The sequence below is a fragment of the Phalacrocorax aristotelis genome, chromosome 3 (assembly GCF_949628215.1).
Source record: "Phalacrocorax aristotelis chromosome 3, bGulAri2.1, whole genome shotgun sequence".
Taxonomy (NCBI): Eukaryota; Metazoa; Chordata; class Aves; order Suliformes; family Phalacrocoracidae; genus Phalacrocorax; species Phalacrocorax aristotelis.
Window position 1 is genome coordinate 88,729,326 of NC_134278.1, and position 576,716 is coordinate 89,306,041.

A 576,716-nucleotide genomic window follows, 5' to 3' on the forward strand; every position below is an offset into this window, starting at 1 on the left:
AGGTATTGCCAATTAAAGTGCCATTTCCAACCATCATATCAAGAGAGATTACTTGCAATTCCTCTGATAATGTCACACCATGCCTAAAGAGAAAGCGAGCCAGAGTTTTTCCACGGACAAAGGATCCATGTGGACCAAACTCACCGGCAACTGAGATGAAGGGAGCGTGATGCAGATTGTGCATACGGCTGTGCATATGTGCAGGGTAAACGCAAGCAGTGTGTCTGCTCTGCCCCCCAAATAGCCACAGGCCATTTTAAAGAGCCTCTGGCCCCTCAGTCACTGGCCTACTAGTTAATTGCCACATGGACTTCGTGACACATGGGCAGATAATATGACATTTTCAGTTTCTGTCACTAGCAAACGCCATGGCGTTGCTTGCACTAGTTGCTAAGAAGCTGTCAGAAACCATTAGCAGCTGGCTAAAGTTGCCCTATGGCATTTCCTCATGGCATCAGCAAAACAAGCATAAATCACCCAGCGGAGCCTCCCGCTATACTAATGAGGCTGTAAGCTTGTTTATGGACTAGCATCATTTCTATGATTATTTCCACCTTTTCAGTTTGCCTTCATTTGGCGGCAGGAGAAGTCAACTTCAGGAACGGAGTCGCTGCTGACATTTTACAAATGCGGTTCGTAGCTGCTACCGTGTGGCTGGTCAGTGGTGCTTCAAGTTTGTTTAGTGATCTTTAAAAAGAGGAAAAGGGGGGGCAGGGGAGGAGGAGGGGTGTTCTCTGGAGACCTCACAGAGGTGAGTGTATCGAGTTGCAAAGTAGATGGAAATACTAAAATCCACAATTGACCATTTAGATTCCTCTCTGTGGTTTCAGTCTTTATGAGATCAATTTTCCATTTAAAAAGAGTGGAAGAGGTTAAACAATTTATAAAAGTCAACGAAAGCCTTTGCTCTTAGGATAGCCGGGTGCTTTCTTATCCTCTCCCTGCCTTTCACTTTCTCTAACTTGTGTTGGACGGGGCCAGGGTTTATTGTTTTAGGCTTTTCTGAACATGCACCAGTATTTACACTGGATTGAAAGCATTTGCTTCCAATGAAAATCTTGTCTTAGATTACAGCCCAGCAGTGTAATTTCCCTCCCAGATGGGAGTAAAGTAGCAGTATTTGCCTAAAAACAGTAGGAAGAACAAACTGTGCATTAAGCCAAGGCTGTTTTTGGCTTGAGCTAATGATGTAACAGAAACCTTTTATTTGGGATAGGTCACTGCCAGGGATTGAAGGAGGTGATCTGGCTCACGCTTGAAAGGTTTCTCCATTGTATCTACATAAGTCTTCACTTAAAAAATCCTGTTCCTAATGCTTCTGCTTTCATACAGCAGAAATAAACAGGAAAGGTTCTGGGGAGTGTTATAGGTGGAATGCAGAAAGCTTTTCCTCCCCTAATGGAGGATATAATTCAGGTGCCCCGGAGGCATGCTTTCAGGAATTCTCTTGCCCGAGGTAATGGGAAGCTAAGGCTGCTTGAAGGCCTTGATTATCTATTGATGCACAAAGCTGGAAAAAAAAAGTCATCTCCCTTGGATTATAGTAGATATTTCCATAAATTATCAATGAGTCCTCCTCCCGTCAGGCATGAGGCGATGCCTTCTAAATTAATCTGAAGGGGGTTTGAAATGAGGATAGAGTGTATTTAAAAAAAAATGGGGGTGTGGGGGGGAAAGGGTGGGTGGACGATTGCAGGGAGGTGGTGAAAGGCAGTGTCATTAGGTTAGAAGCTTTTCATTTTTAATCAATGAATGCGTAATACTTTTCCTTGTTTGCCTCTTGCAGACAGAAAGTGGATTAGCCCGTGGAATTTTAAATGCTGTTGAGTTGTTTCCTTTGCTCATGTTTCTTTTATGAATTATTATTTTATATGGTGAATTGCTTCTCTGTATAAAAGCCCTTTTTTACATACTGGGCTTTCAAAGAATTTGTCGGATATCTGATTTCTTCATAAAAATCTTGTTTGTTTCTATAACTACCCAAGGTTACCATTTCATTAAAGACACAGACCAAGTCATAAGGACAATTATAAATTTTTCACGGTCAGTAAGGTACTAAAAATATAAAACTAATAATAAACTTTTTTTGGTGCTGAAAGATGTTTAACAAATCATAATTTTGACCATCTACATTTTTTAAAAATTTTTTTTAAAATTTTTATTCCTAACAGAGATAGTTTTTATTCAGCCCAATTCAGGTTACTTTCTTGATCATTCTTACCTGGGGGTGTAAAAAACACTTGCCTAATAACATCACAACTCCACGTTGCTACAAATACAGTGCCAGGATATGCTGTTCAATCCACATGCAGAGAATGCAAAGAGTTATTTGCTATGTGGACTTGATAATAAACTGCTTTCAGGTTTTGAAACAAAAATTGCATGCAAATTGGCCAGGCACTGCAACTTTTGTTTTCCTTTCATCGGTAGCCCGTCAGCCCAGACCCAAGTTGGCTGCTACACAGTTATGTCTTCCTGTAGATATGTTGCTAATGTGATGAGAACCATCTGAGACCTTCTCTGCATTAAGGAAATTCATTCTGGATCAGTTGGTGTTTAACAGGAGCAGACACCTAGTACGGATATGCACACTGGCACAACGCAGGGTGTTAATTCCTATGGTGTATGTCAAATTGGTACCTACTTATTCCAGTATGAATTTCTTTAGGCTGAGAAGGTGGGAGGCCAGTTAGCTACTCACCTGCCATCAAAAAGTCAGGGGAAGTTGAACATCTATAAAAGACTGAATATAAGCGATGTCCTGATCCTCTGGTTATTTCTGAATTTGGGGAGAGAATATGATGTTGCAAGAGAGCTGCATTCACCCTGCTTTTTGCATCCCAGAGTGGGTCGGGGCACCCAGCTTCACACATGTCCTGGGGACAGGACACCGTCGATACTTCCCTAATTGCCATCTTCGCCAAAGTGGCTGATTGGGATGAATTTTTGGAAAGTGACCTAATGTGAAGAAAAGCCACTGTTTCCACCTTTGCAAGCTGGATGCTTGCAAAAAAAATATTTTGTTTTCTTTTCTTAAAGCACTTTTTGTTTTGGGTTACAGTGCTGAATCCAGTGGCAGAAATGGTCACACTGTCCTTCAGGATAAACCATAATGGGGCCAACACAGTCCTTGGACCCTCCCTCTCCTGGTGTCTCTTCCCCCCCATCCCCCCAACCCCTGGTGAATTACGGTGTTAAAGAATTTATACCTCATTGAAATATTCATGCAGTTTATACCCAAAGCCAGGCTTCGGCTGAAGTATATAAAGGTAGCATAAGTCAAAATTTGATTCACTATATTTACAGGTGACGGCTTGGACAACAGTGTAGCTTCCCCCAGCACAGGTGATGATGATGATCCAGATAAGGACAAAAAGCGACATAAAAAGCGTGGCATCTTTCCCAAAGTAGCCACAAATATCATGAGGGCATGGCTGTTCCAGCATCTAACAGTAAGTGAACTCTAGATCACATATGCAAAATAAAACATGGAAAATGTCATAGTTGTAGTAGTCGTAGAAAGCAAAAAATACATATGATGTTACTGACAGGCAGCTCAGGGAACTTTTCCAAGCAGAGTTGTTCTTGTTGTTGCCTCATTTGCTAGATGCCAGAGGAAGAGCACAGAGCATATGTTTTTATGGTTTTGGGGGGGGTTTGTGTGTGTTGTTTTTAGGTGGGGTTTTTTGGGTCGTTTGGTTGTGGTTTTTTTTGGTTCAAGTCGCAGTTGTTAATAGGACGTCACCACAAAGTGTGACTAAGCTTATACTAATAACCTCGGAGACCTATCCTGCCCCGCTGCTCACACAGCTGCAGCTTCCCTTAGCTGAGAGCAGCATTTGGCCCCTGGTTCTGTGCTCCAGAAAACCACAGAAAATAATCAGGGAGATTAAAAACAAAGCAAAAAGCAAACAAAGACCTTATTCAGATGTTTGTCAGCAATCATCAGAAGCTTCATGATGAAAGGTCTGAATGTATCTGGTTTAATAGCAAAGTATAATTTTTTTTCTTGGAGATGTTCTCATTCCCAGAGTGTAAGTTACCCCTGTATTTAATGTTATAAAGGGGTAGGAGGATGTGCAGCTCTTTCTTTTGCCTCAGCTACCTGTATTGGTTTTTTTATTCCTGGGATTAGAAATCAAAGCTCTGGACAGGTGTGGAGGGTTAAGCTGGATGCTGGAGCTTCTTTCAAGGCTTTATATTGTCTACCACACCTTCTAACCTCATCATTTAGAAAAGTGTTTCCAATGCCATTCTCCTTTTTCATCAAATTGTGGTGATCTGCCACCGTGTTTTCATCCACTGTGGGGATGTGGGCCTTCAGCCCTTGGTTTTCTGGCTGAGCTTTTCTGTGCCAGGAGGATAAGGGTCAGGCGAGGGGTGCTGGAGGTCCGCAGGTGGTAGTGAAGAATGGCTCTTGCCTCTAATCCCAGTGGTTGACTCTCTCCCTTGCCTCTGGTTAGGGTCAGGATGAAACCAGAAGCCAGCCAGCTTGCCCAGCCCCAGTGGGAGCCCTGCCAAGGGTATACTTGTAGACTTGGAGGAAGCTCTCACGCACATCGCCCCTCTGTCCCCCACTGAGCCAAGAAACCACATATCTGCCGTGACTCTTGTCAGCACAGGGATCAGGTGGGGAATCCTGCCCTGCGCGGTCCTGAGTTGCTATGAATGAACCTTCATGCTGGAGCACTGTTCCTTCAAGGCCAGCGAGGGCCATGGATATCTCCAAGCTAATCTCTCTGGTAGACACTACATCAGCCATGCCCCAGCTTTGCCAGCCCCTTTGCCCTATCCCTGGTGCGGTCAGCACATCACTTCCAAACACTAAGGTCCTGTTTGGTTTTGGTGGCTCCCTAATTCTAGGTCCTCACCCAAGATGAGCTGACACTTGGTGTCTCACTGCAGGTAGATGTGAGGTTAAGGACAAAATGGTCCAGGGATGCTATGCGAGCAGCGATGCTCACACCAGCCTGATGCAGCTGGTTTAGGTTCTGGTTTGAGGAGATGCCCTGGAAGCTCTGCAGTCAGGGCAAGGCACACCAGGGGACACTGAGCAACTGCATGGCAGTCCCTGTAACTCCCAGCTGAGGAATTATGAATTAAGTAGTATATATTACTATTAATATTTTTCCCTGGAAGTGACCTGTTGCTCTATTTGTGCCAGTAAATTAAATATCGCCCAGGCCCAGGCATAGGAACATGATGGTCTATCCTGTTAAACTGCTTGAGCAGTCTCCAGCATGCTTTTAGCCTGGGCCAGCTACTACCCTCCGAATCCATTCCTGAGAACATGGCAGAAGCCAGCAGAGGTGACTCCCAAAAGACCTCATGGCAGAAGCCACCCTGTGTTGAGCATTTAACTCTATGGCCTAGGGCTGACCCTGCAGCTGGCTTCATGCAGTCTCAGGACCAGAGAATGGACCCTATCACGGTTTTGTCTAGATTAGGCGTAGGGGGCAAGTGGCTTTTCACTCTTCTGCTGTGTGGTAATGGTGTGCAAAAGAGAAGATGAGAGTGCCTGTGGAGCTTGCTGCAGTGCTGGTAGCCGCCCCTGGGAGACAACATCTGGACATCTGCTTGTAACATGGTCTCTTCTTCTGGAAGGTTCAGATACAGAAAGAACCTCCTCAGGAGCTATGCAATTAAGCTGGTGCATTTTCTACCTTGCAGCACTGAGCTAAAGCTTGCTTTAAAAATCCACCATCCCCTGTGCAGATCCAACCCAGTCAGAGGAGGCATGAAGATTTATTGCAGCACTGCTTTCTCTTCTTCTGGCAGCATCATGGTAGTTCCAGCCTTGTTTGATCAGTTCAGTAAAGCAGAATTGGTTTACCCAGTCCAGCTTTCTCCAGCTAGGATCTTCAGACAGACCTTTCAAATCCACTCTAGGTGGGGTCGTGGACAGTTTCCCCAAATTAAAACAGGTCTGGACAACACTGTAGGCACTTCCAAGCACGTGTTTCAGCTGGGAGTGCTCTCGTTGGAGTGAGAAGGCACCAGAGAACTCATGCATCCAGAAGAGCAGTGGGTCTTCTTATGTGGAAGAAGATGTCCTCCAGGCAAGCATGATATGATTAGAGAGTCAACACTACAGTTGGTGCTAGAGCAATATAACATGTTGACAAGCTGATTGGTGTCCTGTCCTCTCTGCAAAAAAAAACCCAGGCCCAAATCACAGCTGCAGTCAGAGCTGAGGAGTAGGTGAGAGGTGAGGGACATGAGAGCCTAAAGGAATTAAGACTCCAGTTCATTTATGAGGATGTCTGGGCCTCATGACTGATCTTGTAATCCTACACACTGGCACAACAGTGTACCCAGCTGGGCTCCTTGCTGTGGGACAGAGGTCATCCTGAGGAGTGGTCAGCTGAGGAAACTAGAGACCCCACTTTGTTTGTTTGTTTGTTTGTTTGTTATTAGTGAATTTGGTCTTTCCTAGGGTGGACACAAGGTCCCTCCCTAAGGCAGAAGGAGGGAAAAGATAGGGAGGTGGTTCTGTTCAGGCAGCGGACATGTCAGGGCAGGTGATACCTCCCTTTTGCCCCCAGCGCTTAACCTGCCTTCACTTTCCTGTCTGGAAAATGGCAGGGAAGAATAGAGCAGCGGTTAAGTGCGAAATCCAGCATCCTCTTGACCACTTGTGCTTCCTAATCGGGGCTTTGAAAAGCCCTCCTTTTCAAAGGCAGCTTTTTTTTTTCCCCTCACAATTGTAATATTAATATATATCAGTGGCATGGAATTAAACAAAATAAACAGTAATTACTGTGTCTGTCATGCTAATGATTAATGGTTGGCAAGATTTAAAATAAGTGATGCACTAATATAATCTTTTAAAAGTATATAGGCTGGTTTAATTCCTTCTATTCAGTTACTCCATCTCCAAGAGTATTAAGTCTTCCTCTGTGTACTGACTTAATTTCCTAAGGTTTGTCCCTAAGTTCTGTTTCTCACAAGAAACAAGAGGAAATTCTTTTTTTCTTTATTGAAGAAAAAAAAAATGCAAGGCCATAGCCTCTCTGGTTGTTGAAGTGTTTGGGCAATAGTTCCCACTCAGTGTCATGCTGCAGCCCTCCATTATTTTGACTGATGTGCAGAACTGAGTTGACTTATGCCCAAAGGGTAGACAAGCGCTGTCCTCTGCGGATGCAGGCAGTATGCTCTGAAACACTGCAGGGGATAAATTCATCCAAATTGCCTTTTTTTTTTTCTTCCCCTTGGAATAATAACAATAACAACAAAAAAAATCAGCTAAAACAATAGCGAAGTGGTGATCAGACTTACAGTTAGGACTTTGCAGGATTTATTGTTAACTATTTGCTATTCTGACTTAATTTTGATTAAATGGCTGGGTTGGAAGAGCTGCCCACATTAGCTGTTAGTTAGGCAAAACGTAGCTGTGGATCTTCTTGAAATTTTTGATGGTAGATTACAACACCAGCGTGTAGATTTTGAGGTTTGTGAAATCTGTTGTTAGGATTTTGCTGTAAATTTGAAGTGAAAGGAATGTCCTATTACTGTTGGAGGGTGGGGGGGAAGAAAAAGGCTACAAATAGTTTGGTGAAGCTGTGAGGACATCCCTAAAGTATGAAAGTTGAGCCAAAAATGAGCAGAGGTTTGTGGCATCAGATGAACACCGAATGCCATGGCAGGGTCTTGAGGAGGGACTGGGGTGAACCAGTCCTGTGCTGGAGCTGGGCTCCAGAAAGTTGCCCTATGGATAATTTCAGGGTGTGCTGCAGCACAGCAATGTTTTGCAGGCCCTCTTTTTTTTTTTTTTTTTAAATTATTTCTTGGATCACTTAGCATTCAGGGTTCATCTCTCACCACCATTTTTCAAGCAGATCTCCTCACTGTAATGTATAGCCCTCAGCAGGGATTGCAAAATAAGGGAAAAGCTTGGAGGAAGGGAAGAGAAAGGAAAAAAAGAATCTTGCCTAAAACCAGATCTGTGTAAATTTAATTGTGGCAACAGGATTAGTTTCTTATTCAACCCATACTATGCTTTAGTCCCAGCAATGGTACCCTTTGGTTCAAAACTGAAGAAAGGAGTTTGAGGGGTGTCTTTTCAAGTGTTTTGTTCACTCATTGTGAATTCTCTGCATCCCTTAAATCCAGCTGAATTTTAAAAGTTGAGATTCAAACCTCATTTTGGGGATTATACGATGTAATTGGTTTGTTATATGATGAGTATTTGATGATCTTCATGTTCATCATCTAATCAGGCAAAAAAAGCCATAAAATTATAATCCCAAAAGATGTTTAATAACAATTTAAACTATTGAAGGCTTTATTTAAGCACATTAGGGGATTATAAACTACTTTTTTTTTAATGGTGCCAAGAGGTAGATTCAAGGACTTCAAACACTTTTTAAAAAACAAATTGCCATGATTTAAAAAAAAATGAATGGGCCAAGGATTTCTTTAATGTAAATCCCATAATTTAATCATTATTCTTAACTGCTTTAAAACAATTTCCTTAAGAGGTTAAATCTTACTGAAATGGGAGACTGAGCAGAAAGTAAAAGACGTAGGTGAAACATGTTGACTTTACAGTAAAAGTGTAAGGGTTTTTTTATTATGTATCTTGATTTTGAAGCTTCATTGATCACCTGATGCCATTCTATTAAACAAGAAAACTTGCAATAAACAATCTATTTAGCAATGCTGTTATTTGTATAAAAAAAATTTGTTGGAGGTGGGTATTTGAAGGAGGCACTTTATGTCTGCATCTAGCTGAGAAAAATAGTCCCCACTGCTTTAAGGATGTTATCCTGATAGAAAAAACACTATTACACTGCCTAACTCTATAAGATTTATGTGTGAATATTTTACAGGCTAGCAACTTTTTAAGGTTGAAGCAAGTGGATTTCAAGTCTTCTCTCATCCCTCCATGGTTATGAGATATGGCCTTGGGAGGAGCATGGGGTTAATTTGGCTCCCTGCCCCTACTCTTGTGCAGGATGCTTGTCTGGTTTTGGAAAGGAATATAGTGAGAGAGCAGATGGGTACAAAACTAAGCTGCTGAAAACATAAAAAGGGAAAATAATTGGCTAAAACAGCGAGGATTTTCTTTGCTCTCCTCTTGACAGGGTTTGAAAGCATTACAACAAAACAACCCCACCGGAAGTGCAACTTACAATGACTCTCCATCTTGCACCAACTGATACTTGCTCTGCAAAATGCCAGAGGGCTCCTGGAGCTCATCTGTGTAACAGGGGTCATATTTCCATATATTGGACTCAGAATGGGGGCGGTGTCCCCCTTTATCCCAAATACACAAGTCTCCTCTTTCACTTGATTTTATTGTGGGCAGAGCTGTAAAAATCTTTCTTCCACATCTGCAAGAATTCTTAGGGCCAGCTGTCCCAAATTCCTGGGAAAAGCCAGGCGTTTTTAGCTTGCCTTTGGTCATCCATGCACTGCCATCCCCTCAGCTGGGAAGCTGGGAGCCAGGGCTGCTCCTGCTCCAAGCAGCGTAAAGACTTGACGGAGCGGCAAGCAAAAGCATCCATCGTTGATTGGTGCAAGTAACCCACCATGAGGGTCCTCAGCTCCCTTCTGCTGATGGAGGTGCTGTGGCAGTCATCTTCAACAGGAGAAAATGGGAAATGTTATTATGGGAGAAGATAATTATTCCAAGGCTCTGTCAGAATTGAATTGAGAGCTCCAGAAAGAAGGACAAACAGGATTTAGGTAACTTGGTTTGAATTAACTTCTTAACCCTTCAGCCCTCCCAGAGTTTGATGGAGGACACTGACTGTCAAAACCTTCAGCATTTTCTTTAGTCTTCCTCAAATGTGTTGCTTTGACCTGCTGTCCAGCCTCCAAGGGTTGGTCCATTTTCTAGTGTGGGTGAATTTTGCCATTTTTAAAGAGAACTGCTGTTTTCTTGGGAAGATACCCTTGGCAATGCTGCTATTGCTTCAGTTTCATGATTTCTCGGAAAATGTTTGTCTCATGTACTGGGATCTCATGCTGTCCTATAGATTATTTAAGTTACCAGCTATGGGCTGTGCCAGAAACCTTCCGGTTTTAGACCAGAAAGGAAAAATATAGTGTGCTTTAGTCAATTGGTTCAAGAAAACTGGATTCCTTATGTAGGCTATTCTCATGTTCTGAAGATTGGTGTTGTTACAGCATCTGGTTTTTCAGATCTGTGATTCAGTCTTGTGTCTGATGAAGACAGCCATTGTGTTGTCTTAAATTATATGGTACAAAGCACCTCATCCTGAGCTCCTTGCGGGTCTTGGGAGTAACAGTGGTCCAGGGGAGTATTTTGGTTGAAATCAGAAGGTAACCAGCAGCGTGGGATAGATTTTAGAGAGAGTGTGTATGTTCTGAAGCAGCTATCTTATCTTTTTCCCAGTTTCCCCCAATTTCCACCTTGGAGGCACTGTTGTAGCAATGTGGAGGCCACCAGCACATTAGAGAACTTGAATTATTTGGAAGCTGCTAAAACACATTAGCATTTACACACCAGAAGAATTTCACATCTGAGTAGAAGCGAGGGAATACTGAAAAGTTGAAACATGATAAACATTAATTCAGATGTTAAATTACACTTGCTCTGGTTGTGCTAGAACTTCTTTTGTTTGCATAAATATTCTGGGAAATGAGTTTACCAGTAAGTATGTTTGCAGTAATAAGAATTTTTAAGTCAACAGTAAATGCTTTGCTTTCTTCTCCACCCTCTCCTTTCTTTTTGTATTTGCAGCTGTGGTATTTTGCATGTGCAACTTCATTTTTGAAATTAGCCTCCTCCAGTCAAGGCACAGAAATGTGTTACGTGACATACTGTCTTCCTGCAGTCAAAGCAGATGTGCAAAATTCAAGTATCGCACTTTGAAAGGGGAGAGGGGGGCGGAAAAAGTCTGACCACCAATTTGTAAATCTGGAAGAACCCATGGAAATATTTTGGCAAATAATTTGCAATACTAAGTAGACCAAAGGCAACAACAGTATCTTGGCAAGCAGTTGGTGAGCAGGAAATGAGGATAAATTCGTGGGCTCAGTTGTTCGTTATTAGTTGTTTATTTAGCTTGTCCTCTAACACAGTTGCTACAAAAGAACCTATGTTGATTTTCAGATATGCTTATGTATATAAGTGCCAGTGTTAATTTTTTATTGGCAACCTCCTAACTCTTGAAGGAGTTTCACAGCACACCAGTGTAAGCTAGTGAGTGACTTAATCAGATCAGGTAAGTGCCAAAATATGAGGCACCAAACCAGTTGGGCGCATATCTGATGAGATGTGTTAATCTGCGGTGTAAGATAAGCTGCCTTTCAAATAGGGTCACATTTGGAAGTGGTACATCAAGTTGTGTAAGATGCATTCCCTTCCTCTGGCATAGAGTATCCTACATCTGTTTGCATGAACTTAGCCCTTGCCTGAATGAACCCGAAACAGTGATATTGCTGTGAATATAGTCTGTCTGTTGCTCCAGGACAGGCGTGAGAAGTGAGTTGGTTTTCTACCCATTTTAAGTTTTTTTTTTTTCCCTTTTCCTGCATTTACCTTCAGTGAAACACAATCTGCCCTGTTATAGCTTACACATTTTTTCTTGTTGCGTATATTCAAGGAGCCCTAATTCCTAATATTAACTGGTTATGTTTGCTCTCTTCCCATCAAAAATTACCCACAGAAACCTTTTCTTGTGGAAGGGAATTTTTTTGTTGTTGATGCAAGTTTAAAATTTCCATGGACAATGCCATCCTTTCCCCCAAAATGCTCAGCCAAACATCCATTTTTCAATACATGAACAAACATATTGGTCAGACTCACCTTTGCACTTCCAGCTCCTCACCCTGTAAGCTACAGCAAAGCTAAATATATGAGTAGAGAGAAGGTAAGTAGGCAGAAAAGAATTTAAGTTAATATGTAGTTATCTAATTTACCTCGCCTTTTGCATCATTGCCTCATTTAGACCCACAGTATTTAGTAGAGTACTCGTTTCACTTCAGTGGTGGGCCATCATTTTAATAAGACAAGGCCTGGGAGACTTACCACTGCATCTTCTGCTTTATGAACCAGAAACTTCTGCCCAGAAAATACTTCTCAGATTTTAGGTATAGCATGATTATTCCTTTCCTGGCTACTGGTTGACCTTTTCTAATCCAACCCGTACAGCATAAGACATTTTGAAAGTATTTAAAAAACAAAACAAAACAGAAACAAAAAACACCACAAAACCCCTCTTTTTTCCACTATGATGCTCTGTACTACTGATGCAAAAAGGGAGGTAGCCACATTAGTGACACTAAAGCATCACTTGAGTCACACTAGTAAAATCAAGGACCTGTTAATGATATAAGTGTGTTTTTCAAGGACTTTCTTTGAACTCAGAGGGAAAATGGTGGGATTCTGCCTTAGGTGACTTGCTCCATTCATCACCTAAAGTCAACTTTGAAGTGAAACTCTTCTTTCTAGACAACCTATATTCATATCAACCAGAGCTTTTGGGGTCCCTAGGTGATATTTTTGGGAATGTAAATGCCATATTGTATGAATCTGGCTAATTAATAGATTTGTTGTTGGCAAAACTCTACTTATTTGCCAGGAACTTTGTGCTGATGTGGGAGTTACACTGTGCTTGCTTGGAATGGCAAAGAGGTTAAACCCTTGATTTTGTTGTCAAAACCTGAGTTGGGTCTGTTGGTGCAGCAGGTTGTAAACCCCGGAGGGTCGTGAGTTGCCGTTGGGGGCAGAATAATTTTGAAGCTGGTAATAACCAGAATCTTAGGATTCTTATGAACAAAATGCAATTTTAGTAATGTTTTCATAAACAGCAGTAATGGCAGCATTTTAGTAAACAGTGGCATTAGTTGCATCAAAATTGCACCACATTGGCTTTTAAATTACTCCACCTGTCTGTATGAATAGGATTTTCAATGTTGAGGCACACAGACAGCTGCTGCTAATGTTTTTTTTTCCTCTGTGTGCAGATAATGCTGGCAAATCTATAGCCATCAAGGCCTGGTTTCTGATGTAGAACAGTACCTGACCTACTGGCTTTGGTGCTACAATAGGAACAGCTTTAATTACTAATGGCCGTGTTTTAGTTTTGTACTTGTTGATGTAAAAAATGTCATCTTAGAGCGGCGTAACCTCAGGTTCACTTCCACCAGCGATGTTACACTGGCTGCAATTATTTTCAAAATAATTTGTGTTCCTCAGTGGCAGCTTAAAATCCTGCCTTGTTAGCACTTAGATAATTAGCAGGGGTCTGGCCCTCCTGGTCCTTCTGCCCCCAAGCCCCGCTGGTTCCCCTGCACCTCCGAGGGCCGTACCAGGATGAAATAGGAATTGCGCTTACAAATCCCACTCAATTTATTTGTAGGACCATCCCTCCCTCATATAAGGCGGTGTAATACTCAGGAGTTTGTGGGCCAAATTCTGCCTGGGTTGTTCCACATTAAACCCCCCGGAAGCCGGAGGGGTTCTGTGGAGGCAAAGTGCGGGCACGCTGGTGTTAGGTGCCTTGTCTTGCTGGTTATTAACTAAAGGATGCCATGTTGGCTAATACGGCTGATGTGCTGCTTGGTGCCGTTTCACTGGGGTTGAGTTTGGCTGGGGTGATCCGGTTACCAGCCTTGTGCCGGGCTTTAAAAGGGTTAAAGGCGATAATGGTGCCATTAAAAATCCAGCTTGCCAATGAGCTATTTTGTGCGAATGGTATAAATATAAGATACACTTGTCTGGCTCATTTGCAAGCATTCTTTTTGACTTCTTTTGCACAACTGGTGTTTTTGTGTTTAATTTAACAAGAAATGAGTAGTAAATGAAAGCTGCTGCCTGAAATCCCACTGTGAGGGTGTTTTGCACTTGGCTCCCCAGTGAAAAGGCAATTTGTGAAATTATGTGATAGAGTAATTAGATGAAGCCAGGGCTTCTGATTGTTGCCATGCTTATGTGGTAAAGGTTTGCTGGGGGGGGGCGGGGGGGGGGGGGAGGGATTATTACCCTGGCAAGTTGGCTCAAAGCTTCTTCATTTATTTGTAAACAGAATATTTAGTGACCGCATAGGAAGTAGCTGTAATCACCAGCTCGTAAAGAAACCACAGCAGAGCTTTTGGATTTTTACAGAGTGCTCATGTAAAATTTAAGCTGGGAGGCAGAATCTCTGTTAATGTAATTAGGATCTAATTTACCACCCTTTGCACACAGATGTAATAATGTCTAGATATTTATTCTATCTTTAAGCACATTACATATACCTCAGTGCAGCAGTTACTGAACAGAAACAGGTGTGAGCACTTTCCGGATTCATTTTTACACTGTAAACACACAGCGATTTAAGGGGAAATATTTACCAAAAAAAATGAGGGGAAAGAATGTCTGCAAATGAGGCAGTAATGGACAGTTGCCCTTTATGTACGGATGGATTTCTCAATGGTTAAGTAAATTAAAGCAAATGCTAGAAAAATCAATAGGCTTGCAGAGTCTTGGTTGTGCCTCATAGACTTCAGGACAGAATGACAGATGTGGTGCATATGACCCATTTAAGTATTAATGCTTGGGAAATTGCCTCTGCGTGCAAGGTTATAGGCCTAGGAATATTGTTATATTAAATTACAGACAATAATATTTTAAAGTATATATGGAATTTATATGTTTCAGTTTAGTTGTTCTTCAGCGTTACATTTGTCCTGGAAGATTAGTTGCATAGTTGTTTCTCTGGAACGGTAAATCAGGTTTAAAAATGTTCAGGCAGTGAACGGTCTTTCCTGGGCTGCCGCGGACCGGCGAGCATGTTGCACGCTATGGGGATAACGGTGAACGTGTTAAATAAGAGCCATGTAGCCGATGTGTTCACTAGCAAATGTAGCATATAAGCGAGTCTAAATTAAATATCATTAAAATGCGGCTTTCTAAATGGTGGGAGGGCTTGTGTGATACATAGAATCACTGTTAAATCAGGTTATTCTGTATGACTAAACACAAAGTAAAATCTGAAGTGCGTGGTCAAGATGAACTAAGTAAGGTAACCACCAAGTCAAATATTTCTCACCATCTTCTGCATGCACCACAATTGGAAGGGGTGACTTTGCATGGGTGGAATGAGTAAAAACGTGCAGAAATTCTCCCAAAATAGAGATGTTATGATTAATCCAATCAGGCAGATGAGCTCTAGATGAGTTAGTGTTTGCCATCTCTGATTTCTGTCATTTCTAGCCATACTTCCATCAAGGCAGAGGGGAAGGAGACCAAGTTAATTGTCTCTTTGTGGCATTTCTGGCAAGAGGACTGTGAAAATAGCTGGGACCCCTGATTTCGGTGTTGGCGTGGAGACAGAGCAGCGTGTTTGCCATGCTTGCTGTCAGTGACAGCCCAGCATACCTTGCCAGTTATCCTGACTTCACCCCAAACGCCTGTTTCTGTGAAGGGAGTGGCGGATGTATTTTGTATACAACTCCTGTGTTTAATATGGAAGGGAGCTTGAGACTTTCACAATAACATTCCTATTCCGTGCTGAAGGCCTTGCATGGAAAATGTCGTCATTTTCCTTTCAAACATTAATTTTCATGTTTTACTGCCATTTGTGTAACAGATTGTTTTTCCTTTTTTTTTTTGTTGTTGTTTGTTTCTTGATCATCTCTGATATTTTAAGTTTGGGTACCACTGTCTCCTTTCTGGCTCCTCCTTTCCACGCTTTTCTCTTCCTTTTCCCTAAAACATGAAAACTCGCTGGGGAATAAAATAAAGCATCTCCATGGGGTATGAGGGCTGCATGCTGCTGCTGGGAGCGCTGGTGAAATTATGACATTGCAGAAGGGCAGGTTATTACTTTTGGGCCCATTGAGGATGTATTTGCGTATTGAGGCTGGATGAGAGCGACTAGTGCTGAAGGCTGTCAGGCTGGGGCTGAGTGATGACAGACCCTTGTCATTTGCCAGCATCCAGCTTCATTGCTATGGTGACAATATGCAGCGATGGAAGTTGCTGCTGAGGGTTGGACAGCATCCTCCACAGTTGCTGTAGCCGGCAGCATCTTTGCGACAGCATGTTTGAGCTGCTGATGGCCCTGGGTGTCAGAGCAGCACCAAATCTCTAATGACAGAAACTCCACACAGGTTTTTGGGTACATGGGGAAATTGCTTCTGTCACCATCGCCAGCCTCGGCAACTTCTTGCGTTGGTGACAAAAATTGTCTTCACCTGTTTTAGTCATTTTTATGTCCCTCATGGTGGATTTCCTTGATTTATTTTGTCTGACGGAAGCTAGGATATATTCTGTGTTTACAGCCTGGCACTTACCTGTGTGGCAGCATGGGATGGCCATGGTCCTCCTCCCACCGCACGTAAAACAAACATATTAATCAGCATTTAGGTGATGACCGCTTTCGTTAAATATACATGCAAGGGGCCCCAGTGAACAGGCTCTTTTGTTCCCGGCCAAACCAGGAGGGATCAAAGGTCAGCAGGAATCCAGAAGCCATCAGTCAGGGCGGGTTTTGCTGGATCCCGGGGCTGGCGGCTCCATAGTCACCCCTGGCAACCTGGGCGGCCACCTGCTTGCCCTCCCCACCGCCTGGCGCAGAAGCAGAGCGTCCACTCTCCCAGTCACCATAAAAAGATGCTGACATAAAGTCAGCATTCGAAATACAGCACAAGGATCGCCGTGCACTTCTTTGTTAGCAAGGTCATTTGAGAGCGAGATTAGAAAAAAGATATGTTGGCTTTGTAGCAATCGTTGTGCAGCGTTCTCTTTAGGATGCATTTTAAGGCTGCAAATTCATTTTTGGTTTAGCGGCAAATGGCAACTCGGAAAGAAGCAGCAACATGCTCCTGAAACATGCTTCTACACTTTTGAATATAAAAGTTCACTTAAAAAAAAATTCTGGTATGGCATTTGTTCCATTTGAGTGGATCAGTTTATTCCCCCCCCCCCCCCCCATGGTAAAGTACAATTGGCAGTAATCAGTTTATCCTTATTAGAAGCCATGGTAAAAGGCGTAGTTGCTGAGTCAGTTCACTCCGTTTACTTCCCCTATTGAGCCTTAATGTGTCCCAGTCCCCACCCCTTACAGTGAAAACATAATCCATTATAGGGCTGACAGGAGCCTGGGACTCGGTGTAAGTTGCTCCTTGGGGTCATTCATCTTGCACCAAAAAAACTGGCACTCAGCAACATTCATCACTTCCCCCTATCTGAAATGATTGAGTAAACGGTGGGGTGAATTATCAGAGGGGGGGAAAAAAGGGGAAAATTAGTCTGAATATGTCAGGGGCAACTTTGGGCTCATATGGCAGGAGAAATAGAGCCATCAGCTGACATGAGCTTCCCACCACAGTTTAATATTGCTGCTGAAGCTGGAGGGAGGCTCAGTTATCCTTCAGCCAGATGCCTTATGGAGCTGCTTTCTCATGGCCTGACCTGCAAGAGCTTTTTTATTTTGGCACCCATGCTGGAAAAGCAGCTTCAACACTGGAAAAGCAGGTTCAGCGCTGCTGCTGTGGAGGTGTGCTGGGTGCCTGACCCTCTGTCAGCTCTTTAGGGTGAAATTTCAACGCTACTCTGTTTGCTCCAGTCTGCTCCCACAATATGTATATTTGTTCCAAACACCCTGAATTCCCTCTGGTGAGAAATATTTCAGTGCAGGATCTTCATTCTTAAATGGCAAACCTTTTTCTTCAAAACCTCCAGAAACACAAAAGCATGGAATAAAATGTGCTTTGTTACCATCACCTCCCCTCCCAGTGAAACAAAGCAAAAAAGCCTGGCCAGCTGAGCAAATCTGAACATCAAAACCTCGAACTTGGGGGTTATTAAAATTTTCAAAGTTATCTTGGGGAAAAAAAAAAGGACTCTGCTTCCCTTTGCCCCAAAATATAATGCAGTCATGATAAGGCAGGAGAAATTCCCTTAGCTGTACACCTGGCTTGTTTTTACGCCCAGTACTGTGGTTAGATGGTTGTCTAAATAAACAGAGATTAGGTGGAGGGCTTTATCTCAAAGCTGGCACTGGTTATCATACCACTTCCTCCCACTCCCTCCCTCTGATTGTAAGTTGTATAAGAAGTCTTAGCAAGCATAACTTACAGCCGATAACCTTTGAATGTTAGTTCAAGGAAGCTGTGCCATAGTAACAACAACAACAAAAAAAATCACGCAAACTCCATCACAGCTTATTCAAATGAGCGGTAATTTGACTGTAACACTGATTTAAAAGAAGAAATACTTGGTGAGCTTTTTGCTCCAAGAGCTCTATTTGAGTTTGGCCTGATCGATAATTTTAATATTTGAACAGTAGTAAAAGATGCCAGGAATGAACTTGTGTTTGTTCTTCAAATCATCTCTCTACTGGGGATATTATTTTTAACTTGCTTTAACAAAGGGAAGCTGTAATGTTTCATTTGCACAAATTGCTCCAGCCCTGCAGCTGGGGGTTGAATTGATCTTGATGCAGTCCCGGAAGAAGCCACTGTTGACATTTGCATTTGATGGTAAATTTTTTTAATATATACACACATATATATAATTTTTTATATTTTTATATATATATATATCTCTGTGTATATGTGTGTGTCTATATACCTGCATGCAGTACACAAAAAGAGCCTGCCAGGTAATGGGCTGCTTATGGCCCTCCATAAAAGCAAACAAGCAAATTCCTTGTCGTTCTGCATGGGCATGAAATAAAAATACGCCTTTTTCCGAGCATATCTTGGTGTACTGATGGGTGACATGCAACATGCAAAGAGAAGGAGAAAGGTCTTTGGGGTCCTTGCAACATGCCTTCCAAAAACAAACCAAACACACAGCCAGGGAGAGGAAGGAGGGGGAAGGCGTCCACATGCTACCGCAAGGCAATGTCATCACAATGTTGGGAAGCCAACTCACAGAGAGCGGGTGAGCGCGGGCATCTCTGCCCTTGTCGTTCAGATTACCGCAGTGCCACGCGCCCAGTTACACAATGCGTAGAGGCGAGGGTTATTTCTAGGACAGATAATTGAACATTAATACTCGTTGACATTGTCGTAGGAATGATATGTCAAGCTGACAGGGCCTATGTGGTTACATCTGCTGATCGGCTGCAGACGAAGGCGATGTTTGGCAGATCAGACCCGGGGCCTTGCTGCTGCTGAGCCAGGCATGATACAGCCATTAATCATGAGCTACCATCTTGGGCTACCTTCCCTAAAACAGTGGTCAGGTCCCTGCTTTTGGGGGTAGAAGGCGTAGTTTACAAAACTACATGGATCGCCATATGTGCACACACACCTCTGCCTGCGTACAGATGTATATACATGTATAAAACGTATTAAACAAGAGCATCCTTAATGCTGCATACGCATGAATGCTGCTGTTGTCTGAAACAACTGTTTTCAATCTACTACCGTAAAAATAAAAGAAAGTGGAGTAGATGAGAAGTTCTTCAGAAGGATTAAAACCATGATCAAGTGTGTTGAGGTGTTTCTGATTAGCTTAGGAATTAACTGACATAAAAATGGTAGCAGAATTAGCATCTTTTTTTTTTTTTTTTTTAGCATCTTTTTTGTGTGTCTCCTGGATGTCAACAGACCCTTCAAGACAGCCTGCTATAGATAAAGTAGTTACATTGCAGTCACTCTTGTCCCTTCCCAGCCAAAATCCCACAAACAATGCCTTTCAATATCATTTTATAACAAGTATTTCTACAGCCAGACTTTACTGCACAAGTGATTGTTCAGAGGAACGAGGATCAGACAGAAAACAATTACAGGGGCCTCTGACACCAGAGTCAGTTCTGCTTTCTTAAAATAGGGCTAAACATCATGTTTGTAATGTCTCACATATAGTTTGGCTCTGCATAAAATGCTACAAAATAGGGCCCTTGAGAACATCCATTATCACATTTTGATTAACATCACAGATTTTAAAAATCCCAGTTGCACCAAAGCCATGAAATAAAGCTTTCATCTGTAAAGATCTAGTTTTTCTTTTTTATTAAAATAAATGAAGTCATTAAACAAAATATATGCATATAATAGTCAAGTTCATAATTTCGTATCATCAAAATTATAAATTTGACTTTTTTTTTAATTGGAGCAGTCATCTTAGAAAGGTTCATGTATGGAACAAGATCAAATGTGCCTGGTTGCTCTTTCTTACTCTTTGACTTGTTAGTGGTGACATTTTTGTGGTCTTTAGCTACTTTCATTTAGGTCTTTCTAAAAGAAATGTGAAGTTTTGTTCAGAAAGGAGTGGGAAGCAGAGAGGGGGATTTTGAGCTTGCTATTGAAAAAATTAATTGATAGATGTTATTATCCTTGCGGATTATTAATGGCCGTCACTTCATAAATGTGCTGAAAGCAACATGCCATCTCAATGCTTTTGCTTCCAAATACGTTGATTTGATTGTCTCTTTTATGGTAGTATCTGTGGAGGTATCTGCATGTGCTTGATGTGTCCAGACCTCAAAGGAGACCAGGAGGAGAGGATGGTGGGGGGTGTTCAGGCAGGGGGTGGGGTGGGTGCTGGCTTCTTGTAGCTGGCTCTCTTCAGATTTTTTAAGAGCCCCTTCCAAAAATGTCTGTCCTGGCCTCGTCTAGCCATTATCCTGAGAAAGACACCCACTGAGGGTCTCACCTTACAAAGATGAGGACATACCCTTTAGGCGCCCCAGCTAATCACCATATCTAAAGTTACACAGGCGCAGACAGGTTTGCCATTTCAGGGCTTGTCCCCCAGCATCGGCCAACACAGAGCCCTGGGAATTGCCTTGCTCCATGAGTATTCCCACTGAAATGCAAAGTTTTGTCCCACTGACAAGACACAGTTTGGTCTTTAAAAGTTCTTGGAAGTCAGGCATAATTGGTGGAGAGCTGCATCAACTTTGGAGAGGGAAAAGGTTAATTTTTATGGGGGAGCCCTCTTGGTCCAAGCAGGTTGCCAAAAGGGAAGAATTACATACTGGAGGCCATCCAAGCCTTTTTAATGAGTTTTTAATAAGGACAGGAATCAATATGTAGTGAACTTGTGGGCAAATGAGTGTTAATTTAGGGTTAAGTCTGGATATTTGGGGGAGAATTGGGATGTGCTTTTTCCCAGCTCTCAGGAGATGTAAATGGCTTTTTTTTTTTTTGGTGCACATTCTTGTGCATATAAATACCATCCTGGGAGCACATGTCTGTTCTATTCTTAAATTCATTAGCATTATCAGCCAGGTTTCTTTTCTAGGTAGGGTAAATCATTAATTAGAGCAGTTGTTTTCTTCTGGAGACTTCTTAATTCATCTCTCAGAGCCAAATTTTAGCCCAGGCTGGTCAGAAAGTCTGTATTTCTGCACAGGTCTGTACTCTGAAGCCAGTCAAAGGGATTTTACATACTAAATGGGTGTAGATAAATGAATTCTCTAGTCAGAAAGCAGAATTGCTTAGTCAAGTTTACTGAGTTAAAACTTGACTGTATTTTTCATATCTGCAATCTTACTGAACATGAGCTATTTTAGCAGACAGGATCTCATTAGAGCTAAGGAACGAAGGGGGTAATTTAAAAGGGACTCTAGTCTTAAAGGTAAAAATAATGGAGAGTGAACTTATGGGGATATAAAAGCTGGGATGAATAAAATGAAAGTGCCTGAAATAGCTTGCTGGGTGTTGGGAAGTGAAGCCCAGCTCTAGCCCAGGTAAATTGCATTTGAATTTTAACCTCAGATCTGTGTGTGCTCCTATTTGGCAGATGTTGAATTGATAATGCCTGTGTGTTAAAGAATTCTGATTGTTTCTTTGCCCACCTTTGCAACTTACAAAAATTCAAGTAGACCTGTCTAATGAATATTAATAAGAGTGATGGCTGGATAACATATTAGCCTGTGGCTCTTTGGAGCTTGAATGGCGTTAGTTGGAGGATTGTTGTGGCTGGGAATTTACATGCTTTTAAGAATAAACTCCTGAATGCTTTTCTATTCTCCTTCAAATGCTGATGTTTGTTAACAGTGGCAAGCTCACACATGCACGAGGCTTTCTTTTCCCCCCTTTCCCTCTCCAGATTTATAGTGAGATTAATACTACAGATAACATGTCCACGTTTTTTAAAACAAGGCAATTTATTAGATGAGGCGAGAAAGAGGTGCCATCTCTTAAATTTACCTTCAGTCCAAATGTCCTACGAGGCTTTAAAGTGCATTTCATGCAGTTAGTTAATAGGGCATCTAGTCGGGCCCATGGACGATGCAGACCTCTCACGTGGCAGTATAATAGCAGGGAAATGGCGTTGTGGAGTGGCTGGAGGACGAGAAGGCTCCAAGGACTTAGCTCTTCAGCTGGAGCCACATGGGCAGGCACTGCCACCTCGTTGGAGCTCCTGGTGAAGCCAATGCAGCGTCGGGGCTTGGCAGCCACGTGGACAACTTCCCTCCGTTGCACCAGTGCTGTTCTCCGGCTCTGCCGGAGCAATCCTCTCCAGACCTTAGTTTACTCGCTTGTAAAAATCCCCATTACCAACCTTTCTGCCTGTGTCACAGGTCCCATTTGATCTGCTCTTCTTCCCCCAGACCCCACTTCCAGAGGCTAAAAATTATGCAAAAAAACAAGGCACCTTTTTTAATAACTTCCTGCTCATTGGAAGCTGCAGGGGCAACACATGAAAAGGAGGACTCGAGTGGTTCAAAAGTCAGAAGGCAGACAGAATCAGAGGGTTGTTTATTTATTATTAAAAAACACCCCCTCGTCTCGATAGCAGGGACCTGTGCCTGGCTTCTGTGTTGCTGCGCGAGGTGGAGTTGTTTTGCAGAGTGGTAGTTTGTGGCATTTCCCGGTGCTGGCAAGTGATGCAGCAGTCAGAGCTGGATTTTTATGTGTTCCAGTCTGGAGATACTCTTGGAGGGTTTCATGAAGACTCAGTGAGGAGGATTTAATCAAGATTTAGTGATTAAGATGCCTGTGTATCGTCATTGCTGCCAAATCATAATACGACTTACTCTGCATTAACTTTACTTGTAAAGTTATTCTTTCTAAAACTTCCGAACATGAGGAAAGCCCCCAACTTTCAAAGGAGAAACATTCATATTGATGCAGCACATTTCCCCTTTTGCAAAATGCCTTTTCTTTCCCTTCCCTTGTCATGACAAAAAGGCTTAATTTTCTTTTTTTTAGCCAATATAAGGGGAGAGGGAAGAGGAGGAGAGTCATTAAAATGCAGTTCTTTCAATTACACCCCGTTATTTGTCATCTTTATTGCTCTTCTATAGTTTTCATTGCACCTTTAATAGTACGTCTGGTCAGAAAAGGTGAGCTGGAATGTGAACACACTTGGCTGCCGCTGCCGTCATGATTGCCTACGAGCTGTGCTCGAATCCCCGTCCCTGTAGATTTTAATGTCCCCACAGACTGCTGGCAGCCTGCTTCCAGCTGTGGCAGGCATGATGCAGTGAATTGCTTTTCAATGTTCTTTACTCAAATAGGCAGTAATTACAAGCTTAAAGAGGTTTAGTGGTCCAGTAAACTACATAATCACCCCTGAATTAGCCTGGGCTCATCAGTTGCAGTCCAGCAACCTCAAGACTGCTGTTTGTATGCAGGCTTTATCACGTAGCAACCTGAGCAGCAGGTGTGGAACAGCAAGAATCCCCCATAAACACAACTGTCTACTGGGGACAATGATCTCTAATGAGATGAGGCTACAGCATCACTGTAATTTAAGTGGGAAAATTAACACCAGAGAATGTGCGCTACTTCCAAGAGTCTCTGCTTCTTCGGAGAATGGTGGTGTTTTGCTGGCTTGGGTTTTTTTTCTTTTCCTAATATTTTTTTTGCTCCCACATCTTTAAATGCATCTTTTTTTTATGAAGAACACATTGTGGTTTTGCTTATAAGTTGAGTGGGCTTTATTCTTTTGCAAAGATACGATGTGAATATTTAATGGTGGACAGGGCATCTGTTCAAGGACTTTCTATGCCAAAAAAACAGCATTGCAAAATAGCAGCTTTATCTTTCCATTTCCTTCCTCGGTGGTGGTTTGCATTTTGGTTTTTTTTTCCCAAATACAAGATATTTGAATGTAAACCCCACCTCATCTTGGCACTGGAGATTAGCAACTCGATGCCGTGATTGCCTTGAACTCTCTTTGCACGACTGCTTGGTCCCTCCATGAGAAAAGGTGGCTAAGCTTATGGTAGGAGGCTTCCCAAATTGCTTGGTGGCCACTCCCAAGGGTGCTATCATCCCAGGAAACCTGCCTAAAGCTCCTGCCCTGTCATAAAGCCTGAGGTCCGTATTAGAGACCTTGCTGAATACAATGGCCCTCCATCACCCTGGTCACTCCAGCATGCAGGGTAAGGGAGGTAGTAGGGGAACGTTTTTATCCCCCACTTACAGAGCGAGCTGCTGACACACGGAAGGCAGCTGAAAGCACAAATAAAAGCTTTCGGCTTAGCTCTGTGGGATTACAACTGCCGACGCTGACGTTTCCCACCGATTGCGGAGCTATTTCCGAGCCCACCTGTTTAGAAAGCCATTTGAGGTAGATAAGGACAGTGACTTATCGCTGAGAAAAGGCTTCTGGTTAGGAGATATTTACCTGAGCTAATCTGTCTTAGGCAGGCTCTAAAAACAACAGCAGCGCTTTTTCAGACTTATCAGGTAGTTGGGATTTCCTTTAGCGTGCCAGGGACTGGGATGTTTTTTCCTCCTTCCCAAAATCCACTCACCTAGGAAAGGCTGGTATTCACCGTCATGCCTTTCCATTGCCACCTGATAAAGGTGCTGGCTTAACTGAAAAGCCGGGTTTCAAGGATGTGAATTGTAGCCATAACATGGTTGGAAGTTGGATGATGCATTTCCTCAGTTCTTTCAGTGTCACTTGGATGTAATACTTCATTGTTTTCAGCTGTGTGCTGTGATGAAGAGAGTTTTGCTGATCTTTCAGATGCAATTTTTCTTTTAATTACCCTGTCCTTGGTTATTTTTAGGCTGTGCTAGAGAAAAAAAAAATGAAAAGAAAAATGGGGCAGAGGATGGGAAAGCACATGGCCCATGTCACACTAGCACAAATAATCTTGACGCTAGAGCAAAAAATCACTTCTTAAGTGTATTAAGAGAAGTTAACACGTGTGTGCAAGTACTGTGTGTGTGTTTCTGCATGCATACACATACAGGCACTAAAGGAATGTTTAACATGGGAAAAGCTCTGCTCAATTACCCGCTATGGCGTGGGAGTGTCTGCACAGACTCAACTTAAACTGAAGGCTGGTGGGAGCCAGAGTAAGCTGCAAACACTGAGGTCTATCAAAGTGTCTCCAAAAGGAAATAGCAGAAGCACCATTGCTTGGACTAGCTAAAGCTCAACTGGAAAAGGCAGTGGGTAATAATATATGGTATGGAAGGAATAATATTGTAGCAGCCAGGGGATGGATTAGATGAGTTAAAAGGTTTTTCCATTTTCTGACTTCTGTAATATCCTGTGCAAGGGATGATCTGAACTTTTTTTCCTTAATGAGTGCTTGCATTATGAATAATTTCATGGGGCCACCAGAGAAGTATTGGCAGCGCATCCTAAGCCATACCATGTCTCTCCATCAGCCTTGGAAAGGATATTTATGTTAGCAAGTGCCAAAACTTGTTCACAGACAACTCTTGCAAGAAAATTATTTACAAAAGGGCAAATGGGAAAAAAAGAGAAGCACAGAGCATTTTTTTTTCCCGGCATAACTCCTTCATTAAAAAGTGTCACTGTTGCCAGTACCTCTTCCCTCCCTCATAAGCCCCAGCAAATAAAACGTCTCTTCCACCCCCCTGCCTGCAGAACCAACACAACCCCTGTTTAATCAGGATGTGCTGTGAACACACGTTCAGATGTTAAAACTTCTGGGGTATTGGCTCTGTACTTTACACCCTGTGTTTGCCTTCAGAGAGTCAGATTCTGCCTCCTTTCCTCACCTTTTATTTTTTGGCATGGTTGCAACCTGCAAAACCTTTTGTAAGAAGGCGATGGGCAGTGTCTCAGAGCCCCATTTGATAGGATTTGGCTGTTGCCAGAAGTTGAGCAGCAGTGTATAGGCTTGCCGTAGCAGTACAGGGACACAGCACCTTGTCCCCTTGCATATTTTGATGTATTTTTAACTTTACAAGACTGAGCATGCCTGTTGATATTGCATTCATAGTTTGCAGTTTGATAACTCCAGCAGCATAGGATTTATTAACAGTAACACTATGAAAAAAATCTTACCACAGGGATATTAAACTATTATAATAAGTTGAGGAAATACTTTCTTTTGAAAGAGGAAAAGGCTGACTTTGTCTGCAGCATGACCATGTCATATGGACTGCGTTTTCTTGCTGTGGTGAAAAAGCAACGAGGAGTTTTAAATGCCAAAGCCAGCTCACACTTCAACAGCATTATCAGACTGACTCACTGCTCTCAGCCAAGGAAAAGACTGTGCAAACTTTGCACAGGCTTTTTTCCTCCCAGCCTCATAGATGCATTTCTAATAAAACAACTTCCTTCCTGGTGTTTAGTATTTCCTCGGACGTGCAAGCCGTTCCCATGGGATAAAGAGCATTGAGTTTGCAGCTTCTGAGTTGATTCCTCGGCCTCCCCACCCTTCCTAGCAGCTCACCTCAATTTGGCAACTTTTTTACAGCCTTGCCTGAATATAAAGCAGGTTGCAGGGATGGTCTGTAAACTGATTCATGCAGCCTGCAAAATAGGCAAGGGGACTCAACACATTATTGCTCCTTCGAAATATGCCAGTGGCCGATGAAGAAAGCAGGTTGAAATCTTGTGACTTTACGGATAGTGATCCAACCATTTTTGGCTACTTTGCGAATGCAGGAACCCCTGTTATTCTTTTGGAGGCTGGCATGTGTGAGGATCCAGGACTCGACTGCTATAAATTCAAGCTCTGTTCTTAGACTACACCATGCACTGCTTTTGTAATGCAAATGGAAGGCACAAAGTGTCCCTTTGATAATGTGCAGTCAGGAGACAAAAAAGCATTCACTGCAACAGTAAAACTAATTCATAAAGCTGAGAGACAATAGGAAAGCATTATGGATATTTAAAAAAAAAATTATCATAGATCAACTTGATCACTAATTTAAACGGTTCAAATGCAAACCAGGAGGAGGTAGGGAAAGGGGAGAGACCAAAACTGCTGCGCTGCTGCCTCAGCTAACCCTGGACAAGTTTGGGTAAAGCAAGGATTCAGAGTTCATCTTAAAACTGATGTGTAGTTTGTCACTGGAGGGCTGAACCTTGGGCTTTATTCTGATTACTGAGTTAGGTGTAAGTTGGGTTGCTCTTCAGAAACAAGAAAATCATAGTGTTGGGGTTTTTTTTTTAATTTTTCTTTTGAGGTTAGAAAACAGTTAATAGACACTCCTGAGGGCATATGTTTTGGGAGGGTGGTTTCTCTCCCTCACCTTCAAGAGTTTAGCTCAAGGTCATCTTGCCTTGGTGCATTACGCCAAGCTCTGGAGGAGGCATAGGGCTGGAGGAAGGGGATGAAAGGACTTCCGAAATGGCTCTCCCAGCACAGCCAGCAAAGTGACGGTGCTGCCACAATAACAGCAACACTGGACAGTTGCCACAACATCCTTATAATGTAATGTTCAACCTTTTCCTTAGGGATTGCTTCTGCCTCTGCACTGTGGTAAAGCTGGTCAGCAGCATTGGTGTTGAGGCGGTTTGGTGCCACAAGGAATTAGTAATGTGGGGCATGAGAAGGGGTTTTGCCTCCCGTTATCTCAGCAGTAAGCTCTGTGCAGGATTATTTTCATATTTTGTTACCACCAATGTGATGCCCTGCTAAGGTGGGCAAGGCAGAGAGGGAGGGAGTGTTATTGATACAGGGTTACAGACAAGATAAAGTCTATCTCTGTCCTGGGATCCAGCATTTGCTGCCTGGGTGGAAAATTTGAGGAAAGGAGTACATCTGAACAAGGGGTGTCATTAAACTTCGATGCTTTCCATCTGTATCTACTGGAGGCTTTACCCATCTTATTGTTTGTTTTGCTAAAAATTATCTTGGCTGTATTAAAAAGGGGCTTTTATTAAGACTGCTGCTCTCAAAATACCGTTCATAAAAGTGACAAGAGAATATGATGGAAAGTTACATTTTTCTCTCCGTCACTTTGATTTCTTTGTTACTGCTAAAACGACTGCTCTGACTCATATTTTGCATAGTTATTTTTACCTTTTCAAATGTTCCTTAACTGTTCATATTACCCTGGGCAAATCCCCCTGGGATAATTTTCATTTGCATGCAGACTTCAATGGTGTTATTAAGCAATCACTTTCTGTACTAAGTCATTATTAAAAGTAATACCACAGAGCCTCAAAAACACATTAATGGTGCCAAACAATCTGCATTTCAGTGCTAGATTTATGAGAAGGGAAAAGCACTAGGTCTCATACTGTTCAGTGGATGCCGCTCTAAAGTGCTATAGCAGCAGCAAGCATGATCAGAAAATACCAGAGCCAGATTCAGAGTCCTTATCTGTTGTCAGCCTTATTCTTTCGAATGCCTTTTTTTTTTCCCAACCTGCCTGCTTCCTACTTTTTTCCCCTTTGGATTTGCCCTTTCCCTCTGGCCTTGGCAAGAAAGCCTGTCTGCAGTCTTCCAGTATACACAAGCTGGGCTGGTTCTGGGAAGGAGGGTCAGCCTTCCCATCTGTAATCGCCGTTTTATGGCTTTCACTCGAGGTGTTAATGCAGATCAAATGGAAAACACTCCAGCAAGAGCGTTACAGCTTCTCGCGCTGCCCCACGTACGGTCCCAATCGTTAATTCTGATTATAGGACCTAAAGGTAATTCTGTTTGCTCTCCTAATGCATTGCAGCTCTCCCGGTGGTCCGGCGTCTCTTTTCTCCAATTCCCATCTTGATCAATTGTTTGCAAATAATTAAGCTTTTAAGAGATAATGGTAGGAGCTAATGTACACAACAAAGTAAAGGTCTCAAGTCAGTGTTTATTGAACAGTGGTACAATTTGCTTTGATATCCTAAAGTGATCTGGAGTGATAGGTGGGCTTGCCAACTTGGAGTCAGTGCAGTGTTTTTCGACACACGCTTCTATGTATATTTATATATTTCTATGTTTCATAGAATCATAGAATATCTCAAGTTGGAAGGGACCTATAAGGATCATCAAGTCCAACTTCCTGGTCCTTGCAGGACTACCTAAATCTAAACCATATGACTAAACTATATATGTATATTTTAAATTATATTTTGTACATATACATGCAAATATAATATATGCACACATGCAAATATATATCCACATATCTCTGTGCATGTGTCTTTATCCTTTAAACAACTATTTGCTTTTGGAAGGTACCTGTCATTCTCACACGGATGAAATGAAGACCAACAGCAACAGTTTTGACTGAATTTCCTATTTCTTCATAAAATGGCAGTTCTCAGGGTTTCCCCCTTTCCCTCTGTTGAAATGTGATGTCTGCCTTTGCCTGTAGCACAGGCCTTCCTAGCCCTGTGGGTGGGAATGCAACAAGGCTTTGAATGTTTTTATAGCAACCTAGCCTGTGGCATGCTGATTCTTTGTCAAGTCATTTTTTATTTTTTTTTTCAGCCTACAAAGGAACAACTCGTACGATCCACAGAGAGCTTATATAATAAGGATGCCCAGTGTTTAAGATATTTTAAACCACACCGAAACATAGTTAAAAAGCCTGCCACATTGTGAACCTTTAGCTAAGAGGGATTAGCTACATGAAGTCCTGGCTGTCATGTGATTATGGCAATTATAGCTTTTTTATGAAATTAAAAGTTTATGCTGTGCTAGGATATGGAAAAAAAAAATCAAATATACCTAAACATACTGCAATTTGAGGAATTTGGGGGTGGGGACTTTTAAAGCAATTATTTTTACAGTGACTGTATTATTCTGATGGCTAATTTTATCCAGTCTTGTCTATTTGGAAAAAAGTCCAGAACAACTGAAAATTGCTTAATGGAGACAGAGTTCTCAATCCCAATAGCTAGAGGCTGTCTTGTAATTATTGCTTGCTGCATGAAATTAGACACAGTTTGTTCAATTACTTAAAATTAGATCACATGTAAGGTGGCAAAGCGAAATAAGACAAAAAAGAATAATTTTGTCCTCGCTTGATAGCAAAGTAATGAAATGGGAAGTAAGCTATAAAGATGAAAATGTTACAAATCATCTCTGTAGGGTTTGGGTTTTTTTTAAAGGAAGCAAAATGTTATTTTCAGATAGGTGGATGTAAGTCAAGTATGACTGTTTGTTGTGGATGACAGTGTATATAAGGTGAATTATAAAATTAATGCTATATTTTTGCATGTGTAAAATGCAAATTACCTGTAAAAAAGAGGTAAAATCGCTCTCCCTGTGTCTTCCACTTTGCAATTCTGGAGCTCTTCCATGTACGTGCATCAAATACAGGGGTTAGTTTACAAGTGTGCAGGTTATCTGTAGGCTTACTGTCAAGAAAACAGTATTTTTAAAAGAATGGGAAATTTCCCACCATTTTGGCGTGAAAAAAACCCTGTATCTTTTGGAGTCAATGGGCACATTGAAATGGGCACGTTGAGCAAAGGGAGGTTGCCAGAGTTACAACAAAAAATTCCTATTTGGTAAAGTGAGGTGATGCAGGCATGTAACATTAGATGTCAGATTATGCTGTTTACAAGAATATATAAAATCTGCTAAATAGTTACGATACCGGTAACATTGTGGAATTTTATGAGGTTTTAAATTCTTAGGTTTTACAAGGTTTCAGTTTACATCTCATGTAATATTACACCAAAGAATACATCCAAAGAATATGGGAATGTTTCGAGGAAAAAGATGTTTGTATAACAGCAAATACTTTGTGACAACCAACTGCTAAATGGGATGTTGGGATAGATCTAACCAGTTATATCAGGTTATCTTTATTAAGTACCTTACAGTAGACCAGGTCCGAATCTGATGTGTACTGAGACTTGGGTGTCCAAGTTAGGAACCAAACCAGATCCTCAAAACAGGGTTTTTCCTGGGGATTCCTATGTTTGCAACATTTGGCTGTTTCCTTTTGGGACGATGACATTTTTGCATGGAAGGAAAGGACAGAAATGATATTTCTAAATTTCAAACTTGGCTGTGTTTTTTTACTGTTAATTTATTAAGCAATCTGTATTCATGTAGAAGTTAATTTTCTGAGAAAGCAATCAAGTTCTCACAAGAAATGTAACTTATGATTGAATTTTAACATTATCTTCAATTAAAACAGTATTTATTTTCTGTCTCTTAGGATTAGTGCAGCACAGCTATGTTAATATGAGGCAAAAATGTGCTGATCATTGACCTTGCGTTGGCCTGTGTTCAAAACCCAGGCGTTTGTTTATGTTCAGGATGCTGATCTTATTTGCAAATTATTTTGGGGCACTGGCAAGATTTGTCTTCACTATCTCGAAAACATCAGCATGTTTTAGTTTTCCGGAGAAGTGCTTTATCATATTCTTTATTGTTCTGTGAAGTACAGAAGAAAAAAAAAAAAGGTGATTTGACTCTAATCAGTCATTCGGGACAAGTGCAAAAACTTTCAGCTAATGCAACAAATATCCTTCTTGAGTATCAAGGTACTGCCAGTATCCTAAGCAGTTATTTCTCCACTTCACTAATCTTTATAATTGGCTTGTCTTTTACTGCCATTAATTAAGTGATGTAGTAGCCCATTAATAATTATAAAAGAGTAACACACCTCAGCATTTTCACCTTTCAATAATAGATGTCACGCTTCTGGTTTTTTTTTTTTTTTATTTAAAATAAAAAGTAGGCAAAAAAGCATTGTTTTAAATGTATATATTTATTTTGGTGTCTTATAGCACCCTTACCCTTCAGAAGAACAGAAAAAGCAGTTGGCACAAGACACAGGGCTCACTATACTTCAAGTGAACAATTGGTAAGTAATTTTCCTTAGTGTTTCTATCCGGGGCCGCTGGCACCCTCCGGCTAACGCTTTGCATTTTTGAGGACACACCTTGCCCTTGTCTGCTCTCCCTCCCAGCAGTTTATTGATGCAAAAGGAATATAGCCGGATGAGTGGTTTCAGTTACGGGAACTAGGAGGTTTGCCTACTGCAGAAAGCAAGCCGTATTTATTTTCCCATTGTTTGGACAGATTTCAGTGTATTTGCATTTGGGTACCAGTCCTACTTCTGGCTGAGGATGTGACTTCTTCAGTAGGAAGCCACATCCATTTTGAGAACTTTGGTCTTGGAAGAGGTTGAGATGTTGGGTGAAAAAAAGGGGCAATTGGGTCCATTTCTGCAGAGCGTATTGTTATTTTGAGACGCTTTTTTAAATGTTGTTACTGGGGTTTTTCTTTTTGACTGACATACTTCTATCTCTTTACTGATTTGTTTTACAAGTCCAGTTTTTGAAAGTCTGAATAAACTTTGAGGAAAATCTGGATCTCTGCTGCTGAAGTACGGTGTGGAGCAATTTTATTTATTTATTCCAGTTCAGGGTTGCTGGAGCCCCTGATCTGTGGTGGTAGTGATTTGTTTGAAGGAAATAAGGATATGTGCTGTTTCTGCAGTGGATTTTGGATTGTTAACTGTCTGGGACATGGTGAAGGCAGCCAGTGAAAATTACTTGTGACTTAAGTATAAAAACACAGCAGTGAACTCTTAAAAAAAAGGTTTGATTTATTTCTCTCTGTTACTGCATCAAAATGCAGGTTTCTGCCACTGTCCCAGAACAAGTGTCATATTTGAAGTGTATTGCAATCTAATACCTTGTAAAACTAAGTGTATCTAATTAATTGTCCTAATATTTTTAGATTAGTGTTTATGATGGGAAACCTTATCCTCTTTGAAGTAATACCCAGAAAATGGCCAAGGCAAATGGCGAGCCTGCTGGGGAAAAGGGAGGGAGGAATGCCAGTTTGCAGACAAAAGTATTTTTTCCGTTCAATAAGTGTCAGAGATTAATATTACTGAAGCTCTGATTACATGGCCTAATCCATTTTAGTGAATAAATTTGGTCTTGATGTCCATTGCACCTACATTAACAAACCCTCCTCTCTTGGAGGGAGTAGGAGCCTATGGGAGAGATTTCAGATATATTAAACCCCATTACAGAAAATGTAATTTCTGTCAATATAATCCCATGTATTCTTCAATTTAGTACTTTAGAGATAACAAGCTACTTACAATATATTTGCCTTTGGAGGATTAATTTACAAAGTGCACTATCTGGGAGACGCAGGCGGGCTCACATAAGCATAGCTTGTAAGGGTTATCAATTTCTGTGACCCCACAGCAGCCCTGGGAGATCAATTTTTTGAAGCCCTTTAAGACATTGAATAAAGGAAAATACCAAATACTTAGTGTATGTGAAGTATGTTTCCAAGATACTTACTTTAAACTGGAGGAATAAAAGGCACTAAACATAAAATACATGTAATAAGGAAACATAACCCACAGTATTTTGGCTCAGATAGAAAAAATTAGTGTTTGCTTCAGCTTTATGCCCTCCAACCTTCATCCAAGCAATACCCTAATTTGTATTGTTGTCCTTCAGTTTAATGATAGGCGCTTTGGCCAGTTGAGAAGCTCTGTATGTTCGTTAAGGGATCTTATTTAACGACGGGTGGAGTGAGCGTGTGCTGCTTCAGAGGGGTCCGGGAGCATAGGATTCAATATGGGCAACTGTGTCAGTTTAGGATAGGCCATCAAAGAAGTTCTCTGAGATGATGAACATGGGATGCTTTGAACTAAAGCTGGTGGAATTTCTCCCAAGTGACTTTCCAGGGTGTTTTCCAGTACCCATCTTGCCTTGGATTTTAGGAGTTTTTGCTTTGGCTTTGTGTCAGCTGTGTTTTTATAAGTTCCTTATGTGCAAGGAAAAAAAAAAGTAGGTCAAAATACATTATGACTGAAGTCTTGTGGATGTAGGGCAGGCTTCCTCTGCTTGAGCTGGTTTCGTAATTCTGCTGTGGTGTTACAATTGTATAAATTATTGAGACAAATCCCCTTCCCAGCCCCGTGAAGATTTAACACTATAGAGCCGGTCGGGGCTTTTTAAAATAAGTATCCATATGTTTGGGCAGAGATGCCAAAATACAGTAATTCAGTCCCTGCCTTTTGTAGCAGATGCTAAGGAACATGGAGGCTGTGAGGCTGTGGCTGAATGTGCAGGTTGCACACAAACATGTGCATCCTCAGGAAACATCCAGCCATGGGCTGACTGACGAGCTACTCATCCTTTCCTGAATCCTGGGGATACGGGAAACCCTCTCCCAACCTTTTCCTCAATCCCTTTTTTTCTAAGGTGGTATGCAGGAGGAGAAGCTCTTCTTTTCTAAGTTGTTTGCTGCAGGGAAGAGCTAACGTATTGTTTCTGGTTAGCTTTGCCTTTCTTCAGTGGGCTCATAAGTCATTCAGCCACGACTTGCAAAAAATTTTGCCTTCCTCCTTAGATTCTTCCAAACTTGTTAACACACATGTACATTTTTGTATTAATGATGAGTCATTGTAAATCACTGTTGCAGAGATTAAATAAAATGCTGAAGGGCAGGCTGGGTACAGATCAGTCATAAATTATTGGCAGCAACACAGCATGTGGGAATACATGAAATGTGCATGAAAAACATAAACTCATGTCTGGTAGCATGGTTGTTAGCCCAGACTGGGAATGCTGGATTTTCTGGATGGAATTAGAAGTTTGCCACAGAGCAGTCACTGAAGAGAACATTTGTCTTCTGCAGATTGAAAGCACTTGAAGAATTTTTTTGTCATATTTTGAATGCCTTTACAGTATGTGCTAGTTGCATACTTCATTTCTCTGCCGTAACGAAAAAAACAGTGCTTTTCACATACGGTCTGCCCAGTGTTTGGGCTCCCCGGGTTGATGCACACAACTCCTATTGACGGTGGAGTCGTCACAGGAATGGGATGATGATGTGAGACATGCCAGGAAATGTATCAGTGGTAGGGCACACGTCTTTAAAAATACCACAGTTCTAACTTGACCTTTTCCCTTGGGTTGTTTTATTTTTTAAAAGTAATGAAATAATCCATGTGGAGGATTTTCCCCCTTTTTTTTTTTTCACACATGACAATTTTGCTTGTGAACCACCAGCGTTGTCTTTTAGGACCATCTTTTTGCCACAGTCAGATGTTTCTGTTGTGGGAAGAGGGAGCCCTTACCCTGTTGCAAAAAAAGATCTATGGCAGGTAGGAAAGTAGCAGAGTTCAAGATGTCGTTAGTCTAAATGAAGCATTCAGGTCTCCGTCTCATTAGTCATTTAATCCCACAGCAGTTTAGGGTACGAAGCATGGTAACGTGAACTAGAAGGGCACTTTTGTATTATCTTGACAGCATTGCATATATGGACATGGAAGGGACGTGACCAAATACAGGTTAATTAGATGCTTTTCCCCAGTGATAAAAACTGTGATTGAAATATCCAGGAGGTGTGATCCAATCATTTCTTACCTCAGCTTAGAGCCAGCCAGGCTGTATTGAACAATCTATACAGTTTTCTTTTTTAGTACATCCCAGCTGAATCTCTTACCGTTAAGAACTAATGGTAAATAATTACTGGTGGTACTCTATGGAGAAGAGAGAGCAAGTCTCATCAAGGGCTGCATTAGGTCTCAGATGCTTGTTTATATTTTAGGAATGTCTAGGTACACACAGATAAATGTCTATATATTTGTCGAATAATGTGCCTATATAACCTTTCTGTATGTGCATGTCTATATGTGACTATCTAGAGTTGCATACAACTGCATTAAAATGATCTTAAAAACAAAGATTAAATTTGAAAATTCAAATCCTTAAAGCTCCAGCCTTTTATTAGGTGTTTCCATTCTGCCTTTTCCAAAATACCCTTGTGCTATCTAGGGCACAAACCAGACAATGATGGAGCAGCTAGTCAATATTTTATCTTACCCTCATTCTTCAGTGCTTCGTTTGTTAAGCTGTATTCAAACCACGCTTGAAGATGGAATTAATAATTACTGCTGGGCTTTCCTATGGTGCTTACTGCCATAATACCCAAGTCCTCCCCTGACCTGCACTTGCCTATATATGCATACAAGGTTGTGGGTCTGCATGATATTTTCACGCTTCCCCTGCAAAGAGGGAGAATAGTGTTGTCCTGGTTCACAGGTGAAGAAGTGAGGCTCAGGAAGGTCTAGGTCCGGCACAGGCACCAGTTTTGTGTTGATCTGGGACTGTGAGATAACTCAAAATGACAGCAAGTTATCCACATTTAAGGTTCAACAACTCCAAGTTTTGATTGCTTTGGTGTTTCACATTGACAACCCCCAGTGTTGCGTATGGAGAAGAGATGCGAGAAATCAGTAACTGGTGGTGAAGAGTTTGGGTTTGATGATTTACTGGGTAGCTCCCAAGCAGTCCAAGGCAGCAATAGAGTTGAATCCTCTTCTCCAGTGCAGCATTCAGCTGCTTCAGCCAGGACTGCTTTGCTTTTCTTGCTGTTTACTGACTTATTTGTTCAACTTTGACAAAGTTTATTTCCTGTAGAAATCATTTTTTCTAAATTATAGTGCCCTGGCTTGTTCTTACAAGAAACATAATCACCATTGGGGTGGTTGAGGCATTGAGCCCTATCAGAAATTGTACTGTGAGCTGGTAGCAGGAATGTTTGCATATAAAGTAGATAAAAGAATAGGGTGCGAGCAGCTCTAGTAATACGGTTTCCTAACTCGTGAGTTCTTGATTTTATGACCTTGGCTTCTTTAAATGTCAATTTTGTGTATAATTTCCTAGGCTTGCAAAGAAAAAAACAAACCCCAACCAAACATACTGGAAAAAATGATCGAATAATGTAAATTTCCCTAATCTCATTCTTGGATACAGCTAAAGTTATTTTTGCTGAAACTTTATAAGGAAGAAATTTTTAAAAGGCTCCAAGACCAGCCTGAAGATCAGTTTGAAAAATCTGAGATGAGTTTGCAATAGGAAGACCAGACCACTTTACTGTATGTAGCATGGCCAGCTCATGGCATAGACACCCAGAAATACTTCATTACTCTTCTAGTCCCATCACCACTCCCCTCCAGCAGGAAGTTTTCTCCTGCCTCCATTTCTTTGCTGGTGGGTAACCACAGTGGTAGAGCTTTGCTGCTATAGTTGCATGGGACAGGGGATGAAGCTCGTTGCCATGGCAAGGGCAAGCAGGGTGGCGTGGTGGGTACAGGAATTTTGCACTTCTCATGGGTTATTGCTCCCCATCACCCAGGGACCAACGGGGAGCACCACTGCAAGGGGTGGCCTTCCCATCTGCTCGCTGGTCATACCCAGCCCAGCTTGCAGATGGCAGGGTTATGGACAGAGCAGATGTGGGGATGCAGATGGGGCAGGTGGGAGGGATGCTGATTGGGAGATGCGAATGAGGGGCATGAGGGAAGACACTGATGGGGTAGATGAGAGATGCAGATGGGGGGATGATGATGGGGTGGATGGGAGGGATGCAGATGGGGACAGGTGCAGATGGGGCAGATGGAGGGATGCAGATGGGGCACATGCAGGAAGCCCCTGCCCACCCCTCTGCAGATGTGCCAGGGAAGGAGGAGTGACTGCGTAGCTCTCCACCCCGCCACGTTTTTGAAAACAGTCCCAGGCCCCTGTTTTCCTGCTGTGTCTTTTTTATCATAGCATGCCTGGGGTTCAGTGCAACTAAAGCACACTCCAAACACCCCCAAATCCAAGTGATAATGTTGTCCAGTGATTCCCATGTGTGGAGCCCCTTGTCAGCCCCTTGGAGGGGATGGAAAGACTCCTTCATGGCACTGGCCATTGAGCGTAGACATCAGCTTCACTCAATTCCTTTGCTGAGGGTGATACTAACCCTGAGCAAAAGGCCAGCACATGACCAGCGCACCACTTTAGTCCCACTTAAGCACTATTTTTAGGGTGTAAGTGGGGGAGGAGGCTGGCAGGGAGGGAGCATAGCAAAAGCAGGTGCTGGTCCTATAGACAGGGGTGGGTGTTCACCCCAACTGCCTACCAAATTGCAGGCTACAATAGATAGGCAAGCTATTTGGTTTGCTGCTTTGCAGAGCACATCGCACACAGGGATTTTTAGTCCTAGGCAACTAAAATATCTGCTTGTTTTCAGATGTATCTATTACTGCTTTTGTTGCAGTAAACAGATTAAACGAGAAAAGGTCAAGATGCAATTTGAATCTGTGTAAGAACATAATAAATACTTTTCTCAGTAATCAGATACAGTAAATACAAGTACTTATTTACTTGTAAATGTTAAAACATTCACAAATTATTCTCTCAACTTCAGCAATACAAACTTAACTGTCAGATTTTGGAAACTATTTACTTTTCTTCATGTGATTCAAGAATACGTATACAGATGTTATTTAAACTCTATTTTGTTAATGGGAATACATGCAAAAGCAGGAAAAATAGAAGTAAGAAAGAATGTGTGTTGCAGGTTTAATGAATATGGATTGTTTGTTACTCCAGAGTAAAATAAGACAGTAGGTATTTGTGATGTGAAAATAATATGTGTGTGTGTGTCCCCAAAAAAGCCACAAACCTCCAAGAAAACAATTTTAAAAAGGATGTTGCTGGGTAAATTGTTACACTGTTTGAGCAGTTTGGAATATGTGTGGTAAATTAGCTGTTCTAAATGTACCATGTGCCGGGCTTTTCAAGCAGATTTTTACATTTATGTTTTCACTAAGTCTTAGCTAATTGTTATGCCTTTCACCTTGAATGCCAATTGTAATAATAATATTACATCTGTAGTCTATTTCTCTGTTCTTAAATTACAGCAATCAGGAACACTCACTAGGTAAAATCCTGTATAGTTACTCATAAGAAAATATTTAAATCAGACAAAAAAATGTTTAGCTTGCATATTGCCTTAGACAGCCCTGGAGAGCTGCGAGGCAGCCAAGGTATTATTAGAAAAGCTGAACAAATAGCTTGCAGGGGGAAGAGTTGTGAATTTAGAGCCATCAGGTACTGTCATATCACTGGATTTTTAGGCTGGTATTTTTTTAGTTCAGTAAAACCATTTAAAAATACAGCACAGTGGTTTAGATGTGCGGGGTTTTGTTTTGGTGTGCGGGTTTAAGGAGTAGTGGTACAGTTTTGGCACAAAACACAGTGTTTTTCCAAAGGGGGCAAATGCTTGGAGGAGGTGGATAAAGAGGTTTTTGGGGGAAATGCTCCCCTTGGCCTCTGGGATTTCAGGTGGAGCAGAGGAAGGGTGTTCACCCTGCAGAGCTGAGAGACCCTGACAGTCTCTGCATGCCCCAGACTGCCCCAAAACATGAGTCACAACATTCAGGAGCACCAGTGGAGGGTGTTTCCCCTAACCATTGCTCTGACGTCCCCTGGATTCAGGCTGAGCAAAACCAGCAGAGGAAACACCATTTATTTCAATAGTAATAGTGGTGGAATCATTGTACACGAACTAACAGATTAATTAGTGGTGCCCTGAGCATTGAGCAAATAAAATAACTCGTGTTATTTTATTCACACAGGTGCTTTTTTCAGAAGGAGAAAGGTTGGTTCCCACCGCAGAGCATCGTACAGTGCAAACTGCCAGACAGTCTTGACTAATGAAAGGTGCTCAGCACTTGAGAAGTTAATATGCAGCCAAAAAAAAAAAAAATTCCTGTTTTCCCTTGGGCTTTCCATCCTCTTCTGGGATGTTTTTGTACCTGACAAACTTTTTTTAGTCAGTGCATTAATATTCTGTAATGAATGTGCTGTCAGGTGTCAGGGAAATAAGATGAAATGGCGCCGTGCAAACATTCACCATTTGCTCTTTTCTCTGCCCCTGCCCTAGCTTTGCTCTGTAGGATCAGGGTATGTGTCAGAAGTCTTTGGTTGCTACTTTCAATTTAAAAAGGCTGAGATTCAGTTGTGCATTGTCTCAAAACAAGAGTTCGGCTTTAAAAAAACCCCACATCTAGGACACTTGTATTGTGGAAATGCTGCACTGCAAGGAAGGGGAGGGCTCTGTGCCATCTTCTGTAAATACAGTTCTCAGGGCTTGGTTCCTCTTCAGTGCAAGAGATGCTTCTGTCAGGAAAAGTGCCTTCGAGAGAGAGATATATATTTTTATATATATACATATATACACACCCTCAATATATTAAAAAAAGTGAGAAGGGGAGAGTAATGGTTTGTCATTGCTTTGCAAGTCAGGTTTTGGTCTATTCTTGTCATAGCTATCTGAAGTGTTTACATATAGTTTGCCTTTCTGGTATTTTGTGCTTGCACAGACCTGATCTCCACCTATTTTGTGTCAACAGTTGCTGAGATTGGTGTAGAGTGATTAACCACTGCAAACTGAAACACCAACACGCAGAGAAAGGTGCCCTCAGAGACCCTCTCTCGCTCTTACATCAGGCCCTAGCTCTGGGCTGCACCTGCATAAAACAAACCACATGGTTAAAAAGTCAGCCTGAAATATTAAAAATGGGGCAAATGTTGCCTCCTTCTTGGTTAAACCAATTTTCTCTTCTCAAAAATGAAACACAGCCAGAGGCGCAGGGCGAGGACGTACTTTTGAGGGCGTGTGTTTTGCCCTGCCTGGCCTGAAATGATTTTGGTGTAAATGATGTATGGCTGGCTATACCAGCGTTAACACTAACGAGGCTTCTACCTTTTATTTTTCTTTAAAAAAAAAGGAAAGAAATGGCAGCAGATACTGCTGAAAAAAATATTACTTCCACAGTTCTTGAATGAAATCTAGGTCATGTAACAGTTTCACAGGTTTTGTTTTTTTTTTTCCCCTGCCCAGGCACTGTAGTCCTTGTGGCTTTTTTGGCTACTGATAAAGCACAATAGCAATAGCTCCTTTTTAATTCAGATTTATCCCCAAGATGTCTGCCTTCTCCCCTGGTTTGTACCATCTGGGGGCTGATCCTTAAGTTTTCTGTGTCCCATGGTCTCACAAATTCTTTTTATCTTTGACATTCCTCTGACTGCCCCATGTGTGTTTTGTTTGCATTGTTTTCTGAGGATGTCTTTTCTCCTGCCCTGAATAAAATGCCGTCAGGAGTAGGATTATAAGCAAAATTAATTGCTTCACTTAATGGGAAATTATGTTTAGATAAAGTAGATTACAAAGTAGGTTATTAGTAGTGGTTAGAAAACAATGTTTGAAGAAGGATGTCTTGCGGGGGAGTTTGTCCAGAAGTGTGGGGTTGTTTTTCAGGTTGGCTGTGACTCAGAATTGTATCTTTTGTGGTTTCTGGAGGAAAAAAAAGGGGGAAAAAAATTTCAAACCAGTTTTGCAGGTGCCCACATCACACAAGATGCACCAACGTGCTTGCATTAGTTGTCTCAGTAGTGGTGGGGAGCAACCGCAGGAATAACAGCTCGCCTCCTCTGCCCCAAGCCAATGTCTTGGGGTATAGACCAGAGCAATGGCAAAGCCTATTTCGTGTACAAATCAAGGTCCAATGTAGGGGTTCATTATGTTTTCTCTTCGGGGGCTGTGGGTTTTTTTTCCCCTAAAGACACTTGTCAGGGCTTTTGGTTTGGCCAGCCTGGGTTCACTTCTCCTTGTCCCGCAGGCTAGAGGAGCTGACGTGGGGTGACAGGGTAGAGTGAATCCATACTTCTGGAAGATGAGGAGGGTGAGGAGATCCGTCCAGGAGTACAGACAGAGCATTTCTCAGTGAGCAGGAATGTGCTTAAACCAGCGCCAGCTGTGGGAGCAGCCTTTCTGGTTTTGCTTGGGCTGGAGGACTAGGCATGGCTTCCAGCTCCCATGTCAGATGCATTATAGGTAGGAGTGAACAGGGAAAAAGCTGTTTGGACCAGGCTCCCAACTTGATGTATGGAAAAGCCTTGAACCTCAAAGGAGAAACCCCTGTGTTTAGACCATTGGTGCGGCAGGAGAAAGCCCAGAGATCATGCAGGCACATCTCTCAAACACTACATTCCCTTAAAAAAGAAGTTACGCTGAATCGACAGAGGACAAGGAAATTGCCAGAAGAGAGAGAATCATAGAATCACTAAGGTTGGAAAAACCCAACTGTCAACCCAACGCTACCATGTCTCCTAAACCATGCCCTGAAGTGCCACTTCTACATGTTTTTTGAACACCTCCAGGGATGGTGACTCCACCACCTCTCTGGAGGAGTGTTTTCAAAGAAGTAGCCAGTAGTTTGCTGTCAGGTCTCACCCATTCCCAGCATAATCCCTGCCATCAAGCGGGACTCAGGTTGTTGGTTTGAAGTGATCTGCTGGAGACAAGCTGCTGGGTTGCACTGGTGGCATGCACCAGACTGGGGTGTGAGTTACAGAGTCCAGACATGCTCTCCTGAAGGTTCAGATGGAAAGCTGAGGTTCAGACCCCACTCAGAGCTGGGAGAAAACACTGAGCTGGGAGGTGTACGTGACAGTCTGGGCTGCTCTCAAAGCTTTCAGAGAGCCTGTGCACCCTCTGCCACGAATGTTTGGGAGATCCTGGGGTCTGTGGCATGGTCTGCACATTGAAGCGCATACATCTCTATCCCAGCAAAGACAGTGCACTATATGGCACTGAAATGAATCACTCTCCAAATATGCAGTGGAAAAGCAACTACACAGCATCAGTCCTGGGCAGGGAGAGCATTTTTGTGGGAGGCAAGGTTTTGGCTGGTAGCATGTTGTGTACCGAACTGCAGTGTTGTGCTGGGTCCAGTGCTGTCCCGGGCGTGAGTTAGAGCAGCCTTAGTGCTGCTCTACTAGATGAATCCTTGCCATATTCCTTAAAGGCTAATTGTGGCACACGGAGATCAGCAGAGTACAGCTGCGCTGGGATTTGGGAGCAGGGAAGAGACAGGAGGTCAGCTCCACTGGCGCTTTGCCATGTAAAGATTTCCCCTTACATCATCTGGCTGCTGAGGGCGAGTTTACATCTGCTTTTCACCCCAAGGGAATTGCGGTGTCAGGGAATGAGGTTGCTGCGAGCCCTCCCTGGCGAAGTGGAGACCTGGAGCACAGCCTCTGCTCTGGCTCCCTGGCATCGGTGGGGAGACGCCCAGATGCCAGACTTGGATTTTCACCGGAAACTTTCCATGTCAGCTGAGCTTTTGGGAGAACTGAGTAAGATTTGTGGATGGGAGGGAAGGGGGAGAAGGAGGAGATTGTACCAGAAAGGCCAACAGCAGCTCCCCTGTGGTGTGGGAGGGCACTGGAGATGAGCAGAGCAGGGAGGAGCATCTCCCAGGAGCCCTCCCCCAGGTATGCTGGCTCTTCACTCCTCTCTAGCAAGTCCTTCCCTTTTTTTTTGTTCAGAACTAAATAAATACAAATAGGCTTCAGCTCCATCCTGCTGGGGAACAGGGAAAATTTTGCAAGATGGGAAAAGCGTTTTCTGCCCAGCTTTCTTCTAGAAAGACTCATTGAGCAGTCACCAGCTGTGAGCCCTGCACAGAGGTGGGGCTAGGGGAGCATTTGGGCCAAGGGAAGAGTGGGGCCAAGAACTTGTGGGTCCTACCTCAGAAAGCCATCAGCTGTCCCTTCTGTGCCAAGAGCACGAACCTCCACTGGACTCACTGCAGCCCCGAGGTAGTCACTGCAGCTGTTTGGTGTCCTGTGGGACTGGTGGCAGGGTCCTCCACCAAATCTGGTCACTTTATTTGGAGGCAGGATGCATCCTGCAGTGATTTGAGAAGAAAACATGGTACAGAGCAGGAGGGGAAGCAGGGCTTGGGGGAAGAGCAAGCACAGGAGGTGGCCAAAGGCAGAGCTGTTGCATGTTGGGCTGGCCGAAATGTAGGGCATAGCCAGCTCTCTTACAAGGAGGGCATACCTGATCCCATCTCTCTGCTTTCTATTTTTGCACTCGTTATGCTCGCTACATTAGCAGGGTTGGCTTGCAAGAGATTCAATAGCACTCTCCTGCTTTAAAGCAACTTTTCTGAATGCACAACATGAATCCATCGGTAGGGTCACATAGTAATGCTTGAAGTCAGAAGCTATTTTTAAAACTACATTGCAGGACCACACATGGCTTTCATTAGTGCTTTCTATCAAATTTGTCAGCTAATTAGTGCTTTTTCATCACTAGCTTTTGCATAGTATTTTATTTGTTCGCTCTTCAATATTGTCTTGCGATACCCCCAGCCCTGTATACAGCCCCTGGTGCTGGTGCTGACAGTGGAGGAGGGAGGGAGAGGATAGCTTTCAGGATACCTTCCCAGTCCTCCTGATGGGTGGACTTGCTCCTTTTTGGAGTATATTCCAATACTACATGTCTGGAGTGGGCGGTTAGCAGCCCGTGTGCTCTCTTCCCTCCCTACCTCCATTTAGTGTTGTAAATGATGTACTGCAGTCCTGAACTGTCTGCAGTTCGGAGGAGGAGGAGGAGGAGGAGAAAGCAAGAAAAGCTGCCAAACATGACTTCATAAGGTTTGACTTTAAATTGAACAAAGTTTCTTGAGTGTCTTGGGTTTTAGGGTTTTTTTTTCTTTACAAATAAAGGGAGTACAGAGAGCATGGATTGCTAATGACTGGTAGTTACGGGTCATTAAGCTCACTAACTGACTTCAGGATCAGAACTTTCTAATAACGGCAGTAAGCACTCTTTTAACATTTATTTCTCATTTTAGGGATGAGAAGATGTGATTACCATTCAAAAGTCTGCGGTTATTTTTTTCTGTTCATAATTACAGAGGGAGCTTGCTATTTTTAAGGCTGTTTTTAAAACATTTGAAAGTATTTGGTGAAAATTTTCTGGTTTTTTTTTTTTCTTTTCTTTAACTGACTCCCTTAAAAAGCTCTGGAAAACAAATACACAGGAAAAAATGAAAATATGTTAAAGTAAGGAATGAAGCAGTTACTGAAGTGTAATAATCCCGGTTTATAGCACACTTTCCATTTAAATTGTTTTTATTAGAGATAAACCTGTTAAGCGTTGAGGAATTAAGTGCTGAATAGGGAAGGTTGTTTCACTGCTGTATAAGTGAATGATCCCAGTATGTAGAAAAGAGTATAGCTTGTTTTACAAGTGAATTATTTGCCAGTTTGAAGGGCTCTGGTTACATCAGCATCTGTTATAAAAAATGATGATTTGTTTGTTGTCAAGAGGAGTACTATTTTTTTCAGAGGGGCGCGAGAGATTTTACCACTGGGGTTTGTAGGTACTGTGGGCTTTCTCACTGTCCTTACGCTTGGTTTGCTAGTAGGAGCTCAAGGAGAAAATGAGGCAGAGGGATTTTCGGGAATTTCTTGGCACTGCTGTTGATACACAGACTTCTGGCTTGCCGTCGTGTGCAGTGCTTTGGGACAATATTGAGAGGGAGCAGCTTGCAACTCCAAGTATCAAAAGTCAGTAATGGTGTGAAACTCTCCTCATTTGGGAAGGCTGGGGGGAGAGAAAAATTCAATATATCGCTAAGTCTCAGCATCTCCTTTCAGACAGCTGGTCCTGGAAAATTTCATTCAAAGACTGCAAATTGGAAGTCCCCGCAGTCACTCTGTCGATTCTTGAGCAAAGGTGACTTTGGAAATTCGTGACAGCAGAGGAAGGTCTTGTTTTATTCACTCAACAGAAGTGAAATACAAGGGGAAGGGAGAAAGAACAGATCTGTGTGGAAAATGTCACTCGGGCTGTAACCTGAGCCCCAGCGAACTGTGCCATTTGGAGGGTTTGGTGACCCTCCGAAAATCCTTGGTCTCTGGCTGCTATTATTGTACCAATTTCCAACTAAAATAAGTCTTTTGTCATCACCAGCCATGCCGCCTCTCGCTGAGAAGAAACAAAACTTGTGCGTGGCAGCGAGGGCGGCCAAGCTGAAGGTCAGAGTGCAGAGGCAGATTGCTGCATCCCTGGGGCTGGGGCTGGATCTCACCCGTGGGACCAGCGATGCACCAACCACAGAGACTGCCAGTGACCTCTGGAGACAGACCCCAGGCGACAAGCCTAAGAGAAAACATCCTAGTAAAATGCAACTTGGAGAAAAGAGAGTTTTCTACTCCTCTTTAGGGTTTTGCAGGTGGAATAGCTGTTTCTTTCTTGCTTTTTGGGACATGGCGGAAAGCACAATCTCATGTATCCAAATGGGCAAGGAAAAGTCAACTTGAAAAAAATAATAAATACTTTAAACTTCTGTGTTTGCCCAACTGTTCAAATGTTTCCTCCATGCCAAATCCTTCCCCTTGCAAAAAAAAAAAAGTTAAAAAAAAACAAGGGAAAAAAGCAACCCAAAGCATTGTTTTGCAGCGTTCTCTGCTCTCCTTGGGCAGGGAGATGGGTACAACTTGTACAATGAGGGATCTCATGTTGTTTGTGCTGCTATTGATTCTGCTCTTTGGGGTAGAAACCCCAAGCCAAAAAAACCCTTCGACATTGGAGCAAAGGTACCAATGCATAGACCACTGGTATGGGGAAAAATACTTTATGCAAGTGTTTGAACCTGTGCAGGTCTTCACTCACACAAATGAGGTTATGTGGCTGTCTTAATCATTAACTTAAGTTTTATGCTGAGTTGTATTTTGACAATATTCCGTTTGAGTAGCATTTAATAGCCAAATATCTTTTTTAGGTCCTGATTCCTCTGAACTTTTAAAAATTAGAGTGACTGAGGGTTTCTTTCTCTTAAGAAAGGTGAATGTGAACATACGGAAAAGGGGCAGTGAGATTTTTCCTGTTAGCTTTTCTGTTCCATCATTTTTGCTGGTGTTATGTCAGCCTGGCACTTTGGAAATTCAAAGAGTGATCAAAAGATCTTGGCCCTTCTATCAAAATAAAAACCAGAGAGTATGAAGAAATTATCCCCTTGCCCATATACTTCTGCAGCTACAGCGAATTTGCAATTTTGCTTGCAGAGAGTTCTCAAATGTGATTTATAAATGTAACAGCGCTGCATTGTGATCTCTCAAGGCAAGCCACATTAATAGTTTTAATCTGATGGGTTCTTACAAATTCCAGGTTTGGGATGCAGGAAGAAACTTGAAAGTGAATACTTTCTTCTTTTTTTTTTTAATGCATAGTGGATTGGAGTCTACTATAATGCAAAGTAAAGCGTTCTGTTACAAAGGCAGGGAGGATGGGACAGGAGGTTAAAGGGCATCCTGGAAACAAACAGCTGGACCAGTTTATTTAAACAGATACAAGGATGGGGAGCTGACCTCCGTTTGACTTCTAGTGGGAGGAGCGAGAATGTCATTTTATTACTTTGCCCAGAAGGAAAATGTTCTTGTGTCTGAATTCCCCCTGAAGATATCCAAACACTGGCTGTTTGGCAGAATTGCTACTTATAGAAAATATATGAATGTGTAGGAAGAAGATAACTCTTAAGTACCTGCATGTAAAATGTTCTTAAAGCAGATATCCGGAGCGATAGCATGGGGTGAACAGGTGAGAACTTTTTTCACTGAAGGCACATCTTGAGGATAATTATTGGTAAATTCTAGCTATATAGTTTATTAATCTAGCTTTATAGTTTATTACTGAGCCTTCCTTCTTATTAAAAGAGCCTGTAGTTTGGAGGAGAATGAAGAGAAGTTTGTGAAGTCGCGGTGTGCCTGCTTAATGTTGCTTAGGGTTTCTTTGGGGTAAAAGCTTTTGGCATATGAAGGTTTCTGAGACCAGCCAATCTCATGGCTACCAAAACCCCTTCCCTCCTGCCACAGTAACAGGTCCTGGCAATTGGGCAGGAGAGGGACAGAGTGCTGGATATGCTGAAAACACAGCACATGTGTGCTGGAAACACAGCAAAAGTCTGCCAGGCGTACAGAAAGAAATGACTGGGGCACTGGGGTTTTCTGTTGTTGTTTTACTTAGGAGAGTTACTGTGAAAATTGCTTTCTGCAAATGCAGATTACAGATATTAAACAATTTTCTAATTGGTCATGGAGCTAAGGCAGCTAATGGGGGAAAAAAGCAGATTTTTTTTAATTGCTTATTTCGCATGGTGTTTGTGCTACACCTGTGCTTATAATGAGAAAGGAGAATTAGTCTAACCTTCTGCTCACATGATTCTAATTTCCATGGTTTGTACAAGATAATGATAAACTGATTTGCAACACCATTTACTGGAGTTGAGTTGTGGGGTTTTTTTTTTAATTGGAAATGTGTAGAAAAACTCATCCAATACTGTTGCTAACAAAAAATGACCTAGTTCAAGTGTAAGGTTTCCAGATCGGCACCCGGAATTGGTGCCTTTGAGCCCATTTTGTCGAGACAGGTTTGATTAGGACTCAACATCTTGATTAATTTTTGCGGGAGTTTAGGTAATGGGAATCAGTCAGGAGCGGGAGATAGGAAGAGACCAAAATCACTGCGCTGGTCATTGATGAGGGCAAAACAAACAGCACTGGGCGGTGGTTTGTGATTCTTCTCCCTGTGGGTGTAGGGGAATGGGTGGGCAGAGTGGCTTCCTGTGGGAAGGTCCTAGTGGCTTTATCTCTGTGGTAGGAGAGCTCCTGCTAAGTCACCCCAAGCAAAGGCAATAAAAACAAGCACCAAGTAGCCCTTTGTGGACTTTCCCATTGCATTTTGCAAGTGTAGTATGGTTTTACCCACGCTCACGCTTCTTCCTTTACTAGTAAATATTGTGGCATACACATTTTTATTATTCTTTTTCTCTCTTGTAAAGAATGTAGAGTCTGGTTATGAGGCTTTGCCATGACTAAATCTTGAAAGAGATGTTTTCCAAATTGTTTTTAACTGAGCTTTCTGAGGAGTGAAACCACGAGAGTTCTTCTAACCCTCTTCAGAGAGGTTCCCAGCCATGGTTTCGAGCCTCCTGATTTCACGAGGGCTGCCTGCAGAGGAGACTGGGGCACTTGTGATCCCTTTCCTTCTTCTGTTTTGCTCCAAATTATTTTGAATATTCCTTTCCCAAATAAGCATTGCAAGACCAGCTGAGGTGAAGAGCTATGAAAATGTAAGTAGTACAGTTGCAGATGACTATTTAAAAAAAATGACTGTACCTTTTTTCTATTTCCAAAGATCTGCTTTTCATTGTTCAGGGGGAATTTTCAGTAGTCCAGTAATTACAGTTTAACAAGATGTTTGCTGTAAATGGTCAGGCCTAGCTGGAGAAAACAGGATTATAAATTCAATTACTGTAAAGCTATGACCTCGCCTTGACCCCTCAGACTTTGCATAAAGAGAGAGGGGGGAAAAAAACCCACCAAGAAATGGCTAGGAGGAATGCACGGCTCTGAAGTCCCCAGCAGTGTGACTTAACGGTGATAAAACTCCAGACGTTCTCTCATTTGATGGGGTTCTGCCATCACAGTTCATTATCTTAATAGTGGGCATTAAAAGGGAATTAGGTTTGCAGAGGTAGGGGCAGGTTTTGTTAAAAAAAAATTTGAAAAAGAAGTCAGAGGACATAAGGCAGAAATGGTACTAATGAGGGGGAGATAGCAGATGCCCTCACGAGCATCTCACCAGCTTCACCCAGGTTTTTTTGCCCTGTTCTGAATTGAGAAGATTGTTACCAGTATTATTTCCTGAAAACTCAGCTAATTCCCCCATGAAAAGATGAAATGGGAGTGTCCGACTGTGGTAAAAAGCAGGCAAACATAAATCAGCTTGGAAACCCCAAGCTTGTACTCTCAAAGGTCATTGGGGGTTAGAGCTTTTGCAGTATTTGCATCTGCACGCAGCCTGACGGAGAGCACCGCGGCAGGGTGAGAGGGCTTCGGGATGGGTGGAAGTTGTCCTTTCCCTAACCATTTGCTTTCCTCTTTTTTGTTGCAGGTTTATTAATGCTAGAAGAAGAATAGTTCAGCCCATGATAGACCAGTCCAATCGAGCAGGCAAGTCCCCAATAGTAACTGTATTCAAGTCACGCAGGCGAAAACCATCCTCAAGCCATTCACCGGGAGGTCCATTACCTGGTAAATAAATGAGAAATGAATGCTGGGAGTGATTGACAATTAAAATACAACCAGCTTTGTTTCATTACAGCCCTAATCATTTTAACTTGATTAAAATATTTTGGGGAAAAAATGATTGGACAATTAAAAAAAAAGAAACTAAAATGATCCGCTTTGTGACTGGACTTTCCGTACACGTTCAGAATTGAAGTTGTTTTTGCTTTTGCTAGTAGTTGTTTTGAGTTTTCCCTCCCAGCTCCTTCTGCTCCTGTGACCACTCCCTGGTGCATGGCTTGGTGTGGAATTGCTGTAAACTTTATTACCTGTCAAAAGGGCAAAGGGGTCAGAATCGCTTGTGGGACTCAGTAAAGTTCAAAGACATTCAATGAGGTAGAGCTTTATGTGCTTTAATAACCCAAGGCAGCTTACTTCTGAAGCCAGCTTTTAATGTACAGTTAAAACCTCAAGTTCAGGTAGTGGTACTTGTGTAGGGTCCTTTTGTCCCTTGTCTCTTCTTTTTAGTAGCTGCCTTTTGGGATCGCTGCATTTGGGGTTTACTTGGGGGGAAATTTTTTTTTATTTTATTTTAAATTCTTAAGTTTTCTCATGCTGATCCTGTCCGGGGTCTTGGCTCACAGCTCTGTGTGGGTATTTACCATGGAGGAATAGCCTATTACTATTTGTTTCCCGGGTCTTGCTGCCAAACTATTCAAATCTGTCGTTGTCCAAGATGCCTTCGGGCCACCCTTCCTCTTCGAGTACATTCGATTATTTTATCATTAGAGGTAAATATCTGGCACGGATGTGTTCAGGTCTTGCTCTTAGAAAGGCACACGGGCGTAATTTAACACACTGCGATTTCAGTGTGACTATTCCAGCCATAAAATCCATCTCCTATACAGGTCTTTGCATTGACGTCAGCAGTGGCAGCAGCTGGAGCTGGGGCTCCTCATGTCTCGAGATTTCGGATCGCTGACTTCATTTCCAAACTCGCAGTAGGAAATTAAGCTAAAACTAAGCAAGCTTTTAGCCCAGGCACTGAATTTGAATAGTAGATGTTTTTCCCTCTTTTTACAGCCAGCATCGATAGCTGTCTCACGCAGTCCATGGGTGGGGGGGTTGTGTCTTGACGCTGTGAGAAGAGGTGACCATTTTGGCTGTCGCTAAAGAGAAATGTTCTGCACTTTTCCAGTAAGTCAAGGAACACCCTATAACCCCGACGGGCAGCCGATGGGAGGTTTTGTGATGGACGGCCAGCAGCACATGGGCATCCGAGCACCAGGTAAGCCCCTGGGGGAGCATCACCCACCGATGAGTGACAGTTGCGCCACCGCAGGTAACTGCACCTCCGCCCTCTGCCGTCGTCTCAGCTGCCTGCCTTGCCTCGCCTGTCTTCTGCCTGCCTTCAACATCGCCAAGGGAAACCAGGCATCTCCTCACTCCAGTGGTCCTGAACCCTCTGCCGTGCTGTGTTTTGGAAAGGGGCTTTTGGCACTATCTGTTGACTTTGCTCATTCTCTGGCATCTTCTTGGATTTTTATCTCCCTCTAGGACCTATGAGTGGAATGGGCATGAATATGGGCATGGAGGGGCAGTGGCACTACATGTAACCTTCACCTAGGTAACCAATGGCAAAGCCAGGGGGAAGTAAGTACAAACGGGGTCTTTGTTCTCACTTTGTCCGAGGGATATTTGTCTCCTTGCATTTCCTTATGTTCTCCCTGCCCATAGCCTCATGCTTGTTCCTTCCTTTCCATCCATCCATCCTATGCCTGGGCTCCTTCGGGTTTCTTGCCCTCTGGTTCAGCTCAAGCTTTCCAAGCTCCCAAAGCCCCCGTGTGCGCGCGCGCGCGCCGTACGTTGACGCCGCCGTACATCGACGCCGCCATACATTGATGCTATTATCCATCCCCGAGCACATGACAAAACAAGAAGCAGCCGGGGAGGTGGGGGAGCCCGTCGTCTTGGCAACAGACTGATTTGCAAAATGTAAGCGGTCTGCAGCAGTGCAGGGAGAGGAAAGAGCATGTCCCCAAAGTGTCATAAATCTGTCTAACCGCAGTTGATGCATGAGTTACATTTCTCCCACTAACCTGCAAGACACCAAAAAAGCCAAACAGAGACTTCTCCTGGGTTAAAAAAATAATAAAAAAAAAAAAGGCGGCTTCACTTAGTTGTATTTTGGAAGGCAATGGACAAAACTTTGATTATTTTTTTTTTTTTCCAAGTTTATTTCTCTTTGTCTGTCCGTCATAATGGGATTACGTGTGGCAAAGGAAAAAGAGAGAATACAAAATAGAGGTGTGCGCAGCAGGCTATGGAGCTTAGCCCAGGCTAATTGACTATATCCAAATTAAGTATGCCATCACTTGCAGTGTGACAAATGGATTTGACTTATTCAGTATACAAAAATAGAGATCATTAATGCAATCTTCAGTGGCAGGCCTCGCGAAGAAAGCCTAGAAAAAGTGTCCCAGGTTTTTTTTTTTCCCTCTTGTCTTTTTATAGGGGAAAATATGTTATACAAATTTTAGTTGGTTGTTTTTTTTTTTTAAAGCAGTTTGAAACACCGAGGCACCAGTACCATATTTAAATGCTGCCTGATTCTGTTCCTTTCACTTTCTTTCTGCAGTTAAAAGCAGTTATTTCGGCACCTTTGTTGTGCCCCCAGCCTATATTAACCTAGGGCTTGAAGTTACCCAGGCCAAGTGTATTTCATAGTCGTCTCCTCTGGGCACGAGTCAAAACTAAGTTTTAACAATTAGCTGTGAAAACATTCCTCTGAGCTTGGGAATGCAACAGCCTTATTACCTCATCATGGAAATTTCTAGCTTAGTTAATTTAAATATTGTTTCTTAGTTTCTGGGTCAATTAAATTTAAATGATGTATTTTATGCTTCGTGACCAATTAAATTAATAGGTTATTACAAAAAATATTATCATCTTTTTTGATTAAAGAGCTGTGAGTACAGTATATTTTATAAGCAATTTTCATTAGTTCAAAACTGTTCCTTTAGGCTAGATTAAGCAGCTATTCATTGCTAGAGCCTTGAGACCTGATTCCAAGGTGTTCGGTGCATTCACAGCGCGCTCTTACTTAGAACTAAAGCCAATTGAACCTACTTAGCAATAGCGTATGCCTTTCACCCTTGATGATTATGGAGCTTATAGCTCTCCGAAACAATACACCTGTCAGTTCCCATCAGCTACAGCAATCCAAGCAGAAGGCAGAGGCCCACGGAAAGCAGGAGGTTTTATTGTTTTAGGTCCAATTTTTTTCTTATTGTTCTCCCAAACCCACTGAAAGGTTGACTGAGTTGTGTGTCTGATTTCTTCAGGCAGAAGTGAGCAGAGGGAAAGAATTAATTGATAACTGTTATTGATTATATATATAGAGAGATATTTATGTGTTTAAAAATACAGGTTTGATTTAACAGTCATCCTTAGTAATCCTATCAGTTTCGGCTTCATATGAGGCCTTTGTTCAGCGATGTATGTGCTTGCTGTATAGTGTCTGTTTGAACGGCACAGATACTTGGGACAGATTCCAAGTGAGCAGGCTCAAGAGCTAAATAAATAACTGTTGATAAACCTCAACACCGATTTAACCCATCTCTCCTCCCAAGCCCCTCATTAACTACTACGGATTCACACCTTGTATTTCCAGCACGCTTTTACAAGCGGGGAGACGAAGGCGGGTAGCTGGAGCAAGGCCACGGGGGATGGAGCCCACCTGAGAGCCCTCGCAGGGCTTCCCTGGCTTGGTGCCACCACCCTGTGTGACATTAGTCATCATCGGGCTGGCTCTGGCTCTGGCACACTTCCAGACTGGAAGCATCTCCATCACATATGTTCCTAACTGTAAAAGCAGAAAGCGGTTTTATCTCCCAAAACCCTGCATTTGGAGGGGGGAGGATGTTCGGGGAGGGGGGGGGGTGTGACCTGGGAATCATTCCCATTGCCATCATTTGCGAGTCCATACATAGGCTCCAGTTTCACAAAGACAACTATGCTCGCACGCCCATGACTCCATGTCCCACCTTTGGCTCGAGCCCGGCCTTTCCGTGCCCGAGCAGAGGAGCTTGACAGCCCTGTGTCCATAGCTGGTCCCCACCACTCACCACTGCCTCTTTCTCTCCGCAGGGCTGCAAAGTGTGCCAGGGGATTATGTGTCTCGGGGTAGTCCAATGGGTATGAATATGGGACAGCCAAGCTATACCCCACCCCAGATGCCCCCCCATCCTGCTCAGCTGCGTCATGGCCCCCCCATGCATACCTACATTCCTGGACACCCTCACCACCCAGCGATGATGATGCATGGAGGACCACCCCACCCTGGAATGCCCATGTCAGCATCAAGCCCCACAATGCTTCATACCGGTGAGCCGGCAGTGAGCGGACAAGTGATGGACATTCATGCTCAGTAGCTTAAGGGAAATACGCGTTGTCTGCAGCAACGGTAGATTTCAAACATTGTCTTTCTGCAATTACTATGGAGTTCTTGGCATCAACTTTGGACCAAGGGACGTTCCAATTCTTCACAGGGACCCTGAAAAGCAGGAAAACACCAACCGAAGTCAACTTCTGGGGACATGCTAAATACCTATATAAGACATTAAGAGAACAAAGAGTGAAATATTGTAAAATGCTATTATACTGTTATCCATATTACGTTGTTTCTTATAGATTTTTTAAAAAAAATGTGAAATTTTTCCACACTATGTGTGTTGTTTCCATAGCTCTTCACTTCCTCCAGAAGCCTCCTTACATTAAAAAAAAAGAAGCCTTACACTTTTCCTGCAAATGACAGAAAGGGCTTATTTGCAGGATTTTTAGAGCATTAAAATAACTATGTCAGGCAGAAGAATCTTTCTTCTATCCTAGGATTTCAGCCATGCACACTCTCTCTCTCCTCTCTCCTCCTCTCTGTCTTTCTTCCCTTTCTCTCCCGTTCTCCCCCTCTCTCCCTCTCTCTCTTTCTAGCCTGGGGCATGAATTTGCATGTCTAATTCATTTACTCACCATATTTGAATTGGCCTGAACAGATGTAAATCGGGAAGGATGGGAAAAACTGCAGTCATCAACAATGATTAATCAGCTGTTGCAGGCAGTGTCTTAAGGAGACTGGTAGGAGGAAGCATGGAAACGGAAAGGCAGTGTATTTGAAGCCTAATTGTCACATCAGAGCATCCTTGTCCCCATGCAGCAACCACCACCTTGTACATCACTTCCTGTTTTATGCAGCTCGAAACATGGACTGAAGATTTATTTTTAATATGTTGACTTTCTTTCTGGGCAAGACATCGGTCATGTGTGCATTTTTTTTTCCATAGTCCCATCATGGAGCATTTATGTATACATTGTAAATAAATTTTGTGCAAAAGGACTGGAAAAATGATCTGTATTATTGCAATTTTTTGTAAAAGTAGCAGTTTGGTATGAGTTGGCATGCATACAGATTTACTAAGTGGGATAAGCTAATTATACTTTTGTTGTGGTTAAACAAATGCTTGTTGATAGCCTTTTTCTATCAAGAAACCAAGGAGCTAATTATTATTAATAATAATCATTGCACACTGAGTCTTAGCGTTTCTGATTGAAACAGTTTGGATTGTATAATAACTCAAAGCCCAGTTGTAGTAGTTTGAGTGCAGTAATGAAATCTGAATCTAAAATAAAAACAAATTATTTTTTGTCATGGTGACTCCACTGCTTGCAAAATTTGTTTCCTGTCCCCCTTCAGTATTTGCAGCCATTCTATCCCAGACTGGGAGCCGAGCAGCTGCCAAACTCAGCTAGCTCCAGAGACGTACCTATCATTTGCTATTTAAATATCGGCTTCACATTTAAAGAATGTAAAAGTAATGCTATGCTGCGTAAAGAAACGTTCTCCAAACTCGCACTGTAAATTGCCAGGTTGGGAACTGTTGCCTGTGAATAAATGTAATATCATAGGGCATCATCGGGCAGAAATTTGTAAATAGTATTACCCCCACTCCCCCCACCCCCCCAAATTACAGTTCTAATATGCAGTTTAAATTGTTTAAGCCATTGACATGTTACATTTCTTTCTGGAATTCAACATGCTAAGGAAGGAGGAAAATAAAACTTGGAAAACATTGCTCGGGCAATGCATGTTTGAAAGTAAATGACGTGCTGGTGCAAGGGGCTGCTGGACCTCTGCAAGCGGAGGCTGGTGCAGGCCGTCCTCTCCTCATTAACCAATTTCCTTGCACAGCTGTACTTTCTGCACTGCAGCCAGCGAGTTAAATAGCACCAAACAGCCTGGGTAGGCTGCAATACCTTCGCATTTTCTTTAAATAAAATCGCAGCTATATAAAAAAATAGTTTCCTGGGCGTAGGAAAAATATGCAAATATTTTAATTAAAGCAAAATCATGCAACCACCCCCCCACCCCGTCCCCAGCCGCCGGGCCCGTGTCCCCGGGGTGTTGCGGGGGCAGCTGCCCGTTGGGGCTCGCCCACCACCCCGCCGCTGCCCACGTGCCCCCCGGGCTTTCCCGGGGGTCCCCCCCGGCTGCGGCCGGGGCTGGGCAGGGGCCAGGCAGGGCTGGGTAGGGGAAAGGCAAGGCTAGGACAGTGTGCAGGCAGGGGTGCAGGCAGCACAAACCTTTCTGAACTAAGCAAGGCACCAAAGTGGGGTCCTCCCCCTCCCCCAAACCCACCCCCGCAGCTTGGATCTCCTCCCCCCCCTTGTTTTTTTTTTTTTGTAACTCTGAGTTTTCTTGGTTTTCCCCTTTCGCCTCCCCTTTTTTAAAGGGCCGCTGTACCAAAGAGGCTGCACATCCCGGCTCCCGCTTTGTAATGTGTAATAATGACACTTTTCTGCCAAAACGTGAATGAGCGGGGCTTGCTTTTTTTGGGGGGGGGTGTTATTTTTTGTTTGTTTTGTTGTGGGGGGTTTGTTTGGTTGGTTTTTTTTAATGTTTCTTGAAAGACAAAAACAAACCGCCCTCTTGCCTGCGAGGACACACGCGTGCCTTCCTCCTCCTCGCAGCCACAGAGAAGTGAGGCACAGACCTTCCACCATCGGACCTTGCTTTCTTTTTTTTTGGGGGGCGACAGATTTCAAATTAAATCCACTATTATATCCCAAGACATTTAATCAGCTGTAATTATAACACATTCAAAATGAAGAATATGCCTTGACAGTATTTTTATTGTTATTGTTCATCGCATGATGTTAGGCAGCTTCAGAGGCACAGGAAAGAGAAGTAAACGGGTTACAAATAGGGAATTATCCCTCGTTTAGCATTAAAATTCATTTAGATAAAATTGCCACAAACATTTAAATGGGGAGATTAGTTCCCCCTCACGCCTTATTGCACTCTTTCAATGGCTCCGTTAAGAACATTTTACACGTTGGAAATTCCGCCTTTTCGGGCCGCTCGCTGTTTCCTAGCTACCCTCCTTTCACCGCACCGGGGGGGGCGGCGGGGCCCAGTGGGGGCTGCCTGGCTGCGCCTCAGCGCCTCGGCCCCGGCTCCGGGGGCTGCGCGGCCCGCTGTAGTGCGCGCTGCGCTGCGCGGTGCTGCGCAGGGGGCGGGCGCGGGGAGCGGGGGGGGCGGCTCGCCGCCCCGCTGTCCTGCCGCTGCCCGCCGTGGAGGCGGAGGAGGAGGAGGAGGAGGAAGAGGAAGAGGAAAGCCGGCTTCGACTGCCATCTCTTGGGGGCTCGGGAGAGTGCCGCGGGGGGATTGGGGGTGGGGTCCGCGGCCGCCAGCGCAGCGCGGCGGGCATTGCGCGCCGCCGGCCCAAAGTTTGTGCAATCCCCGACGGGGCTTTATTCTCCCCCCCCCCCCCCGCCCCGGGTTTTTTTGAGCACCCCCAATTTTCCGTTTCCTCCTTTTCTTTTTGTGCACACCACCCCACCCCCGGGGGTGCGCGCACGTCCCCCGGAGCCGGTGCGCGCAGCGCCGCGCAAGGAGGGCGCAACGGTTTCATCCCCCCCTCCCGGAGCGGCGGGGGGCGGGGGGGGGGGCCGGACAGACCCGTAAGCGCGCTATTTGCACGCATCTCTGCGCGGGGCCTGCCCTGCGCCTGGGGTGGGCACCCGCACCCCACGAAGGTTGTTGGTTTTTTTTGGGGGGGGCAGGAAATCCCAGCCAAGCTCAGCGGGGAGGGCTGACTCCCGCGGACAGAGGGGGTCGCGTGGGGGTTGCCTGCCCCGCCGACCCGGCCGTGCCTCCCGCAGCCACAGGTACGTTTGGGCTCAAAACCGGCACTTTTGGGAGACGCGGTGAATATTTCCACCGCCGGTGCTGTTCCGCGGCAAGTCTGCGCTGCCAGGGCTTCTCGCAGCGCGCGTCCTGAACCCGCGTGGAAAACTGCACCCCCTCCGCTGACCTTGCTGTGCCGCACGGGGTGATAATATATATACGCATATACACATCTACACATATATAAAGAAGCGAAGGAAGGTTTCCCGTGCGGTGGGGGGAAGCGGCTGCCCCGGGCGCGGGCGGTGCGCGGAGGCGGTCACGCGTGGGGCGGAGCGCTCCCGCTGCGGCCGAGGTGCCGCCTGGAGGTGGCTGCTCAACTCCGGGCCGGGCTGGTGCTTTGTGTGTGACAGCCAGCAAACCTTCGCCGTCCCTTTAATGCGTGTGGAAATAACCGCATGCCTGTGTGGCAGCTGCTTCTAAAGCCCCAACTAACTCTTTTGGAAGAGCTGGGGGGAAAGAGTGAAAGGCGAAAGAAAGACTGTTCATTTTTTTTTCCTTTGGTGCCATTTTGGATGTCATCTGTTACCTTGGTGACTGTGCTCAGCCCCCAAAGCCCCTGGATTGTTAGGGAAAAAAAAAAAAGCATGCTATTTCTGCACCGTCATTTATCACTGTCACCGCATAATGATTCCCCTCGCAGCTCCTTATTGATGTTTGTAATTGCATTATCTCATAAAGGGAGGGGGTGGCGGGCCGGCATGATCAATGGAGCCGCGCCGTGCATGCCGGGGTCAGGGGCTGCGGGAGGCGGCAGGCCCCCCCTCCCCGGTGCCCCCCAGCCCTGGTCCCCGCCTGGCAGACAACACATCCCGGGCACCGCCCGGAGCGCGGCCCCGGCAGCCGGCGTGCGGGACAAGGGCATCTCCCGGGCGGGGCCGTCCTTCTGGGACACCCCGATTTGGGGGAGGCGGGAGAAATAAAAAATAAGGCCCCACCGAGGGAAAAATTAAAGTGGGTTTAATTTGGGTGGGAAAAAAACACTCGGTAAATCTTCCCCCCACACTCTCCCGAAGGGTTTGGCCGGGTAGCTGCCGGGAGGGCGGCGGTGCTGGGGGGGGCTGTGCGGGGTCTCGACGGCCCCTGGGCGGCCCTCCCCACCGTTCCGCGCAGCTCGGCCGCGGGGGATGCGCGGGGCCCCGCGGCGCGGAGGGGCGGCCGCCCGGGTGGTCAGGACGGGGACCCGGCCCCTCGGCGGCTGCGGGGCCGGAGCAGGCACCCAGGCTGTTTCCCGCAGTTAGTTGTTTTTTACCGGTTTCTTTTCACCGCGGCGGAGCGGCGCTGAGCGCTCTATAGAGAGGGCAGCGCTGCTAAAACCCCTAAACGTAAGCAGCCGCCGGGGTTTCCCCCCCCTTCCCCCCACCCAGCTCTATAGAGATTAACAACGAAGTAAAGATTAACTCCTTCCCCCCTCGCCGCACAAAATGAGCTCCATGTGCAGTGCCAAAAAGTTTAAAGAATTATTTCCTGTCCACTTTCGCAGAGGATGAGCGAGTGCACCCCCAGATCCGGGAGTTGGGGGACCCAGAGGCCAGCCTGCTCTGTGAGCCAGAGCAGAGAGACGCCGAGTCGAGCCGAGGTAGCCCCGAGCCTCCATTTAACGCGCAGCGCTAAACAGAGGGGAGAGAGCAAATCCTCTCCAGCTCCTTCCCGCACCGATCAGCTTCGCCCCCAGGTTCCCCCCTCCTCAACCTTCCCCTTGGAAATTTAGCAACGCTTTAGTTTGGAAGCAATACACTTACAGCCTGAGTGACACTGTTTTCTCCCCTAAATATATAGATATATATTTAAATCTTTCTCTATTTCCTCCAGGAATGAGCGCTTGCGCTACCGTTAGCCTTGTAAAGAAACGCCAGTTGTCTGCTTCTACATAAACATTCACGTTTCCAAATAAACTTTATAAGGATTTCAATTGGGAAGCAAAGCGGTCGGCACTGCGAAGCAGTGGGGCGAAGACATTGCACTTGAGATTTTAAATGTGAACTAATCCAACTTAGTTATTTTTCCCCCCCTTTTCTGGTCTGATAGTTTGCAATCTGGAGTTCCATGCTTTTAAAAAAAAATATTGAGTGCCATAGCCCACGGTTAAAATAGTGAAAAATTAGTCTCGTTTCAGAAATTATTTATTTATAGAACGAACATGATTAAAACATAAAAAACACACAAACTGCAGCTGCAACAAAAAAACCCCACCGTGATTTACGATTATTAAATCTTTGATTGCCATGTTAATGTTTCTTTTTCTACCTTTCATTTGCATTTTAATCTATCGAATCTTTACAATTTTGCTGCCTCCTACTCGAATGATTGATTACACATCTGAAAGAGAAAAAAAAATACTAAGCTTTCTAGGCGAGCTTCTATTTTTCCTCCCCCCTTCCCCTTGCTGGTTAGCTTTCTGAAACCTACCTCAACAATGTTAATGCAAGCAGTACAAATTAATTATGCTCTTTTAAATGTCAAAGGTATAAATAAAAATGTCCCCCCTCCCCTTTCCTCTCCTTTACCCCTCGCCCCAAATGGGAATATTTTTCCAAGCCGCTTGTTTTAAAATCAAGAAGGAATCACCCTGGTAAAAATGCAATTAAAAGAAACATACGCGCAGCATCCTGACTGTAAATAAATATTATTGCATGGACGTTTACCTATGGAATGGGGGTGGAACCCTGACAGGCAGCGAGAGGCGGGGAGCGGGGGTGAGAGCTCCCCGTGCAGCGGCTGCACTTCCCTTCGCTTCTTAGTCTCAGCTTTGGGGCAGTGCCTCCCCTCACCCAAGAAAAGAGGGGTGGTCAGGGAGCAGCCCCCGTGCAGAGAGGCACCCCTGTGGGTTCCCCCTTCCCCGCGCTCCGGGGGTGTGTTGTAGAAAGCCGGGGGGCGGTGTATTAGCGGCGTGTGGAGGGTGTGATCCCCAAAAGGGGTCGGGGTCCCACCTGCCGTGGTGCCCCCCACGGGGCCGTGGGTGCTCAGGGGGGATGGCCACGGGGAAGACGCACCCAGGTGATACCCACGGCGGGACACTGACCCGGGGGATGCCCATAAGGGGACAACCATCCCGGGGATATCCCCCCGAGGGCTTGCCCACGGGGGGACACTGACCCGGGGGATGCCCACGCGGGGCGGTACCCCGACCCTGCCCGCCCGGAGCTGGCACCTGCGGGGACCGAGGGGCAGGGTTGATTTCTGGGCGGGGTGAAGGGGGGATCAGAGGGAAAGGGGAGAGCAGCGGGCAGGGCGGGGGGCAGAGGCGTGGAAGTTCCGCACCTGCGGGCGGAGAGAAACCTCGCGGGCCGGCAGGCAGACAGGGAAGATTTAGAGGTGAAGAGATGGCAGATTGTTAAGAAAGTAATAGTGAGGTGTCCCATATACTACCGTTTTATTGTGGGGTAGTAACTACTAGATTTATTTATTGCCGAGGCTATATAATAAAGATAATGACCGCAAACTCAAGATAAATGCTTACGCCCATAGCTGGTCAATTCTTTTTTATTTAAGAGAGTGATCCGGAGAGGTGAAAGTCATCTTCTCCCGACCACAAAGATCAGTCTTGGTTTCCACCAGGTTATAAACATGACATGCAAATACAGGAGCCGCCACCGGCCGCGGAGGGTTTGGGGTCGGACTTGGCGGGGGGTGTGGGTGTGTGCCCCCTCCCTTTGCTTTCTCCGTCACCGGAGGAGAGCACCGAATTGAAACAACGGGGGTAAAAGAGCCGCCCGACGGAGTGTGGGAAGTAAATAACAAAGAACCCCCCACCCCACCCCGCAAGCCCTCAGGGCAATGCCCCTGGCGAGGGGAAGCCCCGCCGTGCCCCCGTTCACCCGACCGCCCCCTCGGCCCTGCCCGGAGCCATCGCGTCCTAGCCCCACGATAAGCATGTCTGCTTCGGGGTGCTTTGATCCCTCCACGACCGGGAAAAACCCCACCTGACAGCGAGCTGTGTCGGGGGAGAGGGAAAAATAGAAGCGAGGGTGGGGTGGGGTGTGCAGTAAAGAGAGAGACGGGAGTCATACAGTTTCGCGGTTTGCGCGCAGGGTAAAATTATAAGGTTGAAAAGTGCGAACAATCCTCCTCTGCCTCGTACAGCGCCCGCGCTGCCCCCAGCCTTAACCAGAACCTCTGCTCCCAGCCGACAGTGAGGTACGATTTCCCTGTCCGTCCCCCCCGCCCCACACCTCGCAGGACGGGCATCTCTTGGGCAGCCCCCGGCCCCCCCGCCCGGCCCCTGCGCGCCGCGCAAGCAGCGGGCAGCGCCGCGCCTTCGCCTCCCAGCGCCGCAACTTGTCTGTCGCACTTCAAAGGGTGATAACCTAATTGTTTCCAGAGTTTAAAAGTAATTAAGCTGTATTAAAGGAACTTAAAACCAGTTTGCCGCGTATTGGCTCCCCTTCTCCTTCCGAGGGTAAATAGGAGCCCCGCTTCCCAAAGAACTGCGTTAAAAATCGCTCATTTATATAACGTGTGCGAAAAATGTAAACAGATTTCGTTTTTGAAAGGGTATGGGTAAAGTGGTGGTAATTATGTATAATTAATGCTGAAGGGAAAATGAACACATAATAGGTTCCAAAGATTAAACCATCTGTAACTATCAGGGGAACTTTTAAAGTTTTTTGGGTTTTTTTTTCTTCTTTTTAAATACATCTATTTCCTTTTGCTAAGGATTTTAGATGTAAAAATTCAAGCTAATGTTTGCTTCTCCGAAGTATTCTGATCTGAGAAACAAATCCCTATAAGGTTTCAGCAATTCTCAATCTACAACTTTGAAGATCATCCAGCATAAAAATAAATTGAATGGTAATTTTAACCATTATTAATGTTTGCGGCACTTAATTTAGTTAGGTGCTGGCTTTCCATTTTTGATTACACCATAAGGAAGTTATTTTACTAAGAAATGTTAAGATAAAGTAGAGGCATTCCCACACATTCTTTATATTTTTTCTGGCATGTATTTCTTATAGTCTACTCAATCTATTTCAATTTCTAGGTAACGCATAATCACTGGAGCCATTTTTTTTCCCAGCAACATGTTTGCAAGGGTAGAACCAGACTGTGAAGATGTAGGTCCTGCTTATCTATACGTGACATTCAACGTAAGTGACTACCCATTTAAAGATATTTTTCCTGCTCTCTCCGATAGAGTTCGCAGAAGTAAACCCAGTGTGTTTAGCATTTGCAAAGTTAGTAATGGATCTAGTGTTAGAAATGCTAATAGATCTTGAGATGTTTGGCAAGATGTAACTTCTGTCAGAGACTGCCTTTTCGTTAACAGTAATTCTTAGGGTGTGAAGGTAGAGTTGTGAAATCTCATGTATCACCAGACCCGTCACCTGAATGGGGTTTTGCGGGACTGATGCCTAGAGAAAATAAATGCATTTGTGTAGAAGGAAAAACTACAGTTAGCAGGAACGGAGGCATAAACTGCTCTGTTAACTCTTGCATCCTCTTGAGAGGTAGAAATTAATCTGCTCCTCCCAGTCCTAACTTAAGGTCTGGTTCTGCTGTGGTTCTGGCTCTTTGGGTTTGTGGGGGATGTTTTCTTCTCCAGGAGGGAATGATAGATACTGCCTATGGGGAATTCACCAGCTGGCCATTAAGACAAGGTTTAGGTTGTCACTCCCACTCCCCAATTACTGTGTCTGGCTCGGAGAAGCAGATTTTTAAGCAACAAGACTGCTTTTTGAAATCCACCATACTGCAGAGGTTTATACACGGCTTAACCCCTTCAACTTAATTCCCAGACTCTAATGCAGAGTCAAAGCAGTGGAGTTTCAGCTTGGCATTTCTGGCAAACCCAGGTGAAGATGCTAAAGACCCTGCAGCAGTAAAGGAGTTTGCTCTTCAGGGAGTACTCTGGTTTAACCACTGGAGTAGCTTTTGTGCCACTCGCTCCTCAGCCTACCTGGAGGAGGAGCTGACAGCAGATCCCAGTCCAGTGACTCACCCAATAACTTTTCCTGAAAAATGTCCATGTTGCGCAGACATCAGAGTGAATGCTTGGGCAAACGTACATATGTACGGGAAGGGAGTGGAGGAGAACAAGGCTCAGATGGGGATAGCAATCTCAGAAGCTTACTTCTGGGGAATGAAAGTGGTTGTAAGGCCCAATGCAAGTCGAGTACTCGTAGAAGCTATAGTGTCTTTTAGAGCTATAAAAATTGGTTTGCTACTGCAAATCGGCTATTTGTTGATATCGAACGAGGGCAGCCTGTGCAGGCAGGTGTGGTGATCACTGATGTTAGGAGCTGGCTAAATCCACCGATGCTGCCCACGTGGTTCCTGATAACTCACAAAACACCAGAAACACAAACTTCAGTCAGAGGCTTTTCCCCAAGCCTGGGAAATCCCCTGCAAATCCTGCAGTGTTCAAAATACCCTTTCCCCTCTGGTGTCCTGGGTGGAGATAAAGGACAAAAACCCCACAGTTTGTCACTGTCTTTTACCAGAGTAAATTAACAGCATACTTCCTTTTTCAATGCCTTTTGATGTGCTAATCGTCACTCAGCCCAACACAGCCACCTTATTCTTTGCAGGGTACCTCATGTGTTCAAGCACAAGTTGAACCGAAAATCAAGGGGATTTCAGCTTCCAAGGGCACTTTCTGGGTGATGCAGAGCCAGGAGTGGGTGATGCTGGCTAGCAGGAGGGCAAACCTCCTTGGGGTGCCTCAGTTTCCCCTTTGATGGGGGACAGTTGGTGGCTTTCTCTCTTATCCTCTGACTCGTTGAGGCAGGTTGCTGCCCAGGGTTTCTGTTGCCACAACCGGCTACCAGGAGCATCAAGCCGGAGATGAAAAAGCAGGCCTGGTTTCTCCTAAAATGCTGTTCTCACAGTCCCTGAGAGTAGGATTTCCACACACACTCCCCCCACCCCTGCAGCCACTTCCCATGATGGTTTATTTTTTGGTGATATGTGGCAATGAAGCTGGCCTCTGAAGCTCCGATACAACCTTGGGTCCCAGCATGGGAGTGAGATTCAGCATTTATTTGCTGTAAGCCCTACTAGACTACAGCAGAAAGGGAAACCACCACCTAAATTCCCTCTCTGGCTGGAGTGCTCTTTTTTTTTTGGCCTTATCTTAAAATCCCTTTGCCCAGAGTAGAATTAACAACAGGCCTTGTTAACAAAGGGATCAGCAACATCTTCCCTGATGGCATTAAAACCTCCTACCTGGCAAATCAGTCCTCCCGCTAACCTCCTATTACAAAATGTTTTCTTTAATGGAAGTTGTTAGTGGTTTGTTACTTGCACTGATGCCCTTTAGCAGTAATTAAAGAGATGCTGAGGAGGCAGAGATGGGGTTTGGACCCAGATTTAGCTTTCTGCTGAGTTTGTGGAGTTGCCTGGCCAGAGCCAGGAGTTGCATTTCAATAGGACAATGCTGAAAAGCAGTAAGTGCTTCTTGTGGGATTTTTGCAAAAATGTGACCAGCTCCTCTACTAAATCTGTGTCCCCACCTGTACCAGATGGGGTATGAGCCAAAATCAAAAGGTAAGGGGCCTGCTCCCTTTAGCATCTGTCCTTGCATCTCTGTTGAACCTGGCTGCCATGGCTTGAGGAATGATTGATCTCTCCTTTGGTGCTGCAATGCTCATCTAGTGGAGGGCACTGTCCCACAGCAGCTGAAAGATGTAAGGGATCTCCTTGCCTCAGCTGGTCAGTACCAAGCCACCAGCTCAGGCAGCTGGTGACGGTCATCTTTAGGGATGGAGGGTGTTCAGCAAGAAGCATGTTGTTCACGTCTGGAAACAGCAGATAGTGATGGCTCTTTTTGGAGCAGAGGAAAGTCCCTCCAGACCCAAGGAGGTGGCAGCCTGAGGCTCTGTAACAGGGTCTTTGCAGAGATCCATTGTCTGAATGAGTTGCTGGACCTGGTAGGAACAGCCAAGGCGGAGATCTTTGCCCTGGGGAGGAAGAAGATGCCCTTTTAACCTCCCTGTTCCCAAGCCTGGCAGGGACCACAGTGCTGTGGCTCCCCTCCCAGCTTCCTTCCCCCTGCCACAAGCCCTGGGGTTGGGCTGGAAGGACATCTTATCTTGTTTATATAATGCGGGCGCTGGAGGGTCGGCTCTTTTCCTTGGCAAAAGGTTCTCATGCTGGGGGCACACCTGCTGCGCCAGAGGCAGAGCGGTTACAGCTCAGGTTGGTCTCTTTTGGCAGGGGGAGGGGGGGGGGAGGGGGGGAGGAGGAGGAGAAAATTGGCACAGACTAAAACAGGGAGTTGCACCTCTTGAACACTTGGCTATAAATGGGAAGCATGGCTGTGTGTGCTGGGACAGCTCAGCAGCACCCTGCAGCTGGGGGCTCTTGCCTTTCCTTGGGAGAGGCACCCGGATTTTTCCCAGCATGAGGGCTGGGAAACTCTTGCAATGAAGAAGCTGAGGACAGAAAGAGTGAGAAATGCCTGGGGTTTTTTTATTTATTTGTTTTATTTTTAGCAGGCCTTTCTCGGCATCCAAGCAAGGAGACATGTAGTCAGCCAAAGGATCTTCTATATTAGAGTGGGGCAAGGTCCTTGGCCCTCGTCACCGTCCAAGTGATGCATCTGTTCACCTCTGACCAACGAGGACTAGGCACAACCCCATCAGTGCTAACGAATGTCTCCCTTAGAAAGGCCCTGGCCAGGCAGGCGAGACAGAGGAACATGCTGTAAAACTACCTCCTTGGTGGCGCGGGCTGCAGCCTCGCGACGGACGTGACCCCAATCTGCTTCAAATGGACTTTTTATGGCTTTACATCACTGTAGCCTGCCCCACCTGCCTCCCTTCTCTCAGCCACACTAGCCCCTAGGTAGGCAAATTGTGAGGCTGATCATTCATTATTTTTAGTGCATTTCTTGATTAAAAACATTACATCATCTGCTTTATAAGGTCCCAACTTCTCAGCTGATGCACTGCGTAAATATATATGTATATATATATTTTAGCCCATCTAACCATGGGAATTCTCATTACCCATCTAAATGTCTACTCCATTTTGGAGGCCTCCAAAGCTCTTCAAGTCCATGTCACTAAACTGTTACTGTCTGAGCAAGGGAAGTGAGAGCTTTCAGACACTTAGGAGTTATTGAGCAGTTTGTCATTCTTTGCCAGCCTTTAGGATTAAATAGTGTTTAGTTGTTATCATTAGAAAAGCCCTTCAACAATAATAAAAAATAATAAAATTATTATTATTAATAATAATATAATTCCTTGCTTTTTACTTCTAGAAACTTTATGGACTAAGTTTTATGCAGGCAATAAGAAAATGTTATTATGCATCAACAAGCAATATTTTCTTCCCTGCAAAACTGCAAATGCTGAAGTACAGAGCAGCTGAGACGAGCTTTCCAGGGAAGGGCTCTGACCTTGCTCTTCACAGTCTCCAGGTGGAGAAGCCCTTGAATTAGCTCAAGTCCCAGTTTCAGAAGCAACGAAAATGTAGCCTAAGTTTTTTTACTGTGCGTATTCAGGTTGAAATACCACTCTTCAAATTTTGGCTCAGGGAATTCCTCTTAGACCACAGCATAGAGGAACTTGGTGAAAGATTTGCTGTCTGAAATAGGTTGACTCTACAAGTGTATGGGAGAGTGAACTGTGCAATTCAGAATACAAAAATCCCATATTTATTAAAATTCTCCAAGGCCTACAATCCTTAATAAAAGCAGACTCAATCAAGGCTATATTTTCTGCAGCTAAAAATCAGGGAATTTGTATGTTGATTGCTATCCAGGGCCTATGGATGGCTGTTTATTCTTCTTCAGAGGCAAAGTCAGTGGGAAATTTAAAGTTACCCCCTGAAATAAAGGGGTAACCCCAAATTACCCCCAATGTAGAGGAGGGCCACACTTGGTGATAGATATGTGCAAGTAGGAACGGCACATATTTGCATTAAGACTTTAAGCATCCTTTACAAAAATTGATTTACTTATCTTCCCTCTCTTTCTCATCCTTGCCTGCTGTCTTTGGCTCAGGTATGGAAGTGTCTTGACTGGGGGTGTAATGCAAAGCCAGGAGATGTGTAAGAAAAAACTCGTAACTGAAACTACTCACTCTCTTACAGTACAAATAATCAAAGAAGGTTGGTATTAACTTTATGGTTAGGTGAAAAAAGGCCTTTGAAGGTGTTGAATGGAGCTGTTTGTTTTCCCCTTTGGAGCCGTGTTCCTCCAAGGCGTGCTGTCATGCTCACCGGACCTGAGTTTTATAGGTTGGACTGGAGCCTTTGACAAAACTAAATTTGCTTTAAATGATTGAAATTAGATACTTATAATCCAAAGTAACAGCCTAGGGGCTCTCTTGTGTATTATCCTTCACTCTCAGTCCTTTGCTTTGTAGTGTCAATGGAATAATTTGTTAAGAAAGTAGAAATATAAAGCGATAATTCTGAAACTGAGAAGGAGCACAGACTAACCCTGTATTTTGCTGATACTTGTTATCATCTAACCTAATATGACAGTGCCTCTCCTAGAGGTAGACACTTCAGAGCATGGTTTTGTCAAATTTCTGCTTTTGAAATGATGATTAAAATATTATTTTGTCCTTTGAAGTATTTAAGTGACACCACTGCTTTCCTTTTCTCCCAGTGAGGCAAGATATCCATGGCATGGATGGGCATTCAGGTTGGAAAGCAAAAGACAGATTTCTTCCTACTCATGGTAAATGCTTGGATGCCCACTTTCCAACTAGTTTTCAATGAAATTGAGGTATCTAGATCTCCTATCAGAGCTTGACAAGCTTTCCCAGCAACCTCATCATATGCCGCACTCTTCCAAATCCCTGGGTCACATTGTTCAACTGGTCTGAATTGTGGCAGTTTTATGGGCTTTGCAGACAGTTTATGTTAGCTGAGGATCTGGCCCTTTGTATTTCTAGCTTGGCAAGGTGAATAGCCTCCAAATCATCCAACTTTTCCTTCTATTGCTTATAGCACTAATTTGTGCGTGTGTATGTCTATAGATGAGGGAGGGTTCATGGTTTTTCCTCTATATACCTACATGCACGTGTGAACACACACACACACACAGAGACTAGACTGAACATGAAATGTGTTTGGTTGAATAGATGCTATAAAAGTGGCAAGAAAAGTCTTTAAACAAATGGAAAATATTGGGACTGGCTTTCTAACTGTGCTGTTCTCGTATTATTAATGGAGCGTTTACTTGGGCAGCACTCTACACCCTGCTCCTGTTTCCAATTGATTGAAAGTATAAAGTCCCACTAAGGTGCTCACCAAAACCACCAATGCTGTTCACATGGTTCAACAGAAACCCATGAAATTTACACCATGATTGGGTTTTGATGGATTTAGACTACTTAACAGCAATTCTGTCACCCTACATTTGAGCAATCCAGCCCTATTTATCATGTTTCCTGATGTGCTGCTTCAGGAATCCCTACCTGCATTTCTCTCTGTATCTCTACACAAGCATTTAAGGAATTTCATGAGGATTATTACAAACAGATTACCCAGGGGTGACTTTCACATGAGAGCAAAGAAATACACTTCTGTTGGTTTACACACAGGCTATGCTCCAGCCTATAATCCAGGCTGTGCACCTCATGCTGTTAAACAAATGGGTTTGCTACAGGATGCTGAAACAAGGAACTGCACAGTTTGAAAGGGAAGTGCTGCCTTGAAACCCCTCTTTAGGTTGTTTTTTGGCCTGCCAGTGCCTTGGCATGTGATGGGGTTGCCGCTTTCCTATCAGTTTTATAAAAGTAATCACCATTGTCTTATGACACTCTGCTTTAGGCATGTGAAGAAGTTGCAAATATTTTTTGAGGTGATAGAGCTGAGCTGATCAGATGTCTCCTTAGTACCTACACCCTCTGCAGTAGGTCTTGTAATCTACTTTTACGAAGGAAAAAAACAACATATTCATTTACTGCCATTGCTGCATAGTTAGTGTTATGCATGCCTTACTGTTAATTGGAGATTATCATACCAAGGCTCTCATATCACTAATAGAACAAACCCCTAAATCACAGAACATTTAATTGTTGCCAGTTGAAAGACTTCCTTCTCTTTGTGCTTGCATTGTGGAGCTCTGTAAAATGTAAAAACCCAGCACTGTCCCTGAGAAAAGGCTCAGGCACTTGACACTGAGGTGGGATGGGGGATGTGGCTGGAGGTGGATGTTATCAACACTTTGGAGGGAAGAAGGTGGAAAAAGTAAGTCCTGGTGGAATCCATCCCCTTGTGAGAAAGTGTGTGCTGGCTTTGCATCCCATGAGCGCTGGGCCAGCAGCTGTCTTTCCTCCAGAGCAGCAGCTTGGCGCTTTCCGCCTCCTGGGGAGTGGAGGGAAGTGTCACACATGGCTCTGCTCTCCCCCTCCTCAACCCATGCCTTCCTGCACAGCATGTTGCAGCTCCATTCGCAGCCTCCCCAAAGGTAAGGAGGTACAGGCACATCCCAGCCCCAGCTGCAGAAACGGGGGAAGTATCTCTCGCCCCTGACTGCACGTGACTGGGTTTCATGGTAGTGGCTGGACACTGAGGGGCTGCACTCTTTCACTCTTCATTTGCCCTAAAAAGGGAGTCTGTAGGCGGCAACAGGAATGCAGGTTTATTTACCTGTCCTTCCTGAGCTAGCTCAAATATTTAGTGACTAAGAAACTTCATCCAAGTCCAGTTTTAAAACTTATCTTTTTGTTAAAACACTGCTCTGTAGGCCAAATTTAGCACTGAAGAGGCATCATATGGATCATATGGAAGACTAGGAATAAAATTAATTAATGCGTGGATTACAATGACCTATAAATGTCATTGTTTCATCTCAAAGATATATTGGTACTGTAATTTTTACTTAACTCTTTCAAAGGACCACATGTGAGCACCACTGAATGGATACGGAAATTATTTATACAGCATGTTAAGGGGACATTAAAGCATTTCATAGCATGTGGTAGGCCTCTCAGCGAGGCGAAAGACACAGATCAGCTATCCAGCTGTGGTGTGCTGCTTTGGCTGTGCCAAAGCCACCAGATGATGTAGCTCTCCTGCGTGCCTGCCTCTAAAATAAATGTGAGCTGCATTCCCCAGGAAGGGACTGGATGCATATTGGGTGGGGAATCCCCATCTTTAAATCCACAGAAGGCAGAGTTTTCATTTTTTAGCTGATGATGGTGAAGCAGCAAGCACCCATGTGGTATGGGCTTCAGCTCCCCAGGGAGGTGACCAGCTTCTCTGCCCTCCCCACGTGCTTCTTCCAGCCTGGGGTACCAGCCCCACTTCCCTGGCTTGTGCCTCAGCAGTGAGCACTGGCTGCGGGTAGGTTATATATATACCCTATATACCCACACACAAATTGTATGTATATATGAAATGTAATTTTTATACAAATATACAAATTTAATTTTTATATATATGCAATTTTTATCTATATATGCAACATACATACACTGCATATATGCAATATGTGTATATATATGCAAAAAAAAGTCTATGTACACATTAAAAGAAGGCTAATGTGGATTGGAGCCCTACTGGGATGTAGGTACAGATGTGCCTCCTGTTATAGAAAGTAATGACCATGAACTATGGCAGCAACCTGGAGAAGCCTTCTGGTGACATCGTAAACTAGCTGAACTTTGCCCTCTGGGTTTATGATGATGTCATCAGAACGCCTTGATAGAGAGTACCTTTAACCTTGCAATTCACACTTGACCATCATTTATTTGATAATCTATAAGCCATGTGACATGGCTAACCAGTTTGTAGGCTGAAACCAGAGCAGTGTGTGCGGTCCAGCACTGCCTTCCCCTCCGTGGCCTTGACAGGGGCTAGGGAGCAAAGTCTCTGTTTTTGATACAAACCTGAGCGCAAGTTTCATTGATGGTTTGGGCTGACATGTAACTGCACATGTGTCTAAATGGCTTGGGAGATGTTTTTTGGAGGGAAAAGAGAGTGTTTTTTGATGATACTGAGATACTGATGGCCTGAGTGGTGCACACAAGATGGACAGGGGTGCTTGTGGTCCAACTTCTGTCCTGGCCCTAAAGTCCAGGAAGGCCTTAAAACCTAAGTGAAATTTCAGGTGCCTAAAACATACCCCCCAAAATACAGCAGCAAGCCTATGGAGCCCATAGTGGCTTTTGAAAATGCGGCTGTAGCTCTGTTGGACCCTGGGACCCCAACCACATTGGCCTTTTGGAAAATCATGTGCAATGCATATTCCAGCTAGCCTGTGCTGACGTTAAACTGCATGCTCAGCATATAGATGATCACGACCACAGTTAGAGAAAGAAACTTGCATAACGTTTACCAGAATGGCCACGAAGTGAGGTTGGGTAACACGTTCAGTAGGATTTAATAAAAAAAAGGGACAGCAGGACAGTTTATATTAAATTTTAACTGTATTTGACATTGTGATTTTCTTCTTTCAGATTTACATGCTGGAGAAGACTGCAATGCAACAACATTGCTGCTGTGAGTACTCTTTGGCTGGCACCTTTGCTTTTAAAACAATGCTGTCAATTTGATTTTTGTTGAAGATTGCAAAAATTATAAACAAGGGGAGGACACGTCCAAAGCAAAATGACTTTCCTGGTGGCAGTAGTAAACCAAAACTTGGAGTTTGTGCAGAGATTTCTAAACAAAGCAAGTTTTGGGTTGTCTATGTGTTTGTATAGGAAGGGGAAAAAAAAAAGAAAAAAAGAAAGTACTGTATAGGTACCTGAGAGCTCAAGGTTCCTCTCTCAAATTCCTATATATTAGTAGGTTATAAAAAGGTATCGGTTTCCGAAGTAACCATAACAACATGTTTTCATGAGTTCCCGTTGAGAAGCCAAAAACCTTTGTGAGCAATAAATCAACCAGTTTATATCTCTGAACTTAAATCTTTTATTTGTTACTGATTAACTTAACTATGCTGCCTGACAAATCTTCACAATAAATAAGCTAACCAGCAAGCCCTTAAAAAAAAATCCAGCTAACTTTGTTTAAAGGACTATCGCTGAAACACGCTTTACATTACAATGAATTTGGCAGACAGCATGTGGTCATGTGCACATTTCAAAATGGATCTAAGCCCCAGAAATCACAAGATGTGGAGTTATAAAAAAAGATCCTTCTGCAACTACTTTAAGTAAATATATGTGTTGATATGTATCAGCGGTGTTGCTACAGGCAAAATAATTAGTAACTACTAATTAGCATAGTCCTTCTGAAGGAATATAGTTGGAAAATGTCTATTGACTGTCAGTGCTGGGGTTGTCTGTGGTAAAGATGATGGGATACCAGCAGGAAGTTATGCAGGTAAATTTTGGGATTTTAGATATTTGCTGTCTGTGTGTCCTGTAAATGTATAGCCTTCCTGAGGTCAGGATGTTGCTGGCTACATTTTTGGAGGCTTTTCTTTTTTTTCCTGTGTTTTTTTTTTTGTGGAAGGTTTATGCACGTTGTTGGCTTCCACAGTAAGTCTACATTTAAATTAATTAAACTGTTGACAGTTAAATTGTACTAAGTAGCTTCGATATAAAAGATGATTCCCAGATTTTTTCCATGCAACTTAAAAAAAAAAAGGAAAAAAAAAAAAGAAAAAAAAAAGGAAGAAAGAAGCTGAGGAAATTTGTTCTAAACATCTGTCTGGGCAGATGTCAAAATGCAGGGTGTTACTGCATTATACTGTGTAGTATATTACACCATGTTATTATTTTTGGCTTAAATATTCACAATGGATTTTATGATCTATTTAAAAGAAACCTTTGATGAGAGTGTAAACTCTTATCTTTTGTCATACAATAAGCACCGTTGTGGAACTAATTCTAGAGTAAATATTGAAAAATAACATGTTTTGTACATCTTATTCACACCACATGAATATTTATACGGAGGGAATTATGGATATGTGTTGGTAGAAAAGATTTGGCAGATTTTCTTTGAAAATGAATTTTGGTGAATAAACTCCTTTTGAAGTAAGATCATATTGTTCTGAATTGTTCTGGTTAAAATCATAAGCTTTGAGCTGTACATTAGCCAGCTGATTATAATCTAGGACAATAATCTGCATTTCTTCAAGAAATAGAGAGACTGTGTCAAGGACATCACAAATCCAATAGTAACTTACGGAATTGAGCTAGAATGAGGCAATGCTTATAACGCTAATATTCCAGAAACATGTTGTTTAATTTTTGTTTCCAGATTGCATATATTAACCCATTTTATTAACCTGTCTATAGCCTTGATTCAATAAACCATTCCTATTCAGCAGAGCTCTAAAGCATATGTTTGCCTTTAAACACATGCTTAAATCCCATTGACTTTTTAATGCTTAAAGTTAAGCATGTGCTTAGATGCTTTTGCTTGGCTCTGCAAAATAAAATTTAAAAAAGCAAAGTATCCTGGGAAAAAAAAAGCAGTAAAAGGTGAAAACTTAAAAAGCTTAAAATAAGAAAAAAAAAACCCAAATTGGTCATTTCCCCCCTGTACTGTCAAGAATCTGCAACTATTTTTAACTAAATATCTGAAACAAACAGAAACAATTTTCATGCCTTATTTTGGAGCATACTCAGACCTGAAATCACTGAGACTCTCTGCTAAAGGGATGAACAATAGAGGGAATATCTCACTGTTTGCTTAATGAGCAATGAAGGGAAGTGTGAAAGTGGAAAGACAGGTTCTGGGTTTGAGAGTGACAAGGTGAGACTGCTTCTTTATCACACCTCCCTGTTTTTTAAACCCAACCATCATTTTCAAAGCAGTAAAAAACCCCAAAAAACAAAACTAACCCTGTGGCTGGGAATTGCTCCATAGCTCGCAGCCAACTGATTTGCGTTTACTCCCATTGCCTACTTCATGGGAAATGTCAACTTGCTACAGAAAGTTTTAATTGGTTTATGAGTGATATATTCAAGCTGCTTATTTCCTAAAACATCTGTTTTTATTTTAGTTCCCCAATGTCAAATGGTTGGTGATATCCCAAGGTAGCACACTGTTTCCAAGTCATATTTCCTGGGGTACCTATCAATAAAAAGCCCCTTAAATTGAGCATAATGCAATTAGTACAAGGTAGTCAAGACGTCTCCAGAATCAAGATATCAAAACGTCCCTATTCCCATTATTTTTTTTCCATATTGCTTGTGATTGACTGCTTTTGGGGCTTGGAGAAGGAAAGCCATGAGACTTATGGCTTATTTAATCTTTTTTTCCCCCTACCTATCCAATGGCCTTGAGCAAGTTTAATTTGTATTGTTATAGAAATTGGAATTAAGCCAGGGGAAGCACAAGCCTTGTGCTGCACCCGATGGCAAAATCCAGTCAGTTTTCTACTCAGTGGACAGGGAGTCTACAATTTGTTTGAAGATCTGTCTGCTCCATGTGACAACAGGAGTCCTAACATAAACAGGCAATTGTGAGAGCTAAAAATGAGCAAAACACTCATAAGAGGTTTTCATCTGCATGCACACACACACACATATAAAATCCTCAGTTTCCCATCATCTTGTGGCTTGGGCCAGAAAGGGAAAAAAAGATTTTTTAAAAGTAGTTATCGCTCCCAGTACATTAATATATTCAGAGTCTTCTATTCAGATCACAAAATAGAGTAGGTTTGCAGTATTTACCTACTAGGTGGCCCAAAACCCAATTGACTCTATTTTCATCCATCATTTATTGTGAATTTTGTTTTTAAGCTTTTGGGGAAAGGAACACTTGAGAAGTTTTTTCCTGAGTTAAAGAAAGCCAATTTGAAGCAGAGGCAGTCCAACTGAAATTGGTCAAAACAAAGCCCACCTCAAAAGTAAATCAAAGTAAGTGTTACTTATCAAAATAAGCCTAAAAGCAGAAGACAGGGGAGGAAAAAAAAGTTTGCAGATTAACTTTCTTACCAAACTCATTTGCACCCGAATGAAATGAAGTTATAAGGATAAAATTCTCAGCAGATTTGCACAGCACAGTAATAGCCTTTATGCTTGGAAATTTATGGGCCATGGACAGTTTATAAGAAACGATGTAGTTCATCAGAGAAGCAGACTGATGGAGCACATGGGAGCATTCTGCGCAGGAAGTTGGGTTTTGGAATAATACTTACTTTGATAGAGTTGTTTTGTTAGCTAAGTAAAACAGTAGGGAAGCCAATGGCCACTTAGGCTTCAAACATAAATATATATTTATAAGTCACCCAGCTGCTTAATTGAGATCTCTAGTGTTTTCCCTAAGTATGTCTTATCCAAAAAAACAGTAACACAGAAAATAACAACAGCAGCAAAGACCTGCTGTATGCCGAGGTTCATTTAATAAGTCAGTAGTAGTTAGGGGGAAAATGGAGCATTATTCTGGGGGCAGATTCACTGAGGTTCCTGGAGGCTCTTCAGCCCAAGTAGCAGCTCACATTGGGCTCAAATTCCTTTCTAGCAATTGCATCCTCAAGAAGCGGCAGGATAGATGCCCTTGCCATACTTCTGACCTCTCTTGGTGGCTTTTTCTCTGGCAGAAGAGTCTAGCATAACTTGTGTATGAGTAGTGTTACCAAATACTTGCAGCTCAGTTTGGAAAGATAAATGCTGTGGTTCTTGCCAGATGCTAGCTGTGTTGGCCATGGAGGGGGAGGGAAGTACATGGGGTTTCAAACTGTTCTCCAAGGGAGGTTACACATGGGATGGTTCATTAAATTTGAGCAAAGAACTGGAAAATAAGATTTCACACTCCTAGGCTTGAACAGCCTGGGTGAATATGGGATCCCTGGAAAATCTTGAGGAAATTTGGCAAGTTCTGGGGAGCTTCAGGAAATACTCTGGAAGTTTTTGTGAGGGTGTTTTATTCTTGGTGCACACCTCCAAGGTGAAGTAGAGGGTAAGGCCTCCCACTGTGAGCACCCTGGGGTGCTGGCCAGCTCTTAAAAGCCGTGTCTGGCTTTACTTGTGGAGTCCAAGGCAGGTGGATGGTGGGGTCTTGGGCTCAGCTTCAGCAGCCTCATGGCCAGAGCTCCTCTCAGACCCCTGTTTGGTTGAAAGCAATGGTTTTAATCCATGTCTCCTGCTTTCCAGGTGAATATCCTAACTTGGAGGCTGCTAATATTTAGAGATGTGGCTCTTGGTCTTTTCTGATGCAATTGTTTCTCCCTGTACAGGCAGTTTAATATCAGTTGCAACAGAGACTCAAAACCAATTCTTTATCTTCTCCTAGATTTGGACTTGTGGCATGACCTGAGCAAGACTTGAGAGTTGAGTTTTCTCTCCCTCCCGCCCTCTCTCTCATGAGGAGATTGGGCTGAACTGGCTTTGGTGTGAATCCTAGTTCTTATGCATCTATCCCTTCCCCAAACAGGGGTACCCACATCTTCTGATAAAGTCTAATTTTAGGAAGACGTCTCTGTTCAACCAGGGCTTTGAGCACAGTCTAAGATTTAAATATTCACTACAATAATTTATGTAATTTGGACCTCAGAAGCATTAGAGGGCCTTAGTAGCAAAAATGGACAGATTTGTGAAGAAACATGATGGCTGAGTCCTACTAAGAACTGCTTGCTAAGCAGCAAAATGTCCCAGACGTCCAACCTGGCCAACTTCTGGAGGTTCAGGGCCTACTCCTGCAGTTGGTGGTCCTGGGACCATCCCACACTTTTACTGCAGTGCTCAATGGCTGGAAAGATGCTCTCAGCCGATCATCTTTAATTTCCCCTTTGCCCCCCACAGCTCTCAAGTATATTTGTGTTCAAACCAGGGTTTGCTTCTTATCATGCTTGCAGCCCATTTCCTCCTCCTGTTTTATAGGCAGTGAAGTCTAAATGGTAAATTAGTGACATCTTCATTATTATGGCAGTAGAGTGCAGTGCCATCCTAATGCTATTCCCCGTAGGAGCGAGCAGAAGGAGAAGCTAGGATGGAAGCACTAATGATCGTATTCCAGTATAAATATCTGAAATGATAGCCAAAAACTGCTGTGCTGCTCTCTGGCTTTTCCTGTAGCTTTGTTTTGCCAGCTGAAAACATCTTGGAGAATATTCATTTGCTTCAAAACTGTCCTCCTTTCTTGAGGTGCAGCTGAGTTTATCCATAGCTGCTGAGCCATGTGGCTGGAAATAGAAAGGGGATTTTGGAGAGCTTGGCTCGCTGAGGGGGTAGACTTGGTTGGGAGAAGCTCTCCAGATTTATAGAGATCTTCCATCATTGTTCACACCTTTGGGAAGGATGCTGTCAGGAAGAATGCCCCAGAGCTTACCAGAGAGTAGGAGCCAGATGCTGCAGTGATTTGCTGCTCTTCCTTTCTTGTGTGAAGCAGGAGAAACCTGTTTATTTTGTTTGGTGGTACTTGCTCACAAAGTTGTGGGGGTGAATCTCAAATAATATTGTGGTTCAGTCAGCTCAAAGGTGTTGAAGAGAGCTGTGTGAAATCAGTTTGTAGCATTTTAAAATGTGGTTTTGGCAAAGCCAAACTGGCAGGTTCATTTCCCAACCCACAGAGGTTGCCTTTGAGTTCCATGTTTTCTCAAAACCTGAACGTCTCTGTGAACATCAGCCAAATCTTGTAATTTCTGGAGTTAAACTGGGGGATTCAACAGTTGTCGCCTCACTTTGCCCCAATTCCTGACTCCCATGGGCATACTGGTGTAGCTCCTGAAATGTGTGCTGAAGCCTGCCTCTGCACTTGTGCTAGAAAGGGATGTCCATGCCATGCTTAACCCTATTGGCAACCTGGTCCTTCCAGTGAGAAAGTAGAGTTTTAGCTCTGTTGTTTCTTGGTGTACCATCAGCTGCAAAAAATCCTGTGCCTGAGTTCAGGGGAGTTTACCCTTCGCAAAATTTGGGTCTCATTTTGCTCTGAGACAGATGACATGCATCCTAAAAATTGCCCATCTGAAGGAATGAGCAAATAAATTAAGCAATTCTGGTCCCAAATGGCTTGGTAAGTGGAGGGGTATTGGCAACTGGGAATAAGGTGGCATTGCTGAAGCACATCGCAGGGACGAGCACTATACTCTCCACACTCGCAGCTCATACATCCGTTCAGAGCTGACCCTTGGACATGGTGTACACAGACACCCCCACCTGTGTTCCTGTGCCTTAGCACCATGCCCCTGAGCAAAGCTGCCTCCTGCCTAATTTTATAAATTTGCCCTTTTGTAGTCACTTTTTCACTTATGGTTTGAAGTCTATGGTTTTGACTAGATAGAAGTTTACTTTTTAAAGTCAAGGATGGAAGAATTTGCTTTACTTACTTTTAGATCACATAGGATTTTAATGGGTATTTTTTTTCTTTGAATTAGAGTTTTTTTATTTTAATTAATTGTTTAATACTGTGCAACTTGAACAAAGCTTCAGTTTGTATGCAGAAGAACCACAGACTTATAAAACCAAGAAATAAGGTAGAAAGAAAACAACTGGTCATTTACAAGGAGGAAGACCTTTGTGCCTAAAGTGCGTCAGTGCTGGAGTTTGCATGGCTCACTCTGAGCACAGGCTGACATGCCAATTGCTCAAAACCAGGAAACAAACCAGCTGATATCACTACTGGTTGGTAGTGATATCATTTACACTTTTGCTTTCCTGATCTAGGATCTCATTTTTGTGGGTGCTGCTCATTGCTAGGTGGGAGCTGCAAAGATGCTGGGGTGCTCTGTCCCTCTTCAGCCCATCTCCTACAGTCAGCCCTCACCCTGCATCTCCCAAATCTTGCTCCTGTTCCCCAGGAATCAGTGACATGACAGAGTGTCTGGCGGTGGGACAGCTGGCACAACTCAGAGGTGCTGGAGCTGTTGCAGTGACCATCTGACCCAAGGATGTGTCGCCTGGCTCTCTCCGCTGCTCTCGTGGCCTTCTGCTCTCCTTTCTCCTCATGTGGCATGTCCTCTTCAGTGTATCCATCCAGGCTTTGGTGTGCCATGGCAACTGGGTCAGATGTTTTATTAGTACTTTTTTTCTTTTACCCTGCAATTGAACCCGATCTCCTGGGAAATATGGGCTGAGCCCAAAAGACATTAACATGCTTGCCAAAATGTCACTTTCTGAACCTATGGAGGAAAGGAAAAAAAAAAAGGTTAAAAGCAGGATCATCCTGGGTGAGGTATGGCCATGTTTTGTGATTTTCATCATGTTTATAAGGTGGATAGTTCTCAAATGACAGGAGCTACTGCAAAAGCAGCTTTGCAGAAGTGGTGCTGGAGGAGACCTTGGGAGGTCACCAGGTCCAGTTCTCCACCTACACAGAAGTAGCCATCCCTAGACTACATGAAAAAGAGGACTGAGGGCTGCTTTGCATGGTACCAGTTGGACTCCATCCCTCTAAACTCAGTCAGATGCAAACATTGAAAAAAAAAAGGCAGAATTTTAATGAACGGTGTGCTCTTCCCAAAGTGTATCAATCTGTTGTGTTATCATCACCAAGCCCAGTAAAAGAAAAAATATCTAACTCTCCTTTGTCATGGTCTTTCTCAGTTTTGCAGCTTGACCCTGCTGCCACAATACCACCCAAGGTCTACCACTGCATCAGCGTTCAAGAAGACCATGTTTATCCTCTGGGTTGTTTAAGCCATCCTGGCTCATTTTCCTATGGACTTACTGGTTTCCGTAGAAGCTACTCAGCATGTACCAATGACCCCCCGTCACTGAGCACCCATTCATTGCAGGTGGCCAGAGCTTTGCAGGGGATGGGAGGAGGTGCCTTAGGGGAAGCCCAGAGCTTGCTTGCACCTTAGATCTCACAGTGGCCTTCCAGACATCCCCACCAGAGGTGTGGGATATGGCAATCCTGAGTGGAGAAATGTCAGATGAGTTAATAAATACATAGCAGCAACATAGCTTCCTGATGAATTTGCTGGTAGGCACTCCTGTCCCATCAGGTGTGGGAAATTGCAGCCCTCAGGGTGATATCAAGCAAGTTTTGCTCCTCTGCCAGGGGAGCTTGTTAAATGCCAGGCCAGCACTGACTTGGGTTTTCAGCAAGCGGGAGAACAGCGGGAACCAAAGCTCCTGGAGGTGGCTGTGACTGACTGCTCCAGCAACAGCGTCATGTGCTGGAGAGGGAGGGGAGAGAAAAAAACCCACATTTTCCAGGGAATATAGTTGCACTGAGTAGTGGCTGGAGGGGTCCTGCAGTGCATTTCATGAGAGTTTACATAGTTCTGGATCCTCTGCCACTTAGAATGGAAAAAAGAAAGCCAATCTGTTTGATCAGGCCTCTCCCACTCGATATGTGTATTGGATTCTACATTAAAGCTTTTAACAGTTACGTACACATCTGAGCTGGAGCTATTGTTAGCCCATGTGATGGATTAAGATCAAGAATGTTAATGTTATCCAAAGGAACACTTTTTAATGTATATTGCAATTGTATAAACAGGGTCACTAGAGCTAAATGGGATGTCAATGACCTATGAAGATCATAAAGTAAACAAAAGATCTTAAAATAAGCATGTAACCTGAACACGTCGGGGATTGTTTTATATCAAAGGCATTTGTTTATATAAAGTAAGGGAAAATTACTTATGGGTAATGTTGTTTGCCACAAGTCTACCTCTTTCCTGCTCTACAAAGGAAACTTACCCAGAGGGACTGGGTATGTCTCCATCTACCAGGAAGCACCAAGGTCGCGGGCCCTGACTGAGCAGAGCCAGCTTTTGTACATGCATAATAAACATATACTTAAATCCCAGGGAACAATGATAAGGCCTTGTTCCTGGTGAACAGCAAGGCTCCTCCTGCCCTCACTGAAAAGAGGAGGACAACCCCACCAAACACTGATGCCAGCTGGGTTTTGGAGCCCCAGTGACACAGGGAGACCACAGCAGGTCCATGGGGCCAGGCAGCAGAGCGGGAATGAGTGTACACCAGATGGTTGAAAACACTGGGAAGAGACTATGAGCTTCTTTTTTTTTTCTTTATGTACATTAGCATTTCCCTTTTTGCTTCCACACTATTGGGATTGAAAAGTCAGGACATTTTTTGCTTGGTTCTGCTTACTTGGTAGACTCTAAACTATTGCTGTGGGAGGGTGAGCCCCTTGTGCAAGAAGCCTAACGCACAGGGTCTTAAGGGATTTCTTGTGAGATAGCAGGGTTAAAATCAGGGATTTCCCCTGGAGGAAGGGGAACTTGGGGTCTTCCTATCTGGTCTCAGTGCAGGTGGCTATCCTCTCAAAGTGCAAAGCCTTTTATTTGTCCTCACTGAATTTAATCACGTTTTTTTCAAGACATTTCTCCAGTTTCAAGTTCTAATCCTGTCCTTACAGTCCCTCCCAGCCTAGTTCCCTCTGAAAATTTAATAACCATATTCTATCCCCTTAGCTGGAGCCCTCATGGAAATAATGGCCAGGACCAGGGCAGATGCTGGAGAACAGTTTTGACCTTGTGACTGGGAATTGTAGAGAACATCTTTCTGGGAATGGCTTTAAGAAATCATTTTATACTTAGCCCAAAATAGTTCTATCAAGACCATGTTTTCCTGATTTGCTTGCTAGAATGCTGTAAGAAATGTTTACTGAAGTCACGGTGTGTGATACTTATTGCTCCTTCTGTACAGACTGTTATGATATCATAAGAGGAAATTGTTAGGTGGGTAATATTTGTTCTTGGAAGAACTGTGTATTGGCAGGTCCATATTTCCTTGTTATCTCCTATGTTGTTTTCAGATTATTTCCTTATTCCAGACTTTTTTTTTCCTAGAAGGTCTAGTACTGCTCTAGAATATCCCAGCTCTTTAAAAAATAAAACAAACAAACAAAAAGACTGAGAAACAAGCCCCCAGAAAACCTCCACCTGTCCTCCATGAGGTCTCAGATTAACCTTTGAGAGATGGCCACAGCTAGCTCCGTACTTACCGTCAGTTGATGTTCATCAAGCCCAGCTGAGCTAGAAGCATCTAGTTTATTTAAGCTCTCTGTGAGGTTGGTCTACTGTGACTTTAGGCTGGGAGTTTATATATTTGTCTGTGGACTTATTTGTATGAGGGCCTGAGTTATAGTTGGTCTCAACAAGGACTGATGTGAAGCAGAGGCCAGAGAAAGCAAACTGGAGAAAATAGGGTATCAATCAGTGATTTTTCCTTCCTGGGTGGTACTATTTTGTTGGCTGTGCAGAATTCCTGGACAGAAGAGCTCTAAGTAAGAAGATGAGGATATGACTTTATTTCGTCCTTTAACCCACTCTTTGCCTAAGACTATGATCTTTGATCTCTAAATGTCATGCTGGAGAGTAGTGTAGGTGAAATGAAACTTGATGCCTGTGGTAGGGCAGGTCTAAGTGCTCCTCCCTGAATAACTGGGATTAAGGGAGATGACTGCTCCCACTTGCTGGCAATAAATGATCCCTTTGCCTGCAGCCCTGACCCTGATCCTTACCATATGTATCCTATCTTGCAGTTTTGCCAGGGCTAAGCTTGCAAAAGCAGCCTTAAAACAGTGCAATGCTGCCACTAAGGAGTGTGCCACTGTGGAGCTTCTTTTCCCTGTGGCTTGTTGCTTCTTTTCACGTCTAGTAGATAATTTCTATGGCCTTTATCTTCCCTTTCATCAGGGGTAGGAATCTGGGGTCTCGGTGCCTTAAGTGGCTCAAAGAGGCCAATATCCAAGAGATATTCCCACCACCTCTGGTGTTTTGCTGCCATCTCAGCTGCCCCAAATGAACTCCTACATGGCCTATGCCTCATGTCCCATGACTGCTCTTCCAACTGCTCTCCCTTTCCCAAGACTAGGAAAGCGTGTCCAAGGCAGAGGAGGCCTGAGAACCCAGTTCTCCTGTGTTGTGAGCATAAACCTTCTTTCAACTCCTGGGAGAGAGATACTGATCTTTAAAGTGGTTGTTTTTGTTGCCAGCTGCCCAGCAGCATCCGTCATTGTTCCCATGTTACCTTGGGGAGTTTTGTTTTGGTGTAATTTGGGCTTTTTTTTGTTTGTTTCGGAGAAAGTTAGTTTCCATTTACCTTTGGGAATTTTCTATTAACTTAATGTGAACTGGGATATCAGTGTTTCAGAAAGATGACATAAAGAAATATGGGCTTATCCCTTGGCTACTGCAAAAAAGAAAAAGTTCACAACATTGATAGACCTTTGCTTTTATGTTTCCCGTTAGGTGTTGGCATATAGTTTTGATTTCTTCCTGAGATGTATTTACTAATGCACCACAAAGGAATGTAAACCACCCATATACAAAATGGTCCTTTCTACTTCAGCAAGCTCTTCATAGCATGCAAAAATTCAGCTGTTCTCCATTACAGATATTATGATAGTAATCAGCAATTTTAGACTCTTTCAATAATTGTTAGCCCAAAAGGTTTTGTTTATTTGTTTACTGGCATTGAATGATGGTTATTATCAGCTTTGAATGACATTCAGCATTAATTTTGCAGCTCTGTCTGTTTTCAAATATTTGGGGATGTCCTTGTTAGGATGTTTTCAATGCAATTTCATTCACACTAATTCCAAAGCACGCGCACTGTATGTGATCAATTAATTACCGCTTGTAATCAAAATTTTTCTTAACATGTGGAAACACAGATAGAAAATATGCCTTAAAATGTCTTTGTTTTGTCAGGAAACGACCTCCCAATGAGCTTTAAAATATGTAAATAGGCTTGTGCTCGATGATGACGCCTTACTATGTGGTTTATCCAAAGAAAGACTGCTCTGTGGAAGGGCTGTAGTAAATAGCACTTTGCATAACTTAATAGTGAGTTGGTGGATGTATGCTGAGGCTTTGGTCCTCCTCACTTCAGGGACTCTGATAATGGATGTGATAGCTACCGTCCTGAATTTTCTGGTGGGTACTTAGGGATGGAAACACAGAAGGTGCTAAGGAGGAGTTACAGGGTTACTGAAGGATACCAAAGAAAGCTCTCAGCTGATTGAATTATTTCACTTGCTGGTAGAAATTAAACATAGTTTTTTAAACTGGTCCAAGTGACTTCAGAACAATGCTTGCATGTCGGTGGAAGATAAGCATGAAACCTTTTCAGGTGTTTCTGTCCTTCCCAGGTGGTTTCTAGGTGCTACTTCTGCGTTTTCCATGACATCTGCACAGTCATTTTTCTTGAGAAAGTAACCACTGAAGTGGAATGAACCAGCTTAAAGCAGGAGGTGAGTTTTGAGGTTAAACTGAAGAGCTGTTTGACAGAAATTAGATTATCCCCTATCTGTCCATCATAGGGCTTTTCCTGTTTGTTTGTCTGCATCATCTTCCAAAACATCTGGTGCTGGCCTTTTTCAAGATAGCATGATCCGCAGGTTAGATCCTGTGTGGTCTTGTCTGTTGGGGAAAAAAGGGCATTTGGATAAGTTAAGTAGCTGGGAGTCACAGAAAGGGCTGGTCTTGAAGGGAGTTTTCAGCTGAAGATGGATGGGCTCCCCTGCTTTGTGGACCCATTCCCCCCGTTACCCGATTTCTTTATGACATGCTGGCAGTTGCCTTATGCTGCGAGACAGCGCTGCACTCACAGCACTGCAGGAAAAATAAATCCATTCAGACCAAGCAAAACACTTGGAAAAACATGCAGATGTCTTTATTTGGTAGTGGATTTCTTTTGGTGGGTCCTGGATTGTGCTTCCTCTTCAAGCTTTGCATACAAAGACCTTTTTGTGAAGGTTGTCAGCCTTCACACTAGATTTGGCAATTTTCTTCTGATGCCACTATCGTAAAGGAGGAGAGAGGAAGGGGCTGATGACAGGAGCTCATTAATTAAAATTAGATACTGTTTTAATTTTGGTTGTTGTCCTGAAACTGTAGCAATAATGAAATGCCTTACTCTTTTTTTTTTTTTTTTTCCCCTCCATCTGGTTAGAACGAGAGGTCAGGTTCTTCCCTGTGCTGAACCACCATCCAAAGCATTGGAATAGGGTTCTTAAGAGATCTGGTAAGGCTTTCTGGGTTGTCCAGGCAGATTGATACCATCTGGAAATCTGGCTGGGGAGAGGATTTGAAATCTGGACCCTGATACTGCCTTTTTAGTCTTCCATTTTTCTAAAGTAGCTTTTCAGTGGGAGTAAATGACTCTAATTGTATTGAAGGAGCTTGACTAATTCACACCAGCTGAGGGACTGGCCCCTGAGGTCTGGGCTGGCCTGTTCTCTCTTTAAAAAACAGAGTTTTTTCTTTAAAAAAAACACAATTTTTTGGATAATAGTGTAGAAATGGAAGTCCTTGGCTGCTTTGCATTCAGTTTGAGATGTAGCAGCACCTTCTGGGAAAAGTGTGTATTTCCATGGTGGCTCTAGTAAAAAAAGATGTTTTCACTTATGGAAAAGGGCATAATTTGCTCTCTTCCACATCTACCCAGGCAAGGGATGATGAGGTGTTGGGTTGAGACTCTGGCAGCACATGCCTGTTGACCTTGCTGAGATGGTGTAAGATGCTTTGGCCCTTTGTAGAAACAGAATGAGTAGGAGGCAAAATACATATCTCTGTCCTCCTCTTTCATGGTGATTTTAAGATGCCAGGTTGTGAGCTGGGCTGGTGTGGTGCTCTGCACTGATTTGTTTAAACAGGCTCTGCTTGGTGGGCATAAAATCCCATGATGGAAATGCTGAGGGTGGGAAGCACCCCTGTCTCTTTGATGTCCCAGCATGTTATGGGTGCAGCCTGTGTGTTTCACTTCCATTAAAACCCATCCAAAAGAGGCTTCTCTGCTCCAGGGTGCACTGAAGTCCTGGGTTTCTAAGCATGTGTAGAGCAGCCTTAAGCTTTCTGTGGTTCAGTTGAACAAAGCATAGAAATCCTTGCATAATTTTTTTTGTGTAGCTGAATGTACAGTGTGTCCTTTTCTGAGGCAACCCAAGGAAAGAATACTGCAGTAGAGGTGTTAATACTGAACTACGTCTTTATTTTGGACCTTTCTTCTTTATTCTGTTTTATCTGTAAGCCCTTTAAAGGGGGGAGGAAGTCTCCTGCTTGTTACTCAGATGGTGTTAAATGACCTTGCTGTGAAAGGAGGAGCTAGTTCTAGGTAGAAGCTGCAAAGCTTTATTGTTAAAGTCCCATCCTGTCTAAGGCCAAAGGAATAAAAAAACCCCAAACAAATGTACATAAATAGGGAGGAAAGAAGGGACAAACCAAAAAGGCCAAAAGATAAGAAAATGCAGCTTCTGATGCTTACCACTCACTTGCTGGAAGATCAGTTTGCAATTTTTTTTTCTTGTTGTGGGCTTTAAAGGAATCAGACCACGTGCTCAGCACATGTACATCTTGCTCCATTGTACCACTCTATACCTGGCCTGTTGTCTTAGCTTGCCTCCAGTCAAGGACTTGCAAGAGAGGATTTTTCCATGGCTGAGTAAGCTTGACCTTTATTAAGCAAGAGGTTAAGAGGAGAGAAAATGGAAGATAAGAGACAGACCCAGATTGACTATTAATAGGAATTGAGGTTTACATCTCAGGTGTTGTTGAGGGCTTCAGCTGAACCTGATAATCCCTATAACCTTACCTGGAGCAGAGCTGTACTGACAAGAATGCTTCTTGTTTCTCTCACCTCAGGTGGCTGGGTTGGCCCATCTTTTAATATCTGCAGGCAATGTAATGAGGAATGGCTGAATACCAGCAGCAGAGATGGCCAGGATGCTCTGCAAATCTACTTGCCATCCACTGAAACCTTGATTTGTAAAGGGCATCTTGGCAGAGCAGTCTCCTAATAGCATAAAAACCTTGTTCCAGCAGACCTAGTCACCAAAGGCAAATATCTGTTCATCCTAGATGTGGGTTTATTTGTGATTATCTTTGTGCCAGCTTGGGCTGGGAGACTGTGTGCTTGTCTGAAGGTGAGACTCTCCTCTGTGCTTCTTATCACTGCCATTTGTATTTGCATCTGGTCCTTGCTCATACACAGGCCATCCTCTTTGTGAACACCATCTTGATGTGGCTAAGATGGTCCTCCAACCTTACTGTGCATTTTTCAACAACCATGTCATTTCCTTCAGTTGAAGCCCATCAAGTTGTCATTACTTACTTGGGTTTATTTTTGCAAACCATTTTTACATAGGATGTGTATGTGCTGAGGTGTCTGCCTGCTGCCTTTCACCTGCTTAGGACAAGGAAAGACGTAATTGTGAACTTTAGTACAGTGGTTCCTCCACATAAATATTTTGTAAAGCTCACAAGGGCCCTCTGGGGTTAGGAATGGTTTGTCCTGTCAATTCAAAATGTTACCTAATACCAGTAAATGCTAATAAAGAGCTTGTAGCTGGCATAGTATACCAAAACACTACACATTCATTAGGAATCACCTATGCAAGTGCAAAGCTAGCCAAAATAATCTCCTAATCAGTTATAAAAAGTCTACAGTACTTGTCAGGAGCTTGGTGTGGGGCAATAGCATTGAGAGTTGTGGTTTCTGGCTGAGGCACTAAGTCTGTTGCACATGGAGACAAGCCAGAGTAAGAAGGTCCTCACTGGGATCCAATCTTTCCCATGTTTGGGATAAGGGAGAGGAGATTTGAATTAAGAACAGTTAAGTCTTCAGATAGTTACTTTGGGTTTATCATCATTGTAAAGGGAAGATTGTATGTCCAATGTCTCCTGTTTTGTTGGGACATCTGTGAGTTTTCCAAAATACCTGTTTCCTTCAGCATGCCAGAAGTATGCCTGCACGACACCTTTTAGGTGTGTTCAATAGCATGTGTGACTTGGCATGCATGAGACTGCGTAAGAGATATCTCAGGGTGGTAAGTGTTTGAGTTTTTTGGTTTTTTTTTTTTTTTTCTTCAAAGGTGGTCCTCATACTGTGCATGAGGTCTTCCCATGTGAGGAAAATCCTGACCTTGCCTGTTGAAGTTGCTTTATGGCTCCTGCTTGGTAGTGCAAAACTTTTGCAGAGAGGAACAATCCACTCTATCTTCCATGTTAGCCACTCTAACTTCCATCTAAGTTAGTATTATAACTTTGATATGTCTGGTGATTGAGGACTTTAAGGACCCCTTTGGCCTACCATTATTCATGAGTATGTCATCTTTCTGTGTGCTTAAATGGAAAAAGAATTGAAGTGTCTCCAAAGAATGTATTTTTGACTGGTATTGGAAAGCTTAAATGATCACTTCTCAGGCCACTTTTAATAGGAGCTGAAATCAGGAAATATTAGAATATGGCTACTGAAGCGCATTCAGTAATCAAAGGGGAAAATACATTTTCTTTCCAAATGCTCAGTTACTGAGCTGGCTATGATGATTAATTAGTTGAGAAATCTTTCTTGAGGGTGTTCCATCTTAGAGTGACAGACAGTTAAAGGGGTCAAATCTGTACTGCGTGGCTATGTTTGCCCTGTCCCAAGGGAGCATAGAAGTCTGTGTGACACGGTGGGACTGCTGGTGCCTTATTGCAGAGAGCATACCAGGCAGCAGAGGATAGTGCCTGCAAAGTGATGCTCCTTAGGGTCAGCATCAGCCTTGATCCTTTGAACATGGAGTGCCCATGTTGTGGTTCAGACCTGGAAGAAGGTCTGTGTCCTGCAGCCCCTTTCTACTGCCTTTTTTTCCATAGGCCGCCTCAGATCTGTGCTTGGGAGCTCATGGGCTGGTAGATTTTTGTCTAGCTGTCTTCAGCCTTCTGCCCGGTGCCCCACTTACAAAGGCACCATCAGATGCATGTCAGGAACTCTATTTTGGTGATGTTTCAGGTGCAAGCCAGTGCTTTAAGGGCAGTTCGGTTGAACATGCCACGTGGCAAGAATGCTTGCATCCATCTGCTGCCAGCTTTCATGCTGGCTTTGGCCAACAGCACAGCTCTGCTAGGTCTTAGAGATGCAGGAGTTTGACTTCCATGCCAAACTGTGTGGTCCTGAAACTAAGCATTTGGGCAGGCAAATTCTGTTGGTTTGGCATTTTTAAGCTGTGTACATGCCTACCCGGCAGCTGAGGCTGCCTGAACGCTCATGTTGTAGCTGCTTTGGCTTTGCCGTTCTATAAATATTCAATCATTGTGCTTTTTTCCTTGGACCGATGAGCAGAAAACTCAAAAAATAGTATTTTAAAAATTATAGTCTTCAGGAGGACAGTGCAATACTTACGCTATATGCATTCCCACAAACTAGGATGGGTTGAAGTATGCTTAGACCCTGGTTTATGAGACCGAGGTCAAACGTGACATGTTTCCAGATGATGGATTGTCAGGATTGCTTTGCGAAACCACGTTACCAAAATTCTAGCTCTTTGTGAATCAGCACTGTATTTATTTGGGTTGCTGTTTGAAAGTGCTAGGATGAAACCTGCTGCATCTGCCATTTTGCATGGTAAGTGTAACAAAGCATGTAACAAAGCATGTGGTTGGTATGAGTGGATACTGGCTTTTGTGCAACTGCTCATGTTTTGTCTTCATTTTCTTGAGTTTTATATACTTTCTCAGAGAAAGTGGGTTGGGATATTTGTGTAGGTACTCATGAGTGCCTGGTGGGAAAGAGACCTTGATCCTGGTTCTGTATTTGATAGTGCATGGGTGGGATGACTGTTCCAAAATCAACAGTTAAGCCACAGATACTGTGAATCCTTAAGATCCCCAGGCTAGAACATATGCGTAAGAGGTTGGGAGCATAGCTCCGTTGAGCAAACTCTTCTGCAGTTAAAATATAGACAGAAATACTTCCTACTTACTCAGCAGCTTCTGCAATGTGCTGTGGAAGTAGTGGTAGGTCCCTACCAGGACTGCACACATGGAAGTCCTGGGTTGGATCTAGAATATGCACCAATGTCACTTGGACTTCCCCAAGTCACCAGGCAGAGGATGTCTCACACCCTCTTACTACTGACTCCGCACTTCCTACCTTCTTTCTGTGCTGGACTGGGAAGATTTGTGCCAACCCATTCCTGCTTTCTTTGGGAACATTGGCCAAGCTGTCTGACGGAAAAATGACCAGAATGGTGCTGTGTTGTCAGACCAACACATGAGCAACCGATCAGTGGGATATGAAGGCATGCAACTGTGGAGTGGAAGAGGTTTTTCTTGTAACTTGCCATGGCTTTGGTCACTACATGCATGGGGTGAGGTACCACTCCCACCACACTAGTGAGGCACGTGTGTTTTGGCTAATCCTGCAATGAGAGCACTTGAGTTGATGATCACTGAAGTATGGTTTCCCATGCTCTGCTAATACTTCACTTCCAATTAGTGTAAAGCTTCAACCAGGTATCTTAGTACCACAGGACTTCTTAGTTTAACTGAAATCACTTTGCAAGACCATCCAGAATAAATACCCTAGACAACAGAACACAGTTGGTAATATGGAACATGTGATTTATTTTATTTTTTTTAACAAACTGATCTGGGGAAAAATGTTTCCACAAAAACAGAACAAATGTAGGTCAGTGTCTGAAGGAGATGAAAGAAGCCAAGTGTAATGAGAGCCTATTGTTTCATGCTGACATATGCAGGAAGCTTGTGGAGAATGAACATCAAACTAAAATGTGAGGAAAAAAGAATAGAAGGCATGAAAATCATCATACTCAAGAAAACAAAGAGATCAGAAAGTTAAGGGGCATGCTAAGAAATCTGCACGAGGAGGCTAAATAAATGAGTTTCACATTTCCCCTTCTCCCTTCTCTTCAATTCTGGGTTTCTCTCTCCCATTTGTCTACTAGGTAGCAGCCTCTTCTTCCTTCCAGGAATACTTTGATTTTTTTTTCCCCTTCCTATCCCGCAGATGCCAGGCCCTAGAGAGATCCAGATGGCAAGCAGAACAGTAAAAAATGCCTCTTCACTATTTCACTTCTCATCTTCCTCTCAAGTTTAAAGACACATGAAAGATCTCTTAAAACACCAGACAAGTCTTATTTACTTTTTAATGAGTAAATTTAGTTTACTTATTTAACAGAAGTTAATCTACTGTTCAAACAGCTGGAATAAATATGAAGAAGCAATTTAGAGTCTAATTCTTTACTTGCATTCACCAGTCTTACACTGATGTATTTTCTTGGACTTCAGAGGAGTTTTCCTGGCTTGGGCAATGGGCATGAAGAATTGGCCCTTTGTGCTAATTATTTCTGCCCCCCATTGTCATCTGAAAACATCTTTCATGGCTCTGGCCAGTCAGTGTCTTCCTTAAAATTTCAGAGTGGGTCTAGGAGGTTTAAATCTGTTCTCAGCTCAGTGTAGAGAAAAAGTGATACCTTAACTAACAGGGCTGCACTGGTGTAAAACTGCTGCGAGAGGAGAGAGTTATGTCCTGGATTTTTACAGATGAGGCACTGGTGCATTTTTTTTATCAACTATTTCCTTTACATATAGCTTTTTCTTCTTCTGGTAATAGAAAAATATCTTAGTGGGAAAACTGTCTGCCTAAATCCTGTGATACCCCATTGACTTGAGTTGTGTTGTCCCAGGGCTGACTCAAGGTGGACTGCAAGTGTTCCCAGGATTGTCCTTTCCCATACCTTTCCTTAAACAGGTGGGAGACCAAATTTCCACCCTGTCAGTATAATGAAGGACTCCTGTGAGAACCTGATGGATGATCTGGGTCTGATCCTTGTGAGCTCTGAATTCATGGCACCATGAAATACATTGTCTGAGAGGTGTTACCAGGCCATTGCTATTCCTTAAAAGTTCAATAGTTTCTGACAGTAAAATTGTGAGCCCTAGCAAAGAACAAAAAAATCTATCTGTCATCCTTCCAACATATAAAAATGAAGCCCAGAGTTTTTGGTTATTTTAGGGCACAGGGTGATGATGACTGTTTCAATGCACTTCGTGATACATTTAAATTAGTGATTTATGCAGCCTGACATTGACTTTAATTTAGCTCATGTTACAAGTAAAGTAGTTCAGTCCTGAATGAAGTGTACTCCATATGACATTGAACACAGGATCTGACAATCAGTGGTTGAAAACTAGCCTAGGTTACATTTTCTTTTGTCACTGAAAGTGGGATGCCAGTTCATAAACTTAAACCAAGGCATGCTGACCTGTCACTCTGCAGTATGGTGCTGAAGACTGAGACCTGTATTAAAATAAACTTTTCTCATCCTTTGAAAGGAAAAAGAGGGGGAAAAAACTTGTGTGAACTGTGTTACACAGAGAGCATTAAGTGTGTATGTATACACACACACATACCTGTTATATATATGCTCTAAGTGTATAGAAAAAGAGTTATTGCAAAAAGATTTGCTCCCTGACCTATGCAAACCTTTGGATTGTGTAGTATGAGAGTGAAAGAATTTAATACATGTGATCCTGAACAAATGGATCCAGCTCTAAAGTAGCACAAACTGCTTACATCAGCTCTTACAGGGTTCAGTAAGTGATGGGAAGCACAGCCTGGCTGGCTTTGGGGTGAGGGGGATGGCTTGAAGTGCCTGCATTTCAAAGGAATTAACAGAGCAGCTCTGAACTGTAAATATGCAAATCTTTTTAACATTTGTGTTACGAGATTTGTCCTTGTTTGCATATGGAAAAGGAATCAAACGTTTTGAGTGATTCCAGGAGACAACATTTTAAAATGACAGTCTGCTGCAGCCTGGGTTAAGTCACAGCTGCATTGTGTCTCAATGCAAAAAGATGACTTAAAGTAACATGGTAAGGGTTTTTTTGTGTGCAAGGCTGGGTCAGACATCTACATCATCCCTTCCCTTCTTCATTTTACAAAGCTGTAGAAGGATGCTTTGGGTATATGAATGTGGGATTTAGGGGAAAAGAATGGAGGCAAGTGAGGGGCATTGGCTTCTGGGCCAGCTGAAAATTATATATTCTCCCTTTTTAAAAAATAATAATAAAAGGGGGGGAAAGGACAGATGTTACATCTCAGAATGTTTTCTGGGAAGAAGACAACAAATGAAAGGATAGGAATAAGAAGTTGTAGTGAGGGAGAGCTTGTCAGTTGAAAGCATGCCTGTGCTGCAAGGGAGGAGTGTGGGAAAGATGTTAGCTTGGGTTAAAATAGCACTGTGACTGGACAGCCTGGGTTTTAACTCTGCCTAACATGAAATTATCCCAAACTCCCCCACCAGCTTGAACTCGAGATGCTAATCCAAGTAAACTGCTTCCCTTGCCAAAGCTACCTTGATTTTATTGGTGTTTTACTCGCAGGCAAGGTACCCACAGTAGCCTGCCTGGCTTACAAATCGAATAGTTTGCAGTGTAGAATATTTTGTGCCAGAGAAAGACAGGATTATGGGCATGGCAGAGGGAAGCAGCTTGCTTTAAACAGAGGGAGAGCAGAGGAATAAAGCCAGCTTTTCACCAGCAAGGAGCCACTGCTGGTAGCCTGAGCAGTGAACTGCAAGTCAGAGCTTGCATGGTGCCATGGGACAGCTGGTTAAGGTTTAGGGGCAGGGTTGCTGGCCTTTGGTTTAAAATAGGAAATATGCTGCTCATTTTTGTGCTTAGCCCACGTAGCTCTTGATTTTTATATATTTATTTTTGGGGGGGATGGGGGCCGAGCAGCCTCAGTGCTTCTTGGTTAGGAAGAGAATAGGATTGACACTAGGGAAAATGGGCAAAAATTATCAGCTTAAAAATGTTTAAGGAGAAAGGAATTCTTTGACCAAAAAAAAAAAATATCAGAAAAATACAATGAAGGATCCTCAACTTTCAGGGTTATATAAATGCTTGTTGAATATCCATTTGATCTTTCGCCTTAGGATGTACTTAATGCCGTATATCTGATATCTTGCTGTTTTTATAACTCTGCCTTAGAAATTGCAAAATGTAGCAGGGGGCAGGGAGGGGGATCCAGCTCCAAGAGCATGACACTTTATTTTAACATTGGGCATGATGTGGATTTAGTTTTCCTTTCCAAGAAGCAAAATGCAGTACTGTACATCTGTACTAAACTGGAGAATTGTCTAATCGCTAATATTTGAAGTATTTGTGCACTTCTAACCAAATAGCTGATCGATCAAGGGAGGGATGTTTGACTTCTTGGTGGAGGATGTGGTAATGAAGTAGAAACAAAATACTTCACAAAAAAATGAAACAATCCCAGGAATAAACTACATAATCATAGGTTCCATCTTAGCCTAACACTATACAATTTCATATTTGATTTATTATGTTTTAGCCTGGGAGCTTCAAATGTGTCTAAGAGTTTGATAGGCAAACCCCAATGAGATTCTCCTGGCTCCTTTGAAAATGACAGGAATTTTCTATTTACAGCATCACAAGTGATCAATGGAATTTTTGGGACAGTTCAAGAAATATTAAACAGGCTGAGTTTGCCCTTTATGAATTAGTCTTGTGTTTATTCAGCAGCTCATTTTTCATCGAAGCACAGTATTAAAATTTCACTTGTTTGTTATAGGGTTGTCAGAATGAAATCTATTTCCAAACATATACATTTCCATTTTCTCGTACCCTTTTTTTTCCTGCTGTAGCTAAGGTTATGTCAACACTCTCAATGTAAACCCCCTCATTTCAAAGATTAGTAATGCTGGCATCATTGGTCCAGACTCAAGCATAGCAAAACCATAAAATAACCTCTCTAGGACCATGTTTTGAAATGATTGCTTTCAATGTCTTTGCCTTTTGTGTTAAACATCCTGTACAGAAAGCAGTTGCATTCAACCTCTGTTGCAGTCACCATTAAAAAAGGGCACTGTGTAAGCCTTCATATTGTCACTACACCATTAAAGCATTTGCATCTCAGAGGTTTATACTGTCTGCCCTGCTAAGATTTAAAAATCAGCCCCCGCTCAACCTCAGTAACTTCTTCTGCAGTGTTTACTATGCATAACCATAGTAACATCACAAGGGTCCATGCCGGGGCTCTTGGATGGCATACTCTTCCCACTTGTTGCTATATTTTGGGTCCTCTTATAACATATACATTTAAAATAAGTATACAGCTGTATATTTGATTAATCTGGAAACACTTTGGCATCTCCCATGGAAAAATAAGAGCCAAACCCTGGTTGAGGCTTAGGAATGCCAGTGTGGTGCTGCAGATTTCATCATTCACTCCTCCTTCCCTATCTGTCTGGTTTCCTGTTGTGGAACTGGGGTGAGCTGGAACAAGATGGAGATTGGCATTAGCTGTGCCCTCTTTTTGGTACCAGCTAAGTGCCTTAGAAAGAAGCTCTCAAAGAGTTGCAGAGCTGTTGTTGAAAGGATCATGTTCACAATGCACTTGTTGCACATTCAAATATTTTCTTGGAAACTGGAGAGCTCAAGGCTGGGCTATCCAGCACTCCCTGGGGATGCCTCCTGTTACAGGTGACAGACTTGGTTCATAACGCAGCTTGGTTTGGATTACATGTAAGACTGCATATTAACTTCCACACTCAACAATAAAACACCATCCTTCCCTGCCTACCAGTGGTAACTTTTCTTTGGCCTATGGGCTGAAGGAGATCTCCTACAGGCAGAGATCCTGGTGATCCTGCGCTCTGCATGCAGGCAACTACTCAGCTGGATTTTGTGAAAAAATGGATTAAAAGATGCTGGGAGAGTGGAAGTAAATATGGCATGGTGACAAATAGGTCAATGATTTCTAATGCTTCTGTTGCCCTGATTACCAGCAAGTTGGGGTCATACCACTAGCACAACAAGAGCTAGGGTAAGGAGCACCAGACGCTGGTACAGACCTGCCTTGATAAGACATCAGAGCCAACACAACAAACTTTCATGAACCTTATAACCAGGTCCAGTCATGGCACTAATGACTGGGCCACCAGGTCTTCCTTCTGCAGCCCTCAATAAAATAAGATAATAAGCTGGTTAAGGGCTGTTTCACTAGTTGGTTTTAAAGGAGGAAGCAGGGGATGATAGAGTGGCCTCTGGAGCCATCAGCAAGGCTTGAAAAGGAGAGGGGTACAGAGGAAATCACACTTTGCATCAGAGGATGCTAAGCCTGCCAGGCAATCCTGATCTTGAATACATCTAATCAGCAATACCCAGAAAAACGATGGAAACTGCAGGTGAGGCCTCTGAAATGCAAAGCTTTCCTGGGAGCGAGGGAGCAGGAATGGATATTTCAAGGTGAAATGGGAATGTGCAATCACATAACTCTAAAAGCTAGTGCTACAGGAAAATAAAACCTTGCTGAATACCTGGAGGCTCAGAGGAAAATAATCATAGGAGCTGGCAATTCTGAACTTGATTAACTTGTACGGGGCCTTTGGTTTACATGAAATTCCCTTTTAGATGTCTTGGCTCTCTAATCTGAGGAAAGACAGGGAGGGCAGAAGCAGCCACCTCTAAGATTTGCCACCCAGGAGCCAAGCAGTGTCAGACTTTGTGGTGATGTGGACCTGTCTCTATAGGCACTGGACTGAGCCCGTCAGCTCGTACAAATGTGCTTCTGAATGCTAGTATGAAAACCAATCTGTTTTTCAAATATTCATGTTTGCTTTCCTTTCTTTCATTATTATTTTTTTAAGTCGAGGATGCCATTTCTAGATGTTCTTGACTGATGCACAGCCAGCATTTTGAACACTGTGCCTGGAGTCTCTGTGATTTTTGCATGACAACAGGATTACATTTATACAATTAATTAACATTTGCTTGGCCACTTTTATCCAATTTCTTTCTTCAGCACATAAAGGAGAACCTGACATAAATTTCTCTTTCAAAACAATTGACTTAGCAACTGCTGACCTTCTGTTCTGTCATTCCGAGGATTGATTGGATATTGTTGAATTGTTTCATTCTGCAGTAATTAAACATAAAATTAATTATGCTAGTAACCTATTATTTCTTTGAACCAAGGACTAAGTCATTTGTTTTTCCTTGGTTACTCTGCAGGTTCTGACATCAGACAGCAAAACCTTGCTGTTACAAACAAACTAAACAGTATAAAGGGAGCAATTTAATAACCAAAATATAATATAAAGACTTCTAATTTCCGTATGGTTGGCCTATTGCATTTAGATTAATATAATTTGATCTATAAATCTTTTAAACCTTATGATTTTGTAATTTAAACATTTCCTGGATGGCTAATCACGCAGGGAAATAATAATAATAATAATAATAACCCCCCCAACCTAAAACAAAACCTGAGCCGAAAATATACCTTAAAAGTAAATTAAAAAGATTAGGTAGGAGGAGCATTTGTAGAAGACTTGGTGAGCCCTAGTATGGCCAAATATTTCTGGAGCTTGCTGCTTATACAAGTCTGTCTGCATTCAGTCTGGTGCTGATGCAGAATTTCCTTTGTTATGATGAAAGTGTTGTTAGATATGTTTACATTGCTAGTATTTGGTGTAGAAAGGAACATCAGAACAACAGTTGATATTATCAAAACGTATGTGCTCATGGACACCAAAATAGTACTTTGTGGTTTTCATTAGGGTAGGCCATATTAATTTAATTAACATGATTGAAAGTGGTATCATACCATGAGGCAGATACCGAGCCCTGGCTTATTACTCACCCATGGGCTATAAAATGCTACGGCTGACATAAACAGCTGCGTGTTTGTACGTGTGTGCGTTCCTAGTTACAAGTTCACCTACGCACTTTGCCCTGAAGCTGGTGAGAGTGGTGTGATGATAACCATGTAAGAGTCAGAATGGGAGGAAAAATAGAAACGGGCAACCAGCCGGCTCCAGCAGAAGGTGGGCTTTTCCTAGGGCCAGGTACCAAGGTCCCTGTGGGTGGTGGTTGTCCTCTTCCAGGCTTACCAGCCTCTTCCTGGGACTCTGCCTCCAGCACCAGCATCACCTGGGTGGTTTTACTCTCCAAGTTGGAGCACTGCAGACAGAAAACCTTTGATGTTTGCATCTACCGATGAGTTCTGGAGGTGGTGTTGAAGGATGGCACTTTACAACCCTGACTCCCATTGCCACCAATGTGGCTGTCAGCCAGGCTTTGCTGCCATGCAGGGGGAAGGACACCTGCAAAAATGCTGCTCTGCCTTTGTCTCCCTGTTATTTTAGGCAACTACCTGCTTTGCTTGTACCCAGAGCCAGCTCTGATGGAGCTCTTGTAACATCTCCAAATTGCTCTGTGTCTCTCTCTTTCCTCTCCTTTTTCACCTCAGAGTGATTCTTGCTGGTAGCCATCTTTTTGTGATGTTTGAATCTCGCTGGTGTAAAGCTATATTCTTCTACTGTGACAAGGCATACGTCAGAAACATAGGAATCTTGAACATAAATGACTTTTTAATCATATGACTCCATATAGCCCATTGCTGAAAGATGTGGTGGGCAAGAGAGAGCAATACTTTACAGACCAAACACAGATACCAACATACGAACCCTTTGTTCTCATTCCCCTGCCCTAAGGCAAGTAATACACTCAGGTCTGTGGACATCGAGCCTAATTTGATCTCCCTTACCTCAGTGAAACTATATTGACTTCAGCAGAGACACTGCTTTCCACTGATATAGATGAGAGCTAACTAGTTCTTCAGGCCAGTAGCTATTACCGCTTGGGTTAAGAGCTGTATACAGCAGCAACAGCTGCCTATTTGTCATTGGCTGAGAAATGTTTGCTTTGTGGGTATGTCTTTCAAGGCTCATTTTCCATCTTGGTGTGGAGGAATTTTGGCTAATGAGTTGTGTTTTGAGTGTCTTAGCATTTCTGTGGGAGTGGTTTGATGAAGTCCTGCCATTAGCTCATAGTTCAAGTGTGCAGTCTCATTGCCTCCAGGAGCAAAATAGAAATCTTTCTGGAGGATTCTGTTCCCTAATAATTTGGCTTTTTTCAAGACTTTGACCTGTGCTGACTCTGTATGAGATCAGTCATCCCCATCTGTACTAAAGGGTCTCTGGTTCCCTCTGAGCTCTGTTGGCCTCTATCCATTCCCATCCCTGAACTCTATGTGTACATATGCATCTTGCTCCTTGCTTTTTAACCTTACAGCTTTACTTGCAGCCACCTCTTCAGGTTAGGCTCAGAGATTTTGTTACTCTGCAACTCCTCATTTGTGATTTTTTTTTTCCTGTGGAAAAGGCTGTCCTGGACCCTTTCTGTCTGCCTGCAAAGTCACTGTTATAACTTGATTCAAGAAATTAGATTCTCAAGCTTCATCCTTTCCAAGAGAGGATTGCAGGGACCTTTTCTAGCATCTTTGGTGGACATAGTTATCCACATATTTTTTTTCTTCAGAGGCTTTAAGAATTTTTTTTTATAACTTGCTGTCTCCTGCAAGTAGGAAAGCTTAGAAGCCTCTTGAGACATTTTAAGCAGTGTTTTTTGGAGATACGATAGGTGAGGAAAATATTCTGCAGCTTTTGCATCTCCAGTGTCAAGAGCCATTTCTTATGCCTAGAAAACCTCTTGCATGACCAAGTTGTGCAGAATGGGGCTGTGGTCTACATGTTCTTTTCCCAAACACAGTAGCCTGTATAGTGTTTTTTTTTTTGCTGTATTTGCAGACTCTGGCCTTGGCATCTTGAAGGGCATTACCCTGATGATCTCCTCTGTTCTACCTCAGGCAGTCAACCAGAAGGCTACATAGAAATGAATACTGTGTATCCGCATGCTCACCTGCCCTGCATGGTCTGTTCCACACCATTTTGCTCCAGCTGCATATAAACAGTTTAGCAATGAGTTATGCTTTCCAGCTGACTGCTGCTGGTTATAATCCTTGAGTTATTTTTCATGGCCAGACCTACTGAAGCTCCTCTTGGTGTCTTACTTGATGACGGGAGGAAGAAAGCCTGTTAAAAGTTTCCTCAGAGGGAGGCAGTCGCTGCACCTCATGGAGCTTTTATGGCTTTTAGGATAAAAGTCCTGACTCTGGTGTTGACCTGGCCCTGATTAGAGGGGCTATTCTGGATCCTCTGGAGCTCTACCAGGACGCAAACCTTAAACAAAGGCATGCACATTACAGTGGTCAGAAATGGAGGAAAATACAGACCACAAACTAATTTTTTGCAAATATAGATCAAAGTAGGACTAGGTAATAGTGCATACAATTCAATTCATGGACCTCTACAGCTAAACCTCAAAGGAATTGATTGGAATCAGCACGAAGAAAAGGAATAAAGTCTACTAAAGCTAAAACCACCTTGTTTTCCTGAGTTTTATATGGCAAACTTCTGTCTTTAATTGGCCAATGCCTTAAGGAGACCTTTGTCCATATATCCTCTCTCACAGAGAGGCTGGACCGGGACAGTGCATGGGGAAAGTGTTGCTGCTGTCCTATAATTCTGCTCTTCCCTGTCCAACCATTTCTGATTACCTCTGGCCAGGCAGATATTTGACCTCACCCCCCTGGGGCTGTGTTTTTACCACTGACTTAAGCTGGGACCAGGCAATTAAAACTGACACTAGCAATACAGTAGGAAAAGAAAGTGGTAGGAGAGCAGTAGTAATAGTAGGAAGAATGGTTGAAGAGCAAGTAAGTAGTAATTTGTATAATTTTTCTAGCAGAAATTGGGACTTGATTTTTGTTGTTGATTAAATGATAGCAGGAAAATACTGGCCATGATGATAGCTGAGTTTTATGGAAGAATGATGTCTACAGACATGTATTGTGGTCAAGCCACCTGGTATTTAGACTTCTTTATTGAGTCAGGTTACAACAGCCAATCCTCTTCAAATCATGTGTTTTGATGTCTTACTTTCTAGACCCAGTTTACTTGCTCATACTGGTGGGAGTGCATGTTGCAGTTAACGTGAAGCTGCTGTCTCTTCTAGCCTGATATCTGGAGCATGCAGTCAACAACTCTGGCAAACAGCTGCTGCATACCTCCTCATGGTTCTCGTGACGGAAAAGCTCAACTTATGCTTTACCACCCACCTTCACGGGGGTGAAAAGCTATGCCAGTTTGTTCTCTTCTTGCTTTGTATTTAGTTTCTCATTTGGAATGAAAACATAAGGAAGAAAAATTACTTGGACAGACCTGCTCTGAGAACAAAGCACCTGGGGTTTCGCTCTGATAATAGGCTGCTTCAGAAAAAGTTAGCTCTAAATCAAACATCGATGTCAATGGTGCTCTATGGTGGACAAAAAGAGACCTCAGTGTTCCCATGTGGTGTTAGTGTTTTCAGATTAAGACGGGGGATTAAGGAATTTTACTCAGCAATTTGAGATGCTTTGTTAAGAATAGAGGAGATTTGAGCTGCTTTGTTCTCAAACCACATGTTAGTGAAAAAGCAAACAGGCACTTAATCCTGACAGACAGCAGAACTTGACATCGGTTTGTCCCTGGAGATGTGACCAGGAGTTCCCCATGCCTGGCTAAAATGGTCGTTCCTCCTTTTTTAGGAGCCCTATACCAATCCTCAAACACAAGAATGCACACCTCTATGCACCATGCCTAACCACTGTGGGTCTCTGTGGGGGCCTTACGCTCCCCAAGAAGGGTTAGCATTTAAAAACACATGCAAGGTGCCAAAATTGTTACTGAATAGGGCTAAAATATGTTCTAACTTAAGGTCATGCCTTTAGTCTTAAACAGGACCATGCCAAGAAAAAAAAAAAGGAGCTGATAATTTTCCTGCTTGAGACTTTGGCTGGTTTCCTGTAACAATAAAAAATATAGCAGTCGACATATAGACAGTTGAGCATATACATGCTTGTATACTGCCCTCTGACACAAACATTAATGTCTTATATAGATCTTTGAGGCTCTTTTAAACATCTAGTCACATTTTAAGGTCATGTCCTTGGAGGTCATTGATGTAAGTGTATTTGTAGAGAGAAACAAACAGCTCATTGAATTTGGTTTCCCATTTTAACATACATCAGTTAAATTAAATACGCAATGCTATAATGTCTGGCAACAAACTTATTTTCTGATGTATAAAATTTGACTTTTCCCCTCTGTGTTTATGTCATAGCTAATACACAAAGATAAAGTCCATATACTATACTCTGCATATTTTCTGAACTTTGGCAAGTCACTAAAAGCCAGTACTCAAATCAAATTAGAACCACCCGATTTATAAAACACCCTTCTAAACTAATCTTATTATATGAAAAAGGAACTCTAGGCTGATACAAAGCCAATCAACAACTCATGCTTCCCACTGTGGAGCAAATGTCAACTATTCCTTTCTAATCTCTGTGTTTTGCCACCATTGCAAACCTGTTCTGAAAAGCCTCCCTGGTGTATTACTTAAATAAACAGTGTAAATGCACCCAAACAAGAATCATCTTGGTGCACGCTTATTTTCTCTGCAGGCACTGGGTATCGGGGGGCCTTAGTTTTGTAAAGGGATCTACTCCAGGTAATATGATTGATCTTCCAATTTATGTTCCATTTGTAGCAGGCATTAAATTTTTGGCATGTTTCTTCAGATTCTACTGACCCATATGCCCCAATTTCAGTGAAAGGATTGCTTATATTTGGAAATATATCCAGTCCTAATAAGGATTACTTATATTCAGAAAGCAGGGTTGGCCCTTTTTAAAAAAAAATTTATATTCAAAAAAGATCTCCTATCTTCCTTCCAAAACTGCATTTGTTTGGGAATAGTCCATAACCTGTGCAGGGCTGATTAAATGTTTTTTGCTTTTTAAAGTTTCCATAGAGCCATAGGAAAAATTAAAGTTTTGAGGGCTAGGAGTTTCAAAGAAAAACTTGTCCCGCACTTCTAAATTGTCATATGGAAAATTAAATTGGTAATATATAACTTCAAGAGTTGTATTGGTGTTGCCATTTATTCCTTGTAAACAGCATGGGAAACCTGGCAGTGGTGTAGTAGGTTCCAAATAAGAGAATAGCAATTTACTAATTCCCTTTTAAAGACTAACAGAGTTCCCAAACACAGCTTTGGCACGCTGCTTAATTCAGTTGCTTCATGCTTCTATGAAGGTTTATTGACTATATAAGGATCAAATAAGGGGTGAGCTGAAATCAGAAACACAGTATTCATTCATTTAACTCTGCTATAGAGAGCAAATTCAGGGTGACTCAAGGGACACAGTGTCTTGTAAAACATATGTACTTAATATAAGGGTCATAAAACTTATTAAATTAAAAGCTAGGTTAAAAATAGGAAGAAAATTTATGCTGCTGTCTAAAATAGCAATAATTTCCCTTTGGCCTTTCCCTTTCCTACTAATATGGGATCTAGTTTTTTAAAAAAATAGTCAACTGGTACAATCTTCATTCTTCACAAGCGAATGTAAGTCACTCTACCAGGTGAATCGTATGACTAATCATATCACACAATAAATAAAGGGGGGCTGCTGCCAGCTGGGAGGATATATTGCATCATTGTTGACCACACATGAAAACAGGTAGGCATCCATTTTCTATTTGGGAAGGAAATGTGGGTTGCTTTTGGCCATCAGAGCACAACAGAAAGCCTTTTTGGCCATGAATTAAAGCTGAGGAAAGCAAAAATTCCCTTTCATCACTCCACAAAGATGCCCCATTGTTGGTGGGATGCCAGCCAAGACCTTTTTTCCCTGGCCTTTCAATCAGGGGAGGTGTAAGAAGATCTTATTGTATGAGTGTTGAAGGGTTACCTGAGCAAGTGCTCCAGGGACTGTGAGACACCAGGAATCTCCTCCTATCCTTGACAAATGTATTGGCAAAACCTAAGTGCTCAGATGAAGTCATTGTAATTATCCTGCAGAATGACAGCAGAATTTAGCTCCTTTGATCAAGGCAACAATTTTGTATTAGAGATATTGTGGTGTGGGGTGGAAATAAAGCATTGTGACCTAAATCCTCCTCTCTAACCTCTGAGAAATCAAAGCGATGCTGGGCCATCCTTGACTCATGACATTATCCAGACCATTCCTAGCTGAGAGCCCCTGTAATGTTTGCTCAGTAGCATAGGTTGTTAAGGAAGGATGTGAAAAGTTCATGTGTGCTGGAGTTTAATGGTTTTTTTCAGTCCCTTCTGGTCTCTGGAAGCACATCATCGTGGTTTTTCTGTTGTTCTTTGAATTAAAAAGAAATAAATTCTAGAATGTTGAAATTGTTTACTTTTTAGCTACCACTTTTGCTGTCTTGGCCAAGGTGAGCTTGTTCCTCCCCCATGCCCATCTGTTTTGTTGTAGTTCCCCATCCCCTCTTGTGCTGCTGTTTGAGTGGGCACTTGTCAGGACAAAGGCCACCCTTTTTGGGGTGTTTTTGCACTACAGCATAACACAACCAGCCTTGATTCCCATCCCCTGTGTGCTATAAACGTATTTTTTTTTCCTATGCTGTTTAAATGGTTCTGCACCCAAATCTGTCACCCGTGACCTCATTAAGTTGCATTTAATCACACTGGGATGCCCATCAGGCCTAACCCCATCATTTCCTGAGGAATTTTCCCCTGATTTACTTAATAGCTCAAGTGCTAAGCAGGAGACCTCCGGGTGCTGTTCCCTGTGCATGTTGGGTTACTGGCATTTATACTACGTTTTAAATAAACAGTTTTTTGCAAGCACGCTTGTTTTGAAAAATAAACTTCTATGCAGAAGAAGCTAGTTCACACCAGAGCCAGATTGGTAGCGATTTGGCTTTCCCCAACAGATGGGAAGAGGTCAGGCTTTTTTGGGTAAAAAGAAAGAAGTCACCCTTCCCCAAATAACAGCTAGGATTTCATGTCCCCCAGGGAGAAGAAAAGCCTGAAACCAAAGTGCTGGCTCTTCACAGGGGTGCTTTGGGAAGGAAAGCAGTGTAGCATGCCTGCAATGTGGTCCCCTCAAAGGGTATTCCCCTACTTACCATGGTCTTCCCCTACTTACCAAGCCTGAAACCAAAGTGCTGGCTCTTCACAGGGGTGCTTCGGGAAGGAAAGCAGTGTAGCATGCCTGCAATGTGGTCCCCTCAAAGGGTATTCCCCTACTTACCATGGTCTCCAGTGCCAGGGAGCATGGCTTTGTCTCTTCCTTGCCCCTGCCTTCTGCTGGGCATATGTTAGCCCACCACCTTCACTCGTATGTCGAAAGGCTTTCAGAGTGATAAAGGCACTGCCCTTTCCCTGCATATCCCGCCAGCTTGGTTGCCTACTCCACTGCCCATGAAAATACTTAACTCCTGGGATGGGAACCATGAAAAGGTAAGGGGGGTTTCTGTCCTCTTGGGCAAGGGTCTTATGTGTGATTCAGTATTTTTTCCTTCCTAAACTGAGGTTGTTTTTAGAGAGGTGAAGAAGGCTAATCTTGGGTGTCTTCTGTTTCTTTCTAGGACTTTCTTTATGGTTAGCGTAAGTCATTAGACAATGGCAGTAACAAGGCCCCTTTGACTGCAAGCCCCGTGATGGGCTAACCAAGAAAGGACATGGGCAGTGGTGACAGTTTGCTAGGGCAGCAGTGGGACAGCTAACCTCAAGGTTGCTGCAGTTTCCTTACTAATACTGGGCTGGACTGGGCTCCACCTGAGGTGGAGCTGCCCTGCCAGAAGGAAAGCCTGAGCAAAACTGAAGCAGGATTTATCTGAGAGCATGAGATGAAGATCCTTCACATTTGATGTGACCAGGTATGGCTTTGTGCATATATGTAGAAATCTGTACGTGTGTGTTTGTTGCACAGTGGTTTGCTGCCATTAGGGGAAGCAAAAGTGTGGCCAGGGAAAGTTCTTCATCTTTAAGGGCCACCATTGTGTCCTAGTGCCGTAACCTCAGTTTTCTATTTGATTTTCCATGAAAGATACTAAGCTTCGTAACACAGTGTGCAGCCAATGAAATTAATGCAGGTATTTTACAGGCGGAAACCTTTCCCCCATGCACTGTCTTGCACATTATGCTGCCTTCCTCTGAGAGAGCTCAGCTTCATCTCCAGCCTCCAAGCAGCACCTTGTCCTGACATTTTCAGGCGGAGCTATTTTAGAGCTAACCTTTCAGTCCTGCTGATAGGATCACAACACATTCACCTGCACTGTGTTTGGTGCTGTTTCTTTCTCTTTTCTCTATTATGGAGCTGGGCCACTGTGAGGGAGAACGGGAACCTTCGCCTATCTGCCACATCACTGTCCCCTATAAATGACAGAGACAATTTATTAGGTGGGTGAGATGAAACAACATCCAGTTGTTTCATTGTCTTTTGTTGCTTGCAATAGCTGGAGGTCTGTAATGGCGGTCCTGGTGAAGCCAGGTGGGTGGTGTGGGTGCTTTCATGTTTATCAGATCAGAGGTGGTGTGTCAAAAGAAGGTGTTCAAGTTTCTGAAAAGATGGTCCTTTGAGAGCCCTGAGGCTGGGCTACAATATGAATCGTTTGTCCATGGGAAGGGTCACCAATTAATTAGCAGTTTTACTTAAAAAAAAAAATTAAACTGGCAGCCCTTCTGAAATTTAAACACATTGTTCATGGTGTAATTATAGATGAAATATTAGAGAAGTGGACTAATTACACACAATGCACTTGAGCCCAATTAAAATAGCATCTGCAGTGAATGTAGGGGTATTCTCTTTTGCTAATAAGAAATACTTTCTAACAACAAAATAAAATAGCTAAATTGGATATGCAGTTGAGATTATAAATATCCTATTAGCATATAAAATGAGGATTAACCTTATTTAATCACTGCTTGCTTGATCATCAAAAGTCATGTTTCACCTCTATAATGTAGCTGTACCCACTCTGACAAAAAAAAACCAACCCAGCATATTAATAAATTTCGCTAATTAGGTGCTTTTTCTCATCTGCTCAATGGAACTAGTGGAGCAAACTGGCTGCCCTTAACCACTTGCCTCTTCCTCATCTTATGTGAAGTTTAAGCTTATTTCTAGATGAGATCTATTGGTGAAGATGTAAGGCTTATTGAATAGATTTGTATATGGGGTTCTGGCACGTATGGCTTGGTGGGAGCAATCATATCAAAGGTGACTTTGAGTTTTGTGAAGTTCATGGGGAGGAGAAAAATGATGGGGAAGAAGAAAAGGATTTAAAATATGGATTTTATTCCCTGCAAAGTAAAGCTCTGCCTAAATATCACCGTGCGAGGGCCCATTTTAATTTCAGTTCTAGTGACTCTGGGGGTCAGACCGACTTGGGTTACTGTGGGTTTCTCACTGCCGGTGTCCCTGAAAGCCAGCTGGTGCTCGGAGGATGCCGCGCTCCTGGCGTGGCAGGGAGAGGTGCTACCTGCCAGCTGGTGACCTGGCCACAAGAAAGCCTGCTGAGAGGGCCAGAGTGGTGAATGAAATGGTATGACCTCCAACCTTTTCTATAAATATTCAGCTGATCTGCTATGCACAAATGGAGAGTAGCTCTATGTAAGAAGGCAGCTTCAGATTGATTCTTTTGGAATGTTTTTGGCCAAGCCCTGTAGGAAATGAGCCCTGTGTTATACTGCCTGCCATATTTGAGGATGACTTGACAGGTTTCAGAGGTGGTCTTATTTACAGAGCTGTTTTGGCTTTGGTTCCATCATGCTGCCACTCTGATGGGTCTCTGTGACAGGAAATAATAGCAAAGCAACAGTGGGGCTGGAGCAATCCTATGAAATACGTGCACAGTTTGATCTAAACCCATGCAGCTCTGCTCCTTGGTTGTGTCCTGTTTTCATTAGCATCCATGTGAGTTTTCCTGGCATGAGGGCCAGTGGCTGATAGCTTGCAGAAGCTGAGTTTTAAATGTGCCTGTTGAAGTATTCCCAGAGGAAAGGCTTGAGCAATACCATCCTCACTGGGCTGAAGCAGGGCCCTGTAGCAATGGGGACACGCATTCAAGGGCTGGTAGCTGTAATACAGCCTCTTAGTTCCTTGGCTTAAGGTCAATATTACCCCTCATGACCCGCCTTAGTACCACCCCAGCCCAGGGACCACTTCAGCTTTGCTTTGACTGTGTGTGTTGGGCTTTGGTCCCAGAGTGGACATTGCTATCAGGGAAAAAAAAAAATCCCAAAACCCAATCCAGGATGAGCCCTAGCCCAGCCTCTCAAAATACTTGATACTGCAATGCTTAAAATGAATGAAGTTATTGTCTCAACCGTAGCAAATGTGCAAATGGGGATGGAGGCATAGAAAGTCCCATATTTATTTGCAGCTCCTCTTTGTGAATTGTCCCCACTGAGCTACATTGAAGCATCAGCTGGCCTCTGTCCTGACCCTGGGCAGAAGTGCAAATTTCCCCCTCGCTTCCACAAATGCTAGTCAAGTGCACTGAGGGATGGTGGTTTTATTTATCATATTAAGGAGCCACAATTGGATGTTTCGCAACAAACTGGGCTCAGCCCATGATTTACAGTAATGGGATGAGCACTCTGCTGGCATGGTCCTGGTGTTGCCAAGTCTTGTGATGGTTGCAATGATTTTTCCTTACTGCCACAGTGCCTGGAGCAAAGTGTTCATAAGCGTTTCAGCTTTTTTTTTTTTTTTTTGGTAGTTGCAGTGGAGAGCTTTGTTTTCTTGTATTAAGAGCAGCTTTCCATCCCTTAGGGCAGAAGAGAGCTTGGAAGCATGTTCTCAGTGTCTCCACAAAAACTCAAAAGGCAGTAGGATCTTTTTTAAATTTTTTTTTTTAAAGGAACCCCCAATTTGTTTTCCCACAATGGGTTTAAGTCACTCTGGCATGAGTTTATTTCCTTTAGTGCCTGATTCATGGATGCTGGAGATGGGCAGGAGTACCAGAAGCAGCAACAGCTACCTCTGTGCAGCTCCTGCTGAGCTCTGCAGGACAGGAGATGGAGGGACGCTACTGAATTAGGTCTGCAGATGGGTTTGGGCTGATGCAGTAGACATACACATTTTGTTGCTGTTGTTCCCATCTTTAAATCTCATTTACTACTGATGGTTTTAGGATTTAATATCAATTTTTCCCTTACCTGGTAGAACAGGGTTAAGGGAACTGAAGTGTGAACAAGGCTCAAAATATTAAAATCAAGCTCGCAGTCCTTTTTCAGTTCTCTTCAAAACTCCCACTTCAGTCACTTCTGGCAGTAGAACAGGCCACCTTCTCATTTGTGGCCTACCACTTTCTCCCTCCTTTGCTTTTGGTCCTAGAAATCACATTCAACTAAACCTGTCAGAGAAACACTGGAGGCAAATTGAAAGTGACTGGGAATAAAATAGACTTTGCCACGCGGCGGGATTTGAGGTGTTGTACTGTCAGGGAGGGCTGTGGGTGTAGTGACTGAATCCAGAAACATACGGAGAACGGAAAGGTCTGTGGGTGATCATAACATCAAAAACATGAAATAAAGTCAGCTGCCCATGGTAGAAATGCAAGTTCAGGGACTCCACTGTGAAGAAATGAAAGGAAATACAAAAGGGAATGTGAAACATTTTTTTTTTTTGGCTTTCATGGCTAGTCATACCATGAGAAATCTCTCTTCGGGCTCCAGTTTTAAATTGTTTACATTTTATTTCATTGCTGCTATACCCTTAAATCATTGTAATATTCCTAAGCATAGAAAAGATAACTTGGGGGACTCTAGTTTCAGTGGCAGGAGAGTTAAAGGCTGCTTTCAGTGTAGCTGCAGCCAAAATCCTTCTTTCCGACTCCCCCCCCATCCTGAGCATTGATGCATTAAGCAAACTCTGTGTTAGTAACAGCTTCTTGCCTCATCAAGTGGGCCAAAGAGTTAAACCAAAACAAAGCTGGCAGTTGATTTTTATCCACTTATATCCAATTAAGAGGAACTCTCGGCTCCTCATGAATTGTTTTTCCCTGCAAAGAGAGAAAGTTTGGAAAATAAAAATCCCCGAGTGCCACAAAAATGTTAGATTTGGGTCTGACCTCCGAAAAAATAGCAGCCTTCCCTTTGAAGAGATTAGTCATCTTTCTTCCCACTTAGCCATCAAAAATGAAGCAGCCAGATTTCCAGAAGTGCTGAGCAGCCAGCAGCTGCCTTCAAGATCCTTTCTCCTGCATGCCCAGACCCCGGAGCAAGAGGACATGCTGCCCTTTCTGCGCTTTAGGGAGGAAAAAAATTTGGCCACTTCATCAATATGCCTAAATTGGGCTTGGACTCATTTCCAAGCTTGGCCTTGGCCACTGTGGTTGGTGGTCCCTTCTGATCATCCCCTCCAGTTCTTCCAGGAAGGTTTACATGGCAGTTCACCTTCACCCTGCAGTTGCTACATGATGGGTGAAGGGTCCTGTTGTGACATGGGGTCTTTTTTATGGGGGGAAAGCAGGAGCCAAGATGCTTTGGTGGTGGAGGGGGAAGGAATAAGTCTTTCCCAAGAGAACAGGGCTCGTGTCGCTGCCTCTGCGTTGTAATTCATGGCTTGTTTTTGAGGCCCATTGTATGATTTTTTTCTATAACGGGGTAGGACTCACTTAAATTGTGAGTATTACTTCAAGTACTCCAAGGAAATACGTTCTTTCCCCATAGAGCCCATACATTATTTCCATGTAGTTATGGGGCCTTGCATTTCCTGGAATTACCATCCAGACCGTAATTCTCCTCACACAACATCCCTTTAAAATTGTGAAGCTCTCTTAATCAACCTTTGTATCAGTGGCAAATTTGTAGTATGACCTAATTTGAAAGATGTCTCAAAGTGCTGACTCAAAAGGTTGGTGAATAAAGGCCAGTCATTGCCGCTGTGACATTAATGCAATGCAAAACAAAATCGAGTTGCATCAGCTGAACATTACTTTGCAAAAAATATTAGTGATTGAAGCTGCTTGCTGGTCATCTTTTATTTATACTTATAAGATTTATACTTTTGGGGGTCTGAAATGGCTCTAAAACCAACTTCTGGAGAAGAGGCACGAAGAGACTCTGTATTGGTGAAAAACCCCAGTCAGAGCTATACATCTAAGCTCCATCATTTGTACTTCATAATCTCCTCTCTTTTATAGAGCAGGAGGCAGACACATTATTTTAGAACTTTTATTAAAATATTTATACAGCAACAGATGAAAATTCTCATCCTAATATGTCACTTTGCATTTTTCGGATACATTCCAAGTCTTTATCTTTTTTCCTTCTCTAATTGAAACAGAGCTGATACTCCTTCATTCTCTGGATAAGTAACTGTCTTAAAACAACTAGAAATTACTTTGGGACTCAAAGAAATAAAAAGGAAAGTAGGGATTTGGGCCAGAAATTTGTGGGGAAAAATTTCCTCAAAAAGCTAAAAAAAAGAAAAACACCAACCACACACCCCACCCCCAAGCAAAAACCCACCATAGTTTTAACTGCTCCAAAAAGAAGAAGTGAGTATAAATCATTGAGTTTTTTGCTAGGATTTCATGGGGGCATCATTTAAATTCTTTTTTTCTTTAGCTTCTCTTTTTCATGCTTTCTTAAGGAAAATTATTTGAGCTAGTACAACCTGACTAGAGAGCAGCAGAGTGCATTTCTTAGTTGGTTTGTCAAATATTGGCTGCTAATTAACACTCAGAAGAGTTACTTAAGAATCAGGGGTCTAGGGATGAACCAACTCAGCAGGAACTATTTTTCCCTGTGCTGCTTTTTTTTTTTTTTAAATTGAAATGTCAATAATGCAAATCATCTAATACGTGCTGATAAAACATCTATGCCTTTGCACTGAAGTGGCTGAAAACCAGACGCGCACACACACACACAGAGAACAAGGGAGACAGGCCATTAATTTAAAATTTAGAGGACCAATAAGTTTTTGATAGCAATGGGTTACTGTGCTAATGATTATTTAACTCGCTTCATGTTGGGTTAAGTATGTATGGCTATGTAAAGTGTAATGCCTTATTGAAGTGCGACAATGAGACTTTTGCCTCTGAAATGTTATATTCAAAGCGGGGGGAAGCAGTTACTATATGATAGCGCATTTCAAGTAGTTGCAAAGCAGAAGCTACTACAGTTTAAGAAGTAAATTTTGCTACTGCAGGGGGAAAAAAACCCCATACACAAATCCAAAATACTTCTGTGTTTCCTCTCTGTTCCTTCTTAGCCTGTTATTTTAGCATGGCTGGATGTTTTACTTGCTGGTTAGTTTCCTAATTATTTTCCTTTTTCTGTTCTTTTCTGTTCTTTTCTGTTTTTGAGGTGTGTGTTTCCATGATAAGATACTGTGGGGTTTGGGGTTTGTTTGTGTCTTTTGACTTCAAAGGAACCTCTGTACATATTATTCAATAAAATACTGATCATCCTTTTTCAAATAAAATACAACGCCACTTCTAAGTAAGGAGAGCAATTAAAAAAGGATAAGAATAACAATAAATGTTTGATTCCCTTTAGATGATTTGCAGACCTTTTTTTACTCCGTTATTTTTCAAGTACTGTACTGGTATTTTGTTTGTTGGTTTGTTTTTTAATTTTTTGTTGTTGTTTTTTTGTTGGGTGGCGCTTTTTTGTGGGTTTTGTTTGGGTTTGGGTTTTTTTCTAATTTCATCTTTGTAAAGGGATTGCACTTGCTAAACTCCCCATTTCAGGCTGTTAGTGCTTTTTGTGGTGGATTCCTTAGCAGTAGTATGTAAGTGCTGCCATTTGTGAATATTTTGTGTCCTTCAGCCCTTCTAGGAAGGTGTAGGTAAGAATGTTCTAAACCTTGTCATAGTTGCCTATTGGGAGAGGACAGCAAAGTAATGGCTAATGATCTGGAAGCTAGCTGGAATTCGGGGACAAATACCTAAACATAATCAATATGTATATAAAAAGATTATTTTTTTTCCTTTTTCTTAAAAAAGAAGCAAAAACTGCAATGAAAATTTATGACCTTAACATTCCTTCAGGGTCAAGCAATTTATCAAATTCTCTCACTTTCTGGTTTCAATTACACAGCTATTGTGGAAGGAACTTATTTTAGCAGGTTCATTTGCCTCAGTAGGGAATACAGGACTTTGGCCTAATGCTTCACCTTTAGTGCAGGCCATTTGAGCCTTAGAACAAATACCAATCATCACTCTTTGGGGAAAAAAAAAAAAATCTGCATCGGCAGGGCCTATTGGAATGGGGTTTCTGTCAAGGTAAACGGTTGTCGGCAATGACTGTGGTAGAGTGGCGATAAATCCCATTTTATTGCTGAAAAATTCCAGCTTCTCTCCATGCCTGACAGCTCCCCACATTCTCGTACCCATTTGGGCAATTTCTGCACTATGTCCATCTGGTTCTTATTACCTCTCAACCTGCCAGTGTCTGATCCAGAAAAAGTGCAGGTCAAAAACAGGGGAAAGAAACGAAGGTGATGGACAAAACAGAGAGAGAGTGATTGAGAGACTGAGCCGCGTTCCCAGTTCCTCCCTCCCCAGCAAAAAAAAAAAAAAAAAGGGGGGGGGGAATTTAAGGGAGGTTACTAGCTTAATTATGAAGTTGCCAGTAATGTCCTTACAATAGAAAACTAAATACATAATAATCTACATGCTCCAAGCTTTGCTCATGCCACTGAATATTTTATATTTGCCCAGGACACTAGTGACACCTGCCTAAATAAAACCTTTCAGAAGTGGGAAAATCAAGATTCCAAACCCTCAATTGTAGGAGTCCTGGTGTGCCCATTCCTTTGGCTTTCAGGAGGGCAAGATTTGCTTCTGAACGATCACTTTGGGTTGCAAATCACTGCAGGAGGTCATCCAAAGTACAATTAGAATGTAATTGAGGGGGGAAATTAAGCTATCTTAATGTGACAGAAAAGTGAACAGAAAGAAAAAAATCTTTATTTCCACACAAGTTTTTTTGCACACTGCTGAATCCAGACCTACTTTAGGAAGTTCAGATTCTTCTCAAAACACCCTATAATAAGTAGAGGGAATATTTGGCCATTTTTTAAAATTTAAAAACCAAACAAATTATCCCAGGACAACTGAACTGATACTAAGTCAAAACAAAAAACCACATGAGTCCTTCTTTTTCCCTCTTCTCCCAGTAAAAACTGTATCATGTGGAATTTGTTAAGGACCCACTAGCACTATTGGGAGACATGCCTTGATCCACCAACCCAGCCTCCCTTTCAAGGGAGCCTCGTGAGTTAATTGTAATTCCCATATTTATTCTACCCAAAACATGATATCTTCCACCTGTAATGCTGCTCACTGTATCTTTTTCCACAGTAGATCATCACTGCTCTGAACCTGTGGTCTCATTTATTTACAAAGCCTCTTCCCCTGTTTCCTGAAGATGCAAGGGAAATGAAAACCAACTTTTCAGAGCTGTCTTCCATCCCAAAGGTCTGACTGAATTCCCAACAGCAGGAAATTGGGAGTGTGTCCTACAGTCTGCTTTGGTGATCCTTGGTGAGCAGGGCTCTTGAACATCCCATGATGGGCATCTCGTCTATGGTGGGACATGCTGGTAGGTGTAATGGTGTAACTTAGCTCCAAAAGGCTGGAAATTGTGACTGTGGCATTATGTTCAGAATTACATCCCCATGGCTTTTAGGAACCTGTTGGGTCCCATAAGCTCAAGATGGGGCAACAGCAAACAGGGTTACAGTTTCCAGTGTCGTTGCAGGAATTTGTTGGCATTGAGCAAAGGGATAGGACAGAAGATTAGTAGAAAGCAAAAGGTGGGGAGAGTTCAAATTCTTACTTCTCCCTCCTCTGTTGGTGTGTCCATTTAAAATAGGAATGTGAGGGGGTTTTGCTTTGATGGGAAAAGTCTTCCTCTCTGTTACCTTTTGGTGTCAGTAATGGCTCTGAGAAATCTGACCACGTATGGTTAGTATTTGTTTGCATTTGTTATGTACTACAGAATTAGATTTTTTAAAGTATTATTTTCCCCATGCTCTTATATTCAGTTGCGGGGAGTACACTAGGCGGATTTATATACCAAGCTATAAGAGTGTGGTTTAAGATGCCTACGAAAGCCTTTGCTGGATGAACGGCTCTCAACCAGCCCGTTCAATTTGTTTGTGAAGCCATTGAAAGCAAAAGAGGCTGACGACAGGGGAAGCCCCAACTTTGACAATAAAAATATGTCAGCATGAAAATGGTTAATGGTGAGTATTATAGCTTCAAAAGAGCCCATTGGCTACCCCTAAAGGATGCCCTGCAATTGTTAAACTCATCAGATGCAACTACCCCTCCTCAGCTAGCCCTTACATTTGTCTGGCTAACAGTAAAAAACCACTATAATAAATCGGTAACATATGTTCCTAGACAAGAATAAGTGATATAAATAAAGAGTCAAGAGACATAACCCCTCAAGAACAATGTGTAAAGATTTAAACTTTCAATGTATTAGTTAAGCTAGGAACATTTTAGGAGTAACCTGAAGCAGTGTACTGTTTGTTTATATCATTCCTCCTTTTTTTTTTTTTTTCTCTCTTCAGATTGCATTTTAAATCAAAATGTTCTCCATGACTGACTGCTTTGCAGCACTAGGGTAAGTCCCATTTTTCCACAGCTTAAACAGAAATATGCCTAAGAAATCTACGCCAGAAAGGCATTTTACTGGGGTTTGGTTTAAGAAATAAACACAATGTCGTTGGGAAGACAGCCTTTTCTTTTCCCCCCCTTCTTTTTTTTTTAAATCCAAATATATGAAATTGTGCATTTGAAAACAGAGCTCCTATCAAGAAAGCCAGTTCTTCGTGAAGGTGACAAGTCTCCAGACATGTAATAAATTAGCAGCAGCACCATTAAAAAAGAAAGTGTAAACCAAAATATGCTTTGAGACTTGGCCGGGTATTTTATTTACCTTGTTCTTTTATTGAGACATCCTTTGAAAAAATGGCATAAAATAAATAGTTTTACAAAGCAACAATATAATCAATCTCAAAACGAGAAGATAAATCAAGGATTTCATTAACTGCTGGTAGCCAGTTTAAATTGTAGTCTTGTCCATAATATCTATCTATCTATGTATGTCCAAGTTATATTAAAAACCTTTAAATGGCTTTGTAATATCAGCTACATCTAGCTATTATAATAATTAATGATACTGTTTTATAAATCAATATATGTATTCTTGATAAATTCATATCCAGTTAATGGTGTAATTTAAATAAAAAATTAATGTAATAAAGGACATACTGGAATAGGCAGGAAATCTTTAAAGGTTAAGAGGCAAATTTGTCTAAATTCTTTTCTTTGTACCTATTTTTGAGAAAGCCTCCATTGAAATTCAGCTGATAGCAGGCTGGATCTTCAGATCACACTCTCACCATTAGTTTTGTATTAACAGTGCTCGGTGAGTTTTTGCAGCCAGAGGAAAGGGGAAAGCTTCTTCAGTGAAATGAAGATTTCCTTCCCTAGTTTCTCATCCTGCTGCAAACAAAAAAAAAAATCACCCCAGCATTTGGCCAGAAACAGAAATGGTAAAAATGCCCTTTTTTTACCATTCCCTACTGATTCTGTATTTGGATTATAACAAAGACATTTTGCTTATTCTATACAGTGTCATTAAAAAAGGTAAAATATTAATTTTTTTTTCCAGGCATGAAGTGCATTCAGAGGAGCATGGAAACCATGCAGACTGTTCAGTGTAATAAAGAGCTGCTCTTTATCTCTTGTTTTAAATACAGTTAATCCCGTTTATTCAGCAAACACATCTAAGAGCAACTTGGAGGGGGGAAAAAAAAGGAGAAGCTGGAAACTGCCTTTTTATATTTGCAGTGGTGAGAAATCGCGGCTCTGTTCCTTTGCTTTTATTTATAGTTAGTAACCACAAAATGTAGCTCTAACAATAACAGGGGATTTTAATAGGCAATATTAATTGTTCTTCTCCTAACTTTTGATCTTAAATGTTTCAAACAAAAGCCCGCTGCCTGTTTAGACACCAAATTTCTTTGAAGAATATCTTTTCAAAATGACACAAAACATGACGCTTTATCATCCATACTGACACGGTACAGAAACGTCATTTTGATCCATTGGAGATTTTTTTTTTTGGGGGGGGAGGCTTTTTTCTGAATGTTGCTCTGCCTTATTTAGAGCAGCAGCGATCTGCGCAGTTTCTTTTGACACTGATGGGTATTTCAAACCCCTTACGCCGAGGGGAGGGAGGGAGAAAAAGGAATTTGCTGCCAGTCACTGCAGCGATCCAGCTCCCTAAGCCATCGCTTACTTGCTAAAAGTTTACATTTCAAATGAGCTTGAAATTTAAAGGTGGGTTGTCTGGGCGCTGGGGCTGCATTTAGGAACGGAGGGAGAAAATAGAGGGAGGACTATTACGCTCGTGTGTTAAAGTCTACCAGAGTATTGGTAATATAGCCATTTAAAATGTATTTTGTTTTTCGATGCAGCTAGGAGCAGGAGATACACAGCCGTTCCTAGGAAGTTTAATTTAGCCTTTATAGGAAAAATATCAAATGGCAGCTTACAGTAGCACGCTGGAATACATTACACATTTTAAATATCTTCATTTGGAAACGTGCGTTATTTTCCCCCACCCCCGGGATTACTAACGTGCCTCTCCCCAGACAAAGCAAGGACAAGCCCCATCCTTAAAAATTATCTGCCTTACAGATCACATTTCCAGGCATGTTCCCCACTTTTTATTACCGCGGATAACCTCTTAATGCTATCACAATTTTATACTTGTTAAGTGGACATCTTCCGTACATTTAACTGCAAACAAAGTGACTTCATTTCGGGGGGTGGGAGGAAGGAGAAATGCTTTGGGATGATTAGAAACATAAGTTTCTATCTTCTGTCACTCCAGCCTATCAATTATTCAAAACCCTACTAAATTTAGATGTCTGTTCCTAAAACGTTGTTTGCACTCGTTTCCTGGGAAGATGGAGGCGGCTGATAATTTGGCTAAATTATGCGTTTGAGCAGAATGGTTACAAATGAAAGGCTTGAATTCGGCAGATTTATTCGCCGCTGATGAAATTTCTCAGCGGCAATGATTCGGACTGACTCCTTGAAGTAGCAAATCAAGGGGCGAGGCAGCGCCCGCAGGTATTTACGTGGACCAAACCACATTGTTACAACTAATAAAATGATGCATCGGTGACACGGTGGGAGGTTTTGCTGATCAGACGGGGTCTGGCTGGGGGGGGGCGAAGAGCCTAAAGCAGCCCCCCAGGTGCTTCGTGCCCCAGGTAGTTATTACCTGAGTCTAAAGACCAATAAAGGGGAAATTATTGCTGTTAAGATGAGATGTGAAGGCTGTGGGGTGGATGCCTCCCTGTCAGTCAGGGTGTAACGTGCTCACCCCAAACCTGTGCTTTGAGCATCCCTGAAATGCCGCGGTGAGCAAAGCCTTTCTCAGTGGCATCAGGGTGTGATTGGCAGCAAGTCTCCACTGAGAGTGGGTGTCTTCCTGTGTACACCAGTCGCAGGAAAACAAAGGGGGAGTTTTGGAATTATTTTTTTTGAATAGATAGGCTCTGACAAATAACGCCACCTTTTTGCAAAGTCTCGTTACCGGTCCTTCACAGCAGCAAAGAAACCTCCGCTTGGTTTATCAGTGGCAGAAACTCCTTTCCTAGAGGAAATAATATTTTTGGTGAAGATAATTCAGCTGATATTGCAGTAGCTCAAGGGGGCAAAAAGCTGCAGACCCTCTAGCAGCCCTGTGCATGGGGACATCACTGACTGCTGCACCAGGAGGGTTTCACAGTGCTGGGTACAAGAGCAAGAGAAGAAGAGTTGAGAGAAATGCTGCTGACTATGAAACAGAAAACGATTGAAAAATAAAATAAAATACACCCAGCAGAAACACCACCCTTTCTCTTGCAATAACAGTCAGTAATTGCCAAAAAACAGACTGGGGTGGGGAGGGATATGGGATAAAATTAGTTTATATTTAGAAACCAAAACATTTCAGGCGACCAGAAAGCAAATTGCACAAGCCCTTGTGTCATCATCCCTTCCCTGTGCTTCCTCTGAACTCACACCGCTAAGAAATGTATTCCCATTTTTCCCATTTTTACAACTCTGGCATAAAGGCAGGCAAGTGGGGATGGGGAGGAAAAAAAAAAAACCACAACAAAACAAAACCCAAAAAACCCGAAACAAAGGACGCGTGAGCGCTTTCATTTATTTTGATAATCCTCCTCCTGCTCCAGAGCGTTTTGCTGTCTTTGTCAAAGTGAATGACAACAATTTGGCCAACTCTCTCTGAGCTGCACTCAACAGTGACAGGCAAATTATCAGAGGCCCTGCACTCCTTATTATCAGAGGAGAAGTCATCAGGAGGACGTGCGGAGGATCCCTCTCCCCTGTCACTATTTGTCAGTGGGACAAGGGCCACTGCTATGGGTAGCTGACAGGTAATTTCAACAATAACAATTACTCCTATTACTGGTGTCATAAACAATTCGCCCAAGGCATGACAATAGCAAAGCTTTATAATTCAATGCCATATAAATAAATGCCAGCAGGTAACAAGTAATTTAGCTCCAATCAGGCCTTGGCCCTGGCGTTAATATTGTTATTGCAAGAAAATGGAAAATTGAAAAAATTCAATATGTTAATGAATTAAGAGGAGTTCAAAGGCTAAGGGAGGGGAGGAGTGATCGGGGCGGGGGGGAGAGGACACAAAAGCAAAAGAGACAAAATTATGCTTTCAGAACCAGGACAATACCTGTGTTCGTACAAGCTTACAACTAATTTTTGATATAAAACATGGTCTTGCTATGCTGCTTTTCAGGTCAGGGCAAAATGCATGCAGGAACCTGAATCCCACCCCTTGCCTCCACATACCACACTGCAAACAATGTGCATGGAAAAAAATAAACTGAATTTAATGGCTTTATTATAAACAGAATTATATTTGAAATGTTACGCAAGATATAGATTTAACAAAGGTTAAAGGTTTATTTGCAACTCGATTGTTTTATTGTCCACTTCTTGCATTCCTTTAATTTTTTTTAAACAAGCACTGTTAAATCATTGATTCTTATTTACCAAGAAGAAGGATTTTAATGTAGTTTTTCTCTCCCCAAATGCCCTTCATAGGCCACAACACCCCCAACCCTCCTATGAAAATGACAATCAGCAGCAAATGAGCCAGAGTCCAATATCTCAAAGTCCAACTTCTTGATCAACCCGATTTGCAATTTTACTATTTGTCCGGCAAGACAATGTGGCATCAGGCTGACAGCAGTAAAAGAATTCAAAAATCTCTAATTGGGAGAGCTGTGGAGCAATTAACGCATGTCAAATTTCACTTCATCAAGTGCCACTCTAATTTTCCCACTAAAAATTAATGGACTTTTTTTTTGTATGTGTGTTTGTGTGTGTCCCCTCAAGGCAATGTTGATTCAAATCTGCTCAAGATGCAGCGTTGCACAGCTAAGCATCTTCTTGATTACAACCCACCACACTTCTAACTGCTTTCATTCTCACTGCCACAGATACTTTGTCAACAGTCAAATTACGCCATGCTGATAACAATGCATAATGGTCTTCCTCAAAGGAGGCTCCTGTCATGGAGCAGCCCTTCATAAAAACCGACCGGTTTCTTCTCTGGGAAATAGATCTGGCTGAAAAAAAAATGAAGTTTTTGTTGTTTCAGCATCGGTTGCAATGTAATTTTTTTGTTGCCGTTGTTATTTTTTTCTTCCCCCCCCCCCCCCCCCCCTTGTGCTATAATTTATTTATTTTTGAGCTCATCTGAAATTACAGCAGGGAACTGTTTGAAGAGCTATACAGAATGGAAAATATTTATAGTCACTGTTTGTACAGGCTTTGCTTAACCACTTTGCTCCAAGACATTTTCAAGAGCAACATCCTCCTTCCAGTACTACTCATTTCTTTTTTTCTTTCTCTCTCTCTATTTTTTTTTCTCTTTTAAGAAGGTGCAGGGCAGCATCCCGCACTCTTTGCATAAGCACAAGCCCCACTGACGTCAATGGGAGTTTTGCCGGAGCGAGGGCCGCGTGCCTTGGCCCACTGCTATAAACACATTGGGACTTTCTCTTTTAATGGATGGTATTTAGATTCTGTGCGGAGCTTGTTTAACATGCACGTTTGCCAGAGTCCTCAAACATCACGGGGCACGCAAGACAAATTGCCTTTTTGTCAGAGCAGTGTGGAGGGCAGGAGAAAATCACTGAGCTATCCCAGCTAGTTTTTACCTTCCGGTCTCTGCTCCCCACTTTTTCTGGGGGATCAATAACAGTAAAAGCCAGAGGGTGGCATGGGGCAGGATTTCCAACAAGTAGAAGTGGAATTAATAAGAACAACATACGTCAAAGATACCTTTTGCCTTTAAGTTTCAGAGTTTAAATATGCTTCTCTGCTCACAAATTTGGGGAGAAGGGGAGTTAGCACACACAGCCCTTTCTATTGCTGGTCTTATTGCTACTAACAGAGAAAAAACACCCCCGTAGTACAGGTAGGGCACATATACCTTAGTGTGCGTGCATGTGTGTATGCTATAAAAAAAAGCCCAAAACACACGTTGCCTTTTATCTGAGCTCTGTTTCCATCAATAACATCTTTCTTGCCACCGATAAACGACGGACGCTGCAGCATCAGGTAACACAGGCCCTGCTCCACCCGCTACTTTCCTATATCCTTCTGGTTTATAGCCACCCCCTCCCCTCCAGGCATTAACATTTTGCAATTAACTCTCTCCAGCGTATTTAGAAATGTGAGGTTTGGGGTGTTTGGTTACTGAAGTCTGGATGTTCCCCTCTTTGTGTCCTCCAGCTAGGACAGAGGAACAAGTCTTTCCCTAGCGACGCAGCCCAGTGCACACACGGTCCTCGAGCATCCCCAGACCGACGGCACAGCAGTCATGGGCCTGCAGGTGAATGAATACATGTGTAAGTGCACTTTTTTCTTTCGTGTCTTTCCTTAAGCTTTAAAAATTATTGTGCTGCTTTTAAACAAAGCAGAGATTATATACTTTGCCTCAACATCCCCACCCTGGGTTTTTTGGGGGTGGGGGGAGACACCAGAAAAATGCTGTCATAAAAATAATAGACAGGGCCATAAATTAAAGAAAGAATGAAAGAAAGAAAAATGTGATTATATAACGCATCCTGCAGTAATCAATTTTACCTCCAATATCTGCTTTTGTTTTCAAAATGCTAAATAAACAATACATAATGCATCCCTCATCAGCCAAAACCATGAGGGCTCTGCGCTCAAATAACAGGAAACATATTCAATTTTCCTAACAGAAGACAGTTCATTAAGCTGTGCCACATCAAATAAAACTTTAATTTCTCCAGCATCAGAGTCGCAATGAAAGCAATTGAGGAAGATGAGCCATATGGTACTTCTATCAGCAAACACATATTGCTCATTCCCCCAAAGTTTTCTAATTCTGCTCCCCAGACCTGTGTAATATAGATAATGTGCTCTGAGCGCAGCAACCATGAGCTATCTGGTGTACACTTCTAATACTGTATTTAATGGGAAATAATGAATCATAAAAGCCTGCAGAAGACGGCTTTTGCTAACCTAAATCTCAGCTGTAATTTCATTGTTCTGTGCCTAAGATGCTGTTTGCCCTTTTCAAACAACAGCAGTTGAACATAATTATGCTGCTACAAACCTGGGCTGCAAAAAGCAAGCCTTCCTAGTATAACCAAGTTTTTATTAACTCTTGAAATCCTGAGCTTGGGGCAACTGCAAGCTGCCAGAGAGCTGCCTGTCAGGCTTTAGGGTTCATAAAAGCACACGTATATCCCGGTTTCTAGCACGTAGCCCCACAAATTAAATTGATGACTCTCACATCAGGCCAAAAATGCAACAGGAGAAGTCTATGAAAAATTAGGAAATCTGCTTGACATCGGGAAATCCGACACTTGTCTGCTCTAACATCTGTAAGTGCCAAAGCCGTATAACCTGGTAAGAGGGGGATTTTTTTTTTTAAAGGTAAGTCTATTTTTCTTCTTCTTGCCAGATATAAAAATTGCGGTTAGTGCCTTGAGTAAAGGGCCCTCTAAACTTTATAGTGTTTATCCTCCGTTTATAAATCTGTAATGATCTATTTAATGATGTCATAAGGTTAAAAGTTAAACAGAACTGTATTTTCTCTGCCTTTTTCTCCTCTGCCTCTTAGAAAGTAACCTGGGTATCTCTCAGAGTGGATCTGGTTTGTTTTCTGAAGCTGCCTATAGGTAAAGAGACATCCATACATTCACACAGGGACGAGGATATAAAGGTATTATTCTGACGTGACGAGCCCTGCTTGGAAAATGTCTTCAACTCATCCAAAGTAAGCGTCTTTCTTCTCCCCCCCAGATATGTGGCTAATTTAAAACATTGTCTAGATATGCTACTTGTACATACTGAAAATATATTTTAGTGGCTGTGTTTGTTTTGGCAATATATGAACCAAAAGACCCAATTAAATTAAAAAGAGCGACTTTTAAAAGTTAGAGATTGCCTTTTAAAAGCTTATTAAAATCAGCATGTTAGATGCCTGTCTTTGAATTAGCTCAGAGTCTTGATTGCTTTCATTAAAGCTGCCTGTTTGGGTGCTGCTTGGTGAACGTTCAAGTCTGGGTTTTTTCCCCGCTTCTCCTCCCTGCCCAGAGCTGCTTCTCACTACTTGTCAACTTGTATTTTCCCTCCAAATTTTGAAAGCAAAACTTGGATTTTTGTTAGCAAAGAGACAGCCACCCCCCCCCACCCCCCCCCCCCCGTAAAACATCACAACAAAAAAAAAATCACCAGCAAACCGAGCCGGAGAGAGACCAACAGGTAAAATAAAAAACAAACCAAAAAATACCCCCCAAAAAAGACACCCCCAAAATAGCCACCCTGACCAAATCAACCCCCACCAAAACCCCACCCCAAGCCACCAAAAAAACCAAGCCATCACATTGCTTATAGCCCATGAATGCCTTAAAAACAAATGTTTAAACAGTTTTTTTTTTTTTTTTTGAAGCTGCGGCAGAAAACCTCTGCATGCTCCGATGGGTTACAATAACAATGCTCTATTGCAATGTAAAACAAGCTGGAGGAGAAAAAGGTGCTTTTTGTTACCATTTTATCAAAGCTGTTCATCTTCTAGCTGCAGGCAGCATTTTGCTGGAATTGCAGATATTTCTCTGTCCGGGCTCCTTTGTTTGTGCATCTCATTTGCATATATTTATCTCCAGCTGAGGGTGCTTTCAGCTCATTAAGGCCTCCCCTCGCATTATTTCATAAGCCAGCTGCTAGGAGGGATTTCACCTGTGGTGACTGAGAAAAGAGGGGTGAAAAAATCAAATTCTTCATTAAAAAAAAAAAACCCAAAACACAAAACAACAAAAAACCGAACAACCAAGGAAATCTTCTGACTCTCTTCCCCTATAAATGGGCACCATTTGTGTTAAACAGCCTCTTGTCATGATAGATGCCTCCTGGGGTCAGGGGGGAAAGTTGATTTGAAGGTCAGCAGTAAAACAACAGACAAACCAGACGCCAAACTGGTTCCTTAGCTGTCGGTGGGAGCAGCGGTACAACCAGGTCTTGAACCTTTTTCAACCTCTAATAAAACAGGGGAAGAATCTGAAGTGGAGCAACCAGGCCCCGGAGGAAAAAAAAAAACCACAAATAATATCAATATCGAGCAGCAATGGGTAACAACGGGGCAGCTCTTGGCGTTACGGGCACGCCGCTATTGTTTCAAGAACCGGGGAATTAATTCCACTTATTTATTTAAGGCGTGTCAACTCGCTGCCTAAACCTGTTTCGGTGTCAAGATGAATAAAACTTTTATGGCTCATAAAATAGAGTCATTCATCTCAATGGTCTTTGTGGTGCCTGGGCTGGTTTTTTTTTCCCCTCTCCTCCTGGCAGGCTGAGCTGGGCCAAAATCTCGACATCCCGGAGCTACTAGCTTGCTCGTAGGAGCAAAGAAAATTTGGACAGGGCATTGCAAGCTAAACTTCTGGGTTTGATTACAGATGGTAAATGTTAATTCATCATAATCATGTGCAAAACCCCCCTCCTTTTTATCCCCATCCTAAAACCTACAATGTATTTACGTCATCTATATGGAGCTTTGGACCAACAGGTAATAAAATACAATAAAGCACGCTTTTTATCAGGAAAAAAAAAATCCCATTAATTATAGTTCATGACTACTCTAAACCAAATGTTCAAATAGTAGTTGGAAATGATGCATAAAATCTCAGCATGTTCTGATAGGTTATAGAGTCAGTGGTTTATTGCAATGTAAAACAAGCCACAGGAAGAGAGGGTGGTTTTGTTTACCATTTTCATCAAAGCTGTTCATCATGTTGATATACTTATGCTATACCGTGACCCCTACATACATTGCATTTCATTTATTTATTTTCCAGGTTGTTGCCACTTTTGCTGCCTTTGCCTTGGAGAAGTCGGGTAATTCTCCGGCCCCTTTGAAATATGTCTTGTCTGCACGGAATTTCTGCCAACAAACCAACCGATAGATATGGACGTAAGAAATATTTATTATCATTGAGTAAGGTTTTCTTTTTACTTAATCTGAGGCAATTAGTACCCGAATAAACACAGACTAAGTAATCTACCTCCTCAAAAGGTAATTAGACTTGAAAAGAGCTGTTTGGCTCTACCCAAGGAAAGCACAGCTCTGATTAAAACGCTTTGGAGATTTGCTTTCATCCCTATTCCCTTTCGCCCCAGAAAACCTTTTATAACTTTTAATTTCTCCCCATACCAAACTGGGGGGCTGCTCTCTGCCATTGCCGCCCTCTTCCTGCCCTCCCCCCCGCCCTTCGTCTTTAACTCCGCTTCTCATTTTTCTTTGCCTCTAATCTAATCACTAATTCCTTGGCTTGGCCAAAGAGTTAAAAATGTTAAGTGCTGCTCGCAATTCCTGCTGCCTCCCCCTCGTATCTGTCTCTGTTTATGGAATGGGCCCTGGTTTCCTCCTGCTCTTGTTCAGCTGTAGGTCTGCAGGTCAGGAGACTGTAAATACACACAGCGTTGCCCCAACCCATAAATCTGAGCAAAGGGCAGCCTTATATATTCAGATAAGGGATGTAAAGGGGGGGGGGGGAAGAAAGAAAAAAAATAAAAGAAGGGAACAGGCAGACTCTGCGGCAAAGAAGGCATTTTGCTAGAGACAAAACCCGAGATGCCAGCAGGCGCTGGGGGTAAGCCCTGAGGGGCAGAGGGACGGAAGCTCCTGCTACCTTGCAGGGTGTGCCAGCTAGAGACGAATCTGAAATGTTCACCCTTCTCCCACTCCTCCTTGTTTATATATAAATCATTACAAAATGCGTTTTATTACCTTTGGGGCAATGAAATTAAACAAGAGATTTCGATGGCTTTCTCTCTTCCAGACCTTTGTTGGTCTATTTTCTCTTCCTCCCATTTTGTTTCCAGCACCTCCAAAGCTTTCAAGGGAACAGTCCCCCTGTTATTGCTTCTCAGTTCCAAGGTCTTAGAATAAATAACATCGTTATTACTCACTTCACCAATTTCTAAGAAGAAATATTGCTGCAGCAAATGCGAGCAGCACTAATATTTGCAAAGTGATAAATGGATTGTTACATACCTTCCCGTCTGTGTGGCCTCCAGCCATCCTCCGGCCAGCTTCATCCCTCCTCGGGGCGGGAGGGAGGGTGCCTTTGAACTTAGCAGGGTCCAGACACTGAGTGCCTTGCACAAGAGACTGCCCCCAGCCCCCTCCTTCGCCCTCAGATGGAGAGATAATTTTTAATGGCAAAACTACAATGGAGATTGTACCGGGACTGAGGAGAGCAGGAGCCATGTGCCAGTACCAAGCAGCCAAGTGTAGATGCTTTTGGCCATCCTGTCCCTGTGGGCACAATAATTTGGTGGGTTTTGTTTGTGTTGGGTGCTGCAGAGAGAGGGGCGAGAGGCTTGGGATGTCCCCATGGCATCGCAGCTGCCCTGCTGCCCTCACTGGTCCCTGCCAGTGCTGGCGCAGCCAATCCGCTGTGGGGTACCACGTCCCCGGTGTAAAAGCAAGAGCCACCTGCCCTTCTCTGTCTGCCAGTGTTGTGGAAAGTGGACAGAAAAAGGCTTGAGGAGAAAAATTATTTTTCAAATTCCCCCACTTTCCCCCCAAAATATCCCCAGTGCCTGAATGGGAACCACAGTGAATACCTGAGGTACCAGGGTACAGATGCTCAGTGGGTAAAAAACTGGAAAGACATATTCCCAACCACCACCTTCCTTGCTGTTCATTAAATCTCATTAATTTGCATTAAATTCTTGGCAAACTTTTTTAACCAAATCTGAGGTTAGGGATATGCCAAGGCAGGAGCACCCCATTGGCCTCTTCATCCCAAACCTAGTGGCTCACCGCATAATTTCTGAGCATAAAAAGAGGTGGCAGTCAGGAAATTCACACTGAATAATTAAAAAATAATAAAATTGTGGATTTCTTTCTTTTAAGCAGCAATTTTATCTAGCTCTAAGATAAGGTTTGGGCTTGTCAATTTCATTTTAAAAAAAATCTCAAAATCAAATTATTTCTGGGACATGAGTCATGCTGAAAAACACTCTGAATGTGTGGTAATTTAAACCAAAGCAAACTATGTTGCTTCAGACCCACAAAGAGTAACCTGCTGACATTTCTTTGGCCAAGCCTGTTGCATTTTCAGGCTGTGGTCCACAGGCTAGGGGCTGGGAGGGTTTGGTTGGCTGGTTTGAACTCCTCATCCAGGGCGAGCAGCTCCACCTGAGGTTATCCAGGCACAGAGGTGATGTAAAAGCTTGTTCTTCCTGCACAGAGCAAAAATCAGTAACTCCAGGAGCATCATTCCCCCCTCCCCTAAGTGCTGGCACAGCATTGTCTGTGTGGCTGTGGTACCACCAGGAGAAGGGGCTAAAGCACCCTCCATCACACTGCCCTCACTGTCTTTTTCTCCTCATACAGCCCTGGGAATTAGCTGATCCTGCACTTAACTTCTTAAAAGGCTGGCTGAAGCCCTAGGAGATACTCACTGACATGTGCAGGTCTCACATGGAGGTTAAACAGGGTGTTGTCAACATCTACGTAGTGCTAGCTCGAGTTGGAAGGAGATGAAGGATGTGTGCAAAGGTTTCAGCAACCCACGGTGAAGGTGTTGGCAGAGTCTGGCAGTGCTGGTACCAGGACAACTTTGTGCCCAAGGGGATGGAGAATGTGGTAGGCTGAAAGGCTGGGGCTATATATTTAGCTGTTTTTTTTTCCTAAGGGGTACCTCGATCCATAAAAAAACCCGAGCAAAGCACTAACTCAAGGACTGCAGAAAGAAAATCACCCAGAAGCTGTGGCCAGAAGGTACTAAAGGGTCAATCAGAAGAGGTGGCAAAAATATATCTAGCAGTTTCTCCTGCTGATCAAGTTAAATACCGTCTTTTTTTTTTTTTAATAAGATGAAAAAAATTGGAAGGAAGACCATAAATTACATCTAAGGACAGAAAGTCCTTTGGGATGGGCTTTCATGCAAAATATATACAGTTCAAAATAAAAAGTGATAGTCTGTACTGTTTTCTAATCAAAGAATTAATGTACAAACTATCCATAATGCTCTCTAATAAATGTGTATGTTTGTGTGTATGTTTATACATCTGTAAATAGGCATGTAGTTATATGTACATGTATACATACAGCCATGTACTTGTACATATGTACATATGAACACGTGTTCATATACACATGTGTATGCATGTGTACATGTATACACATGTATATATATTTGATGCCTATTTAGAGCTGTACAAATGTACACACATTAATATGTGCACATACACACATACATACACAAATGTATACGCACACATTATATACACACACCCCCCTAAAACCCCAGCTTGCCATAAGAGAAAAATAATAAAAAGCTGCAAAATTATTTAAATAATAAAAGTTATGAAAGCATGTGAGGGCTGGGGCAGTGGTGTTGTGGGGAGCTACCTACTGTTTGGAAACATGCAGCCATCTCTCTAAAAGTTTACCAGCACCTTTCCTAACTCCAGGATCAGGGCCAGGAATGCAAGGAAAACCTGTAAGAGTAGCATTTCTTGTGCTGCTCTGCTTCCAGCCCCAGGAAGCACACAGGTAAGAAGAAAAAATCAAAATAATTGAATATATATATAACAGCTACCTTTTTATAAACAGCAAGCTTTGAAAGAGAAAAAAAAAATCAGGTCTTAATTTTTATTATTTCTTTTCCTCAAACCTCAAAAAAAACTAATGTCAAGGCAGTTCTTATTTTATCCAGACCAGTTCATAAATCCCAAGTCATAAATCCACATAATATCCTGGGCCGCTGGATTTTGCATTTGGAGCTCTGAAAGACTGATAGCTGCAAGATTTATAAAATCCCAGGTAGCCAGAGTGCTGCCTATTGGCTCCACATCTGAGGGGTCCCTGTGTCCTGCTTAGTCCAGTGAGCTGGATGTATGGGATATATTGTACTCAGGCAACAGGGCGCGCCTCACTCCCACCCCCCATCCCCCCACCCCCCATTTTCAGCTGTGGTAAGGGCTCAAATTTGGTCATTTGGGGTGGCCGGGCCCTGTTTAGGGATTTTTCTGCGCAGGCATGGGGACAGCCACAAGCTGGGGATGCTAGAAGCCTGCTGCCTCCTGCTGCAAAATTATACCATGGGCTGTGGCCTAGATGTACCATTTAGCTTGTGTGGGAGACCTGACCATAAACAGTAGAATTCTTTCAGCTATATTGAATATACATTTAATTTTGTTCCTTGCAACATCATTTAATAGGAGTGACTGTTCAGTAAGAATGGTGTATCACTGTTGGGGTCAGAAGATGATGATACTTAGAGGGGAACAGGCCCAGCCTCTCAGTAGGAAAATGGAAGCTGAGTTTCCCTTGGTTGAAGCACATGCTGCAAACAATTTAGCCAGCAAAGCAGCACATTCACATTTCCTGAAGAGTGCTGAAGTGTTTTTTTTACTTTTTCCTCTTTTCAGTGGATGTTGCATGTGAGACCATGGGACAAAAGTCCTCCAAAACAGACCCTCTGAAGAGTGGTGTTTATTATTTGCCTTAATCCATAGGATACTGAAAACACCCTTAAAGCCTTCCCTTCATTACTTTCCGCTATCCTTCCTCAATGACCTTATTTGAGCCTAATATTTTTCTCCAGATTTGCAATGACAGATATTTTTAATATGCTTCTGTTGCATTTATACATACATATATATATAAAGCCCTCTTCTGTAGTTACAATAGTTCCTTTATAGCTGTAAGGATAGTAACTAACAACTTTGTTACCAAGAAATTAAATGAATTGCTTTATAGTTCATATATTTATATTCATGGGTCTGAATCCATTGAAGGCCATGTCGAAGATCCTCCTTCACCCTCCTGGGGAAGGATGGTGGAATCAACCTGAGGTCAGCTCTGCCTGTTTGGTATTTTATTACAAGTAGATGGTCCAGCTAAATCTAGATTTTTGTTGTTGTTTGTCTGCTTGTATTAGTGGAAAGTAAAGCATTGCAAGGGTTTACGCTTCCTGCGTGTTACATCACTGCCTTTGACCAGCCACCTTAAGGAAGCATTGCAAACAGCTTGGCTTTCATGCCACAGATAGCCGCCTGCCTCCAGCATGCCTTCTCCCCATCAAAATCCTCAGGTTCATTAGAAACAATTACTCGTTTAAGAGGTCAAACTAAGCCAGACACAAACAGAATGAAGCATTCACATGAGGACTGTGTCAGACTCATGGCCGGAACAGTTTTTCCTGGTTATTCTTGAAATCCAAAGCTTTCCAAAGTTTGTTTGTGGCTTTCACAAGGTATCCTTCCCCTTCCCAAGCAGAAAATATTTCTTTTTAAACCTCAAACTCCTGTGGACTATGTTTATGCTGTATTTCATCTTTTCTTCCTGCTTCCTTACTCTTTATCCCTCTTTCGGCTGGGTTTGAGCTATCGTGAGCTCACAGCTGTTGAGTGCAAGGCAGCGCAGCTGGGAATGTGGTTCAGAAGGGCTGCCCGGACCACTCACTGCCCAAGCCACCCAGGATCTGGGCTGCACTGTTAGTCAAACCAGCCTGGCTCTGCAGGCGGGTTTGGACAGGCCAGGTAGCCCTGTTCTGCTGCAGGAGAATGAACTTCCTACACTTCACCTCTGGCATCTTCAGCATTTCTAGCATCATAGTTTTGGGAGCTTTGCTTTTCTGTACACACCCAAGTCCCCTTCAGTGCCATTCTTCTTGAAAGGCTAAGGTGGGCTTTGCTGATTGGTCAAGGAGATTGGGCTGAAATTAATCCACCAGTACAGAGAGCTACCGGACCAGGGTGAAAGGCAAACACTCACTCATGCCTATTGATCAGGCCCTTCACCCTGCGTTTCCACTTGCGATGTGTTTGGAAGCAGGAGATTTCTTTCTTTCCAAACTGAGACTTGGTATGCAGAATCTGACCAAACCTTAAGTTTTACAGTTTTAAATATACAAGTCATCTTAAAGCTTCCTTTTATTAAAAGCATGCACAGAAGCCCTTTTCTTCCCCCTTTTCTTCTAATTCTGTTACCATTTCACTAATTAAAACTGCTGTACAAGGCCTAGTATCGAGCTATAGAAATGAAAGGTCAATACATGAACAACACTTCATTTGTAAATAATACGGCTCTGTAATCAATTATCTCATTTTCACAGAGACATATTAATCTAAAAGCAAAGGATGGAGACATTTAGAGGATGTACAGAGGGGATCTTTAAATGTTAAATGTTCCTTAGCATGTGCTAAACAAAGGGTTTGGCAGCATGAAAATGTAGTGCACACCACTGACACTCTTTGAGAATCTTTAGGTCAAGTGATTTGTACCATCAAAATAGTTCTCCATAGCACTGTAAAGCCTCTCCATTGGTAGCAGCAAGATGGGTTAGCGTTATTTTGGATGATAACTGTAGTAGGGAAATTACTGCAAAAAGAGAAAAAAAAAGGTCATCTGCCAAAAAACTGTGCATATTTTAATAGGTGAATCAGCCCTCTTTGGACTGATCTGCTTTCCATGAGCAATGGGAAGTGAGTTTTCCTACCCCTCCTTCTCCATAAAAACAGGTTTCTTCACCGCAGGCTGGAGCTGAGACACGCTCGTGTGAGCCGCTGTGTGGCCCAGTGCCCTCACTACCCTGGGCACAGGCAGGGCGATGCCACTCTGGGTAACACACCATCCCACCGCAGCCCACGCGGGAGTGTTTCCTCTTTCATGTGTCACAGTGGGAATCCACATATGGGTTTAAAAATACAATGCTTCCTGGGTGTTGTAGATCCTGTGCATGACATAAACACCATTAGAGGAAATTACAAGAAAATACATTCCCTGACCTTAGAACAGGTCAGGGTTTTATCACACTCCCATTAAACAGTAAGAAAAGGCTCTTGCCAGCTCTGCTGGGAGCTGGGTTACCTTGTATGCTTGGTTGCTAACTTTGACACCACAGAGATGGTAGGAAGAGGGGTGATGGATGTAATTTCATTTTTGCATGGTTGCATTGGATTTGCTGTGTGTCAGTCCCATGCTCGCCCAGATTTGCAACTTTAAAATATCTATCTAATATATGTTGGAGCTTAGGAGAAAAAACTCCGCCCCCTCAACTGTCCCCACCCCCAGTTCTCACCATTCAGTTGATCTCATCCCATCCCCTGCCTTGCGCTCCTCTGTCCATCGCTGGTTGGGAGGAACGAGGAGCTGGGCTGGTGGGGAGAGCCCCACCAATGCAAGCCCTTGTATGAGGGGAGGGTCTCCCTCCTGCTCCCCTCTGCCACAGTCCCCTCTCCCCTCCTACCACTGACCAAATCCATTGCCTAGGCCAGGAGAAAGCTAAAAAAGAAAAAAAAAAAACCACCAAAGGAAAAAAAGAAAAAAAAATGGAATTGTTTTCAGCAGGCTTCACAAGCCAAACCAGCTCCTGGGGGAGGTCTGGTGAGTGCCCTCCCACGGAGGGCTTGGTGAGGCTTCAGGCTGGCTCCATTGTTTGCCTCAGTTCCTTCTGTGGTCTTATTTTTTCACAAACAGAAATACACCCTTGGCACAGGATGAATGAGCAAAGTGGCATCCCAGCTCCCTCCCAGCCAGCCGGGGACATGGGAGCAAAGAGCCAAGACAGCCAACACCACACCGTGAAGGAGGAGAAGGCAAGCCAGGGTGCAGGGGGGCTGAGCAGCCTCTCTCTGCTGGCTGACACCATGCGTAAGTCATCCCCAAGGGTGAAATCCACACAAAACACTTTTTTTTGGCTCACGTGGCAGGAGAGCTGGTTATGGGATTGGCATTGCTGAAGGAATGGCGGGCCGGTGAGGCGTTGAGCCAGGAGTCCCGTCTGCATCACACAGTGGATATGGCAGTTAAGTGTGAAGGTATCCACTTCTTTAAAAACAAAAGTTGGGATGAAAAAAAAAGACCCTTGGAGTGATTCCCAAGGTAAACCTAAATATTTCCAGGTTTCCAACCCCCATGGGGTCAGTGTATGCTGTAGCTGCTCAGTCCAGAGAGCCTTTCACAGTGCACCACAAGCCTCCATGCCAAAATAAATGTTACTTTACCATCAAGTAGGCAGAAGAATGAAAGCTGTAAGATGTGTGAGTGAGAAAAAAAGAGCCCAAACAGGAAAATCCATTTCTTCTGATTTTAAAGTCTTGGATGATCAAGGCTGTTCTGCTCACTCTGATGTAATCAGTTTGCAGATACCCAAATACACATCTAGCCATGGAAAGTGCTCTCCCTTTGATTCCAGCGAAATCCTTTCTAATTCTTTTTAAACGTTCCAGGGCTTTTTGAAATGATTATTATCAATACCAACCAACTGCTTTAGATCTCTCTTATGCAGCCCAGTTACTGCTGTATGTGGAAAAAGTATCTAGAAAAGAGATCTGGTTTGCTTTAGCCTTTATAGCATATAGAGTTAGACACTTTAACCATCTTTGTATTTACTTAGTTGCTTTAATATGATTTCTGTAACCCCTATACTTTTTTTTCCCCATATAACTAACTATTTATAATACAGTAGCCCATACATATCACACAGGTCAGACTTTTATTACATTAGGCTTGCCACAGCTATCTAGTAAATCATAAGTTACGTTCCCCCTAAGAGTTAAAAACCAGGATTGTTCAGGTGACCTCTGCCCAAGTTTGCCAGGGACTTACTTAAAAAAAAAAAAGCTAAGCTGGTTAACACAATAGGTAGACTTGTCTAACCAGAAAATAATAGATCACTTAAGGCAATAGATCTGCAGCATTTGTCATGGGTAGAAACAGTGCTGGATGGTCTGCTATTCTCTCTGTGCCCTTCAGTTGCTCTGAGGTGGGTTACATGACTATCATTCAGAGCATTTTTCCATCTCTGTGATGCCTCTTCCAGCCCAGCTTTAAACAGGCCATGAGATCTTCAAGTCCTCTCCAAACCCATGAGATCAAAGAGTAAGATTTGGGGTAGCTTTCAGGCTTTAGTGCATGTTATTCCTCTTTATTTTTTCAATTTTGGGGATTTTTTTTTTCTGAAGCCAGTGGGGTCAGGCCTCTTCTACATTTTCCTGGAAACTGTTTTTCTCCCTTAATTTCAAGATGCCATGAGCAGACTCTAGATGAAAAAAACACCAACAGACACGTCACTGATAAGAAAGCCCTGATGCCTGCCATGTAGTTGAATGGTTCACCTTGCAGTTAGCCATAAAATTTTAGAGGTAAGTAAAACACTGAGGGAGCAGGGTTTGTTTGTTTTTTTTTTTTCCCCTGTGCCTTTTGGATCTCACCAGCTTTTGTTGCAAGCCAATGCTGTTTCTTCTTGCTGCACGCAGTTCAAATGAATGGTATCTCAAACAGGACCAAGAGGATGAAGACTCCTTCAAACCATGCCCCACCACCGCACCTGTGTCTGATACAGCAATATAGCCCAGTGCAGCAGCCAAGGGCTGTGGGTGCTGGTGACCCTGCTCATGCCAAGGCATTGCCAACAGCTCCTACAGCAGTGAGGATGGTGCCACTGTTTCTTCCATGGTCATGTCGCCATTCAGTCCATCCCCTTGGAGGATGCATGTGGCCACCCCATGCCCATGCACCATTTCTCCCCACCATGAACCCCCAGCTCTTGCTGCGGCACTGGTGTCTCACGCACCCCATCCTGGCATGATGTGGGAAAAACTACCCACTTCCCCAACCAAGTCCACCCCACCTTGGCGGGACTGCCTTGAGCAAGGGGGAGATCTCCAGCGCCCGATGCCTTCCGTCCTTGGGCAGGTTTGCACAGATGTGTGCTGGGTTTCCAGCCTTGGTGTCACATTTAGAAACAAAAACCTCTTCCAAGCTTCCTTCCCAATGGGATAACTTTTGCAGCTAATGTTCCTTCATGCATTCTTTGTTATGCCCTTATTAAAGCACAGCTTGCTGACAACTGGGGAAGAAATATGCTCCCCACACTGTGACGCTTCCTCCACCCACTCGGGAGCAGGAACCAGGCGGCTGGGGCTGAGGGTGGCTGCCTCTCGCCTGCCTTCCTCCAGATAAACTTTCCCTGTAGAATGAAAAATGGTCATTTGTTTCAGCAGATAATAAAAACCCCATTTGAAAACTTTTCAAGCCTTTTCCAAGTTGGAAATGCCTTGAAAGACTTCAGACCACATTGCCATATGGTTTGGTGGCATATGGTTTAATGCACGCTATGCTGCTATTCCTGCGCCACCGCCACCCTCCCCTTCCATGATGGGACCAGCAATACTGCAGGAATATAGTCACTACAGGATGCTCCTTAACATGTCCTTGCACTTTCTCCAGCTCAACACTGCAGCTTTTGCCAGTCGCTCATTTGCATTTCACCCATGGTTATGCTCCCAACAACCTGGTGGATGCTGTCTGAATCTGTAGGGTCAGGCAGGTGAATACACACAGAAACAAGTGATCTCTCCCTGACCCCAACACGCACAATCATTTTTAACTCCTTGTTCAAAAACTTCCACAGGAAGCATTTGGAAGCAAACAAAGTGCATACTCTGCTTCAGCTGGGAAGTTTTGCTTCATTTCTTTGTCATGAACCAAAACATTTTGGATATTTTAGTTTTTCCTCCTCTTTCTTCTCACTCTTGTCACCACTTGGAGTGCTAGAATGAGAGACATTCATGTTTTGTTTTGTTTTTTTTAAACTTCATCTTTTAAATTCCTGTTCCTCTCCTTCCCCACTCTCCTTCCTTTTCCTAGCTCCCTTAATTTTACCCTGCCTTTCCCACTCTGGAAAAAACATATATGAAATGCTATAATTGCCTCTCTGTGCGGTTTAAAAAATAAAACCAGGACTAATTGAAAAAGATGGTGAAAGACTTCATTTAGGAGGAAGGGGGGAAGAATTCTTCTTTTCCTCCTCTTTTTTTTTTTTTTTTTCTTTCCCAGTTAATTTGCAGAATTAATGCTGGTATTTAAACATGCTGAGTTGAATGTCCAAGGTATGCCTGCTTCAGTTTCATGATTTAGGCTGCAAAGCATCAGCGTGCCACAGCACTGAGGTCCTCCAGGACCACAGCTAGCACAAAAGCCCATGTCACAATCACACCTGTGTGGACCAGGCAACACAAAAGTGCCAGTATACATTATACAGTGCAGGTATAATACAGACAAACTGCATGTTAAGTATCTCCATCTGCCCTCAGTTTCTGCAGTTCATCTGCTACATGTGTCAAAGCAGGAGTGGGTTTTGAAGGGGGATTTAAAGCGGAGAAGTGTCATAGATCCAGCCGGCTTGTTTGCAAATGGCAGCGATGATGGCTTTTGCTTGGGGACTGCAGAAATGCTTGAAGATAGACCATCCAGCTGTGGGGTGCAGCCCAAGTGGTGCCTTCCCTGTGTGCTTCCTGTGGTGGTGATATGGCCAAGCGGGTGACACTGTTTCATGGTGCCCGCTGCAAGGTTTAGGCATGATTTAGGAGCCATGTCATGGTCCTGCAGCAGAGAGCATCCCTGCACATGGTGATACATCATCAGAGTGGTGACTCCTTCCACGTGGCCTGGAAACTGCAGGTGGCCACTTTTGTTTGTTTCTTTTAACCAGTCAGATGAAAACCAGCAAGAATATAACATTCATCCAAGCTGTCAGTGCAAATGTTTAGCTTTAAAAAAAAAAAAAAATTGGCCTGAAAAAAAGATGCTTTTTTTGGCTGTTCTCGGCTACCCTTATCTTTCAAAAATTTGTCTTCTCTGTGGTTTGCTTTTAATGAAGATTTTTGTTTAACCGGAATCCCAAGTCTCTGCTGAACAATGATACTGGTGGAAAATTTCTGGCCTGCACTTAGAAGCAGAGGTTAGCACTGCTTGAGCACCTGTGCAGTGCATCTTTGGACACCAGAAAGCCAAGAGGATGCTGAGGGCAGGACACAGTGCTGCCAGACTGTCACTGGTTCCATATCACACACCTTTCCCCAAACTGTGCCGCAATGTATATATGTTCAGTTAAGTAACCTATGCTATCTATGTAAAGAAGATGGGGCAGCCAGACTGAAAAAGAATAATTATGAGCTTTAATAATAATAACAACAACAACCACCACCACCACCACTAGGAATCTTCATCAACAGGACATCAAGGTGAAATGATGCCAGACAAGCCTAGTCTACAGGGAGATTGTTTTCAGGCAAGAGCTCTGTGGAAGTTAAGGTTGAAATCTGCCTGCCCTGTCCAAGCAATCTAACAGTTTTGTTTAGGAAGATGACTTTGACCATGTCTCAGGTGGCCCTGAGCACTGTGGGTGTCAGTGAGATGTCAGCAAGGTTCATGGGACAGGGCCTGAGGCCATGGGGGAGGTGGGTGGGCAGCAGCAAGGGCAGTCATGAAGCTCTTGGAGGAGTGAGAAAGACCCTCAGCTGGCTTCAGCGTGCTTGCTCCAGCCAAGGAGTGGAGGATGGCACTACTACAGGTAATGGCACTACTACAATGGCACTACTTCATGTAATCAGCAATGGGAAAACTCCAAAACCCAAAAATTCATGTTGAAAGGCAAGCAGGACATAGCAATTTCTGCTCCCTTCCCCTTACTGGGCATGGAAAGCTGCTAATGAGGCTCCCAGAGCTCTCCTTCTCCACTCATAATGAATACACTTTTTTTTTGCACTCATATAAAACCAGTACTTCAGCAGACAAACCACAAGCTGAAGATACAACTAATAAGAAGAAAGTAAAAAAAAAAAAAGTCCTTCCAAGGTTGTGTCTTACAGGTTAAGAAGGACTTGTTGATACACCCATGTCCCACACATGAACCTTGTTATGTTTTGCACTGACATCCAAATGCCACTTGTGAAGCCCTCCTGCCTCTTTTCCTTTTCCCCTTTTCTCCCCTCCACCCACTATATTTTTAAAATAATGTTGTATGGTTTAGGGAAGAGGGAAGATGGGTGATCTTCCACTGAAATCCCCATTGACCATCGTGATGGGTGGTTGTGACAGTATAGCTCCCTGCCGCAGGCTCATGGCCCCATCAGATGTCCCAGGATTGAGACCAAAAAGAACTTCTGGACCATATTTGCCTCCAGCTTTTTTGCTGCAACAGGTCACCAGTGTGTTACCCTGCTCATGGGTAATATATAGTGCTGTGCTTCCACCTGACTGGAGCACAGATTTCCATGGCATAACACACAAAGAATAAACAGACACTCTCTGTTTTCAAAACCTTCAGAAGAGGCAGCTCCTATGGTCTCTTTATTGTCCACATACCAATCTCCCCTTGTTTTCATGCTGCTAATGTACTTTTCTATCTTATGCACCCCCACTAAAAAAATTATGATGAGAGAGGGTCTATATGGGTAATGCATCACTCCTTTAATATTTATCAGATCTGAGGTTAAAAAAAGTGCCTTTTTTCCTTACTAAAAGGGGATTTTTATTTCCAAAGACACAAAGGTAACACTCACAGCATTTTAGCATCAATCTTTTTTTTTTTTTTACCCCAACAATGGTGAAAAGATGTGATTTTTACAAGCGAATAGGAAGAAAAAGCTTGAACACACCCTGGGAACATGTTTAAGAAGTTGATTTATGTTTCATGCTGAGCCTTACACCTGCAGTTCAAGCAAAACTCAACTTTGCCGCCCCACAGAGCCTAGTTTATTAGGTATCAAGGAGTCACAAGAAGCCATGTAATTAAAACTGTAATTAACTGGAAAAGAAAAGTGCCACCTGAGTTTTGAGAGGCTGTCAATTTTACTTCCATTGCAGCTCTCTTTCTGCTTCTTTTGTCTATAGGGTGTTTTTTCCCCTGTCTTGACGAGGAAAAACAAAGTTGTTTTTCTTTTCCTTTTTATTAACTAAAGAAGCCACCAAATTCTCATATGTCTTTACTCTTGGGAAAAAAAAAATCAACCCAGTTAGTTTTGAGCTCAGACATGGGTTTCTCTCAGTGGCATTTGCAGCCGCGTTTGCCAACAGGTGTCAAGTGTGGTCCAGGCAGAAAAAAACCCTGAAGTGTCCTACTGGCGAAGGGTCAGCTGAGTTCAAAGCCCATTTTAACAAAACATAATCAATGCCCTTTAAAAAGAGGATCGGCAGTGCCTTGTTGAAATGCATGACCTTGCTGCAGTGGGCGAGCCAAGTGCTGGGCGTCCCTGGATCTGGCACGTCCCTCCAAAGGCTGCCGGATCCTGCCGCAGACCACCATGGTATTTCTGCAGACAGGACAAGGCCACACACGGCAAGACAAAAACACGTCTGGGAGAAATATGAGGCGACGTGATGAACCTTGTTAACCAGAGAAATTAAAAGAGAAAATGGGCCCAATCCCCTGGCAAACAAAATAAATCTCCTGACAATTTTTGTGGGATGTGCTGCCAGCCCTATCCTCCCTCTGCCTGGTGCATCCACCAGAAGCAAACTCCCAGGGGATCAGAAAGAGGTGCCAGAATAAAGAGAAAATTGTTCAATAAGGTTTAAAGAAGCAAAGATTTAGGTAAACTTGACACAAGAAAGAAAGTCATAGTAAAATACAGTTAAAGAGTAATTACCTAGAAGGGTAAAATGACGAGAACAAAGACAGGATCTATCTTAGAGGTCGTTACAAGGGAGATTTATGAATATATATAAATTTTTGTAGAGGAGATGTTTATCTTAGATGTGTGTATGAAAGGGGGGGATAGACATTCTTCCTTCTCCATTTAACAGGTGACAAAAACCCATCAAGTGAAGTACCAGCCTTGAGAAGGGAAGTTATTATTGTAAAAAGCCATTTTCCTTTGGTGCCATTTCAATAGGCTTGGGGTGTTTTTCCCCAGACTTAATCATTTGTAGACTCTCCTCTCCCAAAACAGCCCCAGCTTCCAAGACACAGGTCTTGGGACTCTCCGGTTCTGAAGGCCGATCTCCGTCAATGCTAATTTGGGGAAGTAAGTCGGTGGTACCCGCAGCAGATGACACACAGGGCTCAGCTTCTTATTCAGCTATAAGTCAGCAGGGGCACCCCCTGACCATCTGTGTTCTATAAATTACAGTAACACCAGCACACACTGCTTGTAAATCACCAATGAACAGGCTTTACCTTGTGACACACTACATGAACTCTGTTGGATATTCCAATAAACTCCCATAAACCATCTGATATAAACTCTGGATTATGTTTCTTGGGGGGGGGGGGGGGGAGGAGAAAACCTGGACTTCTCTGCACTTGCACAAACTTCTTATGGGTTAAATGAAGATGTGGCCTGAATCTGTGTTGTGTGTTTATGTACCATGTTTTCTTATGAAAGAGATTACACCCACTCACCCCTCTCCCTCCATCATCATGACCACATATATTTCACTTTCCAAGACTGCATCAGCCTTGAGGTACACAGGGTTGTTGCTCTCCTGCAAAAAAACACCCAATCAGTTGAAAAATGCAATTTAATGTGAGCTTGCATGACCTGTCCTCCATCCTTGCTGCACCAAGCACAGGCCCAAAACAGGAGAGGCTCACTCATGTCCTTTGCTTTTGGAGGAGCAAGAAGACCCAACCCATGACATCAAGCCAACCAGACCCTCTACAAAGTGAAAAATATGCCACTATTTCTCCCCACCTCTGCATCCTGAGGGCTAAAGCTGAGGCTTGCTGCCTCTAGGAGGGCAGACCATCCCAAAAGAGCTACACAATTGCTTCTTTCTTCCTGCCAAGTGGCTCTTTTACCCCATTCTGGTAACAGGGTGGAAGGCTCTGTGGTCTGACACGCCATCAAACCCCCAGGAGCTGCACTACTGCCACCCAACTTGGTTTGGATAGCTCTTACCTCCCACAATGTTTCATGGAGGCCATGTCTGCACGGAGGCACTATGAGCAGAAGTCTCAGCATGTGGCCATATCCTTGGTATGTGGCTGGTTGGGGCCACAGATGCTGCTCTGCTGAGAAACCTGGCATTTGACTTAAACTTTCTCTCGAGACCCGTCTAAGGACCACTTTTGTTAATTATATGAGTAAGCCCTGTGCCTAGCTTGTCAACTGGGCAAAAAACCCCTGTAAAATAAGATATTCAGATTGTGTGGGATATGTCAAGTAAATAATCTGATAAATGTTATGTGACCAGCTTTTTTGCTGACCGTGAACAAACATGGGCTGTAGTGTAGACATCCACCAATGGCTGCATCACAACTCCTTGGCATGTTCCTTAATTGAATTTGAAATCCCAACCTCTCTCAGGAGGCAGTGGCAGCCTTGCAGTCATCTCACTCAGGCATAGCATAAGATTCCTAAGGCAACATTATTTTTATCTGGCTATAGCGGCTGGCTTCTCATCACTCTCTGCATGGATTCACAGTTGTGTGAGCACATGCCTGCATCAACACATGCTTTTAAACCCATTGGGTGACTGCAGTCAAACTGGACAGATGTTCCCACCTCATGGAGACAGGGAACTGAGGCAACCATGGCTGCCTCCCACAATGGCAACAGTTGTAGGATGAACTCAGCCATCAGCAGACATCAGAAAATCCACACCTGCAAGAGCAATCCAAGGGAAAATACCGTCCACTGCTCTCTTCAGTCATGAGCATCCAGTTAATCAATACTCATGAATACTGCTTTTTTTATTACAGCACAATATCCAGGCTCCTACCAATATTGATGCGTCTTTGCCTAAGACATACACACAAGAAAACATCTAGTCTAATCAGAATAAAAAGGTAAAAGCAGTGAGTATGTGTTCTGGTGATACCAGGACCATCCACATTACATGATCCCAGTGTTACCCAGCAAGACTGTACCTGACTGAATCTCTTTGAACAATCTTAGGAGCTAGTTAGTTTAGTTTCAGGGGAAAAAAAGTGAATAAAATAAAGTTGATCTTTAAATCTATTTTACTCATACAATGCCCCCCCGTCCCCCCGCAACGTTTCTTCAAATTTTCCTAGCAAAAAAAGGATAGTTTAAAATTTAAACATAATGAATCCACGTCAGCTCAGACAAATCCCTGTCATTTTTGGGCAGGAACTTTTTAAATTGGAGGTAATGTACAAGGAGCATCTTTGCGGTGCTTTTCCATCCAGCAAGTGAACCAAAACCTCTGCCTTTCACAGCAAGGCAGTGGGAAGCCCCAGATCAGGTCTGGGCATTGCAACAATGAGGGTCTTCTGAGCTCACCCATGAAGATCCCCCCCTTCCCAGCCATTCAACCTCCTCCTCTACCTTTCCACTGCCCTCTTCATCCGCCCCTTTCTGTGCACTCCAACAAGAAGTGATAGCACTATTTCTGGTTTTTAACAAGATTTGGAAAGCATTCAAGTGCCTGACTAAGTGGTTGGAAACAAGGAAGCAGAAGGATGTTTTGGCATCCTGCGATGTGTGCATGAAGAGCATAGACACAAACACATTGAATGCACATACTGTAAAACAAGATTACAAGGAGAGCATGAACTAATAAAAGCCTGTTAAAACATCATGGATGCTAGTGCTGTTCGCGTGCATGCCTTTGTATTAAAATAACAAATATTTCACGTGAATGTGCAGTTCAAACATGACTGATCACAGATATAACTTTCGGCAACCTTTAAATACATAATGCCATCCTGTAATTAATGTAGCCTATCCTGAAATTTGAGGGATTTATTGATATTGGCAGAAACGTTTGCAAATAACTTGGGGAAGTTCATAACATACTTTCTGTCTCAAGGGATTTAATTCATTTTTTTCCCTTTTTTTCCAGCTACCATCAATAAATTCATTCAGAGTGCTTACTATACGACGACAATTGCAGTTGGAAGTCCTCAATAGAAAGGTTGAAGAAAGTATCAACATGAAGAAAGAGCCTCGTGTTTTTATTTGTTTTGTTCTCTTTCACTTACAGTGAAATATATATAACCACGTCCAAGGGGATTGCTTTTGAGGTCTGAGTGAGAAAAAAGCAAAAGCAGACCATAGGAAAAGCAAGCTGCTAAAGGATTTTACCCAAATTCCTCAGGAAAAATAACATGGCCAACATGAGGTAGGCTGCCAACACTGAAATGTTACGTATTGGTACAGACCAGGCACACACATGTGGAGAGGTTATGTCTAAGGCCAACTGATATAGTTTGGGGAAAAAAAATGTGTCAACGCAGCTTTTCCTGGAGGAATTAAGATGTCAACACCCCCAGCTTCAGACAGGTGCTGGTTTGTTGGGTGGCCATGGAAGAAGAGATGAATCCCAATGTTGTGGTGCATGTTCCTCACATTCTACAGTCACCACAATAACAAAACTTGGCCGTGACCCTACAGAAAGGTATTTAAAATGTATGCACAACGAGGACAAGAAATATCCCATCATTTTGCTAGGAAAGGGCTTCCATACCCAAGGTCTGCATAGTACCAGCACATGGTCACAGCACCTGGAGCATCAGATGGCAGGTTATTTTGCTGTTACCAAGCAGGATCTAAGTAGGTTAGTGGAGTGGACTGGCATGTGTTCTTCCTTGCTTAATCTCCACTTTCCTGCATGGTTTCTCTAGATATTGTAAAGCATTTCTTGTGTGGACTACTTTATCATCAGGAGGTATTTTTGCTTTGAGTGCATAAATTTGTACACACATACACAAAACTAAAGACAGTAAGACAGAAGACTTATTTTTAGAAAATTGTACAATTTTTTTTTTTTAGTTTTTTTTTCTATCTTTCTTTCTAGGGTCTAAATCTGAGGTACTCATCCCACATGACAAATGATCAGCCATTTGTATAAAAAAAGGCCAAAAATACCTGAAAAATACCCCAAAAAGTGCTTCTGAGCTACTTGTTTCATTGACTCAGATGCATTGGCTATGTTTCAAACAGTATGCAGAGCCAAGTCTGGTATGAATGGCTGCACGTAAAATACCAGGGATACCTCAGCCCTCCCCATGGCTTCTCCATACCTCCCACCCACTTCCCACCACATTGTATCAAAAGCCCCAGTGTCACTTCAGGCTTTACGCTCCTACATCATCAAGCATTTCCAATAAAGCAGTGTCTCCAACTCAATATCCACAAGACCCTGCTCCACTAAGTTGGGGCTTTGTTTTTTGGGGAGAAAGAGACTAGGTTCTACCTAGTTCTAGGTTCTACCACGCTGTGATTCCTACTGCCTGTAGGGAGAGAGACGGTAGGCACTGGCTAAAAAAAAGGGCACTTTTCCCTCCAACAGAGAGGAGGAAGAAATTGTGCATCAGGAATATAAGTGCTCCTTGCTGACTCCTGTCTGGCTGTGGTGGGGACAGGGTGACCGACCAAAATGGGCATCCTTCTTACTGCGAGTGGTAGGAGGGTTCCTGGCTGCCCCAGGGTGGGAATGGGAGAGCTGTGCTGATGCCAAGAGGTTGGCGACAATTTATCCTGCCATCCAGGAGTTCCCCAGCAAAATGGGCATGGGAAGCTGCCAGAGGAAGCATCACAGGATTTTCCACCTCTCAAGGGAAAATCAGCCAGGATAGAATCAAAAATGGGGTTTAGCTTCCCACCTTCTCTCACTGTTTTTATCTGCTGCTATATATTTCAGTGCATTTACAGATAATGGTTTAAAAATAATTATGGTGTAATAATCCACCTCTCAAGCTTGTTTAGGTGCCCACCTTCAGGATGCTGCCTTCAGGTTGAAGCAGGGTGCCAGGGGTGTGAACTGAAGCTGCCATCTGAGGTGTCTGCAGAGGACCAACAGCAAGTGGGATCCACCAAATTAGTGTCCTCCCTTCCTACCACTTTTACATGAAAAATGTTTTTTTCTGTCAGGGGCATGGATAAAACTGATGTTGCTGCAGGGAAGGAAAAAAAAAACTCACCTGAACAAAACCAGCAATGGGCATTTCTGTTGCAGGAAAGCTCAACATCTTGCCCGTTGGGAGTGGAGCTCCTACCATCGGTCCAGCTTTCTTCCACCCTTGGTCCCCACAGTGCCCAGGAGAGCCATGCTGGGGCCCCAAACCCCCACAGGAGCAGTGTGAGGAGCTTGTCATACTGCTGCTGGAGGACCAAAGTTGTCAGCTGTGAGGTTGAAGAATTTGAGGTTGGCTGTCAGAGTGCTCCGAGCTCAGGAGGGGTTTGGAGGAATGCAAGCTGGGGTTACATAAAACTGACTCATGCTGAGAAATCACGAGTTTTGAAAGATTCCGCTGAGGAATGAGCAAAACCTCAAGCTGCATGTTGCTTACAAGTCAACAGAAACTGGGGGATGCTGGGGATGTCTGAAAAGCAGGCCTTGGTGTGGGGTTTTTTTGAAGTCCTGCCACAACCCTCAGGAGGAACCGAGAGCCATGTACGTCTGTCGTGGGGGAAAATCTGGCCCTTCCTTATTTCAAGGAAAGTCAGTGTGGGCATTTCAGCTTTAACCATTGGAAAGAACTGCCTGATATGGAGTAAATAGAAGTTAAATGGTTTTTTTTCTTTTTTTTTTTTTTGTGCTACTGTGTATAATATTGAACAGTATGTAATGCAGGATATTTACTTTTTGTTGGGATATCTGAGTGTGCAAATGTTTGTGGTTTCATTTACTGGGCAAAATCAGTTGTGGATTTTGGCAGTCTGAGCTGGTCTATGGTTTCTGTCAACACCTGGATGTGGTTCTTCCCAGGGCCTTACGGGTTACTCAAATCAAGTCCCATTACACAGGTAATTTGTGTGCCATGAAGACTGTGTGTGTGAGGGCTACATATGCAAAAGGAGTCCAAGACCCAGGACTTCCTGCCATGCATTAGAAACACTAACCAAAACCATTTGCACTTTAATATTTAAATCAGACTTCTAAAATCCATGCTCGGAGACCTATCCAAGTAGTTGATTTTTGGATCCCTTACAACTTTCTCCTCTTATTTACAGTAGGTACTCAGCATCTCATACACACACACACACACAAACAGTTAAATTATTCAAGTGCTTAAATAAAGATATGGTTGCCTGCCTGTGTTTGTCCAAATTTGAAAAAATGTTGCCTGCTTTTAAGTTTTATTTCTCTTTTCCCTCAATCACAGTCTCTCTCCGCCCAAAACACACTGATGGAAGAACGAAGATGTACAGATGGGCTGCTCATTTTCAGTCAGGTTGCTGGGTAAATATGGCATCAGGAAAAGAAGAGTGTTAGAAACACAGATGTACACAAGGCATCCCAACCATCATGTTTGGGCTGCCTCTGCATCACTCAAGTATGCATCATGCAGCCCAAGCAGAGCCATACGAGGCCAGAGGGAAATGCAGCTAATGGAGAACAAACTATTGGTGAATCGCATGCCTTTCAACCTTGCACAATGGGATAAAATAAATATGGATTAGTGCCGGGGTCAAAGTTTTTATTATATGAAGTACTAGATGTGCAAGTGCCTGAGTTTGTGATATTAAAAAAAAAGGACTAACTGTATAAATACACACATACAGATGCATATATATATGTATATACATATATATTTTTTATATATATGTGTGTTTGTTTTGTTTTGTTGTTTTGGAAAGCTCCCTTCCACATGGTTGCAGCTAATTTCTCAGCCTCTGCATTGCAATTGCTAACAATTTAATCACCTTATAAACTTCTGCAATGACTAACGCTGCATCTATGCTTTTGGCACACCATGGTCAGAATTTGTTTTAGCAACAGCGGTATGTAAAGCAGACGCACTATTTGTGAGGCTCAGAGCCCTTAAAAATCATTCCTTTCTCTCTGGGCTATCGACATTCCTGAGCACTCACGATGCAGCTGCCGAGCTGCTGGACAGCCCACATATGGCTGTGCACTGAACAATAGCGACTTGCTGTTGTTCTTGTTACATGCATCACCATATGTGTTTATTAGAAACAGCAATGAAACGATGACAGGCTTCTTCAGCTATCCCTGCTGCTTAGGGAAAAGAAAAGTGAGGGAGTAAGTGGGATGAAATCAAGAGAGTTCTCCCCAGCTTTAGGGGAGCTAGACCATGGGGTGGCATGGTCCCACTCTTTAGGGGCTGTTTATTTATTGGTAATATTGCCAAATTAATACTGCTTCTATAAATGGACACTGAGTCTAAGTCTCCTCTCATTCCCTTGTATCAGGGAATTGCTGGAAACTTAGAAAAAGTGAATCCTGACGGTGTTGACATCCAAAATGCTGTTCCACCAGGGCTCACCTGTGTGCAGCCTACCCTCAGCCACCCAGGAGAAATCTACCAATATTTCAAGGAGCCTTGGATCAGGACCACACTTGGCATGTACTTCCATCATGATCACAACCAGCTAGTGTGGGATCGCTTTCAGCGTTGGGCTGCCTCGAACAATTTCCAAACTGCAGAAATTTGGGCTGGGGACTCAGTGTTTTTTAAATGGAGGTGTTGAGGCGGGCATCAGGAACCCAAAAGAAACACAGAAATGGTTTAAGGCTGTTTTGCTATCAGTGTAAAGACAAGGGGGGAGACAAGTCCTGGGGACAGGGAAGAGGAAGCGGTGTTCAAAGTGAACAGAGGAGATGAACTAAGACAGTCAAACTGAACATATGAATCTACGTGTGCTCAAAATTCTGCATCATTTCCCTCCACTTGAAGTATTTGCTGTATTTTAAAGCAAAAAGAGGGAAAAAATTAACTCTGGGAGCAAAATCAGCAGAGTTAGAAATACGATGTATCTAAGTATGTAACATAATGTAATTTTGATATCCTTGAGTGTTACAAGCTGTCTTCAGACACATGGAAATCAATGGGAATGAGTACTTATTTCCAAAGGAAGACATGAGTTTCTGTATAAATGAACCATATTTTTTTCATGTTCAAATCTTGATTTTTCTTGATAATAATCTTGATAATGCTGTTTTTTTTGTGACCAAACTAACAAACCTTAGCCACTGTAAAAAATCCCACAAAATCAGATTTAAAAATGAATTTGCCACGTTGAGTTGTATCGGTTTTACTGCGACCTTCCAACTGTGGTAAGAGTGCCATTTCCACTCTTACCTCACTTCTTTTCTACTTCCTACCCATAAAAGTAAACAATTCAAGATGATGTTTGACATCTTTGAAAAGTTCCCAAAACAGGATTTTCCACTGAGCCTGCAATCCCTTGGCTTGCTTTTTCTTTTCTCTCCCCCCGCCCCCCCCCAATCAATAAATCAATTTGGTGACTATACTGAAACTACAATTCTGAATTTTGTTACCTTTAATTACGTTGCTAACAGAATAGACCATGTGCCTACTTAAAAAAGTAAGTCAGTGCTTTTAGGACATGGCCATTACCCCAGCAAAGTCCCTGCCTTATTCCCCATCTGCATGTGAGCTACTTTTTACAGGTGATTGTTTTCTCCCCACAAAACTCTGAACTTTTGTTTTGTTTTGTTTTGTTTTGTTTTTAATGAACCCATCCACTGTTTCTCCACTTATCAGCTTGGAAATGTTGCTGTATTAGTTTCACACAGTTTGATAACTTTGTCTTGAATGCATCTTTGTCTTGGATTATTTTGTCAGAAGAAGTTGTTTTTGAACAAGCCCCTTTAATTCTGTTGCCTTTCAGTTATTGTCTCCTGAAATATCAACATGTGGTTTAAAAATAATCTGATTACACCTTTTGAGGAGCAACAGTGGATCAGGCAACTTATTGTACTACTTATTTATTATCCGTAATCCCCATCCCGCACTCACAAAAGACAATCAGGGCTTTCCATTGAGCGAAATAAAAGCAGGATGAGACCATATGGTTCTTGTTAAACAAGCCTCATCTTCCTATTGTTAATGCTTATCTCCAAAATAAAGTGTTTCTGCAGAAAGCATATTCCCATAGCATGTTCTCTTTCCAGTGACCAGCTGGTTGCCAGTTTGTTATTTGCACTGCAGTAGACCACTTTCATCTATTTCTATTCCAGTCCAAGAACACCATTTGTACATTGTCCAACTTGGAAATGTTAATCTGACACCATTGGTCACGGGCCTTTTAACTTCAAGTGGCAAACTTCCAGCTAGCTGCCAGTTGAGTATTTACACTGGAATCTTTCTTAGCCCAGAAATAAACTATTTGTTCGCCATAAACATCAGCAACACACCAATAATTTCTGCAACACACATGTAGGAAGGTACAGCCCACCGCACTTTGCTGTTGGCTTCTCAATAACCTCCTAAGTAGCTCCTTGGGGAGATGCTGCTTGTCTTGAGCCAAGATAAATGCATGTATTTCCTCCTTCATGCATGTATATAACTTTTATTTACATTCATGGGAGTTACACATGTATATTGAAAGGCAAGAAGAGGGACCAAAATTAGGATCGTTGGGCAGGAGTCTGACAGCTTCTCCCAAGACCCAGGACTGCCCATAGGCCGAAACATCAGGAAAACCCTAATGCAAGACAATCCAGTTGCTTTGGCATTGTCCGCAGCTCTCCGTGCACAACCATGAGCACAGCGCTCGGGATGCCCGCTGGGAAAGAGGCAACACTGGATGTACTTGAATGCAGCTTTTCAGAAAGCGGAGTGGCGTGAGCCCTATGGGATTTTTCTTAGGAGACTGCTATTACTTCCAGCAATACGATTTATGCTTCCTGAAAGAATATTATACTTTGGGCTCTTTTCAATGAAATAAAAGACCGGGGGGGGGGGGAAGCGGAAGAAAAAGAAAAGGTTATGCTGGGTTCTGAGATTTAACTTAAGGAATGTTATGCAGTAGCAAGGGTGTGTTTCATGTATTTTGTTCAACTCTGTTAAAAGAAAACATTTCCTTTTTACATATTCCTGTGGTGACCTGCGGCTGGGAGAGGCCAAAGAAAGACTTTAGTGAGTTCAAAATGTAAACTTCAGGAATGGAAACCCCCTCTTTTAAAGAAAAAAAGAATAGCAACAACAATGCCCTGTTCTCCCCTTCGCTTCTGCTATTTAGTCAGATAATGTACCCGCCTCCTTTTGTGTTACCTTGCTTGTTCCAAATGAAAAAAAAGAAAATCAGGTTAGAGGAGAACTGACCCTACTAAGGTACTTTAGCAAAACTCAGAGGACCATTTGGGATGTACGGCTGATCTTATTATCGAATATATATATTTATGGACTCCTTAGCACCTAACTGTGCATTTAGTTCAGCATTCCATCCACCTGCACTTCACAACCACCAGGAAAATGCCGGTCAAAATGCAAATACTGGCCAGCATCCAAAGAAGGATCCTGCAAATGCACATTATATGAGCTAAGAGGAGGCGTGCATCCCACATCAGGCTGATCACTGGGACTTGATGAATGCCCCAACCAAACCAGTGTGCTGTCCAGGCACAAACTGTGGGGAACGGCAGCTTGTAGCCCTATGTCTCCACTATGGTCAGCAATTCTTGAGCAAAGCCCAGCAACATAATTTGCAGGTTTAAACCCCCTGCTGTGGCTTTATGCTGGAAGAAAGCAGCATTTGCATCGCCAGTGAGCGAGCACCTGAGCTTTCGTGGCCCTCACTGACCTGTCTAGACAATGAAGTGCCCAAACAGTGGCTAGACATATTCACCTCCCAGACTCCCCTCCAGAATCCAACTCAACAGGGAATATTTTCAGTGTTAGGGACATGACTTACAATGTGATTTGGGAACCTAAAGGCTCAGACGCTTAAAAAAATTCCCCTTAGCTTGTATAAGTCATGTAAAAAAAGTGCATTTCCTATCCACCTACAGCGACTGACAGAAGGATGATAAGAGACACACTGTTTCTAGATACTCCAGTACCTTGGGCAAAAAGCAGCTGCTACACTGTGAAACTGAGGACTTCTCTTTCCAGTGTGGCAGCTCACTTGCTCCTGCAGTCAATGGGATTTCTATATAAGATGCATCAATTTTAATCCTGACCTTTGCTATCTTCCCACTGCTTGATTTTTTTGCACCCTCAGCATTCCATCAGTTTGGGAGTACGAAATATATATAAATAGCCATCTACCATGCAACAATATTTTGATAAATATACGTTTTTCTTACCTCACCTAAGGCTCCTCTTGCAATCGAATGAAGGCGAACAAAATATTTTGACGTCTCAAAATACATTCTCTTTTCCAGGAGGGCAAATAAATAGACCTGACATAAAATAATGTCATAACAATCAGCAACTACAACTCGATTCTTGCTGCTGTAACTTGAAACTTGTAAGAGAAGGTTAAAGTAACCCAAGTCTGAATTCCTGACCACTAAAAAAGCATCCACTCCTTTTGCATTGGGTTTTCTGTATGGCTAATCCTATTTAGGGCAACCTCTGCGCCAGGTAAAATAGCGAAGTATTTCCCCAAAATGCTTAAGGAAATTTGACAATTTGAAATTAGCCTCATTGACTGCAGCCAAGCAATACAAAACTGGAGCAGGCAGAATTTCAGACTGAGGAAGGGTGTTTGGACTCCAAGGGAAAGAGAAAATCAAGCCACTTTCAGAAGAAATCCAGTTACCAGGGGAAAACTAGGAGCCTGCAAAAGGATAATGGGCCCGAGAAGAGCGACTGGGAGCCTGGGACAGAACCCCAGGCTGCCACAGAAAAAAAGTTGAGCAGTTGAAGAAAGACTCAGAGAACTTAAAAAGAGAGGCCTGGAGCTAATCTTTCTGTTAGTTTATTTTTTCCCCCTGTTTGTTTATTAGTTACAAGTCAGATTTTGGAGCAATTAGTAAAATATCATGCAAATATTCCCTGTGTGACTGCACATGAATAACTTTAATTTCACTAAACATTTGTCTCGTCATTCTGAAATATATCTGCTGTTTGCATTAAGATAATCTGCTAAAATATTGGGAAGTAAATTACAGTTTTTATAAGATATTTATGAAACAACTTATTTGTATATTAAATATCTCTGACTATTACGGCCTGGTTCTTTGGCTGGTGCCTGCCTTCCCCGGGAGCATTCGTGCCCTGTTTCAATTACAGACTGGGCTGAGTACCATCTTGTGGAAAAGCTCCAACTGGCTGGGAATGGCTCAGTGTACACTCTAAAAGGCTGAGGGAATAGTACCAGATCTGCCAGCAGCCTGCAACAACAACAACAACAACAAAACACAAAAACAAACAAAAAACCCCACCCAAACCCAAAATACAAAGTTGCACATGTGCATAAATCACATGATATTTGCAGAAATTCTGGCATGACACTGCAGGAGTGTGTGTCACTCCACTCGGACGGGGGACTGCAATAAATGCCCTTATGGAGAGAGAACAACGAGGCTTGAAGGATGCTCTCAGTCCCTCCTTGGTGACCACACACCATACTGGGAAGTGAATTAAAAGCATTTTTGACTGTTTTGTCCTGTCAGGGTTGTCCCATTCTCTTTGCATGCAGTGAAGTCCTAAGGGGGTGGGGAGAGATGCATTGGTTTAGTATTGCCACAGTGCAGACGAGCTCATATGTAGCCCTGTTTCCAAGTTTTCAAAAGAGATATTGAAAAATCAGGGCACTTGTCATCCTCCAGCACTGAGGTTTGGGGCAGGACCAGTAATGATAACCCTAAGGGCTGCATCCCGCCAGAGGGAGATGGGGTGGTTGAAGAAGAGGGAGGATGGCAAGCAAAGAGATCTATGTGCTGGAGGAACTGGAGGATATTGCTGCTGTACAGCCAGGGACATATCTGCACTAGTTTCAAGCATGGGTAGATACAGCTGTGGAAACTCAGGATAGGCAATGAAACCCTCTTGAGATGCAGGTAAATCCTAGATCACTGCCATAGCTTGCTCTAGACAGGATTTGCATGGCTGGCAGCACCCAAACCTCTTCAACTGAAGCTCATGTGTAGCTGCATGAGTTCTAGTCACATTGTCACTTGTGTAATATTAAATGTTATGCCTACATCCCTCTTAAAACCCAGCCTAGAGTGTTCAGGAGTTGCCACAGCCCCACAGACAATGTGTAACTGGGCTGTGTAGGGTCTATGAAGCCACTGAGGAGTCTACTGACCCTCCAACCTTCCTTGCCTAGCTGGGCCCCATGCGCTTTTGTGAATAGGCACCAGCTTCAGATTTCTTTTCTGGACACACAGCATATCTGGCTTGGAGGGTTTTGAGGGTTCAGTTTAGAGATGCTGGCAGCATCGTCTGAGCTACCTTGCTTCATGATTAGCATCGTCTCGCTTTACATTCCCTGCAAAGCTGCTCCATCCCTAGTCCACAGGTTAAAATTGAATGCCCATTCTAAAAGTGGATGGGGTGAAATGAGAAGAAGAGGGAAGAGGAGGAAGCCTGAGGCACTGGGATTTGCATATAGATGACCTAAATTCTGGATGAAGAAGCCTGGGAAAGAGACAAGGAGACTGAAACACTTTAACACCACCTACCATCTTGACCTACAAATGCCTGTTTGTTAACATTACCTACTTGGAGTCCAGCTTAAAAAATAATAAGCTTGCTTGCCCTCTTCTTGCTTGTGCCCCACACAGCACTCGTACCACTGCTTGTACGGCCACACGCTGCATTGGCCCAGGGACCCTCGAGTTAATGCAACGGGGGGGGGGGAAGCAAGTAGGGGAGGGTGTATTTCAGCATGGATCAGTCCCCCCATTTTCACAGCAAAATAGTAACAGCCTGGGGCTGCATGGCTCAGTTCAGGTTGCCTTGCCAAGGTATGTCAGTACACACATGCCACGCTGAGCCCTGCCTGCTCATGCTTCGTGGAGCCAAGGGCTCTGGCAGGGACCACACCAGCAATTGTGCAACCCTACTCAGCCGCAGATTTCCTCTGGCCCTGGAAGCACAACAGTGGGCCTGTTGGTAAACAGGAATTGTTTTCCTGCCACAATAGGGCTCCAGATGAAATCACTCCCTGATACCAGGCAGCCTCGACGTGCCTCCTCTGCTCCACACCCCAGTTTAGATGGTAGCGCCTTCCTGCTCCCTGTAGGCCTCGAGTGCCTCATAAAACAACAACACAATAAAACAAAACAATAATGGAATCCATATAAGGCTTGATGTCTCCATTGCTCCTTAGAAAAAGTGCCAAGGGACCTTTGCCTGAATATGGGCAGCAGGTTCTCAGCATTGGCCAGGCTTTCTTAAGAGGAAGAAAGGACATTTTTCAAGTCCAGGATGCCAGTACCCATCTTGCCCATCCTCAGCTGTACACCTCCAGTGGAGAGAAAAATGTAGTTATGGGAGATGAATCCCTGGGTCTGGCAGATATATATGAAGTTAAGTTTCCCTTAACACCTGGGGGCTGTGTGGGAAGGGAGGTGACTCCTGACAGCTCCACCGGGGAGGCTTCAGCCAGGGCTGGCCCGGTCCTGGCATCCCCCTTCCTGGTGGCATCAGGGACCATTGGGCTCTCACAAGACATTTTGTGGTTGGGGTAATTGCATTGTGTTGTCTTAAAACTGCTGAGGCATGCCCCTAAATAAAACCAGACCCCCAACCTCACTCCAAGCACAGCAGCCCCCAGCTCCCTGCACGCATAGTCTGACACAGAGCTCTGTCCAGACTCCCTGCCCTGCTTTCATTTCAGATGCATGGTTATTAATTAATTTGTAATTGCATAGGGGGGGGGGAAAAGATAAACATGTGATTCGGGACAAATATATACAACATGAATACACACACACACATACTCTTTCTCATATCTATATATATTTTTTGGTCAATGGTGTCCTAGAACCCAAACGCACCATTTAATTATTTGTGCTGGGAGTGCCAAAGGAACCTACCATTTATTTATACAGCTAAATCAGCTGCAGATGTGTGTGTGCTTTTCCCTTCATTCTTTCTTTCCTTCAGTGTTGGCATTTCTGACATCTCTAGGGTTTTTTTTCCCCTCTCTTATTCAATGGGGGCATCTGAAAAGCATTGGGAACAGCTCACTGCTCCCTCCCTGCTCCTGTCTGCAGGGACGGGCATCCCTCATTGCTGTCACAGGGCTGTGTTTTCCTCCTGCCCCAAAGCAAGGGCTTGACAAATTAAGACCTCAAACACCAGGAATTGAGGGGAAAAAGAAAGCTTCCTGTGCTGCACAGGCCAGGAGAGGTCCTCTGGTGAAGGAACCATTGCAGCTGAGACCGCACAGCTCACTGCACCCGTGGGCACACGGTGGAGGAGCCGAATACCACAGGGAAGGAGCATCATGCTGTTTCCTGAGAAGCATAGCATAATTTTGGTCCCTATTAACAAGCTTCTCCTCCCCGTTTTTTCAAGTCTGTATGACATTATAAGCTCTGCTTTTCATTTTTCACGGCAGGGACAGTACGGAGCATCTGCCTGAGCTGGGCTTTGGCAAAACCTGCTGCCTTGGAGGCTGTGCCTGGGCTGTCGCTGCAAGTTGCTTGCATCAGCCTGGTTTGGTGGTTTGGGTTTATCCCTGTGATAACCAGGCTTAGGATTAGCTTTCAGCATCAGGCAAGTGACACAGCTGAAGTCAGAGATGCCCACTGGATTTTCAGAAGCACTATCAATTTTCTCATTATTCCTCCCCCCGCCTCCCCCCCCCCCCCCCCATTATCATGTCTCTTTTCTTGAGTGAAATTAAGAGGCGCAGGGCACCAGCCACTCCAAACAGCATGCCAAGGATTGCCAGCAGAAATCAGGACAAATATTGCTTTACCCTCTTTGGCAGGAGAAGGCAATCTCTTTCTGCTTTAACTGGAAGACAGTCATCAAGCCTTAGTAACCCCAGAAAGCAACTTAATGCTGCAGCCAGAAAATGCACTTCACATTCTTTTGGCAGGAGACTGACGTTTCCTAGTATCACTCTGGATAGTTAAATGATGTGATAATAAGTGTATTAGAAGCATTTAGGAGATAGGACTATTACCAAATGATGATTCATTTTTAAACTTTCAAACATACCTAAAGCTGATGTTCACATGTTGAAACCCCACTTGCTCTCAGAGAGCTGGAGGGTGATGGATGCTGTGGGTGTCAGGTGCTGGCTGCATCCCCGGGTCTGCTCCTTTCCATCCCACCGAGGCAGCCTGGCCACTTTTTAAAGCCAAAGACCATCACTCCAAGGACATTTCCAAGCACCACTTGCAGAAGTCCTCTTGGGGAGGCCGGTCATGATACCACTGAGGCAGTCTCTTTAAATCCACCTATATACAAGGAGGATAATTTGATTGCTCTGATTTGCTTTGTAGCAATTATCCACTATGAACATTAGATAATCTGGCTCATCCTTTGTTATCTGAAAAGGTGCAATACCTATAAAACTGTTTCATATATAAATTTGTATATATGCAAAACCTCAAGATGTACTTAAATATGTATATTTATTATATTTTGTTATGTATCTATCTACATTATATAGATTTTTAGTTCTTTTTTATGTTTTGTTTGTCTCATAAAAAGGTACAAAAGCCTAAGCATATATAGAATCATAGAATCGTTAAGGTTGGAAAAGACCTCTAGGATCATCAAGTCCAACCATCAACCCAACACCACGTTTCCTAAACTATGCCTTGAAGTGCCACATCTACACATCTTTTAAACACCTCCAGGGATGGCAACTCTACCACCTCTCTGGGCAGCCTGTTCCAATGTCTGACCACTCTCTCAGTTAAGAAATTCTTCCTTATATCCAATCTAAACTTCCCCTGATGCAGATTGAAGCCGTTTCCTCTCATTTTATCGCTAGTAACCTGGGAAAAGAGACCACCACCCACCTCACTACAACCTCCTTTCAGATAGTTGCAGAGAGTGATAAGGTCTCCCCTCAGCCTCCTCTTCTCCAGACTAAACAACCCCAGCTCCCTCAACTTCTCCTCATAAGACTTGCTCTCCAGACCCTTCACCAGCTTTGCTGCCCTTCTCTGGACACGCTCCAGCACCTCAATGTCCTTCTGTACTGAGGGGCCCAAAACTGAACACAATATCTGAGGTGCGGCCTCACCAGTGCCGAGTACAGGGGCACGATCACTTCCCGACTCCTGCTGGCCACACTATTCCTGATACAAGCCAGGATGCTGGGCACACTGCTGGCTCATGTTCAGGCAGCTGTCAACCAACACCCCCAGGTTCTTCTCTGCCGGGCAGCTTTCCAGCCATTCTTCCCCAAGCCTGTAGCATTGCATGGGGTTTTTGTGACCCAAGTGTAGGACCCAGCACTTGGCCTTGTTAAACCTCATACAACTGGCCTCAGTCCATTGATCCAGTCTGTCCAGGTCCCTCTGCAGAGCCTTCCTACCCTTGAGCAGATCGACACTCCCACCCAACTTGGTGTCATCTGCAAACTTGATCCCCTCATCCAGATCATTGATAAAGGTATTAAACAAGACTGGCCCCAACACTGAGCCCTGGGGAACTCCGCTTGTGATCAGCCACGAACTGGATTTAGCTCCGTTCATGACAACTCTCTGGGCTCGGCCATCCAGCCAGATTTTTACCCATCGAAGAGTACACCTGTCCAAGCCATGAGCTGCCAGCTTCTCTAGGAGGATACTGTGGGAGGCAGTATCAAAGGTGTTACTAAAGTCTAGGTAGACAACATCCACAGCTATGTATGTATGCATACATAGGTATAGCATGTATATTCAACAATATGCAGTGTGTCTATAAACATATATGCATATACAGATTTATACACACACACACATATGTCTGTCTGTCCGTTTATCTATTTTTCTATCTATCTATATGTATGGGCACATGCTGGGTGTATAAAGATGACCCACTACTAGAACACTGTTCCAAGGCGTGCTGAATCCCATGATACAGACTACAAGGCTTCACAACAGCTCCCAGGCTCAACAGGTAAGCAAGTCCACTTAGGCATAACAGCATTCTCCCTCTCACACATTATGAGCCGCTGTCATTAAAATTCAACACTTCTTTTAAGAGGCTTTTCTTGCAGCCACTACTCACAAGCCCGGTTTCTCTCCTGCTTGCAGTAAAGCGATCCTCCTCTCTGCCTGGCTGCCAACTCCTTCTGGGGCAAGGGCAGTGTAACCAATCCAGATTTGGCTAGTTGGTGTAAAGCACTGATTGCTGGCTTTATTGCCATTGAGCTGGCATACCCAGACAACCTGAAATAATCTAAAATTATCTATCTCTAAAATGAATTTTTATGCTTTATTCTCTAGTAGGCACATTGCAAACAGCACGCAGGTTCCCCAGCAGTTCACCGAATCAACTAAACTTATATTTTTTGAGTTTTGAATGTATAAAACAGCTTGTCTGATAGCTGATGATGGCCTTGCTCTGCAGTGCTTTGGCAACTCCCTAGTGCGGCTGCACTCACTGAAGGGCTTTGCTCCGACTGTATGCCTCGCCGCCGGGAAAAGCGCCGGAGGCTGCTGGGGAAAGGGGCCCAGACCATAGTGCTTCGAGGCACTGCAGTGCCATTTTGAATCAAAATATTTATTCCTGACATTTTGCGAGAGGGGAAGGAAAAAAAAAAAGAAGAAAAAAAGCAAAAGCTGGCTGTAATGCAAAGCCTCTGCAAAATCACTGGGAATCTTCCAAAAGGCTTCAGCAAGAGGAGGATTAGCTCCCCCATATATACAGAAAATTTGTTGTCTTTTGCATATCAAAGTGGTAAAGCCTCTGTCCTCTTCAGCTATTGCTTTTAAGTGTGCTATAAACAGAGCCTTATCTGTCCAGAAAAAAAAAACTTTGACAAAGATGACTAGCTGGGATGCTGGGACAAACTTGGCCATGTTCCTGCAGCAAGAGCAATGCCAATAAAGATGTGGACTGGTCTCTAGATGCTGTCGATAACGTGATTTGGATTGTTGTTCAAAAACTCTTGCTACGCCCCTGTTGTCGTTTATACTAATAAACCCTTCATCATCCCCTCCTCTCTGCCCTTGCCCTCCCTCTCATGTGTGCTGCATGCCATATCGCAGCCAGGGTGCGACGGGCTGAAATAGCTCTGTAACTCCCAGCCACAGTAGCAGACACTAAAGAATCTACAAAAGCAAGAAAAATTAAGTGGGCAAAAGGAAAACTTCCCAAGCCTGCTTATTGAACTGAGCAGCTTCACTTAACTTCACTTCTTCAAATTCCACTTTCTTCTCCCTTCTATTTTCCTTTCTGTATACCAGATTCAACTTTACCTACTATGCAACTTCTGTGGACTTTTTGCAGCCTTCCTCTCTTCTGGGGAGCTGCTCACTGATGCCTGTGTATCCCATTAATATGTGAAATCTGCTGGAAATTTGATCAATAATTAGGCTGATGAGACAACTTATTAAGAGGACCTGAGTGCAGACAGTTCACCCACTGCACCATGAGCTTCTCACATCCAGCAGGAGCAAAAGCAATAAAGACCAATGAATCCCATCACCCAAATCCTCTTTTCTCAGCAATTTGAGCATATGTTGCTCCAAGCACGTGCAAACAACGTGTATGCTGTGTCAGAAAATGGCACATTTATGAAGTGGGGGTTTAGGATAGAATTGAACCAAACAGTGCTGGTGGGGTGAAGCCGCAAAGGTCTCGCTGCTCTGGCCACATCCGGGCTGCGTGATGGGTATCAACAGTGCTGAAATCAGACCAGATGATGCTTCCCCAAAAATGGCACACATATATTCGTATATACATTAATACATATGCACATATAAAGACCCACTGTGAACCTGCGAAAACCCTAAGGACACGCATGGGCTGGTCTTCATTAGCATTTGGACAGAAAAAAATCCCGCTTCCTTGTCGTGCTTCTGGACACTGAAAAACACCGGCACTTTTTTGCAACTTCTTGAAATATTTTCAGCATGTGCTGGCCCAGCTTTCATCTGCGCCAAGGGAATTATGGAAATACTGAAGACTGATGGAGCTGCCAGAGAGAGCGGTGGCATGGTTATGCCCAGGCCACAAAGAGAAGAGTGTTTCCAGTGTATGTTGAAAATTCAGATTCTGTCCAAGTCTTTGGACAGCAGATGTCAATTATGAATCACATGATTACTCTGCCATATTTTTCCTAGTTATGTTCATTGACTTAGATAAGGTATCATTTTTCACCTACAAAATATGTTGCATATACAATAAATAATATGCACAGTACCATAATAAATATTCAGTATATATGGCGTGTGCATTATAGTGGTCCTGGTAGAGTTATAGCAGAACAGTCAAGGCTGAATTGGCACTTTCATTATAAAGGCTGATAATTCAAGATCAGTAGCAAAAGACAATGAAATACCATCTGCTCACAGGCAAACAGCTTGTATAGAGGGGGTTTAAGGTCTTCATGCGAGCAGTTCTGCATAGAGGGCAAAAAAGAGAGAGCTTCTCAGACACTGTTCTTCACTGTCAAAACTCATCACCTGATTTTGCTCTTACTTAGATGGCAGTTGATGCCTTTCCTAAATCCTCAGCTTCTGGAGCCAGAAGATACTGTGAGCACCAGTGTTCTCACAGGAGGTATAAAGGGGCATTTTCTAGACTTTCTGGCACAAGGGAAAAGCTTGTGAATATGAACTTTGCAACTCAACAACCAGAATACGGATGGGGTAGCTGTAGTTTTAAAAAGTTTTCTCTGCCACCCTTAGACTTTTTAACCCCAAGGAGGAGCAACACATGCTCAGCACTTGCTGAAGGCCAGGATGGTCTGGGCTGAGACCGGAGCCAACCTCTCCCAGTAGTACCAAGTTCAATAATTGGCATCAGGTCTGCATCTGCTCCCTTACAGTGGCCCCCAGGGCTGGTTCAGGTGTGGCATATCACATACTTCCAACAACCTGGCCGAAAATTATTGTCTCTCTAACCGCTGCAGCCTCTTCTACCTTCAATGCTATTTCTGCTGTAGCTTGTATGTGACAGCTAGACCAGTTCAATTCAATTCAGTTAAATACTCTTGACCCAGCCATATTACTGGCTTATACAAAGTTTTCACAGCATTTTTGGTAGCCTCAGACCAACCTTTATATTCCCACTCAGCTTCCTTCTGATGGCTGCAGCCCATCAGGAGGAGGTTTGCACAGGAAAGGCCTCATCTCAGCAGGAAGTTTTTGGAGCACGGTCTGGAGGTGCTGGACCCAGGCGAGCAGCTTTGCTGGTGGGTAGGAGGAGGCAGCGTTTTCCAGCAGAGGGTGTTAAAGAACAAGCGGGAGGTCTGGTGGTAGGTGGCAACTTCTTCCTTCAGCACAGCTGCTTGCAGAGGGCATGTCTGTTTACACCTTGAACTAATCACAGTGACAACCAGCAGTGAAAACCTGGATGCAGGAAATCCATGGGAATTCTGCCCAGGCTTTTCCCTTGAGTTGTTACACTCATGGTTCAAACGTATTTCTTCCAGTATGTGGTACCTTTCCCTCAACAATGAAATTCATGCAGATTTTTTAGCTCATATCCAGCAGGCACCTAAGCATCCTCATGGTCCTAGTGCAATAAAAGGACAGCGATGCTGCAAGGCGTAAATACAGGTAAATACAGGTAAATGGAAGGACCTACCTCTGACCATGTAAGATCTTGCTGTCCATCCTGACACATCTAATAGGTGCGTTTGCCCTGCTTTTGTAGTTTCCCCCTTTGCCAGCTGGCTCTGCATTGATGATAAGTATCATTTGCACATCGTCACAGCCTCAGTTCAGCAGCTCTTCAAGCCTGTTCCCAAAAGAAGCTGTCACAGACAATAAACACCAAAGTAACCTCACTTCCAATTTAATTGTTTTCTCAAAATATCACTAGCAATTAGACTATATTAGCAACAGATTGTTTGCAGTAGCTCATTCTCTGAATCAAAACTGGTTTCTTTCTCTTTTACAATCACACAAAACATCTGAAACTAGAAAGCACCTAGGGTTTTTTTTCAGAGCAGGAACAAGTAAACAACCAACATTACTTCTACAAAAGTCAAAGTGTGGAAAACGCAGGAGAAAAATATGGGATAGCTGGATATTTTTTTAATGTTTACAAATTTACTATGAAAGTTTTAAGAAAACACAGTGACAGCATTGCCTGCAGTATAGTAGGGAATGACAGTCAATAAATAAAACTAAAGGACTGTGCAATAAATAAATAAATACAAGACTAATATAATATGTTTGTAGTGGGCTGATCAGTTTTAAAACCTCTGCCTAAGGCTGAATTTCACAATAAACAAACCACGCCTGTATGGTTTTCTCCATCGGTGCTGTGTGAGCCCATTTATTTATGGTTGGGCTCACATTCTTGCCCCCACATGCCCTTTTTGCCCATCTCAGTTTCTACTTAAAAACAAAAATTAAAATCCAAGCAGAATTTAACACTGCAGAGAGGTAAGGTACACCTGCTCTCTTACTGATGTAGCATCTAGGCTCAACAAAGACGTGCCGCGTCAGTGGAGCATTACCATGTGTACATCCACGCTGACAGCAGCCAGCCCCTTCCTTATTTCATATACATGCCCTTTGCCAAAGTAAGCTGTACTGCATGTGTCAAAATGTGTCCCGTGGTGTCCCTGGGGATTTTTTCTGAGGCCGGCTTAGCCAAGTGACCACACATCTTTTTATTACCTTCAGTGGAAAACATTAGCTCTTTCTTTTAAGCGATGCTCCTTGGTTGAGGGGGGCTCGGAGGGCTCCAGACAAGCGACTGCAAAACCATCTCTGGCTCAGTGGCTGTGATCATGGGCTAGGTAATTTGTTTGATTAGAGCATCTGTCTAAGACAAAGAAAGTGTAGTGGAGTGAGACAGGCTCTGGTCTCATTTACAGGTCTGGAGATGCATGGAGAAGCTATTACAAGTGACCTGTGACCTGGCCCACCCTCAGGTGAAACGGCTTTGCCCAGTCACCTCCTGTTAGCCTCAGCCAAATGATAGGCTTCAGGGAGCCCCGGACGCAGCAACGGTTCATCAGACAGACAATGTCAGACCCGCGGGCCCAGCCCCAAGCTATGCAGATGCAAAAGCAGATGAATTTAAAAAAAAAAAAAAAGGGGGTTTCAAACTTATTATGGTGATAGTGTTACTTACAACAAATCTGTCTGCAGTTTTGGGGCTGCAGAGATAAAAGCCCTCAGGAAAAATGTCAGTGGCTTGAGTTTATTTATATGTAAGGTAACCATGAAAAATGTCGGCGTACCACTAATTGTAGGGCATATTTATTCTGCACAAGTTGTTTTCCACATTAGCACAGTTGTTAAAATGCAGTTTTGCCTCAGGAATATTATAACTTTATCTTCTGTAATTATAAATGTGGATGTTGCTGGGGTACTATATACATTGAAGAAGAAATGTAAGAAATGGGCACTGCAAGGAGGAAAACAAACATAATTAAAAATGTAATGTAGTAATTATATGAAACATACTCAGGAAGTGGAGACCCACGGATAAGCTAGCAAAGCAGCTACAGCACGTTATCCTGGTTTTAGATTTGTATGTCTTCTCACTTCAAATTTCTTCCACGGTTTTTGCTCAAACCAACTAACAAGGACCAGTTGGCAAGGCAAGCATTTAAGTGCAGCAGCACGTTATCCTGCGCTGTGCAGTCATTACAGTGCAAGAGCAATTCTACTATGAGAAACTAAAACCAGAAACCTAGAATGCAACAGCACATGGTAGTTATCATACAGCAAATGTTTAATGAATGACAATATAAGAGCATCTTCTGACAGGGTAGGGAATATTTTAATTAAATATCCAGTATTATGCAAAATACCTAATGTCAGCAGTAAAATCATAACTTTGTATGCATGAAGCAGAGGACAGTAAGGGTTACAGGTAACACATAAGGTGCACAGACACCTATTTCCTTAAGAAACACCTGGCAGATAAAATGTGAAGTTGCCCTCATGGTGCTAAGAGGCAAAATTCAGACATGATTTGCTTGGCTGGAGGAAATGCCTGGCTTGCCTGGGAGTCAAAGTTTTCTGAAGAAGGTTATCACTGAGAGTGGGACTGTGGTGGTGACCGCAGCTGCAAGACAGCGGGCAAGCTTATACATTGCCTTCAGGTTAGGTGCACCAGGCACGGTGCTTGCACAACACACAAACAATGGGTGCACACATACACATATTTATACACTGGGGCCAAGAATCTGCTTCTCTCCCAGGGGAGGGACCATTTAGTGGTGCCTGAAAGCACACGGTACCATTTCAAGCTTTTCAGGTTTTGTTTGCTTTATTGATTCTTTACTTTTATATCAAACCATGGATCATGCCATCTTGAGTTTAAAAGATAGAGAACACCAAACTACTGCTAGCATCTGTGCAGAGGCCAAACAGAAACGTATTTATTACACCCCTACTATTCCCCTATGGTTATTAGCAAAAGCTCTATAACATGGCCATTATTAGAAATAAGTCAGGTATAAACAAACCTAAGGCATTCATCTGGAGGTTGGTCAACCAAAATCCTGGAGCATTTCCTTCCAGCTCTCCCTTGAACACCTTGTCCCATCTCTCATCTACCACAGCCTCCTTTTTTTTTTGTGTCCAAGGGTACTTACTGCCCTCCAAAGGCTCCTCATACTTCGTCCTTTCTCCCTCTGCAGCATTTCCCCCCATGCCCATCCCTTTTTACCTCTCCTCTAGGTTTTGGTAATCTCCTGTACCGCTGAACGGTGCAAATAAAGCACTCTAACCTCTCCCAACTTTTCACTGTGGGGTATCTGTGGCCAACCAGAAAGATGTGCAGTGGTTGCCTGACAGCATCAGAAAAACAAGGAGATGGTCCATTGAAAGACTTGGGTCTCATTCTGCCCAATTTGCCTAAATTATTTTTTTCTAAAATAAGGATACTAGTTCTTATTATTTCCTCCAAAGTCATTTATACATCTTCAGAGCTCCAGTCCCACTGTTGCTGCTCCCCAGACCTAACAAAGTGGAGTCCCTATCACAGATGACAACCAGCAACAGGTACAACTCTCCAGCTGCTTCATGTCATAGACCTCCCCAAAGCGCATCCTTGCCAGAGTCATCTCCTTAAAGGGCTGGGGGGGATTTCCAGAGGTCACCAGTCCCTTCCCTGGCCCATGGCACCTGTGTCATTCCTGACAGATGCTTATCTTGGGGTTTTTAAGGCCTTCAGTGCTGGAGATGCTGCCACCTCCCCAGGCAGTGTCTTGCAGTGCATCACTGTCCTTATCACAAGAAGGTTTTAACCTGAATCTTTCTGACTGCAATTTAAGCCCATTGCTTCTTGCCCTATCTGCAAGAGGTGTGGAGAACTGATTATTCCTTTCCTCTTTGCAGCAGCCCTTCACATTTCTGAGGATCGTTTTGTTGACACAGACACTTCTCTGCACCAGTCTGAGGAGAGGTTTACCTCCTCTTCAGTGAAACCAGAATACTTTTGGCTATAATGTCCACTGGTGGCATTTCTATTTTAAATTCACTTTACAAAATGAACTGAAAACTGAAATGAAACCTCATTGAAAAGCTCACATTATGGGAATTTATATTCCCTTTTTACTGTCCCTTAAAATACAAACAAGACTATTTTTGAAGTATGTGTCATTGAAAGAAAAATAAGCCGACACAGCTTTGCAAGCACCAGCGCTGAATACTCATCATTTAGGACCCCAGAAATTATCATCTGGGCTTAAAAATAATAAAATTCCAGCGATGCATATGAAGATCTTTGTAATTGCCATGTGGGCTACGTTCTCTGAGAGCCTGAGTTTGGCTTCTACTCACCTCACTCAACTATTCATGCAGCAGAAAATTAGATGTCTTGTCCATCTGGTGTGGGTTAACGGGTTTGGAAAAGCCAACGCATCTATTTAAGGTGGCATAAATGACTCCCTGGAAATGTCTGTCTTTCTCCTAAGAGGGTGCCTAGGCATTAAAGGCTTTTGGAACAATAAATCATAATGGAGCAAGTTATATTTTCATTTACTTTCTCCCCAGTGAAGCAGCATCCCCTCTGTTGGTATGCTTACCTGATTCAGACAAAAGCCGAGATCCTCACATCACCTCACATTTCCAATAATCACATCTCCTTTAATCTCCTTTAATAAAGACAAAAACCATCAAAATATTCATGACAAATTCACCAGCAGGTTAACAACTTTTACAAGAAGCTGCATTTCTGATTGCTTTAGAGTAAATCAGACTGAAAAAACCGCCATGTTCACTTCAACAGGGCTGTAACCACTCTGCAGATGTCAGTGACTCAGGGATATGTTCCTGCTGAGGAGCAGCCTGATGGGTATTTTTTGCCTTCTACAAGCACCTTCTTCTTACTGCAGAGTTTTAGGAGCTACAACTTTTCTAACCTGAAGCTGCCTACATTTCAGAAGAGAACAGGCTGTATGTCTGCTTGATTGACGCCCAACCTTTTGGTTGACTTCTGGGAGCGAGCCTTTCTTCATGAAGTATTGAGTTAGCATATGCTGCCTGCTCCCAAGTGTGGTGGGCAAGCTCGGCATACATTTAAAGGTGTCTCTTTCAGAGGGCTTCCAAGGCCAGATAATTTTGAGGCCACAGGTTTGACCCAAGGTCCTTGCCTTGGGACAAAGGTAAAAAGCTGCATGGAGAAAAAGGAGATATGGTTCCCACCTGTTTCCACTGGTGGGAGCTGAGGAAATAATGAACTAAGCTCAATAATTATTACTCTGACAATGGTTGAGTATAGGAAACAGGGCACATCTTATAAAAAAAATATTTCCCCTGGTATTCTGTTTTGGAAAACAGTGACCAACTGCTTCTGAGGTTATAGTCAGGTGGCCATATCTACTAATCACAGATGAACATATCTGCATGGTCTGCTTGTTTTTTGAGCCAATTTATATTTTCTGTTGTTTACAATGTTGCTGGCCCCTCATGGAGCCCCATAAGTCCCATCCAAAGTACCCAAATTTGACCAAAACAGCATTCAATGACCTTCAAATCTCTCCTTGCTTTCATCGGCTCAAGTGGTAAGGTACACTTGTCCTCTTAATGAAGTTAAAATGACAACAAGAGACTCTTACAGTGAAGTGACAGAGCTTTGGCAGTTGCTGTTAGTGAAAGGATCTTAAAATATGTCTAGTTGTTCCACACTAAAACCACGTCTAAGCTTAACAATCTGCTCTTGGGCTTTTCACAATGGTAAAATTAGTCAGATCAATTATATTTTTCTTCTCAACAGATTTCCATGCTCCACAAACAAGCTGGAAAGTCTTCTTGTACCACATATATTTATATAAAAATACATTTCTTTTTGGTCATATTTCTTCATACTTTGTTATAAGGATGCAGGATGAAAGAGTGAACATGAAATGGTTCAAAAGGTACTGCTCGGATTCAAGATTTCCCTGTTTTATCAGGAAAAATCCACCAAGTGAGCCACTGGAGCAGGAGGATAAGGGGGGAACAACAGTTGTGCTAAGCAGTGGGTGTATGAGCCAGGCCAAAATAGCTCCTTGGCTGTGGGGTTATTAAGGCAGGTCTGATAGTTTGCTACATCAAGTAGGAATAAAATAACAAGCTCTGATTTTCTTGCCTGATACATGCACTGCACCCTTTGAAACCCAACCCAAACAAATGAAAAGCTTTGGATATGTTGCTGTTTAATAATTGCCTCCTGCTCAGTGTGGAGCGAAGCTTTTTCTTCCCTTGCTTCCCTCTCCTCCATAACAAATTCTCACTAGGATTTTTTTCCACTACAGACAGCAAACATAATTACACAACAGATCAGAACAGCTTACATAATGGCCTTTATAGAAACCTGCCTTACCTCAGAGGCATATTAGCATTTCTTATGGGTTTAAGGGGTGAGGGATTAATTACAGATTTTCAAAATATGCCTAATTACATATTTACTGGCAGAATAAATAATTCACGTTTCATAACTCGCCATGAAATGACTACTTTCTTTTGAAGATTAAAAATGCAAGGCTTGAGGAATGTTAAAGTTCAAACTCTGAATAAAGGCTCCTAATCCTTTATAGATCAGCATTTTACTCACATGAAAAATACAACAGAAAGTTGCTCTTTCACCTGAGTGACTTGTAGGCCCCTTGAAATTTCTCACTTGGCAATCTATCAAACGAAATGAGCAAAACATTAAAAATGTGATTTGTTCATTTACTTCGGCACTTCGGTAGATCATGTAGGATTTCAGGAAGCACCTATATGACTTGAGAGCAGGAGTTTCCCTGATTCTTGGCTCTTGCATTGGGCAGAGGCAGGAGCAACTGCATCTCTCTGTACAGCACAGTGTGGGCAACGGCTGGTACCCTCCTCCCGGGGCCAGCATGGGGGCTGCTGCTCTGCCGTGCATGGCAGTGGCAACCGGGGACTCCTCACATGCTTGCAAACGAGTGTGCCTTTAAATGCTTCATGGCATTGGGTCATTTGGAAACATAAATCAACTTGTCCCTTTCCTGACCCACCTTAACATACAGCCAGTGGTTTCCTCTGTTATATTTTATTTTATTTTAGCCAGAGTTAGAAAGAAGAATACCCCTTTGGCATTTAGGGATTATACAAATTATTACAGAAGAGCAAATAACTGCCTCCAGAAAGGAAATAAGTGCTTCTGTTTTATTAAAAAAAAAAAAGCTGCCTTCAACAACAATAAGTGCCACATTCAGTAACTACAGATACTGCAGAAAAGAAGGAAGGAAAGGCAAACCCCACGTGCCAGTACAACTGGTCTTGGTTCAGGTTTTGGTAGACTTACAAAGAGAGAGTAGGTTGGAGAATCCAGCCCAGTATTGTTTCTGTCCACATATACATGACAGTCAAAAGCTATCCATGCCAGTCCTGGTACGTTATGGAAAGTGGACAGGGCAGAGAATCACTTAAATGAAAAAAGCAGTAGGACGTGGAAAGCAAGTGACTTGTCTAAGTCATCCCCTGGTCACCCCACTGCAGGGCAGCTACCTAAGGGACATGCAGAAAGCACTTCTCCAGGCCAGCCCACACATTCCCCTGCTCGGTTCTCCAGCTTTGTGAAGATCCTTAAAATAAAGCAAATATACCTTTTAAAAATAAAGATATATGGGGAATATTCATAGCATATAGCAACGGAGTCCACCTATGCAACTATCAAGATTCCTAGAGAGCAAGGAGATAAACACTCACTTACAGCACACAAGCCCATGTGTTTTGGACAGATACATGAAAATAGCAACCTGCTAATCACCACTTCAGTTCTTCACAAGCAGAGCTAGGTATGTAGAGGAACATAAACCAAAACAACTTGATGTTTAATGATACTCTGGCCCCAGTTCCGTCTTTTGCTTTTGTGCCAGCTTGTGTAAGTGGCTTCAGCTTTCTATGCCACACTTCCCTTAAAATGCTTTCCACCTTTTAAGCTAAAATGATTGTGTACAGACTAGCTATTGATTTAATTGAAGCAGGTGGAAAAGTGGAAACCCACTCCCGTAATCAATTTGGGAATAGAAATGTTATTTTCATTTTGGAGCAAAGGGTCTACTTTCTTATATTCTGTACACATATTTCAGTAATTTAAAATCTAAATGTCTACAGAAAAAAACCTGTTGTTTTTTTTCTTAGAATAATGCCTTACTTTCAGTCTTGCTTATTCTGAGGAAAGCACTTCTAAGACTGGTTCAGCCTACCCAGATGACTCTACTGAAAATTCTGTCTTTCAAAATGTTCAGCTTTCCCAGACAAAAGCTCACACCTTTGATCAACATGCATCTGGTTCTTTTATTAATAGCTATGTATCAGAAATATTTAAGCGTAAGTACAATATTTAAGCTCTAAAACTATTTACAGCACATAAAATACTCTACAGTGGCATCTACAAATGGGAGAATGCAGTCAATGGTATGATGCAGTAGATGAGGGGCAGCAGAGCATCCTTAGCCATAATTACAAGCAGTGAACACTGTAGGACAGATTTATAAATGTAGTGCAAGCCATTTAAAAAGTCTTCTCCCTCTCTCGCCCACACAATATTAATTACCTGCGCTGTCTTGTGCTAATTCATTTCCCCTGCACCTCAGTAAAGGAAGATGGTGTTCAAAATAAGTAGTGTCAAGATACAGTGTAAAGAAGCTATGGATACTCTGAAATCGCATTTTTGGGGCAGGGAGGTAGAGGGGGGAGAGAAAGAATAACACCTATAAGTTACACTTCCAACTCAGTTCCATTCATTGAGTCATGTAAATAAATATCCAGCCAGTTTGGTCCCCATCCCACAGCCTCGGCACAGCAACTCTAATTACTCATCTATAAACAATGCAGACAAGCCATCGCTCAACGCCATGCTATGCCTCATGGCCACATGCTTTGCATCCTACCTGGGTAAATATTAAAATGAATATAATCTACTATATTTTAAGGGTAAAGTTAACTGCAAAGCCCAGTAATTCATGAGCTCTCCAAATATACATAAAGTGCTTTAGTGAAAGCATTTCCTAAGGGCCTGATCCAGTCATGCTTCTCAAACCCTCTGCAGCTGTCTAGACTGGAACAGAAAGGTCATTCAGCCACTGAAGGCCAATCCATCACTCCCATTACAACAAAAAAAACCTAAACTGCTCCAAAGGTTCAATCTGTGGATCTGATGGAGAGATACTGAAGGAATAGCCAAGGTCCCCCTTCCTCAGGGGGATGTGGGCCAACACAAAACCAGCACCATTCCTGGGGCTCATTTTGAGGATCTGAGCTGGAAGCCAGAGGATCCCAGGAAAATTCCTGCCTCAAAGCACCTCTCTTGTCATCCTCTTCTTTACATGCCAGTGCTGCAATGCAAGGAGCCTCTGTGTTCTTCTACACCAGGACTTTTCTCTCTGCTTGCCTCTCCTCAGCACCAGGGAGATCGCGTATGCAAAATCCAGAGTTTATGTATGTCCCATATAGGAAAAGTCAGTGCTCATCCCAAAAGACTCTCTCCCAACCTATAACTTAAGGATGGAGGATCCCCCTTTCTCCAGGCTATGTGTGGCCCCTCACTGCTTTTAGATCACTGACTCGTCTGTCACAGGAGTGCCCCGTGGTGATATTGGAGATGTTTGCTGCTGTCTCCTCCATCAGTAGATGGAGGTAACCAGGTCACTGTCAGGCTGCAGGGAGATGCTCACCAGCTGGGGAAGCATACATCCCTCTATCACCCCTTTAGCAATCATACACCGAGCTGTAAAATAACCCTATACCTGGGGGATTCCCTGCATGCTGCAGACTCCGTGGGTGACTTCAGCGTCATTAAGCTCAGGCAGCCAGGGTGAAGGAGCCTCCGCAGGGGCCAGCTAGGAAAACCCAACAGGACATCACACACAGCTGATGAGAATGGGGCATTTTTCCACCTCAAGCACCAGCAGCTTGCTGAACTGCTATGGTTCAGCAGCAAAAGGAGCCGGATATTATCACCCCAGCAAGCTCCCTCCCTCCCCAAAGTAGGGGAAAGCACAAAGAGAGAGCGCAGAGACTGACAGCGCTGCTTGAAAAATGTATTCCAGCTGCTCTCCTTAAACTGAAAGCTACAGCCCAGTTGTTTGCGATCACAAACATTTTTAAAGAGGCATTTCTGGATCCAATAGGACCTGCCTCCTCCAGATGCAGACGTTTTGAGAAAAAAACGGGAGGGAAGGAGAAAAGGCGACCTCCTCCTGGAACTCATCTTTTCCATTCAGATTTCAACCACCAGAACCACTACCAAATAAAATGTCAGCTTTTTTCCCTTGTTCATTAACCTTTGATGCTTATTGTACAGCCAGTTTCAGTGCTCACGGGGGACTTGGGAGGCTCAAATCACAGCATTCATTTTACTCGGGGCTTAGGCACAAGTTGAACCACAGTCCAGAAAGGAGGGAGGCGAAGGGAAGGAAAAGGCTATCAGCCCAATCCTGCCTCTTCAGCAGTTTACTTGTTTAATAAAGATTGAATTTAGAGAAAGGGGGAACCCCCAACTTAGTAATAATTCCCTTCACAAGTTCTACTATAATTAAAAAATAGAGGCAAGGTCATGACGAGTGCTATTGAAAATAACAGACAGACCTGTAATTATAGCAGGGCCAGCTAAAATAAGGGTTAAAGGTCTCTTAATACTCTGTCAGCATTTCCACTATAACCCCTCAGTTTCAGGGGTTTACAGCTCACACATAAATATTTGCTGCAGGCCAAAAATGGCCCTTCGAGGGGTCAGCAAAAGGAGGTAAATTTTATTTACATATTTATAAAAAATGGCCTGGGTCTACAGAAGCGGCGTGATCCTCACCAGCACTACCAGCACAATTCATGGGGATGAGGAGGGAGAGCCGACAGTCCTGACTGTGAAAGCATATGGGGTGGGTGGAGGAGCTGGAAATATATTTTGCTCAGAATAAGTTGCTCCAAATCCACAGAAACCCTGTGCAGAGGCAACGATCTGCAAATACAGTATATATTATAAAGCTGAATCCTTAAACAATAAGGCTGTATTCCTACCATGAATTACACAGATAATCACTCCCACTGTTCAGCCAAGCATGCACATAAGTCTTTGGAAGATGAAAACCTAAGGCCTTGCTAGCATATTGGTTTAACTTAAATCAGTACTTTAATTGATTTATTTAAGCCAGTGCCAAACTTGGTGTGACTCCCTGATTTCTGCCAAAGAGTAGCTTATTTCAGTTTAGTTTAAAAAAGCATATCTTGGTTTTTTTTCCTAAAGCATTCCTCCCTCCCCTTTCCCTACCTCTGTATTTATGTGACCCTGAGTTGACATTAGTTCAGTGCTTTAGGATTAGAAGAGGTAAATCGGCTGTGACCTTTTCCAGGGCTCCTTCCCTTGAGGGACTGAGCCACTGCCAGTGGTCCATGGCTAGAGCAACTACTTACACCCCCTAAATATAGCTGCCTACCAGTTGGGGAGCTTAAGCTGCTGCTGCCATCCCTGCTTCTGGTCCTCAGGAGAAAAAAAAAAAAAAGAGTGTGCCTCACAAACCCAAACTAACATCATCCAGAAAGCTCAGAAAACCACACCAGCAAACAAGAGTCCTGAATTATGGAAGAAACCACAACACAAACCCTTCTCTCATACTAGCATGATATATAAGCCAGCCTCCTGACTTGAGAGGTTATCTCACCATTTTCCAATACCTGCCATTAGCCATCAAAATAAAGCCAGTTTGATTTGCAGTGAGTTTCTCTGTTGCCAACTGGTTCAACTGGACTGCCCTTCTCACATAGCTGCGCATCACTCCCGTTCTTCAGTCATGGCTTCAGGCTCAGTTAAAGGGAATTGTGGCAGAAAAGCGAGAGCACTACGTGATCTTGGGTCTAGTGAAATTCATTTACTAGAGCTTTTTGAAGAGCTTCCAGAAGCAGAGAGAGGGAAACACTCAGCTAAAATTATTAACCAGGCAAATGCTTCCAGAAACTATTATTTTCATCTGTACCTAAAAGTGTCACAAAATAATACATTTATTTTCCTCACTAACTTCAGCATATTCTTCAAAGTGATCCTAGAGGGGCTTGGGGTTTTTTAAAGTGAAATTATATTGAGGATATATATAACTTTTTTTTTTTAAAGTTTCTAACAAAATATTTATTGTGCAAGACCCAGAAGATAAAAAAGATGCAACTGTTTTTCTTGGTTTGTTTTGAGGTTATTTACTTAGGACTAAGCACCTCATTTTTCTTGTGTACAAAAAGTAATTATGCAGTCAAAAGAATTATGGCCCACATACTTCAAAACATATGAAAAATGTAAAACTTTATTACATACATTAATTTCTAACAAAGGATGTCTCCAGCATCAGGGTAACTGGTATAAGGCAGATAACTGATGTATGGTATATTCATTGATGTTCCTCCCAAATGGGTTTTATAAAGGCAAACAAACAAATAAACAATTTCTTTCGTTATGTCTCTCTCTCTTGTATAAATTTCATCAGCCTCATACAGGGGACTGTAGGCTTAGGGGAAGGGGATGCCAGTGGATTTTTTTTTTTTTTTTTAATTGAGCTAAAATATTCTGCTCAAGCAATCTGTTCACCACACTTTCCTTTTATTATCTTTCCCTCTCCTGCATTTCTCAAACCAGGCAACCCCAGATCCTGCCCATACCACTGCCCATCCTGAACCCAGCTTCCCTGCCACGGGCAGCTCCCCAGGATTGCTCTCAACACACTGGTCAAGCAGCTCTCTGCATACATTTGGAGTGGAGGTCTGTAGAGTACTATTATTTTTCTCTCCCTTTTTCCTCCCACTCCCCAGCTGAATTTCTGTGAGCGGGGCAAGCTCATTCCTACTAAATGAGCTGGGCTGGGAGGCCAAGGCAGGAGTTGTAAAACCAAAGTTCACAGCATCCTTATCTTTAGCCGAGCCACTTTGACTTTCTAACTATACATCTGGGTACCATATCCAAGAGGAAAAGCATGGCCATTTAAAATGTCAAGAATAACTGCAATCAGTTCTCCTCAGTGCCTCTCTTGAAGAAACAAAGCAAAATTGAAATGTGAAAGATTCAAGGTAGTCTTATTGTTTTAAGTGAATGAAAAAAGTGAACCTGACTTTTTTTATATTAAGACAATGACCTAATCAAACAGAGACCTAACCTTCCAATACACATTTATTTGTTCCTGCTGCGTTCAGTGCAATATTTAGATATAAATATGCAAATTTATCATGGTTAAGCAAACCTACTGCTCCACTGATAGATGTGTCATAGTACTAGAAGTCCAGAGGAAAAGGTCTCATAGCATCCAACAAATAACAAGACACAAGTAAATACTGGAAGTTTCTATTTCAGTCATGCAGAGTCACCACACTAATTCAGCCAAACACTAACTCCTGCACCCTGATTTAAGCAGGACAGACGTCCTTCAGCACAGGTGATTTCAGTCTTCCACAGTGCCTTTTCAAGGTTCTAGGACTTTATGGAGAAGCTTGGCAGCTTCTCTTGGAGAAGAGGGCTCTGCTGATGTCACACTTCTGGTCTGCTCTTGGCATGTCTGGGCACCAAATGGGAAAGCTGCTGGGGTGGCTTTGCTAAGGCTTAAGATCTAACATTAATAATGATGATGCATTTCATTTATGTCTCAGTCCTCATTTATAGGGCCTGGACTCAGCCCGGTGTATGGAAGTCTTCAAGAAGCATAGAAATCCCCAAATAAAGTTCTGGGTTTGTCCTTACTATATTTGGCGGAAGTTTGAACTTGGCGTAACCTTGAGGCCCATCTTTAATTAAAGTGTAGTATTTTGGGAACTCAGGACAAAGGGGAGAGAAAGACCTATTTCAAGTTATACCTAACCCCTGAGAATCAAACCAACCCTGACTGCTGACAGCTTTAGAGCCAGTGAGTCTCCCTCAGCCTCTGAGCTTTCCTAGGCTACTTGCTACCTTGAAAATCTGAAGCTGCAAATTTCTCTATTCTTGTGCACCTTCTTTAGTCCTTTCTCCCTCTTCCCACTACCCATGAAAAAAGCTTTCAGTGTTTCATATGTACTCATCACAGGTATCACAAGAAAAGTGGAAGAGTGCCAGCTCTCAATGGCTTGTTTGTTTTGTGGCTGAAACCTATCCACTTCCATTTCAGGTGTCCATCGGCTGAACCACCATTTGACATGTCTGGCCCCAACAATCACAGGGGCTTGGTGGGTTAAAAATGCTAGGATTTCATTTTATTGCAGGGATATTACTCATTCCTGGGAAGGTTCAAAAGTACATGCATCAACTTATGTCATCAGGGTCAAACAAAGTGGCATGCCAGATTGTAGAATCATAGCTAGACTGCATCAGTGGAGGGGTCTGGAGGCAGAGCCGAAGAGTAAGGAGAAAGAAAAATGGTTTTTAGGATGTACTTTAGGTCACTTCATCCTTCTGCGAGGGGAGAAGGGCAGGAGGTAAAGGATCCCCTCTGAGCACGTTGCCCTGAACAGCGTGAATCAAAATCAAGTGCAGATTTCACTAAGATTTCCACTGCTTCTTGCCCAGCAACCTGCCTATGGGTAGGACCATGAAACAACAATGCCTCCTCAATTGCCAAAATGTGCCTCCAACATATACCAGCAAGCCCACGAGTACACACAGACTCGCACAATAATAGCATTAGGTGCCATTAACAGGCTTTACCCTTGTTTCTTTTCAGTGGAAAAACTATTCGACATCCCTCAAGCCCAGGCTCAGCGCTGCTTGACCCTTTCCTTTCCCTGCCTACATTAGAAGAACAACTAAATAGCTGCACATAGAGCAAGCCAGCCCCTCCTCGCTCCAGGTGTCTGTATTTTACTTAGGGCCCCAAGCTTGATTCAGCTCATACAGTTTCTGACAAGCTTCAGCTGGCCCTCGTCACCAGACAGGCAGATCAATTAACAGAGGGATTTTTCTTCCCTAGCTCTCTTCCTGGACCTTTAACCCCTTGTATGTCCTAATGCTCTAGGAAAGAAGGGCAGAAAGCAAGTGCTAGGAAAAAAAGAATTGCCATTTAAAGCTTTTCTTTTTCCTCCAAAACCACTGTGCTCTTGCTTTGACTACATCTCAGAACCCCACCTTTCTGTAAAGATGCTTCTGGTTGTTCAAAACTCATTTTTTCCCATCAGCACTGAAAATTTTAAAATCCCCTTTCTCTCCCTTAATTTTTTTTTAAAATCTCTTTATATCTTGCTATGGAAAGGGATGAAGTTAAATGTTTTCTTTGGGGTGGAGAATTCTTTTCCACTTGTTCATTTTTCTTTCTCTTTTTCCACTGCACCAATTTTTCCAAATTGCCACATGGGAGGAAAAAATTCTGGCTAAAGAGGTTAAGACCAAGTCAGTAGCTGATGCTCTGCAAGCTTTCTTAAAAAGTTATCAGAATACACATGACATTTCGTGGATGGGAAGGAATGAAAAAAAAGGGGGTAGCAGAGACCAAGGCAAAAAAAGTGCATGTCCAAGGACTACAAAATAGAAACAAATGAAATAATTTCAAACCAGGAAAAAAGCATAGATGGTTACAAATTGCCCTATGAAAGAGAAACAATGTCAACATTGACAATTTTATTTTGCAATTTAATTATACCTCCATTCATCTTTGGTGAGAGTGTACAAGAGAGCAAGTCAATGGCATGAGAAGCTCCTTCAGCAACAGCAAAACATAATAAATAAATTTAATTGCTAGTGATAATAATTAGACATTTCTGTGAAAAACAGTTCCCAGAACTACTGAAAACTATTCAGAAAAATAAATGTTATGGCTACTACAGGGAAATCCATTTAAATGCATTCACAGCGATAAATAATTTAAAACTGGTGAGGGTTTTTTATTATTTTTACTTTTTGAAAAAAACCCTCCTACAATTCCTTAGGACAAGCCTATACCATCACTCATATAAATGGGTTCTGCCCATCACTTTAGTACCAAAGTAGTACCACAGCAATAATGACAATAATAATTAACACTAATTAATAAATGCTGCTCAACCTGTCCATCTCAGATTGCTGCCACAACAGTATAGAAAACAACAAATCTAAATGTGAAGAAACAAATGTTTCTCTTCCTATAAATAGCCTTCACCTGGTGAAATATATCTCAGCATTAGCACACATCATTTTATCAGGCAAAGAAGAGTTTCCCGGTATCTATTCTCTGAGCCCAGGTATATATGCTTTCTCAGGACAGTGTAGAAAGAAAAACCAGGATGAAAAATCCTCCACTGAAGTGGGCACGACAGCTGTGAAGCGTTGGGCAGAGTTAAGGGTAGCATGTCTTCTCTGTGTCTTATAGTGCACGATTTTCTTAGCAAGGAAAGAGGGGAAGGGTAGCTGGTAATCTTTCACTCTATACGGGGAATCTTTATCGAGGATTTGGGAAGAGTGTTATTTCTTAGATGGATGGATGCCGTTTAATGTTTTCAACACTTATTAGAAAACACAAAGTCACTGCTGACACAGACTGGAAAGCTGTAAATAGTGATGGCAGGTCATTGATGCACAAAGGAAACAATAAGCCAGGGGAAGTGTAAAAAGATATCTTTGGCTAAACAGGTTGTTGGGAACACTTACAAAAGGGGAGGATTCTCTCCTGGAAGAAGACGGCTCCAGAAAGAACATGGCAGGGTGGTGGATGCTCAGCTACACATTAGCTCTGTAGCTGGGAGGGTAACTTCAGTCCTTAGGATATGTAAACAGGAGGATATAGCCTAGAAGCCCGAGGTAATATTATCTTTGTCTGTGGCACTGTTGTGACCACTAATGGAACAGTGAATCCTGTTCTGGTGCCTATGTTTCAAAAGATTGTTGATAAATTAGAGAGAAGAGCCAAGAGAATGGCTAAAGGACTAGAAAACACTGGGAGGATTAGAAAACAATTGTGAGAGGCTCAAGAAGCTCAGACTGTTTAGCTTAATAGACAAAAGGTTAAGGAGTGACTTGCCCACAATATACAAGAACCTTCACAGGAAACAGAAATTTGATGGAGAGCTCTTCAGTTTAACAAAGACTTACGTAAAACAAGATCTAATATCTGGAGGTCAAAGCTAGATTAATTCACTCCAGAAATTAAGGCGAATTTTTTACTGTGAGCGTGCTTAGCAGTGGGAGTTTACTGAATATTGTGATGGCTTTGCCATCATGGTATTTTAATGTCAGATTTGGAAGGTCTGTTGAAAGATATAGCATCATATAAAACCTTGAAGGAATCCTGTGGCCTTTACTAGGCAGAAAGGCAAACTAGGTAATGGCATTGCTTCTTTCTGCCTTTAGCATCCAACAATTTATAATCTATGCATTATGTCTAAACATTCATAGCTATCTTCACCAACGTGTGACAGTGTGCCTATTATTTAAAAACCCACATTCAGTCTGTTCATGCTCTTAAACTGTTATCAGGGAATACAGAACACGACTCACATAACATACGCATGATGCTGAAAACTTTCTAGTATACTTGTTGCTTCTTTCAGATTAAGCCCGTTTTGATGATGCTAAAAACAATTACCTTAATTTTTCAGTACTTTACAGTGTAAGCACAGAAGGCCAGTGACTTGTTCCACTTCTCCCTTTTAGTCAGATGATGCCCAAGTTTCACTTCTTAAATTTAAGCACAGAGCTTGCCAGCAGTTAATACTGTTGTCCTCAGATGGTCCCAAAGGGAAGCTCAGTGGGTATAAAATGACAGGGTGTTTTTGAAAGGAGTTTGTAAATACACCACCACAAACTTAAAAAGTGAGCTCTCCAAAATGCAGAATGGCATTATCAGTGCTGACCTACTCTCAATTGTGCTCATCATAGAATTCATTAAAGTAGGAGTCTAATGAGCAAAATGAATGCATTCTCCTACCAAGGCTTTGGTAACATTACTGAGAGTATGCCTCTCATTTTTACTTCTTCATCTATCCCTGCAACACTTTGCACGCGCAGTCAAGTACTGCAGATTGGTTTCTTGTTGAATCAACATGGTTTGAAGATAGCGCCCCTTTGAAAGTTATAGCTAGGATGAGCAATGGGCTGATCAATCCTATGGTCCCAAGCTTGTGACAAATGGGATTTAATGAAAGGAGTGTCCTTGCTAACATCCTAAATCCAGCCTGTAATCCCCAGTATAACTAGAAAATGAAGACATTTCCATCCCCTCTTATATCAGGGATAGAGATAGGATGATGGAATGATGTGAACATAAAATAATTGTACACACAGAAGCTTATGCAAAAAGGCTTTGTTTGGAAGTGCTGGAAAGTCACTCACCCCGAAACAATGGGGCAAATTAGCATGCATCCAGCCCAAGGGTGCAAGCAGCACACACACGCACTCCTGGTGACGGATGCTTAGCTCTTGCTGGGAGGTCACCACTACGAATCTTTCTTGAGAAGGCAGTATGTCAGATTTCAGACACTTTCCCTACAAATGGGCTTTTGCAGCTGAAAGGAGGAGGGGGGAGCTTTTCGATCCAGATAATAAAGTCCATTTACATGAAAAGATGCCGCTTTCAATGACATGATTAATTTCGGAAATACCTGGCATCTGAATGAAGAAAAGACTTCAAGAGATGACTGATGATGAGAAAAGATAATTAGGCAAATGTCAAGAGTCACTGTTTTGATCGGTGACTGAGAGGCTGGTCTGACTAGGTTATCGTATACTCATTCCAGATGGAAATGAAAGGTCTTTGTAGGGACAGCAGGGTGATCCCTTCATGGTTAAACATAAACTCTGTTTACACCTAGATTTATCCTGGGTTTTCTTCCTGGGAAGCCCTCCTACCCCAGAAAGTGCTCTACCTGCATGGTACTGGACCAAGCTTGCCCCATTTGAACCTTAAGATGTTTTAAACACGAACAATTTATCATGCATTTTATTACTGCAAGATTAGAGTGGTCTTAGCCTTTCCAAAACATCACAGGCTGCCTTCTCCCCAGCTCTCCAAAGCTGGAACATAATACAGACTTTTTGCAGAGAAGGCAGAAGACAGTCCCTTTCCTAAATGTGTTCAAATATCTGTCCTTAGCTTCTCATCAAATGCCCAGAGTAGCAACTGCCATTGAATGCTGGTGCCCTCCACAGGACAGATGAAAACCTGAAGAAGATGCTGGGAACCCCAACATGGTATACTCTGACAGGATTGCCTTGTTGAGATTGACAGATTATCTCCCCTTCAGAAAAGGGAGCATTCACAAAGCCCTCTCCCTAATCCATCACGGTGCTCTGGACTATACTTGCCATCACTTGCCCCTTTTCCTTGCATGCTGCTTTTGATTTGTGGAATATGCTGGCTTTGTGCAGGCGCATTTAATCCTCAGCAGGAGAACTGCCAACACTCGGAGACCTCACTGCCTTTCCAAACCAGTTTTCAGAGGGGCGCAAAGCACCACTCACTTCATGTCTCTATTGTTGTGGTGCAGACCAAACATCAAGCCTGGTTCATCATCTATTGAAGAAGCTGCCAGCAAAGACCTCCTCTGAAAGGGCAGGCTCAAAAGAGCAGCCGATGATGCACCAGTCTAAGTCATACCTAATTTGGCCAGCCATCCAATGCTGAGGCTGTTATTAGTTAATCTTTATATAATTTGCTAAAGTAGGCTTCATGAAGTACTGGAAATAACTGTCTCCCTCCCCCCTTCTGAATCCTGCGGCCGTGCATGGTTAGGGGTTTAATAACAGACTGTATCGCGCAGTCAGAAATGGTGAAGGTTTTATAGCAGTGCATTAGCCAGAGGTGGATAACCTATCTCTAGAGGCTTGATTGACTGGAAACATATTCTTAGCCTGCTTAAAACTGCTTAGAGTGTGTCATGGAGGTCCCCCAAAATAAAACGTTCAGTGTATTGAGTGAAACCCTACACCCTAAGTACATGTAAGGGCACTGTAAGATACTAATTAGGTTGTAACATAAAACACCGTAAAAAGCAAAGCATGACATAAAAAAAATGTTTAAGCTCTGGCCAGCTCTTTCATGTTAGAGAAATACATTAAAAATATATTCACAGCAAATATACTGGGGTTTTGAATAAATCTGTTTCTTATAGTAGCCCGTAGCTGGAAAGGATAGATATTGCCCATTATGGAGAAATTTCTACTTAAAATTGTCCTCAAATATTAGAAGTGATCCTTATTTACTTTTTCTTAAAAAGAAAAAAAAAATCAACTAGCACTAAAACCAGCAAATGATCATTACGATGACACTGATTAAAAAATGCATGCCCAGCTTTTTTTTCCCCCAATCTTTTTCCCAGGAAATGTGAGGAGAACGATGATACCAGATGAAAATAATGATTTTGCATGATGGCATATAAAACTTATATAATAATAATAATTTCAGAGAGGAAACATACTTCAGAATTTTCCCCCCGAATTTAAAATTAAAAGTAGTGTTCAAACACCTTTCACTGAAACACTAGAAGAAAGTTAGTTTTTTAAGGTGAAAGTCTTTCTGATATCTCAGGAAAACACACACAAACTATAGAAGCAATGTCTTATGTCTTTTTTAGTATCTGTAAATTCTGAGATTCTTAGTATTTTATTTTTTAAGAATTAGTTGCTAGTCAAAAGATTTTCTCCATACTTATGCATGTTTCTTCTGTTTTCTAGTGTTCAGCTATACCACATTGTATAAATTAGAAACACTACCTCCTTAATAACGTTGGAATTAGTGTAATTTTTAAACATTTAAGAATCTAATTATTTACTTGCATCATAAATATTAACTATTAATATAAAACATGTGTGATGTACTGAAAGAAATAGAACTCAGCACTGTCAAGCATAAATTTAAATATATCGAACAAAATTAAGTGTACATATATAGTTTTCCAGAAATAAAATCTAGGTGAGATTGAACCCAATGCCTTTATAAACATCTCCAATCGTTTATACGTGTGTGTATATATATGTATATAATTTGCATTGTACAAAAATAACTGTATAGATTTAAATATTATCATACCACTACCAAATGCTACCTTTTGAAAAAGCCTTGCCATTGTTGCACATTATTGAAAGGAATGAAGTGCTAATTTAATAAATATGTCGCTAGCTGTGTTCAAACTAAACACCATTAATGTATGTTTGTTGTTGTATGTGCATAAGGCTACACATTGCAAAAGCCCTTACTAAGAAACAAGCTGCATTTTATCAATGAATATATTCTTCTTGGGATTTTACGGCTTTGCTTTAATGTGGACGGTCACTTTTCCTCCTTTGTTTGGAAAGGTACAGTTTATATTTCTTCCCAGATTTAGCATTTCCCTTGAAGGTTTTTGTGATTAACAATATAATATTTTTATTGAGTTATTTCACACACAAATGACTAGGCCCGAAGGGTATTCTAGGTTTACAAGATTTTACTAATAACTATGCTCCCCTTTGTATTAAAGCTGCTAATTAGTGCTTTTAAACAGCTCAACATTTAATTCTTTGAAGGCACCATATCAAGGGCTGATATAAAACTGTTTATGTAGAAGGATATATAAAATAAGAAGGTGTTAAACCCAACACAAATTGAGTGGCAGGGGGTTCCCTAAAGTGCTAATTTTATGTTTGTTTTCGTCTCATTTAAAGTTAAGATGTCTGCATTATAACAGTGATGTGTAACATGCTTTACATACAGATTAAGCAAAATGTGTCAATTTATGAGCCTTATTTGCCTGGAGAGGTAGTCACCAGTAGTTTCATTAGTGATTTTATGCATGCCTATATATACACACACACACACACGTGCATGTGTGTTTTTGTGTGTTGTGTATACATAGATGTGTGAGCACTCACACACACGAACACATTTTTATATCCATATTAGCTAGACTCTGTATGTCCCTGTATTTCAGTGATTATGGAAAATTTAAAACTAATTAATTATGTAAGATTGCTCATTTTAAAAATTTAAATATTTTATTTCATTTAAATATACTGTGAGATTTTTAAAGCCGCATTTTGTTTAATTGGTATTGCTAAACTGAACTGATTTATACACACTGAGGATATTAGATGGCTGTAATCAAGAAATAAATGACTTGTGAGCTACATTTTATCTTTCTTTTCTCCAAGTTAATCTTAAAAATGGCCCAGAAATTCATTAAAAACGTGGGAATTTTCACTCAAAAGTGCTGAGTGAAAATCGGAAAACTGCTTCTTAGGAAACTAAACATGAAAGTTTCAAGTTTTCATCAAAGCCACTGCCCATACAGATAGAATTCTGAACGCTGTGTTCAACAAGGTTTTAAAAACAACCTCATGAAGTGAATTTCCAAGTCTCAGAAGTAACTGTGAATTGAATGAAAGTCTCAACTGTCCATCTTCAGCTGACCCCACTTCACCTCCTGAGAGCACCACCTCTGTGCTCCACTCTGTGACCACTTCTGGAGGAGTGGTAATTGTTTTCTGATATATCCCATATACATCTATCTCTAAGATGACACAGTGTCATGCAGACAAGAGACACCATATCCTGGAAGTGGAAGAGCTCAGCGCAGAATCCACCCAAGCTAAGTGGACCTGGTGCAATTAGTCAGTTTACGGGTCTTGAGCTAGTACAGGTGTACTCACTTCAGGGTTCACATGCAAAACTGACGAGAATTTCGTTATGCAACCTAGCGGCTGTGCATAATTATGCGCTAAATATAATTTACATAGCACCAAAAGCATCTGATGCAAGCCTTAAGATGCAGAATATCACTAAGGTAAAGCTGCAAGGTGGGGGGGGGAAGGAAACTTATCTAGCAGGTGGGATAACAAATACCTCAATGCAATCTCTTTAATGCTATATCTTATTCCAAAGTAATGGAGGCTAAGAAATAAATATCCACCCTTTGCATTGTATAGTACACTTTTTTGAGAGCTCCCTTCTTAAACTACGTTCAGTTCTGCCTTTTCAGTTTCGATAGGCAAGTACTAGACATCAGCATCTGGCTAGACTGGCCAATGTACAAAAACATGCTAAAAACAGACTTTCCCCATAGATATCAGTCTAAGTAAACCACCTGCTCATGGAAAGATTATAATGTAAGAAGAACATAAGTAATAGCATCTTTGTGGAGTTGTTACTTCAAGAACAGTGCTTCATCCCTATGTTATGTTTATTTAGGCAAGTGTTTTTCTCTTTTGTAGGATGAATCACTTATTTTGCAACCAATACTACAAATGTTTTGGTCTGTTTATTTTATATGTACATATGAAGGCAGTGGGTGGAAATGAACTGACTAAAGTCAAGGTTTTCTTAGCATGATCCTGAGTAAAATCCAGTATGGCTTTGCAAGTCTATTTCAAAAGGCCTGTTAAAGCTTTACCTCATTCCCAAAGTATACGATCAGCTGGCATTGTCAAAGCAGAAGTAGTAACGCTGTCCCCACAGCTTCAGGAGCAAACACTAGCATTTGCATCCGATTTATACATCTCACCACACACTGCAGTATCTAGAAAGATACGTATATTGTTTTGTGTTCAAAATTTAAGGTGAAATGACATATATGATGCTTTATAGTTGACTTAGTATTAGAACCTAAAATATACCAATCTTCCATTTTCATGGTCTTTGTTTCTCTATTCCTAAACTCAGCTTCCCCTAGAGAGCCTCTGGGAGCAAGAAAAATTGGAAAGTTGCCCTGACTCTCATCCTGCCCTGACACATGTGTTGGTATGCTTCAGAGCAGACTAGAGGCAGCTTCAACAAATAACATCTGGCAGTTTGCCTCCAAGACTTGCATTTATCCTACTGAACTTTAGGCACACACACTGAGGCATCTTTGGTGGGAGTCCATCACTTTGTTTCCTCCCTAGTCATGAAAGAAAGGCAGCAACATCTAAAATGGGCATCCTTGAGGCACATGGGATTTGGTTTTCTTTATAAATTAATCTCATAGAAGAAAAAAGAAACACAGTTATTATGGGAACTCTGAATCAAGTAGAAATGGGAGAGCAGTCCAGCCATTAACCCACTGGCACTGGCATTTTTACAGTAGATTGACAGGTGCCACTGGCTTTTACTATACAGCGTCAGAGAGTTGTCCATAGCCGAACATTTGGAAAAGTCAGTAGTAGTCTGTCTCTGTATCGTCTAAGTCACTTATATTACAATGAGATGCACCAGCTTTCTCCTTTGCTTCTGTGTGAACTTATGTACTGAAGAGTTGCCTCATACTACTGTATCACAGTCCAATTGCTAATAAATCCCACCTGACTGAAATGAATTAGGTCTGGGAATATGTGTTCCAGATTATTAACCAGCACCTTTGCAAGTAACTTACCATCCACATTTATTAAAGATATTGGGTGATAATTTGTGCAGTGTTCTGGATCTCTCCCTCGTCTAAGAATTATGGTAATTAGCACACGGAGAGAAGATGTCACTCAAATGTTTCTCTGGGTACAGAGAATAGCATATCATTACACTCCTTTTAGATTTGAGATGGATAACTCTAAGGCTATTCCTATTTTTTAACCTTGGCCAGCTGCATATGGGTGGAGGCTCAGAGGAGGCCAGACCTGTGCTCCATCTCCAGCTTTGCCAGCATGGAACAGTGCACTGCTTGCTTTGACCTGGCCCCTTGTTTCCAGTTCTAAATGAGAATAAAGATCTCTTAAGCTGGGTTTCAATTTCAGCAGGCACTTGCCCAAGAGGAAACATGAGGTTTGATGAACTGCATGGAGTAAAAAGTACCTGTATCTCTGGTGCATGGTGCCAGGTGAGGATCTGATGATAGTTCAGAGGGCTGCAAAGTGAGAGGCCACTCCAGGAGGAACAATCAGTGAGGAGCTCTGCCTGAGGCTGATAAAAGTAATGGTGCTGGTGCTGTCGAGTGACCACTCTAAAAAGCCTTTTAAGACCTTCTTAAAAGATGCAGAAAAGGGCAGAAGATAATAAAACACCATCTGCATTTGGAGACATCAGAAAGCAGGTCTTTAAATTCCAGGAGGTAACTTAAGAAAGAAGAAAATTATAAACTCCCCCAGGAACTTTAATATTAAATTCAGTTCTGTAAATGGACTTTTGCTTCCCAAAGTCCTCAGAAGTGTGCCTGCAGTGGTTCCGAGTAATCAGTCTTCCAGAATTACCCAAACCAAAGGACCTACTAATAACATATCTCAAAGTTTCAAGAGATTTTAGCCATGTCCTTCACCTGAGTTACACTGATCCTCAATGTTATCTGAAAATCTCTTGCCATTAGATTCTGCTGCTGGAACATGATGTCTCCAACCATTTTCCTGGAAGAGAAAGTAATCTACGTTGCCACATCTTTATTTCTATGTGCACTCAAGCAGACACACAAAGGACTGTGATATCAGAACCATCAACTTGGTTTTCTTCACCCCTCTGTAAAACTTCTCCTTGGATATTTCATAACTGCACTAATTTCCATGGTGCTATTATGGGGGATGAAAAAAATATCAACTTTTCCCTTCAACAACATATTCCTGCTTGACTTTCATCAAAGAGTTAAACAGCCAAGGGCTTTTAGCATCTCATTTCACTTACACACACAGGCCATTATAACCTGCATAAACAAGGATGACAAGTTGAGATTAATGAAGGTCCCAAAGTGACAGAACAATTTAATTGTCAGAAATCATAGGAGGTGAACTTTGCCAGTGTATTTATATAAGACTGCCATAGTCTAAAAACTTCCCTAATTGATTATGACCAATAAGTAATAACACTGGAAGCAGTTTTCTGGTATACAAATAAGAAATGACCCAAAACAGTTAACAGTGGTATTAAGATGCATAATCTAAGAATATTAGATTGGAAAAAGACCAATAACACTCTGCAAATAATTGTCATGTTTACACTTAAAAGTAGAGCAGAGAAAACTGCAGCTCTGATGAAAGTCAAACGAAAAGGTCTGGCTTGAGAAAAACAACTTGCAACGATCAGGCAGCGAGCCTTACAGTGATATGGCGACAGCAGAGGCAAGCAGAATCCATGTGGATTTCCTCTCTCTCCTGCATTACTTTAAGAAATCTTAAAACTAATTTTTTGAAAGAATCTTAAATTTATTATGCCTTGTTATTCAGGAAGAATAAAACCAATGCTGTGTAAGCAAACACACATAAACACATACAAATCTCTGATAATAATTAAGGGGGGCAAGCCATGCAAAATCTTACTCCTAACCTTTGAAACAGTTGCCAGGAAATTCAAAGCTCAAAAATACAGCCCACAGTTCCTTGCATTTTTGAATTCCACGTGCTTATTCAAATATACTATTGCCTTTGGAGCTTACCACCTCAACTGGAAGCCTGTTCAACCTGTTCCCTTGCCTTTCTATGACCATATCTCCTTATTTTTCAGTTCCACATATCCTGTCTTATGTTCCACTTATATCTCCTAGTCAGGCTTCTCCAATGATCCCAAGCAAATCATCAAACTAATTTGAATGATAACTCTTAGAGAGCTGGAATAACCTCTCCTTTCTGGTTTTCCCCCCCGCCTTCCTTTTTTTTCCAGAAGGTAACTAACTAACTGTGCTGGCAGCATTCCCCCTTCTAAACATAAAGAATATCTCTTCATTCCAGTAATATTTTACTTAAATGGCTGCCAGGGATGGCTGTATAATTGATCCTGCTTTCGAGCAGGAGAATAGAATATATGGCCCATGGAGTTTCCTTCCAGTCTTACATTTCAATGATTCTCTAGTGATAAAGGAAAAAGGCAGCACTTAATGCATTTCACTCATACCACCTTGTAACTGTCCCTCCACATGACTAAATGAGGCTCATTGCACCACCTTGCCCTCTTAGTTAAAACAGCACGTGTTGACTTAGCTATTCCAAACTTCTTCCAATACACAAACCAAACAGGATACTGTAGACCAAGCTCTGCCTCAATATACATAAGCTGTTCCCATTAGATCAAAAGGAAAGGTAAATATAGCTGAGGCAGAAATTGTCTCCATATGTCATATGCAGCCTAACTGGTGTTTTATAAAATGATACTTACTGTCACCAGCAATCTGCCCTTGCCATTCTCTTCAAATGCTTAGAAAAAGTTAGATTTTTTCACAGGAATTTTTGCAAGCAGAAAGCCTACACTTACTTTTCAACAAGAGCTTGAAAGCCTCAGTCCCAAATGCATTACACGCTTTTGGAGTTCAGAATGAAAGTGTCCACATTTCAATTGAGATTAGTTAGACACATCTTGGTAAAAGCTGAGGTCTGGCTAACCTTCCTCACTGCTGCTTTGAGCAGGGCATACACAGCACTAAAAGTAAACTCTTTCCTCTCAAGTTTAGCTTCTCCTTGATGAATACATTATCTGCAGGATTTTTAGCTGAGATTTTTTTGCTTTTGAAAATGGCCAAATAGTTTGGTAAACCTCTTTCAGACAGTAGATAACTTCTAGTTGCTGCGTGGCTGATGGATTCTGAGAAAAGAATATTCAAAATTCACAATGTCTTGGCTGGGCCCTGATGTATTTTAATTCTTTGATCAGATAAATGTAATTGCTTCAAAAAAAAGTATGTGTCTTGAAGGACTGGGAAAATGAATTCAAAACGTGCTTTCACATCCAGTTAAAGTTATTTACAGAGAGGCTTTGCTTCTACAACCTTTTTCCCCCTAAAATTTGTTGTGTGTTTATTTACAGAATGGGAAGGAAAAGGAACAGAGGGTTAACAAATGGCAAAGGGTTAACAAAATGTAGTTTTTGGGGGAAGGCTCAGGTCACACTCCTCTTGAGCCAATGTATGCTTTCAAGACTTTTATCATTGTTAAAATCCTCACCAATAACAAAACCAGAGCTCCTTAACCTTCTTACATCACATCCCATTGGAAGGTTGGGAGCCCAGCTCGTAATGGGGTTGGGAAGGACAAGCTACAAACATCATGGTTTGGCTCCAGCACTTTTACTTGATAAGTCCAAAACAGTCTGCTTTGACAGGCCCTTTATATGCAAGCTTGAAAAATAACCTATTTAGCATTCCCCAGGCCCAGCACATTACTTCACTGGGAAACTATGCAAAAGATACTTTGGAAATAAATATGCACAAGAAATTACAACTCTGTCTGAATGACCCCCTACCTTGGAATGTCTAGAACTGTGAGAATTATAAGGTCAGGAAATATGTACAGGCCTAGTGCCTTGAAAAGTTACTATTCCTTATTAGGAATCTGCACAGACGTGGAAGCAGGAGTTGTATAAACTAAAAGGAAGATTTTTTTCCTGTCGCTTACATGCCTAGCCCTTGACCTATCCCATTTATAGTTTCCTTTAAAATACTATGCATTGCAAGTTCATTTGTTTCCTAGTAGTCCTCCAGCAGTGATCTTCAGATCCAGCCAATACTGCAGACAGAGCGGGGCTATGTAAGCAGAAGCTTGAGATTTATATGCCTGTAAAATCACAGGTATTCATTTATATCACTGCTAGCAATTTTGAGCTCTGACTCTACAATTTCCAGGTAAAAGGTATCCTTACTCTCTGTCTGAAAATCTTAAATGCAGACATATAGAACTGTTTAGTCTGCTTTACTATAAATAGGAGGTAATATGTTATTTCAAACAAAAAGCATACCATAAACTATACACTTAATTTTGACAGATTGTGCTTTCCTATATATGGTGTGGTCCTGCTGTGCTTTCAGGGACCAAACTCCCATTGACTTTAGCTCTGTCTCCTAACAGTGCAATTCCAAATATTGCCATTTGTTATATTTCATACCTTTGGGGTTTTTTCCTAATCCTTTTCTCTGTATAAAAGTACAGTATTCTGCAATATCCAGTTGTAGGCTTGCACAGGCGACAAAAAGACTCTTAAGAGCTGAAAAGTGCTTGCAAAAAGACATTCTCTCCATTTCCTTTCCTTTCCCCCCGCCATTCAAATGACATGATTAGACAATCAATTCTCAAAATTAGGCAGGATACCTCTGCTGCAGATCACCCCCAAAATCTGCAAAAGGAAAACAACTGCTTTTACATTTTAGATAACCTTTCAGTGAATATTCTCCTCTGTATCCCCTCAGCTTGCAGCTAAATTGCATGGTGTGTTTATGCTTCTAGTGAACAGGACCATTATATGACTTAAAAGTGTTAGCGTACACAGCACTGACATGTCCATTACATCCATACACACTGATACATAGATTACAGAGAAGTTCGGGTTACCCAGTTAAGAATTTGAGCTGCATTTTGGAAACCAAGAAGCAGAAGGGAGCTCTGGTTGGAGTATTTCAGTTTACACGCTGATAAAGACAGTGTCTGTTGCTGAACATTGGTCCACCAGGCCCAAACAGCTCCAATTAGAAGGAGAGTGGGACTGAAGAGAAAGTCCTAAGCCCAAATATAAATTCAAAATACTGGCTCCTAGTTTAGCCTCTAAGAACAACAAAAATAAGACTGAAAAGAGAAGATGTGGCTTGTCTTCCTGCCAGTGTGGAAGTGTGGAGGAAGAGTGCCGGTAAAACCCACGGTGTGGGTCCTGGTCATGCCCAGGGCAGCCTGCCTTGTCCCTGCATCCCAGAGCCACTTTACATCCTGCTTCCTCACTTGCACCGGGACTCATGCTTTAGGCCAAACAGCCCACACAGCCATTGACATAAATACAAAGTTAGAATAAAAATAATTAAAAAAAAACCAAAAAAAACCCAAACCCGAAAAACCCCTGCTGTACCAGGAATATGTCCCAGCCAGCGCTTACTTTCTCAGTGCTTCATAGCTGTGGTGTTAGGGCAGATTTTGCCAGACAAGCCTTTCTGATCTGAGTCTACCATTGGTTATCAGAGATTGTCAGCTTTAATTAAAAAGACTAAAAATAGCGTTAAGAGGTTTTCTAATCCTTTAGTTAAGCTGAAAACCTAGTAACTGCCAAAGATGTCCAGTGACTTAGAACTGGAAGACTGAAAAAAAAATCTCCTGGGGGGGTATAAGGCTTCTGTCTTCAACACAGCTCTTGCAGGGGTCTTGAGCCACAATTATGAATGCTGTGGGTTGTCAATATCGCTCTGCATAGGTATAAATAACCCACATGCTGCAAGAGCAGTGCACCTTTCTCAGTGCTTTGAGACTTCTTTTTTCCCTGGTAAGGTCCATGCCATGAATCATTTCAGGTTACCAGGAGATTCTCCACTGACTTCAATGGGAACAGAATTGAACCTTAAGCAGTTGTCAGAGGAGGACACTGATAAAGGCAGCTCTAGCCACTTCCATTCTATTTAAGGATGTTGTTACATGCTTTGACAGTTCAGCCCTCCACATTTAAACATTTGGTTACTGTAGCTTTAGTGAAAGTGATTCTTTCTAGCAATACAAATCTCTGGTTACCAAACATTTACTTTATGCTCTCAAAAAGATAATCTAACAACATTCAGAGTTTTCTGTTTCCAAATAAAATGAATTCACAATATCCCCTCACGTTACTGTTACAGACTGTGCAGCTAAATTTAACTCCTTTATCTTATGCTGATCTTTCAAATAAACCTCACTATTATATCAGGTATGTTCACGGTTAGCAATGATCGTTTAATATTAAACACCCTTTGCCAATAAAGCTCCATATATAATTGACTGTTACAATCTTGGTTACAGCTGTTCCAATAATAAAAGCTATAATTAAAATCACATTCAGATTTCTGAGATAACCACTTTAGCCTCACTTGTGCAGAAAGTAATACCTTGTAACTGTCCTAAAGACCAAAGCGAGACCATTTCTCCAAGAAAGCCCCTGATCAGTGGAAGACTGCAGAAGCTGTTCCTCTTTTTCAACTTCTGTCTCCTTTGGGAAGACGGGCTGAAATTCCAGTGCTTTCAGGCATACTTCTAGCTCGCCAAATTCTTCAGAAGTCCAGATGAACTTTTGAACAGTGAGACTTAGCTGAAAAACCTATGCCACTTTCTTTAACTTCCTACAATGTTTTTATAGCAATAGTTGTGAAAAAACTTTAGGGAAAATCTATTCCTACATATTTGAGTTTGGAGTAGATGATGGTATTCTTCTCCTGAGATAAAAGTGATAGAATCATCTTTGCTTGTGACTCTATCAAAATGCCTACCAAAGAGATCACCTTGCTTGGACATAATGTGCCACAGTGAAGACTTAATACGCCATTGCTAAGAACATTGAGAATAGATGCTAAACATTGCAGTGGTTTAAAAAACCAAACCAGTAAATTTAGAAATTAACTTTGTGGCACGCAATTTTTTGCACCATGTAAGAAGCGAGCAATAGCCTAAACTGTAGATTGGTCTAATAGGATAAAGCAGAAAGACATACCTCCTTGCGCCAAGGCAGGAAAGCATGGCTGATACTTCAGCAGAAATCTGGACCTGTTGTCCCCAAGACCTGTAACCATATAATCCTGCATGCCAAGGAACACATTCCCTCCCTGTAACAGAAAAAAGTTTATTATTTTCTGAACTAAGATAATTCTCACAGCTGGCATAGGTGCAACTCTGTATGTTAGTCTTTTATATGAAGTAGGTTATAATACCTCTATTTACTCTTAAGGAACTGTATAAGTATATATTAATAATAGCTAAAACTACTACCATGTGGAAGAGACTAACCATCCCACCCTGAGCAGCCAGCCTGCCTTGTGGCAGATTAGGTGGAGATCTGTAAGGAGTGACATAGATAGAGTTGACCTTGCTCTGGACCTACCACCATCTCATCAAAACATTCTCAGGTATACACTCCACAAAAACAAATTCAACTTAACCATAAACAGCATGAAGAAATCACGCATACTGTTCTGCTCCACTCCTCCATTTATCTTCCCCCTCTAAATGTTCAGCTTAAGGAATTGAGATCCTGATACCAGCAGGAACAGGCAACTATCATAGCACAAACAAAGGGGTACTTCCGTGGTAACCTAACCTTACAATAAACCATTCCAAACAAACTTCGGCAGAACCAGATGTGTGGAGTAGCTTCTTGTCTTGACCCAATCATCTTACTGGAACACTGTCCAATTTTCTTATTATTAACATTACAAAGGACTAGCAGTCCAACTCTTCTTTCTTTCTTTAAATAAAGCACACAGGAAAACTAAACACACTATGTGTTTGAACAGATAGAAATAAACATAGTTAAGTGAGAAAAGGAAATGAATAAAGTTCCTACCAGAAGACTAGCTCACTGTCACCAGGACTTCAGCTTCAGGCCAAAATTTGAGCCAGTGACCACCAGTGTTATTCCAGGCACTTCAACCACACCACTCTAGTTCACACCCTCCGAAGAACTCAACCCTTGCACATGAACATGCAATTATGGCTAGGCAGTCTTGACCACTGGAGGTTTCTTCATTGCTGGGTCATCCTGAAATATTCCAGGAAAAGATCTGTGGCATCTGAGGTGTCCTCTTTTCTCCTCTTTATCCAACATCAGTCCCACTGTGACTGGCTGAAGCTTTCTTTTTTGCTCTTCATTCTATTTAGCCTATTTAGCCCCTGCCCTTGCAGGGGTGGATTGGGGAGGCTGCGTCAGTGGCACTCAACAGAAACAAGATGTTGCTAGTTTTTGAGCAAATTCCTAACTCATCTGAATCACTCCACACTGGGTGCAGTGATTTAGGAAAGCCCTGCTGATGTGCAGCGCTATTTTGCAATTGTGCCCTTATGTTCATCTATTCCATTCAAGCTACTGTGAAAAACTTTGCTTCTGAGCTTCCTCGCATGTTAAAATTATACCCAAAATCTGTACTGAGAAAGTGGTTTGGTGTTTCCATACAGAAATAAGACCAATTTGTTTTTATGAGGGTAATGTACCAGGCTAAATAAAAATAAACTTACCTGGCACTTCAGTGTGAAAATGAATTTTGGGTAATTCAAAATAGTAACCTACCAAGTACTGACCTACAGAGGACTGGTAAACCCTCCCTTTCCCTGTCCCCCGGTATACTAGTTAAGTAGGACAGTATTAGGTTTGGTAGCACCCTTCTCATTGCATCGTTACAAAGTGCTTTACAAAGCAGCTCTGCTGTCACATCTGGTTCAGTGTGTCTGTTGTCAGACATTATTTTCTGAATACACAGAAGTAAAGGTATCTCTTGGACCTGGGACATCAAAAGGGAAACAAGTTTCACACCTGGTCACTCAGGTTTCCTGCTGAAGTCTGCCGTGAGACTTTAACTTCATCTGGTCAGCTCTCAGAGCCTGACAAAGCATCTTTATTCAGTGGCAGGTCTGAGCCTCTTACTTGCCATAATAACTGACCCACTTCACCCCCCCCATCTGAGAAGTGAACACACATGATGTATGTTTTACTGTAATACAGGGCTCCCCTCATTGCGTCTCGTTCATTCAACAGCTTCTTCTATCTGGTACCAAAGGTTGATTAAATATTAACATGGGGTGGGTTCTATTATTTCCTGACTTCCAAGAATCCATTGGTAAATTGAGATCTATCTGCTAAAAATTTCTGACACAACATAATTTGTATTGAACCCCCTTTCCATGCCAGAATGCCAGTGTTAATAAATCAGGCTGTTCACATTGAATAAATCTATTTAAATACTTATAAAATATTAAAGATGCATTTGGGAAAAGCCTCTAAGGTGATTGTTGCACCCATGCACCTCACAGTAACTAATTTATTAAAGAGTTTGCAAACCTGGGAAGGAAGGGAAAAGAAAAATGGTTTCATAAACCAAGAGCAGAAGCCAATTTTTCAGCTCAGATGATGAAAGGAAGCATGCATTTCTAATCAAAAAGACAGATACGCCTTTTCTCTCCCACCATTCCCTCAACAGCAAAGTGCCTTTTCATCATCAACAACACTCCATTCCTAATGTCTGCTGAGGCCTTTCTGCACCTTCTCCATACACTAGTAATGTACACAGAGCATCCCTTTGAAACAAGAGCCCATTAGCTGTGGCAGACTACCTTTTCACATGAAGTCCTTCTGTTGGTAGTCATCAGCAGAGTGCTAAATCATCCCAACTGGGCATGCTCACATCATGGTGATGGGACAAACAGATATTTAGAGCTGCAGAATGAAAATTGCTTTTCTACCTTTCTTGAAGTTTTTTTTTTAGGAAAGGTCATTAACTACACAGGGAACATCTAGCTCTCCTCTCTCACCCCTTTCCCTCCTCCCTTAAATACAGATTTTTTAACAAATCCACTTTTGCTTACACCCAGGTCATCTGTAATTTTAGACCTTCAACCACGAGTCAGTCCCCTTTAAAGATTACATAGTAAATGTGACCATAAATTTGCCCCACAATAAGAAACGAGTTTGAGCATGCCCTGCAAGAGGGATTTATGTGATTGTATTCCTTCCAGTGGGCGTGGTGAAGGGATATAGAAACTGTCAGTGAGAGCAGCAGGCAGGGTGATACTTCACAATAGCTACCTGAGTAATGCAAGAGAGATTAAGCCTGAATTGAGGACGGCCATTTCAGAGGACAATTAATTTTCAGGCTGTTGTAAAAGCTCTGTTGACATTTCTCAGCTGAGATTTTGCTTCTCGGTAAGAGTTTAAAGAGCTTTGTTCAACACAGGCAGTGGTGCTGCTGCCATTCTTTGGGCTAAGTCTAGGGGGGTGTTCCCCCTAGAAAAGCTTATATCTCTGACATGCAAGAAAGCTTCTCTGTATTTTGTTAATGCCGACTGCTAGATCTTAACTTGAGAGCTCATTTCAGATTCAGACTCAGACTCTTGACAACTGTTTTGCCATAAGCGCCTGATTCAGTATCCTAATGTGGTTGGGCAGACCAAAATTGAAGCAACCAAACTATAAGCAGATGCCTCTGACCACAATTGGGTGAGGGTCTGCTTGTGAGACCCCTTTGCTGGTCCCTTTCTTTTTAACCCCAACAAGCACCTAGGAGCACAATGGACTATGCCTAGGAATGGGAAATCTATTGATTTCTGACTACGCCATATGTGGTTAAAGTGCTTTTTCTGCATGCTCAAGTCATCCTCCAAGTCAGTAACTAATTTTACCACAAGAGATGACAGATGATGGTTCCAGGTCCACAAAAAGAAATCCTGGCCCTTGCCTGACAATAACGCCAAGACTGACTTTTGCTTTAGTGACAATAATATCCCATTCAAGCTCACTACAAGAACAGACTGGCACCCCCTAAAACTATTTGGCCAGTGTGCCCTGGGGAATGTTCTTCCGGGAGGGTGCCTAAAAGGAGGTGCCTAAATGAGCTACTGGGCATCTTAGAGAGCCCAGAGACAAGAAATGAGTGAGCTAAACTTTGGAAAAGGTCTTCTGCTACAGCAAGGCCACTACAAAACTCCAGATCATGGTACCTGGCTGTAAGCATCCCTATTGCAAGTGGTTGGCCTTACCACTGGGTCCAATTTATTACCAGTGACAAATTGCCTGTCAAGAGGTAGCTGCGTTGTACGAATATACAAATGTTTGTGTACAGAGACTGAAGGATGAAAGGGTTAATTATCCAACAAACTCAGGCAGAAGGGGAAAAAAAGTTTCAAGCTCAGGGAGGTTATCATTGCCTTTCGCGCAGGCTGGTTTTAATCACTTTCTTGTACCTCTCCCTGACTTCATTTATCAAGCCTTCACATAAAAGTTGCAAAGTGAGGTTATTCAGCGGATACCTCCATTCATCTCGGATGATTGACCAGGGTGGTTTGCAGTGCAAGCCAACCTGGATGATGGCATTCCTCTTGTTTTCATTGCACAGCCTGCTTTCATTTTATGCTGTAATTGTGTTTTCACAAAACCATAACCAAGCAGGCTGCAGATCCCAGGTTCCAGATTTATTTACAAACACCCCTGACCAGCCCCCTCCGCCTTCTCCTGCTATCTGCTTTATGCTGCTTTGGATCTTACCGCCAGGAGTCTGGGGTGGATTAGCACAAGATAGGAACTAGATCCAATCTAACCAAGGGGACCTAATCAACCCGTGCTTCCACCCCCACTCCTCCTCCTCTGCATAAATCCAGGTCCTGCTTCCACACAAACATTTCATGGGAACTGGTATCTGGTATTAAATACTTCTTTGTGACTTTGCAGGAGTGGTGTCGACCTCAGCCAGGTAACAAAAGTGCTGGTCTTATCTGCTCCACCAGGCAATTCAGGAGATGTAAGTGAAGAAGCCTCATCTCTCGAGAGGCTGTTCAGGGACCTGAGGATCATCATCTCTGCACCTCCACCAGGCGGGCCATTAAGGTGAACAAAGCAAGTTATACTCTGAAGGACAGTATATATGGGTGAAGAGCAAGAAAAGAGCAAAGAGTTTAACCATCTTTGTATTAATGCAAACAAGACCAAGTCATAACTTCATCTGTCGATAAGGCTTCAGAGCTGATCACAAGGCAAAATGTCATAAAAACCTTCTTCCTGCCTTTTGTGGACGTAAAACCACCAGAATCTGGATCCCGCTGATTACTAAACAGTTGATTCACATATAATGTAAGAGGGTTTTTTGTGCAGCTCAGGAACTTCAGCTGGGGTAAATCAGCATTTTGATGGCTCTGAGTCAGTTCACACCACTCCACTTCAAAACATGATACAAATTTTTCAGTGCACTTCCTTTGGGAAATGTACATCGAGTGTGAAAAGCCCAGCCAGCGATTATGAAGAGTTCCTGTCGGCACTGTTCATCTGCAGTCACTTTCCAAGTGAAAAGCCTTTTAGATAAAAGCAGTATTTCCATCCAAACGACCTGGACCAGTCTGGATGGGGAAGAGGAAGGGCAACGGGGCAGAATAGCGGACCAAGTCTTTGTTCTATTTAAAGCATTCCAATAAGATTTCAACCACAGAATATGGCACAGAACTGATCACAGGGGAAAATGCAATTAAAATACCTTCCTGCATTTTGCAGCCGCAAAATCGTTGGCAAATCACTGTAATCTGGCTTTGCTGAAGTGGAGGGCATGAGTCAAGGCACCAGGAAAGAGTTTCAGCTAAGTACTTTTCAAGTTAATAACCTTGCTCAGGGACAGTTCAGAGCCTTTTATACATTCCCTCATACAAATTGGGATCCACAAGTGACTTTTGTTACTGTCCTTTGCTTCCACTGCAGCGCTGAAAACTTGAAGAGACTCAGTTCAGTGACTGCATATGCCAATTCAGGTACAGCAGACAGAAAAACTGAAGCTTCAGGTTGATAGAGACTCTGCTGCCCTTTTTTTACCTTTAGGTTTTGCTTCTGTCTCTTAATAGGAGACTGGTTTTGTAGATCACAAATTAACTTTGAGCAAGAACAGCAAGCAAATCCATCTGGCCTGAAGCAAGAAGAGCCTTCAGGGGGGTGTCTATAGGTTTTCTTTAGAAGGGCTCCCTGGATGCGTAGAGGGAGTTCATTAGCAGTGGTTTGCGTATCACTGCTGCTATCTTGTTGATAGCATGCTTGTCTCCAATATTCTTTGTCTGAGTCTGATTCGAACTGGAATTCAGACAGAAATAATAACCAGAGAGGGATTCTCCATCATTTTTTCATCTCCTTCCAAGTTCCTTGCTTGCAAAGGTAGTCCTTAGATTGCACCTTTGACAAAAAAGTCTTCCACTATTGCTTGTGCCTGGATTGAGATCAGTCTTCCTGAGATTATTTATTCTTTTGTGTGTGTGTATACTGAAGTTGAATATTAAGATTAAAAGGAGCTCTTGGTTCTTTCTCACCAAAGAACTGAACACTCCCTGACCCTTCAGTGACCTTTTAGGTGGTGCTTTGGGAGTCTAAAATCTTTGAAAAAGCAAAGGCTCAAGACCATGAATGTTATTAGCATGAGATGCTGAGAAAGCCTTTGATCAGGTGGAGTGGAATTATTTAATAATAGTCTTAATACAATGCTGAATTGGAATAACTTTTTGAGGTAGATTTCTTTCTCTATATGACCTATAGCAGATGTCAGGATTAATGTAGACAAGTGAAAAGTTTTGTTCTTTTCTGGAAATATTTATAACACAGGCATATTTTACCATAAAGCTAAAGAACAGGTTTTTTAGCAGGAAGATTACTAAGGTTACCATCCCGCAGAGATGATCATACCTTGCTATTACAAATGTAAATTGAAATGTTACCTTCCTCAAAAGATTAGAAAAAGATTTTGCTGTGTAGTGTTTGAGACAATAAACTTTGGCACAGAACAGTAATGGAGAAATGAATGCATCAAATTAAAACTTGGCAAGAGAGGGGGAAAAAAAAACCTTGGGGTTTTTTCCCCCTAAATTTTTAAAAGACACATTCTCCAGATGTAAGGAAATGAATCATTAGAGAGTAAACCTGGCATTATCCCTGTATTGAATCTGAGGAATGAAGCAGGATTCATTCAGGACTGCTTTTTCTTTGAGGATGGCAAAGATTAGCTGATTTATGTGAGAAATTTTAAGAGACTTTTTTCCCCTAAGATTTCACAGATTCTCTTGTTTCAGGATAAATAATCAAGTCTGGGGGGCTCTCTGTTTGGTTTTATTTTGTCCAGTAAGTGTCATTGTAAATCAAAACTTCTAGAAGATTTTTCAAAAATTCGTAAGTCTTACTGTCAGTTCATCATTATAATAAGTGTAATCTTGTTGTTGCCTGTTTCAGTGGGTCAGCCTATTTTCTATCTCCTGAAACCAACATGGGGGAAAATAAAGCCCTATTTGAACTTTACCCTGTGATGCAATATCTCTTTGTACTCCAAAATTTTATAGGCCTCCTTTGCTATTGTGCCTTATTGAAAACTCATGACTTATTTGCTGTTCATTATTATCTTTTCAATATTTCTGCTTCTTAAGATTCTTCATCCTCTTCAACATTTGTTTCAAATGATTTTTTTCTGCAAAGGTATGCACTTGCAGTTTTGAAGGGAGATGGCATAGTACTATTATCTATCCATTTCTAATTCTCTTGGTCTCTGTCATGAGCTGTGTACTGTCCAAGAGAGATGTTTGCAAAGTGTATTAGTTAAGAGCCTGCAGATCTCGAATGTCTGGCATGCATGGACAATGCAAACAGGTTTAAAGACAGAAGAAGGTAGGCTTGACCTTTCATTTACTTGTGAAACAGTAAAAATTAATAAATGGATGAGGAAGACAGTCTATTCTAAACACACACGATACTCTGCTAAAGTCAATCCTAAAACACAGTGCTGCTGTATTTTTAATGCACTTGCGAAGTTTCATCTGCAAATTTCATTAATATACTCCTGTAGATCCAGGATGGCTTCTCCTCAGGAGTCTCTACTTTCTGGATCATAAAGTTGTCTTCACTGTAATTTAGGAACCTCTGTGATGATGCATGTTCAGCTGTATTTGTTACTCAGCAGATGTCTGGGTAGTTAAATTCCTCCATGAGCCTTTATCAGTACTTCTATTCTGGGATTGCCAACTGGTTCAAGATGTACCTCTCCTAGTCAGCAGCAGTACCACTGCTCAGAGATCAATATGCACAGCTTGGGTCAGGCTTGTTTGGCATGGATCTAGAGGGGCTGGTTGCCCCGACTGCCACCAGTCTTGCTGTTCAAGTTGACTGTGTAGGCCTGGAGTCAACGTCTTGTTGGTTCCTGCTCAACAAGGACTGGGTTATAGGGGCAGCTGGGGATCGGTCCCACATACATAATTCTCGAGACCATCTGCTGTGGTAACTGTCACTGCTCTTCCTGTGGGGCTGCTGCCTGGGCTTGCTGCTCCTCCATAAATTTCAACAACACCTGCCGCTCTCGCTATTCCTTCATATATTACATCTACAACAGAAGCCTGAAAACACGCACTGCTCACACTTCATTTAAACAGCTACCTTCCCGACATAACGTGCCGATTCCAAACCCGCCCCTTTGAGCAGTTTGGTTTCAATAAAACAGGCGTGATAACAAGTTAACAACACTGAGGGTGAACATCTCTTCAGACCTACCCCGGGGTTCTTCAGCCGTCTCAGCTGCTCTTCCCACTCCCTGGGTCATCTCTTGTCTTGGAAAACCACTTGCACCTGCCTTGGCCGCTGGTTTCAAGGACTCAGCAGGATACATTTAACCTTCTGCCAGAAGGATCAACACCCGATATCAGTGTGTGAAAGTTTTAGGCAAATGATGCCACCCTAGTCTATTCTCTTAGGCTACTTTTTTGCATTTTATACTAAGTAGCTTTCCCTTGAGCTGGTCAAAGAGTAAAATAATAATCTGATTTGCAAATAGAAGTGCTGAATCTGGATCACTATGATTCACAAAGTCATAATATTAGTTATTAATGAGTATTCAGCCTACTGCTGTGTATCAGTGAAAATGCTCCCAAATCCTCAGAGTTTAAGGAATTTTAGCTTGAATGGTGTTCACCTAGAAATTTACAGGTTGTCATTCTTCCATCTAGAAGTATTTGTCATCCAGAGACCAGAAGAAATCCCAGCTGCATTTTGGTTTTCTGAGCAACCAGAAATGAACAAACAAAGTCAAAATAAATGGTTTATTTTGAGTAAGCTGAAAAGCAATTGTTCTCCTTCTGCACTGGCTGTGCACCCATAAGTATTAAATTTACAGGTGTCAGAATTGGTTTGCAAAACACTTCTTATTAAAACAAGGATTATATTTCCACCTCCCAGCAAGGGCATAGCTAAACTCTGCTGTAATTTCAACTAGTCCTGTTCTGCACTGCAGCAACTGGTGAAGTTGCTCCTCTGGTATGGGAAGTTTTGACTTAATTATAGGCACCTTTCAGTTTGTCTGAAGCCAAAGCGCTTCCTTCTCCTGCTGAAAATGGGCAAGAAAGGAAGGAGGTGAGACTGTATCATTTGAATATCCCCATCAGATTTGGGATTTTTGCCCCTCTGCTACTTTTTCTTCCCAGTCACTTAGACTACGCTGATAAAAGGCAGGATGCATTTCAGGACACTACTCGCCATTTAAAAAGAAGAAAAAGTGCAACCAAGAAGAATTGTTTCTTCCTTTTCAACAACTAAATTGATCTCCTTTGCCTACACTCCTCACCAAGAATCTGACTTCTTCTGGCTAGCTAGCAAATAGAAATTCAAACACCTGTTTACCAGACACAGAGCTATGTGTCTGCCATTGCTGATCCATCTGTGGAACATAAACATAACTTTCACCAGCTGCTTCTTTTAGCATGGGCTGGTAATGGAAGCCATTATAGAGCATATCAACAACATACTTTCCTAATAATCATGGGCCAGAGCATCACAGGGTGTAAATTGGCAAAGCCTCGCAGAAGGTGATACTGATTTACACCATCAGAGGACCTCACCCTGCTGTGTTTGTTTTCTTCACACACTTCTCCTTTTAGCACCCTTATTTTCCTAGTTTCTAGTTTGTTTCTGTTTTTTTAACATTATATTATATTAATGAGGCAACGTGTTGTGGAATAATTCCTGGGCCAGGCTCAAGCAGTAACGGATAATTACCTTGGGTACCATACAGCCTCAATATTAATGACTATAAGAAAACCTCTAAAGGTTCAGAGGTGTGATACTGCAAAGACTCCAACTGGGTTTGGGCCAAATGCCCCATTCATATAAACACGCTCAACTCTTACTGACTTCAGGAGAATTCTGCCTGTTTTTGTTTTTGCCCATGTGCTGTAGTTGATTCACAAAATCATATGCAACCACATCCATGCTCTTTAGATTTAAGTCGAGCTTGAAATCTCACAGTGCAAACAGCAGATTCCTTTTTGTCTTGCATGAAGGCTAGTACGTTACAACTGTAATGAAATTGCTGATAGAACCCCTTATTGCTCAGGCTGTTCCAGGATGCAGTAATGAGGCTCTGCTCTTGACGAGTATCAGCATACCTCTTTCCCTGTGTCACATCAGTTAGGCAGGTCAGGATCTTGATGGTGACCCAAGACAACATTCATCCTATGACCAGGCAGTTCATTTTCCTTTCAGTGTAAAGGGCAGAAAGGTCACGGGACTTTTTGACTGTCCATTTTCCAGTCAGGAGACAACCTGGGACTCAGAAAAGAAATTCCATTAGTGCCTGAGGCTCTCAAATGTGAAAAACTTGTACAACTTTAGAGATGGCAAATTTGGGGAAATCCATCCTGTTAAGCCCGGAAATGGTAGCAGTCCCTGAGACTCACCCATTAGAACTTGCTTTCCTTTTAGTAATTTTGTAACATACATTGAATGGTGCTTTCCAGGACTTCTGCAGTTGCAAAAATCAATGCTCACCTCTAATATATTCTGACTTAAAGTGTGCAACCTTGTTTAAAATGAACTGCTAAAGCATATATTTTCATGTATCGTTATGTCTAAATGCATGATAACCAGGTTGAAAATCAAATTATCTGTGTTAAGGTGAATATTACAACGTGACTACTGCCTGCTGTGCTGTGAATGAATCTTGTAAACACAATCAAATCTCTCTTTCTCTTCCTCTCACATACACAGAGACACATGCACACCCTTGCACAAGAAAAGAGATTCTTCACCTTCTGCCATTGTATTGTCACAGCAGCTCATGTTTATTGTGAATGACATCTTCAGCTACAACTCAGCATGAGCTCTGGTATGCTGGAGCTGAACATCCTACCAGGAAAATCAGTAGTGACATTAAAGTTGTTTCATGAATAATGAAAAAATAAATATCACATTTACTGTAGGTACACAAAATGCTTTTTTTAACTAAAAGCGTTTGCAGAGAAATTCCAGGTCTCTAAGGGTAGATACTATTTTATTAACTGTGGATAGAAAACTTATGCAGAAGGAGTTGTTTTCATTATATTGGTGATTTTCTCAATTATACAAATGAGAGAACATGTGATCAGTACTGTTAGCAGGATACAGACTTCTCTTTTTAAAACTCTAAACTCTCAGAAAATCACAAAAGGGCAAATCCTCCATGCTTGCAGCCCATAAGTCCTTCAGCCTCTTACATTCTATATAAGGAGGTTTAAATATGTCTCCCAAGTCCAAATTTGTGTAACAACAGTTTTAATCATTTATGGGGGCAAAAAGCCTTCAGAGACAGTAATGCTATTGTGTAAGTGTATAATGCAAAAGAGAATTCAATTGTCTTGATGCCATACAATGCAAGCTTATTACAGGATCCCAACAAAAGACACTCAAAACACAACTGCACTGCATCCAGAGTTTTGCTGGCAGAATCAGTGTCTGTTGCTGCCAGCCGTCAGAAGTTCATAATCACAAATTTCAGGGAGACGAAACAAGCCTAGTTTGAATTATGGGGTTACAGTGACCAGAGATTTATATAAAAGTTATTTGTAGTGGAAATGCTATATGTTGTCTTATTAAGGACTTAGCTAACACACTTTTTACATAGCATTAATGTGTCAGACAAAAGTGAAATCTTTCAATTATTTCAGGCTTTGTGCTAGACTGAAACTTGTGATTCTAAAATGCAATGGCTTTTAATCAAACACACATATTCTTGCTTCCATAAGTGGAATACAGTCTCGCTATCATCCCTTTAAAGAAGAAAGAAAGGGGCTGTTACTCCCCATACTTTGGAATATTTCATCCATATTTATAGCAAGAACCCTGAGAAATGTTCCAAAGTGCCAAAAAGTATGACAACTAACACCAAACACATTGTCAATATTCTAACTATGGCTTATGAACTTATCAGCATAAAAATAGTTATTCTCCATAGAACTTTCTGAATGGCAATCATAAACAATCACCTTCATAAATAGCGCAACTAGTAAGTACAGGCTTAATATCAATGATTCAAAAGACCCACCTTCTCTCTCAAGGAGAGCGAGCAGATTTGGTTTTCAGCTTTCACTGGGGCAGGCACAAAAGTGGTGTCTTTTCTATAAACCTAGGTCTTCCATTTTTTGTATAGAGTAGGTTGCTTCATGACTTCTTTCTTGTGAGTGCAAGTTGCTTGTATTTCCTATTGATACAGAAATGCTCATTTCCTGTTTAAAAGCACACATGTATTTACTCCTGTTTGTTTAACAACATTCTAAATGGCAGTAACAAAAAGAGCAACAAACAGAAATAATCTACCTTATTGGTACCTGTGCACAAAGCCTCCACTCATTCTTTGCCTATAAACAAGACAGAAAATTAAGAGCACTTGTTTTTTTCTTTTTGACATGTGCCAATGCTTGCAGCAAAAAAGTAAGGAGATAAGTCTAAGGTATGTTATCTCTTTAGGCTCCCACTACTGTCAGATGGGCTTAGGCAGGTGGTTTAGACTTCCTCCTTACTAGCTGCAAGGCCAAATCAGGGTGTGGGGTGAATTGAGGGGGTGTCAACATTCAGATCTGACATGCAGGAAGAGGTGCATCAGGAATCCCTTGTCATGCATTCAAAAAAGTTAAAAGTAAGCAAATGTATGAGCAAGTAAAACCTGTGTATTAATGGGGAATGTGTCAGTCAACAGCAACACAAGCTGTGTTTCTAACTATTATACAAGAAAGGTAAAGTATTCTACTAGGTCACTTAGTTACTTCAACCAGATGGAATCCAAAATGTTCAGAAAATTAAAAATCCATTTATTCCTCCAAAGTTGCATTCCATCTGTTTTCAGACATTTATGGAATCTTTTTGCATACAGGATATGGCAACCACTGGTGCCTTGGAAATATTTCTTCCCCATGCAGCTCACAGAAAGCCTGGCTGGATAAAGAAAGCACTGGAGTAAGACCTTTTTTTCAGGTGCTCTTATTTATGTTCAAAATATAAGAAATTCTAGTCTTGTTTTAAATAGTGGAATCATAAAACGCAGTGTATTATTGTCCACAAAAATGTAACAGGAACTTTTAATCTAAAATAAAACCAAACAAAAAACCAGGCTATCCCCTGCTCTTTGCAGCTTTTGCACCTTGAAAATTTTAACTTTCCTGCCAGTCTGTTTCTCATTTTCAGCTTGTGGAGACAATAAGAATGATTCAGATGCTATGAAGGAATGCAGCCTGGCATGTAGTGATCTCTACCCTGAAGATAAAAGTGACAAAATTACCCCAGGAGTTACGAGCTCTAGTCTTCATCAATCATTTTTCAAGAAATATTTTATTTCATTCAACTACATATTGTGCCTAGATCTAACTGAGGTATGGTCCCCTTCATTGTATCATTGTTCTCAGCATCTTCAGCTTCACCAGATGGAAGGATATCATCTGGCATGCAGGCTACGCCGAATTTTCTGTATATGACACAAACATCCACATTTCCTCTGTTTCCTTAGGACCTTCTTTCCTTTGCAGTCAGTGCCTCATACCATAGTTCAGCATCAACAAGCATCATCCTGCTTGGTGCTAGGAATATTTTATCTCCCGGCAAAGCTCACCCATAAGGTAAGTACAGGCTATGTCTATACTGTCAGTTAAGTTATATTGTCACTTCTCTCGTGATTATCCACACCTCACTCCACTTACATCACTCCTAGCTTCTGTGTTGTAAGAGGCCAACCGCATTCCTCCAAGCTGAAAGACATTCAGCAGGTAACTCTGCCCCAGGACTATTTCTTATAGGTCAAAACCACACTAGGTTTGGTGATCTTACAGAGTCCTCCAATGCTAAATCAGCAGTCCCTTGCACCATAAATATCCTTCATGCCCTTATGCCAAGGCCCAGATTACTTCAGAGTATGTGACAAAGCACTCAAAAATCCAAGGGCAGCACATCAAAAAAAACAGAGAACTGGCTTTCAAGCGTAAGACTGCATTTAAAAAAACAAACACTGAAAAAGAAAATGACGAATCGTGGATGATTTGTTTCGGTCTTTGCATTTTGTTTTGAATGTTGGGCCATGCCTTCACATTTTCTGCAACCCCAAGGGCAGGAAAAAAAAAAAAAGAGGAAGTTAATATTCATACTTAGTGTCACGCTGTCCAAAGCTGACACTTAAAAAAAAAACAACCCACCACACAAAAATTCAGTGAGAGTATTGCAAGACTTACTGAAAACTGGTACTAGTGACATCAAGGTCTGCTATAACAAGCCTGCGCTTTTCATCACTCCAGATTTGATATCCACCAGGTTTGACTCTGGGGTTGAGGACCACATGCTAAAAGACCATATTCAATCAGCAGCAGAACCAGAGACTAGATTTCCTCCTTTTTTTGACAACGATTCTCCTTCAGTCATTGGGAAAGCTGACACTGAGGAAGCTTGCTGCCCAAGAAGGAAAAAACGCAAGTGGCAAAACAGCAAAACTAGAAAACACCTAACTGGTGCAAGAAGGGCTGCTGAGGAGCATCCCAAGAGTGCATCCATCCACATGAGGCAGGCACACATCTCCCTGGGTGTCATCTTCTGTCCATCTGTTCACACAAATAAAATACCTCTCTCTCAAGAGTTAAAACTAATTAAAGGTTTCCTTTGATTACACAGAGGGTCTTGGACCCCTTATCAGCTGAAGCGCCTTCTCTTTAGTTTCACCAATCCCCTGCTAAGTTTAAAAGAAAAGGCAGCAGCTGTGGCTACTGCAGAACAAGGTTGGCAGCTGCAAAACTGAGATGCCACATTTCAGTATATAATTTTCTTTCCACAGTGTCTCTCCATAACTTTCCTCTTTAAGAGGCATTTAAAATCCATGTGTCTGACTCAATTATTGTTATTGTAGCCATGGAACAGAATATGATGCTGATGAGGGCCTACCTGTCTAGTTAGCTTCCCTTTCTGGATGCTTTCTTTCTTTGATTCATCATTTGTTGTGACACATGTATTGTCTAAACTATGTTTGAGAACAAGTCTCTAATACATTCAATGGAAAAAGGTGAAAAATCAGAAAACAGCGTTATCAGTTGCATGCATAAATTTATGCGCAAACTTTAAACATCTTATTTCTGAGAAATATATAGAAAGCATGGCTTCGTTGCAAATTAAGAATAACATTTGCAGTAAAATTAAGAATAAAATTTCTTTTGCTTCCTTTGATTAGGAGAGCATCAACAGTACATAAATGCTCTGTCTTTATGAACTCATCTAGAGATTCTGCGTTCCTTCAGCATTCAGTACATTATCAAATCATATCCAAAGTACTAAGAATTTGTGCCCCAGAGGGCATGAACCCAAATTTAAAGTCATCATCATTCTGGATATTTTCTGCTCAGTTGAAGTTTTTTATGATACAGGCTGAATGTCTTTTCAGGACAATGCTAAAAATAAGCTAATGCAGTAGGGACTAAATTTATTGGACATGTACACTCACCTTTAGTTGATGTTCTCCCTAGGTCAGTTCTCCTGTGATTGGCAAGGGATCATGACAGCTTATATCTTCCTATGAGAAACCTGCACAGACAGTGGTAATTAGAACTGCCACTCAGTCCTCCCTGACAACAGCTACTGCAGTGACTCTGGGCCTCGGAACTAGCTACTGCCTCTGGAAAATCCTGTTTCCCAGTGTCTTCTCCTGCACAGGCACATACCTAATTGCACGTAAACATTTTGTAATTTATTAAATGACAGAAAAACATTGGTACCTTCAAGCTGAAAATACAGCAGTTGATAAATACCGAAAAACTACAATTCCGAAGTGTCACCTAAAATGTAGCTCTCCAACTGCCTTCTTTGACTGGTTGCTGAACTAAGGATACTTCCTCAGTAATGCAAAATCTGAGAAAGATCTTAGTCTCTTTTTTAAGGTGCCTAATTCTTAGCCAAAGTTATGGGTGTTGAGGCTTGCAAGTCAATCCAGTTTTGGAAAAAAAATACTCCATTCCAGTTTAAAAATATCAGTGCATTTTCTCTGTAGTATTTTACTTCAATCAGCACGAGCATAAGAAGGCTCAACTACCTATTAGTGTATTTTTACCCATAACTGATTTATTGCCAAACTGTTAATGACTGCCACTGACAAAGAAAAGAAAATGAAAGAAAAGTAATGCAGTAGAAAAATGAACACGAAGCATTTCTAGTTCCTGCTGCATTTGCAAACGACTAAGGATAAGGATAAGGATGTTGGAAATATTTGCAAATGAAAATGAAGCTGAAATATTTCCTTGTACTAGGATATCTACAGAATGGAATTTGGATTCTGCTTTGCTGCAGTTTGGAGGTATCATTCCAGATACAGCTTCCTTGTCTGTGAAATGGGGATAACAATACAGCTGTAGTTTCCATGCATAGTGCCCAGTTATTTAGACCTCATCATGTTAAATAGCATCCTTTTTTCCTGCAGTAAAGAAAAAAAGAGCCAGAGCAAGGCAGTCAGGAATTTTTGAGATCCAAGGTTGAAAAGGCAGTGAAATCTAATCTCCAGACCATGGAAATCGGTGGAAATTGACTTCAAAACACTGTTGATCTCAGTGGGATCAAGGTTTAGGAGAACAAACTTACCGCACGAAGACGAGTCTGTTTTCCAGAGCAATGCTTGACTTCTTGATAGAAGCAGCCTGTCAGACAGCACCAGACTGTACCTTTGGGGCAAACCTACACTGAAGGGTTGTATATAGCAGTAGGGTGTCCAGGATCATCTCAGGAGAAAAGTTCCCCCTCTGCTCTCCCCACAGCTTGTTAAGACAACAAGGAGGATGTTCTGGCTTACCTGTGGTTAAGCAGAAAATACCTGGCAGCAGACCAGGTGTGCAGAGACTCTAGGAGAAAGGAAGCCAGGCTGTGTGGGAAGGGGCAGGCACAGGGACCTGCTTCTACTTGCTACCCCTTCCCACTCCAACAGCATCAAGCAGGCTGGCTATGGGAATTTCAGACGTGTTGTGCAGAATCACATCCATAGCACTAAGTATGCCAGAGCTGGAAGGCATTGCAACCATTGCAACGCTGAGTTCATTTTCCCAGAAACAATCCAGCCCAAGAAGAGCACAGCACAGTGTATTAAGCATCTTGATAAAGTTTTATGCAACCACTCTTCGAAAACCAACCCAGAAATGGCAGTGCTGTATTTTTAGACAGATAATTATAAGGGTACTCCCATATATGTGCTTCAAAATGAATCCAGTAGTGTAATCATGCAATGGGACAGAAATTACTGAGTGAATAGTACCATATCCTTTTTAGATTTCTATTATAGCATGGTGGCAGTGTAGCTGTGCTGTATTTGGGTAACGCTTCAGCTCAGTGCACAGGGGAGTAAGTGGAGAGCTCTATCCCTGTTCACAGACACTTCTCATTGAAGCATCTGCCTGCCACAGACACAATACACCCTTCATTTCTATCATTGTTAAACTATCTGTTCCCTGCATTCAAAAGTTCCACTAAATTCAACACCAAGCCCACAGATTTCTAATACATTGACTGCATCCAGTTTTCAGAGGATGCAAACCCCAGTGTATTGGTAGTGCCAAACTGATCCAAGATAGCCCATAACCCTCTTCTTAGGCATGGTGGGGGAGAACAATGTTAAGATGTAAGTAGCAAAGTACGCACTATTAATCTGCAGAAAATTGCACTTTAGAAATGCTACAGAACATATTATTGCAATCCCAGGCAACACAGGCGAAAAACTAAATCTAAAGGAAATCACAACATCTTAAGCACTGAAGTACAGTTATGGCAGCCAAGTAGATAGAACTCTGCCCTTTTAGACAGCACGCAGCATCGTTACACTTAAGAGCTCATGGTGTTCATAGTATTCCAATTTTGAAACAAATAAGCTTTTGCTTATTCCTCTCCCACACCACTCTTCACTAGTGTGTAATAAACCTCTATACTAGTTTTCCATGTACTAGTAGAACAGGTACCGCTGAGAAAAATATTCTGAAGTAAAGGTGGTTGCAATTTTATTTAATATTTTTTAAATGTAACTGTTTAGCTATTAGCAGGGGCTGATTAATGGAAAAATCTGTTTTAGAGAAATTTGTGAACTGTTCCTTTTCAGAGCTGTTCTTGTCTGCCACTCCTTCCAGTGGCCACTCTGTCCCATCTCTAGCCTTTCCTGCTCCCCGTTGATGTGGTAAAGGAACTGGAGTAAGTCTGTACCCAACAGGTACTAGTAGACAATCCCTAATTACATTTGACCCCATTTCAGTTCAGGTTTGATTCTAGAAATCTTACAAAGTTTGAGAAGTACATCTTTTCCACTGGTGTGGTCATGAATATCAGCATCTCTCCTAGCAGAAGGTCAGAACCATTCTGAAGGTCTACAATGGCACAAAGGATGAGTCATCTGGTATCCTGGGAATGTTCTTAGTTTACATAGCATAGAAAGACAGCTAGAAAATTATTTTTGCTGAACCTGACTAAAAATATGTTTGCAACATCATTAACGGATTCAATTTCCTGTAACTGGAAGGCAATTTGATAAGTCATCCTTTGCCATAGTGCCACTAATTGCAATGGATTCTGAAAAAAAATCCAGAATTATTTTTTTTAGAAAAGCCACAAATCCTGAAGGTACACTGCTGGCAAGCCCTCGAGTATTTATATTACAAGCCAAGCAATTTAAGTAATCCCCAAGTTCATTACGTTCAGCTAGATGCTCAGGAGAGGTCCTCTCTTCCATTGGTTTCCAATAATACACCAATACAGTGTGTCTTATTTTTCACAACTGATAGGTTTTGTATGGCTAGGACTAAATTACAGTAGCAGGATTTTAACAACTGCAGAAAAGACTATAAAACTTTCTGCCCCCTATTAACTCCTGTGTGACTATTAGGTTTATAGGCAATGTTAACATTGCAGCATAGGAACAAAAACATTGTAAACGGTCTCCAAAATGCTGGGAAGCAATTTTCCCCAGCAGAGGCAGGGGGCCCTTCCAGTCCCTGTAAGGTATGGAAAGGGTCATGTGGCACACATGTAAAACTAGATTAAACTCTCTGTTCCTCAGTAATTAAACCTAATTGTAAACCTGAGCAAGTGCTAATTTTAAAACTGAGCTCCCTGTTCAGAGCTCCAAAATCACAATCGAAAGTTCATGGAAAATGAAAACTGCCTCCTTAAAAGAAATCAGCTTGCATCTCCCCAGAACGGAGCCCCTGGGCAAGTGGTTCAAAATACGATTTTTATAAACAAATCTGACATAGCAAACTTAATGCAAAACCCTATGCATATAACATCACTTATGTGTGCAACTCGTTTAAATTATAGCTGTAGAGAGAAGGAAATAAAACTGGCATATTAACCTTTGGCACAACAGTGCTCACATGCTAGTGATGTTCAGCAGCAGATGATATTGTTGTTACTCCCACTAGTATTGTCACAGTGCAGGGTCTGTCAAAATTCATGTTCAAAACCTCTACAGTCAGAGTTTATTATTCAGCCACGAGCATCCGTTCCATACCTACCTTGGCATGTACAGTCTTAAGAGCAAAATCTTTTTTACTGCAACTTTCCTTTCTGCATCACTACTGTATTTAGAGTTGCTGAATGCAAAAATAAAATAAAACAGAAATTAATGAAATATAGCATTTCCTCATCACCATCCTATTTAAACATACTGAACGCAAAAATAAAATAAGCTAGAAAATAATAAAATATAGCATTCCACAGCTTATTGCCATAAGCTCATTGGACAACTTGCTTCCTAAATGCTCGTTTTAAAGAATGGCCTGCTAATTCTTCCTCGAGATAGGGGACCCTTCCAGCCGTTCAAAAGCACACGCTAAATGGATAAGCAAGATAGACTTAAAAAACAACTTACAAATGAAATTTAAAACATTCTCAGATATTTTTTGTGAATGCTCCACATTATTTAATACATTCCTACATAACTAACAAAAGCATCACATAAAATGAGCCTTCCTTGTTAAATAATGACTTACCCTGAGTAGCTCTGACAATGTCACTCAGGCCTTGAGGTACATTCTTGGCCTGTCTATATGCTCTGAAACATTTTGGTCAAAAGTTTCAGACACAGGACTTCAACAAGAGCTTCGGGTGTCCTTTGATTTAGTTTCTTTCTGCATCTTGAAAATAAAAAATGGTCCATTACATATCAAGGCCATAAGGCTAACCTGTGGGAAAGGCTGATTTCACTGGGAGAACAGTTAGCCCTCAGAGTGATGGTAAATGGAGACACAGCCCAGCACAGGTCCAAGTGAGAACATTTCTTGGCTTCTTGTTTCAGAGAGCAACTCATAAAAGCAAAAGCATTACGGCAAAAATTTCAGAGCTAAACAAGTCTATAGAGTTGACATTAAGTGAACCAATCCTGAGAGGCAGTAAGTATGACAGCAAGATGAGTTTTGGAGTCCCATTGCACTTCCCTTGCCCACACAATGAAAGTGAAATAAGTGCAGATGTGCTGCTGTGCTGGAAGATATAATGGTTGGACTAATCATCTGGTTATTGGCAAAATCATTAGATCTGAGAAAAGTTACTATACCAAAATATCACAGGGTCATAACAAGACACATTTATCTTACATATATTTAAATGACATCTAGATAGATTGGTTTAAGCAATCCTCAGTTTCTCTACTTTGTGGAAAACACAAAAGCTAGTAGAAAGCTCCTGAAAGCCACCTCTATTTCCCCGACTCCCTTCTACCAGCAACCCCTTGGGCCAAGGTATGAATATGCGATATACTTAGTACTGTGGGATTAAGAATGTGATGATGTCTTTTCTGTCCTTGCTTCCTCCGATAAAGCTGCGACAAATCAGGACTGCAGAAGCTGCTATGCAAGCTGTACATAGCACAGGGCCAAAGATCAACCCGTGTGAAGCAGAAGGAAAAAAAGACAGACATTGAGTACCAAAAATAAGCTGCGAAGAAACTTAATCCTCAAAGGTCAGATGTACATCTGAAAGGCCCAGGCCATGCCTTTGTATCAGAATGTTACAACATTAGCCTTAATGACTTAATAGTTTTGCCCTTGACTTGTGTCAACAGGAACCTATCTTATTACACGGTAAATTAGTTGCTTCCAGCCTACTCCAAACTCCTAGGTGATGGGAAGACAGAGGCACTTCTAGCAAAATTAGAAATGTAACCTAGTACCTAAACAGTGTTGCTTAGCAGTATTTACTAGCACTTTAATTTTTGTACATGTGTTTGAGTAAAGGAAGGCTGGACACAGCGTGGGGAAGAAGCTACCACGTTTGGCATTCAGGAGCCAAAATTAAAAGGAAGGCATCTCCTTTGCACACTGTTGTGCGGTGTCATCAAAGGTCATCATCTGCAGCAGATATCAAGGGATAATGAGTAGGGTCAGGCGTAATGATGGTAGGCTCTAGGTAACAGAGGACGCTTTCTTATGTTCCTCCCCCTCTTGGAGAAGTTTGCATCCTTTACAGACTTTCTTCACATCCACACAGAAACAGTTTCCAAGCCTGGCACAGCACAAAGCCACCAGGTGGCCAAGGTGCACTAGCACCTAACTACTCAGAGCCTCTCCTTACACAGAACAAGGACAACCAGTAGTTTCCAAAAGAGTTACTGTAACCAGGCAATTGTCTCATTCTATTTAAATTGATAAATTCTGTATTTACTGATCTATCTGGAAGGCTTTGTTTCACATCTGTCTTAAAAATCTGTCTTTTGTCAGCTAGAGAAAGGGTTACTTTTCACAGTAAATACACATGAAGGAAGAGACATGCTGATACAGTTATGCAAGTCTTCTTTAAGGAGTTTTACAGGCAAGTAAGATGGAGTTCCAGACACTAGAATTTGAAATCATTTAAAGCTGACATAAGTTGATCCTAGGCACAGTTTATAATAATGTTTTTACTTTTCAGCTCTAACAATTACAAATTGTTTGTATTAGCTCCACAAGTATCCCTATTCAGCAGCATTGTCAAAGTCCATTCATCCCAGCCTCATAACAGCACACCAATCCTTTGCTTTGCCAGCCTCCATCCATAACCTTCATCCAACTGTTACCAACCATGCAGGGATGGGCAGGAGATCTACAGCCTGCAAAAAACCCCCCTTCATTTGCAATTTGTGGTAGCTGTAGTTTCCCATGTTTCAATGTGGTTTTCAGACCATCTCAGCTTGACAGGAAGAAGCCTGGCACCCTCTAAGCATGTTGCACTTGTGACCTTTGAAGATGTTCAAAAGAAAAGGAAAAAAAACAAAACCAAAAGGTTTTAACCATTTTGCATGAAGTTGCATGAAAAGTCTTGGGGCCTAACTTGACTGGAACTCTTTTAAGTACTTCTCTACTACAGCAGCGGTGCATCATATGAAAGGCTTTGTATGGCATCTATCCACAGTTATAAATAAAAAACATATTTATCTTTGGTCATGCATATAATTTAAAAGTCGGACAGAAGAAACCTTTCTTCTCATTTTTAAATCTGTACCAAGCCCAAGATAAATTCTTATAAATTATTTATTTTAAAAGGAGGAAAAGAAAAAAAGAATAACAAAATAGCTTGTCTATTTGGAAATCTGGAAAACAGATTATTTCTTTGGATGGAACACAGTGTGTGTATGTGTCATCATGACTTTAAACAGTTCCATGGTTCCCCATGGAAATACTTAATTGAAGCTAATAAGTTGTGGAGTTACCAGTGGTTTGCCATGATAGGTTTCATATGGTATCTCCAAGATGTTTTACCTCCTTTAAAACTTACCAACCTAGGACTGTGTTAACTGGAGATCTGAGCAGCAACCACCACAGATACTAAATCTGAGTGAAACCCTACTCACAGAGGGCACAGGAGTTTGGGCAAACGCCTTATAACTACATCCTCTATGCAACAAAAACACTTAAACTTCTGATTTGTACCACGTGTGACAACCTCCCATAGAAACCCTCAAATGAAAGACTTTTTTGCCTCTTTAACACTTGCAGCAAGGGGCACAAGCCCTTTCTTCTGGCATCGCAGAATTAGAAAAGAAACTATTGTCAGCAGACTACAGGTCCCAACAAAAATCTTCCTTCAATTGCCATGCTTCATAAGGTAATCCTACAATCTCACCCCATCACAGAGGACCTACCCACCCTACAATTAAAACAAATTGTGCCCTTCTTATATCTCAGTTTAGAAAAGTAAATCCCTGCTGTATTTGAGATGGCTATATAGTGTCCATAGACAGTAGTACATTTTTAACCTTAAGGACATAGCTACATAACCTAATGGAGAGCCAGTAAAGCTTTCTGTATGTACAGAAACAGGTTATTTGGCATCTGCAAAGTGCAGGTGCTTTATAAGCATCTGTATATACCCATTTCTGATAATATCTCAAAATAAATTTGGCTTGAGCCAATGTATCTGTGTCACTACACATGATTAAACCATTCTGAAGTTTGTGGAGGAGGAAAGGGTTTTCCTATACAGATAACAGCAAAATTTATAAAGGACTTCGGGTAGAGGTGATCTGCATAACTTTGGCACGCATTTCATACCTACAATTTAGGAAATTAATTAAACTGTCTTCCTAAAAATGGCCAAAATTAAGCAGCTTATAATTATTTTCCTTCAGGAAGAGAAATTTGTACTTTTTTGGCACAACCACCTTTTTCCTTCAGCAATTTTTTTCCTCCAAAACTTATTCCCTGCATCTGCAAATGCATCCACTGCATATGTTTCTTTTTGACGTTAATATTCCTTTCGAATACACCATCCCCACTGATAAAGTCAAGTACACGTCTACGGGCTGTAGGGTCAAGTTCAGTGTATCACCTATTAGTGATTATGTCAGTCAGCAGCAAGCACAGTGCATTCATTAACCCATAAGCAGCCTTGGTACTAACTTACACTGACCAATATTATATTAAGTATTAGAGAAACTGCATGCAAATACCATGATACAGGAAATACAAGGATACAATAAATGCCATGGGATAACACTGCATTTGGAAATAGCTGAAGTCCACTTAAAGAGTGGATCACAAGATGAAACAACTACTTTGCAGCTGCTTATGGACAGGGACAGCCTGGGGAACCAACACTCAGGATTAATACAACCTCCTTTAGGCAGTGAACAAGGCGAATAGGAGCCTCATGTTCATTTTCTAGCCAGCAAATTGCAAAAGTCACCTCTTGAAGGCAATTCCCATCTCAGACATCCACACTCTGTGACACCTCTGACTCCCGACTATACAGGGAAGCGAGGGCATCTGGGCTTCTAAGTCAGGTGTCCTGTGCAGTTAACAAGAAGAGAATCCAGGCTGAACTTTCTGGCATATTTCTGTTACCAGTTTCCCTGTAAGACAGTCTGTAACTTTTTATGTGTTCCTTAAAACGCAAAAGTGCATAAGATTTACAAGGTTAGCAATGTACACTGCTGTAAGCAGCACGCAAACTCAGATGCAGCAGGATTCTTTACCAGTGCAAGTTCTCATCCATCTGAGCATATGGATGAACTGAGGAGAGGAGAAGCAAGCCTGATTGTAATTACATTAAGCACTTTGGCAATAAGGAAAAGTTTGTACTTGTACACAGATGGCTTTATGTTACAATGCTATAAATGTGCCAAGTTTCATGGCTTCACCACATGATGCAGGGAAGGGGCTTGATCCAAAGTCTGTACAAACCTGCTGAAAAGCTCTCACTCTTTTCAATGCATTTGTATCAGGTTTATGGTAAGTTCACTGGACACACCGGGAAAAGGGAACAGCCTTTTGTACAAAAATGCAACTTTTTTAGAGCATTTTTAGCCTGGTTCACCTTTTTTAGCCCAAGTCTTCATGCTTTGATGACTCTGTTTTCCTTTAAAGATGAAACAATAAAGACCAGTTCGGGTTGATTAAAATTACTTTGACTGCCCACTGTAGCTCTCATCTAAGCTGGAAACTTAAACTTTGCACACCTCACGGAAACTACCTGGGGGAAAAAATAATACATTCTTATTCTATGAGGCCTCCTGAGTCCTTGTGATGTTTTAAATTCAAGTCCTCTTTTCTGTGACCCTCCCACCCCTACGACTTCATGAAGGTACAAGATTTTTAAACTTACTTTAAAAGTCCTTAATTTAGAAAAATAAACAAAAATTCTGTCAACCCATTCCCCAGTGTCTCACCATAACTTATTTTAGGGTAATAAATCTTCACCCTGACAGCTCTCTGATGATGCATTACATTAATACATCATAATGACAATACTTGTGATATATGATGGATATATTTTCTGAAAGGCATATCACCTATACATTCCATCTTGCCAGCACAGCAGAAGACTGCTTGAGAAAAGGGGGAGAAGGGGAGGTAAAGGATGTTCTTTACCCAGAAGACAAAATCTCACAAGAGAATGTGGAATTAAGTTTATTGCCCTTGTTAAAATACCAAATAGAATAAGAAATACAATGCCTTCTGCACACAAACGACTTCTATCAGCAAGATGACCTGTTTGTTCCTCAAATACTGACTTTCAAGCTGGAATACAAAAGGGAAATGCTTTAATATACTTGTATCAGTCTTGCTAATACAGGAGAAAGGGACTCTAGGAAATAATCACGATGACTTTGATAGGGTTGAAAGATTGTGATAATGAGAGGAGCAATATTTAAAAGGGTAACTAAGGCAGTCTGCAAATAGAAATAGCTAGCAGCCTCAGAGAATAAGCTGGTGAGAGTTGTATACACTCCAAAGAGTCATCCATGGCTGACACAAACCAAAATCTTTTCAGTGCCCAACCACGGACAAGGTGATGACAGGGCTTTTCAGTAGGAAATAAAGTTAATTTTTGACATGGATATCTGGCCATCCACAACACCACTGCACATAAGAACTAGATCATAGGCTGGTGTTTGCTGTGCTAGGCTCTGCACAAACAGAACAAAGACAATCCTGGCCTCAACCAATTTAAACTTGATTTCCAAGGTTTAGAATGCAAAATCAGCCCCTAGCTTAGATGAGCCTGTTGCCTGGACAAAAGGCAGTAGTAACTTTGCTCCAAAGGCTCATCTTGCACATGTGACTGTGTGGGTTGAAAATATGATATTTGACAGACACCTTTGACAGTAGCTGGTCTAAAGTGGCCTCCTGATGCACTTGGTTTGCACACAGGTAACTCTGACAACAACCTCAGTGCCCCTGTTCTTGGCATAAAGATCGCAAGGGCAGTCAGAGCCTACCTTGAGCTTACCTACAGCCTTCTTTTTTTGAAAAAACAGTCTTTCCAGCCACTACCAGGGCACTGAATTCCTAGGATTCCGCTTAGGTGCAGAGACAAAAAGGTAGAACAACAGCCTTCTGGCTTTTTAGGGGTTCTGATAGCTATCTGATGTTTTAGTGAAAAACTTGACTTTTGCAAAACACTTACAGTGGACTCTCTTCAACATAGAATTGCTGTCAGCTACCCACACTCCACAGGTATCTGAAGCCCATTTGGACCATGCTATTAAGATTCCTGAAGTCTTATGCTGTGTGTGATTGGCAGAACTGTCTGAGAATAGACATCTTCAGTGACCTCTCTTCTCTTACAGACTTACCCACAGGTACCCACTATGCCACTGAAATGGAGTCTGCTGATAAATGTTCTGCTCTGGCAAATACTTGCATCTCTGCACAGGACTAATGCGAAGAAAAGCACATGAAGCACTTTCTGTTTCTGTTTGGTCTTGCTGATGCTGCACTGGAGGGGCAGATCTGATGCCTGTTTTCTGAAACAACTCAGAGGCTTGAGCTATTCCTTTGTTAGCTGAAGAATTAGTAAACAAAATCCCTGTGAGACATTTAATGGGAGAAAAAGATGTTGTGATTAAGACTCACAAAGAAGGACTGAAATATTACAGTAAGAGTGACATCCAAAGAAATATGTATCTGAGCATATAGTTCAGTGTGCAATCATCCCAGCTCACAAGCAAAATGGGTTTGAATATGGTGGCACTAATATTAGCTCCAGTGTAAAGTGTAAAGAGAGGCCTTGGACGTTGCTGTTTTGACTCTGCTAAACACCTGAGGGAAGAGGCCCAAATTCCTGACAGGGACTTGCAGGTGTCTCTCTGTCTCAGACATGCTGAAGATGGAAACATCAAGAGTGCAAGCAAAATGACAGGAGTGTCACTGTTACTCTGTTGGGCACATGAAAACAAGCGACAATGTCCAATACAAGGCAGTGCAATAACCACATTCTGTGAGTGTGAATGGAGTGTTTCTGAAAGGTGCTTATTGACCTCTGAATCTTCAATCTGCAGAAGAGATCTAAGCTATAATGAATATAGGAAGCCACTACATGATAGCCATAATGCCCCACTAGCAAGCCTGTCTTCTGAGGGTCGATTACAGGCAAAAAGAAAAAGGTTCGAAGAATGGAAATCAGCTGATACAATCAACCCTACTAAATCCACTGTCACTTTTCTATGGCCACTTGCAAAAGCCTATTGTAATGTTACTTTGCATTGCAAGCATTTGTCCTTTAGTTGTTGAAGGAAAACAACCAGCGCATTTTGTAGATGAGCCATCAGTTTCTGGATACTGCTGCTCCGAGTCAAGCAAACTGCATTACCAAGTCTCATCAATGCTAGATTTCTTGGGGATGCCAGATGTCCTCTCACAGGAAAAAATAATAAAACAGTGTCCTCCAAAGCACCAAGGAAAATGCTAACTAACTTGCAATGGGGCCAAGTATATTCTTGGGAGTTATAAACCCCCCCTTCTTACTGACTTTACATGAGGGACAGCACACCACTTTTTGTCAGCAATGCTAAAATGCTATTTCTGTCCTAGCCCAGCCTACCCTGCTGTCTTAACCTGGGGTGAGCTGGGGAAGTAATACTGCAAAAGCTTTTCAAAGGTTCTTCATGTAAACAAAGCAGAGGTCTCTGTATATTTTTCTCTGTTGTCTTCTCTTCTTAGCACCAACTTTTCCTCTTTACATCAAACATAGCTCTGGATAAGATGCTGTAATTGTAGTTGTTATTAGAGTCTAAAGTGTTCTTCCTGTCTTCACTTGTTCCTGGCATTGAATATCCACAGCAGAGTTCTGTTTATTCTTTCATGCTTTTTTGTCTGACGTTATTGTTGTGAAAATTGAAGAAGAGTTACAATTGCATTGCCTTTCATGCAGGAATACAGTGACTTTCAGGTTCGCTTTTAAACCCAGTGATATGGGTTTAAAAGAAAGTATTAAAAAACCTGAAACAGGGCATCTTTATAGCTAAGGCTAGATGACTCAAATGATTCTCTTAGAATGTTCTTTACTGTTTTTCCTCATATGTTAAGTGAGAAGCACATATAGGAAGTCCTGTTAATCATCATACAATCCACAGATCCACATTACTGTAAAAAAATTGTTCAGCTAAAGTTTACATAAAACAAAAGTGAAATTACCCCAAAGGAATCTCTGTGTTTCAAGACAATTTTCTTGCTGAGTTTCAAATATTAAAACTCTCCCAGTTGTTAAATAAAGAGTGATGAGAAAATGCACACAATTTTAATTTCCACTGGGATTACGCTTGGTGTGAGACAATCATGTTGTTAGATATTTTTCTAAAGACTAAAATAATGTTATAGCATCTGTGAAGGATGTTATGAAGAACAAGGCACTGAAATAAAAACATTTTTATCCCAGATTGGCTACCTTTTACACTTTTTGCTGAAATTGTTTGAATTAGAATTTATGCAAAGCTTTATTATCTAAGACGCTTAAGCTCAACTCAGTTTAACTGATGTATCTATTAGCTTATTTATCTTGTAGTTAGGGAAGCCTTGATACATCAACTAATGAGAATCCATGCAAGTCCATTGGATATTTATAAAAAAATGACATAATATTCACTTCTTTACCCCCACCAGCAGTGCCAAAGCAACTGCATACTTTAAAATCAAAGCTGATGTTCATGTTGTTCCCTGCAAAGCCATCAGTTAGTGGAATGGCCAGGTTATCTGCAACACCTGTGTACCCGCCTTTGTCCTCTGAGGCCGGTGGGATTTCAGGTGCTCTTAAAAGATGTTTGTAGGGGGACCAAAAAATGGGGGATGACAAAAGGGACTTTAAAAAACAAATTACACTCTTAAATATAAATAGCTCATAATCCCTAGCTCATAATCAGGCACTGAGAAACAGATATACCAGGTATGAATTATCACATTGCAATTGTAAGGAGGAATTTGCTTGGGAGATGATTCTGGTTCTGGCTGGAAACGAATTTAAAGGGACTTACTAAACCGCTCCATTGTCAGAAAACTAAAAATGTCAACAGTGACTATGAAAGCATACTGCCAGAAAAGCAAACATTCCCTTGTCTGATTTTGTTTATTATTTTGTTTGTCAGATCTGTAACTTTTCCTAAGATGCTTCAACTTGGAGGAAGGAAATAATACTAATGAAAATACTTATTACCCAAAGAATGTGTCAGTTTTGTAATTGCGGGTAGATAAGACAATATTGACAAAGTTGACAATAAATATTGACAATAATGTATGCTTTAGTTCCTGCACTACTTTAAATGTGGCAAAGTAAAAAGACATGAGACCTGCCTCCATCAAACTCATTTCCCTGCTGTCACAAGGTTCCATCTTGAACAACTTTCAGGAACCTAAAAAGCACTTTTATCCTTTTTTATTAGTAGTATCATTCAGTAATATACTTAGGACAAGGATGGGATAGGAGAAATATTAATCTTCATCTCACTCCATTTTCAGACAGTTTTCACAAAGGAAACTGTTCTCTAAGAAATGCGTTATCCAGCCAAAGTTTAGGTGAACCCAAATTTTTCCAAATCTCATTATATTTGATTGTCCTGATTCAGGAGTTTTCCAACGGAGATGTTCTAGAGGAATCTCCTAGGCTAGAGGGCAGTTTGCTTTGTGTTGTTTCCTGTTAAATTGCAAACTTGTTCATGGAATGGGTAAAACCTAGGCAAGCAAATAACTTTTGTGGATCTTGGACTAACGCTTGTCTGAATTAAGGAATGGGTAGTGGTAGGAATTTTACAATGTATTTCTTGACAGGCAGCTGCATAGCTGGAAAAAACTGTGAGAGTGACAGGGGGTTTATGTATCCTGGACATGTGGAGAAAAACAAAGGGAAATAGGAAAGAAGGGGAAAAAATTTAAGAAGCAAAATCAGCATTTACTATAGTGGAACTATACTGCTCATTCATTTATTTTGGATTTGATTTAGAAAGAAAAATAATACGTACATTTTTTCAGATTTATTGTATTTGGAGGTAGCATATTTAAGCAGAAGAGACAGAGTGGGTGATATGGGTGAGAATCTAATGATAATATTAATTAAGGGGAATTTCAAGGCCATCCAAGAGTGAAGGAGACAAACTGTCTGCCACACACACTATTGACAAAGTGGCGCCTCTTCCATTTCTGGACATTTCCAAAGCAAAACTGGGACAAAACAGTACAAGAAAAGACAAAACAATGCCAAAATCAGGATCTAGGCAACAGGTCCAGCAAAAGCTGCCCCAAAGCCAAGTCAACAATGGCAGCAAATCCAAAAGCAGCAATATAGGCCCTAGGAGGCACTGCACCTTCTTCCTCTCTTCTGGCCTCTAATCAGAACCATCTGCAGGGTGGTAGTCCACTTCAAGGCTGACATGAGAGATCCTTACAATTACATTCATGCCTGCCCAGCAGTGAGTAGATTTCTCCAAATCAGTCCTACAGGACTTGTGCCCATGAGGTAGAGAGCACATAAAGCCATTCCTAACCTCGGTAGCCTCCATCTGGATTTCTACAGGGCTGGCCCATGGTGTGGTAGTCCTATGCTCCATCTCTAAGGTTTCTCCAAAGCCAATGCCAGCCCTTGACAGCTTTTGTAAATGACATGAGAGTTCATCAAGGGATGCCAGAAGGCCCGTTCCAGATCCAATAGCAGAGCTCAGACCTGGACGGGGACATTACCACATGCCAGGGAACCCATTTTTCCACCAGGGAAGATGCTATGGCCTGGGCTACAGCTTGCTAAATGGGTAGCAAAGGGGGTAACATCTGGCTCATTTCTCCTAAATGGCCAGAAAGAGGTTTTAAAACCTGCAGAGTCAGAAAGTCTCTCTCTCCACTGTGCTGAAATTGGGAATATGACTCAGGAGAAGTCAGGTCCATTCCCCTCTACTCCATAGACTGTTTGTGTAAATTATGGGCATATTTAAACCAAGGTTTCAAACACACAGAATGGGAGATTAATACTTCCTACTTCTGTCCTGCCTAATGAGATTGTAAGATCTCTCATTAATTGTTTATCCCAGTCATAGCACAGCTGAGACCAGACCTCCTTTGGGGCACCTCTACTTTATGATGCAATTAATGCACATAACCCTATGCCATTTATAGTTCTTGAACCCTAACATGTAATGTGTGCTGGGACGACAGCTTTTTGTGATCAGCAGTGCCTCATTGGCAGCAGGCATCCTTTCACTTTGCATCTTTTGCACCTACCTGTTCTTCTGTATTATAACCCCTGTTAAGTTCCTGAGTGCTGGAGCTGATCAAAAGCAAGAGCATCCTTTTACAGGAGGCCAGAGTAAAGCAGAGATGCACTAGGTAACTGCTCACAGACATCCAACCGGCCAACTCTCCCTTATTTTACTTACAGAGGAAGGTTAAGTGGAAAGAATGGTAAAACTCCCATTGACCTCAACTGGGCCAGCACTTCTTGCTCTAATGTAGGTGACATTGTCAGTGTAAGGAGGGGTTTGCTCAGTCTTTCTGTCCTACCTCGCCTTTTCCAGAGCCATTTCTGTTTCTCTGAAATTGGAAGAGATTTGAACCACAACTGCTTCATCATTAGATAAAGTGCTGCTTTGTGCCAGAAAGATTTCATTCTATGTATTTGTTTATTTAATCTGTGTACCCGCGTTAAACTAACATCATCTTTGCATTTAATAGGCAGTAGCAGGGCATGCAAAATCAAAGCTATGTTCTGCTGAAACTGCAAGATGAAACACAAGAGCACTCCTAACTTCAGGGAGTTTTGTACAGAGAAAATAGGAAGTGAAACAACTTTTAAAAATGTACACTTTTGTAATGCATTAAAGCCTTCATTGCTTTTGCCAAAACTTCACTTTTAAGAAGAACCAGCTGTGGATTTGATTTCTATGTTTCTCAGCCATAAGTCAATAGAGGATTCAATTTTAAAGCACAAGACCTATAGCATACAGCGTGAATCATCTCTTGTCTGCATATAGGATAGCACAGATAGATAACGTGCTTAGTGAAAGCTTTATCACCAAGGAAACACATTCACAAGCATTGAATCTAGCACCTTAACATTTACAACTCACTTTAAAAAAAACACCAGCTGTAAATAAGTCCATACTCATACCTAGAAATACATGGTATCTATCACTCATGCCTATTTTAAGAATTACTCATCACGCAAGAGTGGCAATGGGCAAAGCCAATTTGCAAAAGTTCAGAGCTTCTGGAGATTTGGACTCTGATCTACTAGAAGTTAATTGTTTCAGAGAGATAATAATTTTTTGGTAATTATGTCCAACCAATCCATAAGTAACCCCTCACAGAACAGGTTTTATCTAGTGCCACTTGCTATTTCCTAAAGGTCATGGAATCTCTTTTTCTCACCCCTAACGGCTCACCTTTCCTGGGTGCACTATGGGGAAGCATAATTTCAGCAGAGTGGAAATTCAGTCAGCAAATGAGGCATCGACATAAATATTCATGGGGGAAAAAAACTTTTGAAAAAATGTTGAGAAAAGAGAGTAGGTAAATCACGGCATCCTCAGGAGACCACTAAGATATGCACTGACAATTTACATGGATTTGCTTAAAATTTTGTCTGTAATTCAAGAAGTATTATCATACTTACTGACTTGTCACCTTCTTGACAGTATTTGGGCACCTCTTGAGCATGGGACACTTGATCGAGGACAGAACGGTTGCCAAGATGGCACATGGCACCCATTTGTCATATCTTTGATTTACAGTCTGGGAATTACCAAAGGAATTATTCTGGATTACTCAGGGAAATGCTTATGTCCCAGTCAATATACAACAGTTGTTCACTTTTTATGATGTCAACTTGACTTCCTATCTACAGCTCCTTCCCTGCTTTGCAAACCAAGGACCTGATGTGAGGACAAGTCATGGGAGAAGCACATGAACTCAGAGAGACCATCTGCATGTACAAGGTTAAGTTTCTGCATAAACGCTAGAAGACACACTGGGCATTACCTCAGGGTAGAGTCCCAGTGGAGTTCAGCACAACTTAATATTGTAATGATTCAGTTTCAAGATGAAAAATTGCACAAAAAATTTTGAAAAGGCTTGATGATGACTTGTTCTGCTTGTGGCTGTGGTCACTGATGACACTTTTATTGACCTTGGTAGGAAGAGAGGGGAGCTGATTCTATGTGCCTTTAGAAAGCCAGCTCTGAAAACACACAATATACTAGAAATATTCGACTCCTTGCAGTTAATCCTACAAAGATATGCGTTCATAGAGACCTTTGTTTAACTGAGAATCCTCTGAACTCCTCTCTGGACTTGAATCACCAGCAGTTATAAAATCCAGTGCCCACAAGAATAAGATATAGAATACCACACTCCAGCACCCAAATTTGACTGTTCAGTGCAGAATAAGATATAAAGGATTACTTTAAAGGCACTGACCACAAAGTAAAAGAACACTGACTGGTGCATATTGACGCAGTCTTGAACTTTCACACCACGTCTCAGTAAATATTACTGCACTATAATTGAGTTCATCAGGTTCCATGAGCATGCTCATACTTTCTCCTCCATTTCTGGATGATTTCCAATGGTGTTATGCAAAGGACACTACTGTCTACTGGAAGGCTGTCTGTGCTAAACCGAAGCACATTCTTTTTAATTGTTTATTTCACCCTTGTTTGTAGCTTTTCAGCTCTCAGATCCTCCCTAATGAGGACAGTGACCAGAGGGCTAGAATGTACAGAATATAGAACGTATAGAATGTTCTATAACGACAAAAAGAGGGGCAATGTTAAGGTTTCCCCCTTTTTTTTCCTTTTTTTCTTTTCTAAAGAAAACCTTTTATTCAAAACTGATGCCATAAAAGAAGGTGATGTCATAATTTAGGATATTAAACTGGTTACTAAAATGTCGTTACACAAGTGATGTTTTAATTGATGATGTTAAACTGGTTAGCAGGAAAGTGTCAAGTGTCACTTCCATGACATAAACTGCCAGTTATGATTATATAATATCAATTACTCTTTGGAAAACTGCATTAGATCAGTCAGTTCTGAACCAATGTAGTCGGGGCAGGTTCATATTTTTTTAAACGCTGTTCATCCAGTTCTCATTATTAGGAGTAAAATATACTTCGGACGCAGCTTAGACTTCTATAACTTTCCCCTTGAAACATAATACCTACCTTTCCCATTTGTCCTTTCAGCTGCCATCAGATCAACAGCGAGCTAAAAAGAAAGCAGTGAGAAATTTTATAGCCTTAACTGAGCTTGCCTTGTTCTGCAATCTTACAGAAACCAAACTTTTGAATTGAAAGTAGACAAAAATAACAAAACGTAATTTTAATAGTAGGTTAAATATAGAGCATTAGGATTTGCTGACAGGATGTTTGTTACTATGAGCCCTGCTTTGACGCTGGATCTTCTAAAGCTTTAGTGTCCAGCTGCTCTCCAAATTCCTCTAAATCTTATTCAGGCACAGAACCAAAAGAACATATTAATATCTGAAACACATGCAGCCAGATCTTAAAAAATTAATCCCTTCTAGGGATAGTTACAAGTAAAAGCAGCAAGTTTAGTTCGTGTATACTCTCTGGGTCCAATATGAGTATAGGAGAGAAATAGGAGGAGGCTGATTCACCGCTGATGCTGATCTGATCTAGCAAGTTTATAACATTTCCCTATGTCAAAGCATTTTGTTCCTTGCTGTCAGTGACACATCTCTGGCTAACTGGCAAAGCTAATCAGAGATGCCTTGATAACAAGTTAGATGCAACATAACAGGATGAGATTTTGATGGGAATTTCCCAGCTGAAATCTTATCTATTTTATAGGGGAACAGGTATAGTCACATTAGCAAAGGAGAAAGCAACAGGCAGGACTATCTCTTGGTCAAGACTGTCAGGTTTGTCTGCATTTAAATAAAAGGATTGCTCCCACAGATCAGTGCTGGTTCCTATTGCAAGAACAGTAGAAAATTATAACAGAAGGATAAATGCTGTACGTCCTTGCAACACTGACTCTGAGAAACAGTGAGGACTCCAAAGCCAAAAAGTTGGCTGCTAAGTAAGCCACGCTATTACCTTCCTGAACAACTTTGTGCTCAGACCAGCGTTGCTTTATAATGAAAGCTGGATGTGGAGATGACTAAACAGGCCACACTTCTCTTCACTCTGTTATCCATACTAACTTTGATCAGATCAGAAGCTGCACTTCATAGGAGAGGTCTCGGAGGTTTGATCAAAGGAACTGTGGAGGGACCCAGGGAGGAGCTGCAAAGAGGCAAGGGAGGAGTGTTCTAAGAAATACTCAGAAACACACACGTGATTTTCATTAAGCTTAATGGAGATGGTGGAAATTAATCTGCAGGGCAAAGCTTTGAAAACTTACCTCATGATTTCATCTATCCAAAAATAATCTGTTGTCTCCTTTTATGTCTCTTGTTCTCTACATGGTTTTGTAAGTAATGGTTTTCGGTATTATCCCACTTTCCCCATCTTTCTGAAAAGCTTAATGATGATTACTGACCTGAGTTCTAAAAAAAAAAAAGAAAAGGAGGGAAAAGGAAAAAAGGTCCATTATTTACATGTACCAGGTGTTTTATTACAACAAATGTCTAGGTAGCATTCTACCTGTCAGATTTCGGGGACATATAAATTCCATTAGATATCAGTTCTTTAATGGAGATGACCAAATAACGCCAGAATTTTGACCGTTCATCCCTTAACCTGCTATCATGAATTCTCTATCCCAGAGACATTCTCACTGGAGCCAGTAGCTATTTTTTTCATTTTCCTAATTGGCTATAATTTTTTTAAATATACTTTCAAGCCAGAGAAAGCTTGGTACTACGGACAAGCAATGCATCACATCAGTCTAATTTACATAAAAAGTCAGATAAAATCTAAGCATTAAAAGTGTGCACACTTGTTGACATGACAGAAGGTTGAAGTCCTATCCTGCCTGACAGATGCCTCTTACAAGAAAGGTGAGGACAAAAATTCTTTCAAATCCTTAGTAGGTTGAACCTGCCCATCCATGTAGTTGTTGCATCATGGAAACACATCCATAACACATGGTAGTACCGATCAATCTGCAACAAGGCTCCAGCTTAAAAAGCAGAATTTCTTCTAACATTCCCCTGTAACTGAAAGGCGGCATCCAGACACTGGCGGGTTTTTAAAAAGTTATATCATAATTTATAATTGGTTGTTAATTAATGTCAGATCACAGTGGAATTCCTATGGAATTACAGAGTGGAGCCTCTTTAATTACCAGTTTATAATTATAAAACTCATTGGAATGAAAAATACAGGAACTGTAATAAATGATGATGATCTTGGAAGACTTCTTTGACTAATAAAATCTTCATGTATGCATCTTAAGGAATTTTAGAACAGTAGTCTTTGTTTGGGGCAGAAAACATTTTCCATGACGCAGGATTCCCCTTCTTGCATTATACAAAATCAAAGAGAAAAAATCTTAAATGTTATTTCACAACTAGAGCAAATAGATCTTGTGAAATGAAAAATACATCTTGGGTCTCTTAGGACCACATCTTGCAATCTGTACACGGTAGATAACTAAGGTAAGACCTTTTTCACTCTTGCTCTGCAATTCTGTCATCCTCTGCTGATTTGCCTGCAAAAAGCCATGGAACTAGCTCTGGCTCCGAAGGATCCTCTATGCATTCATATAGCAGAAGCCTGCAGCTTACTGTTCAAGTTGTCATGATCTGTGTTATACTTGCATACAGTCAAGAATGAGATGATTAGTACTGTGCATGTTCACTGTTAATTAAATGTACCGACAGCAGTTTGTCCTATGTTCTGCTGCACACATTTGTACCTCCCTAAACACCCGTGGGTGGAGAATTACAACTATAACAGCTTTACACCAGCACCCTACAGACCAAATGCTGATGCAGTATGTATGTTGTTATGAATCTATTCAATCATCTTTTCCTCTTTTCAGTTTAACTTTGGGTTGGCTGAAATGAAACACAAGTTGGGGTGCCAGCCATGTGGAAGCAGCCCCATAAGAAGAGTTCCCAGTGCAGGAACTCAACTCCGCAACACATACAAGAGGCAGGAGGAGGAGGAGGCAGCTGCTTCCCTGCCCCATCAGTGCCATCACAGCATGGGACCCCAGCACGGACCTGCACACACACATCCCCTACTCTCAGCCAAAGTAATTCACACGGAGCCCTTAGACCTTCTCTCCAGAGTTTGGTTGGGACAAAGAGGAAGATGCTGATTTGAATACAATAATTGTTTTCATAATTGGCTTTACTTTGTTGGTAAGCAGCATGTCTTGAGCCTCATGAACTGCTTTGTATGTCCCAACAAGCCCAGTCACTTTCTCTCATTCTCCGGACTGCTAGTTACTGCTTTTAGCCATCCTCCTAAGACTTGTTTTTCCCTCTCAAGGACATAAGTAATTCATATGTTGAGCCCCTCCTCCTCTGCTTCTCACAACTTCGTTTTTCTCTGCTCCTTGCATTTTCCCCCAGCCCTCTCATAGTTCTGTTTCTCTGTGCTTTTGAGGCTGCAGCCCTGCACTTCTCCCCATGTCCTACGTACAGCTGTGCGAATCTGTAAAACTTGTTGCAGTTCTGATGGGTTTCATTTTGTGAGCCAAGAAACCCGGGCTTACAACATAATTGATACTAACAAATTGAGAGAGGAACTATGGCCCCTACCTAAAATAAAAGACAATCACAGTGAATTAAAGGTCATGGTATAAAGAACTGTACAGAGGAACACTGGAAAATAAGAACAAATGTAATACAGGCTACAATGGAGTTAAACCAGAGACGAATTTGGCTAAATAAAACATAAGAAACCTATTTCCTGTACTAATTACTCTGATTCTTAGAGAAGTGTAATGTTGGCATCAGCCTTCATACTAAATAGCACCACAAAACCCCAACACTTAACAGTGTTTTAGCCTACACATTAGGCAGGCATTTACCAATTCTTAGTTTGGCTGGCTGTTTTTTATTGGCTAACAAATTTTCATTGCAGGTTTTATCAGGTGGAGAGATGGTCCTATTCAAGGGCTTTGAGAAATAACCACACAATATTATTTGATTATCCGTTTGGTTTTCATTCCAGTGTCCCTTTAGTAAACGCACACCAGCAGTGTCAATAGGTCAACATCCCCACACAGACAGTGCTTCCCATGGAGTACATACGGTACAGTCACTAATGCAGGCAAAAGGACAGCTCATTTCTTCTCATTCATTGTCGGCAGAACAAAAGCAATGGCACATTAGCAACAGACTTTCATATGACCACTGGAATTAATCAGACTCAAGTTTGCCTTCCCTTAAATCACAGGGTCATGCAAAGGTGGGGAGAAGAATCTGCAGTTGTATCTTTGTGGGGCTGCATTCCTAATTTTGCCTGAGATAACGGAGATCCAGCACCTTGGATTGCTGATTATTACAATCACCAACAGACACACATACATATTCAGGGAAAGTGTTCGAACTCTCACATTTGTATCCATTTTACTTTGACTTGACTGGAATCATAAAAGGAATGTGTAAACGAGGAGAGCCTGTTGCTGAAATGAAGTTGAATTTTTTCCCCACAGAAACTTGGGTTCATGACAGCTTTTTGTTGGGCAGGACATTAGCCTTTTGTAATTTATTGCTTTTAGATTAAATCTGGGGAAACTCAATATTGCAGTTGAATGATTAGAGCAATACCCCTTGGAGTAATAAATTTTCTTTGGTGCTGTGCATCTCCCGATCATGTTTCCCTTCTAATTACATTTACATAAATGATATTCTGCAAAATTAAATTAACATTCAAACCGTTACACTGGCAACGAGAGACAAAAATTAGTTACAAACTTACATCCCTAAAAAACTGAAATGACACCTCGTTCTTTCCACAAACTGAATCACAGCTATCCCCCAAAGTGTCTCTCACACAACAGATTATTCTAGTTGGTTAATCACTGACCTAGAAGTTCTGCTCCCCCTTTCGGAAGTTTATAGCGTAAGGTCCTGCTTTCCACAGGGTCTCATTAAATAGAAGCAATTGGTGACAATCCAGATTTGGTCAGCGAAGACCTCTATTCAGACCTAGATTTGATTTCTACAGCTTTGGCCACAGTTCTTCCTCAGGGCTTCTCTGTCTTGGCTCCTGTGCACCATTCCTCTAGTACAGAGCCAGAAGGTGCTTGGCGGGGCTCCCTGTGAACTTAGACTCAGTGCTGCGCTAACACCCTCCTGACCAGGCTGAAGGAAGATGTTCTTGCTCTTCACATGTCCACACCACCATTCTGGCTGGCTAGCAGCACCATGCTTTCCTGGGCTGCTCTCCAACTGACACATAGATGCAGGGTCTCACGGAGCAAGTTTGCACTTGCCAAGAGGAGGAACCATTATCCTGATGAGAAAAAAAGAATGCCAGCCTACTGCTAGCTCATGAAACCAGTCTTCAAACTGCTTTTCCGAGATCTGAAGTTTAAATGGATTGTGATACATAGTGTTGAGCTGCCTATGGTCACTAAACTCCTGACTACTCAATCTATTCTCCCAGCGCTGCATGAGGAACGGTAGCTTCTGCAGAGAAAAAGTGTTTCCTAAGACCTACTTGGAAAGGCATTATTTTTGTTGTCCAGTAGAGGATTTGCCCCTTCAGGTACCGTCCCACTGTAAAGACAGAGTACATCCATATCCTCTCTACTCTCTTTTGTCTTTTGATGCCATTAACAAACCATTAGAATACTTACTCAAAGAACACATGTCCTATTCTATCAGCCAGCATGAGGCACCACTTGATTTTATTTGTTGACCATGTGCCCACTGCACTGAAAATCATAATATTTTCATTCAGGAATTTGATTACTGAACCTTGTCCTGCCCTCCCTTATAATAAAGAGTATATGTTGCCACGTCTCTAGTGATATCAATTCTTACGCAAGTATACTCAAACAATTTCGAGGCATTAGTAATGAAAAAGGAAAAAAATCACTATTTACTATATAGCACATATGTATATACATATATAGTCACATCTGGAACTAAATCTGTCAGCTCTACTGCAAGGGTGTCTATTTGAGTGTGAGTATACTGTGTGTAAATTGGACATATTTCAATGGGGGAAAATACAATATCTGGAGAAAAGAATTAACGTAAAAATGTCAAAGCTGCTGATTAAATAAAGACTGTGTATATATTATCCTACTTTTCAGTTTGAAGCCTGGATGATTTCAACTTTTCAAGTTTTTAAAACAAAGTTTGCATTCAGCAATTGAATTTCCTTGTTAAAACACACCAACATTTGTATTTTAGCATATTTCAGTTTTCTTGCCAAAGAGATTGCTGGTTTGTTTTTTTTTTTCCCAAAAAAAGAATGCTGGGCAGCCTGGCATTTGTTTGAAAACCTAATTTCATTTTCCCTAAACTTCACAGTTTCTGTATTTCTATAGGTCCTACAACAAATACAGTTAATTAGTTGTAGACATAATATTTAGAGACCATATTTTCTCAAAGTGTTTGATTGCAGTGAGTCATCTGCATGACAGTCCTCCTTCCAGGACTGCATTTCATTCCTGTTCCCCTCACCCTGGTAAACATAACATGCCAAACACTCTAGAATTTCTGTTAAATAAGCTTGTCTCACAGTGTTATGGCCCAAGCCAATTCAGAGCCATAACTGAACCCTTTGGCACACAAATCGCTTGGAAAGACCGGGCCATTTTATATGTTTAGGACAATATGACAAACATCTGTTTCACTGCAAGGAATGGTAGGGTATAACCACAGGTACTGAATAAATCACGTAGGAAATCTTGGTGCAGGTTCATTAACCACAACTCCTGGAAAGGACTTGAGACCCAAATTTCTGTTTAATGGAACATACTCTTAGCCTGTGCGAGACTATGATGGACTTCCTGTGAAACCTATGAGTCAATTAAAATTCAGAGCAGTCAAGGAGATGGGGAACATAATAGCACCAGACTAGCAGGTACATTTGCAACAACAACATTATACAACAAAATTGAATAAACCCTTCCTTCCTCAAGGACTCCAAACTATAGCTCTAGAAGACAGAACAATATCACTAAAATGTCATAACTAACTTCCACTGCTAGCATTAAACTTTAATTTACTTTATTTCATCAGTCTCTTATATTATTCCCATTATCATTGCCACAATATATTCCCCTGTATTTAAAAAACAGCATAGCTTCAAGACACATATCAGCAAAACACAAAAAATTTATGTCTGAGAGAGACTCAGTGAATGATGGGAGAATTCTTATGATTAAGAAAAGCGGTAAAGAGAATATGTGACGCTTCAGCAACATTATCAAGAATTCATAACTATACACGGGTGTGATTCAGATGGCTGAGGTTATCAGACTCCAGGCGCATTGGACAGTGCTTGTGAATAAGCCAAGACCATCTGCCATCCACAAAGAGAAAAAATACATCTATCTAAAAGCAGGGTTCTTTACAGGCTTTCTGAAGAAGCTCCAAGGTGGGGTCCAAGCATTTTGAAAAGTTGTGTAAAGCACAGATACCTTCTTTTCCTCCTGATCGAGGAGATGCCATAGCTCTGCAGAACACAGAAGGCAGAAGAAACACAAATTTGTCAAAAGGTATATCAATGACAAATGCAAAAAGCACCTGAAGGGATGGCTGATACTTCCTGTTCTTCAGGATAGTTGGAAAATTGTGATCGTATTTTATCTCTCGGGTATACCACAAAGGAGAGGAGATTCAAAATTGCATTTGTAGACTATCAAGAGCAACCAGAATGATTATGAGCTAATTTTACCATAAAGGTCAGGCTAATCTCTGTGTATCACACATTATATCAATAAACACTTGACCACTTCGGTACCTCTCTCATTCACCACCCTTCAGCACCTGCTTTGAGCAAGAACCCAACTGCCCAGGGAATGGGATGGGTGGGGAGTGGCTGCATTATGGGCTGCTCTTCTCAGAGACTAGGAGTCTTTCCCCTCTCCTGGCACAATCCTCAGAGACTCCTGAGGGCAGGCTACCTTAGCTGCGAGGAAAGCACCACTGCTTGCACAAGACGGCAGCAATTAAGAGGAACTGAAGCTCACTCTCACAGTGTCCATGTTTCTCCACTTCTGCATTTTGAACTGCCTGATTTTTGTTGTTGTTGATGGTGTTTGAAGATTAAACGTTATGTACAGCAACAGATGTTAGTGATCTCATTCAGAGCTGAATACCTTTTTACACATGGTTTGGTTGTGCACCAGGGGCCAAGAACTTTGGCTGTAGATAAGTACAATCAAAATCTGTTTTAACTGGCATATTGAGTCCATTGTCTATGAACATTCGCATTATGAGAATGAGATGAAATCTGCCAAGGGACATTATTATATTGTGAAATATATTTGCCCATCACAGAAGAATGACTGGAAAAGAGTGGAAAAGTGGTGATTATTGAGCTACATACCAGTGGCCTAAATCTGCTCAAAAGCTTCACTAATTGCAAGCAAACATGATCCTGGGGAATAGAGAGAGAGAGTCACAAATGTATTTATAGAAAACATCCAGGAAAGAGGAGGCAAGGACATTCTTTGAGGAATAAAGCAAGGAAATACTAGAGCTTGGCAGCTTCTTCCCCGCTTTGATTGGATGGGTGGTAGCTATTAAAGGGCAGTGCCAAAAAGATCAGTGCTGGGCTGGATGGGATTTTCCTAGGAATATGAAAAACAACAGCTCAGGAAACAGAAGAAAAAAACCCAAATGCTACTGACTGTTGCAATATTCACCCATTTTTTTCAAGCAGTAACAGATTCTTAATGTAAATACCTGCAGATCATATCAGAAGGGAATCACCAGGAAGATGTCCCAGGAGTTGTTGTTTGAACTAATATATTTAAGGATATATATTACTATTTTTAGGAACATGGGAGCTGCGTCCTCTTTGGAACAGTGAAGGAAGCAGTTTGAGAAGGAAATGTAGGGTTCCAAGGAATGAAGATGCAACTTTTACATCAAATCACTTTTGACGGTTTAAAAACTAGAATCAATTGATAATAAAGGGCTGCAAGTATCTGACTTGGCACAGGGGAAATCCTTGGGAATCTCACACACCTTTGCAAACTGTATCCAGACTGTAAGAGAAATACATTTCTCAAAGAAGCAAAGAAAAGAAGTAAGAACCTAGGCGGTTAAACAGTATCATAGAAAAAAAGCAAGGGAAAAGCACACAACCGCATTAGGCTTTCAGAATAATCTAGTGCACTCAAAGTAACTTCCTACAGATTTGTCAGCCTTAGTTCATACCTACAGGCATGGTTCTCCCCTTCTGTTGCTCCACTCACTTTTATACAACACGTGAGCTCTGCAAATGCGTGAAGAAAGCAGGGAATAATTATCATCAAGCATAGTTTGACGTATCTTATCTATTTAGCAGTAACTCATCCTAGTACCCTAGAGGCTCCATCAGGTGCCTTTCTACTGAATTCAGTGAGCTAACGAAAAAGATATCCAAAGCAAATCCATGTCTCTTCTCAACAGAACAGAGAAAGATGACAATCTCTCCTCCCCACAACCAAACACAAAAGCCACTCAAATCCCAAACCTACATTTACATTCACTAAGAAGATGGGGATTTCCTTCCAGAGCCCTGTCCCAAAGGGGCAGGGGCTCTGCTGAGGCCATGAGGTTGAACACAGACACCAGCAGCGTCTCTATAAATGCCCCAGCTATCTGCTCAGCCTCAGATCTGCATCAGCATGAACTGATTGCTGAGCAGGGTAAAGAAAAATGTCTTTCCCAGAGGTCTATTGACAGGGACCTGGGAGATAAGCGTAGATATCATGGAAGGAGTCCCATTGACTTCAAGGTTCATTAAACACAGTCAGTATTGTCAGACACAAGCTGCTCTTATACAGGCAAAGAGTTCTAATGGTGCAGTGCTGGAGAAGCCCTTTTGTGTCTCTCCGGTGTGGCGCATGGTGTTGTTCTCAGAATCAGAAACCTGTTCTTTGGCTAGAATAAAAACATTTGATTGTGTTTTGCTGTGAAAACATTGTGATTTGCTGTACTGTCCATGATTAATGTTGGTCTTTCAAAAAGTTGTTTTCCTTTGTGCTATGTAAATAAAGCTTCTTTCCAGTGTTGTTGAAATGCTGGCTTTCATTATGCATGGCAAAGGAGAGGCTGATGGTGCTTTATGATCTTTAGCAAGCACCACGGACATTTCTGGAACATGAAATCAAAAATAAGAGCAAGTAACATTAAAATGTTCTTTGACCTAATTTCTCTAACCAGAACTTGAAAGTTCTTTTTCATTTAGTGTATGTGAACAGTGTTCAAAGCAAAATAAAAATAATTCTGAAACAGAGTCTCTATTTTTCTGGAATGGAGTCAGAGTGCTGGAATAGAGTCAAAGTAAAACCTTCTTTTTATGACAACTGAATTTGAGTATTGGATTTCTTATTTGATGTGACATCTCATCACAAGATCCTCCAGGCACTGTGCATAGAACACCTCTAAAATATAAACATCCTTCTGTTTCTCTGTGGTAGCAATAATTCACTTTCATATCAACTCCTTGGAAGGAAAAGCCATAAGTGTCCACAACTTTTTACACCATATACACCTCTTACAGGCAATCATGAAGACTCTTTCCCTCCCACTGGTAACTACATTATGTTGCAGTGGCAATGACACCGCTTCTGGCTTTCACAGAAAGGGATCTGGAACAAAGGCAAGGAAAAGGGACAGCTCTTCAGACAGAGAGGGGCTGCATGACTACATTGACTCCTATCAAATTTTGCTAGTTATACCATCAGCTGCTGATATGCTTCTGACTGGTAAGCTTCTTCAAACATGATTTAATAGCTGAATCAAAGCATGAAAAATTCTCAAGATCAGCTAAATCTCAGCAGACCTTCAGGTCCGTGGATCACAATTTGGAAACTGCTGATTTAATCCATCTTCCATCATGATGGCTAACAACTGATCATACCTCATCCCTAAGTGGCCTAATGAACTAGGTTTGGGCAATGTGAGAGGTGAATAGTACCAAGAACTTGCTGCTTACTGAATAGCAGTATGATGCATATGATTTAGATGACATCAAAAAAGTCTCTCATTTTCAGGAGGACAAAAGGTACAGTGCCTTCCAGAAAAGAAAAATGGTTATATCAAAACAAAAGGAAGTACCCTCAAGTTTCTGTTTGTCATTAGCCTGAACAGTTTGATTAAACATGGAGATATTTCTGCATTAATGTTTATTTTTAACACGAGGTTAAAACTGAGATGCCAACACAGCCTTGTTTGCTGTAGAAACGTGGCAACTTAGGGATATACAAGTTATGCACATCCAGGCACCAAGAGACTGAAATTCAACCTATCATTCAACAAAGGTCTTCATTTTTCATACCAGCACAAGTCAACCATGTTCTCCTGACCATCCAGGACCTTCCCAGACCCAATTACTATGTCTCTGCTCCTCTCTACATTGCCCTCTGATCCTCTGTACATAACCTCTACAATACACAAGTACTAACTCACAAACTATTTCTCACAATATTTTGTTTCTTTGCTGCAGCCTACCCAGGAAAACATTTTCTGAACTGATTTCCCAGGCATCTATTCTGTCATGTCTTCAAATCACCAGCAAGATAGTTTTCTAAAAGATTGTGCATTCTCTGAAACAGAAAACATTTGCATCATGAAATGAAAAAAAAACCCAAAAGTCAGTGGACTCTTCACAACAGATCTCCTTGACTTTTCAGAAACTCCTGTCATGAAGAATATAACATGACTGCTTTCCTGTTTCACACATCTCCCAGCAATGAGTTGCTGCTTAAGGCAGAGAACACAGTACTGTAACTAATCTGAAATGAAGGAAAACATTTAACCTACAGTCCCTCATATTCAGAACAAATAACTGTCTCCGTGTCCCTTGTGCATGTTTGATGGAGTCAGAAACAGGTTATTAATGAAGAATAACTCCATAAAAATGAACTCACTCCAATCAGTCTTCTGGCACTACAACATCAAGGGGAGATGCCAGTCAAGCAGCTAATATTAAACGTGTAAATCTTTACCTATTTAGGATGCTTTAATCATTTCCTATGAATTAATACCATAAAATGTGATTTATAGCTTAAGGAGGAAGATCCTTATAACCATTAATACACAAATTCAATCAACAGACATTTGGAAATTACGAATTCACTGGAGCTGTGTGTTGCTCACCAGAAAACCAATCCTGCCCCCTTCTCTGCAGAGAAAGCAGGGCTTCAAATGATGCTATAGGTACAGTTTAATCAATGCTGTGTTCCAGAAAACCTCCTTATACAGGCTTTCTTCAACAGATGGTCTTCTTAATTTGGTACAAGGTACAAGATTTATAGACAACCCTCAGCAACATGGGAAGTGTCAGATGAAGCGATAAACAAAGAGGAGAGCAATGGTCTGTTAGCAAACAAATTCTCTAACCTTTCAAGGATTGCTATGACCCTGCTGGTCCTATGCATATATCTGAGAGAAAATACAAAATTATTTAGGGTGGGTTTTTTAACATGGAAAAGTTATTTTAATTTTTGTCTAGTTTTGGTGAGAATTACTAATGGCAGTCAGTGAGGATGTTTAAGCATAAAATCCCAGGTATGCTGACCTTATCAGAAGCAGAGGTCTGCATGCAGTATATCTACCACAGTCTCCAGTACATCTAGAGATGGCCCAGATGTTTCTTCCTAAGCAGTCCTACCTCTCAGCCTCTAACATTTTCCTGTGACTGTCTTGTCACCACTGTGCACCAAACATGGCTAAAACTAGGGACATTTGTTCCATATTTCCTCCTCTCTATCACACAGGTGACTCTGCCAAGAGCCCATCACTTGGTCTCATCTATTCCTGGCTATCATTTAGTTTTTCTCTTTCCTTTGCCCCATAAATACAGGCTCATTCATCTGCTGGTCCTTCCTCCATGTCACCAGTTCTAATGCCCCTTTTTTTCTCTGTCATCCCTGGAGATTCATACACGCTGTATCCCTTAAGTATATACAAAGGACCAGTTTCATCCTTTTCAAGTTTAAGCATTTGCTTGAGGTGCGAAAAATAGAAAATGAGTTACCCTTTGCTTCCTTTATCATCCACGAAAAGAGACAGTACGTTGACAGGCTGACTCAGGTTTTAGCTGAGTAGAATTGCTCTTTGGAGATACCTCCTGGCTTCTACTGACAGGAGGAAGCTTAGAGTTACCGGCTTTCTAATGCTTCACTGAAGGGTTTACAGGGGTTGGATCCAGGACAAAGTATAGACATTTCCCCAATCCCTGATTTGTGATTCTTCCTCTCTCAACCTCTGTTTCTTTTTTCAAGATTCAAGTTGCTTTGCCTTGTCTGGTTTACATGGACAATCTTATTTTAACTAAAGAGGAAATCTTATTTTAAAATTTTAAATTGAAAATCTTATTTTAACTAAAAAGGAAGTTTGAGCCACCAGTTCAAGAGGAGTTTTTGTAACACAGCTCCCCGGTGTGGAGAGAAGGCAGGTGAGATGCTCGTTATGTATTATTGCAAAGTTTTCCAAACAACTTTTTAACCTCTCTCTGTTCCAAAAACCAAACTACCCTATTAGTATAGATTGATATTTATACTTTTATGGAGAGAAGGAAAAAAAACAGGAATTGGAACCATGAATACTCATTCAGTAGCTGAGAGCAAGAGGTTTTCAGAGAGCTAGAAACACTGCAGAGGACAGCTAAGCTTTTGCCTCAGGGCACTTAAAACTTCCCTTTCTCCAGCTCCATCTCTTCCTTTCTTCCCTGATCCCTCCTCCAGCACGTCTGCTAAAGATCTCAGACTGAGGAACAGAACTGGGAGGAAGTCAATCTCCAATTCGTCTTGGGATCTTCGAGTTTGATTTAATTTTCCATATAGCCCTACTGCTTCTTTAGTAATGATGTACATCCTGGCTAGCCTGGCAAGAGCAGTGCTTGTTTTCCTGTAGAGCACCAGTGTGATGGACTTTCATAGGCACATTTGCTACTGGTTGAAGTGCAGCAGCACTTAGACAGCATCTGGCTTTGTTATAGACAAAGAAATTGTCAAAACGTCTGTTAGTTTCAGTAGTACCAGACTAGGCCCATGGAAACAAGATGGAAAGGATGAAAGTCAGGGAATGAGATACGAGTGGGAAGACAGAGCTGACAGCATGTTTTGAGAGACGATGGAGGAGGGAGGATGAAGGATGGGTAGGTGCAGAGGAAGGACAGTTATTGCAGGAAGAGCAACAGACACCATCTTGAATGCAAGGAAATTTTATAGTTATTGTTCAGAAGTATCATCTTCTCCTTACTAGAAGGGTTATGATTGATGATTCATTTTTTAAAAATGAAACATTTAGCTCAGAGTGGTTTTGGAGGGTTTGAAAGGAAAGAACGGATGTCTATGGTAGGAGGGGTTGGTTGGATGGATCAGCCTACAGGTTCAGCTGCTTTTGTTCCCAACACCTACAAAACCTTTTAAACAAGAACCTTTCTGACAGAGAGAGATGTCAAGGAGGAGAAAAATGCATACAAAGAAATGGAAAAAAGGAAATATATGATAAGGGCTTTGGCTTTTCTCTTTATTTAATGCCATGAGACTATGAATCTTCCTCATTCTCCCTGAATGAAATCTCTAACTATGTATCTTTGGCAGCTGACACAGCAGCAATAGATCCAGTTTGATCACTGTGAACACTGCATTGGCTGCACGTTCAAATCATCTCAGCACCCAGCGCTACTGATTTTGTTGCTAAAATAGGAGACACACACACACACACTTTCCCACCAGCATCCTAATAACAGAGATTACACTGCAAAACACCATCAAAACAAGGATGGGTTTACCTGGCAGAAACAAGACAAACTCGTGTTTGTTGAGCTCATCTCACCTTAAGTCTGAATTGGTCTAACTTACACGTGGAATGAGACAGTAATTTAAATGTAGTATTGCAGTCCAAATACTTTTTTACTGAATATAACTATAATTTAGAAGTGCACAAGGATATGAGAACTGTTAGTAGGGCAGTGATATCTGGAAAGAAAATATCTGACAGTCAGGTAAATATTCACCTCAATCTGGATTAAAACCAGCATAACCTGCACTATTGAACTCCATCTTCCATACTGCCACTCTCAACACACACAGTTATACACCTTTGTTCCGCACTCTTCAAAAGTGGACAAGCACAATTTACTGTGGGAAATTGAAAATGTAAGCTCTTGGCTAATGTCAGCAAACAAAACAAAACAAACCAATTTGCTTGCCCATCAAAAACACAGTATTGCATTTAACAAAGACCACATAGTTGTAGTGGGAAACACACTATACTCACTTAAGATCCAGTTCATTAAATATTCCCTATATTCTTGGTGTAAGAAAGAACAGACCACATGTGTGTGGGAGCATTATTTCCTGGAGGCAACATTTTATCTTTGATTTCCATTAGGTCTTTCATGAACACACCACTCAATCCCCTCTGCCTAACTGCCCCTGCTGTGCCAGTGATCATACAGTATGTAATGTCAAGTCTGTCTTCGTCAGGACTGGGATCAATTAGAAGGCCCAATTTTCAAATTATGTGCTCAACTCCCAGAGCGTTGCCGCACTTAGTCCCCAAGAACAACAGAAGTATGTCAAACTGTTCTACTGCACATGGTTTTTAGACTGCATTTTGCATTGTTTTCACCCTAACCCACACCAAATTTGGACTCTCTGCTTTGCATGCCCAGGAGGGCTTTGGGCAGGAGCACTGCAGGCCTGAATTCACCTGATCTCACTGGTGGCACCTCGGTTAGGGGATGACTCACCCAGGCTCCATAATTAACAACAGGCTACAACTTCTTCAGGAGATGATTCATCCCATAGGTGGGCTGAAAAACTGCCTAAATATGCTCATATCTCTCTGGTAACTGTAAAAGACTGTCTTTGTTGACTGGACTATTAATTTAGCGAGATGGGATTAATCTGGGGGGCAATTATAGGTTGTGTGTGTCAAAATCCCATCATGGGAGCAGCCATTGATTCAGCAATACCCCCAAAACTGAGATCAGAAAAAAAAAGAAGAGGGGCACATAGTTCACAAGCTGCTCATGAAATCTCCAGCCTCAGGGAAGAAGACAGTTAAAGTTTGTGAATATAAGCAGGGACTTTATGGGAACTTGACAAAACCCATACTTTTATAGTTATTTGCACATAATTGCCCATCACATAATTCACTGCAGAAGAGATTCCCTTTGATTCCAGTCAGAACTGGCGTGAGCCCAGGCATTTCTGCACAGGGAAGGAACCAAACCCAGAGCCACTTTAATCTGGTCTGGGCAGCAAAGGGAAGTCCTACCACTCCACCACACTGTGACTTGGATTTAACCAGCTGCTTGTAACTTTGCTTTAGCTATGATTTGTAATGGAGACTGACTTTATTCCTATTTGTTCTCTCCAACAAATAAGCTTTCAGTTCATGCCCCGTCACTGGCTCCCTCTCTCTGACCTGAAACCAGTCTCCTGATTAATGAGATACGGAAAGTTTTAGGTATAGGGCCAAACTGGGGAGAGATTTTTTTATTTCAGCTCTTCTCAACTTGCATAGGGCTGTATTATGGAAGGCTGTCTTGCTAGTCAGAGCAAGAAAACCTCGCAAACATTACCACAGAGTTTCATCAAACCTAAAAGACTGCGCAGAATTCTTTTGTCGACTTGAAAATATGCATCAGTAGCCCCAACTCATTCACCCTGAACAAAATAGCTACATTCATTTTGCCAATATACGGGCCTTAAGAAATGTGTAATTTCACAGCAGTAACAGAACATTTATATTGTGAACGTTAACCTAACTTCTAAGCTCCTGTAGGAAACTCTAAAATTGTTTAGCAAGAAGGGCTTTCTAAGCTGAGAATCAAGCTGTGAGAAAGAATAAAAAAAAGAGCATTCATTTAAACATTTTCAGAAGCCCCTAAAAATGCCGTTTTCACACAGTAAATCCGCTGCACTTGAATGTCTGCTGGCTTTCTGAAAGGAATGCTCTTCACTGGGATGCAGCCTGCTGGGATCAAGTATGATGGAAATAAAAGTGTTGCTAATGGTGATTGAAAAGGATTCCCACTGCTGCTGGCCAGTGTTGGTTTTAGATGGGCCAACTCTGTTGAACGGAGAGCAACGGGAGACAGTAAACTTTCTCTGAGGCTCTCTAAACTTTGAGTCACCTCTGCTTCCCTTCCTTTTAACACTAGCCTGTCCCGTTGTTTCTCCACAGAGCTTTATATTAGCTCAGTCTGGACCAGACTATCACTGGAAATGTGAAGATGCAGATTTTCACACAAAAAGACAAACCATGGGAACGAGCATTAGCATAGCAGCAAGTCAACAAGCCCAAAATACTTCTACATTGTGGGTTAGCCCAAGAAACAATGTCATTACTCAAGGGCAAATATCCAGCCATCCACTTTAACTGTGATACTGTATATTGATGGCAGCTATCAGGAGCAATCATTCTGTGCTAACCGTGAGCGCACCCAGCCTGTTTTCTCTACCTGTGGAGGCTGGCTGGGCTGCTGGGCCGCTGAAAGTGCCAACTGGCTTGCCAAGAAAGATGTAAACTGGCTAGAAGACAGAAGCCTAGGAACGATGGTGAAACTCTCATTTTGCATACAGAAGTATGAGTGTGCAAGCACTGTGCAAGGAAAGTACACAGGACTGGTTGGAGTAAAGTCTTTTGCTCTTGATCTAAAAGCAAGATACCTCTTCAGTGGGTTCACAGCTCTCCCTTCTGCCTCCAATCACCAACACACTTCCTAACTGGCTCATGGGAACCCTGACACGAAGCAAAGCACCTCACAAATCACTAAAGCAGGGATGCACCGGACATGTATTCACTGAATAGAGAGAACATCCCTCAGCGTGGCTCCCAGGTAAGCTCACAGGTCAGAGAGACAACAGGCCTGTGGGCACAGGCTTAGGTGCGGCTGCAACACACCCTCCAAAATATGTTCAAATGTCAACTGTGAGCATTGCAGAAAAGTATCACAAAAGGGAAACAATGCAGTTCTCCCGGTCAGGGCAGTGCCTGCCACACCTAGGCAGCTCTGTACTGAGCATGCCGCTAGCCAGCACTGTCACAGTGGGCAGGATGGAGCAGATGATATCTGGTATTGCAAATGCACAAGCACTCAGGGTGACTCTGATGACCACCATCAGCCAAGGTGTTTTTCTGTTTCTTCCCCTCTGTAAATTGCAGGGTGAAGAAATGAAATAAAGAAGGAAGAACAGCTGGGAAGAGCATGTAAGAAGCTGTGGCATCAAAAGCCCTGGCTTTTCTGTCTTGCTCCATCTTCTCCGGACTTTTTAATATGTTCATTACACTTACCAGACTACAGCCTCATCTTCATCCTGCAGATCTCACTAAGCAACCAGATCTACCTCAGAATTACCAAGCTGGAAGTGTCTGAAGAGGACTAGTCTGTGCATCTCCCATTTATTCTGTCTCACAACAGTTATTCTGCTGTCTTCTCTCTCTGATTGCCTTTTCCAGGTTCATATTGCACTCCTTTTAGACCCTTACAGTAGTGAATTATCTGGATACTGGTGTCTGCAACCTAGTCTCAAAAGCACAACTGTCTTTACAAGAAACTAAACATGCAAAAATAAGCCCCACTGTGACGTCTTTCTTGTGCCCAACAGAATTTTAATACAGACTTGGCTTCCTGATGAACTAAAAAATTCTTTTGAAATTAAGGCAGAGACTAGAACTTGGCTTGGTGGCCATAACAACCTCCTTGTGCCTCACTTTTCGCCCAGTAAAAGCAGGGTTGCTGAACTACTCAGAGCTGAGAGTAAAAATATCGAGGTGAGAGAAAGACATTTTTGTATTAGGAAACTTCTCAGTATATAACACAAATAACCTCATCATGCTTTTAAGACACTGAGGAGACGGCAGTTTCCAATTGGAAGCATGAAGTCAAACAGAAGAAACAGCTAAAGATGGGGTGCCACCGAGTACGGGCTATGCTATCCCTTATCTCCTTAGGAGGTTGGTAAAGGGCTTTCCAGAGTCCTGCTGTGGATTTGTCTCAGTGTTTTTTAAGGGCCCTTAAAAATGTCATTTGTCACAGAGTAAATCCTGGATGTCTGGTTACTTTCTGCAGGGAATGCTCTTTGCTGGGCTGCAGCTTGCCAGGGGTCAAATATGACAGAAATGAAGTGTTGCTAATAGTGATTGAAAAGGATTCCTACTGTTTGTGGCTGGTGCTGGTTATTAGAGAGGCCAAATTTGTGGGACAGAAAGCAGCAGGAGACAGTAAACTTTCCCTAAGACTTACTAAACTTTGAGTCACCTCTGCTACCAGTGCCATTCTGTCAGACCTATTTGGAGAAAACTGATATTATAATTACTAATCTCAGCGAGGGCCTAATGTGCAACCCGAGGCACTCCTCTGCCAGCTGTATAATTATGGATGGGCTGGGGAGGCCTGCAGGCACTGCCTCTGCACCCCACCACTAAAATGCACGGGATTAGGTTACCACTGTGTCCAGGCTGCCGAGGACAGGTAAGCAAGCAGCAAAGTTGCTGGCCTCCAATGAGAGAAATTATTACTGTCAAAACCGACTGCCCGCTATTAAAGGTTTGAATGTCTCCTCAAAAGAGCTCCTTTTCTGACCCTTAAGTGGTGGTGTCTAAAGCACTGTTTGAAGCAGGATTCATACCCCCCTCAGGCAGCTAATAGCGATGGCTGAGAACATTTTTGTTCTGCTTTATTATTTCCTCCACCCCTTCCCCACCTTACTGTTTCTGCACCTGCTGGATTAAACTTTCACATAAAATCAGTTTGGCTGTATATAATTTAACTTTATCCTCTATGGTCTCTTTTATACATTGTAAATACATTCCTTCAAACCCTAGGCCCAGCTTATTATTAACAAGTTCAGTGTGCCGAGAATGTTTGCCCACCAAAAGGAGATAAACTACTAATTTTAAAAAGAGAAATAGGGTCTTATTCAAGTAGACTGTAACAAGGAAGGCACACTACAAAGCAGCAACATAAAAACCGAACACAGGCCCTGATGCTGTAAAACCTATATACCTGCTGACTTACAGCAAGCGAGTGGTCCTTCTGCAAAAGGCGGTATATCCCTGCCTAAAATTAAGTGTGGACAGAAACGCTGTGCAGAATCGGGCCTGGAGGACCAGGCCCCTGACAGATTGATCACCTTTGTGGGGTGCTGAGCAGGCTGCTGCCCTATTGATTTCTATAGCAATAGAGGGGGCTTAGCACCTTGGAGCATCAAATTTCTAAGCCTGGAAGAGACCTGGGCTCTGGAATGGATTAAAGTCACATGTGATGTATTTGGAAAGGCCTCAGTTCAGTCTCCGCACTCAGTAACAGCAACCACCATTTATTCTGGTTACTACAATTCATTTGGACAGTGTTTACAATATCGTCCCCTTCCTCCATTATTAGACAAACAACTTTGATAGGTAGCCTTTTATTTTTTACAGCATTTCAGAGCAGAATAAACGCACAGCCCAAGTTATTTATGGAGTGAGCTTTCTGTATGAGGTGCCTTTGCCAAGGAAGTGTGAATTCACACAGTGCACACGCTGTGTATGTTCAACAAGACAACAGTGACCCAGCAGTCAGTGAGGAAGGGGAGAAAGGAAAAACACATGCAAGACACCATCTTTTACATATCATGTCATCGGAAAATCCTCCCCATAAACCTCAGAAAACTCTGTGGGAAACAGCATTTTACTGACTCAGAAAAGTGATCCGAAGTGGCATATAGGGCTTTTTCCATGGGGCAGGGTAGCAAGAGAAAAACATGAGGCTTCATTTCCCTGTTTGTGCTTATTCCTTAGGGAATGCCATGTCAGTTGTTTGGGACAGTGTGGCTGCATTTGGTGGTCATGAGTACTGCAGATGGTTACAGAAAGGCAGACTCACTTGAAAGGCTTTTTCTAAAACTTTAGGATGAAGATCTCTTTTTTTATAATTAAAGGAGTAGAGATGCAGAGGAAAGGAGAAAGAACAAGATAAACAGGTTTTATTTCACATGATTTTGACATCTGCTACGGCATAAAAATTTTTCTGCATGCAGACTAGCAGAGGACTTCATTCAAAACTAATAGACAAATGGTGATTTCCTATTATATCCAGCAGTTAAAGTGCAGGCTCTATCACTTTGTGTTTGCTTCATTTCTGATCCTTCATTCCACCAATAATGCCAGGTTATGCAGCAAAGCCGCCTGGACATCACCAAAGGAGCACTGGGTCACGGACTCAGAAGCTTATGGAAGAGTTTAACAGTTGCAGTAAATTTAACAGTATGCATATTTATAAACATTAACAATCGTATTGCTGTATTTCTTGATTTCAGTTAAAACACACACAAAGATGACCATGCAAGCAGCTCTTGCTGCCTCATCCACTAATTAGTCTTCCAGTTGCAAATGCTGGGGCCATACCACAGCCGAAAAATCCAGCCCAGTACACCCCTAACCCCCTACATATACAAATAATGAATTAACTCACCATGTCAATAAATCAAAGAGGCTAAACAGCTTGTCAGAAAAGAAACAAACAAAAAAGAGTAAAATAAATAGCTTCGACTGCAAACTCGGATGCATTTGCCTGTCAGAATCAGCACAGTTGAAGTGTTTATTGTGTGTTCAAGACAGAAAGTTGATTTGAGGTCAGAAAAGTGAAAAAAAAAAACCAAAACCCTCAAAGGCTGCTCTGTGACACAGACTGCAGCTATTCTTGTCCTGCTCTGAGGACAGGTTTCTCAATAGGACTAGGAAGTTTTGAAGAACTCGTTTTCTTCTGGCTTCCATAAAAAATTGTGTTCCTAAACCGAGATGAACCAAAAACTGCATTCTGCATTATTGAAGAACAGCCAGTCCTCTAATTTCTTGCAAAGCACTTTTGGAAACCATCCCCTCCATCTAGACAAGATCAAAAACTATGTTGCTTGTCGCTGCAATGTAAAGTTAAACAACAATGCTAATTTCACATGTCATGTTATAGGAATGATTGATATAAATAAATCTGGGGTTGTTTGATAAGAAATATACAAACACGTCCCTTCTCTTTCAGAAAAGTTCATACAAGCCAAAGCCAAGCCTCTAATGTTTTTTATCAGATCATTCCTCATTTTGAATATTTTCCCACGACTTAGTGCATTTTTTAATAAAAGATAAAGTCTTTTTATAGGATAGACTTCTCCTTGCACAGTTAATACTGGAGCAATCTCAGGTCTTCCTTCAAAATATTTGAAACCAGACTTGCTGCATTAACAAATATGAAATAGAGTAACAGTAAAAGATTAACTCATGTCAACTCTCCATGCCTCTGCTCTTAAATTATCCGCATTTATAGCACAGCCTTCCACACGATCCCTTGCGCTAAACTCTGTATAGAGCTGCATAGGAAGACGCTGTCTGGAAGACTTCAGATTCAGAAACTCTGATCTTCCAGTGACCTGTACACCAAGATACTGTGTCTCCAGCTCTGCAGGGAAGAGGTTCTTCCAGCTCAGAGATGAAGGCAGCTGGCAGGAATCACTGTCTGTTTATCTGGATATCAAAACTCCCTGGAGTAGCAAGACTCTATGCTAAGAAACATTTTGGTAAGGGCATAACACCTGCTATTTCAGGTTATATTGCCATCCTCACCTCTAGATGATTAGAACAAGACTAACCTTCAAGCAGTGGCAATTATTCTGCTGTAGTTTGATCTTCCTTCTGAACCAGGTACTACCAAATTCGGAAGACAGAGAGACAAATCAGCACAGAGGACCCTCTCAAAACTTGTCACCTCTGTGAATACAGATAATTTTAAAATTAGCCCCTCAAAACCACAGTACTTTTCCTTAAGTATTTCTCTGAACCTGATTCTCCTTGCAGTTGGCATGGTTAATAGTGTGCTGTTCTCCATGCTTGTTCTTACACAAAATAGAAGCAGTACAAGACCTGCAAAGGAGCACACACTAACTGATGAATGTATCTGCCCCAGGAGTCTAGTTTTACAGATTTCTCAACAGGCCATGGCATTCCCAGCTTTGTGGGAGTCTGAAATCACAAAGACGAGGTGTGCTTTCTTAAAATAAACATCAACGTCAACTCCAGAGAAGACTCTCTGGTGTTATTCACTACAGCTGTAGTTTGCTACAGTAATATTCCCTCCAGGGAGCAGAGTAACTCTCAGACAGGATAAAGCTACCTTGGCCAACTTCATAACAGACCTGACATAAAGAGCTTTACAGGGGATGGGCTGTATACAGGAGAGACTGTGACCAAAACAAGAGCCTGCACCAGGAATTTGTGAGCACTGTCTCCAGGGAGACAATTATTGTCCTTGTGCAGAAAAAAACCTAAAAACTATTTTGAGCTTCCTGCCAGATTTCCTCCACCATGTCAAGAGCCAACAGGCTAAGAGAGGGTACAGTTCAAAACCTGCTTTTGACATCTCATTTGTGCACCTAAAGGTTTCATGGTTGTGACCTAGGCAGCCAAGTCTCCTGATCTGACAGAGAAGGGGAAGGACTTGTTCACAGAGGGAATTATTTCCTTCTTTACCACGATGAGTTGCCTCAGTGCTGACTTGTTTTATTACTTCTAAATTACAATCAAGTACACCATACTTTGGCCAAGCTTGACATCTGCTTTCACTAGCTCTCAGTATTTGCAAAAGCTCTTCAAGAAATGTAAGGGAACCACTTTGGAAAAGCAAAGCATTGACACCTCAGCATACATAATTAGAAAACTACAAGGTTTTAACTATTTTTTAGGTTTCTCACCCTGTTCAAGCTTTCACTTCAGGTTTCTTAACACATGTATAGCAGTAAGTTAGGTCTATGAAGCAGTGCATTCATCTTGTATCACACAAAGGTATATTTGCTGCTGTGGCAATCCAGACCACTTCCTCAAACATGCCATCACAGCCCAGTCCCACACATCAGCCAAAATCTCTCTGCCTTTAAAAAAGCCTTTAAAAATCACTCTGAGGAAAAGACCGCAATACAGCACACCTTCCTTCTTAAAATGCAGATCTGTTGCCTAAGTAAGCCTGTTTTTCTATATGTAGTTGCCATTCTCTGCTTTTTTCCTAATGCAGGAAGATGTTATTCCTCTAAAAGAAGGGGAAAGGAAAGCCTAGTATTCCTTTTCCCTAGTCCTAGAAGCAAATAACAAAAAGAGGTTAACTATTAGCCCAACTGTCACACCTTAGGCAAAACAAACCAGCTGGATCCAGTAGGTACGCTGATTTACACGTGGCAGAGCGCCAGTCGTTTACCCCTTGCTGTGCTGAGGATTCTGAAGGACCGTATTTTCCTTTGGTTTATTTTTTTTGTGTCAATATACATGCTGCTATGTGCTCATGGAAAAATTAATGCTGTAGCAACATTGTCCCTTCTGAATGTACAATCAGACACACAGTGCAAGAAATTCATGGAAATAACAGATCCAATCCTTTGAGTATTTTCAAATCAATAGTCCCTTTATTTATATTGTAGCTGCATTCCAATTTATCACTTACAAATATCCTCCGTAATAAATAAGGGAAGGAAATGGAAATACTACAATGCAATTGTAATAATTCAATCCTAGCTCTGCACATAATAAAGTTGCAGAGGGAATCTATGCTTTTTTGGTTGCCACTAAGCATCAGCAACAACTGATGGTCTTAAGTTAACAAGCTAATATTTCATCCATGGATACCAGAGTGATAATGGCTAAATATGCCAGTTGAGGGAATGAGCACATGTGCAGCTATTTGCCTGACACAACTTCTGCTGTCATGGCCTATTAAAACCAGTTTACATGTGCATGTCGAATTTGATGAATATGTATGTGACCTCTTTCATAGCTATCACTCATTGGACTGTAGCCCTCATGGCAGAAAAAACCAGCACCTCTCATTAAACACAGCTTGAGTTACAGGCATGTTATGTTAATATTCCTTCAGAACTTTAGGGGGTTTTCTTCTCCTTTTAATAAAACTTCAGAATAAAATAATTTTAAAGTATAATTAAAAAAAAAACTTTCCTATTCTTCTCCTCTTTCACTTGGTGAATGTGTTTTGAAATTTTCCCTACCTAGTAGAAAAGATGGTAAATGAGTTTATAGACAAAATATTCAACTGACAGTCGCCATATGTGACTTCTCTTATATTCTTGAACAGAATGTGGTATTTCAAAAAACCAAACCAAACAAAAAAACCCACCCAGAACAGAATAGATTTTTTAGGTAAAAAGGGGACTCTGTCTTGAACATCATACTTATCCCAAATCTAAATGGTACTTTGTATTAGAGTCTAAACGTATGCGTTCCCTGCTAGCTCACAGTTACCTCACTTTTTGTGCACCTACATGGAAGGAGAACTGAAAGTATGAACTATATTGCTCAGAAAGTGCTTTCACCAAATTTCATACAGAAATTGTGAAGCCTCAAGAGGCAGAGGAAAGCATCCAAGCTTTTGGTGTTTATACGAATCCAAATAACCTTGGAATCTTTTGAGGTTTCTTCATTGCAGTTTAAAAAGCATAAATTATAAAGTATAAGCAGGGATGCAGCCAGATTGTGCAGTCCATATATGGGAAATATTTACTCACATGAGCATTTCCACTCCATCTGCTCTGCAGATAGACTGCAGATAAACTGACACTTAATTTGGTAATACCAAACCAGAAAAGGCACATCCACATAAGCATTGGTACTTTGTACCATCCACAAAGAAAGCCACAATCTTCTCCCAGTTATATGGGTTTGATACAGTAGCGATCAGAAGTATGAAGAAGGTTTGCACCGCTATAAAACCAAAACTAGAAATTAATGCACTAATTTTTACAGGGAACACTGCTGTATCCTAGACCACCACCAGCTCATTGTGCTGGGATAAACCAGACACTGAATGGTTCATTTGAATGAGTCCCACCTCAGCACCTGAACCAAGAGGTACACATAGCCAGAGGGTCATTTCTCTTCTGCAATCATTTGCAGTGGGGCATCATTTCTTGTGACTTACTGGGTCCCTGACATCCCAAAAATTTGGGATTCTTGATTTAGCCACTAAATAAATGGCCAAAATCTGTTTGCTTGACTACTAAAATGCTTGACCGCTAAAACCCAAACCTTGACCTCAGCAGGGGCATGCTGTAAGGAAGGTGAGAATTCAGTAAGTGACTGAAGCTAGCACTAAAATGATGCATTGGCATTACATACTTCCTGGACTGAACTAGTGCATGAAAGAAAACCAGATTTCCATCAGAACACTCCACTTTGGGGAAAAAAGAAAAAGAAAAAAGTCCACCATGGCAATTTCAACAATATTTTAAAATTTCCTAAAGTAAAGCTTCACAAAGAACATCTAATTCCTACCTTATGCCACTAATATAAAAACATTTATTTTGCCAATATTGAAAACTTTTCATTAAGGTAAAAATATTTGCTTTGATTATCAGTTTGTTTAATTTAACTTTGATTTTATATTCATTTTGTTTTAATTGTTTGAATTAATAATTTTGTTGTTTTATTTCATAATGTTTCAACAAAAAGCAAATTTTTCACTGTTCCCATAACAATTGCTAGGGATTCTTTTGTGATTTTCACTCTGGAATATATTTTGAACCGATTACTCTTTAAGTCAGTCTGAAAACAAACTTTGAATTCTTACAATTTCAATTATCTATTTATGCATAAAACTATTTTCTGCAATTGAAGTTCCCAAAGGCAACAGATTTGAAAGAAAGAAAAAAATAAGAGAAAAATTACAAGAAAAATAAAGACAGGAGAAAACCCAAGTCACTTCAATGTTCAAGTTAGATTAGATACTAAGATCTAATCTGGCCCATGAGGGACATTTATATTAGCCGAAATTCCTGCCCAAAAGCTTTGAATGAAGAAAAGGAACCTAATCACCCCACTTACATTCAGTAAGCTTGACAATGGAAAGAGCATAAATTTCTCATGAAAGTGTCATTGTTGGTAGAGTTTCAAGACATGGTTACAATGTTGTTTATAAAATTTTTTTTCCCCTCCTTACCCTTTTTTATTTAAGGCAGATTTTTCTATAAGAGAAGAGCCACCAGGTCTCTAGCAATATAGACACGTTATTTACATCTTCTTTTCATTAATACAACAGAAATGTTGACAAAGGAATGATGAATTTGAACAAACTCTTGCCATGTAGATAAGAAACGTGCTAAGGTAGGGAAGCACTGCTGGCTCTGTTCTGGCATCTCACAATACACGCAAATCCCTGTCGTGTTCACCTACCCTTCACTGCAGCAAACAGTGGCTGCTGCTGTTGCTACAAAGCCACATTAGCTCTATGGCTAAAAACCAGCTCTTCATTTTGTGATTGATCCCAGCACGTTCCTTCCCCTGCCATGGACAAGGGAGTTCCCATGCCCCCTGGCACCAGCTAATACCTGTGGGTGGGTCAGAGCACACCTATGGTGTAGATGCCTGCCTTACACTCATACTCTCCCATCCCTGCTTCTGGATGCTCTTGGCTAACAGGATTTAACCCAGTCAGCCTGACCCACATGGCCTGAGGATTGCAGGGCATCCTCCTCCACGCTGACCGTAAGGATGGTACAGATGAAGCCCGAATTTCCTGTGTTTTATTTGTTTGGTTTTAAATAAAGAAAGATGTGGTGTTCCTATGCCACATCTGTGCAGCACACAGTTCCCACTGCATCTTTTCCTTGACAGGTTTTTCTTACACATTTCTTATTGGCATATCTCAGTTGTCACTTCCTACGACATGAACATGTTTTTGCCTCATCTACCTGACCTAGAAAAACACCATAAAAACTAAAACCAAACAAAAAAATCCAAGACTTTCCCTTATAATCCCATGATTTTCAATTTTCTTGAGGTTTTGGAAAATACTCCTAAATGCCCCAAGTGGCAGAGAACTTCAGACAAGGTTTGTGTGAAAGATCCTTCTTAAGCCACTAGCCTTGAAATGCTGGCTTTCATGCACACTCAGCTTCTGAAGGGAAGCCATGAATAATGCAAAAGCTGAACTAGGCGGTGAGTTGTCCTTTACCACCGTACCAAAATAGCCTTTGCACCAGCATGTCTAAAACAGCGCTTAAAACACTTCTCCATACACAATCCTACGATACTTTGACTTGCACATCCCCTTCTGGAGTATGTGTAAGATGAGATTACTTACATGCTCCAAGTTCAATTAGTAAAAACAAAGCCAGGGATGTAGGCACAGAGTATGCAAAGTGAACTCACAAATTCCATTTTTCGCAGGTGCCAAGCATGCAAAAATGACACACAAATTCTTCTATAAATACAAATGCCAGGAATATAAGTGACATTGTATAACACCTAATGAAAAAAACCCCGACAACCTTGACTGATTCAAAGAAAGACCAGAAATAGATATGACATAACTTATGGATTTGATAAGGAAAAATACTGCCAGGACACCAGAAATAGATGACAAACTCAAAAAGTATCCACTTTAGCTCACCCCAGGAACTGATATATACAGAGAGTTTTCCACAGTCTTTTTCGAAGGTTAGAAAATGTCCATATCAAATTACAGGGCACTACACACTTTCCATATCAGCTCTTACTTAATTAAAATAATATTGAAATAAAATGTTCCTGTCGTATTCCCTTGTGGCCAAAGAGAAGTATAAAAGTATCTATTCTGAGTCTCTGAAATCAGATACATGTTTTCCTTTAAATAGACAGTTTCTGGGTACATATCAAGATAATTTAAATAAAACTAAATTTAATTCAATAAAGACCTTATTATTCTCATGTGGAATAAAACAAAGAAGAGTTTAAAAGATCCCCAGGGTAATCTTCTGGTACCCACAGTTATAGCCAAACATGCAATCTCTGCTAATAACTCTTATTTACATATATATTAAACACGTATACCATTAGGAGATAAGTACATATTGATAGATCCATGAAGTTTACTGGTTCCTTGAACACATCTTTCAGAAGTAAGTACCTTACAGCTTAATAGAAATTCTGGTTAATTCAGAGATTATGAACTAGATATATATTTCTAGGAGTTCCTGGGAAGTTAAACCTTTGAAAAAATAGAAACTTGCTAGAGGTGGGTATGGAATAAAAAAAAAATCAACTTTTCAAGGGGCAGAAAAAATTTGGTGGTTCGAAGCAGAAATGCACTCACTCACTTACTAGGAAAAAGCTAATAAAGAATAAACCGGAAACATCCAAATATCGTTGTACCTGTTCCACCTCCCAAGAAAAAATGCAAGTATGTTTCTCTGCTCTCAGCCTCTTCCCCACCATTTGATATGAAACATGAAAAATCATTGAACTGAATTTCATAAACCTGAGCTTTACACTGAAAGTGATATTAAATTAACACAGAAAGGAGAAGCAAAATTAGAACTTTAGACTTTAGAGAACTTTAGAGACTCATTTTCAATGAAAGCAAATTGCTACTTTCAGCCTCAGGAAACAGTGGCCAACTTGCCACGTTAAAGACCTTGGCATAACTTACTCTGCCTTATCCTTCATGCTAATTCAGAATGCGTTCCCCGAACTGCACAAATAGTCTGCAGAATTGCTAGGCAACCCTTTGTGCACATTTAATCAGTGTATATATTTGTGCTCTCTCTTTAATTTTATCTTCTTTTCATTGGGACAGGAGTCTTCCCTTCTGCCCATGTTTCTCCCTGTACCACTTCAAATGAGATTAAGTTTAGGCAAAGAGGGGAGTCCGTGCTTGTGGCAGGACCATTGTGCATTAAGCGAGTTTATTTTGGTAGCACTGTGTTCTGTCTCTAGTCACTGTCTTTTTACACATAATCAAAACATCAAGATTTATTACAGGGAACACTAAAAATATGGCTTGAAAAGAACAAAAATAAAACCACAAACTTGCTTTACAGCTGTGGCCTTAGGAATGCAACTGGATTCAGTCTGCAATGGGGAGTGGTAATGCTGTCAGGTTTCAAATGTGACTTATCTGCTCAGGCTCTCAGAAGCAAGCTCTCCGGCTCCCAGCATAGCCCTTAGAAAAAGAAGAGACTTACAAGATATCTCACAGCAGCATGATACACAGGCCACCATATCTACTGGTCGCTCCCAGCAGTAGGTCAGCAATCATCTTCTCTGTGTTGCCAGATTTTTCATTATAAGACTCAAGGCTCCATGTGTATTTCTTGAAAATCCAACATCTAGAATCAAGAAACTGCAGAAGAAAACCCCCCAAAAGCCCTAAGGTTCTATTTTTGTTTCTTCATTTTGAATATATTATAGCCCTAGTGGTTGTGGGAAAAAACTACCTCTTTAAAAAGAATAGGCCCCAGTCAGATCACACACGAAAAGACAAACTGAGAAAAAAAATGCTATGCGAATTATTCTTGTAAACTAACAAATGAATGCCTTCAAAGCCTGTCTCACAATATTTTGAACAACTGAAACTGGGCAGCATGACTGGGGTCCATCATCACTACACCTGGTATCACAGACAATAAATCACCCTCTAACTCTGAGGCTACAAGTTCTCTTTTTTTTTTTTTTATTTGGTGGATAGCTACAAATCTGATATTCAAGGGTCTGAAAAATATTTTTCAAAAACAACTCAGACAAAGACAACTGGCTGGCTGTCAACCGCACCACTTATACACAAAGATCCTGGAAAAATATTTCGCCAAATGGTAATCTGGTCTGTGACGAGCATTCTAGGCTGACAGTGAGGGTACCCTCTGCATTCAAGCCTCAGCGATGACATGCAACCCAGGGATGCACCCCTCATTGATTACCCTGTCCTGGCATACCTGAGCTCCTTGCTGATCCAAATAAGTCACCTGGAGACCACCTTAGCCCAACCTCGAAATTTCAGTAAGCTGATCTTAAGGAAGAGTCAAGTACCTATGTTCTTCAGTGGTCAGCAAATGAACTGTACATCTATATTACACAGTGGAAATCACTGCAACACTCTTGCCACCTCACAGTTAATCAGCATAAGCCACACATCTAATTAATTTATCCTCAACTTCTAGCAACAGGAAGATCTGAATGAAGCTTACTGTGACTTTCAGCACATAGTCAGTAATGTGCAGTGGGCTGCTGGAATGCTCCAGCTTGGATGGTCTTCCTAGATGAGTCCCTCCCTATTAGTTCGTTAGCTTTAAACAGAAGTAATAAAAATCAAAAATAGAAAGAGCCGACACTCCTAAACACATTCTGTGTACAATCATTTGATCATTTACAAGGAGGCAGTTTTCCTCGCTGACTGCAATTTGGACATCTGTGGATCTTGAATAAAAGAGAACCAAAGTTATCATTAAACTTTAAAATTTATGAATGATAACAGAAAACAACTTCCAGAATTTAGTGTATTATCTCTGTGCATTGTAGTAATCCATTCACATAATGCATGCCTATAAAGCAAGTATGGCAGAAGATGATGTGCGTAAAGCAGAGATGCAACAGTCTTGGTCAGCATTACACAATAAATCAGGTTTTATCTCCTGTTTCTTTGTCTTGTGCTCTGCGACTGTGCCAAACCATTACACCCTAAAAAAATTTCCATTAAGATAGAAGTTGAAACCAAAGGGAAGCATAGTTCAGAGGTATTTGGAGCTTTTATTCACAGATGTGATAGCCTTATGTTTCAGTGCATTTGTTCCCTTTGACAGAATATATATGCTCAAAGAGGCATTTTTCAGATACATACACCATAATTTCCATTTTTTAACAACTTTTCCCGAGCTTTCAGAAAATGTTGGTCTGGGTTTTTATGGATTCTTCCCAAAGAATACAATAAAAAGTTCATTAATTTGGCACAGAGTATTCCAAGTGTCCACGTGTTCTGCTTGACATATGTAGTACCAACACCATCTTTCCTATCTTTAAACTCTGGAGGGAGACACAGCCTCTACAAAGCACACAAGAAAATCCAGACTGGTTTGGATTACAGGTTTCAGTCCTAATTCGCTTCTTTGATTCATCGTAGCCAGCACAAATATCTGCAACTCATTAAATACACTGGCCTTCCACATCTAGATAGCACTGCTGGCTTCTTCTTGAACTTGCATAGAAGTTATCTGAACAGTGTTTACCTTTGCCTCTCTCCTCCAGGCTCAGATGGATCTTTAGGTGTAGCCTTAAAACAGGCAGTGAAGCAGCGCGGGTTTCCTGTGGGCACACATGCAGAGAGAGACGGCTGAAGGCTCCACATTGTGAGTGAAGGTGCATCCGCTACTTTACTCACTGACCTTTCCACAGAATGGTTGGGTGGCTCAGCGAAACAGCATGCAAAAAACCCAATAAATTGTAATTTCCCTCTCTCCCTCACCAGACATACTGCAGCAGTTGCCCCAGCGTAATCCCACATTTCTCAAAGCCTACAACTGACATAGGCTATATAAGACATCGTAAGAATCTCTCTCACCTTGTGGAAAGGTCCTAGAACAACTTGATGGGGCAAGACATCCTTCTTTTAAAATATGGAGGCCTGGGGTTTCCACACCATGATAATGTATTAATGCCTACTTTTAATGTAAGGACCTAACATCCATGGAAGAGCCAACATATTTCGTGTAACTGCACATCCCCATTTTCACGGAGGATGAAGGGAGGTGCAAGCAAGGTCCTGGGCATCGAGCCCAAAGGATGAACAGTAAATACATCACTAGTTTTATGCTCCACTTAAGACTGTTGAGTTGCCCTAACTACAGGACCAACAATGGGAACTGCCTTCTCAGATATTTTTTTTGACCCAGCATTGCCCTAAAGATTAAGCTAATGCTTATAATGAATTTCCACTGAACTCCATCATTGCTGGGGTGAAGGATCTGTTAACATTAACATAAGGCATGTCTGGCAGCAGTCTAGTCCACCGCACATGCTCAAAGCAGTATCTGCTGTAGCAGGTTGCTTAGGACTGTGTCCAGCCAGGTTTTGAAGAGCGCCAAGGCTGGAGATGCTACCATCTTGGGTCAGGGAGGGGGAGAAGCTTTTCATGACATGTAAACAGAATTTCCTGTGTTTCAGTTTGGGCCCATTGCCTCTTATCCCATCAATAGGCACCACTGAGAAGAGCCTGGCTTTGGTTGCTTTACTTTCCCCCCATCAGCTATTGATACACACAGGTAAGATCCTGCCTGAGCCTTCTCTAGATTGAACAGTCCCTGCTTTCTTAGCTCTCTGAGAGATGCTCTAGTCCCCTCAGTCATCTTTGTGGTCCTTTTCTGGACTCACTCCAATATGTCCATGCCTTCCTCATACAGAGGTGCCCAAAACTAGTCCAATACTGAATCGATGCCCAACTGCGTCTAAAGACAAGTTTTCAAACTTTATGGAATATGTGTGTGAAACATTGTTTAGAGGCAGAATAAACAAAACAGAAGTTGTATCTGGAGAAGCAGAAATTCACTGGCACTTGCTAAAGTATCTCCTTGTTCTTCCAACCCACCCCTGAAAAACAAGATTTTTTTTGGCCAGTTTCATTGACTTAAATCACTCTTTGCTCTTTATTTATTTATTCTTATTTTTAAAAATAAAAAGGTTGGACTTCCTTCCTTTTACCCTCTGAGTGTGTTGTCCTGGAGGTTGGTATTGTTATGGAAGATTGTGGGTTTTTTAATTTAAATGTACATTTCCACAACCATATATTGGTGTGGTGGCTTTTCCCTCACTGAGCTGCTGCAGAACCATAGTTCAGTCATTATAAAACCAAGTTTGAAAGGTATAATAAATCTTGGCTTTATTATTGAATAAATCTTGGCTATTTTGGCAGTTGTTTTTGAATGAGTTTTTCTCTTTAATGCTTAAGTTTCTTGAGCATGTTTAGGTTTTTTCATTAAATGTTATTTGAACTGCAAGCGTTTCTGATGAAACTTAAGATGTGAGCTTGTGGAGCTGACATGCACTAGCTTTCTCTATCCTTGATATATGCTATGACAAATTATAAACTCTCCACTGTAACCTCAAAACATGCTGTGCTGAATTACCTTGCTTGATGATCTTGGCCACAGTCTTAATAAAAAAGAAATTAATAACACCAATGGAGATTTTCTCCCACAACAGAAATAAATACCCAGATTAGTGTGTTCTGCTTTCTACCCTCCATATTTCTTTTTAAATCTAGTTTGAATATTTTTGCAACAGATTTGCAGATAATTTTCCAGTCTAATAATGAGAGATTCCATTTCTAGAGTTTAAGTTTAATGCAGGGGAAAAGGGGTTTCATACCAACTGTTTTAAGTATTCTGCTATCAGAAGAGTTGACTCCATTTTATTTCAGTATCTTTGAAGGACTATATTGCAGTTCTAGGTTCCTCACAATGCCAATTCTGTCACATTTTTTCCCCTCTCATCAATGCTTCTACTGGGTAGCCAAATGATGGAATCCACAATATAAGAAGATCATTAAAATAACAAAATAAAATGCATTGCCTTTTCCCTCCTAAGATGACCAGTTTTCTACAAAACACAAGCCTGCTGCTTTAATGTCCCTTCCCTAGCCATGACGTTCAAGTCCAGTTTCCTATGACTTATTATCATTTGACTATCTTTCCCCCAGCCTTTTCAATTTCTTCACTGTGGCCTCGGAGTTATTAATACTGAACACTCACATCATCAGGACCAGAATGTTTTAGCATTAAACACCAGATACTTGGCTGATTTTCAGCTACAGATTATTGCTTTGTTTTTGGTAAAATGGCACAGTATCATGTTGTCCAGTCATCCCTTGCAGAAGTTTTTCCATTCTCCCCACCAGGGAACAGGACACCTCGAGGGCTCGTCACAAGCTTGCTCGACTGTCTTGAGTGTTGAGATCAGGAGCCTCTATCAGAAGCACAATCTCAGCAGTTTAACAATTCACTGTTACTTTTCACACCGCTATATCCAAAATGGAAAATTCACAACCTCCTCGTGTCTTGTTTGTTATTCACTGGGACTGATCCCATCCTAGGTCTTTCCAGCTATATAATTCTCCCAGACCAACAAATAGATCTCCCTTTGCATACCTATTCAGGGACCAAACACCTAATCATATGATTCTGAGAAAGAAACAAATATACAGTTCAGAGTTCATCTACTTGGTAATCTCTCTGTCTTGCACACTTGCATATACTTTTCAACCTGATAAAATGTCAGGTCATATAGGCAGAAACAAAACTGAATTGATGGACATTATTCTGTCCTCATAACTAGTACCTTGAAGTCACTGTGGAAAATCATTTGCGGGAGACTTTGCTGGGAAAATCTGGTAGTTAATATGATCTGTTGCTAAATAAACATAAGACTTGCAAGAAAGTATAGAGGAAAGCAATGCAACTGCATCCTTGATTGTGGTGGCGAACATATTGTACAGATACACTTGGTACTTATGCTTTGGAAGGATGTTGAAAAATTGGAAAGAATTCAGAGTCACATGAATGAATTAAAAAAAGGAAAATATGCCTTGAAGTGAGAGACTCCTGGTGCTCAATCTATTAGCTTAATGAAGAAAAGGTTAAAGGATAATTTATTGGTCTATAAGTGTCTATTATCAAAGGGAATGGAAATTGATAATTGATGACTCTTCAATCTAGCTGACAAAGGCTTAACAAGATTCAATTGCTTGAAGTTCAAATTAGACAAATTAAGGTCCAGAATATGGGGCACTTCTTATTTTTTTCTTTACATGGAAGACAACCGATCAAAGGCTGCAATAGATGCTCCATCACCGGAAACTTTTAAATCAAAGTCATGTCAACAAAGTCAGAAAAGGTGTCTGAAAGTAAGTCACAACTGTTGGACCTCAAGAAAGCTTTTGGGGAAGTTGCTTGAATGATGTTACACAGGCCGTTAGCTTGCAAAGTTCCCTTCTATTTGTAAAATCCTAGTAATTGTTCTACTGCATCAGTTATGTAGTCCACATTTTTTTCTTCTCCAAACATATACTCCTGTATCAGAGTACAATAAATGTATCAAGACCTCTTTCACCACCAGACAAAAGCATAGTGGAGGAACAAAAGCAAGCAGCTGTATTTCCCAAAATAGCAAAACGCGAGTGAAAGAGTGTGATACAAATCACTGGAGTTGCCTAACATTTTTATCAAGTAGTTACGAAGCAGAATAAATTAGAAGGCAAAGTTTAGGATCTTCTTAGGATAAGCAGCTGGTAAAACCCTTCTGACACTAGATTACAGTCTCTGCTTTGGTTTAAGAGTTAAATAGTCATTACATTTCCCTATAGTCTACCTTTTCAAGGAAAACACATTCTCTGTGCACTGCAGTCTTCGACAATGGGATTAAGTATTACTGGCAGACAATACCACTTAAAATGTTAGCTGCATCAACCTCTATGATGAATGAAAGAGCTATTAGTCTGCAGTGCCTCTTTTAACAGGAGAAAAAAAAAACCAAAACCCTTATGGTCCTCAATAGGAAAAAAAAATACCTAGAAGGCAACGTACCTCATCTAGACAGAAAATGTACATGAAAAATGGTTACAACAAGATTATTTACATTCTTTAGTCATTAGGGATAAAGAGGATGCTTACTGACCCATCTTTCTAAACAACAAATTGAAAATCCTCTGTGATAAAATCACCCTGCATTGTGATTTCCAGTTCTGTCAGATACTCAGAAAAATGGCATTCACTTAGCATATCTATCTACTCAGTGACTGATTTGTGGTCTCTGCGATTTAGACACTCAGCCTCTCTTTCAACTCCACACATCTATTACATTTGCTACAAATTGTATTAAGAGAGCATGTGCTCAGTGAGAGCGGAACTGCAGCCTGGAGGGTCAGGTAGTCTAGGGAGATTGTGTTTCTCTACCCAAATGTTTCAAACGAAGGCTGGCCGAGTTGAACTTGGAACTACTCAGTCTGGGATTTGCTGCTGGTGAGTTTCACTACTGCTGCTGTAAGAGGCTCTGAAGTCAAGTTGGCCTCACTTACTCAATGTTCCAGGGGTGCAGGAGAGGTGGAGAGGTTACTCCATTGATTCGGGCTGTGAACTGTAGAGTATACACACGTCTTGGGTTCACAGAGTGCTATTCTGCCATAGCACTTCATGAAAGGAGACCAAATTTTCTGGAGAGCCTGTTACAGTAGAAATAACATAAAATGCTTCTATTTTGATAGAGAAGGATATGAGCAGGGAGGATTTCGGTACCTGCACAGAGACAGCACAGGAACTTCACTGAGCACAAGACTGAGCCTACCTTTCACTGTTTACCCCGAATGCCATAGAAAACACATCCTATGTAATATGTCACATTCTGCTAAGGGCTCTGCCTGAAAATCCCTGACCCTCATTTTCACTTTTACAGTAAAAACATGCCACTTGTTTCTCAGAGTAAACACCTTAGAAAGACAAAGCCATGAATCAAATCTGTACATCTAGGAAGTACAGTTCTTCTGACCGATGCTTATGTTATTATGTCATCCTATCCAGCAACAACCTAATTGTAGATAATGTGAAGCAGATCAACTTCTGTAATCTTCTCTAAGGAAGAAAAAAAAAAAAGGAATTTATCCTGAAGAATTTAAGAATCTGTAACACAGAAGAATAAAATCAGCCTATATGCTGCCAATATTTATACAGACTCAGAGGCCACCTAGGATATGTGATGGTTAAAGCACATGTGCTACCAGGTATCGGCTGACCAACCTATGGGAATGAATACTGTGAAAAATATCAATGCAAAGGAGGGGGGAAGAAGAGGTTCATTAGTGCAAGATGCTCAAAAAATCAAGATGCAATGAGCAGGACAGAGCTGCTGATGAGTATACTCAGGGAATGCAGTATGAAGATCTCTGGACTGAGCAAAGTGTCATGGTCAGGGAAGGATAATAAAAAGACTGGAACATACACCATCTGGTATAACAGAAGGGAGGATGGGAAACATCAACAGGGAGTTATATTTGCTCAGGAAAGACAGACGGTGAAAGCATTGATTAAGATTATTTTGCTGATTAGGTGGTACTATTTGATTTATGTGCTGGTGAAGGAGCAGCATTTACTATGCAAAGGCTGTGCCGCCCAGGCAGCTGAAGTGGGATCGGGCTTGGGGGGCTTTAGTAGTTCCCCCCTGGTGCTGAAAGGAAGGGTCACATGGAAGCAGGGCTCACTTACAAATTTGGGAAGTCACGCATTCCAGTGTGAAAAGAAATGGCTGTGAGGATTTGCAACAGCGACGTGATTTACCTCTTCCTAAAGTAGGGAAGTGGCATGTAGTGGGAGACCAAGGCACTGGGGGGAGAGAGCTGAAACAAGAGAAATCATTTGGAAAATAACTGGTTGAGCAAAATATGTATATAATTATATCTCCACATATATATTTATACATATGTATGTGTATACTATATAAATTCATATCCATCCAGGGACAAATCAACAAACAATGTAAAGCTGTTGAGCTACATTGGCACCGAATGACATAAATTTCCATTGCCCAGAGACCTGGGCTGTTCCTGGGACAGAAAGGGTTAGAAATGGAAGCTGGGTTATAGATCAATGACTGAGATTAGAGTCGCTCCCAGCTTCAAAAGTCCTCAATGACAAAGCACAGCAGGGGCAGTGCAAAGGGTATGCAATAATATAGCTAATCGGATAAATTTAGTATCCACCTCACTGAAAGGTGGCACCCTGTGTGGAGAGGAAGCCAAGAAATAAGCCAAGGATTTAAGGGAGAGGGCTTGCACAGCACAGTATTATTGGTATCAATCGATCAGTGGGCAAGATGGGAACAACATGACATCAGCAGCAATGCACAGCCAGTGAATCAGCAGAGGGAAAAGGGCAGTAGGTGAGCAGCACTAGAGAAAAACATTTGGGTTGCCTGAAATAAGTCGCTAAGAGTGTTTTTGTAACACTGACTCGAGAGGGATGAGCAGTACAGCAGGATTTGCAAAACCCCAGTGGCATAGCACTGCTCATTTCCCTCACTCTGAAAGTGCAGAAAAAAAACCCCTGGAACATCTGAATTCCATCAAACCCTGGGGAAAAAGCAAACAAGCATTTACTTGTTGTTTAAGAAAAAAAAAACCAAACAACCAAACAACATGCTTTTCATGCTAAGCTCAGAAGGTTTTCCCCCCGCTCAAGACATAGGACATATTTGATACTACACCAGAAACATAATTTAAGGAAAATCCTGTTTTCCTGCAGGTGAAGTGCCTCAAAGAGAAAAATGGCAAATTCCTGCAGATTTATCCACCAATAAGCACACACACTCCGTCACAGCTCGCAAATCTCATCAGCAAATGTTAACCAACCTCCAGTTACTCTACATAAGCTGCATACAGGTTAAGTCAGACACAGGTAGGTTAAACAGAGTGCAAGAGGGAGGCAGATCCGCTAATGCAGCAGCATGGACAGGTATAAATTCACTTTGAACTATCTGAATGGGAACAGCCCTAAATATTACAAGTATTATATTTCACTATTCCATAAAGTTGTGCTGAATAGAATTATCACCTTGAAATTACAGGGTAAAACTCCCTATACAAAAACAGATTAAAGACAAATTAGACTGTGGGCCAGGTCACTATGATTGTTAATTAGTGATAATGGAAATACAATTAGCATAATGAGTTCCAATTACTGTATATGGAGAAATATGAGCATACTGCTTTCATAAATCTTGGTTCCAGGAAAAATAAAATGCATCTGGTTTAACAAAGCATGCCCTTCTCCTTTGCAAAAAGCTTCCTGGTAAATATCTTTTTATGAAGCTAAACCTTTCTTTTGATGGGTTGTGATTTGGGAAAAAAAAGAAAGCAACAGAATGGATTTACCGTGTCTGATAGCTGAACAGTTTTGTATTAGCTTGGCTTCCGTTTTAAGCTTCCTAGAAAATCTTACCATCTGTTTCTTCAATCCTGGGTTAAACAACAAAAGACAAAATCATAGACCATTACATCAAATGAACTTATGGTCTTTGAAATATCTAGGGTTTTCCCCCCTCTCTTTTTCTCCTTCTGATAAGCTGTGAAATTGGAAAGCCAATTATATTCAGATATTTACACAATTTGGAACGGCTTTTCAAAACTTCATGCAAAAAACAACATGTTGATGAAAGACAACAGCTTTGCAAATAGCAACAGCAGTACGACCAATGGTTACTTCATGAAGGATTCTTTTATTTATTTCCACAGCAGTTTGACACCTTTGTTAGAGTAGGCACAATCAGGCTGGATTTAGCATATCACTCATTGATAAGTTAAGAAAGTGGGGGTTAAAATTATGAATTTACAGATGCTGTGGATTAGAGCACTAATGGAAATAAAGTCTTAGTAAAGTCCTACAGACCTTCAAGCTTGACTCCATGCCTCTATTCAAACAAACTGGTGTTAACTATACTGTTAGAGAGCCAGTTACAAAGCTACTCACTGCTTCCGTGTGTTTAAGTGGATTCTGGGGTAATACAGGCAAGGATTCAAGAACAGGAAAAACTCCAGCCACGTACAGGGACTAGATGTTAGTGACGTTAGGTCCTCTCCCCTTGAACAGATCCTTCGGCCTTCTGATTAGAGGGAAGCAGGCAAAAATCTGTGTAAGACCCAAAAATCATGGATAGGTAAAGCAGATGGGACATGAATTGCCCACCTAGCCACTCTGAACCTGTAAGATAAGTAACATTCAACTTTTCTGATTTTAGCCCTCTAAAAATAAACTCCAAGCACTTCAGATTGCCATGCAGCCTGACCCAAACTTCCCAAAGATACTGATGTCTTATTTGAATGTCATCACCATAGCGTTTCTGTGCTTTCAGGTTGCTATTTTAAAGACCTTGGAAAGTACACAGAGAAAGTGAGTTAAAAGAACAGGCTGACAGCTAAGAAAAGTGGCCTGCGGAAGAAATAATGAGTGAACACGTCACTAAAGATTGTATCTTGACACATATGCATAAGAAGGCTGAATTCAGTGTATAATAGCAATCACGATTCTCACATTACCTCACTTTGCAAGCTTAGCAGAGGCCTTTAAGGGTTGTTGCGTGCACATGTGCAGTTATATTCATCTGTGAAATGAAGATATCTCAAACAAGATCATTCCGATAGGCACACTATCTAAGGACAATAAGAGGCATTCTCAGTGATAACAAAGCTTACAAGATAAGTGGATGAGTCAGACCAAGGGAGAAAGAGAGAGGGAGACAGAGGCACCAAGACAAAAAAAATACCTTTCCTCTGAGCACACAGGGGTGCTGGTACATTACCTGACCACAAGCCTTGCCCACTGACATGCAACACAGCTAAGGCAATAAAAAAAAAAAGCTTTATTGGGAGTATCTAAATGCAGTCTTGCTGATTAGAGAAGATACTATTCTGCACCTCTTCCTGACAGTGGTAACCCTTTGTTGTTCAGAGGAACAACTGACCCTGTGCCAGTTGGAGCTGTCAGGTGGACACCAGCAGAGCCCACTCACGCCTGTGTAAACCCAATGCATCTCCATGTTATTTTGAATTTATGGCATCATCCCTCAGTGCACAGGCAAGTATTTCCACAAATGAATTATCTCAATCAGAAAACCAGTCCTGTGGCAAGGGATACATATGGCCATCACTCCCAAGAACAGCTGTCAAGCACTAGCCCTGCCCACTTCCCACTGTGTAACGTCCGTGGTTGCTCAGTCAAGCGAATGACCTTATAAGCCCACACAGGTCCAATCTGAACTGAAAATTATTAGCAAAAACTTGCTTTCCTTAAGACTTTGCAGTCTAACAGGGAGAAATAATACACTTGGATAGCAAGTGAGTCTAAATGGCTTTTGTTACAGTTCTTTTAAGTATAAAATCTCTCTACACTGAAATAAAAAAGCTTGTTGGAAAGGTGAGTGCTAGATCCCCACCCTCTCTATCCAAAGCATTCTGTTCAACTTAGCATGTGCTTCACTGAATAAATAACACTCCCAGCAATGATGCTCTCCCTCCAATATGCTTAAGTATTGATAGATTACATCACTCTATGCTAAGTCTGTCTGGAACTTGTGACATTTGCCCAGTGATTTGGTAAATGAACTTGGAATATTTGACCCATACAGCCGAGATTACGCCTTACTTAGACTGAATGGACAAGATCCTTTGTTGTACCCAAAAAACCTGACAGATACATCTAACCTTTTCAGCCAGCTCCTCTGGGTATTTAGCTATGAGGAAAACGACACTTCACGATGATTACTGAATCTCAAATCTCTTCCGCATATACACGTATAACTATGTACTCCATGGGAATCTGTGATACAGGCAAGTTGGCAGCTGAAGGATCTTCTCCCAGACTGCTTTCTGATTTTTGCAGACCTGCCACAGAGTGACTGATACAAGTCAAACACAACTGTTTAGGACCTAAAAGACATGAAACTTGACAGACATTCGAAGTAAGTCAGATTCGGCTACTTCATGTTTTATCTTTTCCTGTGCTGTATCTCTAAAATGACATTAGCTAACATGGTCAGGAGGCAGCAGGAGGGATAAATGGGTGCAGGGTTTGGACACAGTCCCCTCAGAGGGGTTTCCTAACCCTCACCTCTGATTCACTGCTCTGGCAATATATTTTTCACTATGCGTTGATCTTAGCTGACATTTCTAACTTAGTAACATGCTCCAAGACAATCTCAAGGCTGTAAAATTACATTACTCAATGCAAGAAATACCTCTTAGCAACTGTCGTGTTTTGGGCTTTTGAGATACATTTCTGTATCTCAACAGGGCAACGGTGATGTTATTTCTCAAGCTTAAATAGAAGCCAAGATATTGATGACTTGCCCATCTTACCAATTAACCCAAGGCAGAGAGTTTGTTGGAAAAAATATTTAAAATATACTCGCTAAACATTTGAGGGATCTCCTACACTGAGACGGGGTGCCCAGTCAGTGAGACAGCTGCAGAAAAATTTCTGGATCACGTCTTCAGGACTTCCATAATTTTCCAGTAACACTAGGTTTTTTACCTCTCTCCCACAGATATACCCACATCATACTCCCAAACCTATCATGACCAAGCAAAAAGTCTGAAAAAAACCTTGTTCTGTGACTCAGAGTACTAAACACCTTTTGCTTTCTTCCACTGAGAAGTTTGTATATAACCTAGTAAAGATTATAGTTAAGGGCTCTGACTTAGTCATGTGTCTTGCACACTTAAGTATTCCGCAAGAAAGTTAACACCTCCTTAAAGTTAACACCTCCTTAATTTTTGAGCTGGCAGTACAGAACCCTCCCAGGCTACACTATGCACAAGTACTGGTGGAGGTGAAGAGGCAGCCAGAAGAGCAGTGGGACTGCAGGCTACAGCAGTACAATTCTCAGCTAGTGAGTGTCAAGGTTTCATCAGCACTATCTTCCATTTGTAATAATCCATCTGTGCCATATATGGTCCGTAATGTGGTTGAAATAGCACCACATTCAGAAACCTACTTGCCAGGTTTAGTATGTTATATCTCAACATTAATACTGCCTTCTGACTTGGTGGAAATTTTGTGTTCAACAGATCTTGTTGGTACCAGGAACAATTAATGCATTATAGATATTAGTTACCATTCCCAATAAGTTGGTTGGTGTATTAAATTATCACTACTGAAGTCCAAGTGGCCTTACACATCCTGTAGCTACATCGGAGATGATGTCAACAGAAAAAGGTATTCTCATATTTTACTAGTTGAACTTTGTCCTTGTTCCCCATGAATTAGAAATCCACTGAGTATCTCCCAAAATGACACAGGGAGTATGATTTGTACATCTTCCTATACTTTCAAAAGCCATTTCATGTAAAAACCTCAAAAACTCTTCACATAGGCTTGTTCAGCATCTTTTCTTTGAGACCTGTATAACGCTATACCACTGCAGCATCTGTGTATTTGCGTACACTCTATACACTCTGCTATGAAGTTCCCTTATGAATTATCTGCCAACATAAAGGATGGTAGAGAAGATATTCTTGAGAGTTGGTGGCCTTGAACGTAGCCCCAGAAAACCGCCCACAAGTATTATGAGGATGCTGGCATGAACAAATTCACAAATGCAAAATAATCTCTTATGTTCACAAGTCCATGGGGCCGGATGGGATCTACCCAAGGATACTGAGGGAGCTGGCAGAGGAACTCGCCAAGACAGTGCCCATCATTTATCAGCAGTCTTGGTCAACCGGGGAGGTCCCAGATGACTGGAAACTAGTGAATGAGACGCCCCTCTACAGGAAGGGTCAGAAGGACGATCAGAAGGCACAGGTGAGGCCACACATTGAATACTGTGTGCAGTTTTGGGCCCCTCACTGCAAGAAGGACATCAAGATGCTGGAGTGTGTCCAGAGAAGGGCAACGAAGTTGGGGAAGGGTCTAGAGAACAAGTCTTATGAGAAGCGGCTGAGGGAATTGGGGTTGTTTAGTCTGGAGAAGAGGAGGCTGAGGGGAGACCTTATCACTCTCTAAAACTACCTGAAAGGAGGTTGTAGCGAGGTGGGGGTCAGTCTCTTCTCCCTAGTAACAAGCGATAGGATGAGAGGAAGTGGCCTCAAGCTGCGCCAGGGGAAGTTTAGGTTGGAAAAACTTCTTCACCGAAAGGGTTGTCAGGCATTGGAACAGGCTGCCCAGAGAGGTGGTGGAGTCTCCATCCCTGGAGGTATTTAAAAGAAGGGTAGATGTGTTGCTTGAGGATATGGTTTAGTGGTGGACTTGGCAGTGATAGGTTAGCGGTTGGAATCAATGATCTTAAGGGTCTTTTCCAACCTTAATGATTCTATGATTCTTAGCTACAAAATAAACCCTTCCCTTTCGCCTATCTCTCTGCCTTTTTTTCAAGCTTTGTTCTCCCTCTTTTTTCCTCTTAAAGGGACAGAAAGGGAAGGAAAATCAGCTGCAGCAGCAAGAGTAACAACATATCTACTTTCTACCCAGAGCAAGCTCCCCTTGGGGTGAGGCTAGCACTGCTTTCCTTAGGGAAATGTAATTCTCTCCTCCAAGCCCCAGAATCTTACCCCATAACTCCTAGGTTTGGCTGCAGCCTTTCATTTTTTAATAATAGAGCTTTTTTTTTTACATCACAAGTACTGTTTATGTCTGTGGAACAGCCTCATTATGTTTTGGTATTTTTTCCTGATGCTGTGGATGTACATCAAATATCATAATTAAAGAAGCCATCCATGAGGTGCGCTGCACCATAGATAGATTATGTAAAGATTTTTAATGATCTACCAAGCAAGTAACAAATTTAACAGAAATATAATTATCTTTAAATTCTGCACATTATAAATGTTTGCTTTTAATGCTTTACATAACCTTATTAAAAATTTCAAGATGGATACAATCTCCCACTGAATCTGACAAACATCTGGTTTACAACAGAGTCATGTGATGAAATTCCATCCAGAATCACATTTGCTCTTCAGTACATTTTCTCCCACTATCATACATAACACAGAACTTCTGTGTTTTGTCTGGGATGTAAGACAGTACAACGGTATGTTTTTATTAGGAATAATGCACAGCCTTCTCCCTTATAGAATTTAAATCAGCTATCTATGGGTAGGTATAGTCAAATATATTGATAGTCTCCCTTGTGGGTTCTGCTGACACTTGGGTTTAATTGCAGTGAACTTTGAATTCTTATCTTAAGGTCAGTTATTAACTATTGATGGATTCTCCTTTTCTCCATTTAATGCTAAAGTATTCATACTAACCAAGATAGATGGGAATACTGAAGAAATTTTTCAAAGCCATCGCTGTGCAAGATACCCTTACACTCTTCCTATGTGACAAACGGAGAGCCATTTTCTAAAGGTGGTGATCACTCATGTTCAGCTTAAAAAGGAAAACACAAGACAACACTGTGCTGCTGACCCCTCACCACTTTTTTTTCTGCTGGTACTATCTTCCTAGAAACAAAAGGTCCTATAGGCTGCTGTTAGGAGAAAAGAAAAGAAAATTTCCTCAGGCACAACCTTGGATACCAACCTTGAAACCAAATGGGGTCAGAATGCAAAGGAGCAACCACTGCACCGTGCACCACCCGGCTGGGCTGACAAACAACTCAGCTCCTTTGGGCTTCCCAGAAGGAAAAAGAGTGCCCCTCAGAGATTTATAAACACATACATAATAAATGGGAGGCTGAAGTTTAAACTGTTATGAAGCATTCTCTACTCCGCTTCCGAAGTCCTCTGTGATTTAAAGAGCTGACATTTACTGTGTGCAGGCCTATTATTCAGAGTGACTGTTTGTGTATAGACAATATTTTAAAATGGCTTGCTGTAGATGAAAAATTCTTATTAAGTCAGAAAAACAGTTTAAGTAGGTAACACTCTCCCAGTTTAGACTGCTATAAGTCTCACTGACCCGCTGTGAGGAAAGCATGGGGGCAGGCGAGCCTGTCAACACCGTCTGCCGCGTTAGCACATGAGGGGATTGTGGGCCCAGCCCAGTGGGTGCTTGGCCAACATGCACGTGGCACCACCCAAGGCTGCAGTCACCTTCCTGTCTCCTGTTAAGCAATGGACACAAAGAGGTTCAATGCCACTGTTATGCACTTAAACCTTCTTCTATCACATAAGCTTTGACAAGTGCTGGAGCTATGAAATGAAGCCAGTGGCATAACTCAGACTGATGTTCTCCATGGTCGTTAAAAGTGTTCAGGTAAACAACACTTGGCACCAGCCAGGCAAGCAAAGCCCTGAGACTCACCAGCCTAGACATACCCTTATCTCTCACCATGTCTGTAGGTTTCCCATGCCCGGCCTTCTCCAACCTCTTGCCTTATACCACAGTCCTGGTGGCATTCAAGCAGGACATACTTCTGAGGTATCCTCCCTGCACTCAGCCTACTGCTGCAAGGACCAGAAATCTGCCAGGAACCACTAGACATTCCTCCAGAAAAAACAAATTACTAACCAGAACTAAAGCATACACATAGGGTTTTGATTTTACATTGTAATAATTACAAAATACTCCTAGACTTAACAGCTTATCTTTGTAAAATTACCAGTGGATCTCAACGTACCTTTCAAAGCACATTCACACAGTTGCGCTCTTCTTCAGTCAGCTCACCATTTGCACACCATCCAGACCTGAAAGTTCAATCTTTTATTTTGTATATACATTTTGCAGGTATTTTTACAACAAAGAAATTCACACATAACTGAGGAACAACAAAAACAGTGATATCTGACCGTACCACTACTAACAAGACTGACTACATCACTCCAGCATGTAAATTATTCTACACAAAAGATCCCATTGCACATTATTTTACTGTCATTATATTTGACAATGATGCCCAGTTCAGAGAGTATTTGGTATGTAATCTGGCTAAATACAACTGGGCTTAGATTTTTCAGGATGGTTTATCTTGATCTGGTAGAGAAAATCATAATTCTTGAAGTTTTTGTACTAAAATACACACTTTAATCTTGATGTCTTCTATGAGATGTAAGTGGAGATTTAAATAGGGGGTTATAAACAGGGTACTTTGACCCCAAATTTTATGTTCAGACTCCTATGATGAGATTTTGAGAGGCAGCAAGTACTGCTATTGCCCACTGACAGACTGAAAGGAAAAGCTATCACACTTCTGAAAAATCAGCGCACAAAGGTACAAGGGACAGAGTCAACATGCACCCAAATTTTGGAAATTTTGGCAGCTCACTGCCCAAGAGCCTCAATGCCACAGAATGGTCTCTGACATGTTTAATTTCCTAATATAGAGATATACATATTTTTTTATATATTTTTCTGAAGAGGTTGGTATGCCTTGGACACAACAGGAAGACCTGTGGGAAAAACAACATTGTAATAAATAGGCTTATGGCAACCAGTTTAATCCTCTCTTTTCTTGAATTTCTTGTACTGCAGAACAAAAGTCCAAATGAAAACCCCAAGCAACCATTTCATAAAGCAACCACAGAAAAATTCTTAACAATTAAAACAGGAAAAAAATTACTGTGACTCCTAATATACTTTTCTGTGAATGGGTTGAAACTACTAATCAGCAGCAGCTGATCAAGAAGCAATTTAATCTTAGCTAAGGCCTGTGAAAAATCAGCAAAGACAAAAAGTAAAGAAAAGCAGACAAATGTTACAAGATTTATCTTTCTATCCAAGAATTTCAAATTGGAAATGGAAAAATATTTGCTTTCTCCCCTTTATAAATCACACACTTTGATATGCACTATTTTTAAATACTGTCTATGAAATATTAGTACTTCAAAACAGATTTAGTAGGTTTTAGCAGTTTCTACTGAATAGATAATTTATGAAAACTTTTGGCTTTTTTAGTTTTATTAAAAGCGTGGAATATAATACTATTTGTGCATCAAGAAGCAGTGTATTACCCAAGTGTTGGCAGCCATTCCTATAAAACACATAGCTTTTAATCATCTGGTTCAGGCATTCCGATTTGTGAAGTCTGCATCTTACTTTTTTTTTTTACCCCAGTTAAGCCAGTTTTATTCAAAGCATAATACTGCACATGTAATTTGGACTTTCTTATTAATCTCTTTGAAGGCAATTTTTTGGGGAAAAGGAAGAATAATGCACATAACACACAGTCCTTCAAGCTAAGATCCCCTGTAAAAACAGGAAAGTACGTTTTCATTAAAAACCAGGATGATGAAGGATAGGAAGTAAGCAAGAACCTCTTCATCTTTGCATATGCCATGCATGAGTTGCAAGCTCCTGCCCAGAGGTGGCTATATCCTAGTTCAGGCCATCGTGTTTACTATGCATGGCTAAATTTCATAGCAGACTTTTTGCAACCTTTTTCCTGTCCCAGTTCTGGTTGATTCCAATACATGAGGCTGCAACATGTGACAAAGCCAAGTGACTCACTGAAGTCTTGGTATGTGTGCAGGGAGAGTTTTCTGGGAACATTTTACATGTTTGGCTTGTTCACAATTCAATCTAATTGTTCTTCTTTTCATCTTCCTGCAAAAGTATGACAGAGAAACCTTCCTTCTATGCCAAATATTAAAAAAACCAAACCCCAAACTAATATTCTCTTAGCTTTTTCCTAGGATCAAGGGGGCATATAAAAGTCCAATGAAGCCAACAGCAAGAGTGCTTGTCAGTCCAGGGCGATCAGCATCAGGCCTCAGCTTTTTGCAGCAGTGAAGTGAATAGCAAAGCTCCTAATGACTTCATCAGGACTTGGATTTAGCCCTGGCAGGAAACACAGTCATAAAATCATAAATTCAGTAAGACGAAATTCTAAGTGAGTATATTTGGTCGAAGGAGGTGAGGACTGGAAACGTGCAGAGAGAAAAAAGTCCAAACCCAACTGTCTACAGCTGTTAAAAAATGAGCCACTGTCATGTTGGTAACCCTTTAAAATAATGGTCTAATCATTATTAATTCCTTCGATATTTAATGTAATAACATTAATCATGATGAACTCATTTGGTATTAATGTGAATGTCAGACATACGTCTCCACATACATGCACATCATTTTGGGATTAGCTCTTTGCTATATAATTCTTTTTGCATCCATCAGAAAGTGCTGAGGATAGTTGTTCTGTGACTTTGACACAGCTGATCACAAGCACTACTTATATACAACCGTGCTTTGTGTTTTCCCGCACGTTTGAGAGCATCTCTAAGTGCCTGGTCTTCTGGGGTAAGCAATTACAGCACCTAGAGATGGGAGGCAGAGTGTGGAAGAGAAGACATTGGTATAGGTTGTATGAAACCTCAGGATGTTTTTGCTCTTCACTGCCATTTTCTACATGCTACAAGTGCTGATGACTGTTCTGAGCCAGACCTGCTGTTGATGGGAGCTGACATCATAATAGTGAAGCTGACTGACAGTAACTGAGGATCTGGACATCAACAAGTTTTCTTGGTCAAGAGTGACCACCATTACTGCAGCTTGGTGGTTTGTAATAATCAGCTAAAGTAAGTCTGAAGGCATCATCCAGATGATGCTTCCAGAGAAGGTACATTCTAGGCTTTCTACTGGCAGTGCCCGGGATCTACAAAAAACATAAGATTCGTACTTACTTTTCATAGAATCATTAAGGTTGGAAAAGACCTCTAGGATCATCAAGTCCAACCATCAACCCAACACCACCATTCCTCCTAAACCATGTCCCAAAGTATCACATCTACAAGTTTTTTGAACACCTCCAGGGATGGTAACTCCACCACCTCTCTGGGCAGCCTGTTCCAATGCCTGACAACTCTCTCAGTAGGGACATTTTTCCTAATATCCAATCTAAACCTCCCCTGAGGCATCTTGAGGCCATTTCCTCTCATCCTATCGCTTGTTACTAGGGAGAAGAGACCAACACCCACCTCACTACAACCTCCTTTCAGGTAGTTGTAGAGAGTGATAAGGTCTCCCCTCAGCCTCCTCTTCTCCAAACTAAACAACCCCAGTTCCCTCAACCTCTCCTAAGACTTGTGCTCCAGACCCTTCACCAACTTCGTTGCCCTTCTCTGGACACACTCCACCACCTCAATGTCCTTGTAGCAAGAGACCCTAAACTGCACACAGTATTCAATGTGTGGCCTCACCAGTGGGTGAGGGGCATGATCACTGCCCTTGCTCCTGCTGGCCACACTATTCCTGATACAAGCCAGGATGCCATTGGCCTTCTTGGCCGCCTGAGCACACTGCTGGATCATGTTCAGCCAGCTGTCAACCAACACCTCCAGGTCCTTCTCCACTGGGAAGCTTTCCAGCCACTCTCTTCAATCCTGTAGCGTTGCATGGGGTTGTTGTGACCCAAGTGCAGGATCTGGCACTTGGCCTTCTTAAGCCTCATAAAATTGACCACAGCCCATCGATCCAGCCTGTCCAGGTCCCTCTGCACAGCCTTTCTACCCTCGAGCAGATCAACACTCCTGCCCAACTTGTTGTCGTCTACAAACTTACTGAGGGTGCACTCAATCCCCTCATCCAGATCATTGATAAAGATATTAAACAAGACTGGCCCCAAAACTGAGTCCTGGGGAATACTGCTCATGACCAGCTGCCAACTGGATTTAGCTCTGTTTACCACAACTCTCTGGGCTCGGCCATCCAAGCAGTTTTTTACCCAGCAAAGAGGACACCCATCCAAGCCATGAGCCGCCAGCTTTGAGGCAAAGAAGGCATTAAGTACCTCATCCTTCTCCTCATCCTTGGTGGCAATGTTCCCCCTGGCATCCAATAGAGGATGGAGATTCTCCTTGGCTCTCTTTTTGTTGTTGATGTATTTGTAAAAACATTTTTTATTATCCCTTACAACAGTGGCCAGATTGCGTTCTAGCTGGGGTTTTGCCTTTCTAGTTTTCTCTCTGTGTGACCTAACAAGATCCCTTTACTCTTCTTGAGTTGCCTGCCCCTTCTTCCAAAAGTGGTAAACTCTTTTTTTTCCTGAGTCCCAGCAAAAGCTCCCTGTTCAGCCAGGCCAGCTGTCTTCCCTGCTAGTTCATCTTGCGGCACATGGGGACAGCGTGCTCCTGTGCCATTAAGACTTCCTTCTTAAAGAACGCCCAGCCTTCTCAGACCCCTTTGCCGTTCAGAACTGCCTCCCAAGGGACTCTCCCAAGCATTGTCCTGAACAGGCCAAAGTCTGCGCTTCAGAAGTCCATGGTAGTGGTTTTGCTGACCCTCCTCCTCACTTCACCAAGGATCACGATCACTAAGCCCAAGATGGCCTCTGACCACCACATCTCTCACCAGTTCTTCTCTGTTTGTGAAAAGCAGGTTAAGCAAGGCACATCCCCTGGTAGGCTCACTTACCAGCTGTTTCAGGAAGTTATCTTCCATGCACTCCAGGAACCTCCTAGACTGCTTCTTCTCTGCTGTGTTGTATTTCCAGCAGACATCCAGTAAGCTGAAGTCCCCTATGAGAACAAGGGCTACAAATTGTGAGACTTCTGCCAGCCGCTTGTAGAATTCTTCATCTACCTCTTCACCCTGGTTGGGTGGTCTATAACAGACCCCCAGCAGGATATCTGCCTCGCTGGCCTTCCCCCTCATCCTTACCCATAAGCACTCAACCTTATCATCACAATCCTTGAGCTCTATACAATCGAAACACTCTCTAACATAGAGAGCCACCCACCGCCTCTCCTTCCTTGCCTATCCTTGTCTGGCAGAAATCCTTTGCCTTCCTTTTCTGGCAGAGTATGGTAACAATAACTTATAACAGGGTGTAGAAGAGATGGCTATCCTATGGAAGCTAACCGTGGCAAAAAAGGATGCGCCCAAAATTCATGTAACCAAGGAAATGTCATAGCACCTTTGGTATTTCTAATTACATGTAATTTCAGTTGTATTGAAATTTCTAGTGTATTATTCCAGCATAACTCCTACAAACACCTCATTATAGCCTTCCCATCCACTCCCAATAAGTATGTCCATTTACTGCCTTTTGCTCATTTCTGAATAGCTTGGCATGCTGTTAGTTAAAATTCATTCTTTTAAAGCACAATATCCATTTAGCGTCTATCCTCTGAACTTTATTCATTCATTATTAACACTGAAATCCAAAGTGCATGAGAGAAGTTCAGTCCTATCGGTATTTCGGATGAAAGTAATGTCTCGGTATATTAGCGGTACACAGCACTATCATACATAAAATGCTGCCCAGTTCTTCAACAAAGCAGCCGTATCCCAGTGCCTAATAGGATCACTTACTTCAAATGTGACACCACCTGCTTTGAAATATTTGCTTAGATTTCATAAACATATGAAGGTTCTCAAACTCAAACAAAACCTCCAGCCTCCAGCCCAAGCTCTGATTCTAAAGAGCTTTCTGTTCAATAAATCAGAGCCTGAATCCAGGAATTTTTTTTTCCCTCTAGCTTGACTTTTTTTTTTTTTTTTTTTTTGGGGGGGGGGAGGGGGGCGGGGGGGGATAAAAATAAATGTCATCTGGTTTTGACTGCAGATAATGAATCATATTAAGAATTTTAAAAGCACTATTCTCTTTTTTGAGACCTAATTTCAGACCTATTAACACTTTAATATGAAACAGAAGCCCATCATTTCATTAGAAAAAGAATAAGGCCCTTCTTGTACCATATGTTGTTTCTTCCTTTATAAAAAATCCTTTTGAAATCCTAGATTGGGCAGCATCAGAGCAGAACGTAGATCTGGCACAAAGACAACGTATAGGTGAGCAGACCTCGCATCAGGGAGATTAACTATTTCAAGCAAATTACAGGTTTCTGGCAAACCCTCCTTCACATTCCTTATGATAATAAATGCTCCAGCTTTAAAAAAAAAAAAAAAAAGAATGATTGCAACACAAAAAAAAGTCCTGGTGGGGGCGACCCAAAACATGCAAAATGCTAGCATGTCATCGCCACAAACTTGCTTATGATTGCACCAAGGACAAACAGCTGCTTCTTACAAGCGCTTTTTGGCACGTTAGGTATTTATTAAATATGGGAAAGGAAATTATAGCTTTCCCTTTTCAATATTTACATTTAAAAAATAAGAATGCCTTTAAAACACACAGAACATGAACACAAGAGCTGGTGTGATAGCAGAGAACCTTATTGCACATAATTAACAGACACATAATGTCTGGTTACTAGTAATTTCCTTCTAGCTGAGTAAGGAAATAATTTAATCATGTTGATCAAATGAATCCCATGAGCCCAGCGTAACATTATGCTTCCCCCCCCCCCCCTAAATCTGCATTAACTGATAAGAGTCTACTTGGTGAAATCACAGAACCCAACCTTGTTTAGGTATCCTTAACAATACCTAAAATATGGGCATGATTTTAGTAATCGGTTTAATCAAGCATTTCAGGAATATCTTTTCTAATTGCTGGTGCTGCCTGCAAATAAAAAAAGCAGGGAGAAGAAAGAAAGAAAGAACTTAGCATGTTCTTTATTTGGAATAGAAGCAAATTATTTTTTAAAACTGCACATTCCACATTGCTCTGATATGACAAGGAAGGTATTTCTATAAAGATATAAAAAAAAAAATTAAGTCCCTTAAATACTTGAGCATTAAGCAGCTAACTATAAATTACTATTACTCTCCTCCCCTCACCCCCAAAATATCTCCAGGTACAACTCAAATACGCAGGTGGATTCCCCCCTAAACTATCATTTTATTTGATAATACACCATTTGCCTTGTCATTCCAGGATTTCATAGTGAAACCTTTTGTGGGATTCTGCTATTGTTCTCTTTGAACTACTTAGAAAAAGCACTGAACTACCTTCTGTGCTATCTCAGGTAGTCTCCTGTAATGAGGTGATATAATTTAACACTTACCATAATACATTTTATCCATCTATTGTTTGCTAAATAATTCCTGCAATAACAGTTTTATTCTTTCCATAATTCTTTAGGGTAATGCTGGAGGAATAATATTTTTACTGCAGTGATTGATGTTGGATTCTCCAGCATGAAGAGACCCCACGAACACAGGTTATTGATAAGCATAAAAAAAAGCTGTATGAAAAGTATATCAGGGATCAAAGGGTTAATACCATTTTATGAGGTTGTAAAAATCTACCTCAAGAATCTTGTGTTAGCAATATTCTTTGTGTAAGATGTATGTTATTAAAACAAGTAGCAGCATCTGAATTAAAGTGACAGTATGATGGATGACTAGTGAAGTGGAATCAGAGTCGTTTGCAGCATTTTGGGCTAGATGTGGGAATTCTGCCTCAGAGGTAGGGCGCTTGGCAGACACATTGATTCCAGGCTGACGCATGTTCATAAATATGCCCCCAGAGAGGTGTGGCCTAGCAGAAATTACAAAATTATGTTCATGAATTATTTAACATTTATTTATGGATGCTATATTTAAACAGCATTTGCAAAGGCGAATGGACCATAGCATACACAGTGATCTTTAGATAATGCAAATTCTGCACAAGACAGAGACAGTTTGCATACTTCACGGAGAGGCTAAGTCTAGCAGAACTACATAAGTGATATGTCAGTGTTGTGGCTTTATACACCACAGTCTGCTGCACCCCAGGGAGACTGACAATTCCAGGAAATACCTGACAAGTTGGCAGTTACTATCTCTGCAAAAGAGATCTCCTCAGACAGAGATAGCACAGTGCTGGTGGAGACTCCTCCTTTAATAAACAGACTCCAAACTTGCTTCTGCAACCACTGTGCCCAAGAGCCTGCTCACAGAAAGGCAGTGAACTAGCTGTCGTCGACTGCTCTATGGCCCCACCTTAGCAGATATTAGACCACTTGATACTATTACCACAACACCAAAGGTGCAAACTTAAGCACTTTTAAGCATGAAATGCTAAAGTTAGGCTGCACAGGAAAATCTCAGCCTCTTCTATCGTGCATGTATGTAACTCACAACCCTTGTTACGTGATCAAGTTCACTCTCAACCAATACCACAGATTTTTCTCTGTTGGATACGTGCATACACACAAACTGCTCAACATACTTGCAAAGCACACAATGAACCCATACTGCATGCAGTGAAACAAAGCTATAGCAAAAATTAAAGATAAAATGGCATGAAATAAAACAGAATCCCAAGGTAAGGCACTATATCTAACTCTGGAAGGGATTGCCCTTGAAGGAAGGGAAATCTTTCATTTGGCACTGCACTGCTAGTTTAGTTTGACCTCTATTTACACTCTATTATACTCTTCCATTGTGTCATTTCTTCATCTTCAAAAGACATAATTTTACATTTAATTTTCACTATAGGGGGTATGAACAGCACTGTCATGTTGAAAAATCTGTTTTGTTCTGTTTCTTCCTTCCTTGTAATCCTAAGTGGTTTGTTTGCAATGCTAGATTCCTGCAGAGAGCAAGGAGAGATACCCACGGTACCTCTGCAAGAGCTATGAACTGGAGATGTACCAGGCTATAAATGGTTCCTTTTATTCCAGAGAGGTATTTCTTAGGTGATGGCATGTATCAAAGGTGAGTGTACTGGCCCACGTACAAACCAAGCATCCTCTTCCCCTACACCCTTTTTTTCTGCTCCCTGCTCCAGCAAGTAAGTAGCCTTGTATGCTTTTATATTCTGTCCACACAGACCAAAAAGCTCAGGGCAGATGGAAGGGAAAGCTCTTTACTACTGCAACCCCTCATGCTAATACAGCTGCATGGCTGACACCACTGTCTAGCTCCATGCAGCTGTAGGCATATCAATGTTCCTTTAAGAGGGCTGGTAATGGGGTGATTTCTTTGGAAAACTTTATTCACTGGCATTTTCCTGAAATAAACTCCCTAGGAATAGTTTTTCCACCACTTAACATAGGAACTTAAGGCCTTAGGAAGGTCATCCTGTCCATGGGATGCCCTGAAGAGGCCTCTTCTTTATCCAGCCATTCAATAAAAGTTCTCAGATCCCACAATTCCTCAACCTCCTGAGTCCTTAACAGCCCATGCTGTCAGGACATGCTCCCCATTATCTAACGATCTTATATGCTGCAGTCTTAATTCCACTACTTTTTAGTCTGTGTCAAGGGGACACAGAGCAAAAATTATTCCCTTTCTCTGTGCAGCCTCCTTTTATACGTTTGATGCCTGTGATCATGCCCCCTCAGCCTTTTTTACTCTAAAAATCTAACATGGTCAGTTCAGTCTGTCCTCAAAGGCCACATTTAGCAAACCCCCGAGCAGCCTCCTTGCTCCTTTTGCAACCTCTCCCACTATGGTACATCCTTCTCCTTGTCATACCAAGAAGTGAGCACACCACCAGAGCCAAAGTCTCACCAGTGCTTCACAAAGGAGATGAATGCCCTTCATCATCTCAACATGCATTCCATCTTCCCTGCCCTCAACATGGTTAGTTTTTCCCCCAGAGCAGATCTATATTCAGCTACTGATCTGCTGAAGTTCCCTCCAATCCCTTCTTATAAAACAGGCATTTCCTGGCTTGTGTTTGTCAGAGTATTCATTTCCATCTATGCTTGGAGCTTGGCATTTGGTCTCACTGAATTCACCCTATCTTCTTCAAGCCATTTCTCCTATTCGTCAAGATAATTTTGAATTCGAATCCCATCCAACAACCTGCCTGCAGACCCTCCCAGCTTGGTGTCATTTGCAAACTTAATAAGTTTAATATCAATTTCATTATCCAAATCATTAATGCAAATGTGGAAACGGTCCTAGACATAACTTATTCAGTACATCCTTCCAGACTGACAACGAGCCACTGGTAGCTAGCCTGAATGGTTATTTTTCTAACTTGCTTTGCACCCACATGAAAGTGGCTTCCCCTAAACTAGGCTGCTTATGGGAATAGCTCACAATAACATTTTTTTAAATCTGCCCCTTAAATTTCAGGATGAAAGTTGACAGGAAATTGGATTTGCTGAGCTATTGGCATTCAGCACATCTTTTTCCAGAAGTGGAAGAGTAAGAGAAAACAAGAAGTAAGAAAACCAATATCGCATTCAGCACCATTATACCTTTTAGCTTTCACTTCACTTCCAGTCTAGATGAAATCCACATCCTTCAGATCTATGGTTACAAGTTATGACAGCAATAGGCTGCCATTTGAAACTATGAAACTTCAGGTTTCTCTGAAGAAAGAGATTCCCTTCATTCTTCTCATCACCACTAACATCACCTTTTTACACATCCCCCAGTGGAAGTGAAGAAAAGAAACACAACTCACGGCCACTGTTCAGGTTTCCCTCTCAAACACTGAGACCCCTCCAAAGGCACAGTTGCGATGCCATCACGTGCTGCCTCCATGGAGGTGGGTCACAAATGAACAGCAACATAACCACCATGAGAAGGCTACTACACATCCTCTGTGTGCCTGTAAGCGACTGCTTTCCAGTGGGAGGACACAGCCTCGCCTGTTTCAACTCCAAACAGGAAAAATGGCTTGACTAATCGTCCATCCAAAAAACCTGCAAACCTGATACGAAATAGGAAAACATTCCTCCCCTTAAAGGAACATTTCAGAAAATGCTGTTTTCTCTGCTGCATAAGAAACGTGTTTCTATTGAGGATTACACCACAATTTTCTCCAATTATCTTACTTTGAGAATTGATTTATCAAATGCTAACAACTTTCCCACCAGAGACCTTGGAAACTGTACAAATTTTCACTCTGTTTTATTAAGGTTTTATTTTAATACTATATAACTTTCAGCAGCCAAAGGTGGTGATAAAACAAAAACAAAATGAAGCAGTGTTCTGCATTTAACTTTCCTGTGTCAACAGGAAGGACTCATCAGCCATAATCTTGCTACTTGTACTAATTATGCATTATCAAATGACACTTTTGGCAGCAAGCACAAACTTAAAATTTGGGTTTGGGCTTTCAAATTTTGGTTAAAGTGTATTAATTTATGATTTCATTATTTTAAACAAGACAAACTGTTGGCTCTGTTCTCTACACCAATTTCTTGAAGTACAATATTCTCCAGTTCTCTGATGATCCTGTTCTAACAGGCAGCTCCAAATCTCAACTTTCCCAAAGTTTAGGGATGTCTTAATGTGGCCAACCCAAACTTGGAATACTATCCAGAAGTTAGAGGCAATCTATTTTGATTTTCCAGCATATTTTTCCTCTGCTGCATTCCCTTTTCATCTGGAAGCAACTCCTGTCTCTTTTCTAATTGATGAGGTGAACTGGTATGAGTGAGCTTATGATTTCTGCTCTTTGCTTGAGTGGCAGAGAAGTAAATGGAAAAATTGTCTCAAAAGTTTAAATGAAGGACCTGGCTTTTGCAATAGTGAAATAACTAGCGCTCAGTGGATTTATCTTAAATGTTTCATGCCAAAGAAATAAACCATGAATAATTCTGGGTAGTAGGATTTTTGTTATCAGATAAATCATTACTTACTCAGGTTCTCTGTCTTTCCTTCCTTTGCAGGATTTGGATCTTTTTCTTTCCACTTTTAGTTTACTGACAACAAGAAACATCTCTGAGCTTGAATACCCAGACCTGACTTGTAAGCAGCATTTCCAATACTTCTCTCTCTCTCTCTTTAAAACCTCAGATGTTCTGCAATGGTTGAAGCCTTTTTTTCGAAGTACTTAACCCATCAAGTGTGGTCACTTTGGTAGACTAGAAACACTTCTCAAGGAATTCAGAGAAATTATCTTACTTTTTAAACACTGCATGCTTCAGAAGTAAATATTAAAACTTGAAACTTTGATTTTTGATTCTTTTTACAAGTCATTGGTATGTTCCTGTTCAATTAATGTTTGTACTTCTGCAAAAAGATGGATAATTTCCACTAAAATAAAGTCAGCAGAATTAGAGCAGGAATCTGCTCAGTTTAATTACTGCAGGGAAAAAAAGAAAAGACAGAAATGAGTGAATGTCTGACAATTTAAACCATGAAGTACTAGGATCTCAAGAATACCAAAATATTAATTATTAATATAAGCCCTGACATCTCAACCCAAAAGGTATTGAAGTGCTGTGTAAACTATCAGACAAATCTGTATTTCCTACTGATCTCCCTTGCTCCTTTGCAGACAGCAGAGTGAAATCATTTTACATGTCCCTGGTGCAGCTTTGGCCCTAAGTAACTTTTGCACTTTCCTGATGTAAGTCTGGGCTTTTGAAAGTAAAGACACTGAGCCAAATTGCTTCCTTTATTGGAAGCCCAGGGAAAATGCAATGCATCTTGCAAAGCAAACTGGGCTTCATCTTTAGGACACCCTGACTGAATGCTCAAATGCAGTGTTGACAACACAAGAACTTCTGTTGAGGACACTGAAGACTGTAGGCATACAGATGCACTGAAAAATTCAGTCCTTTTTCACACAAAATTTGTAGTAAAATGTTTGGTGCCACCTTCATTCGTATCACAGAGGAGCTCAATAAACACAGAAGTTGGGTCACAAAGAAACTGGATTGTGAAGATAACTGCATTTGAGGCTCTGAAGCCTCTGGGGAGAAACAGGAACGGGAGGAAAAGCCATTCTTCTCCATAATTTCACTTTTCCACCCTAGAAGGACTGGGCTGCTACTTGCTGCAGCTAAGGGCTATTGGGAGCTACAGCGTGCATTAGCTAGAGCTAAAGCTCACTATAAGTGACACAGGAGGACTACAAGTAATAGAAACAACCTGGGTGAATTCCAGGGATTTTGATCCAGGTGTTATGAAAGAAATCCCAGCCCCAGTGCAGTCAGTGGTGAAACACCTCTCAACGTCATAGAAACCATGAACTCACCCAATATGTATTATTTTTTCACTTTTCCATCTCTCTGCCTCATTCATTAATCACTTTATTTATTCTATTGGATTTATTGTCCTCTGACCCTTCACTGTACTTGGAGTCACAGCTTCTCCTAAACAGAATCCAAACTCAATAATGGTCAAGACTGAGGTGAACTTTTGAACTCACAAGGGTCGAAGAGGTTCAAAATTAAACAGGAACAAGAAAACAGTTCAGTTCAAGTTATTATCTTCCTACGTTCACCACTTCTGATTTTATTCTCTAGGCAATTGCACGTGTAGATTTAACCATGTGCAAAAACACTTACCAGGATGGGATTGGAGCCATAATCTGTAAACATATATGTAATTGCCATTGACATCAAGTTTGCACTGAAAGGCCTTTCAACAAGTTTGATGAAAAAAACCCCACCGAAGTTCAGTATTTGGGCCCTTGGCAACAAACCCAGGCTGCTACTGTAGAGCCACAAAATACTTCCTGTAGTAAAACAAGTACAGTTCCAGGAGAGAGAGGTGAATCTGACACTGTGGCATGTTTTTGGATTTCATCACTGTTCATGAACATTTTGGATATCATTAAAAAAAAATTATGTTTCTAGTCCTCTCACTACAGAGAAAAGGCGGCAAACAGAGCGCCAACATTTTCTGAAAGCATTCAATTCTGAAGTCGGGCTCTTGCCTTGTAGGAGCTGGCCGTCTCTTCTCCCAGTGGTTTGGTCTGAGACAGGAGAGGTCACTGGTGCTGGACGGAGAAGAGACCAGCATGGGGACTAAGAAAGGAATTGCTAATGGGCAGACAAGAGAATTTATAGCTCTTCTCACAGGCTGCTGAAAACAGACAGTCGCTCAGAGTGGGTGCCAGGGCAGAATACAACATGGGGTTTGTTCTGTCTGCTACATCCTGACCATCCCAGCACTGCAGACACTATATGATGTACCTGGGGACAGGAAAGTCAGTCTTAATCAAGTACACATTATGGAATACTGTCTGCTTTAGCCTTCTCTGTCCCCCTCACCAAGAGCTTTCAGGTGGGGTTATGCTGCTCCTGCATGCCCAGAAAGAGGCAAACCCACTGTGCCCTGGCTCCTTCCAAACCCTGCCTACACCGGCACGGTGCAGGCAGCCTGTGTAAGGGGTACAAAGGGGCCTCAAAACACCCCAGTGAAGAAACAGCAGACAGAGCAATTCCTCACCATGTAACAGAGAGCCTTCCCAACATACATCCCCCAAAAATCCCAACAGACACATCCTATTGGCAGTGCTGGCAATAGAGTTTCCAGAGGATGTGTGAGATGGAAAGAGGCCAATCATGCTAGTAGGGAAGGAGGGTTTGCAAAAACCCGTGCGCAGAGTTAGGCCTCTCTGTTGGTGGATTACTGCACCTGAGAGCAATCCAGGGCTGAGTCATCCCCATGCAAGCTTAACAGTGCTGACAGCAAGCTGAAGAAGGTCGGTAGTAGAGACAGAGCAAGGAGGATCCACAGGGAAAAGAACAGAAGTTCAGTGTTTGCAAAGTCTTTCTCTGCTCCAAGGACAGAGATGTTGGCCTGCCACCCAGGGTGAGTCCTAGCTCCTGAAAACAACTTCTGTTGAGGATTTCAGGGTCCCCTGTTATTTATTAATGCTGATTCAAGTCCAGTTACAATCGGTATCGCTCCCTATGCCTGTGAATTTCCTAACTTGAGCTGCATGTGGAAGCCAAGCTCTGCAGACTGCCTGATAAAAAGCTGGACTGTCCTTTGGGATGAAGCAGAGTCTCCATCCTTGAAAATTTGATAACACTTTGCATTAGGGATATCAGAAATACCCTTCTATTATCCACTGCCACCTTGGATCTTTGTCAATCTTGGTTTACAATTTCTCTCATGCCTCCAACACTTTCAGCAATGCTCAGTGATTAATTCGGGCCAACTTCTCTGGAATCCTCATAATGAACATCATTTTTAAGCTCACCTTGTTGACTGACAGTGACAATAATAGCACTTCAACTTTTGTCACTGACTTAATCAGTTAAAAGGTGGAGTATGAGTGTCTTGCGCTTAAAAATATAAAAAGGACTTTCAGTTGTCCTGCCAGTTTAAAGAAATTACACACAGGCATTATCAGCAAGGCTGGTAAGATGAATGCAGCAAAGGCAAAAGAACAGGACAGCTTCAGGCACTGAAACTGTACTTCTGAAGCCTCCCGTGCCCTTACCCAAAGTGCAAACTTTGCTGTCATCTATAAATCAAGCAGTTTATGAGGCTGCAGTATTTACACTCTAATTAAAAAAATCATAAAGCCAGACCCCTTCAGTTTGTAAAAAGAAGAACTCAGGATCTGCTACTGAAACGTGGCGTTAATCAGTAACTCCTAATGATCTGCTCCATAGCCTTAGAGGTTACATGCTTATTCAGCTACACATAACAAACAAGATAATGAGAGAAAGTGGGAGAAGTGAAGAGAATACATTACAGCAAATGCACGGTTTGCTACCAACAGGCTCTATTCCTGACCCCTCCAAACCTCACATCACATTTTGTTTTCTCATTTCCAAAAGACAACAGATTTATAACATAAAGCTTTGATAACACATTACATACAGAATGATCCTGAGATGTTTTCCGTGTGTGTAACCGCTGCAGAAGCCAAATATAGCCCCAGAGAAACACCTGCTTTTACCTTTATATGGTCAGAACTCCAGTCCCCTCCACATTAATGAAAAATGAGCCTTAAGAGTCAGTGTTTTCACGTGAGTTTCTCTGAATTCATTAGGGAAACAGCTGATTTCTGAATCTGCCATTTTCTGCTTATGTAGTCAAAAAAGAGCTCTCTAGCAAAGACAGGAAAAATCCAAGCACTGTACAATACTGGAGATAAAAATTACAAAACAATACATCAGCTATAATTAGTGCTCCTAATTTTACACTTAAAACAGCATTTATAATTTAAACTGCCTCACAAAAATAATCAGATGGGGCTTGGCACTCCCACTGTGTGCTAAAGCAGCCCCTCTCCCTGCCACATACAAAGCTGCATGTTGAGTTTCACAAGGCTTCTCTCTTTTCCAGAACCAATAGCTGGGAGATATGAGCTGGGACAGGCAGCCCCTGAAGACAGTCTCTTTTGTGGCACTTTCACAATGTGGCCAGCCCACACCAAGGCCTCACTCAGACTTCTCATCTTGCATCCACAGTTTTGTAGCTCTCACTGGCTCAGGGTGAAAAAGACAGAAGGCAGAGATTTAACCCCCTGGTATGGGCTGGGGAAAAAAAAAAGCAATGTCTGCAATCTGTCGGTCACACCAAGATTTTAATTCTTTTCTTTCCTTTTCCTTTTTTTTTCCCCTTGAAGTTGACCATGGGTACAAAACTGCATGTGAAAAATTACAGACTTTATTTTTCAAAACCCTCCTTCTTATTCTTCTCCTCAAGTTGTTTGACCATCTAAAAAGAATCAAGAAATAGTTGTTTTAGGTGAATATGAGTTGGCTTATTTCTGTCACCAGTAATATGATGCTATCCAGAATGTATCATTAAAAAGACTCAACTAAATTACAGTTTTTACTCAGGTATTCCCAGCTCATATATTTTTGTCAGTATTTCAGACCGATAAGAATTAATGAGAGTCACAAGTGCATATTTATGTGGCCACAGACACTTAAAACCAGTAATGATTTATCCTGGTTAATAGTGTAAATTAACAAAAAAGCATGCAAAAAAATAGAACGACTTTGGGTATTTTTTTCTTTTCAAGCAGCTTCTGCAGAGGTAATATGGTGCTGTAGTCAGAAATGTAACAGTATATAGGAGGGAGGCCTAACTCCAACAGACTCAGTCTTTAAAACTGATTAAGTTTTAAACTTAAGAACCTCAAGAACCTCAGCGTTATGGTGGGCTTGATCACAGCAATGACTATAAATGATGTGATGTAAAAGGAGAGAAAATAACCACAGTGAAACCAGGTGTGGGTTTACTTCATGAGGACCTTCATGTGCCCTGGGGAAGGGCCCAACAGCTTTCTGCCCCAGCCACTGAAATACTGCGCTGCTCGCCTGCCTCTGTATGGGCAGAAGGATTGCATGGGATGAAGAAGGCAGCTCCATCTCTCCCCGTTATCTATGCCACAGTTGCAGCCACCCTGGCAAAAAAAACCAAAACAAAACCAAAAAATATCAAAAGCAAGCTTGATCTGCTTCAGGGAGCACAGATATATTACTTGAGAAGATGGCAAAAGCTCCATTAATGTACCCTGCTGCTTCCCACCTCTAAAAGAAAAAAATGGGGGGGGAAGCAAAATGCAAGATACTCTGCGCAGTACTTGGAGATAAACTTACTTTTCGAGGTAACAACATACCAACGTACAGATGACATTTCCTAGACATGTATCATTATGCAGATTTTTTCCACACACACACTTCCCAATCACTATCCTTTCTGGATTTTACAAAGTAAGCATGAAAGCTATTGTTCCAAGCCATTTCCAAAGAAAGCAGCTGAATGACATACCATAAAGCATATGGGTCTCATTAACGTAAAATATTGCCTGTTTTAAACAGCCTCTTAGCAAATAACCATACTTAAAAATTTAATTCCATTTTGCAACTCATGCTTTTACTGTTTGGGCTACAGTTTATCTTAATGATTATATTACCATCGCTTGTACTTGTTTTGATGGCAAGGCTGCTGGTGCCAAATCCTTGCAACCTCCTGAAGGAGACTTCCGCCTCCAGATTCAGCGTGGTTCAGGAGAACATTGCTGGAAATAACTTACAAAATTGGCTTTTTTTTTTTTTTTTAATGTGCCTATTTTCATTCAGGGCCAAACATAGCTCCTTGGCAACAAAATGTAATCAAAGCAACTTGCTTCAAAGTTTAGGCATTTTCTGTCATGGCACTGTCTAATGGGCTTCAAACACCACTTTAAAAAAAAAAAAAAAAACAACAAAAAACCACAAAAACCTACACATAACACAAGTCTGTGTAAGTTTCTGCTGGAGTTTCTCAAAGCCAAGGCAGTCCTTTCTTGCTTTTAATGAAATTCCTTTCTATTTCTTCAGGTATGACTCCCCTTGGACATGGAGGGCATATTTTCTCCTTGAGTTAGGACAGCTTATGACAAATAATGATGAGGAATCAATAGACAGGAGGGAAATATTGGGTGAGAGGCTGAATGAATCTCAGAGATAAATTATTGACCACAGGCATGGCCCTCTCTCCTTTCTCTTATATGTTCGTATTCCATCTCACTAACAACCTGAAAGAAAATCAAATATTTTGTTTGGGGGCTTCACTAATATCAGCAACTTTTACTATCTTAATGGCATTTTTATTGATCTCAGCTTTAATGGGAGCTGTATATATTTGATGTTGGTCATTTAAAGTAGATGTGAGTAATAGACTTTCCCAGTGAGGATCATAAAGCAGCCCCTTGTCTGGCAAGCACAGGAAGCAAATAGAAGACAGCATTTAATCTACTGTTCTGCTGCAGTTATCGGGGCTGAGAGGGGAAAAAAAAAAAACGTAAAGATTGGCTGTGTCCCCCCCACCTCGCCCTCCCCGCATGTCGACTCTCAGGCACAGTGGTCATCAGCAAACTAACAACAAAAGGCCATTGGCGCAATGACCTTGGCTGTGGCATCACGCACTGGAGGAAAGAAATGAAGCCATTAGACTGAGGCGGGAGAACAGGTTATAAATCAAGCCATTTCCAATAAGCTGCTGTAATGGTCATCCATCATTGCCAACCACGGCGCACAGCAGACCATGGAGACATTGGAGCTGCTAAAGCTGAGACATAAACAATAATAATCCGGGCTTGATGTTTCAGCCCTTCAGGAAATTTAGGAACATTTGCTTTTCTTTTGTTTGTCAGAGGTGATATTTAAAGCATAAGATGTAATAAATAGAGGACAGTTGACACATCAGTACAGTTTACAAGCACTGCATTCTGGGTGTGATTAAAGATGGGGAGGGGGTGGGAGAAGTTGAATGCCAAAAATATCCAGAGCTTCTGTGATATGCAGTTCTCTTCCCAGCATGATAAATTTAACCTTTTGGGTGCATTACACCTAATTTCTTTCCTTTTCTTTGAAAGCAAAGGTGAATTTCTTCACACATTTTCAATATACTCACATTGCCAAGCAGGTTTTCAGGGGAGGAGGGAAAGCGATTAAAATCTGTAATTAGGTAACATGTGGGTAAGTGGAATTAGATATGCATGGACTGTACATTTTAATAACGTTTTATTGATCATTTCTAGTGGCAGAACATTACAGCAGCTGAACTATTTATGGTGAACATTTCAGGGATAAAAAAAATTATATCTGTGTGCAAACAATTTTTTAAAAACCAAACATGCTTCTAAATTTACACCAGGACAAACAATATAGCATAAAAATTATGTATATGATGCTAAATCTTTCACTACAAACAGAAGAAGCAGTTTTTGAGCTTCAGTGCATGCAATAAACATCAAGTTTATTCTACCAGGAATTTTCACAATTTACTCTTATGCTATGGAATAAGGCAACTTTGCATTGTACACCTTGCATATCCCTATTTATCCCAACATGCTTTATTTGTTTGCCATGAGGATGGCTGCAGTTTTATTAGGCTGAAATGTATTTATCAACATATCTTGTGTCTCACTTTAGTATCAGGAAACACCCTGTGCTGATGGTGGATGGCATTTGGGTGAGGAAGCACAAATGCAGAGCCATGCAAAGAGGTCAGCAATATCCACAGCAGCCCTTTCATAGCAGTCTATTCCCTTCCAAAATACAGAGAGACCCTTTTGCAGTAACAGGGGCAACATATGGTATGTTTAATTACTCTGATAATCATACAACCTGGCGACTGCTACAGGGCTGTAATAGTGGCCAGTGACCCGTGTACACTTAGAGTTTCCATAGAGGCATAGGCGTCAATTCTGGATTCGTGACACTCCCTGAGATTTCCACTTCCTTTTCACCTAATTGAAGACACACACCTGCCACAGATTCCCCAACAAGCAACTAACACGACCTTGTAAGGAGGCCTTCTCTATAAAATAGGATTATAAGAAACAGAAATATATTCCTTTGTAATACACAAGAGACAGAATTCTACCAAAGGACTCCCACCAAACTGCTGAAGAAGCTACTCTGCATTTCCTGTGAAAACATCTGGACTTGGAATAAAGACATGGGGTTCATCCCACCCACTGACACTAGTTGAGAGGCTCTCAGCTCAGTTTAAGGTAGTCCCTCAATCATCAGTAGAAAGAGGCACACACCTCTAGTGAGAGACATGCCCTGTCTTATGCATCTGAGTGCATCATGTGGGATGACTTGCCACACAGGGACACCCATCTCTCTCCATGGACTACAGCAGTTGAGATGACTCACTAGCTACATCTTCAGCAACCAGGAGAAGGTGGAATGAGTTGTTTCAAGGCAACTGAGAACACATATCATCTTTAGCAAGTAATTTGATTGTCTCTTTTCTATCATGGCACAGACAGAACACGAGGCACAGAACCTATGGCAGGTTTCTCCAGCCTTTTTATGGGTGTAGTGCAACAGGGCAAAAGACAGGGTGCAGCCGATGTGTTGTTTCTGCCCCAAAATCAAACTTCTTCACAAGATAAATATCTTCAGTGTCGGCAGGGACCACCTAAAATACTCCCTAGAGACTGACAAATTTCTCCTGGCCCACTAGCAAAACCTAAGCCCAGTAAGGACCATATTGCCTATCTTGTCTGGTCCATACATGAGTAAGGTGGAAAAGACACTTTCCTCTGCCCTCTTCTTCCCCCAGTGCACCATACAAGGCAGGCCAGAATTTTTATCCTTCCGCTGTAAAGTATAATACCTGGTTTAAAATTATATTACAAGCCATTAATACAAACGGAGGGTTTGGGAGGATTTTATAACCCACAAGAGATGACACTTATAGGTTATGATGTCATTCAAACCACTTGATAATATACTGTACTACCTTGCAATATTCCAAAAGCAGCTATTAAACTAAATATAGATGAGGAGCATGTTGCTACAACAACACAAAATATTGTGAACAGCAGTTCTCAGAAATATATGGCTGCAAACCTGATTTTTATTTATTTATTTAGTAACTTTTTTTCAGCTGGGGTAAAAACAACTGCTTTGGTCCTCTACGGGTGCTTACACTGTGGATTGAATTTAAAATCACTACAGTGAAAAAAATAAAAGGCCAAACACTGAGGTAATTCTAGGAAAAAAAGTCTTTGATGTATGTAAACTACAACACTCTTAGACAGAAATAAATCAGTCATGGCCATTTAAGGTAATTCAGTTGCATTACCTTTCTTTTCATACCAAACTTAAGAGCAATAAAAAGAAAAAATGTAAATACTAGTTCCTACACTTTTGTAAGTCACTATTATCAAAACAGAGTGCTTTAATTATATTTCAAGACTAGGGTACGGGCTGGGTGACAAGATTTACTGGAGGTCAACGTGAGCAATAACCATTTTTCTTCCCAATGAAAAATAATACCATCAACGGGAGTTGTTAAGAACTACTAAAATTGCTGAATTTAAATGCTTCTGTAGGCTACTTAATCAGAGATGTTTGGTCATTCTTGTTCTAGATGAAGATATAAAACAGTTACCAATCATGACGATGATTTTTATTATTTTATATTATTCTTTATATTTAAAACTACTGTAGTATGAACGGGTGGATCTTAGCCAAATACATCCTTCTCCTAAAGAGTGTAAGGTTTTGGGGAAACAGCCTGAGAAGGCTGTGCCTCCATGCTTTCCTAGAAAGACTTTACAGAAAAGGGGAACAAAACCACTTCAACCGCTGTGCTGGAAGGAAGGATGGATCCCTACCAAACAAAAGATGACTCCAGTGGAGCCAGACCTCTGATGTAGGGGGTCAGCAAAACAAGGGTTCCTCCAGGGCTAGGTATAAACCCACGGTTGGAGTCAGGAGGACAAATCCCATTTTCAGCGGTGGGCTTTCCAGTAGGCACCAAACCTCATCTTTCAAATCCAACAAAACTCCTCAGCCACATGAATCACACAGGGGATTTCAAGCGCAGTATTTGACCCCGACTCTCGAACAGGAGTATTGCCCAAGTAGGTCAAGAACGTGAAGTATTTAAGAGGGCCTTAAATCACCAGAGTTTGGTTTCTTGGCTTTGGTGTTGAACAAAACAAAATCCACCTTCTCAGCTGAATGTAGCAGCCTGACATGCACTGGCCAAAGCAGGGCACTGTGATGCATTTTTTTACAGTTCAGCTGAATATTCTCTCCCACAATTAAACATCTGAACATGTTTTAATACAAACGTAATAGATTGTTTTCTCATGAGCTGCTTTTTAAAGCCTTGTTTATAATAAATATTTATAAGTATTTATAAATAAAATATTAATTGCTTAAAATGACATTTTAATGTGGTGCTACACATCCAAGGAACGCTGGGTTACATGATGTGATCTCAGTTTGGGATTTGTGAACTTAGAGGCAGTTACAGCAACCAGCGAGAGTGTTATGAATAACCCCTGCATCAAGAACCTTCAAACTGAGTTGAGTAAAAGTAGTAAGTAAAGAGGCTACGCTGAGGGACAGTATTCCCCTACCTGTAAAGCTACAGAAAGGAGTAACGACAGTGATCTGGATGGAGAACTGTACTTAAGAGGTTCATGGCTTTATAGGTCTATGACTGGTAGAGTTACAAGTCAGGGTTCTGGTGACAATGAGAGGAGAAAGAAACCATTTAAATCAGGAGATCAGCTAACACCCTTTGTTTTCTGTTCACAGTGATGCGTCAACATCTTTCAGGAGAAACAGCAGTTGAAGAATTAGAGTCTGAATACAGGAGCTCCTGCAGCTTACTACTGACCTTACGTCATGATCGTCCAATATTTCATCATGCCACAAAACAGTATGCATGTCCCAACCCCAAAGCAACTGCACTGTACCTGTTCTTCAGGCAAGCACAGTTTGAGCAAGGACTGAGTGAAACAGTTGGTGGGTTCCTTGAGAGATAAAGGAAACTCCAAACATTATTACTACTTCCCTTAAGCGTGTACATCATCAGTAGTGTTCTTTCAAAAGCACTCGCTGTTTGGCTAAATGTGCTTTCCGTGTCACAAAAGCAGACAGTTGGTATTTCAAATATAGTTATTAATTGAACCCTACAAAATATACCTCTCTATCTAGGAAAAAGTTTCACATGCAGACAAGCACATAATATCTCAATACCACTAGTTTTCATCAACAAAATATTCCAGAGGCCTTCCCGTTACTATTTCACCTCTAGGCTGTTCAAAAGAATTAACCCTATGTACACTGTCTGCCAAAAAGAAACCAAAACCACATTTTCATTTCTTTTGTTCCATCTTAGTTGTAAGTGTTCAGCACAGACTGTATGCTGGGTCTGAAAGAATTACAGCCACACACTACTCATGACAGCTGGAGGAAAGCACTGCATTTGGATACAAATGACAAGTGTGGTAAGGTCCACAACGCACCTTCAAAGGGTGCCAGTGTCAATTACCTCCAAGCTTCTCCAACAGTTTCTGACAGGGCAGTGAGAAAGTACCATATTTAATCTACTTAAAGCTAGACTGGACAAAGCGTTAGAAAATATACTGTACAGGGATAAAAATTTGCGTCGGCAAGGGCAGGGATGAGATGATCTAACGCAGAACTTCTCCATCTCTGATTTTTATGATTCTCTGATATAAATGCACAAATGACAGGTCCGAGGAACAACTATGAACACTTCTTTGGATATAATAGACCAACGGGATAATTTGCAATGAAGTTCATTGCATAGAAGGGGTACATACAAACTGAAATAAGGAGACAACAAATAAATAATTCTACTGCTTCTATGTGAGAATCTGGGGGACAGATATTTCTGGAAAGGTTCTTCAACTTGAATTAACGCCTTTACAAAGGACACTCTTGGTGGAATAAAATAGGAAAGAACCATGCAGAGATCCCAATATTTGGGGTCATCATTTGGGGTCAAACTTTCCAAGCAGGCAGCCAAAACATAATCCATCATCATGACCCATTTGCCTTTAACAAACACCTGAAACCGCAGACAGGCCTTCTCAACAGCCTGTTGGAGTGAAAGGGCTGAGAGGGGCAGCTTACAGGATGCTGGTGAAGGATGTGAGTCACCACGTTGAAGTCAGTGCAATGACTCACATCTTTCTAAGCTGGTCATAGATCCAAGTAGCTTGTCGAACCAGTGGCCACAAATGGAGGCATGGGATTTGTCAAAGTAAATGCCAAAGTTCATGAGATGATTTTGAGAATTTGACCTTTCAGTCTACTTCGCTTCACAGTGTAAGCCAGCCATTGACTCCAGTGGGCCTTATACCTGACCTGAACATGGCCTGACAGGAGCCAAAATTTTTACTAAAGACTTCTTGAAGTCTACTGTGCTGCTGGCAGGTGTGGCGACACATACAAGCTAGCAATTAACTTTTGGGGTAACTAGGTCAGTTCAATGCCAACTACTGAGTAATATGATCTTGCACAATATATTGCTGCCTCACAAAGCTATTACTAGTGACAAGAAACCACATCATTACATGTGGTCATCTGCAAACCTCAAGGAAGACTTCAGGGAAGAGCAAGCTGCTGTTTAAAGAACTATCAATGAGCACATGCTGAATAATTTCACTCCTTTTACGCACATCATGCCTGCTTTCTGTGGTCAAGAATTATCTTACTTCTTTACAGTATGCAAAAAGGAGTTTGGATAATGGCTTGTGTTTGTTGAAGGGATGTGATTAGCATACAAATAGTTGATATTCAGAGGCATTTGTATTTAATCAATCTGGGAAAATAAATCAGAGCAAGACACACTTAAGTCCCTATTATCACCATCCTCTTCAGACATCTCTTAACTCTAAGGTTTGCACACTTGAAGCAGGTAGGGCTCCCACCCCAGGGATGGAGGTGCGGACACTTGGCTGCCCCCACCCCCCCACCTTTTCTCCATAAGCAGCACTACAATTACAGACAGACACCACTAAAGCACAAGGTTGCTTCTCACATTACTATCTTCAGGGTGACATGCACAGAGAGAGACTGGGTAACAGACATGTGACTGAAATACCTGCCATCCTCTCCTTGGTATCACCATGAGCGTAAATCAAGTACAAAAAACCCCAAAAAACCAAAACGTGATAGAGTGGAAATATATTGCTAAACTAAGACAAAAATTTAAAAGCCTGTTAAGGAACCCTTCCCAACTACTTTGTGACGTAAAGGAGTATTGGGATTGCCAGAACTGTCGGTGAAAATATTTTCAAATCAAAGTAACGATACAAAGACAAACAAAAAAGAAACTTCAATTTTGTGCTCTTCCTGACTCTTTCTTCATCTTCCTTCTCAAGTATGAAACTTAGCCTTGAGATGATTCAACATATGCCAAAAAATATTTTTAAAAATCCACTAGTTCTAATTCTTACTTACCTGATTTTATATAATGCTATTTTAATGTCATCATAGCTTTGACAAGCTATGAAGAACAAGCTTCAAGAACCTACCTGTTTAGAAATTTCACACAGATTTTTCCTTTGCTATCTCCACCTGATAGATATTATCTTTGTGATACTTCCCCTGAAACCCTGACGAGCTAAAGCAAACTCACTCTGACAGAAGGATTTTTGAAGGTGTTATTTTAATCTTAAGGTTTACATACCTGACAGAGGATAACACGTTCATCGCCTTTACTATTGTTCACAGATTCTTTTTTCCAAAGTCTACACATAGGTCTCAAGGGTTCTTGCTCCTCAAGGCAAATTACCTCTAAGTGTTTAGGTTCACCTCCAGCTCTGCATTTCTTTACTTTTCATACGCCTCTTTCTTTGTGGTTTTCTTCCTCTGTTTTCCTTATTTTCAACTCCTGACCAGGACCCTTAAAGGAAAGAAGAAAAGACACTTAGATACTGTGGTGATGGGTGACCTTATAAAAACACAGATAAACAGACAGGAGGAGTATTGTAATGTTTCCTTCACACTGTTTGACTGTGTTACAGCTGGATGAAAACTTTTGTTCTACAAATAAATAAAACCTTTCAAACGTTACTTTGGCCCTAGCCTTGTTCCCAGTCATGTAGCTGAGGATAGGACCTGTGTCCTCATGGGCCCTTCACCTAGTCAAGGGCTGATTACAAACCAGTTAATGGAGAGGTATCACTACAGCTGATTGATCAATTCTTCCATACAATAGATGATGTGGTGCAAAGATTATGAGCTTTGGTTTAGGCAAATTATTTTGGGGTTTCAAAACCATAATCCTACTCTTTACTCTCTCCAGCCTTTGAACATAGTAATTTCTTACCATTACAATACATTTCAAAGCATTTTCAGTGCTTTAGTTGGGACTGTTTTGTGACAGCAAAAAGAAAAGTTTTCAGAAAACAAAGGAAAAACAGTAAGAATTTGTTTAAAAGAAGAAAAAAACTACGTTTAAGTTTTATACTATGTTTAAACTATGTTCAAAAGTTTACTAGTTTAAACTACATTAAGCGAAGATGTTTAAGTTCAACACCAATTGTAATGATATAACTATCTTCTGAATAGAGCTTGTAACATAGTACAAGGACCTTAAAGATTATTTAACAACTCATGGGTCATTTCTCTCAGTTCTGCCAAGAAGCCTTTAAAAATCTTACATATACAAATAACAACCTTGTGTTCATGCAAATGAAGATGTTTTTAGCAGGCAATCTTCCTCTTTCTTCTTCTAAAGACCTCATACAAATTAGCAAGATCTGTACAAACCATTATCTTTCTGAGGCCAAGAACAGGATCCTGCAGCTCCCATGCTTTGGAAAATAATTCATCTGCATTGCCCACTCAGAGCCCTGGAGAGGCAGGCATTGGAGCAGCCAAAATAGTGCATCAAGAGACACAATTTGTGACACTTTAGAGAAGGCAAAGAGGAGGGGCGGGGGGAAGGCAACAAAAGAACCAGAAAGGAAGCAGAAGCTGAGGGAAAAGGCCAAGCCTGCTTTCTCTGAGAAAAATCCAGGCAGTCCAATGCACAGGGTTATTCTACCATGTCTGGAGATAAGGAGACGAGCCCAGTAACACCCTTGTGAAATACAACTAGAAATTCAGCCAGAGACAGCATTGATTTTTTTTTTCTCCTCCCCCTATCCCCCCAGCACAGAAGACACATGTGTTTAGATCAACTCATGCCCTTACTGAGTCTTGAGCAGAGAAGGGCCTGACTTAAGTACCTTTCATGCAGTCTGCAGAATTCCTGCACACACTCTGGGCAGATTACTGGGATAAATTAAGACTCAGCCTCTGCCCTTAACCTATAAGACAATTCACCCCCATTGTATTAAGTGGTTTTAAAAAAAAAAAAAAAAAAGGATCCAACAGACTTGCAACAAATCTTTCTAACCGCTAGGTTAACACTGCATGTGATGTTTGTATGACAGATCATGACGGGAGGTGACAGACTTTCAGACCTTGGCTGAGAAGTAAGATCAGCTGGAGGTAGATGATTTCTGTCAATAGGTGAGCTTCACGCAGCCAAAAGAGTGATGACCTGAAGCTAGGCAGGGATTTTTATTTTCTTCTATTGTATCTCTGTGTGTACATGTTCAGTTTGGTTTTTTTTTAATCCACGAAGTAGCAGAAATAGACAGCAGCCTTTAAAAGCGTGAATTATAAATGCCTTTGATCTGCTGGAGGACACGGAAAAACTCATTATGTGGAATTTGGGCAGTGGATAAGACAACTGCCCAAGATACAGTGTTCTTCCTGACCTAGCCCTGTCCTCATCTTTCATCTCACACACTACATCGACCCCTGCCTCCACTCCACACAGAGTGCCAGTCTCCCACCACCCATTTGTCAAACCTTCCAACCAGCACCTTCTGTGTCATGCCACCTCCTAGGCACTGGATGAATTCCCTGTAAAACTCCACAAGGTCAGTGACTATATTATCCTGCTTTACATCCCTCCTTAAAATCAACCCATGATGTGACCCTTGGGCAGTGTGGGACATTAGCAAAGCAGGCGGTGTGCTAAGGTGGCTCCTAAGAATGCTGGCTGAGCTCTGCTGTCATCCCTTGGAGCTCCCTCACTTGCTCCATGTTCACCAACACTCACTTTTGGGCCTGAGCCGGTGCATCTGCATTGCTTTGTGGACAGCCCAGGTTGGGTGCATGCTCTCTTTGGGGACATTCCTCAATGACATGCTTCCCTTTGCCACAACAGGGCAATTCCTGATTTACACACTGGTGCAGAAGAAAAGAGAATCAGCCTGTTACACCACTCCACTGGCACCTTTGCTACCATGCCACAGTGGACTTTCCTCTGGAGTCAGTTCCTCCTCTTTTCGGCTGTCACAACCCTGCTTTTCTCATAACACCTTCTCAGTTCAACAAATGCAATTTCAATTCAATGAGCAGAGCACAGAAGGAAAGAGGTCTATGCACAATGTTCATTATAAGCAAAAGTTAGCTTGCCCCCCCCAAATCCAGCATATAGCGAATGACTCATCTGGAAGGCTTGGGCTCAACTGATGACACAAAGACTAAACTGTATTAAGGTTAATGAACTTCAGGATGATGATTTATACTAAAGAGAACGTAATACTTTATGGCAGCTGAGGCAACGTTCACTCCTTTTCATTACTTTCCTGAGGACAACCTGCATTAAAAAAAAAAATAGTCTGACACAAAGAGCTGTTGACAAGCATACAAAATTGAGCATAAATACTACCTACTATCCATAGCTACACCCAGGAGACCTTTGCAGAGTGTTTGAATATCCCCTGCTCTTTATTCACTATAATAGTGAAGCGTGCTCTCTTAAGCCAAAAGTGTAACTGAACTTGTGTGAAGACACCCTTTGTGTACCTGCTGCTGAAGCCAGAATGACAGCTTCTTCCACACATTAAACATGCATCATTGATACTGCTGAACTGTCCAGAAAGACTGTTAAACCTTAAAAAAAAAAGTGAGGGTTTAAAATTCTCTGTATAGATGCAACATGTTCCAAGAGCTAATTAATTGCTGCTGCTACTTAGTGAAGGAAAGAGCCAAGAGCCATGTGTTTGTGCTATTCTTGTTTCTGATAGAAACATCTGATTTTGTTGCTGTTGATGAGAAAACGCTTAGGAAAGGGCATCAGAGCACTTTTCAGCATGGCTGACAATATGGCTCCCTATTTGTTTGCTCTTTTACCTGCTACCTGCTGAAACCCGGCATGGAGCTACCCAAGCCTTGCCTGCCTGCATGGCAAACACCCTTTCTTAAAGATTATATTTTGACTGTGCCTTCTCACACCCTTTTGTGTGTGTTTGAGAGGAGCATTAAAACAAATATGCTTTCTTTGGGGAATATTTCTGCAAACACTGGACTGAAGACTGCTCAAAAAAACCCAAAACTCTACCCCACACAGATTTTACACGTGTAAGAAATAAGCACAACTGAAACAGATGCCGCCAGGCTTTCCTGTCACACACACCACAGTCACAGCCCCCAAACACCAGTTCTGATCTGCTGCTGCACTCTTCTGACACTACAACAGTCTTGTTTCTCCTTGCTAGTGTTCAAGAACTGCAACACTAATTCCTCCTGGTTGCAGTGCCAATGACTGTACTGGAACTAGTCCATGGAATGAAGTGAATCCCATCTATTTTTTTTAGGCATCAAAATACTAACATTGATCTTTCAAAATATCAGCCTGGGTTTCCAGGAGATGAATACCTATCTTCAGGCAGTGTTGGTCCAGCAGAGTCTCTGTGACCTTTGGACTCACTTCCCCCACAACAGGGACACCCAAGGGCAAACACTAAGGGCAACAGCTAATGATTCAGGATGTCCTCTAGCAGTGATCTTACACTCTGTAAACAAATGACATTATTAACATGCCCAGTAGAGGCTTGGTTTTGGCTCGTTCTCTTTCTTATTTGAATTAATTTCCAAATAAGACCATTTATGACCTTTATCTGAAACTACATTATGCAAGTCAATGCTTGTGCAGGCCGGTGTATGTATTCCAGGGTAGAAGACACCAGGAGCTAAAAGAAAGTAGGTTTCTGCTCCAGAAAAAGTGAAACCAGGAAATGCCTTTAGACAAATAAATCACAATTTTAAGTCAACTGCAATAAGGGGGGATTTTCTATGGCAGAGAGAAAGGTCTTCCATGAAGTCAGAAAAAAGTCAAGATTTGCCCTACCCAGAGCACGTTTCTGCCACTGCTTTCTCTGGCAACACCGAGACACAAATGAAACAACAGTTGTAACACAGGTTGGAAAGACTCTGAAGAGCTTACTTCAAACAGCAAGTGACTGTCACAAAAGTGACTGTCAGCTTAGTCAAGACTTTTTTTGGCTTGTTTGCATTGCTGTAATCTCTGTTTCCTCTGTACAACAGTTAACCATGACATAGGGAGACTGTGAAAGACATTCTGCACAGGACACCCAACAACCCAGTTAAGCCAAACTTTTATTAAACATTTAATTTAATGATAAAAGCAAAGAAACTGCAATACTAGATATGGGCTACAGTCTGTGCAAGCTAGTCTCTTGTGGCCAGACCCAGGCTTCAGATTGCAACTCTGCAACTTATAGTTATTGGCTATTTGTCCCTCTCAACCCCCAAACACCCAGCAACTGAAGGCTCAACGCAGTGCATTTCTAATGCCCTTGCTGCTGCTCTTCTTGCTGCAGCATGGACTACTGCTATAAATTTGGTTCTCTCTCTCTCAAATTTGATTTGTTCTCAGTTGAACAGAAGCACAGGATTTCCCAGCTGAGTTACACATTAAGGGAAAAAGTGTTCCCTTTTGGGTTTTTCAGCCTGACATATTTCAGTTCTCTTGACTCTCCATTTCTTGTTTTGTGCTGCCTTCACACATCCCTTCTTACTTGCTCCATTCTAAGGAAAAAAACATTTCATCCTTTTCCATCTGCCATTAATTCTCCCTACTCTAACCAGAAACTACCATAACTCCCCAGTACCCTTACAGAGCTGGAGTGCCCTCTGCTACCTATAGCAATGCAATCTGTGGGTCTGTGAAACTCTGATTTATGTATTTCTGTGTGACTTATTTCTTGGTTATTCAGACTCAGGCTTACAGAGTTCCTTTTCTCATCCCAATATTCAAATGCTCAACTAGATTCTAATTGAAAAGGCGTCATTTTCACAGGAAAAAATCTCTTCGCTTTCTAAAAAGCCTCAGTGGTAGGCACTGCTCAGATGCCCTGTTGACTAGCCCTCTTCAAACAGAAATATGACAATATTTCAAAAGCATTTATGGATGTCTGAGCTTCCAAACGCTGTTGTGCACATCCATAGGTGTTTTATTGGAACAGACACAGATTCTGGCAGGATCAAGCCCTGAATGGACAGAGAAGAAATAGAAGCCCACAGAAAGAATTACAGAATAATTATAAAAGTTAAATTGAAACATTTTTTTTTTTATTAGGACTATTTTATTCTTAAATATGAGAAAACGATGACATAAAAAATAGACATCTAGTAATGAATGATAAAAGTTAGTTTTTGCCCACTTGATGCTGGCATTATCTGGTTCTTTGCTGATAGAGAGTTTTGCTCCACAGGAGGACAAAGGAATGCCTAAAAGAAAAAATTATCAGCAGGGTGCTAAGGCAGTAAAAGGAAATACTTAAATTACAGCCTGTGTGTGATACTTTCTGCCCACATGTGTCACTGAAAAAAACAGTCTAACAGGGCACAGTCTAACACGACTCAATGAATTGAATAGTAGGTGGAATAAAATAAATCCTTTGAGGTAGGACATAAACCATGGGAGGTTTAGTTGAGAGTTAAGCAGATCTGTCCCCACGGCCAATGACAGGAGGAACACAGGTCTGAAAGCCTCCATTTGTGGCGTTTGGTCCATGCTATGCCCTGAGTTTTTCTCAGAGCACCTGCAGACCTTGTTGGTCTGGCGTGATGGTGCTCAGAGTTTCCTGAAAGCAGGCCAGAGGTGTTCACGTGCAAACCCTGAGTCAGTGAATCAGCTTTTGTAATGTTATTTTAACTGAATGAAGATGCAAGGTATGTGCTTGTGGGAGGGAAAGGGGGGAAGGCATGGGGGGAGAAGAGAGAGAGAGGGAAAAAATAACCATTTTAACTAGAAACCCTGTCTGTACCTTTTCACTTAGTGCCTTAAATACACAGATGACTATAGCTGAGTGATATTAAACGTGAATCTAGTACAGCACATTCTTAGGAGATATAAAAATCCAACGTACTGTAAAATTTATAGCTTCCTCTCCCTCTCCAAAAAGGAAAAGAAAAAAATCTACTGGTAGACCATATAAATTTTGCTGAGGCTCTAAAAGGTGTCATAAAACCTCCCTGCCACAGATACAGTTGGTGTTACAGGAGGTATTTCTATAACACAGATTTGTAATAATTTGGGTTTTGTACATTGGGTGGTAATACTGCGGTGCTTTAGGCAATATGCCTATAATGTCCAACACAACAGAATGCCTGTTGGGTCTCATTTCATGTATATAAATTATATATAATCTGAACAAACACGAATGGTGGGACCCATATATAAACAGTCTTAATATTTCAACACCTACATTTCTTTATGAACCTGGGTGGTTAGAAAGGTTGTTGCAAATGATTATTTCTTTACCAAGTTCACATGGAGTAGTTTGCTCAGTTTAATAATAGTCTATCTTGTTCAGGCTGAACAAACTGGTCCCTGTGGGGAAAAGAAAAGGGGGGGGGGGGAGTAATAAATCAATAGCCCAGATGTAATCTTAGGTGTCTAGAATGCAGAGAGGGATTTTGGAGCATAATGGCACTGGTTGTCTATTGTCATTCAGACATGAGCTGCATCTGAAAAGGGCTTGTGGGAACCTGATAAGAGTTGGTCAAAAGTGGGCCATAAATCAAATGCAGGCAGTATTCTGCTGATTTCACACACACGCTCACTGGGAGAAAAAAAAAAGGAAAAAAGAGATAGAAAAGAAAAGGTGATAGATCTGCAATTTACTGCTTATCACATCTGCTAGAAGTTTCATAATACAAAAGCCTGACCTTCAATGAATAAACACCCTAGTTGACTACCTGTTCCTGCCTAGAAAATACGGCACTCAAGTCTCCTAGAGCTCAGAAACGCGGCTACGAAAATGATGTGCCATCTTCAGGTTTAACAAGCTTCTTTTTGTTGCTAGCAGTTAAGTAGCTGTCACTTTAGTTACCAGTAGCCATTTTAACTTCAGATGCACAGTGTTTATTGAAAAGAACTAGATACTTATTCAAAGACACTAGTAGCCTATGGGGACAAAATAGCTCACAGCACAAGGATTATGGAAAGACAAATGTGCATGACTCTTACTTACATTTATGTTTTGCTTCTGCCTAAAGAGAACATAAGAACTAGCAGTAACAATACATTGATTAGAGAGAGATGTCCATGCTGTAATACAGGTACCTCAGCTGGGATTCTGGCCACATCAACACTGACAGGTGACTGGTGCTACTCATTTACTTCAGCCCTTTGGAAAGGTCATTTGTCAATTTGAACCTTGATCTAGACTCATATTTCAAAGCTCTGGCAAAAGCTATTTCATTAAGTGTTGCATATTCATTATTTCAAGACCAAACACTAAACTATTTTTCCAATTTTCACACAAATTGCTAGATCAATGCAATTTTTATCTGACGTTTAATCTGTTTTCAGTTATACCTTCCTAAGGACTTACTGCAGATAATACCTGTCACTCAAGTTAAGGTCCTGTATTTGGAACAAATTGGGAGGGACTGAATTACTGAATTGCAGGAAAGATCCTAATAATGCAAGTTGGCAAGCTATCCCTTAGCAACTCCACAAGCCTCACAAATGTTAGCCCATAGAAGACAAACCCATTCTCCACCCCAGTATCATACAAAGGGAAAAAGAGTATGAGATTAAAACAAAGCCCCAAAATTAACAGAAGCCTTTCCCAAGGTTCTCACACCTTATCTTGCCTGCGCTGGTCTGTCAGATTCCCAATCCCTTAGAGTAAAGGTTGTCTTGGCTCGAGACATTTTCTGCAGTGTAGGGTCAATCACTGCTTGAGAATAATGAACTGAACACTAAAAAGATGGCACAAAGTGGTTTGAAATGTTTATTTCCCGTATTTTGTTATGGCAACTCTGGAAGAAATCTGCCCTTGCAGGTTCAGGATCCAATCATTCAGTGCACAGGTAAACACTGAAAAAGGGCAACAGTAGGACATCTGGTAGGTAACTCATGTGGGGACCCTTTGCAAGTTAAACTACCCATACTATAAAACCAGTACAGGGCATGCAAAAGACAGTCCCAGCACAGCAATTCTTCCCTCAGCAGAAGGGACTTGACTTCCCCCAGATACCCCACAGAAACCAGCTTTACTTTTCCTTGCTCAGCTGCAGTGACTTTGGTATATTACCATGTCTAACAGCAGCTGTTAGCGAGAAGACAAGAAGGGTGCCAAGCCTATTTAGAAACCATTCCTCACAACCTGGAAGTAGAATTAATGAAAACATCTCGGATTTTGATCCTAGGGTAAGTTCTCTGCATGCTTGCTGGTCTACTTGCAACTGCTGTGCAGGCTTTGCTGTTGGAGAGGACAATGGCTATCAATCACGTCAGAGCACTTTAACAAGACAAGCAAGCTACAAACACCTCGCAGAATTTATGTCACTGGGGAAGAGTCATTAATTTGGATTTCCAGCTTCCTGCTCAGGCAAAATTAAAAAACAAAATATTGAATATAGAGTTGTTTGATTTAACACACACAAATAGGTAATTGAGTATATATCTGCTGACCTTCCCTAACAGGAAGGGCATAAATATTCTGGCTCGGTTTTATAAACCAAACAAACTCTTATAATAAGAAAAAAGCCATTTAATTATTTTTTATATATATATTTGTTCACCTTGGTTTGCTAGGGGAGAGATTGATTCCTTTGTTAAAAATTATGTTTGGAAGGGGGAAAGGACTTTAATTTGTATAAAGTGCATTCTGAGAATTAACATTCTCCCTGTTTGAGGAAGAAAAACTGCGCCATTAGATTTCACTGGTACTAAAAGAAAAAGGTTGTAGGGTAATTTTGGTTTGGATTTTTTTGTTTGTTTGGGTTTTTTTTTTTGGGGGGGGGGGGGGGTGGGGGGGGGTGGGCAGGTGCCATGGTGTTAATCAAGCTTGCTAATGGAGGAGGGGGAAGTTAGATTTTGTAGTGCTTTACCATGTACGTGTGCACCCTTCTTTATCTTTGCGTTCTTGTGTACATGGATGCACATGAATAGGTCTACAGCTTTATTCTGATAGCCTAGCAGTAGCAATAGCAAGACTTTGCTAGTGTCACTCTAACACTCCTAACTGCATGTTAAAATTAGCAAATCAAGTCATTCTGTTTCATGCACAGACTGTAAATTCCTACCTTTCCCAAATACAAAATATTTACTTCCAAACATCTTTAGTCCTATATTATTCCAAACACAGACCTTACCCAGCAGCTTCCTCTCCTGTCTTCTGACATCCCCACCCCTTCTCCCTCTCACTGAGGTGTATAGTATGTCAGCTGAATACTCTCAGAAGGACTTCACAGGCGTAATCCTTTGTCCCCCTGACCCAGCTTCAGTGAGGTTTCGTCCAGCTCTCCTCTTCTTCTACAAACCCCACCTTCAGAAAGTTATCCAGAAAAATGCAGGGCCTCCTATACAGGACTACTTAAGGACTTCATCCATTTTTAAACCCTAGTAGTCAGAGGGACTGATTCCTGAAAAAATTCCTTTCCCAAAACAACTAGGATATGGTAACCTTAGCAATTCCCTGGAAACTTCAGCTGGGGTCCCTTTCTTGCTAGAACAAGATCTTGACTACATTTTACTATTCAGCAGCTTGCACTGAATTAAAAGAAAATAAAAGTCTACAAACCATATGGAGGAAACACGGATTAATTGGTGTAGGAAGCTCACGTTATGCGTACGTGCTTATTAGAAAAAAGGCTGAATTAGAAACACTGCTTATCTGAAACAGCTGACTCATGTTGCTACAGATTGAATCGAGTCAGAAGTACTTTGGGGCTAACAGAAATATGTCATTCTCCCAGTTCTAAGCAAATAAATATTTATGTATTATCACAAGCTTGTGAACCTGCATAAAACCTCATTGCAAGGTAATTGCTTTGAATGTCTCCAAGGCTTTGGGTTGGCCTGGCAATCCTACCTTACAGAAATTCAACAGATGTCCCTATACGGAGCTGTCTAGGCTTGTGCCATGCTCTTACATCTAAGGGTCCACTTTGAGGCAAAATAAGGAGAACGAGTGATCAAGAGGTGGAATGACTGTGAAACACAGAGCAGCTCACAAAAGGGAGCTTAAAGAGAGCTCTTCCCAGGAGGAAGGAGAGGATAATTAGAATTTAGTGAGAGTCATTCTCTTCCCTTTCAACGCAACCCATAAGGGATATGTGTTGATTATCAAATAAAAGAAGATAATGCATTGCTGAGAGACTGTACTGTGCAAATATTCATTTGAAAATGTTTACACTACAAATTTAGCTCATTTCCTGCATATCTATGCACAGATGGTAATTTCCTTGGATTCAAAACTCGTTGAGAAGAGGGGGGGGAAAATGCTCACAGAAATGCTAGCAATTTCAAAGGGATCTCTACCTAGCAGCCCAAACATTTTGTTTTCTGAATCCCCTTCCCTCCTTTTTTTCTCCAGCTTTCATTCTGTAAAATGTTAATCACCTTTACACACTTCAAGGTTTCATAATGGCCAAGAAAAAATACAAGCAACTACAAAATATCTTCTAGCAAAAGATTCTAAAGCAAATTTTACCCATTAAGAAGTTATCAAAAATAGAACATTTTTGTCTTAAACTTAAAATCTACTTCTAATTATACATTATTTCAGTTAGTTGCAAATTCCAACCAAAGTCATCTAGCAGTCTCAGTTATACCTAGTATTTTTCCCCATCTCATCTCAAGCTCCAAGTCAGGGGTGAGATGTGCATGGGAAATGTAAACTGTTGGATACTTTTCCTGGCAAAGTCAGACACATACTGTAAACAGATTACTCTTACCCAATTACTAATTTGTTCATGTTTTAATTCTTCCATAATTTGTTCTTCCTGTAGAACAAATAAGACCCAATCATGTAGTTAACAGCTATAGCCTAAAATGCATACAAAAATGATGGAGGGGTCACACTTGCTCAACCAACCCCAAGCGCCATCCCCCCTTCTCCATCCAAATCACTAAATTAATAAAAACAAAAATTATTCTAAAATTTAGTGCAAATAGGGCTATTTTATATCTGGACAACTGCCTCCCGAGAGTACAGGTGCAGGACATACTTTCAAGCACTTCTTCATGATAATAAGAGTTTTGCAGAGGGTATTGAAGGTTTTAGATACACAGAAGAAACACGACTCCAGAGGATGAGAATTCAGAACTAACTTCAGGGGAGTTGTCAACAGCTTTGATCATTCCAACTTCTTCCATGACCATTAATAAAAAGCAACGCATACTGCTGAGAGCAGAGTAAGAAAGAGTATCAGCATGATAGACAAGGTATAGTCATAGTCAGAAAAAGGCCTCTTCCCCAGCATAAGGAACTATAGCTTCCACTCTGCACTCCTTAAGCATCTCATGCTCATTTCAGGTCCTCCAGTGAAGGCACACAGAAGTAAAAAATATTATTGCTGAGTTAGGACAAACAGCCTTACCAGCAGGACAGTGTGCTTTGTTGGTCTGCACCATAATGCTTTGAAAGTCCTCCTGATGACTTCAAGGAATAAAAATCCGTGCAGAAAGACTTTACTTGAGCAGCAGCCCTCATTTCCACCATGTAAAACATTTCACAGCTTGTCTCATTATAGCATTTGTAAAAACACTGTCTGAGAGCAGTGATGCATAAATGAATTATTTAAGTTTTGCAGCAAATAACCCTGATCTTGTGTGCAGCTTCTTAATGCACTCTAAGTGAGCCCTAGGAGGCAAATTGTAGCAGACAAGGGGTGTAATGTAAACCAAGTTTTATTAGCCACGAAAAGCCACACTACAACATTTATTAAGTATCAAAGACAGTGCATTTAAATAAGTTTGATCTGGTAAATAATAGCCAACATTGTGTCTATCTTCCCTAGTTCCAAAGGCTTTTTTTTCCTTGGAAAAAAAAAAAAAAAACAACACCCAAACCAACATCAAAACCAAAAATAGTTGTTTATTTTCTTGTCAGTTCTGCTAATATAACAGGTCCTCTCTATTTTGCAAATACTAATTTTCAAAAAATTACTATGTGTCACAAAGAGTCTGCAGCTCTCTAGCCTTAATACTTTGCAGAAAAGTAAAAGTGCATTAATATGTTATCATCCACTCCTTATCAGCAGGAGCTCCGTGGTCCCTGCTGCCCTTAGCAGCCTGGGAAACACACACCGCCCACAGCTCCCTGCCTTGCCCTCAATAAACGGCCCCAAACACCTTCCTAATATTTTCCAATTTTAAGCAGCTGCCTCTTTTGCTGCTAACATGGAGCAGACCTTCAAAACCAAAACTATTTCTGCCAGAGCTCCATTTTCAATATGGTACGAAATTTAAAACGCTGCTTAGCAAAGCCTTCTTGCCTGCCTCTCCCCTTTTCTTACCTCATTAATCTAATCTCAAGAAAAAACTAAGCACTACCTCACATGCCATAAGTTTATGACACAAATCATCTTTTATCTTTGGCCAAGGAGATAAGTCCAAATCCAGACAGACAATAACAATAAAAAAAATTAAATATACCAAAGTACTCAATGAGCAGACACTCACTGATAAATATTTAATGCTCTGATAGGGCAGTTTGGGTACTTGTAAAATGCAGCTGGTTTTCCTTTGTGGGAGCATCTCCCTTTGGTTCTGCTATGAAAAAAGGGAAATCGATAACTTCTCCATGTGCCCTGAATGCTGAACGAAGAGGTGCATAAAATTACCCATCTGACGCCACATAGGCTTGTAGCAATGAAGTCCAAGTCCCCCATTCTTCCCATCACAGAAGGGAGCATAATTAGTGCATCAGGACTCCTCCATTGTGTAGGATATGATAGTGGCACAAACACCAAACAAGCAAAGATTTGTCTCTTCTGCTCTGAAAAGTTAAACAAGGTTCCTACTACTACTCACTCTCCAGGTTACTGAATCCCAGTTCCCTTTCTCAGAAATCACTTGTTTTCTTTTGATTTTTCCTCTGCAACACTGAGAAAGCTGCCAGCTGAAGATTCCTGAGGAACGAAGGAAAAGTGCAATTTTAGGCATAGGGCCCCTATTAGCCCAGAGCCGTGTGGCGACTCTCACTGAATCATCTAGGTGGTGGGACACAGAACCTCCTCTTGGTGTGCAGAAATGTGTTTGTGGAAATAAAAGGCTTTTCTCTCTCATGGGTTTGTTGAGCATCTCTCACTAAGTAAGCTCTGGAGCTCCAGAGATGACTAGTATTTGCCATCCCAGCGCTTTCTGCCCTCAGCATGGTATAGCAGCAGAAACCACCATGCTGGTTCTTTGAACAGAAGTGGCACAATTTAGCCTGAAATTCTGCAACTTTTTTTTTCCCTGATTCCTTCCTCCTTCCTTCTCTTACTAGAAGAATCCATTACATTACTCTCCTTTTTTTGTGAAGGCCTTTCTATGAGCAGCTGCACAAATAGGATAATCAGATTGATACTTTTAAACTGAAGAAAACAATAATTTTTTTTCTAACTGGAAACTTTTTACCATTTTTCTCCTGAGCTATTTAAATTTTCCAAAGAAAGTGGGAAAAAAAAAAATCTTTACACACTTTCATTGACCTTTTTTTATCTTACCTTTTTTCTTTTTTTTTTTTTTAATGACCCAGTTGTGAAACAAAGTAACCCCTTTTGCAGAAAATATTAACTACTACTGTGTGTTTTTTTTAACTGATTGTATCTGGAATGGGGACAGCAAGACATAGATTCCATAAAATTACACAGTACACAGTAAAAGTAGCAGATAAGTAGGCTTTCTCTGCAGCAGGACCCAACAGATGTTTCAGAGGAATGACCAAGTTTCACTTTACAGTCCAGATGTGTAATATATACAGGAGAGCGCAATGGGAACCCAAAGGAAAAGTGATGCCACTTATAGCCATCCATGAAGAGATTATTTTCCTATAGAAAGGAGCAATCAAACAGTTGTCCAACTACTTAAAACAAGAGATGTTCATCTTTCAGCCATCCGCGTTTGAAGAGGTGCCGCTGAAACTGGCCTGGGAATCCAACAGCTTTACAGGGCATATTGGCCAGAGAAGAATTTGCTTTCCATTATAAAACAAGCTATTGCTTTCTGTACCTCATCACCACCAGAAAAACTAAACAAAACCAACCACACCACTGCTGATGCACAACCACAACATATAATTACAGAAAATACCATTTTTCCCATATGGGTTTTCTATTCCTCTGCAACTGTATTCTTACTCCTTATACTAAGAACTATTCCTATCAAATACAAGGGATAAAATATTTAATGCTCAAATATTAAATATTTCAAAGTTCAGAAGAATAGTTCATTACCAAAGGAAAGTATAAACAAGGAGATGATAAAACAGTCATCATAAAATATGGAAATAATCTCTTCAATGGCATATCTTGCTGTTGTAATTAACTAGTAATACATTCCTCCCATGTTTCATAGAGTTTTACTACCTTAATATATAACTGGAGCTCTTTAGCAGAATCAGCATAATTAAATCATAATTTTCCTTTTCCATCTAGTATGACCAGGATTCATATCTACGTAGAAGTATTTTTAGTTCCTATCTGTCCTATTCAGATTTAGTTACAAATCCATCATGCCTTGCTGAGTTATCAAAAGAATACACAAATTACACCACCATGTTCAAGACTTAACTGCTGTCATTTATTGTGCACATTTCCTGATATGCAGCCTTGATAGTGTATTGAGTCAGTAGATATATTTAAGTCTGATAGTTAAGTCGTGTTATATCTTCTAAGCAACTATTAGACTGCATTGAAGCTATGTTTTACAAGCAATTGTAAAAACCTCCCCCTTTCTCCACTGTTGTCTGTAGAAAATCTGATAGCTGGTATTGATTGATGGGGTTTTTTTAAGTGAGCATGAGCAATCACGTCAGATTGAGTTACAATTTCTAAATGTTCCTAAAAATATTCTATTATCCTGATTATTGATCAAGGGAACATGTTTGGTTTATAAACTTAAGTTTCTGTAACAGAGACTATGTCAGGAAGGCCCGCCATTCGCCTGGTCAAGGATGTCTTGAACAGTCATATTTTATTTTTTCCGTGAAAGAAAATACATGTTACTTAACTTTTTAGGCAGATTTCATTTCTTTAAGTGCAAATCATTTCACACTGAAATAATTCTCAGGGAGAAAGAAACATCAGGTCTGGAAAGCTAAACTGGTCCAAGTCATGTTCTCAGTGATTTTAGTAGCCTTGATATTCCAGTGTTCAGCTGGAAGGCATCTCAGAAAGCCAGTAAGCAGTTGCTCCAGTGAGCTTTTGAAAACCAGCTCCTTTAAGATATTTTCACCTAAACTCCTAAAACTGCAAATAGCAAAATTAAATTAACTAGTCGGAAGTGAAAATTAGAGGAGCACATCCTGCAAACTTGCTTAATTTTACTACAAATTTTGCTGAATAACTGTTGGTAAGATCTGGACTTCACCTCAAAACTGGCTGCATTTTATAAATACCCAAGCCCCAAAATATGTAACTATTGGGATGCTGGCCTTGCATAATAGGACTTAACAGTGAGGAACTTCATCTCTCTGAGTTACTCCAAATGAAATCAGTTTGACCCTGTACATATGCAGTGATCCTTTTTGGTGTGGTCTTACACACATGCCAAGTCAGAATTTTAGCTGTCTGCTCTTTCTGCAAGCACAGGAGATATAGCACCTATAAAGCACATCAACTGACATTTTACATTTTAAAACACTGCTTTCCGACTTGGAGGGAAATTCTCCAAATTGGGCGTTTTGTTTTAAATTCAGATTTGGAGGAGCTGGGGTTTTGATTTTGGGGTTTGTTTGTTTCATTTGTATCCAGAAAAATATTGAGGTGGAAGCTGGGAAGTATCATGTGAACTGGCTAGATCACCACACCAAGTAAAAAATCCATGAGAAGTGCAGCTACAGACATCTCAAAATAAATGCACAGCTCTCCACATTACTTTGCTTTTCTCATGCTTAAAAATATTCTTCCAACCACTCAACTGTTTCATGCTTTGAAATAAAAGCTTGAAATTTGTCAGCAGCTGCTCTGGCATTAGATAAATGCCTTTTGGTACTTCATAAAAAGTTACCTTAAGTTGGTCAACTTATAAGCCTTTAGGGAAAAATAATAAAATCAGTTCACACCTAATCAGAAAATACTTCTTTGACTTCAGCAGCTAAATTCTCCCCCGCCTGCATCTCCAGTGTGTCAGCTTCTGTCTGAAGCTGCAGACACTAAGCAGGGCTTTCCTTAAAATTTCTTCTTCAAGTGCCAGCCAGGGAAGCGAGAAAAGGAAAACATCTCCTGCAATCTCGAGGATCTCCTCACCGTTCCCACCGTACCAGCTACATACGCTTCAACTTCTTCGCCAGTGAACAAGAGTCCCATAAATAACAGCCACTTTCTCTACATAATCCTGATTTATTCCCAGAGAGTCTATGTGGTACCCCGAATCCAGCAAGTATGGAAGAAATATTATGACTCTAAGAGAGGATCACAGAGCAGACATGCTAGAAAGGCTAAATTAACTTCACCCTATTGGCAAAGGTACCACATTTGATATAATTTTTGGCTTCTAGCTTTAAAAATACTTTAAGAGAGTGTAAAATGGCTATATAACTGTGTAATTGCACACCTTTAAGAATATTCATTGAACTTCATTAGACGGCACAGTATCTTTTCTTTTTTAAAAAATTAAAAACTATTCACCTGTATTCAACTTCCCATTTCAGAAGTTCCCACTAACTATGCTTTTATTTCAGTATTTTAAATTTCCACTGACTTTACAGGGGGAGGACTTATGTCAATGATGCACATTCTGAAAATCCCACTGGCAATACAATGAAGGGCTGCAGCACTAGAAATATTACAAATGGCATATTTTACTAACATTGGAAGTGCCAATACAATCAATTTCAGCTTATATTGCCATGCCATAAATATACTGTGGGATAATGAAAACTGCTCGGTATAGGAAAATGGTATTAAACCGTCTACTTTTGTCACTCAGTTTGCCCAAGTAAACAAGGGGATGCTCTGCCCAGCCTAGTACTTCATGACTCACCAAGCTAAATTTTTTTAAAAAAATCTATTAAAATCTGGTACTACAAATATCTCTCTGAATGCACAAGTCCTCAAATTAATTTTCTGAAATAATTTTTGTCTTCATTAAAATAAATGAATTAAAATATTTAAGGATTTAACAAATCTAATATTAAATACTAAAATGTTTACATTTTAGTATATTTCATTTAGAAAATACTATTATTAGCACAGGAACACACTGAAAAATCCAAGGATAGAGTAATAAGGTCATACATCTCCAATTTATATACATCAACGTGTGAGAAATTGTACAAAAACTTTTCAGAATAGATGCAACAGGATTTATACATCAATATGTGTATGAATTAGCACAGTTCAGAAAGTGTTAAGGTATAAGTGCTTTCAGGATTATTCACGTTTCTAAAAAGCTTAAGAGACAAGGATCTAGTTCTTTTGCAAAGAAAAAAGCAAGCTTTCCATTTAAAAAAAAAATCTTGTAAATTATTTCACCACATTTCAGAAAAAACTCATCTAATGAGTCCAAGTCCTTTTACAGAAACAGTATTTGGAGAGATAAGTCAGTGTTTCAGGAAAGAATTTCATGAATGGCTTTCATAAAAATGAAAGAGCACCACACACTTCCCCAATTATACAGCTCTTCTCATTCTCTGCCCTTTCTCTATGTGGTGGGTTTTTTTCCTCCCTTCTTTATAAAGGTAATATTTCAAAGAAGAATTGGAATAAGTATCAGGCAGTTTTACCTCCCACTTTTAAAATTTTGCACAACAAGTTGTCTACGTGTGCTGTTACTCACAGCTTTAGTCTCATTGGAAAGTCAGCCCGATGTCTAAAACCTGCTGTCCCCATCCCCTCCCCTGTGTGTTCCCTGGCCTTTTTGAGCCATGCTGATAATATAAAGATGATTGGCTATTGCTGATGATTTTGGATTTTTTTAAGCCTACAAGGAGAGGATGTACGGGAAGGCTGGAGTTAGTTCTTTGAGCCTGGTTGGTTTTATTATATTTCTGTGAAGCTTAGTTCATTAATATGATTTTTCCTACAAAAGCCTCAAGTTACTTGTTCACAGTGTTGTCTGCGGAGAAAGGAGAGAGGGAGAGAAGACCTGAAATGAAAACGCTTAAGAACTAATACAGAAAATTACCGTCAAATAGAGTTGGAAAAACACTCTCTGCAATTTTCATAAGGGTTTCAGTGTAACTTCTTACCCAAAGAAAAGGGAAAGGGCATTTTATTTTACATGTATTTTTTCTAGTAATACATTATTAGGAAATAATGATTAAACCCGCTGTTGTTGCTGCAAGTATTTTGACATCTCTATACCTCACATGCTGATTGTGACTAAATTACAGGTGCAAAAAAATATTATGAATCACTTTTCTGGTGTGGCTTCACCTGGAATGAAGACAAAGCTGTCTTTGGACCAAGAAGGAAGTGTGACCTCATCATTTCCTGGTGTTGGGAACTGCTAGCCAGCCTCCAGTGTCAGCCACACCTATGTCAACTCATGCAATTCAAATTTATAGAAATTGAGTTATTCCAGATTTACATTACTATAACTAAAAGGAGAAGATGGCCTTTCAATGACTTTTACAGGCTTCATTGGAACATGGATTTGTCATGTTTACAGGAACCTTGTATTTTCACAGCTAAAGAATAGGAATAACAAGGAACAAAAGGTACAGACGGGTAGTCATATTTATGCTTCGAATGTTTGCAGTTTGTCTTTTCTTTTTTTAACATTGAGGATTAAAATAATGCAAGTCCCATTATTGTCATGGTATTCAAGTTCTGGGCCAGCAGGAAAATGATGAAAAGTCCAAATATTGCCTTGAAAAATCCCCCCTTGGAGTCTTTCTCCAAGACGTGAAACCCCAAAGGACACAGACGCATGCTGTCAATTGAAATGACCCTCAGGAAGACAATGCTAATAGTTCCTGGGCGTATGAATGTATTTTTCTTAGTCAGATTGCAAAATATCAGGGTTGACAAAAGCGATCTCATTTTCTTCATAAAGAAACTTAAAATTTCTTCAAGAAAAATGAAGTTCAGATTTTAACATCTACTGGAAAGCACGGATTTCTAAAGGTCTGAGGGACAGATCAGAATGAGTGATTTAGTATCACATGCTACAAGTCTGTAACCTCTGTGACTCTCTAAAACAAATGGGAGAAAAAAAAAAAGATTTTTCCCAAGAGTGATATCTCCCCAAAATTATGCATCTGGTAGCCCCTGGTTGTAATTAGACTGGAACCCAGACAAGAAGTGACATGCAAAAGTGACAAAGCCAAACTGAAAACACTCACATGCGCAATCTTTTAGAAGAAAAGTCTCCCAAGGGAAGTTTTCCCTGTAGATTAAATTCAATGCTTGGAGAACTTTCAGCCTGTATCTTAACCAGGAGTATTTTCAACCTTCTTTTGCCTTGTTTGCCATTAGGAAGAGCAGGACCTATCCTTACAAGAAGAAACAGACTACGAGACAGGTCATGCTTACAATTAGTTTGCTAAGAATAAATGTTGGCTTGTCCAGAAGACCTGCACTATTTAAGTCCTTTGGATGGAGGTGAATTCCATCCCTATCAAGTTTATTCACTGTATTGAGTACTGGAGCCATATCAAATACAATTAGCTTCACCGTAACTCAGCGGAACTCATTATGACCAGATATCACTGAGGCCAAGGTCTTGGCTGGAATCAAAGAATAACGGGCGATTTATATGGTTATGGAGACCATCTACAGTTACATTAGACAGGATTAAACAACCCACACACATTCTGAAGAACATAAATCTCTAGGTTTTAAGGCATAAGCCAACTTTTCCCTGAGAAGTTAAGAAGAAAGTTTCCTTCTAAGAACATTATTCTGCAATGGTGGTGGAGAGAGATCTTCCCCATCTCTGACCATGGAAGAGCACCTCATCTAACCAACTCTGATCACACAGGCCACCTCTGCAGGCTGTAAAGAGAAATGGACATACCAAAATTCCCCATACAGGATGGACTCTAGACAATGGGTATTTTTTAGCAGGTAAGCTAAATCTCACTGCTGTCTACTTTATGGCTTCCTAAGCTTGAAGCATCTGATGTTTAACACTCCTGCCTCAACCACTCTACTTGCACATTAGGGCAATTTCTCTCCTATCTCAACCAGACCTGCAAAACTTCAGGGCTTCAAACAGCTCCCATTGTAGACTACTATTAAAAATAAATGAAATTATCACAGCAATAGTTTGCATCAGTATTAATATTGCAAACATATAAAAGTTACCCTCTTAGTTTGAAGCTGAAGTGAGACAAATTCAAAACCAATGTATTAACTGTAAACAATCAGGAAAAGTACGAAATTCTGAAAGGTGTAGCATGTCCTCGAAAATTGCATTTCCATCACTGCTAGCTGCCTTTCTCAAGGCTGAAACCTCAGCTCAATGCAAGTTGTTGGGTGGTTCAAATAAATTATCAGTTGAGACTCTTATACCCTGTGTTAGGCAGTAGGGCAAACCAGATGATGATGATGATTATACCTTCAGGCCTCACAATCGGTGAGCTACCAGTTCTCCAAATGCAGAGACCCAAGTTCTCACCTGCTATCCCTGCTTCTTGCTGCTTCTTACAGATTTCCACCCTGGAAGGATATAAGTATGAGCACAGGATAGGACAAAAGGGAGAGGAGAAAGAGGGTAAGAAAAGGAGACTACACACCCAGGTGACCTGGGTGTGCATGGTGACCCAGGTGACCTTGGTGTGTTGTGCAATGGGTAGATGCACGCTTACAGAGAACTGCCGGGATGCCAAGAGGAAGGAGAAAGACTCCACAGGGTTACTTGGGTAAATCCATGCCTGAGTTTCACCACAGCAACTGTAGGGAGAGGGTGGCCTAATTCTTTCCACAGTCAATATGTGTGCAGGTGTGCTAAAGCAAGAGATTTCTGCTGCATGACACCAGTGACACAACCATTAAAAAAAAAAAAAAAGAAAAAGAAAGGAGGGGAAAAATCAATATTAGCTGGACATTCATTTAAACAAATGCATCATCCCATAAACAGTGCAGCAGCTTTCAAATGTAAACAAGAAAAGGTGAACTTTGTTCACATTATGTCTCCAGCTGTTTCATGTTTCAAGACTGTGCGCCACAGCTGGGCTGATGAGCGCTGAATCCTGGGAAAAGGGGAAATATTTAACCTAACTTAAACAGAAAGAAGCAAGCCTCAATGGTGAGAGATAACAGGTGGGAGTCATGCTCTGCTGCTGTGCCTGGAGGGTAAAATCTGGCATGCAGAGGTAGCTTCAGAACAAAAGTCGTCACAGCTGCTGTTTGCTGTTCTCCTCAAGTCCTTCCCTATTTATTCAGCATCACTGAGAGCACCCTAGCAACATTAGTTTAAGTCACCATCAATTGTCATAAAATTAGCTCATGGTCCTGAAGCCAGGACAAGATGTGGGCAACATTATCTGCACGTCTGTGCTTCTGTACATCTGTGCAGAGAATACACAGTTAAAATGTGCACATAAGCCTCCCCCCCAACTAAAATATTGGGATGGCTACAGTGAAACATGGGTTATTTTTGTCCAATCCCCAAACCTAAAAGCCATTCACAGAATGAAAAAAGGAGTTTAAGAACAATCCCCATCCATATTTGCATGGCAATAGCGTTAACATGAATAACCTTCATTATCTTAGCATGGGGGTGAAACCTGCTGTAGACACTGTCTCTTAGTTCTGTTGCAGCTTTATCTGTAGCTTGCTTTATTGTCAGGTTTTCAAGACTGTAATGGTCCTCTGGGTCTTGAGCTTCTTTCTCAAGCACTGAAGTCAAACCCAACATCAGCAGAGTTAACAATATACATCAAAATTTGGTGCCCAGGCCCTCCCTCGTACAGGTACAGCAGCCCCCACCTCCTGTATCACCAGCACACTACACAACGTGCAAAACCTTAATCCACTACAACTCCAAGATGTTTGCTGTTATGGATTTGTAACTACCAAATGGAGTATGACAAATACCTGAAAAAGACAAATATGTTTAAACCTTCACAACCTCAAACTAGCACTGAACCTGTTACTGTGTGCCCCTCCTTTTCTAATTTTTATCATCACTAAAATACCTTAATAAATTTCAAACACATTCTCTTGACTGAAAAAGAAAATGCAATAGTCCAAATCCAGGCTCCTTCCAAGGCACTGGCAAGAATCCAAGCAGTTTAAAAAAAAAAAAAGAATGCGGGCAGCAATGTGTGGGCTCTTTTTAGTATGTAATATTCAGCAGGATTTATCTCTCTTCCTGGGGCCCTCTCAGGACCACCAATATGGATGCAGATGCCAGTTATTTAGCAACAAAAAGGTACGAACAAGTAAGAACATGAGTAAGATGGCAGCTTGAGTCACATATTGGAATTGCCTAGTATGTCATTTCCATTGCACAACAGATTCAAAAGACTCACATCAGTGCATGTATAAATCACATCATGAGGAAGGGGCTTTCACAAGCGGATCTGCAGAGGTACTTCTGTACCCCTAGCACTATGAGAGACTGCATAAGAGGATGAAGTTACAGCCTGAACCAGAATTTAGCACAAAATCCCTCTTTGTGCTGACCCTCACAGGACCACAAGCAGCACACGTACTTTGCTGCAGAAAGGACCAAATTCTTAAAGATACAAGCACAAAGAGAACAATGCACAAAAACACCTTCAAAAACTTGTCCCAGAACCTTCTGGTTGACCCAGACAAGTCATTGCAGAGGGAGATGAACCTACAGCCCCACTCACTCCCAAATGTTCCTGAGCATAAATACAGTGAATCTGACCATCCATTTTCCTCTGTGTGCAGGAGAACAGCTAGGATCTCACACACAGCCATTACTCCCTTCAGTCATATGGGAAAAGAGTAGTGCCTGCTGAATGCGGGCACTCCTTAATCTCCTTCATAAAGGTCTTCCCCTCAGAAATGTTGCTCAAGCTGCTGCTGAAAACCCCAGCTGGGATATGAGCTTTACTGGACAAGATATTCATTGTTCAATTTATGGCTTGACTATACTTGTAGAAATGTGTTTCACTTCAGCATCAGATGAGCAAGGGAGAAGTTCATCAGTGGGTTTCTTTATTTGATTTGTTTTCTGAATCACTGAAATGAAGATGTTTGTCTAGCTCAGTGATGGGTAAACATCTTTGCTTTTCCCTGCATGTCATTTTTTCACTGGTAGGATTTGCAGATTTTAGCAGTTGCAGTTCTGAAGGAGATACAGAGGCACAAACAGACACAGAAGCAAGAAAAAGGGAGGAAAGTTTTCTTCCTACCAGGAGTCAAAATCTGTCCAGAATTCACTCATAAGTCTGCAGTAACCCCAACATCATCAACTGGGGCATGCTAGTGAAAATCAACACAGCATACAATCTCATTTGGGGGCAGGGGAGGGGGGGGGGGGGGCGGGGGTGAGGGGAATACTCTATAGCCTGAAATTCCAGGAGCAGAGGAAAACCTACAATTACGTTCACCATAACAGCAGATCTTGATGATGGAGCTGTTTTGTAGGAAAGACATATTGCAAGCACCAACTGATAATGCAGGACAATGCAGCAGTTTGATCAGCACGTTTTATTTCATTGCCAAGTACCAGGACTGTCATGAAATCAGGAGACAGAGGCTCTGCCTGCATGACAGACGTCTCTAATGAGGCTTGGTCACTCTGTGTGAAATAGTCAACCTTGTCAACCTACAACACACTGCCAGCACACAATCTCATGTGCTATCGTTCAGCTTATAATGCAGCTACACTTCCATACATGTGCTTGTGAGCGTATTTTAAAAGCAAAACAGCATTTACCATAGAGACGTAAAGAAGTTACCATAAAGGAGTTACTTGTGAGGCTTTCTAAAGTATGTTCAAAGTAACCAGTCCCCCATATAACGTGAAATCAAAGAGTGAAAACCTGCCAGAGAGGATATTAAGACTCTCTTGATTGTGAAGGCTCATAAAATAAATGTGTTGGTTGTTATGGATTAAAGTGTGTACCAAAAAGATGAAGGAACACCTAGCATCTGGAGTCTATATTGTAGCCTTTAAAATTCCTAATAGATCTGTGTCAAAAAAAGATATACTGAGATTAATAGGCTAAAATGAAAACATATCACTTCAAGATGAACAGAAAAATGTTTAGCCAGAAGTAACAAAATCCCCAGGATTTATGCACTTCCAAAACTCATAGGACTGTCATTCCTCTATGCATTTCATCAATTTCTGACCTTAGATTTATCTAAAGGTGAACAATACTTTAACTTCCACTTCGTTGCAAATTCTGGATTATGGGAAATTAACAAAAATCAATGCACTGTTTGCTTTCCTCGGCACTCATGACCTCCGCGAGAGCCAGCTATGCCAGTGTTTAAATGCAAAATCTCTGTTCTCTCCCTAGATAATTTAGGAAGAGACCAGTATTAGTAATTCAGTAGGTGAATCTTTCCCAATTGATCTAAATCCCCCTTAAAGGTTTCACTATACCTTTTAATAATACCAAGGTATTAGCAGAAATTAGCTCCTGTGATAAAACTTGCAAACATTGCCCCATGTTCCTACCACTTTTGAAGAACAAGATGTTCTGTGTTTTGTGGTTGGCAACATCACCAAAGACAGTTTCATAGCTGTTGCCTATCACCAATAAATAAATTCTCTGCATAGCCAGTTATTTCACTTTATCGCTACCCAAGCCCTGAGAGTGTCTGGAACTTCAGTCTGTTCACACAACTCTGATAGGATGGCAAGATCTGTGAGGGAGGCATAAAAATCCTTTAGGTCCAAATTTACATACCTTGGACGACATCTGTGGAAAAGGGCCTTTTTAATATAGGCCAGAATCAGTACATCCATGCGCCTTTCACATGGATCTTCCCATATAAATGCAAGGCAATGATATGATGACTGCTCTCCAAATACTGAAGTTGGTAGCCAGTCAGCAATCTCCACTGAAATGGATTACCAGGTTTGGGCATCATTTTTCCAAATTTCTACAGAGGGGCCCAAGAAACATCCATTGCCTCCTCTTTGCTGCTCAACAGCAGTAGGACAGTCTTCTCCCACGCTTAGCGCTATCCCAAGAAGCACCAACCAAGGACTAGAGCTGAAAAACCAGCAGCAAAAGAAATAACACCTTCCCAAGCTAGATGCAAATCTGTCCTGCCCAGAGAACTTCCACAAACCAAAGACAAGAACAGCAGCATCCCAGACAGACACTGGAGAAAGGCAACTTCCCTGTAATACGGAGAGGCACCAAGAAACAAATGAGCAAGGTTTAGACATACCTGGTTCCTGAGGAACCTGGTCAGAGAGGGGATTCAAAGAAGACAAAAAGAGGTGGGCGCAAAGAACTGTGGTAGATACACAGCTGCCTCCTACTAACATCTTCAGGCTTGAGCTAACAAGGGGTTTCATTAGAAGATGAACCACACCTGGATCCCAGTGAATTCTGAACGCCAGCCTCACTTTTTATGAGGTTGTTACTTCTTTTTCAAGCAACTTTTACTTGTTACAGCCAAGGATTTTTTACTTCCTTTCCTCAAGGTTACCCCTCACAGCAATTTCTCTAAATACTGGAAAGGAACTCTTGATTGTACATGTTATGGACAAAGGTTGTGGCACAGAAAACTTTATTTTTATTTTTAAATAACTATATAGTGATTTAATTACCAGCTTGTAATTTCTTTTTATTAGGTTTCTCTTCAAAATTCATTAGCAATCATGAAATGTCACAATATTTCCGTCCTTCCATCTAATAAAAAGACAATATCTGCCAGAAACTGCATGTAATGACTATAGTGCTGTTTAAACCATTTACAAAATTAGTTCTTCCTACTTTCAAAATAGCTCAAAGGCAACTATGAGTGCAATTAATTGGTCCCCTATGATACTGGTACACACAGACTGATAAACTCCACGAGGATAATTTCAGCAGGAATGACTGAATGGCTCAGAATTTCAAGTACTTTACATCTCTTTACGTTTTCTCACAAAGCTCTTTTAATTTTGAAAATCTTAATTCTTCTCTCCCATTCAGATCCTGTTTCCTCCCCTATTCTCTCTTCCTGTGATATGACTTTTGTAAAAGAACTGCTTAGTTCCAAAGATGGGTCTACTCATGATACAAAATGCTAGAAACTTGCTTCTATTTCTTTTCGTTTCAAGTCCATCCTAAATGTACCAATAAGAGACAGAAACAGTACATCTGGAGGACGTGCTATAAAGACAATATCTGCTTTTAAAACAATTCCATAGCAGTACAGATAGTCCATTTAACCCCATCTTGACAACTTCACTAAAATTATTTTCAGAATGAGGGGAGAAAGTGGGGGTGAACTTTTTGCATCATAAACCTCTCTTCTACTGAAGTGGCACACTTAGTAAAATTAGTCTGCAATACTGAGGTGGATCTGGGATTTCTTTCGGTAGACAAAAATCTGAATTTAGAACAACAAACTGCCCTGCATGTACAGCATTAGCATTAACAGTATCTGGGGTGGGGTGGGGTACAGCTTCAAGTACAAAAGTACTATTAAAATTATTTTCCTCTTGGATGTCTTCTGTTTATTCATTTGTCTATGTGCCTTGCTTAGTTCATCCCCTTCTATTTTCACCAGGCACCTTGCTGCTAGTGAATACCTTTTATCTAGACAGTGTACAAGTCATTAGATTTTGAGACCCCAGATTCTCAAGAGGATATGAGGCTTGATAAAACAATTCACTCCCTTCTTCCACCAGTAAAAGATACAGCCAATTCCCTCAGTATTAAAAAAAGAATTTAAAAAAAATCCACCCAAAAAGCACTCCAGCAAACAAAAAGTCAGGGGCACTTGAAAATAATCGTTTTGGAAAGTCCTGAGAAGTTCTATGATTTCTCTTTCTGAAAACAACTCACCACGTCTGCAGTTCCTAAAGATCAGAGGACAGACTTACATGTCTAACCAAGTCGCCTACACTACTCAACTCAGTAACTGCTCCTTTGCAATTTCTGAAATATGGTGACATTGTTACCGAGCTTTAACAATGATAGTGAAAACAAGGCTGCCATTTTGTATTTGGACTGATCAAGAAGGGGCCTGCATTATACATACAGCTGCTTATACCCACTATAAAGGATAATTTTGCTGTATTAACTCCATAAATTTGATAGAGCCAGCAAGGCTTCCACTCCATAATAGCTTAATTTTTCATTCTAATAATAACTGGCTGCCAGTTGAAATGAATGGGAGCAAAAACAAACATTTCTGTTCCATGACATGATCCATGACAGATGTACAGTTTAGGAGGCCCTAGGGCAGGGTATTCCAAGCCTCTCCTCCCTTCACCCAACAGCGGTAAAAGCATTAACACCAAGAGACGAGACTGAACTGTAAAGGAACTCCTAGGAAAATGACCCAGCTATCCTCTACTTAATCCACAATTGGCAATATGCCTGATTTAAGACTATGCTAAGCATCCAGGATTTTCTAAAGTGCTTGCAGACGGTGTGTACAGTATAACATATGCCTGTAAACTACAGAGTATGAAACATCCCTCTCTCAATCACCCACAAAGGTTTAGTGGGGCTTTTTGCTCTGACTTCTACTTATTCTATTTATGTTGAGAAAACACTTTTCCCTTGGAATATATGGAGAGGATAACTAACTTGATTATTACAGTTTATTATTGGTATCAATTTCATGTAATGCAACATGAAAACACATATCCCTGTTTAAAAAAACTAGAGAGCCCACATGCTTGCAGCTTGACAAATTCTAGTAAAAATGGGGCTGCGTAGTTCAGTGCCAACAAGTTACTCAGGCTTTATGTGAGTATTGATTTATCTGCTAAATGAAAATGAATAGCCACCATATCTACTGCATTGTTTTGCTGCCTCTGCAAGACAGAACACCTTCTTAAAGAAACCCTAAGCAGTTTTATAAGGTGAGTTGACAATGCTATCTTTGAGTGGGAAAAATCCATTTTAAGGGCCAGATATTTGTTTTACTTTTGAACAACTGCTGTCAGGGGCAGGAGTGGGCTTTTTGCACATTTAAGATAGATTTTAGTGTGGGTTTTTTGTTTCTTTCAGTGACAACACTAATAATCTTTCTGAGAAAAGTGTAAAAGCAAGAATTCACACATAAGCCAGGGAAGTATCCAATTGCTCTGTGTGTGAGGATAGGCAGTGATCAGATTCATGAGGGTGGGGGATTCCCCTCACTAATTGTTTAGGATCTGGGGCCTGTCAATGGGTCATTCCTTTGTATTTTGTTGGACTGCAAAATCCCCTAATGACTAGAAGGTAAAGTGGCCATTGTAGGTCAATAATTATGGTAGCGTCTGAGAGACGATCTAATTTGATATAAATGAAAACAACATATTGTCACAACCCTGGGAGCTCAATAAAAGATGGTAAGAGACCTAGAAATCACCCTATGAAAGACATACTCAATATCAAAAACAGCACATGATGAATAACAACAGAATGATGAACAGAAGCATGGCCTTCTAAAGCTGCCCTATGCCAAATATAAGTGTTTGCAGTACAAACTAGAAAGGGCGATCCATGGCTGCCTAATGCTAATCTTCAGTTTTTAGTTACCATCTGGGAGCATCTGGGTTCTACCAAGGGATCTCGAGTCTCCATGTGCCAGCCATCTGCATCAGGTTTCCTGCTCGCATCCAAACATAGGCAGAAGAAGAAAAAAAAAGCTAAGTACTGGCTGAACTGGCTGAACATCAGAGATCTCTTCCTCAGTAGGCAGGGATGAGCTCAACATGGCATATGTAGATCGGACTTCAGCCTACGAAAACCCTCCTCTTATGTAAAGTCTTAGATTGTGGTTTGTCACAAGTACTGTGGGGAACAACCTGTTCCTAGCCAGGAACTGATGGATACTGCTGAACAGAGTTGAAGGTAGGTGGATGCTGTCAAGATCTGATCAACCAGTGAAAAGCACAAAAGTGAAATGAAATTCACAAAATGAGAAACAAAAAGAAAGATGGTCAGAAAACTGAGATTGCTGGTACTTTGGAAAATTAGGGGAGGTTTCAGTCCTTTCTGAAAGACCCTTTTATAGCTGGAAGTAAAAGGATTATTATCAACAGAGTGTTGGAAAAGCATGGAGACAAGTTAATGTGATAAAAGCTTGGGCCTCTGATTTCCACAGTAAGAATGCAAAACATCTTCTTGATGAAAGATGCAAAACAGAATATTTTATATGAAGAAGGCAATCCTGCCTCCTCTTTCTGTGGTTATAAGCACTCAGTGGTTGAGTGGTTTACCACTAAAAGTGAAGTGATGTTAGAGCACACCTTAAAGGAGCTGAGTTTTTCACATTTTTTTCACATCTTGTCAGCTGGCCGTGGTTAAATATACGGTTAGAAGAAAGCTTACCCCAGCGTAGCTGACATGAAGTTAAATAGGTCTGCAATGACTGCTAGGTTGATTTTAGTAGTCAGTCAGTTGATCCAAATGTATCAGACCGTATGTGAAGGCATCCCGTCTTTCTAGTGAAGGCAGACACTAGGAGTTTATGCCATCTATAAGACACAGCAAGCAGCTCTGGAAACATTGAGATACATGGTATGATTTGTATTGTTGAAGTAGGATTTTGACTTAATGGATGGTACTAATATCCACAGTGATATTCCCTTGATGCAAGGAAAAAGACAGGATAGAGGGCAAAGAGGAAATCCCATCTTTCTGTTGCTGTTGGGCTTCTGAGCACACTATTTCAGCTCCTTTTTTTTTTTTACTGTGACTAGAATCAGAAACTGTTGCTGACTGTGTCAAATTTGGATTAAAACAGAACTCCTGAATCAAAATCCTGCTCAAAAGATAAGTTAGTGTTCAGAGGAAAAGCATGAGTTCAAGTATCTCTCTCTCAACCCTTTCCTTTGATTCCTCTAAAACAGACAAATGTGTTTATCTCTGCATGAAGGGTCAAGTAGAAACTACTGGCCTCTTCACAAAGCCAGTCTTCAGGTTGGTTTTTTTTCTTTTCTTTTTTTCAACCCCCCTCTACCAGTACCCTCTATGTGAAGGCTTTAGTTTGTCATCTGTTTAAAAAAACCCACCTATGACACTAATATCACACAATACCACTGGATATATTATGCAGGACTACAGCCACTTATTGATGGGAAAATTCCACTTTTTTTTGTTATTTCTGCAGAACAACATGTAAAATGTTGATTGTGGAACTTTAACAGCATTAACCTCAGAATGGTCCTTGCGTCTTTGTCTCATAAAAAAATAAGCCTTTTCCTGTTTTAATTTTATGCATAAGTGCATGAATGCTGAAGTAATATTCACATGCTGCCAGGCAGTTCCATATGCCAGCTTTTCCCTTTCTGCATATATACCAGTCTCAGGTAGCAAATGTTGTGAAGCCAAATTACACGTTGCCTATATTTGCATACATGGTATACACATGCATGTGTATTTTTCCCCAAGCCAGTCAGTCTTGTCTGTCAGCTAGATCTGCAAAAGGAAAAACAAAATCCACTGTTGTGTAAATCTCTTCGAAAACAATAGAAGTAATAAATTAAGCATAACCACAGGGCTTCATCCAGATCCCACCAGCTCTGGTGGTCCTTTATCTTCACTACCACACTAACATTAAAAAAGCTGACTCCCTGATCATGTTGGTCACTCCTTCACTGCTTTATCATCCTAATCCTAACCACGCAGTGGCAGTAAATGAGGGGTGTTCTCTGGGTTTCTATTAGGAACCTCATTACTCCTCCTTTCTCTCTTTCTTGAATTAAAAATGTTTAAATTAGTTCAATATGTCTTGAACCTCTTCAGCATGCTGCTGTCCATCTGACTCACTTCCAAATTGAAGTGCATATATAAAAAAATTGAATTAGTTCAATGATTTTAAATCACTCTTCAATGTGCAAAGTAATTTAAAATTACTGGAGTGCTTCCAATTTTTATTAGTCCTTGAATTTGGAAATGATCGAGGTTCTTCTGGGCATGTGCAATGCGCTGTGACTTAAAATGATTACGTCCGTACTTAGCTGGTTTTTAAAAAAAAAAAAAACAAACCAAACCATAGATATCACTTTACAGCAGAAACTGCTGAGGGGTACCATGGAACAATTTTAAAGAAGAAAATGGGGGCTGCATAATTCCAGAAGGCATCAATCTGGAAAAATCCTTGCAGTTGTAAGGAAATTAAGAAACACCATAAAATATTTGAACTGTTCTACATGCAGCCTAGACTCCCGTTTTAATTGCTACAGCACTTTTGCACTTAATTACTTTCAATGTATCTAATTGCTCTAAATTTAGCAATTTCCCCAAAATCAATATGAGGACAGAATCAAAAAGGGCTGACTTTCTCCTTAAATCTTTCAGATGCTCAGTGATGTGATTAATCTTTATGCACAAGACTAGCCTTATTGAACTTAATATGCCTCCTCACCTGTTTGAGTAGTCTCAGTAAATGAATGTTACTCCCTTACTCACATGGGTAGATTTACTGGAGCCCTAGAGAAGATTAAAAGGACTGCTTACGGACACAAGTATTAAGAATGCCGGTGAGCTTATCTAATATTTGGAAAAAACTAACCACACTACTGCTTCTCAACAGTCCATTCTAATGCAACTGTTTCATGCCCTCAGTCTCCCTTTTTTGGAGATATAGCAGTTAAAGAAGTAATCCTTTAAGCTGAAGGTCTTCCCACTCTCTACCATCATAACTGTAGAGTGAGGAAAAAAATGAAAAAAACCACGATGAGTCAATATGACCCCCATATGCCAAATAAATTCATTTGACCGCCTTGAAGGCAGTCTTTTAAGAGTGGTTATTTCTATACATCTGGGAAAACCTTCTGGTTTCCTTATCTAGGAAGCTTCACAGAAGCTAAATAATGGACATGTGAAGTAAGACCTTCACTCTCACTCTGTTTTGTATAACATTCTCAAAAAAACCCCCACAAACCTTCATACATTCTGCATAAATATCATGGAGCATAAAATTCAACCCAAGTTCATGGGGAAGAGGATTGGCTCTGTGGGCAAGAGGACTGCAATTCCAAATAGGCCTGTTTGCTACAAAACTTATGTGCAGAGAGATGGAGTGGTTTAAGATCAATTACCTGAAACCAGGTGTTGAGCAGATGGGAAAATGACTCATTTGATATGCACTCTCTTCTTGCACATCTCACCTGACTCTCAATGTCTCTGTGGCAGCTGCTGCACTGTGCACAAAAAACTAACACACCACTGGATTTGGCACCTTGGCCTCCCGTGTTGCCCCATTACCCCACTGCCACTATGGAGTGAAGAGGAACTACCCCTCAGTTTCTCTGCTCCTCACACTGTAACTACACACTCTGAAAAAGCAATTCGGTATCAGCAGTGACAGAAAAAAGGCAGTGGCTATGCACCTCACTGAGGTGAGGTACTTGGAGTGCTCACCAGAAACTAAGTGTTCAGGGAGGCCCTTTATCACAAAGGTCTACAGGTAACGAATTTATCACTCCCAAATCAAAACTTCAGAGCAGGACTTCAGTCTTACAGAGGCATCTCTTGGTTGTGTTTGACTGCATGTAGAAACATGCTTCTGGGAGGGAAAAGAAGGCCAAGCTGTGCCCTTATTCCTCACTGGGCTCCTGGGATCCTTCACTCCCAACTAAACATCTGCCTAAGAGCTGGCCAGAAGGTAGCTCAGAAGCTGCTTTTAAGAGTAAACAACTCAGTGTCAAAGCTCTTAGCATCAGCACTCTGTGAAGGAAACGGAGGATTTACTGTGTCATATGAATTTAATATTTGATACATCCATCCACATATACCTTACTACATCCTGCCCTTGTAATGGGGATGGACTCAATGATCTAATAGATCTTTTCCATTTCTAGCTACTATTATCCTATTATTAAAAGTAATGAGCCTCTAATCTAACAACTGAGCTAATCAATAAGAAACTGAGTTTGTTTTTCAAAATTGCTTTAATTTTAAAAATACAGCATGTCCATTCCCTGCTTCCTGCTTTTGACTGTGATAATAAAACTTTCAGTATGGCTAATGTAGTTTAGCTAAACAAATTAGACAACTGCCCCATTTAGGGGGAAGAGAAAGTTTCCATTAGCCATTCAGACGTTCTTTGCCTGGTCAGCTAACAATTTTGCAAACCAGACACCAGAAGATATATGATTTTAAATTCACTGTAATGCTGGAATATAATGCTCTGCTATAAACCTACAAATCGTGTAAACATGACCACAATTTGTTGCTTTATGTTAATCAAAGGTTGTTTGGTTTTTTTTTTCCACTCACACATTATATGTTACAAGTTGACAGAAAACAAGCTTGCCAGTGTCTTTTGGTCCAGGCACTGGAACGATTTTCAAGGTACCTGGATTCAAGTGTTAGTTCTACGTCATACTTGCTGTTTCATTTTGGACAAATCACTTTAACGGCCTCCAAGGAAGTGAGGATAAAACCCCTCCCTTCCACACTTTTCACTCTATTGCACTGAGGTAGATTGTAAGCTCTTTCAAGTTACTACAAAATTACTACATGTCTTTACAGTGCCAAGCCCAGCAGTTTTGTGACATTAGTAGGGATTGTTAGGGATATTACAGTACTAACAGAAACAGAATTTGGTGTATTAGTATGATATACTGCTGAGTCATAATAATATAATAAAAATTACTACGAACTGTCACAGAACATATGCCAGTTTAGACAATCATCTTGGATTAGATGCCTTAACTCTAGGCTTGGCCTATTTTAGCATGAATTTTGGTGTGAAAAGAACAGATAACCAGATTACTGCAGTTGGTGCTGAGGGTTCTACATCTATAGAATGTGCACTTTTGGGGAGTTACTTTGAACTGGATTTTATCTGGTTCCTTGGAGCAAATTCCCCTACCACTTATGTAGTTTTAAGGTGACTGAAGAACAGTCATTATTTGGGACCCTTCCTTCCTTATAGGGGGCTGGTACATGGCTGGTGAGTACCTGGAGTTCATCTGCTGATTCATTTTCCTTCAGAAGGAACCTAGTTTTTCACCACACCAAGATCACCATGAACTGAACCAATGTGTGGTAAGTGGGGAAAATCTGAGCATTTGCTGCTGTTCTAGACCAAAATTCTAATTCAAAGACAGCAGTAGATGAGAAAGTACAGGGAGATGAATCTGATCCCTTGATAGCTTTTTGCCTAGCTTCCAAGACCGGTTGCTTGACATGCTGCTTTGAAGGACAGTCACTGAAACGTCTGCTGATGGCAGATGGGAGGCAAAAGGGAAGATGTTAAGTAGAAAGATGTTCCAGAGCAAGACATTCTAGATGCCCCAATCATTGCCTTCAGATTTATTTGTGTCCCCCTCCCCGTCCCACCCCGTGTTATGAATACTAATGAATTGCCTTCTCAAAGCAATGGAGGATGGTCACAGTTGCAATATTGACTTTCCCAAAGCTTTCAGTTCAACTGATTTTACTACATTGTACTGTGATTTCATCATGGTAGTTCAATGACATAACCTCAGACAATTGCAAATTATTGCTTCTTTTCTCTTTAATGATCTTCTCAGTAATATCCTACTGTTCTCATTAAAGTCTTCTGCATGTATCTTTACTTTGATGCTCTAAGAGCAGAAGACTCCTCTGCCTATGATATTTGCCAATGCCAAGATTAACATTTCTTCTCCACAAAATGCAATGACAACACAATGACTGTAAGAAGAAAATATCTGAGCTTGACATATAACCACTTCAAAGTAACGTAATACTACTGAGAAGACACATTAAGAAACCAGCCAAAACAGCAGTCTCTCTGGCATGAAAGACTGTCAGTGTGTTGGAAAGTCTTAGAGTCTGGATGAAGCCTTCACTACCTATGGCCAGCTAGGCAACAGAAGACAGGCAACATGTACAAAGCACATCAATCTTGCTAGAATTTTTTGTTAAGTGCTTGAGGAAATTATTAATTCATGCCCTTCTGTTGCAGACAGTGAAATTCAAAAACTTTTATTTATACATACAAACTTTCCAGTTTTCTATGGAATTTCACTGTTTGAAAAAAAGTATAAGAGTTTCCAGAACTTTATATTCTTACCTACCTAGATTATTCTGGAAAATATGTCTATACTCTTTCCTAAACAACTCTAAATAAAATGCATTGCTTAAAAAATAAGGGAAAAGGAGACACCATCACAGTGGTATTTTGATAGCGTTCTTATGTATAGCATGAAGATCACATAAGCTCTTCTTCGCTCAATTAACATTTAAGACTGCTAAAATATAAATACACTGTATGAATACATATACTAAGAGGCAAGTTAGCTGTTCAGGCTTGCCCCTTTCATAAAGGTAAGAGTCATAGCTTTATTGGATAAAGACGTAAAATGAAATAAAGATCACTGAAATGATGCAGACAGTTGCAATGGCTTGTTTCTTGACCCACTGGTTGCAAACCCAAAGAGAAATGTAAAAACACTGACAGCTGCAGAACTTCCAGGAATACTCTTAATTAAGACATACGGTACCGAGAAGGGTTAATATTGTTTGAAAGTAAAAGCTCTCATTCTAATAACAAGCCCTCTCTCTGTGCACTGCTAGGTCAGCACGGTAATTAAGATGATTGCCTTTAGTGCGCTTGTTTGGTAATGCTATTATCATCTTTTTTCATCTTTTAACAAGAGTAAACTACTTGAAGATGTCCCCATTTACTCTTCTTGCTTCTAGTAACCCATGAACCCATCAAGTCCATACTATGCTAGCATTTAATGGCCTAAATGAGTTACTTTATCATCTGGTTCACCCTGAAGTCTTTTACATATTTTTCTTGACCTTTAACCTTCTGACTATTATTTTGACAGCTATCATTAATGCTGTGTCCTGGGCAACCACACATTGACTAAGATGGATGGCAAAATGGCTAAGGAGTTGAAAGTAACACACACTCACTTTCATCTTCCTCTTGATTAAATCAAAACCATACAAAGCCAAATCATACGATGGGTCCCATGGAAGCAGTGGAGAATACAAGCCACAGTTTTAGTATGGAAAGCTGAACGGAGAGAACAAACAAGGGGTAAAAGTGGCCTTATTGTAAAACAAATAAACTATATAAATTGGACACCTAGAACTCTATAAATCTTCTAAGTTATGACTATGCAGCTATGAACTTAGATGAATCAATAGGTGGCTAGAATGAAAATACTTTATACTAGTCAGTTAAAACATAGATTTGGCAGTAAATTTCACTCAAAAAATCCCCAATCCACAACACAAAGAACATGCTTATGTGGAAAGGACAAAGTTAATTGGAAAGAAAGTTTGATACAACTTACTACTTTTCTAATAAAGCTACCCCACTTCAAAGGCGAGCATGGCCCCTTCTGATCGCTTGCATGGAACACCACGGACTGTGGTCCTGCACAATTGTAAGGTCACTACAAATCACACACCTTGAAAAACTAAACTATTCCCCTCAGAGAAGCTGGATTATTTCATTTAAGAAAATGGAATCTAGATAAAAGGGGCAAAAGGAACTTCAAATAGTTCCATGTGCTTAAAATGAGATTAAAAAATGGAAGGAGATGTTAGTGTTGGATAAGATCATACGCAAAGAGTCATTCTAACTGAATTTCAGACAGTTGGTGTAATCAGGCAGTAGGTTAATGGAAAGAAAGGCACTATATTGCCAAGCAGCAGAAAAAACCCCAGTGATTTAAGAGTCCGCTCAAGTATTATCCAGAGACTAGTTTAAAAAAACCCAAGCTAAACTATCAGGAAAAACCTAGGAACAACATGAGAAGGAAAGGCAACCAGAACAATGTCACAAAGAAAATTCTCAGCCTCTTTGTATTCTAAAATGAATGACCCTCACTGATGGAAAACTGAAATACGACAGGTCACTGATGGACCTGACACTTGACCCCTCTTACTAATTAGTGATGGAATCTGGAAACTACAGCACTTGTTTGCTTTACACTGCATTCTTTAGGGCCTTAAAAATTTTTGTGATTGCTTTACGAGCAGGATTTTTACTATGCATAGACCAGATGAAAATAAAGCTAGCAAAATGACTACAGGCAGCTCTTGGGTAGACAAAAGCTAAACTTCAGATGACCTTGGTCTTACTCTGTTTTGCACATGCCTTGTGTTTTCAAAACAGATGTTCTCCAAAAGTATGTTCCTTGGGAAGAGCTTCAGATCTGATCCTCAAAAGTTGTACATGCCCCACAAGGCCCTAAGCAGGCCTGGGAAAGGGGAGTGGGTAGATCAGCCCATGAGAGTTGGGGACAAACTCTTGATCAGACCAACAAAGCTGCCTATCTGGATCTCTCTACTCTCAGTAAAACTATGCTTTTATTGAATTGGAGAATGGCCCACTACATATTATTCATCTCTGGTTTATGTTTGGTATTTTCAGTTGCAAATATTTCCAATTAAAACAATGCTTCTGGGGGCACGAGTGCAATTCAAGACACCAAATCAGCTTTCAAATTACAATAAAGCAATAATAATAAAACATTTCCAGAACAAATATGAATCCATGCACTCAGTATCACACTGGCAAAAGCCTCTTAGAAGACCATTATGATGCATTAATTAATCCTGAATGATGATATTACTAATATGCAATGGCTTACTAACAGAGAAACTCACATTAACACAGCACATGTGCTCTGTGCTTCCTTCACATATCACACAGCACGCTCAAGCTCACAGCCATTGGCATTATTTCTCTCTCTCTCTCATCTCAGGTAAGCCAGCAGGTCAAAAGATAATCAAAACAAGAAGCCTTGTACTGCACGTTTTTATTCATGCAAGCAAATATGAACTTGCTTAAATGTAACTGCATGTGCAATGCAATAAAACAGCTTGTGTGCTTGGTAACTTGCAGGAGTAGTTTTAAAGAATAATTGATTTCAGGAAGATTATTTTAAAGTAAGATCATTCTCCAGATCTAGGATCTACCTAGATCTTAACGACTTCCCTTTAAAACAAGTTTTGCCCTACCAAATTCTGGTAAGATCACAGCAACTCTACTTCAGTGCTTCAAACCACAGTACAGGCACTGCACCGTCCATGTGTCAAACAGGTGTTCGCGGGACTGTTTTATTGCAGGGTTCAATGATCACAAAAATCTACAGGGGAAATGGGGACGTGTTGCCCTAGGAACTACATATAAGGTTTTTTTAATGACCAAAGTGTGATGTATGGTCTAGATGCAAAGAAAGAAAAAAAAATCATTTTATATTTAACAATACCCCTGCATTCAAAAATAAATCAGTACAGCTATAAAGACTAGACAATTTTTACTGGTGACAAACACCCTTCTTCTAAAGCACATTTACAAAAGCCAAACAGAGCCAAATGACATGGTGGCGTGTTTTTGTATACTGCTGTAGATTAAATTAGGCAATTCTTAATTACCTTACATTATATCCAAGTTATGTTGCACCATAACCAGAAATAATATGTTGTTCACTTTTTTCCCTTTAGTTCTCTCCTGGACAATTCTTTCCTTTGTTTATCTCTGTCTAATAATAATGTAGGTATATATAGAAAAGTGAGAACTTTAATAAAAAGTCCAGCATCTATAGTCATCCATTTCAACTAGAAACTCTGATCATTCTGCTAATACTATTCATGATATTGAATAACTGTAAAAGCTTTATTACAGCTTGCATATCACCACAAAAGAGTAAAGACTTAATACAGTCATGTTTCAGAAGTTACTGTGTGCGTTAATCAATGTGCTGCTGTATCCTTATCAATGATTCTTCATTAAAATCGTTGTCTTATTTGACGAGTGACTGTTGTTTGCTAAAAGATAATGTTTTTTACAGCTACCACATCTTTATGTGCCTATGGTTTCCAAACTAAGTGCTATGTTTACTTCATTGTATAGGATTTTCCTTTTATTTTTATATTTTCTTGGTGAAAATGAACCACCAAGCCCATCCCTGAATCAGCACACCAACTCCTTATTTACTGCAGGTGGCAAACAGGGCAGGAAAATGGGATATTCCAATGACTTTTTAATTCCTACTAACAAGTAGCAACGCAGTAGCAAGACAAGACTAGCAATGCCAGCAGCTGATGGTGAGCAATATGTTTAATAAAAAGGCAGTACCAACCAGAGGAATAGGTTATTTTATACCACTAACAGAAAATTCTCAGTGAGTGTAAACAGACCACAGCTTTGAGCTGATACTACCCGGGTTAACAAAGCCACATGCTATGAGTTGGTGGATCTCGGTCTTTTTTGCATTAATTCTGGGGGGCCTTTTTGCAAAGGGTAAAGAGGCAAGGGCAAGGAGATGAGCATACTAAGTGCTGATCACACTGATGGGATTTACACTCAAACTTTATTACACCTCATTCTTTCTTGTTCATCTCCTTTGGACTGAGCCTTTTCAGGCCAACCTCATACAGGCCCACTGCTTTCCCCAGGCCCCCAGCAAGTGCTTTACAGATAGCTGGTATTTTGACAACAGATTACAGCCGAAAATTTTCCAAAATAAACAACTATAGGAAAACTGAGTATTCATAACTTATTTCTTGGATGTGTTTCAGTTGCACAACTCAAACATGAGACAAAACACTCCTGAAAACAATCTTCCCCCTCTCCCAAAAAAAGTATTGTAAATATTAATGTTTGCAATGACTCACATTTCACTGGCGCTAAAATAAATGGATTTTATTTAATGTGTACTCAAATATACGTCTAAGCAGGTATGTGAGTTACCTTATGTCATAAGGGCATTTCCCTGGTAATTTACTTACTGATAGGTGAGAGTAGCTGAGAGGTTCAGCTCAATGTTAATTAAGTCAAAACTGTCACTAGTTCACCCTGAGCAGTGTCTATGGGGCTGCACCAAGGCTCACTGACATGTACACAAAGTACCAAATCTGTTGTTTTACTGGGTACGGCATATACATAAAAAGCAGCACATTTTGGCCAGTTGGAAGTACCAAATGGCCTGGCTCATGCTGAATCTGCCCTGTTGTGCATAATGTATTAGACAAAGTGATTGTGGGTATTTTATTTGTTAACAGTGGGCCATTATGTCTAATAAGAGAAATACAATCAGCATGAAAATTTGTGCAGTATCATTGTACACGATATTCAGACATTGAGTTTTGGGAACCCAGGAAACAACTCAGTTAAAATCTGTAAAACTCAGATGACCTCTTGACTGTGTTTGAAGTGGAAAGATGCTGAAGTCTGAAATAAAATTTCTTTAAATTAAGAATTACAGTAATTCATACTGCAGAAACACCTGCCCTTCCTGACCAAATAATACTCAAACAAAAAGCTGGCTATAATCAACTACTGACAAATGGCATCTCTCTTAATTTATTAATCTAATTAATGCACTCCCTTTATTTATTAAACTAATTGCATTGGTTCCTCAAGGGGAATTACATTCCTCCCATTTCTCCTTCACCTGTATCCTGGGCAGAATCTTTAGTATTTTATTTCAGTAATTGAAAAAAATATTTTTGGTATAATAATAAACTGCCATCATAAAGAAGGTGTTGTGATTTCTAAGTCATAAAAACACAGCAGGTGAATAGGAAGGGGATGCGATAACTTTGACAATGAAGTTTGCACTGCTGCCCCAAAAGCCTTGAGTATTGGCAGCTCCTGCCAGACTTTACAAGTAAATTTCCTACTGGATCGGCACATCATGAAATGCTTTATAGAAAAAGAAAGGAGAATGCTTAATGTAGGCAAGACTTTAAGAAAACATTTTGGAAATAAAGGGGGCCTCAAACACTAATGTAGTTCAGTAAATAAAACATCAATATCAATGACACAATAGCAGGCCAAATTGAGCACACTGAGTTTGCTCTAACCAGCAGAAAATGCACAGTAGTGGAGAGGGAGTGAAAGAGAGAAAACACATACAATTTTTTGATCCAGGATTTCTAAAATTATTTGATTCAACCATCTATTACAAAGCAGCTAAACAGACCACTTACAGTCATCACAGTGTTATGGATCTGACTTTATCTGTACTTTCAGTGTAAATGAGAAGTAATTCGCAGTAAATCAGAGGACACACATAAGATTTCTGGTGAGTGTTCAGCCTTGTGCCAATCTGCTACTCATAAGTAAATATCACATTCAAAGTCTCTATCATTTCAGTTAAATAAGTAAAATAATGTATTGGCCTTTATTTTAAACCACCAAGGTTTTAATCAGCTTCCAGGCACAACTTCAAAACTACCAAAATTCAAAGTTGGTTGAAAAATAAAAATGCCAGCATTGGTATAAACTTGTATCCAATTCTACCTGTGAAGGCATCACGGAAATCTGAAGGGGATTTAAAAATCTTACACAGAAGAGGAGAGAGATGGCCAAACCCTTTGTGGCAGAAAGTAACATCTCTGGCATTGCAACCAAATAAAATGTGGGAAGAGGGAAGTCTCAGACCTCTGATGCAGAAAAAGAAATGAGTCTATAAGGTATGTTTCTGGGTGAAGCTCTAGGAAGTCTATTGTAATCCCTTAATACTCAAGCAAAGTTTATAGCAATTACCAGCACAACAGATAATTTTGAATATCCCTAAGTACATCAAGAAGCTGAGCTTGTAGTTATAGCATTTATGATTTATCTGACCTTCACCACAGCAGACTCCCTTCAGTGTAGAAATCACTGCAGTAAGAGGTGACCCTTCCACGCCCCAGCACCAACTCTTCTTCCCAACTCACTCAGGATCTACACTTCCATAAGGAGAAAAGCAGCTCCCCAGTTCATGGCTGCACACCTGCCATTCTATCACATGATGCACAAGTGTGGTCTGGCTTGGCCAATGCTAATCAGCAGCGGTGACACCCCCTTCCAGACCATCCATCTAACCTCTCATTTACTCTGATGCAAACGTGTGGAGAATCAGGCAGCCTTTTCCCTCTCTGCTAAAATGGTGAGGGCAAGAATTCACCAGGCTGTCCGGAGTTGTTCTCTGCTTCACAAGCTCTTTACTACCAGTGTTAACCATACAAATAAGCTGGATCATCATCCATGGAAGAAATACGAGATAAGCTAGGAGGAACGTTAGTCTTGAACTGTGCTGCAGCATCCCTTTCAATTACTCTTCTTTTGCAACTCCTTCCTTGTTATCTACAGCTTCTTTGGTAACACCACCTCTTCCAATTGGAAACCCTTCTCTGGTTACAATGACTCCTTATGAAAAAGGAAAGAGAGCTGCTGCTGTGTTTTTGTACAGGGTGATTTAGGACTGCTTTCCTCTTCTTGACTAATATTCATATAAGAGATATAGCAAATACCTGGACAAATATTGCTATGGTCAATAAAGAACAGGAAAAAATCCTATCATTTTGCTGATGGATGCTTCCTCCAGAAGACGCCAGCTGGCACTTCTAGGTGTTTGGAACAACTAGCTGACTGCACTTGGCTCTTTTACTGTTGGTAGTGCTTTGACAAGCCCAACTTTTGCTTTAATGTTGGTTATTTTTGGCTCATTTCTCTGCCTGTCACTTGGGAACTGTTGGTATTTCACTTTTTGCATCAGCTGTTTCTTGGTGGTCTGTGGTGGTACCACCAGGCTCCACGTGTACTGCCTTTTTCTTCATTATGCTTTATTAACATCTTCTTTACCTGTTTGTGACCATAGACCTCCTGTCTCTTTCTGCCAGGAGCCTCAGTTTTTTTCTTCCATCCCTCCCCAGAGAAAATAATATGAGATTACTTCCCCCCACCTCTCCTTTCATTCTTTCTTTTCCATCCCGCTGCCCTCAAAGGCCCTCCTGTCAAGCCAGTAGGCCCTCTGGATGAGAAAAAAGCTTGGAGACCTCCTCTCTGTAAACTACTGGTAGCGATGCTGAGTCCCTGAAGTGCCTGTGAGTCAAAGAAAAGGTCCACACTCATCCTTAAGGATGAAGCCAGCTTTTCTCACAGCGGCAGGGGATTAACAGTAAAGCAGGCTGAACATGACTTTCTGCCTTGTAGTACATGGAATTAATGCAAATGACGTGGCTGACTAGTATTTTACTTGCTGGGTATGTTATCCTCCCCTAAATTTTCTTTATGGAGACTTTGAGTTAACAGGATACAAAACTGTACTGTCAGAAATCCTGAGGTGAAATAGGCAAGCCATTCTGGAAGAGGACTTCATGGGATTGTCTGACATCATTCTTCAGCTCCTACTGAAGGGGAAATATTCAGCTGTGAAAAATAATAGTGCAGATAACTCCATGTGTAAAAGCAGTTCACTAAATGAAATTTTCTAGCATTTCCTGTGTGTTACAATACCTCAGAGGCTTCTCTATTTGAAATGAAGAGACAGTGAAGAGGTGGGCACACAAAGAGCTAACTTTCTGAAAAGCGATGAATTTAAATGCACCTATCTCAGTAAGTAATTCTGTTCCCACAGTGGAAGTAGAGTGTATGTGAGGAAAGCAAACTGTCCTCTTCACTCATGGAAAGTAAGGTGAGTCTTTTGAAGACTGCACAAATCTCATTCGTGTTTAAGACCAGAACACTACCACAAAGGGTATTCCCCAACTTTTGGAATTACCACAGCTTCAGTTGGCTCCACTTGGATTTGTAAGGACCTCTGAAAAGTCAGACAAATGGTCCTGCTGTTTTAGTGAAAAATATTTCTCATTCCACAAGGAAGAACGTTGGCAAAGATTTCCTGTCTTTTCTACATATACAGATTTTCTGCTTATTTCAACCAAAATCCGTATGTCACAAATTATTTTATCTATCTCATAGATGAGTAAACTGATCAGTACGAAGTGTGTAACTGCCTTGTTAAGGTCAGACATGAGTTAGCGTGGCTGAAAATAGATAATTTTCTCATTATTTACCCTCTCCATGTTCTCCTTCTTACAGCTCCATGTTTAAAATGAAAACTGGAAAGGGAGCTGAAAGATGTGGGACTCCAAAGGAAAGTAATCTATTTTACAAAACAATACTGAAAAGGCTGAATAAATGTTCTCACGCTTTATTTAGACACCAGAACGTGTTGCCTCCATTTGCAATGTCCCAAACCTAGATAAAGCACAAAAAAAAAAAAATTTTGAGAAAGTATAAAATAAGCGGGTGGCAACAAAACCACTGAACTGACAGCCTGGCAAGTCATCTTAATCAAGTGTTATTGTGGCAACAGAGCAGAGCTCTGATTTTTGACTCATGTCACAAACTGTACTCTGACAGTTCTGTTGAGAACTCCTTTTTACACTGACATGCTCTTGTTTTCACAACTGGAACAAAGGGGTGACCAGAAGTTCAAAATTCAATGGTCTAAAAATGCATGACTAAAAATGCTTCAAGGGGCAGCAGTGAAGAATGTTCAGAAATTAAAAGCCAGGTTCCTCCAGCTCTGATGACACTCTGGTTCCCAGTGCCTCTGCTTGACCTTGGCCACTGCACGCCTCTAGACCTGCTCTTTCAGCTGTTATTCTGTATTACCTTGAATTTAGGTCTAAGGCACATGCAGATAAAAATATTAGCACCTTGCAAAGGCAGGGGGGGGAAAAATCCTCCTAAGATCCCATGACCTTACCTACCTTAATGGTCCATTTGCATTTGGTTGATGTGTTGCCAATAGGCATAAAGACTATGCACTACATCTCTTACACTTCCTGATCCACTCCATACAGCAAAATATTAAGGTTTGCAGTGGGAAGAAAGGCAGCTTCAACAAAGCAATCTTGGTCCTACTTCATGATTCTTCCCTCCCAACTCCAGGCTCTTAATTTAGTCATGACAGGTGATGCAAAGAACTTCCTAGCTGCTCCTCTCTCAGTTCGCTATAGAGGCATCCTAGAGTGACTACATTCAGAACAGAAGAGCAACATTTAAGCAGAAAAAATCTGGAATTAACTCCTTCTTTAAGTTCTAACTTCACTTTAAAGTAAGAGTTAGGTGCCTAAATATTTAGTTGGACTACAAAACATTTACTCTACTACACCTATGACCCCAAATAACCGTAGTTTTATTGACCAATGTTTCAGCACTGGAAAGTAGAAAACCACTGTTTGTGTGTTGGTATGTAATATGTTGTCTGCTTGTAAACAAAGGATGAATTGTAGAAGACAACACAGGGAAATCCACTACAGGGTAATACGGTAGCTAAATTATTCGTTTTCTACCCACCCCACCCCCCTTCTTGGAATGGGAAATTGTTGAGATATCACTGCCCTTGGTAAACATTCAGATATCAGTGACATTCAGTGCACAGAAAAAAAGTCATAAATGCACAGTAATAGCTGGCACAGCATAGCAAAAAGAGAGAACTCACTTTATTCTTCCCATAGCCTCTGCATGCACCCACAGATTCTCTGTGCTCTACCACGAATAAGCTCCCCTCTGTGCAACGTGTCTATTCCCAAGAAGGAAATATTCACTACTGACCAGCTGCACGCATTAAAAAAGGCAACATGTATTTTGCAGGTTGTAAGCTATGTATGCTTTTTTTTGCCTTTAGATATATATAATGCATTCTGTGTAGTAGTGGTGAGCTGAGCAAAGTGATGTTCTAGGTTGTCATATACTTGTGCTCTCACTTTCCATGTAACACTTAAACAAAATGATACTGCTACTTGAACAAGGTCGGAGAGGTCTTCAGATGGTCTATTTCCTCAGCTTGCCTCTGGCTCCACATTGCTTTGCAAATCAGATGCTAGATGTATTTTGATTAGTTTGTACTTTAATGGATCATGTACAAAGAGTCCACCCTTCACATGATAGCCATTAATTTTTTCTGGAGTCTGATGGAAAAAACAGGTAGAGGGGTGTGGGAGGGTGTGTGTGTGCGCACACCAGCATACGCAAGTGTGCTGATTGAAAAGTGATGGATTATTTTCATGTGGTAAGAAACACAATGTTTTCTTTAGCACAGCAGGATATTCTGTTTGCAAGGTCTAACAGTGAAATATTATGCATATCTGCAGCTGGCCCACTGCCAAAAACCAAACAGCAGAAATCAGAAGAGATTTTGAATCTGAATCTTAAAAAACCAGTACAGCCCTACAAAGCAGCTAATGAGCCATTCTAACCAGAAAAGCATTTGTACTAATGTACGATTGCTGTCATATATGTCAGCATTTAACAAAACAGTAAATAATTATTCATTTAAATGTTACCTTGAACTTTAATTTAAAATATAAATATATTTTCAATGTCTTCTACCTCTGTGCTGATACAGGTTAATTTACTTTAGGTCATGATAAATAAAGTTAAATATTTCCTAAGCTCAAAGAAGCAGGCACTTAAGAAGCAGGTACAATTAAAAAAAACCAAATAGCATAACCTCAAAGCACGAGTGTACGAGAGCTGTAGCACACCAACCAAGAATTTACTAGCCTGGAAAGCTGAACACCAAAATGTTTTAACACGCTTTATTCAACTCCTAGGAAAGAGAACGGGGCTGTGTGTGACATTCAAGCAAAGGGAGCTGGGCTGGGGTCCAGTCAGCCACTGCTGGAGCTAGATGGAGTTTTGCCATTCACTTCTCTGGTGGAGAACCCAAGCATTCCCCTTTAGAAATCAGACTTTGAGGCCTTTTTTTTACTGCTAAGGTCCAATTAAATGGGATGGGAGAAATATCAGAGTAGTCTACACTCTGATCCTTACATATGTAATTACTACAAAAAGGCAGAAAGAAGTTCTTGTGAGAACAGCGTACTGGGATCCCACAGCAAGCTCAACAGCTTGTGTTGTAAACTTGCAAAAACCCATTTAATTCCAGGCGACCCTCTTCCAGCATGGCATCTAGTAAGGCCCAACAGTTCCAGTGTGCTATTTAGGACAGTTTCACTTGGTTGTAAGACAGAAGACTATTATCAGATACTTCTCTTTAATTTATTACAGGGTGGAAGATTGATTATCATCGTTTTGGTGGCCACTGTAAGGAAAAACTCTTCCCTCAGTAGGCCTTCTTACGTTAGTGTGCACTCCTTCCTTGGACAATTTATTGCACTTGAGTAATTATTAGATAGTACTGGATTGTGTGTGTAAATGAACATATACATCTGCATTTGCATCAAACATGTGATTATGTTATTTACCTATTAGCATACCCTTCTGGTAAATCTCACTCAAGCGGCAAGCTTGCATGGTGCATCTTTATTTCTACTGCATCCCTTTTATCGCTAGATCTTCACATGGGGTTTCAGAAAATGCTTACAGTACTAGACAGTTTATTAAAAACAGGCTAGCAGTTTTATCAACATAGTTAATATTCTAAGAGCAAAAGATTTAGTATCAGGACACGATCAATGTTTGGACTGTTAATATGGAGACTGTGGCATTTTGAAAAAGGAAAACCTGGGAGCTCAGGATACGTGTCTAATAAACTTCCAAAGTAAATCAGGTCTATTTTTATCATTTGATTTTTAAAAAAGCAAGAACAAAGCCTACTAGAAATTATAAAACTGTACCAGTAAGACAAAAATATTTTTGAATACTTTTGAATAGAGCTCATCATTTGCCCCGTTGCATTTTTTTTTGACAGGGCCCTTATTTTGAAATCATTGAAAACTGGTTTGAAGTGACAACCATTCCTGCCCAAAGTAAAGGTTCCAGCAAATGATGGGTTGCCATTTTCCTCTGGCAGGATACATTACTAGTAGGATTTTCTGCTTAAGCTTCCACTAAGGATTTTCATTGTCATATTTTAATACACAGAAGTTGACTGGCACATCTTTTCAAAATCTTTCTTGTTTTTTTACAAACATAACTAGTACACAAAAAGAATCATAATGTGTATTATGGGAAAGCAGCACAGTGATATAAAAGACTTCCATGCTAAGAGCAGACGGAAAATGGTAGTTATTATTAATTTAGAAAAACAAAAGAGCTACCCAGCATTTCAGTAATGTGGCAAGTTGTGTGCTATTGAGGGAAAGAGGATTTTATAATTGGATTTTAGAGTAATTTAGGAGACGAGATAAGCTGTAATGGTTGCATATTAGAGGTTAAAACTACAGCAGAAACTCATAACGTAAGGGTTCATTGCACTGAGGAAAACAGAACAAAGGAAAGCAATGCAGGAGCAGCCTGGTGTAGGTGGCAACAAGGTGAGTATGGGCTACAGGAAACTGAGGGGCTTTTCCATTAACGACCACTTAAACAGGTATCAAGCAGAATTCCTTCCCTTCAAGAGTGGCTTCTTGAAAGAAAATAAATTATATAATACAGAGAGATTTTGTATTTTTTGTATATACATGTATACACATATAAAAGGGTAGGGATGTTACTTCCTAAACTCTGCAGCCAGGAATGTCTTGGTTTGAGGAGAGGAATGACAGTAGGCATTTTCATCTTCCTCAATAATAATGGCAAAAAAATAATGCCACCAAGCATGGACATACCATGAAACTTTTGCACAAGGAATCAATGACATTTCAGGGCACAGGAGGTCTGGAGAGTGGGGGTGCCTTTCCCTACTAATTCACTCTTGAGCAAACAGAGACTCGGCAGGAGACAGTCCTCTCCCTGGGGGCCTCACGGTCCCGGCAGATCCTGCAGCTCCCACCGGCTCTGCTGCTGCTTCCTCCACCTTCTCTGAAGGCTGAAACTCTTCCCCGCCCTCCAGCTGTCAAGTCAAAACTTGAACCGACCCAATCTCCAGAGCCTCTGTAGCTCTGGTCGTGGCTGGAGCACAGAAGTAATACAGGCAGCGATTTGCCAGCAGCGAAGAAGGAGACAAAGAGCAGAGAGGACAGAAACAAAGGCTGGGCCATCAAAGCCACAGAGAGCAGAGGCTGAGACAAGTGCCGAGGATCTGTGACATGGCCACAATGTCTAATAATTCATTATCAGGCACATTCTGGGACATTGCTGCAATGCCAGCACAAGGGGATGCCTACCAGCTGTGGCATCCAGATAGGTCAAAAACTATTGTCCTCTCAGACCTCTAAGATCTGAGAACACTAAGAAGCCATTCAAGCTTTCTGAACCCTGTGGGAAAAAAAAATAGAATCTTACACTAATAATCCTTTCTGGGACTACTGTCTGCCTCCATGCCATCTATGAGAAGAAAGCCTGGTTGACACAGTGCCTAGCAAGACTGACTCTTGATCTAAGCTGGCATGCCTGGGTGCAATGCAAGTGAAGGGCAGCGGTTTTTTTAAACATAAGCAGCTACATCCTTGCAATCTGCAGTATGTCAGCTCAGCAGCCAAGGCCCATTATTTTGTTAGGGAGGAGGGAAAAAGGGAGAAATATTATCCAGCATTTTCCAGGCAAGAAAAGGTAGCAGGATACACACTTTCAGTCTCTGTCCCCATACAGATTCAGCTGCAGAACGGAGCAGTGTGGCCAGATTCTCAGCAGTGGAAAGTGAGCTTAGGCTCAAGATCAGTTGCTTTATATTAACTGAAGGCCAGGCCTCAGATTTTTCAAAACCAGTTGTCTAATTTTTTTTGTGGGACTTTGCCACCATTGAGATATTTTATGTTTGCCAGCTGCCAGTCTCTGTTTGGAAAGCATAGCTTCCTCACTTAGCGATGCAACTCCATAGGCATAGCAAATTATGTACACGTTTGGCAAGCAGCTTTGAAAAAAAAAAAAAAAAGATGTATTCCAGGCCAAGAAATGTGAATACTTCCAAAAATACAGTAGTTTATCAGAAGACAACAATTTCCAATTTCCCCTCCTTTTTGCCTTCCAAGGACTTAACTGGGGAATGTTCACCTGAGCAATCTGAAATCACAACCTACAGCCAAAAAAACAAAACAAAACCCACATTATTCTGCACAGTGAATTCCCATGCTGTGGCTTCTCCTAGCAAACAGAGCACCATCTTTCTCCAACAGGGTAAATAACCCAAGCCTTCAGGAAGCAAGATCTGTTTAGGGAGTGTGTGCTCTCTATCACTGTCCTTATAATGAAGGATACTTCAAAGTTGGACGCCTTCTTAGTTACCAGTGCTCGGCTACCCCCTGCTGGGCTGCAACGTCTCAGACATTTCTGTACCATCAGGCAGCAACAGCAAAATGCCCCAAACACAGCAAGTTAATCACTGTGATAAACTTCCTCAATTAAACTAGGTTCCAAGTCCCCACTCCTGCACAGTACTGAAAAAATGACAGCCTTGTCAGCTGAGATTAAAGGGATGGCTGGTTATTGCACCACAAGTCTTGATTTTTTTGTATTATGTGTGATTTTTCACAGATTTTCCCTAAATTCCAAATCAGCACACACAATCTGAAGAAACAGTGATACACTGAGAGGCCAATAGCCACACTCAGGAAGAAAAGAAGCCCCCCATATGAAGATCCAGCAAATCAAATGTTTTCTAGTAAGTATAAAACTCTGAGGCAGCAAATTTCATTTCTAATTCTACATAGATTGGGTGAATAAATCTTAAACACTTTGCTCACAGTTTGCTTCAAAAAGCGTTCCTCAAATACAGATCAGAACAGAAATTCCCTGGTATGAAACCCTTATTTATGTATTCTGTGAATAAATTAAAACAGGAAAATGTGCTGGAAGATGTGTTCAAACAACTAATAGTTCCTGTAAACCAAAAATATATTAAAAAACCCGTAAGTAAAAAGAAAAAGATTAGTTGTTTTAGGCTATAACACAGCTGTATGCAACAAAAGCCAGAAACATGTAAAATTAAATTGGATTTTGGGGCGGGGGGGAGTGTGCGATGAGGTTAAGTTCACTAGTAATTCAAATCCGTTTTACCAAGTTGCAAAATGTTGTTACTGACACATTTTTTTCATTCTGTTTATTTTTGCAGACAAGGCAGAAAAGAAATTGACATTTGAACTATATAAACAGAGGCTGCATATGCTGGCTTAGGGCTCTTGCTTAGCCAGTTACTCCTCCTACGTAGCACATGGGTAAAAAAAATGTCCAATATCCCTTCAAACATTTATTAGTGTCACACAAATAGTAAAATTCTATTTACCGACAGATTAATAAAAGGCTGAATTACTCTCTAATCTCTTTGATTTTTAAATGCTGGTAAGACACTGTCACCCCTTATTCCTTTATCTAAATACAGCATGTGTAGCAAACAAACATTTCCCTTGTGTTATTGCAGGAAAAGGGAAGAAGTTTTCATTAAATAGAATTGTAAAGGGATCATATTACTGGAATAGAGTCACATCTCTCCTCTCGGCTTTTGTCCTTAATGCTGGCTGTCCTCTCCAAGAGGAGAAGTGGCAGCAGCAGACTTTGGGGAGGGAGGGGAAAGACAGGATACTGTGCCTGTCTGCTAGTCAGCAGGGGCCGTCAGCTAAAGGGGATGGGTTATAATCTGTGGTTCTCAAAATCTAGACAATTAATCTATTTTTTTTCTCCTATATTTAGATTCTGGTTTGCTCTCAGGACACATAACCTTTTCAAAGTTTCACTCCTGAAAAAAACAAAGAGCAAAAAACATCATTTCAAAGCTACAGGCCAGCAAGGAGTAGAGGGATCCAATCCTTCAACTGCCACTATTGACAGAAGGCCTTTGCTTTACTCAAAATGGCTTTGCCTCTGCTATGGATCTGCTCACAATTTATCTGAAAGCAGGAGGCACTTATTTAAAAACAGGGCCAGAACCTATCACTAATCTGACAAGGTTTCCACACAGCTCCAGCCCAAGTTTTGTCTCTGTTATTTAGTACAGGCTGTACACTGCTGGATAACGAACAGGGCCTGGGAGTAATTCAGCAAGGAAATTAAACTGGTGTCTGGCGTGCAAGTGGATGAAAGAGTATGTCTGTTCCCCCCAGGCTGGGGACCAGGGAGGGAAGGAATGGACAACCCCACTCCATCCTGTCCTGCACTCCTGGCTCCCAAGTGGGCAGACCTGGAGGAAACATTCTGTGCGCCCAGGAAACATCCTGTGCGCCCAGATATGCCACCACACTTCATCACTAGGCTTTTCCTGAGAGTTCCTGGATCTCATCCCAGTATAAAGTCAGGAGTGGACTGGGATGCACATCCAGAGCTCAAAGCTAAGAAACACTTGCAGGTCTTGCAGTTTATCTTATATAGTCCTAAGGACTGCATCTAGCCTTAGGTTTCACTGTATGCTCTGGTATTCTTCATGACAGCTCATCTTCACCTCTGTATTCCTCTTCCAGCCCTCCCACAAGCCACTTTTCCTACTCTAGCCTTCTTCCCTGATGGCTCTTCCCAGCTTTCTGTCATGATTTTTAATTGCCCAGTCCTGGGTTTCCAAGACTCCACATGCTGCTAACTATCATTTTCTTACGGGTTCATATTGCCGATCTTTCCCAGAGCTACATAAACTCTAACTAATGTCACCTCTAACCTTAGTTACCCCTCTGCTAGTTCGCTAGTAGAGTTTTTCTCCTCAGCTTCTGTACTAGCTCTCTTGCAGACATCTTTTTGCTAGAAGTGCTAAAATCTTCTCCGATCTGTCAGGCATTGCACAGCCTCCCCACTCACATCCATAGTTCCCTAGATTCTCCAATGAAATCTCATGACTGCTTTGTAGGGGATGTCTGCATTAAAACCTGTGAGATGCATTTTCTCCCTACAGTCCTTGTGATAAGTGAAGAATGCAACAGCTAGGCAATTTGGGAAAAACAGGAGAATTCCAGGTACACAGGAGTAATTTTCAGCTATGGATATGAGCAGAGGAAGAACATGAAAGGTGTGTAGAATATACTAGATACAGAGAAAAGAGAAAGAGAGAGTAGCCAACACAAAAACTGGCTACTTTGGATAAGGCAGTAGTCTCAAGTGTTTGAGATCCAAAAGATTTCAGTTCAAACACTGTGAACGATTCAGGCTGGAGTATCAGTAAATTAGCAACAATAGCAAAACAGATCTCTACACAAAGAATATGCTCCAAGGGAAGCCACCGCTATTCCTCTACTCCCACTAATGTGCCCCACTGCAAGTTGTGATAGGTATCGCCACAGTTCCCAGCAAAATCAATGACTCGCGGTGACATGATTCATTTCTGGTTCTAACATCTGGCTGGAATTTTACGCATACAAAGCCTGTGATTTGTACAAACAATTACTTTAGAGGAACAAAAATCTTTGCAATTCACCATGTCATAACCAAACCATCTGTCCAGCAGGCCACTACGGGATCATGTGGATGGAACAGAAGGCAGAAGGTGGCCCATTTTGTCCAGTATGTTTGGTTCAAGACACCAGCTTTGGTCTTGTATCATTGATAACAGAAGTCTTTTCACATTGCATTGCAAGTTCATTAGAGACCAAGGTTTTTCTGCTGCTGACTGATTTATATTCATACCTTAACAGTCAAAATTGTAAGCGAAACAGCCTAGCCATTGAAGTTCTGTCTACTCTACAAAACAAAGAAAATTAAGACATCCTAGTACCAGCATTGGTATTTTATATGTAAACCTGCATGCTGCATGCACAAGTGTTACTAATAACACTCCTGCACTTCTCAAAAAAAGCGGAAGCATTAGATATGTGAAATTGCTATGTTTCTAGCCACAGAGAAGGCAAATCCCAGAATACGCATGTTCAAGTCAAATCAAAAGTGTTCAGATCCTATCACAAGTTCAGTTCCTTATATGAATGTGAGTAACTCAGTGTGCATGTGGCACTCTTGCCACAGCAAATTAATATTGAAAGCTGAGACAGGAGACATACCTTTCTTAGCCAAGTTGTGACTACCCTTGCCTAGAGCATACAGTACGTGGCATTTAAAAGGGTCTGCCCCATAGAGTGAGTTTGCTGGGTTGTGTCCTGTTCCCAGAGAAAACAAAAAGATGAATGGGCAGCAACACAAACATGGCCCTTGCTGGGAAGAAGGTCTTTTAGATAACATGCACTATGCCATTCTGGTACCCCTCACTTAGCAAAACACAGGCTTAAAATATATTCCAAGATAAGAGTTTGTCCTCAGACAGTTTTAGCATAAATCAAATAAATGCAGAAAACAGTGTGACCTTAATTAAAAGGTCATTTACATTGTATCTCCTGCCCTTAAAGCAGGACGAGCTGCTCCATGTTATTTCTGACAGATATTTGTATAAGCTGGTCTTCAGAATCTCCAGTATAGATTCTGCAATTTACCCAGGCAATTTGTTACACCACATAGCTGTGTCTGCACTCCGTGGAGCATCTCATGCTGGCTACGAAAATATTCAAAAAGGCTTAGGGCTGGTATAACAGGAAGAGTAGGAAAGGGCAAAGAGTGTCCTACTTGGGCAAAATGAAAGAGTATTTGTTATTTAATAATTATGTTATGAAAGCAAGCATAGCCCCTGGGGTTAGCTCTGTGTTCCGCTGTACAAAGCTCTACCCAGTGACAGCATTTCAGGTAATCAGCACACCCAAGTGAGGAGACATTTATCCGAGGTGATACAAAAGCCGTCTCTATCATCTCTCCACAGGCTCTTCAACACTCACAGCAAAGCATATGAACAATCTATATAATAATAACCTACATCTGCGGTTCACTGACCAACCGACCATGCTTCTGCACAGAAAGCAGAGGTTGCCGCGCACACAGTCAGCACCAGAGCAGAGGAGCAGCCTGCGCTGCCTGGGTTTTCAGCTTGGACAGCTGTAAAACTCACAGCAGCTTCCGCAAGAGTGACAGAACTCAGTGAAAAATGCAATGTAGAGAGGGATTTTGTTTTTAACTTCATACAGATTTGTAAATTTAAGAGATACTTTAATAGGTCATGTAGTTATCATTTTTTCACAAAACTACTAATTAAGTAGCATTAAGATCTCAAGGATCTTTCTTCAGAGATGTTGGTAATGCTGAGCCAGAAAAAGGAACTTTATTTTCACAGCCATAATGACACTATGCTCACCAAAGGAGCAACTTATGTCATGTGCAAAAATCAGGAATTCCTCTTTTTTCCCTACTACCTACTAGCACACTGGCCTGCACATGAGCAGACCCGCCAAGAGCAATGTATTGTCCAATGTCATTTGCATCTTCCAAAATGACTTAGTCTGACTTTTCATGCCACTCACAATTTATTTCTTGATGTGCACAAAGGTTTACATGAGCAGGACCCCTCTCTAAGGCATTGCAGCTAATACTAAAAAAAGGCTTTGACTCACCAAAGTATGGAGGCCTGGCTGCAGAGCACAAGCAACCGTGTTATGAGATGGCATTTCCAAAGGGCTGTCCTTCGGGAAGCAGAGAAATGTTGTGTTGGCAGTAATGCAGGGCAGATTACTAACTGGATAGCACTTTTTTTATACCCACATGCACTGCCTGTAAAAATCTTTGCTTCTTCTCTTACTCCTTTTTTAAACTCAGACCCCTGCAACCCCTAATGAAAGCTTTTCTATTGACATAGTAACAGAAGAGTACACTTTAACTTACTCTTTTTCCATGAAGCAGATGTCTTTTCTTGTGAGAATTGGCACATTTTTACCCTTAGAATGATCTCTGCTTTTATATGCCTAATTAAATTTTAGCAGTCCCTTGCTTAAATAAAGATTTATTATCTGTTAAAATTGTAGCATAATTCTTCTACCACCTACACGCTATCCTTTAACATATTTACAAGCAGACTGGCTTATCCACTATAAAAAAAGGTGGATGATCTAACATTGTTATGTTATTGGTGTCAATTACTAAACTTCAGCCTCACAATAGAGCTTTCTGAAGTTACTACTAGTTCACTCTGGAACTGTCAAAAGACTCCAAGAAAGAGAAGCTGTGAGTCTTAGCGATCAAGTACTCAAACCAGTTCCACTAACAGAGGTGATCCACAGATTTCAGCCCCATGTTTGGACTCTTCCACAGCCGTAATATGGGCTAACACATCATCAAATGGAGAAGAAATCCAGGGAGTTATTTAAAGGAGCTGAAATTTGCGTTGTCAGAAGCACCTACTTATATGCTGCTTCTCACTTCTCTTTGTGCATGAGAAAGACAAAGCATGCATAGAGTATCTTTGCACACATAAATTTATATATACTGACAAAAAGAAAACAGTAACACAGTAAAATACTGTGTTTGCCAAACTTTTGGAAATAACTTCTTCGTAGTCCTGGCGTTTGGGTTTTGGGTTTTTTTAAAAGCTCAGTTATGTATTTAGTAGGATTAGAAGATTAGTGGTTTGCTGGTCTTTCATTAGTTTTACTTTATTACAGTCCTGCTTGCTAACATATTTACATCACAGGGAATATCCTTTTCACCGAGCTGTAAGCGCTTGCCTCTCTACCCTGTACACTGACATCTTTGCACCTTGTAAACACCACTACTACAAGCAATTGTGTTCCATGTGTTTGTCAGATTGCATCAGGAGCACTGAATTTCATCTTCCTGCTATAGTTTTAACACTGATAAAATTGAAGTTTTTGGTGATTTCAAATATACTTTAAGTGCAAGAGATGACTCGCTCATTTAATGTCACCCTTCTAGGTCAGGATCTCTTTAAAAAATCACAAAAAGCAGGCCACTCAAAAATATGCAATATATTAATGTCATACAGTTGGCCTCACAAATAAATCAGCATACAAAATCCCTTCTTACTGAAATTTGTCACAGTAAACTTCAGAAGCTGTAAAGTGAAACTAATAGGAAACTGACTTTTTGTGTAATTTGCATGTATGCACCCCCCCCATCTTTAGCTTTGTACTTTTCCATGTATGTGCCATGCATTCAGAGAGCAAATTGCTACATCCAAGATGTCACCAAAGATAATGATAAATGTGGAACAGACATGAGGGAAAAAGCCTAGAAAATTTCAGGTTTATATAACACTTTTTTAATGTCAACATATATTGTTCCTTTGCCTTTCACTCTTAATTATGGCTACTGGCTGCTGATAGTACTTTTGTTTTTCATGCACATATTTCAAGGTCTATATAAATGCATATACAGGATACTACATGCATATGCACAAGACAACATTTGAAGCAGTCAAAAGTGATATTGGAAGCCACAGAGGCGGCTGTGATGACAGCTGGGTTGTGGGACACACTCCTCCTGCATCCAGTGCTCTGCTCTGCCTGCTCTGCAGGCAGCCTTTGGACAATGTACAGACCCATCCTGTATGCAGGGAAAGCCCTGCCCGATTTAGAGGGCAGCCCACACCAACACTCAAGACCAGGATTTATGTTTGGGAGCCAAACTGGCCATACACACTGGGATCTCAGTTGACCTGATGCCATTTCTGGACTCTCTCTGGCACTGACTCCAAGCAGAGGACTCCAGGGCCAGGGAAAGCCAGTCAACGCCATTTCTGACAACCCTGAGCAAGTTGCTCTTTGGGGAAGCAAGCTGGCTAGTTTGGAGAATGCAAAATTCCCAGCTGAGGAAGTGTGATAGAGGTCTGAAGATATTTAGGTATTTAAAGTGCTAAGACTTACAGAGAGCCTGACTCAGAAAACATCAAACAGAGCAACTCTTCGAAATCAGTAAAGTGAGGAGGACTAAGAAGTCTCTAATTCTGTAAAACAGAATTCTCTGTTTTTAAAGTACAGGTAACAGTATCTATTCAAGATGCATACAAATGTAGCATGCAGATATGTTATCTTCTTATATCATCATCTATAAAACCACAACAGCATGTTTATCCAAAAGAGTCCCCTGAAATAATTGTTTATGTAAAGAATTATCTTTCTGTATGATCATGGCTGTCAGGCAGAAATATATTCATGTACTTCCAAGCATGGACAAAAATGAAATTATATCTCCCTAACAACAGTTTCATCTTTTAGTATCACTGCATATATTTCATCACTTAAGAGTTGAGGTTTCAGATGCCAAGAACACAGGAACAGCGACAGTATCAAGGTAAATCAGCAAATATTTATATCCTTTGTCACTGCAAAACACCACTCTAAGTGAAGACCTCTGCTACTCAATGACCAGGTTGGATTTCCACAGGAGTTGTCCAGTTTCTAAGAAATACCATAGAAATTATCACTGAAGTCCTTTTAATTGTTTTTGAAAATCCCAAGCAGTCTCTTCAGTAAGGGGAACAGCCATGCCTTCTAATGGCAGTTCCCAGATTTTCATTTTGTTCATGCCTTTAGCATCTCACTAATACAATATATCTGTGTTAGCCTGCAGCATTCATGACTGCAACACAGGCTGTCACGTGTACATGTCAGCTCCAGGCATCCTGTCACCTCAGACTGCCATCTCAGACTGCACATACCCCTCTTCAGCTTGCTAGACATACCACTGGTCATGGAAGCTATACAACATCACAGACTGGAGAAGGAAAAGAGTCCTCCTTGGGACCTCAAAACCAAACCAACAAAACAACCAAAGCACACCACCATCGCTCACCCAACACCCCTCATGCCCTTCCCTCCCCAAAAAAAAACTCCAATGAGCCCAAACTCAACAACTCTCAACACTAAAAATGTGAATCTCGTGTAAACTGAAGGAGCCTTATTTTCCCACATCTGCAGCTGGTCTGGCTGGGTGTCTCTGAGAAGCGTGAGGTCCTCCCTCCAGCTAATCTGAGCAGATAGTAACCTTCAATTGGAAAGTCATCCTTTCAGGTGGAAAGTCATACCGTGTTGACATTAAATACATCACCTTAGCAGATACAAGGACTGGTTATTCACAAAACTCACACAGGATTGGGGGAACAACACAGGGAAGGACTTACAAGAGGTACAGAGGAAGAAAACAGAGAAAGAAAGGAGGGGACCGGAGGACACAAATCACAGCAGTCCTCAACCATTACACTCAATGCTGTTCCAAATTCATGGAACTACAGGACCAAACACACAACCATAGCAAAGAAAGATATGGGTACATATGCACAGTCCATATTTCACATCAGTGGGGAATGCTGGGATTTTTCTCACAACCTTCTCCCAACAGTCATGCTAGGGAATGAGAGGACAAATGAACAGCTTCACCAATTGACTGTAACTAAAAATGGACTTGTACTGCTGCTGAAGTAAGTCAGATCACACAGGACCCACTTAAAGGGGTAAAAAAGACAACAGGATATACCCCTTTTCCATCCACCCATTAAATCCCACTGCCTGTACCCCCTCTGCCTACTTTGTGAATGTAACAACAAGAATAATGATTGCATTATTCACAGATTCTGTCCAGAGAAGTGAGATCCCCAAACTTCAACATAGTCCCATCTAAAACACTCCATTATTTGTGGTTCAGTGTCTTGTGCAATGCACCACAGGAGGAGTCTAAAACCAATCCTCCAAATACGCTAAAAGTCTCATGCAGCATCATGGGGACTCTCCCATTAGCTTGTAAAATGACATTAAATGACTTTTTGAAGAACTGAAGAAGAAGAAGCTGCTGCTGGGACATTTAGCCTATCAAAACACAAATAATTAATGGTTGAAAATACTTTTTGTTTAATAATTGCTGTTCTTCATTAGTGTGAACCAAGGGCACAGACTATCTGAGACAATAACATCTGCACCCCATATTTCATTATCACCAAACTTCACATTTCACACAAAAGCATAGCTAGCAAAGCCTTACAGCTTTAATTAGTTTCTGCCATAGCTGTGAAGGTCAGCCAATTATTGTGTGTGAAATTTCAATATGAAGCAGCTGAATTCAAGACAGCATTGCAACATTGTGAAACTCTGCAATGCTGTAAATCTAGCATGATAGAACCTTTTTTTTTTAACACAAAATAACATAAATTAATCATCAGGTATGTACAGCTTCAAGGCTTATTGGCTAATTTAACATGTGTTGGGGGGGGAAGGAGGTAATTTCTGATAGCATCTTATGCTTTGTGGTTGTTTTTTCTTATCAGTGTCACCAACCATGACAAAATACTTAGTTGGGTCCCCATTTCTACAAGGAAAACACATTTTTTTGTGGGCTTCAGGGTCCTTCTGTCAAAAGAAAACAATAGCATTGAGCAGATGAACTTCAACTGTCTAGAAAAAGGGGCATGAGATCTATGGCATGTCCTGAAAAAACAGGTCTTTCAAAAGATGCTTCAAGTTAGGCTCCAAACTCTCAGTTGGTTTTGAAAGTCTTAAGCCAAGTGCCTTATGTATATGTGGGTCTTTGTGTGAGAAAACACATATATAAGAATTTGCATTCAAATGATATACAAATAATCAATACCCCAGGTGGCACTGAGGAAGTAGCAAAGGATGGAAAATTATGAATCTACCTCCTACTCCAAGGCACAGCCTCTTTGCACCTATTATTCTTGCTAAACAGAAATAATTTATGCAGTGTGCTGTGCACTGGGACTACAGATGTGCAGAAGGTCTAACCTGAACCCTGAATACACTCAAGACCAGCCTTCTCTCAAGTCTGGCCAGTGTCTGTTCATTAAACAGATATTTCTTTACCCATTTCTGCTTTTTTTAATAGATTAAAACTCTTTGAGTAAATTTTATCACGCTATGTAGCATATAGCAAGATCTTCAAAGATGCACTTCAAACTCATCCTTTTATTTGGATACTACAAGATGACACACTGAAGTCAAATAATAATGATATAATGTTTCTATACCTCTAGCTCCAGTGACATAACAAGACCTGCTCTTGATTATAAATTTACAGGGGAGATTCACTGGGTTTCAGTAAGAAGCAAGGCAGGGAGTGAAGCTTAGGGAATGGATTTATTTTGTGTATTGTTCCTGTGTTCAAGCCCTATTTTTCCAAATGAAATGATCCTGACAGAAAATATATGCAAACACATTTTTAATCTAGCCTGGGACAGTGCATGCAGCTCTAGTAAGCACCATGGCTTCATTCATGTGGAAATACCTGCATGTTCATATGTATATATGCATATCACAACCAATTCCCCCTTCCTGTGCCCCATTTTTTCCTGCCATTGGGAGGACCAGGTAAGTGGTTATGCAGAGCCTCTGCAGACAGTGCAGAACCAGAGAGGCTGTTTCACCAGACAGTCCTGGCTTCCTTCTTTGCTGGCACAAAACACATTTGCAGCTATAATGTGACTCACCGCAGCTATTGCCAGAGCTTTTTTTTCTTTATTTCTTTTTTTAAAAAAATGCATAGCTAGCATTAGATGTTCAAGAACATTTGCAGGCTCCTACATCAATGCCTGTATTTTGGAGCTACCAAAATCCCCAATTTCTGGTTACCTCAGCCAGAGCATGGGTGCTGGTCTTCCTCCAAATCAGCAAGCCCCAACATGTGGCTGTAGAGAAGCTTAAATAAATACCCATACATATAATAGATTATTTAGAATTAAAACCATCACCATTATAAAGATTTTTTTCCTGCCTTCAGAATAATCCCTTTAACTAAACCCAACTGAAAGAGAAATTGTGAAATAGTTGGCGATTTGTTTTCTGCTGCACCTTTTCCAACACCTCCAACTATATCCATCTGCAGAGGGAAAAAACCAAAAATAAGAATTCTGTTTAGTTTGCATTGGCAGAACAATACTGGTGCCTTCTAACCAACAAAGGCCCAGCTGGCTAGACCAGATATCAGGAGAAAATTTAAAACTAAATTAAATGTAATAGGGATACAGGTCAACCCTACGGGGGGTGGGGGGGAAAGTGAGCATAGTCTTACAGTTAAGAGCCAGAACTTTAATGTAGTACCCTGAAATACTCTGCTCCAATCCCAGGATCTCAGCAGCATTTCAAGGAGACTGGGAGTCTGAATTCCACTTCAGCCGCTGCCTAGAGCTCTCTGCCACAGGGGTCAGCATCTTACTTGAGCTGATGCACCCTCCAGAGCCCTACACAGGTAAATCATTCTCACTATGTCTGCACTGCTAAATGAAAGCCTAAAATGAGGTGTGAATAGGTAGCTACATGTTCTTTGGTTTCCATTCCTATCTAATTAGGAGCATATTATTCTGTGCAGACAACTTGTAAGACATAACAGGAAGGTATCTCTTTTACTATTCATAGATACAGTGGCTAGCACAATGAAATCTACGTTTGAATTTCTAGGCACTGCTTTTGTACTTACAAAAGACAAAGGAAGTTTATTGTGCTAGAATTAAAATCATTTGTAAGTCCCAGACGTGTACCACCCACAATAACACAAAACATTCACTGAAAGCTAAAATGGAAAAAAATGGAGAGAGGAGGTAAAATAATTAACAATGGCACAGACATTGCTAAAGAAAATGCATATTAGCTGACACCATATTATGTACTGTAAGATATATCTTCTCTCTTAAAAGGAATCAGTTCAAGAAAATAATTGAAATATATTGTTATTGAAGCGTGGCCCAAAGCTGAATAAAACAGGACCACCTGAGTAAAAAACAACTACAGAACAGAAGTGAAAAAAGAGAAAACCAGCCAGACCACGCACACCAACATGCATGCACACAGAGGAAAAACAAATTATTATAAGTGAAACAGACTGAAACCTGTCTTAGGCAGTCCACCCAAGGGAGCAGCAAAAATCAGTAGCCTGGCTGAGGGCGTCTTTTACTAAAGGTCAGATAAAACTGCAGGAGAAACCTCAGGGATCCCTTAAAGTGGTTCCCTAAGACAGGGGATGCCTAATGGAGGTGGAGAGTTGTGCAGGTTTCATTGTGTTTATTAAATACACACTAAAATATTAAATACGATAACAGTAGCTAAACTAAACCAAACATACTCTAAGTGCAATACAAATCATTGTTATACAATGTAAACAAACACTCAACACACACAAAGCCTTTATTGCAAATCCCAGTAATTAGATCCATCTCCAGAGAGGTATCACTGGCTCCAGGAGCCCATGGCCCCCACCATTGAGCCCTACTTGGTTAAGGATACCAGAGATGGGTGGGCTCTGTGTCAGCCCACCGAGGGAGCCAAGGGAAGCTACTCTTACTAAGAGAGTCTCCCGCTCTCGCTCACTCTGATCTGGCCCTGCTCCAGCAGCAGCACTTCCCTGCAACAGGGTCTCCGCTCAGCCTAAACCACTGGTGACAAGATCTCTTCCAGCCCAGCTTGACAGCGGCAGCTGCTCCCAACCAAAGAGTCTCTCCAGAGAAAACACTCTCTCAAAGCCAGCCATGCTGCAAGAACAGTGGCTCCTAACATAAATGGTCTCCTTTCAAGAAGAAATACAGGCAAAGTCCTCACAGCCAATCTCTTTCCAAAGGGAGCAACTCACACATTAATCCAATGAATAATTCCAGGCTGGGAGATAAAATATTTAAAGTGAAAAAGAGGCAAAAGATCTTCAGGGTTCACAGTTTTCAAGGAAGCCTTCAAAGCTCACAAGCTCACTATCATTTGCCAAGTAGGATCAACATGAAGAGCGTGATTATAAGAAACATGAAAAATTGCACCACCAAATCAAGAGGGACTTCAGAATTTAGCAAGTATAGGAGCCAGTGGAGCTCCTGAAATGCCAAGTTCAGTAGCCGCATACAGATGCCTGTCATGGTGCCATGATCCAATGTATGATTCAACTGATAGTCATTATATCACACAAGGAAAAAACACAGGAACTGGCATGTTGGATCAGACTCATCTAGCAGGGATCCTCCTACAGTAACCAATACAAAAATCTTCAGTGGTTAAGGAAGGAAATCCTCCAGCAAGCAGCTAGGGCCTAGCGACCGTACTCAGAAAGTTTCTTCCTTATCCCACTATTCAGAGCACAGTTTATGTTCCAAAGCCTGAAGGTCTGTTTGCCCTCAGGGTTGTTTTTATCTCCATCTAATGTGAATGTGCAAGCCTTCATTCTACACAGAGATGTCTAAATCTGACCTAGAAATGAAGCCTGTGAGGATTCCTACCACCAATTTCCACCAGGTTACTTATGCATTGCCTACAAAGTGTCTCTATTAACCCATTTCAATCTGCTCTTCTTTTCTGAAGTAATTCTTGGTTCCTGCTTTTGCAGAAAGGTGAACAGGCATGCTTAGCTCATCTTTTCTATACCATTCTACAAAAACAAGCACAGTTGCACTATTCCTGTAAAAGAGGATATAGGTAATTCAAAGTTCCTGACCATTGCTGCAGGCTAAGGGCATGTACACAGGCAATTGCTGTTGGATCAGCTGATGTTCAATAACTTGTTATCACTCACACCACTGAGCTTCTCACTTTCAGAAAAGCCCATTACAAAACTTGCAGTAAAGCTTCTGGCTGGTCAAAGATTTTCTGAAACCCAAATAATTTGTCAAGCGGATCTTTTCTAACCGTATTAAATCTGCTGAAGCTATGCCAACTGGAGCTAACATTGTGACCATCTGTATTTTTTATAACATGGTCTTTAATGTTAGTTCAACCAATTTCTCAGGTACCAAAACAATGCTTACTATCATGAAATTCCCTGAATCTCTACTGAAGCCTACTAAAATTATAGATAAACCTGTGCTACTCTTTGTCTTCTGGTATAATAGATTACTTTAGCAAAGACAGTACTTTTTCCCCAGTGGTTCAGCCACTCCATTTTAAGATTCTTCACAACTCTTAGGTATATATACTTTCTGATTATTTTCTGCCCTTTGATTTATCAGCTGGTTGTAACATTTCTTCTATTGACATGTCAATCAATGCATGGCTCATCTTTACTGACTGAAAAGTAAGTATTTGCTCAAGATATTTGAAGCGAAGACAGAAGCTGCAAAATCATTTGACTTCTCTGCAACATCTTTAACCTTCATAATTGTCTGGCAGGCTTTCTCCTTCACAGATACTTTGAAACTTTGAATTTTTTGTTGTTCATGCTCATCTGCTCAGATTTCTCACCATTTGTTTCCTGCAGTAAGTCTGGTTTCCAGAAGACTAGTTCCATTCTCCGAAGGATGGCTTTCTGCTGCAAGTCACTTCTTCATCTTTAATTTTTAAGTAGTCATGCGAGACTTCATTCAGCGTGCTTTGAAATACCACAGGTTTGACTAAGCTTTCCAAATGGATCCTCCCCAAGATGTTGGTTAGAGCAGCTTTATCAAATGTTGAAAGTAACATCCTGCCTTGCTAGCCTCTTCCACCCTTCACCTCCTGCTCACCCCCCCATAAGCCTACAGCTAGGGGCAAAGCTACATGGCACAGTCTGGGCAAGAAGGCATATGTGTATGGCTAAAGCTCCTCATGTTACATCATTCCCATTGAAAAAAAGAAAAAAGAAAATTCTGTTTCTGATCCTTGTTTTTGTGAAGATACAATCAGAAATATGATCCAAGAGTGCTGAATGAATGCTGTCTGCTCATGCCTTGAAATGTCTGGCAGAATGAGTTGTCACATGATTTTTACTCATTTTTATAGCAGGTCTTTCTCCTTTGATCTAGTAACAATAGACACTGGGATGCATCAAGCATGTTTCAAGTTCATTCCAGGCTCTCAATCATAATGCAATACGGATTTTTATTTTAATTTCTTTTTAACAACTTACTGCTGCTGTGGTGTACTCTTGACACCCTGTCCATCTACTATGGACCTTTTTGGATGGCTGTCCTGGAAACATGGGAAGGCATTTTTCCTACCCTGCTACCAGTCTCTAGCCATGTCACTGTATTTTATCTGGGCCACACTCTAAAAGCTAGACTTCAGCCTAAAATCCCTGGGTGAATATGCTGCGCACACTTCAGCATTTTGCTGAACATCTCTGTTCTGTAAAGCAGTGTACCAATGTCTCAGTGGCAGTTTTACAGAAGTCCACAAGGAAAGCTGTGTCTGAGAAGAGAATAGCCCTAATGGAATGACCTTTACTGGGACTTGACACCTGCTACCTTGTAAGCTTCTTACACACACAGCTTAATCCACCTGGAGGCTTTTTTGCTTGATGGAAGGTGATAAAAAAAGCTGTTAGACTGTAAGCTCTGTCTTAGATTCAAAGCATGTAGGCTCCTTGATATTCTGAAGCTTAGGGCACACAGAGGGGAAAAATATTTCTTAGTTCAGGTGCAATTCTCAAGTTGCTTATTAGGGGTGAACCCTGGTCTAAGAATCACTTTATTGGTATGAACGTAAAGAAAAGGCTTCCTGATAGGGAGAAGGGTCCCAGTTCCGCAGTACTACAGACAAGATAATGTAACAGTGATCATAAAGCTTTCCTCAGCAGACAAGAACAACAAAGAAGCCCAACTCTAGAAATTTACAATCCACAGAGGACCAAGCAGACTATATTCTGGATTCCTTAAAGGTGAATGCTCCAAAACACACATCAATCTATAGTGATGAAAACCCAGACCCCTCTGATTTTAAATAATTTCCTCTTTCTTTGAGACAACAAGGATCTAAATCAAAAAGTTGTATCAGTGTGATTTTTAGCATGATGGAAAGAAGGAAAAAGCAGAGCAAACAACAGGCCTTGCTGCAGCACTACCTTGGCACAGCTGTTGGGAGAAGCCAGTGCACAAAGACTAAAACCAGCCTCAGAATTAGGACAGAGAAGGAATTAGCATCTTTTGGGAGTTAGCTTCATCTGGAGCTTAAAGGAAAAAACAAAAACAACAAAAAAAACCTAAAGAACCGACCTTCTTGTCCCTGAATACAAAATAACCTACCACTAACCTCTCAAACTGTGGTGGAAGCACGAGCAAGCACAGCATACCAAAAATGCAGTGGTGGCTAGGAGCTGAACTGATGTTCAGTACTCCTCACCCTCTTCTCTCACTGTGCCAAACACAGTCTCCCTCAGGGAAACAAATCCCAGGAGCTCATCTTCCCTCCTGCCTGAGCTAAGGTGCATCAAAGCCACCAGCTCTGGCCTTGCAGGACCTGAAAAAGGAAATTGTGCAAACCCTTTATTCCATACTGTGGGTGGAAGCTCAAATGAGCTCTCTTCAAATGAAAGCTTTTCCAAGCAGGAGCTCCCATTTCATGCTCCCCTGGGCACCTCTTTTATGATTTTTTTTTTTTCTCTGAAGGCTACCATTGACAATCTCCCATCACAACAGTGTTTTCAAACACTTTGTCCTTTGCAGTTGGCCCAGGTGACTAATTTACTGTTTTAAAGGGTTGTATGCAAGAAGTTCAGAATGGAAAAATTTATGCAGAGAATCACTGTTTAAGAAACACTGTGAAACAGTCAGAAGCTTTCTGTTTATTTTTTTAAGGCTGGCACCTGTATTGATAGCTTTAGTCACTTAGATCTCAGGACACTTGCAAGCACTTGTAAGATCAGGGTTTGTGTTTGAAACACCCCACTTGCATCATATATGCTAGGCTGTAAACGTAGCAGTATCTAACTTTTATCTGTTGGCTTTTATACTATAGGCCATTTGTATGAAGTGAGTCAAACATTGATCCTCCTGTTCAAGTTTCCTGAGATTATTCAGTATTAGTATTGCTCTGATTAGTCACACCATGGCTGCTGTTCCTGTAGATTGTTTGATACAGTATATTTCCCACTGTACACAAAGCAGCACTGTAGGAAAACCCAATTCAATCAATTTGAGCAGCCCTTCTTGTGCTACATTGGTATATTATGTATTGGGCAGATAAAGTTGTGATCCTATCTAATATATTCTTTGGCTGGTTTGACAGATGTACTGAATGAATGGAGCTATCTAATGCTATCCAATCTGCTGCCAAAAGATAATAGCATCATTATTTGAAGATAGACCAAAAAGGAGACTAGGGGGAGGGAGGAGTTTAACCACTGCTTCCCACATCTGTACCAAACGTGGACACTGCAGTGTGTGAAGGCACAAAATCAGGCCAAGGAGGCTTCTGACAGCAAGCTGAAGAAAAGTGGAAGGTGAGAACAAGGAAGAGCTCTACATAGAGATGTGATGCCAACTGCTGCAGAAATCAGGGTGTCCCAGCCTCATTTTCAAGAGGTGCTCTGCAAACTGCAAGGTACTTTTAGACAAGCAAACTATCCAAGCTCCAGGCTGTTGTATTCTTTTCCCCATTTTTATAATTATTTGTTGGGATGGCAGAAGAGCTTGAACCCCTGAGAGAAGGTCTACCACATCCCTACAGCTGTATGCACCAACCGGCACAGGAGAGCACTTGCAGCTTCCCTTGAGGCCACTACCTAGCGACAGTGCTCCACAACTCCAGGCCTGCCAGGTTTTAGAAATAATATATATTTTTTTTTAAGTTTCTGCCAGTTGACTTGCTGATCTAATACCCGAAACAGGTAGTTAATGTTTCCAGGGTTTAGGCTGACGTTCTAACACTGGGGCTACACAGACTATTTAAAAGTACGCCAGCTTTTACCTAAAACACCTTGGAGCCAGTCCACAAAGGGAGCCAAGAAATTATCTCCTATGTTATATTATAAAAAAAGAAATGCAACAACAAGTAGCTCATAATTATAAAAAAAAGAGACAGACATAGTAGGTAATGGAAGTGTAGCACTGCCAGAAACAGTTAATGTAAGGCACAATATGTATTGTGTCATAAATGTAAAAGTCTGAGACATGGAAGACAGTGTCATAAGACAACAAAATAATGGTGTGTCGTGCTTTAGCCCCAGTTAGCAACCAAGCACCACGCAGCCACTCGCTCACTCCCCCCTGGTGGGGTGGGGAAGAGAATCGGAAGAGTAAAAGTGAAGCAACTCATGGTTTGAGATAAAGACAGTTTAATAGGTAAAGCAAAAGCTGCGTGCAGAAGCAAAGCAAAACAAGGAATTCATTCACTACTTCCCATCGGCAGGCAGGTGTTCAGCCATCTCCAGGAAAGCAGGGCTCCATCACGCGTAACGGTTACTTGGGAAGACAAAGGCCATTACCCCAAATGTCCCCCCTTCCTTCTTCCCCCAGCTTTATATACTGAGCATGACGTCATATGGTATGGAATATCCCATCGGTCAGTTGGGGTCAGCTGTCCCAGCTGTGTCCCCTCCCAGTTTCTTGTGCACCCAGCAGAGCACGGGGAGCTGAAAAAGTCCTTGACCAGTGTAAGCGCTACTTAGCAACAACTAAAACATCTCCACATTATCACCGCTGTTTCCAGCAAAAATCCAAAACATAGCCTCATACTAGCTACTACGAAGAAATTTAACTCTACCCCAGCTGAAACCAGGACCAGGTGATATGTTTTGTTATGTCTTGTATTCTCCCTTGACTCCTTCAGTCTCTCAGCACCCTTGGTGTTTGCTGCTCCTGATGGGTTAAGGGAGCATTAAATTTACTGATGACATACCTTAGTCTCAAAGCAGCATCATTTATAGCACTTGAACTATATGCATTGTACATGTTTTACCCAATTTTTCATTATCGACATATCTGGACAGCTTTGCTAATAATCTCTTGTAGTCACTGGGGACTATTTGGGTCTAGTTCTGATGTTTTAAAGCACTAGCTTAAAAATCACTAATTGCTTCATTTCCTATACCAAAATACTCATGTTCAGTGAAAGCAAATGATAGTTCATCTGAGGAATCCATGTCTATGTACAGAAGGAACCACTACATTGTGGTTGCACAAATTTTTACTCATTTGAATAGTCGTATGATCCCAAAGACTTCAGATTAACCAGATCTCACTGCAATTGGGACTGCAGATACCCACCGTTGCTACTTAAGTTCTTCCTCAGCTTGTTTAGTTACTTTTTAATGACCCTCCCCTAGGCCTTTTACATAGATATTTTTCTTGGTTTTAAACACAAAGTTTTTTAATTGAAATTTTTTGACAATTTAAGTAGAATTACCTTTCCCTTGTGATTACATTTATTTTTTTACACTTTGCCTCTGTGCCAATTCCAATCCATTTAATTAGTTTTAACTATGTCCCACACTGCTCACCTTCAGAAGCACACCTATTACATCAATTCAGCTGTGTTTCTTATATAAATTACCTGAACACAGAGGAGGAACTTTAAGGAAAAACACTTGTTTTTGTTTCTGAATCATACCACAATGCTGTTTATCAAGTTCTATGGATGACCCACCATAGTCACAACCAATTTAATAGGATTTTGGCTGCTTTGTTTGTTTTTCACTCCCACTTGTGCAAGGGCCTAACCTCTAGTAAGATAGTAACTAAAAGCCAAATTATGTACTAGGAGCCTTCTTCAGCTGTTGCCTGTAAGGATGCATTTTAAAATTTCATCATGAATCTCTTCTCACTGAAAAGTACCTGGAACTTAGAGGTAGCTCTTTGCCTCCGGTGCATTTTTCAAATGCTGTACCTGATTCTTTCTCTGTGAGCTATTGCTTTCATTGACTTTCATGCAGACACTAAGGATAAAGCAGTATAACCCAAGGCTGAAACACACGCACAGCCACAGGCTGACGCTTACATTTATGCCATAGGGCAGTGTGGAAGAGCGTATCTGTTGTGGAATCTCCAGCCCTGGAGATACTCAGAGCTTTCTTGTACAAGACCCAGAGCAGCCTGATCCCAGCTGGCTATGCTTTGAGAAGAGGGGGAGCCAATCAGATGACCTCCAGAGTCCCTTTCCAACCTAAATTATTCTATGTTTCTATTAATCTGATGAAAAGTCTCATTTGAGCTTTGTTGAATCAGGGCATTCTTTCCAACCACTTTCATTTTGCCCGTAAAGACATGGAGTTGAGAAGTTTTAAGCCTGGAGATTCATCTCGCTTAACTTCAGACACTTAACTGAGATGGCTGAATTAAGAACCTGTTTGTTCTACACATCATTCCCAGTCCAAAAAGACAGGATGACACCATGACTCATCCACACCCCAAACCTAGGCAAGAGGGAGAGGGGTAATTACCATATAACTCAACTGAGTACTTAAAGCAGGTGGGATGGACTTGGAATCCAATAGCTCACCATGGAGAGTCTATAAGGAAGAGTTACTAGCATTTTCTGCATTTTTGCCACTACAGCATACTTATTTCTCTTGACAAACTGAAAACATTTTTATGTTCAGCATCAAAATTAATGCCTCGATAATTAAAGTGGCAATGATATTTGAAGTGGTTCCTGTAGTATTACAAACTGAGTTAGTACATTTTAGATCATTATCTGATGTCCATAAACTCAGAGGAATATTTTAAATAGCACAGTATTTTTTTTGCTTCCTTGTGGAAAACTGCAGCCTGCTAGACTAATACTTAATATCTGATTCTGATTATTTCTCAGGTGTCAAATCCTTCAGTTGATGAACTTACATGTGAAAGTTCAGGGAAGAGTAGCATAATGACCTGGCATCTGCTGTTACCCACAAGAACAGGGGAGAAGGGTATTGCTACCATTTCTTTTTAAACAGATTCTTAAAATTAGTCTGAAAAAATGGTAAATCATTTCCCCTCCCTGTAATAAAGGAAGATAACTGGCCTGTAACATCCACTCTCTTTCTGGGAAATGTAACGGGAGGATGGGTGTAAACTTAACGTTGTGCCCAGCCAAAAACAGGTTATAAGGGTTTTTATCTTGAGTAATACCAGGCAAATTTTTCTGAACCGATTTGTACCAAGCACTTGATGTATAGCCATAAAACAGTATCAACTGACCCTGCACCTGCCAGATACAGATTTTGTTTATCTTAAGGAAGAAGAAGAGCACATGCTAAAAGACTTAATGCTTGCCTTTCAACTGGACTGACCACTGCAGGCTCACCAGGAAACTCCTACCCACCACAGGCATGAACTCAAGTTCAGTACCCAGGAGGCTTTCAACAGGAAACTAGACAATTTTCTAAGCAATTTGAGCTTGTTTAATAACAAAACCAAACAAACTTCCACCTAAGATTAATTAAACTTGTGAGAACTTCTCTCTAGGCTAGGCATCTTCAGTTTTAAAGACCTTCTGAAGCTCAAAGACAGCCCCCATCAAAACCAAAGGGAAACCACAGGGATCTGCACACCCACAGCCACAATAAAACACAGCTGGTACATTTTCAGCTTCTCATGGCAGATGCAGAGATTTCCCACTCTTGCTCTGCGAGGAAGAGGTCACTGTTCCCCTGTGGAATAGGAGAAACATCCAGGTTAACCATGGGCTTTTTTCCCAGCCACTGTACAGGAACTCTTTAGCTAAACTCCTTAAATGTTCTAAGAACTGTGGCACACTTTCCACAGATTTTCTATCCATGTCTTTGATTTGCTCCTCCACTGTCTGCAAGAAAGCTAATGACTGGGAAGTATTTTAAAAACCCTAAATAGGATGATTCAGATAATGTTAGGATGAACAGCCTGACATCAGCCTTATGAAAAGTAATGAAGAAACTGATAATGGATGAGATAAGTATAAAAACAAGGAAGATTATAATTGATGCTAATTAATACTAATTAGTTCATTAGTTTACAATGGGAAAAAAGATAGGTTTTATCAACCAAACAATCACTAATAAAATTACTGGTTTGGTTAAAGGCAATTACATTGACCTGACACTTCTGTAAGCTGTCCGAGTTACCCAAAAGAAGGTTAGAAGTCTGATTTTTACATCACATGAAGAAGAGTTATCCACTTCTGAATATGAAATAAAGACATCAGTGTATTAATCTCTAAGTCAGCAGGAAATATGCATAACATCATGAAATAGTTCGTAGCCACAATGATGAAATTATAACTAACAAATGGAACACTTTAAGCATGAAAAAGATGGTTGATGGTAGATTCTTCACAATTTGAAACCTTTTAGAAAGAAACTTTCTTAATGTAAGCATCTGGCATGCTTACATAATACACATTAGCAGCTTAATGCAAAATTAAAAGATAAGGCTCTCTGGTTTATATTACAAAAGCAATAATCATAACGGTCTTTTCAGGCCTTAAAATGAATCTATTAGCATGGTTCCAATGAGGAGCACATGGGGTTCCTCAGCATGATCTCAAAAGCACTTTCTTTGATCCAGCTCTTTCGGACACCCTCAGAATCGCTAATCCCAACATGGTCTTGCTATTTCTTCTTGTAATGTCATTTTCATTCCTTCTGCAGCAAGGCTTTTGGAGCATCACTCTTTAGCAGTGTATCATCTAATGGTGCTTCTGTGCCATAGGCCACTTTCCACAAGGATCGACTGATTGCCTCTATTACTGACCTGGTTTACGTTATTTATTGTAACACTTTATTATCATAACTCTTTCAGGTTCTGGTAACATTCTCTGCAGCTTGCTGAAGTCATGCTGTAGCATTACACCTTAAAGCATACACCTTACTTTGTGCCATTACACCTTAAAGGTGCATCTACCTGCACGGTGACACCACCATGCAGTGCCTATGTTTGGTGTCAAGTACCCATCCCTTCATTTGTTCTCTTACAGCCAGAACAGATCCCCATCATAACTACACCATATGGCCTAGGTGCCCAAATTTAAGATCTAATCTGATGCATTTCAGCTGAAACGCACCTTGAGCTCCCTGCCTGCCAGGGCAAATTGTCACCTCCAAAGTATAGCGGCTCCCCACCACTCCAGGTTGGGCCAGCCTCTGGAAATCCCTCTCTCTGCTACAATACCACCACCAAACCTAAGGCAAATAGGATCCTAACTCCGACAAGCACTTGTGGTCTCAAAGTTGGGCAGAATGAATATTAGCCTGTATGTTACCTTTGTAGATCCAAGAGTACTGATACCAAATTAGATTAGCATTTTCCTCCTTTTCCAAATCACCTTCTTTATGCAGTTTCCTGTTTATGAAATTTCTGTAGCAACCTTAATAGGTATTTTGACCCAATGGACCTTGTGATAAATGCCATAATCATCCATTTGGAGGCTGTCCCATGTTCTCAAGACCATAGATTTTTGGATCACAGCCTTTTATTTCATTTTCATTTGGCTTCTGTTCCTAAGCACTTTGCTTATTATCAAGCCCTTTTGTTGTGTGTACTCCAGTTCCATCCTACTAATTGGCTACAGTGTAGGTCTATGATCCCTATCAAATTAACTCCTACTGTAATTGAGCCTGCTAGAATCACATTGCCTGCATAACCTCCTCTTAAATCATGCTCTTATTGCTGTAAGATCTACACCTAATGTCGAACTTGCAAAACCTTCCTTTACACTTTCATCAATGACTACGCATCTGAAGCTATCTTGGACAAAAGCATCACTTCCATAAAAATTAATACCTTTTTTTTAATAACCACAAAACAGCTGAGAACAGTCAGTATCTAATGATAAAATTAAAAATCAACGCATTCAGCTAAGTTAGGTGACTTTGTTGATTTTAGAAGGATTAGGGGATTCTTCTTGCATGACATAGCAGTGAGTGGACATAGTACAAGATATAGTAAAAAAAAAAACCTCTAAAATAGTCAAGATTTTCCATTGTGGCATGTAGGCATGGGTAGTAAGAGTTTCCTTCTGGATAGGTTAGTGACCTTGTGGAAGACTGGGAAGAAAGAGGAAAGTCACTTTAAATGCCTAAGATATTTCATTTACTCTAGTCATCAAGGCTCTCTATCAAGTCAGTGAAACCTCCATCCTAAGCCAGGTACCTGGCCATGCTCTAGAAACCCACTTCATTTGGTTTAAGTAACATAGTAAGAATCCACTCAAAAACCAAGACTTTTTTGAAGATTTCTATACAGATGTTGTTACCCAGAACAAAGCCATGATGTACAAGTGCCAGCATTCATGCTGGGGGGGAGGAACTGTCAGTGGTGCTTTAAGAAGTAGCTTCGTGAAAATAATTAAAACATGAAATACAGTCAGCTAAGTAGAAGCTACTTTAGCACTCCTTTTGCTATTTTTACTTGCACTAGTTAATACATTCTTGTCTTAAGATAACTAGGCCAGCTTGTCTGACGGAATGCAGAACAGGGTGCTAATTTCATCTCTGCCTCACAATTCACCAGTGTCAGCCCTTCCTAAACTGGAATTAGGCATCCTGTCCTATTTGATGATATTGCACAGCAAGTACTAGATATTGTTACTTTTTGCTGTTAAATTAAGCAGAACAGTCAGATTTTGACGAAACCTGTTGGACTAATAGTAGTCACCCTCTCACTCTGCAGCCTTCAGTGTTGCTTTTCCCACCTCTCCCTTCTAACATCACATACTGTCTTCCATAGCTGCTTGCATGAAGTATCTAAAACTTTCCAGTGCCCTTTAGTTATTACAATTTTGGAGTAACTTATTAGTAGTCTTAATTACATACAGATGGTAATAAAAAAAAATCATCTTACTTGTGAATGACTAAGCCTAGCAAGCAGAGTCTGCATTTTAAGAATTTATTTTATGGAAAATTACCTCAGAAAGCACAAAATCGAAACAGTCACTTTCAGTTTGGGTGAAACTTTGTAAAGATTCTGCAGAATCTTCCTAAGAAGTCATTGGCTGCCTCTGAGTGCATAAATTGCACTAACATATTAATATATGGAAATTCCAGAGTAACTGTGTGTCATTGGATTAGAATGTTGATGACTTAAAAAGAAGGAAAGATAGGTGATAAATGTATAGCTGCATCCTAGAGAAAAAAAAAAAACAACAAACCAACCTCTGTTAATTTATTCTAAAAGCAGGTATTTCTGACTGCCAAGTTCCTATTTTTTCCATGTGTAAGTCTCATTGAATCTACTGTCTGGAGTGCAGACCCACCCAGCCAGATTGAGAAGGGAAAAATCAAAATAAATTTAACATAAAGGCATTTACATTAGTGAAATAACAAGAGTGTTTTAATCACGTTTCTCTTATTAAATGAAATAAAACTTATTACAGTGTATTTTTCTTCAGGTTCATAAGTACTGCTTTATTTAGTTACCTTATGAAAAACCTGCCTTTAATGAAAAGGCTTGCTTTCCAAATAGTCAGTGACTCACATGCTTTTAAAACAGCTCTCACTTCTCTGAGCAATACCAAAGACTAGAACAATCAGAGTCTACTAGAAAACACCTATTCCCTTCCTTTTCTCTATTTTCACGTTACTCATACAACTACACATAAAAATATTCAGAACAAACAAGACTTTGGATGCATAGTTAACAAGACAACAACAAAAGCAGCAAACTTATGACCAATTTATCATGTCAGTACAACTACATTGCTGATCCTTCTCTTCCAATCCAGTTTGAAACTGGAACCAAAAAGAGCCCAAGGGGCTATTTCATTTGCAAGAGTCAGGCAGGTATCCAACATGCCAGTATATTTGACTCTTGGTCAGCAACATTTTTTCACCCCCAATATGCACATACAGCATCATCCATACGATATTTCTCTAGTGAAGACAGAGACTGCTCAGTGATATTTTATTACTCAATGCCTCATATGCAAACAACTGCAATAACCTGCAGTTACAAGAAAGGACATCATTTGTTAATGATTTCAGAAAAAAAAATTAACTAATTTAGAAAAAGTTTAGAAGGCATTTTTCTCCTGTAAGCAAGCACTGGCTACGTGGTATGCAATAAGCACCTGTACACCCTGCACAGCCTCTTAGGCCATATAACACTGGTGCTGTGACCTGACAGTACAGCACAAACCAGGATGGTGTTCACTTCTTGCCTCTCCTCTGCACTGGAAAGAAACACCACGTATACACAACTATCTAAGACCAAACAAGAGACTTGTGAAATATTCTTATCTATTACTTTGTAGAGTCAAATTGCTTTTCTACGCTTATGCACCCAGTTTGCCTCCTCACTGTTTAAATGCAATTCATTCATAACACAGAACACCAGAGAGGTTAATTTTTCCTTTCAAAGCCGTGTAGCCTCCACAGGATAAAATCTAACCTTTCATATTGAGCAAATGAAATATTTACAAGCTCTTAACGTATACAATAATGCGCTCTCTATAAAACAAAACTAGGGCTGAACTCCTTATTCACATTTAACTGAGGTGTACAAATTTCTCCCATATAATTCCAGGCACTTAAATGAGGCGTCTGTGGAGGAGCCTGGCTGTCCTACGCTTCCCTCTCCACCTGCAACAGAGACAGAAATAAATTTCCTGAAGTGTGATAATTCCTTTCCTCCCGCACCACCCCTAAACAAAACCTTTCCTTCTCCTCAACCTGAATAGCTTCAGTGAGATTGAGAGGTACACATAAAATTTCTCCCTCGGTTCTTGATTTATTATCTACATGGAGATGAATTATGGTGCTTTATAAGAACACAGAACTGGAAGCAAAGCCCTGGGCTGTCACATCAAGACTCTGTTCTCCTCAACTCTGTGTTTACCTCCCCTGAAGTATTTGTAGAAAGCAGTCACAGTTCTTCTCAGCCCTCATTTTGCTAGTCCAAACAAGCTGGGGTCTTTTGTTCTCTCCTTGCAAGACAGCTCTGTATTTTCCTGATCACCCTAGTAGCCCTTTCTTGGCACTTATTCCAGATTGAATTAATCTTTCTCAATTATGTTGACCTGAAATGCACACATTGCTGCAGATACAGCCTCACTCCAGCCTTATACAACAGTAATAATGCTTTCAGGTCCACTGGAAATACTTGGTCTCACGCTTCTTTGGATCCTGGTTGCATTTTTCATAGTGGTATTGCATTGATTATTCACAAACCTCATAAGTTAGACAAGCAGACATCAATCTGTCTTCTTCATTCGTGTTTCCATGGAAGAGCTTCCAGCCAGTCATGCCTGCCTCTGGGCTACAGTTTTAACAAGTTAAATGAAACAGGCAACAAACATTTTTGTCCGGGCTTCACTAGCTGAGATATTAGACACATATTAAGGTCATTATTTTAGAGCTGTTTTCTCAGGGGCTATTTCCAAGCCTTCCCCAGGATTAGCCAGCCCCATTCAGAAGCACATAACCCTTAGCAGCACATAAAGCTAACCTGGCTCTTCCCACCATGAGTAGCAAGAGGCTGCCAGAAGTTTGTGCTCTCTCTTCTTTTTTCTTTTATTTCTGAAATATTTTACTCCGCTTGCCAGAATGACTGAAACCAAGAAATTCAAACAGTTTAATGATTCAAAATGGTTCAAATTAGTGTCTGTCTTGTTTTCCTCTGTAGTTTAAGGGATCAATATTAATGAAGAGAGAAGCTATAAACATCACTAATGAGGATGAAGTGGAATATCCCCCACCAGAGCCGTATGCACTTGAGCTTGCACCAAATGAAGATGACATCCACTATTAAAGGCTGCATTTTAATCCAGCCACAATAATAACAGTGAAGTTAGCGCTATTGGTAAATTTTAATAGATGATGTCTTACAAAAGTGCCTTACTTGAAATTCAGCCCAAAGACTAAATTAAAGTCAAAGCCCTAGTCAGTTAACTGGGCTATAACATGTGAAGAATTGATTTTCTTATTTTCAGCTGTCAGACCTGCTACAAAGAATGAGTTTTAATTCTGGGGATGTTATTAAACTCCTTGCTTAACTGGCAGAAAAATGGAACTGCTAGCCAGGCGATAGTGGTGCCGCTGTCTGCGTGAATGACACCTGTCAGAGTATGATGAATGACCCTCTCTGCCCCACAATCCCCCGCTCTGTCACTCAGGTGAGGGCCATTAATCTTCATCTAGGGCCTGTCAGGCCAGGCAGCCATGACGACAAAACGTCTTCTCACATTTGCCACCACCACGCATGTAACAATGCGATATTCTTATTGTCACAGCGATGTCAAATTAGCATAATTTATTATGACTTTCCTCTCCCTGAGCCCCCTCCCCACCCAAAACCCAAGTAGGGGAGAGATGCGATTAGACAGATGGAGGGTAGGCCCAGCCTGCCAGCCCCGGAGCCCCCCGCAGTGCTTGATGAGGAGTGGAGCATCTCTACAAACCAATCAAAAAGCTGGCAGTTCAATTACAGAGTAATAAAGGGACATTCATCATTCAATTAGGCACCTGTCATGGTTTCACAAAAGGGAAAACTTCTAACCTGAGACTCCAGGGAGAAGATGCTACAACCAGGAGGCAGAGAAATAAATGAAAAAAGGACAAAGTCAATTACTGGCCAAACCAGACAAAAGGAAATATGTTAAAATAAGGGAAAAGTTATCCCTAGGCAAAAATCAGGAAAGTTACATGACCTTACAAAGATTATAAAGGGCCAGCATTAAAAGAGCTGTGCCACGCTACTCTGACACACAGACTACCAAATTCCCCCCTTGCAAGCTTCAGTGAAAGCTGAAAAAGCTGAATGTTATCACGAAGAAAGCTTTAGGGAAATACAATTGTGGTTTAAAAGCCCCAGTATTGCTACTGCAAAAGCATACATTGCACAGTGTCTTTAGAAGAAACACACTTATTCATCTCAGCTTGTTGCTGTGCCTTGTATGAAATGCTATAAGCACCTGGGGTGATTCTTCCTATCACGTTAGCAACATTAGCAATTCTGTTAACCACCACCAAAACTAGTTGAACCCTTTCAACAAAAACAAAAAACAACCCCAAACACAAACACAAAAACCCCAAAAAGCCCTACAATACAACATCACTAACATGCCATATAAATGCTAAGACTTTGCCATGTATAACAGCAGAGAAACTAAGCAGGCATGCTTCATTCAAAGTTATTTTGTTCAATTTATGTGCTTCATAGTTTGCAGAACCCAGATCTTGAAAGTTATCAAAAATTAGAACATGGCAGATATGAGATTGTTTGTCAGGCAGAGACTGGAACTAATGTGGATTTATCCTGTTCTGCAGCCGCAAATAACAGGTAAAAAAAATAATAATATTAGATTGCTGAACAGCTGCTTGTGCAATAAACTCTGATAAGTTGATTACCTGCCTGCTAAGAAGGTTTATAGTAAATTGCAACTCCAACATTAAATTACCAGAACAGCAAAGGTAGGATTTGGTTGGAAAGATGTAAGACTAATCCAAAAACATTCTTTAGAGGTGATGAATGAAACCCTGTATAACCAGCTAGAACAGGTAGAAAAGTCTAGAGTGTCTTGGTGATTTGAATCCAACACATTTTCAGAAGGGCTGTCCAAGTCCTGGTGCCTGCTTACACAGAACAGCACAGGGCCATGAGGAATCCTCCATTTATCACTGTATGAGCATAACACTGCATGTATACTCATCCCCCTGCTCTGTCACAGTAAGCCCAGGAGCATGCCATGCTAACACAGCTATAATGTTTCCAGGAGACAAGCTAGTTCCTGTGTGGGGTTGCAGTTTGACATGTAGATGTGTCACCTCACTCAGATGTGGGTCAGGCTACAGTTCCGAGTGCTCATATCACACACCAGAGCATAGGATTTACACCTCCAAATCAAGCTAGTAGTTTTCAAAATCCTGCCTAAATGAGTAGTATAACAATTAAGGAAACTTTTGGGAACATTTGGGAATATTTTGTCAATTAATGAGGAAAAAATATTGTCAGAGAAATTTGCTTGGGTTTAGCATATGGCTAACTCCAAGCACCAGCAACTTTTTACAGCAGAGTCAGAGCTGATCTTGCTGGGGAGGGGGAGGGAATCATTATACAGTGTTTTCTTTACAAGAGGATCTACCTCTGCAACAGGGTGCAAAATAACAGAAGCAATTGATTTGTGTGCTGAATACTTCCTCTTATGCCTTTTGCCTTTGCATCCCAGGGCCTAATGAAGTTCTGATACAACATAACAAAGAAGCTAACAATGTCTACATACCTCGCTCACAAGGGGTGCTGCGGAGATCAATCTGTTAAGGTTTTTAAACTGGCTTGGAGATGAAAAGTGCTACATAACATAAATACTAGCTATAGGCATTGTGCATTATCTTCATTACACTACTTTAAAAGTCATCATAGACTATTGTATTGGCTTTTCCATAACACTAGGCAAGAGATTTTTATTTTTCCCCCCTTTCAGTATAAATACATTCTAAAAACAAGCTTGCAAGATCCAGAAGGTGGAAGAAAAAATAAAATGGGCCAGAACTACTGAACCACAGAATTTATAACTCCTTCCCTATCCTCTCCCCTAGAAAATAGAGTTTAGCAATACAGTGGTTGCCTTTGAGATTAGTCACAGTGTCAAGGTTTTCAACAGAACAGAGACAGGGAATGGTGCGTGCAACTCAAAGGTGTTTGACGGTATCAGTCCTTGAGGTCTTGTGCATACAGTGCCACTGCTGCTGTGCAATGGTTCAAAAAAATTGAAAGCCAAATGTCCAGAGAATAGGTTACAGAATTAGTAAGTTGTTGTTCCTGCTTTGATGTCAAACAGAAAACAAAACAGAAATAATATCCCTTTCAGGAAGTCTAAAAATAACTAAATAAAATAGAGCTAAAAATACAACAATTGGTTTCAGATGCAGAGCCGCAATTATCAGGCTCCAAAACATCCAATTTGCTTTCTCTCCTGCACAAGCATACATTATAAACAACCCCAGTAACTCAGAGACTAACACAGAGATTCTCAGAAGTTTTGTATGAGGAAAAATTGGGGGGGGGGGGGGGGGAAGGGGGGAAGAGTACTCCTATGTATTCCTAGTAGGTCACTACTATTTGAAGTTCTGTTTTGCCATATAGACCTCTATACAGATAATGTGTCACAATAATTTACTAAACACTACAAAGTAATTAAGAAATGCATAGATCTCGAGTTTCCAATATGGTAGCCTGTAACAAATCAGGTTATCTAGGACTGTCATATCAGTGATCTGGATTATTAAGACTTAATAAACCTGGCACATTTATCCAAATGCCTCAAAGAACACAATTTACCCTTCTTGTTACTGTAGATACTGTGCGGTTGCCTCAAGAAACACAATTTCCCAGGGAGGAAGCGCTACCAGGGGTACATGTCAGCAAGTCCACAAAAGGAAAATGAGATGGGGGAATAAAAAAAAGTAAACACATTGAGACAAAAAGGGAAGACAGCAAAGTACCAGGACAATAGGAGGATGAATAATTGATGAGCTGGTGGTTTACGAGTGAGTTTCATTAATATTATCTTGCAGGTTCATTAAGCACTGTCCCAGACTCATCTTCGAAGGTTCCTCCCGAGTTTTGATTAGGTGCTGCAAGGCTTTTGCTTAGACATCAGAACTTCAGGCCTTTGGTGGTGACAACCACTTCCTAAGCCCCAGTCCCTTCAGCCAAGCACCTTTCAGAGCTGTTTTCTATTCCCCTCCCACTAATCACAAGTCCCTAACCATGACAGCAAGTCTTAGTAAATAATATATCAAGATAAATGATAATTGTTCTGTTTTAAGTGTCTCCTAATGAGCATCATAAATTAAAAATTAATATTGCAAAGGCTGTATGAATAGCATCAACGCTATAAACAGAGCAGCAGGGATCAAGAATGCAAATGAAAGTGAAATGCTCCCTTATCTGCCCCCCTGTATGAAAAAATTCTGGAGCCAGCAGACTGTTAGGCATTACAAAGCTAATAAATGACTTTAATGAAGTTCTGTAACAGGCAATTTCTTCTTAATCTTCCTTCACCTTCCAATATTTGGCTCTTCTGGATTGTGAGATTTCCTTTTTTTTCCTCTTTAAACCATCTCTCAGGAACTTTGTTTCTTGTTGGGTGCAACAGTAATCTCAAATTAAAGCATGCTGCTGCAGCAAAAACTAGGGAATGGGCTGGTTAACAGATTGCTGGTCCTGATGATCATGCAGAAAAGCTGAAGTGATTTGGCAGTAGCCATTCTGTTGTGTGACGTTGCTATTATCATTGTGCCTTCTATTCAGAGAGTGCATTCAAATGGTGTCTTTTTCTGGGTGAATGAATAAGGTACACTTAGCTATGCCCTTGTACCTCCAAGTTTCAGCTAGAAAGAAACGAGGCAGCTGGAATTCCTACCCTTCCTTCTTCCAGAGCCTTAGTTTGTTCAATTTAGATGTAGCAGAAGTATTTGCACAAGCAATGTTTGCCTCCTTTTTTTTAATGGCTGGAATAATCTGTAGCTGAATCCCAAAAAAATAAGACTTGATCATCCTGCACATCAGACTACATCACCTAAAATGCCATTTCACCACCCATTCTGTAATTCCAACCTTCTCTACTTTTTTTCTTGCCCACGTTTTTGTCCCCTCATCCAGGAGCTTTGAGGTAAGGAAGAGCAACATACAGTCAGGTAGTCTGCTCCTTAAATTAAGAGACATGGGAACAGTGGGTTTAAAGAAAAAGAGCCTGAGTTATACATTATGAAGAAAAGCAATTACTGAGAAGAGGCTACTCGTTCGTCTCCATCATTTTTAAGCCTAAAGCAATGGAAGTGCTAGTCACTGCTCTGTAATTAAGGCTGAAGTCTGCATTTCAAAGAAGTTCAACTTCTTTCCATGATGCACCCTCTTCAAACAGAGCATTTGCTCTCTAAAGCACAGAAGGACTTTTGAGAATTTATAAATATTTTACTTCAAGCTCATTTCTTATGACAAAATTAAGACATCCCATGCCTTTTTATTGTCCCAGTTGAAATTAGTACTAGAATAACTCAGATTTGAAATACTGCAGCAAAATCTCAGCATAACAGAAATTATTTCTAGAGCAAATGGTTCTCTTATCTTCCTCTTGGATACTGTCAGACAAGACTGAGACTCATCTTAAACAAGACGTCAATCATATCAGAGATACCTCAACTACTCTTCAACTGCAAAAAGTTTTTCATTAGAAGGTATTATGAGACATTTATGCTCCCCTAGTGTTAGGGGCTCCCTTGATGGAAGACTTCACTTCTATCATCACTACACCTCAACGGTTCAGAATTGCTTGCTTGGCTTTGTTGCCCTGGAAGTTTAGGCAGAAGCACAGGCAAAGCCGTTAAAAGCACACAGTCATTAAAAGTTGGAGACTAATGTATCTTTGAAATCCAATTTCATCTCCTTTGGGACAGCAAACAGCAAAATGCATTAACCATAATTGTATGGTTATCTCAGGGCATCACTAGATGGAAGAATTAATGTTATTCCAAATTTCAGCAAGCCTGGATTTGTTTTAAATGTGATTTTAATTCTAAGCTACTTGGATTTATAATTTTGGCCTTTAGTTAATTAAAATATTACTGTAACATCCACAACCTCTAGATTACTAATACAGTACATCCACAGTGAACTGTGTTTTAATGTTGGAAATGTTTTTTGTTTGGAGATTTACAGTTGTCTAGGGATCCTCAGCTGGTGATAATCACTGTAGCTACACTTAATGGACCTATGCCAAATCTACACCAGCTGACGATCTAGACATGTATATTTGCTCTCTTGCCTTTTCTTTTTTTTAAGTTCATACAAACTATGAGCATTATACCCAAGTGCAATTCCTCTTTTCTACCAACAATGGGTTTTGCACTGCTGCCTTCAAGTTTGATCTATGCTGAAGACACCTGCTCTCAAGGAAATAGCTGGGACCACCAACTCATTTCATAAAGGGCCACCGAGCATCTGTCACATGGTAGCAACTCCCAGGCGGTACTGACCTTTAACAAATCTGAACCACTGACCTAGAGGTGAAAGGCTCTATATCCAATTACCAATCCCCTGAGTGAGCCACTACTAAGTTTTGCCTTGAAAACATAGATAAATATGCACAAAAGAATAACCAAGAAGAAGTAACACAGAGGTAGCATCACTGTTAATATTTTGCTCTACACCAAATGTTGGAAATCAAATATATGATTGCCACCAGCAGACTATCCAGACTCTGCATCTATGAAAAAAAGGCCTATTTAAGAGGGGCAGGCTGAAGCAATATTCCCCCTTCTTTCTTCTTACATCACTAATACAAAACAAGAATTTCCACACAAGATTGCCATAAAGAAAGAAAAGAGAATGGTCGATTTCATGTTCCTCCCTCCAAGAATTCATCTATGTAAATAATATTTTCCCCGCAAACAGCTAAATAGGAAGCATAAAAATACCCTTATTCAGTGAAGTAAGCCATTTTCTCTGCCTGCAAGTTCAAGAGAAAAAGGCCACTTCATGATTGAGAGCCTGATAAAATGAGCTATAATGCTACTCTGCTAGAGCTCAGGGAAGAACACACTTTTCTCTGCTTTGGTTCCATCTCACTCACATTATTCTTGACAGTGTCAGTAAGCAGTAGCAGAGTACAATCTTCCTTTATTTTTAGCAATACTGAAGCTGCAAGAGATTTCCTCTTCTCTCCCAAATACATTTTTTAAAAAAAGACATCCAACTTAAGCAACAATAACACAAAAAGCTGCCTTAATGATTTCATCTTGATAATTTAATGCAATTACTATATAATTATATTAATGCATCTTTATAACTGTGATAATACAAGCTTTAACTAAGGCACCTTTTAACAAAGGTAAGGAAAAGAGTTATTAGAAATGAGTCACTGAAAGTTCACTTCCTCTTTTAGGCTCCAAATTGTGCCATGCTTAGCCCTCTGGGTCTAAGTAGATATGGACTGCAAGCTCCAGGCTGAGCGGCAGCTTGCCATCCATCTGCCCATCTTGCCAGCATCTTCCTCTGTCCCACCCAAGAGAACAGGAGCTTGGTAGAAAAATATGCTGACAGGATAGAAAATGAAAAGAGGCTGTGCAAGTCCTAATTTCAAGCAGCAACTTCCATAGTTTTTTTTTTTAAACTCCACAAAACAGTCTTTATTATGTTTTCCAACAATTTCTACCACAACGGCTTCTAACAATGAACACATGACAGTGGAGTCACTTTGCCGAATGGAATAGTTTTTGTGCACTCGGCAGAGGTTTTGCTGAGCTGTCGCAATACAGCCCATTAATGTTCTCACCTTCACAGGCAGGGAGAGTCTTGGAGGCAGCAGAGCCAATACACAGAGGAAGGAAAGCCCTGTGGATTAGCACAGGGTTGGGATCTCAGTTCCAACCCCCACTCCGCCACTGCCTTGCTGAAAGGCTGCAAACAAGCCTCTTCCCAGCTTCCCATTTATTAGGGAAGGACAAGGGCATGAGTATCCTTTGCAAGCTATATTTTGGATTAGATGTCTATGAAAGCTGAACAATGCTGTTACTTAAAGAGGCGCTCTGTACACGCTGGAGAACTTCCCTGTCCTTAGTGAGTGGGACCACTTAAGTAGAAGTGAAAGGGACAGAGAAACTCTTTCATGACTTTTCTGTTGCACCTCAATGTACTTTGCCTACTGCTACTCTGGCAATTAATGTAACATGCAGCCAAAGAAATGGAGCAACGATGCTCTGAAGTCTCAGGGGAAGGATTTTTTTTCTTACCAACCCTTGTGGATTAACCTGGGGTCTAATGTGGCTCTGCAGACTCCATGCTGGGATCAGCATTTGCCCCTCAGAGGGAGCTGACTGTGATGTGGCAAGTTAGCTTTTCAAGAACCACCATGTAACCTGCCTCCTGCACCTGCACACCTGTCAGGAGGGAGCTTGCAATGAAATCCAATACAATGGCACACCAAACAGCCCAACAGTCTCTATACTGCCATATCAAAACTGAACCTGAAATCACAGTCACAGGTTTACTCCCCTGAGGTTAAAGCACAACAGAAAGCATTCAATAACAGATGCACTATGGACTCTTGCTAAGAAATGCAGAACACAGTTACTCCAGAAACATTGTTTATTGGTAATCTGTCACATTCAGACTCATTTGCACTTCAGAATGCTATATGTATCACTGACGTACATCCCTGTTTAAGGATCAGCAGCAGACTCTCCTTTAACGTTTGTATACCTTAACCTGGAATTTACATTTGCAAAGGTGACTTCTGCATTAAAATTGTTTAAGGCAGTGACTGAAAAAGAACATGATATTTGTAGACCTGAAACTAGATTTCCCTCTTTTGCTGTTTTTAAAGTTTTGATAATAGCTGATAGTCTCTTTCATACTCCATCCCTCCCAGAGGGGCGGCAAACTTTCTGGAAAGAAATTTATCTTCCTTGGTATCAATTGTCAAGACACAAGCAAGCCTTAAGTCTTCCTCTGCAGTCTGTAGAGACAGTGGTTTGGATTTATCCCAGCTAAAGAAAGATGGAATGTCATCTAAGCAACACTTACTGACTGCACAATGAGAAGAGATATTAGAAAACTAGTCTTCACAAGACTCCTACTTGTAAGCAGCTAAAGCTTCATGTGCAGTATTTGGATCTGTTTCTACACAGTATTACTCCACACCAGCAGCCACAAAGTGAGTCACAGAAAGCCCAATACAGTATTCACACACACACACACAAAAAAATCTATGCAAGTTGGATCAGTCCCTTAAAAGCCAGTGGGTTTGATTTATTTTTAAGGAAATACATGAGTGAGAATCAGAGAGGAATCATTCAGCTGCCTACTTTTTAAATCAAACAAATTTTTCCCTGAAATAAATATATAAGTGAATGACCACTTTAGGACTGATATGAATCAGTCCAGAAGGAATCATTTTTAAGAACGTTGTTTGCGAATGGAAACAGGTGGCTATAATTTGAGTTAAACTGCAACCTTAACTATAGTGTTTGCTATCATGAACACTATAACAACAGATGTACAGTTGCACCTTGGGATGAATTCATTATGGCCTGAGAAACATAATCATGCCATTCAGACCATATTTTGTCCATATGCTCATGTGGTTTACACCCCTGGTTTATTGGCATTCTACTTGGTTATATAGCAGGAGACTCCCAGGATCATAATTTGCACTTACTGCTACCATTCAGGAGAATCCCTTTGTAGCATGGGTTTCCCGTTCAAGTAAAGACTCCCCCCTTCAAAGCAGGGAAGGGAGGCCTGGGTCAGAGCCTTTGCGGACACTGCAAAAACTTAACATCGCTTGGGAAGCTCATCATACAAAAGCAGTTACATACCTCAAAGGAATAGAAAAAAATTAACCTGAAGAGTACAGGGGGCTACTGTTCAGGACATTTTACAATTATAAAAGTGTAGATTATATTGCTATCCTATCCTGTAATTTATGGGATGAATATTGTAATTCATTGAATGTCACGACTTATCTTTTATTCATATAGTTACTATTCCATTACCAGAGAGGGAGGTTTGTCAAAGGTTAATTATTTTAAATTGCTCAGGCAAATTTATTTTGATTTGTACAATTTTTTTGAATAATCAAAGGGCTATATATTCATACTGCCTCACGAGGATTCATTTTAAAAAAAAAATAATACTCCTTGATGATACAGTCAGATTAAACAAATGCTTTCATAAGGACCAAAAACGGATTCTTTCAACCCTCAATGTAAAGAAGCTAAAAAAATTGGCAATGGTTCTTTCTCTCCCTTCAGAGTCTTAGACTGCTGAATTATCCCTCCCTCCAGCAATCTAGTTACAAGTAAAGAGCATCTTGCCACAATCTCAAGACCTGTGTCCCTGGGGTAAGGACTATTCATTTTAATTGCTTCCAAAGCACCTACCACAACAGGCTCTTGATTTGTGCTTCAGCCATGATACAAAATTAGTATCATAGTACTGAAGTACTTATCAGTCAGAAGTTGCCCACTGCTCTGTACCTCTTGATTCCTAGAGACGCTCAGTTGTTATCAATTCAGTAGCCATTTGCCATTCAGCTTCAAGCACCTAATGTAAGAGCGCTGGTTTTGGACGCCATCACCAGATCCACCCAAAAATGAAGTGCTCCGAACACAGAGCCAAATCCCAACACTGCATAGCAGGAATACTTCCCCCTCTGCTGACCCACAAGAGGAGCCCTGACCATAGCTGGAAAAAATGCTTCCAATATGAGGCTGTGAGATGGACTAACAAAACAAGGATGCCAACCCCCAGTAAAGCCTTTAAACACAAAACTCCTCTTTTCTCCTTTTGAAAGAAAAAAAAAACAACCCACCAACAAAATCCCTTAGCCTGTATCTGTGTCTGTTTCCCCATAAGCAAAGCAGGGACAATGATGCTTACCCTGTAGGAGTGCTGGAAGTTTAAATCCACGCACAAGCAAGTGCTGTGGAAGCCTTAAATGGAAAGTGCAAAGCAGGTGCCGAGCACTGTACTAAAAAAATAATTACTATTCTTATTACTGAACTTCTGATGAGCTTGCTGGAGCTGTAATGGCAGGGCGAATGGTCCCCGAGGTTCGAGGGATCTTCGTCTGGATCCATTTCTGCACTTTACATTGGTTTCCAACTGTAGTTACTACTGCTCTTGAGACAGAAATGCTTCTTGGTAGGCTGGAGTGGCACAGCAAGGGAGTCACAGCTGCTACGTCAGCACAGCTGTAGATTGGAAGTCATGCTACACAGCAGGCCAGGAACAAAATATGAGTTACAGTCTGGATCAGACTCTTCTGGAGAGGGCTTCATTTTCAGAAGCTCTTATAACCAGGAGGCCACAGCCAACAGTCAGTACCCCTAAAGGCAGATTCAGACCCTGTGCTGCAGGGTAATGCTAGATGGGATGGCAACAGAGTACTGCAACGCCCCTGCTAGGCTCCATCTAGCCCAGCCAAGCAGTGCAGCATGCAACATAGGCTAATTCAACCTCTCTCCATGCTATGCTGTAGGCAACAGGGCATGGAGTGGGGTGATTTGGGGCAACAGGGAAGGAAACAGATCCTGCCACCCAGCTTGCCTTTAACACAGCTGCACTATGCTCCTGGAGATTTGTAGCTCCCCCATCTGTGAGGGTCCCTGTGGGGGAAGCACACAAGTTGTGGGTCTTGGTCACACAGTACCATCAAGACTTCAAAGCCAGCTTTCACTGGCTCCCTCCCAACTCACCACCACCTCCCCCACTACAGGCAAGGCTGCATTTGCATTCTGCCTGTCCTCAAGACAACATTGTGTCTCACGGGCCCTCTGCCATCATCTGCTGTGGGTTTAGCCAGAGAAGACAACAGCCTAAAAATCTACCTCGAGTTACCTTGAAGTATGGTAGAAGGAAAGTAAAGCAATGTCCTACCTATTGTTCTACACTCCCCCAACCCTTCATGTTTTCATAAAGCTCTTAGGCAATATTGGGGGTGGGGGGAAGAAAAAAAAACCTCCAGGGAAACAGCTGATTAGATTCTGGCAAGGCGGACCAAACATCTGCTTCAAACAAAAGACATCTGCATATTTCACATTTATTTTTCATAATTTACAGAAGCAACCTGCCAAAATTTAGCAAGGGAGAATAAACTAGCACATAATTAGCTAAAGTTTGCTTGCTTTAGAAGTTATTAGCATGAAGCCCAGTAGCTCACCTGGGAGGACATCAAGGAATGTAGATAACTACAGTTTGATTCTGTAAATTCAATTTTCGATCTGGTGTGCCAGGCCAAAAAACAACGTTGCCATGCCAATTAACGCAAGCCAGCAAATGTCTCGATGTCCCCATGTCATACACCTTACAGCTGTCTCAAAGGCATTGATAACACTGTTTATTAAATAAGGATCGATTAGACAGACATTTTTTTGCTCCAGTTTACGTGGTACAGCAGGCTGCAGGGTTGGAGAGCAGAACACTACTTTTTTTTTTAAATCACAAGGTACACTATATGTTGTGTATACAGATGGTACAATGAGTGCCGGGGAAGTGGGCATGTGGATTTTAAGGCAGCCAGTGTCTGTTAAAAACACAGAAAAAAGATCCAGGAATGTATATGCTCTCAGTGAGCTAGCCTTCCTCAACTGAATTTTGTCATCTACTGGGTCATTAGTATATTTGATAGCTAATACGCTTCCGATTTTAATAGAGTTAAGGGGGATAGCATGAAATCTTGAGGTTTTGAAATTCAGCTTTGAAATCAATAGATGTTTTGCTAAGTGTACTTCCTAACTCAGTATTTGGTCTGTAAGGGCAATAAACAGAAAACAGGCAGAACTTCAGGGTGGGAAATCCTGCTTTTGCTGCAAATGGAAGTAGAAAAACTCCTGTGAACTCTGACACAGCCAGGGCTGTACCCTGGAGTTGAAACAGAAGTTTAAGAAATAGGAAAGAGCTTTCTTACAAACCCCAAATTAAAGCCAGGTTCATAAAAGCATCTGCAAATCTTCTGGATGAACCAAGGTGGAGGTTTGCCCTTCTGTCTCCAAAGAGGATTTATTATTTCAGAGAGAAACCATGGGAAACTCACTCACTTGGACTGAATTCTGCCCCACATTTCAGATTTATTTGAACCTGAATCTCAGAGCAAAACTCAGGGAGTAAAAAACTTAATTGCCAAAAAAATTCTGTCAACCCCAAAGGAACACAATTTGCCAAATACAGCACAGCTCTAAAAGATATTTCAAGCCCCTTAATCTGGGCTTTATGGCTTGCACCTCTCCATAGTAAGATGAATCCAAGACTCAATCTGAACACCATGAACTTTGTGGAGTTGTGTAGGAGAGAAATGTACAAGAGTGAAACAGCACCACCTAGATCTGGGAGGGTTTAGTTCTAAGGTTTTGCATCTGAGTGCTGAAGGATTTGGGCAAGAGCGGTCACGGGAAGATTGGGGTAGAACCCTCTTTTCATGCGAGATTGAAACATTCTCACCTCAACATGGATTCAGAGCTCTGAACCATGCCCATCTCTATCTTAAGACACTTTCTTTTTCTCCACGCAGACTTGTTGTGATTGAGTCACAGAATCAAACCCACCTAATTTCACTATGTAAATGACAATCTCTAACATAACTATCTCCGTAATATTGTCATTCACAAGCAGAATTTGAACTGGTACTAAAGCTGACTATTTTAGAATTCTAACAGCCATCTTATATACTGAGCTTCCTTCTCCCTTGCTACCAACATATTTCAATATCATCATTTCCTTTACAAATGAGGAAAACTGAGGCGTACAGGTAACAACATGAACTTCCAAGACACAAAACTCCTCCTTGGCAGGGACAGGACAGAGATCCCACAGCAGTGCCAGCAGCAATTATGACCCTTTTTTTATTCTTAAAAGAAATTAAAAATAAGAATGGTACAGTGGAACTAAGTGACTAAGCCTGTGTTGACCTACACTTAGTGCAGGATGCTCCTAATTAGAGATACATAAAGTAAACATTCACTCATTTCAAACATGCACTTAGTTTCTCTTTGAAGAAATTCCTCATCTTGTTTGAGTGAATCAACACCATCGCTGTCATTCAGGGTTATTAATACAAGATTCCTACAAAACTGAACAGTTTCTTCCTGAGCTACTCTTTTTAATTGAACATTTTGAAACAAAATATTTCAAACAGGTAGAGGCACTTCACTAAGGATATCAATCTGGTACTCAAAATCTTGGCACTTTTCATTTTGCAGTGAGAACATTGGAATATTGATCTACCTATGAGCCAGTGTGTAACCAAACTTGCATTTACATAGTTTTAGATCCCCCAAAAGTTTAACATTAAAAGTTCTATCCAGATGTAGCCATTCTCATCAAGCCCTATCTGACTTGAAATGGCAACCACTGTGTTGGTGCTACTGAACTTTGCTAGAAAGGATCTCTTCCTTCAAACTTGATTTATCTACTTACTGCATTTGAAGTGTTCTTCAGCCACTGCATTTAACCACTTCCAATTTGGTCAACACAGAGTTGACCAATTTCCATTGCTTGATACAGCCACAAGATGAGCTCCTGTCACTTGTTCAAACTGGACAGGCTATTCTACATTCCTGTCTGCGGGCCCACACTCAGGAAAGCACTGAAGCACTTGTTTAACACACAGGTGGGGCTTTTGTCCCCTGCAGAACCAGGATTTAGTTACACTGCTGAAATCACCACTTTGCGCAAAACATGAAGATTTTCATGGCGTGGTCACTAGCAAATGAACTGAGAATAACTACTTCTCTTCTACAGACTCCTTATTTCTCAGAAAGCAGCTTTTCCCAGGCTCCACCACTGAGGCTGCCTTGCTGCCAACTCCTTACAGCCTTTCTGTCAGGATTATAACCTGCAGAAACACCAACAGGTAGAAATAACATTTTTTTCCCACTGCTCTGGACACAGTATAAGACAAGCAGCAACAGATGAGAACTGTAGTAAGCAGACAATATTAAGCAGTGGTAAACATTCCCGATCATAGGGCCGATCTGCCACAGTGTTAACTGTGGCCTGCAGCATCTTACAAAAGTGAAACTGTGTGCCTATGTGGGTCCTTTTCTTAATGTTACATTTGATCCCACTCACACATGTAATTTCATTCTCCTGCTTTGTCATTATTCAACTCATTCATTCCTTTTAATTACATATACAGTAATTTATCATATATATTTTGTTATAAAGATTTAATTAAACATATATTAATACAGTGTAATGATCTTGCCAGTGACCAACATTCTCCTGTGGATTAAACAGAAAAGGAGGCATTGAACATAAATTTGTACAGTAGATAAACAAAAAACAGACAGCCTTGTAAAGGAGGAAGAAAAACAAGGCCTACATGGCCAATCTATTTCAAGAATGTTACAAATGGGAAGCATTTACTATTTTAAAAACATTAATCATATACTCACTTCATTTATTTACTTATCTGTGTTCTTCATGTAAATCTTTCTTGAAAGTGCGTAAACTCTTTAGAATGATAAACAAAAACTGAAGTCAGATTTGGTATTTCACCTGCTTACACTGTAATTACTCAACTTTACTGAAAGCTGATGAATTAGAAGTTTTTTATTTCTATCTGCACCTTTTAGCTTGAAGGAATCTATTTAATATTTCAGTATTAAAAGTATATGAGTTACCACTACATGAGGTAAGCTGCAAACCTGCCTACATGTATGCTTTGACCTCACAGATATTTGCCATAGGTTTCCTTACATTTACAATACAAAAGACAACTGGCAGCTCACAAGAGTAGATACTCCATATAGCTAGGCATCAAAATACTTGACAGGCTAATAAATTCACATTCTAATATACCCTATGATAAGCTTTTGACCACAAACTCTCAACCTTGTGTCACCCTTCCATGTTTTATTTGTCTTAGAAGATTATGGATATGTACAAGGTCAGAAAAGAGCTACCATTGCTCAGCACAATATAAGTAGGAACTAAGAAGGCTCTACAATGCCTTGGTTACATGCTTTTTGTTTTCCTTCTTCTGGAAGCTGATTTTAGCTTACTTTTCTGTTTGAGATACATTGCGCAGCCCAGCAGTCTGCTGCTTTTCCTTAGTTTATAAGAAAATAGTTGAATAATTTTTTTTCACCTTATAAGACTGGACAGGCCCCGACACAAGCAGAGACCCTTTGATGGTAGCCAGTAAACCCCTCTTGCAGCCTCAGCCCCCTGACCCCAGCTCTCCCAAGGCTGTACCTGGACTAGGACTGGCTATGCTCAAGCCACCAGCCTTTCTCCTCTTCCACCCTAGAAAAACATGGTCCAGAAAGCAGCTCATTGTATTTTGCTTGGCGCACGTAATGAGATGAGCATTCTCAACTGTGAGAGGCAACGGTTGCCAGCCATGCCCCCTGCTTGCATATTACAGATCTCTCAGTGATGCCACACCTTTGGCCTCCTCTAAGTCCCTTTTTTACTCTCTATTTGAAAGCACAGAAGCCATTAATAAAAAATTTGTTTCCCACTGTAAGGGAAAACACGTTTATGAGCAATTCATGTTTGCTGCACTTAGACTTAAAAAGAAAGCCCCACACAAGCCCAACACTATTTATTTCATCCCCTCCCTGGAATACTGATCAAAGCAAAGACCAGTTTTCAACTCATGAAAGAAGAAAATGAAGCAATACATAGTTGCAGCATGCAGCCCTTTCTGGTTCTCATCAGCTCTACACAGCCAGGTGAAGAGCAATGGTCACCCTGCAAGCTCTTCTCACTTGCAGGCACAACAAAGGGCACAGATAAATGCAGAAGTTAAGTTTGCTGATGACTGAATATTTTTCCAGAGATAATCTACAAAGGTAGGTATGGCTGAGCCAAACACACTGAAAAGCTGCATGTTATACATCCTTGAGGTCTTGTAACCTGGGCAATTTGGGACTTCATGGATTGTTCAGAGGACCTGGTTTTATGCATCAACAGGTACCAAGCTTGGCAGCTAAGTATAAAATAACACTCTGAATTGCCACACAAGTGAAGCTCTCAAACTCCTTTGGCCACACAGAGCCCAGCAATGTACTTACATTCAAACGCCTGCCATAAGGCCTGTGAAGTTCCCCTGCAGCATCTCATCATCTTGCACAGCTGTACTTATTCTTTAGTTCTCCATTGCATCCACAGGGCCATTGCCAGGCTAAGGTTATGTTGAACATACAGAAAATGGCAAACGTACCTTTCCAGAGTTAGCACTGGTCATCTTGGAGCAGGGTCCTTGTTTGTCTGTTGCCAGCAGCAACAATCAGAAAATTCAATAAGTAAAACCAGGAAGGTTGTAGTTTTCAAACTTCCGTCTTCCAGCAAGGGCATTTAAGACCTAAAAAGATAAAAAAATCTATTAATGATAACAAGATCCATGCTGATAATATCTTGTGCTATACTAAGGACTATCCTTTGCACTTTCTCTCTGAAAGCACTGGGCTAAATTGCCAAGATTATTGAAAAGGGCAGCCAACTCTGGTTTGCAACATAGCAGCTGTCTAATGCCTCTCAACACCACTCCAGCTGAAGCTGGAAGGTCAACTCTAGTTTAAAGAGAGGATGCGGATACTGTGCTATGTTCTTTGGGAAATTGAGTAACCAAGGCTCAGATCCTCTGAAATCCTAACTCCTCCTGACTGGAGGATATGAGTGTTAAACACACCTACATCTCACTCTATAAAAACAGCACCTCCAGGAGCAAAAGGCCTTCTCATGTGCTGATCTGGTTCTGGTAGGGGTGCGATCTCTTAATAAATATTCCTTTGAGATTTGCTATGCAACCACTGATCTGAACAAAATCTGTTTGGACTACAGAATTTTCATCACAATATCACAAGCTGGTGTTGCAATATACACAGAGCTGAAACAAAGATTTACTATTCTATTGAAAGATCTCTTTTGGTCAAACTTGAATAAAAGCATCACATCTTGATACTTCTGTAAGATCATAAACTCAAATGAACACCAGCTGAAGAAGAGGACAATGAGTCATCATATTCATCAACACGAACAGCAGCCGGTCACTTCCCTCTCTTGGCTGAATTAGCCATGAAGGATTGTTTCAACGGTAACAAGAATGTGTCAAAAGCATGTGTCTCAGTGGCAGTTCAGAATGGGGAAACTCAGACGCCCACATCTGAGGAGGAGTTGGTACCAAAAAAAAAAAAAACCAGGACTTGCTAGGAAGGACTAAAGAGAGGTGAAAAAAACCAAAATATAACTGTGATATATATAAAGTAGATTAAAAGACTAAAAAGCAGGAACAGGTTTGACACTGAAAACATACTGCAATATTCAGACTTGTGGAAGAGTGTGTGAACAGAAGTGATGACAAAAGCTACAAAATTCAATATGATCACTTGAAGGGTGGGAGTTTTTGCAAGCAAACACACCACTTCACAGCAAAGGAGAGACTCAAAACATTTGAAATAAACATTGAAATCTTACACATTAAGTTACAAGCTTGTTTACAGGCTTCATGTGGTCTTGTTTCTTTGTAATCCCAAGAAGTCAGACAGCTGCATAGTACACACAGCATTTTCAAGTGACGGTGGCATTTTCAAAGGAGAAATCTGTTCAACAATTTGGTACTTAGGTCTCTGTTTTGAGACAAAAGCATCCATATTGATCTCAGCTGAAGGAAAAAATCATACCTAAGGCTTTAAGGACAAAGCCATTAAAATAAGGAACGCCTTTTTACTTCTGTTTTTAAATTGCCACAGATTGACTGATTTATCTTTATCAATTATTGTAAGCAGCTGCTCATATAATGCAAATTCAGGACATACACAAGAAGAAAAAGGCTGTTTGCTCATTTTTCCAAGCATCCAAATGAGTCTAAAATAAAAGAACAGGTGTAATTATTTCAATTAAAAAGCTGAAATTCTCATGTTTGGGGGTTTTAGTTTCTTTTTTAAAATCATCAGTTTCACTTCTCCCTGTTTCACGCAACTTCCCAAGTAAAAGTATCACATCAGCCATGCTAAAGCCTCTCAGCCATCCATCACCCCAGGAAGCATGCGTGTCTCATGGGGCAAAGGGAGGGGGCTTACAAAGCAGCAAAAGAGGTCAAAGATGCTCCCGCACTTGGGTTTTCCCTGCTGCGTTTCCTTCACAGCTGCTCCTACCATGAATTTACAGTAAAGTGGGGAGCAAAAGTACATCCTCTGTGGAAGAAGCTTGCTCTTGCAAAACCACTCTAACAGTTAACTCTGAAGTACCCACATGCATTTGTTTTCCCTGCACCCCCCAAAATTAAGAAACTTGGGGCCTGATCCAAAGCCCACCGGAGGGGCTCATCAACTGCAACAGGCTCCAGGCCAATTTGAAAAAAAACAAAATGCTTTTATTCAGCCTGAGAAGCATATTGCTGTTTTCTTACAATTTTTTCAAGCCTCTTTAAAGCCACAGGTATCGGGAAAACTGTTACTAAAGCAGTTATAAAACTATGAAAGACTACATCACCTATGGGTCTGGGATGGGTTTTTTTGTTTGCTTTTTTAACCTAAATATTTTTTTTGGAAGCACTAGAAATACGGAGAAAGACAGGAAAAGGAGGATTACCTCATTACTATCATGATCTCACTTCTTATCAGAGCCACTTAGTCTTCTGCAAGGCCTAGGGGCATGCAGAAGACGACTGAAATACTTTAGTGAAGAATAAGTAGGTAAAAAAAGCAAACTACAAATTCATTATCTGTAGCTTGTACCACTTCTCCCAAGGTTCATTTCATGTTTGGGCCTTCAGACGAAGGCACCGCTGTACGATGTCCAAACAGAAGTCTATCAGACCTGCCTTTGAGAGATTTTGTTTTGCTCCACGGCAGTTCTTTCAACCTTAAGTCACCAACCTCTCCCACTGTAGAAATACTTTCTTGCAACCTGTAGTCACCTCTCAGTCTTTTTACCTGAATCTGTCCCAGCTCTGAAATAGCCGATGTGGTGTTGAAACACTCTCAAAGAACTTGTGGCAGCAAGGGCTATATTTTTCCAAAACCACAGAGGGGATTTCTCAGACAAAGTCCCACTGTCAAAAGGGTCATGAATACTTTGGAATTTGGTTGAGCTGTATATAACTACACCTCACTTTCTTTGTAGTTTACCTTACACCTATTGTCCGCCAAGACAGCCTTCTCCTGACCCACACCCGTTTTTTTTGTCATCTCCAGTGGGCAAACCTCCTCCATCCTCTTAACTAAGATTATCTTGTGCATTGCACTAGAGGACTGTTACTCTGAGTTAGGAACAACATCCAGACACACTGCTGTGTAGCAGGGAAGGATTTCAGAAGTAAGTGTTCAGAAGTTCAAAAAACTTTGACGTTATTTCCATCACCTGCAAGGGAAATAAAGTGCTTTCTGTGTCCTGGTTTAATGTCATGCCAGCCCAGCAAACCTCTCAATAACAGAAGCCAAAACAAATTTTCTAAGAGCACTAATCAAAAGTCCATCAAGTTTCATTCACAGACTGATTTCAGTAAGCTTTGGACCAGGGCACAGGTAAATGCAGAACTTGCAAAAAATGCAGACAAACTTCAGTGCAGGCCAGACCTGTTAAAAGAAACTTGTAAACCCAACTAGCAGAATTTCTTCCTTAGACTCTTTTAGGAGTACACACTTCTCTTAGGGAAAAGCATCTTCATATTGTACCCTATTGTGGAGCCTGTGAGTTTCACCAAGGGGTTCTACAATCACCCAACACACTCCTCTACACTACAGGGAAAAGTAAGCAAAGGCTCAGTCTTTCACACAGCAAGCTGCCAAGAGTGAGCAGAAAAAGGTATTCACAGAAATAAGGTTTGACTGAATCTATTACAACTCTCACCATTCTCTGTCCTCCTGTATGTGATCCTCCAGGTCCCTTCAACTAAGTTACACCAATATAACCTCTCAATTAAATGGGGTAGAGCAAATATATAATAAAACAAAAATGTGCAAGTTGTCAGTTTTGATCATTTCTGAAGATTTATTTAAACTTACCCAGACACAAGAGTCACCTTTACAATTACTCCCTCAAAGCCTTATGCTTGCGTTCTGCCTTAGAAGATGTTTAAGCATATTTGCACTATTAGCCTGAGTGCTCGAGACCGATCAGGGAAGAAAGGTTTTAAGACAATCATATACTCTAACTTGACATTTTATTTCTTCACCAATATTAACTTGGTGCCCTAAGTCCATTTCATTTTTCTTATACAGTGACTAGGCAGACAGTAGAGCTGTTTACAGATAGATTTGTGAGGTCTTTTTGTGCAATACGTCTCCCATCACACTGACTGGAACAGTATTGCAATGTAGCATTTGGGGGAAGTGTACTGTAGTTCTCCAGTGACAGATTTACACAGTTATTTTGGCACCTAGATACTTTTACAAAAACAGCCTAAAGTGGTTAATAACAGAGTAAAATTCATTCTCAGCATTCATCCTGAAGGAGCAAGCCAGCTCCTGACAGAATGAACTTCTGTACTCTAACAAGACTGTTTTTACATTAATTTGATCTCTAAACAGATTGATAGAAAACTGATAATTTTATCCAAAAATAATTTTTCTATTTCTGATTTTTAGTACAGTCTCATATCCCTGAATACATATCTGCACATGAACACAAGAGAAGCTCAATCATGTAAAACAAACATCTCTTACGTTGGATGAGGGAACATATAACTTCATGAACATTTTTAATCCCACTGAAACAGGAAGGTTTTGCTACTTGTTTCAGTGGGAGAGGGAACTCTCCCCTTCAGCAGAGGTCTCTGATCACAACTTTTCCCCACTCTCCCCTTTCTACCTCCCCCAAAAGGAAATATTCAGGTAGTAGCACACTGCAAACACACCTTTGCATTTCTAACGAAATTGTAAATAATTCAAGGCAATAGCAGAATCTTGTGCGTTCTGGCAAAATCATTGATTTTCATCAGGGAGACAATTTTGGCTCAAGTAAAATACAGTCTATTATTTGGCACTAGGGATTTGCAACATCTTTGTTAAAACACAGACCTGGGATACCTGCCTAGAATGGCCCACGAAACATTTACCTTACTAATAAAGACGGAGGCCCACTTAACTATTTCCCCTAAAGGGCAGGTATTCATCTAATCACATCTGGAATTCTTTCCAACTTGGTTCCTGCAGCTAATGCTACTCTGTCATGATCTGATGGTTTAATCCTAGTTATTAAACTGCTTGTTCTAGTTAATAAAAAAAAAAAAAAACAAATCACACAACAAAAAAAGGTGGACAAATGCCTGCCTGTCAGTGCACCAACCTCAGAGCAAACAGTGTGAAGTGGGCCCCCTGCTTTCTCTAAGCAAACAGGGAACACCATTTGGAATTCAGAGTTTCAAAGAAAAGCTGCCAGATCTAATGAAAATATTGGCAAATTTACTAGAGTGGGTTTTTTTTAATCCCTAGACAACAAAAAAACCCAAAAACCAAATGACAAATCCCAGCCTTTGCAAATCTAGTTTTCCCTACTAGGCATAAAGAAGTTCTTTTCCGTGGTCTCAGCAGACAAAAATATAACTCATATATAATGCATAGATAATGTCTGAGCTAGCTGTGATATACTCAAAATGTTTTTAACAAAAACAATTTGTTAGCGGATGCATCAAGTACTTCATGATTTTACAGGAAAAAAACCACAATTCCAAGTCTTAATTTCCCAATGTTTCGTTAAACCCAAATATTTTTAGATCCAAACAATAAAACTTCGCCAGCAGCCTCCGCTGACTAATAAGCCATTTTCTGTTGAAAACACAATATTGATGTGAAAATTGCCAACTAGCTTTTTTTAAAAATGTATTTCTATAGCTATAAATAAAACAGACATACCAGATAGACAACACACTACATGTGAAAACAAACTGAACTCAGTATAGCAAGAGGTTTCCATTTCCACCAGTGCAAACTTGAACCTTGTCCACACATTCCACAGCATGGGACTGGATGGATTTGTCAGAATCCAACTGCACAGCCCAGAAGTAATCCATAGCACAATTCATTCCCTGCCAAGCCATATGCATGTGTGCTAGTCTGGTCACACAAGAAGATAACCTCTGAAAAATCACTGACTTGAAATGAAGTTTCAAAAGTTAATCACAGAGTTCAGGCTTTCACTTTCTGGCCCAACGTAGAATTTTTATTCCAGACTTCAGAGCTGAGGCCATCACTTCATTACTCACTGTCGGATTTCAAATGCGTTTCCTCTCACAGTTTGTTCCTCCAATTCCTCCATCACAAACAGAAAAGACTAAAAGCACTTCTTAGCAGGAAGAGAACTTCCACTACTGCTTGAAGGCTCCACTCCAGACTGACAGCAGCTCAGGTCTCAACTCCCTCGTCATGCCAGCCACTTTAGGCTCAAGATGTGGAAACTACCAAGTTAAAGCATTGCTGTGAAAAAAATCGGCAGGTTTCTATCCAACGTGAGATATTTTTTTCTCAGCAAAAACTGCTAATTTTCCACCTGTTCCACTGTTAATTATTGTTAATGGAGGGAGGTGACAGATAAGAACAACTACTCTATTCTTTCTGCCTCAGAGGTTTTGTTTCTAAATTTTAGACAAGAAGTACATCTTAGAGGTCACTATACTGAGGGGCTTTTGTTTTATTAACTCTAAAGAAGTACTACTGGATTCTAGCTGACAATAACTGCTGGTAAGATGATTGTAAGAGGTTATCTATTGATAGATGAGACTCACTCCCCTCCTCTCAGACAAACAGCACATCTAATTGCACCTCCCAAACTGAAAGACATCCCAGAAGCCAGGAGTCTCCTCCTAGAAAAGGGCTGTTACAGATTTTTGGCCATTTCCCTCAGTAACTCAGGTGCATTCCTGCAAGAGGAATGCATCCTCATTCCTATCTCAGTAGCATTCCTGGCTAACCCTTTTTGCCCCTAGTCAGTCAGCATAGTTAGATGCCTTTGCAGCATCAGGAGTACAACACCACATGTCAGCGTCACTGCTGTTAAAAGCACTGACAAAAGTCACAGCAGTAAGAGGATTTGACAATTTTGACCCTCAGTTAAAGGACAGACAAAGGATACCAAGGATTTCAGTCACAGCTGAGTACTCCTACCCTACAGCATTACCCTCTTTCTGCCATCGTTTCTGGTCCCCACCTTCATCCTGGCCAGAAGGCTCAGGTTGCCTTGGCTCCATTTGTTTTGCTGGGGTAGTTTCCCGGCATTTTAGCACAAGCACCCAAGCTGAAGGAAGAGAAACAGCAGGAACACATGGCCAGGAAGTATCAGCAGGCTATTAGATCAGCTCATCCATCTTGTGGTACCTCATCTGTAACTGCCTAAATTAGAAATACAGTCTCCTTAGTCCCATACATAATCAAGACAGAAAGACTCAGAGTGTGATTCAAAATGCCTAGGGTTAGTCCTTTCACAGGAGGTTTCAGAGTTGAAGCTTCAGCTTCCCCCAGAAGCCTGCAGAGATTAAACTCTAAATTTAGGAGTTTAGACCAAGACAGAATGATTAGTCCCCAAAGAAAACAATTCTTGAGCTGAATCATCCACTGCTACCGAGATTTACCTAAAGCAGGCAAAATGAAATCAATGCCTTAAAAAAACGACATCAAGGAACCTCAGGGCAAGAACGACAAAGGCATCCATAAGCTTCACACAGGGTAGTGACATCCTGGCAGCCATCTGGCAGGAGAGGACTCAAGTCCCTCAGACCTGCTAATACCTACTTCCAGCAGCATTTACTCACAGAGGCAGCCACTGCTCATTCAGCTCCTGGGGCTTCATGGATTGCCTCACCTCCAGTGGGACCAGGAAGCAGGAATCTGAATTCAAAGCACACTTTCGGGTAACACGTGAAATTGCCTGCTGTTAGAATAATGCACAAAAAGGAAAGGTATGGATTAGTCTGAGACGCACCCAGACACAGCTGCCAGGCCTCTGCATTTCAGCTAGATTAATTCTCCTTTTTTTTGTTGCCTTTAACAATGAATATGAAGAATGAGTCACTTGACCACCTCTGAAGGATGTGGTACCGGATCTGAGGAATTCTACACATCAATCGAGAAGGTGGCTATTAATGGTTCGGGTTTTTTCTGTGCTCATCTCAGCAACGCGTGTGCAGGTCACAACAGAAGGGCCAAGTCTGAAAACACCATATTAAAGCTAAATCCAACATCCAAAAGTGCTTGACCTTGGTCCAAGTCTCAGTCATTTGAGTCAATGGTGGGACTCATGCTGTGGGCTGTGATCTGTGCTAATAATCCTCAGACCTTTTTGGCAATCACCACCCAAGCACACTGCTCAAATCAGAAGAGGACCAAATGCTGCCATGCAGTCCAAGCCACATTTTGAGACACTTTATGCATCACCACAAATTACAAGGAGTTAGGGTGGGGTGGAAGTGGCTTACTGGCAAACTTGAGGTGAGCATCTTATGAATGGCTAAGCTTTTGCTGAGTAATATTGACATGATGCAAAATGACCTCCTACAAAAACCTTTATACCACACCATACTACTGTTTCAAAAACAGTGGCAGCTATTTGACAGATGCTCAGAGGTTCAGAATTTCAGAAGTAGACCTAAAAAAGGCAGATTAATGAGCAGATGATGGTGAGGTAGTAAAGTTGCACAATAAATGAAACTTAGCAGATGGCTCTACAACTATAAAAATCTCCAGATTCCTAGATTAGATAGAAAGGACACTTCCTTTATTTTCTTGAATTATTTCTGCCTTTTCCTTATGACTTTGGCAGTATTGCTGCTATCTTCTTTTAAATAGTGCAACTTTCCAAATTTATTTTCCCTTCTGCTTTAAGCATAATGGATCTCATCGGACCAACTTTCTACTCTATCAACATGAAGGAAAACATTAGGACGCACATTCGGAGCTGCATATGCACAGCCCCATGTTTCCTAGGAAACAAGCGATGCTCATCTCTGTGCCGAAATAAATTAATGCATCGGTTTCAGCTTCCTACAAACGTTAGTATTTTGATTCAGGACAGAATTCCAAACACCCCCAGCATCCTATCAGATGTGATCATCATAATGCTGCTGCTTATCAGCATTTGAGAAGCTAGCAAGACCGTATTGCTCATTAGGGCTGTTAAAGATAAACTCTGATTAACACAGTGGTGGTGCAGACCTGAGGACAGCCAGTCAGAGACACCATCGGTGCTCTCTGCCCAGGGAGCCAGCAGAGCCATATGCATCCCTGGGTGCTCATGTGCAGCCATCTGGGGAGGAAGGAAATTAGTGCCTCCCACCGCAGCACCTTCTGTTGGCTGCGTGGAGACAAACAGGAGTCAGAAAACAGAAATTTTGGCTTTGTATTATCTTTGACTGACCAACTCCAAGTTTAGAAAGAGGCATTCTGACACAAACTCATGCTCCCTCCGGTATTTTCACACTCATACAAAAGAATTTGGATTTCTCTCTTCCCTTTCATTCCCTCCAGGAGTTTCCTCCCTTCAACTTTATATACTTCCATGTTTTTATGGATTTTTTTTTTCTTAAAACCAAAGTTGACACTGATGTATTTTTAAGTAATATTTTACTTCAGACAATTCCAATATTGATTTAACACTGCACTCCTGGAATGTAGCTCTTAATAGCAGAGTTACTGCAACGTTAAGCTAAATGCTTGTGACAATTTGACCCACAACACCAATACCACAGTAAATAGAACTCTAGCTGATGCCACAGGCATGTTTCAGATGTTCTGCAATTTCAGTCTCTCAGTAGCACATACGTCAGGAACTCAGCTACCAAAATCTAAATTTTCTGAAAACTCCCTGTCATCTGAAAGATGGTCATGTCCCCTGACATCTATTAATTGCACTGAAAATTTCCTCATTATTCAAAATGTCGATTATATGAACTTATTCAATGTCTCCCCTGACATTTGGATAATCGAGGTTGTATTGCATATGGGCCATTCCTGCAAACCTTTGAAGACAATTGACTACCCTCATGAGTAAAGGTTTGCAAGATCAAGCCATATAACACATGAACAACATTCATCAAAGATAACTTAAAAATAATCTGTTGTATATGATCAAGTATTAGTATCAATAAATGTACATCATGGTAATAAGGCCTGAGTGTATAGCATAGGTCTTTGATAATATAGGATTACTAATACTCAATATTGATCAGCCAGCCAATCTGAAACCTCTTAAGCAACTTAATTGCTTTTTTCATTCAGGAATGGTAGTGTAAGTTTTACAAAAGCCCACTTTGCAGAAATATGATAGTTTAAAATTTTCTACTACTACTACTTCCCCTCTAACTTTTTTGCATGAGTTGCTCCAGTTTGTCACTGTAAATATTTCAAAATCTGGATAAAGACAGGCTCATTAAAATAAAACAAGGAGGAAAAGCCAATATGAATTTCCAGGACAAAAATAAAAATTTTGAACCTCAAGAGATTAATGCAGTTTTGCTGCCAAGTGATATAAGCTACATCACCCCTTCTGTCATGGGGTACCCAGTTTGAGGGACCAGGGAGGGGGAGGAATGTTTGCATGCAATGACAGCAAAAGAAATAGAACTTCTGCTCAACTATTAATGCCAACAACGTTGCTTCTTTAATAAGCAGATGTCTGTGGAGGGATAGGTGCTTTGTTCTGCTGCAGCCTGGACCTCAGCCAACCTCTGTCCAAATTCTACTCATGGCAACTATATGGATGGGGATGAACAGCACAAACTTCTTTCTCATTTCTCCTAGCAGTTAAAAACATTTCTGATTGTATAATCATCAGCGTATAAAGAAAAAACACTCTGCCCTCACAGCACCGAGGAACACCATAAATCAACTTTTCAGAAACCTTATTTATTTCCTTAGACACACACGGGATGTTAAACTATTACTTTGCAGACTACCAATTATTTTTTTCCCAACTGGAGAAAGAAGAAAAGTCCTGAACCCACAAACACTTTCCTCCACAACTAACAATTCCTACATCATCAGCAGCATTACAGAGCTGTAAACACTAGTCAGCCCTCACTCTGGAACATTCCCTCAAGTTTAACCTATCTTTACTTGTTCTTTAGCTATGCAGCACAAGTACTGCAGTCTAAGTCTATGGAGGAAAGAAGATGCTTTTACTCATGACCTACAACTCCTCTAAGTTTGGGTCTATCCCCCTTGGATCTCACATCACATTTTGGCCTGGAGGAAATTTCTTGAGGAAGTTAACAGCTGGACACAGGAGATCATAAAAACAAACTCAAGAACACCCTATGTTTACACTGAATATTGTGTGTGGACCTACAGGTATTGTGTCAGGCACATAAATAAATGCAAAGACTAGCGTTCTTTGCTGACAAAGACATAAATGAATATTGGGACGGAGACACCTTATTTTTCTCTCAGATTTTTCACCCCATGTTGTGTTACATATTAGGCTCAGTTTCAAAATTTAACAGGCCCATACAGCTAAACTGCAGCGTTGTACGACCTACAAAAACCATGCTGAAGGATGCAGAGAGGCAAGCAACATTGGGGTTAATCTTGAAAATACAATATATCAGAAGTCCTCAAACACTGTTATTTTCCATCTGTTGCAAACCCATAAAATTTGCAAGAGGCATCTTTCCAACTTAATAATATTATTTGCTAAATGCACATTACTGGTGATGCCCATCTAGGGATAAGTCCAAACCACGGCACTCCGACATGATAATTTATTCCAGCAGCAAAGAAAAAAAAAAGAAAGAAATTGCACTCTGTTCTCTAAGCATTATACACTTTGCTTTAGGGCATAAGCCATACATTCAGCTCCCCAGCAGGAGGCTGTGCAGCAGCTATACTCTAGAGAATTAACTTGGTGGTATTCTGCCCTCTGCTATGGGTATCCAAATTCCCTGCAGGAGCGGGGTGAGGCCAGGGGCACAGGGGGAGGAAATGAGGATTCAAAGCCAAAATACCTCCCTAACTGATGGGGAGAGATTCAGAGCCTGCAGTCTTACACCTCTTATGTCATTTCACCCCTAAGGTACCTCCCTTCACTACAATAAGGGGAGAAATCATACCAAGGAGAGGTCTATCAATGCACAAGATGTGAATGTCCCCCATTCACCCCTCCAGCATGTCCTGGCCGCTGATGACTTGCACAGGCATAGGAGGACGACTCCTCCAAATCACTCCCTAGGCAACACAGCCTGTCCCAACTAGCATATCTCGACACTGGAAAGAAACCACTGTGGTTTTACTAAGTGCCACCTTTCACCAACAAGGCATCTGAGGTTCCCCCCCAAGCTTCACTTAAAAATCCCTATGTAACATGCGGCACAGCCTGTGTTTCCCATATAATCAGCGGCGGCAGGCATTGTTTTGTTTTCTAACCAGGTGTCATGACAGAAATGAGAAATCCTATTCCCACTACACTCTTTTCTGCTAAAAAATAAGCATAGCAAGATTGTACAGGTCAGATAAAAACATCTGATTAACTGCAGTCAGTATTAGCACCTTCTCAAGGTTCAGAGAGGGAGCTTTCTACAACTGCACCCGCTTCACTTTCTCCGTTAATCATTACCTCATTTTCTAGCCAGACAAAACATCAGAGATATGCACAGCAGCCTAATTTGTCATATATCCTGACAGTGGTACGTTTAAATGCCACTTGTAAGCATCTGAAAGAAGACAACACTTGCTTTGCACACCAGGAACAGGTGACTACCTCAGGCTACAATGCAAACTGAGTATTTACACAGCCAGTATTCATCGCAGATGGAAATATATAGCAAGACACAAGTCGATCACTACAAACCCTTGCTGAGAACACAGCTACCAACATCCTGTATTTATACGCGCTCCCTATCTGCGGCATCAAAATTTTCAGCCCCCAACACTTATCCAAGATCAGATGAACTCATAACTACTAGAAAGACAATTAATAAATGAGATAAGATCTTCCTTTAGGAAGAACACTAGATTGCTCCATTAAGATTATTGCAGCTGTATAACGTTAATAAAGGTATATCACTTTGCTAATGGGAGCATCACTTCCAGAAGATTCCTTCACTCTCATATAAACTTTATATCAATGCAGGCCATTTAAGTTCGTTTACTGGATCATACAGTGCCAGACATCTCACTGCAAAGCTTCTTTTGCTTCCATATTTTAGCGCCATACCCCTAATTGCATTTTTACTTCTCTCCACAATCTTAAGTGCTTCATGAACAGTATTTCTTGCCTAAACTGATCTATTCCCTTATATTTTGGGAATTTAATAGACCAGCCTGATTCTAATTTCTCCAGGAAAGAGAACTGCATTTTGTTGAATTTTCAAACAGACCAGTTCCCACCATCCCCCAATCCCTCCCTCCCCCTTTCCCTCAATGCAATTTAGGTCACTTGAATACAGACATCTCCAGATCATGGGTGCAACCAGGGTATTACACATAAGTGACCTACAAAGAGGTCTGGTGGGGACTGAGCTGAAAACCTGAATCTTAAGGGATTTAAAGAAACATCATCTAATAAACATCCTTTCTTCCAACTCCAAAATGATCACATTAAAAGAAGCCAAAGTGCACAGCTTCTTGGCTGCATGTGAAGCCATTGCTTTATTAATTTATGACTGCACAATAGCAGGATGGTAAATAACATGCAAAACTAACATGCAGTCAAAGAGAAAAGGATCTTCCTCAGCTACAAAAAGGCATCAAGGAGGTTAAAACATACAGAAGGAGCCTGAGTTATCACCAACATATTTTTCAGGTGCAGAGGCTTGTCATTCACCCCAGAAACACTCAACTCTATAAATTTCATGTTTACAGGCAGATCTCAGAGGAACCTGGAGTACATTCAGATTCATCCCATGGAAATCTGCTGACAGACGGTGGAGTTGAAGCCCGGCCTTCTGCCACACATCCCTTAGGCACCAGGCTAAGTTACTGATCATTGCTCCCCATCTCTGTGCTTAGGCTTGATGTTTAATCCTTGTTTCTGTGGAGATTAACAACTGCACATAATCTCACCTTTAAGCCTCCTATACATACGTATGCATATTAGCTTCTAAAACAACTGGTATGAACCCTGCACACTACCATTTCCTCATGAAGAAGAGGTTCAACTGAAGCATCTTCCACTAACACAGAGAGAAACCCAGGCTTCAGGAGGTTACAGCTGAAGCGAGACACTGGGAAATACAGCTGTATTACATGCAACTGTAATGGGAACTATATTTTCAGTATCCTTACATGCAGCTCTTGAAGGAGGAAGACAGTTTTGCCTTGACAGTAAAAGATCCTTTTACATCATTGCACAAAACACAGTGGTCAATACAGTGAGACCAGATAAATAATGGGGACCCAGAAACACAGGAAATATGGGAAAAACTGAAATCAAAGGGAGTAATGAATTCAGGGGAAGAAAAAAAAAAGAAAAAGATCAGATGCATTGCATGAAAGAGTCTTTAGCATTTCTAAAGTTATTACATCAAAGAGCTCTGCAGTCCCTACTGGAGCCACTTACTACACAATTCTGATCCAAAGAGGTATGGCTAAGTGTTAGTCATGCACAACAAAATAACTTTGACACCTTTAAAAAAGAAAAAAAAAAAACCACAAAAATTTAATTTAATAGGATACAGGATGTAGAAAGGACCCCAAGTCACTGAGTCCACCCCCAACCACCACACCTTGAATTGCAAAACTCAAAGAAGACAACACCTATCTTCATCAGGCAGGCTGGTAGCACTGTTTTTGACCTTTTTTCTCTCAGGGACTCCCCCTTGACTGCCAACTAATATTTAAGAAACCACAAGGAAGCAGAACTCCATTACACACACACCTCCTGAAAATGCTCTTTCCTCTACTTAAGACTTGGGTTGACCTTGAGATAGGGTGTAAAGATCAGTCCCTGATGAGACAAAATCTCAGACACCTGGTAGTCCTTCCTCCGGTTTTGTAGATTAGCCTGATGCCTGATTGGCTCCTGCAGCACCACCCTCGTGATGAAGCAGCCCTATAGGTGAGCCCTGAGAGCTTTCCTGGCTAGCTGAAAGGACTCTTCCTGGCTTCAGCATGAGAAACACTCAAACAGGGCTTCCCCAGAGGTTTCCTTTTTGTGCACAGAGCACACGGTATGTCTGTTAGAGGGGCAAAGCACTGCTCTTCCACTTGTTCTACACTCTCTGCACCAACTGCCTTCAGTAGATCAGAACTGGTAGTTTTCAAGTGCTTAATCAAGACAATTCAGCTTAGGCCTGGTTTTGTTGTGCACGATTTTCATAGGTCTAAACTATATTCATATTGCAAACTGGATTCCTCTGGCTCAGCCATAGCTGCCAACCTAAGGTGCTTCTTTCCTAAACCTCAAAGTTGGTGATGAGGAACAGACACCTGCAGAGCATGGCTGAACATACCTGCTGACATAGATGCCCTCCGGAGGATGGGTCTCCCTTATTGTTGACAGAAGAGGCTGCCAAGAGCAAGCAAACTTCTGGCTTAAGCACCTCAGCTTAGTGCTTAATTTTCATGGGAGATAAAGCCAGCCCGTTGCTATAGGGCACTTTTTAGGAAGTTTGACCCTCTCCCAAAAATTGGCAAGCAACTAACCTCTGGCTGTGATGCCCATTAGAAAGCAGAACTTTTTTCACCAGAGAAACAAGCCCTACCCCTCCCTACTCTGCCAAATGAAACCTCTGAAATTTGTTTCTCCCCTTATACAAGGGTGTTTTTTCACTCAGTAGATGTCAGACCCTCTGGTTCCCTGATAATAGTGGTATTTTTTTCTCACTGTATTAAGGACTGAGCAGCTTGGTGAGGTAGAACCCTGTACATAATAAAGCAATTACAGCATGTAAAATAATTTAGATAATTTCTTTCTTTCTACCCTATACATGAGCAATCGGGTTTATATAGCTTTTGCCACAACCCTTGGGGCAGGAACCTAAACCATATGTACATAAAAAAGGTAACCTCAAGTTTCTTCTTCATAGCTCTGATGTGGAATACCGCAGGCACATTTAGTCAATTGTCCTTCAAACGTCTTCTGTGCATTTGGCTTTTTTCCCCTTTATGCTTGAGAAAACCTCAGAGGCTCAGCTTCAGGGAATGCAGTAGAGTTAGACTCCTATTCATTTCCGTTAGCTGAATTTATGTTGTAGGCTTCTGTTGGGAAATGTCATATTGTTTCATGATCTTCGTTTCATGTGCAGTGGAAGTACTTGCACTAGCTCTCTTTCCTTCCTATGAAACTGCATTTCTTTGGATGGTTATCATCCAAAATACCTGGCAATAAATACACAGAACTAGGTAGATTGCAAGGTTAATTATGTATGTGGTGGTAATGATGTTTTCATCTTCTCTTCATCATACTGTTTTCTCTGGCAAGAAGTTCTGCACTGACAGTATGCACTGGGAAGAAATCAGCCCCTATCAGAGGAGTAAGCCCAGGGGCGTGAGAATCCCACACTACGCCACTTCGTACACATAATACTGGAAGGTTTTCTCTTCAAGCTGAAAGCACAGCATCTAGAGAGACCCTTTGCTGCTCTGTGAGACTTACCAAGAGAAACATACCATAAAAACACGTTGCTGAGGTGAGTAGGTGTCAGTCCAAGCCTTGTAAGTTAAAAGCAACATCTCATAATCTCTGCTAAATGTAATGGGTAGTCGAAGTAATGAAGCTAACCCAGGCGTAATGATTAATCTTAGTGTGAGTCGTGACCCTGGCAGCTGCATTCTGAACCAGCTGCAATCTATATAATGCATTCCCAGGAAGACCAGACAACGAGGAGTTGTATTAGCACACAGTGCAGATGGTATGAATGCATGTACCAGCAGACTCAAGCCTAGCCAAGGAGAGCAAAGGTCTTCGTTTACTAATATTCTTAAAAGGATAGCAATTTGTCTAAGATATTTATTATGCTTATCATAATCAAAGAGCTTGATTTCTAGAATTAATCCTTTTATTGCTAACAGAAAATATTACCATGAAAAAAGGTTGCCAGAGTGGACCCACTCTCTGAGCAATGCATAGGATTAGCCATCAGCAATACATTCTTTCCTCCTCCTCCCTCTACACATTGTCAGGGTCACATTCAGTCAAAACACTGAATATAGGACAACATCAGTGGAAAGCAAAGCAAGCTTAGCTGGTGTTGTGGTTTAGCGGCAGCTCAGCCCCACGCAGTCGCTCGCTCACTCCCCCACCGGTAGATGGGGGAGAGAATCAGAAGGGTAACGCTCGTGGGTTGGGATAAGAACAGTTTAATAATTAAAATTAAAAGAAACAACAGTAGAAATGCAATGTAAAGGAGAACAACGAGAGGCGCAAAGCCCTGGGGGAGGGGGAAGGGAGGGGAGAGGGGGAACGAACCGCCGAAACAAACCGCACGCGCCGCCTCCCCGCTGCCACTGCCCCCCCTCAATATATTGGTCATGGTGTCACATGGTATGGAATGAACCTGCCATTGGCCAGTTGGGGTCAGCCGCCCCCACCATGGCCCCGCCCCTCCCAGCCCCCCCGCCACGCGGCAGAGCGCGGGAAGCTGGAAAGGTAGCCGACCCCCACAGTGAGGAGAATTAACCCCTTCTCAGCCAAAACCAGCACATTCCCCACCCCTTATTCCATACCATTTACACCATGCCCAGGTCCCATATGATGCAATGCAACCGTACCAACCACCACCCCTCCCCTTCCCATCCTTTAACATAATACACAGACACCATTCCCTTAGTTCATGGACCTTCCCTGTAAAATGTCCATTAAAATGTCCATTGAGTTCACTCAGTCCATGACTCTAGGCTCCATCTGTTGTATCAGTCTTTCAGGGTGGGAGAGATGGTGTGTGGCGTTGGGTTGCTGCATACCGAGTCAGTCATCGTTCCATCACTGCTGCACGGCTTGTTTCATAGTTGATCTTCCATGGGTTGGGAGGCTCGTACTCTGATATCATTGATACAACACAGAGGTGACACACAGTATTATATAGCAGTTCACATTGTGCCATTCAGTTCATTGACTGTTTTCACCCAAAATCAAATCCCCTTGAGGCACACATCGGATTTCTCCATCCTCCCGCATCACCCACCAAGTGCACCCAGGTCCTCGAGCAAAAGCAATCCCACGAATGGGTTTGCCTTTGCCGGAGGCAGGAAGAACCCAGACTGTTTTGCCCAGCATACTTTTTGTGTGCACTACAGGGACTCTATCCCCTTCCACAGTATGTAGGATTTCTGACTGGGCAGGGCCAGCTCGGTTGGCAGATCCCCTCGTGTTGACTAACCACGTGGCTTTTGCTAAATGTGTATCCCAGTGCTTGAATGTTCCACCCCCCATTGCTCTCAGTGTAGTTTTTAACAGTCCATTGTACCGTTCAATTTTCCCAGAGGCTGGTGCGTGATAGGGGATGTGATACACCCACTCAATGCCGTGCTCTTTGGCCCAGGTGTCTATGAGGCTATTTCGGAAATGAGTCCCGTTGTCTGACTCAATTCTCTCTGGGGTGCCATGTCGCCACAGGACTTGTTTCTCAAGACCCAGGATAGTGTTCCGGGCAGTGGCGTGGGGGACAGGATATGTTTCCAGCCAGCCAGTCGTTGTTTCTACCATTGTAAGCACATGACACTTGCCTTGGCGGGTCTGTGGGAGTGTGATATAGTCAATTTGCCAGGCCTCCCCATATTTATATTTCAGCCATCGTCCCCCATACCACAGAGGCTTTACCCGCTTCGCTTGCTTGATTGCAGCGCATGTGTCACATTCGTGGATAACCTGTGCAATAATATCCATGGTCAAGTCCACCCCTCGATCACGAGCCCACCTGTATGTTGCATCTCTCCCTTGATGGCCTGAGGTGTCATGGGCCCACCGAGCTAGAAATAGTTCACCCTTATGCTGCCAGTCCAGATCCACCTCAGCCACTTCAATCTTGGCAGCCTGATCTACCTGCTGGTTGTTTCGATGTTCTCCAGTGGCCCGACTCTTGGGGACGTGAGCATCCACATGCCGTACCTTTACAACCAGTTTCTCTACCCGGGCAGCAATATCTTGCCACAATGTGGCAGCCCAGATGGGTTTGCCTCTGCGCTGCCAGTTGCTTTGCTTCCATTGCTGCAGCCAGCCCCACAAGGCATTTGCCACCATCCAGGAGTCAGTATAGAGATAGAGCACTGGCCACTTTTCCCGTTCAGCGATGTCTAAGGCCAGCTGGATGGCCTTTACCTCTGCAAACTGGCTCGATTCACCTTCTCCTTCAGCAGTTTCTGCTACTTGTCGTGTAGGACTCCATACAGCAGCCTTCCATCTCCGGTGCTTTCCCACAAGGCGACAGGACCCATCAGTGAACAGGGCATATTGCTTCTCATCTTCTGGCAGTTTGTTATACAGTGGGGCTTGTTCAGCACGTGTCACCTCCTCCTCTGGTGATAATCCAAAATCTTTGCCTTCTGGCCAGTCCATAATCACTTCCAAGATTCCTGGGCGACTGGGGTTTCCTACTCGAGCCCGCTGGGTGATCAGTGCAACCCATTTACTCCACGTAGCATCAGTTGCATGGTGTGTAGAGGGGATGTTTCCTCTGAACATCCAGCCCAGCACTGGCAGTCGGGGTGCCAGGAGCAACTGTGCTTCAGTACCAACCACTTCTGAAGCAGCTCGAACCCCTTCATATGCTGCCAATATCTCTTTTTCAGTTGGAGTATAGCGGGCTTCAGACCCTCTGTATCCCCGACTCCAAAACCCTAGGGGTCGACCCCGGGTCTCCCCAGGTGCTTTCTGCCAGAGCCTCCAGGTAGGGCCATTCTCCCCGGCTGCAGTGTAGAGCACATTTTTTACATCTTGTCCTGCCCGGACTGGCCCAAGAGCTACTGCATGGACTATTTCTCGTTTAATCTGTTCAAAGGCTTGTCGTTGCTCAGGGCCCCATTTGAACTCATTCTTTTTCCGGGTCACTTGATAGAGAGGGCTCACGATCAGACTGTAATTTGGAATATGCATTCTCCAAAAACCCACAACGCCCAAGAAAGCTTGTGTTTCCTTTTTGCTAGTTGGTGGAGACATGGCTGCTATTTTGTTGATCACATCCATTGGAATCTGACGACGACCATCTTGCCATTTGATTCCTAAGAACTGGATTTCTTGTGCAGGTCCCTTCACCTTACTTCGTTTTATGGCAAAACCAGCCTTCAGAAGGATTTGGACTATTTTCTCTCCTTTCTCAAAAACTTCTTCCGCTGTGTTGCCCCACACAATGATGTCATCAATGTACTGAAGGTGTTCTGGAGCTTCTCCCTGTTCCAGTACAGTCTGAATCAGTCCATGGCAAATGGTAGGACTGTGTTTCCACCCCTGGGGCAGTCGATTCCAGGTGTACTGGACGCCCCTCCATGTGAAAGCAAACTGTGGCCTGCACTCTGCTGCCAGAGGGATTGAGAAGAATGCATTAGCAATATCAATTGTGGCATACCACTTGGCCGCCTTTGACTCCAGTTCGTATTGAAGTTCTAGCATGTCTGGCACAGCAGCACTCAACGGTGGAGTGACTTCATTCAGGCCACGATAGTCTACTGTTAGTCTCCACTCTCCATTAGACTTCCGGACTGGCCATATGGGACTGTTAAAGGGTGAGTGGGTCTTACTGATGACTCCTTGGCTCCTCAGTTGGTGAATGAGTTTATGGATGGGGATCAGAGAGTCTCTGTTGGTGCGATATTGCCGCCGGTGCACTGTTGTGGTGGCGATTGGCACCTGTTGTTCTTTGACCTTCAGCAACCCCACCACAGAAGGGTCCTTTGAGAGACCGGGCAAGGTAGACAGCTGTTCAGTTTCCTCCGTCTCCAAGGCAGCTACACCAAAAGCCCACTTGTAACCTTTTGGGTCCTTGAAATACCCTCTCCTGAGGTAGTCTATGCCAAGGATGCACGGAGCCTCTGGGCCAGTCACAATGGGGTGCTTCTGCCACTCATTGCCAGTTAGGCTCACTTCGGCCTCCAATACAGTTAGCTCTTGAGATCCCCCTGTCACTCCAGCAATGCTGATGGGTTCTGCCCCTATATAGTTTGATGGCATTAAGGTGCACTGTGCGCCGGTGTCCACTAAAGCTTTATACTCCTGTGGGTCGGACGTGCCAGGCCATCGGATCCACACAGTCCAGTAAGCCCGGTTATCCCTTTCCTCCACCCAGCTGGAGGCAGGGCCCCTCTAGTCCTGATCATGGCAGTCACAACTCACTTCCTGTAAGTGTGAATCAGGAGTCCCTCTATTACACTTAGAAATAAAATCTGCGCTTCTACTCCTCTGTCTGGGGACTTGCTCGCTGGAAACTGGAGCAGCAGCTTTCCTGGAAGAGCCTCCCTGAGTGACTGTTCTTCCTTGCAGTTCATGTACTCGTGCCTGTAGGGTCGAAGTAGGCTTGCCATCCCACCTCATCATGTCCTCTCCGTGGTCACGCAGGTAGAACCATAGGGTGGCCCGTGGTGTGTATCCCCTTCTTTGAGCCAAAGGACGCTTATTCCTAACAGCTGAGACACTGCTCTGTCGAGGTGGGGAGTAGGACAGATCTTCGAGTTGCTGGACCTCTTGGGATAGTTTCTCCACAGCAGAGACAAGCGAGGAAGAGATATTTGTGTCGTAATCCCGGAGTCTATCTATCACCTCTGCCACCGTTGGTGTCTCGTCATCTTTCCAGGACATCACTGCCAATGAGTTTGCATGCGAAGATGGTGCGCTCCGTACAAACTTCCGCCACATGGGTCGTGTGCACTCGGCTTCATCTGGATCTTTGGATGACCGTTGATCATCCAGGTCACCATAAATCACCTCAAACACAGCTAATTCCCTTAGATACTGGATGCCTTTCTCCATAGTTGTCCATTTTCCTGGATGATATGTAACATCTTCTTTAAAGGGATACCTTTCCTTCACTCCAGACAGGAGTCGCCTCCAGAGGCTGAGGGCTTGTGGTTTTTTTTCCAATTGCTTTGTCAACGCCCCCTTCCCCAGAAAGGGATCCCAATTGTTTGGCTTCTTTTCCCTCTAGTTCCAGGCTACTGGCCCCATTATCCCAGCATCGGAGCAGCCAGGTGGCAATGTGCTCACCTGAACGACAGCTATAATCTTTTCGCATATCTCGCAGCTCGCTTAAGGACAGGGATCGGGTGGTCTCTATTTCATTTATTACTTCTCCCTCCTCTCCCCGCGATGGCCCTGGTTCTTCATCATCCCGTTCTAAACGAGTTGATGTCCGCTTCCAATATTTCGTCTTGTGTATGGGGGCAACTGATACTGGTACGGGTTTATTTTCTGAGCTAGCTACGGTACTTGTTGTGGGGGTTTGAATGGCTGCAGTGCCTGTTGTCAGGGCTGGATTGTCTACAGTGCCAGTCACTTTGCATTTCAATCCAGAGACATTCTCTTCCCCCTGGGGGCACTGAATACTGTTGAGCAGGGCTCGGTATGCATGGCCAGACCCCAGCATGTTGCAGTTATCTGTGTCTCTCTGGAGTTCCCAGCGTAACAACATACTTTCTCCAAATATTCTACTAGTTTTTTAGGATTCTGCACTTGTTCGGGGGTGAAACTCCAAAACACTGGGGGTGCCCACTGCCCTAGGTATTTGCCCATGCTATCCCACATGCCCTGCCACTCGTAACTATCAAGCCTCGGGGCAGATTTCTGGGTGATATTCTTAAGTTGCTTAGTCAAAACCAAAACAACATGCCCAAAAACTAACAATAAGTGCACCTTAACCACCCAAGGATGTTCAAGATACAAAAACGTTGTTGTAACAAAGGCACAGACATCATAGAACAAAGTTGCAAAGGTACAATTCTGTATTTCCTCCATATAAAATCTCTCAGAGGAGGAGGTATAATTGCTAATTGCCTCAACAAGGTGGTATCCGAAGTACAGTAACGGTTTCAGCAAAAACCCCAAATACCAGATAAAGCTGAAAACGAGTGTTCGTATAACAAATCTTGTAGGCAAAACATTACTAATCACAGCAGAACACAGCAGACTCAAACAACCAACACCGATTTTTAACACCAACTGCAAAAAGGACAACATGGTGCTGTGACCAGCAGCTGTTGTTATCTCCAATCCTTGAGCCCCACGTTGGGCGCCAAAATGACTGTTGTGGTTTAGCGGCAGCTCAGCCCCACACAGTCGCTCGCTCACTCCCCCACCGGTAGATGGGGGAGAGAATCAGAAGGGTAACGCTCGTGGGTTGGGATAAGAACAGTTTAATAATTAAAATTAAAAGAAACAACAGTAGAAATGCAATGTAAAGGAGAACAACGAGAGGCGCAAAGCCCTGGGGGAGGGGGAAGGGAGGGGAGAGGGGGAACGAACCGCCGAAACAAACCGCACGCGCCGCAGCCGCTCGCCGCCCGCCGACCCGACGCCGCGCCGCCTCCGCGCTGCCACTGCCCCCCCCCCAATATACTGGTCATGGTGTCACGTGGTATGGAATGAACCTGCCATTGGCCAGTCGGGGTCAGCCGCCCCCACCATGGCCCTGCCCCTCCCAGCCCCCCCTGCCACGCCACGCGGCAGAGCGCGGGAAGCTGGAAAGGTAGCCGACCCCCACAGTGAGGAGAATTAACCCCTTCTCAGCCAAAACCAGCACAGCTGGCCACAATGGAAACACAGCACAGGGCCCCCTTGCAAGTTAAACCGGTTCAAACAGCATGGTTAGGCTAAAACAACAACAAGATGCTTGTTAAATCAACAGAGAGTATTTGTGCCTTAACCCAGCTCTGTATTTATGAAATTCATTCTGGAGATCTCAATAGGTTATTGCAGGAAGGGAAACCAGGGCAGACAAATCAGGAGTGCTTGCAGCGTCCTTTGGGGAACATCCATAGGTCCGAAAGCATTTCACAGGTTGATATTCACTCAGGAAAGGCAATGCCCCATCCAAAGCAAGGAAACAAAAGTGTTTACCTAAATGGGAGCTACCTGGCCCGACAAGCCTCAGAATGTCTCCTGGCAAGTGCGGGAGAGATGGAACCGGCTTCTTCAGCCTGGGAAAGATCTCCTTTCTCCTGGAGAGCTCTGCTGTCACTCAGCTCCTGACTTCTTCAATCTGTCACACGCTTTGAACAGAGCCACTGCTATAGGCTTGCACAGTCTACACCAGTTTCTTCTTCGCTTCAGAGCTGACAGTTCAGAAGGAAAAGAGCCTGGCAATAAGCGGAACTTTTCAAAGTTTATCCTCTATCTATTTTTGGTCATGCTCTGAATCACCATTAAACAGCCACTACTTATTGAGAAGAGACAGCTGTACCCATATAGTAAATTTTGCAGTATTCAGTACCTGGCGTTTATGCTGCAGGAATGGTGAGATGCCTGATGGGACTAGGGATGTAAAGGTCTTAAGAACTTCAGTGGCAAAGTGGCTGAAAAAATAGAAACAGTACTACAGCATTTTGATATTCAGCCTGATTGTTGGTACAGTGCAGAGCAGCAGCCTAACAGGCTAGTACATGCCTGTAAACTGAATAGAGCAGCAGGTTTAATTTTAGGTCTAATGGTTGCTGACAATGAGTTCCTTTTGATCCCATCTTTTGCTTCACTTGAAAATATAGTTTGAAGGGTACTTGACATACAGTTTCAAACCAAAACCCAGCTCTGGATTTCTAATCTATTCTATCATTTCTTCCTAAGTTGCCTGTCACTGCAGCAGCTGAATACCAGCCACCCTCATATTAAGAAGTTCAGGTCTACTTCTGACCTGCACTGCTGTTCAGAATCTGCATGGCAAGTGAGACCAACCGGGAATGATGCCATAAAATGTCATTTGCTGAAGAGGCTTTTTTCTAAATTAAACTAGTTAGAACTAAGCTGATTCTTAGAAGCACAGTGCATTTTTAAAAATCCACTTCTGTGGATCTAAGCTATTCTCCCATTGCTTGAAAAACATACACTTATTGATTAAGACCTGTCCTAATGCACAGTAGCTCTTCAGTAATGCTGCAGTGAGCAGCTGTCAATATAAGGTACCTAGATCATCCAAATAAAATGAAAGCATCTTCAACAATTATCAGATACAGAGACTGGAAATATTGGTGTAGCAGAACTTGCATGAGAAAACCAATGAAATATCTTTAGTCCTGCAAGCCAGTTTTGGCCCAGCTGTGGGCAGTGCATTTCCTGGGTTAGGCAGTAGACTCTGCAGGTAATGAGCCTGGTGCTTTTCTACTTACTCATGGGAGAAAAAACCCAGTAGTCAGTAACCTTGAAAAGAGAGATAAAATAAGTTATTTACATGGAATGTTCCTCACATTATTTTAGGCAACCTTTTGAAACCTCTCCATCCTTAGCCCACTGTAAAACAAATACCAGCATTGCTTTATCCTCTGTATGTTCCTGGGCACTTGCCAGAGGAATGACATGAACTCCTGTATTAATCTGTCCTGATGACAAATACTTGCTGCATCCCACTGTCCCCCAGGAATGGCTGTCCCAGCAACTCCTAGACCCAAACGTGGGGCCCAGAGCAAAAGGGGAGGGATAGGAAAAAGTGAGTACAGTCTGAGCCATACTACTTTAAATCTTTCACATTCTCAAAGAGTTTCTGGGGAATAAATGAGTCAGGGCTCACCAAGCTACAGACTCCCACCCCACAGAAAGCTCTTCATTGGGAAACCTGGTCCTCTCCACATATCAGATAGCCATAAATAGACAGGCTCCTTTCCTCCCAAGTCTCTTGCAGGCTTTAATGACTTGCAGAGGGGCCCTAATCTTGATTCTGGGCTCCACCACAACAGAAATGGCAAAGGTGGCTCCTAGGACGGCACAAATGAAGGTTCAGTATAAACCAGTGCACACCTAAATGAGCTCAGTGTTGTTCATTTGTAGTAGGCTCACCCCCCCGTCCCCCATAACAGCAGATTATTATTCACCTACAATAACATCTGTTCCTTTGCCACAGTCTCACCGGTGTCAGAGCTGTATTGGAGCAACTCCTATACCCCGGTCCAGGAAAATCTCCAGTGAGATAATGCCCTGACCACTGAGAGTTGTATACACCAGATGGACACTACCAACCTGAGCACTTTAAGCACACACACCCTACAAATTAAAGCAATCAGTCAGCCTCAAAGAGGAGTAAGAAATATCAGCAGATTTTTTTTCTGCCAAAAATTCAGCTTCATAATAAAAGCTTCAATGACACAGTTTCAAAAGGCAAAATTGTTTAATTCTGATAAGATCAGTATTTCTCATGTCTATTTTCTTGCTTTGCTTTTATTTTGTCATCCTAAACTACCAACATTGATATTATCTATTTGCTATTTTAAAATACAAGAGGCCTATCTTTAAATGTTTTATTGAAACAAACTAGTTCTAAGTTTCCAAACTGAATTTTTTTCTGAATTTACTTTCCCCTTGAAATTATCTGCCACTCTCCCCCACCCCAAAGTTGCACACTCTGCCACAGAAAACCAGCAGTGTTTCCTGAGCACATTTGTGCAGTGCATATACTGACATTGCTCTAACCTGTATAACTTGAATTGCTCTCTTCAGCATTTACCAGGGGTTAACGCACCCTTGGTAAGTTGAGCAGGTGTTAAGGTCCTCCAGGAATTACTCCCCATCCCTGAGAGATGCTGAATTGCCTGCCTGGAAGCCCTCAGCCACAGACATGTTCTCTGTCAGGGCAGAAAAGGGCAATCTGGAAAGGGTAAGTGAAGCAAAGGCACAGTTAATGTAGTCCTTATCCCAGGGGCTGGCCAGGAAAATGAGCTCTACAACAGCTAGAACCCTCCACAAATAAAAGAAATATACCTGCCTGGCTGCAATTCAAGGTCCCATCTGATACAATTCAAGGTGGTGCAAGTCATTTTGTGGAGACCGCAGCAATGAATGCCAAAGTTGTTTCACCATTATTTCACTCTTCCATGAGATCGGGGTGCCAAAGGTGAGATAGCAGCAGTTTATCCAGTATGCCCCTCACTTTCTTCCTTCCTGGCTTTTAGCATCTCATCTGACAGCAAGCTGCCAGAGTTTAAACAATCTCAGAGGCACTCACAAACCATATCCTTTTTTGTTGTTCATTTTACAAAATTAAAAACATTAAACATTAATGTCTCTTGAGTTTCCTCTCCCCCTCAACCCCTCCCACCTCCCAAAGTAAAATATGTTTCTGTGATTCCACATCAGAAGGTAACAATACTCTGTTGTGCCCAATACTTTGTGGGTGTGGGTGTTTCAGGAACCACTTCTGAGAGAAATCCCAGAGGTTATTGTAATAATTCCTTTCACTCCTGGGTACTCAAGCACAGGATTGCCTGCAATCAATTTGCTCTTGCATCCAAGTTTAAACTCCCTGTGTATAAAAGTATCACAAGTACTTTCTGTATTAATCTATGTAGCAATGTTCTAAAGAGCTTTTTATTATGCTGCAAAGAAATTACAAGGCAGAGCAAAAGCCACTAAAGCCTTCTTGAGCATTACCACCAAATACCAAAGTTGGGTCCGATCCTCAGCACGCTCCAGCCAATGTAATGGAGCAGCCTTGACTATATTCACCAACTCTTTTCAGGGCAAATTCAGCTGCATGTCCCTGTAGTGCAGCCCCATAAGCCTACCTTAATCTTACAATAAGGAGGATTACAAAGCTACAAAAAACATGACAGGAAATTAGACCACGTTTAATGTAAAGCATATGAACAGAGATCCTGATTGCTTTCAAGCTCATCTTTTTTCTTACTTTTATATCAAAGATTCAGATCAACAAAGATACCAGCAGCAACCATAGGCTGCTCTACAACTAGCCCAGCAAGACGGTTTAATCCTTGAGCTCTAATCTTTGGAATATTCCATCTGAAACTACCCCAACATTCGCTACTGAATATTAAATGTACTATTTAGTACTACTGTCTGGGGGAAATGACTGCTTAACACAAGGAACTTGAGACTACTTTTTCACCTGCAGATTGGCTTTAAAGAACCCACACCATCCTTTCCACTCTCAGAGAGAAGGTTTCTCAGGCATTCCGAGCTAGTCCATTCCCAGCTACACAGGATTTTTCACCTCGCCAACCAATACTGCTGAGTATAAGAGGACAGTGCACAGGCAATAATTTTATGCGTGCCTTTGAGGATTTTCACTCTGGTTAACTTTTCTATGGAGAACCTATGAGCAGAATGTGATGCCTCAATAATCATCTTTTCAGCAATATTCAAAATGAAGCAGTTAATTCCACAAATGGATCAGAAACAAATTTTCTATTTGTGTGCTGAGCTGTGCCGATTGTGAGGACGAAAGTCCTGTGGTATTGTTTCCCCTTCTTGGCTGGACATGCATACAGACATTCCTCCTTCATACAGTAACTTCTTATCAGCTCCAAGTGCCTTTTCCCTGAATGTTCAGGCACCAATTGTAAAATTCACTTGGATGCACATGCTGAAATAAAATGACTGTAGTGCTTCAGCCCCAAAAAATTACAAATCTGACTGAAACAAAACCATTTCAAGATTTGAGTGATTATACACAAAAATCCCCCAAACCAATGAAAACATACACTCTCTCTGCTCCCTACAACTTGTGGTAACTTGTGCAGGCTGGATTTGATCCAAATATCTAGCAGGGAGATTCCTTAGCTCTGCATTAATCCTTCACATCAACCCTAATCCTCTAAGTAAACTGTTTGCATTTTGCAAGTTTTCATTGTAAATGACAAGGAATTTTAGGTTAGAGATAACACAAAACACAACAATGTAGGAAAGGAATAAATAAAGAAAAGCTATTCAGGGTCTGACAGCCCTGGATAAGTAAGCAATATGACCCATAGGGCAAAAATAAGAACAAGAATGAACACGGGGATATATGTTGCAGGTTCTGTAGAAGGTAATACAGGTTTGGAAGAGCTGTAAAAGCAAGCCACACAGTAAGTAAATGCAGCTGTAACTGGAGTTTTCTGAGAGTGATGGATTCTCAGAGTAGAAAAAGAAGCAACTCTAAACAGAAAACCGTAAAAAACACAGGACAGTTCAGCCCTGCTATAGGACATTTGAGCGGATGGAAATGGCAACTGCTTTCCAGGCCCTGCTGATTAGTGTTCAGGGAGGGAGAAAGAGAGAGAAATGGGCAAAATCCTGCAGCCTCTGAGAACAGTGGCAACAGTCACAAATGGTCATAGCAAATGCTCAGCACATCTACCTACAGGTATAACCCAGCTCCAGAGACTTTTCTTACACATTATACAGCACCCTTTCTAAGGTTAGCTCATTTTATTTATATTATTTTATTTTTAGTAAGTCTTTCTAACTAACCCATTTATGATAAAAATCCTGCATCATAACAGACTTAGGAATACTTGTCAGACTTCAAAGGAAAACACATCTTCTATATGATAGCCTTTCAGTACTGTATTATTTTGGTATAATGACAATATTCATCATGAAAATTTTATTGACAGTGATCATAGAGAAGTGAAGTTCTTTAAACAGGCCATTTTTCAAGGTATTGTAAGGTAATTTGTGCATAGTTGTAGGCTAAAACTCAAGTAGCTATCCACAAATCAGTATCACAATGATGTTTATTAACTGCTGCATCAGAAGGAAATCTGAATTTGTGAACTTAAAAAGAACATGAATGAGAGAAAAACACTAGCACAGATGAAACAGTCTCAATTCTGTAATACAGCTTTTCACTTCAGTTTCAATTTTGGCTGTTTTAACTTACTGAAGAGCATAGAAAGGAGATCGGCACATCTCAAATGTTTTTGTTTATGCACCTGCAGCTTAGAAAAGTTACGAATACAACAGGGATTCTCCTGTTACCCTTTTTACTTTCATCATTCACGCATTTGCAAACACAGACCTTTCAAAATTCTAACAGCAATGACAGTGCTTCCAGCTGCACAGGATCTACTGGTTTTCTGAAGGCCATCGGGACAGACAAAACGGTCGGCCAGGGGGTCTCCTTTAACAGCCACAAAAGTCCCTGACCTTAGGGCTCAGCTCTGCATGCTCTTAAGCTGCTGACTTCAGGCTCACAGAGTCAAGGCCTTAAGTGCCCTACCAACTAAGAGTAAGCAGAGGCACCAGAATAGAGAATAGCAATTTGAAAGGCCCCTACGCATAAATCACCCACTTATGGAGGTACACAAACTCCATCGGTGCACATCAGACAGTCTTTGAGCGTGTGGCACTCACTGCTTTCTCCCCTTGGACAACTGTCTACAGGGACAGCTGGAAAAGGGACCGGCCTCCCGTACACCTCTTTGCCCTTTGGCTTTTGGAGTCAGTACTGCACTCTCTGCTCGTGATCTCTGACATACAGCAGCACAGCCACACTGGAAGGAGCAGAAAACACCGATATTTTTTTCCTTTCCTCCTTTTTCTGATGAAGGAACAGATAGCATGATGGCAGGGTATTCTCCTGTAAGCTGGGAGATTCAGGTTTAATTCTTCAACATTGAATTACTCTCCAGGCATCCCAACCTCAGCTGGGGCATGCACCAACATTTTAACACAGTATCCCTTGTGCAGTTCATTCATAGTGGGGCTACCAAGACCTGTCTCAAGCTGATGGAACCACCTTCTGAGTAAAGTCTACAAATTCTGGAAAGCACGTAAGACTTCTGACTGTATCTTATCCTCCCGCTGGTTCCTTTGATAGCATAATGCTTCTGAGACACTCTTCAGCTACTATATGGATCTCCAGCTTAGGGTCCTGTCTGAGGAGGCAGATGCAGCAGCACCTTTTACTTTCACTGGATCTGCCGCTACCATGACCCATGCCTCCGCTGCCCTGACGAACACAGGATTCGGTTCAAGAACAAGGATAGTATCATTTCTTCCCTTTTCCTTTTCTCTCATACACACCCCTCTTCTAACTGAAACACAAAGGATCAAGGCTGCCTACCATAGATAGCATCCGTCCGGTGTTTTAGAATACTGAAGTACGGGGCCAGTGCTCTGTAACAAAAGGATATTTTTCCATGCAAGATGCCATGTCAGGGGATGCACACAGTGCCTCAACATGCTGATATACCAGAAGACTTCCTTCAGAGTGGTTCAAAGGTTGATGTGAAAAGAGAGTGGCTAAAGTAGATTCCATGTTAAGTAATGTCAGGCCTTCAGCATCATTTGAACATGTGATTTTTAATGCACGGTTTTATACATTTCTACTTTGTAAACTGAGCGCTTTTCAAAGACAGCTCCAGTATCCTACAGAGCTGTCTTTAGGGCGTCTTTGATCTTTCCAGAGCACCTATGTTGTGTGTCTGTAATTGCTCTAGTTTAACAGGGCTCCATAGCACTTCAAGAAAGAAAAAAAAAAATCCTTTTATTAAGGCTGTAAAACTAAGTGACCACAGTGACGGAATGTGCTGCTGTGTGCACCCTGTAAACCCCCCGGAAGAAACCAAAAGATGAATCTTCATGATGAAATGAAATATTTATTAAACATGTTGCCAATGTCCCAGGTGATATGAAGAAGCCTTGTGGTATGCTGAAAGGCTTGATCTTTCTAAGTATTATGAATGCTGATTTAAATGATTGGTTGAAAGCTGAGGAAGTTATGGCTGAAATTTTGGCTAAAGATGACAGCTCTGGGTTTCAAGTTGCACAAAGCAGTCTGAGGGATTAAGCCAACAAAACCCACTCAAAGATATCCAGTTTCAAAAAGGGTAATCTTCGTATCAGTGATTCACACTCAGACAATGGTGAGGATTCCTCATTACTCTGACTTTGCCATATTAATCTTACTTTACAAATACATGCAGTGATTTATATCATGTTTAATTAACTGATTGAGGGCTCCTGTGGTAAAATGGCATCACATTAAGCTCTGTCCTTATGGCAAATGCGAATCACATCTTTAGCCTTGCAAGAACAAAATATCATGGGATTCACTGATGACAGGATGTAGGAATCAAAATAAGGTCCCTCCTGTTGTTTGAGAATCCAGTGAGGGTGGTTGCCATATGCTCATCATTTCCAAGGGAAAAAAATGACAGGATAGAAGAAAGAACTGCTCTAGTTCTTCCAATATGTTCAAATCTCAGATGAAAATGATTGTACAGCAGTTCTGTACTGAGGCCAAGTTTTACATGAAAGTGCATAGCAAACTTTCAGAAAGCTTATAATGAGAGATCTTTTTAATGTGATTTTTTTGTATTTAAATAAACTGCTGTGTGAAATTACTCCTTTTTTAGAAAAAAAAAAAAAACCAGAAAAAAGATATTAACTAAGAAAAAAAAGAAGCTTCTTTGCCAGCAACATAAGACAACACAAAATTAACTTAGCTTTTGCTGTGAAAAGCTATTCCCCTCTAGCACTCTCAACCTGTTTTTGAAGATAAAAACTACAACTGCTATCGTCTGATAAAATTAGATGGTGTATATAATTTGCTGCTACCATTACCAAGATTAAAAGCCTTGTTTATATTATTACAAAGTTTCTTAAAATTCAGTAAGTGTTTTATTTTTAAAAGCTGTCTTATTAAGAGACTGCATTTTTTATACCTACAATGAACCTTACATCCAGTAAATTCTCTAGCAATTGACAAATTGTATTATGAGTCACAGTTTGCTCCCAGGAATTCAGTGGATTTTTGCAATTTGTTTCTATGGCAAAGAGCATAGCGGTGGGATGGGAGAAGCAGGTTTCACATTTGCAAAGCTTTTATAAGATTTCAGAAACATTCCCATTCCTCCCTGGGACCAAGACTTTTTGAATTTTATACACAAGAATGAGACACAGACAAGACAGTGTTTAAAAGCTGGGTAGGTAAGGCACTCAGTGCTGCTTGCTTTCCCACTCTCTCTCATTTTACATGAGTGCCTTAGCCACTGGGTCTCAGGCTAGTCTGACACATCAGGCCTCAAAATCTCCTGCTAGCATGGCTCCGCTTTGCATAAACAGTTAAATGCACAGCAAGCAAACAACTCAAAACCCTAACGTTCAGGGCACTTGCTTTGTAAATCTCATGTTCAAGTCCCTAGGCCTGAACCTTGATTTTCCACATTCCAGGTGAGTGCCCCGACTGTGGTGCTACCTGATACTCCAACCTTGCCATCTCCTTCTGGTCTCGACCAGAAATTCCATCCGACGGCTGACAAATCTCTTCTGATGAAAGTTTCTTTGAAATTGATACCTGCTTGCAAAAAAGTTTCAGTTTCCTCAAACCAGCCTTTTCAATCAAAGAAAGAGAAAATTCCCAACCCCTTCTAACTGTTTCATTGATGGGTAAAATTGAGCCACTTGTATGGCTGGGAAACAGTCAACTTGGCTGGCACATCTGACAGTACAGCCGAAATCAAGGGGTAACATTTTTGCCCACAAACACCTGGGCAAGCCATCATTCCTACAAAATGTGCTGAAGAGATGGCTTTGTAACACTGTGCTCCTGTACCCCCTCTCCATCCTTTATCAGAAGTCAATGTGCTTCACTGCTGCTAGAAACATTAGTACGGTTTTGTGATTAGAAAGGTTATATATGCTTTACAGTCAGTCACTTCATCCTGCCCCTGTTCAGAACCCTTAAAACCGAGCAGGAACATGGTAACTATTTGCCCTTTGTGAAGCACAAAAACTCCGACTCTCATCATATATCTTTTTAAAATTTCGTCATGAAGCAACCCCCTTCTCCCTCCTCACTGCTCCCATTACCACATTTGACATTTTAAAAAGTTTTGAAATTGTTTTCCAAAAGTGAAGCTCTAACAGGATATCAAAACCAGCTTGGTTTGTACTTACATAGGATAACTGCTATCACAATAACTGCAAATAAATGTGCACCATACCATACCTTCTGTTAATAATTTTGAAACTTGCAGATTTTAACATCTGTGCCATTAGTCCACGATAATTTGTGATAATTTCTGAAGTTCTGAAATGCATTTTAAAATTTAAAACAACATTTTTAAGGTACTTTTCAATTGAGGAATTTAACAAAATTCATAATGACTTCCTGTTAGATAAAAAACACGTGTCTAAATGTTCTTCTTAATTCTAACACAATGCTAGGAGCAATTCAGAATTGATTGCACGGAGAATAGCACTTTGATTCTGAACAAACATATTTTAAGACACAGATATGTGCGTTTTAATATTGAGATTACTTTCACATTCTATACAAAATTACTTTCAGAAATTATGTTTCATTTTTCTGTTTAAAAGGCATTTTAAAAGTTTAAGAAATATATATGTAACATAAAATATCCTGAGCAATGTATGATTAACTATTTATGGCTATTTTTTGCTTAAAATTTACTATTAACTAAGATTAACTATTTGGGGGTTAGACTGCATTTCCCTCCAAAAACAGTTTGCATTTGAATTTTTTAATAATTACAGTAGTGCTTTCAGCTGTGTAAAAAGTACCTTAAAATATGTGAAGGTCAAAGTAAACCTTTGTTTAAAATATTTCAAATTGTTATAGTTATTGCTTTGAGATAATATGACATTTACAGTAATTGCTGAAATTCCAATTACTTTCAGTAAAAGCTGCTTCTTTTGCAAGTTGTTAAAAAATATAAAGGTGCATTGGATATTGTATTGCCAGAGACAGAGTCTGCAAGTAAAGGCAATTAAATGTGAGTTTGATGATACACAATGTACTGGGCCAACATTAAAAAGACTTTTCCGTGTTTGACTGTTTACCAGTTTTGTCTTTAAATAATAGTCTTCTTTTGGCATGTAATGTATATCTGCTTGCACTAAACATAATTTATGAATATTTTAACACATGTGTACTCAGTGGGGTGTATTATCATACTGATATAAATAGAATTAATGAGCAGTCAACCTGCCACATGTCATGACATATGACAGGGCAGCCAGAGCATGGGAATAATTCTTTCTGTTTCATATTAAAGCTTCTTTTCCCAGTTGAATTTTTTTTTCCCAGATGCCAACAGACCTAATTTTCTAAGGACCGTTTACAAAAATAGTAAGAAATTACAAACCTGGACTAATTTATCTTGGGTACTCCAAAGAATGTTTATTTTTATGCCACTTCAAATGCATAAATAAACAGATTAAAGGAAGTGGGTTTCTTCAGCTAAATTTTAGGGGTTTCACAGAGAGGGGTTTGATATGTGTCTCGACTTTCATTCCCAGCAAGCAGACATTTTATTTGTTGTGGATTTTGAATTTGTTTCAATGTCATGTTATCTGTTTCTTCTGTTAAGGGACTAGAATATATCAACCGCCTAAATAGAAAGATGACATATGCCAGGTAAAAAGCTATTCCACTGCAGAAAGAAATATAGATACACATAGATAAAATCCTTTTAACCAATTATTCTTACCAGTTTCAAAGGCTAGGTAACAATCTGCTAACCACAACTAAAAAGATTTTTTTAAAAATAAAGATACAGCGTAAGCTGACAGAACATGCAGAATACAAGGCTTGGCCATATTCCCTGTTTGGCACTTTACTTGAAAAGATAAATATTGAACTGTAACATGAATTCTGTTTACAAAAGGCTGATCGGTCAGTTGAAGGCCAAGGGTCATAATAAAATTAACATGGGTTATAATAAAATTAACAAATTAATATCAATCAGGTTGCCCGGCTAACATCTAATTAAAGATCCTTGACTTCAGAAGTTTTCTTCTCAGCAAAGAATACTACAAATGTTCTTTGATGCTGCAGTGTTAGGCCCCTGAAAACAGCGAGGGAGATACATACCCTGCTGCTTCTCCTTTTTCGTTTGAAATCACTTTTTAAAAAATTATTTTACTGCTCATGATGTCATGACTTGTTCTCCATCCCTAACAAGACAGTCTCCTAGAGATGGATCTAGTTCAGGTTTGAAGACTTGATAGAAGTAAGAGACTTATCTCAGTCTCTTAATTATATTAAGGGACAAGGGGACCCTACAAGTTTTTATGCCTGATGATCTTCCCGGCAGGGCAGTAGCATCTCTCTTGGGAAATCCAGCTCTGTCACACTCAAAGAAAAGGGGCACCATCTAGTGCTTTTTTGGAGGAAAAGCTGCTAATACTAGTGGGGGTGTAGCTGGGGGAGGAACACATGAGGGGGAGGGAGAAGAAATGACACTCCATTTTTTTCAAAAGACAAAGAAAACCTGTTGGCCTGTTTCATCTTCCATTTTGAGGCACTGCAGTATTTAGCTCCAGGCTGTAAGTAAAAATTGCCAGCTTTCAAAAAGTGGAAGGAAGGAGTCCCAGCAGCTAAAATACTATCTACAATTTAAAACGGACAGGGGGCTGGTATACAGACATTATTCTGCTTAATAGGTATTTCTTCTGCCTATTAATACTCAAACATTTCCCTATCAGCCCTTTTCACTATACATTCTCTCTTTTATTAGTCTAAAAGAAATCCTTTTTAAGTTATTTCAATTCATTGGAGACTACATTGTGCCGTTAATGTTCCTGGAAATACTCTTACAAATAATCTGTCCAGAGTTCACCCAACATAACAAAGAGATTCTATGAAAAATGATTTGTAGCACAAAATCCTTTACAGTGCAATAAGATCAAGTTAACCACTGATGCTGCTAGGAAAAAGCTTGGGAAGTTTTATCTGGTTGGCAAAATAGGTTCATATCTGAGTCCAGGGAAAGAGTGCCCTTTGATAAAATTTAACAGCACTGAAGTCTGATTATCTGAATGATTTTTGAAACCTCTTTGAAAACAACTTGGCGGGGGGGGTGGGGGGTGGGAATGTTCCCTTCTGCTGTAACTTGGGAAATAGATGATTTTCTAAGAATTGTGAAATAGTAGCTTAATATTGTTTAACTTACTGATACTATGAATTGACAGAAATTGTGTTAGTCAAACTAGTAAGCGCTCAGTCAAAATAACCACTGTTTCAAAGGTACTTCTGCTCCTTGGGAGCCCTGGGTTGGGGATGTTTGTTGTGAACTGCAGGGGCTGCTGCCTTTCAGACACCCAGAACAACCACAGCTGTACACAGACAGCATCAGATCTCAGGACATGCTGAAAAATCAAACATGCTGATGCCCTGACCAGAGCCTCGAAAGATACATAGTTAAGATCAGTGCTCATTTTTTAACTTCTGGGCCATAATCTTGGATTCCCTGGGCAATCCAAGCTCTCAGTTGACTTTGTTGTGGTACAAGGGAATGTCCAACCCCTGTGTAAGACTAAATAAACAAGAAATTTTTCTAGTACAATAGTGCTGAGCAAAGCAAATATGTGGCTTGATGAGAAATTCTCAGAGGGAAGCCTATCCCAGGAAACAAAAACAAAAATAGATTTTATGTTCCAATAGAGCTTTTCTTATGAAGTTGATCATGCCTGTAAGGAAGCTCTTCACACTAAAAAAAAAAAAAAAAGGCAGGTGTACAGTTAAGGGACTTGACTAAGAGCAGGTAAGTTGGGAGCAAAAATCAGTAAATCTGTCAGATTCCCAAACCCTAAACAGGGCTAGAAACAACACGGGGGTCCTGGCAATCATTCAGGAGTGCTCTGGTCTAGCGGTCTGACCACAAGCTGGGGAACCATACTTGGGACACATTTGCTCTGCAGCCCTCAGAGTTCAGCCTGTCCATTCAGGGCCTGTGCCATGCATATGCTAAGCTTCCTTGTTTTCTTGTGAAATCAGGAGCTCAGGACTTCTGCTGTTTGGATCGTGGGCTCAAGTTGCCTCATTTTAGGCACCCATATTTTCAAATGTCATTATTTAACCCCTCTGTGCCTCAGTTTCCACATCTGTAAAACTCGATAGCTATGCTTACCTCGCATGGGTGTCAGGAAGATTATTTCAAGTCTCTAAAGAACTTTGAAAAGGAGAAGCAAAACGAACTGAATTTACGTATTGTCATTTTTTATCCCATAAAATGAAAGTCAGATGCAGCCCAGACTGTGAACTATAACAAAACGTTCACCTAAGCCTTCCCTATGGCTCTGATGCCAAAACAGCTGGTGAATTCAGCATGGCTTTGCAGGAAGAAGGCAGCTTCCCCACCTGCTGACCTTGGCAACACCCAGGGTAAGCGGTAAGTTAGCATCTTAAATAATCACAACCTTTACTAACTGATTATTCTGTACATTTCCATTATATTCTTTTACTGAGCTATCAATGCAGTTTATTGTGTAATTCTGATTAAAAAAAATATAACTCAGTAACAGAAGAATCCCTGAGAGGTAGAAAAATGGTTCCCAATAAAAACCTCTATTTGGGGCTTTCCTTGGTGCAGAATGAACCTCATTAGATTTCAGGCAGACACAATCTTGCCTTCACAGGTTTCAGATCTTCTGGAATTGATTAGATGAGCCCATCAGAAAAGTCTACACCAGTTTCTTCCTAACTTGCATTTGAAGAATAATGGAGACTTTAACTATCATATCCCTTTTTAACGAAGCAGCCACTTGCCTCCCATGCTGGGTACCTTTGCAAACTCCTAATGTACCTCCAAGTTTCTTGTCTTAAGCTTTCTTTCCCCTGCTCTAAGTGTGCCATTTTTCGCTGGTCTTTACAGTCTCACTTCCCTGAACACTATAGTTCAGTGCAACCCTCTGGTAATGACAGCACTGGAGTGATAATGTACTTTCCCGATTTCCCGTTAATAGTAGCACTTGATCCAGCAATGGGTGCCAGCTCAGTGGCAGAAGGATGCTTTAATTTTTTCTAGAGGTAAAAGGACCAGTTCAATTTACAGGCTTGGCTAACTCAGCAGTTTCACTCTGTCTTGGCACAGAAATGAATGTTTAGTTCAAACAAAGAAAAAAATATCCCCCTTAGTTTGCTCCGTTTCATGCCAAAGAAACAAAGTACAATTGCTTTCTTCTCCCTGAGGAAATGTGTGAAAACTGCATAATGCAATGAAGGAGTTAAAATCACCGAGGGGAAGGAGAGAAAAGAGAAGGGGGTGAACAGCAGTGTTAAAAAGGAAAGCAGTTTGTTTTTCTATTTTAATAAGAGACACATAATCACAGACCATCCAACAATACGTGTACCCTTGCCGAAGAGCTGCTGATATTCTACATTAACCTTTGATAGTGAGAAGTGTATTACCCCTACTGTTTTCCACAATAAATTATGTTATATCTGGCATCCAAAGCGCTAGGAAGTGTTCAGCCAGCTGGAAGCACCAGATTGGCCCAACATCCCTAACGTTCAGATTATAAATAAAAGGTACCTCATACTGCTAGTATAACAAAAACAAGCAATGCGGAGGAAGGGCAACTTCCCCCCTGCCCACAGAAGCAAAGGGCGTCGGTTGGGGAATGGCAGAACAGGAATTCAAGAGGCCTGGGTTTCTGCAGCGAGATGCAGTCCCCAGCCCACCAAACCTCAGGCAAACACAGGACTTCAGGCAGAGAAATGAGACTTCTCTGGTTACATCTTTATCAGGGAATTGCACATAAAAAATGCCAAGGGGAACTATATCTGGCTCTGCTCTTCCCAGATGGTATAACCACATAAACACACGCTCACACATACACATATCTTCCTACTCTTTAGGCAGCATTGCCTGTTCTCTTCCAGTGTGAAAATAATGAGCTCAGCCACAACCTCAGGTTCAGAGGATGTGGTCAAATGTGCCATGGTGCATGCTTCTCCCATGCTCTCGAATCAAAGACACTGTGGCTATAAGTATATAACGGCATTGTGATAAAGGTTGAGGAAAACCCTGCCTGTTATGATCTGGAAGGTGAAGATATCAAATAGGAAGAGAACAAGAGACAGTCCCAAGGCTCAAAACCCAATGACTGAAAATGGCTATAAATGGGCTTTTTGAAAAGTTTGCAGCAGGCGTTCCAACCATTCTCAATAAAACCCCTTCATTAGTTTGAGCAGGAGCACCACTGAACCAGTGCTGAGAGCTGCTAAACCAACTCCACTGCTGGAAAAATTAACCTCATCTATTTATTTTAAGGGCTAGACTATGGTGGTCCCTGGTGAGGATGTAATGGGAAGTCAGGTACAAGGAGCTGTTCTCACCACCACTCCTTTTTGGTATGGGCTGGCCACAGCTGCAGTCCCCGTGCTCTCCTGAGGGCAAGAATTAGCCCCAGATTGGTATATTCCATCTTCATTACTCCAGCTATTATATAAACATGGCTATATGCTTGCTTACTTAAGCTGAAAAATGGAAAAGAGGAACTAAAATTAAGGTTAATAGGTCCAGACAGAGTATTCCCCATTTACCTTGCCCTCACTGTAGCTGCTTCCCCCTTCTGCCTTGGGTAGCTGTTTTCCCCCACAACAGCACTGTTTTTTTCTCTCTTCTCCCTTCCCTCCTATTTTTCTTTCCCTGGTGCCCTCTTCCCTCCTGTTGTTACTTCTGTTGTGACTGTTTAACTTTGTCTATTCACCATGCAGCTTGAGATTTCTGAAAGAAGACACTAAGACAGGAGCTCTCCCTCTCTGGGTATTATAACACCCTGGGTAAGGGCCTGAAGAATTGTACTAACAAAAACATTATGAAATTTTCAGCATCTCGGGATGGACCTCATGACTGAAAGGAGCTTGAAACTGGGCAAAGAATTAATGCATGGTTGGCAAGATGTTCTTTCAATGTCTACCCATCTATCTCTCTACAGTTGGTCTGCACCACATTCTGAAAATTTTAATTCCCCTTTAGGCAACTGAGCTGATGCCTGGAAAGCCTCTAATCTCTTAGGTTTTGCAGGCCTGAAAGGGTTGCTGAGGTGAAACATATGCCACAGAAAAAATCAGATGGTCTGATTTATTTCAGGATCACGTAAGTATTTGTGCTTCTCAGGGGGCAAAGGGGAGGTTAGTTCAAGTGCAAGAATCACACTTTTGCTACTGTCTGTACCTCCCAGGTTTAGACATCTCTTTCTTGTTGTAGGAGCTTATGCTTCCCACTCAAAAGGTGGTTTGTTCAGATCCAGTTGTTGGCCTCAAAAAGGTTGTTCAGGGTTTTTTAAAGAAATGGTGCTCCATCCCAAAGAAATAGCACAGATTTACTGTTTTTCTCCAAGACTCATTACACCAGTATGTGATTTTTGGAGGAAAACAAAGGCCTGGAGAGAAAGGTTTGAAGGAAAAGAGGCAAATCTGCAGCACTGCTTCCATGCTTTCTTCTCACTGTCAGGGACAACACATTGCACAGCTTGTTTAAGGATTCTGGATAGTGTAGTCCCAGCAGACACTTCCTGTACTAAGACGTATTCTCATTAGAGTTACCAAAAGGGAGTATTCAAAACATTACTTATCTGCACATAATCACTATATCACGCCCTGTATCCCATTTTAATTCCTACTTGCTTGCTAATTACCCACCACACTGAAGGTCTTGCAACTGCTCTCCTTTCAGCAGCTTTGTTTGCAAAGTGTCTGGCAATAATCTCCCAGCAGTGTATTATCATGCCCTTTTCATCACACCATTTAATCAATAGGGTAATGACCTCATATAAGCTAGTTCCAGGACCTAGCCATGCCATGCTAAATAAACGAAACAAACAAAACTGTGCGTTACACGCCTTCTGTTTTACAAACCTGGACGTGAACCATTTCTGCATTAAAACCTATTAAAATATATAGAAATTGCAAATTCTTCACATCTCTTGCCAGAAAAGAAAAAAAAAAAGATTCTACGGTACTGTGGGGAAATGGCTGGTTTCTTTAAACAGACATAATTGCAAAACATGTGTGTTCTTGGTCAAGTGTTCATAGGAAGATTTATCCCGATAACACTGGAAACAACCCTTTCCCCCAGTACATCACGTCATCACTTAGAGGACTGAATGGTGACCATCACAGCTAATGGGATGAAATCACATGCAGCACACTTCCAAAACAGAGGTTGGAACGAACTTTCTTTTCAAAAGGATTTCTGTTATAGTGAGCAGACGGAAAGCAGCTTCTCTCCATTTCCTGAGCTGTAAACTTACAAAGTGTGGTTCACTTTGATTTTGCATCCCATGGCTGGATTGTACTCTGCCTAATAAAGTACATGTGAGATGTGTTTAGTAATGTGTGAACTCTGGAGCATATGTAGCATCACTCTAGTGTGGTGATTCTCTTGTCCAGATGAATGGGGGTCATAAATTGGGTCTGTCTGCTCTTCTTAACCACCACTTTTCATAATACTAGCATGAGTTTAATTTCAGGCAGACTTTTTTTCATCAAATTTTGTTGTAACTGGACAACAGAAAGAGAGGAACACAACTGACTAGCTGGCACACACAGTGACTGCATATCATTTGTATTCTTGGGGAAACTGGGGCAAAATATCCACGAAAACACAGAAGTTTCGCCCCACACAACCTCTGACAAAACGGTTAGGACAGAAAGTAAGCTGTCTTCATGACACCAGCACAGCTGGGGAAGGGTAATTCAGGGACATCTGAAAAGAGGATGAGCATGTACTAGAAGGAGCATAAACCACACAATTCTGCATTACCATGGCAGTATCAGCAGGCTCTGCTTTCACGTGAATGGAGATCCCCCCCTAGAAACAGGGTGAAAGAAAAATAATAGTTTTTAATCCTGAATTATTAACCTGCTGTATCAACTGAAGCCAACCTATTTCTACCAATATACCTTGAGAAAAATTTTTACTGGAAATTTTTTGCTGCACCAATGCCACTTCTGTCCTTTTGGCACTTTCCTTTTAGGTGTGTTATGAAAATGACAATGTGCCAGTCATCCAAGCTGTCAGCACAGCTAAAATCTGTTCCAAGGCACAGTAATTTACACTTGGATGAACACCTCCCAAGAAGTAATCACATAAATACCTTCAGGTTGAGATGCAACTCATTGCCGGTTAGGTAACTCCTATAATGAGCATAAGTGTGATCTGTCCCAAAGATCTGAAATGGCTTCAGTGCAAATACTCTGTTAAGCTCATGAAGAAGATGTGGGAGTGGTAACTATGCAGCGTGCCTGTGAAGCACTTGCTGTGTTACAAGATATTAGTTCTGGACTATAAAACCACATTTCAGAAAATATCTTTCAAAAAGTCCAATATGACACTAGGCTAGCGAAGTAAGAACTTAAAAACGCCAACGTCCCCAGTCCCTTAATGAACTGAAACTCTCCAATTGGCCTACCTGGTGGTCTGGCCTTTGCAAAATTATTACCTTTATGTCTGATGCAGAGACAGAAATAGCAGGAAGGAAGTGATAAGACTAAGAAAAGACAAGAAAGAAAATTCCATACATCTCCAACTGAGGCAAAGTAACCTCCAACAGTGGGTGGTCACACTAGACATTAACGGCTTCCCTGATATTTATTAGGACACTCAGAATTAGTCAGTGTAAAATATCATTGCCAGGTAACACTATCTTGCCTTCCCAGCAAAATCTGTCCTTGGATTACCCAGGAAGAAGGGCATGTCATTGAATTATTTCTCTATTCTGTCTTTGTAGAAAATAAATTATTCCTGTAATTGGTGATATTGCAGTACACCATTGGTCAGGTACAAGAAATCCTTATACATCTCATGAAAAGATCCATTTCTACAATGGCAACACATCTCTCCGCCAGATGAACAGGAGTGGGCGGCATGAAATATGAGACCTTTTCTCCTTCAGGGTGCTAATCAGCATGACATGCCTTTAGAGTTCACGACTTTGGTACCAGTTAGCTTAGTGTGTCAATACTTAAAATACCACCCATAGTTTTCAAGTTAAATGTTGACTTGAATGAACACTCTTGCAAGAATATGTCTTGTCTGTCAGGTAGAGTTTCAAGCTTCTGGGGAGTCTCCTTGTTCAGGAAAACACCATTGTGTACATTTTCCCCTCACTTTTGCTCTGCAAGCATCCTTTTAAGGAGGCAGAAATCCTTATTCCAGAGCATTCTCTTAATGCAAAAATGTTACATCAAAAAATTTTTTTAAAAGTTGGTTTTCATCTCTTACCACATAGGCAGTGGTAAGGTCACAGCTCACCCTTCAGCCCTGTAAGCCTCCCTGCAGTCAGAGGGCAACAGGACACTATTGTCTCTCTGTTTATTTCTGGACGCCTCTCTTTCACAGAGGAAAAGGAATTAGGAAGAAGAAGAACCCCAAAAACATGGTAACTTTTCCTCAGATATTAAAAAATATTTTAAAACATGTGAGTTTGGAAAGAGAAACATACAAACTAGTATACTTATGAAACTTTTCACTTTAAGTCCTAAAAAAAACCCAAACAAAAAACCCCACTACCTCACCCTCCACTGTGAAGATTGCAGGACTTAACCATATGGGCAGGCTGCATGGTAAAGAGTTCTGAAGACCTTGTAAGAGATGGCTCTAAGTCATCCTGAGATGTACCGCTGACTGATCAAGGAGTGCAGGAGCACCTCAGAGAAAAGTCAAACTGATATAGATGGGGTGGAAACAAATGAAAAAATCTAAAACATCACAGCCTCAGATGTTTCACAATTTGGATGTGTGTCAATATTAAAGTGGGAAAAGTAGGGATTTGATAAAAAGATTTGATAGAAAAGCAAAAGAGGTATATAAGTGATAACTAACTTGATAAAGAACTAAAAGGGATAACCTAATTAAAGCTGATCCACATGGGTTTCTGGAAGACAGATCTTGTCAAGCTAACTTGATATCATTTTCTGATGTGATTACAAATGGGACTGCTAAAGGCAACCATCTTGATGGATGCCTGTAAGAGAACTGGCTTTGTACCACACCAGTTTGACCAAAAAGCTAAAAAGCATAAGAGATGGGATTCACCCACAGTAATTATAGCTGTCTAAAAGTTTGGCATCTTGTCTTAACTACTGTATGTTCCCATTACGATCAATGAAAGAAAAAAAGTACTGTCAAAAAGTGGTTTATGACTTTTCAGATAAGTCCACTACATCTTTTTGTGAAGGTTTCTATCCCTCCATTGTCTATAAAGAGCTTAGAAAAGTACTAACCATTAGAAGCTAATTTTTGGATGGCTAGAATTAGATGTGATGAATCAGAATGGCATTTAAACTACTTAAAAACTACATAGCAGGTACATCTAAGCCATCATTATGTGACTGGGGAACAAGGCACAGGTATTGGAATTGGTTATTGACTCCTGGACTATCTTTCATTTTTGTTAAAAAAGTATCATTTTCACAATATTGGAAGACGACTAGAAAATGGAAAATAATGAAGAAGACAGGTTAGGTGAGTACAATCAGGCATTAGGTACTTCAGTACAACATCAACAGGAAAGCCATGGGTCAAGGAATGAGCATAATGAGACAGACTTAATGAGGGAGGACTCTACTCTGGGAAAATGAGATCCTAAAGAGGAGGCAAGTATTTGGGAACAGAGGCCATGATGAGTAACCAGATTACTGTGAATTTCTAGAGTAGTGCAGTATCAAAAAGCTACTATGCTCACCAGGTGTACAAGCAATAACAAATAGGAGTAGGGAGGTTATGTTATCTTACTTGGCATCAGTGAAACGACTAGTAGTTTCACTGGGTTCATGGTGTTGTCCTAAGAAAGACTATGAAAATTTCCATGGATTATGAGGAACAGTTACAGTACTAGGAATCGTGTCTTACTGCAAAAGACTCAAGGCGCTCAATCCATTAACTTATCAAAGAGAAAGTTAAAGAATGATTTGATCACAGTCTACAAGTGCTTACCATAGGGAACAAGAATTTGATAATAGAGGGCTCTTCAATCTAGCAGGCAAAGGCAGAACAAGATCCAAGGGCTAGAAGTTACAGCGAGACTAATTCAGTCTAAAAATAAGGTGCAAATTTTAAACACTCAGGGAATAACTCGGAATAACTTGCCAAGAACTGTGATTTATTTTCCACCACCAGAAAATAAGTTTTAATCAACACTTGGCCGTGTTAGAACTTTATACTTCTGCTTCTAAGCTTATTAATACATTCATTCTGAGAATCTCAGAACATTATTGTGGAGAAAAAGAATAAATGTTGTATGTTGGGAAGCGTTCACTGCAGTATTCATACACAGCCAAGAGATTTCATTTCCATTTGATCACCAAGTCACAGACCCTCTTCTGTGAAGACTGCCTAACTGAAACACCTTCTTACTACTCCATGCTATGCAAACCTTTCTGATTAATAAGCACTAACTTAAAGTACATCACATTAAAATTAGGAAGCAGGAAGAAATAATAATTTGCAATTATCTCTCATAGAAATACATCAATACAATACTTCAGAGTCATTGTAGGCATAGCATTGTTTTCCAAATGTAAAGGTAAAACACAAATCACAATATAGTAAAGATCTCTCGGTAGACAATTAAAAATTAATCAGCTAATTAGATCTAATGAATGAGAAAATAAGGCTCAGGAAGACATCCATTCTAATTAACACAATATTAACTTACAAAAGACTTGTTCAGACAAAAAAAAGATCATCTTTATTTCAAATATCAAACCAATCAATAAAAGGAAACAAACAGTTATTTCTTACCTTGTTATCCCCATGACCAAAGCCAAAAGGAAATGACAGTAATAGTGAGTCAACTGCCTGTGCCACTGTATTAATTTCTTATTTCTAATCTTATTCACTATTTGAATCCACAATTTAAACTAACTTCTATTAAATTTATGGGGATTCTACCTGTATTATGCCTACTCTATACTTGCTGCATCTCTTAAGAATCTTATAGGTACTTAAAAATAAAACTAATGACACCCAAAGTCTCATTTAGGTTCCTCCTCAGCTAGGTGATTCCTCACTAAAGCACAGGGCTTTACTGTGGAGACAGAGGATGTTAAAATAAGAAAAAAGTGGAGGGATTCTTAAGTCTGTGTCAGGGATGATAACATATACTCTCAAGGAAGGAAATAACATTATAGGACACCTTATTGAATAAACCTGACTGGTTAAACGGAAAGGCTCAGGCAATCAGACAAGGAATTGGGTATGGTTGAACCTAATTAGATAGATTGCATAGATTAGAAATATCTGTAATTACAGGACAGTTCCTAAAATATTTTTTCAAATGTCAGATTACTCCAGTGATGACCAACCACCCCAACCTTCTGGCTGGAGTCACAGGACACATGCCACAGACTTTCGAGTGCTCCAAGAGATTCGGCAGCTGTGAGACGACCATGACTCCCAGCACTCCAGTGCAGCAACTGTGTGGACAGTTCCCAGCACAACCAACAAGTACCACACTTTGCAGCCCTTCATGGATCTCCTCGGTGTTATCCAGATTCATATTACCCAGTGACCCCTTCACCAGGCCAACACAGCTTCCCTGCCCATCTCGTGACACAGGCCTGGTTTGGGAGCAGTCCCTGAACTTCCCAAGAGCTGCATGGGACTCAGTGCTGCAGGCCAGGCTGGACATGAGTGTATTATTTACTTTTGCAGGGGAAAAAAGAAATCTAGAAAGATTATGTAATGGTTCAGAAGCAGGCTTTGCAAACCAATTCCACAATGAATGTATTTCACTTTGATCACCCCTTCTAGACCATAACAGAATTGAGGCAGTATTTTGTTTTGCAGAAATTAGTACCTTCAAGACCTGCAGTGGATTTATTATTTCTGCCAGGTCTTGCACTTACTTTCTGATCCACTGCTGTAAAATCCAGAGGGACAGAACAGCACAGAAAATTACTGCGAAGATGTAGTGTGACATAGGAAGAGTCAGACGCATTATGTGTGAACAATACGACAAAAGGAAAAGCCATCTGAAAATAAATGAAAAAATTAATAATCAAAAGGGTATCTAATTCTTATCTGGGCACTCGTTTGCTCACTGCATGAATTAGGACCATCAGGCCATGGCTGGAATAAAGCTGGAAGGGACCCTGGGCCCTGCTTGAGGAAGCTGCCAGAACTGCTCTGGGGAAAGAAACGGTACCACCAGAAAACAAGTGAAGCATCAGAAACATAATTTTTCTCCTGCTTCATTCCTGAAACTAGGGCTTCACAACTTGGGGCCCAAAGTCCATATCCACTCTATTCTCTGTCTTGTCACTGAAACAACCAATAATGAAGTCACACAGGGCAACGGTCCAGTAATGTGGGCATCAGGTACCAGTCAGAGACTTCAAATCATTGTGCAAAGATGACAAAACTGCTATTAGGAGAGAATGGCTTCCAATTACCCTAACATTAAAACCAGCAGCAGTGTATGCTGCATAATGAGAGTCACACACGCACATGGAACAGAGAGACTTCATTGTTATGCATTTCCATGTAAACTGTGGCTTACAGTTAATGGGATGCAGGCTCAAAGGATAACATATAGAATTTATAAAACGAAAGCCTCAGAAAAAAGCACTTTGGTAACAGAAATCGTTTTTTCAACTGCAAGCTATGAACACTTGACATAAAAATAGTCTCTCCAGAAATTGCTGAGTATGTTGGAGAAAAAGGGAGAATGGCTGCACTTGGAGAATTTCATACTAGTTTGATCACTGATTCTTCAGTAAGCTATTTAGGACCGCAGGCTAAACATTCTCCTGGAACAGATGTATCAATCAAGACCTAAGCCTACTTTAAATAAATAAGCAGTGCCTATTTTCTTCTCCAGAACACTTGATCAAAAAGCTGTCTTCCCTGGCCATCCACTGCTTTGTGTTTGGTAGCTGACAAAATACTTCATTGATTTACATTGTAGCATGTGAGAGTTTTAGCAAATACAGGTCAGTTTTGTCACTGATGAAATAAAACACCTACAGGATATATAGTAGATTAATATTTGTCAGGCTTTCCAAACAAGCCGGAAACCTATTCTTTCCTGTTCTTTAAAGAACCCTCTAACTTGTTTTCTTATACGGGATAAAAAAAATTCCAGAAACTAAGAGAGCAGAACAGAAAACCTATTTCTCACTCCTTGATAGCCTGGAGCTGTAATACAGCAGGATCAACAGATTTAAAAAAAAAAAAAAAAAAGGAAAGAAAAGAAAAGAAAAGAAAACCTTGCTGCTGTAATTTCTATGAACAGCTTTCTATCCTCTCTTCTTGTGTAAACAATAAGGTAGCAGAGGGTGCATCTCAGCTGGGAGGATCACCAAGATGCATGTCCTCCTTGGTACAGCAAACAATGATAGCATGCACATGAGCGAAAAATAGTAAAAAGCACCTTGGCAGCAGGGCCAAATGCAGCAAATAAGTGAGTGGCTGCCTGAAGACTCCTCCTGGTCATCCCTCAGTGCAAGCCTACCCAGTGTGAGCCAGCACAACACAGGGATGCCCAGGTCATTGTACCTGTTCAGAAGAAGCCGTTGAGCTGCCTCCAGGGAGCAGCGTCCTGAAGCTAACTGGCCCAGGTAAGATTTAAGGCAGAAGTTCTACAAACAGTGGTCTCCGCAATCTTGCACAACCACAATTCATCTCCTCAATGCAGTTCATGCTGAGCACTGGTGAACAGCTGTGGAATTAAGCCTGCATTATAATAAATACCTAATAGAAGGCCCTCCTGGTGGCTATCTCCAGCTTTCTGCAAGGGGCCTGAACCTCCAGGGCTCCCTACAGACCTCTGTGACTTGTAGCCTGTTCATTGCCTGACCTCATTCTTCTAAATGGCTCACCCATTTTGGCTGACAATTTCCTTTAAATGCCTAGACACCAAGCAATGGAAAATTTCCTTTAAATGCCAGTTAATGAGCAATGGAAAATGTCATCACGATGAAGTTATGCAGGTACTTATGTGCTCTGCTGGATCAGGCCTTTGTGAGCTACATTATAGTCTCACATTTGATGAGATTTTCTGACTGTGATAAATAAAATAAGATGAACCTCTATGATAAGAAAAAAAAGAGATATATGTAAAATATTTTTAAAGCTTCTTTGGTTCTCAGATGGCATGGTGGAGAGAAAGAGGGAAAGAGAATGCAAAAGCATAAACTATGCTATGCTTGCGTAAATTACTCTGACATTTAATAACTCTCTACTAAAAAATCTCAAGCAAGGCTACTTCAGATATTTTTAAGGTCATGTATCATTTACTGTCTAGGTCAATTTATGCATCAGCAAAAATTGCTGCAAACCCTTCTGGACAGCACTTTAAAAATAAAGGTATATGTAGCTGTTTTGACCATATTTTCCTCACCAGTTTCTGCTCTGCAAACATTTTACCTTGGAAAATTAAAGTAACATTCTGTAGTAAGTGAAGTCAGTATGATATTTCAAGGCAAGCCAAGGACAAGCTTTATAACTGTGCTATCAAAATGCTATTAATAAAAGCAAAAATACACACACGATGCCTGTGTTCCCCTATGGATGGAAAAAATTATTGTCCATTAAGTTAACATTTCAGATGCCCTCTCAGTTTTTCCTAAGGTCCCAAAGAAGGCAGCAAAACCTGTATCTCTTGCAGTTAACTTGTATAAACTATCTGCTATCACGTAGTGCTCTATTTTAGTAAACGCTCCAAGGCTTCTTAAGAGAATGTATGGATGAGTAGGACTTCAGGGCAGGGGAGGGAGGGAAGGTGCAAAACTGTGGCTAGAATATTCCGCTTTCATAGTTACGTTTTATACCGGTGTCTTAGTTTATTTTTGTTTGGGTCCACAGGGTTGTATTTATAAATGCATCTTACGTTAAGCACCTAAATTCACTCCTCTGTTTATATAGTTCCCCTCACTGCCATATCCAACAGCTCCCCAGTTATCCCCAGGACAAACCATGCTGCAGTAAGTACTATTATCTCCTTTGGACAGATGTGAAGCCACACATACAAGGGTACACCTACACTGCAGGAGGCAGCACTGCACACAAACATCCAAGCCGGCTCTGAATGGGCAAAGCTGACTAGAAGACACCAGGCACATTAAGTTACCTCACTCGGTGTCCCTTTGCACATCCATGGGCATCACTGAGCCACACACTGCAGACATACACCACAAGGCTCAGGGCAGTCTGCACCATACATGGAAGCGTGGCCAGAGACTCTTCCTCTCGGGACCACTGAAATTTCCTGAGGACTTCCACAGAACTGTAGGCTTAATGCAGTGGTGCTATAAACTTAGATATATTTTGGTTTTGTTAACATTTGCTTTTGTGGTTTGCTTTTGTACACAACCAAAGAAACAGGCAGTTCTCACAGACTTAGAAAGCCTATGGCTTTTCTCGAAACCTGTCTTGCCAGAAGCCTAACTGCAGAAAAAGAGAGACACTGACTTGTTTATCATATTTCCTTAGGTACATAGTACAGTGGCTACCCAGCTACATACACTCTTTATTTAACTGCATTTTAAAACAAATTATCCAAGGAACATATGGCCCAGAGAATTCGTCTCTTCACCTGGTGTCAGGTGATCAAAATGCACGCATACAGATTTTTATTGGAGGCAAATTATGAGCGCGTGTATGTGTGTTTTGCTTACTTCTTTTTCAGTGCCTAAAAAGAAATCAATTTTGAAATGACAATGGAGTTTGGGAACAAAAAAAACCAAAATAGCTCACTATGAAAATGCCACAGAGCATTTAAGCATTTGTCAAATTAATTTAATTATTTATCATAACTTCTGTCCTCTCACAATCTTGATATTTTCATTGAAATCACTATTATTGATTTTCCCTTTTTTCCAACCCTAACAAGAATGAAAGATGAACTATAACATAAAATCACTTCTCGCTGTTAGTTACATTGACGCGATGTTAGATATTTTGAAAAACCTCACTGATGAGACATACTCTTTCCAAGATAAAAATGCTAACTTTAAAGCTCTGTGCTCAAAGGGCTTTAAAAAGATCCTTTTTTTCACTCTTATTTTCAAAGCTCTCATTATACCGACAGGAAATTCTCAGCAAACTTCTCAGATCTTCCACATTTATTTCATTTCATTTTAGACCCTTGTTTCATAAAACAGTGACAAGTTCTCAGGCAGTTTATAGTACTATTAAAAACTAAACTAACTTTATTATTCATTCAATCTCCTCCATTATTTATCCCTCTTGATCTGAAAGTAGGGCTCACAACTGCAACACTAGGAGTTTGCAGCAAGTCCCTGGAACATAGCCTTACCACAATTAGCCCTTGATCCAGCTGCTCATACCATGACAAGGGAATGCAAACTCCCTTCTCCTTGAGGCTACAGCTCCACAGAGAAACCCTTCAACATCACAGACTTCTACCACTACATTTCTTAATAAACAGCATCAGCTCAGAGATAAGTTCTTAAGCTGCAATGAGATACTCACACTTTTATTCATTAGGAAAGTGGAAGGCTTTTTTTTCCATCATGAACCTGTTCAGCCTTTCTGTACGTGCAGATTTTTCTTTTTTCTTTTTGCCAACTTTTGGTAACACAACTTTGCATAGGCTTAAATTGATGTAACAAGATCTCTCATGCAGAACTAGATATGTGTTAAATATGCTTTTTTTTTCTTCAAAATGTTTTTATCAGTAAAACCTCACTAACATGTGAAAGACCTGTGGCAAATATTCACATTTTATGAACAAGGCTAGTGAACATTGAGCTCAGACAAGGAAGAAATCAAAGAAGGCACTGCAAAATTCATAGCACTCAGTGAATATGACAGATGTCACTTAATTTTAATTATTGATGAGAGTATTTCAAACTATGCCTGTTAACATGCAAGAGCATAAAAGCAGACCACTTTGTAGTATCCAGCTGCTATGAGGTCACTAGGAAGTGGTAGAAGACATTGAGATTTTAGTAGCACTTTCTAGTAAGTGTGTTGATCTGTACATTTTCTTATCCCTCAAGTTTTATGTACCACTACCGTAAAAAGAGAGTTTCCTCTCAGTGTACGCTTTAACTGGAAACAATGAGCAAGTAATCTACATTGAGCCTATGGCACAGAGAGCCCAGCTAAGCCATTTCTGTACCTGCATGATGCATTACAGCTTTTAATTACTATATTGCAAATCAGTGATCAAAAAATGTCATGCGTACCTTCACCACACTTTGTACTAATGCAAAGATCTACCTGCGGTAGTATTATTACAAGGCAGTAACCATGTTCAGAAGTCTATGATGCATTTGGAGTCTAATTCTTGACCCATTTTTTCAGTCTTGTCTCCGATTTATATTTGATAGGTATGACATAAACAAGTTGGTTATTCAAATGTCAGCTGAGATTAACTGTGATACTTTAACCATGTATGTAACAGTTTCTCTGTTTAATACATAGTACTTAATTTTTTCCTTGTTAAAAAGTCTTCTATTGGCTTTAATTACACTCATGAGAATGGAGAAGTGAAAAACCATGTTATTTGCCTGAGGCCTCAGGTAGAAAGAGGTTTCACAACTCCGGGAGTCACTTTGGTGACTTGAAACCTCAAACTCCAATCCTAGACTGAAATCCACAGCTCACTTCGTATAAATGAAGTGTGATCCCAAAGTACTCCAAATTGATTAAATGGAAACCAGGCAGGCAACCAATATACAAGTAGTTCACTCAACCTATAAAAGTGGTTCACTCCTTGACCCTACACGTCTGGTAGATATGTTTATACATTCAGGTTTAGTGGCTCAGGGAGGAAATATCCACCTTATGATGTAATACATACATGTGTTTGCATTTATATTGTTTTAAATAATGATGTAATATCACAGTCCCTCAGGAAGTCATGTTAATTTCTTACCTACCAGATTTGGCTTCTGTATGTCTCCCTTCGCCAGCCCCAATTCCCATGCTGGGCTGAAATGGTTTATGCCTGCCTGGGTTTTTCTCTTTAAGGACACTCACCGCACACCCCTCTTCTGGGCCCCAAGGGCCTCAGCAGAGACCAGGACGGCCACAGGGCTGGCGGGACGTCAGCAGCCGGTGCGGGGTTGGGAGCCACAGGTGAAGCGAGGGCACAAGGCTCCCTCAGAGGGACACGAGGCCGGCTCAGGCCAGGCCGACAGCCGGGCCCGCCGGAGAGCACGTCTCCAGCCCCTCTGGCAGCGGCTGACTTGGCTTTTCTTTCACTGAACTACCGGACGGAAGGTTCAGAACACCTAACCCCGCGGGCAACCCACAGAAAGAGAACCGACCCCCTCACCCCCAGCGCGGGCAAGGTGGGAGAAGGAAGAAGCCTCACAGCAACAGGGGGCGGAACCGAAGGTGCGCGGCGCAGGCAGCACGCGCTGCCAGCCGGCGGCAGTTCCCTGCCGCGTCCGCCAGTCCGCCCCCGCCGCGCGAGGCCAATGGCCGCTCGAGGCGGCACGGCGGCGGCCAATCGGCGCCGGCGCGGCGGGTTTCCCCAGCAAAATGGCGGCGCCGGCGGCGGCGGCTGGATGGATGTGGTGCCGCCGCAGCGCGCGCTATGCCCGATAGCCGGCGGAAGGGGCCCTGCCTCGGGCCCGCTGCTCTGAGGAGGCGGAGCGGCGGCGGCGAGGAGCAGCAGCAGCTCAGCCGGCGGCGGCGGCGGGCGGAACCCCCCACGGAGGAGGGCACGGAAGGCGACGCGGACCGAGGCCTGCCTGCGGGGGAAGCGCCATCCGCGCCCCGGCCATCGCCGTCACCGTCGCGGGAGGCGGCGGTGCGCGGCGCTGCAGGTACGGCGGGGGCGGCCCCGGGGGTCCCGTATCGGCGGGGGCCCCACCCTGCCCGGCCCGCTGCCCCTGGAGCCGCGGGGCGTGGGGGGGGCGCGGCGCGGCCTGTGACGAGGGGCTGGTGCGGTGTTACCCCCGCTCCCCCCGTCCCTGTGCGCTGGGAAGGGTCTCCTGTCAGGGAGCGATGAGGGGCATCTTCCCGCGGTAGGTGCTTAGCACTGACTGAGGACGCCAGTCCACTCAAAGCGAGGATAACGCCTGGCCGTGCAAAGCATCTCCTAAGATATTCTCACGTAGTAATTGCATCTCTTAAAATTAATTCTGTAGGCTTCCACATCGGCAAGGTCATTTCTAAAAGGCAGGGGTGACTAGCTCAGCTTTGCATAGTCCGTTCAGGTCACTTACTGACCTGAGGCAGCTACAAGCTGCTTTCGAATGCCTACGTTCCTACTTTTAACAGTCCTAGCTGAAAAGGCCCAGTGGGGGAAGTATAGGCAAAGGTAGGTTGTGACCCAGAACGTTCTGGGGGCCCATTAAGCTCGTGACTCAAATCAGAGTCTGGATGAAAGGCACGGAGCAAGCCAGAATACAAAATATTCTCCCATATAGATATACAGAGTTCTACCCTTAGTGTAAGCTGAAGTCAGTATTCCCTCAAGTAGGAGGATTGACAGTTCCCATCCTTACCATCAGATGCTACACACCTAGCATTACATGATACTGACAGCTGTTATCTCTGTGGTGATGTAACTGACAAAGATAGGGTCACGTTGTGCATTAAATGTACAGTTGTGAACAATATTCCTGTTGTAAGTAAAGGAACGTTGATGAGTGTGAACTTGATTTTTAGCCTTAGAAGTTCCTAAAGCATCATCTTTGTGCTGTGTCCTGTTGTATGTTCTAAGTTATTTTGGCCTTTTATTTGTTGTTTTTTAACGAGGATCATCTTTCTGTTTACACAGAGTCATGTTTACATAAAACACCAAAGAGATCATTGAGTAGGAAATCCCGAATACCTGCTTTCAGCTCTCCTGTTAATGACACCGATATACAGCAAGAAATCTTTTGGGATCCTCACTCACCAATTGCACAAAGGCTAGGTAATATTAACGAAACCCAGACTGCAGGATGCCTATTTGAGGCATGCAGTGGGAGCATAGTAGAAGTTACAAAATTTCTTGAAAAAAGGTCCCTTTCTGTTATCATGGTAACGTTGTTCGGGTTTTTTTCTATTAAAAACCCATAAATTCTTCAATATAGAGCTAAATCAAGCTCTGATTTTAGCACATATATTTGAATTGAGACTACTGCATTTCATAAATGGAATTGTTTTGCAGTTTTTAAGAAGGTTTTTTGTTTGTTTTCACAGGTAATGGAAAAAACAAACAGTCTACCAGTAGATGCACAGTAGAAATTTCAGAAATTGTTAATCGTATTGCTCCTCAGGTAATTGTTACTTTCTAAAACAATGCTCTGCATATGCAGTTATGAAACAGAATAGTGCTACAGCCTTAGTGAAGGCTCAGTTTTAGTTACAGTAGTCTCATGGTAAGAACTGAGTGTGTACTAAACTACTAACGTTCATAAAACTGGACTGAATTAAAACCGTAAGCATAGCATTTGACTGGTTGCTCTTACGAGTCGCAGATGGTGTAAAAAAGGACGTATTAAGAAAGTGGACTTACAGCAGCTCCGTTTTAGAAAGTGTTTACTTTCAGAATACAAGTTATTGCCCTTGGTCTTAGGAATACCGTTGTGCTTATTTATCCTTAATCACTCACCTGTTAAAAGGTAACAGTTTCTTCACATAATTGATTTACTTGGCAGTTGTTTTTAAGCATTTTGAATGGTCTTGAATGACTGCTGAAGTACAAGAACAAGACTCAGATGAGAGAGACTCCACAACAATGCAAACATAATAATGTTGCTTCATTATTCTAAATAACTGGCCTTTTTACCCTATGCTCTTAGTGTCTTTGTCTTGCTGTGAACCTGATGTCCACAGCCTGGAAAGTGAAAATAAGTGTTGGCTTATTGTTCGCTTTTTGTTAAGCGTAAGAAGAGAACATGTCATTCCTAAAACAGTTCTGTAGTATTTAGCTTGCAAAATATGCCTGCTATTTGACAGGGCCATTTAAAGCATAGTCACTATTTGGCATATTTCTGAGACGTTATGCTTAATTGGAAATTCATTGATAAGGGATGCCACTTCCTTCCTTCAAAATTATTATAGCCCTGTCATAAATAATATCAGGATTTGAAACTATCTGTTGCTCATGTTCTTTTTTCTTAAATAATAAAATAATTAAATTTACAAAGGAAAAGAAAACCTATCCAAATTACTTTTGCTGGCTTACATGAAGTAATTTCCCATATCCCATGGCTCTGGCCCTCTAGAGATTTTACCACTGCAGTATTGTATCTCTTAGATTTCAGAATTGAAATCCAAGCTTGAACTTTGAAGCTCTGAAACAACTTAATTTAGTTCCTAAACTTCACTTACTTCTGTGTAAAGGCTCTTTGTATAAATGAGTTGTAATAGAAGAAGTCAGATTTTTTTTTTTTTCCTGGAAGCATAAAGAATATGATTTCTTTCAGATTCTCTGATCTGTTAATGCTGCTTTAAGTGGCAAAGACAAGTGCATCTCAACTAGCTCCTTAGTAGTATACTAAAGTAAACTAGATCACAGCTTGTAAAATGAATATTGCAGATTATGTGTAAACCTGTAGTAAGCAGAGCATTAGATTTGAGCGCCAAAGTTCAGTTATTTTAATTGAAGTTCCTGTTTTAAATTGATGCAGTTAAAGTGACAGAACTATCAGCAGGCAATGTCACAGTAATCTTGCTTAGCTTGTATAGGTTTAGCTCCTGTCTGTGGCTTTCAACAGATTTAATTCCGTTTTACTTGGTTTAGCAACTTTAACTAATGCGAGGTGTGTGTCTAGTCCAATCTTTATCTGAAATCAAATTGCTAAGCATTATAAATCTAATCATTCAGGATGAAAAAGCAGCCTGTAATGAAGGCTCCCTTTTAGGGACATGGATTGGTGAGGATGCTATTCCCTGTACACCTGGAGTAGTAAAAGTGCGAGCTAGGACAAAGTTAAGTTGTACAAGGTAAGTTACAGTTTTGTCTTGCCCATCACAGCTGGGCTTTCATGGAAAAGGGTATGTGGTGTTCCTTCATGTATAGTGAGCCATGTAGTTGTACACTAGCATACAGAATGCTTTCAACTGTTATCTCTTAAATGGGGTATTTCTTGGGAATTAATAAAAAGATTGCATGCTGACTGCACATTGAAAGCAGTGGGATTCAGTCATATTCTCTGTAGTTGTTTGAACTAGAGAACGAATAGCTCATATGGTAGTGTTATTGAGCTTGGCTAAACTTTCTCAGTAGGTCTGACTTTGTTTTCTGTTTTGTTTTTTTTTAATCTAGAGATCTTAAAATAAAAAATCCTGAAGAGGAACTCATGAAATTGGCTAAGGAATTTGATAAAAATCTAGTAGAGCTAGATGCTGTTCTGGAACAAGAGAAGCTTGGGCATGACTTCACCCAGACCACCTTGAGGTCTTTAAATAATTCTAAAGATGAAGTAAATATGAAGAACCCAAAATCACTCCTTGGTGAAGTTTCTGAAACAGATACTGCTCTGTCCCTGAAACCAGCTGGACAGAGCACTGGCATCCCTGCTGCAGAGCCCTGTCAGTCTAGCAGTCAAAAGTCTATAGACCTTGAGGCTGAAATAGCCCTTCATGCTCTCTTTGACTGCTCTACCCAGAAGTGTAGTGGACAGTTGAGCCAAGAACTATTAGGTATTTCTTTCAATAGTAGTTTCCATGAAAATAAAAGCACCTTGGAAGAAGAGCACCTTCCTGAGCAAATGAAAGATATGCAACATGGTAATTCAGAGGCTTATCAAAAAGGTATTCTGCACGCACTAGGAAGTGTGAACCAGACTTTTCCAAAACCTGATACTACCATGGTGAGAAAAAAAAGTCCTTGTTCTTTGAAGACAAAATTGGTCGTCTCCAGTAAGCCTGCTGGAGTAGTTAATGATGATTTTGATGACTGGGATACAGATTTCTTGGCAGATGACTCTTTTGTGATGCAAATTACCCAAAATCCTGAATTGATAAGTACTGAAGACACACCACCTATTCCTACAAATGCGTCTGTGCATGGTTTCAGTGATACTAGCCGAACAAAGGAAAGAAGTAGTTGCAATTCAGTAACTTGTTTGGGGAGTGTACACAAATCTAACAGTTTGCAGTTTTCGCCTTCGAAAAATTCTAGTAAAAACACACAAAATGTTGCGAAATCTCTTTCTTTTCAAAAGCCATACAATAAGACAGAAAACTCAAAGACAGAGGCCATAGCCTTTCGTGGCAAATGTGATATTAAGCCAGGTAAAATAAATTCTATTTGGAAAAGTGCCCAAAACAATGATTTGAACTATATTCCTGTCTCAACACAATCTGAAGTGAAGAATGGAAAAGAAACTATTCAGCCTAAAAGTGACCCTCTTCCTCTTTTTCCTTCAAGATCTAATCCTCACAGACAACGGACTGAAAAACCTGGGAATAATATATGCAATACTTTCTGTCAGTCATCCAGTGTTTCTACCAATACGAAACCTAATGATCTAACTAAAGTGGTTAAACAAGCTAATACAGGTCACTTAAATCAAGTTGAAATACCAAAGAAATGTCCTCTGTCATTTAATGACTGGAATGAACCGAAATTCTCTGATGAGATATTAGGTATGTTTTGTGAATCCGATAGTCTTTGGGATGCAAACTGTGAGGATGATGAATTGTTGTATCAGGTGTGTGATAATATAGAAAAGCAGACTCAGAGCCAGGATGTTAAACAAGGAAATGAAAGAGCTAAAACTATACAAGGAACCAGTATTAATTCCACATCAAATGCTGATAACAGCTTCCCAGCATCTAAACAAGGACTACCTGATTTCCTCTTGGCACAAAAACCAAATGCAAAACAGGATGCTTTCTCACTACACGATTCCTGTAGGAATTCATCAAAGGTTCCACATGGGCTGGCAACAACAGGTCACATAGTGAACTGTAAAAATGTCTCAAGTCCTCTAACTGTGATCTCAGGTGCTTCTATGGAGTATAAATACACACAGTCTAAAAACTGTCCTCAAGCTGCTTCTGAAGACACTACAAAGGGTGTTTCAGGAAAATGGTACAGGTCAAATTCTGTGCTGGCAGGGGAGACTGGTTCTGAAGTAAGTGCTGTTAGTTCAGTAAACAATTTCAGTAGCAAAACATTAGACAGCCCAGATCTTTTATATAATATGGGAAAGATACCAAATAATGGTTCTGGTAACAAAACATCACTTATGCCTTCAAAGTTTAAGTTCCGAAAGGCTAACAATTCTCAGGGTGCTCTTCATATAGGGTCTGAAAATCCAGGGAGTCATTCTGGCATTGGAATTACCCCGCAGAGTCTGGAAGAAAGCAAGAATCGGGTGAACGTAACTTTGCACAGCAAGCTTGACAATAAGAAATCACCTTTCAAGAGGCACCTTTCAGATTCTTTTGCACTGCCTACATCAGGTATTTGTTTTTGTTATCACTATTAGACTGGTTTGTTGCTGTAATCAGAATGTCAAAGGAGAAATTTATACTGTATTGCAACTTAGAATAAGCTTTGATATTCGTTCAGTTTAGTAAATGTTCTAATGAGAATCTGGAGGTTACTTTCTCCAAAATAAAATTGTCCTGATGGATCTCTTGAACTCCTGCACTTCAGGACTTCTGTTTCCTATTTTCATTCCACTTCTCTGAATACTTCATATTCTCTCTCCACAGATGCTCAGAATCACTAGGATCAAGTATAGGCTGATGGCAGCACTCAGCATACCGTATTCTTAAATTGTTTCTTAAAAATAATACTATTTTGATAGGTAGTATATGTTGTAGTGTGAGCCTGTGCTTTAATTTACAGTTCATTTTGAAAAACACTACAAATTCCTTATCTCAGCCATGATTCGTAAAACCCCAGTTAATGGTGGGGCAGGGAAAGAAGGCAGAAGGTGGCACGGAATGCCAATTTCTTTTTATTATTGTACACCTGGAAATTGGAACCTTGACTCCTTTGACACTTCTGAAACCTGGGCCTGTATTATTGTTTGCTCTGTTGCTAAAATTGCCAGTGAAATATTCTTGTGTTATCAGTCTCAACACTAACATTTCCTTTCATCCAGAGGGGAGGTCAGTCACTTTTCCATCATCAAGCAACAGTTTGTAATATTCCATGAACTGGTGTTACTTGATAGGAAAACGTAGAACCAGTCAAATACCAGTCAGCCTTGTTTTCACTTGATCTCATGGATTGGTGACATTATAATCAATATTAATTTTGATAGAATTAATATTTGCCATTAGGGTATACTGTATCAACCTCAATTTTCAGGAAGCACTGTTACAAAAACAACAACAAAAATTAATTCCTGCAAACTATCAGCCAGCATTATTTGAAGAATCAGGATTTTTATCTGTGTTACTTCCCCAGCAAAGAAGCAGAATGGAAAATAGCAATTTTGGATGTTAAGGGGGAAAGGAGGGGAGAGATAACTAGTCATTCTGTGGAACGTTCATATATTTTCTTTACAGATAAACAACAACTGTCCTCATCTTAAATTTTTTGGTGAACGGACATTGCTGTAACAAAAAGATGAGTGTTAAGCGATCATTTCAAAAACCGATATGTAATTTTTCATGGACACCTTTTTTTTTTTTCTTTTTTTTTTTTTTTTTGTAAGAAGCAAAGAGACCTTGACATCTTCAGGGAGTGTTCCTGTTGGTTCCAGTGATGCCAGGATTTTATTGTACAAGAACTTGCAGTTCTGTAACACAACATATAAAATATTATGCTTAGCTATCATGTTCTTGTCTCCTTTGCCAATTTTTATTGCTCCTTTTGACCTTTTCTCAACCTTTCTGGTTTTATTTGTGTGACATCTATACTGTATCTGACCTCTGTGTCCCTACCATCTCCATGCCCATATCTCTGCTGAACTCAATAAATTGCAGAGCCCTTTTACTCTGATAGCCTTAATTTTCTTAACCCTTCACTATCTCCTGTGTTGAATCCTGTTGTCACAAGGTTCACCTGAAGGGCAGCCAAGTAAAATTTCCTTGAAGCAAATGTCTGCATCCTGGTATTTTCATTGCGAGGTAGTAATCAGTAGCGCCACAAAGGTCATGCATGTTATCCCCCGTCCTGCCTTGGGGACAGGATAGATGAGCCATTTTTAACTCGGGTGCCAGGTACATCAGAATACTGTGCTCTTGCCATAGATCTTCAAACATTGAAAACATATAAGTTAAAATACATATTGAATAAACCTGAAGGCTCCTAATACATGTTTTTTTATTTACAGTGTCTGTGGTAGAACAAAAAAATAGAAAATGTTCTCAAGAAGAGATTGAAAGGAAAAAACAAGAAGCTCTTGCACGAAGAAAATCCAGAATGCAGGCGTTCTTTAAGGATGCTTGAATTTGGAGTTTATTTTTGTCTATGGAGTAAGTTTTTGGTAGGGAAATATTCTAATGCTGGAAGACACTTTTTTCAACTCTGTTCACAGCTACTGACAGCACACTTTTTCTATTTCTCAATTTAAAAAAAATCTTGACCTGAACCATAACTAATACTCTGGTGGTATTCAGTCTTAATTAAGAACTACCAGTTGTAAATGTGTAGTCCCAAACTGTCTTCAGCAACGAAGTTTGTATTGAGTTCACATACTGTTATGTGTTGAAACTGTATAGTCTGAAAATCATCAGAGCATGAAAGTATTTGTATATACACGTAAGTAGAAGATGTCAAAACCAGGCTGTGTGTGTTTTGGCTGTATTTCTCTTATTGCAAGTATTTCTAAGAAGACGCTCAAGTACACACAGACTAAGAAATACTAATGTTTGCTCTCAGGTAGAAGAAAGGTTTTAAGTTTTGGTTTAAACAAAGTACAATCTAGAAAACATCCAACATCAGAAAGCTAATGGAAATGAACAAGATTTGGAAAGTGTGCTCAGTTTGTCTGCATTACCTTGGGTAAGAATTGTACATAGCAAAAGAAAAATTTAGTATAAAAAGCTTCATAAGGTGAAAAAGCATCCTGGAAAGGACATTTTATCTTTTTTTTTTTTTAATTCCTTTCATGAAGAGTTGGAAATACCCTAGCTAACAAAATTGGACCACATTTTTGTAAATACGCATCACCAAGCTAATTAAAAAAAAAAAAAGCCTATATCATTTTACCAAACCATGAGCAATATAAAATGCCCCAGGTGAAATCTCATAACTATGAATCAGTTTAGCCTTATGGGTTGTACATATTTTTCAAACTAAAAGCTGTTAAAACATACAAATGCAATGTCATGTCAGCTTAACAGCGGCTGATAGAATTTTTGATGTGATAGATGGGTGCAAAGCTCAAACTGCAAAAACTGCCTGTGGGTAAGCTACAAGATATTTTTCAACTGAGAAATGCTTATACATAAACATGTGACACTATGAAAAGTGACTGTAATTTTTCTGTGTAAATAAGTAACTTTGAAATGTACCAAAGGTTAGAGAAAGCTTTTGGTTTCTGTAGTATGTGCCATTTTTGTAACTCCTAAAAATGTAAGTATTGTATATTTGTAAATCATCATTAAACTTTTTTACATTTTTCTAGTCTGTTCTGAAAATACTAATCTACGGAAACAGGTAAAAAGGAGAGAAATGGGAATTCCGTACAGACTGTACCTGATCTTTCTCTCTTGGTAATTTACCCAGTTACTCCATGCCTCAATTTCCTACCTGTAGTGGTAACAAAGTGCTTCATTTGATCCATTAAAACTAGAAATCCTTGGTGGAGGAACTGGTTCTACACACAACCATCTGCAGTGGAGTCCTGAAATACGGACCTGTACTGGTTTTCAAACTAGTGAATTTGTTTTTGTAGTAACCACCATTCCTGGTGGCAGCTAGTTGATCGTGAAATCAAATCCCCAAGTCCACCACCAAATACGGTGTTGGTGCCCAATATATGTTACTTCCAGTCTGTGGCTGCAGCTCCATGTTCTTCTGCCACCGCCAGCTGTTGTGCAGCACAGGCTGAGTTGGATCAGTTTACTGATCTGACTGAAAATTAACACAGAAAAAATGTTCTTAGCTTTTCAAAGAACTTCATAATAATACCTTTAACAGGTAATAGAACATGAAATAGCAAGACTCTGATGTGTTGTCAAGCCTCTGCTGGCAGTTTCGAACAGTTTATAAGACAACATTTGCATGTCCATATGACAAATAAATGTAAACCCAAACAGTGGTTGTTGCAAAAATTTTATTTATCATGAGAATGTAGTTTGATCTGTGTATCTGAGGGATATGGTTGTCTTTGTGGCGTTCCAGGAAAATCTAAACTATTGGGTAACTTGCCAGATGCACTATTGAAAGAAAAAAGGCTTCTACTATCAGTATTAAGAGTTATAAAACTGGCTTTTAAGGAACTAATACACAAGAATGTAAAATATTACTGAGAAAGATAAAAGTTAGGGTTTTGCTAGGACAGCATTCAGCTTATCAGCCCTTCCTTCCTCACGATATTTCTCTAGAAATAATTCTATAAAGAAACTAGGATATTTTTTGTTTTCAAGGATATTATGGTTGTACTTCTGATTTGAGAAGATCAGCTAACTGGAAAGGAAGGAACTGTTGTAGGAGCTAGAGAGTATTTTTTTAGGAAGGTTTCATTCTCTGATGCAAAAGGACTATTAATCATGTTTGAAATTGGGATAAATACATAACATGAAATACAGGCTAAGCACATTACAGCTACCCAAGCTCAGCCTACAAAATGATACATCCCAAAGGCTTGCCACTATGTGTCCTTGAGCACACTCAAAGTCTAAAACCAGCTTACTGCCTTCCAGGTGATGATGACTTTCTCAGCACCCAGGATAGAAAGGCCCTGGAATTGCACACCTAAAATGACACCACTGGTCTCCCCCGAGAGCAGGGTAAGAATCCTTTAACACAAGCATCTAACCAATGCTCTTGTCTCTGGACCTGTAAAATAAGAGCTCAATGTACGACAAGGGGAATTCTGTTGCCATGAGGGGTGTGGAAAGGACCTGTCGCAAACTTTCCCACTGGAGGAAGACGCAAACTACTTTCCAACCAATTACTGTTACTTACCCAAGCACTTCCTATGTGCTGCTTAACCATATTCAAAGAATCTGTTCACTGATCAGTGTGAAACATTAATTTTGACAGTTTACAGCAAATTCATTCATTGCCCTCCCCTAATTTAATAAACTAATCACAACAGAGGGGCTTTGATTTTTATTTTACTTTTCATAAATATCTATTTTTAGCATAGATATTATGCTTCAAGGCCTCTCATTTGTTTTTTTATAAACATTACTGTCCAAACAGAAGTCACAGGTTCTTGGGATCATGGTTTCTTAACTGATGTCAAGGCAAACTACTAAGATCTCTTTGGTTCCACCCTGACTATCTCCAAATGCCATCTCTCAATTTACAAACTGAATAGAGTTACTTCTTTTTGCGACTTGACACTGCTAGGGACAGAGAAATAATATCTTGTGTTAAAATTAAACCACTTCTATACCATTTTTATTAGGCAAATTTGATAAGAGTGAGAAGCTTGAAGACATACTTTAACTCCATGTAGTTTTCATTGGCAGAGTCAATGCAGGCAGAAGTAAGACTCATTAGGGCTTAGAAATAGATACAAAATAGAGCAACATCTACAATCTCAAAGTTCCACCAGCTAGGAATTTCTGTCTTCAAAAAAAACCCATATTCATATTGATTGGTAGGAAACACCAGATTTAGAAGGAATCTAATGAAAAATAAACTGTCTAGCTATATATGTATTGAAATAGTGCACACCACCCAAGTTTTTTCTTATGAGTGCCCTTGCTCTAAATGCCAGCCTTGCCCTTAGCCTTTTCTCACTATGCTGGTGTCAGCAGGATGCTGGGCATGGACCTACCCCAGCAGACAGGGCAGCACACTAGCGTTGATACGGCTGTAAACATTAGTAGTTTAGCCTTTGCCTGTCTCAAACATCTGGATGTTAAGGCCAGCAACGCAGCAGGGGTGTAGCTAGAAATGGCTCCATGTCTCCCAATCCGAGGGGCATAGGTTAGGTGTACAGATATTTCAGGTGCTCTTCCGGCAGTCAGTGACTCAGGGTAATTCAGATGTTAGGTTTCTGAACAATATTTCAGATGTGCTTAGCTCTACATCAACAAAAGCAGCCTAACGTATTTTAGGGATGCAGGACTCTGCCTAGACAGCTGTTATGCTGTATGTGTGGGCAGCCTGCAGCTTCGGAGAGCATATGAGAAGTGCAAAGGCTGCAGCCCTACTGCTCACTCTCATGTTACATCCCCTCCTCGCCAGCAAGGAAGGAAGTTGAGCAGCAGTCTCACGACCCCACAGCTTTTATAGGTTACACTCAGTGTAAGTTCTTGATGACCCACTGATACTGCATGTGCCTCAATCACGCAAGCTTTTGTCTGACTCCTTGCAGGAGACAACAGATCTTCATTAGGAAAGTATCTACATCATTTTAATTAATTAATACACATGTACACATAAGAAGTTTGGTATTTCAATAGCTGACATTTCACTATGAAGTCACATTTTCCTCCAGGCAAAAAAGACCTATACGAATAGTAACAACAATCTTAAATACATTCTAAATTAAATTATGACTGTCATGTTTCATTATAAATTAATTTATGTCTGTTTGCTTAAGCACTCATCTTCGTTTCGTTCAGAGCATAGTAATTTTTTACATGAGCAGAGCAATCAGTGAGCTGAAGTTTAAATGTAAATGGAATTCCTGTCTGTCCCCATACCTGAGTATCATTTTTATTCCACAGGTATTGACGTATTTCACAATGAGTGATGTCACTTGCTAAACTCCAAGGATTATCTTTTTCAAATAAAACCCATGGGGGATTTTTTTTTTCTTTTAGGAAGGGCAGATAGGACCAGGTAAAAGACCTGCTCTCATTATTCCTATCTGTATATAAAATTATGTGTTGTGGAATATACCTACATATATTCACACCCATTCCAGTTCACACTGGTGAAGAATCACATTTCAAGCAGTTGAGAAATTTAGTAATATTGGGTTTTTATTGTGTTAGTTGTATCAGATTTTCAGAGATGCCAGCATCCAGCAGCTCTTCAAATTTTGGCCTATAAGGCACAATTAATCTTGGGGCTGCAGTTCAGGAATAGCAATGTAATCTTATACTATGTGTACCACTTATTACATCTAGATCCTTATACCCAGAGGAATAACATAGATGAATTCATTGATTATATCTTTTTAAGCCTAAAAAGAGCTACAATTTGTTGGGAAAGAATAGCTGGAAGCAACAGATAGTGACCTAAATAGTAGAATTTCAAAGATAAAATAGAAGAAAATGAACACAAATGCTTCATTGTTTGAGGGCTGTATTGTCTGCAACACACTCCAGTGAATCCAGTGTTTGTGGAAGAGGCCAAGGCAGATATAATCTGTGGAGCTAAAAATGACAGCCTGAGTAAGTAGCCATCAAAGATGAAGCTAGGAAGACTGGCAATTGTGCTGTAAATCATAACTGCAATATTTGTTCAAAGCTCTGGTTACTACGCATACTGGTGTTTTTGTCAGAATAGTCAGAAAAGTCCTGCCTCATAAAACACTTAAGGATATCTAATGTACTGTTCTTGTGGAACTAAATATAAATTTCTGTGACTATTGCCTGGGTGTAATGTCAGTACAGTAGCTGGCAAACCATTAAGGGCCTGATTCTACTCTTGCAGCAATTTCCTTAAAGCACTGGAGGTAATGGAGCGACTCAGGCGAATAAAGAATCAAGCCCGTGCATTTCATTATTGTAAGTAGTTCTTGTCTTTAGCACATAAATCTAGTAAAGCAGCATTGTATTTATCAGAAATTGTTATTGTTTTTGCGCATTTTCAAAGTTTTTTGGGGATAAAGGTTGCATTTACACATACCTTTTAAAGGCTGCACTTAACAGCTTAAACCTCGAACAATGTAGTTAACAGAGGTGAGGACAGGACTACAGGATTTATAGATTTCCTTTTAATGAGGTTGTCTGCTCCTTGCAGCTTGTCCTTCCTTTTCGAAGGAAAAACTTCATTCAGGTTTTAACCCCGGAAAATTAGCACCCATGTAGACATGGGAATGAAGCTTTGCATGTGCTGCCACACTCTCCGTGAACAGAAGATGGCCAAATAAAATATTATATTCTGAGCATAGCAATTTAGGTTTTGGGTATTTTTTTTTTTTTCTGGCTGAGCAGGGTGGGATTTCTTACATACCTAAAGCTGGGCACATGCTGGGCATGTTTTGCAGCATCATGGCTCTAGGGTCAAGTGTCTAAGCCTTTTTAAGCACCTGCGGAAGTTACTCATGGCAACTCAGATTGGTGACTCACAGTGGTATGAAAAAGAGCTTGATGAACTGTTGCTTTTGAATATCCTGTTGGATACTTAGCTGCACTTCTGGGTGTTAGAGACCTGCAGAAAGCTGAACCTCAATGACAAAAAAAAATGGACATAATGAGAGAAAGGAAAATGTGTTCTTCAAGGCTTGCATAAAAGTTTGGAAGCATTTTAGTAAATGAAGTGTTAACACTTCTTTCACTGATAGTGACTTACAAAGGACTTTTTGTTTTTTAATTAGCTGTCATGTTCTACAGCAAAAACCTGAAGTATATGCTTAGAAAGATGACAAATTTGAATTCCTGTCTTCCTGGTTGCTTCTTACAGGCTACACTGTACCAGGATAGGGCCAGATGTTTTTTTAAGCTTTAATGCTGTAAATGAAGACGACATTAACCTAATAACTATTTTGTTATTGAACTTCAATAGATGTTAGCGATGAAAAAATGAAACTGAATTTTATAGAAAGACTATGTTTTCCATATGACTTGCTCAATTTTCAGCATGCTGACTTGTGTGATGTCCATGTAAGCCACTCATCAGAAGGGGCAGTCAAACCAGCAAAGACCTCAATTTCCAACATAAAACATCGGAGGAGCCCAGAAGATTTTTCTGTCTGTTTTTAATGCCATATTTCCAACCAATAGTAAGAAAGGAAAAGGAAGTTATGCTCATTTATGGGCTGGGGGCAAAGTCTCACAGACTCATTTTCTCTACAGTTTTCTGCCATGTCACAAAGGCTGGACTGGGCCCTTGACAGAAGACACTGACATCCAAATCTCACACATGCTTTTTTGAAACTCCTCAGGGCTTGTTTCCTCTCCCTCCCTTGGTAACTGTAATCCCTCAGTGTCTGATGTGGTCGTTAATCATGCTCTGTAGATCAAACTAGGAATCATGTCCTACTAAGGCTGCCACAAAACCAGACTCCTGCTTCTTTATGCTAGATTGGAGCTATCTAGTACATTTCAAATTTACTTTTACTTAGATCTTTAACTCAGATATTTTCTAAGGCATAATCATCCACTCCTGACATTTATGGATCCCAACTTTGATGCGTTAAAGCTGTACAATCTGTAATCTGTGGATGTGGAGGGGAATAGTTGTATTGCTTCTAAAGGAGGTGTGTGGGGTGAGTGAGAACAGCAAGTTCATATATGCTGTGCAGCAATCTATGTATGTGAAATTTCTGAAAGGGTCCACATCACCAATGAAAAATTTCTAGAGATCAGAAAAGTTTGAATACACTGCATTAGAGTGTCAAGTCTTGACAATATAACACATTAAAAAGAGTCTGCCCAAGTGACAGTTTTCTAATAGATAACCACAGAGATATGAAGAAAAGTTGGAGGACAGACTGTAGAGTTATGGAGGTGAATGGAAAGAAATTTGAAGATGGTTTAAGATAATGTCAATCAGTATAGACCAGATAAAGATAGACCCTTTTTCATTTTCTTGAGAAGGTCTGAAGCACCAATGAAACTACAGAAACACCTGTTAGTTATAAAAATGTCAAACAAGCATATATTTGGGAAATGGAGAGATTCAAACATTCAAGAAAGGGCGAGAGAGATTCTTGGAAGACACATTGGGTATATTCGTCATCTCACTAATTTGCCTGTCCGTGTTCCAGAAAAAACACAAGTATTTTTGTGAGCACTGAAAGTAATCAAGCCTGATTTCCTACAGACTAATTAATGGAGTTTCTAAAAGATGCACACTCCAACTGAAGCTCTTTGGTTGTCCCATAGTATGAGAATCCAGTGTGGATTCTTTAGGGGCTATTAAGAATGAATGCACACCTGAGCTCTTCTGCAGATACAGGGATTTTTTTGCGACTTTTTCCTTTGCCATCCCACTCAGTTTCATCAAACTTCTGAAAAAATAGCATTATTTTTAGGCTCTCTAAAGAGCTGACCCTTCTCTCCCTCAGTCTACTCAGTGAAATTTCCCCATCCTTTCCATTTAATGGTAGTGTTGTACCCATGATGGCTTCAGCACATACAAGAAAAGATTACTTCCAACCTCCAAACCTGCCTAATTTTGTTATTCACAGGAAGTCTTGCGGTTCACTAATTAATAAGTAATTTGATGTTATGTCTGACCTAGGAATGAGAGAAGATGGGAGAGGGCCTGGGACTTTCATTCCTTGACAAGCCTTGTGTGGGACCCTGTGCTTTTCTCCATGTTGTTGTTGGTCAGCTACCTTGCTGCTGCTACAGGCCACTGCCAGTCTGCTTGCTTGGAACAGCTGAAACCACAGGTCCTGCCCTGTTATATATATGTATTAATATTTTAATTAATTTTCTATAGAAGAATATTTATCAGCTAAAATCAAGAAGTAAACGTATTTTTAAATGAAGCTAGCTTCAATATTTACTGCAACTTAATGACAACTTCAGACAAGAATTTAATTACATGGAGTCAGCATAGCATATATATTGTAAGGATGTACCATGGGACTTATTTTAAAGTGTAATTTAGAGTATAACTTTTACACTGCTCTTCAATATGAACTTAAATCAAAATATTTCCACTGATGGAGCACATTCTTCAAAACTGATTACAAAAGTAGCCACAGGACTAATGGAGGCTTACTGTAATTTTATGTGTTATGGTATAAATGACTTGCAAGAACACTCATGGGAATCTGTACTGTAATTTAGTATCTTTAAAGCTAAAAACTGCTAGGGAAATATTTTTTCATGGGGACCTTTTTCCCCTTAGTGTTACCTAGAAATACATCTTTCTGTAGGACAGTTTACTATCCCTTGCAATTCACATACCACATCCAGAAAATACATTGAAAAGTTGTGCTGTGCTTTGCAGAACCAGTCTCCCCCGAGGAGTGGACAACAGATGAGGACTCAGGAGACCAAGCTTTTCCTTCCTCCTACTCACTGCTGGCTTTGTGCATGCTGATCTCAAGGAGGTTACAAAGGCCAGTAAGGGTCTACCTCTTCACCATTACCCTATTTTTTGCTGGCACCACTCGGAGAGTTGTGGGGAGAGGGAGGTGTTCTGAAATGTCTGTATTTCAGGGCCTTGCCATGAAAATGCCACACAAGCTTTGTGGCACAGCTGCCTCCCACCACAGGGAGATATGAATTACCTCGGTGAATACACAGAAACTAGCTGTGATTAACAGTCTAGCCATACAACTTCTTCCTTACACCGACCTTAGTTTACTTCAATGAGTAAGAACTGGTGCTCTGTGACAGGACCTTAGGCCTTGTCTATGTAAGGCTGCTGTTCAACTCTTCAATAAACTTATTTTGATAAAAGAGTGGCTGACACCATTCCCTGGCTAAAAAATTTCTGGAAGAAAAAGTAAGTCAGCACAACACTCTTGGGTAGATGAGGAGCTAGGTTTATTCTAGGACATAACTGCTTAAAGACATAGACATGAATGAAATGGGCTATGCCAAAACACAAAGAGATTTTTTCACTACCTCATATCCCTGTGTGGCAACTTTTTAGTGGACATTCTTTGTAAATCTTCATTTAGGTAAAAATAGCTACATTGCAGATTCCTATGGCACCATTCTATTGTAAGGTATGCCAGGCATATACTCAAGGATGTTTCTACTTTATAGACAGGTATACCATCTCCTAACTGCTCCGAAGGCATCTAAAGAAAGATTTACATCCACACAGTGCCGTAACAGCTCCACAGGAACTCTAACTAGCCATGAGTAAATAAGGCCCATAACCAAAAACGCTGAGCAGCACCTCAGCTGGTGTAAATTGTCACAGCCTCTCTGTTTAGCTGGGGACACTTTACACAACCAGATGATTTGTTCCTCTGAATGCGCAGAAAGTCAACCTCCAACACATAAAATGTCCTTGCACAGCAGGAATGCGCAAACTTTCTTTTGAGCTCAGTGGGAAGCTTGTGATTTCTCACTCCAGCGCCACAAGTGTGCTTCACCTTTCATTGGTCAAGATGGGTATTTGCAACTGTCCACTGGGTAATGGAGAGATGCCTTTCTAAGTTGCTTTCTAAGGTATATTCTAAATGTGTCTGGAAGAATTTACTTGCAGCTGGAATTACACTGGGTAAACCACACAGATTTTCAGTGCTTTTAGATAAATACAGTACTGCACAGCCTTCCACTGCTGTGCTGAAGGGGTTGTGAGTCTTGATTAGCCCTGATGGGTTCAGAGGCCAGAAATTTGCAGCGATTTGCAGCATTTAAGCAGAATCATATATATGTATCCAAATCAATTTTGTGATGGAGAGGGCAGGTCTAGGCCCTGGCTGCCAAGTGACAGCCAGCTGGGCCTGTTGTTGGCACACAGAGCACTGTGGGAAAGAAGACAACAAGACTTTGTGCCACAGAGCCATAGCAGAGGGCCAGTGGTCACCTTCAGATTTGCTAGAGTGCAGAGAAGCCTGGAACTGGGTCAGAGGTCAAAGCTGGCTCAGAACTGAAGGTTTTCCAAAGGAAAACTTTCCCTATCACACTCAGTAAGAAAAATACATAGATCTGGTTTCCTGTAGTGGAAGAGTTTTGGTCACCATAAAGTTTGTGGCATGTGGATACACAACAGCAGGCTGGAAATCTAGATCTGGATCCTTCCGGTCATTTTTCTGTAGCTCTCACCTTCAGTTCTAGACCTTTTTCAAACTATATGGTGGTCCTGACACAAAAAGAGAGTCATTCACAGAACACAGGATATATTGGTCTGACCTGAAAATTATAAAATCAAGGGCAGTCCTGCAGGAACTGGAAAATGACTCACTTGGCTACAGTACGTCCAGACTCTTGAGTCAAGGCCTACAGAGCCTCTAGATCATGATACTACAGAATGCAACATTTTGTAGTAAAAGCACTGTGTGGCATTATAAATCCTTCCTGTATCAGAGGAAATATTTCTAATAATCTCGCTTACTGGACCACAGACAGAAGTATTTAATAATCTCTGTCCTATGGAGTTTGGCTGTCACACTCCTCCAGCACTCCTTTTAGCTTGGCTAAAACTTGGAACTTTAAAGAATAAAATAAAAACCTATGCAAAAAATTCACACTGCTCTGTAAAACTTACTAAGATAACCTCATTTGAACTCCTACATAGCCTTAGCCATAAAAACCTACCAAGAAAAACTTGAAGTTTTTGTTAAGCCATGCCTTCCAAGTCACAACAAGTAATTGTGCATACAAAGAATACCGTACCTAACTTTTAATGGAAATCTTTCAAAACAGTAGCCAGTGTGTTTCAATGCAAGATAATGAGTTGTATAGCTAGCAACTCCTGCTTTCAGCTTTGCTCCAAGCTTCAAGGTATTCACTGTTTTCTTCATTTTTTTCCCCCAAAATGCAATTATTTAATTTCTCAGTATGGTGATTATTCTCCATTCTTAACAACAATGTATTGTATCACACTGAGCACTTTCCATGTATTACAAATACAAGTCCCAGTCACTGCTCTCTGCTATCTGCACGGCTCCAGGTAACATGGTGGACATTAACTGACTTCACTGGACTGTGCCTGCGCATGAGAGAAGAGATTGCATTAACGGGGCTCTGGCCAGTATCACAGTTTTTGTGTGCTAGTGTATTAAAGCCTCTGCTTGACTGAGAGAAAGGGACAGCTGAAAGTTTAGAGGTGAGTTTTAATGAAAGAGTTCAGGAAGAAGAAGAAAAAATTGCTCATGGATGACAACAAAAAAATGCTTCCATGTCTCTGGGGTGGCACAGCAGGAAGTGCAAAGAGAGGAAAAAGGCGACGGAGGAAATCGGTAAAAGAGAAGAATGGGAGAAGCAGTTGGTTAAATGGAGTGGAAGACAAATTGCAATAGAACTTCAAGCAATAGATTTCACAGCAGTTTTTAATGGCTTGATTTTCTTATGGAGAGCAGTAGAAAATCAAGGAAGCTGCTGCCTGGTGAGACAAGGTGGCATTGGTGTGCAGCATTTTAGATGGAAGGGAGGAAACAGGGAGATCTTGCAGGCGTCGTCCTTCAACAACAGAGATGATCACAGCATTTTTAGCTTGTGTTGATGAAAAAAATCATGATTGCCATCATGATAGGGAAGACAACCAATGGCAGGAGAAAGGGCACCAAGATGTGAGAAAAGATTGTCTAGGAGACAGCCCAGGAGACAGCAAGTGTAACAGAACTGATAGAGGAGATGAGGATCTGAAAATGGGGAAGAAGTGGTAAAAAACTGACCTGAAGAAGTCAAGCCCATACCGAAGTGGCAGCTGGACATGCAGAAGCAGATGGTTATGAAAGTCCAGCCAAGAGCATTACTGGCAGAGAAGGAGAGTGACTGGCAGAGCAGGGCAACTGCACTGAGGATTCTCACACGGATACTTCTGCGACCTGGTAGCAAAGTGAGGCACAAAAAACCAAAGGAGCTATCAGCAAGGGTGCATCTCCAAAGCAAATAACGAATGAGAGAAAGAGAAAATTACAAAAGACAAGTGTTGAGAGAGAGAGATCAGGAAAGAGAAGGGGAAAGATTGTCCTCAGATGGAGCCAAGTACAGCATCTGGAGAAGCCTGTCTATTAAAAATCAGAGACAACAGAGAAAAGAGAGGCTATTAAGACAGTGGCAACGAACAGCAACTTCTGAGAATGTGGAGACAAATGGCATGAGGAAATCAGTGGGTTGTTAAAAAGGCAGACTGAATTAAAGGAATTTCATTTTTTCAAGACAAAGTAGCAAGAGCGTGCTTGAAGGCAGAGGGTCTATAAAAGAGAGTGGTTAAAATAGATAAAAACCAAACAAGAATCAAGAGAGAGCAGAAGGCAGAAAACTTGCACTGGACCTGGAAAGACATTATGATCAAGTATAAATAAGTAGGGGATCTGGATTTTGAGGAGGACAGTACAAGAGGCAGCTGGAGGTCTTATCTGGGCTTATTCACTCTGTTCTTTAAGAAGAGGACTGGATCCTGGCAGGGGAAGGATGAAGGTTAGCAGAAAAGAACATTTTATTAGTCATGAGCAAACAGAGGGTTTGAAGCTCCCAGTCCAGCATGAACATCTGTATGAGAGGCAGTTCAGTCTCTGGAAGAAGTCCTGACCCTATTAAAGTCAATGACAAAACTCCTGTTGCCTTCGACAGAGCCAAAATCTCACCTTGTGTCTATGGTCATTCCACTGAGACTTCCAACACAAATGCCAATTAGTGCCAGTTTCAAAGGTGACATTCGCGACATGGATACGCGCTCTCCTGGGAGATGAGCTAAGATTGTCAAATTGAGTTTGCATAGACCAGTAAAGGTAAGTGTGACATTCCCTGTCCTAACAATCAACCAAGGCAAATAGATACACACAGAAATAGCTGAGATACTACCACTAATATAATAGCTGAATACTTCCAAAGCACACTAAAAATGGCATCATTATTGATTTAAAGAAAAATAAAGAAATAAAAGGAATTAGTGTGTGTGGCCGGTCTAAATGATTCAATTAGCATGTTAAAAGCCATGCATAAAATAATGTTTAATTAAAAAAGGGGGGTGAGGAAACCCTTTAAAGGGTAAATTGTCTCATATTTTAAATTGAATGAATACAAAAGAAGTGACCTGAGGATAGTAGATTACTGCTTAGAGGCTTTCAGATGCTAGACTTATGCAACAGCCACTATTAGCACATTCAGATTAATAGTTCAACAGTAATTGGAATATTAAATAGAACATGTCATTTTGATTTTGTAAAATATTCATCTGAGTATTTTACTTAATACTGTGTTGATCTGAGATGTAAGTAGGCTGGGTACCACAGTACTCAAAACAGTTACTTTATTTTTTAAATTTGCATGTTAATGTTCTACATGCCTAGATCAAAACCCATGCAGTCACAATACACGATACACAATATCAAGTCAATCTCCTGATAACAGTGAACCCCTCCCATTTTATAAGCCTCTGCAATACACCAATTTTACAAGTAACTCTACAGTGAATCAGACCTGTGGTTTCCAATACTGCTATCCTGTTTGTGAGTGTAAATCTGGGCTAATCCAGTGCAGATCGCCTAGACGTTGTGTTTTCCTGAGTTTTATGTAGATCAGAATCTCTCCTAATGTGACTGGTTCCAGTTCTCTACTCTGCTCTATTTTTTTCATATGTACATTTAATCTACGCTGTTTAGACCAGTATAATAATGGCTTAAAGGTATAAGGGAAAACCACAATAATATATACACTACAATAATACAAGCTGGGTGGCAGGTAAGCCACATTTCAGCCCCAAAGAGATTCCTGCTTCAAGGCAAATCTGTCTCTCATTCTAAGCCAGGTTCTGAATAAATACATGATCATATCAGGAAGCCACCACATCGCTTGTCATATGCACATGTACAGACACAGACATCACCTCTGAGCAGCTGACAGTATGCTCAGAGGAGACTAAGGCTGGCATAGCAGAAGGGTTGCAACTCCAGCCTGAAAGTGCACTGGCAGCCCTGCATGTGGAAGCTTGCACATCACCTGCTCACACTGTACCTAGCCCTAGGAAATGCACCAAATCTTTACATGTTATACATACCAAATTCATCAACAGTTTTAAAAGAGAGAAAGAAAGACATAGATCATTTTTAACTGTTCCCATTATGTATGATAAAAATAAAATTAGAATGAATAATACAGTGTAAGCTCACTGCTCTTCTGCCACTGTGTGGAATAAAGCTGCTCAACACCTCAGTCTCTTTAAAGTGTGAGACTGTTAGATGAGCAATCCCAGCTGAAATGAAACGAGCAACCAGGCTTTCCCAACCTGCATCATACTGCCCAGACTGGCTCTGCTTTTGCTCAGCATGCAGCTCTCCCTGATTTCAACTGCAGTCTTCACAGGTAGAAGAAAACTGGTTTGATTCCATAACAGTGTCAAAGACAAGGGGCACAATCTCAAGATGCTGAGCATGACCCACCCCAATGCCTGAAGCCAGGCTCTGAACAACCAGACCAATGGTGGAGGAAGAAAGCTTGGAAATGTAATAGTTTTTCATCCTAAAGCTGTGGACTAGACAGGTTTTATTTATGGAGACACCAATTTGTCGATTCCAGAAGAGGAGGGGTGGTGGGGTGCTATGTGTGTACGTGTAGAGTGAGGAGGACATAGGTTTAATTTATCTTAAATGCCTTTGCAATTCAAGAATTGTAGCCCTGGATCAGTTCCTGTACTAACCTGATTAGCAAATATTGACTTTTGAGTACAATAATAATGTGTCATATGAAACCCTTGATAAGTAACTTAAGTACTTCCTTAGCTTGCATCTTATTAAATTAGATGAGGTACAGTTGAGACACATTACACAAAGCCATTGAAATGAGAAATTGGACCTAAAGATTTTAGCATTGATTAAGGAAAGTCAAAAGTTACAATAAAGATAAAACTCTGTGGCCCATATTCTGATCTCCATCCATCGCTGTGAGTATGATTGCCTTGCTCTAGGATTTATACTGATGCTAGTGAGCTAATAAAATTTTTTTCAGTATTTACCAACATGGATATGTTTTCTTTGGTGTTCTTCAGTGTGGGGTGGAGTCACTTTTTTCCATTTTTTCAATACCATAATTCTCACAGTTGTAACAGGGGTAAATATTTGCTATTTGTGACTTTTTGACATGCAATCCATCATTTGATTATGTATGATGACCATATAATGTCAGTTTTATGGAAGGTTAACTGGCATAGGTTTTGAGCTTTTGAAGTTAATATAAGCGAGAAAAAGAAAGGCGTCACATTTGTGTGCCTGTGAATATGGTAAGTATAACATACTCAAATCTGTTCATTGGGTTTAGTTTAAAAATGCGTACAGCAACTCAACCAAGAAAGGAGTTAAAAGATGTGATACTCGTCAGATGCAACCTGACAAATCTTACTTTATTGATTAGTTTTCAAAGGCAGTGCAGTGAGAGCACTACACTTACAATAGACTTTGGAATGATTTGGGGGCGGGGGGTGGAGGGGAAGGGGGGAAGAGAGAAAAAAGCTCCAAATGTCATCAAAGCAAATGGTCTGTGAATGTTGCTTCAAAGCTAGTCATTAGTTCATTAGTTGCCAGGGTATTTTGCCACAAAGCTTGTAAAGAGGTTATCCTGGGGGGGAAGGTATGACAAAATGCACTTCTTGGCAAGATGACTTCTGCTTAAATAGCAGGACACATTAATTCTTGCTTGATACATAAAATTAATTAGAGGATTAACATCCTTTATGAAATTTTGCCAGAGATTTTTTCCTTTTTACCAGGAATAGACCCCAGGCCTTTTCTGTACTCTAATGAAATTGCAAATTGACTTGTGTTCAAATGATGCTTGACTAAAATGAATAATTAAAAATGTATTGCTAACAATGAGATGGGTCAGCTGATCTTTTCAAGGATTAATTAGTTTCAAGAACCATCTTTCTTATGTAACATAGCAAAGGCCAATGCCAGCACACCTTTTTTTCACGCAGTAGTTCCCCTTGAAGTCAAGGGACCCATTCTACTCCCAATTATCCAAGGTTTTATTCCAGATTCAATCTTAGGGTGGGTTTTCTTCTACAGCAATTCAGAAAGGAACTATGCCTGGAGGAGTTGAGCTGCTATTCTATCTACAATTCCACTAGCCCAATTCCTCTCTTTGTTAGGGTCTGATCCAAAACCAAGCTGAACTGGCTGGAGTCTCGTGTTTGTCTTCATTAGGCTTTGCATCAAGGCCAGGAAAGTGCACTACTTTTACAGGCCAAATACTTCTACAGAGATGAACAATGTAACATTGGTGTAAAATCTCTGTGATTGCGAAAGGAATCAGGATTAAATTTTCCATAGGTCAACAATGGAGAAAAGCTAAGACTAAGGGGAATATGGAAGCCTCTGTGCGTGTATGTGCATGTGCTTGTCCTCGAAACGTGTTGGGATTTGCTGCTCTCCAACATGAATAAGGAGGTTCAGGATCTAGGAGAAATGACTCAACATACATTTTTCAGAAGTGGGTCGGAAATCTAAATCTCAGATTTTTCAAAAGTTTAAAGTATTTAATTTCCAAAAAGCACCAAGGCACAGGTGCCTTGAAAAATCCCACAGAATGCCTATCTGTTTCTTTACATGTCCAAAAATTGGCTCTAAGTCCCCATTTTCAACAGTGACTTGCATGCTGTGGCATCTAACTCTGGCTGAATGCCATGCAAAGCAACAATTGGAGGTTAAGAGCAAAAATCTGGAAAAACTGCCCTACTACTGCATTTCTATCCATTTCAGTATTTGAGTTAGTTCGTTTAGGGCTGATGTGGGTATATTTGCACAGTGCTGCCCTATGCTATGTAGAGATTTTCTTGGGTACTTTGAAAACTTAACCTTTAGCTTCACGTAAGGTGAGATTTACGGAGGCATAAAGGTGCAAAGGAAGCTGGTGATTAGAGTTGAGGACCCAACTGGTAACCTGCTGCTGAAAATCTCTTTCATTGATCTTCCACTTTTAAAATATTAAATGTCTGGGTTACTTCCCTAGTGTGTCCAAACAAGCGTATTTCACTTTTTAAATTCCTTAATCACCTCGTGTGTTTGTAAAAGGTCCCTTCCTGCAATAAGAATTTTTAAAAAGGAAACCTAACATTCAATTTCAGTGTTTTCTCAAAACACTTTCTAATTCTCAAAACGCTTATTTCTACTTGCATGTTTCTGAGTTCCTGTCTCCAATGGATTTTTCAGATGTGTTTTATGTTGTGTTATGATGTTTCTAATTTGGGTGATGAAAGGTTAAAAGATATGCCTGTATGAAATTACCCAGTGGCTCTTGTGAACTAACATCATATCTTATTGAGTATGATCACTCTGTCATTTGCTTTGGCTACAGCAAAGCTTTCAAAAACAGTAGGAATAAGCTGGGATCCCCAGAGCCTACTGTAGAATTTGAAGGGGGGCAAAAAGACATAGTTTCCTTGCCTAAGACTTGCTAGCCATGTGTAAAGAGACGATGCTCTGGAAAATGTTGTTTTTCTTTGGCTGCCCTTTAGTCAGATCTTCTCACTGCTGGCATTGTGCAGAGTCAGCTTAAAAGGTGTATTTAGCATTGAGGGATCTGGTAAATACTGCTTTATTGTGCTTCGTACTCCCTACAGGGCATTCTGAAGAGATGAATAATAAGTGTGAACAGGAAGAGCAAGTTTCCAGTCCTGTCAAATTAATTAGAGCAATGTAGAATGAAATGAGGTTTGCCGTTAGGTAGGTTGAAAACAGGCAAAGGGAATCACTCAGGCATATACAAAAATGTTACCCCACTTCTATTACTATTATTTTCTTTTGAATCAGATACAAAATGTAGCTATGTTTTTGTCATCCACAACAAAACGCCTCTCAAACACTAGGCATATAAATAAAATAAGCTGGATATGCGGAGCTATCCCCCTGCTGTGGCAAAAGCAAAACTTGCCAAGCTATGACGCTGCCCTTAGAGCTGCTGTTTGAGAAGTGTTTCCGTATGGTTTTAAGGGAATTAGCGACACCCAAGCTTAATGTCATTTAATTCCGTAAAGACATTTTAGAGCTTGACTCAGCTCCCAGCTGTAAAACGGTCCCTCTGATTTGCCAGCCGCCTGCTTCAGAATTTTCTGAGCCTTGCATTTTTCCTTCAAGCAGCCCAAAAGAGCCATTCTTGGTGTCATACTTGGGCTCTAGTATGTGTCTTTTCCTAAGTCTTTTCAGACAGCCATCAACATAGGAGGTAAAAAAGGGTCTGGTCCAAATCCCACTTGAGTCAGTGGAAAAGATTCCTGCTGAATGAAGTGAGGGCTGGATAAGATCAGTAGACCCTATTTTTTCATTCCCTGCCTAGACAGGAGTGATCTCTATTGTGCATTTCCAAGCTCTGGTATGAAATTACTCAAGCTCTGAGGCTACTGCTTCTCTTGAAAACTACTCCCCAGACTAAACAGATCATCCGATAAGAAAATTATTCCCCCCCTTTATCACAACCCACCCTCTTTACTTTGTTCCCCTGGAAAACCTGAATTTTTATTCTCTCTCAGTTGTGTTTTTGCATTCCAAGTGATAATTAAGCATGCAACATATTCCTCCCGCACTTTGCATTTGTACGTATTTAGGTGCTTTCATACTTCCTTCTAACTAAGCCCTTCCAATTTTTTGAGCATTTTATTACTTTTTTGTGACTTCACTCCAATACATAAACCTTCTTTCTCTCACTTGCCTGCATATAGATGGTGCCTAGAGATGTGAACTGCTTTACCACAGTACACTGCAGCAGCTAGCCCCACGGACAAGAATATTTGGGTGGGATTAATCTGATCCTTGGCATTAGTCACCCTGGACTACCCTTCAGCTTACAGGGAGAAAACCAGACACTTCCAGGGCCTAATTTAGGTCATCCTAAAGAAGAGGTTTAAAACAGGTCAGACTGTGTCCTGAAGTGTCTGATTCGCTACTGAAGACTTAAAAGGGAGTCTAGAAGGACTAGTGTGGCTGTGAAGATGTCTCCCATAGACATCTCCCATCACATGATATGAGTTGCACCCTTGGAAATGTGCAACTGGAAACGCTGTTCAGAGCGGCTGTGAAAGGGAACAAATGCCATGTCTAACAAAATAAAGCTGCTCTGAAAAACTTATTCCACTAACTTCTTATCCAGTGAGGCTAACAAACATTAAGCATTTTTATAACCTTGAAAGCTCCCGCTTTGATGTTTTTAGAATGGAAAGTTGTGGTTGCTGCTGCTGTTTGTGTTGAAAAGTGTTACAATGAAGATGCACCAGATTTCTAAATAGAATTAACAAAAAATTACGCTGAAACATGAATGAAATGTTTCAGCGTTCCCTGCATCCAATTTTCAGTTTAGCCTTAGGTTTCTTTTTCTTATTTGGTTCATAGATACTTTCAAACTTCTTATGCTCAGCCTGCTTCAGAACAAAATCACACTTTAAATTTGGGATTTCCAGCTAAATTGAGGTAAGAAAGTTAGCTCCTGCTCTGCTCTGTTCTTTATACATAGCCTTCCTCAATCTGTATTTTTCTTTCTCTCTTTCACTCGTAGTAGAATACAGCAATACTCTTCCAGTTTTGCTCCACTTGCCCTCTTTCTGAAGCTGCAATTTAGAAGTCACAGCTGGCCTCTGATAAGCACAGCTTGTTCTCTAGCTCTCCATGTACCGTACTTGACCGCAAGGGTGTGGGGACAAATGCAGAAGGTCAGGGAGAAAATCTCATCCTTACACTTTTCGGTCCAAAATTCATCTGATGTGAATCAGCACTGCTCAGCTGACTATCGCTTTGTGCCACTGAAGAGCTCAGATCTCACCATTGTATGTGCCTGGGCCATCTAAAGCCAAGGAGAAGGCATATCACTGAATGTGCTCTCTTGTTTAGGGTGGGTGCAGTGGCATGGGAGTCAAAAATGTCAGCTCGTTGAAAGAAAACATGATGAAGAGGGCTTCAAAAACCGTGACATTCCTGCAAGCAGGCTGTTACCGCTGATTTTCTTTCAGCTCCCTAACTTAGATTTTTGGCAGCTGCTTTAGAGCAGCCAAGGAACTCCTGCTCTAGGATCCACAGAGGAAAGATGGTCACAAAGGGAATAGTTTCAGCACTGGGGAAAATAAAAGGTCTGGGGCCTGAGACTTAGAGGGAGACACTCCCTTCTCTTTTTGAGAGAATTTCAAAATGCTTTGGTTTTCATTCCAAATTGGAAAAAAACAGACATTGTACAATTGCAAAACCCTCCATAAAACTGAATGATCTTTCTCCCCACAGTTCCATCTGAAACAGATGGAAATTTCTTTAGTGAAGTGACCACTTAATTCAAAATATGTGATACCAAATTAATTCAATTTCAGCAGGTACTGGGAAGACAAGTGAAGGTTGCCCAACCTTCTCCAGGTGTCTACGACAACTATCTATTGCTTTTTAAGGTGTCTGGCAGATGGTAAGTAGTTTAAACAATGCTTGTCCGCTCCCAAATAGAATAAATAAATGAACACAAAAAAAGAAAGATTTCAATTAAAGTTCATCATGTAAAACAGGCCTCATGCCTTCCCTGACCACAGAGATTAGCTTTTGTGTCTGGAATTACATTTCATAAACCTCCTCCCTCGACATGGAACATCTGCTCCCTTTAGGACTATTGTTTTACACCCATAAATAAAACATAAAATTACATTTTTGTCACTCTTCAGGCCAGATCTTCAGCTGGTATAAATCAATGGCAAGCAGTCAACCTCAGCAGAGCTCTGCTGACTTATACCAAATGAGGATCTGGCCCTTGACGCTTTGGTGCTGAAGAAAATAATGGGTCTGGGCAGCGTGTGTGGGACATTGTTTATCAGAGAATGTGTGTGAAACTACATGGAGCAAGTAACCATAAAGCCTGATTGATCCCTCCAGCATATTTTAAATTTTTTTTTCAGTGTTTACTGAAACATTTTAGGTAGTGCAGTCTTCTCAGATATCATTTTATGTTTGAAAAGCTTTCTAATTCATAATGAAAAGTTATGCGTCGCTCCAGTGAACGTCTAGCTTCAATTACTTGCTGTGCAAATGGTTGGCCTGCATTTTGACCAATGTTTATGGTGCCTGGCGATTTTTCAGTAGCTACTTTACCCTTATATGATTAATTTCTTGCATAATATGAGGTTTTGCATGTGTGGAGCTGAAATAATCCTACTAGGCAGAAGAGAAATAAAAGAGCTTGTGTGTTTCAGCTTTAAAAACATTTGAAACATAACATCACAATTTTAAGTGTGCCAATGATAATACAAGTTAGCCATGGATGAAGACGACCACAAGAGACATGAAGTTCCTGATGGGATTCAACAGCATGAAAGTCATTACTTGGCTAGTAAGGTCAGCACACTAGATCATAGCTGGGCAGCCCCAGAAGCAGGGAAGCAAGAGACAAGCCTGGAGCTCATTGTACGTGACTACAGCAGTAGAAATAAGAATGGCTACCAGTACTTGTTTGCTTTCTTGAATGCCAAATCCTTCTCTACATGCTAGTCTTTGCACCAGAAGTGTTCACATGTATTAACTACCCTGAAGTAAATGGAGGTAAAGCTTGAACAAACAAATATTAATTTAAAACTATATTTAGCTTTAAGCACCTGAGAAATCTCACTGGTGTCATGCTGGAAAGCTAGGTTTGTGCTTTAGCTTCTTTAGCTGGATCAGACTTTACAGTTGGTGACTAGATAGCGCCATTTGGATCTACACAACCCTAGGAAGACAAATACTGCTGACAGCTGGTTTTGAAAGGATTTGAGGAGAATGAGGTACCCAACCCCTATATGCATTCTAAAGCAGAAAGACACCTCCATGGAACCTGGCACCCAGTGCTCTTAGGGCTCTGTAACATGAACAATACGGAGCATTATCACCCAAGCTGTCTGCCTCTGCCATACCAATAGATACATCTGCTCTGATTCAGTTCATCATTTAGTGTCTTAATGCAAGCACAGCCTCTTCAGTGATGTAAGCTAAAATACTGTGCTGTAAACTCATGAGGCAGTGATCACACGGGCATGTGATCACTCATACTGATAAATGGAGAAGTTATCTTCAGCAGAAGTTGCGAAGCAGATCACTGGAGGTTGTAACCTCTTAAACCACCTTTGAAAGAAGCCCTTAGGTGCCTTCAAAATCCCAACCTCCATATTTTTATTTAATACGATCACACACTTGTCACCTTAATAGAAAGTATGTCTACATTGCAAATTCCAGTATAGCGAAGAGGTACTCAGACTAGCTATAAATGGCTAGCCATAAACGAGCCTGCTTTCCGGCAGGATAAATTAGCCCATATGGAGCTAACACTGCCAAAAAGCAGGGTAAATTAGTCCTCTTGGTGTTCTTTGCTGTCTCATCTTGACTGCGTCCAGTATCCACAATGGTTCATTTACAGCTAGCTTGGGCATTTCTACATTGTCATGTGGACATACTCAGAGCACCATTTTTGTTATTGCTGTAACATCTACAAGACCACAGGAACTGAGCTTAATGGGGGTTAGTTACCTTTTACCTTTGCCTTTTAGCTCAGTGCAGGGGGGCCAAGTCAGAGGTGATAGCACTGCAGCATGACCTCGCTGCATTCAGCAGTTACTTCTGCTTATACAAATGTACACAAATTAGATGGTCATCTTGGGTGATAATGAATACTGAGACCTCTGGAACCCAAGAAATTACTTTATGGCCACAACGATACGCTACAGAGAAGCACTTGATGCTCAGACTTTAATGAGATTTTTGCTTTTTAACTTTTTAAAGCCAGCCGTTTTTAATATTTTCTGTTTAAAAAAAAGTAAATAGGTGATTTATGTGGAATTAGTTGACATACCCTGGGTAACCCAGCCAGTTTGGTCTTTCAAATTCTAAAGAGTCCGAATCAGCAGCTTTACTTAGGTTTTAACATTCTTTCTTAATATCTAAAGACTACATTTTTGTGGATCTCAAACTCTTTGAACGGTTTTGAATGAAAAAAAAAAATAAAGCATTAAAAAACTTAAGAAACATGTTAGAAGATTACCTGAATTAGCTGAATTCAAAACTGGTCCTGGGTACCTGAAGCAACATCTATCCCTGAAATCTGAAGCAACATGGAACTTCACGAGGCACCTACACGGACAAAACAAATGGAAAAATGAGCAAAGATCAATCTATACTTAAAACTTCCAGATACATTGATAGGTAGGAAGCTGCTCAGTATAGATACAATTACACTGCCAGGGAAGTGCTTACGGCTATTTCATTTAGGTGAAGTAAAATAAGCTATGCTAATAAAAGCTGCACCAGTATATCTGCATCTGACAATTAGCACTTACACCGGCACAGCTATCTGGCAAAAAATCACAACCAATTTAACGCACACATGCCAGCAAGACCTCTAACACCAACTCCAAATACATCATGTTACAGAATTCTATATATGTTTCAGAAATTAATTTCATCCAACAGTGCATAATTTTACAACCGGATAGTACAATACATGAAAATACACTTCACTTGTCTTATGTGATCTTCCTCAGCACCATGAAGAGTGAAGACAACTTTAAAATGCCCTGTGCTATCCAGTTTCCCACTTAGTGTTCTGCCTTGTCTAGACTTTGCAGCAAAATGGGGTAGAGCAATCAGCGTGTGATGAAATCTCCTTGAAAATGTGAATGCAGCCCTTTCTTTTTCTGTATTTACTTATAGATCAGTGTACCCCTGAAGAACTATAAACAGCTGAGAGCAAAAAATAAAGGGACCTCTGAAAAGTTTTATGTCCTCCAAACTATAAATGTCAGGTGGCAATACTAGGCAGTTTATTTTTCTGTAGAAATATATAAATTTTTTCCACAAAAATATTTTCTCTGAAAAAAAAAACTAGCTCGTCACCAGCAATTTTATGAAATACATATATAAATTTGCAGCGGATACTAATGAATGCCTTTAATAAGTTGAGCTGACAATATTTTTTCTCCTGCCCAAAAGAAAATAATATATATATTAACAAGTGCTCACATTTGCAGTTTTTGATGTTTTCGGGGTTTTTTCCAGTTGGTGAAGGGGCTATGAAAAGTATCGGCCAGCAGTAATGCACCTAGAGATCTGTATAAAAATCCAGATAAGGCAAAATTTTGGTATGGCGGCAAAGAACCACAATGGGCTGGGTACCTTCGAAACAGCATTTGCCAGACCAAGCATTCCATTTTTACCCAGCTAAGGGCCAGTGTGTGTGATGTGAAGCGACAGAGCTGAGCACTTGCATGTGGCTGGGGGGCAAGGGACACAGACAACATTTTCCAAAGGTGGGATTCCTCACTACTGTGCTTTCCCTCTCCAATTAAGGGTTGAAACAAGCCACTGGAATCTACTGTATATCCTGGGGAAATGAATGCCCTGGCTGCTTTCCAACTCAGATTTCTCTCTTTCTACAGCAAACAAACAATAGGCCAAGTAGGATGTTGTATGTCTCCCTGGGAAAAAAAAAAAAAAGTGAAGTATTGATAAACTGAGATTAATTTTTATAAAAATGTTTATATCAAGTGCATATGCTTTGCCTCTTGGCCATTATGGAAATGTCAGGAGTTTAATTGGCAGCTGTGAATAGCAGCACCTGCAAACAGCTCAGGGCTTGTTCCTGTGGTCTGGCAACATTCTTACTTTATGCTTTAAATAAAGGCTTACTCACTGAGACAGAAATAACTGACAGTGGATGATTGATGATTGCCCATCACGCAATGGCTGACATCTACCATTCACTGAATCCATTTACAATTTAACTTCCAGATTTCATTAACAGGGCCATGACATCTAGGAACAGGATTGATACAGATGGCAGCTCACTTACAGAGTTCAGCTGATGCTGAGCGTATGTTAAGCATGGAAAACAGATTACTATGAGCTCAAATCTATCTCATGTGGTACATTTTGGAAGCCCTATCTGTTTACTCCAGGTAACCTTTTATAGTTCTATTTATCCTGCCTAGTTTCAAACCAGATAGCAATTTTCCATAGTGGAGAATTTATAGTGCCATTTGCAATGTGCGTTTATAAAATACTTACTTCCGTGAAATATTAAGACAAGATTTTGGCATTCTAAAGGTTCCCTTTTTGCTTAAGAAGGAAACAAAAAATGTGAACATATAAAATCTGTGATTTCCCTCATCACAAATATCCTCTTCTGAGCAAAACAAATGGCTCACTCCCCACTGCACACCTGCATAGGTCTCAAACCCCAGTGGCCATGGAATATATAAAGACGTTTCCAGCTAGAGGGGCCAGTCCCACTTCACTCAGAACTCCCGCTGACCTCTGCCTTAGATGGGACACAACGTCCTGCAAGACCTTGTTTTTATCTCGAGCTCATCGGGTTTGGCACACACTGTTCTTCAGGAAGGCTGAGGCTCAAAATGCAATTTTCCATTTTCATTAAGAAGCTGGGCCAAATATCAGATCCGAAGTTAGTTTTCAAACCCCAGAAAGTCTGGAGCTGCTCAGACACAGGATTTCAAGTCGGCTCGCAGTTAGGGTGCAGGATGCTTCTAAAATTAGAGGCACTTTCAGATCGAGGGCTTAGGCTTGGACACCTTTCCTTTGGTATTTGTCAGGACAGTAGCAGCAGAAAGTGGTGATATGCACCCTAAGCAGCTCTTGACTCTTGAAAGAGTACCAAGAAATCTGAAGGGCCACCCCTGAACTAAAATACTATTCTGTAAAAGTAAACAATCACAACTTCAACACTCAAAACCACCTATTCCATGCGAACAACCATAACTGAGCCTCAAAGGAGGAGAGAAGAAATAAGCAGGGTAAAAACTAGGTGCAACATCTCATCCAAGTGAGTAGGGCTGACACTAAATGGGTTGACGCAACTGCTCTGTACAGCTCAGCTGCTGAAAAAGTGCACAATGTGCAACAGGTTTTTTACACCATTATTAGGGCTTGCTTTCGCTTTTCTACCTCCATGTGGGAATTTTTCAAGCCTTGTCACAGAGTCCTCTCTGGGAATGCACCTCTTTTGGGTAGGTGCTGGAGCAAAGTCTGAAAGCAGGTGCGCAACCAGGGGTCTTGGGGCAGCTTCCAGAAGCTTCAAGGTCTTAATTTTCACATCAGCCCACAACCTGTAGCAAGCTTTCAAAACCATGCAGCGGTTCTTTCTCAGCTGCTCTACCCCCTTTTCCCCTTCTTGAAGTCTGTGTAGACCTGTGAAGACCCCCTCCTACTTTGCAGTCGGTAGGGTCTTATGAAACTCAGGTTTGTTACTTCTATTCTTACTGCCAAAAGATCATGAAGTGGAAACTGGTCTTAATGCGGTTCTCTAGCACGTGCAGATAGCCAGTTTCCAGACTCACACTTGTAATGGCTTTCCAGAAACAGCTCTGTTTCATCTCAAACTTGCAGAGCCAAATCCATTCCTTCCATATTTCAACCAACTTTGTACACATACACCACAACTTCAATCTCCATACGTAATTGCATGCAGTCTTTCTTGTAAAAAATCCAGTGGTTCTTTTCTTTATTATGATTATTTAAAGCAATTAAAGACGATCACACACCAACTCTAGAATTAACATTGTGCAAATATTTATACAGACGTTAAAGCTAAGACTTTTCCCTCTTTCTAGGTGAAATGTGGAAGATTCTTTCCAGTAAAAAAAAAAATACATTGTCCAGTTTAACTAAAGACTGCATGAAAAGTCTTCCTTTCTACCTCATTTTAAAAAACTGTGATGCTCTTTGTAAAGAAAACACCCTTCTTTTCTGTGTGCCTTCTCATATGTGTGCCATCACTGATGGTAGCAGATGACAGTCCAGAGGTTTTCCAAGAAATTTCCCTTAAGTTGCAAAAGGTACCTTTCTGTAATATGGTTAAATTCAATGATGCAAAAAGGATTTTGAAAACTTGTCAAAGATACCTGAAAAATGCAGCAGATGTACCAGAAACAGCTACTCCCTGCTTTAGAAATAAGGACCTGTATGCATGGGTTTAAACAGGCCTTTAAAAGCTAACTTTAGGCACCCCATTTTTATTCCTGCTTCTGTAATTTTGATCCAGCTGAATGGATCTGCACTGAATTTTCTGCTGCCTAGCACATAGCTGGAGGTAGTGGAATATTTTTTGCTATTCTTTGTAAATATCCCATAAAAAGCGCACTAAGGAGCTACCTCAGCCCAGCACTCAGGCAGGTAGTCAAAGCCAGCTCCCCGCAGCAAAGCCTGGAAGCAGCACTTTAAAGTAAAGCATATGCCCTGGTGCTCTGTTGAGTAGGGGCCCAAAATATGACAGATGCACCCTAAAGTCAAGAGGAATAGGATTCCACCCCAATTTTACATGTTCAAGTGCAGGCAGCCAGCTCTAAGCTAGTCATCATGGCGCTCTCTATAGCAAGTGGACAGAAACAAGTACTCTTAGGTTGTGAATCATCTCCTGCTATGGTAGGCATCTAAAACCGGTCAAGTTAGTTACCAGCTCTAAATGCCTGTTTCCTACCACTGACTAGATGCAGTGTTCAAACATCTAGCTTAGCTATAGACATCTATTTCACTGCCATCTAAAATGACACAAGTCACATCCCAACCATAATAAAATCTCTAGAGAAGCCTTACTCATGCTCAGGAGTTGAGTAGTTATGAGTCTACAGATCTTTCTTCTTTTTTTTCTAACTCCTGCATGATCCTGCTTCATCAGTTTTCAGGCAGGAAATACCTTGTAAAGACAAGGAATGGTATGTCCAGTAAGAATAAGCTCAGCTTGTGGGTGCAATGAAGTACTGTCCCAGAGTTTTGTCACTCAACAGGACACAGGTTGCCTTCGATGTGGTTTGAAGCTTTGCAGCAGATCAGTAACGATGGCAGTCGGAGCTAACCTGCTCGCTTGGCACTGAGGCAGAGCAGGGAGCACACACTGCCTCTCTGCTGCTGCTGGAGCTCCTGAGTACAATAATCTCCGGGACATGAGTGATGAAGAACAGCTTGGGATAGTAATATTTGCTACTAGCCTAGCTAGTTCCCTGAGAAAATGTCTTAGCAGACTCTTAGGCATTTTGGTTCTTTGTGACTCCAGTGTATTCTTGTCCCCAAATGTCCCTTATAACCCTAGGATAATGGAGGAGAGACAGATGTCTCCACCAGTACATGCCAATGACTCCACTTACACCCTTAATTATTGCCTACTTTCACTTTCGCTCCAGAGGCATCAATTCTCCTGTACTGAATATATGCTAGCCAGAGGAGATTTTTGTGCTTAAAATTAAGCGTCTAAATCCATGCACGTAAATTTGGGACAAACATACTCCCAGGGCTACTTCTGAAGGTAAAACCTTCAATGATTTTGATACACTCAGATCCTGCAAAAATGGGCCCTGTGGGGAAGTCTATTAAAACAAAAAAAGAAAAAAGCCCAAACTTATTTTACACCAAGATGAATGATACATAATAAATTAAAGCTGTACTCAGTGGCAAGCATGTGAAAGGACCGCTCAGTAAACTGCTTTTTTGGCTACACATCATCCATCTGGTGCTCTCAATTAGGCAGGGATTCAGTGTACGAGTGGTATAATGTTAGCTAGTAAAAGATCAAATCAAAATGCGTACATGGAAGGGAGAGGTGTATAGGTCAGGGCTGCCACACTCATCGTGTCCCTCCTTAGTTTCTGAGCTCTTTGTTTTGCAGTCAGTACATTCCTGCAGCATAATGGGGAATCTGGCACAAAGCTCTACACAATACATTTCTTTATGATTACCTAGCAAATTATAAATGCTACGTTTCCAGAGCCAAAGAGCATCTATAATTTCCACCGAAGTCAGTAGAAACTTTGGGTATTACTTTGAATCCCTGACAGTAGGCTTTTTTAAAAATTTTCCATTTTAATTGTTTCAAAACTTTAAGAGCTACTGAAAAAAGTATCAAACCATGTAAAATAAATGGCACTGTCAATTGTGAAAAAAAAAATTATTAATAGATATTGGCTAAGGTGATACTTTTCAGACAGTTGCATCAACAGTTCCGACTGGCAATGACAATTGTTTTCAGCTCTGTCCCTTATTTTCCTTTAAATAACAATGCATCTGTCTATAACATAACAAAACACAATGCAATCCAAGGTAACCCTGCAGAAATAAAAATGTGCTTTGGATCAGATCCTTGTTATTATCTGGATGGTGAACATTTGATCTGTATTTATTGCACTTGGACTGAAGTGCACAGACAAATAAGTGTCCTCAGTTGGGCAGTTAGCAGATCTTTACTTATAATTTATAAATAAAGACTATGTTCCCATGAACAATGGCTCAGTGCAGCCTACTAACCATTGCCCTTGTGTCACTCCACTCAAATAACCCCGTTTCCCTTTCTGCACAGCTATGGTCAAAAGCTTAAGAGGGTTACCCTGTCTCATATCTCAAAGGCACATGGTGTGGCACTCAATTGTTATTTTGAAATGAAGGAGAAAATTGTTTTCACAGACACCGGAAAATATCAGGGATATATCAACTCTGTTTGGGATGTCCCAGGAAAAAACCCAGCTCCCCTAAAAAGGGGGAGAAAAAAAAAAAGACAAAGAAGAACGAAGAAATTCGTATTTACACTACTTAGCCTTGTAAAATAAGGGGAATCTTCCCCAGTTCAGAAAATTTAACCCCAGTTTGTTTCTAGGATAACATTTTTCTTGAAAGGAAAGCAAGCCATTCCATCTCCTCACGTCTCAGCTTTTGTTTACACAGACTTCTTGTGCAACTCATCCATGCTGTTGCTCCTCTTACACTCTGAATTGTGACACTTGCTAGGACCGTTATGATAAAACCTCATTCATTTCTGGCAGATAAAATCTCTGGTTTCCATGCATGAGGGCAGACAACACAGTAATGAAAATACAGGTCCAAGAGCAAAACACTCTCAAGTTCTTCAGGGCAACATGTTGAAAAGGCAGAAAAGGGTGTCAGAAGTGAAAAAGGGGCCACCAAACAGGTGTAAATAAAATTCTGCTGCAAGGCCATATTTCACTGCCAAGAAGGTGTAAAGAGGCCTCAGTATTTATGAGAATCAAGCTCTGAGGCAGAGAAGACAGATGTTGGCCCACAGCCCACAGATAAATTAATGGCAGTTAGTGGAGTAGAGCATACGATTCACCCCAACAGTGTAACTCAACTGATTTTAACACAACCATATACCCAAGAATTTGATCCCAATGGCAGCAGCGCACAGACCAAGTGTGGGTGGAGAACAAATCCCCATGGGACAATGGCATCTGGTGCAATCTCCTGCCACGTCAGCCCAGATAACCCACCAACCACTCAAGTGGGAAGCATCCTCCCAGTGGGATCCTGACAGTTCTCTTGGGATGCAAACGTTTTGTGTTTCAGCTCCTCAGAAAAGTTTTGAGACGACTTATCAGTGCCTTTACTCAACTCTTTAAGAATGATCCTGCTGCATAAATTCACACGGAGAAGAAAGTAATAGCCCATCAGCTAATCTGGAAGCAGCCTTCAATTCTGGAAAGAGGGGTTGATCATGACTTTTTAAAATTACAGACAATTCATCCTGGTCATTTGTATACAGTCATATGCAAGAGTTTCGTATTTTTCATTTTTTTTATTAAGAGACAGCTAAACCAGGTAACTAACAAATGTTACTGACAGAGGAGACACAAAATTTATCACCTCTCCTACTGAAGGCATTTAGAGAACTTTCCCTGTGCAGGGAATCAGCGTGAGACCTCTCCTCCCCATGCCTCTGCTTTAATTGTGTCAGCATCTGCACTGCAAACAATTATTTTTTTCTAGGGGTTCATAAGTCAAGTTTAACAGATTGCTCTAGGCTGACACATGGTTTCAACTTGGGAGCAAGAATTTCTTTTATAAACTCCTTTTTCTTTTCTTTTAAATGGTGATTTCTTTTTGGTTTTGCTCATAATGTATGTAAAATTATTTGGGATGCTTTTTGCACTTGTGTACAGTAACTCAAAAGCAGCTTTCACTGGAACACTGGAATTTGGCAAGTGAACAGTCAATATTGCCCTCTAATTGCTTTTAGCGTCTTTGCAAAAATAAAAACGTCATTTAAAATGGCTGAGATATTTCAATTTGAAAAGTGGCTACTGAACAGGCACAATAATGGCAAGGATTTTTACTTTGCGCATGTAATGCACATATTCAGCATAATGCAATCCCTAAAATATACATCTCCGGATTAGGGCTGTACTAATCACTGATTTTTTTTTTTCCCCACTTCAGTGGCTGAAATGGCAAAGTAAAATCTGTTTGGGTTGACCATTAAACGTTTTTCCTTCCTCCTTTTTCTCCATCAAATTCCAAAACATTTTCCTATAGGGGTAATAGAAGGTTTCTTCTGACCCCAAACAAAATGTAACATATTTGGGGGTCTGAAAAAAAAAATTAACAGGAAAAAATACATTTAAAAAAAGCTACACTGAACACCCTCTCCAAAAAAAAAAAGACAAGGACATAATCATGTCCTTCCCCTTCCTGTCTACCCCCCATGTCACACTTTGAGGACATATACCCACAGTGTAAGCCCCTCTTCCTTTAGAAACCTTAAACATATATTGACTTGGGAGTGCCTTTAATACTAGGCTACCAGGTACCTTAGGAGGATGTGGTCCATTCACAGTCACTCCATAGCTTTCTTATGGCTGGTAGGAGTCCATTAGCTAAAGAAGTTTTTACTTAAGGAGTGGACTTTTGAGTGTGTTCCCAAGATCTGAAGATGGACTAGAGTACATGTCCTTCCTCCACTCTGGATTATGGTCATATTGACTCTCTCCACACGCCAATGAATATTTAACAAATCCTTGCATCTCCACCAGCTTTAACAATGCAGCCTTGTACCTAGGAGTACCTGGTTACCTGCCCATGACAGCAGTTATGGGACAGAAGGGAGATGGGAGCACAGATATCCCCAGGTAGAGGGAGGAGGATCTCTCACCTCCCAGGTAACTGCTCCAACAGCAGGGTAATAAGAAGCAAGAAGCACTACCTCCTTCCTCTGCTGATGTTTTGGGTGGCCTTGAACAAGCCCAGGCTTTGCCAGTGGAATGCCTGTTTTGAGACATCTGCCAGGCTGTGTGGATACTTGCGGTCCTACACATCAACCAGAGCTTAAATACCCACAGGTGACTGGACCAGTAGATATTTAGATACCACAAGCCTCCCTACAGCACAATGTGGCTTTACAATGCTTTGACCCTCTCAGATGACCACACCAACCTTTTCTCTCCAACACGAGATGAGTTTTAAGATTGTGGGGTTGTTATAAACAAATTGCTTCTTTCCATTTGCCATGCATTGTTTTTAACAGGCAAACTGGCATTGCACTTTTGTCCTTTCCTTCTACGCTCCTGAAGATTAAAGCTTTTGTTTATGGTTTTTGTTTGTTTGTTTGTTTTTAAAAAAAGAAGCTAGGGATGAGTCTATATTCATGTGACTCCAGAGCCTGAGGCTTTAGAAATCATCACAGGAATCTCACTAAACATCATGTGTTGACAGCAGGGCAAATAGCGAACATTCACTTGTCTAGCAAGATTGTGTATTAATACAAGACCATCAAGAACCACGACCATATTTCTCTAAAAGGCAACAACAGTTGGGGCAGACTAGCTGGGAGAGAGGGCTGAACAAACAGGAGTTGTTCAGACCTTTTCATCCCGATGCTGGTGTGCTTCAGTGCAAGAAGTCCTCGCTGTACCTCTCCCATCCACCCGCCTGGGCTGAACAGATCTGCCACAGTCACTACGAGCTTTTAAAATGTGGCACTAAGTTGCAATATGCCATTCTAGGTCTTTTTCTGACAGGTAATCCTCAGCTCCATCTATCCAGATGGAGTTAATTTGGCTGAACTATGCTGACCTGGGTGAAGGATTTTCAAATATAAATGGTACAAATGCAACTTTCTCTGGCAACAAAGCCGTCCTATGTTACGATTTCCACCATCTCTCCCCCAAGCCTGCCTTATAAGGAGAGCGTTCCTTCTACTGGGATTCATTCTGTCATTAATCTACGTCTTCTTTCAACAATAAAAGAAATATGGAATGAGATTACCAGAATGGATGGCCTGGTGCAGACTAGAGAACACTTCTTTTTAATAGGGATTTAAATTTGACATGAGTTAAATGTCTTGTGCCATCATGTTTCAGCTCTGTTATGTGGATTCTGGACCATGCTACCTACTTGGAAGTGAATGCACTGCACTGATTTAAGGCTTCTCCCCTGGCTCTTCAGAGGAACTGAAATCCAGCTATAGAGCTTACTCTCTTGGACAAGGCGGTGGCACATGGTGGTGAAAGCTCTTCCCAAGAGGGACAGGCAGCCACCCTTCACAGTTAGGCTACACTGTCTGCCCAAGTCAGCTGGGAAAGGAGGAACAACAGGCAGGAAAGGAAAAGGGATGCCTCCAGTACCTGGGCTGGCTTCTGCACAGCAGACCCTGGGCCTGCCTGGACCTCTTGTCTCCCTGACACTCCCGGGAAACGGGAATATTTGCTTGAGTTACCCTGCTGTGAGAGGAAAATAGGGCCAATGAAGCAAATGTTTCTTACCCCTAAAGTGACTGTTCTAATTTTCCATTACCTAGATTTAATTAAAAGGCTAATAATATGATTTACGCTATGAATCCAACTGCAAGAGAAAAAGCCTTTGTCCAGCAGCATTCATGCAAGGCCTGAAAGATCCTTTGCCTCCTTACACTAAAACTGATATGAACTGTTCTCTTTCAAAAACCTCTAACCTCTACTCTGAGGCAAGTTAGTTGGTACTTGGACTATTTCTACTGACTCTGAGATACTGCAGATTACATTTTGGCTGCTGTGTTTATCCCCAAAGAAATCATCTTGGGTAGCGGGAAATGGAATGCAGATTTAAAAATAATAATCTCCTCCCTAGCGAGAAGTGTATGTGTTAATTTTCACTGTTAACTATCTGCCTAATATTGTTGATCAAATCTTTGATTAAAATAACATTAGCAGCTGAGCCTATGTGACAGGGAAGGAACTGAGCGAGTTTGGTTCAGACTGTTAAAACAATTTGGATTTTGTAAGTGCTTTGTGATAATACAGTACCCTGAAGAGCTAATATTTGTTCAGTAAGGACATGCAACATGATTCTTTTATTTCCTGCCTCTCTCTCTCACAGGCAGTGATTGCTAGATACTAAGACATCTTTTTATTGTTTCTCAATAATATTGAGGCAGTACCTAGAGTTTTCACATTTTCATTGTGCGCTTCATAAAGAAAGTAAGACTCTGTTATTATTCAGAGAAAGCGATCACTGAACAGACAAAGGGAAAAAAATCAGGGAAAAAAAGGCTGGCAAGGAAATAAATACTGTAGTCCTTAAAAATGCTAAATCATCTTCCAGTTATTTATAATATGCATTGCAGTAATGTCTGGCAGCTATTACGCTAGGTGCTGTGTATTCACCAAGTAACAGATATTCCCTGTTCTAAAGAATTTGTAGTACAAAAATAAGATGGGAGAGAAAACAGAAAGAGGAAATTACCTGCCCATCTTGGCGGCAGGGCTGGGAATTCACCAGATCACTCACAAGATGATTCCCAAGCCAAGTTGCTCATCCATACAGTGTAATTCACTGGCAACCACAAGATCTTGGTCTTGTTTTTGAAACATAAGAGGAGAAGCTGTCTGTACAGCAAATGTCCACAGCCGATATACAGAGATGTAAGATGAAGACAGAAGGGAAAGAGCATATAGGATTTTCTACCTCTGGTTATGAGATTCACCAAAGGCTGCATGGTAGGAACGGAATCTGAAGGGGTGCTTGAAAGGAAGGAGGGACAAGGCTTTGCTGCTAAACTTGGAGAATATAAACTAGGCATGAGAGCTAACGGCAAAACATCTTATCCTTTGGCCTGTACATTTTCCTGGAGAGAAAGGCCAGGACCTTCCACTGAGCCTTTCTTACTCCACAGAATCCCTCTCTCTTACACTAAACTAGGAAGGACTCCTCTTGCAACACGTTTTGCCAGCCTTAGTGATCCTCTCTTTTTTACTGTCTTTGATGAGAAGAGGTCAGTTCAAATAAAGACCAAATAAAAGGATTGAAGACCAGGTGTTACACAGTCAAAGACCAATGCAAAACCAACATGAACAGGTAAATCAGGGGCAGATAAATGAACTTTTCTGCTAGTCTTTGTGAGTTATTTATTCCCTCCTCCCCTCATACTACATCCAACTTAACCTCACAGCCACAAGAAGCTACAGGAGATGGGTTTCCACAAAATGCATAGACAGCTCTCTCAAAGTGAAATCTCTCTAAAGTGCCTTGGACTGGGTATCCAAGACTGAATGTCCCAGCTTGCACATACTGTTTTGGGAGACTTCCTCAGTTTTCTACCCCACCTTCACTCATTAGCAATTTTTTGTCTAAAATGAAGAGCACTTCTCAGTCCAAAGATGGCCAAAGAGAAAAATACAGATGGACAAATACAACTGCAGAAAACCGACCCTGTTGGCCCAATGTCCCTCAGCAGCTGCTAGTATATCCTCACCCAAAGAAACTTCCACGTTGTAATAATAAAGCTGCTTTGGTACCAGGGAATGCTTTAGATGTCTAAATACAACATGTTGCAGGTCTGGGTGGAGTCACATGGAAAGACAGGGCCATGCCTACTGCTATAAGAAGAAACTGTCTCAGCAAAAAGAAAAAAAAATTACAACTCTGGGGGAAAAAAGACGTAACAGACTGAGGCTTTAATATACAGAATACATGTATATAAATTCTGGCTGCTGCTTTCTCAGTTCTGTAATTCAGTGCAATCCTGAGCTGCCAACATCTGAAGACCCTAGAAACGAGTGATGCCAGGCCACCAACAGACAGGAGATACAGAGCTGATCTGTTTGCCTGTGGCAATAGCCAACTGTACAGACATCCTGCAGCCAGCGTAGTAGCTGAGTGGGCTGCCAGATAACTGAAAATCCCAGGCATACAGACAAAAGAGACAATAAGATGATGGATAACTTGCAAAAGATACGCCTTATCACAAAAAAATATAGGATTTACAGGTATGAGAGAAAAATCCTTGAGTACCTTGCTTGCAGGGGCAACGGATCTATGGAGGTAAAACCCACAGGGTTTCAAAAAGACTACCTGAGGAAAAGCTGGAAAAGTATCTCAAGCTCTTACACTGTTCCTGTGGAGCTGGAAATTCTGATCCCAATTACATTAGCAGGTAAGGGATTCATCAGATTCAGCAACCGTCCCCGGGCAACCCCCTAAACCCATATCCAATTCAGTGGCAGCTCTGAGAGATGAGGTGATAATTAGAGCTTGATAACCAAACACAGAACAATGTTCTTTGAAAATATTCCATCTACCTGCCTTCCCACTCACTTGCACTACTTGTTATTATTTACACCTGTAGCTTAATTCCTTAAGGTGTTAGAGAAACTGGTTGTCTGATGAAATTTAATGGCATTCAAGAGGCAACCGACATCTCAGAGAAGAGAACTGCATTCTGCAGGAACATCTCACCTTCTGCTTTTGAAGTCCATGGTGGTAATATTCCCATTATATGCAATGTATTATTTTATTCTCCATATCAATGAGTTAAAATGTTCCTCTAAATCCAGCCCTTTTTAATTGCTGAAGGCAGTAACAAATGCAACATGCCACGGTCTCGTCCTGCATTTATAGTGAGTGTCTACACCCTTGGGCATTCAGAGGGATTTCTTCTTCAGATATAAATATATATACACACAGACACACACATTACACACACACACACACACACACACACACACACACTTATGAATACATTTAGGCATAAGACTGTATTTATGATATAAAATGATTGCTTCTCTTTTAATACCCAGCTCATGAATAATTTTGGAAGACTGAGGTTTTTTCTCATGCATTACAAGACTTAATTGTTTGGCTTCCTCATTTATCTTTGGCTCTGATTTTCAATTTATGCCTTTGCACAGCTTTCAGATATCTAACATTTCTTTTGTCCCTTGCCCATAACATTTAATTCCTCTCCCACTGATTATTTATCCCTGTAATTTAAAGATATATTATTTAATGCTACAAGCTATAAAGTGTTTGGGGATGCCATTTGTACAAAAGATGCTGCACGAAACAGAACTGTATTGCCCTATGACTCCAAGCTTTTCATATGTACAGTACATACCATTTACACAATCGTAGCATGACCATCCGTTCCATATCAATATAGTGTTTATTTTTTCAGGACATCAAGCTGTACATGCTTTGAAATATACAGAAACAGCAATACTTTTTTTCTGCTGAAATGTTTGATCTTTAGTGTCTTAAACTAAAAGGAAGCAGAAAAAGCTTTTGCTCAAGTAGCAACAGTGACCTCTAGTGTGTTTTTTAGATTTCTTCCATTGCATTTACACCCATTGTTCCTTTAACCTTTAGGGCATTATTTATGAACAATTTTCCGGATAGTATTTGGACTAATTTTCTTATTGACTCTAGTCTATACCAGAATGTGATTCTTGGGTGATCTTCTTTTATCCTCATAGTCTATGGTAAAGTAAGTGTGTCTTCATTAATGACTGTAATTATCATATATAAAGTTGTCATTTAAATGAGCAATCATCTCTCCCCCTCTCTCTCTCACACAAACACAAATTGAGCTTTATTTGTAGCAGGAACTGAAATTTGGCTAAATATCCTATTTAGCTTCAAGCAGTAAACATCAGGAGCACAGATTGCATTGGTTGACAGAGTTTGTCAGCCAAGACCACAGTTGGGTTTTTTTTTCTCCCCTTATTTCTTTTTTTTTAACCATACATGTCTATACCATGCACAGATTGTCTTTCAAATGAGGAATGTTGCAAGAACACTCCATAGTGCATACAACTGTTAAATTGGCACTGCTGTCACTAAGCCTATGTCAGCACTTCCAATCTAAGCTGCTATTTTCAGGAGTTTAAAATTCAGTTACACGAGCTGTTATGTACTGGCACTTTATGCACGTGGCCCTTCAGGGAAGAAGGTTATTCAGAACGAGTGAAGCATGTGTTGGTGATATGAGTGAATTTCTGTGTGTGCATGAGGGTGCCTGGGCATTTGCATGTTTTGGAGGCGCGTTGCAAATTTTCAGACCTGACTGCTGAGTCCCATTAAACTTGTAGAAAGGCAAATAAAAGATCTACTTAGGACAGCTACTCTCCCCTGCCTACAGATATCAAAGCCAGCCTTTCCTTTTAATAAAATGTTTCTCTAAGCTTTTTTGATTTTTTTTTTTAAAAAGTGAACTGTTCTTGAAGCTGGTTAAGTCCAGTAGTCATGAGATGACATTTCATGCAGGTTAAGGAGAACAGATCTGGGGATAAAACCTAAAAGCAAAGCATCTGCAGACTGCATGAGTACTACTAAACAAAACTACAGACACAAAGAACAGCTAAGCCTGCTTACATGCTAACAGAAATGTATATTCTGCACCCTAAATTGTTTGTCACATGGGCACCAATATTTTGAAGCGTGACCCTGATTTTATTCATCCTTTCATGTTCTCATGGAAACACTTTCCCTGTAATGCTTTGTCTGAGCCCCAGTTGAGCCAGCATTCATGTTTAACCTTAAGCAAGTGATCTCAGTGCAACTATTTACATGCCTAATGGAGGATGCATCCTCAAGTGGCTTGCTGTGGCTTCTATTTTACATCCCCAGTGAAAGAGCATCTCCCATTTCTTTGTCTCAGAGGCAGGGATCCTTATGATCTATCACATCACTAAGATGTATTTTTTAAGAACAGAAGATGACAAACTGGGACTCCATCTTCCAGTCATGGTGCTGATCTTTCAATTTTCCTTCCTACAAATGTGTGAATTAGGGATGGTGATGGCCTTAATTTTATTCCTCTGGCTTTTCTCAAGTAGTGACAGCACCCCAATGCCATTTTTTATTTTAATTTAAGGGGGTCTGGATCCATTCAAGGCAAGAGAGGAAAAGATTTGCTCACATATTTAGATGAACAAATGAGTTTCAGAAATCCAGGAAAAAGATGCAAAGGGATTATAATGTGCAGACCTTCGATGTGCTGACTGCACTGCTGTGGTGGAGGAAAGTCAGGTTTCTGCTTGGCTAATGGAAAGGTAAAAGAGCAATAAGGAAAAAAATGAAGTTGCAGAGGTCCCAGACAAGTTTCATGAAGGGCTTGGACCTATATCCCTTGCACATCTGGACTCCCACTGATGAAAATCAGGGCTTGGTATTGAAAAATGAAAATCAGGGAATACAGCAGCACAGAACACATGACAAGACTGATACTGTACCGGCAGCCTCACAGCAGGGCAAGAGTGACATGCTACCTTACTTCCAGGCGCTGGCGGGCACGCACCTGAAGTAGACAAAACACTTCTGACATCTGTGATATGCAAGTGGGACATCATGGCTCTAGTGTATTTGGGGAAAGTGGGATGTTTTGCGCCTGGCCAACCTCAGGTTGGTCCAAGGAAGGACAGGGGGAGAAGGTGGCTGAAGCTAAGAACACAAGACCTGCCCAAATCCAGGCTCCATGAGCCCTGGCCGCAGACTTGTCCTCATGTCAGGTCTTGTTCAGCGCATATTCCCCAAACCTGGCGTCGTTACCGCTCCTGCACCCTGTTCATTTCCGGAGAACCCTCTTTGCTGAACTGGGCCCTACCTCACCAGAGAACATCCTGCTTTCAGACTGGTTTTTCCTCTCCAGGTAAACAAAATCCCGTATCAGACCGAACAACATTGTCTGACAAACGCTGGTTTCTCCTAATAGCAAAGCTTTTCTTCTTTTCCCCTTAACCAGTCTGTAAACAGCATAAATTAGTAATCAAAAAGATACAGCCCTCTGAATCTTTTATGATGGTGTGAGGGAGAGAGAAATTTGCAGACTAAAGGCTCTAATACACACACATTTGTAAAGGTCTTCTTTGTTTAAGGAGAAGAGTGAAAAGGCTGGAGGCTTGTCCCTCCCATCACCTGCTCTTTGTGAGTTAATTACAATCTGAATGAGCTGCCTGTCTCAGGGTCTTTCTTCAGGGCACTTTCTTGCACAATACCACAGATCTACATCAATTATCTCCGAAATCCCTTTTATTACTTAGTTTTAAAATACCCACTTGTAAAAAAGTTATGCTGCAGCCTTGAATAACTTGAAACGCTGAAACAGATTGAGCACGACTCTTGATTCTTCCTTCTTTTTGGGTATCTCCCAGAGTCAGCATATATACATGCATGTGTACGTATTGTGTACATTTATCGTACACATTTATCATGTATATTGGAGTCAGCATACCTATACAAGGCCTGCTGCAGCAACAGAGTGGAGGGAGCCCACACTGCACATTAGTAACCATGTGTCTGGCCTTTATTCCCCCAATATAAGAAGTCTGGAGTGACCACTGAGACTTTGCTGAGAGCAAAGGCTCTTTGCAGACACATGCCAAATCCTGAAATACAACCTCCTGTTTTGTCCTCTGTGCAGAGGGCAACCTCCCTCTCAGAGCAGAAACCTGCGGGTTTCAGCTGGACTGAATCAAGTTCATAGTTTCAGGCCTTTTCCAGCAGAAAGGCTGTTCTGCTTCAGCCTGAGGTCCTTCTGCCTGGTTGCTGCCTCTGGCATGCCTCAGTAATAGAAACCCAGGGTAAAAAATGGGGCCAGGGAAGCACGATCCTGTCCTGGTTGCAGTGTCCTGCTTCCGAAAATCAATGACTCCAGGATTTCCTGACCTGGAGGTTCCACCTACTTCATTAATAACCACCAATGGACCTCTTCTAATAAAGTTGCCTAATCCCATTATTTTATTTATTTTGACTCAATTTATTCTTCAGGTCTCCTCAGCATCCTCTGTCAATGAGTAGCACAATTTCATTATGTGTGAAAAAGCACTTCCTTTTGGTCTTGTTTTTTTAAACAACCTGCTTTGACCATTTCTGGGTGCCTTCTCCATTTTGTGTTTTTTTTCTTTCTAGGCTGAATGCACCACAGGGCTCTATGGGACCAGCAAAGCCCACACACAGCAGTCGGACAGGAGAAACCTCAGGCCTTCCCCAACACAAACTACAGAAGACATTGATGTGAGAGAGATGCTCTAACCACTAAGCACAGGTACAGCAATCCCTGCCAGCTTCTGCAATTGCGACAGGATCCTGACTTGTAAAAACCTCTATTGTGTCCCTGTGCACAAGACCCTCGCAGTAGATAAAGAGAGCAACAGCACTGACCTACCACAGCCCCAGTTACACAAAAGCAAGAGCTTTGTGGAAGGGGGGGAAACATGAAACAGAGAAGTGGAAAATAAAACAAAAATAGTCTAATTTGCACAGATGTTTGAGCCCTGGTTCACAAAGAGTTGAACAGGTGCTTCCCTAGCTTAAAAGAAGTGAAGCTGCTATTTCTGGGGTCAGGTCCACAAGCACAAACACTAGCTTTATGTCAAAATACTGACAAATGTGGATGCACATTACTGACTTGGAGTTAAGTAACAGTGTCCATGGCCATGCTGAACAAAGCCATTCCCTCAGATATATATGCGCAGAGAAGAGAAGCATCCTCCCTGCATGCAAGTCCGCCACAGAGGGGGTGATGCTTTTCCCAAGAATCTCTGAGAGTAGGTCTGGCAAGGATGGTATCTGACCTGGGGGAGCTTCCCCAGACATCAGTCTTCTCACACATTTTAAAGGTGGGATGAAGTTTACAACCTTTACTTTATCTTTTAAGGAGGACTGTCCTACTTTTTTTTTTTAATTGGATTCTTTCTCCAAAAAAGAAGAGTTGGGGATGGGGTGGGGAAGGTTCAGCATTTCAATGGAAAGGGAATAATGGCAGAACTGGAAGTCTTCCTGATTATAAACTAAACACTGATGTATTGAGGACTAACTGTATTATTTTGCCTTGGTTTCCCCCCCGCCCAGTACATAATTTGCTCCCATCTTGCTTGCAACCCAATGGTTGCATCACTTTGCTCAAGTTAAATGTGATTTTTCAGTCACTTTCCGAGTAAGAAGAAATCGTACTGGTTGCAAAGGTATCAATATTTCATCAGGTCTTTGTTCAGCACTGGTTTTAGCTTTTCTTAATTGTGCACTTTACCAGGCAGCTTTTTCATACATCATTAAACAGCAGCTATAGCACTTGTGCCCTGTTTCTGATTTACCGTAGATAGTAATGTTTAAGATCACATTAAACACCACACATGCTTTCAGCTATTTGAGCAACATCAGAGTAATGAACAGTCAATAGTCTTACTAAATTAGTACCCTTTGGAGCTCTCGTTACTGAGTCAAATAAGTATCCTTGGTCCTCTGGTGAAGGCAATTCTAATGTGAAATAATGAATTTAGCGTCTAATGAAAACTTAGGGTTTCCTTTTCCCTTCTGACTTTCAAGAGTAAATTACATAAATTATGTAGAATAGACATAATACTGCAAGATGCTGCTGAATAATTACCATGAGTGATTGGGATGCCAAGGTCCAGCCACACGCTAACAAAATCTGTGAGGGAGATGAAGGTAGAAGAGCTGTTCTGGCGTTACAGGCATTCAAACAAGAAAATAGGGTCTGAGTTTAGTTTCCACTCTGCCAGAGGCTCCGGACAAAATGCCACATAACCTCTTTGTACTTCTGCCTCCTCTCTGCAATATGAGAATATCACCGCTTCCTAATCCTAACCTGCTTTTTATGGTATCCGTGTAGTAACATGGGAAAAGTTTTCTACAGTAAGGGCCCAGCACCACTAAATCATCATCACTGATGTCTAAAATGTCACTGTGATTAATTTCAGGAGTTCTCTTAACTAGAAGGAAATAGGATGCAGGAATCAAGATAAAATACAACTAGTCAGTAAATAACTTGCAGACCCTGGCCAAGATTTTCTAAACACAGGAGCCTGGAACTCACCTTCCTGAATCTAAACATGGAGCATGTTCTCACAGTTGCTGATCCACCGGTGGATTCCAAGTTACTAGTACCTAAGTATATATGTATATATGTAGATGCCCAACTTCACTTTTGGTTTTTAACTCATACTCTCCATATAGGCATGAAGAGCTACGCGTTTGCACTGATCTCCATAGAAACAATACAGGGTTCTGAAAGAACAAACCGTATCATATAATCTAGGAAGCCGATGCTAAATTTAGGGGAAATTATGTTTTCTCTTCCTTGTCTTCCATTTGCAAAATGTATCACCTACCAATAACGTCATTAGCCTTTTAAAGTGCTCTACAATTCCTTGCAAAGAAAGCACTGTATTTTTTTAACAAAAATTTATGTTTCAGAAGAACATCTCCATGATGCAGCTTCAATATTCTTTACAACTCACTGTTCTTCTTCTTAGTACTATCACTCTCTTAATCAGGATGGCCTGCCCTTACATAAATAACAATGTGGCATGCAGGTTGTATTTAAAGGTTAACCATGCCCAAGCAGCATTTGAATTTATCATAAAATATTTTTTTAAAGTTTTGTGGGAACTGCTTTCAGTTCTAGAGAAAGAATGAAAAACCTCTGACTTAGGTCCTCTACGCCTTTGAAAAAATCCCCTTATTTGCTTTCTACCTGGTCCCAGCAAATGAAAAACAGGATGGGACTGCATTTGAAGGCTCTGTGCTTAAAGCCAATCTCTCAAATATTGGACCCCAAAACAGCATGAAGCATGAGACACCTCATTCATGCTTTGGGGGTTCCCTACTCATAATGTATCCTTCTGTCACAGGCACTGGCTGCTGAAGTTATCAGTTTGTACAATACTTCAATGTATCACAGCTGCCTTTAATTGTGCAGTATCATTAGGGGAACAGATACAGACCTGCTTTGACCCTCACTATTACCCACCTCCCCCATAGTTTTCAAAGGGAATTTTCATTGAGGTCGGGCACCTAGCAAACCTGGACTTCACTGGAAATCCCAGCCTAGTTATTTGGTATTAAACATGCAAGATTACTATCTACAGTGTAAAAGCCTAAACATCCCAGTTTTGTATCTCACCTAAACATTCAGGTGAAAGTCCAAAATTTTCACTCTTAGAAGCCTTGAGAACTGATTTATTCTCTGCATAGACATAATGCCTGTCCCACCACTTTTTTTGCTCCCTAAAAGTCACGCTTTTTCTCCAAGCCTATCCAGCCAGTTTTAAAAGAGGTCTGTTCCACATGCACGTATATAAAATCAGCCAGATTAACCACTGTTCAGAGTTGCCTGCCTGCCCTTCCAATAGTCAGAGATTCAGCAAAATATAGCAAGGAAATGCAGTTGAAATTTTTTCCAAAAAAGGCTTATATTTCCTTTTGCAAAATGCTTCTATTTTTACCCTCATTTTAACCTCTCCATCCCTTTTTGAAAGAGTCTCTTTTCTGCAGTAATTTAAAACTGCAGCTTTTCCATATGAAACTGAAGAACAAGTATCTACCAAAACCAATGACATTTTTCCTTGCCTTTTCCACAGTAGGGTCAAAACATTGGCATAACAAATTGTGTGTGCTTGTGCATATTGGGGTGGTGATGGGGAGATTTTTAAAAGAGAGAAAACAAATCATTTCCCGAACAGCTTGGCTAGGCTGTTTAGCCAAAACCACACCATAATGCAGGTGAGCTCATTTCTTTACAGTAACTCCCCCTTAAGCTGTAGCTTATCAAGAGGTTTCCCGAAATGCCCTTTACTGTACACTCTCCCTTTGAACCAGAAGTGGTACCTGGCATTAAAAGATGTTTCTGCAGAATGGCACATACAGCAGAAGCATCAAAACTGTTTTAGAAACCTGCACAGCACAAAGCCGTGCAGCTTCGGCAGCACTCTGTGACCACGCTAGGATTACACAGGACAGTCTCTGCAGCACAAGGTCCAGGACTGCTGTACCACCACCTGGTGTATAGACTGACAGCTCAGATCAGCCATGTGCTGCAACAGGCTTTCAGGCTTTCACCCAAAGTCCTTTGAAGTGAAGAGAAATGTATTATTGATTACAGCGGGCTTTGAATGAAGCCAATGCAGAGGAAACAGAACTGATATTTATCATAATCAAGGAGGTTGTTTTTCTTTCCTGCCTTTGATAGACTTTGTCATTTATTTGTGATTCCTTACTACTTTCTCCTGTACAAGGCTTAGCTAGAGAGCCTCAATGATAGCAATGATCAGGAATCATCTTTGAATGAAGAGAATTACGTTTGTGTTTTCCACCAGCCCTTGTTTTATTTGGGTTCTTAAAACAACCATGATTCCAAACCCCTTCTAATGCCCAAATCCTGCAAAGACATGTATCTTTAACTTTGCAGGCAGCTGTTTGTCAGTTCTGGATTCAACAGGCATGCAAAATTGCTGTACAAGTCTTCGCACGTTCGGGACCTTGAGTGCTCACAGTTATATTAATAGCAACAATTAGCACAGACTAATCCAGGAGGAGAAGTCAAGCTAGGGCTTTGGTTTAATTTCCTTTAACTGTAAAAACAAATAAACAAACAAACAAAAAATCCCCAAAAATACCCTTTATTATCTGAAGGTCTCATTCCTTTCCAGTGATTGCCCAGAAACATTTTCACTCTCTGAAGCCTATAGCTCCTGGCGTGCAGAATATCGATTTTGAATCCCCTTGGCTTATGCAGGTATACAATTCATTAGAGAAAACATAAAAGATTTCCTAACCTTCATTGGTAGGAAGGTTCCTGTTTCCTTCATCCTATCACATAAATCCATATTTGCTCTTCATCTGACAAGCCTGTGAAGAGCTTATATATCCTTACAAGACTATCCAAGGTTCTACATATTTCTCATCCTGCTTAGCAATCCCAACTGTACACAACACTTAAAATTTCAGATCCATCAGGCTATCTGCATGTAGAGAGGTTTTGGCTTGAGTTTGAAGTTTATGAGCAAGATTAAATCAGTGGTAACATTAGGTTCACATTTAATTCTTTAGAATAGCCATTTCCTTACAAGATTTTGACCTCAGCAAGACAAGAACTCTGGGAGATGAGTTCCTCTCATGAGGTTTCCGAGGTCTGTAATGGTGGAAATTTCCTGATATATCCTGATGATTTATCCCATCTTATAAATACATGAGAGAGCACAGAGGGTCCTGGTTGTCTCACTGAAAGTTGTAGGAATACACATCTACAAACCTAAAACTCCTACTCCACAAAATTCAGGGAAGTACTGGATTTAGGGGTGTCAGGCCCATTCCCAATTCTAAGGTATCAACATGTTCCTGGAGAGCATGACATATTAGTAGGATATGGCACATTTTTTTCTTTATTGCCTATGAAAGATTGTATGAGATTTAATATTTCTTTTTATTATTGGTTATAAAATGTTTTTCAAAAACTTAATAAAACGCAAAATCTTAAAAAAAGGAAAGGTTCTTCTGAGACAAGTTCACCCAAAGTCTAAGAGAGAAATCTAGGAGGTCACTGCAAATACTTTACTGCAATATTCATTCACTCATTCCAGTTTTAAAGCAATTGGATTCAGTCATGTTTTCTCCTTTTTCATGTTTTCTTCCTGTCAGTGTTCTAGTGAACAAGTTTGCTGGCAACAGTGTTTTCAGAGGGAGTGACCCCTAATGAAATACTGAAGAACTGCCTTAGGAGGTGTCTTAAGTACATTTGCTATGAATATTGAAACTAGATGCCTGCTCCTAAATACTACATTTATTCAGTCAAAATGAAGTGGCGTTCATAGTCTGTGTGGCCAGTCAAAACCAAACAACAGACCTTGAACGTGTGGCCCACGTGGAACAAGGAACCACTCACTCATTACTCAGGGAGTGGATGCTCTCAGAAGAGCCATGGGGGCAACTTTTGCCTGCCTCTGCCATGACACGCTGACGTCTGTGGAAATGGATCATACATTCAGGAGCAAGAAAAAAAGAGGCAGAATAAATACATGGTTTATGCCTAATATTTAGGAAAAGCCAAGCTGAGGAATGTGTGACAAAATCTATGGGAGGCTGAGCCTCCTTGCAGACTTGCGCTGAAAGCTGATGCCACTGAAAATCAAGAGCTGCTCTTTCAGGATGAGCAGCCAAAGGCAGCTCGATATGCAAGCAGAAAACACTCCCATATATATCTTTGGCTAAAGAATCTGGCCCGCTAGCCCAGATTATAGCTAGCCTGAGCATTCCTACGCTGAGGTGGGTGTTTATGTTATTTTGAAGGTGCATTCACTGACAGAAAGCCTTGCCCCTCCTTCATGTGACTCCAAGGTGAGCTGTGATGCACGCAGCTGAGCAAGTATCCATGCAAACTTTATAGCCACATCTGTAACCTTTCAGGGCGCTACAGTTTCTTGTCAGATTGCAAATATAGAGGAAATAACATACGGCACATGCTCAGGTCACAAGAGCTGAATGTACACACGTAGGGTACAGAGGGCCAGATTCTCTGGCTGTTGTGTATCAGCCCAACTCCATAACGGGGTTCCCTAGTTTTCAATCTGGCCCACAAGTGCTTACAAACAAGGTTCAGAATAATTTCCTCAGCTCAGACTGCTGATCCTCCTGATGGGAACGGGGGTGCATTGAAGTATCCAAGGAAAAGGAGATTTAGATGTTGTTCGACTAATACTACACACCTCTGTCTCACAGGTTCAGGTACCTCATGAACATTTTTTGATAGTGCTGTCCAAACCAGTATTTTCACTTTGTGTGGTCTGGACTAGAACATCTGCTTTGAAGAAGCTATCAAAAACACCAAAGAAAATGTCTAGGAAAAGGTTCTTCTGGTGGGATCCGGCCACTTCCTAGTGCAGATTAGATCAACCTGGTAAGTCAGCTAGACCATGCTGGCTACAAGCAGGCTCCCTGGAAACTGTCTGATAAATGAAGATGGAAACCTCTCCATTCCCTAAATAGTCCTGCATGAGGATGAATGATTTTAGAGAAGGATGGGTAAGAAGGAAAGACACAGGTATTACAACAGCTGTGTGCTATTTTAAGAATCTTTTAAATGGAGAGCATCCATTTCTACCACATCCATCACATTTAGGCATTCAAATCACCCAAACTAGTCTGCTGCTCTGATTAGCCCTTTGGGCAAGCCTTCCTCTTTCTTCCCTTTGACTGTACAGACCCCCTTTTGTATCATAAGATGGATAAAAGCTGGGTAACAGCCTGGAAAATATAAAGTCAGCTTAGTTAGTGCTGTATCTCTTCCATCAGCTGGCCAGATCAAACAGATATTGCTGGACAACTGATTTCTGTTAGCAAAGATAGTTTAATGCAGGTTTGCATCCCTCCTCCTTTATCCTTAGATAAATGGCATGACAGAAGGCAAAATTGCTTCCTGTCCTCCAAGAAAACCTAATGGGAGGAAAAAAATCGAATATATTCATATCATTGCCAATAGCTGTATTAACTTCAGTTGCAGCAATATGTTTCGGATGAAAGGGACATGAGATAAAAGTAAGCAGATATATTACCCCTCCATCTCATGCCAGATGGGCAGATTATTTTCTAAACATGTTCTGCTGAAAGTAGTGGGCATGTCTGCACCCGAGTAGCACAACCTCGGTGAAGAGCAGGGGTCTGGATTCACCTTGCCAAGTCTGGTGCCTACAAAATAGATATTAACCTCTGCACAAATTGACAGGACACCTCATCCTAAAGCAGACATCTATATCAGGTTGGCCTGACCCCAGAATTTTCTGTATTGCTTCCTTGGCTATGCAAGAAGTCTAGACATGACATCTCTATATAGACTTCTACAACAAATGTACCCAAAGGTAGGTGAGATGAATGCTATTACAGGTGTTATTAAGGTAGGGAGTTAATGCTCAAAGATCACCTGTGAATTTTGAGTACTGTCATTTTTCACAATTATATTGAAAGAACACCTAAGTAGTATCCCACATTTTTTATTCCTAAAATAGAATTTAAAAAGAAAGTCTTCCCAGACTTTGCTTTACTAGTTTTGCTTCTGTTCCCTCTTACTTCCGGCTGTGCCAAAAATAAGCATTTTTTTTCTTGTGGTGCCTAATTAACCTCTCTTACAATATCACTGCTTTTGATGATGGCAACCAGTGAATGAATATGGCTCCTAATATTCTGATGTTCCATATTAGACCCAGAGGTAGCCGAGAAACACAAACAGATATATTCTCAGACAGCAGTCTGCTAGCTCATGGTTGAAATCGGCAGATATGCTAAACCAGTATTCTCCAGTGTGGAAAACCAGAGCAAAATAATAGCAACCTGAGCCGCTAGACTTTTTCCCCCCTCTTTAAATTCTAAATGTTCCCATCTTCCATTTCTCAAGTGCATTTTCACTTTTTTGTTCTTAGAAGAAAAGTAACTGTCCAATTTCACCCCAATTTCATTTTCTCCAAAACTAGAGAATTAATCCCAGGGGTGATTTGTGTCCAGTGACTTCCTGCTAAAAATGCAAAGTGTTTCACAAGCTTAGACAACAATTGCTAAAAGCAAGGGGCCAGATTCACCTTGGCATTGCTCTATTTCTACACTGCCGTAATAGCACTTTAATCAACAAGCAGAACTGGCATAAAGCACTGATGCATCAGTCCCATCATATAGAGTACACCCACTTAATCAGGTAATCAACTTAATCAGGACACTTCCCAAGGAACCAAATTAAGGCTAATGACACCAAGTGGCAAGGACTGCTGCTTAATTGGGATAGTAATTCTGCTTATGGTAATTGGGATGCCTGCAGGTGATTAAATGGTACTGAGCTAAGAAGAGACAATCTCTGTGATGCTCAGAGACTGTCAGTGATTTATCTCGCCTCAAAAGCCTCTGTCAACAGTGGATCAGCAAAACACAACTTTTATAATCCTCTCATTTGGGCACTGTTTGAATAGAGCATTTCAAGATGGAAACAGGAACACAGTTGTGAAGTACAGAGATGGCTGAAACCCCCAATTTAAAATTACTTCTTGTAAAAATGACTTTTTTAGCATCTCTAATCACTATCCAGAGTAGGTATGAGATCTTCTAAAGTTAAAACCTGTGCTTCCTTTTAAATAACTGTTGAAAATCATGAAGTTCTTCTGGAACTAAGTCGCTGATAAAACAGCAGCCTCCAAAGTCATCACACAAGGCATAGAGGAGCAATGTTTTCAGAGTCCAGACTTAAATGACTGTTTTAAAGTGCTTTTTACTTTACAGTGGCCACTTTGGACCATGCAATTAGTCGAAATGCAGTGTCTTGCAGAGCACTCCATCTAAGAAAACATGGGGATGATGTCTAGTTTCTTTTACACAGCTTGTTTCTTTTAAAAAATGGAGAACATCTTGTTTTGTTTCACTTCTCCTCGTTCTCTCATGTAATGTTTGCCTAGCCACCAAAACTGCACAGATTTATGGCATGCCTATGACTCATTTTATCACACTTTTACACTGAGATATGCCCCTGCTTCTTCTCCTGCTCACCCACCCAAAGCAGTAGATATTAATGCTCCCCTGCACAGCATGCTTGGAGAGCACTGCTGCATCAAGAGCTGCATGTCCCCACTGCCATCCAGAGCAAAGGACACAATCTTTAAGCCCTCTGCTCTCAGAGATTTACCCAAGTGAAGAATAACTTTTTTTTTTTTTTGTAGAATGAAGAAAGGCCAATTCAAACTAAGATTTGCATCCATGTCCCTCCAAAATGTGTGTGTGAATGGGAGAGTTTGGGGTATGAGGTGTTGGAGCTAGAATTTAGACAAACTGGGATCTCATCCTCCTGTGTACATCCAGAAGCGATAGAGAGGGAACCTGAAGCTGTAGAAAATGGCAGACAGATACCCGGGACCCTGCACTACTTTTGCCTTTGACAGCTGCAGTCACCTCATAACCAGAGGTCACCACAGCATTGGAGCCAAGGAACCACATAAAGGATGCTTTTTGATTGCTTGTAACATAAGCCCACGTGAATTTGCATGTGTATGTGTGCATTACCTGGTTTTCATGGCAACTCCCACTGCTGCTGTACCTACCCAGGCAAAACCTCGTGCTACCTTAATCATATTCAAAAATCATCTTCTTGTGCCTTGCTAGTGTCCTCCATGCAATACTCCACTTCTCTTTCAGGAAGGCAGATTTGTATCCCACTACTTGACTACTTTTTCTTTCCTGGGCTTTGCTATGCCTTTCTTTCATCACATTCTTCATGATTCAGTGTGCTCAAAATCACCTGTATGTTTTTAGGCAGGCTGTTCTTTCCATGACACATAGTACTGAATATTATAAAGTATAACTCAGTCTTACCTCCATGAGCATTTAATCTACTTCTAACTGATTTATTGCCTTGTCATGTTATTATCTTCATTAGACAAATGAAATCAGTGTGCATGCAGTGTGAGAGTAGAGGGGAAATTCAGACTCCCATTTGCCTATATCCAGTTGCAGAAGTCCCCGAAAAAGGACCATCAAAGGAAAAGGTAAGAGAATGAAGCCCTAAAAGGTGAATTCTTAAGTCTCCAAACACCTCCAAATGGACAGACCTGTGCCCATTTGCGCTTCTCAGATTCAGTCTACCCACACGAGGGACCCCAGAGGACTGCCAACAGGGAACAGCTCTGACATGCTTCCCAAGCTATAGCATTTGCATTTCCTGCTTCCTACTGAGCACTCCAAGCAGGAATTTCCCCTTCATTGCCTGCCGGTTCCACCAGGCTCCAGGAAGCAGCCAGCAATCGCAGAAGTTAATTGCTTTTAACTAAAATCTTCCAATATGGTCAGAGAGGCTAAGAGAGCACTGTTGCAGTTGTGTTTGTTGGGAGATGCAATTTGCCATGTGAACTCATTGACTCAGCGCTCCCACCTCCTCCCTCTCTCCACTTTTGCCTGTTTTACATCACATCTGACGAAGCTGAACTTGCACAGCAGTTGCTAGTGAGCCCAGCAAGATGACCCCCTCCCCCATTAGTGCTTACAAAATACAATAAATAAATTCTAATAAATATAGCTTCAAATCAAAACCATTTTGAGTTGCTTAACTGAGTGCATATCTAGTCCTTTGTACACATATTTGTACAAAGTGTTGCCTGTAATTTTAAAGATGCTTGCCTCAGGGAGGTTTCGTTTTTCCATTGAAGTCCCCTTGATTTACTGTACGCAATATGTTACAGCTTCCTTATTTGCTCCTTTGGGACAGTTACTGACAGTAAATCTCTATTAAAATATTCTTCCATATGGTTGCATGAAAATTTTATTGCAGTGAGCCTGAGGCTGAAGGTCACAGCTGAGTAGCTGCAGTTAAGTATTGCAGTCTATGGACTCTGAGGTACATCTGTTCTGGGAGCTGGAGCAAAATTAGAATTTTACTGTCAATAGCAGTTCTCCAAAACTAGTTCTATTTGTTTACTGTCGCAGGCCCATAGCAAGGCAATACCCACCATATACATGTTACAGGCTGTTGTGGCTACATGATTTAGGTCTTTAGCTCCTATCCAAAAATTACAGAATCTGGAGGTCGCTGGAGAGAGTCCCTAATGTATATTTCATTTATGAGACATGAAAATTTAATTTTCTCTCACATGATTTGACTCTATCTCTTGCTTACACACTTTTTGGCATGGCTTCCCTGTTCATTGAAAGCTTTTCTGGGCAGTATATCACACAAACTTTATAAATGATACAAAAGTATGATTTTTAATCCACTACTTGCAAGCGAACGGCCAGCTACAGGAACACCTTGCCGTTGCCCACACAACTGAGTCAAGAAAAACCCCCATACGTCAACTGGCCGTGTGGTCAGTGTGGATGCCATCAATCTGGTGGTCAGTAGGTCAGGCTCCTGTTGTAGAAATGCCCACGATTTGTACAACTTGGAAACCTGTTTGAAAACAACATTCCACTGTGGAGGACCGCAGAGTATCAGTGTGTTAGATTGCTCTAAACATTACATTTAGCAATTGCTGCCAGGGTCAGCCAAATGTTAATCTACTGCTTGTATTTGTTTGAAATAAAAAAGGAAACATCTACGCATATTTCTAAGCCCATCTTGTTTAGCAATATGACATCTATCAGAATGGCTCCAAGCCAAACCAGGCCTTTCCAATATGCAGCATGATTTGGAATTTCTAAAAGAGAAATCAAACCTAAAATGCATCTGTGATTTTAACCTACGTTAACAACATTTTTTAAAAGGTTACAGCATCCAGTTTGATGGCATTGTGGAAAACTGCCAGCCGAGAGTTCTGACAAGGTCAGGAACGAGTGAATTTTTTGAGACACTAAAGCCTTAGAGAAATGCAGTAATTTGGAGAACAATCAGCAGAGCTCCAGTCCCGGGGGATCCAGACGGGAGATGACACAGAAGGGGATCTCACCACTGGTAGCACTTGTCCTGACCTTCTGGGATAGAGGTAATTTTCTCAATACAGCCACTGGACAGAAGAGCTGGCAGAGGAGGAGGTGGGGAAAGTGTAACTTGTATGGTCTAATCGCAAACAGTAATCTCCAGTGAAATTTGGATGACTGTTGCAAAGTAGTTTCTTGAACAAGGAGGTGTGATGACTGTTTTGTATCAACTCGGTATGTGCCGAACTAGCCATTTTCTGAATCAAAAGATGAACAACACTGCATGCGCGGCATCAGCCTGAATTCATAATGTTACAGTATACCTGAATGCAAGGATAGCATGGAAGCTCACAGGAATTCTTTTTTTTTAACAACAGCTATTTCTAGATCAATGTCCATGTAAGAATATACTTCCACTGCAAGTACAGCATCTAAAACCAGGCATGGCATATACAGCAAATGTTAAGTAGCTAGAATTTCAATTTCCAACCTCATTATTAATTGCTCACTTAAAATCTTGGTACGAGTTAACCAACTGTTAGCTCTCCACTGAAATCGCAACACATTTCCACATCCAGAATACTCATACAGCACAGGGGGAAGTCATCTCCCTTTTTGGTGGCCAAGCTATAAGGCATGAAGAACTGTTTGGCTTGATGCCTCATCAAACCGCAGGTGAAGACACCTTTGGAACTGGTGATCAGCTCTCTGATAGTATGTGACAGGTCTTGTCATGCTGACAATAACATGCTTCAGTCAAAAGCAAATGACTGTTTTGAGTCAGGAAAGTGCCATCTTTAAGCAACTGTGTGGTTACCAGTTATTGGTTATTATGCATTTTAAATGGTACAGAAATGTGTCTTGCAGTGAAAACACCTATCACGGTTTTACAGGTAAGAGTTAATACTAATTAGATGTTTTGGTACTCGCAGGCTTAATTAGTTCACTTGAATCTTATTTTTCAAAGTAGGACAGACATAAACTTGCCACAATATTTTACCAAAATAGACATGCACTATGAGGAAGTGAAGCCAATTCCCCACCGCACTCTCCCACGCCCTGACAAGCTGATAAAAATGATATTAGGTGATTAAACATAGGAATAAAAAAGGAGGCAGACATAATGATAAACTGTAATGAAGTTAAACAGCTGGTAGATTCCTTGGTGAATTTGCCACCTGATGACTTGTACTAAGACGCAGGCAATGCCCCCAGCTCACCGAACAGTCAGCAGCCTCTGGTATACACACTGAACATCGCCTCCCATTCATTAATTGGCTTGATGGAAACTAGCTCTCTTGCTATAAGGACAGAAATCATTGGTTTCATATGTGTGCATCTGGGGAGACAGAAAAATAAAGGAACAATTTACAGTCCTCTAAAAAACCCATAGTACCGCAAGATTAATGTGCCTGAATGAATTTGGGGTGATTTGCAGATTGGGATTGGACTCACAAACTCCAGTCTCATCTAAAAGGCATTAAGGCTTTGCTTCTCTTTAGCTTGAGAGGAATGCATTTCAAGTTTTGATTTTGAAATACAGGGATTGGCAGCAAAATAGGTCCCTTCTCACTGAGTTCCAGCATAAGGTAAGGAAAAAGAAGCTGCTAAATTGTATTTTAAGGAAAGGTGGAGAACTGCTGGGAGAGCCAACATTATCACCATCTGATCTTCCACTGACAACCAAAATTCCATTTATCGTTTACAATAAATATCATCAAGTCCAAACCCAAAGCCATCGTTGCTCTGTAGTCCCGCATCTACTGGCTGCAGTCCCACAACTTAATGTCATGTCAGCATTGCATGCAGAATATGCACAGTGGTCTTGGCTCTGCAAAGCCCTCCACACATATGCTGCACATAAGCACCTGCCTTGTCCCCAGGACTTCTCAACTTAAAGGTTTAGAGGCTCAGATGTGGCTAATGTCTATGCCTCCCATGCTGCCTCCACTCCTACACAGTAAGGGCTGCAGGAGCGTGCAGGCTCCTGTGCAAGCACTTGCTCTGTGTAAAGTAACTGCAACACAACAGGATCCTTAATGGCTACTAACAAGGCATTAGAAAGCAGAATCATCATCTTACAGCCACCTCCCCCATCCACCAGATACAGTTTTCTACTAACTTGGAATATAATGTTTGGCATGAACTATGAGTAAATACTGCTTTTTGCAGGATTTTTAAAGCTAGCTCTTTAGGTCTAGATTAAAGAGGTATAGAATCAAAGGTCTATATTATCACCTATGCCTATGCCTATCAACCCACATTTTTCTATCTCCATCCATGCATCTGTTTACACGGAATGGTAGCATAGGGTGCTAGCCTTGGGGAGGGGGAAAAGTCACATGCTTTTTTAAAAATTATCTCCTTTGTTAGGAATTGTCTTTCACTATTTAATGTGTGTTTTGACAAAGAGGGATGGCTTCTCCCTTAGGATTCATATTTGCCATATTAATGATGACAACTTCTCGCAGACCAGCAGAGCGAGGAGCTGAGCTGAGTACCAGCAAACATCAACTAACAACTTTGTACCCTTCATGCCCTCTTGAAGTTCTCAGCCTCCACAGAAATAATATTAAAGTATTCTCAGAAAACATGGGTTTGCCTCTCCACAGATTTTTTTTCTTTAAGACTAAGCCTGCACATCGCTTTCTCAGGAACTGCAGATGAGAGAAGAGCTTAGCTCGAGCCACCTTGTGCAGCAGATCTGGAGTCTGACCCAACAAGTGGGACACCCTCACTCTTGAAAGTTTTGGGTTCCATCTCTGAATTTGTTTCTTTTTTTCCCTGCTCTAAACTCTTTGTGAATCCTCCCCATTTACCTTATATCCCTTCCCATCTGTTTACCAGTTTCCTAAATATTATTGTTTTGTTTGCTTATATTTTATCTGCATCACTATTTAGTTTTCTTAAAAATGCCTTACCCTCCACATTCTGTTTCAAAACTTCTCCGCTGCTCATCATCAGGCCTTACTGCCTCTAACACCTTGTTCCTGACCCTTGCCCTGTCTCAGCAGTCGTGCATTCCTCACTTTCCTTCCCTGGTTGCTCCCTTTTGCCCTCCATTTCCCCTTGACTGCCCAGGTCACCCTCTCCTCCCCAAACTGGGGCACACAGCAGGCTCCTGGCAGGGCTAGCCCCCTTCCCCCTCACCGAGACATCTTCCCATGAGCACAAAATACATATGGCAGCATAGGGGCTTTATATATGTGTATCAAAGCTTGATGCACATAAATAAAAGGAAATTGGTGACTAATTTATTTTCTCAGTATCTATTAAACACAGCTTAAACTGCCCTGGACATATTTAGGCTGGAAATTAGAAGAAGGGTTATAACCACGAGAAGAAAGACAGCCTCTCAGTAGGAGTAGTGAGGGCAAGAAACCTAAATGGTTTCAAGATGGAACTAGATAAGTGTTTGAAAAATATCATGTGATGTGGTTGCCTTCAACAGCAGGGGACAGGACTTGATGACTTAGGAAGTTCCTTTCAGTCTTAATTCTTATCTTCCTGTGTGGGCCAAATGTCACCCACAGCAGTCCATGGATAAGCCTATGGAGATGAGGCACAGGAAAAGTGGCCACAGGCCTCTGCTGGCTGTAGTCACCTTCCCAGCTCCAGCACATGGTTGCTTTGCAAACTGCGGTGCAAATGGAACTTGTAAGAGTTGAGTACCACCATGAAGCAGTCTAAAGTATGTTTCAAAAGGATGACAAAGTGCCCAGGCTGCTTGGATGTGAACATAATGAACTGTAATGCCCTCTCTGCTTTTCCTCCGCACAGAGGATAGCAGCTAGGATCTCTTTCCCCATTTCTGAAAAATTGCCTGCCTTTGGTTGGGAAAACTTAGGCTCTGCAGCAGTCAAGGGATATTTGCTCCATGTATAAGGTTTCAGAGGAATTGACACGCTGAACTATAAAGTAAAATTAACCTAAAAAGCAAAATCCAACATCATCCTCTGTGTTCAGGCACATGCTCACTTGTACAGTGGCCACAGAATTACGGCTCACAGCGACAGCCTGGGCACGAGCTCACAATTAACTGCAACCAAGCCAGAAGAGCTTAAGGAGGTACTTCCTCTCAACTGAGCTGTCCCTGCCAGTAGTCCCCACCACAAGCTCAAAATGTTGGCTTAAATCTTTATCAGAAGGTTGATTTTAGCATCTTCAGCAACAGGAATACAAGCTGATACATTTTGTCTTGCAATGGAGACAGGCTACTAGTGCGCATACTGAAACTAGCAGCAGCTTAGCTGAAGAGAGGTCACTTATTAAGCTGTTTTAGCTCACCTGCCCAAAATTGCTGCAAGTGTTAGCAGCTGGGGAAGACATGGTCAGCAATGATGCTTAGAGGTCAGGTTGACATCTGTGAGTCTTCTTGGACCTCCATAACACAACCCACAAAGCCCCATCAGACCAGCTCTGCCTGTCATTTATTTTTTGCTCCTTTGCCTGCAGGTCCTTTTGAAGCTTTAAAAGCTTTTGGTTTTGATAGTAAAAGGATATTTGTGCCTTGCCTGTGGAAACGTCAGGCCCTGTATTGTTCAGTCCACAATAAAATATGTGTTTCAGTTTGATTTATTGCTCTCAGTTTACTTTGCCTTAAGTTGGCAGCATTTCCTGGTTTGGATTTTGCTGATGGCTTTACAGTTCCTTTTTCTGTGTTAGGGCAGCCAGTTTTATGTTTGTTATTCCAACTCCAGGGCTATATTCAAAATGACTAGGAGTTGTAGTGTTTGAAATCTGATTATTTACAGCAATGCCTCTACTTGTGAAAGCATTTCCAGTAGAAATTGTCTGAAAGCAGACACATGGACTCAATTGAAGACATGTTTTTAAAGTTACTTGTCAGAGGAATTAATCCTTCTGGCCACTTTGGAGCTTTTAAGGGTTTGCTTCTTTATAGTCAAATTATATTTAGTCAAAAAACCAAAAAACCACAACACCGAGCAGGTTTCAAAATGCAAGCCTGCCATGGGAGCCGCCAGCAGGACAGCCAGGCCCAGGCCTCCTCCCCAGGATGGGAGGGCTGTGCAGGCAGACCTGTCACCCACACCACCCAGTGCCGTCCTCTGTCCCCCTCTCCTGCCAGCTGAGCTGCATCAACAGGTCCATGAGCTCCCTATAGCCATGGCTGGCATGTGTTAGAAGCAAACCTGGCTAGCCCACGTTCACTTCTCCCCTACTTGTTTCTCTCAAAGTGTCCATCAGGTGCCTGCAAGCCTCCCCACAGCACACACAGAACCCATGGATACAGCACTAGGCTGGGTGGGTGAGACTTTGTCCCACTTTGCTCAGAAAACGTTTTGCCCTGTGCAATTCAGTTTCCTACCTGCAATGCAGGAATGAAGACATGCAAGTGCCTTTAGATCTGCAGCCTGGCACTGACGTTTCCAAAGGAGATGAAGCACCCTGAAATTCCACCTCAATGTTCTCAAATCTGTTGCTATATTACCATTACCTTCATAAATACTAGATTAAATCTAATGAAACACAGCCAGCAAGGTCCTCAGAAGAAAATAAGAAACTCAAAGGAACAGCTGGCTGGATATAAGTCCAATAAAAATGAGGTATATGCAAAGTTTCCGGGCCAGCGCAGGAAGATTTTCCTACCAAGACAATATGCAGGATTACACCTTTCTGAAAATGTGATGTAAAGTTCATAGAAGAAAGTCTATTCTTTGTTTGCCTTTATGGGCTTTGAATGTTTGTTAAAGCTGTCTCTTCAAAGCACCATTCCCTCTGACTCCTGCTAGAGTCAATGGGAATCAACAGGGCTGGAGGTAGGGCCCCTATAGTGGAAACTGAATCTTGAAAGAGATTTTCATTAAAATGATCTTCACGCTGGCTGGCAAATTCCTGAAGTCATGGGACACACAGCCAGGAAAAGGCATAAATCCTTGGACACATAGATAGAGTGGCCAAAATTCAAATGGATACCAGAGTTGTCAAAACACTCCCAGCAGACTCTCGACAGAGCCAAACCAGATCTCCAGCCTTTCCACTCCCAGAGTGAGTGGATGGCGCAAGTCCTCACAACAAAAGTTCCCAAACTCTCAGAGCACTCATCTCCCAGTGAAAATGAACACCAGACCTACACAGAACAGGATTCCCTTTAAATACGATTATTCTTTAATAACTTCATCTCCCCTTCCTGAACCAGCACACTTTTCTGTGGACCAAATAAAAAAGGAGAAGCAGCATGGTGGCAGGTGTATCTGCTTCATTTTCCATCCCCTTTTCTCAGCTGGCAGATTATGAACTACCTGTCTTTTAACGTTTGCTTTTGCTTTCTCAGTGACATGATAAAGAGAAAATGGATAAAAGCATTCAAGTGACCCCCAGATATATTTCACGTCCACTTAAAAATATGAAAACATATCGCTTCCAGTCACCAAAAGCTGGTTTAACCATGTTGGTAACAAAACCTGCTGCACCTAAACTGGCTTTAGAGCAATAGGTCTAGCTGCTTTCCTGGGTTCTTTCAGTATAGATTTGATCAACAGGCCACAGCAACTCCTTTGAATTATTTTATATACCACGCACAGTAAATCACTCGGAGCCAATATATCAATTGACCATGATAGCTCCTTTGGACCACTTAACAGTTTATCACACCAATGGGGTTGTCACACACACTTGCAAAGCCTATGAGATAAACACCTGTGTTTTAAAAATCCTTTACTACACAAGCTCGTGGCCATTTTGGAAATGCTGTAACTTACTTTATCCTCATTAATTACTATCCAGTTAAGCATGTGCTTGACGAATTTCTAGCTGCACCATTCTGCCTGAGAAACTAAGATGGGATTACCTTCCTTTTTAACAGAAAATACTACCTTTAGAGGGATAAGGAAGTGTTTTCTGTTGTCAGAATTTATTATTTATTCTGTGGTCACATCTTGGGGTCATGAACGAGAGACTTCCTTCACTTGCAGTTGAAATCCTATCCTGAAGCATTAATATGCTGCTTTTTCACATTCCATGCTTACTGCTTAATTTGATTTCAAATGGTGTATGTTGCTACAGTTCCACTGAAGTGAATGGAAAGAGTCCAATTTACACCATATAAGAAGCTGGCTCCCCGCCAGTGAAAAACAGGCAAAATTAAACTTCTCAGAAAATTTTTATTACCACACTCTAAGCCCTTGAAGATAACGTACCTAGCGACAAAACCGTTACTGTGTTATTAGGAACAACACAACACACTGTGTGAAATCCAGACAACTTATTTCAGAAAAGAACATGGGTCAACATTTTTGGTGCGTAACATTTTATACGAGACTGACTCCCAGATTTCCTTCAGAAAGTAGCTTAAGTGGCACCACTTGTGAACACTTGCAAGTCCTTCCCTTCAAATTTCCACCAGCCTTACCTGTTACCTTTCCGTATCAGGCCATTTCAATCGATCATCTTAAACGCAGATTTCAGTATCTAACTTTGGGTGCTTACTTTGACGAAGCTGAACGTAATCTCAAATTTCATGGTCTGAAGCTTGAAACAAATGACTGACAAATGTAAACATGCCATAAATAGCACAGTCTATATAATATTGCCTTCCACTTTTATCAGGACTGAGGACAAGGAAAAAAGACCCCGGTATACTCAAAACTAAATTGATATGCACTTATATTAACATAGTGGGAAGCTGAAACTCCAAGCCAAGTCGTTGTCTTTCTTAAGGAAAAGCATCGCATCAGCAATTCTGTTTACTCAATCCAAGGCTGCTTTCATTTCTTGCTTGTTTTGCTATATATTTCGATTGAGGGAACACTTCCTCAGCAGCTTTTAGTCACTTCTTAAATGCATTTTATGAGGAGACAAAGTCAAATCACTATTACTTAATTAACACAATTGTGAAGACTTCACTCCAGCTACACAATAGCTCTCCTAATCTTACAGAAGGATGCATGACTTCATTATTGAGTATATTGTTTCCTATAAACATATAAAACCCCTACAATAACAATCCCATCAGCTGAAATGAAGTTATCTGAGAACAGAATTAAACTCTAAATGACCCTTTGCTCCACTCCATAGACCCCTATTAATAATTCTAATCTAATCAGTGTGGATAAATGCACTGTTGCAGCCTATGCCAGGCACTCTGCCAGGAGGTCCTACTGCAGTCCATCTGATTCATTCCAGCTCAGAGCTTCTCTGGAGAAGATGCATCTTGCACAGAGAGGCCACTGGCTGTCTTCCTCTTTTGTTATCTTTTAGTGGCAAAGTCATGTCCTTGTAACTGATAGACACTTTTCCTTGTAAATAACCCTGGAGTGACTGATAGAGCTTTTGCTAGACAAAGCCTGTAAACAGCTAGGCATTATTCATGCCAGGCCTGAGAACACTGTGTTACAGCTGACAAATTTATGGTAGATATGAGCTCACCTCTTCCACAAATATATACTTTCCCAGCAAATTCATCACATGTTTTAATGGCCCCATACTGAATTTGTCAGCTGTCTGTCCCTGCACATTGTTTCCTTTGGATTCCTGTCAAGGATTGTTTGTTAAAATCATCTCCCTCTTCCATCCTTCAGCTGCTAGCCCCAGGAAAGATCAATGATGACACATCTATTGATGATATTTTATATTCAACTATTCGGGTCATAAATCATTTTAACAATGCTGATATGTTTATTGAGTGTCTGCTGGCATTGCAATTATATAGAAGGTGATGTCACCCTAAATCTTGGCTTTGTTGGATTGCTTTTTATTTCTTTCTTCCCACTCCCACCCCACTTCATAATTAAAATATGTCACTTTTTATTTTTGCATTCCCACTTCAGAAGCAGTGAGAACTTTGGCATTTTAAAGAAGGTGTGGAGTCCCAGGGCCTCTGTCTCCCATTAAAACCAAATATGCAAAAGCATTTCCCAGCAGTTCATTAAAAGACTGGTGCAGTACATTAATCGAGCAGAGGACCCTTCTCTACGCCCTGCACAGCTGGTTCTGTCACCAAAGTCAAAGAGGCACCTCACGTGGGAGAGGAGCTACTGAAGCTGCATGGTGATCAGTCCTGCAAGAAGATTCAGACAGGTTGAAAATCTTGCCCCAAGCCCTGTCCTGCATGCACACTCAGTAAGATCTTCTCCATTTCATGCAAACCACTCCACCTGCAGCTCTTTATTTCAGATCATTACCAGGAATAATCTGGAAGACTAAAAATGTCACTGTTACTCCTGGTTTTGCAGTTTCCCTGCTTGCGCAGCTGCAGCTCCACGGACTCCCAACTGTTGCCCCCCATTGCACAGAGGGAGCTGACTCTACCATTCTGCTCTGTACATTATTTCACCTTTTATTCATGACCACAACCTTATGCAGTTACAACATTTCTATAAAAAGATTTAGAGCTTTACAGTTCATTCAAGACTGTTCTCCTCCTTAGCGAGCTTCTGTTATGTGTACCCAAAGAGAAGAAAAAGAAAGCAAGAGAGTGTTGGCCAGCAGGAAAAGTCACATTTGTTCCTTGAATGCAAAATGTCATCATTCATTAGAGAAGACTCAGAAGTAGAGTTTCTCCCAAATGCAGACAGCAGGTGGGATTTACGCTGTTTCATCAACTTGCTAATTTTAGTGGCTGTCTTTTTTCTTTTTTCCTTTTTTTTTTTAATCCTGTAAACATATAGGAGGAATGATCTTGGTATGTGTGAAAGGTTTATATAAAAGCATTAATACAATGGTAAAAAAAAATCTAAAGCGGTTTTCATCGGGATGCATATTTTCCTTTATGTACCAAGATACACAGAGCTGATTTTGTCATTACCAATGATGGGACACACCTCTTAAAATATGTTTCAAATATACAGCCAACTACCTCTGAGGTGTCCCACTAATTTGAAACTTTTATGATCTGCCTTCACAAGCCTATAAAACTGGACAAGAACTGTGATGAGAATTTCAGGCCGTACAGAAATATATCAAGAATAACAGTTTTTCATGTGGTATATTGGCACATCAACATGTAGATTTAACCTTTCTCATGGCTTTGCAGAACACACTGCTTCTAAGGCCAGATTCGAATTTCATTTATCCCAGTATAATTTCACTGTGTCAAAAGATATTACTTTAGATCTACATAGACTGAAGCAAGAACACAGCCTGGTCCTTGATTTCAGCTAGTAATGGGCCCAGAAAAGAAGAGCAGATCTGCCAAAAGGGGAGATATTTAGAGCTGTAGTGAAATCTGGATTGTCATCTGGCTTCTGGGTTTGTGAGAGACGCAGATACATTTACTGTTTGGATTTCAGAACGTATCTGAAAGTCTTAGGAGAACAAGTACCACAGACAAGCAAAAATTCCTGGAGGGTAATTGCACTTTTGCTTTTGCAAGTTGCCTTGTTCACCCTGTAAATGTTTGAATGAATCTTGGCCAAGTGTCAATTTTTTTTTTAACAAAACCCCCAGACCATACTACTTTCATATGTTCTCTGGCTTTTTGCTAACATTTTATGGTTTCATAACTCTGAAAAGTATTTTCCTGTTTCCAGTGCTTCCACCTTCCTTAGCACTAAAGGCTGAGATACCTTATATCCTCTTCAACTTTATCGTAATGGAAATTCTGGTAAAGAAGAGTGAAGTCAAGCCTTTTCCATTGAGAATGCAGAAGAAATGCACTACTTACAGGGGGCTTAGCCTAAATTTGACTGTAGTCAAAAAGAAACTCTCTGACTTTTCTGGCCTCCAAACAACTGTACATTCCATTATAATGACTGCAGGCATAAATAAGCCCTGAGTTATGTCTGTCAGATAACCCACTAGATAGCTACTCAGCCCCATTTGTGTTCAACAACCTAATTTATGTACATACTCTTCAGTACCTTGTGTATATAGATAGATGACAAAACTTGATACATAAAATTAGAATAATCATGGTTTTCACTCTAAACTGCATCTACCACTGTCATGTGCAAGCAGAGGCCAAACATTCCTATCTAAGCTAGGCTCTTAGACCTGATTGAGTTGCTAGGCACTGTGAAGATATGGTGGGAAGCAAGCAGACCAGGGATTCAAAATGCCTCATTAAAGGTCACAGGTCCACCTAACTTTGGGCAGTTAACCATGGCGCCCACTTCAGAAGCCTAAATCATCTTAAACTTCCTTTACTATCAATGAAGAGTTATGGCTTTTTCCGTGACAGTGATTTATTCGAGTTGAGAGCCGCCTTCTATTCCCATTATAGAGGTACCTGGGATTTAGGCACACCTTATAACTGCAAAAAGTGAGATAGGATGAGTCTACACATATGTGATTGTCAAATAAAATTTATTGAGATATTGATGCCTAAATACGTGTAAGGATTTGAGACACCTATTGTTTCATCATGTCTCCTTTAGTAATGTAGCCCTAAAAATGTTCAAATCCATTTGCATCCAGGGTCTTGTTCTGCTCAGACAGAGGGTGCTGCTTTTCCAAAGGGTCTTAAAAAAAAAAAATCACATGGATGCCAAAATTTGGTTCAAACTCACTTCTAGGTACTGCCTTGGCTCCATTCTCACTTACAGAGATGATAACTGGGAGCCAATATGCTCATGCCCATTTAAAATCTGGCTGAGATCAGGAACAGGCCCAGTACACTTATCTAACAAAACAGATTGAAAAGCATGAAGCAAAGCGTTAACAATGATGATACATCCTTGCAAGTATATTTGATACATTATTTGGATGTCTCTATTATCAGGGGAACACATATGTCTTGCTCACCACAGATTCCAGAATATTTCAAGCACGAATGGGGTATTGTGTTTGCTTTTTGTATTTTTGGGCAGTATCCTGCATGCAGTCATAGCAAACCCAATTCTCCAAAAGACTGCGAGAAACTTAATTTCCCCGACAATTATTTATATCCATTTTAGCTTATTCCGCTAAACTTCTGTACCAGTTGGGGTTTAGATATTACTAATACTTTTACACTTTAAAGCATAGGAGTGACTGGAAGGAGGGGATTCATTCCCACATTCACTTAGCAATAAACTGAACACGTGCACTTGCATGATACTTTTGCCAATTTCATTATTTTATATACAAAGTGTCATTATGTTCCAAAGTATTATAATTTCTTTTTTTTTTTTCCCAGACAGTGACTGTCTGTAACATGCTGTTTTGGAAGGGCTCCCTCCCAGATTCTGGGTATTCCTTTACTTACAGAACTATTTCTCACCACAAAGAAAAAAAAATTGTGTGTTGGAAATCCAGGCATATAAAATCCAGGGCATTGGTCACTATTAGCTTTAGCTTAATTACTAATCTTGTACATTTTCCCAGGAACAATGCTTTAGAGGAACTAGCTATCTTTACACACTAGGTTATCTTATGGATCTCAAACGACTGCTTATGAATGGGCTTTTCCAACAGGATGCAAGCTGTGTTTGATTTAACTCGATGTATATTTATGTGACAGAATCTAACCAAGTTGGACTTTGTGCCATAACCATAATGTTTGCACAGTTACACCTGGGGAGGAAAGCCCTCCCACTAGAGTACTGACAGGATGCCAGTGGCAAGAAAGTTTACATAATAAAACCATGGTTTAAAGGATTTATACATCTGTCAGTAGAACAGTGATGACATTCCTCATTTACAAGCCCGGTAGACAGCTTCAGCTGCAAGTAAGAGATTAAGGATAAGGCCAAATAAGAGCCCCTGTAGACAGATAGCAACATGTTTTATTCCATGCCCCGGTTCCCTCCTCCAGCAAGGATCCTGAAGGGCACTTTGCTGGGAACCTGCCTTCTACATGGCATTCTGGATGTAGACATGAGCGTGTTCTTCTTGTTGTCCAGCATGGCCAGATGTAAGCTAGTGCACACAGAAACAGCAACTGCAGAGCAGCGTTTACCATGGCACTGGACCTGTAAGCACCGCAAAACACTCCTTAGTGCAGCCACTGGCTTCCATACAATTTCCCCCCTTTGCTCTCTCCCTCCCTTGATGGCTGAGATTTGAAGCCCTGGGGAGCAAGAGGAAGGCGACAGAGCTACAGGAAGGCACAACTTATCTCTACCTTGGCACCAACATCAAGGAGGCTTGATTTTCAGAAAAGCATAGAGCAAGAACAGCCCACACCAACTCCAGTGCCCGAACACAGACCAAAGAGCAATGCTGAAGGCTCCTGGTTTTGAAACTCTTGGCTAGAGCCAATGCCTCTTCCTTCATTAGGCTGCTATCAGACCCCTATGGTCAGTGCAGGCATTGGCACACAGAGTGGCAGGAATACCCTGGGATTCTTCCCTCCCAGCTGCCAAAGAGAGTACCAGAAACAAAGCTACTTGGAGGGGCAGAGGATGGATAGCAGGAGGTACAGACAGAAAGAAGTCAAGGAAAAGGCTGTTCAGTTTTCTTACTGAATGAAAGTGTCAGGCCATAAAAGAGGGATGTAGGAAAGCACTGTGACTCACTTGACTGGCCAAGCTCCTCTGAATCACCACCTTGGGGAGGTGAAAATTAGCACTGCAGGAGCTCAGGAAAAAACCACCTGGCAGCCCAGCTCACTTTTTAAACGGTAAAGTAGAAGTATCTGGTGCTTTCAAACCTCCATAGCCACAAGAAGGATGAGGAGGGGAGAGAGACTCCAGGAACCCAGAGCAACACAGCACAGCGACAGCGAGGGGTAGAGTGCTAAGATTACACTGTGGACTTTCTTTAATGGATCCCTTCCTCGTTCACTCCAAGCAAGGCAGCTGGCACGTGGTATCTGTGAGTGCAGATGGATCAGCAGTGTCAGACATGCAGCTGTGCATATTTAACACACAGGGATCTTATTATCTATTTGCTGGCTAGCCAGCAGCAGGCTGATTTTGGAGGCGATTGCTCACAGTTGTAGAGAGAGAAAAATAGAGAGTAGTCCACAGTCATTAATCTTACACAACAGGCTGTGCAGTGTTAAAGCCAGAACTGCTACTCTTCTGCATCTGTCCCTCCCACTAGCCCTAAATCACTGCTTCTCAACTCCTCTCCATTACCAAGAAGAAAATTGTCTGGGTTGGAATTAGATACCACCACAGCACAAGCAGCCCTGCTGCACAAAACGGCTGCTACAAATTTCTACTGGTTTCAGATCTCTAACAAGCCTTTGGTCTTACCATTGACCAGCCACTGGGGAAAAAGGAGAAAATTGGCGAGTTTTGATGCTGGTCATTGCAATTTTCAGGTTGGGAATCAATTTTAGGCTCACAATAAGGCCCTCTTTTGAGGAGCTCTTTTCCCGTATGACTTGAGAGGCAGAGGTACACTGCACATACAGTCATTCACCCCTCACTAAGCAAAGTCATAAGGTTTTAGGTCTTCACTTAGCAATGCCCCTAAAACACACATCTGACTTGATGCATGGGAAACTGTCCTACCTGTAGGTCCTTCTAAAGTTCTGCCCATCTTTAAGAGCTTTGCTGAACCACAGCCTCAGTGCTTGTGTGAGCTTGAGCCTGTGATCACACTCCAGTTTTTCCCTTTCCATTATGCTGAGGACAAAACAGGATCTATCTCAAAATAAGCAACTAGCAGCAATGTTCTCAAGGAGGGGAGACTCAGCAAAGGGGCTGAAGTGTTTCTGTGTGTGCAATCACAGAATCACAGAATGGTAGGGGTTGGAAGGGACCTCTGGAGATCATCTTGTCCGAACCCGCTGCTTGAGCAGGCACACCTAGAGCAGGGGGCACAGGAACATGTCCAGGGGGCACTGAATATTTCCAGAGAAGGAGACTCCACAACCACTCCGGGCAGCCTGTTCCACTGCTCTCTCACCCTCACAGGAAAAAAGTTTTTCCTCATAATCAGGTAGAACTTCCTGTACTCCAATTTGTGCCCATTGCCCCTTGTCCTGTCATTGGGCACCACTGAAAAGAGTCTGGCCCCACTCTCTTGACACCTGCCCTTTTGATATTTATAAGCATTGGTAAGACCCCCCCCACAGTCTTCTCCAGGCTGAACAAACCCAGGTCTCTTAGCCTTTCCTCATGAAAGAGATGCTCCAGTCCCCTGATCATTCTGGTAGCTCTCATCCACTGACCCTCTCCAGTCCCCGTTTTCTTGAACTGGGAAGCCCAGAACTGGACACATTACTCCAGAGGTGGCCTCACTAGGGCAGAGTAGAGGGGGAGGGTAACTTCCCTCAACCTGCTGGCCACACTCCTTTTAATGCATCCCAGGATACCATTGGCCTTCTTGGCCACAAGGGCACAGTGCTGGTTCATGGTCAGCTTGCTGTCCACCAGCACTCCCAGGTCCTTCTTAGCAGAGCCACTTTCCAGCAGGTCAACCTCCAACCTGTACTGGTGCATGGGGTTGTTCCTCCCCAGGTACAGGACATTACACTGGCTTTTGTTGAATTTCATTAGGGTCCCCTCGGCCTCCACAGCATAAGATGTAATGTGAGACATAGGGGGTGGGTGTTTCTATAGGAATAACAGCCAGTGGAAATAAACTCATGAATAGGTAAGTTCTACCTCCCAATTTCAAATAGCAGAATCAACTCACTTGCTGTAAGTTCAGCTAATTTCCAGCCAATCAAGCATGTATGTTTTGGGAAGTGTGTTTTAGATGATATATCTTCTAAACGACCTGCTTGCTGAGAAGACCAGGTTTGTCTGAATGGTAACCAGCCATGTCAGGTTTGTGGTAAACACCTACACATGCTCAGGTGACATATCTTAAAATAAAGAGTGCTGAACTGTAAGATATTTAACTTTACTGTGTCAAGTGAAAGAGGTTTGGTGGTTTTTTCCTAACATGCAACTGGATATAGAAAAAGCATCTCTACCACGAAACAGCAGCAAGGATGGAGAGACAAGTAGGTTTCATAAAATGGTCACTGTCCTGAAATCATTCAGGATGTCTTCCAGTATCACTGAAAAGCAGAAACCAGCCATACCTAGACAAACCCCCCCCAAAAAAATTGGGGGGGGGGGGGGGGCGGGGAGATGGATGGATGGGGATGGGGGACGGGAGAGAAATCAAGAAGTTTGCAGCTAGAAGTGAGATGCTTTCAGTGAAAACAGACCACTTTGAAGAAAAGAGCAATTTAGAAAATAAAATATGTGTAATAGTAGGTAAAGCTCAGGGCCACTTGCAGCTATTTGAACCTTCTCAGCTTTTTAACTGCAAACTTCTTCCATAAACACAATGTAAAAGCAAAAGCCTAATCTCCCAGCAAGCACTTACAAACCTAACTCTAAAATAAAAATTATTTCACAGAGAAGTGCAGTGAGAGAATTTGTGCCTGTGAAGAGAGAAGGCCTTAAGCCATGTTTATCCATGGAACAACAGAACTTTTGTAATTTCCCTCAATTGCCTGCAAAACACCCACCTGCCTTATCAAGACTGAAACTCAGCATCACCAGAAAGGCAGAAGGAAGAGTGACAATAGCTGACAGATATAAGGAAGGTGCAATGAGGGAAAGCTTTACTGAAAGAAAAACTATCTTGAAAATAGCAAAAATAAAACCACAAGGACTTTGTATGGAAACTGAAGAAAGAAATGAGGGTTTGTAGGGATTGAAGCAGCCCCTGACAATGGCAGTCTTTTCCTGGACTGCAGGAAAAGCTGGCCTCATTGAAAAGGATGTGATTAAATAACTCAGACTTTAATGAAAGAGATTATGTTTCACTAGAAAGGGGTAAAATCTCTGAAAGACACCTTATCAGCCTATACTGCACAATGAAGAAGAGGTCAGATTCAAGTAGTATATTAGTCAAATAATACCATCTGAACATCTACTTTCAGCTCACTCTGATGAAGGCCATGGCCAATAATTACTAATGGATAAGAGAGGTTTCTTTGATGGGGACCTGACATTCATTACAGCAGATGCTGGCACGGTTAATTGATCAGAAGGATAGCAAGCGGAAGAGTTACACTAAAAATAATACCATTAACAGAGTGATGTAAATGTGCTATTGGTCAGCATCATTTCATAATTACGTCACTTCTGGGTCAGTTTGAGCCTTTTGGGTCATTGATGGTAGAACAGCAGCCAAAAACACCAAATATGCCTGCTGTGACAGATGCCCAAGTTACTGTTGTGCATAAACACTACAGGTGCTTGGGAAGAAACAAACCTTACAGCCTATAAATATTTTAGCCATGGCAGATGAATAATAAATTGGTGAGAACAACATAGTGACATGAACTCATGTGAAACTATACCACACACTGTGAACAATATGGCCAACTGCATTAAAGCAGGGCATTTTAGAAAACTTCCTTAAGAGCTGGTCATCAGTATTCTTGATCCTGTTTCATGGCTACCTAATATCTGGCCTAGACACAGACGATGACACCAATAAAATCAGAAATGCTGGCTCTCTGAATGAAGTAAAACTAGAAGAATCTGTTCCCGTACCATTGTTCATCAGCTGTGAAACTTGCAGGGAGCGAATATGGCAGCCCTGTGCACCAGAGATGACATAGGTAAGGGAATAACAGTGATGGAAAGCGCACAACAACAAGAGTAACAACACTCAAACATGAAGCAGAAAATAAAAAGTCTATATCATCCATGTCTTTTCAACTACTTCCAAAGACATAAGCAGACAAATATTAATTTTTATTAAAAATCAACAAAATTTTAAAATGCCCAAGAACTTTCATCCTCAGACTTGGAGCATGCAGATAAAATTGAACTTAAACCTGAACCAACTCAGTCCATTTTTATCTTATGAAACCAAACTCCTACTACTGAAGTCCTGGCAAAAACAAATCATCCCTGATTTTCCTGCTAAAGAAAGGAATTTCAGAGCCCCAGTCCTGGGTAAAAGAGATCTGAAGTCCATATCGCTCTTCTTATCTCACCTTCTTCCAAAACCAAACCTGAACGTCCACATTCTTACAACAGCCACCACCGATGCCATTACAAATAAAAAACGTGCCAACTCTAAGATGATAATGAGACTTAACCACACACTCAGGGTAAAAAATAATCTCCTCCCCAACTAGAAACAAAACTCAATTCTGCCAAATTGATCACCAATCAATTTTTGGTTGTGCCAAATAGCATACTGAAATTAGTCAGAGCCTTTCCACTGCCTCTGCCTGGCTTTGGTTAAAGCTTGTCCTGACCAAAACCAAATTCACAGAAATGAGCAACAGGTAGATGACAAAGATGTCAAGCAGAGGAACATAATTATAGGGACTTTTCAGAAATCATTAGTTAAGCCAAATGCTTTTCCCCCCCGGCTCTCAGATTATAACTCACTGATGTACATTGGAATATTATTTCATTAGATCAGCACCAAATGACTCATTGCATTTTGTCATTTTAATGATTCTTTATATTTCTCCAGTTTGATGGGTTAATCATTGCCTATCACAGTTTATGGCCTCTATCTTCTTTATTGTGTTTTGCCTCCCATCAGCTATCCAAGGTGATGTGAACTTTGTGCTATTGACTTTTCCCACTCCTCTGGGGAGGTTGTCATGGAGAATTAAGCTATTGACAAATCAACAGCCAACGCGCTGAACTTCTTCCTGCATGTCATCGTTAGGAATGTGGGAACCAGCCAACTTTCGGGTTGTGCAGAACCAAGATGTTCAACCACATAAAAGAAATCCCCAAAACCTACGTATTGGAGTCTGCTCTCATTTAAAGCTCTGCAAATGTGGAGTAAAAGGAGAACTTAATCCGGTAGCTTAACAAAGTCTTTTTAGAATAAATTCAGGCAGCAGAATTAAATGCATGAATTTCAGACTTGCTCCAATAATTTTAATCTTCTCAGTAGACATAGTTTTTGTTTCCAGAAGCTGCTGTCTTCATCAGGTGCAACAGAGCAAATGAACTAGGCAGAGATAATTAATACAGTGCTAACTGCAAGAAGTGGTGAAAAAAATCATTTTTCAAATGCAGTTAATAAATGTTAATTTGCTTCTTTTTCTTCTAATTATTCCAAAGTGTAGGAGCTATTCTTATCATCAAGATAATTAGTCCGTAAAAAATATCTAACTTGTGAGTCAGTACAATATCACTCCTTGATGCAGAACGTCCTATTATTATATAAAAGATACAAATTTATATAAGAGATTTCTGCATGACTAGAAGGTAAAAAATGATTATTTATTTACTGAGATGGGATAGCTGAAATGGAGATTTATTCTGGTTCATATTTCAAAGGCTGCCCTCCCCTCCTGTTGACCTGATTTGCTAACAACTTTTGTGGATATGGAATTCAATTGCAGGTTCAATTTTAGTTTGTTCCATTGTGGAGTTGTCCGGGGCAAATGTTATTCCCAAGCTTGCCTCTGCCTAACTGAAAATAGGTCTCTTAATGTACCATTATACCTACTTGTGCTCCCCCTCAAATGTTTTCTCAAATTTTAATGAAAATGTAATTTCAGAAATGTTTTCTTCCCAAAGCTGTTCCACTGCCAAGTAGTAAAAATAAGTCCAGCTTCTTGTTGTTGCTGTGGTTGCCGTTAGAGCTGATGATGAGCCAAGGAACTTGCACTATATGTTCTATTTCCATTCCCCAATGGAGAGCTTTAGATAAGCTCCTCCAGCCGGGTTTATGGAGACTGTGCCAGGAAATGTTGTGGGAGCTGGAGGGAGTGCTGGACAGTCTAGAAAAGTAAAGGAAAAAGCTCCAAATTCAAAACTGAAGCTTTGCAGATCCAAGTCAACTCCCTATTTTTCAATGGCATGATCTACCACTTAACTTCAGGATCCCCGTATGAAAGTATTCAGTTCTCTATTTGCTTCTCTGTAGCGCTGGTTATGCCAGAACTCACCCTTTTTCCTGCTTTAAGTTAGCTGCAATCTTGCACTGTCTCTTGTTTTTCATCAACCGATAAATCAGTCAACTGATCAGATCACTTTTTTTAAATGAACTGAATTTACTTTTTGACAGCTGTGCTCCATCCCCCCCTCCTCTTCTGTCGATTGCAAATACACTTAAATTACTGTTACAATAATGCAAATCCAGTAGGAGTGAGATCCCTGATAACTTGCATCAGCCAGCGCTATTAATTAAGCCATATGGTGACATGCACTGAAAACTTAAAGCTTGTCATGGTTGTGACCTCTACGAAAAGAATATGACTTTAGAGTAGGTTTGACTTTAGACGCTAAAAATTAGCTGTCTAAAAATAAGGCAAGCTGAGCTGGTAATCTGCACTCCCAGAACAGTCTATGCAGACAGAGAAGGCACTTCCAGAAAAAAACTTACATCTCTAAGATATGCAGATGACCCATCAGGTCCGGTATATCTCCAAGGGGATTAATATTATTATTGCTATCATTGTTTTGTTTTTTAAACTCAGTAGCCCCTCCAGAAGTGTTGCCAGGCTGAGTGGTCAGCATTAGCTGCGAACCCAGTGTCAGACATGGAAGCAATCGAGGCACAAGCGCACAGGCAGAATAAACTTTGTGATGCCAACTTGTAATTTTCCTTTCTTTGTAAGAGAAAATAGAGTCTCTTTTTAATAAGCAGCTCACCAACTGCCCTAGCCTTGCTCTCCAACCATTTTGTATTTATTTCTCTTTCCCTATTCCCCTTCTACATTCCTCCACTTTCTTCCTTCCTCCTCTGGTCACAGTATCCACTCTTCCTTTGCCAATAATTATCTCCTGCACAAATATAATCTCTGAACTTATTTTGTCAAAACCAAAACAATCCAGATAATATGAAAAATGCTCGAAGCAGTTCTTATATGAATAAAGTAAGTGAACAAACAGCCTGAGTAGGAAAAGAAAACAAAACTAATAAGCTGCATGACAAACATTGCCCTGACCTCTCTGAGTACATCCCTTTGCCCAGACTGATCTATAAGAAGTCCCATGGAATTATCAGGGGACTATTCTCATGGGACTTTCTGTATCAGTCCCTCACCCTGCCTCCATTTATGTTTTTTCATACTCTCATCTCTCCAAGGCAGTGCTCATGTGCTCCTAAGCTTGCCCAAAACTGACAGCAAAATGGGACTCCGAATTTATGGAAGGCCTTTGGAAGAAAAGACTGCTGAAATCCCCAGGAGAAAGTCTGATGTTTTGACATTGGCTTTACTTCTGAACCAGGGTGAAAAAATCAGAATATCTTCTTGGTGAAAACTCAGATTTTATTACGTGAACAGGAGTCTCGACTCTCTGTGAAAATATAGCTGCAAAAAGAGACCCCACAGAAGCCAGTGGGGTGCAATGCAGGAGAAATGAGAAATGTGAATAACCCAAAGCAACAACAGCCGGGAAGTCAAAACAACATCAGCCCCTTTTGACTACAAAATCTCTCAGGGTGTGCAGGGGTTCAAGTAGAGCCACAAGCTAGCACTAATCTGACTTGAAAAGAAATGTATCACTGGACATATACAAAATTAAAACAAAATCAGTTTTCCTTCAGATTCCTCACTGAGCCTTTTAAAACAGAAAACACTATTTTGTGATACATCAGCCCACTCTGATAGATAGATAAATAAATATCACATTTCACAAAATCATACTATATGAAGTCACATCTCCAGTTTACGTACAATTCAAATACAGCATCCCCAAATCTGGCAGCCCTGGTGGGGCACGCTGCTGTAGGGATCCATTTAGGATCCAGGGGAAGGGGGATGGAGAGACTCTCCCATTCACTTCAGATGACAAGTTGTGGAAGTTTCCAAGTTTATTAAAAGCTTTCCTTCAGAGGAGCACATGAGCCCTATCTCACATCCAAGTGACAACTCTTCGACTGACTTCTCTGGGAGCTGGTCAGCCCCAGATTTGTGCTTGTTTGAATGAGCATACACACAAAGAAAGTATTCAACTGTTTTCTTTCATGTATGAAGTAATACGTGATAAAAGACCACCATTATCAAAAGGACTCATCTGTCCCTTTCACTTAATAGTCAGTGCAAATCTAAAGCCTTCATCTTCACACCTCTGACCTGCCCTGTGGGTTTGTCTCTGTATTACTATTTGGAGAAGAAGGGACCCCTGATTAAGAAGTATGTTGGGACATCAGTCAACAGAGAGCCAACGGTCTCATTTCCTCCTGCATTAATATCTCGCTAGTGTTAATTGCAGTTATGGGTGAATAGGCAATATTGGAGAACAGAGGATGTGAGTGCTTTGCCGTTACTGATTACTTCACATCACATGTTCAAAATGAATTTGCTTGTCCCTGCAGTCCTTGGGTCAGAGAAAAAAAACCTAGGGGGAAAAAGCTTGTTGTTACTGACAGTTGCTCTTCAAAGGTCAAGGATTACAATAGTTAAAGCACTGCAGGTCAGGGCTGATGTGAACCACACAGGGGAACTCTTCTTGCCCTCCCTGCAGCTTGGCTCTAACAAATGTTACCTGTTCCTCTCTCTTTATAAGCTTTGAATTCACATAAAAATAAAAAAAGGGAAAAATAAAGCAAATAAAAAATATTTACAATGTAATCTCTTCTCTGCACACACCTCTTCCAATCAGGCAGCTATGAAAGCTGTCCTCCTGGCAAGATAAACTATCATTTTTTAACAAGGTAGATGGATGCCTTCATACATTTTTAAGCTTGGGACAGGATATATTTTGTGGTTTATTTATAATGACATCAATTACACTTGCTCCTAGGTAATAATTCACTCCTTTATAATTATTTATGAGGTGATTTTTACTTTTTTGAAAGTTTTATGTTTATTGATGTGTTTGGTTAACGAACACTTAAATGACATGGTCAGTCGCTTTGCAGGACGCTGGAGAACAGCAAAATCAATATGTTCTGCACCTGAGAACAATCTTCTTAGTTTTGTAGTAATGATTCCCTGAGCAAGGTCCCAGGAGCCCAAGAGATAATTGCAATTCCACATAGTGAACAGTCTGCTCAGATCTATATATTCACTGTCTTTAGCTGCTTCGTTTTGTTTGGTTTTCTTGCATGTGATCTTTGCCGTTAACATCTCTTTATCTGTGATCTCAACTGGCTGTTTTTTGCCTCCCAACCCCTCCTTTAGTCTTCATTTTAGAGCCTCAACTCTGTTGAATTCAGACCCCTGCAGTGAGTAGAGAAAGAGTTGGTTAAGTAGCTGCTTTCTGACACTCAATTTATCTTTGTTGATTGTTACCTTTGGAGAATGAAAGTTCATAGTGCTCTGGATAAACATTAAAAAAAGACATAATAAGGCTTAGTATCCCCAGCTGAAGATAACTGATCTCCTCAGTTGCTTTAATATGCAGAGTACAGAACACAGACAAGTGTTAATGGAATAATATATTCTATGGCCCCTCTGTGTTGGGAGGCTGACAGCACTCTGCACAGCGAGGGACGGTAAGCAGGGTTTGCTCCTCCAGTTGAGAAGCTGGCAAACATATTTGTCTTCAGGTTTCAAGGCCTTTATAGATGCAAAGGAGAGTATATGATGGTATTTCAATCTCCAAAGTGGCTTGCACTCTGGCTGCGGCACAGAGTGTTTTTTAGAAGGACAGGACCAATGGCTTAGGGCCTTTTTAAAGCCGTAATTGTAGGTTCAGTGTATTTGTGAAATGCCTTGTCCAGCAAATGCACTGAGGTAATTAATCAGGTATATTCGTAAATTAGGTTTGAATGCAAAGCACATAAACCAAGACAGAGCTTTAAAGAGTAAACCAGTCAGGAAAGCATAACAGACTTAATCCATGATCACTTACAGTGTGGTCCTGGACCACTTGTGGTCTACAAGGCCTCCTTCAATGCTCTGCAGAGGGTTCATAAAGACATATCAGAGTGTGAAATGTACAGTGTTTTCACATAAATGAGAGTGCGTGTCATTCCACAAGACCTTTGAGGATCCAACACTGATCTAAAGTGGTTGGGAATCACCATTGTCCTGGATTGCCACAAGCACAAGAAAAATAAAAGCCTTTTAAGGGATGCCACACCTTTCAGAATGATGTTTCCACAACATTCAGGTACGGTTTCATCAGCTCATGCAGGCAGTCATCTGCCACACTGCTAGGATCAAGTGGTTTTGAAACATGCAACCTGATTCAGTTTATTACCATCCACATTAGCTGACGGACTGCATCCAAGACCTCAGCTACAGTGAAGCACCCTGTTGTAGGGGTCCAGCATGGCTTTGAAGTGCAGATGCTCTCAGAGTAAAGAGAGTATCTGAGGAGAGAAAGGATTTGGTAGAAACTATAACTAATGATCAGACTATTTCAATTTGGAGCTTAAGCAGAGACACCCCAAAAAGGGTAAATTTCTACATACTGAGCACCTGAGAGCTGAAAACAGATGTCTTAGCTGGACACCTGAACTATCAGGTATTCTTAGCGGTCACTTCAGAAAATGCAGCTCTGAGTCCTTTGGTTAATATAAAACAGGCCAATCATCTTCCAAATGGCCCAGTGAAACCCCCCAAACATACTGTTTGGAAAACTATTAACTAGTAGTTGACAAAACCAATTCTCCCCCTTCATTTACAAAAATGAAAACTGGCATCATTCTTCTTTACCTGCTATAAAGGAAGATAGCTGACTTTTCAACTTCCATTAACTGTTGCCAAATCTCATAAATGTAAATAGAGAATAAATCCTTTCAGTCACTGAATATGCATATTCTTCTGGGAAAATCTAGGTGGCATCCAACCTGATTTATGTGTTTTAAAAAAAGAGTTTCTTCTATAAGCCTAGGATGAGCCTTAAAATATAAGTTCATGTGTAAAAAGTATTATGGCTCAGGACCTATTTCAGCAAAAAACCTACATCCTCTTCTCAGCTGCCAACCGTTCCCCATGCCGAGAGCAAAGGCACACAAACTCAGGGTCAGAGCATCTGCTCGGAGGGATCTGTTAACCTTACGTATTGAAACAACGACCTCTAGGATCATGGCCCCTTTCCAGACAGGTACTATGGCTCCTCATCTTTGCACTGAAATTAGAAGTTTGGCGCCTATGTGACTTTTCCACAGCCAGAAAAAAGAACTGAAAGCCTTCCTGCACAACCCCATCTTTGCTGCTTCTCATCTGTGTCAATTCAGGTGAAACGCTACTTCTCCTTCCTATGAAATGCTAGACAGATGCTCCTAACATCCATCTTCTAGCCCTACTCTAACATGTAATAACTTACCCGAATATTCCACACCTGTCCTTAATGAGTAAATTTCAATTCTTAATAAGCATTAGCACTACTTGCAAATTTAGGCCAACTATGAAACACACTGCTCTCCTAGCCATAAAGTACCTCCTAAGTGCAAAAGAAAAAATGTGTCTTACAGCCACTCATTACTCTTCAATGTCTTTCCTCATTTTAGGTGCCCTAACCAAATAATTAAAGAATTGCACATCTTTTTTTCATAGCAAGGCATGAAAGGCATGAACCAAGGCATTATTAAGCAAAACATGATTACAAGGTCAGTCACAGGCCTGTTCTTTGGCTGGGGAGGCTGGAGATCTGTGACCTCTGGGTGGTGGAAGGGGGTGTGGTCATGCTGAGAAATATTTGAGGAAAACTGGATATTAAATTAATTATTTCTCTGTGTTTTGTGCCTATGCCTGATAATTTGGCCTAGTAACTCCCACACTTGAAGATTTTTCTGTATACACACATACAAACACACACACACACAATACACGCTTGTTCACTATATATGAATGTCCCATGCCATTTTATTTTCAGTCTTGGGGAAACTGAGAGAACATTGCCAAGCGCATTCTCAGTTCTACTCTGTAGAGGCCTGAACTAAAATTACAACTGAAAAGCAAATGCAGTGACCTTTAAAGGAATTGAGAAGAAGCTATTTCCAGTACATTACTAAATGCTATATTTTAAAGGTTCTAACCTTATTTGCTACAAGTGTATAATATCAGGAAACCCTTGTGAGTGAAGGTTCTGCATTCATCACATAGCCCAAGTCACTTACAGAAGAGATGGAGAAAGTTATTACTTTCCCCCTTGCAGATGTTAAAGTTCAACCCCCTTTCCTGTAGTGTTTTGCAGCATTAAATAAGGTTCAGGGATCGCTTTAAGAATTACAGGCTTCTCAACAAAAATATAGTTTCCTGCAAGCAGCCATAGATGCATCATCAAACAGGGAGAGCAATTTATGAGATACGCATGTCCTACACAGCTCAAACAAGCTAAGGGGAACCGGGTACTGTTATCTGATATCGCCATAGCATAAACTCTATTGAACGAAATAGTCTTTTATGAGAATTATAACAGAAATTGATTTACAAGATACAGTTTAAAAGCAAAAGATAGGACAACAAAAGACATGTCATAAACTCTTGTGAGGCCACCCTTAAGCCTTGAGTTTAATTGCATCAAGTAGGTAACAAGAGGCGTGTGATGCTGTGTTTGTATAGTGCTTTATTTAATGTCTGACAGTCAACAGAGACTTCATGTTTTGATGCTTAGAAAACCATAAAGTGAAATGTTAACTTTGCTTTACTTATTATTATTATTGATTGATTTATATTGTACCTTTCTTATGTATAATGGTACTCTACACCAAATAAATCAGCGAGCGTAAAACCTTCATCACAGCAAATAAAGAACAAAAGCAGGCAGAACCAGAAATGTCAATAAAATGCAAAAGTGGTTAGTAAACAAGTACGGGGTTTATCTGATTTTTATAAATTTGTCTGGAATTAGCTGTATGGAATATTGTGGTGTCAAATATTTCACCAGGTAAGTTCCTAATAAGAAAATACAACGTATGAGGTAACAGGCAAATAGAAGAGGTGGAAAATGAAAATACCACAAACAAGAACTACAATGCGGCTTGCACAATGGAATATAAATTGAGTCAGGAAACACTAAGAAAATATACAAGAATAGGCAAGAAATTCCTTGAAAAGCACTGTAACATTTATAATCAAGAAATATCTAATACAATCTGTTATGATTCAGATCTCATCCCTGCTGTCCAAGTCCCTGGCCCTGTAAGCTATAGTATGGGCTTAGCCATGAGCTTACAATTTAGCACATAATTTACAGAATCACCGTCAGATAGCACATGTGAAAATGAGAAAAATTTGAAGAAAAGCTCCAAAAATACTGCACAAATTATTTTTTTACATTTCATTTTGGCCATCAAGAAATACCTCCATCCATTTCAGTATAACAGGATTGTGCCCTTAAAGAGCTTAAAGAGTTACAGGCCCTGGATGTGCTTTAAAGCAGTACAGGAAATCACAGGCACAGGTATGGTACTTGACCTTTAGTGGTGCAATGAAACCACTAAAATATATGTTAGGCTGCAAAATGCTGAAATCTTCTACCGTGAAACAAAACAGGTATTGATCTTTCCTATACACCTTTTAGTATGACAGTAAGTCAAACATAGTTGGTGCCAGACGATTCTGGTTGTTTTGAGATACCATGCAACATGTCCAGTAAAAGTCCAGAGTAGTGAGATTTTAGTACTTTTGCAGCTTGGTTTTCTGAATTAAATTAACCAAAATGGTGGGTTAAATGAATGCATCACCAATATCTCCCTCTACCTTACATGAAGTGAAGTTCTGTGGAAACCTACCCATGGCCCCCAGTGCTGCCAAGTTTGACAGGCGAGAGGATGAAGTTCTGCTGGAAGGACATGAGACAATGTTTGGACGAAGACAGTTGGATTTCTGAATTAACCACTAGGCTGGAAACCAAAGGAAGACTTTCAAAGATCCCTATGTAACAGAGGAGTCCATGCCTCATCAAAAATGAATTGCAAATTTCACCTCACATGAGTCTAGAATAACTTGTGGATTTGACCATTAATGGTTTTAAAAATTATTTGAAACTACTGAATTAGCTAACCCTGAAATGGAAGTGTAGCAACATATTTTTGACTCTAAAACACATGTTTCTCAAAAATCCTTTATTAGCTAAGTAACACCTGATGGTAATAAATCCTAATGAAAAATTATTTCATACATCAAATATATTCCTGAATTTCTGCAACCCAGAACATGGTGTTGATTTTTACAGACAGATACGTGAGCAAGGACAGATTAGTCTTTGCAATTTTGGATGAGTCTGCAAAGCTGCTTCTCCCACCCCACTGCAAGTCCAAGAGGCTGAAGGCACACAGTACTCTCTAGTATATCCTTTGTGCTCTCCTGCTGTATGATCCTACTTTAAATACAAAGATCTCAGTGACTTTATTACTGGTTGCTGTGGAAAATCTTGTGAGATCACAGAGGTCTCAATAAAAACAGCAGGAACTGTCAGATTAGAAGTGGGTTTCAATCTATCCACAGAGCTCTATACATTTAAAATTTGTAATTAAAATCCATGGAGAATAGGGCTCCTATTCTTATTGACCTTTCATAGGTCACTGCATGGTCTAAGGATACTTGTGGACTCTGTGCAAAAGTCCAGGGCTACTCATTGTCTCTACACACGTTTTAGTACTAGTAAGAGAGGCAATGTGTTCTACAAAGGCATATTGATCCAACTCCAAACGGAGTTACCTACACTGCTGTGCTGGTTTTGGCTGGGGTAGACTTAATTTTCTCCATAGTAGCTAGCATGGGGGCTATGTTTTGGATTTGTCCTGGAAGCAGTGTTGATAACACAGGGATGTTTTACTTGTTGCTGAGCAGTGTTGACACAGAGTCAAGGCCTTTTCTGCCTCTCACCCCACCCGACCAGTGAGCAGGCTCAGGATGCACATGAAGCTGAGAGGGGACACAGCTGGAACAGCTGACCCCAGCTGACCCAAGGGATATTCTCTACCATATGATGTCATACTCAGCATATAGAGCTGGGGGGGAAGAAGAAGGAAGGGGAGGACATTCCGAGTGATGGCATTTGTCTTCCCAAGTAACCGTTATGCCTGATGGAGCCCTGCTTTCCTGGAGATGGCTGAACACCTGCCTGCCAATGGGAAGTGTTAATGAATTCCTTGTTTTGCTTTGCTTGGGTGCAGTGGCTTTTTCTTACCTATTAAACTGTCTATATCTCAACCCGCGAGTTTTCTCACTTTTACTCTTCCGATTCTCTCCCCCATCCCACCGGGGGAGAGTGAGTGAGCGGCTGTGTGGGGCTTAGTGCCGGCTGCGGTTAAACCACAACAACTGCTTACTTTAAGTACCTAAGCACCAGGCTGGGGGAAGATCCTTAACTGAGATACTCAAGGCTGTTTTGTAAAGGCATCTCCCTGCTGCCTATCAAGGTCCTTGAGTCATTGCTGCTTCTCCACTCCAAGTTGGAGCCTTTCAGGACCACCAAGACTGCACTATCAGAGAGGTGGGGGGCTCCTGTTCTCCAAACGAGGGGAGCAACATCAGCATTGATAGCCCAATCTTGCCATCTTTGTATACTCAAAATCTAGTCCTATAGCTATACTGATGCTATGTGACAGTGTCAATCCAAGCTGTGAGGCCAGAACTGCACACTAGCAAGAACATAGGTCTTCAGCTGACTCCAACAGGAGTTCGTGCACAGCAAGTGCGGAGAGTCAGCACCACTGAACATTATTAGTAACTGCAGCTGGGTTCCTCTCAGCTAAATCTGCCTCATCCAGAAATGACCACCAGAACGTGAAAAAAACAGATGACTTGCCATACCTTAAATGAAAAAAATATGATTGGATAAATCCCAAGCATAAGACTTTGTACCTAATTAGTTAAATCCCCTTAAGACTTAAAAAAAGAATTGCTAAAAAGGCCCTCAGTAATTTGTAATAAGATGCTTAGATAATGTGCTCACTATCAAGGGAAGTTTCCAGTTTCACTGTACTCCATTTTTTAACATCTTGGCAAGGACCTTTTTCTCCCTCTCATGCTAAAGACCTCCCATTGACACTGTAATGTTAGCCTGGGAGCAGCTGGTGACTATTTCTGATGAATGGCAGGTGAGAGAGTTTTTCATGCCAAACCAACACGCACGCAAAACTGAATTCTCCATCCTCGTTTCCTTCATTTAGCAGTTTTAAAGAAGCCCGAGACAAGGCTGTTTGGGAAAGTTAAGCATTCACCTTACACAAGCAGGCTGGCTACAAGGGAGCAAAAGCAAAGAGGGAAAAAGTTCTGAGAAGGAGCTGCCTGTCCTTTAGCTTGGCACTGCTACACTCCTACCCTACACAGCACTATAGCAGGGCACCGGTGGCCGACACAGGCCAAATGGGTACCCAGGCATGATATTCCACAGATGAAAAGAAATCTCTTTTGGGGCTGACCCAGAATGAAATGGTCTTGCTCCGTAAAATAAAAAAGCAAACTCAGTTGAAAGAACTAATTAAAACATTAGCATTTTTTCTCCATGTCTGATTTTCAAGGGGTTTTCTTGTTTTGATTCTATTTTTGCCTTCTTAATATTTAATGGACTTAATTTAGACATATTTTGGACTTGAAGCTTTATTTAATAATAATAAATTTAAAAGACCTTGGTTTTTTCAGTAATTTTTTGTATGAATAGTTTTAGTTCTTTTGAAACTGCATTTTTTCATCCCTGCTAATAAACTGATTGAATAACAACTGTTGCCTACTCCCTATCTACAAACACGAAACACAGGAGAAAACTCCATGTCAAACTTTATATCCAAACCTTTCATTAATGGATAGATTTAAACCATGTAAGTTTAAAGCAGAGCTGGATAATACTGTAAAGATGCCAACCAAAGATGCCTCTGCTGACAGTGGTGGACCTGGCCTTTTAGCGCATTGTGATTAGAATCTGCTCTGGAGACCAGACTACCTTGATGGGCTGGATGACGACTGACTGCTCAGTCTATCATTTTGGGCGTGCCGATCCTACTCCTGATTCCTATACGTGAAGAGTGCAAACACCAAAAATGCTGAGTAGCCTCAGTTGACACGTTTTTTACAGAAATCAAGGGCATTCAGAAACAACCAGGGCTGCCCCCTCCCCCTTTTTTTTAAAGTTCATCAAAATACATTTTTACATTGCTTCAGCTTTTCTTTTTGTGCCAAGTTCCAGCAATAAACCTGCTTTATTAAACTGACATTTTGCAAGTAGTTAGTCCTGAAAATTGACTAAGCCCTTTTGGTATTAGAAAAATAATTCTGGAGGCAGCTGAAATATTAAATGAAACAAAAAAAATAGCTAATGGAATGGCAGGAAATCTGATTAATTTCTTTTTTTTTGCAGAGCAATGCTGATGAAGCAAGATAGCCATTTTATTCTGCAATGAGGTAATTTGTTTGGCAAAAATAGAAACTACCTGAATCTGGACTGAAAATCTAAACCATGCTTTAGCTGAAGTTCAGAAAGATTATTTAAGTTTGCTTGAATTGTGTTTTCTTATTCCCACTCTAATTATGACAGATTGGCACCCATACCAAATTAGGAGCAGCCAAGAGGTAGATGGGAAACTTGAAGAACAGTGAAGTTCTGCCTGGAGCAAAGAGGGTGATTCATTTGGAAGGAGGTTTTCTGAGGAATCAACATTCCAACTTAGTTACCCGGCAGTTTGGAGCAATTATATTGGATATTTGAAACTGCAGCCGAGTTACTGGTCCCACGAATTAATTTTATTATTCTCCCTTTAGTTAACTAAGCTCACCCTGAGAATCAAGGTTTCTAAGTTAATTTGGAAGTGGGATTTAAAAAGAGCTTTTCAAAGCAAATATTAAGTATGTATAGTACACAGATATACTACCTTATAATATTTGTAGGAAAACTGTCGACTTAATGCATGCATATTCACACAAACATTGTGAACATTTTTCTTCCCTATCCTTTCTGCAATTTTATGAAAAATTAGAACTGTGTAGTTGCACACCCAAAGCACATAGTGAGGTATCCACATACCCTGCACATATGGTTGTGCATATTTTTAGCTAAACACACCACGCTGAACTGTATGCACTTCACTCAAGTGCCTAAATAAGATGGGCAACTCCACAGAATGATTCAATGCACCGAAAAGCCAAGCTGCCCTCCCTCTGTCTAACTCTACCAAGCTTAGAGGTAGTCTACAGTATTGAAAATCTTATTTAAAACCTTATTTAAGTGCTTGTATTTTCAAGGAAAGAAAGCAGGCTTTGTGTGCATATTATTTTGTGGATTCAAATGCAGCTCCGTTTGTGCAAAAACTCTTTCTTACCACCATGAGTTTTGGTAATTCCAAGGTTAATGAAGACAATTTCAGAATATTAGTTCACCTGAAAATGTGTAAACTCTTGCCAGTTACTATAAGGCTTTGGTTTTGCTTCTGTAGCAAAATAGGTAAAGTTTTCATTATGTTTCTTTCCAACCTGTTTGGAGGAAAAGTGACAACCGTCGTTGCTGCCTAATAAAGCTAAGCCCCTGAGTTACACTGCTCTGAACAGAAATATATCAGGCAAGGGGTAGCTTGCATTTTATTCTCTGGACAGAAAGAACATGATAGTTGAAACTGGAAAATGAGATTATACCAAATGGAACAAAAGCTAGAACTCGGAGCAAAACCAACTAATTCAGAGCATCGCTCCAAGCCAACTATTATTCTGGATTACTGCTTTACCTTATAAACCAGGTTTTCATTATGTTTGTGATAAAGCTACACTTGGAAAAGGACTGTTTTCTTGCCCTGCTTTGAGAGGATTTTGCTTACCAGTTGGGTTGTGCGGTACCATTACGTGAATTTCACCAATAAGTAGATCTAGTAAAGAAAGCTGCAGAACAATATACTGAAGTAACGTATGTGCCTTCTCCTCTTTAAATCACAGTAGTTAAAACAAAACAAAACAAAACCCCACCCTCTCAGCTCTGCAGGCTGGTACAGCCCTGAATCATTAATCTCTCCAAGTGGCTAGATTAGTCTAGTTTCTACAATGTCATCGTACATTGCAGTCCACGTCCACATCCAAGAACGTACACTGATCTGGGAACCCTTGATTTAATACATGTTGCCACACTGCCCTTGACCTCAGAAGGACTTTGAAGTTTTCTGGCTGGAGATGAAAGTTACAGTATGTGTGGTAGAGCCGGGCTGTAGAGTAAGAAAGAATTGCTAACTCAACAACTTGTTAAAAGACATCTTTCCAGAACTTTTTTTATTATTTTTTTAAACTAATAAACACACTATTTCCAGAATTTCAGTCCTCTTGTTCAGATTGATTAGATGAGAGATGAATTTGAACAGACAGATAGATTAAATCAAGAGTTATGGGTAAATTATTTCCAGTCCTCCAAATCTGGCCTGATGGTATCCATTTCCTAGTCCTCCTTAAGGATTTCTGCTGAAATATGGCCTATACAGCTTCGATCCCTGTGCGCATCATCAGGTTATGAGTGGCAATTAGATGCGATCTGAGGATATCTTCCCCAGTGAGGTCTTTATTCTTTGGAAGTCGTAAGGGGAGACCACATTCAGAAGCTACTTGTTGGCAATGTTACTTTCAAAAAGATTAAAAGAACTTGCACAGGCATTTGATATAGTGTGACCAAATCTGTGCAAAAAACAAGAGGGATGAAACTCCCCGAGATTATTGTTTGCCTCCCTGTCATATGTTCATGCTGTTCGGACCCAAAGCAGACATCTGTTGGACAGCTTAGTCGTGTTGTAAAAGGGCCAGATGTAATTAAAGTGTGTACTCGTTTCTTGCCAATCAAAAGGAACTGAAAAAAGAGCACAAAACCAGAACACCAGATCACAGTTTTCTCTTTCTCATAAAGGATCACATTTTCATGAGCAGAAGTCATATGCTTCAATCTGCTGGGCAGAGATTCGGCCACAGGCAGGCAGGCTTTTAGCAGGGGAAAAAAAAATCCTTGCCAGATCTCTCTTTGGACCTCTCAAAACGTACTGGGTTGTGTTACCAGCAAAAAGCAGAATCAGCTCTTGATACCACTCTGTGCCTGGAGAACACTTAATTTGCACAGACAAATAAGGAGACAGGAAAAGTTTTTTATTTCATGAGAGCCAAGGATGAGTAAGGTTTGATGACCTCGACACTGGGTATCTAATATTGAATTATTCTGACTTTGGATGAAAAGGAGTCACATAGTCAAAAGTAAAAAAGGAGTTAAGACCACCTTGTGAATCAAAGAGCTTGCAGGAAAAAGAAGCGTCATCTGGTTTTTATGTCCAGACTAGACAAACTAGAAGTTATGGGCATGAACCACCATCTGAGAGATTCAGCTGGACACTATCAACAAGTTACTAATCATAAGAGTGCAGACCCAAATTAGATCACCTGGGAAGAACAAGACATCAGGAAGTCTTCAGCACCAGTGATTTGTAAGAACGGGTTCAGCAAGCATCTATTTAGAAAGTTAAAATCAGTCCTGCTCTGGGCAGACGACTGGATTAGATGATCTAGTCATCTGGGTGACTGATCTCCAAGATCCTAAACTCCATGTTGAATCAAAGTGCTTGCTTTACCTGCACCTCCTGGGAATTGGTTCTGTGATAATTGTTAACCCTATTCCAAGAAATCAGTATCTTTTAGGTTCACAGCAAGAAGAGTTCAGCATTCCCAGAAGACTGTAATACCCTTTAAGCAATAAAACACTGTAAAGTTGGCAAGTAAGAGAACAGAATGTCACCTCAAGGACACCCCCACCAATTAGAAAAGCACAGCAAACTTCAAGTTAAGCAAAATTATTTGGCCATCTTGCTTCAATGTGTTATGATTTATGGTATTCAGGCACAGGAAACACCAGGGAAAGCAGCAGTACACAATGCTTTTTCTTTTTTTTTTTTCTCCCCTTCCAGTTTTGTAAACTACAGTTATTTACTCCATGATGTCCTGGACGCTTCACCAAAACAGCTCCACACCATCACAGGTTTACCAAGCATTTGCAAAACAGATTTTCAGTAACTGAAGTACTGGCAGACACATGAGCTGTTTGATTCTCCACACCATGATGCTGGTATCACTTTGAATCAAATATCAGGACTAAACCCATCCCCCGGCACGATCCAAAAGCATACTGAGTGCAGGTTAGCAACTCCAGTACCTTTTATTTTTTTCCTATTTATTTCTGAAATACTGTTCTCAACCTGTTCCTGGTCAGAACCGTTCCTTATTGCTGGAAATCTCTTCTAATTCACTATTTTACTGAGTGTTTCCTATTAATTAGCTCTAGGCAGCTCAGTACATTACATGGACCTGAGCTGTTTTTCAAGTCTAGCTAGCTCTCTGCACTGACCATGTAGTAAAGAGGTCAGAGCTGGAATTTAGTCCATCTGCATATGGCTGCTTTCTACTGGATTACGCACGTTCATCTAATTAAGGAAGAAAAAGCCCTTTCACAGACATGCACACATTCAATGAATGTTAAGAGAAGTCCTACCGGCGTGAGTGGATTGAATGATATGCTTAAAATTACAACCAGGACTAACTACTGATGGCTCCCTTTTACTGTTCCTGCTAAAGGGCCCTGTTCACCGTACAGGTGCTGATAGATTGTTTGATGAGACTTTAAAGTCCAAGAGATGAACAAAAGCAAATATTAAAACCAAAAGAGAAGGAACTATTTTCATCCTGTTCTTTTGTACTTCAAAAAGTGGCACTTTGTTTCCCTCTTCCCACTTGCTCTATCTTGGTTTATATGCCTTAGGTCACTTAGAGTAGTTAAACAATCTTGAAATTCTAGTGAACTGATGCAAGAAGTAATTCTTCACACCTAATTAATATGAAAGTTTAAGAAGGGGAGGGGATTTTTACTTTGCATTATTAAAAGCAGACGTGTTGGATCAGAGATGGACTTACAGAGTCACTGAGGGAGGACACACTGCATCCACATCAGCCATCAAAAACTTACATGTGTAAGTCTAGGCTAGGCATCAAGGCTGCCTACAGCCAGCAGAGAAGGATAGGTATCTTCAGGGTATGAATCAGCCCATCCTAAAACAACCACCAAGAGCAATACAGATGTATCACTCCAGGCAACTGATCATTTCTCTCTCACCAACTACAGGCAAAGCCTATACCATTAGGTTAGAGACAATGAATTCCTAAGTGCTTAATATACGTTAGATGAGGAAAATCCCCTCAGAAACTCCAAAGTAAACCTCAAACTGAAGCCAATCTTTTGAATCAGATCTCCTTTTTTCTTCCGGGATCAAAGCCGCCAGACTAATCTTCCATTAACATTTCTCCTGCTAGACCTTCTTATGTTACAGGCTGAGAAACTGAACACACTACCAAAACATTCTTGCAGTTTTTTTCAGCTCTCCCAAAAAAGTTTCAGGGCTTCTCTGAGAAATTGTCATCTTCGTTTTTTCCTACTTTAGGAAGAGAGAGACGAGCCACATAAGTATCCAGAAATTTATCTCAGCTCATCTCCCAAGCTATTTTAGGCTTGGCCATCAACTTAGCTGTGGGAAAGTTTGCAAACTATATGGCTGATTAAGCTTTAGTACCACTCCCAAGTCATATTGTGACACTAAACATTCTTCTGTCTATTTACGTATCCTGGCTTTCCCCCATGATAAAGTGACTTCTTTTTTTTTTTGGTTGGTTTTTTTTTTTTAAACAAAGGTACTATTTAACTGCTAAGGCTTTGGGGACTTTTTTCCCCAGTCTGTCTCATTTGGTCATACAGCATATTCAGTATGATGTTCTGACATCACCCAGTTTCTCACTGTTCAGACTTAACTATGTTCATGCTTTCTAGTCACATATGGGCTTTCCTTAGGTGCATTTGTATCATCTGGTTTAGGCCAAGAAAAGTCATCTAGATGGGCATTGCTCTGAATTCAGAATTCCACAAAAACTTCAGCAAGAGAGGACAGACCTAATGGGGCAGCTATTGTTAAAATGGCAAATTTCATACTTTGTTTTAGGCTAATAGAAGATGAAAACAAACAAACAAAATCACCCTGATTGCTCTAAGTGGCCTTTTTGCTGCCATCTAACAAATGTTAATAGTGCAGCACAAGGCATTTCACTAAAAACTGCAATTTCAAGCTTTACAACTCAGAAACCATTGTGACATTTTAGAGGTTTGGACTTTGAAAACTGATTTTCACATTTTATTTGCTGGGATGCATGGTGATGAAAGATCTGATAATATCTCCGTGACCTCAGTCTACCACATTTCACAGCAAAATGCATCAGCACTGCATTTTCATGGTAGACAAAACCCCAAATCTTTATTATGGGCTTTATGACACCACAATAGAAGTGTAGATTTGACTACATAAGATTTTATATAGTTTAGTTGAGCCACATAAAATATTCCTTTAGAAGACCAAAATTATTAGTCAATCTTCGTATTCTCTTTAGACCTAGTTTCATCTCACAGCCCTTTTCAAACAGTCCCTTCTCAGGTATGACTGCATCTTTTGGAAACGATGGTAAACTATACTGAATACAGCACTGTATGGGGTCTTAATACAAGAATAAAGCAATCCATCACCACGTCCTTAAGCTTATATTCTGCATTCAGGCTCTTGATCCTGGCACTCCTGTGGCTTCTCTAAATGCTTATCCGAAACGTCGGAACATTTCCAAGAAAAAGCCTCCATTCTTCCCCTGCTCTGGCACAGTACAGCAGCCCCATTCCTCTCTACTGTACACAGGACAATCTGGTAAGCCAGTTTCTAAATCAGTTATTGGAGTCAAATATGCCAGTTTCTCAGATACAAACTGGATACAAACTGCTTCACTGATATGCATTACATAGACAAATTTTCCATATCAGATGTCAAAGGCTCAACTATTTGTCTTACGAAAACAAGTCTTGCCATTTCCATTCTCAAATGCAGTCCAACCCAAAATAGCAGTTAATAATCCTTCTTCAATTCAGTTACAAAAGACCATTATGATTCACATATTATTATCATTATTTATGCTGAAGGAAATTAAAATATAGAAAAGCAATTAGCACTCAGAAAAACAATGTCTGAGCAAGGAAAAAACCATGGCCTTGTTTAGTCCATAGTCTAATCTTTAACTAGTTGACTGCACTCCCTCAGTTAAATCTCATATAAAAGCCTTATACGCTGAGGCAGACAATCCCATTTTAATAGGTATCAAAATCTTCTGAACTTTGTAGTTCATTTATTGCCAGCTTACAACATCTCTGGATTTGCATACCTCCAAAATCTATGGTCACATGATTCTCCTATAACAATATGAAAGTCAGAATTGGGTTGAATCTTATCCTCTACACTCCTTCCATAACAGAAAGAGAGAATTTTCTGAGGATGGTTCACCCCATCCTACAACACATGTCAGAGGTGAAATGTAGCTTCTGGCAGTTCTTGTTCTCCAATAGCTGAGGATTGAACAGGCACGTCACAGATCAGACTTGGACACACAATTTTAAAAGGCTCAAGTCTAGTAAAATGAACCTGTGCGAACCAAGGAAAATGAACCTATGTTCTCAAGAAATGGTCTCACTTGCCAGGTTGAATATAAATCCTCGTGTGATTCTAGAGAGCAAAAAAAATTCTTCATTATCTCAGATTTTAGGGTCACATTTCAAGGATATTGAGGAATTTCTCGAAATGTTTGAGAAAGGAACTCTTGCTCTGTGTGTGTGATTTAGTGACTTAAATTTGCTTCCACTATGAAAAATGCCTCATCTATCTTCTCACCTGTCATATTAAGAACACCTTACTCCACAAACCTTGAAACAGGTAGGTTTCTTAGGCTTGCTCCTATCACTGCCTAGGGTAGGAAGGAGAAAAGATTATTTGATTCCATACCGATAAATATAATGAAAGAAAAGATGACAGCAGAGAATTTCATTGCTGGCTTCCCAGATGGTCTCTGCTACTTTACAAAAGGAGAAAAGGAAAAACTCATGTATGTGGTAAGTCCCTCTACTTCACAACCACTGTGCAGAGTATCTGTGGTAAGATTCATACCCGATGAACAGGCAGTTTAAGTTACTCTCTGCAGGTTAGGAACTGCACAAAGCTTGTAGCTGAGCTAAGTGCTTATCCGGACTTAGGAGTAGCCAGAGCTATGTTTTATCCACAAAAAAAAAATCACTTCATACAAATAGTTTTGGTTCTCAACACTTAGTCGTGCCAGCTATAGTGCCTTGACAGCCACAGTAAGGCATGGTTAGCAGTCACATTTCATTTTTAGTCAGCCCAGTGACACGGAGTGAGCAGGTTTCTGGCCTATTAAAAGTAGCTTCACATAGGATTTAAAGTTATGAGGAATATGAATCTCAGTATAGATGATGCTGTGCATACCTTGATCTGTTCCTGTATGTGGCAAATATACACTGCTCGCATTCACTTCAAGGAATAGAAATATATCTTTCCATCAAAGAAAGAAAAGCTTAAGATAAAATTTTTTGTACTGCCCTAAAAGAAGTACTGATCTTTCACTAGCTATGTAAAAGAAAAAAACAAAAACAAAACAAACCCCAACTGTATCAATCATTTACAATGATCAATTCCAAATACATGCTCACATGCAAGACCTATAAGCTCACCTACCTAAATAGAGAAATAGGAGCTAAACAGATAGCATGGTTTATCTATTACACAGAGTACAAAAGAAACTCGTTTCTTTACAGTGAAAAAAATGCTTTAATAACAGACAATGTTTCTCACCAGATTTCCCTTAGAATGAAGTATTTATATAGCAGAAGTACCATATGGAAAAAAATACATGAAAATAACCCATCCTGAGGTCAGCTTAGTTTTTGTTCTACAGTGAAGTACGTATTCAGTATTGCTGCCTGAGATTAATAGATTTATTCCATTATGCATATAATCTACAGAGAATTTGGTGGTCTTAACTATCCTTTCTCAAGCTCTTAGGCCCTTGTGGTCCACGAAATCTTTTCTAGGTCAGCCAATTCCAATCACACAACAATATCGATTTTTATTTATTTATATATATTTTTGAAAACTCCCTTTCTCCTCTTATTCCAAAAGAACTACCTCAGTGGTGACCCGTTGATCTCTACAGTGAGGTTGTGTCTTTCCTAGACCCTGAGATATCTTTACCTGGTGTGCTCAGAGATTCCTTCACAGGAGATCACGAAGAGAATAGCTAAGAACAAACCATTTTATATCCCTTCTGCCTTCTCCTTTCTTCCACCTGCATGGGCCACTGACTTGAATTCTGACATCCCACACACTGGCTCTGTGGCCACCTTTGCCTGCTCCACTGCTTTTGCAGTGCACACCACGTTGTAGGATTTAGCCTGAATATAGGCCAGACAAGCAAAGGCAAAAGCAACCATTTCTTTTTTTCCCATAAATCCGCATTTACTTCAGTCCTTAGTTCCTACTGCAGAGGAGTAGCTACACAGTCCTAGGGATATGCAGTACAAGAAAACAGCCCAGCCTGGACCCACCACTTCAGATCTCTCCTCCTGCCCATGCACAGTCATGGAGTAGGAATAAAATCTTGGAGCCTTTATCCAACAGCCTGTCTTGGCTCTGCTGAATTCAATGGCAAAGCTTCCACTGCCTTCACCCAGGTCAGGATTCGTGCTGTGACACTGCCATTACCAGCACTGTTACTGCCAAAGTTACACTTTACATGCGTGTGTATACACACAGAAAACACGAGTGTTCTGCAAAGCTTAAAACATTTTGCTATGAACCATTAGAAAAGTTCTACCTGTCTCCCCATCCAACAACCATTCTCTGGCCATACCAGCCCCAGGTCACTGCTGTTTTTTTCACTGAATCAACTCTAAGCATTTAAAAGAAAGATTTAAATATGTTTTTCTGACAGGTAAGAAATTAACTGCATACCAGAAGCTACTGTATTCAGCTTTAATAGTATCAATAAACATTTCTGATTAAATTATGAAATTGATTTTATAATTTTGACCATTATGTTTTTACATCAATATCATCATATGACAGCAAATGTAGTTACTGCTTCCTTATTGATCTTAGACATGGCACTCCGAAGTACTCATTTGACTACATTACAAAATCAAACTTCATTTCCCGTAGTACTGTAGTAACTTTTGGCCATGACTTGGTATGAAGAACCAATAACAAATGGATTATCAAGTTATTAAAAGTAATGCTTTGTCCCCAGAAGCCCAGGCACAGCCCTGCTGCAGGCTTTTAGCAGTTTCAGGGCAAGTTTCAGGACCTAGGGATGTTGTTATTCTTTTATGTCAAATAATAACCCCTCCTCTTTTCTTGATGAGCCATCTATCAGGTTTCTTGTGAGCAATCTAAACACAATGTATTAACGAGAAGGAACAAAGTGCTATTTATAATGCTCATTCAAGCAATCCAGCAAAAACTCAAGAGTTTCTGTAGCTTGGGAGCATTACTCTTAATCTTACCCTCCCCTCTGTCAGGAGAACAGTTATGTGTTGGGCCACTCCATCTCCCCATAAGGTTTAATGTTCTGTTAAGAGAATGCATAATTCAAAAGGACCACTGCTGCTCCAATACATGCATAATAGTAAATCAAAGGAGTAACGTGCTGGATAGTTACGTCTCAGGGTTAAGAACAAGTCTGATCAGATTAAAGAAATTTCAGTACTGGACTTCTGGTTGCTGTAAATTTTTCCACAGGCCCTCCCATGTCTGAACCTTTCTAGGCTGATGGACTATGAGGCATCTTCATTGATATAAACTGCTGTCATGAAAGAGGAGCAGCACGTTGAGACCTTAAGCTGTTTTGTCAGACTGCACTTTTGTAATGGAGCTGTGGGTCCACTGATATGTTACCCAAAGGTGTCTTTTCCAGTCACTCATGTTTCTTCCTCCCTAATTATAGGGGCATTTGTTTCAAAATGTAACTAATCCCTCCAGGTTTTGTGGGCTGAGAAAACGGGGGGGAGGCACGGGGGCGAGGGGAGGTGTCAGCTGGAACTTGCGCTCTTATCCCTCTTGCAAGATTATTCCCTAATATTCACAAAAATATTTAAGCCATTGACAAGTATTTGCCTTGACAAGCCCGTGGAGAACTCGATACACTCTTGTCATTCTGAGATAAGCCATTCCTGAACCAGACATCAGTGGAGCACAGGAAGTTGTTTCACCTTGCTTTGATTAAAAAAAAATACAATTGGTAAGCTGCTTAAAAAAATATTGGCAATTTAAAGCCTACGGGAATAAGTCATTTATACAGTGCTGGTTAAACCAGTTACAGTACAGATAGGCAATGCACAGACTCCACGCAATGATTATGGGCCCTGTAACTGCTGCTACACCAAAGCCAGAACATACAATAAAGTACACTATAGTATGGTTTGGTGGTGACATGGGGGGTATCAATATTTTGTTCATTCAGTTTATGCTGATGCTTCTTTTTTTTCCTATCCTACAAGGTCTCATGATGTATCGTGATGCCTCAGTAGGTCACCCATCAGAATTGGGGTAGACCAAACTGGCGGTTTTGGTGCAGTGGAGTTTAATGTCCTACACAGGAGATTTGTGTGTGGCGTTTCAGCTCTGAGCCCTTTCACCAGAACAGCTTTCCCAAACCTTTAAAACACATAGCCCAAGTCTCTCACTTGTCTGATATTGTCTCAGAAATCCCTTTTTAGCTTTCTATCACTGACTACTTTTCCAAAACTACATCTTTACCTTGCAAAAGCTTCTACACCACACTCAGGCTTCTGTCTGGAAGTGTAAAAATACCATATATCCACTAGACACACTGGGCTGGAGTCAAGGTAATAGCTCTGCTATAGTCAGTAAAGCTTGCTGATTTATCGCCAGCTCAAGACGTAGCCTCAGTCTCTTCACTGAGCAAACTGCATCCTGCACTGGAGCTCTTAGGTGAACAGCCTGACACCTGAAATCTCCTTGAGGACTCCTGATGTTTTATATAAGGCAGTGAGCACCCTAAATTTATCATCACAACATGGCAAAAGGGGGTAAGGACACTCAAGATACAAGGAGCAATTCAACACCAAGCTCTCACTGCCAGCACAGGAAAGCTTTAGTGTACACAGAGGTGAATGAAAAAAATCTCTGAAGGACCTGTGGTGGCTTTTCAGCTTTCTTTGGGAAATATGAAAAACCAACTGAGTGCTTCCCACTAAACTCCTGAACCACTTTGCTTGTTATAGGTTAAGATAACAGCATGCTCTTAGAAAGGCGGTCTTTTTAAAATTTAACATATCTATTCTTACAAGTTCTTGCACTGATGGAAGAGGGAAGGATGAGTGTCCTTTCTCTACAGGAGCAACCAACTGGGGTGCCATGAGAAAAGACTTGAGTCTCCTCACCTCATCTTAGTTAAAGGAAAGCTGAGCATTCCATTTATATATGCTGCTTTGTAACTGTTGGAGAGAAAAGCCTTCAGAAAGTAAATCAGCCCATCCTCAAGTAGCTGCAGAAGTGGGATTAATCACTGAAAAAAGAGGGAATTTCAGTGATTGACTTAAACTAAAAACTAACCTAAATCCTAGACAGCTAAAATTAGGTGAGATTAATTGCACCCTAAATAATTTGCCTAATCTCACAAAAAATAAAAAGCTTGCAGCAGAATGGAAGACAAGAATCTCTTTTCTCCAGTTTCACATTGATACTTGAACCATCAGGACATTTATTCCTCCCTGCTGAGCCACCCTGCCTTTGTGTCTATTCAGCATTTATCATCAAGGGAAGGTCTGCAAGGACTCAGTGCACAAAGTGATAAAATTGGCAATTTTGAGTCAAATCTGGATTCTGTGCTCTGATCATTATCCATCACTTGCTTTCCATTTTCATACCATTTTTTCCTCAAGAAGTGCCAAAAAGCCTCACTGCCTCCACAAGTCAGGGCATTTGGTACCTCACAGTCCTCTGTTCCTGGGCCAGGAGATGCTTGTGCTGCCTCTAGCCACAATTTATCAAATCACAGATGAAATATTTTTATCTTCAGCCTCCATTTCACTCACTTAGGCAGTCTTCCCAAGCACACAACTTAGTTAAGTAAGCACACAGCTAAAGAACATTAAATAGATTTTGGCACAGACTGGGCACAAGCTCTGAATACTTCCATTTCCAGGACCCACAAACAGAAGCTTCATTATTGCGCATGCACCAGTATACCTCTGACGCAGAAGTTAAAAAAAAAGTCTAAAGTTCTCTTCCCGGGTTAGCTGAGGTTAAACAGGTGTTTTTGGTAAGGATTGAAGTTACATTTTGATTACACTAGCCCACATTCTTACATCACATAACGCAATATGATATACCCAAATGGATCCTTCAGTGTCAAACTGGGGCCCCCAGCTTGATGTTGTTCTAATTGTGTTTTTCATTAATCCCTGTGACCTCTGCAAAGCATCACCAACCAAATACAGGCTCTCAGAGCTGAGTGCTGGGTTTTCTTTTGGGGGTATTTTTTTCATCTCCTCATTACTTCTCAGTGGAGCAAAGTAAAAGCAAAAACGAGTTTTCAAATTCAGCTGTGAGCATTAAGTCTGAGATTTGTCTGAACAAAAATACATCTAAGGAATCAGTTTATTGCAGTTGGATAGTGAGTCTTCTCTAGTAACCTGCTCTAGCCTCCAAAAGGAAAACTTCTTTAGAGAGCCTTGGATCCAGCCTCTGCTGCAGGAATGCAATCATGAGGCAATATATGCTCCTTCATAAAGAACTAATATTAAAGGGGAGGCTGGGGGGAGAGGCCAATTCTTGATCTCATCCTGGAGTCACTCCACACGCTTAAAATACGGCCAAATTCTGTCTCCAACCACACCCTGGCAACCTCATTTCCTTCATTAGGGTTGCAATGGCTCTGTCTGGGGGGAGAATTTGACCCAGGGGACCTCATTTTTTCCTGGCAGGAGCCCATCACCCCAGGAGCTGGGGCTCTCCAGGGCCATGGACTCAGGGGGAGTCAGAGATTTCTGTGGAATTTTATCAGGGACACTGGTGGTCACTGGCATCACCTTAAGTTTTGTGAAGAGGAACAATACATTTCACTAGAAAACATGGATCTGGAGTGTGAGCAGGAGAGATTTCAACTTGGAGAAGCTTCACTGGCAATACAGGAGCAGCACAGCTACCATGCGCCTTGCCTGCTTTGTAGGTTTGTAGGTGTATTTTCACGCACTCTGGAAAGCGTTTGACAGATGTGCATTATTATGCACAGCAATAACTGATGTATAATAAAATGAGCTGCTCAAGAGGGGAGGAGAGAAACAATGCACCTGTTTACGCACCTTCCCATCTACTGCTGTTTCTACACTGAAAAACAACCATAGATTTATGCTCATCTGCATAAAAGGAAAAGACTTTGAAGAAGATTTTTCTGTGGCAGCAAGGGTAGGCGGTGTCCCTTCCAGGCACTCAGTCTATCTCCCAGGTATGCGCTTTTAAATTCACCTCTGAATTATTCTGCAAACTGTTGGAGGTACTATGCCAATGGCTGAGGCACACAGGTTGTATTTTCTGCAGCCTGCTCACTCCTGTCCTATCATTTGCTAAGTCCAGCACAGCTTTTCTAGTATCTCCTTCATAAGGTCCTATTTCCCCCTGACAAAGAGCTATTACATAGATTAGCCTTTTCCTTCTTCAGTATTTTTCAGATTCCCAACTCCTCTAATTTGTTTCAGATAAGGTCTTTGCTTCTGCACTTGTTCAGATAAGGACTGCTTCAGAGTCACCCATCTGATCACTCTAAGTCCCTCTCATTTCAGAATGTAATGCGTGAGGTGAAAGCCAAGCCACTGAGAAACCAGTGGGAAATTCCCATAATTTCCGTGCTCTCAAGATTTCTCCTTTGCCATCTATATTTTGAGGAGGTAGCAAGAAGTTCTGTCCCAACTCTGACATCAATGACAAGACAATTAGTTGATTCTGGGAGAAAAGCTAGGCTTCTGTGTAGTCCCATTTGCGCAGCACAAATGCACTGCAGGAGTACACACAGACCCCATAAAATGAGGTGGGGGGCGGAGGGAGGAGCAGCAGCTGCACTACTGTCTCCTGAGCCCTGGGAGCTGCTCTAACCAAGGCCATGGCAGAAAACCATGCTGTTGCTGGATGATGGTTTGCAACTTCCCTGCCTTCCACCTGCAAAGCTGGTGAACCAGCCTTTGCCAGGAGATTCTCCAGGGCTCAGAAAGATGACTGGATCCATGGGAAAATCATCAACAAAGAAATCAGGTGACTCAGCAGGTCATAAGGATGGAAAACTAGGCAGCAGCCTCAGCCAAACAGACTATTTTAGGACTGTTTAAAAGCTAAAGGCAGCTTCAGCAAACAGCTTTGCTGCAGTAAAGGCAAAGCAGAGAACCAGCAACCCTTCCTACCCCGACAGCAACAGCCATCACGTATGCCGTCCTGTGCCCTGTTTTCTGGACAAATCACTGTCCAGCAGATTAGCACACATGCTGGTGATGTAGATGGACAGACAGAATTCAAAACCTAATCTATCAGCATGCTACACAACCTTGAAACACAGTATAAAAATACTATGTATATAGGCTTTTCACATTTCCTTAATCTTCCTTTTCTCTGCCATATGAACCAGAGATGGACAAGGAAGGAAATCCCACATGGGCAAGCTTGAACACAAACCTCTAATATCAGTAGGACTATTTAAGGAGTAAGGCTCAGGAAGGGCATCAGAATAAGACTCAATTTGGATTTATTATTTCATACTGTTTCCAGATACTTTTCTATTTCATTCACAACAGATTATTCCTGACACTTTTAGAGGGCCCCTGGCCCATTTGCTTATTGGTCTGATCTTTACTAGCAATGAAACTAGAAGTCTCTACTTGCTCGACTTCTGGAGAGTTAAGAGGATACCCTTTTATATTATTCACTGAAATTGCTTCTTGGCTAAAATATTCTCCTGTCATTGTTTTTCATGTGTTCAGCAACATCTGCAGGATGTGGAAAGAACAGAAACAAACCAGATGTTGCAAAAGGTAGTGACACTGAGAAACATAATTATTACAGTATCTTGTTCATTTTTTTTGTCCATCTTATGCCTTCATACATGAGTAACTTTTACTGCTGAAACAGAGTGACTCATCTAAGTTCTCTCTAAACAGATTTACAATCATTTGTAAAAATTGACATATACCCCCCATTAAAGCCAAATTTCCTTTAGCAATTTCAGAGGAAAATAGATTAGGGGAATGTGGATATTTATCTCAGCCATCAACATTTATTCATTTAGGTAATTATCACTTCATTATGCTGTCAAAGAGAACATGCAGCGAAATTCACCATCGATGAACCAAATGCCACTGAAGTCCTCCACCTCACGTGTGAGATCAGGGTGCCAGCCCATGCCCTCGCCAAGCATTTGTCACAGTGATGCGGCAAGGGCTGCGGGTCCAAAACGGTACAAGCTGAGTCTCCTGTGCGTGTGGGCGAACAACCGCAGCCTGATCCAACAGCGCCCCCAAAAGCAAACCCACGGACAGCCAGAAACCCCGACCCTCCCAGCACTGCGGCCTACAGCCCCAGCTTGCGTCTGCTGCACAAACTAGCAAATTTATTTTAAAAGCTGTTTACTCGATTAGAAGAAGGGAAAAAATAAAAATTAAAATGCATTACAGACTTATGAACGCCTGCTGCAGTGCAAAAATCAGGACAGTTTCTATTAGATTGGGAAAATTTTCCAGTTATTTTAACTCAGACTTCAGGAATTTCATAGGGGGATCAGAAGACCTTCAAGCTCTGCCAAATTCTGAGGGAACAAAGTATAACTAGATTAATATATAAATCTTATTAACTAAAATGTAGCTGAATACAGTCATTTGTTATCAAAGTCTTTCGATTGTTTAACAAATTACAACATTTTGGTCTCACGGGCTCCCTGCCAAGTTGAGGCCTAATTAAGGTGGTTGGAAATGAATAGTGTTCTAATTAGTTTAATTACAATATGATGAATTATCAAACTAATTTTTAAAAACAATGTGCAATTAGCCTTTTAGCATTCAACCCCCATTTTCCAAAACAGGAAATGAAGCGGAACATACTTGTTTTTATCAGGAGGCTGGAGGCTGAACCACCCCAAACCAGGAGCACCCGAGGACACAGTGAGACATGCCACTCCCCTCCTCCTTTCACCACACTCCATGCTTCGGGCATTGACTCCAATGCCTCTGGTGACATTTGTGGAAAGCATGTTGTTCAGTCCAAGACTGGACCGATGCTCCTTTTCAAATTCTCAACCTGCAGTTTTCCCTACTCTTGCTTAAATGGGGTTGCATAGAAAATCCTGAAGTGTTACATGCACAGCCATACTGGCTTGGTAAGGTTTTTTTATTCTCACCTTTCAAAGCAGTGAATGAGCAAATTCATTTGCCCATGAACCATAAAGGTATATGAGTTCCTACCTACAGCACATATGGAAGTATTATGTCTGTAACCATCTAGTCTATGCTCCATAATGCCATTTCACAAACACTATTTTCTAGTTCTGAGTATGTTTCTTCTGCATTCGTCCCCCAGAGGCTGTCTGGGGTACTAACCCCACTGCACCACTCCCGCAGACAGCAAACCTTTCCAGAAATACACTTGCGCCTGCATAACCTCAGTAATATTGCACCCTTGGAAGTGAAAGCACCATCTGGTCTTACTGTAGAGTGGTTCTTTACAGGAGGTGTGGCCAAAGGTCGCCACCTTTCATTAGCACTGCTAGGTATATAAGTAGAGGTTGGCTCAATTACAGCATAGCTCATTGCTGAGGAACAAAAGAGGACGTATTAAAAATATAGGCACCCACTGAATGGAAGGAAGGAGCAAAGAAGTTCAGTTTAATGACATGAATCCTTTAACAAATAATCAGGTTAAAAATGATCCACTTGGTATTTTGATGAGAATGGATTTTCTCATCCTGTGAACCAGAAAGAAAATGTGGCAGTAAAATAGCTTTCGGCATGACTTAATTATCCCCAGAAAGACTTAGGAGCCTGCTCCAGCAAAGCACTTAAATGTATGCTGAACTTTAAGCACATGGGCATTCTCAAGGGACTATTCATACATCTAGAGATAAGCATATGCTTAAGTGCTCTAGCAAGACACAGATCAAACTGAAGTCTCTCATCAGGGCCTGGAGTCACAGCTAACACATCTGGCAAGCATGATAGAGTTTGAGATGTCCTGTCCACCTGGGCATTTATAAAGTCCCTGTCATCCAGACTATCTGAGTGTTTCCCAATAAATGAAAATAATCAATCACAGTTTCTTTGCTTCCTGACTGGCACGTAGAAAGAGGATTTACATAGGTGCATGTATCTGTAGATAAAATCAGTTTACTGGAGTAAACCAAAACGAGGAGATGAAGTTACCATATGTTTCTGCTTGTGCTGAAGCTAGTGGTCATGCTTGTTTTTCCTGGATATTTATTCCACAAGCTTAGTCTGGCTATTGCCAGAGCCTTCATTTATTTGTCAGCAGTGGCAAGGATCCAGCAAATGAGGCTCTTGTAAGAAAAAAGGACTGCAGATCACTGACCTCTCAAGTAACTATGGTCAAACCTACCAAAGGCTTGGACACCACAGGGGAGGTGTTCGGCTGAAATCTGCACGCTGAGGAGCCACTCCCAGCCTTATAAGGGCGTATTGCTATGAGGACTTGGTGATGCTTTTTGGCAGAAAGCATGGCTAAGATCCTAGACGTAAAGACTAGGCATTGCTGCTCAAACAGCGGGCTGCTGTGGTCTTGCTGCTGTCCCTTTGCCAGAGCTATGGGCATCCAGCACCATCAGCGGGTGCCCAGAAGAGCCGGAGGTTGCTGATCAGTCCAAAGGCCCAGGCTTTTAATACACAGGATACAGAAGAAACACAGTTTTCTGAAGAATTCTGCTCCTCTTTCATCCAATTCTTAAGGGAAATGGAGAACTGGCTCTGTACCTTCCTACCAGCTTTCCCAGTTAATTCTTGAAAGACTACGGCTGTAGGGAGGACTGCTTCTTACGGGAAGAAGCCCTCCAGCTTGAGGAGGGCTGGGAAGCAGCAAGCCAGGCTGGGTCTGCCTGCTCACTACCAGTGATGCATTTCATGAGACAACTCTTTGAAACAGGTGCACTGCCAGCCATGCAAGCTTATGAGAACTGAAGAAAACACTAACAAAAAAAAATCATCTCTGGCAATAAAAAGGTTAACACAAAACAGTAGGTATAAAGATAACTTCAACCCGTCATTAAAGAAATTCAGTTATTTAGTCAATTTTACTTATTTACAGGCTAGAAGATTAATGAGCTCAAATACAAACTGAGACAGTAATTAGGTTTCAAAAACATACTATAACACAATCAATCATTGCTTGGGAGTATAATGACATTAGGGTAGAGCCCTCTTTCAGCTGAAGTTATTAGCATGTGATTGGTGAAGACTGGACTTGAAGAGAGAGTCTACCCCAGGGTCCTGTAATAAAATGAAAGAGGAATCTTAAATAAGGAGAAACTATGTCTTTGACCCTTTGTCCTTTGCCTGTAGATGTAGAGATACTGTATTAGGGATTTAGGGCTCTGTAACAGGACTTTGGGGAATGATGGCATTTCAAAAGACAGTTGGTATTTTACTTTAAACAAGACTTTACTTGAGACCTAGTATGACACAGACAGTATGTACATGTCCTCTAATCTGGTCTTTGAGGCTATTAGCGGCTCTTTCCAAGGCATTTTAGATCTCTCCTCAAAGTCTTTGCAAATACATCAACTCAGAGAAGGAATTCAAAATGTAACAGAACACAAAGTGTTCTGTAACAGAACACAAAGTGTGAAAATTTAATGTACAGAAAGGAAAACCAGAAACTATACAAAAGCAAAGTTCTCAATTACTGTTGCTAAAGCATTATTTGCTGGTGAACGGCATAAATGGTTTTTATATATTCTCACTGCAAGTAATCTGCGTAAATGTTCCTTAAATCCAGCATCAGTTGGGTTCATAAGAAAGAGAGGATACAGATTTTAAGATTTAAGGCAAATTTTGAAGTCAGGTTTTTACACATGTATCAGCTTAATCCAGCTCCCACAGAAATCAGTGGTAATTCTCCCACTGATTTGAATAAGAAAAATTACAGCAGCGTGTATGATTTTTCAAATTCCACCTAAGTACCTAAAATCAGACACTTCAAGCAAAGGTTTTTAAAAGAGGCTACAGCGTTTTCTCACATCCTCTAAAATGTCTTTGAAAATCATATCGCAAAACAGTGTTTGAGCAACTAAATAGAAGCAAACTAATTTTCACAGATACTGAGTACTCCCAGCCTTCAATAATTTCAGTATTCATCAGCTCTTAAAACCAGACTATATCCTTTGATGTACCTATATATAGGTTTAAGTACCTAATTCTAAGCGCCCAAGTTTGCAAAATGTCAGCCTTAACCCCCACACATGCTTATCTTCTCATGCATATCCAAGTAAATACACACTTCCACAAATAACTTGCACATTATCACCACATCTAAAATGAAAGCTTCATAATTTCCTTCACCTCAAGGGCTCAGTGGCACAGCCCCTGCATTTTGCTACTAGCGTCATTCTCTACAGGCATCTAGTTGCTATTATTTATTCACTGTGGTATTCTCAACTATCCCAATTCCCTAATGAACAATTGAAACAGATTGCAATAAGGACGTGACACACAGGAATAAGAAGCTGAAATGTATTTCCTGGTTTCAAACTCCTAACCTGAGGGAAGGTTATGATGGTTGACATGGCTGGGGTCAACAGCAATCGGTTCTAGTGGTTACTGTCACATAGATACTATGAATACTTTTGACCGCATTTCAGAGCAATCCTAGTGTTTGATAAATCAAATGCAGAAGAGCCTTAACTCAAAATGCGTTGTAAATAATCCCAAAATGGAGGGGAAAAAAACACAAAAGCAAAACCATATTTCAAAGCAAGAGTGTGAAAACATAACATTCAACTCAAGTCAATACAATCAATCCTGATAACAAGAGCAGTCAATGCAATTACATTTTATAAAATCAATGCATCCTCCTACTATGAAAACCAGGCAAGGAAGGAAATGAACCAACATCCTCCTTTCTATCAGCATGTGACAATTACCGTTTCACCAAACACAGCTAAACAAGGAACAGAGCAAGTGCAAGATCCTGAAACCTTGGCAAAGGAGCCAGCACCATGTACAATCTTCAGTTCAAAGGACAGGCTTTTGCCTGACTGCTCTTCTAACCCTTTACAAGTAAATTCATTTTCACCCACCGATATAAAAATGTGATTCTTCGAGCAACGTTTTTCTGAACCTAAGCTGCTGAACCTCCTTTTTTTCTCCCTCCAGGATAGAACTACAAATGCTGCATATGACATTAAATCAAGCTGTATGATTACGACTGCCCAGGTAACATAACTTGTGAGCTATCTTTCATTCTTCCATATCAATTTAGGGCACAAAAAAGCCTGAATGGAAAAACTGACCGTGTCATTTGCCCATCTGAATATTCTTTCCAGTTGATCAAAAGTGAATTTTAGGAGTTTGCAAAAATCCATTAATACCTCCAGTTGTTTGGTATTAAGAATCTTTAACATGTTCAACATCCCATCTTGCCCCCTTCCCCGGGAGAAACCCCTACAGATATCAGCGTTTACCCCACCCATGGAAAGCCTGAAGAATGAGGCTCTCAATACAGTAAATTCCCACATGGGAATTTTAGATTTTACGTTAATTGGGCTCCCTGAGTGAAAAGATGCCTTTCTTATCAAAACACTACTGCTGACCTCAGCCCTGTGAAAGAGACTGAACGAAGAGAGACAGCTGAGAGAAGGCAAAAGGGACCTTCTGATGGCCTTCCTTAATTAAGAAGCTACTTTTATGTTGGAGAGTATTTGATGATCTTGTAATAAATGTTTGAGACTGGACCACAACAAGGAAGGTTTAGTAGTCACAGAGGGTGAGGTTAGAGATTTGCAGCACCTAACTGTGGGTATTTAACTGTGGGGTGTTAAGCCCTTGATCTCTCTCCAGGGGAGCACTTTTTCTCCAGAAATTATACAAGAACTTTGGCTGTTAGACAGGGTAACTGACGTAGATGCCCACCATCAGCACACCTGACTTACCCTCCAAGGATACCTTGCAATGTGTGTGCATGTCTGACTGAAGGAGAAAACCTCTTTTTAGCAGGTCCTGGGTAGTATTCCCTGCCACCAGGCTTTGCACACACTTACCCCTATCACCTTCTCCCCAGCATCTGTTTGGACATCTGTCCAAAGCGGAGATGTCATTCATTTCATGCAGGGTTGCAAATTGGTTTTAGCCATAGTATTCTTCTGCAAGAGGTAGTTGATCATCGTCTGTAATTGATGAAAGAGAATGACAGTCTTACAAAACCAAACCAGAAATTACTACTTTGGTTTGGATTATCCTAAGCAACAACACTGCAAACATGCTTTCAACAAATCATCTATCTTCCATTTAACTAGTACAAAAGAATTACAGATACAAACAATTATTGCTGTTAGATTGTGCACTTGCATGTGGGAGAGAGAAAACACTTAGTTTTGCTGCATTTTTCTTTTTCCTCTTATGGAAAATATCCAGTCTTAACACCCCTTTCTCATGGAAGAGGAAGCTGCAGTTATTATTTCCTGGTATTTCCAGCTTAGCAACTACCCATCTGTAGGTTTTCCACCACCAGTGTTTCACATGTGTATGACCAGCCTCAAACTGCCTCACAATGACAAAAGTATTTGTGGATCCCTGATTTGTTACCTGCATACTTTCCTTGTAGCGTTTTCTCACCAGTTTGGGAGTGTCTCAGGAAATCTCCATGGGATCCCATGGATCAGATAACCCATCATGTTTACAGACCCTTTCATGTGGTGAGCTGTGGACTACTACCCACAAAACAGTAATCCCTAGGCACCTTCTGGATCACACACAAAACTGCATACTCCATCTTGGAGACAGTTATGGCACGATCTAACTTAATTTATTGAGAAAGAAATGAAAGAAAGCAATTATAAAGATTAGAGAGATGGAAACAAAGTTGGAGTACACCTTGCCAGTCCATTATTCAATATTTACCAACACTCTACTGAGCATTTAGTAAAGAAAGTATTTCTTAGAGAGAGCTATCTTCAACTTTGGAACAGTTTAATGACTTTCAAAATGAGGAAAACTGCTCACCAATTAGGAACAAAAGAGAATTGCTAAATAAGAACGTCTAAGTTCTTCAGCTTGGCAAGTGATGCTTAGGTAGACTTCCACGGAAGCTGATGAGAAAGCTTAGCAGCAATGCACGATCTATGTAGCTCACGTCACATAGAGGAAAACAAGCTAACATGCTGAACAGCTTTAGCACACCACTGCTGCTACCATAGGGTAATGCACTGTGTCACCCCTATTACTGTTGTGCTGTATGGGAATCTGACCCTGGAGAGAAATAGAATCAGTATGGGTCTTCCCATCTGAATGCAGGGGGTTCTGGAAAAACACTAATATGTGCAATCAGTTAGAGACAGAATTCCTGTTGGCAAACACAGATGCCTGCTTAAGATTAAATAAGCTATTATTACTAAAGAACCCGGTGACTAGACCACAGACTAATTCAGCTACACCAAAAGAAGCTGAAGGCACTCGTCTCCAAGCAGGTAATACTCACATTGATGTCAGATTTGGGCCATGGTCTACATCATAGCCACAGCCTGCCTCTGAACCGCCTGGCTTTACAAAAACAGATCATAAACCGAACAGTCAAAAGGGCAGACCTAATAGCCAGGTCTTCAAAGACCAACGTGTATGAGCAAATGTCCCAGTAACTTTTGGCAATTCATATCTATCGTGATTACTACAGCTGGGTTCAGCTTCATGGTCTCAGCAAGACCTTCAAAAATGATGGGGGTTTGAGATTGAGCCAAGCTTCTTGTCAGCGCTTCATACTTCAAGGACTTGTATTTATAATTCCTGTTACTTAACACAACAGATCCTAGCATGACAAATCCTAGAAAACTGTTATGCTGGGGTCTTCATTTTCAGGATTTGCACCAGAGCTTAACTAAATTAGAAAGTATTTGTATGGCATCTCTGTCTGAGCTGCTGGTTGATGTTTTAATGTTTTAAGTAAAGTTTATTATGACAAGTAAGTGAAAGTGCTTTTAGTAGGTCAATAAATCATGGACCTATCATATCACTGGGTGACAGCTATGCACACCATAGAAGAAAATTTGATATTATTCCAACAAAATAGCAACTACAGCTACTTCCAGCTTAGCTGCAAAGCCACATCAGCATGTTGACTGTGAATGAAAGAGGTAAATAATTATATTTTGGGGAAAGAAAGCAAGGCCTTTGTAGATTTTTCTGTCTGGTATTTCCAAAACTCTCTTGTAGGGGAAAAAAAAGAAATTATTTATTTAATCTAAAATGGTCCTCTGGATGCCCACCATGGAGTCAGTTCTATAATTACCTAATGTGGAGGATGGAGGAAGGGGCTGGGGAGAAACACAAAGCAGATGAAAATAAGAGGATAAAAAGATTTCTGAGAGATTGAATTCAGTTTTGGCATCTCTCCAACCATATGGAAATTGAAGGGATGTTAAAAAAAATTCTAAGGCAGGATGCAGAGGACAAGGGTGGGAAGATTCCCTCATTATTACTGTCAGGAGGGAGAAAAAAAAACCGACCACCTTTTTATATATGAGACAGCAGCACACCTGTCAGACCAGGGTGTGTGCCTAGGCTTCAGTAAGAAAGCAACAACAACCCAAACACACTTTGAAATTGTTTACACCTGATCAGACACATATGGGAAGTCTGAGACATGAGGCAGAGTCTGAGGAAGAGTTTGCAGGAAAAACTACTCTTACCCTCTTCTGTTCCACAGTGCTTTCAACTGCCTGGTATAGCTTTTGGCAGCAATAGCAGCTGCTTATTGCCTGGTGTAGCCACCACTCTGTGTCTAGCCTTGGGTCTGGACTCCATGGCTGCAGCGTAACAGATATTACATCATGGAAGGAGTCACCCGCTGGAAAGCATCAGGGGAGAGCCATGTTGAAACCAAGTGTCTAGTTAAAATTAGACTAGAGAATCTACTGTCATGTTTTCTTCAAATGTAAAGGGCAAAACCATGTGTGTTCATTCTGGATGCCTCTTCTTTTCTAACTGTAAATTAAGGGATTTAACATATATAAATCTCTTTGCAAGAGGACTGTTACACTTAAAACCTTATAAAATATCCATGGATTCCCCTACTGTCAGGGCTAACCACTGGATCTGTTATGCACCACAACGGTGTTTCACATAGGATTTATTAAATCTGAGAAAACTTGGGAAAGGCATTTTGATCCACTTTTGCCTTATCTCAGGATCTGAGCCTCTCAATCATTTGCAGCCTGTGTCCTCTTCTAAGGAAGAGAAATATACCCCAGTTTTAAAAGCAAATCAGAGAGTTGAGGTACGATGAGTCTGTGAAGACAGGCTAAAGATAACTACATATTAAATCTAGGTCTTTAGAGACACCTGTACTTTACTACTGCAACTCTTTCAGTCTGTGAACAAGATCAAGTTGAAGTAATAGAAGCTAGCACGTGAACAGGTTCATCTTCTGCAGCAAGACCTTGTGGGTCAATGCTCAAAATCAAAATTACATCTGCAAAGGCGTGTCACCAGGATTTCATATGGGATAATCCAATACTCTTCCTGTGAAGGCTCAGCAGACAGGTGACATCGGCTTTGGAGAATATTACATGTGGGGCATGTGTAAACACAAACCATCTAGGTACACTTGCGAAAGACAACCAGTGATGCTTGCTTAGCATACAGGAAGAAATGGCAAGCTTAATCGAGGACAGAATCAGAAAGCTGGCTGCAGAAGCTACTCTCTTACTGCCCCAGTTGAAAGGCTGGGTCACTGAGCTGGTACTCCACAGACTTACGTTGTAATGCCAGATATTAGCAACCTTGGGCAGATCACCTTTTCCCGTCTCTCTCCCTTGGATAACCCTGCCCTTTTAAAGTATAAGACCATAAGGGTGAATTATCATATACACTCAATTTTAAAGCTACTGAATGTCTTACGTGGAGTATAAGAGTGTAGAACAGTGTCCCTGATAACTCTCTGCACCCCAGTTCTATTTTCAGTCTTTCCTGCGGGGTCACAGTTCTACTCTTCCACATACTGTACACAGAAGAAAGGGACATTCCTAGTCCTAGAAAGACTTTCTTAGTATCTGAGGCACAGAAGATAATCTACTATCACACACCCTCCTTTGGGCATTAAAGGACTGTTCAGATGACTTGCAGATTCAGGTCTGAATGGAAGGGCTGCTAAATAACAGTATCTGTAATGTAATGAGGTTTATAATTAATGACTAAGCAGAAAAACTACGTCTACAGACTTCTAAGAAAATAATAAATGGATGATCTTAACTTTTGTTTTACCAAGTAAGACAAAAGAAAGGAAGAATGGTAGACAGAAGAAGACAAACGTATGCTGTTAATCTCAAGTAAGTACAGTAGCAGTGAAAAAGGTGCTTACAGTGAATCACATGATTCAACAGGATTAATTATCATTAAGAAAAGAACATAATTCTGTACAAAATATGGGGTCCAGCAGTGGAGTGTAAAGATCAGAGGGCAAAGTTGGTGTAAAATATGGTAAGAAAGACAAAGATGGAGAATCGAACAGAGCAAGATCACAGCAGGGGTTAAGATAAATAAGACATTTTTTAAGTACATACGGAAGGAGAGGGCAGTGAAGGAGACAGAAGGGCCTCTTAAAAATGGCAAGGGTAATTTATTGACACAAGCAGTAAGGGCATTGTTTAAGGGGAAAAAAAAAAAATGAAATGAATTCTTCGCCTGAGTGTGCAGAGAGGAGAGGGGACAGATGCCAGAAAGAGACATAAATTTCCCAGAGGAGAAAGAGAAATGCTTAAGGAAATCAAGATCATACCAGTGCTGGTGATCAAGAAAGTGGAATGTCAGAAAACTGAAAAAAACTGCAGGGACAAACATGATGTATCCCAAAATCTAAGGGAGAGGAGAAGAAATATTGCAGAGATGCTTAGAACCTGGAAAGCACTTGGTGGGAAGCTGTGCGTGCTGGCAGAAATCTGACACTCTGCTACCATATGGTTAAAGCTAAATTCAGGTTGTGGATGCCACCCAGCAAGCTGGTATTTTTTGCTTCAAAGACCTTTTGGCACCAAAGGAAATTTTACTAGCAATAAAAACGCCAGTCGTCTTTGCTTCCTTCTTGCTTGCCTGGTTTCCTTTCCAACACCTGCTTTTTGCAAAGTTAGCCTGTGACAGAAAGGGTGCCTTTGAGGGAATATTCCTGAGGAGCTGTGTGGCCACCGTGCTTCCCCACGGGGTATCTCAAATCCCCCATTGCAGCTGCCAGAACTGGTATCGCTCCACTTCTGCCTTTAAACTGAGGTTTTTAGCAGTTCTAGAAAACAGAAGCCTTTCCAAAGACATAGGGAATCCATGTTAAAATGCGAAATCAGTGACCTCAGTCAGTAAAAGCTACAGACCCTAAAGGACTTGGCCCTGCATGCACCAGCTTGGCTTTAAGCATCTGACTATTCCATTGACGCCAGTAGAATTGCTCACAAACATCCATTTAAGTCCATTTGCTACGGCTCCAGTAAAGAAGCAGTAATTAAACTGGGCCTACAGCATGTGTATCATGCAAATGGAAATAGCAAACAGAGCAGCAGACGGACTAATGTTGGAGGGAGATGGTGTCAATGACATGCACTTAAGCAAAGACAGAGTCAGGCCTTAAAAGAATTTGTGGGGAATTTGGCCACACTAAGAATAGATGGTACTTGGAGCAGCAACAGGGCAGCTGCTATTCGTAGAAGTTTAGAATGGCTACTCTAAACTTAGTGTGCAAGTATTCAGAGGTGGTAAATACTGAAGGATATGCACAGATGTTACCAGGAAAAAAAATATTGCTGATTGAAGAGCATTATCAGGCAAGGTGCTGAGTGCCAGTTCCTCAAAGGAGTTACACTGATCTATACCGGCTGAAACACAGCCCCTACATGCTTCCTTCTACTCCTAAGCCATGAGATTTCAGAGCTCTGCACCACACAGGAGCGTTTTTCATCATGCAGGATTATATGCACAGGGCCCACTGACATCAAGAGCAGACCTTTGAACAACTCCAAGGGCTGGTAAGGACTTTCAATGAGTGTATCTAGTCCCATCATCTACAGCACTTCCCCCAATTACCACTGAGTAACTGGCATTACTCTGTTGGGGATGGCTTTGATAACACTCCCAATCAGTACATAAACTTAAGGCCGTGGAAGTAAAATCGGTTGATGCCAAGCACAACTGGATGCAGCAGATATTTGCAGTGCAGGTGTGGGGAGGACAAGAGGGAGAATTCAGATAACGTGGTGTGAAACCTCAATGATCAGTGGCCAGGGGCTGTGCTCTGTACTTTGGGTGAAACTCTGCCCAGCAATCACTCAGCGACCTTTGCAGACGATAATGACATGCCTAAAATAAATAGAAGTGCAGCTGAGAAATTTAGGACAAGACAGAAATAAGAGCAGAAGCTGTAACTCTCAGGAAGATTTATAATTTATGACCGTTCCATGGCATGAGTTCAACTGCGACCTCTCAGCTGGCAGCTGTCTTTATGCTGCTCTCTCCTTCCACCTGCCTAGTGAGAAAACAGCCACCGTCTCTGTGAGCATGGATAAATCTGTCATACTGACTTACACAATGAACTCTCTGAGGGAGACTGAAGTAGTCCAGAGAATAAATCTAGCCCTCAGAAACAGTAGCAAGGTTGTCCAAGTTTACAGCATCTCCTTTTAACCCCTTTGGTGTAGACCTTAGTGGCTATAATTATAACTGGCACTGTCTGACATGCTGAAGCCAGGAATCCTCTGCAACAAGATGGATGTCTCACTCAGGACAAGTCAGAGTCGGACACAGAATGCGTCCAGGACAGGCCAACGATGCAACATGCAGCTCTTATCTGACATGGCAGCCCTGGGCTTTAAAGCCTTTCTCAAGGACATCCAGGTGGGCAAAATGGTTTTACAAGAGAAAAATGTCTTTGCTGAAGTGCTCAGATCGCAAGGACAAAGTATTGAATTCGATCATTAGATTTTAAGGCCAAAAAGGCATTATTAGTTTAGAAGGATTAACGGGCTTCTTCCACTCCTCCTACCCCTTTGATGGGAATATGGCAGACACTAAATTGATACTGAACCTAACCCATGCCAGAAAGACATTATCCTCTAATAAAATACCTCTAAGGCAAAGCATCTTGGTTTGCTCCAGCAAAGTACTTTAACCAAACCAAATGGCTGTCTGTGACTGGGGATTACAGTTTGTAAAAGAAGCTAATATGATTTTAAAATGAACAGTTTAAAAAACAAGTATCAGAGACTACTTTTTTTTCACAGTTATTATTAAGAATTCATATCTAAATAGCTTATAAGGGCTTTGGACTGTGATTCATCTGTGTTGTGATAGATGGTAAATTCATTGTAAATTCATGTAAAAGGTAGTCAATGAATTGCCCATCGCTGTAGCTCATCTTGAACAGCTCCTGCAGATGTGCTTGGACACCTTTCGAACATATTTACAACATGCCTGTGACATCTGTTGAGCCACAAAGAAATAGGACCTTAGTACAAAGGCAAGGAAACTGCAGTATCGTACAATGTTACAGCCAGGACCGATGCCAACACCAGAAAAACCCCTCTGGGCAAGCCCGTTATTCTCACCAGACCTTAGTTTTATTCACGCAATTTCTTTCTCCTTTAGCTCTAGTTTGCATCTGGGCTTGATACAGTCTCAGGAATAAAAAGTCATCCCAAGGCATCTGCAAAGCCACATTCAGCTTCAGCATATTGTAGCTTTGCTCTGGAGGCAGCAATAAATGGTAGGACAAGTGGGTGAAGAGAGGCTCCTGCACCCACCATCCCTAATTGAAAGACTGCTTTGTGGTAAGGATTATTTATATTTTTCTTCCAGGCCCTTAAGAGCATACAGTGACTGCTCTATATTACTCTCATCCCTCTATCATTCTCCTCATCCCTGTTTTCTGTAGGATTTACAGAGTCAATGTCCTCTGCAATTTTATTTCCACCATTCCTCAAAACTTGTCACACACCCCAGACATAGCGTTCACCTTTTGTGCCTAAGTTCTTTCCACTCTTTTTCCTACTGTGCTTAGATTCCAGTAGTCCACAACATTTACCATTTCTTAACTAACAGACAGAAGAAACTTCATTGTGTGAAAGCAGTAGTTATTTATCTGGACCTCACGAAATTACAACTCAATACAATGGCTTTGTCACAGGCTTTCTATTCTATTATTGCAATACCACAAAAACCTTCAGCAGGAACAGTAAGACCTCTCCCTCAGCCCTTATTCATATTCCTGCTTTGCACTCGAAACCTTCAAAGAACAGGGAGGCCTTTGATGCAAAAGACCACTGAGCAAAAGGGGGCTTGGTTTTCCAAGAAGGTTTCATGATAAAACTGAATACCAAAACCAGCAATCAGAGGCACTTGGTAAAGTCACCTTTCAATCACTTTGAGAAGCTCTTTTGCCATGGAAGCAGCCTGCAAGCAAGCAATTGGACTGTGAATCTCCAATGTACTTTTCTAAGGACAAAAAAAAGGCAAGCCGTCAAGAACTTCTGTAGAAACATCCCTGTCCAAGTCCTACAGTAACGTAATGAACAACTGTGTGAAGAAGTCATACAATGTGCTATTCAGACTGCTAAAGCCAGATGCTTGAACGTGCTGAGTACCCTCAACTTCCCATGACCTGAAGGGAGCAGCAGGTACTCAGACACCTTTACAGTCTTGCAGAACTGGGCACTGAGCAAACAAACTTGCATATGCTTTTCTCTTTAAATATGCATTTCCATATTGCTTAATTATCTGATTCTGAAAGCATTTTGTTAGAAGCTGTGTGAGGCACATTCCAGTAATGGAGTTGTATGGCAGTTTCCAAGATTTAGTTCATAGAAGCACTGCGGTAATGTTAATATTCCAGTTACTGTTGAGAGTACAGTAGTGCAATGTTGCATCACTGTCTGCCAGTTAAGGTAATGATCAGGTGGCATGTGACAGAGGGAGAAAAAGGGAGAGAGGGAGAACAAGCTACTGGCCAGTGGAGGAAAACTGCCGTACCTCCTTGCTCTCCCAGCAGATTTTGTTCTCAGGCCTTTCACTCCTACTCTTCAGATATCATCCTTCTCTTTCCTTGCCTTCCCTCCCACAATATTACTTGCATCCTCACAGGGCCTCACATCTTGGTTAAGAGTTTATTCCCCCACAGCATTAGATACTATTACACAGCAGAAAGCTGACATCACCTTCTGATAGATCTAAGGCGACAAGATCTCTACAAGCATATGTTCTGACCCTCCTAACTGATGTTCCTCCTCAGACTGCTAAAATCCCTTTCTAAGCATGTCTTTCCTCAGAAGTACGATCTTCCAGCTCCCCTCTTTTGCACAAAGGGGGAGCCCCTGCCTTGGCTGAACTGATAAAACTCTAAACACAACACAGGATGTGAGGGAAACGGGTGAGCAAGTCAACACACGAAATATCTTCACCAAAACCTCAACAGAAACTGTAAAAGTGGATCTGAGCGCATAAACCCCTCAAGGCCATATCAAACCAAGGACAAAATTAACTCTTGCAAGGAACTATTCTAATGAGCATGCATTTTTACAGATTAATATTTTTTATTATTTACTTGTTAGAGGCTAGCTTCTAACCTGAACCACAATGATTTATACTCATGATCTCTACTACTGATCTTCTCCACACATTGTATGACAGCACACAACTTACTTGTATTACCAGCAAGGTTCCCTTCAGTACACTGGTCACCATCCACCCACCATGGTGGTGTCTGAAGTGATGGATTGAGAGAGCACAGAGAGTCACAGCACACAGCATTACAACTGCAGCAAGCTGTTTTCTTCTTCCTTGCCATTTATGTCTGAAAACGGGATATTATTGCTGGGCCTGGATGTGGAAACTCAAAAAAAGAAGCCTGGGGAATAGCAATAAGGAATGTTGTTTGCTCAGCAAGATTTGGGAAGAAAGGAAATGATCTATTTTGTGAATTGAAATTATCCCCTTAATGAATTTGGCTCACTATTTCTAGTAAAAAAAAAATACCCATGCTTTATTTTTATAATAAAAAAAACCCGTCAGCTGTCCAAAAATACTGAACAGCTGTCCTGAAATAGCAGATTTTCCTGTATGTTTTTTTTATGATTCAGTCCATTCCATAATTTTGCAATGAGAACTGCAGACAGTTCTATTTTGCTTGCAAGAAATATGCACAATATGGCATGTGCCTCATAATCTTCTGTGATTAATATATAAAAACACAGTCAGAACATATTTATACGATGGCTTGTAGAATTATAGAGATTGATCTTGGTTTCACTCACAGCCAATGGCTAAGGAACACTTTAATCTGCTACAGGTGAAAAGGTAATGCAAACACTCTCATGTTTATTTAGGACAGCGATTGGGAATACTTCATGCCATATTTCAAATACAAATACTCTTTGGCCATCTCCGAGTGAAGGAAATATAAAGTCATTAGTATATGGTTTTCTGCAATCTATTGTAAATATTAAAATTACACAGGTCATTTGACCCAAATTGAGATTTCTGCCTAGTTTCTTCACAATCTTGGCTTCCAGGGGACTGTGAGAGGAAGCAGTCTCCACCACCACATCACAGTGCTGCAAACCCACTCCATAATGAAGTGGGAATGGTATTTCAGGACATTCTTGTCAAAGGCTTCAAGCCACCTAAAGACTGAGAGAGAGAGTGTGCTGTCATCTGAGTCAATGGAGAAGCGCCCTTTGACTTTCAAGACTAAACACTGCTTTAAAAAAATGCCTGATGGAAACTGTCTTCTTTAATCTCTTTTTTTTTTTTCCCCTGATGTACAGGTTAAGATCCTCACCTGCTGTCAGCTGCATTACAGTTTCATCATTTACATGAGAACCCTTACTAAGGAGTCTCCAAGGAGGAGCTTACACATGCCAGCCATGCTTAGTGTTCAGCAGGCTAGTTGAGATGATCGTTTTATGCAAGCTTGGACTCATTTTCATAGCAACAAAGGAAATCTCCTACAAGGACCTACGACGTGAGGTGTCCCATGCTAATCCACTCATTGCATAGACACCTCTTTGGTAGGGTCACAATTTACTTCATGTATTTCCTCTCAGGATTGTATTTCTTCTGCAAGCTGAACTTCCAAGTCTAAAACTACCCAGCGTACTTCTTGTGCTTCACATGCTAAGGAATGACTCTCCATCCCAAGTCCCTCATACAAAAATAATATCTTAATTTTCTTCCTATGTTTAGATAAAACACGAAGTCAAGGAACACTTAAACAATGAATGACAGGATAAAACTCCAGCAGCAGCAAAGCGCTCATGCATCAAGTAGCATCCAGATCCCAGACACTTTCTCCTACCTCTTCTCCCCCATCCTAACCACACCATTCTTCCAAAACCCCCATCTGCTTAATCTCTTTTTTTGGTGAGTGCCTGGAAGGCCTCAGATTCAGTAGCTTTTTACAGTTCATCTCTGCTCTGTAAAACCACGGAGAGACACTGGAAAAAAAAGAAACAAAATAAAACAGGAGAGATCAAAACAACCCCAAACACATTCTGGGTCAAACCGGCATCGATACAGAGGCTACATCTTCACTGAAGTCAGGTTTTCACTGCATGAGTGTGCTCTTTAAGGTGAATTTGGCTGATGATATGGTCTGAGACAACTTATTGCCTGAAGCCTAGAGTACCTTAGCTCAGCCTTCCAGTGATGAGGAAACTGCATAAAACTGCAGAGTTACTTTCCATCTATTTTGAATAGGCAAGTGACCCAAGTAGTCAGTCAGTCATGAACAGCAATATATGAAGCCTTGGGCATTTTCAGTCTAACAGACTGAAAATATCGGACAGAAATTATAGCCAGTAGCACAGGGTTACTCTGAAAAATGAACTCCAGCTATTTGTTCAGGTGCGACAACAAACTTCAGTCTAAGGTTAGTTATAAAAGAGCACGCCTGAGAGACCTGGGTGCAGTACCTGGCTCTAACAAGGACATTGTATGTGATTTACACTCAAAAGAGTTACTATCTAATTAACTTCAGGCACCTGACTGTGACAGATGCCCTTGACCCCTTACCAAACCTAGCAGTAGTTTGGTACAGGCTCCAAAGGAGGTAAAGGCCTGAGCCATAGACAAGCAAAGAACTCCTCTAGTTTCAATCTGTTCTCTAAAAACCCAGAAAGGAGTAGAGTGACACAGTGAGCATTGGTGCATGTAAGCTTGGAACACCAATCTTGCGATTAACACATGAATAGTGGGTGGCTTTTCCAAGACTCATTTATCATGGAACAAAGAATGTTGTGGGTACAAGGAGTCTCCTGCCTACCTTTCCCACCACATGAAATTTGACTATAAGCCAACCACTTCATTCCACACATATGACAACCTAAGTGAGCCTTCTTTGAGCTCTCCCTGCTAGGCACAGTGGGAGAGATCTCCCCTTGAGCCAGGACACCTCCCAAGGTTGCTCCTCACGACAGAGACACCTTCTACCAACGGCAGACCTTTGGCAAGTGACTGATAGCATGCAGAATTTATACTAATGAAACATTACTAATCCTTGTCACTATTAAATATTAATCACTACGAACTTTGTGTAGATAGTTCCATTAGACATAAACCATTGTCCAAGTTTGAGAGTAAGACTGGACCTAGCCACACCGAAGCTCCATCAGGAGTTTAGAAAGCAAGGGGGTCCACTCTGAACTTCATGACTCAAGGGGAGAGTCTTCCTTACCTGTTGCATCTCCAGCCTCTCTGTGAATCATTCTAACTCAATTTTCCTTTGTATGTTTCTTCCATGCAGTAATTAATAAAGTGAATCTTGCCATCAAACTTATTGAACTTTGGTAAACTACTGTTAAACTTTGTTAAAGTCCATTGAATTTATTGAACCCTGTCAAATTATTATTCTATCTCAATAAAACATATTGCTGCTTCTCTCTTTTGAGTGAGGTATATTCCACTCTTTCGCTACAAACTGGCATAGTCGGCAGGATCCTACATCAGGATTCGTGACACTGACTTAGGAGCTAAGGATCCTCACACACTTAATGAAAAAAGACCAGACTCCTGAGGTAGTGCGTCTCTTTAGCAAAATGCTACTACTCTACCTTGACTGCAGAGCAAATTTTATGAATTCCTAACATTAGGGGATAAATATAACCCCGCTGGGGCACAGCTCTTTCTCTTGCCCATCTTGCAGCTCTTCAGAACATGGGGAGGTATCAACAATGTTTACTTGCATCATCTGACACATGGGGGACTTGCATCTTGATGGAGTATGTGAGCAGTGGCACGTATGTCACTACAACGCATGCTGTCCTGCATGAAAAAAAGCTGCAGTGGGGGTGGATTAGAAGTATAAATGTGGCACAGGGTTGTACAATCACCGAGACCAA

The 576,716-nt window shown here is 41.3% G+C and overlaps 2 protein-coding genes and 4 long non-coding RNA genes across 16 annotated transcripts in view; 5 read left to right on the plus strand and 1 right to left on the minus strand.

Annotated features, from left to right (window-relative positions):
• The window catches only part of MEIS1 (Meis homeobox 1), a 109,868-nt gene extending 54,438 nt beyond the window's left edge, over positions 1 to 55,430 (plus strand). For 2 of the 6 annotated variants that reach the window (XM_075088399.1, XM_075088398.1), the window contains exons 8-12: positions 3,307 to 3,452; positions 31,769 to 31,845; positions 49,608 to 49,666; positions 50,919 to 51,008; positions 53,870 to 55,430. In XM_075088399.1, coding sequence (XP_074944500.1) covers positions 3,307 to 3,452; positions 31,769 to 31,845; positions 49,608 to 49,666; positions 50,919 to 51,008; positions 53,870 to 54,153 — 656 coding nt within the window. In that variant the 3' untranslated portion in view covers positions 54,154 to 55,430. Of the gene's footprint in view, positions 1 to 3,306; positions 3,453 to 31,768; positions 31,846 to 49,607; positions 49,748 to 50,918; positions 51,009 to 51,277; positions 51,374 to 53,869 lie in introns of all 6 variants that reach the window. The other 4 variants (XM_075088400.1, XM_075088402.1, XM_075088401.1 and 1 more) reach the window with 4 other exon arrangements.
• Positions 55,431 to 114,488: 59,058 nt separating this feature from the next.
• LOC142055029 (uncharacterized) lies at positions 114,489 to 136,496 on the plus strand. 6 transcript variants are annotated; one of them, XR_012659773.1, is made up of 9 exons: positions 114,489 to 114,768; positions 115,748 to 115,800; positions 116,942 to 117,034; positions 122,025 to 122,140; positions 123,388 to 123,543; positions 125,621 to 125,736; positions 133,264 to 133,437; positions 134,812 to 134,930; positions 135,045 to 136,496. It is a non-coding gene; the product is annotated as an uncharacterized LOC142055029 (long non-coding RNA). The 6 variants fall into 6 exon arrangements; XR_012659774.1 differs by lacking the exon at positions 116,942 to 117,034 and having other exon boundaries at positions 114,491 to 114,768; XR_012659775.1 differs by lacking the exons at positions 114,489 to 114,768; positions 115,748 to 115,800; positions 116,942 to 117,034 and adding an exon at positions 121,775 to 121,850.
• LOC142055030 (uncharacterized) lies at positions 120,090 to 395,611 on the minus strand. The gene is made up of 24 exons (XR_012659779.1): positions 395,399 to 395,611; positions 300,172 to 300,387; positions 228,826 to 228,970; positions 228,626 to 228,707; positions 227,622 to 227,664; positions 226,074 to 226,192; positions 213,221 to 213,364; positions 208,711 to 212,821; positions 205,288 to 205,443; positions 204,017 to 204,113; positions 203,375 to 203,531; positions 193,794 to 193,988; positions 192,945 to 193,056; positions 162,964 to 163,111; positions 161,921 to 162,089; positions 161,390 to 161,652; positions 156,383 to 156,624; positions 151,561 to 151,656; positions 126,820 to 135,757; positions 126,553 to 126,704; positions 125,532 to 125,706; positions 124,317 to 124,514; positions 121,778 to 122,118; positions 120,090 to 120,853 (listed from the first exon to the last, which is right to left on the minus strand). It is a non-coding gene; the product is annotated as an uncharacterized LOC142055030 (long non-coding RNA).
• On the plus strand, positions 143,390 to 145,390 carry LOC142055031 (uncharacterized). The gene is made up of 3 exons (XR_012659780.1): positions 143,390 to 143,661; positions 144,337 to 144,500; positions 145,239 to 145,390. It is a non-coding gene; the product is annotated as an uncharacterized LOC142055031 (long non-coding RNA).
• Positions 395,612 to 449,107: 53,496 nt separating the features above from the next.
• Positions 449,108 to 458,157, plus strand: ETAA1 (ETAA1 activator of ATR kinase). The gene is made up of 6 exons (XM_075088404.1): positions 449,108 to 449,449; positions 450,409 to 450,546; positions 450,816 to 450,892; positions 452,446 to 452,564; positions 452,887 to 455,033; positions 456,863 to 458,157. The coding sequence occupies exons 1-6, from the start codon at positions 449,218 to 449,220 to the stop codon at positions 456,976 to 456,978; spliced, it is 2,829 nt and encodes a 942-aa protein (XP_074944505.1). The 5' UTR covers positions 449,108 to 449,217; the 3' UTR covers positions 456,979 to 458,157.
• Positions 458,158 to 458,726: 569 nt separating this feature from the next.
• On the plus strand, positions 458,727 to 466,243 carry LOC142055033 (uncharacterized). Its single transcript, XR_012659781.1, has 4 exons — positions 458,727 to 459,485; positions 462,319 to 462,392; positions 465,073 to 465,226; positions 465,793 to 466,243. It is a non-coding gene; the product is annotated as an uncharacterized LOC142055033 (long non-coding RNA).
• The last annotated feature ends 110,473 nt before the right edge of the window (positions 466,244 to 576,716 follow it).

Bases quoted from the DNA above. Each gene is read 5' to 3' on its own strand.
- ETAA1 (XM_075088404.1), top strand. From the start codon at position 449,218: ATGCCCGATAGCCGGCGGAAGGGGCCCTGCCTCGGGCCCGCTGCTCTG. The intron at 449,450-450,408 runs GTACGGCGGGGG...CTGTTTACACAG, and splicing joins GGCGGTGCGCGGCGCTGCAG to AGTCATGTTTACATAAAACA. The intron at 455,034-456,862 runs GTATTTGTTTTT...TTTTATTTACAG, and splicing joins TTTTGCACTGCCTACATCAG to TGTCTGTGGTAGAACAAAAA.